This window comes from Homo sapiens, chromosome 5 (genome assembly GCF_000001405.40).
Source record: "Homo sapiens chromosome 5, GRCh38.p14 Primary Assembly".
Taxonomy (NCBI): Eukaryota; Metazoa; Chordata; class Mammalia; order Primates; family Hominidae; genus Homo; species Homo sapiens.
The window spans coordinates 136,124,234-136,700,949 of NC_000005.10; the positions used below are offsets into that span (position 1 = coordinate 136,124,234).

The 576,716-nt window shown below is 40.4% G+C and overlaps 3 protein-coding genes, 5 long non-coding RNA genes and 2 pseudogenes across 16 annotated transcripts, besides 19 other annotated features; 5 read left to right on the forward strand and 5 right to left on the reverse strand.

Annotated features, from left to right (window-relative positions):
• On the reverse strand, positions 5,280-10,657 carry SMAD5-AS1 (SMAD5 antisense RNA 1). Its single transcript, NR_026763.1, has 2 exons — positions 9,117-10,657; positions 5,280-5,548 (listed from the first exon to the last, which is right to left on the reverse strand). It is a non-coding gene; the product is annotated as an SMAD5 antisense RNA 1 (long non-coding RNA).
• Positions 7,876-7,935: an enhancer, noted in NCBI's record as "active region_23178". NCBI's record gives its function as "activates an Ori minimal core promoter by ATAC-STARR-seq in GM12878 lymphoblastoid cells {active_cell/tissue: GM12878}" and the evidence as "EXISTENCE:reporter gene assay evidence [ECO:0000049][PMID:35858748]".
• Positions 7,966-8,015: an enhancer, noted in NCBI's record as "active region_23179". NCBI's record gives its function as "activates an Ori minimal core promoter by ATAC-STARR-seq in GM12878 lymphoblastoid cells {active_cell/tissue: GM12878}" and the evidence as "EXISTENCE:reporter gene assay evidence [ECO:0000049][PMID:35858748]".
• Positions 8,326-8,965: a silencer, noted in NCBI's record as "silent region_16379". NCBI's record gives its function as "represses an Ori minimal core promoter by ATAC-STARR-seq in GM12878 lymphoblastoid cells {active_cell/tissue: GM12878}" and the evidence as "EXISTENCE:reporter gene assay evidence [ECO:0000049][PMID:35858748]".
• Positions 8,612-58,500, forward strand: SMAD5 (SMAD family member 5). Of its 6 annotated transcripts, none has more exons than NM_001001419.3 (9): positions 8,612-8,729; positions 23,599-23,673; positions 28,442-28,525; positions 29,359-29,930; positions 36,623-36,874; positions 39,039-39,158; positions 48,201-48,422; positions 50,143-50,399; positions 53,104-58,500. In NM_001001419.3, the coding sequence occupies exons 4-9, from the start codon at positions 29,528-29,530 to the stop codon at positions 53,245-53,247; spliced, it is 1,398 nt and encodes a 465-aa protein (NP_001001419.1). In that variant the 5' UTR covers positions 8,612-8,729; positions 23,599-23,673; positions 28,442-28,525; positions 29,359-29,527; the 3' UTR covers positions 53,248-58,500. The 6 variants fall into 6 exon arrangements, with proteins under 6 accessions (NP_001001419.1, XP_024301815.1, XP_024301814.1 ...); XM_017009470.3 differs by lacking the exon at positions 8,612-8,729 and adding an exon at positions 8,871-9,240; XM_024446047.2 differs by lacking the exon at positions 28,442-28,525 and having other exon boundaries at positions 8,612-9,726.
• Positions 28,973-30,172: an enhancer, noted in NCBI's record as "MED14-independent group 3 enhancer chr5:135488895-135490094 (GRCh37/hg19 assembly coordinates)". NCBI's record gives its function as "activates an origin of replication core promoter dependent on BRD2, BRD4, P300/CBP and CDK7 cofactors, and independent of MED14, by STARR-seq in HCT116 cells {active_cell/tissue: HCT116}" and the evidence as "EXISTENCE:reporter gene assay evidence [ECO:0000049][PMID:35650434]".
• On the reverse strand, positions 67,235-68,929 carry SMIM32 (small integral membrane protein 32). The gene has a single exon (NM_001350994.2). The coding sequence runs from the start codon at positions 68,289-68,291 to the stop codon at positions 67,980-67,982; it is 312 nt and encodes a 103-aa protein (NP_001337923.1). The 5' UTR covers positions 68,292-68,929; the 3' UTR covers positions 67,235-67,979.
• Positions 67,812-68,726: an enhancer, noted in NCBI's record as "H3K27ac-H3K4me1 hESC enhancer chr5:135527733-135528647 (GRCh37/hg19 assembly coordinates)". NCBI's record gives its function as "activates a minimal SCP1, AML or CMV promoter by ChIP-STARR-seq in naive H9 embryonic stem cells {active_cell/tissue: H9 hESC(naive)}" and the evidence as "EXISTENCE:reporter gene assay evidence [ECO:0000049][PMID:30033119]".
• Positions 68,883-69,400: an enhancer, noted in NCBI's record as "H3K4me1 hESC enhancer chr5:135528804-135529321 (GRCh37/hg19 assembly coordinates)". NCBI's record gives its function as "activates a minimal SCP1, AML or CMV promoter by ChIP-STARR-seq in primed H9 embryonic stem cells {active_cell/tissue: H9 hESC(primed)}" and the evidence as "EXISTENCE:reporter gene assay evidence [ECO:0000049][PMID:30033119]".
• Positions 78,052-79,009: an enhancer, noted in NCBI's record as "OCT4-NANOG-H3K4me1 hESC enhancer chr5:135537973-135538930 (GRCh37/hg19 assembly coordinates)". NCBI's record gives its function as "activates a minimal SCP1, AML or CMV promoter by ChIP-STARR-seq in naive H9 embryonic stem cells {active_cell/tissue: H9 hESC(naive)}" and the evidence as "EXISTENCE:reporter gene assay evidence [ECO:0000049][PMID:30033119]".
• Positions 79,010-79,967: an enhancer, noted in NCBI's record as "OCT4-NANOG-H3K4me1 hESC enhancer chr5:135538931-135539888 (GRCh37/hg19 assembly coordinates)". NCBI's record gives its function as "activates a minimal SCP1, AML or CMV promoter by ChIP-STARR-seq in naive H9 embryonic stem cells {active_cell/tissue: H9 hESC(naive)}" and the evidence as "EXISTENCE:reporter gene assay evidence [ECO:0000049][PMID:30033119]".
• On the reverse strand, positions 88,512-241,312 carry TRPC7 (transient receptor potential cation channel subfamily C member 7). 4 transcript variants are annotated; one of them, NM_020389.3, is made up of 12 exons: positions 241,020-241,312; positions 232,375-233,152; positions 191,364-191,546; positions 150,440-150,604; positions 141,987-142,203; positions 127,416-127,649; positions 123,238-123,502; positions 107,121-107,316; positions 101,801-102,022; positions 101,041-101,121; positions 91,967-92,042; positions 88,512-89,371 (listed from the first exon to the last, which is right to left on the reverse strand). In NM_020389.3, coding segments are annotated over exons 1-12 (2,589 nt in total). In that variant the 5' UTR covers positions 241,022-241,312; the 3' UTR covers positions 88,512-89,201. The 4 variants fall into 4 exon arrangements, with proteins under 4 accessions (NP_065122.1, NP_001161049.1, NP_001363830.1 ...); NM_001167577.2 differs by lacking the exon at positions 191,364-191,546; NM_001376901.1 differs by lacking the exon at positions 150,440-150,604.
• Positions 89,815-97,926, forward strand: TRPC7-AS1 (TRPC7 antisense RNA 1). Its single transcript, NR_046708.1, has 2 exons — positions 89,815-90,190; positions 97,843-97,926. It is a non-coding gene; the product is annotated as a TRPC7 antisense RNA 1 (long non-coding RNA).
• On the forward strand, positions 102,422-191,867 carry TRPC7-AS2 (TRPC7 antisense RNA 2). Its single transcript, NR_133682.1, has 4 exons — positions 102,422-102,480; positions 179,524-179,625; positions 189,918-190,143; positions 191,490-191,867. It is a non-coding gene; the product is annotated as a TRPC7 antisense RNA 2 (long non-coding RNA).
• Positions 126,971-127,471: an enhancer, noted in NCBI's record as "H3K4me1 hESC enhancer chr5:135586892-135587392 (GRCh37/hg19 assembly coordinates)". NCBI's record gives its function as "activates a minimal SCP1, AML or CMV promoter by ChIP-STARR-seq in naive H9 embryonic stem cells {active_cell/tissue: H9 hESC(naive)}" and the evidence as "EXISTENCE:reporter gene assay evidence [ECO:0000049][PMID:30033119]".
• Positions 127,154-127,354: a silencer, noted in NCBI's record as "peak5482 fragment used in MPRA reporter construct". NCBI's record gives its function as "represses an SCP1 promoter by STARR-seq MPRAs in K562 erythroleukemia cells {active_cell/tissue: K562}" and the evidence as "EXISTENCE:reporter gene assay evidence [ECO:0000049][PMID:32103011]".
• Positions 185,954-186,043: an enhancer, noted in NCBI's record as "active region_23180". NCBI's record gives its function as "activates an Ori minimal core promoter by ATAC-STARR-seq in GM12878 lymphoblastoid cells {active_cell/tissue: GM12878}" and the evidence as "EXISTENCE:reporter gene assay evidence [ECO:0000049][PMID:35858748]".
• Positions 241,313-251,808: 10,496 nt separating the features above from the next.
• On the reverse strand, positions 251,809-272,227 carry LOC124901075 (uncharacterized). Its single transcript, XR_007058948.1, has 2 exons — positions 272,095-272,227; positions 251,809-252,373 (listed from the first exon to the last, which is right to left on the reverse strand). It is a non-coding gene; the product is annotated as an uncharacterized LOC124901075 (long non-coding RNA).
• HSPD1P18 (heat shock protein family D (Hsp60) member 1 pseudogene 18) lies at positions 256,691-257,278 on the reverse strand (annotated as a pseudogene).
• Positions 257,514-258,345: an enhancer, noted in NCBI's record as "OCT4-NANOG-H3K27ac hESC enhancer chr5:135717435-135718266 (GRCh37/hg19 assembly coordinates)". NCBI's record gives its function as "activates a minimal SCP1, AML or CMV promoter by ChIP-STARR-seq in naive and primed H9 embryonic stem cells {active_cell/tissue: H9 hESC(naive and primed)}" and the evidence as "EXISTENCE:reporter gene assay evidence [ECO:0000049][PMID:30033119]".
• HNRNPA1P13 (heterogeneous nuclear ribonucleoprotein A1 pseudogene 13) lies at positions 304,599-305,821 on the forward strand (annotated as a pseudogene).
• A 74,545-nt stretch (positions 305,822-380,366) lies between these two features.
• LOC124901076 (uncharacterized) lies at positions 380,367-385,396 on the forward strand. The gene is made up of 2 exons (XR_007058949.1): positions 380,367-380,460; positions 384,423-385,396. It is a non-coding gene; the product is annotated as an uncharacterized LOC124901076 (long non-coding RNA).
• Positions 399,834-400,034: a silencer, noted in NCBI's record as "peak5484 fragment used in MPRA reporter construct". NCBI's record gives its function as "represses an SCP1 promoter by STARR-seq MPRAs in K562 erythroleukemia cells {active_cell/tissue: K562}" and the evidence as "EXISTENCE:reporter gene assay evidence [ECO:0000049][PMID:32103011]".
• Positions 420,414-421,613: an enhancer, noted in NCBI's record as "MED14-independent group 3 enhancer chr5:135880336-135881535 (GRCh37/hg19 assembly coordinates)". NCBI's record gives its function as "activates an origin of replication core promoter dependent on BRD2, BRD4, P300/CBP and CDK7 cofactors, and independent of MED14, by STARR-seq in HCT116 cells {active_cell/tissue: HCT116}" and the evidence as "EXISTENCE:reporter gene assay evidence [ECO:0000049][PMID:35650434]".
• Positions 427,445-427,960: an enhancer, noted in NCBI's record as "OCT4-NANOG-H3K27ac hESC enhancer chr5:135887367-135887882 (GRCh37/hg19 assembly coordinates)". NCBI's record gives its function as "activates a minimal SCP1, AML or CMV promoter by ChIP-STARR-seq in primed H9 embryonic stem cells {active_cell/tissue: H9 hESC(primed)}" and the evidence as "EXISTENCE:reporter gene assay evidence [ECO:0000049][PMID:30033119]".
• Positions 440,706-441,356: an enhancer, noted in NCBI's record as "OCT4-NANOG-H3K27ac-H3K4me1 hESC enhancer chr5:135900628-135901278 (GRCh37/hg19 assembly coordinates)". NCBI's record gives its function as "activates a minimal SCP1, AML or CMV promoter by ChIP-STARR-seq in naive and primed H9 embryonic stem cells {active_cell/tissue: H9 hESC(naive and primed)}" and the evidence as "EXISTENCE:reporter gene assay evidence [ECO:0000049][PMID:30033119]".
• Positions 441,357-442,007: an enhancer, noted in NCBI's record as "OCT4-NANOG-H3K27ac-H3K4me1 hESC enhancer chr5:135901279-135901929 (GRCh37/hg19 assembly coordinates)". NCBI's record gives its function as "activates a minimal SCP1, AML or CMV promoter by ChIP-STARR-seq in naive and primed H9 embryonic stem cells {active_cell/tissue: H9 hESC(naive and primed)}" and the evidence as "EXISTENCE:reporter gene assay evidence [ECO:0000049][PMID:30033119]".
• Positions 542,835-542,904: a silencer, noted in NCBI's record as "silent region_16380". NCBI's record gives its function as "represses an Ori minimal core promoter by ATAC-STARR-seq in GM12878 lymphoblastoid cells {active_cell/tissue: GM12878}" and the evidence as "EXISTENCE:reporter gene assay evidence [ECO:0000049][PMID:35858748]".
• Positions 561,348-561,852: an enhancer, noted in NCBI's record as "H3K27ac hESC enhancer chr5:136021270-136021774 (GRCh37/hg19 assembly coordinates)". NCBI's record gives its function as "activates a minimal SCP1, AML or CMV promoter by ChIP-STARR-seq in primed H9 embryonic stem cells {active_cell/tissue: H9 hESC(primed)}" and the evidence as "EXISTENCE:reporter gene assay evidence [ECO:0000049][PMID:30033119]".

Genomic DNA, 576,716 nt, shown 5'->3' on the forward strand with positions numbered 1-576,716 from the left:
TGACAAGGAAAAGGAAGGAGGTATAGGAGACGCTAGGAGAGGTTGGAAGGGACTGAGCTGTAGAAAGCAGAGAATGCAAGATTTTACAGAATATAGCAAAGTAAGAAATGGGCTTCATGTACAAAATATTTCAAACAAATTCTCTTATATCCTTTAATGATTAACAAAGCATTTTGCAAATACCAGTTTCTAAAAAAATGAAGCTTCCAAGGCAGGTTACAAACACTTCTGAGAGTTGTAAACCCTCACAGGCTATAGGAATATGTGCATTCACAACAGCTAGTTCTTTAATGGCTTGTGCCTTAGTTTCTTCCTTTATAAAAAGGAGAATGATAATGTTGGTAACCATGACTACATTGTAGGTTATCGTAGCATTTCATCAAATATAAAAGGCGTGTCACTCTGTACTTTGCATAAATAAGTGCTTAATCAATATCAGCTATTTATGTGTGTGTGCATGTGTGTGTATGTGTGTGTGTGTGTGTGCATAAAGAGATGTCTTGTAAGATGTTCCATCAATGTATTGACCATGGTCATTTCTGATTCATGGGATTTTAAGTAATTTTTACCTTTTTGGACCTTTTTGCTATAATTTGAATTTTCCCAATAAACATGCATTATTTGTGTAAAAACTATAAAGCGATTTTTTAAAAATCCATACTTAGCAATGAAACATTTCAGATAATGTAGCTGAGTGGGATACAGCTTTGCTTGTAACAGCCTTTCCAATGATCAGACTGAATAGTTAACCCTTCAGTGCTAAAAACTCTATTTCAGAAAAAGGTCCTTGTTTTACATTTTCATAATTAAATGGTCTATTACAGGTGGAAGCTTTTTACAAAACAAGGAGTTCCTTAAAGGTAAGAAGAGTCTCCTCCACTGAGAATATGTAGGCTTCCAGCTTTGAAAGGATAGATTTTTGATTTTTAGTCTGAGAGTCTTCCATCTAGCGTTTATGGATTTTGAAGACAGAAGACAACCAAACATCCCCCAGAAGACTGTTAGCTTCACTAGCACAGGGAAAGTATAATTCACCTTTGTATTCCCAGGGCTTGACACAGTGCCAGGCACGGAGTAGGTACTATATAAACATTTTTATGTTGAATGAATAATCGAATGAATGAATGGTAAGTTTAAGGGCTGAGTTTCTGCTTGGGAGATGGAGAGAGTCACACTCTCTTACATACTAATATTTGAATAGGAAATTTAAAAAAATTAAATGGGAGCAAAGTGATTTTAACTAGGAGCACACATAAGACCAAAATTGAAGCAGAAAATTCAATGTCCCTTTATTAAAGGCCTACAGCACACCGGGCCCTGATCTACATGTTGAGGACAGTTGTGAAGAGGAGCTTAATTACATTGGGGAATACAGACTTTGATCAAGCCATGACATGTGGGAGGTGAGTCCCTGCAGGGAAAGAGCTGGATGCTTTGGCAGCATATGATGGGGGCACCCAGTCTAGGTAGGGTGCAGTGGGGAAAGCAGACATGGCCAGGGAAGGCCTTTGTAAGAAATTGGCATTGAAGTTGAGACCCAAGGTTGATGAGAAGGAGCAAGAAAAGTCAAGAGTGGCGGCAAAACATTTCAGAAGCTTCCAAGGTGGAGACATAGAACAAGCTAGGGGACCACAGGTACAAAGATCCTAATCTGGGGAAGAGTTTGTGATATGTGAGGAACAAAAAGAAGGTCAGTGTGAGCAAGGCACCTGCGAGAAGTGGGCCATGGCAGGGATCACATCACTCGGGTCAGGGCCATGGGAGGAAGTTGGGATTTGATATGATGTGTAATGGGAAGATCTTGAAGAGCTTTACTGTGACAGTAACCATAATCTTATTTATATTTTCAACATGGAATAGCTGTTGGGTGATAGAGGGGGTAGAGTGAGGCTGAGTGGAGGCAGAAGATAGTCCAGGCAAGAAATAAGGGTGACCCGGACTATGACCTGGGTCTATCTGTAGACAGTAGACATGGAGAGAAGTGGATGGATTTGAGCTATGGTTTGAAGGTAAAACTGATAAGACTTGGCAAATGGAAAGTTGAAGGGCAGCCCTATTTAACTCTGGCTGCTCTGTCTAACAGCAGCCATCCTTTTTCATCCCAGCACTCTCTCCCCCAACTTCCATTCATGGTTTTATTTTTCTACAGGTACTTGTTACCATGGGACATATTAAGTTTTATTTGTTTTCTCACTATTAATAATTATCTGTTTATTACAGCTTTAACTTTTGTCTATTTTGTTTAATGTCCTATTCCTTATGCCCCAAACATTCTTGGCACATATTAGGTATTCAATAAATATTTATTGCCTTATTGAATAAGGGCATTAATTTAATAAATGAATAAGTAAATGAGGGTGAGAGACAAGGTAAGTGAAGAATGTTTTTAGTTGGCTATTCCTTCATAACAAACAAACCTAGAATCTCAGTGGTATACAACAACAGACATTACTTTTTCTCACTCTTGGGTCTGTGAATCAGCTTGGGTAGCTGTGCTTCAGGCTTGCAGGTCTGTTGAGCTAGGCTCTGGACTGTGGGTTGGGATCCACTCTGCTCCATGTGTATTTTCATCTTCCTTGGCTCAATGGCTACCTGGAGTCTGTTCTTCTAAATGGTAGATGGCAAAAGCACAAAAGACCAAATTCAATTTCAAAGGAGCAAGGAAGAATATTTCACCTTCTCTGGTGGAAGATACTGCATGGCAAAGGGTATGAATGTATAATTCCACAACAGGGGGAGATTGAGGATTAAAGACCTATAATCCAATCTTCCAATATGACAGCTAGGTATGGCTTGAACAACTACATGGATGGAACTGCCATTTACTGATATGGGGAAGACTGGAGCAGGAACAGGTTGGGGAGAGAGGATAAAAATTAGGAGTTCAAATTTTGACCTGATAAATCCAGTGAGACTGCCAATGACAGGAATCACAAGTGGTAGAAATGTAACTGGCTTAAGCAAAAGCAGAATATAATGGTGAATGTAATTGGGAAGTCTAAGGAGGATCTTCAGAGCTTCAGGTACAGCTGGATCCAGGAACTCAAAAAATTTTGTCAGGGATTTGACTTAGCTTCTGTTTCTTTGATCTGTTTCTCTTTTTTGGCTTCACTTCCAAGCAAACTCCCTCCACATGGTGGTGAGATGGATCCTGGAAGCCTCAGAGTCACCCTTAGCTTAGCAATGACAGTAAAAAGAAGGACTTTTCTCTCTTATCCATACATCAGTCTAAGAGATGATATTGTTAATTTTGCTTAGGTCATATGTCCATTTATCTGATCTGTTTCTCTCTTCTGGCTTCATTTCCAAGCAAACTCCCTCCACATGGTGGTGAGATGGCTCCAGGCAGCCTCAGAGTCACCCTTAGCTTAGCAATGATAGTAAAAAGAAGGACTTTTCTTTCTCAACATCCATACATCAGTCTAAAAGATGATATTGTTATTTTGCTTAGGTCATATGTCCATTTATCAACCAATCACACTGGCCTGGGTAGCTGAGGTACTATGATAACCCTCCTTGGTCACGTGCCCATCTCTGGGGTAAGGTGTCTGGTACTGTAGTTAATACAGTAAGGAAATGATATCACAAAGGAAGCAGGAAAAAGATGATTGGAAGGTATTGGGGCAGACAAAATCCAAACTACTGCAGTCTGGTAGAGATGGTAAGAGGGTAGTTGAACTTACGGGTCTGGCGTCCATTAGCCAAGTTCAAGATGGGACCAGAAATTTGGGAATTGTCTATAACAGATGGTACTAGAGGCCTGGGAGTGAATGAGATTACCTAGTGGAGTAAGAAGAGAAGAGGGTCTATTGTACTGTAAAATGAATACACACTTTATGTGACAAACAGATTTGCTAATTCGTTCTTAGAAATTGCTGGCATATCAGGAGAATACATGTGTTTTTAAAATAAACACCTGTATAGCACTTACTTTGTGTCAGGAACTGTTCTAAGAACTTTGCAAGTCTCTATGCATGTAATCCTCATAATTCTATTAAGCTGATACTACAGTTATCCCCATTTTACAGATGAGGAATCTGAGGCAGAGATTGGGTTAAGAAACTTGTGCATAGTTATACAGGTAGTGAGATAGTCTGTGTTCAAACAAAGAAGTCTGGCATCAGAGTTCTCATGATTAAGACTTCATGTAGTTAAAGAGCTTCCTAGAGAACACAAAATTTTCATCTCTTTCCCCTCTCCTCAATTCCATAACACTTTCAGATTTTCACCTGCTGCTCTGGATTTGTGGTGGGGTACACATGTGGTTTGGCTTATCTGAGACTGTCTCTGAGGATGAAAATTGAGAAGGTAGAACCCCGGAGGTTATTCAAGTTAACTTGGGGGGTGTTCGCCATCAGGAGAAACAGATGCTGTTTAAGTCAGGAAGAAATGAGTGTTCGCTCCAAGGCCTGCTTCAGAAAGCCTCTTTGTTTTATGACTCTGGGTGCAAGCAACCCTTTTAATTTTGTGTCTTGGATTCCAGCCATAGGAGGCCTTCTTTAATGTGGCAGATGGCTGGAGACAGGCAAGCCAGGTTTCTAGACTCTACATTAAGCTGCCTTCCCTAGAGAGGAGTCTCCTAATTATGTTGCTCTGAAAAAGAGAAGAAAAGATACCTTAAAATGGACACATTAAACTTATACCACGTGTAAAGTAACCACTGTCTTAAGCATCTGCAAACATGTGGAGGTCAGGAAACCTTTGAGAATCTGATGAAAGCTATAGGCTTTTTCTGCAGAAAATTTGTATGTAGGTATATACACAAAAATGTGCACATTAATTCCCGGGGGTGGGGTCACAGATTCTCTGATATCCGTCCCTGAAGCTTCAAGGAGTCTGTGGCTGCCAGATTCCTGTGCTTTGAGTGGAGGCAGCTGTCATTCTTTTACTTTTTCATTTTTCAATACATTATGATCTCAACTTCTGAGCTATGAAAATAAAGGGTCTGTGGATTATAAGGGAAGCATTTCACACCAGAACACCAAAATTTTACTGGAAAAAACTCCTTTCAAATATTGGATAAAATTACTTTTGCATATTCTCTGGTCAGCATGGAAGGTTTGCTCATTCTGTTAAAGACTGACATGAAATCTCTTCTGACAAACATGATGAGCTTTTTCTTACTGGATTGTGGGGTGCGCCTCTGCACATCATTTCCTTGGAACCTCACTCATCTCAGAACTCCTCAGTTGAGTTCTGGCTTCTGCACTGTTTCCAATATTAAGAATTGGGTGCAGTGGGCAGTCTGCCAATTAAAGAATAACACAGAATTCTCAGAATTTGGAAAGGAAGCTTTATTGTTTCCAAGGACTCTGCTGGAGGAGTCATACAAACTTCGCCATTTCTTCCTCTGATGTCCATGTGCCATGATTGTCTGAGGAAGGGAGAAAAAGTCTTTGAAGTGGCTACCAGGATCCTTTGCAGATCTCTGGGATGTCATTCACTCATGCTTCTATGCTGGGTGACTCCTACCATCATCACATTCTTCCAATTCTCCCAGTAGGGTATGCAGTAGTCATGTAGGCAGAGCCTTCTGAGCTACAGCAAACTACAAAATTAAGATATTTATTAATGATTTTCAAACCAAAAACAATTTGCCTCAATTACTAGACATTTTAAAATTAAAAAATACAGAAATGTTTCTAAATTATTCCAGTTCTTCATCTTCCATATATTGTCTCACCTTTCCTGAAAGTTGCCTCCTTCTTAGACCTGAAAAACTCAAGGAGGGAGTAGGTCATGGGCTAAACATTTAGGCTAATTCTCTACATGAAATTGATAATATAAATGATTATTGAAAAAATTCAAAGGAAAGGATCATTTCTTCTGTAAACATCAACCCAACCCAAGAAAAACTATTTGGGATTTAAATCAGGGTTTCTCAACCACAGCACAACTGATATTTTGGGTTGACTAATTTTTGGTAGAAGGAGGCTGTTCTGTGCATTGTAGCATGTTCAGCAGTGTCTCTGACCTGCAACGCCTAGATGCTAGTAGCACCGCCCTCCTAGTTGTGACAACCGAGAACATCTTTAAACATTGCCAAATGTTTCCTGGGGGTGCAGTCACCCCTGGTTGAGAATTATAGGACTAAATTGTCCAGAAATAGGTTTCTCTACAAGTAAAGTAAAATTGAGTATTGGAGTTGCTTTTATCTGGTCTTCTTGATCAGGTGAATGGCTAAATGAAAAAAGCAGTTTGTCTATTTTGATGCCCCACTGACTATGTCTATCTGTTCAGATCATCCTGTTCTACATTTGTTCTTAGATCCCATTTGATTGCCAAAAACAGGGACTTCCTTACTTCATTCTTATGGTTCTGGGATTCCTGTTCATTTGCTGTTTTATAATGTTTTTGACTGTATAGATATTTAGTGATCCCTCTGATTTTCCATAGTCTTTGAGGTCTAGGTAATTTCTTAGACCTTCGGAAGGCTGCTGGTGTGGTACTAAAATCTCCATTCCTCTCTTCTATGTTATCTCTTCCAACTTTAGACCTAAACTGAGCTCAAATAGCAAGTTGGAGAGGCTGGAGTTGCTGGCTGATTTGATCAGTATGTGGACACATAACTTAGGAAGCAAAACTGTTGGCTATGAGATTACATATGTGATTATGAAAAGGAATCTTGTAATCACAAATTCTTCTGACGTATGTACAGTGACTGCAAAACAGCAAATAATTTGTTTTGGGAAGGATTTTATTGGCTGTTTGAAGTGAGGAGTATCTCTACTATACAAAATATTTAAACCAAATTGTTATGTCCTATAATGTTCAACAAAGCACTCTGCAAACATCAGTTCTGGAAAAAAAAAAAACGTATCCTCCAAGGCAGGATTATATGCACTTCTGGGAGTTGTAAACCCATGCAGGCTCCAGAAATATTTGCCTTCCAAGGGCTGGAAACTTCTGAATTAACAACAAATAATCAGTGAGTGTGACAAAGAGTTAAAGTACACAGACTTTACTTTCTCAAAGTTTATGATGTAGTAAAGAAGTTTAAGATGGAGACCTGAAATTGCAAACTGGTGGCCAGTAGGCTAAATCGGGACCATGGATTTGTTTTGTTTGGCTTGCATGTAGTTGGCCTCCAGAATGTCTAACAGAGTGAGAGGAAGGGAGCGGGGTGGGGGGCGGGCAGGAGACAGGCAAAGAGAGAGAAAAATAGAAAGAAGTTGCTAAACAGATATAATTGAGATTTTCACATAAAAATCTAAATTTCCAGCTTTGCTTGAAAAATCAGAATATCTGCCAACACTGGGTCCTTATTCCCACATTTCCCTATGGTAACAGTTGGCTGGAATGAAATAGCAGTGACCCCTTTGGTCTCTGGAACTAGACACTCACTCTCTGGTCTCTTCCCCCACTTCCCCTTCACTCCTTTACTAGCCCTCTGTCACCATTTCAGATGGCCACCCCTAATGCAGAGACTTCTGGACATTTATTTAGTTTCTTCTCCACAGAAATAAACTTCTAGAGCCTGGAGCAAAATAGTGGCTGCGCCATTTGTGTGTCAGATGAGATGACCCTGGCTCGGGCCATGGAGGTGGCAATTGAGGTGTGAGAAATGGTCAGATTTAGGATAAATTTTGAAGAAAGAGTCAGTAGAATTTCTGATGGATTGGATTAGGGTGTCAAAGAGCATTCCAAAATGACCCCGATTTTGATTTTTACTTATTTTAAAAAGAAAACCTATAATAGAACATTGGAGAGCCAGTATTGACCTTTTCAAATAAAAACAAAATTATTCAAAAGCTTTTTCTTACTAGTACTATTCAAATCGGGTACCCTATGTGGTACCAATATTATATTCTAGGAAATACTGACGGTTTTGGAAATTTGGAGGAAAAAGCATCGAGAAGAGCTCCAATTACTTAGAAAAGAGAGTCCAGGAGATGGGGTGGTGTATATAAGCCTATGGATGGTGTCTCTGCAACTCAGTGGCCCCGCCTGTCCAGGGGCTGGGTCCCCACGGGATCTCCCTCCCCACAAGGAGGTGGAGAGGCTATGTGTCTTGAACAACTGGGGTTGCGATCCAGTGTATGGGCAGTCCCACTCCTGGAACTCCAGGGTGGGCACTCGCTCCATTTCCACAGGCCCTCAAGGGTTCCAGGATTGCCCCGTGGGAGGGGTTTTAGTGCTGCATCTAGTAAGAAGCTGTAAGATGCTCAGAAACATGTTTTGAAGCTACTTTGCACAGAAAGAAGACTCTTCATTCAGATTTGTATTACAGATCAATAAAAGTAGCTAAGTCGTATCTGAAGATGTTTTTGTTTACACTTTGTATGTGACAGAAAACCTCCAGTTGTCTGTGTCAAGGACAATTACTTAATTTTATTACAATGTATACTGATTTGGTTAGTGGAAGCTTCTAGCGCCTACTGTGGTGGTGGTGGGAGCTATCTGATTCCCATTCCCAGGCCTGGCCATCGACGCGAAGGCCTCCAGCTGATCGGAAGTCGGCGTTGGCCGGCGCGGAGCCCGGCGCGGAGGCTTCTTTCAGCCGCCCGGGCAAGACACCCCTCCCTCGGTCCCGCAGCGGTCACTCCGCCTCTGGCGCGCATGCGCCGACCCCAGCGGGCGTCCTCCCGGGCTCCCTCTCCCTCCCTCCCTCATCCGGGTCCTGGGCGAGCGGGCGCCGTGCGCGTGTCCCGCGGCCGAGCTGCTAATAAAGTTGCAGCGAGGAGAAGCGCAGCGACGGCGTCGGGAGAGCGCGCCTAGCCGGCTCGCGAGTGAGTGAGGGTCCCCGGCGCGCGCGGGCGAGGGGAACTGGGGGCTGCAGGCTCTGCCCCGGCGGACTCGGGCCGAGGCGGGGGCGTTCGGCCGCGGACGGAGCGGAAACGACCCAGGGCCTGTCGGGCGGGAGGTAGGCCGAGTCCTGGCCTGCCGGGGTCCCGGCTGGCGGACACGGTGCGGCCCAGCGGCTGCGGAGGCCTCGCTGGCTGCCCGGGGCGTCCTGAGGCGGGGCCGGGGCTGGCCCTCGTCCCAGCCCCGCTGTTACCGCCCAGACTTTGGAGGGAGGCGTCTGGGACGCCCTGGAGGGGACCCCCTGACCCCGCGCTGTCCTGGGGAGCGGTTTGCTTTCCTAACTCATCGGATGTACCACCCTGGATACACACCCTTGATAGGACTGCGGTGCTCGGCCGGGCAGCCTGGGCTGCTGCACTGCGAAGCTGTCCAATGGCTTGATGAATCCGTGCCGCCGTCGCTTTGTGTTTCAAAGATAAGGATCCGCGCTTATCGGTGGGAATTACACTCTGGGCAGTTGTGACCGGCTACTGCAATCAGCTGGTAGTTAGACCTGGTTTCTGCCACTTGCCATGTCAGTTTTCACCACTGCAAGGATTTCTTCTACTTCATGTAAACTTCTCTGTGCTGCAAAGAGAATGCCAAAGCAGCGTCTTTTTGCCTTCACCATATTCAGCCGCTGGCCGGGTCCTATACTTCAATATCAGGGCTCAAATTAATATTCCAGTCTCTTCCCCTCCCCTTTTCCCCTCTCCTCCTTTCAGCTGCTGTTACTACGTGGAGTTTGGAGCCTAAGCTTTGAAAACTCCCATGTGGCGCGCCCGTCTTAAGTCTGAGCATGCTCAGTAGCCAAAACAGATTTTTGGTTGCAGAACTCGGGCGAGGATACTTGGGGTATTTGGACGTTTGCCGGCTTCCCAACAGAATGTTCCGGTTCTGGTGGTGATGGCATTGGAGAATGGGGCTTAGGCAAGCCTGTAGGTGAGGAATGGCTGAACACCCTGAGCCAGATGTTTATCTTGATTGTAAAGACAATGTTTCCTGACCAGCTGGAGCTTTGGGGGGGGGGGGGGGGTGTTGCGGGGGGAGGGAGCAATTTTGGTTGCTTGTGCATTTAAATGGGTGTGGCGCTAAGTATATCTTGTTTACCTTATCTTTCTGTGGAAAAGTTTTGATGTCTAGGTTTGTCACATCATGCCTGTTGCCTAGCACTACCAAAAGGGTTGTTATCTAGCAGCAAAGATTGAATAGGTGGAGGTCGTGGCTTGGCCTCACAGAAGTTGAGAGGAAAGGGTACTTGGGTTGCGTTTTTGAAAATTCGTATTTAAAACTAGAGTACTTGAATTTCCTTAGAGTACCTGAATTGCCCAGAGTGAATTAGTTTTTAATTTTAATTTGAAAGACAAAAGATTGAAAACCTTAGTCCCAGTAGGTTTAGTAACATTCCAAATAGCTTACAATTTCTGCTAGATGCCAATGCAGTAGTATCCATTGTGGGGAAAACAGTACCTACATTCAGTGTGACAGTTTCACATTTATGGATCCAAATATCATTATGAAATTAGTGTTCCAAATTTAAGGAGCTATTTGCAGATGTATAACAAATTATTTTAGTCTTTTATTCCTTTGGTAACTATTAATATTTTTTTCTCTACAGTGAAAATTGTAAAAATGCAAAACTTAGACAATTTAACAAAACTTAACCTTCATAAAGGTTGTAGATACTATGTTTAGATTTATAAAGTTTAATTTTGATGATTATTTGTGTGATTGTTCCTATACAGCTTCCTTTCCTTCCCTTTCCACATTGTTGCTCCCTCAGTCTTTTTTACATTACTGCTGTTAATTTACCCATGTATCTTTGTTAAAAATACCTTATTCATCATTTTGTGCTTCCATTCCTTTCAGATCATAGCTGAAATAAGCAAGAAAAGTTAGATTAACCTTCTCAACTGACTTTACTCTCAGGTTTTAAAGGCATCCACATGATATGGTCTAGTTAAAAGGAGGAAGAGAGCAGCAAACTGGAAAAAAAGAATAAAATATTTTCGTAGGTTCTGTACAGATCTGGTAGTATTATCTGCGTGTCTGGTTCACTGTGGTAGGCGCCACAGAAATGGGTAGATTGATAATGTGTTGGATTTCTTTCCCCTCTGGCAAAGTCAGCTATTAATTTCAGTGGGAGACAGTGGCAGAATGTTGTTACTAATGAGGTTTGAATCAGATTGTTGTTTACTGTTGGTTATGTAACATGTTGCTGGGAGTATTATTAAAAGTTGCATTCTGCAGCAAAGTAGAGGCAAGTAAATTCTGCTTACCCTCTTCACTGGGTTTTAATTCTTGGCTGAACCTGAAGGCACATTAGATTACAACCATAATTATACCTGGGCAGCCTGTCTGTTTCCTGTTTTCATCATGAACCCAAACATTATGATTTGCAGTGATGATCTTTTTTGTCCTTTGCATTGAACGGAGGCAGTGTGTTTTCTCCCTCTACTGAAAACAGATTTGTAACTTGGTCAAATTAAAGATTTTAGTGTTTTGAAAACTAGGCAGTAAAATACCAGTTTTTCATTTCTTAATACAGTTACTTAAGTTGAAATACCATCTAAAAAAATCTATTTCATATATATTCTTTGTCTTTATGTAAATTTTAATATTACTAGTACTTTGTAGAGTTAAAGAAACTCTTTTTGTTTATGACATATCAGTGTTTATTATTACCAGATGTATATGTTGGTCTAGGCAATGAGCCACACATCTGGGTGAATTTCAGAGCTGACTTGAGTACGCTTGAGGATATAGGTGTCTATTCTCTTGGTTTATCAGTCTTCCCTGTTTTTACTTCTAGACGATCTATATTCCTTGTATCTGTCTGTCTGTCTCTCTGTCTCTCTGTACACTAACCACAAAGAAGGCAAATAGTTTATTTCTTCAAATGTTACAAGCAGCTTATAGCCTATGATTTGCCCGTCTTCTCATAGGGTCAAAGACATTGAGTAAGATTCCCTTTTATAAGGGATACTAGTAGCCTGAGGAATGATTCTTGTCTCCACCAGTCTGGATATTCTAGAGAAAAGAATACCTGGATATTCTAGAGAAAAGAATATTCTAGAGAAAAGAAAAGGCCCAAGGAAGCTGGGATGCAATATAGGGTGCTTTCCCATCAAAACAGATGATGAAGGACCCTTGGAAGCTGACCCATGGCATCCCCCCGCCACTGGGTTCTAGCTCTGTCGCCCAATCTGGAGTCCAGTGGCGCAATCTTGGCTCACTGCAACCTCCGCCTCCCGGGTTGAAGCAATTCTCCTGCCTCAGCCTCCCAAGTAGCTGGGATTACAGGCACCCACCACCATACCCGGCTAATTTTTGTATTTTTAGTAGAGACGGTGTTTCACCATGTTCGCCAGGCTGGTCTTGAACTCTTAACATACCTTGTTTTTCCACTTCTGAAGTTAATAGAATAATAGTCATTGGAATTTGCAGTTCATTGGTGTTGTCACATACCCTTTACCTCTAATCAGAAGTCTGAATCTGAGAAGTTTGTTTACTAAATGGGAGGTAAAGATTTAGAACTCTTTTGGAAGAATTGTTAAAAACTAGATTGTTGTTAGGACTAATCTCATAGGCCACCTTAATATTCTAACAGCTTTGTTGTTTTCCAACCTGGAAAGATGGGGTAATTACAGAGTTCTTAGGTTTTTCATAAATAATCAGCTAGTTCTGGGCTATTTATTTGAGAGTGTCTCTCTCTGTCGCCCAGGCTGGGGTTCAGTGACGCGATCTTGACTCACTGCAATTCTGCCTCCCGGCTTCAAGCGATTCTCCTGCCTCAGCCTCCTGAGTAGCTGGGATTACAGGCACCCACCACCACGTCCAGCTCATTTTTTGAATTTTTAATAGAGATGGAGTTTCACCTCGTTGGCCAGGCTGGTCTCGAACTTCTGACCTCAAGTGATCTGCCCGCTATGGCCTCCCAAAGTGCTGGGATTACAGGTGTGAGCCACCGTGCCTGGCTGGGCTCTTTATTTAGTTTTGATTTTTTTTTTTTTTTTTTTTGCCTTGGGCAGCTAGGGGGGATGTTTTTGGCCCAGTTCTAGTAGAGTGGTGTTTTCAGTGACTTTTCTTCCTCCTTTTACTGTATCCTACCTTGGTTGAGATGATATTTTGCAAGAAAGAGTTCTTTATTAAGTCAGTTCTGTGTGTGCAATACTATAATTGTAATTCACTTTTGGAAGCTAGTTATTAACATAACATTTTGTAACTAGGTTTTGCTCTTGAATTTTTTGGGACCCCCCCCCGCATCTCTTCCTATAGCATATATGTACTTTATAGACTGGTACAATATAGAAGTTTGAAAGTGATTTGACCTGTTAAGATTTTAGCAGGATTTTTTCTTTTGATATCCATATATGTTGTTTTGTTATACCGAAAATAATAGAAAAAAACTAGTGTCCCATTCCCACTTTTTCTCTGAGCATAGCAACTGGAGTCTTGGGAGGAGGCTTACATCTTTCAAATTTAACTATGATCTCAGAATATGGCTGGTGCTTTCAAGGCAAGTTTTGTTTTGTTCAGGTTTGTTTTCATGATGTGTTAGGATCTGCCTAGTATCCTATCTGGTAGGCTGTACAACTTGAGTTCTAGTTATTCTGGTTTGTGTGTTCCCAGGAAGAGGGGGGTTCTGCAAAAATATTTAAAAGCCAGTCTTCTTCTGTTTTCTTCTTAGTCACATCTTCTGTCTACTTTACTCATTGACCATTTCTCATTCTTTGGAGATGAAAGTGTAAATTAAGTGAATGATGACACTAGAGCTGAAAAGTTACCCAGAGTCATGTTTATTCCCTTTTCTACTAAGCAGGGAACTTGAACTCTGGGTGCACATGAGTTCTCTGGAGAACATCTTCATAATGCACTGTAATATATGTCGTGTACACAGGTTAGCTCTTTGTGCTCCAGAGACACATTTTACAGTCATGATTTGGTATCTGCACTTGATGATTTTATAATTTAAAGGAATCACTACAAAGATTGACCAGCTCTGTGTCTGTTCCTGTGCCTACACGCCTGTACAAGCATACTCAAACACATCTGGTAGCAATGTAGGAAATCTTGCAGGCTCTGTGGGGGTGAGTGATACATTTAGATCAGGCTCTGTTTAATTAGGGGACTTAGAGGAGCAGGTGAAGCTTAAAGAGTGATTAAAAACTGGGAAACAAAAGTCTGGCTGTGGGAGATAATAAAGTAGAGAATTCTGTGGGCACAGAATAGGCAAGAAGATTATGCAGTGAGAAGTGTTGGGAATCATGAGTTCAGCTCCTGAAGGGCTTTGAAATCTGCTATGAGAACTTCTTATGTCTTTGGAAATCGGGAGCCACAGTTGAGGAAAGTGGTGATTTAAATGTTTCTCTGTGAAAATAATTTTGGCGCCCATGTAATTGTATCCTGTCTTTCTTGTAGATGTTCTTATAAAGAATAGGATTTCTGAATCTAGAAGAGCTGTGAGCAAACATGCTTTTGGTTTCCTTCTCCTCTCTGCGTGCAGTTGTGAATGTGGCTTACAAAGTTGATAGCAGTTGTATACATGGATCTAGGGATGGTTTGACAGTGGTGGTGGTGGTTGTCTACTTGCTGACACTTGGTGACTACTATTGATAATGAGAACCACAAGGGTAAGAGATTTTTAAAGCTTTACCCCCACATCCCCCCTGCCCCCAAAAGTTACCCTTAGGTTGTATGTATGCAAGTGTCTTTCTTCCATTGCAGGAGATCCTGAGCACCTTGGTTCCCAAGCCTCCTGCATGGTCCGAGATTCTTGTTAAAAATGTGGGCAGTAAGGCCCTTCTGCCAAGCTTAGTGAATCTGAATTTTGAGGGATGGTTCTAAGGAATTTGTTGATTTAAAAACCCCATGTCCAATTATTTTGTACAGGTTTGAATTAGAATACAATGGGTTGTGACCCATTATGGGCATTTATTTTCATGGGATGATGTGCTCAGGAGATTTTGTTTTGGCCAATAGTGTTGAGGAAAATGTGGGGATTGGTTTGCTTGCCTTTTTATTTCAGATTGCAGCAGTCATAGAGATGTTGGAGCACAAAGTGAAAGAGTTGTTTCTGTGAATTCACTTTAGAAATCTAGCTGTGAGCTCTGTGTGTGTGTGTGTGTGTGTGTGTGTGTGTCTTTCTGTATGTTTTTCTGTATGTATGTGTGTCTCGGGGTGGGTATTGAAGTCAGTTTGTGTGTGTGTTTATTATGAAAGTTGGTCAGGATGTAGTACTTCCATAACCTTAGGTAAGAACAGGACCTTTGGGTTATTGATTCAACATGAATTCATTTGAAATAGAAGCTTTGTGAAGCTTAGCAACATTTTATTCATATGGTTAATGTGTATAAAACTTAACCCTGAATCTTCCTTTAGCTTTCTTATCTGCATTTGCCAAATCAGTTGATGTCAAACCCCATTCTTCCAGTTGTCCAGGCTGATACCTTGGAATCATTGTTAACTCCTTTGTTCTCATACACCCCATGATCTCCTTCATCAGGAAGCTTACTGTCTTTCATATGTCTGCTGCTCACCACCCCACTGCTATCACCCTGGTTGTAAGCCATCGTCATCTTCTCCCCTCCCTTAGATTACTGCATCTCTGAACTGGTCTCGCTGCTTTTATCATTGCTGTCCACCCCTCCTCCTGCTTATTCTCAACATACCAGCCAGGATTTATTTATTTATTTTGAGACGGAGTCTTGTGCTGTCACCCAGGCTGGAGTGCAGTGGCATGATCTTGGCTCACTGCTACCTTGACCTCTTGGGCTCAAGTGATCCTCCCACCTCAGCCTCCTAAGTAGATGGGATCACAGGCATGTGCCACTGCACCTGGCTAATTTTTTAATTAAAAACAATTTTTTTTTGTAGAGATGGAGTTTTAAAAACTATGTTGCCCAGGCTAGGCTTGAACCGCTGAGCTCAAGTGATTCTCCTGCCTTGGCCTTCCAAAGTACTGGGATTACAGGCATGAGCCACCACGCCTGGCCCAGGATAACTCTTTTTTTTTTTTTTTTTGAGATGAAGTCTAGCTTTGTTGGCCAGGCTAGAGTGCAGTGGTATGATCTTGGCTCACTGCAACCTCTGCCTCCCGGGCTCAAGCAATTCTCCTTCCTCAGCCTCCCAAGTAGCTGGAATTACAGGCACATGCCACCACACCCAGCTAATTTTTGTATTTTTCGTAGAGACGGGGTTTCACCATGTTCGCCAGGCTGGTCTTGAACTCCTGACCTCAGGTAATTTGCCCACCTCGGCCCAGGATAATTCTTTAATAGTGTAAGTCGAGAACTATCATGTCTGTGCTCAGAGCTCTCCACTGAGTTCACAGTTTCCTTAGAGTACTGTAAAAGCTAAAGCCTTTATATCCAGCATGGCCATTCTGGCTCTCTGGTATCTCTTTGACCCCACTCCTTACCTTTTCCCCCTCGTACACTGTGTTCTCAGGCTATACTGGTCTTCTAGCCAGTATATGCTCTTCATGCCAGAAGCATGCCAGACATGCTCCTACCTTAGGATCTTTGCATTGCCTGTTGCCTTTACCTGTAATGGTTTTCCCCTAGATATATGCCTGTTGGCTCACTCTTTTATTTCCTTAACATTTTAACTCAGTTGGCACCTTCTTGGTGAGACCCAGCCCAGCCACCCTGTTTAAAATTACACCTCTCTTCCAGGACTTCTTGTCCACCTTCCCCTGTTTTAATTTTTCTCTATAGCACTTTTCACCTAACAAACATATCATTTACTATATCTCGTTGGCCTCCTTCTGCTGGAATATAAGCTAAATGAAGACAAGTGTTTTGGTTCCTTTTATTCACTTCTATATTCCCAGCTCCTAAAATGCTATCTTAATAAATATTCTTTTGGATGAATGACTTGAATGAATTTGACAAGTTATTGTAATGTATGTGGTACTGTTTTTTAAAGATTATATTCTAGTGCGAGAGACAGAAATAAAGTAAATGAACAAATTATTATGAATCAGTTAATACAGTGAAGAAAATGAACATAGTATTGGATTAGAGATTAGGGAAACTCTATATAGGATTATGGGGTGATCAGGGAAGGTATCTGGGATGAGAGCTAAAGCTGAGACTTAAATAACGATAGAGCTAAAAATTAGTGGCCAGGGATTAAGAAAAGTGGTATAAGCAGAAAATGGCATTTGTAATATCTGAGGTTCAAAAGACATTCCAGTATAGGAAGATAAATGCTTTTGAAGAATGAGTTCTTACTAATATTTATTGGGAGCAGGAATAATGCTTCTGGAGTTTGATTTCATTGTTTTGAGGAGCAACAGCTCATTTGTAGTAACAGGACACACTGTGAAAAGTGCTAGATACCTGGATTACATGCCCTTTCTCTGTCTCTCTGTGTTCCTCTAGTAACTTGAGTTTATCTCATTGTACTTACATATAGGGGTATAGTTTGGTGTCTGTCGTGCTACGTTATTCTGTGAAGGGAGATTCTGTCCCGTTTGCATTTTTGCTATTCCCACTCTTCACTCATATAGTACCTTTGTATGGGACTTAGAAAAAGGCCTTCTCATTTATTCCTTCACCCTTGGCTAGTGCTGATAAACCCCTGCATGTCCTACAATGTCTGCTAGTTAGTAGGTGCTCAATAAGTGTTTAATGATTCATGGCTGTTATAGCTGCTGAGTCAGTTAATGCACATATACTTAAAGAAGTAGGTGTACCTTATGATAATCATTTCTGTATTTCTGTTGATTAACCTAGAGTACTATAGTTATGGAAGTATTTGTACCTAGTTTCTGATTTGATTTTTCTTAGTTTCAACCTCCAAATTTGTATAACCCCAAGTATATTAGAGAGAATTGTTTTGAAGCAGGAATGACTCATGATAATGTAAATCCTCTCTTTAGTAAGGGTTCATAATATGGCTGAGGTATAGCTGCACTTTAATTTTGAAACCTGTTTTTCCTCTGACTCTTCAAGAAATATGTTTATTTTAAAAAATATAGAATTAGATGAAGCAGAAAGTGAAAAGTACACCTAACCCCACCACCAGAGCTAATATCACAAACCCTTTCTTTCATTAAACAAATATTTATTGAGCATATGTATCACTAGGCTTACAGTGATGAGTGAAAACAGATACAGCTCTTCTCGTGGAATTTACATTCTTGTGGGGACAGATTTGAAAGGTAAATGTAAAAACATAGGTGTGGTAAGTGCTACAAAGTAGGAGTATGTGATGCGGTAAGCATATAAGAGGGGGACTTCTAGCCAGGACGGTTTGGGAAGACTTCCCCGAAGAAGGGATGCTTGAGCTGAAAGAGAGGTGAGGTGTGTGTGTGTTTTGTAATGTGATAGATTCATTTGTAATTCATGATATACCGTAATTTTATAAGGTTTTCATTTATGGCTGAGGTACCACTGCATCTCTTTTGGTACACTAATGACGTTCTGTGTTCAGTCAGTGGTTGCAGTTTTTCAGAAGAATCAGGGAACCTCACGTACACAGGAATTTCTAAATATTATGATTACCTTGGTTTTCTTTCTAGCTTTGAGGTCATTTCTCTAAGAAATGACAAAATACATCAATAAAAGGGTATTATCAAGTCAAGTCTTCATAAACCAAAGGTATACTATGAAAGGCCAAGATAATAGCAGATAATGGGTTCATAGCTGTTAAGTCCCTCCAGTTTCTAGTGTAAGAAGGAGCATACCTTCCTGTCTGTTCAATTATTGGCTCTCTGTGCTTGGTGTACATTTTTTTAAACTCAATTTTAATGCCCTATTTCTGTTGGCTATCATATGGAAATAAATATAGGATAAAACTAAGTGATAGGCTAAATGGCATATGAAACTCTTTATAGCCCCTGTTCTTTTTTCCATTACTCTCTAAGATCTTACAGAGATTATGGTTAGTGTCTTTTAAGCCTGAGTTCCTAGCATGGAGTATTCCTGACATACACTAGTGGGCACCCGGTAAATTTTGAATAAATCAAATGTCTCCTCTGTCTAATATCACAATTCATCTCTCCAATTCATATGATCCTCAATATCTACATATTTATTCCTTTTCTCCTTGAGCTTTAATTTTATATCTTCCTGGATGCATGCCAGTATTTGTTTCCTTATGTCCCTCCACTGTCACCTTCTTGCCTTGTTTTGGCCATAACTAGAGTTACCCTTTGGTAAGTGATGTTTTCATTATTCAGGGTTTAAACCTTAACTTTTCTAGTTAGGCTTCTGTTTATTTGTGACATCCCTCGTATCTCTTTTTTTTTTTTTTATTTAATCACGGTGTGTGTGTGTTCCTCTCAGTTAGGTTACTACCATGGTTTTCATCTACGCTTTGTCCCCCTAGTTAGTCTCTTACTTGGTCCTTTGTTGTTGGAATTTTTGTCTTCTTGAAATACCTCTTCGAACATGTCTTTCGGCTTAGATAGAACTCTACACGGCACATAGAACTACTTCTAGCAGTCTGACTCCTTAGCCTTGTATTCACAGTCTTTCCCTGTTTGACCTTCATTCTGTGGTTGTGCCTTTCCCTTTTGCTTCACAGTCAGACTAGCTGATTGTCACCTCCTAGCCTCCCTTCCTCATTTGGCTGAGTGATTTGGTTTTCCTCGTCCTTGTACTTTCTTGCCAAGTGGACTGTGAATGATAGATTGTTATATTTCTATCTCGTATTCAGTATTTTGGTAGTCACTCTCAAAATTTGTGCTTATATGACAAGCAGTTATTCTTGCCTCATCCTTAAGCTCCTATTCACTTAGGTGCAGTGTGTTTGAGTTTGCAGGGGAGGGGTAGAATCTGTCCAAACCAGCTGTTTTTTTTGCACAGTTGCTAAACCCCCTCAACCAACTTCTTGTCTGTTACTGGCCATTTGCAACACAGTTAATTCCTTCTTAATCAGTCATATTCACCAGTATATAATCTTTTCACTTTTTTCTTCTTCCACTTTCCAGTTATACTGTTCTTTCTGTTCCATGTATGTACTCTAAATACCTCATAAACCAGAGGTATACTATGAAAGGCCAAGATAATAGCAGATAATGGGTTCATTATCTGAGTCTGAAAGTGTTTGATCACTCAGATTTAATTCCATTCATTCATACGGCAGTTTTGATGAAAATTGACTGTCTCACCTAACACGAATTGTCCCGTGGGTTTCCTAATGAGATTTTAGATTTAGATTTTGGGGGATTCTCTGGTTTTCAAGCTAGAAGTAGAAATTCCCTGAAAGGTTTCATGGACACTGTTCAGTGTAGTTTGTGTTTTTCTTTTATGATGCTCATGGTTAGCCTGTTCTGAATTACTGTAACAAGACTTGGCTTTTAAAGAAAAGGCTGTTTGACACTTAGCCTTCTGAAAGTTTGGTTTAATACGGCCCTAGTAAGAGCAAAAAAGAGAAGGCAGAATTTGTCTTCTATCCCTGATTATGTTATTGAAATAAGATTAACATTTATAAACAACTGTTTTACAATAGGTTTCTATGGAGGTTTATTGCAAAAGAAAATAGCTTGACGATTTAAGTTCCTTGAAGCCTATTGACTTTTTGGTTTTCTTAGGAACTAAATATATTACCTCTTAATATGTTTAGATATATATAAATATATCTTATTATATTGGTATATATTAATATATATTATTCCCACTGGTGTACTTTAGGATAGGTATGTTAGGTGGCTCAGGATGAGGATTACAGAGGTGCAAATAGAATCTGCTCAGAAGCCAGATTGTCTAGGGCATTATTTCACCTATGTGGACTGTCAAATGCATCTTCCCTTGACTTACTAGAGAACTCAGAAGTAAGCAAGCCCTGGAGCACCTGAAAGTACCAAGGATACAAATCATGTATTCCATGCTAATTGGGTTCTTTTTGAGACAGAAGGAAAGTTCATTTTCATTAGGTAGTTTATCAAGTTTCTCCAAAAGCAACACTGAGGAATATAGGAGAAGCTATGAGAAATGCAGAAAGAGAAAAGAAAAAAAAAAGAGTTAAAAGAATGAGAACAAAGGAGGGGTTAGAATGACAGATACTGGGGGCAAGTGATGGGGAGCATCAGAAAGGACTTTGAGAGAGGACAAAAGAAAAAGCTGCCGTATTTCTTCTAAGATGTAATTTTTTTTTTCACCTCATAACATAACATTAACTGTCTTACAGTTAATAGCATCTGAGTATTGCTTTTGGCCAGGTGGCAGTTTTGATCTAGTTGTCATTGTACAGGCATGGCTCTGACTTGCTGTTTCTGTTGCTGTCATTTCAGTCTCAGTGTGGACATTGTTTTAACTTCTCGTGTTGAGTAATTGCCATTTAAAATATTTTCTTAGTTGTTGTTTTCACATCTTCATTTAGATCCTCTAGGGACACCAAACAGGCACCAGTATCAAAATTTGCAGGATGGTTGTCAGTGGCTTGAAAGACAGTCCTGGAGCAGTGTCGGAACATTCTTCATACTTACATTCTTGATGGCAGAAGGATGATACTGTGAATAAAAATTTTAAGTTATAAGAAAGCATTATGCCATTTACTTTGCAGCTTTTTCTTCCTTCAGGGTTCATAAAATAATGCGGACTCTTAAAGTACATGACTGTATGCTTATTGAAATAAAGGATCCCAACCATTTATTTAAAATCCTCAGCCTGATAGCAACAATGTTCATGATTATTACAACAATAATAACTACAGTTGCCCTTTATTGAGTATGCACTGTGTACTAAGTGTTTCTCACTTAATTCTCAGAACCTTTTAGGGCCATAGTATTCACGATACAAAATAGGAAAAAATGGAGATTTTGGGTGTAAGTGTTAGATCCAGAATTTGAACCCAAGTTTATTAGGCTTCAAATCCGGTGCTGTAGTTCCTCATCCTGTTATATAAAGTATTACTTTGTGAAAGACATAGAAGCTTTTATGCTTAAGATAAAATTGTCTCCCTTCATCCTTCTCCCCAAAGGGTCATATCCTGACTTCTTTTAGCGACCTTTATATCTTTAGGGCAACTCCATTCTCCACTGTGTATCGTAGATAGTTATGGGCACATTTCAGTTGTTCTATTAATTTGTGACTATTTAGAGTTAGTCTGGATCTGATTTATATTTCAACTCTTTATTATCTAGCTTAGTGCCTTGCCTTTTATAGGCACTCAGTAAATATGTGTTGTATAAATAAGGCTATAAGTGTGAGCTTAAGTTTAGCACTGGTTATTATGTATATTTGTGTCTCAGTAGACTCTGAAAGCATTTAGAAAAGGAGTATAGAGGACCAAAATTTAGCTGTCCAGTAATCTGTAATGTGTAAAGACTGTTGCAGTTGCTAAGTACAGTCTTTTGGGATTTTCTCTATTACTGGAATAAGTGTAGAGGTGATGTAGAAGAGTATTATGGGGTGTTAGATACACAGCTGATTTAAATTGAAGATAGGTGTTCTCAGTGTTTCTAAATTCGTTTTATTTAGTGAAAGGCAAAGGGGGCATGAAAAATTGAATCAACTTTTCAGGAAAGAGACTCAAAATGTTCAGAGGTATTGCAGGTTCACTTGTGGCTCATGCAAATCAGAACGTATTTTATTTTTTGTATACATAATGAGAAATTTTTTCATAACCGAGTACTTATGTGAGGATACTAAAGTAAATCTATTGCTGTAACCCAAGCTCTCTGATCATTTTATTTCAAATTTTGGACCAAGGTGTTATTTTGAATATAGTATAGTCTGCAGAAAAGACTAGGACAAAATGCATCCATTATATGGGTACCATAAAGAAGTTTTAATCTCAGTTTAACAATTTTACTTTTACTATAGGTGGTTTAGTTCCTTTAGAAACCTAGCTGTTAAATATTAAGAGAATAGATGAGTAAAATATGATTGCACCATTAAAGGCATTTAAAAAAATCTATATATTCGGGTGAGGGAAGAGCAAATGCTTGTGGTGTTAAATAGAAAATGCAGAATACCAAGTAATATCATGTTATATCCTGTTACGGGCAGTTGTGGGCAAGACTATATATATGCAGAGGAAACAAATATAAGCATACCATATGTTAATGGTATGATTATAGGTGAGTATACTTAGGAAAAATATTTTTTAAGGAAAAATATTTTTTAAAAAGTGGTACATTGTCTCATCATTTCTGAGATCATTGTGTTCCAGTAATAAGTGTGCTAAAAATGTCCTAATGATAATTAGAAAAGCTTTGGAGTAAGATCACCACAAAAAAAATATATTTTTATGCAGTGGTAGTAAGCATAAAGCTAAACCTTTCATTCCTGCTGATTGACCTAGCACAAATGTGAGAAGGTTGGGTTAAAGTTGATAGGTTGATGACATACGTTAAGTGGTATAAAAATAAGTTTGAAAATGAGCAAATTAAGCTGGATTATTCTTGATCTCTTAAACTATACAATCTTATGATAATATTTAACAATTTGAATGTTTTGGAGAAGTCAGGAATATGAAGAACAATTACAGACCTGTAAGGGAAGAAAATTCCTTGGCAGGAGGGTTTCTTTCTAGGAGGCAGTCTGTACAGTGGTTTGGAATATGGATTCTGCAGCTGGACTGCCAGGGTTCAATTCTCAGCTCTGTTTCTTGCTTTCTGTATAATTAAGCAAGTTACATTTAATTTCCCTTTGCCTGTTTTCTCATCTGTAAAATGAGAATAATGGAATTTGCTTTATAAGGCTGTTTTGAAATTTAATGATTTTTGGTTTCTAAATGTAAAGTCCTTAACAGTACTTGGCATAGTGAGTGCTCAATAAATGTTAGTGGTTTATTATTATTACCATTATCAAAGGAGTATTATGATTCCTTTGCTTAAGCAATTGATTTTTTTTTTAGAAAGGAAGCTGTTGAAGTTATTGAAGTACCTGTTGCTATATTCTAAGAAATTAAAATGTCCAGAAATCTGCCTCTGTAAGTAACCTTTTAAGATCATTCATGCCACTCTGTTTCTTTAGTCAGTAATAATGCAGCCCATGTTCTATGCCTTCTATAGAGAATTTCATTTAAAATGAAACCACTGAAAAATGTAGACCACCATTTTATACTAAATGGTGAGTAAAAGGTCTGATTTTATCTTGAAGAATGAAACTAAAATTCTGGGAAAACATTAGCTTATAGTAACTGTAAACATGCATGAATTGTTATAATGAACAAATAATGGATCAAGTGTGAATGGATAAACAATTTTTCCCACAAAATAATTCAGTATCATTATATGACAGCCTTCAATTTGACATTTGTGGCATTAGCTTTAAGTTGTTCTTTTTTTTGCAAAAATATTGATAAAAATATATATACATTTTTTCAAGGACCTCTGTTAAATTCTTTGATAGTCAAGTTACTCTTACCCTCCTCCCGAACAAAGAATGTCTTGCTTACTGATTACTGTAAAAGTGGTAGATTCCCTGAGCTCAGTATTCCTCATCCATGCATCAAGACTACAAAAAAGCACAAACTCATACATATAAAACATGGAGAATCTTATAATACTGAAGGAAAGATTACGTGTTATTCCTTCTATACAACATTCACAAAAAGGCAAAACTATAAAATACATCACATTATCCCCATGGGTCTTGGGGACAAACAAAACCTCAAATAATGTCAATGCTTATGCTGCTTGCTGTGCCCAGAGTAGCAGAGTCTCTAACCCAGGAGTCTTATGTCCTTTGGCACCATCCAGAAGACAGTAACAGACTAACTTGTAAGTGGGGTAAAATCAAATCCTAGATCCTACATTGTTTGCCATCATTTTTATAAACTTTGGAAATCTTGGAATTTTTGCAAAATCTGTAGTCTCACTCATGGTTCATAAGCCATTATGGTGAGGGAGACACTTGTGAATAGGGACTGATTTTATAAGTGATCAGTCACAAGTATGTTTTAAAGATATTTTTAAAAATTGAAATAATCATCTAGTAAAGCACACAGAATTAAAGTGTGTAGCTTAATGAACTTCTGCATATGGTATACATCCATGTCATCATCACCCAGATCAAAATATGGAAAATTTCTAGCTCCCTAGAAGGCTGTCTCATGACCCTTCTTAGTGCTCTTCTGGCCTTGATGGCATAGGTTAGTTTTGCCTGTTTTTGAATGTTGTGTAGATGGAATAATGTGTAATCTTTCCCTCAGAATATATGAGAATTCTCCATGTTTTACACATACTAGTTCTTTCTGTAGCTGTGAAGTATTCCATTTTATGAATTTATTACCAGTATTTACCCACTCTACTGCTGATGAATATTTGGGTTCCAGTTTGGGACTATTATAAATAAAGTTGTTAGGAACATGTACTTGTTTTTTGGTGGACACAGCACTCATTTCTGTTGGATATATACCTAGGAATGGAATTTCTGGGTCATAGGGATCTATGTTTAGCGTTAGTGGATACTGTTAAACAATTTTCAAAAGTGACTGGACTAATGTATATTCCTACTATCAATATATGAGAGTTCCAGTTCTGTATTATCATGAACAGTTAATCTTTTTTTTTTTTTTAAGTGTAGCCATTCTGGTAGGTACCGAGTGAGATTTTACTGTGGTAGTTTTTGTTTTCTTTTTGCATTCATGTGATAACTAATGATATTGAGCCCATTTTCTCATCCAGTGGCTATTTTAATGTCCTCTTTTGTGAAGGATCTGTTCAGATCTTTTGACTATTCACTAATTTTTATGATGAATTTTTCTCCTTTTGTAATGTAAGTTGAGACGTGGATAACAAGTACTCGGGTAGCTTGCACATACCACTTTACCAGTTTGGGAAGTATAGAAAACATTTTTAGAAATAATTTCATCAAAAGTGCTAAGTTTTTTAGTCATTCCATATTTAAAGAGTTGAGTGTGAGATTTGCTCCTCTCCCTGTGCTAGTTTTACTAGTAAGAGTTCTAGGTTTTTAAAACTGACACCTATTGTTCTTTTTGAAACCAATCTCTTGAAGTTTAGTGGCATACCCATTCACCAAAGTCACTGGCCTTTTCTTTGTTTACATTCTCTTTAAACTCTCCCATATGTTTAATCTTCTGCAGTACCATTGTATCTAGTTCTGTCTTTTTAATAGTGCATTATCAGTAACTCACTATCAGGAAACTCTTTCCTAACAGTGAATGTTTCGTAATATTTAGGTGTTTACTTACTGTTCTTTTCACTCTGTTGCAAACTTTTTTTTTTTAGCTCTTTGTGCAAAATCTTAAATCTGTTTCTCATCTTTACCTGGCTAAACCTGTATCTCCAGTCATGACCTTTTCCCAGTGGAGTTTACCACCATTTCTACTGACAAAGCTGCCTTCTGAATGTTTTTAATTCTGTGGGTAGAATTCTCATTTTATCATTATCTTAGTCAACGTGGGTTTAAAATTTGAAATTATCTCTTAATTTCAAGGTACAGTTAGTAGAAAAATCAGTGACCATTCATTAAGTATCATAGTGTGTGGTATGGCACATGCAATGGTCCAGGTGCTGAAGACTACTTCTTAGAAGGATTTTGTACTGTATTTGGGAAGTTATGATATTATTTATGACTTATTAATTAGTTTTTATTATAAATATTCAGTGACCATAGCCTCTTCAGCATTGGGTGGTAAAGGAAGTCTTCACAAAAGGGGATAGATTGGAGCTCATCATTAAGAATGACTAAGATTTCTCTTGGAAGACACAGATGGGCAGAGGGGCAGGGATTTGGATTGGATCAGAAGGTGTGTATAGTGGAAGAGTAATGGGCAAGATTAGATTAGGACTAGATCTAGCCAGTCTCTTAAGTCTTGGTTCGTCTTCTTTCTGAATGCTAATGATTAGAATTCATGTTTGAATAGTACTGTTGAGTTTGTAAAGCTTGTGTTAGATAGACATTAGTACTTTAATATTTCTGTGACTTAGGAACCATCATCTCTATTTTACAGAAAAGTTAATAGGCTTTGAAAAAGTGATACTAGTAAAGAACAGAATCTGGTGGGCACAGTGGCTCAAGCCTATAATGCCATCAACTTGGGAGACTGAGTCTGGTGTGTTTCATTTCCAGGCATATTTTTATTCTCTGATATCATAGATATCTATAAATAACAATTTTTTTGTTTTAAGTTTGATATAGACATCCTTAGAAAGGTATATATATTTTTACAAATTGTTTTTCTTACTCATTTATTTGATAAATGGACACTATTCTAGGTCCAGGGCATCCAGTGGTTTTGAGGGCAGACGAGACTACCTGCATACTAACATTGCATTGGGGAAAACAAAGTAAATAAACAAAGTTGATAATGTAATATCAGATTAGGGTAAATGCTATAAAAAATGAACAGGGTCAGGGGATAGAGAATGTTGTGAGAATGGGCTGTCATGCTATTTTCAATCAAGTGGTCAGGGAATTCCTCTTTCAGGAGGTGACCTTTGAACAACTGAATTAATTTGAGTGAGTATGCTGCGTTAAGTTACGGGAGAAGAGAATTTAGGGGAGAGAACATCAGATGCAAAGACCTCACATAGAAATAACCTTAGAATACTTGAGAAATGGAAAGAAGTTAAGTGTGGTTAAATGCAATTAGGTAGGATAATGGTTAAGAAATGAGTAAGGAGAAGCCAAGGGCCTGATCATGTATGATATTGTATTCAGAATTCTGGTCTTGAAGCTCCTGTCTTTTTGCCTCCCTCTTCCTTAACTGTCTCTCTGTTGCTCATACACATACTCTCTCACACATACGTACACTACCCTATCTAGCCCCCCATTATATTCTAGTGTTCATGAATCAGTCAGCCAGGCCTGTCTCTTATCTAGCCTAGGAAATGCTATGTTCATGTCTGCCTATATATATATTTTTTTGTTTGTGTGCCTTTGCCTTTGACATTTCCCATCTCATCTCAGACAACCAAACCATGGTTTTACTTCCTGACCCACATGGATTTTATCATACATCCTTGATGTAGATGCAACTGAGGTCAGCCCTTCTTACAGTTCATTTAGTACATAACACTTTATACTCTGTGACCTGTTAGTGACAATTATGCTTTCATTCTCTTTGTTATATCTCTCTATTTTAATGTGGCCAGTTTTGTTTGCCTAGGAAAAATCATCCTACATAGGGCTGGGCAAGACAAGGCACAAGGCATATCCATACATAAGGAGGATATCTTTACTTCCCTGTACCCTTCCCCACCATGGTTCCAGCATAGAAGGCTGGATAGCTGCCAGTAGTTGATCGGCATCCAGAACTGTATCTGGTACTTTAGTAGGCTCTCAGTAAGTGTATTTTGAATGAATCAGTTTATTGACTGTTGAGATTAAACCCTACTTGGCATAACTTTTTTTAAAAAGCCCCATCATGGCTATTCACAATACATGGGATGTAACAAAGAATCAATAATTATTTGTTGAGTGTATGTCAGTTTTACTTTACTCTGTGTTTACATTATCTTTATTTACTTTATGTTATTGTCTGGGCTTTAGCTGAGCACATACATTCTTTTCTGGAAAGATGCACCCCAGTCCAGAATAATATTGATGCTAGAATTTTTCAAAGACAAAGCTATAGCTTTTGGCAATTGTAGGCACAAGAAAGGAAGCATCTTTTGTTACACCATTTTTCCAAACGTTATTCTTGTTACTTTAGTAGGTATTTATCGTCTGTGGTTGGCTGTGCAGCGATCTGCAGGAGATCTTACACATTCTTTTTATTCTTTATTTAGAAATGGGATCTCACTATGTTGCTCAGACTGGACGTGATTGAACTCCTGGGCTCAAGTGAGTCTCCCGAATAACTGGGATTACAGGTGTGTGCCACTGAGCCTGGTTTTTACCAGCTTCTATCGGTGGAGTGCCTGTCACTTCCACCTGTCATCATCAGGAGCTTCTTAATGGTGCAGAACAGTGGTTTACCTGGAGCAAGCTCATTAACCAATATAAAATATCACTTAAAATAAGCCGATAGGAATTATAAAATTAGAAACTGACCCTTTTAAAATGAATTTATTCTCTTTAAATTTATTCAACATACTTAGTTTTACAAATAGATACTTGCCATTTTACTGGCAGTTATAATGATTTATTTGAGGGTTTGGTACATCTTATACAACCGTGAATACAATTTGCATCTAATAATGTGACTTCAGTAGTATCATGATTTTTGTCCAAACCTTCTCAGTCTGGGAAACATTTAAAGAGAATAATGACCTTAGAGAAGAGCTGGATTTCTTTTAAGACTTCTATTCAGATCAGGACACAATCACGTTCAAAATTGACATAGCATGTAACATGGATTTCAGTGAAGAAAAGTACTTCAGAATCAAATTTTAGAAGAGTGTTTTAGGGTTTAGTGGCCTAATCAAAGGGAGTCCAGAAGCTATTTTTGGATAATACATAGGAGGTAGAGCAACCTGGTTTTGCCTCTGGTTATCATTTGACATTGCCAGTGTCTTACTTGTTCATATTATGGGGAAGGAATCGAGTGGTCACAGAACTTTTGGAGAAAATTTATCAATTTTTTGTTTACTTTGTAATGCTTTTCTGTTCTTATTTAATAAAATATGCCTTTCGATTATATTAATTTAAATTTGTATATATTGAATTGATTTAAACTAGGATCCTTTCCCCCTTTCTCTTTCAGGACTTGACCCAATGAAAGAAGCATATGGCACTTGTGAAGATAAATGTTACTCCTCCCTTTTTAATTGGAACTTCTGCTTAGGACCTGTGTATGACGTTTCACCTGTGATCTGTTCTTTCGGTAGCCACTGACTTTGAGTTACAGGAAGGTCTCCGAAGATTTGTGTCAAATGACGTCAATGGCCAGCTTGTTTTCTTTTACTAGTCCAGCAGTAAAGCGATTGTTGGGCTGGAAACAAGGTGATGAGGAGGAGAAATGGGCAGAAAAGGCAGTTGATGCTTTGGTGAAGAAACTAAAAAAGAAAAAGGGTGCCATGGAGGAACTGGAGAAAGCCTTGAGCAGTCCAGGACAGCCGAGTAAATGTGTCACTATTCCCAGATCTTTAGATGGACGCCTGCAGGTTTCTCACAGAAAAGGCTTACCCCATGTTATATATTGTCGTGTTTGGCGCTGGCCGGATTTGCAGAGTCATCATGAGCTAAAGCCGTTGGATATTTGTGAATTTCCTTTTGGATCTAAGCAAAAAGAAGTTTGTATCAACCCATACCACTATAAGAGAGTGGAGAGTCCAGGTAGGTCTTATTCCTGAGAAGAATTTGGAAAAACAAAAACAAAAAACCTCTCTTCCTGATATGCATGTAACTAGATTTAGTAATGAAAAGGTTGTATTAGCTTTGTGTTTCCATCTTAAATATTCTAATCTTGGAAGGGCTATTGGATTTTGAGTTTAGCTTTTTATATGTAGGTGATACAATTCTCAGGTGGCTTACTCTAATTCATTATTCACTGTAAGCACCCATATATCTACTCTGCCTTTTCCTGTGGATGACCTGTCTCTGTTTTATTTAAAGCCTAAGCTCCAAGTGTGTACTATATCCCATTCCTTTTTGTCAAATGAAGAACTTTGTTCCTACAGTTATCATCCTTCTCTCCAGCATTATATTTTCCCTTTCTACCAGAGTATTTCTGATAGCATACAAGCATGCCATGATACTACCCATCCTAAAATAAAACTTAAAAAAAAATTCTGCTTTTCACTTCATTCACATAACCCAACCCCAATCACTGCACTGTTTCCACTGGTCCTTTTAGAGGATTCTCCATTTTTATTATCTTTATGTTTCATTTTTTTCTTGTGACTTCTCTAGTTAGTCTTTCTTTCCTACCATTTAACTTGTCGAGATCACTAGTGACTGCCTTTTTATAGGTCAAGGGGTCATTTTTGAGTCTTATCTTACTGTCCGCTCAACTGCATTTGATACAGTTGATCTCCTTCCATCCTACTCAAAACTTTTTCTGTGTTTGGCCCCTAAGACAGTATGCTATCCTGGTTCTCCTACCTCACTGACTGTTCTTGCCCCTCTTTGCTGGCGTATTCTCCTGTTTTCACAGGAGTCAGTCCATGGACCTTTTCTCCATTTATATTATTTCTTTATGTGCTTTCATGCTGTCACATGTCTTAAGATTGTCTATAAGCTGATGCTCACATTTTGAACTCAAGTCAACTTCTCCCTTGAGTTTTAGATTTGTGTATCCAGTTGCCTACTTGACATTTCCACTTGAATATTTATTTATTAAACATACCAAATGTAATATGTCTAAGCGCAGTTTTTTTTCTCTGGTTTCCCCTATTGAAGTGAATGGCAACAGCATTCATGTAATTGCTAATGCCCTAAACTGCAAGGTCATCTTTTATTCTTCTTACTTAAATCCTATATTTAAAATATGAGCAAATGCTGTTTGCTGCACCTTCAAAATATGTCTTAATAAATATGTCACCTCTCATCATTTGTGACATCACTACTTTAGTACAGTACATCATCATCATCACTCACCTTAAGTAGTGTCCTAATTGGTCTTTCTGCGTCTCTTCTTCCCCTTAACCCATTGTGTTTTCCACACAACAGCCAGAATGATTTTTTAAAAACATACTAAATCATGTCAGTTCCTACTGAAAACACTTTCAAGGCTGTCACACTTAAAGAGATTTCTGTAAGACTCTGTATGACCTATCCTCAGAGTTCTCTGTTCCTTGGACTTGCCATACTCCTGTTTCCAGGCTTTAACTCTTGCTGTCTACTTATTCTCCCCCAGGATCTTTCCATGGCACATTTTCTCATTCCATTCAGTCCTTGCTCAAATATCCGCATCACTAATTGACTCTATATTAGATATTTATTTTGTTTATTGACTGACATGAGCAGAGTCTTCCTCTATTTCATTCATTACTCTATCCTTAGTGCTTAGAATAGTATATTGTTGTCTGGCACTTGGTAGGTGATGCTCAGTAAATTTTTTTTATAATGAATGGTATAAGCTGAGCTGCTAGCTGAGTGCATTAGTCATCTATTGCTGCATGACAGATTGCCACAAACTTAGTGGCTTAGCACAATGCATGTTTATTACCTCACAGTTTCTTTGGGTGAGGAGTCCAGTCACATTTAGCTGGGTCCTTTGCAAGGCGCTGTAATCAAGGTGTTGGTTAGGGCCAAGGTCTTATCAGAAGCTCAATTAGGGAAGGATCTGCTTCCAAGCCCATGTGATTGTTGACAGATTTAGTTGCTTTCACATAGCCTTCTTTATAGGTAGTTCACATTCATGACAGCTTCTTCAAAGCCAGTAAGGAAGAGAGGGTCTTCTGGTAAGAAGGACATTATATTCTTGTGGAATGTAATCATACATACGCTGTCACCTTTGCCATATTCTGTTGGTTAGAAGGAAGTGATAGGTCATACTCATACTCAAGCAGGGAGAATTACCCAATGGTTTGAATACCTGGAGGTGGGAATCACAGTGGTTACCTTAGAGTCTATCTGGGTTTCACGTGGAGATGTGTGGTAAAAAGACTGAAAATAACATTGGATGTGGAGACTAGTAGAAAGGATAGCAGATAGCAGTGATTATGCTGTCTGTGAAAGTTCAACTTAAGAGCTTTAGAGTGTCTTTAGACAGTTGGTATGATATGATTCTCAGTTTCTTACTGAGTCCAAGGAAAGCTGATAGCTGAAGGAACTGATGAAGAAAGGAAGATAAAAGGATTTAATAGAGAAGTATAGGCTGAAAAACTCCCAAGCTTGCTATTTGCTAGGAGGGAGTCTAGGAATTTTATGTATTCCCCTATAGCCAAAGTGTGACTAGTAGTCAGCCAGCCAATAGAAATGTCTTATTTTTTGTATACATTTTTCTCAGCTATGATTCATTCTATAGAAAAGACTGGGGCATAGCTCTGATACTTTTAAATAACGGAAAATTTCATGTCTTACTAGTTCAACTATTGGAAAGAGACTATAGAGACCTCATGTTTCGCCCTGAGCCCAAACTCTTGGGGGAAGGGGCAGATTACCCAGCTAGATTAGCTTGCTGACCCCCCATGATTAAGCAGCTATGACGCAGAATGGATCACTTCATATTACCAGTATTAATAAAGTAGTAGAAGGTGGTGGTAGTGATAGTAGTAACAGTGATAGCAATTAATATTTATTGAGCACTGATGGAATAGTGATTCCTTCATGGGGTTAGAAAAGGGTACTGACATTTTACAACCCTTTCAGTTTACTTATGGGTTTATAGATAAGGAAACAAAGACTTAAAAGGGAAGTAACTTAGGCATGCTCACACAGTTAGAATATAGTGGAGTAAGTTTTGCAAAAAGATAAAAAGATGGAGGATAGTTAGAAAGAGATAATGAACATAAGAAAAATAGAGGGCCAACCTAGGTGGTCCTAGGTGTTTAGTTGAATACAGTGCACCCTAAGCTTTTTGGCACCAGGGTCTAGTTTCATGGAAGACAGTCTTTCCATAGAATTGGTTGGGGGATGGTTTTGGGATTATTCAAGCACATTATATTTATTGTGCACTTTATTTCTATTATTACATTGTAATATGTAATGAAATAATTATACATTTCACCATAATGTCAAATTAGTGGGAGCCCTGAGCTTGTTTACCTGCAGCTAGGTTGTCTCATCCAGGCATGATGGGAGACAGTGACAGATCATCAGGCATTAGATTCTCATAAGGAGCGCACAACCTAGATCCCTCATATGTGCAGTTGGCGATAGGATTTGCTTTCCTATGAGAATCTCATGCTGCTACTGATCTGACAGGAGGCGGAGTTCAGGCGGTAGTGAGAGCAATGGGGAGTGGCTGGAAATACAGATGAAGCTTCGCTCACTCTCTCTCACCATCACCTCCTGCTGTATGGCCTGGTTCATAAGAGAGCATGAACTGGGGGGGTTAGGGACCCCTGATCTAATAGACAGTATTGTCTATTGATTAAGACTGTGGGTTCTGGAGCCAGGCTTTCTGGATTTGAATCCTGGTTTTACCAAATACTACCTCAAGCCTTAACCTTTCTGAGATTTAGTTTCCTCATTGTAAAATGGTAATAATACTACCTACCTAATAGGTTGTTATGAGCATTAGATGAGTTGGTGCCTTAAAAAGTACTTGTTAAAACATTAAGTGGCCTGGAATCAGTTTCAAATTAAATATCAATTCTAATAGAATAATATATTCTGGAAATAGAGCATTGAGGAAGATGGCAGAGAGAAAATTTTCCAAGAAATAATATCAAACACTTCCCCAAACTGAAAATTGAAAGGGCTCAGTGACCAAGTAATCAGAACAAAGGATAAAAAAAGCCCCACATGAAATTTTTGTATATCATAGATTAAAAAAAAGATTCTGAAAACTTTCCAGAAAAGAAAGACAGGAAACATATAAAGGACTAGAAATCAGAATACTGGATTTCTCAATGCAGTTCTGGATTCTAGAAGAAAGTAAAGTAGTGCTGTCAAAATTCAGAAGGAAATGTTATCTGCCTGCCGACAAGCAAAAAAAATAAATTTTTATACATGCAGGAAGTCAAGAAAATTCAACTTTTTACTTTCTCTTAGGACACTAATAGAGGATGAGGTCCAGGAAATGTGATCCAGCAGTAGAGAAGGGAAGTCCAAGGACTTCAGACTTGTAGGAGACTTGAGCAGTAACCAATATAGGTTGGAACCAAAAGTTGGAAGATCTGGGCCTGGCACGGTGGCTCACGCCTGTAATCCCAGCACTTTGGGAGGCCGAGGTGGGCAGATCACGAGGTCAGGAGATCGAGACAATCCTGGCTAATACGGTGAAACCCCGTCTCTACTAAAAATACAAAAAATTAGCCAGGCGTGGTGGTCAGCGCCTGTAGTCTCAGCTACTCGGGAGGCTGAGGCAGGAGAATGGCGTGAACCCGGGAGGTGGAGCTTGCAGTGAGCCGAGATGGCGCCAGTGCACTCCAGCCTGGGCGACAGAGCGAGACTCCATCTCAAAAAAAAAAAGATGGAAGATCCAAGGGAAAACGTAGAGTGAATAAATTATTTGATTATTTGTTGTATCCAAGAAATAGTAATGATAGGCGTTTAACAGATCTGTTGGAATTCTGGAAATATTAGTGGAATGTACTTAAAATTAAACAAATGAAGAAACAAGGCAATGGTTAACTTTAGTAAAAACATTGTTCAAGAAAAAGTAGACTCATAGTACACTTGATTCAGCAATGAATTACATGTATGTATATATGAATACTGGATATTGATTTAAGCAAAATGTTATATTTAACTCTATTTTGGGGATGGGAGTGGGATAGAATAATAAAAGAATGCTGCCTCATTTGCCCTAAGAGCAAGTCTACAAATAATATCTTGACTAATAATAGCAATATAAGCATATTATTTAGCAGTACACAAAGTAAATGTTATAAGAGATGGCTAAGAGTTTAAATTTGTTTTCTATAGAAACAGTATATGGGAGGGGGCTAGGAATTGCAGTTTTTGTTATAATCTCTAATAGCATGTCTTTTTTTAAACTGTCCACATATTAACATTATTTTGGATGATATAAAATAATTTTTTAAAAATCGTGCATAGATAATGTACAAGTGAAAGAGAAGCCAGTGATTTTAGCATACCTCTAAAGAAAAAAAAAAGCAAATTCTTACTGAACTGAATTCCTGAGTAGTTATTTCACTAAGTCTCTCAGATTGCTAGCCTGCTAAATGTAGAAATTCTTGCTGCCTAATGCCCTTCTCTCCAATGGCAGCTGCCTCTTGTTCTGCGAGGGGAATAGCAGTTGTTAACACACAGTAGAACAAAACGATTGTAGTCAGATGTTAACCACATATTTAGTATACTAATGCAGTAGAATGAAATGAAACAATAGACAAAAATAGCACAAATACTGACTTAACAGAAACACTGGATTGTTGTGTACATCCCTACTTCAGGGAGGTGAAGTGTGACTTAGGTAGCTTAAAAACAAACTCATTTTGTTGATGCTGAATGATATCAGAATTAAGTTGAGATTTTTCTAAGTGAAACTACATTGACAGATACAGGACAATTGTTAATGAGATGAGTTGTAAATGTTTGAAGAATCAGGTTTGTTTCAGTTTCCTGCATGGAAAGGTAATCAGATATTTGAATGTGATTGGTCACTTGGGTCTTTAGAGAAAGCGAATATTTGAATAAAGTTTATCTCTTAAAAATGTATCTGTTAAAAATGTTTAGACTTTGTTGTGTATATTTTCATTATGGTCATATTTAGAAGACTGATTTTGATTGGAAGGCTTTTACCTAGAGAATATTACCATATTCAATATGGAAAACCGTACTGAACAACGTAAAACATGAGATCTTTCAAACTAAGAAAGATCAAAGTGTTCATAATTGGAAATGTGGAAGTTTTTAGGGCATTCACATAACAGATTCCAACTTCACTCTGTAGTCTTAACTCCTTGTTCAGTGCGTAGGCCAACTGATTTTCTCATCTCCTCTGCCACCCTCCCCTTCTACCTCTTCCCAGCCCTAGTACTCCCATGTGAAATCCTCCTGTATCTTTAAGGTTCAGTCAGGTATGTTTTTTTCTTACAGTATTTTGTTTGATTCTCTGCTAGCTGGGAGCGCTCACCTCTGTTTAACTCCTATTGTGTTAAATTCTCTGTTTTATGGTTGTTTTTTAATATCCTTTATCTCATAGAACAGGAGTGGTATCTTTCTCTGGATTTTCTGTCTTCCAGGGTACCTTATGCAGGCTAAATGCTTACAGAGTTTTGGATTCAGTTTTTATGTAAATAGAGATTCAGGGCTCTATAAAACAGCCCTTTCTAAAAGTAAATTGTTTTAATAGGTTTACAGTCTTACATGAATCCTTTCTACCAACCCCTTAGTGTGGATGGGGCATTTGTTTAGTCATTCCTGACAAATGACTTTTGATTTTTGTTTTTCAGTCTTACCTCCAGTATTAGTGCCTCGTCATAATGAATTCAATCCACAACACAGCCTTCTGGTTCAGTTTAGGAACCTGAGCCACAATGAACCACACATGCCACAAAATGCCACGTTTCCAGATTCTTTCCACCAGCCCAACAACACTCCTTTTCCCTTATCTCCAAACAGCCCTTATCCCCCTTCTCCTGCTAGCAGCACATATCCCAACTCCCCAGCAAGTTCTGGACCAGGAAGTCCATTTCAGCTCCCAGGTAAGACTTTATTTTATTGATACCAAAAAAAAAAAAATTCCTAAGAATCACAGTTGTTCTTACTGTGGGCCCTCTGGGTGAACTGTTACATGCCAAGGTATAATAGCTGTTTCTGACTCTTTATTCTTTAGGTAATTGTTTGATTTCCAGAAGAGTTTAGATTTTATTTTGCCAATTACCGTATGTTTAAAAAATGGAAGTAGCCCTATTTGACTTAAATATTTTCTTCTATTTTATGACACTCAGTACCATTTATTGTCTTTTATATAACTGATACTGTGATGAAAGCTATGGCATTCAATTTAATCTTCAGAATGACTATGTGAGATAGATATTCCTGTTTTACAGATGGAAAAAGAAATTCTAAAGTAAATTTTAAACTTTTAAGTACCTTACCTAGGGTAGGGCTAAGAACTAGAGGTTCAGACCCAGGTTTGTCTAACTCTAAAGTCTGTGATCTTTCACCTTTACTGTGTGGCTTTTCAAATTATTTAAGACTTTAGAAGTTAAAATGAATCCTGGTTATCTTTAGTTAGATAACTGATGAACTGATTTCACTGGAGAAAGATAAGTAGATTTTGTAAAGTTCTAAATTTTGTTAATGGCATGTCATATATGGACATGTCAGTATGTCACTGTCAAGAAATATTTGAACACCTGCTGTTGTCAGGCAGAGTCATATATAAGTACAGTAAGTCCTCACTTGATGTCATTGATAACGTCTTGGAAACTGACTTTAACTGAAACAGCATATTACAAAGCCAGTTTTATCATAGGCTAGTTGATATAAACAAGAGTTAAGTTCTTGTGGTATATTTCTGGTCACAAAAATATCACTAAATTTATAAATAAAGACCCAAGACTCTTCTAATATTAAACATTGAAATAAATGTGAGCTGTGCATATCTTTAAGAAAGATCAATAAAAACAAGACTGTTATTTACTTAATTATTCTAATTCATGGTCATGGGTAGCCAGAGCACATTCCAGCAACTCAGGGCACAAGGTGGAAACCAATCCTGAATGGGACGTGATTAAATCACAGAGTGCACTCACACACACCCCGGCACTCACACTGGGACTGTTTAGACATGCATGCCAGTTCATCTGATGTGCACATCTTTGGGATGTGAGAGGAAACTCGGGTAACCAGAGAAAACTCAAACAAACATGGGGAGAATGTTCAGACTCACACAGACGTGGCCCTGGCTGGGAATGGATTTTTTTTCTCATCAGCATCATAACAAAATGATGCTGAACAAAACACCATTGAACAAAACATTATTCAAGGACCTACAGTATATTCTTTGTGATTTCTCTACTGCAGCAAAATATCAATTGGTATAGTTTTTTCTTTTGAAGAGAAATTAAGTGCCAGCTGTTTAACTTGCTATTAGGAATTTGCTCAAAAACAAATTTTCATAGTTTGTCTTAGATTCAGTGCTAATTGTAGTTCTGTCTCAAAATACATCCTGTACAAAACATTGGGATGAAAGACAAATTCGGTTCTTATTTATAATTACTGAGACAAAAAAGTATAGCTGTAGCTTTTGCAAAATTTTCAACTATGAGTGTTGAAACTCAAAGATTTTCTAGTTAACATTTAGTTTCCTAAGTGAATTACCTAACCATTTAATAGGACACAACAGCCATATTTGGATGTTGCACAAGCGTTAGACAATTGCTGTTAGTGTTGATGGCAAATTTTGAAGGGACATAGTTTTACTTTCCAGTTTTAAATGACAGTATACAGTATGTGCTGATCTTAATAATTTAAAAGTGTCTCTGTAGTAGATATATACCCAAATGAGGAAAATCTGTACTTCAGATTGATATGTAATAGCTGTAGTTTCTCTGAACACATAAAAATAAAGGCAAAATTCTTGACCTTGAATTCTGTTTCAGTGAATTTTAGGACTGATCCTTGTATCCTGGATTACCAGGGATCTGGGCTAAATAAATGTGGATTTGTAGTAGGTTTTCAATTGCCATTAGGTGTGCTGTCTGTTCTCCTTTTCCCTTGCCCTAGGATAGTATCCTACATTTTTTTGTGTGTGATGTTCAGTAATGAAGCTTGCTGGTAATCTTAAGAATTTTCTAAAGCTTTTAGAGTAATAATTTTGAGCAGAATGAAGATTTTAATTATTATTTTTTTTCCTCTTAGCTGATACGCCTCCTCCTGCCTATATGCCACCTGATGATCAGATGGGTCAAGATAATTCCCAGCCTATGGATACAAGCAATAATATGATTCCTCAGATTATGCCCAGTATATCCAGCAGGGGTAAGAGAAGTACTCACTTCATTTATTTTATAGTAGTAGTTGTTTTTAACTTATTGGCTACTTTTTTAAAAACAGCTTTATTGAGGTATAATTTATATGCTATAAAATTTTTTTGTTTTAAGTGTATGATTCAAAGATTTTGGTAAATACACCAAGTTTTGCACCACAGTCTAGGTTTAGAATATTTCCCTAACTCTTTAAAAAGGTTTCTCTGCGTATTTGCAGTCTATCCTCACTCCTATCCTCAGCTCCACATACCCTCTAATCTGTTTTCTGTACCTGTAGATTTTATCTTTTCTGAACATTTTATATAATTGGAATCATGTAATAATGTAGTCTTCTTTCACTTAGCATGTTTTTTCAAGGTTCATCCGTGTTGTAGCATGTATCAATAGTTTGTTCCTTTTTATTGCTTAACAGTACTCCTTTATATAAATATATCACATTTATTCACCAGTCAGTGGGCATTTGAATTGTTTCCGTATTTTGATTATTATAAACATTTGCAGCTGGGCTCAGTGGCTCACGCCTGTAATCGTAGCACTTTGGGAGGCCAAGGCGGGTGGATCCCTTGAGATCTGGAGTTCAAAACCCCAGCCTGGCCAATATGGTGAAACCCCGTCTCTACTAAAAATACAATAAAAATAAAAAATTACCTGGGTGTGGTGGCAGATGCCTGTAATCCCAGCTACTCTGGAGGCTGAGACAGGAGAATCACTTGAACCCAGGAGGCTGAGGTTGCAGTGAGCTGAGAGTGGAGTGCCACTGCACTCCAGTCTGAGCAACAGAGCGAGGCTCCATCTCAAAAAAACAAACAAAAATCGCATGTAAGTCTTTTTGTGGATATTGTTTTATTTCTCTTGGATAGATATCTAGGAGTGCAATTGCTGAATAACATGGTAAGTTTAACTACTTAAGAAAACTATAAAACTTCTCTGAAGCGGCAGTACCATTTTACATTCTCACCAGCAAAGTATGAGGGTTCTATTTTCTCTGCATCCTCCTAACACCTGTTATTGTCTGGCTTTTTAATTATAGCCATTCTAGTGGGTGTAAAGTGCTTATTGTGGTTTTAATTTGCATTTCTCTAATGAGCAATGATGAGCATTTTTTAAATGTACTTGTTGGCCATTTATATATCTTCTTTGATGTGTTTATTTTAAATCTTTTGCCCATTGGGTTGTCTTACTGAGTTGTAAGAATTTTTTGTATATTCTGGATATGAATCCTTTATCAGATATATGATTTGCAAATATTTTCTCTCAGTCTGTGGATTTCTTTTCATTTTCTTAATGACGTCTTTTTGAGGGTAATAGCTTTAAATTTTGATGAAATCCATTTTGTCAGTTTTTTCATTTCTAGATTATGCTTTTGGTGTTGAATTCAAGAAATTTTTGTCTATCCCAAGGTCATGAAAATATTATTTTATGTTTTATTTTAGAAGTTCTATAGTTTTAGCTCTTATATTAGGTCAGTGGTTCCTTTTGAGTTAAGTTTGTATGTGGTATATGGTAAATGTCTACATTAAGTTTTTTGCATATAGAAATCCAGTTGGCTTTGCCATTTGTTGAAAAGAGTATCATTTCTTTGTTGAATTAACATCTTTGTCAGAAATCAATTGACTGTAAATGCCAGGGTTTATTTCAGGACTCTGTTGGCTTACATATCTATACCTCATAGTCTTGATTGCTAAAGCTTTCCTATAAAGGTTTTTCCCCCTATTTTTTTGTTGTTTTGTTTTATTTTTAATTTTTAAATTATTTATTTATTTTAGAGACAGAGTCTTGCTCTGTCATGTCCAGACTGGAGTGCAGTGGCGTGATCATAGCTCACTGGAGCCTCAGACTCCTGGGCTGAAGTGCTCCTCCACCTTAGCATCCTGAGTAGCTGGGACTACAGGCATGCATCACCATGCTTGGCCAATTTTTTTGTTGTTGTTGAGATGGAGTCTTACAGTGTTGCCCAGGCTGGCCCTGTTTTTTTTTGTTTGTTTGTTTGTTTTTTTATGGCAAACTATATATAACATAAATTTTACCATCTTAACTATTTTTAAGTGTACAGTTCAGTGGCATTAAATCCATTTATAATGTTGTGTGACCATCACCACCATCCATTTCTATAGCTCTTTTCACCTTGTAGTATTGAAACTATACCTGTTAAATAAAAATTTCCTATTCTCCTTTTCCCCCAGCCCTTGGCAACCACCACTCTGCTTTCTAATCTCTATGATTTTGACCACTCTAAGTACTTCATATAAATGGAATCATACAATTTTTTTTTTTTTTTTTTTTTTTTTTTTTTTTTTTTTGTGACTGGCTTATTTTTCCTCAGGGCACATCCATATTGTAGCAATGTCAGAATTTCATTTCTTTTTAAGGTTGAGTAATATTCCGTTGTATGTATATACCAAATTTTGTTTATCTATTCATCCATTGATAGACACTTGGATTGCTTTCACTTTTTTGGCTATTGTGAATAATACTACTGTGGACATGGGCGTACACATATCTCTTCGAGATCCTGCTTTCATTTCTTTTGAGTATATACCAGAAGTACAATTACTGGATTACATGGTAATTATATTTATACTTTTTTGAGGAACAGCCATACTGTTTTCCACAGTGGATGTACCATTTTATATTCTCAGCAACAGTGCACACGGATTCCATATTCTTCACATCCTCACCAGCACTTGTTTTCTATTTTTTAGATATTGACCATTTTAATGGGTATGAAGAGATATCTCACTGTGGGTTGTTCTGTATTTTTTTTATCTTTTTTTTTTTTTGGATAATTGACAAATGAAAAATTGTATATCTTTATGGTGTCATTGTGGCTTTAATGCCACTTTGGTTTGAGACCTTAACCTCCTTAGTTTGTCCCAAGTTTAGAAATATGTACTGCTATTTTATACGTTTCTTAAAACAATGTGTTTTTATGTGTTTTCTATGTTTGTGATAATACTGAATGTGTGTTATATTGAGTGCTCTGTATTCCTAAGAGCAGTTAAATTTCCAGACCCCTAATAGTTTTGTTAATGTTTCTATAATGTCTAGAATTTATCAAGAAATCTCATTATATTAATTTGCCTATAATTTAAAATCTACCTTCATTTACCATAAAAATGGAACATGAATTTCTGGATTTGAATTCCTGTTTCTCTACTTATTTGCTTTGCAATGTAGGTAGTTTTTAAATCTCTAAGCCTGAGATTCCCCATTTACAAAATAGGGATGATATGCTGGAATTATTAATATGTTGATTAAATTAGACAATACATGTAATGATTTTAGCACACAACATTAGGCCGTACACAATAAATAGTATTATTTTTCTCCTTTTAAAAATATGGACTGTATTTACTCCACTTTATTCTCCTTTTGAAAATATGGACTGTATTTACTCCACTTAACCTCCTTTTCTTTTCTCCTGATTTTCCAGAGATCATAGTGCCATTTAATAGTGTTATATGTTAGATGTCCATTGGAATGTAATTTGTCTCAACCAAACAACTGAGCCCCTTTAGAGGAACTTGATACTCACATTTTCTCACCTTTGTAGATACCTTTTTCACTAGAATTTCTTCTCATTTCAGTCAGATTATGTGTATTTTCTCCTTTCTTTTTGCCAAAAAAGTGACAAAAAGAAAATCAAAGTTAAACGGCAGTGCCTGGAACCACCTGTTAGCAACAATACGTCTTCTGCCTTGAGCAGAGGCAGTGCTTTTCTGGTTCCTCTTTTCCTTTTAACCAAAATTGCCTTTTTAGTTTCGCCTAGCATTTTTTTTTTTCTATAACCTTCTGCTCGTTCTTAGCTCTAATCTTCCTGATGTTACTCTTATAACTTCATGCAACTCATTTGTACCTGTCTTTAGGAATGGGCCTCTACATGTATAAACTTTGTATAAACTTTAAAATCTGAGCTCTTAAGACTTCTTTGGGCTTACAGTGGTTTATTTTCCTCTCTTCCTTCTCATCTGCATTCTTTGCCATTGAATACTCAGAATTGATTTATTTTCCTCTCTTTCTTCTCATCTGAATTCTTTGCCATATAAAACTCAGAATTGAGTTTTAAAAGTTAAACTATTCTATTAAAAAAATAGTTGGCTGGGCGCAGTGGCTCACTCCTGTAATCCCAGCACTTTGGGAGGCCGAGGCAGGCAGATCATCTGAGGCTCAGGAGTTTGAGACCAGCCTGGCCAACATAGTGAAATCCCATCTCTACTAAAATACAAAAATTAGCCGGGCTTGCTGGTGGGTGCTTGTAATCCCACCTGCTCGGGAGGCTGAGGCTGGAGAATCACTTGAACCTGGGAGGTGGAGGTTGCAGTGAGCCGAGATCATGCTACTGTGCTCAATCATGGATGACAGAGCGAGATTCCATCTCAAAAAAAAAAAAAAAAAAGTTAACCAATTATTTTAAATTGCCTACATAGACCATGTGATTACTCTTACATTTTCCTTGGTGTTATTTTATTCCTGCCCCTTTTTTTTTGAGACGGAATCTCGCTCTGCCACCCGGGATTGAATACAGCGGCACAATTCGCTCACAGTTCTCCTGCCTCAGCCTCCGACTAGCTGGGATTATCATACGCATGTGCCACCACACCCGGCTAATTTTTGTATTTTTAATAGAGACGGAGTTTCACCATGTTGGCCAGGTTGGTCTTGAACTCCTGACCTCACATGATCTGCCCACCTTGGCCTCCCAAAGTGCTGGGATTACCGGTGTGAGCCACCGCACCCAGCCATATTCCTGCCTTTTTTGAAAGAGAATTGAGGGTCTGTGATTTCTTTGCTTGATTTCAGCTCCAGGAAGGGTGCTGGGATGTAGAGCTTCCATGTATCTCTTCTACCCTTTGTGTCTATTATGAGTTACTGACTTTTATATTAATGAGTTTGGCCAGTATTTTATATTGTGTATAAACCTTTTTCTGTAGGCAGTTCTGGCATGTAAAATTTAAACATATACCTCTATTTACCCAAAGATAATGTTCATTTAGTTGTTTTGTTTTTTTGTTTTTCTTTATAAATAGACTGCATTTTTTAGTTCAGTTTTTGGTTCACAGCAAAATTAAGTGGAAGGTACAGAAAGTTCTCACATACTCTCTTCTCCCACACAGGCACAGCCTCCTCCATTATCAGCATCTCTCACCAGAGTGGGACATTTGTTATAGTCAGTGAGCTTCCATTGACACATGATTATTATCCAGTGGGGTTCATTCTTGGTTTTGTACATTCTGTGGGTTTTTAACACATGTATCCACCCTTATGATATGATACAGAATCATTTTTTACCTCTTAAAAATTCTCTGTGCTCTGCCTGTTCACCTCTTCTTCCCCACAACCCCTTGCAACCACTGATCTTTTTACTGTCTCTATAGTTTTGCCTTTTGCAAAATGTCATAGTTAGAATCATACAGTATGTAGCTTTTTCAGACTGGCTTCTTTCACTTAGTAATATGCATTTAAGTTTCTCCATGTCTTTTTATGGCTTGATAGCTCATTTCTTTTTAGCATCTCTATTAGGGTTCTCTAGAGGGACAGAACTAATAGGATATATGTAATATATATGAAAGGGAGTTTATTAAGGAGAATTGACTCATGTGATCACAAGGTAAAGTCCCACGATAGGCCATCTGCAAGTTGAGGAACAAGGAAGCCAGGGGTGGATCAGTCCAAGCCCAAAACCTCAAAAGTAGGGAACCTGACAGTGCAGCCTTCAGTCTGTGGCCAAAGGCTCAAGAGCCCCTGGCAAACCACTAGTCTAAGTCCAAGAGTCCAGAAGCTGAAGAATTTGAGTCTGATGTTTGAGGACAGGAAGCATCCAGCACAGGAGAAAGATGAAGGCCGGAAGACTCAGCAAGTCTGCTCTTCCATCTTCTGCCTGCCTGCTTTATCCTAGCCACGCTGGCAGCTGATTAGATGGTGCCTACCCAGATTGAGGGTGGGCCTGCCTCTCCCAGTCCACTGACTCAAATGTTAATCTCCTTTGGCGACACACCCACAGACACACCCAAGAAACAATACTTTGCATCCTTCAATCCAATTAGTTTGACACTCAATACTAACCATCACAGCACCAAATACTATTTCATTGTCTTGGTTGTACCACAGTTTGTTTATCTGTTCACCTGCTGAAGAACCTTTTGGTTGCTTCTAAGTTTGAGCAATTATGAGTAAAGCTGGTATAAACATTCATGTGCAGATTTTTTATGTGGATATAGTTTTCATCTCATTTGAATAAGAAGCATGATTGCCAAATTTTATGGTAGGAGTATGTTTAGGTTTGTAAGAAACGGCCAAAGTGCCTTCTAAAATGGCTGTATCATTTTGCATTCCCAACTATGAATGAGAATTCCTGATGCTCCTCATCCTTACCAACATTTGATGTTGTCATTGTTTTGGATTTTGGCCATTCTAATAGGTGTGTAGTAGTATCTCATAGTTGTTTTAATTTGCAATTCCTTAATGACATAACATGTTGAACATCTTTTCACATGCTTACTTGACCAATCTGTGAGTCTGTGGTGGGCTCCCTACTCATATCTTTTGCCATACTTTAATCAGATTGTTTTTGAGTTCTTTGTATATTTTGAATTATAGTCTTTTATCAGATAGAACTTTTTCAGATTTTTTTTTTCCTAATCTGTGGCTTGTCTCCTCATTCTCTAGACAATGTCTTTCTCAGAGCAAAAGTTTTAAATTTTAATGAAGGCCAGCTTATCAATTATTTCTTCCATGAATTGTACCTAAAAAAAGGCATCATCATACCAGAAGTCATCTAGATTTTCTCCTGTATTATTTTCTAGGAGTTTTATAGTTTTGCATTTTACATTTAGGTCTGTAATCCATCTTGGGTCAATTTTGTGAAGAGTGTAAGGTCTAGTCTAGATTTACTTTTTTGATGTAGCTGTCCAGTTGTTTCCTGTATCATTTTTTGAAAAGATTTTTTTTTCTTCCATTGTATTGTCTTTGCTCCTTTGTCAAATACCAGTTGACTGTATTTACTTGGGTCTATTTCTAAACTCTATTCTGCTCCTTTGATCTGTTTGTCTGTTCTTTTATTTTATCATGATCTTGATTACTGTATCTTTATAGTAAGTCTTAAAGTGAAGTAGTGTCAGTCCTCCGACTTCATTCTTCTCCTTTGATATTGTGTTGGCTATTTTGAGGCTTTTACCTCCCCATATAAAGTACAGAATCATTTTGTCTATATCCAAAAAATAGCTTGCAGGGATTTTGATTGGCATTATTACTCTATAGATTAAGCTGGGAAACACTGCTATCTTGACGATATTGAGTCTTATTCTTGAATGTGCAGTATTTCTCCATTTATTTAGTTCTTTGATTTCTTTCATCAGAGTTTTGTAGTCTTCCTCATAGAGCATGTTCCTATTTTTTTATATTTGTGCCTAAGTATTTAATTTTGGGGATACTAATGTAAATTATAATTTTTTTATTTTAAATTTCATTTGTTTATTGTTGCTGTATAGGAGAGCAATCAACTTTTGCTTATTAACCTTGTATCCTGCAACCTTGCTATAATGCTTACTAGTTCCAGGAATTTTTTGGTCAGTTCTTTCTTATTTTTACATAGACAATCATGTAATTTGCAAACAAAGACAATTTCCTCCTTTCCTATCTGTGTACCTTTTATTTATTTATGGCATTAGCAAGGACTTCCAGTATGATGTTGAAAAGTGGGAGAGGAGGCATCTTTGCTTTGTTTTTGATCTTAGCAGAAAACCTTCTAGTTTCCTACCATTAAGTATGATGTTAGCTGTAGATGTTCCGTATCAAGCTGAGGAAGTTCCCCTCTATTCCTAATTTGCTGAGTCTCACTTAGTTTTTTAGTTTAACTTTTTTGTTTAAAATAATTTTACAGATACTGATTATAGTTAAATCCTTCAGGTCTCTGAAAAAGAATTTTTTGTCTCAAATTTAAACCTGAATTAGTTTATGTTAGAAAAACAATTAAAAATGTGTTGTTGCTGCTATGTTCTGAATTGTGTCGTCCCAAAATTCATGTTTTGAACCAAGGCCTGGGCACCTCCTCACTCCACCCAGAGGGTTGGGAGGGTAGAACATCAAACCAAAGAGGTTTATTCTCCAGCCTTAAGGCCTAATGCAATTTGCTTTGCTAGGTTTTCAGCTTCCTTGACCCATCATCACTCCCTTATTTTTTGTTTTTCCATTTTGGAATGGGAACGTCTATCCTGTGTCTGTCCCACCATAAGCACGTAACTTACCTGGTTTCATAGGTTTACAGCTGGAAAGGAATTTTGCCTCAAGTCTCGTATGTCATATGTAGATGATATTTGGATGATACTGGGTTTACAACATTAGAGTTGATGTGGAAATGAGTTAAGACTTCAGGGGCTGTTGGGATAGAATATATGTGTGTATTTTACATGTAAGAATGATGTGAATTTTGGGTTGCTGGGGTGGAATGCTAATGGACCATATTGAATCTCCCTAAAATTCATATGTTGAAGTCCTAACTACCAGTGTGATGGTATTTGAAGATGGAAATAATTAGGCTTGAGAGTGGGATTGTCATAATGAGATTAGTTCCCTTATAAGAAGAGGAAAAGAAACAGATCTTTCTCTAAGAGCATGCACTGAGGAGGGGCCATATGAGCACACAGTGAGAAAGCAGCTGTCTGCAAGCCAGGAAGCAGGTCCTCACTAGTTACCAAATCTTCTGGCACCTTGATCTTGGACTTCCCAGCCCCCAGACCTGTGAGAAATAAATTTCTGTTGTTTAAGCCACTCAGCCTTACGGTATTTTATAGCCTGAGCAAGCTACGACTATTGCCGATCCTGGTATTTCTATAACTTTTTAAATTGTCATATTCAAGCTGATTTCTAGTGCTTGTTTTCGGATATAGATTCACAGCTAGGAAGGACAGTGAGACTTGTGAAATATCTGAAAATTTTCTTTTTCATGTAATACTTGGGTTGGGTTAAAAGATAAACACATGGACAATCTGAGTTTCTGATATGTATTAAACTCTTTCTGTGTCTGGTTTGTTCACAGATGTTCAGCCTGTTGCCTATGAAGAGCCTAAACATTGGTGTTCAATAGTCTACTATGAATTAAACAATCGTGTTGGAGAAGCTTTTCATGCATCTTCTACTAGTGTGTTAGTAGATGGATTCACAGATCCTTCAAATAACAAAAGTAGATTCTGCTTGGGTTTGTTGTCAAATGTTAATCGTAATTCGACAATTGAAAACACTAGGCGACATATTGGAAAAGGTAATCTTGTCATTTTCCTACATTTAATCGAATTCAATCATTTGTTGTACTTGCCATGAACCATGCATTGTGAAAGGTGCTAGAAACATACAAAGAAGTTTGACACGTGGCCTCTGCCTTAAGTTGCCGATATTGAAGAATGTATTAATCAAATAAAGACATGATGTTCCCTCATTTTTTTGTCCTGCTTAGTGTTTCTTCCCAGTGCTAAGGATCTGAAATCATACTACCACTTTGTTTTTTGAGTGTTACCCTGACTGGAACATAAGCTGTACAGGAACTTGCTTTGTTCACAGCAGTATCCCCAGTAGCTAGAAGAGTGCCTCATTGTAAATACACAACACATATTTATGGAATATTGTGTATGAATGCTGGTGAAGGATTAGAATTTTATAATTAAGGTATTTGTGGAGTATTTTGGGTTGAGATGACTTGTAAGTGTTACCATGATGTGAGAGGAGCGGAATTAGAAATGGGAAATCTAGTGTGAATGATACTCCAGTGGCTTCACCACCACTGCTCCCATCTTTTAAATTTAGGCAATAAGGTTTTATTAATAATTCATCCTGCAGATAGTTGCCATAACAAACCGGGCCCTTTTCATACTGCAATAAAATGTCAAAGTCTCATGCATCAAGTGATCAGGAAGGAAACCCATCCCAGGTAAAGTGTATTGCCTGTTTCTTGAGAAGTTTTGTTTTTACCCCTTGCTGCATTTTGCTTCTTTAACTTGAGGGCATCTTGGTCCAAAATAGGAATAAAAGGTAAATAAATATAATTGTGATAGGATTTCTTATAGAAGTGATTCAAAAAAATCCTGCGGCCAAAAATAAGTTACGAAACAAAGTTTTCATTGTCTTGAGTTTACTGCCAACTTGCCTTAGTTTTTTCAGTGAAGTGCCTCACTTCTAGGCATTGATTTTTTTTTTCTTCCATCACAGTAGAAGTAATTTAAGGGAAATCTATTTTGTGAATTTTGAAATTCTAGAATCAGTTTTTTCTTTTTCCCCAGCATATAGTTCTAGGACCTTTTCTTTCATGGGTTAGTTTTGGGGTGGTGGAGGGATATGTTGGGAAAATACTAGGTGACTAGCTTTAGTTATATAATTTGAATATTTAATGTTAAAACTATTTCCACATATTTATATATTTTTAAAATTTTTATTTTTTTTGCCCTCACATCTTGCAAAGGAACATATATATTTTTAAATATAAAAAAATTTTAAGTAAGATAAATCTGCCATTTCAAAGCTCTTCTTATGACCTGAAATTATATATGTAACTTTGGTTTTTTTTTAGTGTTGCTGTCCTCTTTGTTAGCACAAAGAGTGCAAAAGTCTGTCAAATGACTGTTTATGATAGTTGATAGCACTGAGGATTTATTTGAAAGGACTCATCAAAAGATGATTTGGGGTTTTTTTTTTTTAGCCCTCTCTTTCTCTCATAGAGATGATAAATGATTGTTGGGAAAGGAAAAAGAGAACAACCTAAAAATGGATAACTTAATCTGCTGCCTATTTGAGGCTTCTCTTGTAGATGCAGGCAGACATTAACCTCTTGATTATCTTTGGCAGCAGAAGGCCATCTAGTGGTAACTTCTGTCTAAAGACTGCTGGAAGTTTGCTGTGGATTAATGGGTACTTTTGTTGCACCATACAGTCTATTTGGTTTCATTGTAATGATTCTTTTAGCTGACTCTTGTGATGTTTGTCTTTTTAAGGTGTTCATCTGTACTATGTTGGTGGAGAGGTGTATGCGGAATGCCTCAGTGACAGCAGCATATTTGTACAGAGTAGGAACTGCAACTTTCATCATGGCTTTCATCCCACCACTGTCTGTAAGATTCCCAGCAGCTGCAGCCTCAAAATTTTTAACAATCAGGAGTTTGCTCAGCTTCTGGCTCAATCTGTCAACCATGGGTTTGAGGCAGTATATGAGCTCACCAAAATGTGTACCATTCGGATGAGTTTTGTCAAGGTGAGTTGTGACCTCTAACATAATTTGAGTCACTATAAATGTGTATATTATGACTTTAGGTTATAATTTTTAAAAATTGTTAAATGAAAGTTGATAATTGCTTTTGGCCTGATTTAACAGGTTTTTAAATAAAATTATTGAATTTGTAATTTTAACTACATAATAGATCTAAGATTTCATTTTGTAATCTAGACATTATAAAATGCATGATTGATATTGATTTTGATATTGAATAGGGGCTGAGATTATAAGGAATTTTAGTTAAAAGACTAAATTTCTAGAAAGCATTTGTATTAGTCCATTTTCATGCTGCTAATAGACATACTCAAGACTGGGTAATTTATGAAGAAAAAGAGGTTTAATGAACTCACAGTTCCACGTGGCTGGGGAAGCCTCACAATCATGGCGGAAGGTGAAGGAGGAGCAAAGTCATATCTTACATGGCGGCAGGCAAGAGAGAATGAGAGCCAAATGAAAGGGGAAACCCCTTATAAAACTATCGGATCTTATGAGACTTTATTCACTACTGTGAGAACAGTATGGGGGAAACTGCCCCCATGATTCAGTTATCTCCCACTGGGTCCTTTCCACAACATGTGGGAATTATGGGAGCTACAATTTAAGATGAGATTTGGGTGAGGACACAGCCAAATCATATCAGCATTTAATATTAAAATTGCTATTTGAGTCTCTTAACTTCAACAGTTTTGATTATTATTACTAGATTTCATTAGGGTGACTTGGCAGAATTCTTTAGAATACTAAAATTATTTCATTCCTAGCTAAGTACTGTTATTAAAAGTAATGGCAGAAGCCACAATTACTTTTCCACCAACCTTAATATTAAGGATTTGCAAAGTTCAAAGGAACTTTTCAAGTTTTTCATCTACTCTCTTCACCTGACTGTATTGACATTCCAAAGATTTGTGCTTAAAATCTGAAAAGAATTTTAGTCATGTATTTAAGCAATCTGTACTGTATCTACATATTTAAGCAATCTGTACTGTATCTACATGGTTCTTAAGAATTTAGCACAAGAAGAGCACCTGTCACACGCTGTGCATGGGTTTTTTTCTTTTTGGTATTCAGCCCCAGTCCAGTGTTTTCATGATACTTTGCTGTAGATCTATTGTATACATCAGTTTACTGGTTACCCTGAAGGTATTTCTGCCTTCTTGTACAGTAATGTGACTTTTGCATATTTATTTTAATCTCCACTCCCCAATGTTCTTCACTCCCCTGACCGCCCTCCCTCCCCAACCCAGTTTTCCTGGGCCAAGACTACCATAAGCAGTAAACCAGAGAACCTGATAAATCCAGGAAAATAAAAGTGAAAAATTTCTATTTCAATTTTTATCTGCAGTTTTAGGCTAAAGATTTCAGCTCAGTTCATCCCAGTAATTTCCAACCTTAAAGGATAATCACTATGTGACTGCCACATTAAATTATACATGCATGTATTGATCAATATCTACAATGCCTTATCTGATATTCAAACAACTTGAAAATAAAAAATTTTTCGTTAAAAAAAAAAACCTGGGCCGGGTGAGGTGGCTCACACCTGTAATCCCAGCACTTTGGGAGGCCAAGGCAGGTGGATCACCTGAGATCAGGAGTTCGAGACCAGCCTAGCCAACATGGTGAAACCCTGTCTCTACTAAAAAATACAAAAATTAGCCGGGCATGGTGGTGGGTGCCTGTAATCCCAGCTACTAGGGAGGCTGAGACAGGAGAATTGTTTGAACCTGGGAGGCGGAGGTTGCAGTTAGCCAAGATTGCGCCATTGCATTCCAGCCTGGGCAACAAGAGAGAAACTCTGTCTCACAAAAAAAAAAAAAAAAAAAAAAAAAAGAAACTCTGACATGTGACATGATCTTACATGAGGCTATTTATGATTTTGATTTTGATTTTTTATATATGATTCCTTTATTAGTATTTAAGTGACATCTCTTTACATTTTTTAGTGGTTTCTCCAGGAATTACCACGTTATCTTTAACATACCCCAATCTACCTAGAGTTAATATTGTACTATTTTTAGAATGTAAAATATGAAAACCTTGCTGTTGAAGAGTTTTAATTACCTTCTTTTATTCTTTGTGCTATTCATAAATTTTACATCTGCACATTATATCTTATAATACAGTTAAAATTTTTCCTTTAAATAGTCATTAAGTCTTACAAAGAAATTAAGAGAAAATGGTATTTATAAATATTTGCAGGCAGATTCTTTGGGGCTATGTAAATACACTGTTTCTCCTTTATATTTTACCCACAATTTTTGCATTCTTCAATATATCTTGTCTACAGTAATTATTACTGTGGTGTTCTAGTGGTGATTTTCTATTTTGCATTTATCCCATTAAGGGAGAATGTATCTCAGATCAGAAATATTTGTTTTAATTATGAGATACTGTACTGTGTTACCTTTCTAAGATTAAAAAAAATTATGAACTATAACTGGCTCTAAGGGTTTCTTTTAAGGGAATTATATATTATTTTAGAATTCATGAATCTTTAAATAATGTAGCTGTTGTCTTTTAATTTCATGGTGAATACTAAGACTGGTTTTGTGATAGTTATTCTCTTTATGTAACTTCTACATATCTCTACTGTTAAAAGCTATCTTTTTCTTATGGTAAAATTGGTTTAGAGTGGTTGACAGTTTAAAGAGGGATTTGTGATGATATCTGTTCATTTTCATAGGGTTGGGGAGCAGAATATCACCGGCAGGATGTAACCAGCACCCCATGTTGGATTGAGATTCATCTTCATGGGCCTCTTCAGTGGCTGGATAAAGTCCTTACTCAGATGGGCTCCCCTCTGAACCCCATATCTTCTGTTTCATAATGCAGAAGTATTCTTTTCAATTATATTGTTAGTGGACTTGTTTTAATTTTAGAGAAACTTTGAGTACAGATACTGTGAGCTTACATTGAAAACAGATATTACAGCTTATTTTTTTCTACATAATTGTGACCAATACATTTGTATTTTGTGATGAATCTACATTTGTTTGTATTCATGTTCATGTGATTAACTCTTAGAAGTGTTGTAAAAGATGCAGAGTAAGTATTATGCCCCAGTTCAGAAATTTGGCATTGATCTTAAACTGGAACATGCTTTTACTTTATTGCCCTAACAATTTTTTATTAAATTTATTTGAAAATGCATCACATGATGAAAAATTATAGTAGCTTATAAGAGGGCATATACAGTGAAGAGTAAGTTTTCCCTCCTACTCTCGATCTTCCAGAAGCTGTACTTTTACCAGTTTCTTTGTCCCACCAACTTAAAAAAAAAAAGTACAATTCATTGTTTTGCAAAAGTGTATGGTAGGGGCTTAAAAGAAACTATAAAGTTTTATTTGAATGAACACTATGCACTGCTGTAACTGGTAGTGTTCAGTAAAAGCAAAATGATAGTTTTCTAGATGACATAAAATTTACATTTAATACAGATAAGTGTTCTTCAGTGTAATGTGACTTCATGCTATATATCTTTTGTAAGACATTTCCTTTTTTAAAAAAATTTTTGCAAATAACTGATCTCAAGTATATGTCATTTACTCAAAATCTGTCATAAGCATTACTTTATAGCTAGTGACAGTGCATGCACAGCCTTGTTCAACTATGTTTGCTGCTTTTGGACAATGTTGCAAGAACTCTATTTTTGACATGCATTAATCTTTTATTTTGCACTTTTATGGGTGACAGTTTTTAGCATAACCTTTGATAAAATACACTCAAGTGACTTGGACTTAGATGCTTATCCTTACGTCCTTGGTACCTTTTTTGTATTAACAAACACTGCAATTTATAGATTACATTTGTAGGAAGTTATGCTTTTTTCTGGTTTTTGTTTTACTTTCAACCTAGGTTATAAGACTGTTATTCTATAGCTCCAACTTAAGGTGCCTTTTTAATTCCCTACAGTTTTATGGGTGTTATCAGTGCTGGAGAATCATGTAGTTAATCCCATTGCTCTTACAAGTGTCAGCTTACTTGTATCAGCCTCCCTACGCAAGGACCTATGCACTGGAGCCGTAGGAGGCTCTTCAGTTGGGCCCCAAGGATAAGGCTACTGATTTGATACTAAATGAATCAGCAGTGGATGTAGGGATAGCTGATTTTAAAACACTCGGCTGGGCACAGTGGCTCACACCTGTAATCCCAGCACTTTGGGAGGCTGAGGCAGGCAGATCATGATGTCAGGAGTTTGAGACCAGCCTGGCCAATATGGTGAAACCCTGTCTCTACAAAAAATACAAAAATTAGCTGGGCATGGTGGTGCGTGCCTGAAGTCCCAGCTACTCGGGAAGCTGAGGCAGAAGAATCACTTGAACCTGGGAGGCGGAGGTTGTGGTGAGCCGAGATCGCACCACTGCACTCCAGCCTGGGCGACAGAGCGAGACTCTGCCTCAAAAAACAAAACAAAACAAAACACTCACCCATCAACGAATATAGACTCTTCTCTCATTTATCGATGATCCTCTTTTTCCATTTTTTAAGTACTTATGTGGAAGCTAGTCTCCCAAAACACAATCTTTAGAGAGAAAAGACATGAACGAACTCCAAAATATCCATTTAATCAATCATGTTTTTGGCTTTGGATAAAGAACTTTGAACCAGTTTTTTTCTCAGGAGCTGTCAAATGGACACTTAATTATGACATGAGAATGAAGAAATTATTTTGGAAAAAAAAAATGACCTAATTTACCTATCAGTGAAAGCTTTATTTTCTGGTGCCTTTTGAAAGTATATGGAGTCATATCATTCTTCTGTTTAAAATGTTAGTTTGGTTTGACTTTCCACTTTGTCCTTTCTGCTCTTGTGAAGAAAAAAAAAAGCATTTTCGAGGAAAGAATTATGCAATTTCTTTTGTTTTCTGTGTCATTATTTATTGCTTTTTCAATGTGCAGCCAGTGGATGGTTTTAGTTCTTTCAGATGAACTGCCATTTGTGTTTCAGCTCACAGTTCTTTGCTGGGTAAAAGAAATACTTTCTGACAGTCACCTGAGCCTTAAATGTAAGTATTACATGACATGCATTCTGTTTCTTCCAGAGTTCTGTCTGCCACACGAAAGAGAATATTTGCTTACTTGATAGAACTTTGGCATTTTCATCATTCTTTTACTTAACCAGGCTTATGGCATGATCTCTGGAACAAATTTGTAGGAAAAAATTACTCCAATTGAATGACTGATGTATGTAATCAACTTCATTGGGCTGCAGTAAACTAGTGGAAATTAGAGAGTTGTTTTATTGGTGTTTTCTACTGTGAGTTAATTAAAAATTGTTTTTATTTGGGGTCATTATGTCACAGTCTTGAGTTAACAAGATCTTACGTGATTGGCCTTTTCTTTGTTTTCTCTTAGGAGTTGTGTCTCATGAATGACAGTACTAAAGCTATTAACAACTAAGAGTTTGACAGAGAACTATAAGCCTGTTGTATCTCCTAAAAGTTGTCAACTCCCCACCCTTGGACTTTAAATGAAAATTTTATTCAGTCCAGCTATTCTTACAGTCCCTAAGGATTTTCATATATCTATGTATAGGAGATAAAATTTGCTAGTAAGATTTTTAAAAACTGGCTAGTGAAAGGAAAGTACCTCTGAAAGAAACCATTTTAGCAAATTATGGTTATATGTTTTAATTTAATCTACAGAATGTTTTATAGTAAAATTCTAGCACCACTAGAATAATCACATAGCATGTACAATATATTTATGCTGGCTGAAAAGACAGAATCTGGGAATAATAAAATTGCAACCAGTTTGGTAATGCAAACAGCAGAATAGAATGAAATCTCAGTAATGAATTAAAGCAACAAAAAGATATTGATTGGCAAAAAGCAAGATATAAGAGATTCATTTGCTTAACATTTCTACATAATATTTATGGTCTGGTCAGTATTGGTCTGGTCAGTATTGCCTGGCTGACGTGAAATGTAAACTAGTAGGCGTGTTATTGATCTGCTAAAACTAACCCTCTTTTTAAGAGGAGATTTAAGGAAGACGTCAATCAAAATGTCAAATATGTGTGTCAGAATATAAATAATTTTTCACATTGTATTGTTGCTATATAAAAAAAATAATAGAATTGGTTGGGTTTCTGAGGTGAAATCCAGAGTAAGAGTACTAGACAGTTCAACAAGCCACATCTAATGGCACAGATAGAGGATGTAGCTATTTTATACCTTTCATAACATTTGAGAGTAAGATATCCTTCAGGATGTGAAGTGATTATTAAGTACTCATACCTGAAATCTGTTGTCAAGATTAGAACTGGGGTTCATGTTAAAAACCTTCCATATTACCTGAGGGTACCTGTGGGGAACAGTTCCTTCCCCTGTGTGGTAGTATTTTGTTGGAAGAGAATGTTTATACAAAAAATGAAATTCTTCCAACAGCAGAGAAACTCTAAAAAGTTTGATAGTACCTATCAAAGTGCTGTACTTCTGTGATAGAGAACATCTGATGTACCAATTTAGATCTATTTCTTTATACTTTTTCTAATCAATTGCTTAATAGTACTTTGGATGATTATCACCTTTGCCACTTAAAATATATAAATATCCTTTTTACTTCATGAGGAAGGAAGAATTTTTTGATAATTACTGAGTTCAGCCTTTTGTGATGACTTATATTTTGGACTTACATTTTAACTTTAAAGAATGTCAGATCCCTTCTTTGTCTTACTAGTTAAATCCTCACCTAATCTCTTGGGTATGAATATAAATGTGTGTCATCGTTATATTGTTCAGCTAGATGAGCAAGTATCTTAGGGTAGTAGGTAGCCTGGTGGTTTTAGAAGTGTTTGGTGATTTTTATGGAGAGAGTTTTCCTAAGTGGTGGTTTATAGGTGGTATCAGATATTATTAGGGCAGCTTTTTGGGGAGTAATCTCAGGTCTCCCAGAGCAGCAGCATTTTTCTCATTGATATAAGTAAGATTCTTAGGAGCTTTTCTTATCACACAAGATGCCTGAATCGAATGTGAGAATTGAAGGCATTTCTTCTGCATAAACAAAGAATTCTACCTGCTGGACAGAAACCTGGAAAGTTCTTTGGAATTCGCTGAATTACAGTTTAGTATGTCCTGATTACAGAGTGACAATATTTATCAAGCCTTTGTTATATTGGATTATCTTCTCTCTTAAAATACAACTGTATTATAATTGAAATGACAGCCCAAAATTGGATGGTTTACCAAAACCAATGAAAGGGATTTCACACATCAATTTTTATTTCTGTTTTGAAGAGCACATGCTATATAATAATTGCTAGTAGCAACTGCAGTAAAACAGGTGATAAGTTATTTTCTCTGAAAAGATCCAGTCCTAGAGCAGGATTCTTCGATCATTCATGGCAGAGTGAAAAAGGTTTGTATGGTTCTTGTCCAAATAACTCAGTTCTTAAAATTCTTAAAATGATCGTAAACCATTATCCTTTAAAGGTTTATTTGAAGATGCTGTTAAAGTACAGAATTTTGTGTACAGGTAGATTTTTCCGTCCCTCATTAATAGTGCCTTCTTAATTAATACAGACTGGTGTTAGCTATAACAAAACTCCAGTAAGGCCAAAGAATCCCAAGTTCTTTGTGGAAAAAAAAAAAAAATCTTTTAGGGTCAGATTTTCCCTTCTAATATCATTGAAGATGATGTTGCATTGATTTATTCATAAAGTATTTTAACTATAGGAACTCTAGAAGATAATGGTTAGGCAAGTGATTTTTTTTTTAAATATGGTTGGCGTAAGTTGTATTTTGAAATTCACTTATTTTAAAATCGAAGAGGATTGTAATCATGGAAATAGAATGTTTGTATCTACCTGCCCACATTTTCTTAAAAAGATATTTCATATACAGATAATGAAGACCAAGCTAGTGGCTGCACTGTAGGTCTGCTGCTTATTTGTATTTGTTGTGCTTCTGTTTATGTTGTAGAAGCTGAAATTCTAGCAACATGCTTCAATTCTGTTATTTTGATACTTATGAAAATGTATTAGGTTTTACTATATTGTGCTTTTGAAAGCCATAACTCTTAAGAACTTTGTTTTTGCATATTGTTTGCTAATTCTTTACTTTAATAAACCTCAAAACCTGCTTAATGTGTCTTTTTTTGTTTTGGCTCTGGAGTTGGCCTGCCTGCGTTTGAGTCATGGGCCTCATAGCTTAGACAAGTTGCTTAACCACTCTATGCCTCACTTTCCTGACCTGTAAAGGAAAAGTCTACTTCATAGGAAGGATTTGAGGGAAGATTAATTGAAGTGTAATACAAATACAGTATTTAGAACAGTACTTAGAACATAAGAACTCAAATATTAAAATTGTTACTATCTTTTACATTTCCACTAGTTCTTTGATTCAGAATAATTACTTCTTATGTTGCTTGACCTCGGTGTATCAACCTTTGATGATCCACTTTGTGAATTTACAATTTTTTATTTCCTTTTGTCTTCTTTTTTGAAAAAATTTTAAATCACAGACTGACTTTGCATCATTGTCACTGTGTTGCACACTTTTACCAACCTCTGAATTACATATACAAGACATGCAAACTCATTCTAATTAGAAAGGAATGGTGAGCGAGGCACAGTGGCTCAGGCCTGTAATCCCAGCTTTTTGGGAGGCTGAGGCAGGTGGATCACCTAAGGTCAGGAATTCAAGAGAAGCCTGGCCAACATGGTGAAACCCCGTCTCTACTAAAAATCCAAAAATTAGCCGGGTGTGGTGGCGCGTGCCTGTAATCCCAGCTACTTGGGAGGCTGAAGACAGGAGAATCGCTCGAACCCAGGAGGTGGAGGTTGCACTGAGCCAAGATCATGCCATTGTACTGCAGCCTGGGCAACAAGCGATACTGCGTCTCAAAAAAAAAAAAAAAAAAAAAAAAGGAATGGTGAAAAATCATGTGCCCTTGCCAGAAATGTAGAAAAACCCAAACTACATATTAACCCTAAAGGATAAAGATAAAAGCACTTGTTCTTTTTTTTTTTTTTTTTTTTTTTAATAGATAAAAAAGACTCTATTCAAGCTTGTCCAGCCTGCACACATGGGCTGCATGTGGTCCAGGACAGCTTTGAATACGGCCCAACACAAATTGGTAAATTTTCTTAAAGCATTATGAGATTGTTTTGCGAGTTTTTTTTCTTTTTTTTAGCTCATCAGCTATCGTTAGTGTTAGTGTGTTTTATGTGTGGCCCAAGATAATTATACTTCACTGTGGCCTAGGGAAGCCAAAAGATTGGACATTCCTACCAATTTCTGAGAATCAGTTCCTTCCTATGTCTTTTTACTTAAAAGGCATTTTGTAAGGTATTTTGTAGCAACATCACTGGTTGTTTTAGAAGTGTATTTTTTAAAAAAGCACACTTGTCCTAGCGGAAGAAGGTTCAGTGAGCACTAAGAGGATGTTGGCTTCTCTTGGGTTTAAGATAATTAGTTTTCAGGTTGCTGTAGCCAAAACAGTTCAGGTGATGAGGGGTTGGGACAGTGGCTAATACTATTTTGTATTACAGCAGTTTTGATGCAGCTATCGTTTTATAAACATTTTTAAGATTGTCAGTAGACTGCAGCAATGCTTATAAGGAAGATTTATTTAGAGCTCTGTAGTATTTATGATTGAAAGAAGGAAGCATTTTTAAAACACCCTTCCCATTTAACATTTTAAATATTACTGATTTTTGTCATTGAGTTTGTAAGTCTATCATAAGCTTTGCAAAAACAAAACTTGTTCTTTCTATCTAAATCAGTTTTTCTGTTTAAAAAAAGGGTAATGGGGCTATAGGGAAAATTCAAAGAAGAGCTATGGGCAGCTTGCTTAACCATCTCCATGTTAACGTATGTTGGATGGGAGGTGGGAAGAGGGATTTAGACTGGTGGTGAAGACTTATCCATATTATATCAAATGGGTGTGTGTATAATTCCTAGTGAGAGATTTTCTGAGGCAGTTTATTGATGTTTAGAGATGGATTTTGAAAAGATCCTTATACTTTGTCTTAATCAGTTACCCCTTCCCATCTAATAAACCTCCTTCATTATTTCATTTTAAATAATACTTTCATTTGAGATAAATGCTGAGAATTTTAACAGAAAAGTTAAAACTGAAACCCCCAAACCAGTAGCAAAGGTTTATGAGTGTGCCCTTCTAACCTGTTCTGGTAGTCACTGTACATTGATCCTTGGCTTTCTTTGACAGATACTTTGCTGATTATAGATGGAGCTCTAGCTCTTTTTGAAAGGGTTCTCAGAGAAATTGGTTTGGTTCTAAAGTGTTTCTTGAGTTCTTTGTACCTAAGAAAGCCTTTCATTCTGCATAGCGTTTATCACCATCCAACATATATATTTCTTTACCCTGTTTATTGACTGTCTTACCTCATGGGAATGTAAGATCTGTGAGGACAGACCTGTGTTGCCACTGCTAGAACAGTTCTTGATATGTTATAAGTAAGCATACCAATATTTGTTGAATGAATGAGAGTACTGAAGCAAGAAGTGAATTTTTTAAGTATTAGAATTTACCTTTTAAATAATGTAATATTTACTTCTTAGTTGAATTGCTTCTAGCTCAATGTTTTATTAGCTCTCTTTATGCCTGAGAAGTGGTTTGATGTGGGGTGGGGTATTGTGGGAGCTGGCTAAAGTATAATTGAGAAGAAGGGGAAATTCAGCTAAGAAAGCACTCATATCCTTTCTCTTTGAACTTTTGGACTTTTGCTCCAAAGTTATCAAATTCTTGGAATTGTTGCTTGTAGAACCTGCAAAATTAATAGTCAAGTTAGAGCTTTAACCTGTTAACATTTAATATTTTCCCAAAGAAAGTAGGAAGGGCATAGTTTCCTTGATACGCTTGACAAGAGAAAATAACCCCAAAAAGTGTACTTTTAATTACACAGCTTACAGAAGCTGGGGTGTTACAAATTTTGTAGTGTGATTTTAGTGCCCTGGTTTAGACCCCATAATATCCTTCCCTAACTGTTGTACATAAGGGGCAAGCCTTTCATTGCACTCAGGTGGGAGTGGGAGCAAGGAATACCTTTGAGAGAGAGAACGTATGATAAAACAAATACATGAACCATATTTGTGCTTCAGAATAAAAGATTAATTTTGCTGAAGAGTGTGTGTGGGTGATGTAGGGGGAGAAGTTCAGGAAGAAGAAACAACAGGGTCTAGAGGGTTTTTTAGATTTTGTCCACTTTATAGTTTTGCCAACATTAGTTCAGAAGTGTAATTAACAGTAAACTTTCCCTAATTGCCTTTTGTTTACATAAAATTTTGTGAAATGTGGTTTTCATTAACTTAGAATTGTTTAGACCAAGTTAGTGAATTCAGTGAAGGTGAAGAATGCAGGCACAAACTAGTAATGTGTAACTAGTAAGGCTGGAGAGATGATGTTCATATGAAAAGAAGGTCCTTTCCTTTTATTGTCTGTTTAATAACCTGCTGTAAGCTTACCAATGCCCATTTGCCCTTTCATTGCAGAACACCTGTGTCCAGCTGGATACCACGTTTCCTAGCTTTTTTTCAGCTAGGTATGGTCATGTGACTAAGCTTGGCCAGTAGGATATTAGCAGAAGTGATAGGCACCACTTCTGCATTATATCTGGAAGAGGAATGCACCCCTTGCTCTTTTCCCCTTCTCAGTGGCTGGAATGCAGATATGAAGGCAGGATCTAGCATAGATACCTTGAAGTGGACATGGAAGCCGAGGGATGAGGATGACAGTTGTGCTACCCCTGAAAGAGTACTGTGCTACACCTGAAAGAGTACTGTGAGAAAGAAACTTGCGTGGCGGATGGCTTTGTTATAGCAGTTTGGACTGTAACCTAATTAATACTTACTTGCCAATTGAGTGATTAACACAGGTCCAACTTTATGGTAGGCAGGGCAGTAGGGCTGGAATCATTGTTCTTGTCCTCATGGAAAGTGAAGCTGTAACAGAGTAGTTCCGAGTTCATTAGGTTAATCAGTTTTGGAGGGTGGAGAAGCAGGACCCACAAATGAGGGTTATTTTAAACTATAGACTCTACTTCTGTGTTTCTGAATATTTTTATTTTTTCTGGCCCTGAGCCGTATGAGCTTGTTCATTCATTTGACTAATATTTGAGGGCTTGTTAGATGTCAGGCTGAGGAATAAGAGTGGTTAAAACAAAAATTCTTTCCCTTAAGGATCTTCATTCTGGTTAATGAAGACAGCAAACAAGGTAAATAAAATATATGGTGTGTTTACTAGTAAGTTCCAAAGAGAAAAAAATAAAGCAGGAAAGGAATATACCAGGGTTGGGGAACAAGGTGGAATTATAATTTTAGATATAGTAGCCAGGGAAGGTTTCACTGAGTAAATAATCTTTGATCGAAGTCCAGGAAGATGAGGAAGTTGTTACGTGAAGCAGTGATTTAACCAGTTCTTATTCAAGGCAATTCAGAAGGCATGTGAATGTTACTGCAATGATCTGTGCTTTTCTGCAGAAAATGAATAATTCAAGCAGAAATAGCTAAAGGTACAAACTTCTATTAAATTGCTTGTTCTTTAGTCTCTGCAGGAGATATAGTAATAACTGAAGTGTTACACAGGTGGAGACGGGAAACGTTAGTTGCTAAGAACTTTGGATTACCACCGCTAGGAAACCAGCCACTTGGAAGACCAATCAATAAAGGAGTGTTCAACTCAATATTTCACCTGATACAAGGTTAGTTTAAGGTGGAAAATCAAAGGATATGTGCTCCGATGTAAATACACCTTTTAAATTTACTTTAGCTCTGTTTTCCCTCTGTATTTCATTCAATAAATATTTATTGCCTATTTTCTGTTTAAAACTATGCTAGGCATTGGGAAACAGCAGTGAACAGGACACATGTTGTCCCTGTTCTCTGTTCATACAACTTACATGTTACTAGTGGGAAGAAGCATTGGGCTACTAATTATGCAGTTATTTAGTAGCTGTGATTGGGGAGGCAATATGGGGTCATGAGAGGATTAATCTTACCTGAGGATTTAGGCAAGTCCTTTTTGAGGAAGAAACATTTAACTGGAGACCTGAAGGATGAGAAGGCATCAGCCAGAGGAAGGAGGAGAAACAAACAGCTTAGGCAGAGGTAGGGATTGAAAGGCCACTGGAGTGTAAGAGGAGTGAGAGAAGATGAGGCTGGTGGGACCAGTTGATTCTGGTCCTTATTAGGCTTTTGTGTTTAATCCTGAGAGCAAAGAGAAGCCATTGGTGTATATGCTGGGGCTGGCGGCAGATGTGTTTATTGAGTGAGGAGAGACAAAAATGGAAGTAGGGCTTTGAGTTAGGGTTGTGATGGTGGACATAGACAGGAGTAGATGGAGTAGAGTGGTGCCTAGGGGGTGATGAGTTACATATTGAAGGATGAGGAAGAGTTTAGGGTCAAGAATGACCACCATGCATTTTTTACTTTGGGCAGCCATACGCTGGTGCAGTCTATTCAGATGAAGACTGAAGGAGGATCTAATTTAGACAGATGAGTTTTAGGCTTGTTGAGTTCGAAGTTTCCCATGAGATACCCAAATGGAGGTGTTGAGTGGGCTCAGGGATAGTGTGGAGAGAGTCATCTGAAAAGCAACTGAAGCCATGAGAGCGAATGAGATAGTTTAGGGGGAAGGTGCAAAGTGAGAAAAGACCCAGAATAGCTGTCCTCCAACTCTGGGCATACCTGTTGGGAAGTACAGACCTCTTTACTGTTTCCTGATAGCACATGGCTGAAAAAGGACAGGTCACTGACAAAAAGTAGTTTGTACCACTGCATGCACTTCTGAAATGGCCATCCTGGTTAATAATGATAGCTCACATTCAGGGCATTTACTACATAGCAAACATGAGCTGAACACTTTACTGATAATGTTTCACTCCATATTGAAAATCCTTTGAAGAAGGTATTGTCATCTCTATTCTACAGATGATGAAACGGGCTATCAGAAATACAGAAATAACGATGAAGGCATGGAGTGGATGATCAAGCTCAGGTCATTGGCTCCAGAACTCAGACTCTTGGTCACCACTATGCTACCTCTCCTTGACTCCTAGCATCTGCAGCTACCTCCCCACCGTGATCTCCAGCCTCTCCCCCAACCCCCACCAACAAAAATGCGTTAACCTCAACCCTTCTGGCTGCTCACTGTGGCTGGTTATAGCAGAGGAACCCAAACACCTGTGACATGGGCCCTATTCCTGTTTTTAGCCTGCCATGCCCTGCTCTCCAAAGGTGGTTTCAAGACATCTTGGAACTGGTGGGAGGGCAAAGGGCAGGAGGATGTGTATGCACAGGTCTACACCCAGACAGTCATCTCTCTTAGTTTGGGCTGCTTCCATAGACTGGGTGGCTTAAACAGAAATTTATTTTCTCACAGTTCCGTAAGCTAGAAGTCCTCCAAGATTCGAGTTCCGGCTGAGTCGGTTTCTAGTGAGGGCCCTCTTCCTAGTTTGCAGATAACCATCTTCTCACCGTGTCCTCACATGGCCTTTTCTCCGTGCCTGCGCCTGGCCAGAGTTGAGAGCAATCTGTGGTCCCACAAGGACACTAATCCTATCAGAACAGGGCTCCACCCTTATGATTTCATATAACTTTACTTTCTTACTCTAAATACAGCCACTCTGGGGGTTAGGGCTTCAACATATGAATTTTGGGAAGACATATGCATTCAATTTTAACACCACCTAAATATCCAATCACCATGTTGTAGTCCACTTATTCTAAATATTGTAGAGGACAGATCTGAATTCAGCCACATCCCTGCTTCCCAGAAGAGAGTCTGGGGCTGGGTTCAACATGAGGAAGAACCCATTACCCCTCAGTCTAATACTATCCTAGAAAAGAGAACCAAGTTACTCGGGTTCACAGTGCTGGCAGATAATACCTTTACTGACCCTGTGTGCTTTCTAGATTCCAGGTCTATGCAGGCTCAATTACCCAGAAACTTATTCCCAAAGTGTCTATTCATTTGAAGTGGCCAAGCCTTTGGCTTAAGTGGCTGAGGCCACTGCAACCCTGTAGAGACATCAGAGAGAGCCCAAAAGCCTCCTGGATTACTCTGGCTTGAGCTGATTCTGGCCCAGGAACTACAGGTGAATCCTAAGCCAGTCATCTACTCATGTTCTCCCATGAAGGAACCAGTCCTTGCATTTGTTTGTGGTCACAGGAGACAGTGGGCCGTAGTGAGAGCACATCCTGTTGGTGGGGTCTCCTCGCAGCAGCAGTGCTGCTTCACGCCTATAGCTCAGTTTTACAAATAGCTATAGTTTGGACGCTCATTTTCTGCAAGCATTATTGCTAGCATGTTGTTATTGGTTATAATAACTTTGGTTATACTCTATTATTCAAACTTGTAGAGCTAGTTGATATAATGCCCATTTTGCAGATGAGGAAATAGGCTCAGATAGGTTATTTGCACAAGGCCATACAGCTAGTGAGAGGTGGAGCTGGGATTTAAAGCCAGGCATTTGAACTCCAGAGCTTGTACGTTTGACCACTCTGCATACTACCTTCAGATCTGGCCATCAGGACATGTGGTGGAGAGATACTCTGCCTCTACATTAGTCTCCTACCTGTCACAAGCCCTCAGACCAAGGCTGAAGGGTCCCCCTACCCCCTCAGAAGCCCTCAGACCAAGGCTGAAGGGTCCCCCATTTCAGCAGCATGTGATTTTGTATGCTAGCCAGGGGCCCTCATATTTCTCACATTTATTTCCGTCTAGTCCAAGGTTCATGCAGATTAGCTTGGGTTACCTTTATTATAGGCTGCAGAGGTTTGGCTACCTTTCTGAAGACTAAACTGAAATGCTGTGTGAGGTGATCATAGAATTGGCATCGTTAGGACCTGGTGGGTATTAGTTCTGGAAGGCGTGAAGAATCAAGCCCAGGGAGGCTTTTCTGGTTTCTATGCTTCGTCTCCAGTGCTTCCTGGGATAGAAGCCAGGAGGGAATCTTGGATACTGACTGAGGAGAAGTGGTGGGCTGGGCTGGGCTGGGCTGGGCCTCAGGAGCCCTGGCCAGTCTCTCTTCCTCAACCTCAGTCTGGTCTCAGGAACCAGTTTCAGTGTCAGAACTCATAGAATTGTTGCAGAATTTTGTGCCTGTATGCATTTGGCCAGGGCCAAGAGTCCTTAGTTTTCTAAAGATTGCCAAAAGCCCAAGTGACCCTAGCATGTGTTAGAATGACTGGATTAGACAGTCTGTCAAATTCTTTTTCAGTCAAACCTTCTCTAAGCTCTAGTGCTCCATTGAGCCAGGTGACTCCTGAAACTATTTTAAAGCCCCGTAAAAAGACTCCCTAGAATTGGGTTAACTTTGGTTAAGGTTATTACAAGCCTTCCTAGTCCCTCTCAAGTTCTTTGAAGTTGATTTCCCCTTAACTGGGTTTATGCATCCATTTCCCTCCTGCCAGGTTCTCCAGGGCAGGCCCCCATCTCCTTTGGGAGGAAGTGCTGGGCAGCTGCCCCACCACCTGATCTTCAGGCTCTTCCTTCACCAGACGGTTCTGGTCCAGATAGGGCTCTTCAGGGGCTTCAGGCCCAGGAAAGCTCAGAGCAAAAGGGAAGATGCCAGGTGGAAGGAACTGCCCTGCAGAAAGGGTCCCCAGGAGCCCTGTTAATGGGAATTTATTCAGCAGGTCAGGCAGCAATTTTCCCTGGAGACCATCCTGAAAAAAAAACTTCCCCAAGGAAGTAATTGACCGACCCTGGGAAAAAGCCGAAGAGGAGGTAGTATCATCAAAATGTCCTGGGCGGGGAGGTGTCTCTCGCTTGGGTCTCCTGCTCGGGATCGATCTACCCTTATCCCCTTTTCCAAAGCGGCGCAAACAATTACCAGCACGTTCTCAGCGCTAGGTCTAATTGGGTGAGTTTTTATTGTAGAAATGCGCCCCTGAAGATGTGAGACGCGTAGGTGGGCCCCTGCGCCTTTCCACCGGCCTCCCACTGCCCGTGCTCACAGAAGAAACTGGGTCCTTAGACCCAGGCGGGACCCACTGAAACCCCGCGTTCAGTCATTTCCCAGGGGGATGCGGCCCCCCAGTGCCAACCTTCCAAAGTTCAGGTGAGTTCACGACGCTCGGATCCTAGTGGGGTCCTCCTCGGTGTCAAGGAGCAAGAGAGGCCGTAGCAGCTGTGGGAAACAGCCACAGGGCCTGCGAGTCCAGACGGGTAGCTCCAGGCTAGTTGCACGCTTGCGGTTCCTGCCCCTTCCGTGTGCAAAGTAAGGAAGTCAGCAGGCGGCGAGCAAGCAAGACGGGCTGGCGCGCCGTCTTTCAGGAAGGTTTCCCGACCCGACCGCCGTCTTTCGGGAAGGTTTCCCGACTGGACCCTCTGTCCAGAGGAAGAAAGATTTGGCCAGGGGATCAGAATCACGGTACCTACAGGTACTGGGATCGAGACCCTACACAGGCTCCCGACGCCTCGGTCTCCCTTTCCTCTCGGGTTGCCACTCTAGTTCAGGAAGGGTCTTTGGGTCAGGGCACCGTGTTCCCAGGGGCCAGCGATCCCCGGTGTCGTGCCCTCCCTACCAGGCTCAAGCTGGCTGCTCTTGGCTAGGTCGGGACGGGGCGCCCGGCGGCCGTGGCTCAGTCCCAAGCTACACCGGCCGCGTCTTCCAGGGCGCGCGGGCGTCGCGCAGCGAGCGGTCGTGGGGCAGCGCGGCGAAGGCCGAATGGCGCAGCTGGCAACCGATGAAGAGGACGACGAGCGCCACCGAGAGCAGCAGCAGGAAGAAGAGCAGCAGGTAGGTGGGCAGGTCGGGCTTTGTGGCCGCGCCGTCCCTCATACCGCGCGCAGTGGCCAGCTCCAGCGGCAAAGCGCCTTCTGCCTTGACCGTGGCTCCTGGGGCCAGCGCGCTGCCTACCGCCGCCTCGGGGCCGCCCGTGGCGTTGAATATGTCGCCGTACATGGCCCGCGGGTCCCGCCGACCCCAGCCGGACCGCTTCACTTGGCCTGGAGCATACTGGCGCGACCCGGCGCCTCCATGGCGCGCCCCTCCCGCCCTGCCGCGCCCAACTGACCGAGAGTCGGTGCCTTGGGGCCGGCGGGGACTGCAAAGACCCCGGGACGCGTCCGCTCACTCGCCTCCGCGCTCAGCTGCTTTCCCCGCCGGCTGGCGGACCCCAGTTCTCGGAGCTGGACAGTTCTGTGCCCGCGCCCCTCGGGCTCACTGTTTCTCTCCGTCGCCACCAGGACAGAGGTCCCAGTCACTGACTCGCCTTTCGGCTTTACAACAGCCCGCTCAGCTCGGACCCTCAGCTCCAGTGAGCTCCAGGTGCTGGGCGCCTCTGGGCTGCGGCGGCGGGGAGAGGCACTCAGCAAGTGCAGCCGCAGCCCGGGGTCTCTGCTGAGCGCCCGGTGGCAGAGCGCACGGAGGGCGGGTGGCCAGGGAGTCCTCCGCGTCCTCCGGCGCCGCCGCCACCGCAGCGTCTCGGAACAGTCCTGCAGGCTCTGGTCCCTGTCGAGACGCCCAGTGTTCAGCGAGCTTGTCCCCACTCCCTCCGGCTGCTGCGCTCCTGTTTTGAGCAGGAGACTGAGCTTTCTGGCGGCTCTGAGCGCGCTCGTGTCCCGGGCGGGGGTTCGGGGGAGGGGCGGGACTGGCGGCGGCTGCCCGGGGGAGCGGCTGCGAACCAATGAGGGCAAGAGAGGACGCGGCTGCGACTGCCCCCAGCCCGGCCTCACATCACTCAGGGACAGAGGGACAGAGACAGGGACAGAGAGAGAGAGAGAAAGAGAGAAAAGCACAGGGTCACAGGAAGACTGACGGGCAAAGACACAGTTACAGACCTATGAACAGAGCCACACGCCAAACAGGGACAAACCGTTGAGGTAAGCAAACCAACTCAGAGACAAAGCTCAGCTGAGCGTGCACACCTGCGTTCATTATCCTCCTTGACAGGCTCCCTCCAGGCATGGCCTGGTTTGTTCCGAGTGCCCACTGGCTGCTGGGTAGCGCAGGCCGGGCACACCACCTCCAAGGGTGTGCAGACGCGCTCCCAGACAAGCATGTTCAAGCCAGGACTGATTCTGTGGGCCCCGTGTCCTCTCCGGCTGCGTCCTGCCGGTCTGTGTGCATCCCGCACCGTGTGCAAGAATGTTCAGCTCCCTTTTGCCTATTCTGCCTGGGCACAGAGGGGCAAAAGGAGGACATGGCGCTGGCAGTTGCCCCCCTGCCCTTGGCAGGTCTGGAAAGGCGAGGTGGCCAGGACAGAGGTGTGCAATCAGTTGGATTGAGTGGGGAGGTGTCTCCTTTCCCAGGAGTCTGAACTGCTCACTTCCTCTGCAAAGTCTTCCAGGACCCCCAGACTAGAGTGGGAACAACCACCCTGGACCACCACAGCCCCTGCACTTCTCAACAAGCACCCACCCCTCACCTCTGGCCTGTCATTTTCTTTCAGGGCCAGAATTAGGGGGAGGTGGGTGAGAAGTCTAGAGCACAATACTGAATGAGACACTCGCTCTCAGAGTCTGCAAGTGCAGGGTTGGGAGTAGGTGTCTCCTTCAGTTTTGCCCCTAGATGCCTCACCCCTCACCCTAGTCCCAGCCCTGTTGTCTGCTCATTTGTCAGAGACCCTCAAAGGGTCAACCAAGTTCACATCCATGTCTTTCTCCTCTTTTCCTCATCTCCCATTCAGGGGTGCAATACATGGGGAGAGCTTGGTGACATTGGCTGAGAGAGCCAGTAGAAAGATGAGTTAGTTATTCTCTCTTCCCACTGCACCTCATGCCTGGCCACCAGCATAACAAGAACAATCAGGGTGTGCAAGGCAGACCTTGGCCAGAGCTCATACCCACAAATCCCTGCTCAGCCCGGCAGAATCACCTCCGTGAGCTCTTTGTCGAAGTTGAAACTGTGGTTCCAAGTCCTGACTCTACAGTGTTTGCCAAATGAGGTACAAAAATGCCCTCTTGGGTGTTTTTCACTTAGTCCCATAGATGGACCTGTGGGGGTTTTAGCAGGGCTTGACAGTATTCAGCACTGCCCCATCTACCAATCACCATCCCAGACAGAGCCCCCCTTGGTCCTAGAGGGCTGCCTGGTCTGCTTCCAGGGTGCAGGATGCTGAGCCCCTCCACATGGCTGCCATCAATGCCTCATTTTCCAGATGGCAGAGTTGGCTCTGAGAGGGGCCAGGGCTTATCCGTGTTAGCACAGGACAGCCACCATGTATCAGTGATATAGCAGCAGCAGTGGCAGTGGGCCACTCAGGAGATGGGGGGAGTCCCTTTCTCTGAAGACCTGACCTGTTTCAGACAGCATTTTTCTCGGCCAGCAGCACGCTAGAGAACATTATGTGAAGCCAGAACAGGCCTCCTCACCAGGACTTTCAGCCAGGGGGAGACTCAGCTCATGAGTTGGATGGAGGGGGTTGGGATGGAGGTGACGCTCCTGCTGTCAGTAACTTCCTGGGTCCTGGGAAGGCATGAATGCGGGACTTGGGTAGCTCAGTTTGGGATTTGGCCTGGAATTTCCTCCTGGGATCTATATGGGAAGTGGCATGGCCTACCTCCCCCACTTTCTCTCAGGTCCACCATAACCCCAGGTATGAACCCAGGAGGGGGGCTTACTGACACAAGGCAGCTCATTTGGGAGGCTGTAAGTGGAATCTGGGGCAGGCCTCAGCCTTTTGGGCTATAAAATGAGGGGCAATGGTAAATAAGTGTTTTCTGGTCCTCCTCTGGAAACAGGCTGTGATTATCCAGGAAATGGTGTGGAGCAGGGTGTCTGCAAAGGGTTTGGTGTGGATGGAAGGTCTCTGCAGCTTCGCTGGTCATAGTGGCAGGACGGGGATGGTGGTGAAACAGGGATGGTAGTGGTGGTGGGCAGGGAAATCTTTGAACCTGATGTCCCCAACACTGCTCATTCCTTCCCCACAGCTGCTGCTGTTCCCATGCGGCATTTTATAGAAATGACACATGCAAGGTCTCCCACCTGTGAATGAAGAAGCTGGAGCTCGGATGTGGGAAGTGGGGCTCCAGAGTCCATGCACTTAGCCACTATAATGAACCTTCTGCCATGGCAGAATGATTCTAGTAGCTACCATTCCTGGCCCTCTTACCACAAGCTGAGCACTAGGCGGGGGCTTAGCATTCATCTTTCTCCGCACAGCAACCTGTGATAGGCACATCTATCCCCTCATTTTCTAAAGGAGAAAGCCAGAACCCCAGGAAGTGGTGTCACTTGCCAAGATCACATAGCTGGTTATGGTGTAGGGGACCCTCCAGCTGTGGTCTGTGCTTGTCCACTCAGTCTGAAGCTGCCTTTTCTAAAGAGAAACTCAACAGAGAGCATGTGGTCAAACTGCCTTCCCTTTTAGTACAGTTGGAGGAGGTGTCTTGCTTTTTGGGGGGCCCTGAAGTAGGGAGGGTACTGTTTCTTTTCTGAAAGATGTTCAGGGCCCTGAGAGGGCAGTCACGTTCCCTGCACATCCCCGGGCAGGAAATTAAACAAGGCTGGTACTGAGTAAATGCAGAGATGAAGTTTACACAGCTCTTTATACAAGCCAGAGCGACCTTCCATTAAGGGAGCTTTGTGTACCCATACATTTAAGTCTTTGGAAAAGATTATAAAAAGGGGCTTAGAGGTTGGCTTTGACAGGCAGAGGTCACAGGGGGGGACCTCAGGGCAACCTCTTTCCCATTACGTAGTTGTTGAGTGACACATGTTTCTTCCCTCCTGACCTGTCTGCGGAGAAACCAAGGGAGGCGAGGCAAGGGTGCCTTTCCTGCCAGCGAGAGCCATTTGGCAGCTGTTTAATGGAAACTTAGGAGACTGGGAGCATTAGAGCCCCAGGATTTCATAAACTGTGCTGCGCAGGCCTGTGGTGCCTGGTGGAGCTATTTCTGTTTCTTCCACACGCCAAGGGAATTATTATTAAACTACTCAGCGTCACGCAGAAGCTGGGGGTGAAGATCAAAGGTGAAAAATTGCTGTCTGAAGATTGGAGTTCAGACAATTGAAGATTGGCTGGTGTGGGTTTTCCCTGTGTGGGTGTTAGTCTGCTGGAGAATGGGATGGCCACTTCCTCTGTGAATGCTGATGATGCCCTTGCTTGCAAAACTGTTTTGTTTGTTTTTTAAATCATTGCCCCTGTTAGTGGCTTTCTGTTTGCTCGTTTTAGATGACTTTGGCAACCATAGTGGTTGGTGACTTTAAGGTTACATTTTAGAATGACCATTTTTTGTTTTTTGGAGATGGAGTCCCGCTCTGTCGCCCAGGCTAGAGTGCAGTGGCACGATCTCGGCTCACTGCAACCTTCGCCTCCCGGGTTCAAAGCAATTCTCCTGCCTCAGCCTCCCAAGTAGCCGGGATTACAGGCACCAGCCACCATACCCAGCTAATTTTTTTGTATTTTTAGTAGAGATGGGGTTTCACCATATTTGTCAGGCTGGTCTTGAACTCCTGACCTCAGGTGATTCGCCTGCCTCCGCCTCTATAAGTGCTAGGATTACAGGTGTGAGCCACCATGCCCAGCCTACAATAACCATTTTAAGAAGTAAATAGCAAGTAGCCCAAGCCCAGACTCTGGAATGAAGCAGCTTTCCTAATGAGAATAACCTGTAGGAGGCTTGGAGAATGGTCTTGCCAGGGCTTTCAAAATGGCTGCAGTTTGGTTAGTGGAGTGGGGTAACTGGAGAGACGATGGGGTGTGAGGGAGAAATGATTCTGCAAGGAGAGAGCTCTGAAAGGGCTTTGTCTCCTATCCCAGAAAGGGTGTCTCCAGTTCTGTCCCGTGGTCCTGTCAGCTTGCTGGTCTCTGGTCAGATCAGATGATGGGATGGAGTCAGTTTCAAGATTCACCAGGCTGGTGAATGTTGTGCCATTTATTTTTGAATCAGGTCTCACCACTCATTGGTTAGCACCTCAACATTTTTTTCTATGGTCCCAATGACATGTGACCTCATCTGCCTCTCCAGGTCCCTTTAGTGGTATAACCTCAAGCCAAGCAGGTTATGGCGACCCAAGGCTTGCAGGATCCTGGGATTGATAGACTGATAGTCACCCCCTGGACCCAATCATCTTGCTTTCTCTGGGAAAGGCAGAGGTTTGCATGGTGGTGAAACCACATTCCTCCTGCTGCCTGGGCTCAACTAGGTGTGTTGGATGGGGTCACGGTGGGGTCACTGCATGCTAAGGGATGAGCCATCACTCTGGCCAAGTACTGGCAAGGAGGCTAAAGCTGGGATAGAGCCAGTATATGGCCAAAGACTGGGAACAGGACTGTTGTTTGGGATCAGTTGCCAGGCTCAGGGGCCCCTGGTGGTCTGGCTAACATCCTCACGTCCCTGTCCCTAGGCTTCCAGGATAGGGTGCCTGGCCTTTGTGGTTATACTTATGGAGAGACTGGGAGCCAGAAAGAGTGCCTTAGTCCCAGAAATGGAGACAGGTAGCAAGGCAGGGAGCAGGTGTGTTTAGTCACTTCAGAGGCCCCGACTCATCTGTGGCACTGATGCAGGACTGCTTCATGAAAAGGTCTGGGACTTGGTAGTGAGGCCAGGGCAAAAGAACTCCATCAGAAAAAGTTTGATTTTGTCTAGGATTGCATTTTCTAAAATTTGGCAAGAATACTTCAAGTGGGATGCCATATTACTTTAAGTAGTGCATGGGCACAGCATTAAACATCATGAATCACACAACGACAAAGTTTCTGTCTTTTAATCTTATTTAATTATTCTGATTATGGCAAGAAGAAAAATTCAGTCTGGCTCAGTGTCATCTCAGGTCCTCCAAGAAGCACATGCAGAAGATGTATTAGGGGAAATAGCTGTGATGGGTAAAAAAGGGGCACGAAGAAGAGGCAGCAGGGAGAGCTTCAGGTCACAGTACTGCTCTGACCCCTGAGAGGAGAGAGGGAAGAAAGGATTCGGTAAGAAGAGCCTCAAGCTGAAAGTGTCTCAGTCAGGCCGTAAGGAATTCCTAAGCAAACCTCACCTGTTAGGAGCCCCCTGCCAGGTGGGACATATGAAGCTGGTGGCACTGTTGCCCTTGCTAGCCAAGCATGGAGTCGTCTTTCCTCTGCTGAGGTTGGGGCTGGTGAGCCTTTGCAAAAGGCTGTCAGATCCTAGAGGAAGGGGCGGGTGCCAGGGTTGAAGTCCCAGCAAGACTCAGCCCTCCGAGGAAGCCCCCTCTCCCAGCCTTTGGTCCCAACTAACCCTGCCTTTTTGCCCTCTCTTTAGTGGAAGAGACCCAGGCAGTCCTCACCTGATTACTGTTGGTCTTAACTGTGTGCTTCATATTCAGTCTTCCCAGGGTAAGAGTGAATGAGTGAACCTCATTCTTGGGGTTAGGCCTCTGAGTCTGGGCTGAAGTGGGAGCCCAGGGTGTCAAGCAGACCCCCCCCTTGTGGCTAGAGCTTCATGTCTGTGGTCAGCAATGTCAGGCCCACGTGTGTCCTGGGCTGTCGTCTCTGCTGGGCCTTCTCCCTCTCCTTGCCATCAATATTTCCACAGGGCTGGCTACTGCCCAGGCTCAGAGCCCCATTGCTGGACACTGAGACTATAGCAGCCTCTTGCCTTTCACTCACCTCGTGGTCCATCCTTAAGGGTGGTTCTAGGTTTTTTGGAATCTGGAACTTTTACATCTTGGGGGATCTCTCTGAGAAAGAGCAAATAATTAGGTTTTAAAGTGAATATTTATTTAGAATGAAAAATGGAATCAAAATGAATTGAAAAGTTTAAAAATCTGACAAAGATTCAAAATATGAAACAAAACAAAACAAAACTATCCAGATTGGCTTTTGGCCACAAAGGAAGGACAGGGAAGGGCCATTGGGATCTACCTTCCTAGGGTTCAGGAGCAGGCCGGTTGGGAGGTCAGGGAATGGCCCCGTTGACTTGTAACCCCTACCCATGGCTGAGGGCAGGACCAGCTAGAAAGACTTGGTCTGAGTCAGCAATAAGCTCTAGGACTGGGAACCTGCCTTCTCTCTGCATCCTCAGGAGTCAGCGGTCTGGGCCAGCCTGCGGCGGGCTGAAGCTGGGAGAGCGGGCAGCAGGAGGTGTAGGCTTTAGCTCTCTGCATTCTTAGGAGTCAGCAGTTTGGGCCAGCCCATGAAGGACTGGGGCTAGGAGAGCCGGCAACAGGTCATGCAGGCTTGAGCTCTTTGCCTGTAGATTCTGCTCCTGAGCTGGGGACCTAGGTGGGCAGCTAGAAGCCTGACTTCCCTCTCAGGGGATTACTCCTGGCCCTGCAAAGACAGGCACCCCCTCCTACTCACCCCATCCCTCCCCAAACACCAGGTCAACCCTACAAATCCAGTTCTCTAGAGAAAGCTCTTTCCTATGAGGGGCTCTGTCTTCCTGGGCACAAATCCTGAGGTTGCTTCCCAGATTAATGGGAGCCTGGGATAGGAGAGACATCCTTTGGACAACGTTCACTCTTTATGCCCATCCCTGCCCCCCACATGCACTGAAAGGGTAGGGAGGACTTCTACCCTTAATTAGGAAGAGGAAGAAAATCCAAGTTTACAAAATTCAGGCACATATTTCTTCAGGGTGTGAAATTATGTTTTCTTTTCCTCCCAAAGTTCTAAAAGAAAACCCAACTACCTGGTTTCTTTTTGATAAAACTACGAGGGATCTCCATTCTCTTGTCTGGATAAGTCCCTCGCTACAACCAAGCACCCCCTGCTTCAAACGTTGCCCTTGGCTGCTGCCTGGGCAGCTCTTATTTCTTTCCCAGTCCTCCCTCCCCCTCTGTCACTGGGCAGCAAGTCTCTCACGCAGTGTGGCAGAAGTGTCACTGGTTGCTCAGTGGACCCAGGCAGAAGGGGCTATGGATGTGGGGTTGGGGCAGAGAAAGCCCCCTGTCCAAAGAAGAGGTGCACAGTGGTCATCTAAAGTCTGTGGAAGAGGATGCCTTATGCTCTGTGAGTCCTTGATGGGGAAGAAGGGACAAATATGCACATGTCCTGATTCATGAGGAAATGTGATTATTTTTAAAAAGTTTTAAGTGAGAGAACTGAAGCTGTCCTTTAAAGTGGCATTTTAAAACCTAAATTGGAAACTACATTAGCATTGCCATTTTATGCTGAGGCAATAGAAATTCAACATGCTCCTCTCAGGCTCCCAGGTCAGACATGAGGTTGTCTCCATCCTGAAGCCTTCCTTTGGGGAGGCATATGGGGTACTCTGTACCCCAGTTCTGCTGGGGAAGGGGCTTCTCCCACCCCCTCCCACTAGGAGGCTGCTTTTGAGCTGCCTGTGGATGGGAGAAGTAGACTGGATGGCTTGGAGTCATCTGGCCCCTTCTTGGAGAAAGCCTTTAAGATGACACTCCTCCCAGAAGTGGTGCTGGGCTTCACTAGTAAGTGGATGGTCTCAACATCTTAGCTGGAACCAAACAGGGAAAACAAGAAGATACTCGAGGTTGCTCAGGGCATTTTAAGATATGAAAAGCCGCCATCCAGCCTTGGCCCTCCCACCCTTGAATTCACCCATCCAGGCGAGAAAAGCAGCCTCACCCACAGCTCCCCAATGGGAGCTGAAGGGCTGGGGACAGCAGTCCTCCAGGGACTGGTCTTGATTTCTTTTCATGGGAATTCTCTCCCAACCCCTTCAGAATTACTTGGCATGCTTTTAAAAATTCAAGTTTTGCCCCCCAACCCCAAAGATTTGAACCTAGCATTTGGAGCTGCAAATGGGCATATACATTTGGGCATGCTATTGTCAAGTATTAACCAAGGCATCCCCCTGCATTTCCTGACTCCTGTGGTCCTTCCTTGCAGCCAGACAGCAGCCAGACTGCTCAATATTAATTGCTTCAGGGAAGGGAGGACATTGCAGAACTCGGCTAACAAAAGAGTCAAATTATTGGCTTTTGAGTTTCAAAATCTTGGCCCAGGTATAGGTTTGGAACAAGACATGATGAGTAAGGGCAGCATTGTGGCTCACACACATGGTACCTTTGGGCAAATTATAAAAAGGTGCCATTTCCCTGGGCATGTTAAACTTCCCTGTTGTGCAGTGCACACACTGCTCAACTTTATATGGCAATCCTGCATAAGAGCACATTTTCCCATCTCTGAAGTTAGAAAAGAATATCCCTGATCTTGGGGCAGGGTAGAGCAGGAGGTGAGGAGAAGAGAGTTCATGGGGACACAAGGAGACCTTAGATGTGAGTAGGTCTCTGAGAGGGGGTAGAGGAGTGTTCTGCCTTGAGAGAGATGACAGAAGACCAGATAGTTCGGGGGATTGGGGTGCAGAGGGAGATGGTAAATACCTTTCTTAAGGAGCCCTAAGGAGGCAGAAGCCCTAAGATCATTCCTGCAAGCTCACCTCATACATGCCTGCAAGTTCACCTCAGTGTACATGAAGTGATGAGGGGCCACAGCAAGCTGCCTCCAGCTCCAAAATGATTTGGAGACAGAAGGGCTTCTGAGTCAGTGCTCTGAGAAGGGCATGAAAGAGGCAAGCAGGCGTTCTGAGGCTGTCTTTTTGATGGGAATGAGGTTCCATGCAGCAGCGACCCACAGGACTGACGTTTAGGAAGCAGATAGACAACAGAGGTTTGGTGGACGTCAGTGAAGGCAGAGAGGGCTGTGGGTGGGATGATTGCCTGCTTTAAGCCTGCAGAATTTATCACAGGGTCAGTAAAGTGGGTGTGGGACTCAGAACTGTGGGACTCAGAACTGAGCTGAGATTTCTACCACCTCTGAGGAATGAGGGACAGGGGGCTCCTAACAGAGACTGACTAGTAATCTTTCATTTCTTACCCACTTGAGTTTGTGGATTAAGATTTATATAAATATGTAAAGAGAACCACAAGCAAATACCTCCTAGTAATTATCTCTAGGTGGCTGGATTAAGAGTGATTTTCATTTTCTTCTTTTCTGAATGCTGAGGTTTTTGGAAATTTCTCCAGTGACCATGGTTTACTTTTGTAATGAGAATAATATTTTTAAAGAAACAGTATAAAACAAAACAGCAAAAGTAATTTACATTTTAATTTTTCTCCCCTGTCTCCTGGGCCCTCATTCCTTAAGTGCCTCATCCATCTTGCTCCCTTCAGTCCCCTCTGCAGAGGCCTGGGCACTGGATGAGAGGTGGGCTGGGGGCTGGAGGGGACCGAGGCAGTGTACTCAGTTGGGAGTCCTGGAGCCCTAGGCCTTTATTCACAATGACAGCGGCAATAACATCTCAAAGGACAATTTTCTATCCTCCCTGTGCCCACTTGAGAGACAGGAGGAAGAGAACCCTCTCATCATTTTTGGCTTCCTGGTGATGGTCTCCTCCCCGCGGTGGGAGGGTCCGGCTGGGCTCTGCTGAGCCAGAGGGAGAGTGGGCTGGGCTTGCTCGCCATCGGAGCTCCTCAAACAATGCCCTTTCCCATAATCGGCTTCTCTGGTTCCTTAGAGCCCTGGTTCAGAACCTCACTCTGAATCACAATGAAGGGAAAGGCCGGCCCGCGAGGGCCCCAGTAGGACCATTTGGAAAGAAAGGAAAAGGATAACAAACCAGCCGGGCCTCTTTAAGGGATCCCCACCTGGGAGGGGACAGGGATGAAAATAGAAACGAGCAGGCAGGAGGGGGAGGTTTAGTGGGCTGGTGGGAGAAGCCTGCTGATTATTAAAGAGTGAATTACCTGGGTCTAATTACGAATGCATAAGCAGCACATTTCCTCCTGATACAAATCGGAAGTGGCTCAGCTTCAGTCACAGAGAAATAAAAGATAAATCTCAAATGTGAGGGACCCCCCACTCAACACACACACAGACAGTGCCCTGTGTCTTTTCCTCCCTCTGCCCTTACCGCAGGTTGGTTTGGTTGGGGAGAGGAGTGGACCCCCCACCCCCACCTCCTCTTTCATTCTCTCTGGCTCTGTTTATTATCTACATTAATAAATATTAATATATAATATCTATATTAATATTAATACTATTAATATTATCTGTATTAATAAATTAATAAACGGTCTTTCTCTCTCTTTACACACACACACACACACACACACACACACTCCCTACTTGCTCAGCCTGGCTGGGGCTTTTCTTCCTGCCACCTTTGTCCACAGAACCTGCTGGCATGAAGTGGGATGAGGCCCTGTCCGCCCCACTCTGGGGCTCTAATGGCAGCGCACCCTGGAAGCCTGCTGTCCTAGGCAGGTTTTCCCCCTCAGCGCTCTGCTGTCTGACATCAGGTGAGTTCTCAGTTCTGGGGACAGAGTGGGAGCGGACCTTGCCCATGTCCCAGTTCAAGAATGACATTTCCTTACCTCCAAGAAACAGGAGACAAAATCAAGACTGGGCAATCCCTGGAGTTGGGGTTATTACCCCAAACCCTTGTTAGCATTGGCTGTCCCTTTACTATTAGTTTTTAACGTAATAACAATGCTGTTGAGTCACGGAGATGCAGCACGGGAAAGGGTGGAATTGAGCTATTCACCCCTGTTTTTTCCTTGGTGCCTTCAATGCTTTATCCTTTATCTTTCTGCATGCCCAAATCGTATTCATTTATTTTTAGAGATGTGATCTCGCCCTGTCACCCAAGCTGGAGGACAGAGGCGAGATCATAGCTTACTGCAGCCTCGAACTCAAGTGATCCTCCTGGACTCAAATGATCCTCCCGCCTCAGCCTTCCAAAGTACCAGGACTACAGGCATGAGCCACCGTACCTGGCCCCAAATCTTACATATCCTTCTAAAACTGGATCAGTCCCACCTTAGGGAAGATCAGAAAACTAGCTAGAGCACTGGCCCAGGCCTGGGGGCCAGTCCCATCTCTAGTGCCCACCAGTCAGGTGATCTGATAACCATGCCACCTGGAAAGGGGAACTCTGTGGCAAGTGTTCAAATATAGTTGGTCATCAGAGTTGCCTGGGGGCCTCTTAAAATAGAGACTCCTAGGCCCAACCCTCAACCGTTGAATCTACATTATCAATCTGTGTCAAGGGATTCTGAGGGAGGAGGTCCCAGGACTGTGTTGAGAAATACCCCACAGGGAACGTCCCTCCTACCCAGGCTGCCTGCTGTGGACAGTGCCTCTACACTTGCTGCCTAGCCTAAGTGCATTCCTCCCACTCAGTTCTGTTCATTGCCACTCATTCTATGCTCAGTCCAGTTTATGGGCCCAGGACCCCAGGAATTGAACTTCCAGTTCATGCTCTACTTAAGCTCTTTCTAGGAAAAGGGGATCTTGAATCCTGGCCTACCCACATCACTGGGCTGATGTTTTAAATAAGTGAAATAAGGGATGTGGAAGTGCTCATCATATAGCTGTAAGATTAGAAATCGAAAGGGATGTTATTGTCCATCAGGCAACGATTCACCAACTGCCTTGTGACATCGCCTCTGTATTGCCCACCACTCTTGTTAAAATCTCACAAATCTGCTTACCTGTTCCCAGGCTTGTCCCTTTTCTCTTCAGTGAAACTGCAAACTCCTGAGTTGGAGTCCACTGGATCCTTCCAGCTCATCGCACATTACGATACATGAGCTGAGGTGATGACTGAGTCGACTGGCTGTATTTAGCTTGTACAACAAAACGTGCGTCCTTCTGTAGGATGGCCAGAACTACTTTTGGGGGGTGGGGGCGGTTCCATCGGTGTCCAGACACTGGGTTTCTTTTTAAGTGGAGCAAAGCCAACCTGGGGAGGTTGGAAACCCTGACTGTGGCTTCTTAAACAACTGCTGATTTGCATTCATAGGCTTCTGTTGTTTGAGGCACCAGGCCTTATGATTCAGAAGTAAATCATTCTTTTGGGATGAATGGGTGGGATTGATTACTCTCCTGCAGATAAGCTAAAAATGGTGTGAAAAGTTCCTGGATCCTTCCTCAGCCCCTTTATTTTAGTTATTACTGGGTAACATACCACCTCGAAACTTCGTGGCCTAAAGCAACAACACTTTATTATTTCTCGTGATTTTGTGGCTAACAAAGCTCAGCTGGGAGGTTCTTCTGCTCCACATAGCTGAATCACTTATGCAGCTGCACTTAGCTGGGAGCTTGTCTAGGCTGGAAATACAAGAGGCCTCTCAACCTCCAGGGTTTCTCTCTACACAGCCTCTCAACATTCAGCATCCTAGCTGAGATTCTTTACAAGGGCTGGCTTGTTGTAAGACAAGCCACCCTGGGCATGGGCTTATCAAACCACTGCTTGTGCTATACTTGCTAATGCTCCATTGGCTAAAACAAGTCCCATGACCAAGCCTAGCATCAATGGGGGAGGGGAACACACAAGGGCCTGAGTACTGGGAAGCATGTTTCACTGGGGCCATGGGGTATAGTTCACCACAACCATATTTTCCTTTCTTTCTTGGGAAGTCACCCAAACAATTTACAGGACAGAACAGCAGCCTTACCAGGCATTTGTGTCTATTTGGGAAATGGAACATCTACCCAGTACTATGTATCTCCACTGGGAACCAGTGCTACTGGCCCTGCCATTTCCTGTGTTTGGCGGCCTGTGCTGTGACTTGGGGGAGGTCACACAGACCCAGACTCCTCTGCTCTGTGTCAGTGGTGGTCTATGTCCCTGGGTGACCTCAGCTCGGGAAGAGGAGACCCCGAGGCCTGGCAGGAGGGCAGTTTCTCTGATTTTCCCTTGGGAGTAGAGTAGCTTCCTGCAGATGCTGCCTCTTGCATATGGGTTTCTGATGGTGGCCTCTGTGAGGCCTGTGGGAGGCCCTGCACATCCCTGATGATGAAGACACCGACATCTCCTTCACATCTCTTTGGGTTGCCTCTAAGTCTTTGCCACAAAGTGGACCCATGTGGGAGCAAGTATGGGGCCCTCTACCTCACTCCTCTTCTTTCCTTGTGTCTGTGTGCCTAGGCACTTCTGCCCAGGTTCCATTCTCACCTCCAAATCCCCCTCCTTGTCTTTGCCTATGTGGTGGAGCACAAAGGATGACCAGAAACACCCCGTGGGTGGTCTTAGGGCACATTTTTAGTCTCTTTAGAGTTACCCGGGTGTCTGAGCCGTGACCTCGTGGGTGGGTGCACACGGGCTGTGTGGGAAGTGACAGTTCCCTTGATTTCCTCATATATCTGTGTTCTTGTCTCACACCCTTAGATCCCTGTTTCAGAAAGTATCCCTTATGTTTCACCTTGGGTTGAGTCTTTCATGTCATATGTATGCAGGGGGAGTACAGACTGGAAGGTCTTCAAGAATCAGGAAAATGCTGTTTTTACCCTTTGGGAGAAAGATTGAAAATCTGTCCAGAGTGACTAGAATACTGATCCATACCATCCTCTTCCTGCAGCCTCAGCACAATGAAAACAGCTCACCTCTGAGCTGGGGCTTGGGGACATTAGGCTCAGAAGTCCCAGGACACAGCAAAAACATCTGTGTTCTTTGAAGGAAAAATATCATGAGAAGACACCCTAATGGCTTTTGCTGAAGCACAGAATACACATTCTGTTCACGCTGGTGGTGACAGACAGTGATCATGCTGCAAGCATCTTTATGTAATGATGAGTCTACAAGGCAGCCTCGGCTCTCAGATCGAATCTTCACCTTCACCAGGGCTTAACTGGCTCTGGGGGCAGCTAATAGATTTCTGCAGGTTAGGAAGGCACCAATGGCTCTATTTTGCTGGAGTGCCCATTCTGCGATTGATTGGAGTTGAGCGTGATACTCTGGGGCTGTGTTCCGTTCTATCACTGAGATGATCCAAAGTCACTTCCTCTCTCTCAGTGACTGACCCTGCTCAGGTCTGGGGCAGTCGCTGCTCCCTGCCGGCATCAGTGGTCCAGAAATCCTGAGTCAGTTGTACGGCCACTGGGGCTCATGCTGCTCTCAATGATCTATGCTCATGGGAAGCAGTGGAAGTCCCCAAGACCAATATCAAGTCCTATTTACATAACTTGAATAGTCCACTTCACCATACTCTACCTACAGAATAAGGCTCTATATTTCCTATGTATAGCAGCATCCTCACCAGCCAGAAGCTGGACCTGCCCACAGTGTCTACTGGTTATTTCTGGAGTCTCCGAGGGGTGACCCCACAAACAAGGTTGGTAATGGTGGTCACCATGCTGGCTGCCTTGTCGCCCTCTCTGCTTTGCTCCCCCTTCACCTTTCTGCTTCCTGCTGCCTCCATAGATGTTGAGAGATGTCTCACTGGGATCGCTGTCCCTACAGAAATGCCCAACGTGCCAATTCAAGGTCTTCCCAAAGCTGGTGGCTGGGCAGAGCAGAAAGACTTCTCCCTGGTCCTGAGGTGTATGCATGCCCAGGGTCGCGAAGCAGGCCTGCTCTGCCCCACGGCCTCGAAGCTTCTCTCCCAAACAGTTTAACCAGCTTCTGGCCCTCACTCATTAAACAGAACCACACCACATCTCAAGAAAAACAGTCCTGGCAGTTTCTGGCCCTCGCTCCTTCAACCACAGAAGCTCAAAACCAGCCCCATGGTTGGGAAGGGTGGAGAAGTCACTGCACCATTTCTGTGTTCATCAAGACTCTGAGGATGTAAATGACAGAAACCCAAAGCAAATTTGCTTAAACAAAAATGGGATCCATTTGGCGGGGAAACTACGAAGGCTTCTGGAGCAGCCCTAAGGAAGAGTTGCAGGAAGCAGGGCCTCGGGGTGGGCCCCACCTAAGGTCAACGGCACCCCTTCTGCTTCCCTTTCCCTCCTTTTCTCTTCTATCCCCCTTCCCCATCTCCTCTTCTCCCTTGTCTCTATTTCTCATCTCTTTTTGACTTCATTTGCAGACAGTCCCTCTCCATGTGGCAGAGGGGTGTCCCAAATTCACATTCTCCTTTTCATCAACCCTGCCAAAGAAGGACTTTTCTTTCCCAGTGGCTACTTATATATAAAACCAAGGAAAGACTAAGATCAGCTCTGTTTGGGTCTGCTGTTGATTTTAGAGGAGGTGGGCACTCTGGGTGGCTGTCCTGGGGTTAGGTGCTAGACGGTGTCTGGGGTACAGTGAGATCTGTTACCAGCCAAAGAGGGGGTCACAGCCAGCACCAAGCCTACATGCTCCATAGCCCACCCTTCCTCTCTGGCTTCTGTGCCGGCCATCTCTCTGCCTTATCCCTGTATATTCACCATCACTGGGGTGGTGGGGGTGGAAGTGGCAAAGTTAAAAATGTTGTCTGTCCTACCAGTGTCTGGACCTGCCCTCAGACACCTAAAAGTGTCTTGTTAAATTTTTCTTTAGCATATTTAATTGCCTTCTTTTTTCTTCTCTTTCCCCAGCATGCTGCCTGTCTGCTGGGTTGGGTGGGGGCTGCTGACCTTAGGGGTGTGGGGTCAGTGCCTGGCAGCAGCCTCCGCACGTCAGCCTCCACGGGACACTCAGGCCTCTTTGGTCAGTGGCACAGCTATGCCACATCCATGTCAAGGCGTAGCGGGCTGTGTTTTGCCCAGTTATTTCTGACTCAGATACTCAGAGGACATGAAATCAGGACTTTTAAAACTTATTGTAAGGAGAGGACACTTTGCCTCTGCCTCAGCCCTGGAGAGCCTCTTCCTTCCTCTTTCTCCCTCCTAGTGCAGGGGAGAGGCTGACAGGAGGCAACTGGGCTGGTCCCTGCTCATTCTAGAGGAGGCCAGGCAGTGCAGAAGGCAGACCCAGCCAGGCCCCGGGTTCTATCGGCATGGGAGCACACCCTTTCCTCTGGGGTCTGACTCTCTCTGTCCAGCACCTTGACCTCTCTGCTCTCACCACTTTGCCCATTCCTCTGCTGCTCCAATCTGGGTAGGGGAGAACCCATGCTCCTCAGCCATCCTTTCTTCCAAACTTCGACTCTCCCCTCATCTGACCTCTCCCTTTTTTAAAGCCTCAGGTCTGGGAAATGAGCACACCTTTATTTTTTCCTGCTTTCTGTGTCATTCCTTCGCTGAAGCAAAAGGCATGGGTTGTCCTAGCTGCTTGACGGCACTGGGGAAACAATGGTGAAATACTGGGCCACAGTGAGTGTCTGGACCTGCCATTCCGCAATGCCATCCAGCCCATGTGGGCCCCGCTCCCAGGACCGGGATGAGGTAGCGTTACCCAAGCTCCTGCTGGCTGTGCCTGGGAGACCACGGCCGGAAGTGGCTTCACTCCTGTGTTAATCATCATTAAGTTGATTGGCATCTATGTGTCTTTCCTGGAGCTCCTTCCCTCTAGTACTCTCACCCTTCATGGGATGCAGAGAAGAGCTGGGATAAGCATAGCGTGGAGGCGTGCCTGCCTGCCTCCGCAAATGAAGCTTCTCTGGCCTGCCGGCCTCTGGGGCTCTCAGACTCTGCACTTTACAGACGCAGTCATGGGCACTTTGAGAAGTGATGGGATCAAGGCCGCTTATTTGTAACCAGATGCTGCATGCTCCTGAGCAGTGCAGGGTGTCTCAGCCTCCCCATGAAGGTGTCTGGTCAGAGCTTTCCTGCCCTGGGGAATCTCCCCCTGCCTGGCTTGTGTGGGCCAATGTTCTGTCTTTGGGCCTTGCTGGGAGGGAAGGAGACAGGCTTTGATGGGCAGAGGCGGTCACTGCACTTTCTCAAGTGTGTGAGCATGGTCCTTTAGGAACAGCTCGGAGGACTAATTGGGGACTTCTGCATGAGAAGTGTCACTATGATTTGTCGAGTCCTATTAGTAGCCATTGTAAGGTGACAAGTCACTGGAGAACTCACTGCTTAACCACTGGTTACCCAGGAAGCCTGGACAGGGGCTGCAACTCCCGCATCAGTGTGCCATGTTATGGCAAGGAGCTGGGCCCCCTTCCAGGCTATAACTAGAAGGGAAATGGCTTGAGCTATAGCAGAGGATGGCTTATGTTTCTGCAAACTCACCGAGTTTCTCAGGGCCCGAGATGATGCTGTCTGAAGGAACTTCAGAAAACTGGAGATCAGAAGGGCCCTGCAGTAATTCATGAGGAATTCAGCAAGAGTGGCTACTCTTTGGCCCTGTGCCAGTACTCAGTGGGGAATGGAACAGACCTGACCTCCTCATGGAGCTTCCCTGGAGCAGTGGAGACAGATGCTGAACGTATACATTAGAGTTGTAGACAGAATGATGGCAAGTGTGCAGAGCTGCAGGGGACAGATGGGTGCCTCTGGCGGCATGCACATCTTGAGGAGTGTTAGTGAACTTTCCAGGGAGGACTGGGTCCTTTTTTCTCCCCATCTGCCCTTGGGTCTCTCTCAGGTTCCATTCCTCACCCTGCTGTTTGGCTTCTTCAAGCGCTGCTTCCCCTGCCTGGCTAATTTAGCATGGGCCCAAGAGATGGGGCAAGTGAGGGAGACTGGTAGTGCCTGGAAGATGACTGAGCCCTTTTCCCTGCTTCAGGCTGCTGATCTCTGCCAGCCCTCAGTTCCAGGCCTCTCCAACAGCTCTCCACCAAAAAGGGGCTCTCTTCTGCCCTTCCCCATAGCCATCTGACAGCCATGAATTCATTCCTGGACTACCTTTACCTCCTAGACATGGCATTAAAACCCTAATGGATGGTACTAGTTTTCTTTCCCAGTTTTTAATTACTCAGTGAGACTGGTTTTCCTTTATCTCTATAAGGAGTAGATCTGAGACTTAGGTTTGATAGGAAAAGTGTGCCCCATGGTTTGAAAATGGGGTTGCTAACTGCCTTTGGCTGAAGGCAGATAGAGAAATTGAAGAATGCATCTCAGAAGTATTGATTAGCATTCTGATAAAGATAAATGAGGGATCTGAAAGGCAGTCTTCCAGAAGTGTTAGCAATTTGTCCCCTGGATGAATCAATTGCTCTTCCTACAAAGCACTTAAGCCTCCCTTTTCAGAGTCTGGGTTTAAAAAGGGAGCCACACTGGATGCATGTGGCTCTGTCCCTAGCACTTGGCAAGGGGCTTAGTACATAGCTGCTGAGTAAAGTCATTCCTCATTTGTGGACTTGCCGGGGGCGTGTAGATGAGTGCTTGCAAAAAGCTACAGGTGTTCTCTCCAGAACAATGCACCCATTGCAAAGACAAGCACACAGCCTGAAGGGCACCTTAGGACTTGCAGGCTCTTTGAAATCCATCCATGGTCCTCTATGGATCCTCCTCCTGGGCCAGAGTTTATGTCTGTCAAGTGCCCCTGCATATGCAGTATGCCCAGTACCTGTCAAATGCCTGTTTCTGTCTTGCTTGAATACTAGGTGGTGGTGCAGATTGGGTTGGGAAGGCCCAGGCATGGAGCCATGTCTCATCTTCTGCTGCCTATCTTGGCGGCCAGGAGCCCAACAAATGTTGACTTTTTCTTTTTTTCAGCAGTTGGGAAGATGTGGCAAAACAGGACTTATATTCCTTATGGCAACGATGGGCTGAGCTGAGTGTCTGCAGCCTGCTTTAGGCAGGGCACGGCTGTGCAGTCTGTCATCGTCCCTCGTCACTCCCATCAATGCTGGCACCAACCTCACTTCTATTTATCGCCTCATCTGATCGGCTGTTTCTTATAGCAGAGTTAAGTAAAAAAAATGTTTGCCCCTGAAGACAAAGACGTATGTCTTGAAACACAAGCTCCCTCTTTCTACATATACATACATATATACATTTACACATACACACATGCATATATATATATATATATAATTATTATATATTTATCTTCCCCCCTCTAGAACGTCTGCAAGGCATGTGAATTTGTAACCATCACCCTCCTCACAGGGTTGCTGTGAGGATCCGGTGGACTGATGCATGCAAAGCCCCGAGCACAGTGCCTGGTACACGGCAAAAGCTGAATACTTCTGGCCAGCCCTAGGAATATTTCCTTGGGAGCAGAGGGCTCTTCTGGAAGCTTCTGGAAGATGAATGGCATCTTCGCACACCTGCTCCGAACAGGCATTGTTTGGGACTCAGCGCCCTCTGGTGGCTGCTCTCCCCACTCACACTTAGCCTCTTCCTTGGTTGGGGGGACACTTTGAGGCCTCATTCCTGCCCCTCCCCTTCCTTTCACATGGAGGAAAGTTCTAGAATGGGGTGGGAGAAAACTTTCCACTTGTTCTGCATTTCCTTTACCTCCTTCCTGACCTTAGGTCTGGGCACAGGAGGAGGGGCTTGGAGGTGGAGGCTGGAGCTTCTGGGGGTCCTGGCTGCATGACTCTAAGGAGGGTGGTGCCTTCGTCCCCACCCAACCCCCACCGCATCGGCCCATTCTCCTCCCGAAGCATCCCTGGGCCACAGGTTCCCAAGGCCACCTCCAGACTGGGCCCGCGAGTGGGGCGGCCCTGGTAGCGTATCCACAGAAGTTATTATGAGGTAATTTTATTTCTTTCCATTTTAGGTAAAAATAGTAAATACAAGATAATCTTAATAAAGGTAAAAATACATCATTTGGATTTTGTTGTTGTTTTCTAAACAGTGCTACCTACAGTACAGTTTTCAATTTAGGATTTTTAAACTTTTTTTTTATATAAACAAATAGAACTATTTTGCTATTAGGCTGTGTTCTCATCTGGCACTTAAGAATAGATCACAGGTCACCTCCTGGTTCTGTTTGGATGTGTTGGGGGTGGCAGGGAGGGAGTGAGAAGGAGTTTGTGGGTTGAGGTGTTTGTCTTCCCAGGACACAGCCAGAGCTGCAGTCCCACCTGCAGTGGGAGGGCACAGGTGTGCACCCAAGATGGCCTTTTCCTGCTCTGGCCACAGGGATGGGTTTCACTGTGGCTGGACCAAAGGTCTCACACTCGTCAGGGGGCTGTTCCTCCCCTCCTCCCATGGTAGCTTTTCTTACCCAACCACCTAGATTCACAGCAGTTCTGGGTCTAGGCAGGCCAGCGGGCTGGAGATGTCAGTCATGCTGCAAGAGACTGAGCCAGGAGATCCCCTTCGTGTCCTAGAGGAGTGGGCTGGGGACCCCTCCCCACCAAGGATGGGGGCGAGGGCATCCAACCTGGCCTTGGAATGCTGGTAGAAGTCACAGACGCCGATGTGGGCTGCTAAATGTCTTTGCCCTTGTTCACCCTCAGGTGGTCTTTGTTTAAGTTCTTTCCAAACTTCTCGCTGAGTTGTTGAATCAGGTCTGCCAGCTCACCAGTAGCTTGAGATTTTTCCTCAAGAAGCTCATAGCGCAGGCTGGAGATATCTTGCTTGATTTCCTTCAGCTCGCCTGCAAGGACAGAGGAGATTTTGCTGAGTCTGAGTAGGTGGAAGCTCGGGGCTTGTCCCATGCACATGTGGGCATGTGCATCCTTCCAGTGGAATGTCGGGTCCTGGGCCAGCCCACCAGGGTTGAAGGTGAGGCAAGGGGGGCTCTATTTGAACCCAGAACCACCCAGCTCCCCCACCACTGAAGGACACATCGATCCATAGAAAGCCCTTCTCCTCCCATTCCAGGAAAACCTTTCCCTTAGGGGTTTGAAGGAGGAGTCAAGATCAGGGCTGTGAATTGTGTCTAGCACTTGTTTCATAAAATACTTGTTAGAAAGTTTGTTTCAGAGTCACTAAAGGCAGATTTCAAGACTCTGGAAAACAACCCCATTAACCAGAGCATTGCTTTTGATGATGCTATGTTTTGTTCTGTCATTGTTATTTGTAGGGAGGAGAAACTCCCAGGAGCCTGGAGAGAATGGCTCGGCACAGCAGATGCAGCCGTGGTGGCCATGGAGCTGACCAGCCTCTTGGGAGTGAGCTGGCCACCTGAGCACGGTCCACTCAGCCCACACAAGCAGCAGCACCACCTCGCTGACAGGAGCTTCGTCAATGCCTGCCGCCTCCTCCTTCCATAACGAGGGACCACCTAGCAGGGACTTTCACTTTTATTTCCACAGAGAACCTTGTGGTTAGAAGTCCAATGGGTCTAGGCTGTGGGAATCTTCTTATTAACCACAAACAGATGTCAAAAGGATCTTTCCTAATACTGTAGATACTGCACTTGGCTCGTGTGGGAGTCCACTGTCTGTGGAAACATTACTCGTCTATTTTTCAGGTATGGTCTATACACATAAAAGGCAGAGATCTTAAAGGTACAGTTTGATCCATTTTGACAAATGGATACACCCCCTGTTTTTATCAGATGCTTCACTGAGCCCCCGTTTCATGGTGTAATTTAAGTGCCATGACACCTGGATACCCCCACCTTCTATGATCAGTGATATTCACATGAATCAGTTACATACTGCTTGAGGCTGGCTGGCCTGACACTTGGCCATTGTTTGAGACCTACAAGTAGGTAGGTGGGCTGTTGTCTGCCCCTAAACCATGTCAGCTCAGGGGCAGTTCAGTTATGGCTGAGCTTCGAGCTGCATGCTGGGTGCCCCAGGATGAAGCAGAGGGTCACCCAATGACCAGGCTCTTTCTGTAGTTCCCTGTGGCCCAAGCTAGGAGAACAGAAACTTCAATCATGGATGAGGCTGTTTCTAGGTGGCAAATATTTGTCATAAGTATCTCATTAATTACCTGGCATAAAGTAATTTGCTTTTCATCTAAGAGTAACTGCTTAAAATAGACTGGAAAACAACCCAAACAGTGAAAATAATATAGTTGGTAAACTTCAGTGTATATCAGAGACCCTTGGTGCAGTTTTCCAAAAGCAGATCCCCAGACCCCACTCCAGAGATGCTGATTCATTAGGTCTGGGTGGGGTCTGGGATCTGTAGTTTTAACAGCTAGTTCTGAGGTGGGGAACACTTTGAGAAACACGGCTGTCAGTTAGATGCTGAGAACCTCCCACTGAGACTGGACAGGGCCAGTTAGAAGCAAGCGGCGGCAGACCCTAAACGCAGTGTGCATCTGCTCAGTGGATGTGCACCATGGAATGAAGTACAGCATTGGAATTCTGAACCATCCTGCACTCAAGAGGCATGAGGTTGGCTCAAGGCTGCCATTGCTGTGGGAGGCAGAGGAATGTCCCCTACTCCCAAGATGTCCCCGTCCTGATCCCTGATGTTCTGCCTGTGGGAAACATGACTGTTTCTCCTCAAAGGGGAACTGAGGTGGCAAATAGAATTCAGGTTGCTGATCAGCTGCCCTTAACAGAAGGAGATTATTCTGGATTGTCCTGGTGGAACCAATTCAATCACATGAGTCCTTAAAAGTGGAGGAGGGGCCGGGCGCAGTGGCTCATGCCTGTAATCCCAACACTTTGGGAGGCTGAGATGGGCGGATCACAAGGTCAGGAGTTCGAGACCAGCCTGACCAACATGGTAAAACCCCATCTCTACTAAAAAAATACAAAAATTAGCTGGGCGTGGTGGCACACACCTGTGATCCCAGCTACTCAGGAGGCTGAGGCAGGAGAATCACTTGAACCCAGGAGGCAGAGGTTGCAGTGGGCCGAGATTGTGCCGTTGCACTCCAGCCTGGGCAACAGAGTGAGACTCCATCTCAAAAAAAAAAAAAAAAATGGTGGAGGAGGAAGGCAGAAGAGTGGGGTCAGAGATGGGACAATGGAAGATGAGGCAGGGCAAATGGAGTGTGAGGGTGCCTGATGCCTGCTGCCAGCTCTGAGGTGGTGGGGCTGTATGCACAGACCAAGTGCTGGAGCTCAGGGCAGCCCAGCTGTGGCCAGCAAGGCAACAGGGACAGGCCTGCAGCCCCGTGGAAATGCACTCTGCCGACAACTGAATGAGCAAGGAGACTGAGCCTCCCTGGAGCCTCTGGAAAGGAGCACAGTGCCCTGACAACACTGTGGCCGTAGCCCAGTGAGACCCACAGAACCTGTGTTGTTTTAAATCACCACGTGGGTGGAAATCCAGTCATTTACCTTCATTGACTTCGTCATTTTCTCTGTCCACCTGGGCTTTCAGGACGTATCTTTTTATGAGCCGTTTCATGATTTTCTGAAATGCCAAGCAAGGAAGGGATCAGACAGGGCTGGCCTAATGCAGAGGCAGCCTGCGTGGTGTAGCAGGACCCCTCCCTCCCTTGAAGAGCCTCAGCAACCATGGCGACCCTCCCATGCCTGGCGCCTCACTCTGGAGGGGTGCCCTGCACAGTGCGGGTACCTGGCCAGCCTCTGTTTCGCCTCCCCCGCAGGATGCAATGTGCAACTGAACCTGGGATGTAACAGGAATACTTCTTAATGGCAGGAAGCTGAGCCAAGCAGAGAGAGAGACAGAGAGAAAGGGTGGAGTGGGCAGTGGCACAAATCTCTGCTCCAGGGGCCTTGGCCTGGCTCTGCCCTGCTCAGTCAAGTCATCTTTCCTGGACCTCAGTTCTGTTTTAAGGATGGAGGGCTGGGGAAGACTTAGCAGGCCTGCCTGGGTGGAGCTGCCTCCCTCAGAGGTCACAGTGAGCAGTGTGCCCTTCATGAAGAGATCCGCTGGGTACAGAAGTCAGGATCAGGCTTGGAGGACAAGTCCACTGTACCTTGGAAAATTCCTACCAGAAGCAGAAGCAGACACAGCCGGGCCTCTGGGGTTTTACAGAGATACCACTTCCCACAGGCCTGACACTGTACTGCCGGAGTCACACTGGAGCAGGATTTGGCCCTCAAGTTCCATTTATTATGAAGATACTGAATTCGTTAAGCAGGCGAGGCATGAATAAACACTTAAGAGACACCAAGAATAGAGCCAAGTGTAGGAAAGACTGCAGGAGGTGAACTTTGGATTTTGCCAGCTAGTTGGTCCAGGGTTCCTGCGAAATCACAGGATTTAAAAATACTCGGGTAGCCGAGACTTCTGAATCTTCCAAGAGATGAGCAGTGTGGAAGAGAGGAAGGGATTTCCCTGCTCCTTGGTCCTCCCTTCTTGTGGCCTTCTGACCTGCTCACACCTGAGGACCAAGAGGACAGAGGCAGCATTTTCCAGTTTGAAGAGACCTGTAGGGACCTGATTCTGTTCCTAGCTTTGCTACATAGGCTGAGGAAAAGCATCTTGCAAATAAAAAGTAAGTGAACTGGATGCAAAGAGCTGCAGGATTTACTCATTATCATCAATTATGGTTCTTTCCATCCCTTTAACCATGAAGAGCTTGCCACAGAGATGCTTCCTGGCCTGTGATTCTAAGACTTCACCTGAACCCGAAAGGCTCTCTAGGATAACACTGGGTTTAGCTCATTCAGGCCAGCACTGCCCCTCCTCAGCCCTCGGGCTCATGGGCCAACTGGCTGTGTGGTTTGAGTTGTGATCTAATTTCAGGCTGAAGAGTTAATTGGCAGTTGCCTTCCTGCTGCTCCTTCTCAGAGAAGCCTGGGTCTTATCCTACTAGCGGTTAAACTGCAGCGCTGAATTTCTCATGGACATAGTCTAGTCAATAAAGTAAGTTATCTAAGTTATAAAAAATATATCCCTTTCAAGCTAGGTGCAGTGGCTCATGCCCATAATCTCAGCACTTTGGGAGGCCAAGGTGGGTGGATAACCTGAGGTCAGGAGTTCAAGACCAGCCTGGCTAAAATGGCGAAACCCTGTCTCTGCTAAAAATACAAAAATTAGCTGGGCATGGTGGTGTGTGCCTGTAATCCCAGCTACTCGTGAGGCTGAGGCAGAGAGCATTGCTTGAACCTGGGAGGCAGAGGTTGCAGTCAGCCAAGATCATGCCACTGCACTCCAGCCTGGGCAACAGAGCAAGACTCTAATTCAAAAAAAAAAAAAAGAAAAAAGAATATATATATAATATAATATATAATATATATTTAAGATATATAATATATGAGATATATAATATATATTTGAGATATATTATATATAAAATATATAATATATATTTGAGATATATATAAAATATATAATATATATCTCAAAAATATATTTTTTGAGATTATATAAAATATATATACAAAATATATGTATCCCTTTCCATGAGACTCAGTAATGCTGCTTTCACTTTGAGTTGGAAAAACAAAACAAGACAAAAACTTTGTCCTAAACTAGTTCTCATGAAAAAAAAAATAACAAAACAGACACTTAGTTATCTGTCATTCTTGCTGAATAAGAAATTCAGAAGTGTTCTTCCACTGCAATCTTTCAGGCTGACACAAAATTAAAGGGACCTAGTTAAAGTTGGTTGCCTTTTCAAGGCAAACCTCAGGAATTAAGGGTTCTTCAGTTTCTGGATCCAACAATTAAAGAGCTTTACTGTTTCTCATGTAAAATGATAAGCCAGAGATTGGCAGTCAAATGGTGTTGAGGAAAATTCTTTCATAGGTGCAGCCGGAATTACAGCCCTTCCTGTTTGGTGTGCACATTTTGTATTTAAGAACATTCCATAGCATGTATTTACTAATAATAGAAAATGTGCCCCTCAAACTCTATTTGGCTGGGATAGGTGAGATCCTGCTCACAGTCTCCTTCAATGCAGAGGAGCCCCTCAGGAGGAAGGGTGAAAGGATGAAGACGCAAAGAAGCAAATGCATTGAGTGCTTCCATAGACCAGGATTGTGTCAGCCTCTCATAAAAGTGATCTTACTGACTCCTCCAAGAAACTCAGTGAGATGGGAGTTGTCATTTCCATTTACAAATGAGGACACTGAGGCTCAGAGACTGATGTAACTTCTCCAAGGTCACACAGCTGGAAAGTGGCAGATCTGAGATTTAACCAGCATGGAAATCATGGCTGAGACTTCATCTGAGCATCAAAACAAAGGCTCAAGATGGTTTAGGAAATGAGATGTGGGAAACTGGCTCCCATTAGTCAAAGAGGGTTTGGGCTGTGTCTGGGTACTGAGTCATTTTATGCAGGGGGAAGCCTCACTAGATTTCAGAGGCTGGGTGACATCATACAATGGTCATCCCTTGAAGAAGGGGGTCTCTGCTCTGGCACTGGCAGGAATGCTCATGGCCCACTCTTGAGCACTGGCATGCTCGATCTGAGCCAGGGTTTCTGTAGACCTAGGGCTCAGAGGGTAGAAAAGCAAAGGTTTACTTTGAAGCTCTCAGTATGCATTAGGATTATAAAGTCTTCTTGTGGAAGCAGAATCAGATGAGCACTGCAGATGTGCAGGGACACTTTAGCCTTCCTCCTCACCTCCAGGGCACTTCCCAGAGTGACAGGGACCTTCAGGGAGAGCAGTGTGACTGCCTGCCAGTTCTTAAAGACTTCATGTCCTGCCAGGCACAGTGGCTCATGCCTGTAATCCTAGCACTTTGGGATGCTGAGGTGGGTGGGTCACTTGAAGCCAGGAGTTGGAGACCAGCCTGGGTAATATGGCGAAACCCCATCTCTACTAAAAATACAAAATTTAGCCAGGCATGTTGATGTACACCTGTAGTCCCAGCTACCTGGCAGGTTGAGGCAGGAGAATTGCTTGAACCTGGGAGGTAGAAGTTGCAGTGAGCCGAGATGGTGCCACTGCACTGCAGCCTGGGTGACAGAGCAAGACTCTGTCTCAAAAACCAAAAAAACTTCATGTCCTCATAGAGACCTAACTTCCCTTCTGTTATGTGCATGCTGCACAACTTGGTATCTGCAAAAACCAGTTTTGCCACCAGAAAGCCTGAAATGGTTGGAGAAATGGCCAAAAGTTCTGTTTAACATGGATGGCACAGAGGATATTGTTGCGGGAAGTCAGGGACCCTGAATGGAGGGAACGGCTGGAGCTGCGGCAGAGGAACATAAATTGTGACGATTTCATGGACATTTATCACTTTCCTAATAATACTTTAACAATTTCTTACACTTGTCTTTATTTTAATCTCTTAATCCTGTTGTCTTTGTAAGCTGAGGATGTACGTCACTTCAGGACCACTGTGATGATTGCTTTAAGTGTACAAATTTATTGTAAAACGTGTGTTTGAACAATATGAAATCAGTGCACCTTGAAAAAGAACAGAATAACAGCGATTTTCAGAGAACAAGGGAAGACAACCATAAGGTCTGACTACCTGCGTGGTCGGGCAGAATAGAGCCATATTTTTCTTCTTGCAGAGAGTCTATAAATGGACATGCAAGTAGGGAAGATATCACTGAATTCTTTTCCTAGCAAGGAATATTAATAATTAAGACCCTGGGAAAGGAATGCATTCCTGGGGGGCAGTCTATAAATGGCCGCTCTGGGAGTGTCTGTCTTATGAGGTTGAGATAAGAACTGAAATATGCCCTGGTCTCCTGCAGTACCCTCAGGCTTATTAGGGTGGAGAAGAAACCCCACCCTGGTAAATTTGAGGTCAGACCAGTTTTTTGCTCTCGAACCCTGTTTTCTGTTGTTTAAGATGTTTATCAAGACAATACGTGCACAGGTGAACATAGACCCTTATCAGGAGTTTTTGATTTTGCCCTTTGCCTTGTGATCTTTGCTTTGCCCTTTGCCTTGTGATCTTTATTGGCCTCAGAGGCATATGATCTTTGTTCTCCTTTGAAGCATGTGATCTTGTGACCTACTTCCTGTTCTTGCACTCCCTCCCCTTTTGAAATCCTCAATAGAAACCTGCTGGTTTTGTGGCTCAGGTGGGCATCATGGTCCTACCGATATATGATGTCACCCCCGGAGGCCCAGCTGTAAAATTCCTCTCTTTGAACTCTTTCTCTTTATTTCTCAGATGGCCGACAATTATGGAAAATAGAAAGAACCTACATTGAAATACTGGGGGCTGGTTCCCCTGATAGGATATCTATTTCTATTCTAGAAATAGATATAGAAAATAGATATAGATATAGAAAATAGATATAGAAAAGATGGACATAGAAAGCCTCCCTTCTTTCACTATGTGGGGGAAATGTGTGTGTGTGTGTATGTGTCTGTGTGTGTGTGTGTGTGTGTGTATGTTTTGTGATGAGTTTGAGATACCTCCTTGCTATCTTCCATAGAGTTCTTTCACTTCATGGAGATAATAAGCTTTCTCCAAGTTACTATGTCCCTGGTAGTGGCAACTCTCCCTGCCCTGCCCCATGCATTAGCAAATACTGGAGATGAGTATATTGAGTGCTATCACTCAGGCAAAGCATACTCAAGAGGATGAAGATGAGATGCACAATGGATAAGAGCAGTTGTCACGCAGAGCCCTACATCCGGAGAGGAAGGCACACAGTTCCCACAGCCCAGACCCGGCCCAAACTACAAGAGGCCAAATGGCCTCTGGCCGCTGATGGTGAAGGGGAACACAGGACATCTTTCTATGGGAGAGACAACTCTCCCTGCACAGCCAGGGCAGATGAGGACACAGATAAGGAAGCAAGGAAGAGAACACATACTGTACACTGATGATGGCCAATGAGGTAGGATCCAGAGGGAAGAAATGTGGTCACCTAGGAAAACAGAAATTGAGGAACATTTGGAAGAGAGTGGACAAAATAGATCACAGGACAAGTCATTTGTTAAACTGAGGTTTATCAGACACAACAATAGAAGAAATAGGCACTGGCAAGTTGTCCATCCTCTTTGCTTTGATCTCTTCGGTAAAGGCTATTTAGAAGATGGAAAAGAGAACTCCCCACGGGGTTTTGGGGAGCAGATTGCAGCATAAAGATTGGAGTGTATGTGAATGATGGATGTGCCTGGATTCTATGGTTTATTTGGGATATCGCTTGTTTACTTTGACCATGAAGAAATATGCCTCTCAGAGTGAGTATGTGGGTCTGTATACTTCCTGCCCCAACAAACTGACAAGCTGGATCTTGAAACAGATCACAGGGAGCTTGGGGATGAGGCATACTTTGGCCATCTCACCAGTATCATGGTTTTGTTCCATTGTTTGGTCTCAGGTCTGCAGAGCCCAGACTGAAAAACACATTAAAAAAATGGTTTTGTGAAAAATAACAATTCAGACACCCTGGAGCCTAAGGAAAAAAAAAACACAGAAAGCCTCTGAAGTCTGAAGGAGCTGTCTTCCCTTACAACAAAGACCTCACAAAAGCAGAAGGATTGACAAACAGCTGAATGAACACCTGAAATGCTAACAGTCGAGAAATCGAATGAAGAGACAAAAAAGCAGCAAACTTAGTAACTAAATGTGTGTGAACGATGGTGCTTTTATCTTCTTGGGAACACTAAGTGATTTCTCAGAGCCACAACATGTGAGAAGCTGATGGAATATGTGCTCAGTGACAGCAGCTCTGCCTAGGGCCTGGATTGTAAGAAGGAGGGGGTGAATTGGGCTGCTCATGTTCTCTGCACATTTGGAAGCTGCTGTGGGAGGAAAGCAATGCTACTTGGAAGGCCACTGGTAGGCCCAAGGAAAGAGAGGAACCATACTCAGATCCCCCCTCAAATTGTCCTTGCTGCTGTTGACAGCAAAAGTGCCCCAGTGCCTTCTGCTCCTTGCCTCCTCACTGTGTGCTTGGAAGGCTCAAATAGGTCTCTTCCTGGTGACTGTCAAACACAGGCAAGAAAGGTTCTGAGGAGGGTGCTGGTGCAAAACTACGAAGATAAATAATAGGCAGGTGTCCAGGCAGCATGACGTGGTGAGAGAGGGGGGGCCCTCTGAGTCAGAGAGATCTCAATTCAGTCACTTGTGTGGCCTTGGCCACTGAGCCTCAATTCCCTCATCTGTTACATGGGGTTGAAGACAGTGCCCATCTCCAAGGAATATGGGAGAGTACACGTGAGCTAGTGTCCAGCCTGCATCCAGGTATCTTTTAGTGACATCTCAGGGTTTACTCCAATTGTGAGCAGATGATGACTCAGGACGATGCCACACAGCCTAGCAGGGTGGAGCCAAGAGCCAATGTGCAAAGACTGCTTTCTCTCAGCCCCTTTCCTCTGATGCCTACTGGCTGGCTTTTTGTTTCTTTTCTGTGACAACTATTTGAATAAGTCACCTCAGGCTTCTTCTGTGGAGTCACAAATTACAAAATGAGCAAAGCTTTCCAAGGTCATCAGTTGCCTGAAGCTGTAGATGACCAATCTCTGTAATCACAGCAGGAAGTTCCTGGGGAGATTCAAGGCAGTATGGACTCAACCAGCGAGGACGGAAGACAGAGATGGGACTGCTTTGAGACTGCTTTTGAAAATGGTCTCCTGCTAGGCGTGGTGGCTCATGCCTGTAATCCCAGCACTTTGGGAGGCCGAGGCAGGTGGATCACCTGAGGTCGGGAGTTTGAGACCAGCCTGACCAACATGGTGAAACCCCATCTCTACTAAAAATACAAAATTAGCCAGGCATGGTGGCGCATGCCTGTAATCCCAGCTACTCGGGAGGCTGAGACAAGAGAATCACTTGAACCTGGGAGGCGGAGGTTGCAGCGAGCCGAGATCGCACGATTGCACACCAGCCTGGGCAACAAGAGTGAAATCTGTCTAAAATCAATAAATAAATAAAGTAAAAAAAAAAAGTAAAAAAAGAAAAGAAAATGGTCTCTTTCAGAAAGGATTCATTCTGGAATGGGACATTCACACAGAATTGATCTTCCTTTATCTCAGGAGCTAATTCTGCTCAAAACCTAGGAGAGATTTGGCCCTAACCCATTGGGTATCTATCTTTTCTGTGACACAGATAATCTATACTTCTCTCTGAAAAGCTGAGAAATAAAAATACTTTCACTGACCAAAGGCTTTGGTCTGTAAAATAGCTCAAAGCAGATCAAACCAGTCAGTGCCAATTTTGTGCGCGATTAAACACAAGATTTGCCCATTGCTAATTTTTCGCCTGTCATCTGATAGAACTATAAGCTCTTTGAGGGATGAGCCATTTCTTAATTGTGCAATTAAATTCTCCTAACTGCACAGCTGGCTTCTGAAATATGGTTGGAGAGATTCAGTTAGAGACCTGTATCTAAAAGATCTAAGTCTGTAATTCTCCCTGTGGGAAGGTGGCACCAGGGGCACATCACCTCCACCCAAAGGAATGCTCAGGACAGCTTAAAATTTACATCTGATAAGAAATGATCAGCATAGGTGAAACTGCTGATCATCGAGAAGTGGAAGACAGGAAAGGAGTGGCCTGCCCTTTTATAATTGATCATCTGTAGCTATCGTTTATCACTGGCGCATGGGCTGATCCAAACGGATACAGAGATCTGGCATTCATTTCCAAAAGCAATGCAAGGATTGGAAGCATAAAAGTTCTTTTTCTAATTTTTCTGACAACAGACTTGGCAGGCTGGCAGTCCAAGTCTGAAGACACCTATATCTACTTGACTGCTTAAGACAGAAACCTGTGAGCCATGCTGGGTGTGCCTCGCCCTCCCCATATGTGCCCAGCAGCTATATATCCAGAAAGTGTATAGCATCTGTCTGCTTTTCTCTATCACCCTGCTCGTACCCCAATCCAAGCAACCATGCCTTGTACCTGAATGACTGTCACATCCTCCTCACTGGTATCCCTGCTTTTACTCTTGTCCCCACCTGTCTCTTCTCATTATAGCAGTTAGGTGGTTTTCTTAAAGCGCGAATACAATTTCATCATCTCCCCTCCTGGGCAAAGTTACCCTCTCCCCCATCCTGACAGTGGTCTGGCCCTCTGACCTCACTCCCTCCACCCTCTGCTTCCACAGGGCCCAGCTGCCCTGGACCTGCCACCCTTCTCTTCCTCTGCCTGGAAGGCCATATATGGCTGCCTCCTGCATCCGAGTGGTCTCGGCTGACTGTTCTCTCCTTGAAGATGTCCTCTCTGAAAACTATATCTAGGCTGAAGCTCCCTATTTTTCTCTGTTTTTGAGTCCTCCTGTTTGCTTTTTGTCACTATTACCAGTTTGAGGGCATACACTTATCTGTGTGTTGACTTGTTTATTGTCCATCATCACTAGACTGGAGGTGCCACTGAGGGAGGAACCACATCTGTATCTGTATCCCCAGGAAGTAGCACAGTGCCTGACATATAGTAAGTACTCAATAAATATTTGTACAATAAAGGAAGGAATGAAGCTGTGTTCTCGGGGGATGACACAGTCATGGGACTAAATCTGTGTCTTAGTGGAGTCTACTTCTGCCCATGCTTGGATGCTTGGGAAAGGGGTGGTTACCTGGTATCTGGTGGGCTTGCTCAAAGTGTTATTTGCTGTCAGATTTTCAGAATTCCTCATGCCAGCCTGGTAGCGAGTCTTCTGGATAAAACAAACAAACCCACACACATCACACAGAAAAACATACATGCATCCCTACATATCTCGTAGGACTTGAACAGTATCCATATACGGGGCTGTCTCAGTGAAGCAGCTTTTGAAAGCTGATTTACCTGGTGCTGCTTGGCTTCCTAGAACATTGTTCCTAGGACCTTTAGCTCTGTAGGATGTTAATAAGGGTTACAGAATATTTAGTCAACTTGGTTGGAAAGCACTGAATTAAGGTTACATGGATGTCTTTTCTCCAGGGGTTTTAACATACTAATAAACACTGAGAATCCCCAGGAAAGCCAGACAGTGGGAAGGAAACCTTTTTCTCAGAGATCATTTTCCAGATACTTTCTGAGAAAAGCTGTTCCATTTCCAAGTCCACTAAGGGGTTCCCTTCACTGGGGTCATGGCTTAGCCAGGCAGCTTACTATGTCCCCAGCAGGGCACCTCTCCAAGGGGTTGCAAGGAGAAAGGAGGGTATCACAGTAGCCTCTGCTGGCATTGGAGCTTTCAGATGTGTCCAGGTAGACTCTACAGAGTACCGGCCCTCCCAGCTCCTGGCTCCCCTTGCATGGGGTGGGGGAGGGCAGCCATATGACTCAAACACACTCTAGACTCGCCTGCCCCCTCCTGCTGCCTTCTCCAGCCTCATAAACCACATGCTACCTACCTTGAATTTGGAATTCAGCATGCCCATTTCAAGGTCATTTTCACAGCTTTTGGCCTTAGATTTGCAGAGTTTTATGAGGCACATCTTGATTCTCATTATGAGATAATAAAATGATTTAGGACTTGGCACTAGATTAAAAGGAGCAGGTAGAGTTCTTCCTTCATCAAAGTAAGACAGCCAGAGTTTTGCTCGGGCGAACTTCCATTCCACATCTGCATCCTCCTGTGGAACAAGGGAAACAACAACACACCCTCAAAGGCCACGATTTAACAACGGAGCCCAACCTGAGGAGCAGAGACACAGCCCCAACATTCGGAAAGCAGACTTCTAAGCAGGACTTGGTGTAGTTTTTCTACAGATGGCACAGAGAAGGGGAGTTTGCTCTCACTAAAACCATGCACAATGGTCACTTTCTGCCTGTCTTCTTTGGACTCATGGCTGAAAAGCCTCGACCAGTTCATATTAACCGCCCCTACCCTCCACTGGGTATATTTACCAACATTCTCCATTTGCAGCTAACCAAAGAACTTTTCTCACTGCCACTTAATATTGTTATTCATTAATTTTTATAGCTCTGCTAGCTGATTCACCAGCCACCACAGCATTATTGTACTTATTAATCTCTAAAGAAGTGCTGCTCACTAGAAATACATTGTGAGCCAAAAAGATGAGCCACATAGGTAAGTTTCAATTTTCTACTAGCCCCATTCTAAAAAGTAAAATTGAACAGGTGAAATTAATTTTAGTAATATATTTAATGCAGTAGATCAAAAATATCATTTCAACATGTAAGCATTATAAAACAATATTAAGATAGCTTACCGTATTGTTTTCATACTAGGTCTTCAAACTCCAGTGTGAATTTTATCCTTACAGCACATCTATTTAGACCAGCCACATTTTAAGTGCTTGATAGGCGTATGTGGTTAGTGGCTACCACACTGGACAGCACAGTATATTTATTAGACAGTATATTTCTTATTGGTCAGAGTGCTGCCAGGGAGGATGTTTATAGATCTTGCATATGTAATTCAAGGGGAGCAAAGCCTGAGTGTAGTTTGTAGGAGGTGATCCAGTTGTGTTCTCTTCTGGGGTAGACTTAAACCCAGGTTCTGTTCTTTCTGACATTGTGTCAATGCCAGAATGCTAAGTGGGCCCCTGAGAGTAGCAGGTGTATTTTGTCTAGACAGGTTCCTTGAACCTCTGTCCTAGGAGGGCAGTTTGAGACCAGGAAAGAGGCATGGGGTTTGTAAACAGATGGACCTGGGCTCAAAACCCCTTATTAGCTGTGTAACTTTAGGCAGGTGTCTTGAGCTTATGGAGATAAAACTGCTTCCCTCACATAGCCCTGAGGTCGGTAGTGCATGTGTGCTCCCTGAGCAGTGGGTTCCTCTTTCCACAGGCAGTGACTACACTCTGAGGGGCTGTGAACCCAGCAAGGGCCCAGGAGAGGCTGCTGGGATATACCACAAGAGTATAGGGTTATAATCAGCAGGGTTGACCACTTTGCTTTTGTTGAGGATCAACACTGGTCCTGGTCTACTTGGGGACATCCTATAAGGATCTTTTAGGTTGGAAGCTTTGTGAGGGCAGGGCTTACTCCTGGTCTCGCTGTACAAGAGAGTTGTAACAGGGACATCCGTCCTGAGAGGAAGTGTGGTATAGTGCAAAGCACATGGGTTCTGCAGCCTGTGTGGGTTTAAATCCTGGCTCTGCTCCTTACTAGCTATGCAACCATGGCAGGTGATGGACCACTCTGGGCCTTAGTTTCCTCATCTGTAATATAAGCATAGCAATACCTATCGAATAGGCTGTGAGAATTAAAGGAGTTAATGCATAGATGACACGGAACAGTGCCAGACATTTAGTAAGCCCTCAATAAATGTGATTTGCATCTCCATAGCCTAGCATAGGCCTGGTAGTCAACCTTCAGTCACTTAGCATTGATGGAGCACCTGCTATGTACTTGGCATGTGCTAGGGAGGCCCTGGGCATGACGATCCATGCCGTGGTGGAACACACAGTCTGGCCGATGATGTGAACCCAGCAAGGGCCCAGGAGAGGCCCACAAGAGTACAGGGTTATAATCAGCTATTCAACAGCTAGTTAGTTAGTCTTTTACTTATTGTTGTACCCAGAGCTGGAGGAGGGTCTAGGTGCTGAGGCCACTGACCCAGTCTGGGGGTCAGGGAAGGCTGGCTGGTGTTTGGGCTCAGATCCGAGGAGTGAGCAGTTCTCAACAAGGTCAAGAGTGGGTGGGGTGGGGGGTAGGGAATTTGTAAGAATTAACTTGTGGAAGAGGCAGCGAGAAGTGTAAATAACTTGAGGATGCCGGCAGTAAGGAGCAGGGGAGAAAGGTTGGGAGCTGGAAAGTAAGCTAGAGGGAGGATTTTTTATAGTTCCTTTTTTTTTTTTTTTAAGATCAAGTGACTTATTTAAATGCTGACAGGAAGGATTAGGTAGCAAGAGAGGGGTGAAGACGCAAGCAGGCAGGGTGCCGTGCAGTGGCGGCTGCTGGGGAGGCGGGATGAGCAGAATGGAGCAGGGCAGAGCTCTCTGCTGGAGAAGGCTGTGCTGCTTGCAGAGGCAGGGGGCTGGGGTGGGGGGAGTTGAATGGAGAGGCAGGTGCAGGTGAGTTGTGGATTTGGACAGCAGGGGCTTAAGATCTACTGACCCAATAAATTAGTGTCCTCATGGAAGGGTTTACAAATATTTGCATCATCAAAACTACATGTGATCATGAACGCCTGGCATTTTCCAGTGGTACCTTCCATGGTCCAGTAAGACAGAAGTCCAGAGCCCAGAGGGAGGTGTGGGGCTGTAATACACTCTCTGCATGTCGCGGCCCCTTTCCGTGGTGGGATAACTTGACATCACATGCCGTGGGCTTGCCTGCTCCTGCCCTCAGCTAGTGGGCATCCCTCACAGCCAACTGCAAGGCTTCCCATGCTACTGTCATTTCAACTAAAGCATTACATGCCTGTTAGGATATGGCAGATTGCCGGGGGGAGTGGTGCAGAGACCTGCAGCTTTTCCAGGCACCATCTGGTTTTCTCTTACACATGGGGAAACTGAGGCCCAGAAGGGCAGGAAGGACTAGTGGACAAGAGCTCATTATCCACACTGGTGATTAAGTATGTAAAATGCTTTAAAAATATATGTGTTGTTTGTCCATCCACAATGTGCTGTATTTTTCTGGAGGGCAGCAGCTGAGGCTTCATGGCCAGGCTCACCTCTTCCTCTCACCTCTTGCCTTTTTTCCTCGCTCAATCTATGCTCTTGCAGCGCTGAGCATACCACACTGCTTCACCCCTCCCTGCCTTGGTACATGTGCTCCCTACTGCATAGAGTACTCTTTTTTGGGGAGGGTATCATAGACTGAATTGTGTCCCCCTTAAATTCCTATGTAGAAGCCCTAACCCCCAGCAAGTTAGAAGGTGACTTGCTTCTATTTGGAGATGGAGCCTTTAAAAGGTGACTGAAGTTAAATGAGGTCACGAGGATGGGGCCCCGATCTTCTTGGACTGGTGGCAAGGCTGTGTGAGGACACAGCAAGAAGGTGGACATCTGCAAGCCAAGCAGAGAGGCTCAGAAGGAGCCAACCCTGCTGATGTTGATCTTGGACTTGTGGCCTCTAGAACTGTGAGGGAAGAAACTTCTAATGTTTAAGCCACACAGTCTGTGGTATTTTTTAGGAAAGCCCTAGCAAGTTAATACACAGGGATCTTTACTTTTTCTATATAAGAAGTATATAAACAATTGTTTCTTATAATTTAAGGACAGAGGTGCACCAGGAAATGTGAAAGTCCCATTTCAGATCTTCTCTCCTTTTATTCCCTTCCCCAGAGGACGCCCGGTCAAAAGCCCTGTAGCCTCCTTGGAGTTCTTCTCTATGTTTGCATTTGTACTGTTACATAGATTAGATTCCCCTATTTGTATTTTTCTATAACTTGCATTTTTTCACTTAATAATGTGTTAGGGATTTTCCCATGTCAGTACAAAACAGTCTTTCTCATGCTGGATGTACAGTATCCTACACCTTATTCTAAAGTGTGACTATATCACAGTTTATTTAAACATTCTCATATCAATGGACTATTTCCAGGTTTTTCCTTTAACGAACATCTACGTAAAATGATATTGGATCTATTCCCAGAATTGGAATTGTTGAGTCAATAGGTCAGTGCTTTTTATTTTAACTTTAGCTTATTTATTTAATCATGTAGAAGGTAAAGCAACAACATGATTTATAAAGGATAAAAAGTATAAAGAAAAAGGAATTCCACCCACCATGCCCCCTATTCCCACCTCTCAACAGGCACCCCGTGGTGTCTTTCTTGTGGACCTTTCAGAGGTTTGTTCTTTTCATTTGCTTATACAATCACAAATGAATCACATTCCCTTTTCTTTCTCTCTTACACAAGAGAGAGCCCACTATATACATTGTTCTGGAACTTGATTTTTACCTCCTACCACTGTAACTTGAAGGTCTTTCCCCATCAGCATATACAGAACATATTTATCCTTCTTAAAATAGAATTGCACAGCATCCCATTTTTCAGATGCATCGTAGTCTATTTAATTAGATTCCTATTAATGCTCAGTTTGTTTTTAATTTCTTGCTGTTCCAAACAAGCTGCAATCAATAGCTTATGGTTCATGCCTTTTAGATTTTGATAAATTGCTTCCTGATACATTCTCTCAACCCCTTTATCTGTCAGGCAAAATTGTTCTGTTTTTAAATGGCCTTCCAGCATCACCTCTGGAAGCTTCCCCCATAGTCAATCTCTGTCTCTGTCCCCACACCACTCCCCACAACCTGGTTGCACTGGCCCCAGGGCATTGGAATTTGTTGATTGCCCTGTATGATCTCCTCACTGGACTATGAGTTTCTCTAGGCAGGAACTGTGTCTTAGTCATCTTGGTATCACCAGTGCCTAGTGCGGATTTGGCATACAGTAGGTACTTAATAAATAACACGTGAGAGGCGAAAGGGGCCTGGGGGCTGAAAGTCATTCTGATTGATTGCCATGGGTCATCTGCACGAGGTCCTGAGAAGACAAGTGTAAAAGAGAGAAGACTCATGACCCCAGTTCTTTCTGCTCTCGCTGGGCCTCATGGTGGTACCAGCAATGCCATGGGGCAGACTGACTTTGACTGCTTCTATTTCTAGAAGCAATCCAGGAAGAATGCCTGTTCTTTGCTGTTCTGGCTGCACATTTAACAACACATGGGCTTCTAACATCATTCCCCTCATTGCTGAAAAAAGCAATGTAAATTAGATGAAGGAGAGCAAGCATTTTCAGTGACCTGGCCTTACCTCAATTTCCTGATAGGAGTTGTTTATCATGGCTATTAGCATGTTGAGCAACACTACCACCATGGTGACGTTATAAACGCCGTAGAGAACGTAGCCAATGTTCTCGATGAATTTGTGGTCGTATTTCAGCACCACTGAGATTACTTCAGATAAGCCGAATATGGACCAAAACAAAGTTTTAAAACTTTCTTCAACCCTGCAAAGAAACAGACGGTCCTTTTACGCAGTTTGCATCAGCTTGAACTTTTATTTATTCATTCATTTATCTTGAGACAGGGTCTCACTCTGTTGCCTAGGCTGGAGTGCAGTGGCTCAATCATGGCTCACTCTAGCCCTGACCTCCTGGACTCAAGCAATTCTCCTGCCTTAGCCTCCTGAGTAGGTGGGACTACAGCTGTGCACCACCGCACCTGGCTAATTGTTTCATTTTTTGTAGGGATAGGATCCCACTATGTCGCCCAGGCTGGTCTTGAACTCCTGGGCTCAAGGTATCATCCCATCTTAGCCTCCCACAGTGCTGGGATGACAGATGTAAGCCACTGCATCTGGCCAGCTTGAACTTTTAAAATGAAAGTTGCCATTGGTCATGCTTTACCCTGGAGTGCCCAGTTGTTACCCTGGAGTGGGGCTGGGCTGGTTGGTGATGCCTGCATTCTGAGATAATGTGATATTCAGATTTCTAAGAAGACTTTGAAAGAATATTAAAAATGGCAAGCTCTTTATTTTTTATTCAATCCATTTATTGGGACTCCTGGCTGTGGTATCACTTTTCTCTTACTGTAATTAACTTAAACATTTAAAATTAAACACCTGGGTAAATGTTTGTTCTTGTGCATTATGAGCCCCAGAAAGTGCATTCTTCCTTCCATTAAGCCCTAACCATTTCTTCTCAGACTCCACAGCCCACGTGAAGGGGAGTGATGGCAGACACCTGGAAAGTGGGCAGTGTCCACACAGGAGGATGGCATCCCTGGAGTCTGACACTTCTAGGCACTCGACAAAGAGCAGCTCACTTAAGCCTCATGACCAGCTCTGTGGCGGGCTCTCATATGACCTCCTGTTACAGAGCTGAGGCTAGCCACATGTATTAAGCTTTCTAAACTGGGGCTGAATTATCAAGAATGAGAGTGGGGATTTTGGTGTGCCCACATGGTTCAAAATCACCAGGTGATTGCCCAAACCTCACCCTACGGCTCACTTAGGTTAGATGCTGCATGTGCCTTGAAGGCAGTTCAGGTTAGTCTCAGCTTTAACGACACTGCTCTTTGGCCCTTTTGAGACTACGAAGTAACTGAAATACAGTAGTGTTATGAATAAGACCCAAGTGCATTTCGTAGTCCATACTCTATGGGCATGACACTGTATCAGGCTGATGACCTAGAATCGAATAAGAAAGCTGGATTTTGGTTGGGAGGTTTAGACCATGCATGTATATCTGGTAACATCTGAATGGTTAAGTGCAGTTCTTTTAGTTTTCATCCAGATTTTTGGTACCACTGTAAGAAAGCACTTTTTTTTTTCCTCTTTAACATTTCAGGTTTTCAACACTCACCCACAAATGGCCAGGATTAGCTAGATCTTTAAAAATATCAGCATTTCTCAAGGATTGGTATTTATTTGACAAGATGTACAAAAATACTGGTACTCGTCACTTGGGCTAAAAATCCAACTCTTGACTCGCATGAATTTACAGCTCTCCCGAGTGTGATTGTGTGGGGGTGTATGTGTATCTGTGTGTGCGTGTGCATGTGTGTGTGTCTACCCAGCTGTTTGGCTCATTCCCTATGCACACTCTTCAGAGTCTGAAAAACTGATATTTGAAGTGGGATTCTATTGTCAGTGTTTGTTTTTAGTTTCTTTTAAAACTGTGATTTTGAAACATTTAATTCATTTTAGCATTAGCGAGAAATAATTTAGTTGGGTGTTTATAAGCAACGACAGGGTATTAAGCCATTATTGCAGAGCTCCAGCTCCTGGTGCTATTCTGGAAGGGGGGAGAACTGTTTTCCTCATGTGAGATGCAGCATTTTGTGTGAAAAAGATGTCATCCACCCTGTGTCATGATTCACTGCAGTACTGTGTCCCATTATGAACAATCTTTCAGTTATCACACTCGTGGAAGGGAACAGTGGCAGAGAGATTTCAAAACCACCAGATGAACCCTAAATTCCAAACTGGAAGGAGACAGTAGGCCGTGATCTCTCTTAGAGTTGCTCCCTTCCTGGCAGGATCAGTGAAAACTGGAGAACAGTGTCTGAAGGGGAGGCTGGGCAGACAAGGGCTGATCTAGGATTATACACTTGTCATGGACCAACAAAGGAATGGATCATACTTGCCATAGAGAAAGGCTTTACCCAAATTCATCTTCCCTTTCTTACCTTGGAACAACCCAGAAACCTTTGGCTGACACAAATGAAGTGAGCGATTACAGAACACATCCAGGGAAAACCCTCTGAATTTTGATTAGGGAACGTGGGCCTACATTCAGCTTCCATTTTTTTCTCATTTGCATCTTGCCATAAATTTTGCCACTGAGCCCTGATTTATCCTTGGTGCCTTCTCTTAGGTATTCTATATCAATAATCTGAAGAAACAGGCCTGGCTTATTAAGCAGTATGTGTTCCAGCAAGGTAATATTTACAAATCTCGAGGCTTTGCCTTAGTTTCTCCTTTACCTGACCCCCGCAGCTCAGGACAATTAACCTGGCCTGGAATGCTGATATGTTCAATTTGTTGTCTGTCTTCCAGACAATCTTCAGTACTGCACATCTGTTTTATTTCTGTTCTGTGGTTTAAGGAGTAACTCCTGGACTTGGATTTGGCCATTTCTCCAACAGGCTCTACAAAAGGCCCAAACTCACTGGGACTGCCAGAGTGGGAGCCACACCTCCACAGCAAAAACCAGCTGCACCTGTCTAGGCAGGACGGGGTCTTAGACAAACTATACATTTCTTTTCTTTTTTTTTTTTTCTGAGACAGAGTTTCACTCTTGTCGCCCAGGCTGGAGTGCAAGTGGCACGATCTTGGCTCACGGCAACCTCCGCGTCCTGGGTTTAAGTGATTCTCCTGCCTCAGCCTTCAGAGTAGCTGGGATTACAGGCGCGCGCCACTGTGCCCAGCTAATTTTTGTATTTTTAGTAGAGACGGGGTTTCACCATGTTGGCCAGGCTGGTCTTGAACTCCTGACCTCATGATCTGCCCACCTCGGCCTCCCAAGGTGCTGGGATTACAGGCATTAGCCACCGCGCCTGGCCCTAAACTATGCATTTCTAATGATCTCTTCTAAGCTGTTAAGGCCCTTGCTTTCTCTTTTCATGGGGCAAAATGAATGAGGTAATAAAATCTTCATTTAAAGAAAGGTGGGCCTATTGGTTTGATTCACCCAATATGGCTAGATTCACCATTTGAGGCTCTTGGGTCTTTCATTTGTACCCACATGTTCTTGTCATGAAGATAAGTGGACTAACTGAATAGACTAATTCTGTTGCTGTTTTTGTTGTTGTTATTAGAGGGCACCTTATGGGCAGAGTTATGTCCAATTATCTGGGCTAAACTGTAAGCAATACAATATTTTATCCATAGTTCAAACCATATAACTAAATAACTTCTGAATGGAATTGAAGAGTTAAATGTTAAAAAAAAAATTCATGGTAAAAACACTAGAATAAAGTATTGGTGAGAATTTATTACATAATTCTGGGCTGGGGGAAGTTTCAGAAACTACAAAGCTTGAGAGATTTGGCCACACAAAACTTTACTTGTACACATGAAAAACATAATAAGTAAAAACATAAGGCAGAAGACTGAGAAAAGAATTGGTATTTGCAAACGTAAGACAAACAATGGATGATATCCTTACACTAAGGGCTGATAAATCAATATGAAAATGACAGACGTCCTGGTAGGAAAAAAAGGAAAAAATTTTCAGTGAAAACTTGATGCTTTTTATGGTGATTAGAGCTCTACAATGAACTTACGATGCCATGCTAGTGTCATCTTCCAACTTAACATGTGGCAGGAAATAAATGAAACTTGACCTCACTACCCTGAGTGGGAAATGACTTGTGTTGCCTTGACCTTGGGCACCCATAGTAATATATTCTCAGAGAGAAGGCTAGCATTGGAATGAGTCAATAGTAAATCAGTTATCCCAAGGGCTCAGGTATTGGAGCTGGCTCTAATGCCCCATGAGGTTATGAGGCTCTCTGAGTTATATATTAATCATCATCCACAATTTTCATGAGCTCTGGAACCCAGGGCATGGGGTGGAAAGCCAGTCATTTGGGAGAAATGGGGCTGGCTTTCAGGAAGAAAATATCTTGGAATTAGGCTAGTTACTATTTGCCATAAAGCTGCTTGACTCACAGAAAGCCCCACTTAGCTGGTCTTAAGACTAGATATGAGGTTCTTTACTGATAGGAATGGCAACTACTGGCTCTACAACCTCTTTCCATCCACCCTAGCTAGTTATAAAGTTTGCCACAGATTCCTTCAACTGTGTCAATCACAGGAGATGACACAGAGCTGGAGGAGTGAGAAGATCCAGGGTGCATGCCTGGGTTCAAATCTCAGCAACACCTTGTAGTGGCTATATGAGTTTGGGCATGGGACAAAGCTTGTTTGAGTCTCAGTTTACCCAACTATGAAATTGGCATAATGATGCTTCTATTGTTCAGCTGACATGAAGATTAAATGGGCAACCTATGTGAAATATAAAGTCCAATAAATGGCAGCTATTATTTTGATTCATATATTTATTGAACTATGTGCCAGGCACCGTACCAGGCGATGAGGATACACAGGTGCCCAGATCAAATGTGTTTCTGTGCTTTTGGAGGTCCCAGTCTACAAGCAAGCCCAGTAAGATAAGAGAATGCTATGAGACTGTAAGCAGGGAGGCTCTGTTTGCCTCTGCCCTTCCCAGCATACGTACAGCCCCTCAGCCCCTCAGGTGCTTCTGCACAGGGTTGAATGGAGTCAATAATTCAGCTGCTTGTTTTCTGAACAAGACTTGTTTTTCTTCTAATCTTCAAAGATCATCACAGACCCTTGATTTCATGCAAATACTCTTTCTGATTATTCCAGCCCATGCTGTCTTTTTATATTTGACTCTGGGCCTGCAGTGGAAGGGACTGAAGTTAGTCAATAGGCCACCCCAGCATAAGAAGCACTCCTAATGAAGTAAAGGAGGAAAAGTGCCCATGAGTGATGTTGAATAGGCCACGATTCACCCTTCTCTGGGAGGGAATGTGGGTGTGTGGGAAGGTTGGGGCTGATTTGTCATGCAGACAGCAGGGACGAGGTAATCAGTTCTCCACCAGGTCTGTCTCGGCTGGATAACAGGACTTTAATAACAGGTTGCCTGAAGAGGCAGTTGTATACGGGCCTCAGAGAGCAAACTGATCAACAAGGAGAGGGTTCAGGGTGACAGGAAAATTGCTGCTTCTTCAGAATGCCATATCTCTCTCTCCCCACTGCCAGGACTCCTAGCCCCTACCACTGAATAGTTCAGTTCAGTTACCTAATCAAATCATCATATAGCAGGCTAAAATTAAGCAGGAGGATCAGCCTTTAATTGAAAAAGGCTGTTTCCCAAGCTCAGCGGACAATAGCTGGCACTCTGCTAGAGTTCTGCTGAAGGAGAATAATGCTCACCTATCATCCAAGTTGGGCTGATGGAGGAAGATGTTTAGAATGGATAAAGATCTTCTCAGAGGCTGTGCTTCTCTAATGCCCAGACCCAGAGACTGAAAGCAGTTGGACCAGGTTTGAGGATGGTTAAATGCCTGAGAAAGTCTGAACTCATCCCTTCCTTGGCCCTGCAAAGTTCTGTCCTCCGAATCACCTCTGAGTTCTACCTTGGGTCCTCAACAAGGAGTTTGATTTAGACAGTCTAGAAGTAGAAGAGTCTGGGGCCACAGAACTGATGCCAAGAACTGGGATATGTAAAGCCTGTGCAGCCTAGATTTATTTATACTGAGGGGTTTCACTGTACCCCATGCAGCCTGGGAACTCTTGGAGGGAAGAAGCTGTGTTTTCTTCATCTTCGAAACTGCAAACCTCATCAGAACCTGGTACACAGGAGGCATTCAACAAATTCAAAGTCAGCTGAATAAACGAATGAATGAATCCCTAATGCATGTTTTGACTTCCTGTTCCCTGATCCTAGTGTTGTTGAGTCCAGGTGATGATGAAACAATCGAGGTGCAAGTTCTGACTCCAGGCAAACCTGGTTTGAGTATACGTTTTTGGCCAAATAGCCTCATCTCTCTGTGCTGCTTTGTTTCTGGCTGTAAAATGGGAAAACAGTAATCTCCACTTCATAGAATTGTTGTGAGGATTGAATGAGTTAATGGAATGCTTGTGAAATGCATAAATTACTGCCTGGCACATACTAATTGCTCAATTAATGTTACTAATTTTATTACTAGTGTTCATTTTTTACAAAATCTGCATCAACTGCAATAGGCTCCAATATCTGGCTGAAAGACTATGGAGCCCTGCAATTAATTTTCAGAAAAGCCCTTGGAAAACAGAAATCAGATCCTGCCCCTCTCTGTTAGTGGCTTTCCCTGTGGCTGACAAAGCCCATCATCACCCAGCGCAGGCCCTCAAGGCCCTGGGTAGTCTGGTTCCTCCCGCCTCCTGGAGCCCGAGGCTGGCTCTCCCTTCACTCATTGCACTCTGCCTGGGTGCACTGGCTGAGCTCTCTCTTGGAATGCCTTCCTCTCTCTCTGTACCTGGCTGCTCCTCCTCTTTTTCTTATTGAGGCTTCAGGCTCAGTCAGCATGTGCTCCACGAGACCTTCTTTGACGACCTGTCTGAAGGAGGCCCTCTCTCATGACTCTTCTGTACAGTGTCTTACTTCCCTAGCTCCGAGCTCTTAATCTATAACTATCTTACTTGCCTATTTGTTTATCTTTTTGCCTCTTTTCCCTCTGAAATGTGAGCTCCATGCTGACAGGGCCTGCTGACCTCCTTCGTCACTCTGTCCTCAGTACTCAGAATAGTGTCCAGCTTGTAGCTGGGGGGAGGGGTCAGTGAACATTTTTGTCAATGGATGATGGAACGCTGGGAAACTGAGGCAGAAGGTGATCTGGCACTTGGCCTTACCCAGCTTGCCTCAGACCTGCCCCTGCTGGTAACATCTCAAGCTAACCCTGGACATTGCAGTTTCCTGCCACTGTCACTTAGAGAAATGGCAGCTTAAACCATATTATCATCCTAGAACTGAATTTTAGTGCATAAAAAGGTGAGACCCTCTCCCCTGTCAGACAGTGACCGTCAGCCTGAGAAGCAGATGGAGGGCCCTGGGCAGTGCTTGAGAGGGTGCCGTGAAGCCAGCATCCTCAGGAGCACATTTTCTGTGTGTTGTCAGGTCTTTTTCCTCAAAACTTGGTGGTTCTCAGACTGTTCCAGGGGCTCACAGGTCCCAGGCTTTTAGAATCCAGGTCACAAATAAACATGAGAAGAATGTATCCATAAACATTTTACGATAGTAGAGTGTCTGTTGTAACAATTATTCTTCTAAAGTAGCCCAGGAAAAGATCTATATTTTTATCACTTGTTGGAGAGTTATACAAAGAAAAAGACCTTATATTAGACCCAAATGATCTTTTTTGACACATAAAGGTCATTTCCAGGTCCCCAGCCTCTCTGAGCCTGACTTGAGCCCCACACTGATCTCAGCTGCCTTCTCCATCAAGCCTTAGAACTTTTCTGTGCTGGTTTCTCCACCTGAAAGTGGGTGCAGTAAGCTCTCTCATCCCTCCCAAACACCCTATGCCTAACTTGCATTAATTAATTAATTAATTTTTGAGATGGGGTCTCAATCTGTTGTCCAGGCTGGTCTCGAATTCCTGGGCTCAAGCAATCCACCCACCTTGGCCTCCCAAAGTGTTGAGGTTACAGGCGTGGGCCACTGTGCCCAGCCGGTCCTGACTTGAATTTATAACATGAAAGGTGGAGATTGTAACTTTCACAGTGTAATAAAGTCTGATGGTGAAACAGCCTGTGGAGCTTCTGAATCAGAGATGCCCATATTTCAACACCGACCCAGGATCCTGGGAAAAACGGGTCCTTCACAAAGCCCAGTAGGCTGATGCCATTCCTTGTTCCCCACCTGCAAACACGTTCAGCACACTGCACAGGTAAACCGGCAGTAGGCCAAGCTCCTAGGGTGCCTCAGGGTGACCTCTCCCTCGGTTTCTCTCAATATATCATTGATTCTGATGAGTTTTATGACGTATTTCAGCCTGGGCAGCCTCAGCAGGATCCCCTTTGCAGCCATAGCCTGCCACTCTACCCCTTGCCCTGCTTCTCCATCCCACTATTCCCTGCATGCAGCAATGCACCCTCTCTCACAGGGCTCCTGCCAGAGCCTCCCAGGCGATCTATCTAGCTCAGCTCCTTTTGTAGCTGCCTTTCTTTCACATTCCTGTCTTTCAGAACATTTTCTCAATTTGTAAACATGCCCTCATTCCTGTGATTATTTGATTAACATCTATCTTCTCAAACAGTCTGCAAGTTTCATGAGGGGAGGGACCACATCTGCTTTTGCTCACAGTAGAATCCCAGCACCCAGCTTGGGCCTCCACTCTCACCCCTTCCAACCCACCCTTCATGCAGTTGCCACAGCACTCTTCCTGAAAGCAGACCCAATTACATCTTCCTCCTTTTACAAAGGCCTTAGCGGAGACTCTAACACTCTATCAGGACTTATGAAGTGCTTCACAATCTAGCTCCCACCTGATGCTCTGATTTAATCTTCTGCCATCTACCCAAATGCCTTCCTACGTGAAGCTCTCCAAAAATGCCTTGCACATGCCAGAGTGCCCTTCCAGTCATCCTCCCAAACTCTCTGTTTAGAGCCACCCCTTCTAGGAAGCCTTCTCTGACTGCCAGGTAGGGCTCAGTGCTTCCTCCTCCCTGTGCTACTCAAGTACCCTTTGATGATGATCATATGGGATCGTAGCTGTTGCTTTTGCCCCCTGCAAAATCCCCACTGATCCATGAGTTTCCTAGGAACAGAATTGTCTTATTAATCTCTATGGCCTCAGGGACAAACACCACTTGGCATAGAGTAGTTGCTCCATACATGTTTGTCAAATGAGGGAGCTCACTTTGGAATAGAAACCTGCTCTATCCAGGGGAGAATCACAGTCTGCATATTAAAGCTGAGATATGTAGAATCAGCAGGTTCTCAATGGTAATCAAAATCGGAGTTAGTATGCTCTTTTTCAGAATTTACTACTATAGGAGAGCAACTCAACTTTTAGAGTCTTAGCATCCATCTCAAAGTGTAGGCCCTAGTGTGAGTGATGGAAATTTTAGGCCTAAGGTGGAGGATGGGCTTGGACTCATGCGGATTTGGATTCAGATTCTCTCATTGGCTCTATGATCTTGGGCAAGTCTGGTACCTCTCTGAGCCTCAGTTTCCTGTAATAGTATTTGTATTATTCCACTGTGGATTAAATGAGAAAGCAGGTGCATATTTTTCATGAGTTGGTCAACAATTTGATATTTATTATTATTATTATTATTGCTGCTCTTTACCAACTCCAAAAGGATCATCTGAAGCCTCAATTTCAGCTCTAAGCCGAGTACGTGAAGCTCAGCCTTGAAGCTGGGACAGTCCGTGGCAGGTGGGGGTGTGTGGGCAGAGTCTTAAGGATCCTCTCCCTCAGCTGCAGTTCCCATAGCTGGAAGGGGAATCTGGCTTCTCTATGGCAAGGACAAGTTGGGTGGGGCTGAATCAGTGCCTCCTGAATCCCTCCCTCATAAAGTATGGAAATTTCCCATAAGTGTCACGGAAAATACAAGTTTCTAATTTTGCCTAGCATTGCTGAAGCTACTTCCATTAAAATGATTCCTGGGGAGACAGAACAACCTTAATAGAGGTATTATTTTGATTAGAAAACTCTCAACCCAGCTATGCTATGAAGCTGACTTCACAACAGCCTATAGAAAAGATGGGCTGAGATGATCTTTTGAGAAACAGAACACACATTTAGTCTCCAATCAGGATTGAGTCTGAAAGGCCAAGTTCACCCAAAGGGGAGACAGGGGCCCACCATGGGTTGTGTTAGAACACCCTTCACTTCCTACTCTGGACCACCTCATTGCCTCCGGCCCCTCCTATTCTCTGTGTAGCTGTCCCATCACAGTCACCAGCTAGGGTGTGAGAAAGGCACTCTTTTCCTTCCTTCCTTTTTTTTTTTTTGATGTAGTCTCACTCTGTCACCCAGGCTGCAGTGCAGTGACACAATCTCGGCTTACTGCAACCTCCGCCTCCCAGGTTCAAGTGATTCTCCTGCCTCAATCTTCCAAGTATCTGGGAAAACAGGTGCGAGCCACCACGCCCAGCTAATTTTTGTACTTTTAGTAAAGATGTGGTTTTGCCATGTTGGCCAGGCTGGTCTTAAACTCCTAACCTCAAGTGATCCACCTGCCTTGGCCTCCCAAACTGCTGGGATTATAGGTGTGAGCCACCGCGCCCAGCCTAGGCACCCTTTTTCTATGCATTGTCACTCAGCTGTATTTCATCTATGAGCATGGACCTTTTATTTCTCTTTTTCTAACCCTGTAACAAGAGTGCTGGGACCCCAAGAGTTCCACACAACATAAACAGAAAGTCTTCACTTTATGGAATATGTGCATTTCAGCAAAGTTGGCTATAAAACGAACCTCCAAAAGCAAATCCTATTTGTCTACTGAGTTCTATGATAGGGTTAAAAATATGTCCCCAGTCACAAAATTCCTAACAGTCTGAACTGAGAACTTTTCTTAAAGACTTTATTAAAGGAAGTGTGTTCTCAGGTGATTTTTCTCTCCACTTCCTTACCCATGTCTTGGGATACTTCGATTTTGTACTCTGAGAGCATAAACCTTGTCTGAACATTTTTCCTTTCCTCACCTGTGGTCATTTTCAGTTTCTAATAGAAGTGGCTTGGAGATAATGAGTTGCCAGCAGGTGTACTATCTGTCATGCCCAGACAGGCCCCAGCTCACCAACTAGTGACCCATGCTCCTCCCCTTAGGCCAGCACTGGACACAGAAGTGGCTATGAAAAACAACCCAGACCTTTGAGAAAATTCTTGGTTCTGAAGAGGAAGGAGGCTGAAAAATTGGGAACTATTAATAGGATCTGACTTTGGGGCTTGCTCCCACTGGATCTGGCTACCTCTTCAGTAGCTTGTGCTTAAAAAAAATTGCCTGCATAGAGCCTGAAATCCTACTAATAAGATATTCACTTAAGTTAACAAGCTCCTTGTTTTTGAAGTACAAAGAGCTGAGAGTGACTTCCATCTCCCTATTGGTGCAATGATGAGGTTGGATCAGATTAGCATTTCTCATACTGTGATCCTAGACCATCTGTACCAGAATCCTCCAGGGGCTTGTTAATGTTGATTTCTGGGTCCTACCCAGAACTACTATAATCAGACTCTCTAAGAGGAAGAGCCTGGGAAGTCCCACGTTTAGCCACCTCCCCAGGTGACTCTGATGTGGTTTGAAAACCACTGCTCTGTTAAGGCTGCTCATACTGTATATTTATTCACACCTTGGGCTAAACCAATTTAATCCATCCATTTTCTTCTAGCCTCTTCATTGAGGTCTGCCAGATGGAGAAAATGAGAATCTGGGAGTGGCCGGAGGGAGGCGGTATGTGATTTTAGAACTGGAAGACACTGGGCGATAGGGCAGGCCTTGGTTGAGGGTTGGGGCTGCAGTTAGTAGAGAAGTCTTTCTTCTCTTCTTTCCCTCTGTCTTAGAATGCTTGCCCTTCCTCTTCCCCTTGGGACAGTGCTACAACATGGTGAGACTGGTTTTTGTGAGCTGGCCTGGGACTGCACCCCTAGGGTGAGCAGAGCTCATATGAAAAAGCTCCCTGTAGGTTTCTAACAGCTGACTTTCGAAGTGGACTCCTGAACAGTCTTTAGAGACTCCAATTGCCCTTGGATGTGGCAGGAATGGGGTTGGGGGGAGGTCAAAAGTGGGGCTGGGGGGATACCTGCAGTGTGCTCCAACCCAAATTTCCCTTCTGTAGAATTGGGTCTGCCGAGTCTATAGAAACAGATGCTGAGTTCTATAGACTCCTGCCTTACCCTACAAGCTCAAAATTCCACAGAGAACAGGCCACTCACCTGTGGGTGGGTCAAAGGGAAGATTATGAGCTGGGCAGGGCAGCCTGGGGATGGGCTGCTCTGGAGCAAACATTCACCTGAGTGAAGTTGTTTGACTTCATCATCAGCATGGCTGGCACTCAGAACAGCTTTGAGTATCCTAAGGCACGAGTCTCATTTATTCTCACATGGCTTTTTTTTTTTTTAATTAACAAAGAAGATCTCTTGGGGGTGACATGCACCGGAGAGCAGTCAAAAGGTAAAAGATGACATTTACAAAAATCCATTCTTTTCTCTCTCCACTTCACTGCTCTATTGACTGTTTTTCTGTTCAATCAAATCCTATTCACAGCTACACATCTCATTTCAGGAACTGCCACGGCGATAAATCTCCCATCCTTTCTTCACTGTGCTTGCCGCCTCCCCACCCTTTATCCTCTTCCCTCTCCTAGAAGGTCTGGGGTCCTCTTGGTTGGGTCTCTTGTGTCTAGGAAATCTTCATTCAGTTTGCCTTTCCCCATCACTCTTCCTAATCCCAAAGACCCCAACCCAGGCCACCTGCCTTCCTCCCTGTATTGGTTAGCTGTGCTGCATCTAGTTGAGAATTGTGGCTAGGTCAGCCCTACTCTAAAGTCATAATCTCTCTCTCTCTCTCTTTCGCCCTCCCCTCCCCTCCCTTCCCTCCCTCCTTCCCTCTCTTTCTTCCTTCCTTCCTCTCCCTCCTCCTCCTTCTTCTTCTTTTTTCTTTAATGAGGTTTCACTGTATTGCCCAGGCTGGTCTCAAACTCTTGGGGATCCTTCCACCTCAGCCTCCCAGTGTTGGGATTATAGACATGAGCTACCAGGCCTGGCCCCTTTGTCATTTTTCTGTGTGTCATGGCACTGATCTTCTGAGGGAGTGAGGGACTGTGGGCTGGTGATACAGGCTCTCCGTAGAGGAGGGAAGAGAGGGATTGCAGAGAATACTCTGGGCAGTAGGAACAGGATAGAAGTGCACACTGTCAAATGCCCAGTCTACTGTTTATTTGACTACTTTGACTCTGGCTTCCTTTCTCCTGTTTATTCCCTCATTCTTGTTCATAAAGCATTTAATGAGCAAACAACCTTTGCAAGGCACCATGCTAGGCTAGAAACACAGGAGGGACACCAGGGTCTGATCACAGAAAGTAAGAGCCTTCGTTTATCGGCTGACATCCTCTCCATGTTCAGTAGCAATGCATCCCATGTGGAGTGGATACATTTAGTTTTACCTTTAGCAGATCTAGAGCAAATTTGCTTTTGGGTGATTGAAACTTATTCTATTCCTTCAGCAGTTAATCACTAAGTATTGGAGTGATATAAAGTAGTCCAGCTGATTCAACAATGTGCTTGGCCTGTGCTGGTGGACAGTGTGTAAGCTAGACCACTGCCCAGAAAGGGCGCTATAGACCAATTCAGTACTCAGGTGTCTTTTCTTGCAATTTATTCTCCCCTGAGGATAAATTATTCACCATCTCCATTATCATCATTACTATTTATTGAAGGCTCACTTTATGCCAAGCATTGCATTTGGTCGTATTTCTTCTTATTGGATCCTTACAACAATCCTGTGAAGTTGGCTCTCTTAGTATTCTCATTTTGGAGCTGGGGAAATTGAGGCCCAAGGGATTTAAGCACTTGCCCAAGGCCACAAAGTCAGTAAGAGGCCGAGCTCAGACTGAAACCTAGTCTGTCGGTCCATGGGGTACCAAGGCTCCAACATAGCCTGTGGGCCGAGGAGCAGAGCCAAGCACCTCTCAGGTGCATTTCTCAGCACTGGGCCTGGCACCTATTCTCTTGACACACAAACTACTTTGCTTCAGGGAGTAACAGCTTCTGTGGTTCAGCAGCACCAGAGTCCCACTCTTTTAGGTAGTTTCAGCTGGGTGGGGCAGCGCAGTCCATAATTCTGAGCTAAGTGGCACAGAATTCATTGTACTTGGTTCTCAGAGACAAGTATCTTACCTTAATGGGTGATTTCTCCAGAAGAGTAAGATGAGGCCCTGCTGCAACCTGGAAATTGCTCAGGGAGTCTGAGGGGCAGGGATCAGAGCCATTTCTACTAGCTGGAAAACTGACATTCTAGGCCACTCAGGGCTTCCTGGGGACAAGTGTCAGGAAGTGCTTAGCCCCATTGATCCTGGCTGCTGTGCTGGGATTCCACAAGGCTGAAAACCTGACTATCCTCCTTTCAAGACTTTGGCCAAGAGCTTGGTGAAGGCAAGGAGAAGTTCTGGAACTGAGTGGGTCTGGGGCAGGACATGGACTGGAAACACTTCTGTGTTTCAGGCACTTTATGTAAACATCCTCATTTATCCATAAAGGTATTTGTGAATAAGGTGGGAAACCTTATTTTCATTTTATAGACGAGGACACAGAGGCTCAGATAAATCAAATGACTTAAGTTCACCGGCCAGTATATGCCTGTGTCAGGAAGTATATTCAGGTCTTCCACACTCTTCCACTAGACCCTTCTCGGTGCTACCGATGGCTGGCCCTCCAGGAGACTATCTGGCATCCTGCCCCGTGCCCATCCCCAGGGGAGGAGCTTTGGATCTTTGTGGACACAGGCTTAGAGAGCTCCATCACCACTTCCACGGTGGGGGATGTGCATGCCATTGTGTTACTCTGCCTGCTTTCTGGAGCACCCCTAGCAGCTACTTCTGGACCCCAATTTCAGTGTCTTGCCTCATGCTCAGGCTGCATGCCTCCTGCCTCTCTCACATGGGCTTTCCTTCCTGCTGCAGAGGCACATGATGCTGCAGGACTTGCTGGGTGTCCACACACAAGACCTGGCTTGCCCAGCCAGGCATGGAGAGCAGTGACCTGCAACCACTCGCAGACCTGCCTCCCATGCTGTGTGGATATGGCTTCCCCAGGGCTTCCCTGGAAGTGTAGGTGAGTTAACGTCCTATGGAGTGACTAATGAGAGACAGCAGATGGGACTGATCTGGATGATAAATTCTCTATTCTCAGCCTGATGGGCTATTCTGAGATGTGGTCTTTCCAGATAGTCCCCCTGGAGAGGTCCATCATGCCCATGCTGTGTATTCTGGTGGGCAGTGGCCAGGGAGCTGCCTGGATTTGCTTTCCCCATCTTCACTTCACACACCTCTCATGCAGCAGCACTTTGTACTTGCTTCCCCTCTTCCCATTCTTCACTTTCCTTTTTCCTTCAGTTTTATTTCCCTTAGATTGCAACTCCCTCACTCTAATAAAGTGTTAGCATGCAACTTTTACCCAGAGTTCTGTTTTCTAGGCAACACAGGCTAAGACAATAATAACAGTAAGAATAATTTTTTTTACCACATATTGAGTTTACTACGTGAGTTACATCATCTCACTGAATCCTTGCACAATCTCTATGAAGAAGGTACTATTATTATCACCATTTTAAAAACAAGAAAATGAAGTATCAGAGATGTTAACCCATTTCCCCTTGGCCCCAAGAATACTCGCCAGCATGCTTGCTGCTGCATTGTTTACCCTGAGATAACTCATGGATTGCAGTCCTAACTTTACCCCCAAAGTTTACCACCACAAAATATCTCGCTTTTATTATTATTTTCACATCACTCTAGTCTATCAACTTTGGAAACAAAAGACAACATTATATTAATGGCATTCTGTTTTTAGTAGTGGTCTTTCCATTTATGAAATTTCCATTTATGAAATAATTCCTGATTGCTGAGAATGTCAAATCCTAGAAAACGTAGCATTCCTACATGTGATTTTTTTTTTTCTAAATGGGAACATGCTCTGGTCACACGAAATGTAAGTGGCAAAGTGAGGATTTAACTCAACTCATCTGTTCAACTCCAGAACCTGAACTCTAAACCACCCTTGAATAAAGTTGCCTTTAACCTTGAGAGATAGCAAGGAAACAGCAGTCTCTGCAAGAAGCCACCTTCAGGAGACTCCCAAGGATTCCCAGGAAGCCCAGGGAGAACCTCAGGGGAAAGCTCTCAGATACTCACGTTGTAAACGCTGGGTTGTATTTGGCACCTCGGTAGTAAGAGTACAGGTTGAACATCCCAATCATGAAGGCCACAAATACCATGATGAAAATGACCATGAACTTGAAGATATCTTTCACAGTTCTCCCTAGCGAGATCTGCAGGGGCCCAAAACTCTCGTTGGCTGGCAGAATGTATGCAATGCGAGAGAAGCTCAGCACGACGGCTATCGCGTAGAGCCCTTCCGATATGATCTGAGGGTCTGAAGGCCACCACTTGTCCCTGGCTAAAAGAAAACAATCTGGGTTACTCACGAGGCCACAGGATCTATTCTAGAAGAGAAACCAGTTAGGCATCTTTAGAGGTCTCCAACTGCATCATTTGCCATTCTTGTCCTTGTCCTTAAATTAATCCCAATATCCAGAAGTTGCCACCCTCCCTCTTGGAATGTGCTGGACCATCTGCCTGGAACACTCTTCTCTCACTTCGAAGTATGATTCATTCCTAATCCTCCTCTAAGACTCTGCTCAGGCATCACCTCTTTCAGGAAGCCTTCTGTGATCCCCCTTACCCCCACCACGGGCTGGGCAGGTTCCCAGTTTCCGTCTGTGCTCTCATTGTATCCTGTACACCCTCCATGTCTTGGCACTCACCAGGCCACTTGCTATTCTGTCTCCCTCACCAGTGTTTAGCTCCATGCTCAGGAGCTGTCCCACTCACTGGGGAGGCAGCGCGAGGAATAAGATGGGCAAGAGCATGGACTTGGGAGTCAGACATCCCTGAGGCTGAATGTGGCCCATCCACCTACTGGCCACATGACTCTGAGAGACAACTAACTAACCTTTTGAGCTTTATTTTCCTCCTCTCTAAATTATGGATAATATCCATTTCACAGGACTGTGGAGAGGATGAAATGAAATCATACATGTAAAGTGCTCAGCACAGGGTCTGGCACACAGCAGGTACAGATAAGTGTTTGTCAAATGACTGAATAGACTTTTAACCACAAGTTTAGACCAGACACAGGTCAGAACAAATAAGCTCACATGGGGACCAGGAATCTAAAGGATCTTGCCTGAAAAAATACTCTTGGGTTTTGTTCCTCAGGTACTGTGTGCTGGGATATTGCTCCTTGATTAAGCTAAGGCCCCAAAGTGGTGACCAGTCAGGCAGGTTTGCCACGACAGCCCTGTTCCAGGTAGGCAAGGGTCCTAGGACTGATCCTGAGCTGGGAAGGCTCTGCTTGTGGTCACTGTGACCACAAGGGCCTGAGCTCTCCTATGGGTATTTCTGCTGCAGAGCAAACCTGCAAAGTGTTCCTATTGCAGTTCTAATGGTACAAGGAGCAGCACCTATCACGAATCAGCTGTCTATTACATGTCAGTGATTCTCAAGTGAGGGCAGCACTTCTCTCATGGAGGATGTGTGGCGGTGTCTCTGGTTGTCAAAGTGACTGAATAGGAGTACTACTGGGATGCTAATGTCCTGCAATGCTCCAGACAGATCTGTACAATGAAAACTGCCCTGCTGGAAAAGCTAATAGTGTCCCTATTGAGAAATGCTGAGTGAAATATTAATTGAGAAGCATTGAGAAACCTAAATTAGCACTTACACTTACATTAGCTGTAATTTTCACAACAGCCCTGTAGAGTAGATATCATTATTGCCATTTTTAAGATTGGATTTAGGGTATGGGGTCCTTTTCAGAGACCGGTAAATGCAGATAGCAAGGATATTACATAGCAATTCGTGGCATTCCAAGGGAGATTGAAGAGGAAGGCTTTTATTCTTTATTTTCAAAACTAGACTCTGTTAAATAATTATAATAATAGAGAGCAGTAAGAAACCTTTAGTAAAGGAAGCCAGGCCACAAAGTTTCATGGAGTGATTCTAAATTGCATTTGGAAATATAATAACATTACAGATTCTATGTTCTCATCAAGGTCATACCTCAAAAAACCATGAAAGACTAGTAAGCAGAATAAATTACATGTTTTCCAATATATCTGTCATCTTCTATGGATAAATATTTGGATAAGATAAAATAAGACATAACTTCTCCCGTTAAACAGAAGGCAAAAAGGAATTCTTTTTTTCTGCGGCCTCTAGCTCACCATCTTAAACCTCAGTCACAATAACAAGACACTCTTATAATCTACTCAGATAGATTTAGCTGTTGTCAGATCCTGGTGACTAGGTCAGGACTTATATTGAAAAATATTATATTTCAACTGACTTGTAAAGAGTTGTGATGAGTGTAGAATGAACAGCACTGTGATGATTTGGACAAAGGGGTTTTCTCCTTAGAGCTATTTCCAAGAGAAAAATTGCCCTATCACAACCTGAAAAATTGTTATCTGCGCATTTGGTGCTGTAGAGGTTGGAAGGAGCCACCGTCCAGCTGGCCACAAGAGGGCTCTCCTGCCCTGTAACTGGAGCACAAGTTAAGCCAGAAATCCAAAGGATTTCCAAGGGCACAGCGTGAACCGCAAATACAAGAGCAATAACGTACTATGCTTTGGGTTGGGTGAGACCTTAATACAACCCATAAAGCAACAGAAGTCAGAAGTGGACAATACTGCAGCCTGAATCCTGGCATTAAGAAAAGTACATAATGCAGCATCAATATTCTCTCTTCCTTCCTTGATGAACCCTAACAAGACAGAGGATAATATCCAAGCTATTTTGCTTTAAGAAAGTCTGAATTTGCCAAACCCCAAAATGGCAGAGGGTGGGTGGGTGGATGACTTGTAATACTACAAGACTCTCCATTTCTCAATGGAGATTTCCCTACCACATTTACATGTAACATAATCTACACTGAAAACGGGCAGTTACTCAACTTTTGCGTTAAGCGAACAACCCTCTGCAGATCATTGTTGTACCTGACCACAGAATCATTGTTGTATCTTACCATAAAGATTCTGTGGTCCCGGAGCCATCTGGCTTCATGTAACAGGGACATTCAACACTCAATCCCTTCAAGATGTTGTAGCTACCATTAGCAATTGCCTACTAAGTGTCCAGCTGCTTTTTACTGTTAACAAGTATCTACTGTTCCTTCAACTTTCAACATCTTTCTGTTTCAGTACAGAAATTACAGTGTTTGAACAAGAAAATGACCCAAAAGGTAGTAGTAAGACATAACTTATTTTAAAATAAGTAAGCAGATAATAGCTGCTACCATTAAGTGAGCATTTACTATTTTCACAGCAGAGTGCAAAGCGCTTCACATACACTATTTTATTCAGCCCTCAAAACAAACTTTTTGATGTAGGTATTATTATCTCTGTTTTACATATGAGAAAAAAGAGCTCAGAAAAGTTAAGTAAACAAGATCTCACAGTAAACTACCGAACTAGGATTTGAATCCAGGTCTCTTCTACTCCAAAGCTTGGGGACATAACCACTATGCTATTCAGCATGATTTTCAAATCATGTCAGGCCAGGATTCCCTGCTATACAAGGCAATCCTGTATTTTCTGGAAACATTATAAGCCCTGCTATAAAAACCTGATTCTTCATGTTTAAAATAGGGACAAAAGAAGGACCCTTTTTTGCCGGGCTATTTGCAAGAATTAGAATTGTGTGTATAAAATGTCTACACAATTCCTGGCACATAGTAGGTTCTCAATAAACATATGTTATAACTATTATTAGTATTCCTAAAGTCTCAATCTACTACATCAAACTGTAAGCCTTTGCATTTTGCAAGAATTAAGGTAATTAAGGTATCTTCTAAGAATGTATCTTGCCACCAAGCAATAACTAGGAAAGCAGGATTTATTTTTGCACAAAACACAGGGATCCAATATAGAAGGAAAATTCTTCCGCATATACATATCCCTTTAGCGCTCCTGGATGCACATCAGAAACAAGACGTTTCTTAAAAACAAACAAACTACAGAAATGTTCCCAAGGGCCTTTCAGAAACAAATTCACCCTTAACACAAAAAGATTCATTTCTCAAAGTCACTAATTCCACGTTCTATTCTGCTGGCTACACTTCCAGGACCAAGGGTTTTTTTGAGGTGGAAAGGATGCTCTGCACTGACAGTGGAACTGCCAAAGTCGGCTGTGTTACAAATCATGGGCCACTTGATTACAAATAGCGTTACAAGTTCACCAGCCACAGTGAAGCACCAGGCCCACGTCCCGGAAGCGCCAAAATGGAGTAGGGGAAGCACTCTCCGACTCACCGTAGGTGAAGTATGCCACTTCCGGCGGAAGCGAGACATTGTGCAGCGTGTCGTCCTGCACGTGCTGGTCCACGTACAGCTGTGCCTCCGTGGCCTTCAGGAAGGCCATGAAGCGTGCTGTGAAGGAGGCCACGAAGATGGACAGCATCCCGAAATCTAGCAGGTTCCACAAGTGCAGCACGTACTCCCGTGGCCCCTCCTCCCAGATTTCCTTGCATTCGGACCAAATCATTCCTGTGGGAGAAGGAGAAGGCCAGGCTCACTTTTCGTTTCTCTTGGCATTTGTGACCGCATGAGGTCATGGAGGGAACCAGAGTACAAATGTAAATATCAGCTCTTTGGAGCTGGGACCGTCGATAGCCAGAGGCAGACAGAAACGTGTTTTCAAAGGCAGATTTAGACCCAGGAGACTCAGAGACTTGGCCTTGTGCTTACGAACACACTGTCTCTGCAAGTGAGGAGAGAGTTTTCATTCGTTGATAGATTCTTGGAGGGAATATAGGAGAAATACAGTTGCTGACATTTATACACTTTAAGAACTTTAAGAACTTAAAGAATCAATTAGTCCTAAATTAAATATAGGGAAACTGAGGTCCAGGAATTGTAAAGGGCTTTCTGAAGGTCCCCCCACTCCATGCCCCAAATTCTACAGAAATGCCCCAAGAACCTAGAACTATGGTTTTTTTTGGACATAGAACCCAGTTTTTTGTTTTGTTTTGTTTTGTTTTTAAATCCCAGATTAGAATGCTTCTGTATTTCTGTGTCATGAGCATTAATTTAGGGTTATTAGATTTTTTCTTACTCTTTCATAACTTATTGGATTTTAAAGATATATGTCCTCATTGTTACATACTAAACAATATAGAAGTATATAAACAAAATGTTACTAGTTTCCCCAGCCTTCCTCTAAGCCAGCAGCCCTTTTGGCACCAGGGACCAGTTTCATGGAAGACAATTTAACACAGGGTGGGGTTGGAGTGGGGGTGGAGGGTGGGATAGTTTCCAGATGAAACTGTTCCACCTCAGATCATCAGCCATGAGATTCTCATAGGATGGCAACCTAGATCCCTCACATGCATAATTTACAATAGGGTTTAGGCTCCTATGAGAATCTAATGCCGCTGCTGATCTGACAGGAGCTGGAGCTCAGGAAGTAATGCTGGCTTGCCCACCGCTTACCTCCTGCTGTTCAGCTCGATTCCTAACAGGCCACAGACTGGTACCAGTTGGCGGCCCAGGGGTTGGGGACCGCTGCTCTAAGCCATCCCTGTGAGGTAGCCTGAGCTAATAGTTGATGAGTATCCTTCTAGACCTGTACTGTCCAATACCATAGCCACCAATCATATGTGGATACTGAGCACTTGAAATGTGTCTAGTTTGAGATGTGCTGTAAATGTAAGGTACACACCAGATTTCAAACACTTACTATGAAAAAAGAATGTAAAGTATCTCATTAATAATTTTTTGCATCAGTTACATGTTGCAGTGATTAATATTTTGGATATGATAGGTTAAGTATGTTGTTAATTTCACCTATTTGTCTTTATAATATGGCTTTTAGAACATTTAAAATTATATAGCTCATGGTTGTTGCTTGCCCTGTATTTCTATTGAATAATGCTATTCTATACCTTCACATTTACTGATTACTAAATTATTACTATTTAAATTATTTTAAATTACCGGCATACCTTGTTTTATTGCACTTTGCTTTATTGTGCTTCACAGAGACTGTGTTTTTTTCAAATTAAAGGTTTGTGGCAACCTTGTGTTGGGAAAGTCTATTGATACCATTTTCCCAATAACGTGCTCACTTTTGGTCTCTATGTCATATTTTGGTAATTCTCACAATATTTCAAACCTTTTCATTATTATATTCATTATGGTTGGTCTGTGACCAGTGGTCTTTGTGATCTTTGATGTTACTATTGTAACTGATTGGGGGTATCATGAACCACTCCCATATAAGATGGCAAACTTAATCAATAAATGTTTTGTGTGTTCTGACTGCTCCACTGACCTGCTGTTTCCCTGTCTTTCCCTCCCCTCGGGCCTCCTATTCCCAGTATTTCAACAATATTGATATTAGGCCAATTAATAGTTCTACAATGGTTTCTAAGCTTTTAAGTGAAAGGAAGAGTTGCATTGCATTTCTCACTTTAAATCAAAAGCTACAAATGATTAAGGTTAGTGAGGAATGTGTATCAAAAGCTGAGATAGGCCAAAAGCTAGGCCTTTTGTGCCAGACATCTAAGTTCTGAATGCAAAGAACAAGTTACTGAAGGAAATTAAAAGTACTACTCCAGTGAACTCATGAGTGATTGATTAAACCAGCTATGGCATTCCCTTAAGCCAGTGCCCAAACCAGAGGAAGACCCTCACTCTCTTTAATTCTATGAAGTCTGAGAGAGGTGAGGAAGCTGCCAAAGAAAAGTTTGAAGCTAGCAGAGGTTCGTTCATAAGGTTTGAGGAAAGAAGCCATCTCCATAACATAAAAGTACAAGGTGAAGCACCAAGTGCTGATGCAGAAGCTGCAACAAGTTATCAGAAGATCTAGCTAAGATAATTGATAACAGTGGCTACAGTAAACCACGGATTTTTGATGTAGATTAAACAGCTTTATCTTGAAAGAAGATGCCATTTAGAACTTTCAGAGCTATAGAGTAGACATCAGTGCCTGGTTTCAAAGCTGTGTAGGGCAGGCTGACTCTCTTGTTAGGGACTACTGCGGCTGGTGACTTTAAGTTGAAGCCAGTGTTCATGTACCATTCCAAACCTAGGGCCCTTAAGAATTATGCTAAATTGACTCTTCCTGTGCTCTATAAGTGAAACAAAAAAGCCTGGATGACAGCGTATCTGTTTACAGCATGGTATACTGAATATTTTAAGCCCACTGTTGAGACTTACTGCTCAGAAAAAATATATTTCTTTCACAATATTACTGCTCATGGACAATGCATGTGGTCACTTAAGAGCTCTGATCGAGATATACAGGAGATTAGCATTGTTCTCATGCCTGTTAACATAGTATCCATTTTGCAGCCTGTGGATCAAGGAGTAATTTTGACTTTCAAGTCTTATTATTTTAAAAAATACGTATCATAAGGCCATAGCTGCCATATATGATTATTCTTCTGATGGATCTGGGCAAAGTAAATTGAAACCTACTGGAAAGGATTTATCGTTTTAGATGCCATTCAGAACATTAGAGAATCATGGTAGGAGGTCAGAATATCAACATTAAATGGAAGAAGTTGATTCAAACCTTCACGGATAACTTTGAGGGGTTCAAGACTTTAGTAGAGGAAGTTACTGCAGATGTGATGGAAATAAGAGAACTAGAATTAGAAGTAGGGCCTAAGATGTGACTAAATTGCTGCAATTTCATGATAAAACTTCAATGGATGAGGAATTGTTTCTTATGGATGAGCAAAGAAAATAGTTTCTTCAGAGTCTACTGGTGAAGATGCCGTGAACATTGTTAAAATGATGACAAAGGATTTAAAATATTCTGTAAACTTAGTTGACAAAGCAGCAGCAAGGCTTGAGGGTATTGAGTTTAATTTTGAAAGAAGTTCTACTTTGGGTCAAATGCTATGAAACTGCATTGCATGCTACAGAGAGATCTTTAGTGAAAGGAAAAGTTAATTGATGCAGTAAACTTTATTGTCTTAAGAAATTGCCACGGCCACTTTAACCTTCAACAACTACCATTCTGATCAGTCAGTGGCCATCAACATTGAGCCAAGACCCTCCACCAGCAAAAAGATTATGCCTTGTTGAAGGCTCAGATGATTGTTAGCATTTTCTAGCAATAGAGTAATTTTAAAATTATGGTTCTCACTTTTTTTAGACATGATGCTGTTGCACGTTTAATAGACCACAGTATAGTGTAAATGCAACTTTTCTCTGCACTGGGAAACCAAAAATTTCCTGGGACTTTCTTTGTTGGGATACTTGTTTTGTTGTAGTGGTCTGAAACTGAACTTGCAATATCCTTGAGATATGCCTGTATTAAAATGTAACTATTCAGTTTCAATTTGAGCACCTACTATGTGCTAGGCACTGCCATATGTGTATATGTATTATCTTAAATCCTTGCAACAATCCTATAAAGTACGTTCTGTTATTATCCTATTTTTACAGCTAATGAGACAGTGGCTCAGATGGTTGTAATGTGCCCTGCTAGGAAGCAGGAGATCTGGAATTTGAACCCAGAAGGTCTGCCCCTAGAGTTCATGTTCTTGACTGCTATACTCTTCTGTCTCTCCAGGAAATAAAATTGGGCTCAAATCAGTTAGAAAAGACTCTTGAACATTTTATGTCATCAAAGAGTCTTACGACTACTCAGACCTGGGAGAGCTTTGTTGTGGAACAATGCTACACTTAACCTGTATATTTAGAGGGATTCACGTGGTAAAAGAATCACCAGCTGGTCAGTGAGTGAAACAATTCCAGCTCAGTGACCACACACTCCCTAGAGGCTAACACCGATAGCCTCTTTTGGCAGTCCCTCGGCCCTGTTCATCAGACATGATGGCCTGCTTTCTTTGGTACCTCCTGCCCCTCCCATTGCTCCTCCTCAGTTTTCTTTGCTGCTTTTCTAACTCTGCCCACTCCTTAAGGGCTGCAGCTTTCCAGGTTTTTGGCCGTTCCCATTCTTCCCTCTGACCTCAAGTTAGTGCATCTAGCCCTGAAACTTTGTCCTTCATTTCCTTGCATATGTCTCACAGATGAATATCTTCCTAATTTTCCTTAAGAACTTCAAAGCTGAATTCCCCCCATAGAGAGAGACTACTGTTAGTGGGTTAGTGGATGTCTTTCCAGTGCCAATATTACATCCCTCAAGCTGGCCTCCCCATCCCTCCCACCCTCACTGTGTCATATCCTTACCCAGTATTCCCACTCTTGCACCCCTGACTCTTCTGGCTGTCACCAAGGATCACTGCAGTTCTGCAGATCCTCCTCTAGTGGATGTCAGATCCATCTTGCTCTTTTAGTCTTCAACTCTATTCTCTGACCTCATAAAGTTTGGGTCATATCATGGTCACTTCTGTCTTCAGATACCTGTGGTGTATTTCTCATAATACCAAGATAAAGTCTAGACTCCAAAGCTAGGCTGTCATTCCTATGATATTCCACAGTTTTTATACACCCTGTACTCTAGCAAAGCAGGCCCACCTAACAGTCCTCCAGCAGTTCCACCCAACCATTTGCTTGTGTTTCTTCCTTTCTTTTTCCCAGACATTAACCCAAGCACACTCACAGATGCCTACATGATAACAATCGCCTTTGGGGGTCCAGATGCTGAAAAAGCCTGGTGTCATAGATGATGCTGGGAGTAGACAGTAATGAGGGCTCTTCCCTGGTCAGAGCCTGGCTGACTTGCTCACAGGCCCACATGTGGGCACATTCGAGTGATGAGCTGATCAGTTTTACTTGTCTGGGACTATGCCCAGGGACTATTTTAATCAGAAAATTTCCCTTTCTGTTGAAAATGGCCCATGAAATAAAAGGATTTAAAATGTTTTTCTTTCTTTTTTTTTTTTTTTGCGATGGAGTCTCACTCTGTCGCCCAGGCTGGAGTGCAGTGGTGCGATCTCAGCTCACTGCAACCCCCACCTCCTGGGTTCAAGCGATTCTTCTGCCTCAGCGTCCCGAGTAGCTGGGACTACAGGCACACGCCACCACACCTGGCTAATTTTTGTATTTTTAGTAGAGACGAGGTTTCACCATATTGGCCAGGCTGGTCTCAAACTCCTGACCTCGTGATCCTCCCACCTCGGCCTCCCAAAGTGCTGGGATTGCAGGCATGAGCCACCACTTCCGGCCTGAAATGTTTTCCTAAGGAGAAAAGTAATTTGAGAGCAGCTGTTTGGAGAAGAATCATGGCTTTATTTAATGAAGATCTGCATATTTGTATCAAATTGGAATCCCCACAATAGGAAATATTAAAAAAAATTGCAGGTAGGTTTACCCTACAATGGTAGGGCAGAACCAGCCCCCTCCTTTTTTGTTAACAAAGCTATGTCTCAAGTATACCGTATCAAAATTTTTGTGGTAATTCAGTGAAGTAATTTCTTAACACTGAAATACACTTTCATCTGTGACTGTGCAACCGGTATTTTTTAAATGGATTTTAAAAATAAATTTTTTAATGGATAGAAAAATAGTGTTTGTTGCTTTCCTCTACCCCCAAATTAAAAATCTCAACATCTGAGTGGAACTGCTTTTAGCATGGCACTAGGAGAGTCACAGGCTGTAACTTAAGAGTGATTGGCTTTAATTCAGGAAGCCCTGGGTTCAAGTTCTAGCTTGGCTACCTATTAGCAGTATGACTGTGGCTAAGTCCCTTGATTTGCTGTGGGTCTTAGATTCTATATTTTGAAATGAATGAATTTGGAGTTTGGAGGTAACTTCAAGTACTAAAAGCTCTATGAATCTGAAATGCAAATTATTTTCAGAAAACTAACTTTTCTGACCCATATAGTAGCTTCTCATTGGACATTGGGAATCACTTCCTCCATGGTCAAATGTCTGCATGAGTCTTCTTAGATTTAAATATTAATTCACCCAGATGAATTTAAATTATTCCAGGGCCATAAGTAAAAGTAACATGGGCCCAAGGGTTTGGGCAGCAGGAATGCTTAATGAAAAAGGAATTGTGTGAAATTAAGTATTTTAGTGAGTGAAATTGGCCCCCTGCCGCCACAGTGCCAAGGATAGTTCAGCGTTTTATATCCAAGCTGAGCCCCATGGCCTTTTGCCTCCAGCATGTCAATCACAGGAGTGTTTAGAGCCCAGGGCTCAAGGGGTAAGCATGCGCCCCCACCCTGCTCCCTACACTTGAGCCTCCTTCAGGCAAAATTTCCCTCACTCAGGGATGCCTGGAGCCTAGAGAACAAGGTCACTAATAATTAAGGAGGGGTGCCTGGCAGTGGAACAGGCTGGGAAGTGCCAGGAAGCCTCAAGGGAAATGAGTAGCTTCTTATAGGCAGGTTCTGAGTAATGTCCTGCAGGCTGTGGAGATGGAGCTTGACAGCTAAAAGGCTAAAAGGCAGTTCACTCCTATCCCTGCCTCAGATGATATTCAGAAGGGCTCCCCCTTCAAAGTCCTGTGAGACTTAAGTATGTACATTCTTTAAATGGTCCTGGCCCCCAGGGGCTACTGTCCCAGGGCATTGCATCTGCCTCTCTGTTCTCTCAGGCCAACTTCTCACCATTGGTCCCCAGTTTGAACTCGCAGGAGAGAGAATATGCCTAGTGGCTGTGAACCCACAAGTCCTAACATCAAAACACTATCTCAACAGGCAGTCCTTTGCAACAAATGTTGGCCTCAGACACATTCAGGGTTCATTTGTTTTTCAGGCAAGAGGATAATATTAATAGATCAAAAATGTTCTAACAAAGCTCCTCCTCTTCATCCTCCTCTTCTTTTCTAATATAGTAGCCCCCAATTATTGAGTACCTTCTAGGTGCCAGGCCCTTTGTAAGTACTTAATAAATGCTAAGTCTTCATAATAGTCTGATAGATAGCTACTATAATTATCCCCACTTTACAGATGAAGAAACTCACCTATGAAGGTGGCAAGTAAGTTGTCCAAAGCCACACAGGCAGCCCAGGAGCCTTGTTGTCCACTGTGCTGTCTCCTGCCATGCCCTCCACTGGGAACAAGCTTACTCTCACTGGTTAGGAACTCATTCACCCACTTAACAGACATTGTTGAGCTCCACCTTTGTGCCAGCCACCATTAAGAGAGGCAAAGCCACCAAAGAGAAAGGGACACACTCCCAAGCTCTTCTCCTATTTAGCATTTTAGACGTATTTTACTACCATACCAGGCATTTACTCCTAGATGGAGAAATCTCATGCGTTATGGAGATGCTTGCTAGCTTCCAAGCTTCTGACCGCTTTCTGGGAACTACTAGCATTATTACACAGTTCTCAGATGAACATCTCTAGTGCTATAATCTCTAGTCAAAAAACTTATTATAAGCTTGTTATTCTTGCATCTACCCCAGAATCACTGCTTATAATGCAAGCAACAAAGACAGATTCCTATGGTATGTGTGGATGTTAGAGATTCTCCAGGCTGGAAGGAGCAATGGTCACTGGTTCATTTAGTCTTTTCCTCATCTGATGGCTCTCCAGGATATATATGTCTGCCAGCAAATTTGTCCCTCCTTCCTCAGCCTTGCTCCTCACTTGGCTTCCTTGATATTATGTTCTCCTGGAGTTTCTTTGCCTCTCTGGCTCTGTCTACTTAGTCTCCTTGTGGCTTTCACTTTCTCTGCCGATACCTTAAATATCCTGGAATGATGATCTAGAATTTTCTCAAAATTCTGCTGAGAACTGGGCAAAGTATGTGGAGGAAAGGAAGAAGGTATTTCCAGTTGGGTTTGGCCTTCCTATAGAACTGTAAATCAAAAGAGGAACAACCTACATGCCCCATAGGATGAGGGGATTGGGAAGTAAGTTGTTGTCAACACAAGTGGCCATTGAAAGAGGTGATTGGGAAAACCAGATGGCCATGTGGAGAGAGGGCTACAGTTAAACAGAAGATGAAAGGAGTCAGCTACAAATCTATGTGATTACAGAAATATCAGTATTAATTGAGACAGGCAGGAAACAAAATAGAGCATATAGTATTGTCAGAGGCGTTAATGGTTATGCAGAGAAACAAAAAAGAGGGACTAGGAGGACAGTAGGGGTGGGAGGACTTGCAAATTTAAATAGCTTGGGTTGAAAGGCCTCACTCTGCGGAGGATACTGTTGAGTAAAGACCTGAGGAGGTGAGGGAGTGAGCCATGTAGATCCATGCAGGAAGAACTCTCCAGGCAGAGGGGACAGCCAGGGCAAGTGTTCTTAGGCAGAAGCAGTGCAAGGCAGAGAGCCTAGGGGGCTGAAACAGAGTGAGTGAGGTGGAAAGCGGTGGAAGAGAAGGTCATAGAGATGGAGTGGAGAGGTGAGAGCATCATAGGCCACTATAATGACACTGGCTGTCATTCTGAGGGAAATGGGAAGCCACTGGAGTCTTGATGCAAACAATGAGAAGACTCAATTACGTTTTAAATGGATCACTCTAGCTCCTGCATTGAGAACAGACTGAGTCATGGGGGTGGGAGGGGCAGCAGCAAGGAGACCTGGACAAGGGTCATTCAGCCCTTTGTGGCCAAACTCTCCATTCCTGAAAGTACTTTGGACTTGTTAGGGTCCTGAGGTTTGGTTCAACTCTAGAGTTGCTTCTGATAAAGAGGGAGTAATGGTTTGGGTGTCTTTATAATCAGTCTGTTCAAAGTACTTCATTTATGAGTATGGTATGTCATGGGAGAAAAGAACTGTGCTATTTTGTTTCTAGCTGATACGAGGCCTTCTTGGAGGTGCCTAGGAGCAGAATTCCAAGTCTTCATCAGCAGGGGCCTGATGCTACCTCATACCTCTCAACATCTGAGCAGAGAGTGAATCACATGCTGGATCTCAGGGTGCACCAGCACAAAGACCCTTCTCATAAACACAGTGCTCAAATCTATCTCTCAGTTATTACTATTTTTATAATAATTAAAGAGCTCCAGATGCTATTTAGAACAAGATAATGTTAATTCTATTTATAGCTGCTTCCCTAGTACCTGACACGGTGCCTGATGTATAATATAGTGCCTAATAACTAGAAAATATTTATTGAGTAAAAAATTGAGAAAATAGAAAATATCGGAAAATAACTTCTACATGTTCCCGCTACTGCATCTCCCAGTCCACCTGCACTGTGCTGTCAACTCCACCTTTTCTCCCGTTACAATGAGTGAAGTGTTCACACTCCTGCTAAGGCCAAGTCCTCTGCTTCCACACTAAATCCCATTCCCTGTTGCCTACTCAGGTACTTTGCTTCCAAAGCTGATTGTCATGTCTCTGGCCTCATCAGCAGCATTCGACATTGTCATCACTCCCTGGTTCTTGCCACAGATACTTTGGCGTCTGGGCCAGCACTCTCTTGGTTCTTCTCTTACTTTAGCCTTCTTTGCTGGATATTTCTCATCTTCCCATGCTTTAAACATTGTTGTGCTCTGGGGCTTGGTCCTCAGTTCTCTGCCCACATTCATAGTTACAATGATGTTATATAATTTAAATGCATTGATATGTCCAAATTTATGTTTTCAGCCTGTCTCCCCTGTGAACTTCAGGCATGTATATTCAGTTGCTACTTGGCATTTCCACATGAATGTCTAAATATGTGTCTCAAACTAGAGTCTTGGTTTCCATCTCTATTCCCCCTGCAAACTGCTCCACCTTGGGTCTTTCCCATCTTAGTAAATGGCTTTCTAATATGCCAGTGCTTGAACTAAACACCTGGAATTGTTCTTGACTGCTCTCTTTCTCTCACATCCCATATACAATCCAATTGTAAGTGTTATTGGTTTTACCTTCAAAATGTAATCACAATCTGCCACCTCCTCAAACCAGCCATTTCCTTCCTGTCTAAATTACTGCAGTGGCCTCCTAATTGGTCTCCTTACTTCTGCTCGTATCCCACAATCATCTATTCTCTACATAGCAGTCAGTGATCCTTTAAAAACTGAAGTCGTATGATGTCACTTTTGTGCTGAAAACTCTCCAAAGGCTGCCTCCTCTGACTTCATCTCTATTTCTCTTCTCCTCATTCATCTACATCAGCCACACTAGTCTCTTTGCTGTTCCTTGAACACGTCCAGCTTGCTCCTGAATCCAGCTTTAACACATACTGTTCCTTCTGCCTGGAATGCTTTTCACCTTATCAGAGTAGAGGGATGAGAGGGCATGCTCTTACCTGCTCAACTACTCTGATAAGGTGAAATTTGAACAGTGATTTGAAGGAGGAGGGGAAGCGAGTCTTGTGGATATTTATTCAACTTACGTCTCTCAATGAAAGAAATTTGGTTATTGGCTGGATATTTGAAGATACTAAGAAATTATTAATTTTCTTTTAGGCTTGATAATGTTTTTCTGATTCTCTTTTAGGAAAAGTGTTCTGATTTCTGTTACTAGCCAGGATGGAGTAACAAACAGGTTAAAAAACAACAAAACAAAAGCAAACATAAATAATATTTTTAGGCATTGGAAATAGGCAGCACGGGACTGTGATCCCTAAGTAAAGGGAAACAAGTGAGGCAAACCATATGACCACCATGGCTTGCTTTCTGGAGGCACATTCCAGTCTGTAGTGCACGGAGAGGGATCCCAGAAGCATAGCAGCAGTCTCACTGAGTTGAAGAGACAGAATGGGGTTTTGGAAGGCTGAGGTGATTAGATGTTGTGCAGCAGAGCTCCAGAGAGAAGGGTACTATGCAAAAACAAGCAAGCAAAGAAACAAACAAACCAAAACTAAACAAACAAAAGACACCAGAAATTTAAATAGGGGTTCTTTTGAATGTTTGTTGAATACCAAGTCATGAATTCATAGAGTGAAACTCCACAAACAACTGCCAAGGAGCTAAAAGCCGAACCGTTTTCAGAGCTTACCCAGAGTGGGGAGATATTCGAGCTCTGATCATCCAGATTTGACACTCCTTGTTGATTACCCAGGGCATTCAATAGAGACCCCAGAAGTGTGTCTCTATAGTACAAAGATAAACAATCTTTATAGTAAGCCTTCTCCAGATCCACTGTGAGAAAGCTTTACATGGATCAAACTCATCACAAGTGGCATAACAGCCTGTCAGAATAATGCCAAAAACTTTGAAGGAAGACAAAATCCAGAGGCTCACAACTGTAACATGCGGAGTGCCCATCATTCAACCAAAAAATTACCAAACATTTCAAGATGCAGGAAAAGGTCATCCATAATTAGAAGCAAGATTAGTCAATAGAAATCAACCCAGGAATGACAGAAATGATGGAGTTAGGAGTCAAGACTTCAAAACAGTTATTGTAAATGTGTCCAAGGATTTAAAGGAAAACACAAAAATGATGAGGAAGGAAATGGGAGATATAAAAGAGAACCAAATAAGATTTTAAGAATTGAATAATATAATATCTGAAATGAAAAACTCACTGATTGAAATTAAAATCACAAAAACCACAGGAAAAAATATCAGCGACTGTGAAGCACAGAAAGAAGAAAGACTGATAAAAGGAAAAAGACATGTTACATTTCAGTGATATACACAAAAATATTTACAGAATAAATTTACAATAGCTGGGGTTTGTTTCAAAATAATTCAAGGTTAGAGAGAAGGGAGGTGGGGGAAGTATAGATGGAGCAAAGATTGGCCATGAATTGCTAACTGTTGAACATGAGAGATAGGTCCATGGAATTCATTATGCTCTTCTCTTGATTTTTTGCATTTCCTTAAAATTATTTGTGATAAAAAATTTGAAAACATTCTCTAGGAAAGAAAAAGTAATTAGAATTTTCCTTCTGGAAAGAGGCCAATGAGAAATAAGTCCTTCCCTCTACAACACTTCTGATTTAACAGTCTTGAATTCTGCTCTGAGGGTCAGAAGCAGGGACTAAGCTATACAAGTTGGGGTTCCTATAGCTAGAGACACATCCCTTATATTGGAATAATGCTCTGACACCCAGGAAGAGAAATATGAGGACTCAGGAGGAAGTCCTCATTCAAGAGGTTCCATTAATAGCAGCCACACCTGTTCAAGGGAAAGTATGGTTGCATTTACCAGAGTCTTCTACCTGGGGTCCAAGTGGGAAAATGGGGTAGGTGGGTGATTGGTGCTGTAAATACTTTAAATTTTATTCATAAATCCAACATGTGAGTTTTTTCTAAGTGCCTAGTGTTAAAATGCTCAATTTAGTTAAACAATGGCGTATGTACTAGGGAGAACTGGGATAGATTCTGAATTGTGAAGTTAAGACCACAGAACTCTGTAACAAACTTTAATGTCCCTTCCCAACTTTAGTGCCAGTGACTGTACTAAATGAGCCTTTGGTCACAGGGTTGCTGTTTTTTTTTTTGTTTGTTTTCTTTTTTAGACAGAGTCTTGCTCTGTCGCCCAGGCTGGAGTGCGGTGGTGCAATGTCCGCTCATCGAAACCTCTGCCTTCTGGGTTCAAGCGATACTCCTGCCTTAGCCTCCTGAGTAGCTGGGATTACAGGCGCACACCACCATGCCTGGCTAAATTTTGTATTTTTAGTAGAGGCAGGGTTTCACCATGTTGATCAGGCTGGTCTCAAATTCCTGACCTCGTGATCCACCCCCTTCGGCCTTCCAAAGTGCTGGGTTTACAGGTGTGAGCCACTGTGCCTGGCCGGGTTGCTGGTTTTATAAAGTCCCTGGAAAGCTTGGTGGGTTGTCCTTCCTATACCCTTTGGATAAAACCATTCATCTCATCTTCCTTTGCCTATTTAGAGATCGAATTTAGAGAGCATTTTTCCAATTGGTCTCAGCTTAGGCATCCATAGGATGTTCTCTAGTGGTTCTACTCTTGTAGCACTCTTGGGCTATATTATTTAATTAGCACAGGCCATATGTTAGGTTACCTTTTCAAGTATTTGTTCTACTGTGATTTTGTTGATTTGACCCGAATACATTTTGACTCATTGTTTGTGAATATAAACATAATGAAAATTATACCAATATTAAAATTTTTGTTCAGAAAGCAAAATCTAAGGTGAATACCATTAAGCCAATTGAATTATTTGATCAAGTCTTGATACTGTACTAATTTTTTGTCTTTTTTATCTTCTGTTTTTCTTGTTTTACTGAAAATATTCCCATCAAATTGACATATTTTTGATGTAAATCTTAAAATTTATTGATAAGGTTTATAAACAGAGTCACTGATTTTAGTTTTTGCAATTTTTAATTTTTTCCTACTAAGACTGATTTTTTTTTAACCAACCAGTTTTGTAGTTTTCAGTGTCGGAAAAATCTATAACACATTTTGCCACGTTCAATTTTAGTCACTGCCAGTTTTATTTTGTTCTGATTATTCCTTCTAGTAATGGTTCTCATAAATTGGGTAAAAGACAGCCTTTCTTAGTTAATCAATGAGGAAATTGGGAACAATTTCCTTGGCAGCTCCAGTGGCAGACTGTGGCAGCATGAAATACCACTACAAGAGGAATTTCATAGCCTTTTAGTACACCCACTTACACAAATAACAAGAAAATGTTACTCCCGTGAATTTTTAGATGTATATTTATTATCACAATTCTACTATGAATATGAATATTTAGTGATAACAGAAATATCTTTCAAGCTATGAAATTTTGTGCCCTTTTTTAGAATCTGAACTTGTTTTCTTAAGGCTTCCAGTAGACTATATTTAAATGATCAAAATAATATGTTTCCCCATGAAACTACTTTCAATACATGTATAATGAATGTTCAATATATGTACTTAAAAAATTTCTGTCCCCCGCCGCCCCAAACATTTCCTTTCAAAATTGGAATTTGTATACAGGTCTGTGTATCTTAAAGACAGAAGTTGACTCTGACTTTCTTGTTGGTCATCCACTCACCATTTTGTCTATCAGGAGTACACTGAAGAGGAGAGGGAGAAATTCAGAAATCAGAGTTTAATAATGTCCTACTATAATTAGCAAGGAGAGAATAAAAATAGAGTGACTTGCTTACCTAAGACCCACTTCATAATGAGCATTTCTGTCCAGGAGAACTGTGTGGTTTTCACTCTGAAGATTTGTTTTGGGTAGTCTGTGAAGGTTTCGTTTGGCAGGGTTTTAACACCTTCAAATCGGTCAGATGCATTCACAACTAATAATCCCAAGAAGATTGTAAAAGAAACTGCATGAGCTACAAACTTCATGAAAGGGCTCCTCAGGGTTCGTCCTAGCTGGAAAGAAAATGTGTTCAAGACATGTTAAACTGTCTCTAGGTGGATGTAGGTCTTTCTTTATAACATCGCTTTCACCAAAGTTTAACCAGAGAATCCTTCATCTTGGACAGAAACTGCTAACTGAACCCATACAACATTTTTTCTTGAACTATTATGTGAGATGCTGCTTGACCAAACTTATTTGGTCAATATTTTCCTATTTAGAAGACTTAGTGGGAGGGCTAAGAGAAATTGATAGAACACACCTGACATAATCATCATGCTACATCTGATTGCACTGATACCTCCAACTGCATGGATATGAAAAAATAATGTCTGCATAAAGTTCACAATTTTAAAAAATGCACTTTGAGTGCTCGGTTTTTGTTTAATCTACTCACTTGGGCTTCATTCTAAGGGTATTTGTTCTCAACCTTTCTTGTATGTTGATACATTTATTTAAAGCTATACATTTCTCACTAGGTACTGCTTTAGCTGTATTCTCCTAAATTTTCACTTGTAGCATTTTCATTGACATTCTGTTATAAATATTTTATAAATTATATTGTGATTTCATTTTTAACTCAAGGATTATTTCATTTCCAGACATAGAGGACTTTTTTTCTCCCTGCTTTAAAAAATTTGAATTTTATTGCAGCATCTTTATAGAACATAGCCTCTATGATGGTATTCTAAAATTCATTGAGGTTTTCCTTTTGGCCTAGTGCCTGAAATGTCACAAGCTGGAAATGGTCCAAAAGATGCCCTATTAGGAGCAAATACTAGTCACATCTTCTTTATCTCATGGCACCCCATCCAAAGGCCACTTGGATCTTTGGGATCGAATTGAGGGCTGCACGTTGAGTACTTGCCAACCTCCTGTTAATGAACTCAGTTGGGACTCTTCCAGCTCATTGCCCTCATCTAAGCACCAAGCCCTACCCCTCATCCAGGTACAATAATAAGGCAAGAACAAAGAGGAACATCTTTTCTGAAGCTCAGTTCCTTTTCCAAGGTAGATATTCAATTATAACCAGTGACTGATTACTTGACATTCACATTCTGCCTCATTCAGGAGTCCTAGAGTGAAATGTTACCCAGGAGATAGACTGTTGGTTCAACAGAAGATCAATTACAGGGCCTTCTCTAAGTAGAATTTTCCTAGTCACATATGTTCAGCACAACATTTATAAATCAGATGGTTTGATAATGTTCTTTTAATGTGCTTCAGTATGTTAATCATCCACTTTAATTACTGTAGTTATTAGCATAACATTATTATGATTCTGATGCTATAGAACCCATTTATTAAAATAAAGTATTAGTTTTTATCTTTTTTAAAAATCTAGGTTTTAAAAAATATCCAAGCATTAGGAGTCCCTGCTTGTGTTAGAATTCATCTGCATATTGTCATATGACACTAGGAATAACTTCAGAAATATAAAGAGATGTTTATCTGACAATAGGCCCACAAATATTTTACAATAACATTTCTGTATAATGTTTATTACTTACAAAAATAGGGACTGTAGATTATTTTTGGCAATAGACAGATGTGCTAGTTATAGAATGCAGTGGCATTCTATAGGGCACTGAAGGTGATAGAGATAGAGATAAAATGTAAGGACAAATAAAACATTTTTATATAAATTCAGTAAAAAACTGAATTAAACCATGTCTCTTTTTTATTTATATGATATTAAATAGCTAGTTTGAAGTTTTTGACATTTTAGCAAATGGTGTTAGCATCTTGGAGCCCCATTTCCCAACCAGGACCTTGGGATATTTTGGCATATCCAGGAGACAGCCTTAGGTAGTCATCACATTGTTTCTTGTCACTGTGTCCTGACTGAGCTGGTGATGAGAGGTGATGGGAGATGGAGAATGACTGCAGGGAGGAGAATAGATGAGGAGAGGGGAGACTGAAGAGAGGGCAAGGGATACCAGGTCTTGTGTATCCCAGCAAGGTTTCAAGAATGTTAGAAAAAGCTGGGGAACTCTGAGATAGACACAGCTCTTAAGGGGTCCATTTTCCCCATCCTTTATCTGTGGTCTCTACCTAATATCTTCAGTGATAATCTGGATGAGGATATGGGGTATACCTCTCCAACTTCTCACCCAGGTGAGGCACCTGATTCCTGGAATTTGTATGTAGCTGCACCCAAGCTGGCTTTGAGTTTCCCCAGAAGACCTGGTTTAAGGAATTTAATATTCGTTTTGTTACCTCCTTCAAGCTGTTATCTTCTAGAAGAAGATGAATCTGCAAAACTTATTATATTTACTATAAACCATAATAAAAAGTCCTGTTAATGCCTTTTGGTGATTTGATGGAAAGTTACCCTGGGCTCAGTTCCCACTTGATCTAGGTCACAGGGAGGAAAAGTGAGGTTGGGAATTGATATTCTTTTCCTATACTTCTGGGTTTGAATGCATCTTTTTATCTGGTAAAACTTTGATAAAGGTCAAATGAGATCCAGTCATTTCAATGGTTTCCTTTTTCTTTATTTGTAAAATTCCCTATTTGACTCACACAGATAATTTTTGAAGTAAATTACCTTTGGGGAAAATTTCCTCCATTTGCAAGGCCATCAGATGAGCCAAAAGAAAGGAGAAAAGTCAACCAATATATGCTAGCAGCTCTTAGCTGCAGAATCGTTAAAGCTGGGTCAGGTATCAGCGTTAGGTGTAAAAAGAGATGAAGATGTGGGCCTTAGCCTGCTGTGCCTGGAGTGCAGAACTGAGAAGCCCAAAAAATGTGGGCTAAAGCAGTTCAGTCATTACTAGGACCTTATGAGCTGAGAACACATCAGGAAATTAAAGCTTGTAGAACTGAAGTCTCTGGCTCACCCGAAGCTTCCTGGCCACTATTCTTTGGCTCTGAGAAATATATGAATGTCAAAGCAACTGAAGAGTGCCCCTGAATTGGCTCCAAGAAAATTGCCTTCATGGACCTTTGGGGTGGGCACCTGCGTTTACTGGTCAGCACCAACTCTGTGTTCCATGCCACTGGGCTCTTAGCCCCCACAAGTGTAAGCACCTAAGCGGTACCTGGATGTGTGAGTCCCCACATCCCAGAAATATAGCCCTGTGGCTGTGATTGTGGTAGATCACTCAGAAAAGGTTTCCAGCATCTTCCTAATCTTTTATGACAGAGTCTCCTTCGCCAAATGCCACTCTCGCTTTCCACTGGGTGCCATGGTCTTAAGCAAGGGCCTGGTTTACAAGTTAGAAACTGAGTGAAAGTAAACTTGGATTAATCATTCCCAAAAGAATCATGCACAGCTTCGGGGTTGGGTGATTCTCAAATGTTAGCGAGATCCTGGTTAAATTAGAGGCAGATCCTCAAGATGCTCCCCCTGAAACTCTTATTCAAAATGTCTAACATAGGGCTCAGGATTTTTCCCTTTTATGATGGGGTGGGATAGTGGTGGTGTTACTGGGTGCCTGTAATCAGTGTTCTTACATTACAATGTCAATCTACACATTGTAACGACTTGATATTTCTCCACACATTTCAATGTGAATCCACACTTTGTCCTGGGGGCTGAAGAGGGATTTACAAAGCAGGACTCCGATGAAAGAAAAGGAAGGGACAGAGTTTGTCATCTGGTTGTTTTGACTTCTTTCTAAAAAAGTCCTACCAACTTTTAAGATCTAAATCAAGTCCATTTCAAGGTCGGTTAGTCAGCAGCTAAGATGTTTATGTTAGGCGTTGAAGGTTGTAATGGTGCTCGTGTAACTAGAGGGATGTGTGTGTGCGCGCACACGTGGGCGGTGCATTTGCATGCAGCCATTAAGTGCAGATCTCTGGAGCCAGAGACTCTAGGTTTAAACCACAGCTTCCTATATTTTTTTAAAAACAAGTTATTTAATCCCTTAGTGTTTCAGTTTCTTCTTTTATAAAATGGGGATAAAAATAGTGCCAACTGCATAGGGTCAATGTAAGCAATGCATTATTTAATACACACAACGCAGTTAGAACAGTGCCTGGTGTATGGGAAGTACTCAATATATGGCACTGGAGGGTCTCAGGGCATTCTCCTAAGTGGAATCTTAAAATAAACTTCACACAAAGGTGGACCCAAACAGAGTCCTTATGTCTTTATGCCACGAGCCTGTTCGGGATATCTCTTATAGACAGCCTGTTGTGCTATCTATATGCAACACGATGCTGGGCACTGGAGGTGAAAGAGATAAAACAAGCTGTAAGAGTTGGATCTTCCCTTCAAAGTTGCTGATTTTCTAGTGTGGAGAGACACAGGCTAAAAAGTGTGATAGGAAATAGATGGAGAGATGGGGAGAAATGTTGCAGGGCTCAGCCTGGGCTAAGTCTGGGCTAAGTCTGAAAGTGATCAGCTTCCGGCACTCTTTAATCCTATCTCAGCAGGGTGACAGGTGCTGGACTAGCCTTTTGGACTTGGGAACAGAAGCATTGGTGACATAAGAGCACCGATGCTGTATTTCCTGACACAAATTTCCTCTCCATGGCTATGCTTCAAAAATTGTGTTGTGATTTTCTTTAATCGAGTGTAGCTCTCTGGTAGAGATAAATGTGGAGAAAAAGAGGTCTCTGGAGGTGCTCTCCTCTCCTGGTTGGCCCCTGAACCACATGGTTTGAGGACCCCTTTCAAGCCATTTCAGCTTTGGTAAGGCAAAGCAGAGATCTTTCAAAGCTGCCCACTCACTCACGCCTTCCTTACTAGATATTCATGTTTGGGATGGTGAAGAGGGGGTACCAACTTTATATTTCTCCGAGCAAGGGTTATGGCAGTAAGGACTGATAGATTGCACACTACAAAGATATAAGGTTGGATTCTAAAGTTGTTTACAGTTCCTCCTGCCTGAGTCCTGGGGTAAATTTTGAAGATAATTGGAACAGTTATAGTTAACAGGTAATAGACAAGGTCAGCTTCTCCTTCCCTGTTATAATTAAAACTGGTGCAGTTCCTCAGCATTTTCATGATGCTGGCTTCTGCCACATCATATAGAGACACTGTTTGAACCTTTGAAGATGACTGTTATTTATTCTTTTGGCTCTGAGATCTTAACAGGCAAACAATCTAACTTACACATCAGAATAGGATAGCAAAGGATGGAAACAGCTTAGGCAGCTATAAAGACCCTTTGACATTGGAGTCCTTGTTGAGAGAATAAAGAACTCTTTAGGCAAACAGAGACCTAACTGCTGTGCATCCATAGGGATTAGAATTCACTGGTCTCCCAGTGGGCTGCCTGAGCTCAACTAAGTTGGTGATGACAATGAGAAATGATAAACAGAATCACTGTTCTTTCTCTTGACCCAGATGAACCTGTCCCATGCTCCAGGCCTGCATTTATCATTATACGTAGCCATCTGTGACTTGGTTATCCTCTTCAACCAACATATTAGTAAGCTGAACTTCTGTTGACACCTTTCACCTTGTAATTTCCTTATTTAACTGTCTTTCTTAGGGACCCTCAGAAACAATATAAAAATAGAATTGACAGCCTTGATAATTCAATAGGAAAGAAATGATGCAGTCATTATGGCTGGCTAATCAAGTAATTTTGATGCTCCTAATAGTCTCTAAATTAGGGCAACAACTATTAGGAAGTAAATGCACCATTGGGTTGGAAACAGAAATCTCAACATTTACTAGACATTGATGGGCATTAGTTAGTTGACGAAGTTTGCAAGTGACATTTTATGAATACATTTATAAAATAATATCAAGGTCTAAGTTTTCAGAAAGAGGTGTAATAATGTCATTAGAATGAGATCTCTGAAATGACATTGTCCTTTTCCTAGAATTACAGATATAGACAGATGTAAAGTCAGTGACCCCTCAGGAGGAGGGCTGCCAGCCCATTAACAGACTTCGCCATTGCCCTCCTTTTGGGAAGACATGGTTTTTCTGGGCATCAGGAACCCTTAGAGGGGCTGGTTTTGTCACATGGCAGATGTGACCTCTCTGTAATTCCCAGTAATATCTCTGCCAAAGTTGAAAAGATTTCTTTCTAAATGGTGAAAGGAAAGACTAAAAATATCTTGACTGTTTTATCTGTCCTTTGGCTGCCTCAGAGCAAGTTCAACAGCTCTTTAATGAGGGAATCTTTGCTTGTAATGAGCAGTGCCACCAAGAGTCATCTCATGCCACAGACTGAGTTATCGACATGCCCTCTACTGCACTGAGCTCAGACTTGGAATCTAGAAAGTCACAGAAGTGACAAGTGGCTTAATGATCAGTTCATGTCTATCTTGAGTTTCTTTTTTCTTTTTTTAGTCTTAATGGAACTTCTGGGGGCACCAAATGTCAATCACATGAGTATCTAAACAGAGGTGAGGAAACCCCTGTTATGGACCAAACTTCCCTGCAACTGTTTCCTCCAGAGTGTTCCAGAAAACTGCCATAGGTCTGACCCCTACATCCCAGGTGCTATTACCTTCCTGGATTTACTAGGCCCAAGAAATTCTAGAAATCCCTCTCTGCAACCACACACTTTTTAATGGGATCACATCTGCATATGTACCAAGATTCCTCTCAGAGCTACCAGAAATCTAAACAATTTAGTCAGCAACTACTCTTTCTGAGTCTTTTCCCAGGCCACTAGGCACTCAGAGGCAAGCCAGTTTGCTCCTGTTGGCAAGTCCCAGGTTCCTGGAAGCTGTCACATTTAGCTTTGCAGCAAAAGTGAGGATTGGCAGCGCTTTCTCCACAAAGTTGCTGTTATTTTAATGATCGAACAGCCTAGAATTTGTTCTGGGGCTCAGAGAAAGTGAAGTTAAGTGTCCCTACTCACTGGGGCTCTGGGTGAAGGCAACTTACAGTACAGACTGTGCCTAAAACCCATGACCAGCTTCAAGCCAGCTTTAAATCTGGTTAGTTTTTTCACCCACTGTGTTTTTTCAGCTCATAATGAAGGACAGAAAAAAATTGCCTTTACCTACATATATATTACTTGGGAAATTCTGATCTGAAAGTGCCTGGCATGATAAACTGCCATAGAAGCAAAATCCTCAATAGATGTAAGGTTGAATACTGTAAAAGTTCAGTAAGAGGGCTTCCATTCTTAATACTACTCTCCGGAAGAAGGATTTGGGGACTTGACCTCTCTCTGTGACCCTGTACCTACTGTGAGGCAGTCAGTTCATTGACTGTCTGGTTAGGTGGCCTCACCAGCAGCCCCGAAGTCTCGCAGCTGTCATTCTGGTATGAGTTACTCCTAAGTGGAGTTGACAAGAGGGTTGGTTCACTGGTGACACTTTTATTAACCACATTACCTGATCAAATTGCCTATGGAACTAATCTCCCTGTAGTCATATTTCTCCTACTGAATGTTGATTACCTAAGCTTAATTCCTTTTTAAATGTATCACTAGGTAAATGCAGCTTTGGAACCTTTAGTGACAATCTTAAACCCATGAAACATACTTCAAAATTTCTGCATGGTTTGGTCTTAAAAGCACTGACTCTTCCCCGAAGCTGGAGTGCTGTTACTTTCTACGGCTTTGACTCATGTGACTGGGATGTGGGGATGGTGGAGCCGCTAGTAGGGCAGCTTGGCACCTGCAGTTTCCACTCCTTCCATCACTGGTGGGCACTGGACACTCCCCCTCAGGGAAATAACACTCCTTTTGAGCTCTTCTTCTCTTTCCTTTGCCTTTTTCCTTCCTGCAACCTAATTAGCTGCCCATGTGAGCCAGAACCTCATCGAAGGGGCCAGGAAAACTAGGAAGATGTTGCAATGTGTCTGCAGTGCCCCAGCATGAGCTGTGTTTGACTCCCAGCCTACTAGTTATTTCTCTTTTCTGGACCTACTTCATAAAGCATACATGTCATAATGTAATTGAGGCTGTGAAATGAGATATTCCATGAAAAGGGCTTAGAGAAGAGAAACTACTCAAATGTTAGCTATTACTATTACCATGATTCTAATTATTATACTGTGGGTTTGGAGGACATGCTTAGGACATTGCATAATTAGAAGAAGAAAAGTGTCTTTATTCTCAATTCTGTTACTGATCTTTTCAAATTATGCCTCTCGTGTTTAAAATTTTATTGCTCCTCTCTCTCTTTGAAAAAAAAAAGATTTAAAAAAGCACGTCTTAACATTTTTCCTTTTATGTGGTTTCCTACTTTCACCGGGTATCTCAGGAATATTTTCTTTAAATATGGGAAAAAATCAGCTGCTAATTTGAACAAAATGGATTTCAGATCATGCTAAGAAGAGAGAAGAAATAACCGCAAACGACATGCACCTTAAGCAGTCTGTACCTTGCTGCACGGAGCAATCCAATAGGCTATGGCGAGAAAAGGGAGGCCTATGGAGACTCCAAAGACAGCCAGGAATTTCACAGCGATAGACTGTTGACGTAAGCCTGAGAGATTTTCATACCACATGGTAAGCAATTGCTGCTGACAGTTAGGATGAGCAACGAACTGTAAAAACAAAACAAAAACAAAAACAAAACGCAAACAGGAAAATGGCATTGATAGCACTTGAACAGTATACAACCTAGGAGTAGCTGGGGGCTGAAATGCTCCACCTGGGGGGTGGTTGAGGAACCTGCAGTGGGTGGGGATGAGGCGTAGGAAGGGGGCCTTCTGACTTGGGGATGCTAAGGAACTTTGTGCTGTGGCCAGAGTCCTTGCAAGACTGGCTGAATTCACACTTTGCAAACTGGGCCTAGAAAAGTCTAAGGCACAGAAAATGGAAGTCAGCTTTTCGGTACATGCTTGTCTTCAATTCAGGCTGTTCAGCTGATCAAGGGAGACTTATCTCTGGGCAGAGTTCACTTGGGAAGGAACACAGAGGAATGGATGGAGCATGAATGGGGTTTTGGAGTCAGACATGGGTGTGAATTTTGTTCTACCCCCTACTAGTTGGGTGACCTTGGGACAGTTACTTAACCTCTCTGAGCTTTAATATTCTTATCTGCAAAACAGAGCTTATCACATTGTCTTGGAGGATTAAATGACATTGTAAAAAAAAAAAAAATCCCCTCTCTTTACCTATGTAGTCTAAGGAAAAATGCTTACAGTGTTTCCAGAGGATGTGTTAAAACTCCTCAATATTTTCTCACTGGATCCCAGTGGTGTTGGGCTTGAATCCAGTTTTTTTGTGGCGTGATGGAGCACCACCACACTGGATCCTCCACGGAGTAGCTTCCTTCTGGGACATCACACACCCTTCTTACCACTACTTCTCTCTCTTGGAACTGTTCTGCCCTAATGCTTAGGTTACAAGACAGACCTCTTGTGGCCATTTTCTATTGTGTGGCCATGTCCTGCCCTCACCCCTGGATTCAGCTTATTGGACTAGGAGTGGAACCCTGACCTAAACTGGGCCTATCAGATTTTCTTTCCTGCGTGTTTAGGACTATGTTGAGAGAGGCAGTCTATTTATTTAGTAGAGAGTTAATATGTAACCTTGGACAATCTGGGTAGCTATCTTCCACTTTATGGACTAAGTAGCAAAACAAGTCTGTTGAAAGCAGAAAGAGAATGGTGTGCAGAAAGAGGCTGAGCTAGTGTTTGACCTCTTTAGGGCCCAGCTCCACTCTACCCATGTGGTCCATGAGACACTTTTATATTCATAAACAAAATGTTTTGTTTTTTGCTTGATCCAGCATATTGGCTTTAGTTGTTGCTACCAGAACATCCCTTTTCTGCAAATAGTAGTTGCTGCTTGGCCATTTTTTAGTTGACTCAGGGTCAACTGGAAACTGGTAATAGGCAATATTTAAGCAAAATTTATGGGAATAAAGTTTACATTTGAAAAAAAATATACTCGTTAGCTTATTTTTTTCCCCATGACAGGAGGAAGCCATTGTTTGCTTTTGACAGGTCTGCCCTTTGGCCCCACTCAGGATACCCATGTGCTTCCAGAGCATGGCTGGACACTATGGACTAGAGAAGATAGACTGGGCATTTTTCAAAGGGACAACTTATCAACTGAGTACCCTGGAACGTCATGTGCTGATTTTCATCTCATTTGCCTCACTGAGTATTAAGGGGACATATACAACGATTCCTGGGAAATGTGAAACATTCCCTTTTCATTACAAAAGCAATATAAATAGAGCTATTTTAAAATTCACAATGTAAGTGACAACATGTTTCCCATTTCTGTGAACTCACGGTAACTCACAGTAACAGCCAAACTATCTTTGAGGACATTACCAAAGGTTTCTTTGACCCTACAGCCCCTGACAATACCATTACTTGAAATATTAGATGCAAATGAGGCTTTTCTTTGTAGCATTACTGGCTTTTCTTTGTGGCATTACTGCTATGCTTTCTTCTAAGAATAGCAATGGATTATCCTCAGCCCAGGGAGGAACCCCCAGGCTGCAGGTCATAAGACATCCTGGGCCCTTTCTGGCTCACAATGAAGAGGAGCAAGCAATGGAAAGTCATGCAGACATTTCTGTAATTCTCAGGGTCTAGTCATAGCACAGTCTCAGAGGGAGTGGTGGGTGAGCATGGGGTGCAGTCACTTTTGTTTTTCAACTGCCAGCCTTCTGTGGATACTGAAATGGCCCTGCTTTGCAGAAACTCGTAGTCTGATTAGAAGACGCGACACATGCTGTGAAATAGAAGACGAGTATTTGACTCACCCTATGGCTCCCTGCACTACTGCTGCCTGGGAAGGATGCCTGTCACAATCCCCATCATTTGCTTCTTGTCTGTATCTAGGAGAGCCTCTCCCATGCTTCTGCTGCTGCCTCTTGGCAGACAGGTCAGCACCGCAGATTGGGCAGAAGGCCAGAAGAGCAGAAGCTCTGAGAGAGAACACAGTGGTGACTATTCCCCACTCTCCCTTGCTTGCCTCAGAGGAAGACAGTGGTCCCAGCTAAAACAGAGGGGTCTCTTGGGGCTCTGTCTTCCTCTGATTGGACCTTTGCTAATCTCCACAGCTGCATTTATCTCTATAATAAAGCAACCTAGCTTCAGACATGCTGTTTATTTGTAGATAGACTTTATGATGTAATAAGATATCAGCTGTGGATAGCTGAAGCCCAAATTGGTGTTTACCTCTATCTGGGAACCTTTCTGCACTTGTGGCAGCCCTTCAAAGACAGTTCAATGTGTATCAAAAGATTTTTTTCCCATGTGATTTTGAAGCATGAAAAAATATCATCCCTGACCCAAGGAGGATGAGAGTAGCAAATGAAGCACACCAACAGGACACAAAGAAAACTCTACCCAAAAGGGCACACAGCTAAGGAACAAAGGCAGGAAGAACTCGGGGTGTGACCAGGATTTTCAAAAGCGGGGTCAGAGAGGAACTGATGGAAGAAAAGCTTATAGCTAGAATAGAATAGGAACTCAGAAAATTGGTGTTGTCTTGGGCTTATTTTCTTTGGCATCTTGCTCACAAAAGGATAGAATGATCAAAGGATGGATGTCACCAAGAGCTAAGCCTAGGCCATTCCTGCCCAGAACATGGCACACTTTTAGGAAAATTCTTGAAGGGAAGAACTGATGTGACTGCCTAGATTTTCCCAGCGACATGATTCATATTCATCATAGTAGGCAGTTTGTAATGGCTGGAGCGGAGAATCTGTGAAGGAGTTTACATGGGGCTGAGCAGGCTCTTAAGAGAAAATAAATCAAACTACATCTGTAACTGAGATGGACTGTCCAAGGACCTGGGTGAGGGAGGGACTGGAGAGGAGTTGGCCTGCAGGGAGAGATAGGAGGGGACACTGAGACAGAATTCTCTGGAATGGAAAGGCTGACTCTGCCCCACTCAGGTGACAGTCTCTCTTTCTTTTCTCTCAAGTAATTCTTAGTCACTCCCTTTAATTGTAGTTATAGTTCTGCATGATCCCCTGCTGGAGAGGAAACTCCTCCTGGAGGGCTCCTGTGGTCTTTAGCGTGGTGTTCACGAATGGGCACTGTTTGAGTAAATGGCATGGCCAGAGTTCTCTGCTTTCAAATTGCAAATCTGGTGCCATCCACAGGACCAAAGTTGCCTTCCTTCCTCATTGCCCCTGTGAGGTGGCTGACTCCCTGCACTTCTGCATGTCACCACATCTGGAAGAGGCCTGTGGGTACCAAAGGCTGAAAGTGGTTTGCTAGGAGACATGATGAACAGATAAATGATTGAATTCATGTCTGCTGAATTTATTTTCACTGTAGAAGTGCCAGGAGATTAAGAAACAACAACAACTTCCTTAATTCCCAAAGGCAGTTGAGCTAGGGGTTTAAAGAGATGGACCAGGAAAAAATTCATACCATCATCTGGAGGGGATGCCCCAAGAAAAGAGCCAAGGAGGGAGGCAGGGATTGGAACTAAGCTCAAGGGGATTTTGGGCTACAACTTGGGGTTATTTCATATGCCCTGCCTAGGCACACCACCCCACTCACCTTTTTGCAGCACTGCCTTCAAAATTTCCCATTTTTTGACCACCTGAGCATCTGTCACATAGCTCCTTCATTGCTTGGAGATTCTATCTGGATGCCTCTATAGACGTCTGACACTCGATTCTACCCTCCCCTGACTCGTCTTCCACTTGTGCATCCCTGATCCCAGCTAACTCTGGAATGCTTCTTGGTTATTTCTACAGCTGGGGGTTCTGCCAAGCAGTTGCGAACTGAGCCTTCCTGGAAGTCTACCGGGCAGCAAAAGGAGATGGGCCTCTCTGCAGGCTCTTCATTCCCACGGATATTCAATATCAACTCTTACGTTAGGTCTCTTGTGCCATTGTTCTCAAAGAGAGCTCTCTGTTCCTGTATGCCAAGGACAGCAGGACACAAAAATACTCTCTGCCACCTCTCTTTAAACAAACCTCCAGTTTTCTAGACCAAGAGAGATTACTTACACAAATGACCTTAATTGTTGGGTTGCTCTGAGAACTGTGCCTGTGACTCAGCAGCATCTCTCTGACCAGAGAATGGTTTTTTGATGAAGAAAGTCCTTAATGAACCAACCTATGTCTCAGTCTCAGGGTGCAGGCACCAAAACAAAGGGTGCTGGACTTCTTCCAGAGCTGGAGGCAAGCCATTTCCTGAGTGCGGGGGTGAAGGCAGGAGCTGTGGCGGGGCTTTCTGGAGGCGGAAGCATTTTCCCCCAGTCACCAGAAGTCCTCTCAGAGCAGAGAGCTCAGAGGGTGCTGATGTGACTGGGTTTCCAGTCTGGTTATGTTGTCATGGCCAGAGTCCCATGGAAGGCTGAGTCAGCTTCCAGCTCGCTCCAAATGACTGCCTCTACCCTTTCACAGTATCACAAAGAGGCCACCCTCCATACCTGGCAGCAACTCTCTCCACCCCACTGGAGGCTATGCCCTAACCTGAAATCAAAGAAGTGGAAGCTATTTCCAGCAAGTTTTCTTGGATTATTTTCAACTCCTCCCCTTCCTGAGCCTTACCATCTAACCACGTTGCTCTACATGCTGTTTCCAAACCTGGCATATGTAGCCACCCCCTGTCTATGTTCAAAGAAGGTCCATCCTGCTCTTCTCTGGTTTAACACCTCAGCAGCCTTCAAGACCCAACTTCCCCTTTGGGAGGCCAAGGTGGGTGGATCACTTGAGGTCAGGAATTCAAGACCAGCCTGGCCAACATGGTGAAACCCCATCTCTACTGAAAAAAAAAAATACAAAAATTAGCTGGGCATGGTGGCTGGTGCCTGTAATCCCAGCTACTTGGAAGGCTGAGGCAGGAGAATTGCTTGAACCTGGGAAGCAGAGGCTGCAGTGAGCCGAGATTGCACCACTGCTCTCCAACCTGGGCGATGGATCAAGACTCTGTCAAAAACAAACAAACAAACAAACAAAAAACACCCAACTTCCTGTCTACCTCCAAGTCCCACCAAGTTCCTCAGCCCCCAAAGACATCTTGGACACCTATGGGTCTTATTCTGTAACCCACTCACTTGGCAATCATGTGTCATAGGTCAAGTTGTGGATAGACATACTCTTGTGACCACATTTGATCTTTTCTGTTATTTTTAATCTTCTTGAAGGAACCAACTGTCTAGGTATCTCCAAGAATGTGCAGCCTTATGTTTTCCATGTAATAGGTGCTCAATAAACTTCTGTTGAGTGATTGATAAACTGAGGGTTTTGAATCCCCTAAGATTTTCTCCATGATTTTCTCATCATCCCAGAATAATTTCTAAATGTAACAAATCCTGTTACTCAGGGCCTGATGAATGCTTAAGTGTCTTCACATCTTTACTAAAAGGCAGACAGGAAGAGGGGATAAAAGCTAAACCAGGTACTCATCTTCTTGTGTAGGAAAATATTGAAATATGAGTCCAAAATAAGGTTTGAGGATTATCTCTTGGATTAGATGAGGATTATTTAATTTTTATGTGTGCCATGTACCATGTAAACTGACATCAATTCAGAAAGTATTTATTTAATAATAAGGAATCACTAATATTTGTTGAGCACTATTCTGTGTCAGGTCCTGTGCTTACCTGTCATTTTATTATTTAACCCTCACATCAGTTCTTTAAGGTGGGGTTGGTAAATCTCTGTTTTAAATATGGAGGCATTAGACACAGAGAGATTAAGTAACTTGTCTACCATCAGTCACAAAAGTGATTATGACGACAGGGCCTGGACTGGAACCCAGGCCAGTTTGACATCAAAGATAGCATTTTGAACTATATTTACCCTATATTTCCTCAAGGTAGATTTAAAATCAGACCGAAACACCAAAGCACAAGGGATTATGGTGATTTTTCCATTTCCCCAAAGACCAGGGGACTCAACATTCGAGATGCTGCTAGAACTCTTATCTCTCTCTGCCCTTCTGCCTATTCATCAGCCAAGTCTCTGTAGAGATAAAAATCAGAAATACACAAGAAGGGCTTGAAGCCCCTTTTCTTGATAACTTCATCCTGTTAAGGATAACATCCTGGGCTCTGTCTTCTACATATAGAGAAGAATAGAAGCAGCTGATTCCATGATGGCTCAAGTGCCTGATCACTTCTTTGCCAGGACCCAGGTTAATGTGGAGGCCACCCAAACTCAGACTTATAGCCTTGAAAAGTGCAGACTCCATTTAAACAATCACTTTGCTGAAGGACCTAATTAGCATTTCAAGTCCCATGAGAAAATCCTACCTGACACTGATATCTTACTAGGAAGAGCAGCAGTTCCCTGAGCCTGAGTTCTGACTGGATAATGTTACCAAGTTGGTTCTGCAACTCTGCAGGCCTTGCTGGTGGCTGTGCTGTGCCTTGGTTGCAAACATTCATGGGGTTGGGAACATGCACAGGCTCTGGGTCAGCCTGCCCACGTGTCAATACAAGCTCCACCACTGATTGGTGAGGAACTGAGTAGCCTAATTCGTTAGGTCTCAATTTCTCTACTTATGGAATGTCCATAATGATGACTAACTCAAGGGAGGTTTCAAGGGTTTAGAAAATACAGTTCCAGTTTTTGGTTTACGGTGCAATTTTTAAACCTCAGCAAACTTCTGTTTACCAACATATTGCTTTTTGACTGGTATAATATTTCTGAAATACAAACCACTTATATCATGCATCAAATTTTTAATCAACCAAAGATGTGCTCACTTACGGAGTATTCATCCACTTTCTATGGCTCTAAAGTAGAGAAACTTGATTATCATTAAAAGCAGTTTTTCTTGCATGAATAATTCTTACTCTAGTTCAGAAACTTTATCAACAAGTAGAACATACATCCAAAGGTATTAATATTGATACAAGAAATCTGCATGGGATTCTGTATCTATAATTAAATGAAAAAAGACAGAGTGGGAATGCTTTCTTTAAATATAAACCACAGTGTCTGACCAGTACAAAAATTGTCATCCTAGGTTGATGGAACTGGGATGGGGTGTGGTGGTCATACATTTTTCAAAGAGATTCCCTCATATTATCAAATAAAATATTAGGTCAGGGCAGGCTGATGAAGGAATCAGAGGGAACTATCTGTAGCTTACTTAGAACGATCCCTTTATGATTCTAAATTTTCTAAATTTCTCTTTCAGAGAAATGCGAATATAACTCAGTAATGAGTTATTTACTTCTCAAAATCACATTTTGTATTTTATTTTTACATAATTATTTTAAAATGACACTTTAAAATTCAGTCTATCTCCTGTAAATTTATATGATAATGCTGATGTAGGTGTAACATCTATATTGCCCATATTTTATTTTTACTTGATGCTTTTATTTGTATATTGTTTTATACTCAAAATATGCTCAAGATTTAGGGTCACTAATTTTAAATTTTAACCTTTGAATTCTTAAAGTTATAAATATTCTTAATACCAGTATTTTGATATTGTGAGACATAAATGTGAAATAAGGGCATAGTCATTGATTCAATCATTAGAAATAACATGTGTGTAACCCAGATGTTCCAGGTCTTGGCAGCTGGTGAGCACAAACCTAGTACCATTGGCAGACAGTGATCCATCCATCCACCAGACATGTATTAAATGCCTATTGTTACCAGGTACCAAGAACTTTTAGGAATGGAGGACACAGTGAACAAGATGGCCATGGTCCCTGCCCTTGGGAAGCCTGATAATTCCTTAATCTTGATGGTTCTGAGTCTTTCCAGGCTGGACGACAGGGGATTGTTTCATGATAGCCTCCTATGTATTCCTACTCAAGTCATTCTACCTGTCACTCAGTGTGCCAAGTGCAGGACATCAGCTCCTTCCTCCTCCCTCCCTGAATGAGCCCCAGGCAGGGCCAGGCCAGTTGCTGGGACACATGCTGTGGTATGACCAGTTTTCTGCCCTCTGCTGTGTCCTCAGGGGCGAACTTTCTTCTGCAGTTCTGTTGATGTGCCAGCGGGGCCCACATGGTGCTGGGTGCTGGGTTCCTTTGGACCTTGATGCCTCCTTGGTGTGTGGGGTGTCTGCTTTCTTTGCAAAGGCAGTTGCTTGCTTTCCATTGCTCCTATCTCACTTGCTCTCCGTTGCTCCTGTCTCTAGATGTCCATCTATTTTCCCCAGAAATGCCTGTCTCTTCTCATGCCCATCTTTTCTAAAAGGGCAGTCCCCCAGCAGAGTTGCTGGAAGTGAAACCCAGAGTGAAGTAATGCCTTCCATTGTTCCACAGATTCTCTTTCCCAGGCTCCAGGCCTGCATGAGTCCACTTCTGATAATTCTAAGACGAGAATTACTTGTCATAGTTAATTTTACCTCCATCTGAGTATGAGTTAGCCTCCCACTAAGGCAGGATAAAGAGAGGTGTAAAATCCTGAATGAGATCCTTAGCTCCCTGCACATAGCTCATCTTGGTTTGTGAGAAAGGAGGTGAAAAGGGTCTGAGGACCACCTCATACTGAGCTTAGAAACCTTGCTCATGACTCACACTTAGGTCTTGACCAGATTTCTTACTTCTGGGAATTTTCAACCTTATTTCCTGCCCTTTCATTTCCCAGCATCAACCTGACCAACAAAGACCCATGTAGACAGAGTTCTAGTTCTTTTTCATGTGATTCTGGGCCTTATGCAAACAATGGGGTGTGCCTATCAATGGACATCTACTCTCCTCCAACAAACACTGTAACTCTTCACATGTAGAGTGCACAGAGCACTTTTAAAGGGCATCTCCTAATTCCATTTATCACCCTGCCCACTCCTACCCTCAAATACTTCTGTCCTCTTGGTGCTATCTGTGCCTACTCTGCCATCCAAGGCTTCAGTTTGGACAACTTCAATTGCTGTCTGCACTTATCCAAGAAATGTGGAAATTCATCATACCCCAAAACTGGGAAACATTATTTCTGGTAAAAGGCATGTTTTGGTCATACAGGAGACCTCTGATTGCCTATTCTCAGATGTCAGATGAGGATATGAATATTCAGCATTCAACGGTAAGGTACCCTGGGCACTTGTGTTTGTTTTTTGCTCCCTTTGTCATCAGGGGCCAACCCCCACACCATGATATGTGTGTATGTGCACACGTGTGTGTGTATATTCACACATGTATATAAATTTCTTAATGGGCTGGGTCAATTTTGGTCATACTTTGAATGTTAGTTTTTATCAACTTATGGCAAATAAAATCTTTCTCCCAGAATGTTCATATTCTTTAGAAGTAAAACTGAATCCCACTGGATATTGTGATATATTTAAAGCCACATCTACCTACACTCAAATCTATCTATGCATCCATTCATTCAACAAATATCTACTGAGCCAAGCACTAGGGACACAGAAGTTGATAATAATGTCTTGGCTCTCATTGCCCTCAATGCCTGTCAGAGAGACAGTTAAATAGGCAAGTTCAGTGTAGCTCCGACAGTGCCCTAACAGGAGTTGACCAGGGGTGTCATGGAACAGCAGAGAAGAGGCACCCAGCCCAAGAAGGGATGTGGAGGGACAGTGAGGAATGCCTTGTTGAGGGAAGGATTTTTGTGCAGAGTTGTGAAGGCTACACCCAGGCCACTGAGAGAGTCAGGAAAAGCATGCTGAGGAGAAGGAGCTGCAAAACATTTGGGCTCCAGAGTTAGTGCTTGCTTTAAATCTTGCCTCTGCCTGTGACTGTGCCTGTGACTGCCTGTGTGAGATTGAGCAAGTTACTTCACCCCTGAGCTGTGTCTATTTCATATGTAAAGCAGAGATGACAATATTGATGACACACGGAATGAGTATATTCAAAGCACTTGGCATGGTAAAGGGCACAGATTAAGAACTTAAAACATTGTTGTTATTATTGCTGTTACTACTGAAGCCTCAGAACCTGGCATGTTAGGAGACATGCAGGTAGCTCAGGGTGGCTGGACCATTGAGGAGTAATGGGTCTTGTGAGTCGTGCTAAGATGAAGACTAAACATGACTTGGAAAAGTACAGTGCCTTAGGAGCCAGGGAGAGTTGTAACAGACTTTTAGTTTAGAAATATGGGCCAGATATGCATAGTGTGGATTTTTTTTGTACATACACTTGCTTTCACTTTTGCCCCCACTGTACTCCCATGTACAAAGAGCAGAATGACATCCTCCATTTAAATTGCAGCATCAGACAGTCTCAAAAAGTTCCAGGGGCACTTGATTCATGGAACCTGCCCAGTGGACAATGATAATTTATTGCAATGTCCAGTATTCTGTTTGCAGCCTCTTTAAATGTTAATGATGACTAATGTAATTATGATTGAGAAAGTTCCTGGGCCAGTGTGGGTCTAATTTAATATACAAAGCCATCTGGAGCTATGCAGGATTTTTTAAACATTTTTTTCCAGACCAAATTTGGATGGCTTCTAGCCACTATAAGTCAAACCTATAGCAAAGACACTACCCTCAGACTCTAAGGATCTAGAAGGGAAGCCCAGTGGCCTGAGGATGACTCAGAGGATGCAAGGCTGATGATAGATTTTGTAATCTCCCGGCTGGACAAGAGGCCAGATGAATGGCTGCTAACTATGCTTAGAAAAAACAATTCACATTTCTTCCCATGCCTATAAGGCTTTTGATAGTCTAGTTCTTGCCTCAGTGCCCCTCCACAGTATTCCTGAAATGCACCAAGGCCTTCCTTGACAACCCTGCCCAAAGTAGAAAGCTTCCTTGTGTCCCCTACTCAGTTCCTCCTGTCCTCTAACCCTGCTTTCTTATATCACTTGGCAACCACTAGAGTTTATTAAGCATTTATTATCTGTCTCTGTACTAGAACATAAGCTTTATAAGATCAAGGACTTTTTATTTTTGCCTCACTGCACCTGTAGTACTTGGAACAGTGTCCAGTACATAGTATAATTTCAAGAAATACTTATCGAATGCGCGAATTTATAAATGAATCCACAAGTCATCTCTTTGATTCCACAGCGTACCCCCACAAGTAGGAACTCTCACTCCTCTCTCCTCCTGAGGTAAACGGCATTTCCAAAGATGGTGACAATAATATGTCCCATCCCACATGCTCTGGAATCAGACCTTGACAATCCTCCATCAAATGGTGGGTCTAAATCGCTGTGGTGGAAGCTGGGATAACTCTCAATGACTTACTTTGATGAGGATGCTGCGACACTTTCCAAGACTGAGCCTTAGACATCTTCAGTATCTCCTGAGACAGTTACCTCTTAGAAGGCAGCTGCCATACTATAGTCCAGCTTCCCTGAGACCCCCATGCTGTGAGGAAGCTCAAAATATCCACGTGCAGGGAGAGAGACCAAATAAAAGAGCATTGAGGTGCCTGCCATGTGGGTATAGCCTTCTGATGTCTTCCATCTCAGCCAAACCACCAACTGAATGTAGCTGAACAAATGATGTTAGCATAAGAACATCCCAGCTGAATCCTGCCTGATTTCCTGACCTACAGAATTGTGAGTAATTAAAATGATTGATTCTTTTCCAAACCACCAAGTTTTATGCACCAAAAGATAAGTCGAACACTGCCCATCAGTTTCTAGTTATCAGCACTCCACATTGTCTCCTTCTCCATGGGACTGTGGGGCAAGAACTCCTTCCTCGGTCTTCATCTCCTCTCTGCCTTGACATTCATCCTCTGCTCCTCTCCCTTCTCAGAGGTAGAAGCATCTCACAAACAACAGCTACACCTACCTGTGTTGTTAGCTGCACTTACCTATGGCCTCATGACCATCTGAAATCTGGCTCTTAAACTCTGCTGAAATTACTGTCTCAAAATCTTGTTAATTTCCTTCTGGTTGTCAGACACACAAATCTGTTCTGTGTCTTCCTTCCCTTTGACAGCACTGTAGTCCAGATGCCGCCTACCGCTCCCTAAGCCATGAACGCTCGCCTCGCTGGACCCCATCTGTATGTCTGGGTGTCTGAATAACCTTCCTGGGAGATGAGCCTGTCTTGTTTTCTTGCCTGAATATTCATCATAGAAGAATGAGTGACGTTTTCCCTTCCACCTCTTTAGGAGGTGGCCAGGAGAGCTCTGTGTTCTGGTGGTCATAGGTGAGGAAGAAGTTAATAGTTTCTTGAGGTTTTTAGGAATGGTTCTGAATATCACATGCAGGCTTTTTGGGGGGATTAGGGCTTGGTGAAGAGGAGTCCTTGGTGTTGGAGAGATGTTTCCTGAGACCAGGAAAGGGGAGTGGGGTTTGAATGTCTTCCGTGGGGTGGCAGACATAAGTTCCAGTTGAACTCCCTGCCTTGGAGGTAGATGGACCCCCAAATGCAGATCATTCCATTGCAGTACTGAGAGGATTGATCAAATGACAAGGGTCTTCTTTGTGGAAATCCTGAAGAGGGCCCTAGCACCAGCCTGGCTCAGGGGTCTTGCTTCATTTGAAGCTCCAGGAGGAACGGGTTAATTCTCTTTTGTTTTTCTGTTTTATTCCCAGCACCTGCTATAGTGTCAGGGACAGAGTGGATGCTCAAAAAAAAAAAAAAAAAAAAAAAAAAAAAAAAAAAAAAAAAACCCAGAAAAAAAAAACCTCTGTTGAATGAATAAGATGGAGCCACAGCTTAGGACAGATTGCGGTGATCAGCACTTGTTAGTGGCATCAGGTATCCATAGGAGAAGGGCATAGACCAAGAGCCCTCCTTTAGGTACACAAGTGAGTCTTCAGGGCCGTGGTACAACACAGAAAAAGGTGCCCCCAGAATAACTGAGACCAAAGTTCCTTCCAATCTGGGCAGGAGACACTGAGCCAGACTTCATATAGTTCAGAAAAATTTTTAAATGCTAAGAGCCAACATTTATTGGATATGATGTGCCAGACATTGTTCTAAATGATTTTCATGTATTGATCAATTTAATCCTTGCAACAATTCCATCATTAGCACAATCACTAGATTTTTTTTTTACAAAGGAAGAAACTGAGGCAGAGGGCTAAGTAACCCATCTGAGGTCACACAGCCAGGATGTGAACCCAGACACGCCTACTTCAGAGCTTGAACTACACCAAGCAGCAGTTAATATGTGAGATATCTTACCAGCAAGAGGCACAAAGCAAATTCATACTGTTTATGCCTGTTTCTCCAGTCATTACACATTTAATGCTGTATATACACATGTATATAGATTATACATAACATTTTAATACTATAATAAAATATTAATTTTGACAGAACAGGTTAAGGTTAGAAGTAGAGATTTTTTTTTTTTTCTAGTAATAGAGTGTAACAACATGGAGTGGGCTGTGCCTTGTCTGCCACCGAGATGATACACACCTGGTCCCCTAACTAGTGCCGGCTATGGAGCAGAATAATTCCTGGAAGAATTTGTCCAGTACTTACTATGTACTGGAACTTTATAAGGCAAGTAGTGTTATCCCCACATTAGAGATGAGGGAAAAGCAAAGTTAAACAATTTGCCCAAGCTGATGATTCTTAACTGCTACTCCACACAGGGCCGTTTGCTCACATCATGCTGAAAGGTCTGTTTTTAACACACAGCCTTTGCTTGTCTGGGAGGGAGTCAATTAATTCAGGAAGAAATCTTTAACAACCATGTAAGGGACCTTCAGGATATTTGTGCACCATCTGTAAATATAATAACCAGTTACAATTATGGCAGAACATGACATATATGTATGTGTCCCCTGCCCTCATAACAAAAAGTCAGATTTCTCTGGGCAGTGGTTTATTATCAGCTAAGGATCTGTAACTGATGCTAATGGATTTGCTTGTTGGAACTTTGTCTTTGTAAACCCTCCCTAATGGGTTTTAATTTCACTGAATTTCAGCCTGATGGTTACTGCAAGCAGCTCTTCCAAATTAGCCAACACTTTAACATCTCCTTTTCACCTTTTCTAATAAGGACTTTGAATAAAGGTCCCAAAATGGGCCCCAAAATGCAGGTCATTCCAGAGTGCTGGGAGGACTGACTGAAGGTCCTTATTAGAAAAACAAGTATTAGGGGGTGGAGCCAAGATGGCCGAATAGGAACAGCTCCAGTCTACAGCTCCCAGCATGAGCGACGCAGAAGACGGGTGACTTCTGCATTTCCAACTGAGGTACTGGGTTCATCTCACTGGGGAGTGCCAGACAGTGGGTGCAGTGCACCATGCGTGAGCCGAAGCAGGGCAAGGCATCGCCTCACCTGGGAAGTGCAAGGAGTCAGGGAATTCCCTTTCCTAGTCAAAGAAAGGGGTGACAGATGGCACCTGGAAAATCGGGTCACTCCCACCCTAATACTGCGCTCTTCCAACGGGCTTAACAAATGGCACACCAGGAGATTATATCCTGCACATGGCTTGGAGGGTCCTATGCCCACGGAGCCTTGCTCATTGCTAGCACAGCAGTCTGAGATCAAACTGCAAGGTGGAAGTGAGGCTGGGGGAGGGGCGCCTGCCATTGCCCAGGCTTGAGCAGGTAAACAAAGCGGCCGGGAAGCTCGAACTGGGTGGAGCCCACCATAGCTCAAGGAGGCCTGCCTGCCTCTGTAGGCTCCACCTCTAGGGGCAGGGCACAGATGAACAAAAGGCAGCATAACCTCTGCAGACTTAAATGTCCCTGTCTGACAGCTTTGAAGAGAGTAGTGGTTCTCCCAGCACGCAGCTTGAGATCTGAGAACGGGCAGACTGCCTCCTCAAGTGGGTCCCTAACCCCCGAGTAGCCTAACTGGGAGGCACCCCCCAGTAGGGGTGGATTGACACCTCACACGGCCAGGTACTCCTCTGAGACAAAACTTCCAGAGGAATGATCAGGCAGCAGCATTTGCGGTTCACCAATATCAGCTGTTCTGCAGCCACCGCTGCTGATACCCAGGCAAACAGGGTCTGGAGTGGACCTCCAGTAAACTCCAACAGACCTGCAGCTGAGGGTCCTGACTGTTAGAAGGAAAACTAACAAACAGAAAGGACATCCACACCAAAAACCCACCTGTACGTCACCATCATCAAAGACCAAAGGTAGATAAAACCACAAAGATGGGGAAAAAACAGAGCAGAAAAACTGGAAACTCTAAAAATCAGAGCGCCTCTCCTCATCCAAAGGAACGCAGCTCCTCACCAGCAGCAGAACAAAGCTGGATGGAGAATGACTTTGACGAATTGAGAGAAGAAGGCTTCAGAAGATCAAACTACTCCGAGCTAAAGGAGGAAGTTCGAACCAATGGCAAAGAAGTTAAAACTTTGAAAAAAAATCAGACGAATGGATAACTAGAATAACCAATGCAGAGAAGTCCTTAAAGGACCTGATGGAGCTGAAAACCACGGCATGAGAACTATGTGACAAATGCGCAAGCCTCAGTAACTGATGTGATCAACTGGAAGAAAGGGTATCAGCGATGGAAGACAAAATGAATGAAATGAAGCATGAAGAGAAGTTTAGAGAAAAAAGAATAAAAAGAAATGAACAAAGCCTCCAAGAAATATGGGACTATGTGAAAAGACCAAGTCTACATCTAATTGGTGTACCTGAAAGTGACGGGGAGAATGGAACCAAGTTGGAAAACACTCTGCAGGATATTATCCAGGAGAACTTCCCCCATCTAGCAAGGCAGGCCAACATTCAAATTCAGGAAATAAAGAGAATGCCACAAAGATACTCCTTGAGAAGAGCAACTCCAAGAAACATAATTGTCAGATTCACCAAAGTTGAAATGAAGGAAAAAATGTTAAGGGCAGCCAGAGAGAAAGGTTGAGTTACCCACAAAGGAAAGCCCATCAGACTAACAGCTGATCTCTCAGCAGAAACTCTGCAAGCCAGAAGAGAATGGGGGCCAATATTCAACATTCTGAAAGAAAAGAATTTTCAACCCAGAATTTCATATCCAGCCAAACTAAACTTCATAAGTGAAGGAGAAATAAAATCCTTTACAGAGAAGCAAATGCTGAGAGATTTAGTCACCACCAGGCCTGCCCTACAAGAGCTCCTGAAAGAAGCTCTAAACATGGAAAGGAACAACTGGTACCAGCCACTGCAAAAACATGCCAAATTGTAAAGACCATCAAGGCTAGGAAGAAACTGCATCAACTAACGAGCAAAATAACCAGCTAACATCATAATGAAAGGATCAAATTCACACATAACAATACTAACCTTAAATGTAAATGGGCTAAATGCTCCAATTAAAAGGCACAGACTGGCAAATTGGATAAAAAGTCAAGACCCATCAGTGTGCTGTATTCAGAAAACCCATCTCATGTGCAGAGACACACATAGGCTCAAAATAAAGGGATGGAGGAAGATCTACCAAGCCAATGGAAAACAAAAAAAGGCAGGGATTGCAATCCTAGTCTCTGATAAAACAGACTTTAAACCAACAAAGATCAAAAGAGGCAAAGAAGGCCATTACGTAACGGTAAAGGGATCAATTCAACAAGAAGAACTAACTACCCTAAATATATATGCACCCAATACAGGAGCACCCAGGTTCATAAAGCAAGTCCTGAGTGACCTACAAAGAGACTTAGACTCCCACACAATAACAATGGGAGACTTTAACACCCCACTGTCAACATTAGACAGATCAACGAGACAGAAAGTTAACAAGGATATCCAGGAATTGAACTCAGCTCTGCACCAAGAGGACCTAATAGACATCTACAGAACTCTCCACCCCAAATCAACAGAATATACATTCTTTTCAGCACCACACCACACCAATTCCAAAATTGACCACATAGTTGGAAGTAAAGCACTCCTCAGCAAATGTAAAAGAACAGAAATTATAACAAACTGTCTCTCAGACCACAGTGCAATCAAACTAGAACTCAGGATTAAGAAACTCACTCAAAACCGCTCAACTACATGGAAACTGAACAACCTGCTCCTGAATGACTACTGGGTACATAACGAAATGAAGGCAGAAATAAAGAGGTTCTTTGAAACCAATGAGAACAAAGACACAGCATACCAGAATCTCTGGGACACATTCAAAGCAGTGTGTAGAGGGAAATTTATAGCACTAAATGCCCAAAAGACAAAGCAGGAAAGGTCTAAAATTGACACCCTAACATCACAATTAAAAGAACTAGAGAAGCAAGAGCAAACACATTCAAAAGCTAGCAGAAGGCAAGAAATAACTAAGATCAGAGCAGAACTGAAGGAAATAGAGACACAAAAAACCCTTCAAAAAAATCAATGAATCCAGGAGCTGGTTTTTTGAAAAGATCAACAAAATTGATAGACCACTAGCAAGACTAATAAAGAAGAAAAGAGAGAAGAATTAAATAGACGCAATAAAAAATGATAAAGGAGATATCACCACTGATCCCACAGAAATACAAACTACCATCAGAGAATACTATAAACACCTCTATGCAAATAAACTAGAAAATCTAGAAGAAATGGATAAATTCCTTGACACATACACCCTCCCAAGACTAAACCAGGAAGAAGCTGAATCTCTGAATAGACCAATAACAGGCTCTGAAATTGAGGCAATAATTAATAGCTTACCAACCAAAAAAAGTCCAGGACCAGATGGATTCACAGCCGAATTCTACCAGAGGTACAAGGAGGAGCTGGTACCATTCCTTCTGAAACTGTTCCAATCAATAGAAAAAGAGGGAATCTTCCCTAACTCATTTTATGAGGCCAGCATCATCCTGATACCAAAGCATGGCAGAGACACAACCAAAAAAGAGAATTTTATACCAATATCCTTGATGAACATTGATGCAAAAATCCTCAATAAAATACTGGCAAATCGAATCCAGCAACACATCAAAAAGCTTATCCACCATGATCAAGTGGGCTTCATCCCTGGGATGCAAGGCTGGTTCAACGTATGAAAATCAATAAATGTAATCCAGCATATAAACAGAACCAAAGACAAAAACCACATGATTATCTCAATAATGCAGAAAAGGCCTTTGGCAAAATTCAACAACCCTTCATGCTAAAAACTCTCAATAAATTAGGTATTGATGGGACATATCTCAAAATCATAAGAGCTATGACAAACCCACAGCCAATATCATACTGAATGGACAAAAACTGGAAGCATTCCCTTTGAAAACTGGCACAAGACAGGGATGCCCTCTCTCACCACTCCTATTCAACATAGTGTTGGAAGTTCTAGCCAGGGCAATCAGGCAGGAGAAGGAAATAAAGGGTATTCAATTAGGAAAAGAGGAAGTCAAATTGTCCCTCTTTGCAGATGACATGATTGTATATCTTGAAAACCCCATCGTCTGAGCCCAAAATCTCCTTAAGCTGATAAGCAACTTCAGCAAAGTCTCAGGATACAAAATCAATGTGCAAAAATCACAAGCATTCTTATACACAAATAACGGACAAACAGAGAGCCAAATCATGAGTGAACTCCCATTCACAATTGCTTCAAAGAGAATAAAATACTTAGGAATCCAACTTACAAGGGATGTGAAGGACCTCTTCAAGGAGAACTACAAACCACTGCTCAATGAAATAAAAGAGGATACAAGCAAATGGGAGAACATTCCATGCTCATGGGTAGGAAGAATCAATATTGTGAAAATGGCCATACTGCCCAAGGTAATTTATAGATTCAGTGCCATCCCCATCAAGCTACCAATGACTTTCTTCACAGAATTGGAAAAAACTACTTTAAAGTTCATATGGAACCAAAAAAGAGCCCGCATTGCCAGGTCAATCCTAAGCCAAAAGAACAAAGCTGGAGGCATCACGCTACCTGACTTCAAACTATACTACAAGCCTACAGTAACCAAAACAGCATGATACTAGTACCAAAACAGAGATATAGACCAATGGAACAGAACAGAGCCCTCAGAAATAATGCTGCATATCTACAACTATCTGATCTTTGACAAACCTGAGAAAAACAAGCAATGAGGAAAGGATTCCCTATTTAATAAATGGTGCTGGGAAAACTGGCTAGCCATATGTAGAAAGCTGAAACTGGATCCCTTCCTTACACCTTATACAAAAATTAATTCAAGATGGATTAAAGACTTAAATGTTAGGCCTAAAACCATAAAAACCCTAGAAGAAAACCAAGGCAATACCATTCAGGACATAGGCATGGGCAAGGACTTCATGTCTAAAACAAAAAGCAACGGCAACAAAAGCCAAAACTGACAAATAGGATCTAATTAAACTAAAGAGCTTCTGCACAGCAAAAGAAACCACCATCAGAGTGAACAGGCAACCTACAGAATGGGAGAAATTTCTTGCAACCTACTCATCTGACAAATGGTTAATATCCAGAATCTACAATGAACTCAAACAAATTTACAAGAAAAAAACAAACAACCCCATCAAAAAGTGGGCGAAGGATATGAACAGACACTTCTCAAAAGAAGACATTTATGCAGCCAAAAAACACATGAAAAAATGCTCATCATCCCTGGCCATCAGAAAAATGCAAATCAAAACCACAATGAGATACCATCTCACACCAGTTAGAATGGCAATCATTAAAAAGTCAGGAAACAACAGGTGCTAGAGAGGATGTGGAGAAATAAGGAACAATTTTACACTGTTGGTGGGACTGTAAACTAGTTCAACCATTGTGGAAGTCGGCATGGTGATTCCTCAGGGATCTAGAACTAGAAATACATTTGACCCAGCCATCCCATTACTGGGTATATAACAAAGGATTATAAATCATGCTGCTATAAAGACACATGCACACATATGTTTGTTGCGGCACTATTCACAATAGCAAAGACTTGGAATCAACCCAAATGTCCAGCAATGATAGACTGGATTAAGAAAATGTGGCACATATACACCATTGAATACTATGCAGCCATAAAAAGGATGAGTTAATGTGCTTTGTAGGGACATGGATGAAGCTGGAAACTATCATTCTCAGCAAACCATCACAAGGACAAAAAGCCAAACACTGCATGTTCTTACTGATAGGTGGGAATTGAACAATGAGAACACATGGACACAGGAAGGGGAACATCACACACCGGGGCCTGTTGTGGGGTGGGGGGAGTGGGGAGGGATAGCCTTAGGAGATATACCTAATGCTAAATGACGAGTTAATGGGTGCAGCACACCAACTTGGCACATGTATACATATGTAACAAACCTGCACGTTGTGCACATGTACCCTAAAACTTAAAGTATAATAATAATAATAATAAAGAAAAACAAGTATTATGTTGCTTTTATTAAAAATAATCTGGGGGAAAATGTATAAGGGCGGCTACCTGTGGATCTGGTGAGAGGTTTAGCATCTCTGATATTATCTGTGGACTGGACAAGAACATTGTGCTCTGCCAGTTCATTGGTCCTTCCCTATCTTGGGAATTCTGGCTGCCTGCTAGGCAGGGTGAGCTTGGCTTAGCCCCAATAGTCCCCAGTGCCCCCAGTAGTCCCCAGTGCCCCAGTCCCCTCCCCGTCCACTGTGGCCCAGGCCTCCTCCAGGCTGCTAGAACTTGTCTGCCTCAGCTTAACACCACGTCCTCTAGGCTTCTCAATGGCCTCCAGTTCCCTCCCTCATCTAAATCAAATCTCTGTTAGGGTAATCTAGGGAATGCCCCTAATCTCTGCAATCTCTGTAGGAGAATCTGAGTAGTTTATCCTATGGTTGATAGGCCATACTCAGCCATAGAAGCATGTAGGCTGAATTTGTGTCCTAAATTGCAAAGCCTTATTTTCTACCTCCAAAATGACGGATATACATATTCCTTCTTTGAACTCAGCCATTGCCTTTAGGCCCTCATCACTTCCTACTGGACACCTCTAACGGTATTTTAGCTAGTTCCCTTTCCTGTATACGCCATCAAACCTTACCACTAGAACTGTATTACTGAAGTGAAGCTACTTACAGTCCTAACATATCATTAACTTGGCCACAAATGTGTAGAAAGTTCTATATCACACAAGAATCATACAAGTTGACATGGAAAGTGGTAAGGCTCCGGTATGGAAATGCTAAGGATATTTGTGGTGTGGTGTGGTATGGTGTGGTGTGGTGGACAGCTGGGGGTGGGGCAGGATTCACACAGAAAAATACTCATCTGCTTAGTAACCAGAGGAATGCATTTTAAAATATGCAAAAATAGTATTTTACATCTATTAAGTTAGGGAGGAATAATACTAATAATCTTAATAATACTCAGTGCTTGCAAAGTGCAGATGAAACCAGGTCATTCTTATACCACTGGTGGCACTGAAAAATAATATAGTCCTTTGGGAAAATAATTTTGCAATATATTTCAAGAACCATAGCAAATATTTATGCCCTTTGACTCAGTAGCCCCACTCTCAGAAATTCAACTTCAGGAAATAACAGAAAAGAAGGAAAGAAAACTTTATGCAGATAAAAGTAAATAGAAATACATTTTAAAATGAATGCTCAACAGTAGAGAAAATGTTAACAATGGTACTTCAATCTCATGCTAGCATCAACAAAATAATTATAGGAAACATAGATAAATTTTTACATTCTACTGCCAGGTGGATCAAATCACAAAATTATTTACCCTATAGCTGTATGTACGTAAATACATGTCTGCAAATGGGAAAAAAATGGAAACCTGTAAACAAAAATAATTGATATATGGGGCACATGATTGTACACTGTCATTTTTCTTTTAAATAGCTTCCTTATTTTTATAATGTTTTTTCAGTAAATAAAATCAGTGAAATCAGAAATACAAACTGCAGACAACCTGGAGGCCGTGTTCCATATGGAATGGAGCTGAGCCCTTTGGCCATCTTCACAGCCCACATGCTGGCCTGGCCTCCCCAGCCAGGAGTCCTGCCCCTGCCTGGGGTTCCTGTTCTCCTACCTCAAATTGCCTCCTCTTCCCAAGCTCCTTTCTTCCCATAAATCCAATCCCAGGACACCTGCAAGTCCCTAAACGTGATCGCACCTTTATAGGTCCCCCACTGCTTCCTCTTTCTGGAATGTCTTTGTTCCCCCTTTGCTTTTGAGCTCTGATCCCCCTTTCATGGCCTGGCTCAGAAGCCATGAACCTCCTCCTGTTCCATGGTTTCCCACACCATTTTCACCTGAATTAGTCTTTCCTTACTTGTTTGATAAAGGGTTGGATTCAGATCTCTGTAACCTGTTAGGATGAAAGTTCCTGACAAACAGGGGCTGGGTCTTATTTATTCTATATTGTCCACAGATGTAGCTGATAATGGGTGTCACAGGATGATCCCCTCCTTCTTCAAGCTTGGATCTGCCTAGCAACACCTATCAGAAGAAGAGTAAGCATAGCAGTCAGGCAATGAGGCATCTGATGGGTTTAGTAGGGAATAATAAGCATAAAAAAATGAATTCATTTGTGATAAGTATACTTACTGCACAAATATACATATATATTAAGTATGTAATAGCTATAAAAATATTAATTTGTAATACTTATACTTCTGTAATAAGTATACTCATTACCCAAATATATTATTATAATTATACTAATCTTTTTCTAAACATTAATTTGTAATTTATTCAGATGCAATTTGGAGACCAAATTATTAATAATTTTATTAATTAAACTATATTTTGTATGTAAATGACTTCTTTTTAGTTGTTGTTTTTAAGTAAATTAAGGTCATAAGTCATGTTCTGAGTTTCCACGGACTCAGTGACAATAGTCATAGGACCTCAAGCATGAGACAAATGACATCTAATCCACTATCACATCATGGACTGCTTTCCTATTCATCTCATTTTGATCCTCAAGAGAGCTCTGTGAGTTTCCTCAACAGCATTTAGGAATGCATCTCATCTTGAATTTGGAATTTTGTTGTATTTCCAGAAACAAAACTGGAAGAAGACTTAGGTGCTACACATTCATTTATTTATTCCATTTTTCACTTATTCAGAAAATATTTTTGAGAATCTTCTACTTGCCTGGGTATGCTCTATGCTGGGGATACAGTGGTGAGTTGCTGCTACAGAATTAAGGGAAACAGACAATAAACAAGTAAACAAAAGAAACAAATGATATTCACTGGGATAGACAGTGGCTGATGAGGGAGGGAGCAATGTGGTGACCACATTCAGATCGGGTGGTCAGGAGGTCCCTCTGAGAAGCAGTCTATGGATCTGAGACTCAAACACTGAGGATCCAGCCAGCAGAGACCTGAGGGAAAGGGATCAGTAACTTCCCTGGGCGGGAACTAGCATGGAGTGCTGAAGGAACAGAGGCAGGCAGGGCAGCTGGAGATCAGTGAGCAGGAGGGAGTTTGGTGTGAGGTGAGTTAGACAGGGAGGCAAGGGCCAGGTCATGCAGCACTTTGTAGGCCATTGTTAATAGTTGGATTTTAAGTGCTTTAGGGGGCAAAAAGATGCTAGTGTCCTGCCAAGATCATTAGAAAGAAGGTGCACCCACCTCCAGCTACTAGGGACTCACAGAAACACCCATCTCCAGAAATTCCCCAAAGCCAGAGGAAACCACTCTGCCCAGAAATGCCTAGGAGGTGATGCCCTCCCCTTGGGGCAGCCTGCCACTAATGAGTGGCTGGTGTAAGTGTACAAAAGGCCAACCCCCTTGCCTTAACATGGGACAACTCTGTGGTGCTACTCCTATTCCCAGGCTCCTCACCAAGTCAAGCTGAAGTTAGACTTTTCTGAAACCCTCTCTTAGCTTACCTTCTTCTGCCCCATCCTGCTTCTGCCCCTTCAATGCAGGTTTCTCCTGAGATTATGCTTTTGATGAATCACTTGCAAAAACAAATAAAAACAAAAAATGAAAAAACCCTTGTTTCAGGCTCTGCTTCTAGCAGTGATGATTATTAGACTATGAGCTTCTTGAGGGCAGAGACTATGCCTGGCTTGTTCATGTTTGGGTGGAAGATTTAACTGTGGGCATGACATGATCTGATTACTTAAAAAAAAAATCAGGCTGGGCACAGTGGCTCATGCTTGTAATCCCAGCAATTTGGGAGGCCGAAGTTGGGGGTGGTCACCTGAGGTTGGGAGTTCGAGACCAGCCTCACCAACGTGGAGAAACCCCGTCTCTACTAAAAATACAAAATTAGCTGGGCGTGCTAGTGCATGCCTGTAATCCCAGCTACTCGGGAGGCTGAGGCAGGAGAATAACTTGAACTTGGGAGGTGGAGGTTGCGGTGAGCTGAGATCACACCATTGCACTTCAGCCTCGCAACAAGAGCAAAATTCTGTCTCAAAAAAAAAAAAAAGAAATTTCTCTGACTGGGGTGTGTGCGTGTGTGTGTGTGTGTGTGTGTGTGTGTGTGTGTGTGTGGTGGAGGAGGAGGAGGGGAAAAGGAGAGGAAAGAGGTAGGTAGACCAGTTAGATGCTATTCTAATCATCCAGGCAAGATATGACTGTGGCTTGGATTACATAAATTAAAACATAAATTAAGCAAAAATTTTCAACTACAATTATACTTACAAAACTCCCCTTCCATCAAGAAAATTTGCAAGTGACCTTAGGCAGATGAATGTTAATAAAAGAGTAATGCATGTGGTACATATTGGGAGGAATATTTGAAAGATCAAATGCTCATTAAAACTCTAAATTCATATATGAGCATCGAATAATGAGATAGAAATGTGTAGATGGTCTTTAGCTGAACTACCAGAGTTAGTCACAGATCCTTGGGGAAGATTGTAATTTCTAAGATCTGTTTGACTTTGGGATAAAAGTGACAATTTGAAGATGGCGCTTGTTGTTCTTTCCACTTTGGGCTAGTAAATGCATCTGATTTGTATCTATTTCTTGTGGGGCATTGGGGGATTTATGTTCTGCCATTGAATGCTCCTCAAATTCCTCTCTTCCTATTAACCCCCAAATCATGTAATAATCCTCAAGCTCTGACTATCTTAGCAAATGCAGTACAGTAAGAACATAATGATTAGTATATAAGCTAAGTCTATGTGGCTTAGGAGACATGATAACCAAGAAGAAGAAAAATGCTTTAAAGGATTATCCTTTCATGCAACTACTTAGGTATTGAAACAGCTGAACAAAAGGTAGCAAAACAGGCAAAAAGCAATAGTTTTCTGTCCTGTCATGACAACTCTTACTTTGAGGATCTGAAATATCTTTTGCAAATTTACAGTACCATCTGCACATTAGGGAAAGTTATGTCAGGTGATTTACAGAATGCCTGAAGAAAGGCAAAGAGGAGCATCAGACATTTTGTCCTTTTCCACCCTCTAAAGTTGAGCTGGCAGGGTGTGGATATGGGGCAGCAACTCAGGCTCATGTGTGGTGGGAGTACTCCCGAGACCCATTGTGGAGCCCTTAGCAATCTGAGCTCCCCACAGGAGGCAAAGGCCCCACTGTTTCTCCCTGACTGTACAGGGCCACACTGGAAGCTACTCGCCTCTCTGCTTCATCTCTAATACAACCAGGCTTATGGTGGTAATTTTAGAGATGGACTACCACCATAAGTGGATGACTGATGCTTTCAACACCAGTGGATTCTAACAGTGTTTGGCAACTACCGGGCAACTACCAGGCCAGAACTGGCATTGGGGCTTTCCTGGATAGCTCTTTTCCAGAGTGACAAACCCCAAAGGGACACGGGTCAGCAATGAAGGACATGGAGATGATAGCCCTAAACTCTAGGGCCAGCCTGGAACATCATCTGGATTGTTTACATAGGCTTTTAATCCCAAGGGGCAGTTACAGGTACTTAGAGAAGCATTAAAGCCTCCAGCTTCCCACTGAACACACCATCTATCTATTCACTCCATATGGAGGCTGCACATTGCATGCAGGGCATGTACTGTTCTCAGCCTTCAGAGATCTAGATGAACCAAGAGTCCACCATCCAAGAGCTTCATCTCTTCAAAATGTAGAATCATTAAAGAGCCTTTAAAAAACACCAATTGCTGTGCTCCCACCCAAAAGAATTGGATTACAAATTCTGTGGATGTGGTCCAGGCATTTTTCTTTTTTCTGAGGTGGAGTTTCACTCTTGTTGCCCAGGCTGGAGTGCAGTGGTATGGTCTCAGCTCACTGCAACCTCTGCCTCTTGGGTTCAAGCAATTCTGCCTCAGCCTCCCGAGTAGCTGGGACTACAGGCACACACCACCATGCCCAGCTAATTTTTATATTTTTAGTAGAGATGGGGTTTCATCATGTTAGTCAGGCTGCTCTCAAACTCCTGACGTCAGATGATCCACCTGCCTTGGCCTCCCAAAGTGCTGGGATTATAAGCTTGAGCCACTGCACCCAGCCCAGGCATTTTTTTTTTTTTTTTTTTTTTTTTTTTAACAAATCATAGTTGTCAGGCCTCTGAACCCAAGCCAAGCCATCACATCCCCTGTGACTTGTACGTATACATCCAGATAGCCTGAAGTAACTGAAGATCCACAAAAGAAGTAAAAATAATCTTAACTGATGACATTCCACCATTGTGATTTGTTTCTGCCCCACCCTAACTGATCAATGTACTTTGTAATCTCCCCCACCCTTAAGAAGGTACTTTGTAATCTCCCCAACTCTTAAGAAGGTTCTTTGTAATTCTTCCCACCCTTGAGAATGTACTTTGTGAGATCCACCCCTGCCCGCAAAACATTGCTCTTAACTTCACCGCCTATCCCAAAACCTATAAGAACTAATGATAATCCACCACCCTTCACTGACTCTCTTTTCGGACTCAGCCTGCCTGCACCCAGGTGAAATAAACAGCCATGTTGTTCACACAAAGCCTGTTTGGTGGTCTCTTCACACGGACACGCATGAAATTTGGTGCCGTGACTCGGATCGGGGGACCTCCCTTGGGAGATCAATCCCCCGTCTTCCTGCTCTTTGCTCCATGAGAAAGATCCACCTACGACCTCAGGTCCTCACACCGACCAGCCCAAGAAACATCTCACCAATTTCAAATCCAGTAAGCGGCCTCTTTTTACTCTTCTCCAACCTCCCTCACTATCCCTCAACCTCTTTCTCCTTTCAGTCTTGGTACCACACTTCAATCTCACCCTTCTCTTAATTTCAATTCCTTTCATTTTCTGGTAGAGACAAAGGAGACATGTTTTATCTGTGGACCCAAAACTCCTGCACCAGTCACGGACTGGGAAGGCAGCCTTCCCTTGGTGTTTAATCATTGCAGGGACACCTCTCTGATTATTCACCATTTCAAAGGTGTCAGACCACGCAGGGACGCCTGCCTTGGTCCTTCACCCTTAGCGGCAAGTCCCACTTTTCTGGGGGAGGGGAAAGTACCCCTCAATCCCTTCTTCACCCTTAGGGGCAAGTCCCGCTTTTCTGGGGGAGGGGCAAGTATCCCTCAACCCCTTCTTCACCCTTAGCGGCAAGTCCCGCTTTTCTAGGGGACAAGAACCCCCAATCCCTTATTTCCATGCCCCGACCCCTTTCCCACTTTTCTGGAGGGTAAGAACCCCTGAACCCCTTCCCTCCATGTCTCTATGCTCTCTTTTCTCTGGGCTGGCCTCCTTCACTATGGGCAACCTTGCACCCTCCATTCCTCCTTCTTCTCCCTTAGCCTGTGTTCTTAAGAACTTAAAACCTCTTCAACTCTCACCTGACCTAAAATCTAAGCATCTTATTTTCTTCTGCAATGCTGCTTGACACCAAAACAAACTCGACAGTAGTTCCAAATAGCTGGAAAATGGCACTTTCAATGTTTCCATCCTACAAGAACTAAATAATTCTTTTCGTAAAATGGGCAAATGGTCTGAGGTGCCTGACGTCCAGGCATTCTTTTACACATCAGTCCCTTCCTAGTCTCTGTGCCCAATGAAACTCATCCCAAATCTTCCTTCTTTCCCTCCCACATGTCCCCTCAGTCCCAACCCCAAGCGTCACTGAGTCTTTCTAATCTTCCCTTTCTACAGACCTATCTGACCTCTCCCCTCCTAGCCAGGCCGAGCTAGGTCCTAATTCTTCCTCAGCCTCCGCTCCTCCACCCTATAATCCTTTTATCACCTCCCCTCCTCACACCCGGTCTGGCTTACAGTTTCATTCCGTGACTAGCCCTCCCCCACCTGCCCAGCAATTTACTCGAAAAGGTGGCTGGAGCTAAAGGCATAGTCAAGGTTAATGCTCCTTTTTCTTTATCCCAAATCAGATAGCTTCTAGGCTCTTTTTCATCAAATATAAAAATTCAGCCCAGTTCATGGCTCATTTGGCAGCAACCCTGAGACACTTTACAGCCCTAGACCCTAAAAGGTCAAAAGGCCGTCTTATTCTCAAAATACATTTTATTACCCAATCTGCTCCTGACATTAAATAAAACTCCAAAAATTAAATTCCGGCCCTCAAACCCCACAACAGGACTTAGTTAACCTCACCTTCAAGGTGTACAATAATAGAGTAGAGGCAGCCAAGTAGCAATGTATTTCTGAGTTGCAATTCCTTGCCTCCACTGTGAGACAAACCCCAGCCACAACTTCAGCACACAAAAAATTCCAAATGCCTGAACTGCAGTGGCCAGGCATTCCTCCAGAACCTCCTCCCCCAGGAGCTTGCTACAAGTGCCAAAAATCTGGCCACCGAGCCAAGGAATGCCCACAGCCCGGGATTCCTCCTAAGCCGTGTCCCATCTGTGTGGGACCCCACTGAAAATCAGACTGTTCAACTCACCTGGTAGCCACTTCCAGAGCCCCTGGAACTCTGGCCCAAGGCTCTCTGACTCCTTCCCAGATCTTCTCGGCTTAGCGGCTGAAGACTGACACTGCCAGATCGCCTCGGAAGCCCCCTAGACCATCACGGATGCCGAGCTTCGGGTAACTCTCACAGTGGAGGGTAAGTCCGTCCCCTTCTTAGTCAATACGGAGGCTACCCATGCCACGTTACCTTCTTTTCAAGAGCCTGTTTCCCTTGCCTCCATAACTGCTGTGGGTATTGACGTCCAGGCTCCTAAACCTCTTAAAACTCCCCAACTCTGGTGCCAACTTAGACAATACTCTTTTAAGCACTCCTTTTTAGTTATCCCCACCTGCCCAGTTCCCTTATTAGGCTGAGACACTTTAACTAAATTATCTGCTTCCCTGACTATTCCTGGACTACAGCTGCATCTCATTGCTGCCCTTCTTCCCAATCCAAAGCATCCTTTGTGTCCTCCTCTTGTATCCCCTCACCTTAGCCCACAAGTATAAGATACCTCTACTCCCTCCTTGGGGACCGATCATGCACCCCTTACCATCTCATTAAAACCTAATCACCCTTACCCCGCTCAATGCCAAGATCCCATCCCACAGCACTCTTTAAAAGGATTAAAGCCTGTTATCACTCGCCTGCTACAGCATGACCTTCTAAAGCCTATAAACTCTCCTTACCATTCCCCCATTTTACCTGTCCTAAAACGAGATAAGGCTTACAAGTTAGTTCAGAATCTGCGCCTTATCAACCAAATTGTTTTGCCTGTCCACCCCGTGGTGCCAAACCCATATACTCTGCTATCCTCAATACCTCCCTCTACTACCCATTATTCTGTTCTGGATCTCAAACATGCTTTCTTTACTATTCCTTTGCACCCTTCATCCCAGCCTCTCTTTGCTTTCACTTAGACTGACCCTGACACCCATTAGGCTCAGCAAATTACCTGGGCTATACTGCTGCAAGGCTTCACAGACAGCCCCCATTACTTCAGTCAAGCCCAAATTTCATCCTCATCTGTTACCTATCTCGGCATAATTCTCATAAAAACACACGTGCTCTCCCTGCTAATCATGTCCAATTAACCTTCCAAACCTCAATCCCTTACAAAACAACAACTCCTTTCCTTCCTAGGCATGGTTAGTGTAGTCAGAATTCTTACACAAGAGCCAGGACCGTACCCTGTAGCCTTTCTGTCCAAACAACTTGACCTTACTGTTTTAGCCTAGCCCTCATGTCTGCGTACAGCAGCTGCCGCTGCTTTAATACTTTTAGAGGCCCTAAAAATCACAAACTATGCTCAACTCACTCTCTACATTTCTCATAACTTCCAAAATCTGTTTTCTTCCTCATACCTGACGCATATACTTTCTGCTCCCCGGCTCCTTCAGCTGTACTCACTCTTTGTTAAGTCCCACAATTACCATTGTTCTTGGCCCGGACTTCAATCTGGCTTCCCATATTATTCCTGATACCACACCTGACCCCCATGACTGTATCTCTCTGATCCACCTGATATTCACCCCATTTCCCCATATTTCCTTCTTTCCTGTTCCTCACCCTGATCACGCTTGATTTATTGATGGCAGTTCCACCAGGCCTAATCGCCACACACCAGCAAAGGCAGGCTATGCTATAGTACAAGCCACTAGCCCACCTCTCAGAACCTCTCATTTCCTTTCCATTGTGGAAATCTATCCTCAAGGAAATAACTTCTCAGTGTTCCATCTGCTATTCTACTACTCCTCAGGGATTATTCAGGCCCCCTCCCTTCCCTACACATCAAGCTCGAGGATTTTCCCCCACCCAGGACTGGCAAATTAGCTTTACTCAACATGCCCCAACTCAGCAAACTAAAATACCTCTTAGTCTAAATAGACACTTTCACTGAATAAGTAAAGGCCTTTCCTACAGGGTCTGAGAAGGCCACGGCAGTCATTTCTTCCCTTCTGTCAGACATAATTCCTCAGTTTAGCCTTCCCACCTCTATACAGTCTGATAACAGACCAGCCTTTATTAGTCAAATCAGCCAAGCAGTTTTTCAGGCTCTTAGTATTCCGTGAAACCTTTATATCCCTTACAGTCCTCCATCTTCAAGAAATGTAGAACAGACTAAAGGTCTTTTAAAAACACACCTCACCAAGCACAGCCACCAACTTAAAAAGGACTGGACAATACTTTTACCACTTTCCCTTCTCAGAAGTCAGACCTGTCCTTGGAATGCTACAAGGTACAGCCCGTTTGAGCTCCTTTTTATTAGGCCCCAGTCTCATTCCAGACACCGGACCAACTTAGACTGTGCCCCAAAAAAACTTGTCATCCCTACTATTTTCTGTCTAGTCATACTCCTATTCTCCATTCTCAACTACTTATACATGCCCTGCTCTTGTTTACACTGCCGGTTTACACTGTTTCTCCAAGCCATCACAGCTGATATCTCCTGGTGCTATCCCCAACCTGCCACTCTTAACTCTTGAAGTAAATAAATAATCTTTGCTGGCAGGACTATGCTGAATCTCCTTAGGCACTCTCTAATCATATGTCCTAGGTCCTCCTAATTCTTAGACCTTTTCCATTTAGTTTTTCAATTCATACAAAACCATATCCAGGCCATCACCAATAATTCTTCAAGACAAATTTTTCTTCTAACAACCCCACAATATCACCCTTTACCACAAAATCTTCATTCAGCTTAATCTCTCCCACTTTAGTTGCCCATGCCACCTAATCCCGCTTGAAGCAGCCCTGAGAAACATCGCCCATTCTCTCTCCATACCACCCCCCAAAAATTTTTGCCACCCCAAGACTTCAACACTATTTTATTTTTCTTATTAATATAAGAAAGCAGGAATGTCAGGCCTCTGAACCCAAGCCAAGCCATCGCATCCCCTGTGACTTGCACATATACATCCAGATGGCCTGAAGTAACTGAAGATCCACAAAAGAGGTAAAAATAATATTAACTGATGACATTCCACCATTGTGATTTGTTTCTGCCCCACCCTAACTGATCAATGTACTTTGTAATCTCCCCCACCCTTAAGAGGGTGCTTTGTAATCTCCCCCACCCTTAAGAAGTTTCTTTGTAATTCTCCCCACCCTTGAGAATGTACTTTGTGAGATCCACCCCTGCCCGCAAAACATTGTTCTTAACTTCACCGCCTATCCCAAAACCTATAAGAACTAATGATAATCCACCACCCTTCGCTGACTCTCTTTTCGGATTCAGCCTGCCTGCACCCAGGTGAAATAAACAGCCATGTTGCTCACACAAAGCCTGTTTGGTGGTCTCTTCACACGGACATGCATGAAAATAGTTGTATGTATTTATGGGGTACAATGGATGTTTTGATATATGTATACAATATGTTATGATTAAATCAAATTAATTAACATATTTATCACCTTGCTTACCTATCATTTCTATGGTGAGACATGAAAATTTACTTTCTTACTTATTTTGAAATATATAATACATTTTTATTTATTATAGTTACCATGTTGTGCAATAAATCTCAAAATCTATTCCTTCTGTCTCTCTGAAACTTTGTACTCTTTGATTGACAACTCCCCATTCCCTCCCTCCCCACCTCCTCAGCCCCTGGTAACTGTGATTCTACTCTCTACTTCCATGAGTTCAACTTTACTAGATTCCATAGATAAGTGAGATCATGTGGTATTTGTCTTTCTGAGGCTGAGGCACTGGTGCTTTTTTTGGTTTGTTTTATGCAAAGCACCCAAGTGGCTTCATTAATCAGTTAAGTTTTGGAACCCCTGGTCTAGAGCAATACAACACATCCTTGGATAACTATAATCCTTGCATTCAGGGGCTGACAGTTAAGAGGTTATAGCCTGGATCCTGAAAACAGCCAAGAGGTTCTCAACAGGGAATTATTTCTCCCCCTCCCCCTTCCTCCAAGGACATTAGAGACAGTGTCTGGAGACGTTTTTGGTTAACGCAAGCTGGGGGTAGGGTGCTACTGGATAGAGTCCAGGTATGCTGCTAAACAGCCTATAATGCACGGGGGAGTCCTCACAGCAAGGAACTCTCTGGCCCAAAGTGTTAAGGTGTCGGGCTTGAGAAATGTTGACTTAGCCTTAAGTGTAATTCTGCTTAGAAATCAGTATGGCAAACAGTTTCCATTGGCTACTTTGTTATGCACCTACCATGTTCTAGGTACATTGCATGTGTTCTAAACATTAACTATTATTTATTAGACACTGTAATTTGTTTGTATTTTATGGATGAGAAAATCAAGGCCCAGAAGACAAATAACTTGTCTAAACCAGATGACTAGCAAGTGAAGAACTTGGGACTTGAACACGCACAGTCGGGCTCCTGGACACGACACTATACTGCTGCCCCACAAGTTCTATTTTCCTTCTCCTGGGAGTTTTTCCAGGCAGAAAAGGGATCACAATCCATATTTACATATATACATGCTGGAATTCTTCTTTCTCTTCGGAAGATTTGCTTCTTGAGAAAACAAAACTTCCTCATGTAAAAGCCCTTCTGAGCCAGGAGATTAATGGATATTGATCACTTTTGTGGCATGTGGCCAGGCGAGATCCACGGAAGTGCTTAGAGGAATTCCCAAAGAGGAAGATGATTGATGCTTTTGACACCAATGGATTCCAACAGTGTTTGCCAACTACCAGGCATCCTGCAGTGCAGTTTGGGGTAGTGCCTGACCAGCCAGACTGTGTCTGTGACAACTCTGATCTTCTTAAGTCTGAGCATCTGTTAAAACGATGCCTCAGCAGGAAAACACAGTAGGAGAATGTCTGCTCAGGGCATGTGAGTGTCTGACTGGCCTCTCAGACATCCTCTAGAAAGCCCTGATGTCCCCAGGTCCCCTTTGCTCACTGGCCCTGCCTGTGCTTTGTGCAGACAGAGGAAATGAAACAGAGCCCAGCAGAGGGCATCTGCCCTCTCTTGAGTGTTCCTACCCATGGTCACTGCACTAGGGAGAGGATGTCAGCCAGTTGTGCAGCTACGGCTGGCATTGTTCTCTCTCTGAGCACATATTTAGGCCAGAAGGCCCTTTAGGATTGGAGCAGTGTCCACTGTGTCTGTGAGCTCCCTGCAGGCCAGCAGACTGAGAAACTTATTTTATGTCCCATATCAGCAGGCGGAGGACTTGAGCAGTCAGGCTCCCAGCCATAATACTATACTGCTACCTGACAAGTTCTATTAATAGTTTCATCTGCTAGGAGTTTTTCCAGGTAGAAAAATGGGCCCATTCATGGCATGACTGTAAAATGTGCACAAGGTGGTCATTTTTGGAATAGAAGGAGGCAAGGGACTTCTGATAGAGTAAGAGGTGCTGGCCCAACTGTAGAGCTAGGGGCAATGTGGGTTGAAATGGTCCCCCATCCCCTCCTCTCTAAGCCTGCCCTTTTCTCCTTGGCATTCTGCTCTGAGGGTAACTTTCCAAGTGCTGTGCCCTGTGGGCACATTTTGTGTGCTCCCAGCCCATGTCTATGAAAGAATCTTGAAGTTGATGGCAGGGAACTGAGGTTTATGGAGGACACTGACTTTCTGTGTTACCATCATTTGTGGAGATCTTTCACTTTTATTAAAAATGCAGTCTATTGCCAAAGAATTTCAATCCCCAGTCTTGGCAGGACTATCAGACCTACTGCTCAGCTCCCTCTCCCATCTCCCACATAATTTTTCCCATTTTTTTACTTTCTTCAGGCTGCTTCTACCTCAGAGGGTGATTCTTTTTCCTGTTGACAGAGAAGTTGAAGCTATCAATACGAATTCCCTCAACTTTTCTCCTGTGGTAATCATTAGTGCTAGCTGCCAAATAGCGCCGGGATTATGCTTTCTGGTCCTTCTTGTGAAGGGGTGGGAGGCATGACTAACTCTTCACTATAAGTGGCGAGCAGAAACAATGTGTGACACATCCAGGTGAAAGCACACAATTGCTGGAGTGCAATTTCCCAAAGCCGAGTGACCCTCTGGCATGCAGGAAACATTTAAGAGGGTGGTTCTTCTATCAGCCGGGATTCCTGAGGGAATTCAGTTCCAAATGGAAATAAGATGAGCAATAAATAAACTTACTTTTGTTAAAAGCCACTATGACTTTAGTTTTGTTTGTTAACACAATGTAACAGCCTATCTTGGCTAATATCCTGTCCCTTTCACACAAAAAACTTGCTCCATCTTCACCCCTCCTGTTTCCTTTCCAGCTTTTTCAGAGGAAGAGCTGTCTCTCCATCTATCCTAATCTTTACAACCACTCCTGATTAAGGTCCTTCAATGGCTCCCCATTGTTCTTTAGAAAAATAATAAAAAGATTAAAATCCTTAGGGAGATCTACCAGGCTCACATGGTCTGTCCCCTGCCTGCATCCTTACAGACTCAGTCACACCCAGTCCTCCCAAGGCCCAGCTTGGCCCGTTCACCCTCTTTCAGTTCCTCTTATACACCATGTCTCTTCTCACCACAGGGCTTTCAAACATGCTTTGAACATGTCCTTTCTATCAGAAATGCCCTCCCCACCTCAGAGGGAACCTCTGAAGTTCCAGGGTTTTGTTCACTTTCCTCATTTTTTAGCTTTAAGAGCAAACATGAACTTTTCAGTGAGTGAATGAATAAAAATCATAGGGGAATTTTTTTTAAAAATACAACAGTGTGAAGGAAAAGGGAACTATGTAAGTGAGGGAGAGCGAGTGGGTCCTCTCCACCCTCTGCACTTTGTTCCCTTCCCATGGTCCTGTCCCAGGTCTTTATTGTACTTGAGACTAGCTTTCTGAGCCAGGAATAACCCAGGGAGCCTGGCAGAGCCAGGAAAAGTCACCTCAACATTTCAGGGTCTGGAAGGCTCAGGAGGAGTGGAGCTGGCTCTTGAGGAGGGTGGAGATCTCCTCAGTTGGAAGGAAAGATGGCTGGCACCAAGAGCAGAGGCCCCCAAACCAAGCTGCATCCCAAGATGCTAGAACTGGGACCACCTGCACATCTGAAAGAGGTCACAGGTGTGAACGCTACTTTGCTCAGCTGGTGAAGTACTTAAGAGACTTCCCCCACCCCACTGCAAAGGCTGCTGCTATTACAGTTATGAGACACCTGTCCCATTTCACTCACTAGACTGGTAACTCTTTGAAGGTATGACTGTGTTTTATTCTGCTTGGGTCCTTGGAAGGCCGAGCTCAGTGTCTCTAGACCTCATAGGTGGTGGTTAACACAATTTGTCAGATGGAACTAATCACCCTTGCTGGTGATACAGCCATGCCTGCCTGATAATATATGTGCTTTCTGCCATGAAGTAATATATTTTGGAAAACAATATTCACACATTTTTCTTTTTTCCCCCAGTAGCAGGCCTTTGCTTAGTAGTGTCCAAAAGATGCTCCATCTCCTTTATAGGTAGAGTTAAGGCCTCTCTCATGCAAAACCGGACTCTCTGGGTCTCTTTGTCCCACTCTCCTAGAGGACTGATATGCACAAAGTTTTCTTGCAGTGACTGGGAGATCCCACCTGATCCTCATTAAGGCAGAGTGGGGTCAGGAAGGAGGAGGGAATGGTGTAGGGGAAAGAAGGGAAAAGATCATCCCTGTAAGCCCAGAGATGAGGAAGCAATCTAGAGGAGAGAGAGGGATGGATGAGAGTGTGTCTTCTGTTAGACAAGTTGAGTAGAGTGCCAACAACTCTGTCTGGGTCTCTGTTCCCTGTCACTAAGCACTGACCACATGGCAGACACTGGGGTCCCTTCATAACTGCAGCCTGAGTCCAGCTGGGCCTAAACTGGGATTCAGAGGCTGGTTGGGTTGGTTCCCAGTTGTTGGGGCTGGAAGTTTCCTCAGCATGTGTTTAGAGTTGATATGCAGTGGAAGGAAAAGGCCTTTAAGAAGGATAGTTAGGCATGATTCCCAGAGGACAGAGACAGAGTTAGAGAAGATTGCAAGGTGTTTGGCTCTGCAGGGGAAGGCCAAGGCCAGTTTATGTAGAGAGGCTGCAAGCCGATGCTGGAGGGGTGGTTTTCTTTAGCTGCAGAGCATAAGCAGAGTCCTTCTGATCTTAGGTGTGACTCAATATGGGGAAGAGTCGTATCCCTGATTTTTCATGAGGCAAGCTTGGCTTCTTCAGGGACTGTGGCCTAGAGGGGCTGGGATGCACTGAGGTGGGTAAGAGAAATGTCCTAAAGTAATGTAGGCATTGACTGTGAGCAATGTGTGTGTTAATACTGCCTCATTTATACCCATCGGCTACTGAAGCCTGGAGATATTTGAGGCACAAATGCTTTATCCCATTTAATTTTCATTATAACCTATGACATAGGCATTATTATTCCAACTTTCCTGATGAGGAAAGTGAGACAGAGGCAAGGCTGAGTAATTTGCTCAAGTGACCACATTAATAAGTGTTTGGACCTGGGACTGACTTCAATAGGCACCTCTCAGCTACATCTCCAATTCTGCTTCCCAGAAACCCTGCTTGACATTTCGAAGACACACCCACTTGGGTTACTGGGGAGGCTGAGCGCCCTCTTAAGGCAGAAGTCACGGGGGTAAAACCATGTCCTCATAACGCCTTTGGTATTTTGGAAGGAATTTTAGGCTTTATGAATGATGTCTTTTCCCAGGGAGACATTTCTAGCATTCTCTGGGGAGATAACAAAGGACCAGCTAGGGAATTAGAAGAACCCTAGAGTCCCAAGAAAGGGAGTCATCACTGAATGACAGCAATGATGCTTCCTTTTGGAGCTGCAGAGAACTTTATAGTTTCTAGAGCATTTCCTCTCATATCAGTTCATTTGGAAGTTCACACACACACACAAAAAAAAACCTCTGTGAAGCAAAAGCTCATATGTCCATTCTGCAAATGGGGAATGAAACTCAGAGAGCTTCAATGACTTGCCCAAGACCACAGGGTTAGGAGAATCAGGCTAGAAACCTGGTCAACAGAAACCCAGTTCAGGATTCCTTCCCTTTAACAGGTACTCCCTTGAACCATGGTGGGTGACTTATCTTCATCTAATGGAGGCTGGTGCTGTGACTCAGCCAGCCAGAGGTCCAGACATTAGGGTGGTGCCTGAAGATAATCAAACATTCATATGAGAGACATGATCCAGAGTGCAGTACCAGCCACAGAGCAGCACCACCTTCATTCAAATCCTGGCATTTCATAGACATAGAGGCTGATTATAGATTAGTTTCCCGAAGACTGATACATGAAAAACTAGTTTCACCATGAGAAGAAGCCTGTGGTCATGTAATACATATTGTATCCTTTATCTATTAGAGTAGTGATTCTTTTTTTTTTTTTTTTTTTTTTTTAATAGAGACAGGGTCTTGCTATGTCCCCCAGGCTGGTCTCAAACTCTTGGCATCAAGCAATCCTCCTGTCTCAGCTTCTCATAGTGTTGGCATTACAGGCATAAGCCACTGCGTGATGCATATTGAAGGCTCTGTAATATCTTTAAGAAAAACAGAAAACAAAAACAAAAGCTGTTTGACTGTTTAACTAAAGGTTTCCAAATTTATCTGAGCACAAAATCTTTTTTTTAAGGTAATACTTATTAGCAGCCCATGGAACTGCTAAGACCAACTTGTTTTCTTAAGTCGCTGAATTAATGGGTTGATTTTATGCCATGTGGGCAGAATCTTGGAAATGTTTTATAGTTTTATATTCAAGCCTGAAGCCTCAGGAGATGTCTGTCTATCTATCTATCTATCTATCTATCTATCTATCTATCTATCTGTCTATCAAGTTGTAAAGGGCAGTGCATTTAAGTAGGTCTTGCTGCTAGTTATTTCATAACTTGAATACTCAGGGATAGATTGTGCTCATGCAAGTATGCTAAAATTCATAAATTAAAAATGGAAGCCCATTGTAATATTAATAAGACTTTTAAATATTGGTTAGTTTCCTGGTAATTCATGAAGAATAAATGTCAAGGAGAGCTATGAGTCTGTCTGCTGTCGCATGATGGCATACAAGGTTTGAGAAAATGTATCCCTTGAAGGTCTTAGAAATGAGCAGGTTGACATTTTATGCAGGTCATTTATCATCTTCCTACCTATGGATTACAGCAGACACTTGACATTCATGTTGATTTCCTGAGACCTTATGACTCCCTTAATTGGCAAATACCACTGGAGCCAATCATTTCCCTCATGAAACATTTTAATTCTGATCCAAACTATCATGTTCATGGAGGGCTTCATTTCTTCCTTCTCATTCATCCCCAGGGCCATTTTGAACTTGGTAATTGACAAAAGAGGACATATAGTTATCAGGTGGGGGCCAGACTTCTGCACTAACTGAGTAACTCCAGCCTCCATGTCAGTTTTGCTAGGAGATTTGAATTTATGTTTCAGAAAAATGGTGAATGCCCACATGCCATGGACTGTTGAAGTTGTGCATAATTAGCCCAAACTGTGAATATAAATCTGCAAATGCCAAGCATCTTCTTTTGTGTGGTTTTTAGACAACTTCCATCTTCACCATGAGCTGGGAGGCAGGAGGATAATCTGGCTTCAGGAAGGAAGAAAATGTTTGTAGTTCTGGGAACTCCAGCTCATTTTTACCACTGCCTGACAGCCTCCACAGCAGGGTTTGTTTGAACCCCAAGGGAAAGGATATCTCAGCAGCTTCAGGGAGTGACTGCGTACTTTGGTGAAAAGCCCCAGCGAGCTCTTGGTTTAAGCTAAAAGGTGAGTTTTCCTGAGCTGAGTAAATAGTATTGTACTGTACTTGAAACTGCAGCCTGATTCTCCCAACTTCCAACAACACTGTGCTTTCTAATATTAATCTCAAAGGCCACCTTTCCCATGAGTCATCAATTTCATCTTTGAGCTCAGAGTCTTAGGCAAAGTTGTTTTTCTTAAAATTTGTGATTATTATAATATCAAAGTAAAAGGGCAGGAAGATTTTATCAAACTTGGAAACTCTCCCTGGATAAATTTCACAGATATATATATGGTTGTTGAAGGCACAAATTAAGACACACACAAATTAAGATAATCAGGAAACAGAAGGAATACCCAGAGGCCAGTCTGGGGGCTTTAAAAATACCATTCAGTTTTGATCAGGTGAAAAAGCTTAAAACATTAAAACCCCTCAAAGACCAAACAGCTCCTTTGCTTATGTGGAAAGCACATTGATATTTAAACATGTGGATCTCTGGAATGCTTTAATTTTCATCAGGATGAGTAATGTCATCTAATAAAAGAGCAGATTCTAAAGCATCCAGAGTAGATCCAAAGTGGGAACATAATTTACTTTTGCTCCTTATAATCTTAATCTGAGTAGCCACTACAGGTCTGAGGGCTACTGGTGACCACAGCCATTAAAGACACTTGGATGTCTATTGAGGAGGTGGCATGAGTTTACTTTTGGGAAAGTCTACTTGAGCTTCCTTAGGGCTTTCATATGCCTTTGGAGTGCAATTCTTCTATAAGCCTCCCAGGGCTGTTGATCCCATAAGCTCTTTACATTAATACATTTTCTACACAACTAGTCCTCAGGCACACAGAGGAAGCTCAATAAATGCTTTTGAAAGATCTGAGTTTTATGTTTCTCGAGAAGACTTGGGAACTGTGTTGCTAACTGATAGGAGCCCTCGCGGTGACATTGTCCCTGCCAGTGGGTTGAGGCTGAAGATGTCTTCTGCTGTCCAGGCTCAAGGCCTGCTCAGGAACTGACTCATGCTTCTGCTCTCTCTCCTGGTGGGCTGGGGGCTGAGGTGGGAAGGGATGGTGGAGGGGATCCTAGCAGCCCTGTGAAGCTGACAGCTAGCTCCCTGTCTAAAGAGAATCTGGGTGTCATCATGGTCACCCTGTGGGAACATAAAATAGACATGAGCAAAAAGCAAGGCCAGCAGCCCCGAGAAGAGAGGTGAGATGGGAAGACCAGGAGAGATGGGGGAGCTTACCTTCTTGACTTCATATTTAATGGCGAGTTTGATCCGGCTCAGACTTGGACGGTGGTGGTCGGACCAGACTTGGAAGTTCACATCACCGTTTAAAATTGCTTCCACCTCTTCTGTGTCTCGGCACAGGTCCAGCACGCCCACTACAAAATCCTTGCATTGCATAGATAACTTCCTGTAATCGTTCTAACAGAATAGAGAGAAATCAGCGGTATGTCACATGGAGGCCCGCAGATTGGCTTGCCCAGCATAGCAGTGTCGATCAGCAACTGCTCACCACATGTGACCTTATGGAGCACATTGGATGCACTTATGGAACGCAGCAGGATGTGCTGGGTGCAGAAGGCGGGGCAATTTCTCTTGACACGTGACCTGAAGGACATTTTCTCTAGGTCAGCATGTGTGAAGGTGTGGTCCATGGGCCACCTGCATCAGAGTCACCTTAGCTGCGTGCTAAAGTTGCAGATTCCCAGGTCCCACCCTAGACTTACTGAGTCAGAATACCTGGTGGTGGGGCCAAGAAATCTGTCTTTTAACTTTGCTCTCTAATGATGTGGATGCCTGCCACAGCCCATCCTGGGCTCTTTCAAAATGGCATTTTTCTATGCCCAATTCTGAGTCAGTTCTGAGGGAGGAATAATAAGGACATGAACTTTTAGGGCTGATGTAAATAACACTTCGCTCATTTACCACTGATCTATATTGGTGACTGCTGCACACAGGAATTTTACTGGAAAGATGGATAATATGCTAAAATTGGAAAAAAAAATTGCACAGGTGTGCTTTTTTGTGTGCCAGAAAATCGGCTTGTAAATTATACATTTAAAAATCAAATGTAATTTAACTTTAACAGGATCTTTTCTTCCTAGAAATCCTTTTGTATGGCAAATCATGGCTCCTTAAATCACCTGCCTGTTGAATAAACATTTTTAGCCCTTGACCTTGTTGTTGTTGTTTCGTATTTTTAATGAGCTGCTTCCAGATTTCTCTCTTCCTTTCCCTAGGTATACCTGTCTGAATGTCTTTGAGAGGCTAACTTCCTTTCCTAGTGACATGTCAACTTCTCTTTCCCCTAAACAAACTGCTTAAGTTCTAGATAATGATCCAAAATGTTGGACAAAGAATGTTTGAGGTTACCTCATACCTCTCCTCCCCAAAAATATTTTCCCTCAGAGGCCTCCTTGCTGGTTTCTTAGTTGAAAAGAGTCTATTCAGAAAGTACACAAGAGCCAAATGTCACTTTCAATGTTAATCAATGTCAACAACCCTCAGACTGCTAGATAGTAGTTGGTAAAGAGGACTGTGGTTGTGCTTTTCCAGAACATGGATTTTTCAGCCAATAGTTGGAAGCCTGGCAAACTGCAGAAGCTCAGCCATTTTTCTGAGTTAATGATTCTTATCTCCTTCCAGGGTTGCTGTATCAAAATGTCACTTTGCATTAGAGAAAGAGGTAAGTAACTGCTTGTTTGCTGGGAAAAGGGAAAAGATCAAGAAAATATTTTCAGGTGAGAGTAGCTGTCCTTCATTTTTATATATAATTTAGGTAGAAGAAGGGAGTTTCAGAAATTCTGGGTGGAAAAATGACCTCTCGGCTCAGGCGTGTAAGAAACTTTTGGGGTTCTAGGTTTTGGTATCTAGCACAGAGCTGGCCTGAAGTGTTAGGATTGGAAGAGCCATGCTCTACACTCCTCCAACCCTAACACTCACCCATCTGCCATTCACTCATTCATTCATTCATCACTGAGAACCTACTATGTAGCGGACAATGAAAAATTAGTGGTGAACAAGGCAAGTCTCTGAGTAGTGTGAGGGAAGAGGAGGGGCTTGAGTTCCACCCTCAGATTTGCACAAGGCTAAGTGAAACTTGCTCAGATCTTTTCCTGGCTAATATATTCTGCATAGCACTGGTAAGCCAGAGGTAGGAGGCTCAAGGTACACTGGGCTCAGCAACATGGACAAGGTGAATCACCTCACCACATGGACCCATTCAACTCTGGCATCTCCTCTGTGGCAACTCAGGTTCCTTAAATTTCTGGCCCCAACCCCGTAACTTTATTACCCCTTTTCTGAGAACAAGGAATCTCTGGATGTTAATGCCTGTTACCAGTAAAACAGACACTGCCCTGTTGGCTAGAACATACCTCATTTCTTGATGGAAACTCCTGCCTAGAGCTGAAGTCATGGGTGGGTATAGGAGAGAAAGTGAAAAGGACTTGATCCAGCTCTTGTCCCAGGCTCCCCATGCTAGGAGCTAGTCAGGCTGTATTGCCCAGAGCTTCCTCACATATCTGGGTTCAGTGCAGTTCAGAACAGAAGGTGACACTTCATTAGAGACTGTCACTTCCCTGGGCTCTTTCAGCCAGCCTGCCATCAATAGGAGAGGCAACAGAGCAGCCAAAGCAGGTAATTTGCATTTTTCCTTCTGCATTAGACACTTGGGCTGGAAGGCAATAAGCGTTCTGCTGTCTGCAGTTGGCTAGAGGGGATAGAGAGAACCCAGGCCTGCGAGGAAGAAGATGACAGGTACATGAATGGAAGCAGAGAGGGCCATTGATGAACATCTCTTGGGAATTGTGATGATTATAAGTCATTGAGCCAAACCTGAGCTCAATTAGCCTTCCAAGACACACTCCTCACTGTAATTGGAAGGAGATGACATACACCCTCCAGACTTCATAGGTGCCCTTTACATTTTATTTTAAATATTCCTGAACACTGAGGTCTGCCAGATCTAATGGGTGACAGGTGCTCTACCTGCATTATCTCATTCAGTCCTTATAAAAACGCCACAATGGAAGGCTGATCACCATTCCCAACTTCCAGATGAGTAAAGTGAGACCAGAGAGATAAAGTAACAGGCAGATCTACGCTCTTCCTTATATCTGCCACTGATCTCTAGGTCCCTCTCTCACCTTCCTTGGATATTTAGCCTGTCTCACATCAGTCTCCCAACATGACTGCATTGTTATTCTTGATGGTTTCACTATCTTGGAAGATGACCCTCACATTCCCTGCCCTTTCATTTCCTTGACAGCCCATTTTCTGATGACCTAATTCCCAACTCAAACTCAGCCATTGACTCTCTTAGTTATTCCAATAACTGCAGATCCTTCCCTACTGCAACTTCAAGTGTCCCTTCTCCAACTACCACCTCCTATATGTCCAGCTCACTCCCTCTAGGACCCCTACTCCAGCAATCCTTTGATTCCACCTTCCTTACAGCCACTGACTGTACCTCCTTTTCACTGTTGTTTTTTTTTTACCCACCTTATGTCACTGTCTCTCTCCTTGCAGAGCTGATATTTCATGGTCAATGAAATGGTCTCTTGTCCTTCTTTTATTCCAATGTCCCCACTGGATAAAAGCCTGACCTTGGTTGGGTCTAACTCTCTACCAGTGTGTTCTTGCCTCTGCACAGTGAATGTGGCTGAGAACACACAGCTGATTATTGTGCTGTAAACTCACTACCTCCAGCCTCAAGTCATCCTTAGTGCTCTTGGGCAGTTTACTCTCCTACTCTCCTAAATAGTCATTTCATATATTCTTCTTTCCTCAGTCCTCTAATATCTCCTTCTCCTCCTCTCAGATGAGGACCTTATTTCCTATTTTATCAAGAAATAGAAGTCATCAGAAGAAAAGTCCCACATGTTCACACCTACATGTGTCTCTGCTCCTGCACTCTGTGTTCCCTCCTCTGGCTGTGAATGAACTGCCCCTGCTCCTCTCCAAGACCATCTCCTCTGCTTATGTGCTGGATATCAACCTCCTTTGGCTACTCAAGGATGTGGCAATCTTCCTTTCTCTCTCCTGAATTCTCATCTTCTCCCTTTCCCTACTTGCTCATCATACAAACATGCTGTTGTTTCTCTTGTTTTAAAAAGAAATTTCTCTTGACCCCACTTCTCCCTTCAATGACTACTCTAATTTTCTGTCTAATTTTATAGCAAATCTCTTTAATAGGGTTGTCTACATTCATGTCTCCATTTTGCCCTCCTTGTACCCTTTCTTGTCCCCTTCAGTAAGGCTTTCCTCTCCACTGACTACTGTGACTTTTCTTGTCAAGGTCATAAATCACGTTCATGTTGCTAAATTCAATAGTTGGTTCCCAGTCCTCATTTTACATGACCTACCAAGTGCTTTAACATGGCTGATCACTTCCTTCTCCTTGATACATACTCTTCACTTGGCTTCCAGAATAACATACTCTTCTGTCTTTATCTTTTTTCTGAATGACTACTTTTTGCATTCTTTGTTAATTCATTTTCATCTCCCTTACAATTTAATTTTTGGAATTCCCCAAACTGTGTCCAGCCATTGGAATTCTTCTTTTATCCATTTACACTGATTGCCTTATTGATGTTTTCTAGTGTTATGAATTTCAATACCACCCATACACTGGAGAGTCCAAAATGTGTATCTTTCACCCACCTTTCTTCTCCGTATCCAATTACCAACTTTATATCTCCACTTGGATGTCTAATAGGCATTTTGAACCTCATAAAATTAACTCTGGATCTAGTCTCCTACCTTATTTAGTATTCCCTATTCTTTCAGTTGTCCTAGACAAAAAAAAAAAATCTTGAATTTATCCTTGATTGCTACCTTCCTTTCATAACCCACATATAATTTGGTAGCAAATCCTGCAAGTTCTACTTGCCAAATATATCCATACCCTGACCTCTTTTCACCAATTTTACTATTTCTACCTTGGTCCAAACCATCATAATGTATTGCTTGGACTAACCCTAGAAACTCCCAACTGGTCTCTCCGACTCTGTCCTTGTCCTGTGTAGTTGATTCCACCAGGCAGAGGAATACTTAGAAAAAGTAGTCAGATCCTGGGACTTCTCTGTACACCCGCTCCAAAGGCTCCCTATCCAAAGTAAAAGTGGGGTCGTCAGTCACTGATCTCTGGGTCACTCTCTCACCTTCCTTGGAGATTTTAGTTCCTGTCCTACATCATTCTCCCAACATTACTGCTGTTGTTATTCTTGGTGGTTTCAAAATCCTGGAAGATGACCCACTACCTACACTATCCTCCAGCCTCCCCATTTTCTCCCTGGTTTTATTTACTGGGGGTCTCCCCCGGATTCAGTCTACTCCAGCCACTCTGGTGCCCCTGCTATTCTTCAAACACACTTAGTGTGGACCAGACCTTTACACTGGCTATTCCCCTTGCTTGGACTCCTCTTTCTCCAGATATCTACATGAACAACCCTTAAGCCTTCTCTGACTATCTTTTTAAAAAAGTGTGGCTCCTCCACTCCTCATTACCGTTCCCTGCTTTTCCTTTCTGTTTTCTTCATAGTACTTATGACTGCCTGATGTACTATATATTTTACTTATTTTTATATTTATTGTCCATGTCTCCCACTAGAATATAATTTTCTTGAGGGCATGGATTTTTTTCTGTGTCATTCACAAATATATCCTGAGATCCTAGAACATTTCCTGGAGCATGGTGGGCACTCAGTAAGTTACTTGTTTAATTAACTGGAACAGTGAACTTCCCTAAGTTGACACAGCTACTAAGTGATATAGCCAAGATTCAAAACAGGTTGGTCTGACTCAAATCCTGATCTTTCCCTCTCATCCTGTTGCCTCTTGGGGAGCAGCGTGTTTCCTTCTATTTGGCACACTTGAGGCTCAATTGTGCTGACTCTCAACTAACTTGGGGGAAACAAAATGTGGGTAGGGATAAGGATATATGAATCCCTGACAGATTCTATAGTATAGTCAGTAAGTGCACAGGTTTTGCAGTCAGGAGGACCTGGAATTGGAATTCTTATTTTACTACTTGCCAGTTAATTGATAAGTTTCCTATTGATAAAATTGATAAGTGGAGAAAGCCATTTAACTCTTACGCATCGCAGCTTTCCATCTGTACTAAGGTACACACTGTTCAATCATTCGGAGAATTCAACACCAAACTCATGTCAAATGCTCAGGATAGTTAATAATAAATAACACAAATAACAAGATAAAAACTTAAAAACTGATAATAAAAATAAGCATGTAAATGGCAATTTACATGATTTCAAACTCCTGATCTCTTGCCATTTGTGGTTTATAATTACCGGAGTGGGAGTAAGACTGGCTCATGGGTAGGAGGAAAACAAAAAAATACTGGATAAACTCTTGACTCATCTTTCTTGCACTCCAGATAAAATCTGTAAATTGAAGTGCCTTACAAATGGACTGATGTACTATATAAGCTTTTGAGACTGGGTCCTTTCCCTCAGCTTGATCACTTTGAGATTTATCCATGATGTTGCATGCATCAATAGTCAATTTTTCTATTTCACATCCACTATATGGATGTATTAGTTTGTTGATCTATTTACTCACTGAAGGACATTTTGTTGTATCCAGTATTTGACATTTGGGAATGAAGAAGAAGGCTGCTATAAATATTCCTGTACAAGATTTTTTTTTTTTTAAGACGGAGTTTCACTCTGTTGTCCAGGCTAGAGGGTACTGGCACAATCTCAGCTCACAGCAAACTCTGCCTCCAGAATTCAAGCAATTCTCCTGCCTCAGTCTCCCAAGAAGCTGGAATTACAGGCACCTGCCACCAAGCCCTGCTAATTTTTGTATTTTTAGTAGAGACAGGGTTTCACCATGTTGGTCAGGCTGGTCTTGAACTCTTGACCTCAAGTGATCACCTGTGTCAGCCTCCCAAAGTGCTGGGATTACAGGCATAAGCCACCATACCTGGCTAATATTCCTGTACAAGTTTATTGTGTGAACATAAGTTTTTTATTTCTTTAGGGTAAATGCCTAGGAGCGGGATTGCTGAATATACAGTAAATGCATGTTTAACCTTGTAAGAAGCTTCCAATTTGTTTCTGGAAAGGTTCTACCATTTTATATTCTACTAGCAAATTATGAATGTTCTAATGCTCCATATTTTCACCAGCACTTGGTATTGTTAATTTATTGCCTGTTTTTATTTTCATTTTTAGAGTTGGGTCTCACTATATTGCCATGGTCATGAACTCCTGGGTTCAAGAGATACTCTTGCCTCAGTCTCCCGAGTAGCTGGGACTACAAATGCAGGCAACTATGCCCTGCATGTCAATTTCTTTTCTGTGTCATGGTATCTCATTGGGATTTTAATTTGCATTCCCTAATGGCTAATAATGCTCCACATCTTTTCCTGTGCTTATTTGCCATCTTTGTATCTTCTTTGATAAAGTTTATATTAAAATCCTTTGTGCACTTAAAACATTGTTTTTAAGTTGTTGAGTTTTGAGAGTTCTTTATATATTCAGGATACAATTCCTTTTTAAGAGATAGGATTTGTAAATATTTCTCTTAGTCTGTGGCTTATGTTCACATTCTCTTAGTAGTATAGTTCAGAGAGCAAACATTTTTAATTCTGATGAAGTCTGATATGGTTTGGCTGTGTCCCCACCCAAATCTCATCTTGACTTGTAGCTCCCATAGTTCCCTTGTGTTGTGGGAGGAACCCAGTGGGAGATAATTGAATCATGGGGCGGTTTCCCCCATACTGTTCTTGTGGTAGTGGATAAGTCTTACAAGAGCTGATGATTTTGTAAGGGAAAACCCCTTTCACTTGGCTCTCATTCTTCTCTTGTCTGCTGCCACGTGAGACGTGCCTTTCACCTTTGGCCATGATTGGGGCCTCCCCAGCCATGTGGAACTGTGAGTTTATTAAACTTCTTTTTTTTCATAAATTGCCCACTCTTGGGTGTGTCTTTATCAGCAATGTGAAAACAGACTACTACAAAGTCCAATCTATTATTTTGTCTTTTTGTTATGCTTTTTATGTTACAATTAAGAAATCTTTTCTTAATGCAAGGTCATAAATGTGTCCTCCCCTGTTTTCCTCTAGAAGTCTTATAGTTTGTGTTTTAAATTTAGGTCTACCACCCATTTTGTGTTAATTTTTTGTATATGATGTGAGGTGTAGGTTGAGGTATCTTTTATTGCACATGGATGTTCATTTGTTCCAGCCCCATTTGTTGAAAAGATTATTCTTTCTTCATGTAGTCTTTTTTGCACATCTGTCAAAAATCATTGACCACATTTGTATGAGTCTATTTCTGCACTCTCTGTTTCCTTGATCTATATGCTTATCCTTTCACTAATTCCCACTGTCTTTATTTCTGTAGCTTTATGTTATCTTAAAACTAGGTACTTTGAGTCCTCCAGCTTTGCTTTTCTTTTTCAAATTATCTTGGCTTTTCTCATTCCTTCCCTTTACGTATAAATTTAAAAATAAGCTTGTTCATATCTACAAGAAGTTCTGCTGAACTGTGTTAAATCTATTGATCAGTTTGGGAAAGAACTGACATTTAAACTCTTTTGAATTCTCCAAACCACAAAGATAATATGTACTTCTCTTATTTAGGTGTTCTTTGATTTATTTCATTCATGTTTTATAGTTTCCAACATACAGTTTTCACATATGTTTTATAAAATTTATATCTAGTATTTCATTTTTTCAGCTATTGGAAATATTTACAAATTTTTCTTCATTTTAATTTTCATCATTATATATAGAAATGTTGATTCTTGTGTGTTGTCCTTATATTCTGTGACCTTGCTAAACTCACTTACTAGTGCCTTTAGATTCTTTGGGATTTTCTACATAGACAAACATGTTGTCTGAAAATATGGATTGTTGACCTTGAATAAACACCTAGTTCAAATGTATTTCTTAAAATGGTGAGAAAATGCTCAGAAATGTGCATTTACATTGCTTTGAAGATTGATAAGTTTTTCTTTCTAGGAACAAAATTTTGTCAACAATTTTTTGCTGGTTTTTAACCCAAATTAATGGCTCAGAGCTTTTTATGTAGTCAATTCAGTAAGCAGTTTTGTAGCATATTCACTATTTATTTCTTGCTCTCTGTTCAACAGAGGTATTAACTGAGATTCCTTAGTTCTCAACTATTTGAGAATTTCTTTTCTTTCCTTTTGATCCATAAATCTCCCAAGTTTATTTATTATTGACATGAATTTCTAGCCCTAATATGGAGGATGACTCCAAACCATCTATCAAGACATGTTGATACCTTTAACTTTTGATGATAGGGCCATTGTTTTGATAACATCAATTTCAGGAAATTATTAGTTTGCTTGACTTTCATTAAAAAGTTCAACTCCTCAATTTTTTCAAAGGTATTGACAAACTTAAATTAGAAGAGAAAGAGAAGCTCATTATCCTGATCGGTCAAAAGTTAAATGAATTTCTCAGAGAGATGTTGTAGAGACATCCATACAATACAGGATAATTAACACTCATTCCTTAATGGAGATCTTAGAAATTAGATTTTAAAAGAGTGTGGACTTCAAATTCACTCCCCCTCCCTCCCTTTAGGGCTGCAGTTATGGGGAAAGAATGTTTATGGAAAGCTCCAATTGAAATACTAGTGGAGCTAAGTCAGCAGATGTGTACAGCTGTAAACCTGGGAGATATTTCTGCTTTTGACATTTAGGATGAGTTTTTTTTAAGAAAGAGTTGCACTAACAGTTTACATAAAAGTGTTTAAAACATTTTAATTGTTCATTAAATTGTCACAACTATTCTGTAGAGCTGATAGTATTATTATCCCTAAATAAGAAGACTGAAAGTTGACCACTGGATTGAGCAAATTGGAAGTCGTTGATCACCTTGACTGGAGCAGTTATGGAAGAGTGGAGGACATGCCTGGAGAGAGCTAAGAGAGCAGAACAGGTATTGTGCCACTGATATCGACAGCTCTTTTGAGGAATTTTATTGCAAAAGAGAGCAGAGAAATGGAAAAGTAGCTGATGTGAGAAGTAGGGTCAAGAGAAGCTTGTTTTTTCCCTTCTTCCCTCTCTCCTTCCTTCCTCCCTTCCTTTCTTCCTTCCTCCCTCCTCCTTATAGGAGAAACTATGATATTTTGTATGCTGATGGGAATTTTCTAGTAGGTAGATACGCTGATCATTGTCTATGATATCAGTAGATCATTACATTAATCCAGTAGTTCAGAAGCATATATGAGGGAGGATTGAATATAGTGTATTGAGGCAGGAGAACAGGGTCTGGAGGCAGGGAACTTAAGGCCAATTCATGCTGAATCAAGGAAAACATCAAGGTCTAGGGGCAGATAATCAGAGGCCAATTTGTGCTGACTTCCTAAAAGAAAAAACACCAAGGTCTGGGGGCAGGGAATCTCAGGCCAATTTGTGCTGACTTCCCAAAGCTGGATCAAAAGGAAAACACCTGGGTCTGGGGGCCGAACACCTAAAGCTTCTTAAAGCTAAACCAAAAGGAAAAACCCCATCTCTCCACCTGAGTAACAAAGGATCAAAGGCTACTCTCCCTACAACCCTCTCCCTTCCACCAGTGTCAGATGGAAAGGGAGAGTGCCTGGGATTGGTTGCAGGCCAAGGCAGGACCATCCCTTCATCTGCACAGGGCACCAATTCACATCAGCCTTTAATTAGCCACAGACCAAATCCTTCATGCAGATAAGGGGCAGCTGGTAAGAACTGAAAAATGAGTGCTTAAAACCCAGAAAACTTTGTAACTGGGCCCTTGAGTCACTTGCTCAGGCCCATGCCCACCTTGTGGAGCGCTTTCTCACTTTAATAAATTGCTGCTTTCACTGCTTCATTACCGTATTTCTTTCCTCTGCTACTTTGTGCATTTTGTTCAATTCTTTGTTTAAAATGCCAAGGACCTGGACAACTCATTGTCAAGACCCTCCACCACTAACAGTATGAGTAGAGGAATACATGTATATATAGAATCACATATGGTTTAGCTACAGTAATAGGAGGAAAGGTCAGTATGTAGGTGAGGATGCTATTCGGTGGGTGCATGGATGGTGGGGTCCTGTAGACATTTTCCTCCTGTTGCTTCAATTTTTTCTTTCAGTGCAATAGAAATAAAAATTATCAGTTGAAAGTAAGAATAGGGGAAGAGGTGGTGGAAGTTTGGGGAGAGGAGAGAGTAGATCTGAAATAGCTTTTAGGAGAAGATGAGAAGAGATGGATTAGAAAAACCGGATATGATTGCTGGAGAACAATAGAGCCCATTTGAAGTTCATGGTCATAAATTTAGAATGAGGTCAGTTAATGTGGTTGTTTTTTTTCCTAACCACATTCACCTTCCTGGGTGCTAGCATGGAGCAGATAGAGAATTATATTTTACCAGGGTTGTGTTTTTGCCAAAGAGTGCAACAAGTCAAGAGAGGGGCAGAGGAGCTGAAGTGTACCTGAGGGAGTGATCACAGTGACAGATCATGGAATTGAAGCTGATATGAAAGGAAGACAGGACTTTGATGGGGAGAGGGAAAGTGAAAAGATGGCTTGATCAGTTCTGAGGTTAGAAGACCTGGGGGGAGGTGAAAGATTGACAGAGTTGAGGCATTCAAGGGAGATGGAAAAACTGGAGTCAGAGAGTGTGATGTGCAATGCTTAGATAATGGAGGGTTTGCATTTATTGGTCATGGCAAGTGTTGGCTCACATAGGCTCTCGATGACTAAGGTACAGAGGAGGTTAAGACTGCTAGAGGAGGTAAGTCCATAAAACTGAGCCAGCGTGTTGGAATGATGACCTGTGTATATATTGAGGTGCCAAGAATTTAAACAGCAAGAACCAAAATTGTGATAGAGTGACCCAGTGTTGCAGACTACAACAATGAGAGATAATGGGTGATATAATATGTTGAAATATAATTCAAAGGTAGATGTTCTTAGAGAGGAGAGAAAGGAGAAGAAGAGAAACTTCTTTCTTGGAATTGGCAAGAAACAGCAAGGGGGATGCCCACCCCATCTCCAAGCCTAGTGCTCTGAAGATTGGGGGCAAAACCACCTCCACTTGAAAGGGCTGCAGGAACACTGTGTCCTCAGGGCAGCCAGTCTTTAGAGAGGGCAAGAAGGTGGCACATCGCTCAGAGAAGGGGTTCAGTGATGGGGGCTTTGCTGAGGAGGGACTGTGACTTCCATAGCATGAAATAGGAGAGCATTTGGAGATGAAAAGGAAGGTATGAGGATGGAGGAAGGGATCTGACAGTCTTCTGGAGAATCACGTGCAGGTTCTGAGGGGTGACTTGGGAGACAGTGGCTTCCCACGGTGAGGACCCATAGAGGGATTAAAACGTGTAATTACAGGATGTTGAGAGGATTCAACGCGGTAAAGTGGGGAAGCACACAGCCCAATGCTGGGCGCACAAGTCACCTTCAGTACCCTTTGGCTAACACAGGACTTAGAAGTTGCATCTTGCCCAAGTGTTTTCTTTCTGCACATCCCCAACTCAGCTGATGGGTAAGAAAGCTCTGGATGTTAAAATTTAACACACATGGCTGAATTTTTATTAATTAAAACTGGAATCATTAAAACAATTAATAGATGTGAAATACTGGGTAAGAACCTGAGCCTAGTGCTCGTTATGGCAGATGAAAATTGAAAAGCTTCAATCCATGTTTTAGCTTCCATGGATACAATTAATTGTTTCATTAACCTTCACCGTATCAATAAACTCATGCTCCAAAGGATCAAGGCAAGTACCCTTTGGCATTTCATCTCCATTTAGGAATGCAGATCCAAGGAAGGTGGTTCAAGTTTAGTGCAGAGACCGACAACATTTATTGCCTCAGCTTTCTCAGGGGGATTTAGGCAACTCCTGGGTCCTCAGAGTCCAGGGTTCTGCCCCAAGGGTAGAGCAGGATAGGGCTGGCTCTTTGTCTCAGTGATCCCCTGAGAGGTCTGACACTCCAGCTCTGCCACTGGTTACCTGCTGCTTCCCTGACTTTATATGCTCTCTGCAGGAGGCTTTCCTTTATTAATCCCAAACATACTCCCTGCTTTTCCAAAGGGATCGCTGTGTCCTAAGTGTTTCAGCATTCAGGAAAGATGGCTGTGCATTGGTGATCTTAGAATTTTTCGTCACAGGCCTGATCAGTTTTTGCATGAGAAGGATGACTGGGTGGTCAGTATTTGGGTTCAAATCACAGCTCTGCTGCATCATGGCTGTATGATTTTGAGTGTATAACTTAATCTCTCTGTGTGCTCTAATTTAGTCTGTATAATGGGGCTGATAATGCCATCTACTTTATAGGGTTGTTGCAAGGAGCAAACTGAAAAAGATAACCCAAATAAGGTGCTTCACACAATATGTGGCAAGTATTGACCAATATTATGATGACCTAGAGTGTATAGGTTAGCAGAGAGCATAAGCACAGATAACTTGTCTATTTGGGGGTTGATCTTCAAGTGCCTCATCTAACAAAGCTGGCAAACCTCCTCATTGGATTTATTTCCAGAGCTTCACCCTGTGTGAGTCCCAAGGTAGAAGGTGCAGGCAGCAGGGAAGAAGTTTGGGGCACAGAAATTGGGGCAGGGTCCTGCTCACTTACCCCTCAAGTGCAGGCGCCTGGACGCTGAACACTGAGTCTGCAGGTCACTGCGCACCACCTTCCTCAGCCAGGCAGTGCTGACAGTGCTTCTGCTGGCACATTGGTCTCCAATCTTGTTTTTTGTTTACTTAATTGTCAGCTACTGACATTGTGAGGGGCCCATAGCACATTGACATGGCATTTGTGAAATCCCAGAAGTAATGGATTGCTCTGCTTGTTGTTTTTTTAACAAGTCCCCTCTGTTAGATTCAGAGGCTTGCTTGAGGACAAACACTGTCTTTCAAGGAAACGACTCAGGTATTTTATTAGCAACTCAGGTATTATATCCACTAATTCAGCAGACATATTTGGGCACCCACTGTATGCCAGGCACTGAGAATGTAAACCTACTAAAAGAAAGCCCTTGCTCTGAAGGGTCTCAGAGTCCTTCTAGAGACAATACAAGTAGCCAGATGAGGACCACAGGGTGATGTAAGTGCCTTGCGACAGGGTTGGGGCATGCTACCTGAGTTTCGGATATCACGGGGTTTCCAAAAGGAGGCAGAGTATGAATTGAGACCTGAGGATGAACAGAAGCTAGCAGGGGTAAACAGGTATGAGGAGAGGAGGTGGCAGGGAATGGACATTCCAGGAAGTGGGACCAGCAAGTGCAACAGGAAGAGATCATGTACAAATGTGTGGACTGTGATGAATACGAGCTGACTTTAATCACAGCATGGTCATATGCGTAAGTTATGCACATAATTCAATATTTTATGTATTTCTCATAAATAGGCGTGGATATGCTTATTTACCAAGAAAGGAATTCATGTGCACTCTCTGCACATCCTTAGCCAGGTTAAAGATGCTGCTTGGTTCTCTCTCGTGGAACTCCTGGAAGAGCCTCTCCTCAGCTTTCTGCTTTTCCTGCTGGTTCAACTGCGGTAAAACTGGGAGTCAGGTTTGCCTATATGAACTTAGTCTTGTCCCCACAACCCACCCCTCACAGCCACCCAGCATTCTCTGTTTTCTCTCTCTCTGACACACATACACATACCCACACACCACCTTATCACCCACAGGTTAGTGCTCCATGGTAGAGTGCTTCCTATAGGCCGTGACTCAGAGAATCCTTCAGGACATGTGAGTTGAAAGAGAAAGAGGGACCTTTGGGAAGCCCTGTGGCTCACATACATGGAAGCAGTCCCACCTGTCCCCTGCCCACCTGCCCCGCCCCCACATGGGGGTGGCCAAAGCATGATTGATTGGTCTGTGCACCCATTAGGATGTAAGAAAATATTAAAAGATATAACTATTGCTGTTATTACTGCCATTGGTTATCATTTATCAAGTGCTTACTATGTCCAGGCTCTGGGCTAAGTGCTTTATATATTTATCTCATTGAATTCTCATGACAAACCTAGGAAATATATACTATCATCATTTTTGTCTTATGGACAGAGGAACCGAGGCCCAGAGACTTTGGTGGCAGCTGGGATCTGGATTTAGGTATAGCTCACTCCAGAGTCCATGATCCATGATCGTAATACTGGTAAGTACTCATTTGCTAGAAACACTGACTGCCCTTGTAGTGCTCTAAAACCCTGAACATGCCCTGAAGGGCAGGTGTGGGAGGAGCATTCAAGGACCTCTCTTTGAAAGGGAAGAGAAAGATGAGGGCCTCTTGTTAAAAGGCAAAAGTGCTGAAACTTTAGGTAAAGCAATACCCTGTGTTTACACACCCGAGGGAAGGACAGGAGATGAGACTGGCTGAGCTCTGGGAGCTGAGTCCACCCCACGCTAAGTCACCAGCAGGTGTGTGGCAACAATTGGAAAATCAGGGTAGGAGTTGTCTCTAATGGAACAGGCGGCTCCTATTGCTCTCAAGGTCCTAAGCCTCTTAGCAAAGTGCCAGACTCTCCACTCCACCACACCCTTTTTGGACTCTCACCCGGAGATCATCACCCCCTTTCTGAAATGAGTCCTCCAGCCCCAGCTGCTATCACTGTTTCCATGGTGAGAGGTTATGGGAATGGGTGGGTAAGCAGAGGGTTTATGGAGTCCCCCCGCCAGCAGTGGCTGGGGGAAACTTGCAGCTCATTCCTCAGGTATAGAGAGAAGAATGTGGTGGGATGAGGCTGCATTGCTCATGCCAGCTAAATTCCAAAGGGGGTAGCATGGTGACTGCTGCTCTGAGTGCACTGGCTTTTAACAAGCACATTTTCTGGGGTGTCTTTGCCCTGTTGGAGCTGAAGCACACATAACAGCTACACAGTGTTGCAGAATTAAGCACTCTCTCTACCTGGATCCTTCCAAGGCTTCATCCACAAAGTATGCCTAAGCCACTTTTGCCCAAGGATTGGCTCATGGAAGATCTCAAGTATACATTCATTTACTCATTTAATCAACAAAAATGAATAGAGCATCTAGGGTGTGCTGAGCTCTGTGCCAGGGCCCTGGAGGTACAATGGAGAGTGAGGCAGGCATGGTCTTGCCTTCATGGAGCTGACAGACCAGAGGAACACGTAGATGATAAAGGTCCTGCAGTTAAGTGGGATGAGGAACTCTCCTTTTAGTGCAAATTAAACTTGAGTTCCTTTACATCCAGCTTCATAGTTATTCCTGGGGAAACATTTCTTTCCAAATAAACCCAACTGGTAAGCTGCAGTAACTGGATATAATTCTGTTAGCTCAAAAGCTTGAGAGGTTTCCAGAAATCCACTTTTACAAAGTTGTTCCGCTCAGTTCAGCATGTGCTTACTGAGCCTTGTGTGCGCCAGAGCTGTAGCCGGCACTGGAGATTCTAGGAAGAGTGAGCTGGGTTATTGCTCACCCAAGGGGGAGATAACACACAAGTCAGTCATTTCAGTATTCCCTAGTGAGAGCAAGTCACTCACTCACCAAGTATTCCCCAGGTACCCACTCTGTGCCAAGGCTGTCCTAAATCTGAGATACAACCATGAGCAGAATGGACAGTCCCTACTCTCATGGAGCTTATATTTTATTGGGGGTATAGGAACTGCAGAGGTAAGCAGAGGGTTTATGCAGTGGCTGGGGGAAACTTGCAGCTCATTCCTCAGGTATAGAGAGAAGAACGTGGTGGGATGAGGCTGCATTGAGAGAGAGTGCTATTTTATATAGATGTGAACCAGGAACTCCCTGATGAGGTGATTTTGAATAGAGAGTTGAAGGAGGTGAAGGAGAGAGTTACCCAAATATATAAGGAAAGAATATTCCAGACAGAGGGTCCCCGTGCTAAGAGGAAGAAGAGTACAAAGCCAAGAGAAAGTGAGTGTCTGGGGTTTTTGAGGAGTAGCTAAGAGGCCAGCCCTAGGTGCAATGTGGGTAGGAGTGGAACAGGAAGAGATGAGGCTAAGGGAGCAGCAGGAGCACGATGATCAGAGCCCCGACAGGCACCTGCACGGACTGTGACGACTGCAGCTTTTCCTATGGCGAGATGGGGAGGCACTGACTGGAGGGCTTCAAGGAGGAGAGTTGACATATGATTTATGCTGTAAGAGGATCCCTCTGGCTGCCAGGATGGAAGAAACTGTAAGGGGCAAGAGCAAAAGCAGGAAGAGCAATTAGGAGGCTATTGCAATTACCCTGAGGAGAGACAAACGTGACTTGGACCAGAAGGGAATTGAGTAAGGAGAGGAGGAGTATAAAATTCTGAATGTCTTTGAAAGATAGAACCAAGAGGATTTATTGATGAATGCTAAGTAAGGAAAAAACAAACAAACAAACAAACAAGAATGAATCTAAGGTTTTGGCTTGAGCAACTAGAAAGATAGAGTTACTATTTGTAAAACATGCACTAGGAGAGGTTTCACAATTGCTTAGCAAATACTTCCTCTCTCCCTTTTTGTCTCTATGAGAGAAACACACTTTCTTCCCCATTGATGTTGGGTTTGGTCATAGGACTTGCTTCAGCCAGCAAAATGTGGGTGGAAATGATAGCATATGTGTTCTAAGCCTAGGTATTAAGAGGCCTGCATCTCGCAGTTTTCTTTGTCCTTCGAGGAGCTGCTGACCACTGCCAAGAGAAGAATGTGCCTAGGTGGCCACTACTTATACATCTTGGGCCCCAGAATGAGATACATAGAGCAGCCTCCTCCACTAACCCTCAGAATTGTGAACATGAAAATAAATGTTAATTGCATAGACTATTGTGTTTTGGGGTGGTTTGTTACACAGCCTGACTGTGGCAGTAACTCACTGATAAAGGGAGGAAGGTAGGCTCAGTGCTTTGGGACATCAACATCAAAGACAGGCTCTTAGCCCTATCTGGGTGCTCAGGGATGTTGCCCCAGAGGTAATAAGTTGTTGCTGAGTCTGAAGGCTAAGTCAGTGTTTCCCAGTTCAAGAGGTTGGAACAGGGCATTCCAAGCTGAGGACAGCGTAAGTAAAGGCACAGAGGCACAAAAACATGATATATGATTATACAGGGAACTATGCAAGTAGATGTATAGGTTGTCAGAAGACGAGTTAGGAGAAGTTAACAGGAGCTGGATCATGGAGGATTTTGTATTCTTGTGTAAGGAGATTGGACTTTATAACATAGGCAGTGAGGGCCACGAAAACCTTTTCAGCAGGAGAATATCATGGTCTGATTTATATTGACATGCTGTCCTTCTGGCCTTATGTGGAGGACAGCTTCAGTGTTTCAGATTTCATGGCCTGGAGGCAGAAGGATAGGTAGAATCTGTTGGAATCATCTGGTCAAGCGCAGTGGTGGTAAGGATACAGGGATGGAAATGGAAACATTCAAATTTTAATACCAGCAGGATTTAAAGTACAGGGAGAAAGTGAGAGCTCAATATGTGGCATGCTTGGAACAGCAAACATTGGAATGGATTTTCCTAACATGTTAATGTCTGATGGAGTTATAGATGATTTTTCTTTTCTTCTTTTATACAAATTTATTTTCTACAGTAATCATGCATTGCCCATATAATTACAAAAACATTTTGGATATGTTACAGTGTTTAAATCTGACTGTTTTCCTTTGGATCAAGTTTGCTGAACCCTAGAATTTCAATGTTGGAGAGGGATACCCACCCTTGATGCTCTCTTGGCCAGGGTTGCTGTCTTCTCTGAAAATTTGATTTTTTTTTAAAATAACAAATTGAAAAATTATCCAAAAAGAGGTTCAGAGTGAATGTGACCTATGCATCTTATTTGTACTAATTTTATACTGTGAAAACATTTCAGAGAAACACTAATTCAGAATTGGCATCATCAGATAACATGCCCTTCCAGAAGATTGTGTCATGACTCATCTGATTATGGATTCAGAGTAAGAAATGTGCATGAGACTCATTTAAAAGAGTAATTAAAGAGCACCATATGTATAGAAGTGACTTTTTAAAAATTGCTGTGATTGCTGAAAATGCTATTGATTAAGATGGGCTAACAGCTAAATGGCGAAGTAGCAATTAAAAAATGTAGATCCCTGCTAACAAAAAATACAAATCAAGTTAGGCAAATCAGTACTTGTGATTTCTCTGCTCAAGGAGCACAACACACATTTCACTTTGGTGCTTCTGTCCATTATGTTCCCAAGTCTGGGCTGACACTCCTCTTTGTCACCTCTGAGAACTCTACTCCTTCTCAAGACAAGCTCAAAAGCAACTCCAGGATGGCTTTTCTGTATCCCTGAGGAAATCCACTCTTTCACGCTCTGGGCTCCCACAGCCTTTTATTCTTTGGGTCCAATAGCCCTGTCAAAGTGCTCTCCATATTTTTAACACTTATACTTTATTCATTTGTAATTTCAGTGCAGAGAATAACACACTACAAGACTTAATAAATGTTGTGTCAATTGAAATGACTTAATACATACTCTGAGTCAAGTATCTTATTTATAAGGAAGCTGAGGAACAAGTAAGTGCTAGCATGTGGCTACCAGGGAATTGATCTAGAAGTGGTAAGAGGGTATACTTGGCTCTAAGAGATGGCCTTGAAGCCAAGGCTGACTGTTCAAGGCCCCTTATCTTGTATATAGGTCACTGTAGCAATTTTCTAAAAGCCCCGGGAGACATAGGTAAAAGATGAATAAGTGATTGCATTTAAATAAGTTTAAATATAATCAGGAAAATCAGATTACAGTTTTTTGCTTTAAACTGATTTATCCAATGAATTACTGGATAGCCCTTGGAAGTAAGATTGATATCCACTTTGTAAATGAAGAGACTGAGGCTTGACATGATTCCATTGATCTCCACACCTTCAACAGACACCTATCTGCTGACAATTCCCAGGCTTTTACCTCCAACCTCAAACTGTATTCTAACGAGCTGATTTGAACTCCCAAGTGGTCATCTACCCTGGTAAGTCCTGCAGACATTTCAAAATCTGCAAGCTGAACATGTGGTGCTTACATCCAACATCCAAACCTGATCTTCTGCTTGCTGTTTTAGGAAATGGAGTTCCCTCCACTTAGCCCTTGGAGCTGGAAACCCTATGTTCATCTTTGTCTCTGCCAATTAGTTACCAAGAGCTTTGGATTCTAATCTACAGTGTCTCTTATGTCTGACCCCTTCTCCCCATACCCACAGGCATGGTATTAATTTAAGTCCTTATCATTTAGTGTGTAGACTTTTGCAGTGGTTGGTACGTTTACTGGCAACAGTCCCATCTTCCATCCAGATGCCAAACCATCATTCCCTTCATTAAAAAGCTACGAGAGGCCAGGCGCGGTGGCTCACGCCTGTAATCCCAGCACTTTGGGAGGCCGAGACGGGCAGATCACGAGGTCAGGAGATCGAGACCATCCTGGATAACACAGTGAAACCCCATCTCTACTAAAAATACAAAAAAATTAGCCAGGCGTGGTGGCGGGCGCCTGTAGTCCCAGCTACTCGGGAGGCTGAGGCAGGAGAATGGCGTGAACCCGGGAGGCGGAGCTTGCAGTGAGCCAAGATCACGCCACTGCACTCCAGCCTGGGCGACAGAGCGAGACTCCGTCTCAAAAAAAAAAAAAAAAAAAAAAAAAAGCTACGAGATAAAACTCAAGCATCTTTATTATCAAACCTCCACATACCTCACTAACATCAACCCCCTTCCCACAAACCCAACTTCCCTCCTGCCACATCTGTCCACTGAGGACACTGAGCCCGGTCACACCTCTGCACATCCTCATTCTTCTGCCTTTATGTCTTTTTTCTCTTCTCCACTTGCCAAACTCTTACTCATTCTTCAAGGACCACTTTAAAATGTCTCTTCTGAGAAGCTTTCTCTCACGTTGCAGGCAGTTCATTGCTGTCTCCTCTGTGTTCTCACAGTATTTTGCTTATACTCTATTCCACTGTGATAATCTCTTTACACTCCGGTCCCCCACTTGCTTTGAGGACAGGGTCTGGAGCTCATTTTCACCGGCAGCCCTAATACCTGGTACAGTATCTGGCACACAGAAGGAAGACTACCTTTTGTGGGTAACTATTTAACCACTCTCAGTCTATTTCTTCACCTGTAAAATGGTAATAAAAATCTCTCCTTAAGATTTCAATTCAGATGTTGTTTATGAAAATGTTTTGTAGAAATGAGAAGCAGAAAGGGCTAGGGAAAGGAAGGTTTTTTTTTTTTAATATATATACTTTAAGTTCTAGGATACATGTACACAACGTGCAGGTTTGTTACATATGTATACATGTGCCACGTTGGTTTGCTGCACCCATTAACTCATCATTTATATTAGATATTTCTCCTAATGCTATCCCTCCCCCTTTCCCCCGATCCCAGGACAGGCCCCTGGGGTGTGATGTTCCCTGCCCTGTGTCCAAGTGTTCTCGTTGTTCAATTCCCACCTATGAGTGAGAACATGTGGTATTTAGTTATCTGTCCTTGTGATAGTTTGTTCAGAATGATGGTTTCCAGCTACATCCATGTCCCTAGAAAGGACATGAACTCATCCTTGGGAAAGGAAGGATTATTAAGGGATTATTTAGTCTAAGCATCTGCCTTTATTCATCAGAAAGATGAACCACAGAATGGTGACAGGACTTGGCCAAGGTCACACAGCAGTTCACATTGTATAGCCTGGGTCTGCTGACTCAATGCCATTTCCTTCCACCTTTCTGATTCTGGAGGCTCACCTATTAAGGCCCCAAACTAGTAATGCCTTGAAGGATCTTCTTTTATGATGCCATATCATCTGTGACAAAGGCCATGTCCTGGGAAGAGTCTGTCCACAAGGCTTCAAGCTATTTGGTTCCCTTACGTAACCTCTAAAATCTTACTACCATGAGAAAACTCCTCAAATATTTGCTTTGGGTGATGCACAGACTCAACAGTATGCTTCAAATCTGGTTTCTAAATTTGCAGTCTTAGAGGAGATACTATTTAGAGGAATAAACTCTTGCTCCTGATTTTTTTAGCTTAATTAAAATATTTTCTCTTCCTGAACATTTCCTGGAGCTCACTTTCATGTTTATGTTAAAATATCTGTTTTAGGGCCAGGCGTGGTGGCTCACGCCTATAATCTCAGCACTTTGGGAAGCCAAGGTGGGCGGATCCTGAGGTCAGGAGATAGAGACCATACTGGCTAACACGGTGAAACCTCGTCTCTATTAAAAATACAAAAATTAGCTGGGTGTGGTGATGAGTGCCTGTAGTCTCAGCTACTCAAGAGGCTGAGGCAGGAGAATCACTTGAACCTGGGAGACAGAGGTTGCAGTGAGCCAAGATTGTGCCACTGCACTTCAGCCTGGGCGACAGAGGGAGACTCCATCAAAAAAAAAAAAAAAAAATCTGTTCTAAGGACAGAAGACTTCAAATTTCCAATGTGCTATGAGAAAACATTGGGTGAATTATTTAGAGTATGAACTTCAAACAAAATTAACAATTACCAGAGAAGAGAAGTTGTCATCAGAAAGACTCTTGGTCCAGCATTCCGAAATGAGATGGAAAAAGGCCCAAACCACTGTTTTCAAAGAGTATGTAGAAGAAGCTGGGAGAGCTATTAACTCAACAGGCAAAGACCTAATCCCCATCATGCAGAAGGCTGGCAGCTGCATGCTCCTGTCCCAAGAATGCAAACATGACCTCTCACCTCCCAGGTCCAAACAACTGCATTGTGAGTAAGTGCGTCGTATTCTAACCATGGGAGGGAATGGTGGGGAGAGAGAGAGAGAGCAGCGATACTTAGCATTTCAATGTGGCCCTTCTGAATTTTCAAAGCATTTACCAATCAGTAATTAGCAGTCTCACTCTGGAGCTGAAAAAAACAGGACGTTATTGTAAATTTCACACTTTAGGTATGGGAGATGGAGAGATCATAGTAACGTAAAAGACGATCACACTACTAAGCATTTGGGCAGTCGTTTTCTGTTTGAGAATTGACAGTACTTAGAATATGTTCACACCATTCTTACATCACTGTAATTTTAGAAAAAGGCATATAATTTTATCTATTTTTTTCTTAGTTTTCTCAGATCTTACAGCATACTGCCTCTACAATAACTAGAGCTTGTATCTCACCTCTCCAGAGTTCTTGACCATATAGGGAGTATGAAAAAGTATAGATGGTACCACATCACCTGATCCACTTTATTGAGAGCTGGTGAAAAAGTACATAGTGTCCTATCGCTCAGGCGGGACATGTTTTGAAAGAAAGCCCAAGCCAGATATTCAGAGTGTTTATCCCTATACTATGTTTGAGCCTGTGACCTTTATGTCAGATACTCATCACCTAGTTTATGAATAGAAAAGAAAGAGAGGCACACTTAGTTCATCAATGCCAAGTGAGATTTATGGCTTGTTGCATCTGAATGATGGAGATTTTTTCACTTTTCAATCAAATGCAGTGCTCTCAGTTTTCTTGATTGGCATTAAATGGGACCCTATCTTGGATCCCAGGGCTACAATGGCATTTTCCAGCTTCTTATAACTCATGGGCTGTTGGGAGAAAACAACAACCATGAATTGTTACCACTCTACAGCCTAAAAACCAAACACGAAAATCATCCAAAACTTGAAAAAAAACCACAAAGATAAATGAAAAATAAACTGAATGTAGATTTTGACTTCTGTTGTGGCTGAAAAATACGTATCTGGGGTTTGATGGGGAAATGAGTAATCACTTCCACTGGCAACCATTTTCATTCTGCTTAATAACATTAAGTTCTTTTCATTGATATTTTCAGAAATGGGAGTCTTAGACTATGCAAATGGAATCAAATCTTGATAACTACCTGAAGGAGAAGAGGAATGTTTCTATTATGTTCCATCTTGCTACTAACCTCACAGGCTGGCTGTTCTTGCTCATTCCTGGGTATAAGCTAAGCCAACTATGGGAGGAATTGGTTTACAGTTTAACTTTAAAACAAGATGATAAGAGTCCCTTCCTGAAACTAACCCCCTCTTTGCTCAGGGACCAAAACTGCCTTTGTAAACCTAATAAATTGGCCACAAGGTTAGAATTATGGTAGGGGCCTAAATTCTGTTAGAAGGCAGGCATAGTTAAATTCTAACCAGTCATTGTTTTATCATTTGTCTTTTTATAACTGCTTACTGATCAGGTGTCATGTAACTGGAGGTTATTTGTAAATTCCCCAATTGGTCCTATAGATAACATCACTATTGTCAAACCTAAGACTAATGTTTGAGATCTTTTTCAGACTTTTGCATTCTGGTGACCAACTAACTCCACTTGGACCTGTGACTTATACCAAGAAACAGACTCAAAAGGTCCTGTGTCCCCCACCCAGAAATGGACTCAGTGCATGAAGACAATTTTGACATTCCTATGATTTCATCCCCAACCTATCAGCAGTACCCATTCTCTAGTCCCTGCCCACTAAATTATTCTTAAAAACCCTAGCTTCTGAGTTCTTGGGAAGACAGAATTGAGAAATATCTCCTGTCCTTCTGCTCAGCAGCCTGGTGATAATTAAACTCTCTCTACTGCAACAACAACAACAACAACAACAACAACAACAACAAAGTGAGAGGATGTCCTCTTTATAACAGAATAAATTTCAGAGGAATTAAAAATAAAGCCATAGAAATACTAGAAGAGAACTCAGGTGCATTAAAAAAATAACCTTTGAGGAATTGAAGTCAGTACATCAAAGAGAAATCTGCACTCCCATGTTAATTGCAGTATTATTTGCAATAGTGAAGACAAGGAGAAAACTAAAAAGCCATCAATGAATGAATGGATTAAAAAATGTGGTATATATACACATTGGAATACTATCTAGTCTTACAAAAGCAAGAAGTTCTTGTTATTTGCCACAACATGGATGAACCTAGAAGAATTATGATAAGTGAAATAAGCTAGGCACAGACAAATACCACATGATTTTATTTATATGGGATCTAAAATAGTTGAACTTGTAGAAGTAGAGAGCAGATTGGTGGTGGGTGGGGTGGGTAAGGAAATGGGAGATGTTGGTTCCAAAGTACAGAGTTTCAGTTAGATGGAAGAAATAGGTTCTGATGATCTATTGCACAACATGGTAACTATAGATTATAATAACATATATTTAAAAAAACTAAAAAAAGGACTTTAAGTATTTTCACTGTAAAGAAATAAGTATTTGAGGTGATTAATATCTTAATTAACCTGATTTGATCATTATATAATGTATACACATATGAAAACATCACATTATATACCATAAATATATACACTTATTATTTACCAATAAAAATAATTGTGGAGTAGCCTTTTAAAGCATGACATGAAATCCATAAGCCAAACTGAAAAAACTCACAAATAAGAAAGCATAAAATTTGAATAAATTTTCCGTTCAGAAAAGAATACCATAAAGGAGATAAAAAGACAAGTTGAAAAAATATTTGCAACACACAAAATAGACAAACGTCGATTTTTTTCATAAAATACAGTAAAAACAGTAATGAGCCAAGAAAAAATGGACAAAAGACACCGGAAGACAATTCACAGAAAAAGAAATACAAATGAACATTAAATAAGAGTTGTTTAGTCTTACTTATAAAAGAAATTCAAATTAAAATGGCACTGAGATACTGTTTCTCTCCTACAAAATCAGCAACCATTTAAAAATTTGCTAACACACACTGTCTGGAAGGAAGTGAGGAAAAGAGACTCATTCTCTCTGTCAGTGAAATTTATGATTTGAGGCTGCCTTCTGGGAGGGCAATTATCAATCTCTTATATAGTTTTCAGTGCCAGTGCTCTTTGACCCAGCGACTCCATTTTGGAGAGTTTAACTTACAGATGTGGTCACAGAAGTACAGAAAGTTGTACATATTAATGAGGTTTAATATAGAACTGTTTATTAAAACAGAAAACTGGAACTAGCCTAAAGTTCATCAATAGGGAAATGATACATAAATTACAGTGCATCTATCTTGTGGAACACTACAGCTATTGGGGAGAAAGAGGTAGACTTGGACATGCTGATGTGGACAGATATTTCTGCCAGATTTTATTATTAATTAAAAAAAAGCCAGTTGGGAACTGAATGTGGGGTATATTTTAATAATTTTAAGGCAAAAAGTAAATAAATTAACATATATACATATATTTACATACACATACATATACATATATATACACACACACACACACACCTATGTATAAATAAAAGATTTATGCCCAGATATAAAATAAATTATTAATAAGGCTGAGTCTGGGAATTGACACTGGGGCAAAGAGAGGGTTAAGGAAGAGGAGCTTACTTCTTGCTGTCTATTTTGGGTCCTATTTGGGTGATTTTTCATATCATATATTCCTTTGATTAAAAAATTGAAAAGAAGATGAATGATTTCTTCATTTATCCCTTATTCCTGTACAACAGTCGCTATTCAGGTAATTCAAGGAGAAACCAAACTCTTGGCTGCTCCAGGCTTAGCTCCTGCTTCTGACAATGAATTTTTCAACCAGTTACAGATCCAGCAGCAACATGGGATCTCAGATTATTAGCACAGTTCGGTTCCTGTCCATATTGTGGCTTAATTCACCTGAAATATATTATGCATATCTGGGCCATGTTGCTGAAGTCGTTTTAAGAACAAGTCTCTGATCTTAGCCCTCTTCTCATTAATTTTTAATTCCAGCTCCCTCTTGTTGATCCTTAGGAAATACAAAAAACAGCCCTTACCAATTTTTTTTTAGTAGCCTTTCAGGTAATTTATTCATGCCTTGTTGGCTTTCTCCATCCGCTACTCTACCACTTCCTTTCTAACCCCTAATGTGTAATTTTCACAGGCCTTTTAAGTGTTTTTGAAATATAGCCTCAACTAAGAATGGTAAAAATTCCATCAAGGTAACAGGACATGAAGCTGCCTGGGTCCTGCATGGTCCCCCCAGGGGCTGGGCTGGTACGTAGATGTGAGCTCACATGCCTCCCTCTGTTCACCAAGCCCATCCTGGAGAGCTGGCCAAGAATATCAAGAATCCCAGGGATCTGTATTCAGTTCTGCTGAGGGGTGCAGACTGCTGGGTGTGTAAGAGAAAGATCCTCTTGAAAAACGAGGAGTGTTCTTCTTCCTTCTAAATGGATCTTCACTGACCCCTGAGAGTAGGGGTTGTGTTTTGGAAAGAATGGCTGAAGCTGACCTATGGAAGCCAAGTCTGGGCCCAGCCATCATCTGTCTCTCCCTAGTCAGGGATCAGAACACCTTATCCCATCTCCTGCAGACTTGACCCTGCCTCAGTCCCTGGGGCCTACCCTCATCTTATATTAGGCTGCAGAAGTTGCTCTATGGTGGAAACACACTGGATTGTGAGATTTGGTTTTATTGATGGTGACACTATATTTTCTAGGAATTGATGTTTATAAAGTGTTGACAAAACATGGGAGGAATGCCAAAATTAACAATATTCAGTGAGAAAAGCAGGATTCCAAATTACTATACAGCCTTGTAACAATTGTTTGAGACAAACAAATCTATGCACAGAAAATATAACTGGATCTCCCCACTTCATCATAGGTCACAAAACAAAGTCCTATGATGAAACTGTGGAAGAAAGAATGGAGAAATAGTCAGATAGAACACTGGAATGGAATAGAAAACAAAGAAACAGAAACATGTATTTGGGAATTGGTATGTGATAGAGGTGGATAGAGATTAGTGGGGAAAAGTTAGATTATTTAATGGATGAAACTGGGAAACTAAACATACAGAGAAAAGCAAAAACTGAAACAAACTCACTCTGTATACAAAAGCAAACTCCAGCTGTACTAAGGACTTAAAAGTGAATGGTAAAGCTAATGAAAGTAATAGAAGAAAAAAAAGATGTAATATAGAATAATTCTTCATAACCTTAAGTGGGAAATAATTTCTTAACAAGACTAAATGCATAAACCATTTCAAAAGCAAGGTTTTCTGTTCAACAAAGAATGACAGACAAATATAACTGATGTTGGGGCCCAAAAATGCTACTCCAAGGCACTTTGAACTGAAGGAGATTGGTAGGGCCTTAGTAGTAAGAAGGTCACTCTGACCTTCCCCAGCCTTTGTGAGAGATGTCCTTGAAATTCTCTGACCTACTTTGCTAGAAAATAGGAAATAAGATCCTTAATCCAAAAGGGTCCTTCCCTATTCCTTGGGGGAAGGAATACTACACAGAGAAGCTGAGAAGAATCTGAACAGACAGGCCTTGGTCTATTACAATTAGATCATACCCTTTTGTCTAATCACATTTTTACATGGCTGTCTGTTCTTCAACTAAACTAAGCCTAAAAATAGACATTTCTTCCTGGGTCTTAAGGTCTTCACTTCTGAAAGCATCCATGTCATGTAAAACTTTGTTAAATAAATTTATGTTTTTCTCTTGTTAATCTGTCATTTGTTACAGGGGTGAACATTGTGACAGGTGATGGAAAAGGCATTACTCCCTTTTTGCCCCTACACAGATGAGTGACACACTGGGAAAAGATATTTGCAATGTCTGAAATAGAGAAGGAACTAGTATTTAGAATACATAAAGAACACTTGCAAAAAAGGTATTTTTAATACCTCAAGACAGAAATCCTGTTAAAAAGTGGGTAAAGCATTATTGTGTATATACCCAAAGGAATATAAATCGTTCTACCATAAAGACATACGCATGTGTATGTTAATCACAGCACTGTTTACAGTAGCAAAGACAGAGAATCAACCTCAATGCTCATCAATGCTAGACTGGATAAAGAAAATGTACATAAATACCATGGAATACTACGCAGCCATAAAAAATGAGATCATGTCCTTTGCGGCAACATGATGGAGCTGGAGGCCATTATCCTAAGCAAACTAACACAGGAACAGTAAACCAAATACTGCATGTTTTCACTTACAAGTGGGAACTAAACACTGAGCGCAAATGGACACAAAGAAGGGAACAACAGACGCTTGGGCCTACTCAAGGATGAAGGCTGGAAGAGGGTGAAGAACAAAAAACTACCTATCGGGTAGTTTTTACCGTGGTACTTATTACCTGTATGATGAAATAAACTGTAAACCAAACCCCTGTGACATGCAATATACCTACGTAATAAATATGCACATGTATCCCTGAACCTAAAATAAAAGTTAAAATTTTTTGAAATGTGGGTGAAGAAAAGATCAAAGTAGGCAATTCATAGAAAGGAGAAACCTACATGTCTAGACAGTATAGGAAGTGGTCAGCCTCACTAGCAATTAGAGAAACACAAATTAAAATGACTTTACATTTCTCATACTGGCAAACATTAGACAGCAGCACGTGGCACATCAAATCTCCTGAGAGAGTGTAGACTAGGGTGGGTCTTCTGGGGATTAGTCTGCTGTGTTCACTGAACCTAGCCATGGGTATTCCTTCCTGAGTCTAAAACACAAGAATGCTTGAATAGGATTGTAAGGGGGTATAGGGATGTTCTTTGCAGCCTCCTTTGTGGTAACAACAAGTGAGAGGCAGCCTGGATGTCTATCACTAAGAGAATGAGCCAGTCAAAGACTGTAGGTGCAGGAAATAGAGTAGTAGGTAGCAGACAGAAGCAATAAACTAAACACATGTGCAAGCACACACGCAAAACAACCACCATATTTTTTCATAATTTCCATTAGAATGTAAGCTCCATGAGGGCAGAGACTACAGGGTTTTGATGGTCTTTAAGAAGTCCCACCCTCTAGAATCTTGAGAACATAGTGGATGCAAAAGTCATATTTCTTGAATTTTTGATAGATACATACTTATACATCTAAATACATTAAATATATCAAAAAGGTTGCTTTTTGGAGGGGAAGGATAATGGAAGTAGGGATAAAGTATGAAGGGAAATAAAAATATGTTGATAATGTTCCATCAACTGAGTTATAGTATTAATTCAAATTTTTGTACCTGGAGGTTGGGGAGGATTAGGAGAAACACCAAAATATGAACTATTCTGGCCAGGCACGGTGGCTCACGCCTGTAATCCTAGCACTTTGGGAGGCCGAGGCGGGCAGATCACCTGAGGTCAGGAGTTTGAGACCAGCCTGGCCAACATGGCGAAACCCCGTCTCTACTAAAAATACAAAAATACAAAAATACGGGCGTGGTGGCAGGCGCCTGTAATCCTAGCTACTTGGGAGGCTGAGGTGGGAGAATCATTTGAACCTGGAAGGTGGTGGTTGCAGTGAGCCGAGATCAAGCCACTGCACTCCAGGCTGGGTGACAGAGCGAGACTCCGCCTCAAAAAAAAAAATGAGTCCTTTGTAGATTCTGGATATTAGCCCTTTGTCAGATGAGTAGATTATAAAAATTTTCTCCCATTCTGTAGGCTGCCTGTTCACTCTGATGGTAGTTTCTTTTGCTGTGCTGAAGCTCTTTAGTTTAATTAGATCCCATTTGTCAATTTTGGCTTTTGTTGCCATTGCTTTTGGTGTTTTAGACATGAAGTCCTTGCCCATGCCTATGTCCTGAATGGTATTGCCTAGGTTTTCTTCCAGGGTTTTTATGGTTTTAAGTCTAACATTTAAGTCTTTAATCCATCTTGAATTAATTTTTGTATAAGCTGTAAGGAAGGGATCCAGTTTCAGCTTTCTACATATGGCTAGCCAGTTTTCCCAGCACCATTTGTTAAATAGGGAATCCTTTCCCCATTTCTTGTTTTTGTCAGGTTTGTCAAAGATCAGACAGTTGTAGATGTGTGGTATTATTTCTGAGGGCCCTGTTCTGTTCTGTTCCATTGGTCTATATCTCACACACCGAGGCCTGTTGTGGGGTGGAGGGAGGGACAGCATTAGGAGATATACCTAAAGCAAATGATGAGTTAATGGGTGCAGCACACCAACATGGCACATGTATACATATGTAACAAACCTGCACATTGTGCACATGTACCCTAGAACTTAAAGTGTAATAAAATATATATATAAATAAAAAATTAAAAAAATGAACTATTCTTAGATGGTGGAATTAATGCTAATATTTTTGTTCTTCTGCTCTTCTATATTTTTTAAAATTCTATAATCAGCAGTGTTTTACTTTTATTATCCCCAAACCCAACACTTTAAAAGGTTTTTGTCATACTTGAGAGGGCACTGTCCCCAGTACCAAGTTTCCTCTCTCGGCTGCCCTCCCTCCTTTTATCTGTTCTGCTTTTCCCAACACCATGAGTGCGCACACACACATATGTACACATACGTGGAACACATACACCATGTACACATACAACACACACATGTACACATACACACAACACACACGGACACACACATTTATGAAGTTCCCATATCACTGGCTTGGTTTGTGCTTGGTCAATAACCAAGAAATTAATAACCTCCGGTTTTCTCCGGACTGACCTCTTAGTTAGGATTATCTTTGGCTTCCTAGAATATATGACCCATGGTATGACTCACTGACCTCTGGCCTAGTTTGCCCTACTGGAGGTCTTCCTGGATTCCTGGTCTCAGCCTTCACCAGGTTATCTCAACCTGGTGCTTACCCTAATGTACTGAGTTGAATAGCACCCCGCAGCCCAATGCATGTCCTTCCTGGTACCTCAGAATGTGACCTTATTTGGAAATAGGATATTTGCTGGCGTAACTAGTTAAGATGAAGTCCTATTGAAATAGGGTGGATCCTCAATCCCAAATGACTGGTGTCCTTATCAGAAGAGAATTAACATAGAAACACACAGCAAGAATCCTACTGCATTATAACAGAGGCAGAGACTGGAGTGGTGCGTTGACAAGTCAAGGTTTGGCAGAAACCACCAGAAACTAGGAAGAGACAAGGACAGATCCTCTCCTAGAGCCTCCAAGGAGGGCATGACCCTGCTAATACCTTGACTTTGGACCTCTAGCCCTCAGTACTGTGAGAGAATAAGGTTCTGTGGTTTTAAGTCACCACGTTTGTGCTACTTTGTTATTGCAGCACTCAGAAACTCAAACAACCACCCATACTCAATTGAGTATTTGCCAAATGAGATTTTGGGTGGCCAGAAAAGCCTTGATTGCACCCAGTCTCTTCTTGGCATGGCATTTTGAATGTCCAAAGTCCCATGAAGGCAAGGAAAAGGAAGGAGAAGGGGAGGTCTACTCCATATCTTTATTTATGCTAAAATGAGCTTTAGTTTAACATAAATCAGATAGAAGATTCAGTCATTTTCCTGTACCTTAATGAAAAATTTACTTAGTTCATGCAGCCAACAGAGAGAGAAAGATGTTTTTAGAATCTTGGAAATGCAATGGGAAGATTAAAGTCCACTGGAATCCTTTCCATTCTGGAGTTATCACTTCTGAACCCACTTTCCAATACATCCGCTTTGCAAAGAACAATTTGGCTGAGCCTGGGACACACTCTCTTCTAAGGTCAAGGTCAATTTTCCATCAAAGATCAAGGTGAAAAATTGGAATTGACATCACTCTCCTGTTCTCCTTCTATTTTACTGGGCTCCTGTCTTACAGGAGAAGTTAAAGAGCTGTCTCTGTTCTGCTTCCTGTCCCTATTCCTCTCCACTGCCTGGAGCACCACTGTGAAGCACTGAGAGGTCCCAGAGATAGGAGAAGCAGGGTCCTGGGGAGCTTAAAGACAAAACGGTGGTCCTGGAAGCAGCCAGGAGCCAGTCACCTGCTCCAACTGCGCTGTGGCTTCATCTGCAATGAAGCACCTGCTGGTGGAGATGCACTAGTCCTTCTGCATTCATATGTCACTCACCCCTTCCTGGGAGGGTCTCTTCTTCCTACATAGGCCTTCCAACTCTTTCCATTCTTGTGCTCTCCAGTCCATTTTCTATAGCAGGTAGAGTAGATCTTTCCAAACTGCATATATGAGTCACTCACTCACTTGCTGAAAACATCCGATGCCTCACCATTCACCCTACAATGAAGTCCAACTTCTTACACGGCCACTAATGGCAAAGCCATGGCTAAGGTCTCTTTAGCATCCATGTCACCTGCCACTTCTGTTTACTCCCTCCAGTAGATCCAGACCATGTTACTCACAATTCTCTGAATGGGCTTCTTTTTCTCCTTCCCTTCACTGGGCTATTTCATGTGTCATTTCCACACTCAGAGCCCTCTTTCCTATTCTCTGTTGTCCATTTATCTCTTTTATTCCATTGGGTTTCATTTTAGACATTGCTGTAAGCTGCCCCATTGAGACAACTCTTTTAGAATTGCATTTTTATTTTCTAGCACAATTGTAATGCTGTGTTTATTGGTATGATTACATGGAGGACACCTATCTTCTCCCCTTGACAATAAGGTCCTTGAGGGCAGGAACTTTATCTTGTTCATTTTATGTCAGCATCCAACTCAGAGCCTTGTCCAGACTAGAAGATTTATATGTATTCATTGCATGAATAGGGAATTTTCAGATGGCTCTGTTACTAGGGCCTGCCTACCTCTGATATTCTGTGAGTCTATAGATCTTGTCCCCATCCTGATAAATATTTTCTGTATTTAATCTGAGTGTGAATTTACTGCTAATAAAACATGTGCCTCCCTGCAGATGGTGTGTGCAGCATACTTGATTAATGCTACTCTACTGTGATTAATGTATATAGCATTGTAATTATTTTTTTCAGAGAAAAATCTCTGCATTGCCATTTGATTTAATTTGTGCTACTACTCATTGGCTAACATCCTCAAAGAACTGTTTCCATTTTCTCCATATCTCTGATATTTCAGACTGATAGTTGCACTTGTGTAGGAAATGATTTTTCTCAATTTTTTTATGTGTAGTGATGAATCTTTTCCACGGAGATATTTTTCAAAAAATAATCTCTGTATTTGTCAGGATCTCTGCCTGCCCATTTCCTCCTCCTCCTCTTTTGCTTCTCTATCTTTCCAGCCCATGTCGCCTCTCTCCACAGTAATATGTTAGCAGCACTCTAAGCTTATTCAGTTTTAGTGTTCTGCATTTTTTTCAATTGGAAAATATTCCCTTGGCCTATTTTTAACCATGGAGCTCACACGTACAGCCTAGTTGTTTTCTTGTGCTGGAAAAATCTGCTATGGGAATGGGAAGCTTAACAGAAATCAGCAAGACCCTCTGAATAGAGGAGGTGCTGAATTTTAAGCCGTGTTACTGGGAGGAAAAGTTGTGGTGCTGAAGATCCAGTGGGTGCTGAGAAACAGAGAGATCTTCATGGAGCTCTCTGGTGAAAAATTAATAGTGCTTATTGTGTATATCAGCTTCTCTGTAAGAAGTTATGTATTTTTTATCTCATTTAATCCTCACCAACACCCTGGGAGGTCGTTATTCATTAATTTGATCACTGATTTATTTGTCTATTTACTGAACTAATATTTACTTAATACTATATGTGCCAGGATTTTCTGGAGGTTAAATGGGATGAAGTGTAGAAATTTCCTAGCAACTTGATGAATGGCAATGTCACTTACAGAGTTGGACAGATTAGGGTAAGAGCAAATGTTTGGGTGGAGAAAACAAGTATTCCAGTTTGGTCAAGTTACAACTGAAGTACAGTCATGCATGGCATAATAGCATTTCACTCCAGAATGGACTGCATATATGACAGTGGTCCCATGAGATTATAATGGAGCTGCCCTATACAGGTATATCATTAAAAATTTTATGTGGTATTTTACTGTGCCTTTCCTATTGAGATATGTTATATACACAAATTCTGACCACTATATTACAGTTGTCTACAGTGTTCAGTATAGTAACATGCTGCACAGGTTTATAGCCTAGGAGCAAGAGGCTATCCCATATAGCCCAGGTGTGTAGTGAGCTGTATCATCTAGGTTTGGGCAGGTACACTCTGTGATGTTCACACAGTGATGAAATTGCTTAAGGATGCATTTCTCAGGACATATCTTCATTAAGTAACACATGACTGTATCCTACCCTCCATTTTTCAAATGAGGAAACTACCTTCCAATAGATGCCCAAGATTACATGGTTGGTAGGAGAGAGAGAACCAGGTCAGTCTGGTTCCAGGGCCAACCTCCTCGCTGTCCACTTCTCAGCCTCAAGGAGATGAAGCATGGTGCAATGGGTGCCCTCCAGGGCCTGCCCCTCTGCACTTGTCTCTTTTATCACACTCAAATAACTGTCACCCAGAGCATACAGTCTCCCTGTACCTTGGAGGCAGATACTCATGACATAGACCCTAGAAGAGAAACATCATCTAATTTTAGGCACTATTTGTGACCCAATGAAAAGTTGTTATTAAAGGACACATTAATTGACTCATTTTCCTGTGATGACTCATTAATGAATGGTCTGGGAAAAGCATTCCCCTAGACACTTAGGCAGAAAAATAGAAAAAAACAAAGCTAACATAAGCAGAAGTCACTTTGTCCCTTTTCTGGAGATAAGCCAGTCCCTGGGTCTTGCTCTCAGGTATGGGGTCCTGTGTCCAGACCCTAGTGTGGCCCTGAGGAAAGGCATGCACACTTTGACTACATTTCACCTGTGTATGCTTATTGAGTGGCAGTTCCATCAACTCATCACCTGATATCCATCAGCTTTCTTTCCTCTACTCACACTTCTGCATCATCAGATGCTCAAACACAGGACTAGAGGGACACAGATCCCTGAGGAGATTAGGGATGGTATACAGTCATCCCTCAGTATCTGCAGATGATTGGTTCCATGACCTTCCTCCCTACCAAAATCTGAGGGTGCTCAAGTCCCTGATATAAAATGGCATCATATTTGCATATAACCTATGCATATCCTGTATACTTTAAATCATTTCCAGAGAATTTATAATACCCAATACAATGTAAATGCTATGTGAATAGTTGTTCTACTGTGTTTTATATATTTGTATTATTTTTATTGTATTGTGATTTTTTTTTCCAAATATTTTCCATCCACAGTTGGCTGAATCCATTGATGTGGAACCGTGGATAGATACAGCCAAATGTATAAGCTCATGCTTTGAGGACTTTTCTTCTAGATTCTGTCTTACACACACAGGCACACATCACACACATAAAACTTCCCTTTAAGACCTGCAGCCTTCATAGCTTAAAAAATATTTTCCCAATAGAAAAGGAAACAATTTTCAAGTCATTTCCTGCATGTTAAGCAGGCATTTGTTTATACTACCAGCCAAGCTTTCAAACTTCAAGGAAATGTATAATATTTTTCCCAGGGTGTTGGACTATAACATTTAAAAATTCTAAAATGATTGAAAGTATGTGAGAAACTGGTGCAAACACTGAAAGCTGGGGCAATAGGCTTATTCAGCGGCAGCCCAGGTGGGGGCCTTTCCCCAATTTGTTGTCTCCCTGGCTGCACACAGCCAGAGGTTAGATGTGCTCTGAGCCCTGGCACAACAAGACAAAGTCACTCCTTCTCCTCACTCTTCCCCTTTCTATTCTGATAAGTTTGCAAGCAGATTACAAATTATCACCTAAACATCTTTACCTTCCACAATGGGATCTCTCTAGATATCATAGCAGGTGGCAAATTGGTCTGATTTATCATTATTTGCATTTTTAATTTGTAGTATTTTAGGCCCAGAGAATTTTCATGAGTCTTAAAATGATAGCACAAACATTAATACATAATTCATCAGCTATTTTTCATAATACATGTGGTTAGCAACCCATTGATAAACAGAAAAATCATTACCACTTTAAGTAGGATAAAGTTAGTTCTTGCCCCCTATTCTTCCCCTCTGAAGTCTCAAAGGATAAATTGCCTGTGACTGAAACACCATCGACAGCCTCCGTGCTATTTTGTCAACAGGAAGAGCCTTCTTAGTTGTAGCTTTGTTATTCTTTAGAACCACCAGATGTTAAATAACTGCAATACGGTGTTTGTGGGGCTTCCACAGTCTCTGATTTGGGCACACTGGATGCTTTCAAATGTAAGCAAAAGATGAGAAAGCAAGAGAGATACCCCTACCCCATACTGCTTTCTCTTTCCTTCCAAAGTCCTAAACCTCACTCTACAATATTCCCTTGTCATCCTTTCTTTCCATGTCCCCGCCCTGCCCCACCAGGCATTGCTGTTTCCATAACTCAGTTGGAAGAAATATTAATTCCTCTAATTGTTTTGAAATAACAGCTCCACAGAAAAATAAAATGCATAGACAAAATGCCCAGGAATTTGACTGGGAAGCAAATAAAGGAGACTAGCAAAATAAAATGGACCCTAACCAATTTTATCATAAAGATGATCAGTGAAGAAAACCAAGCAGATTAATTCAGGAGAGCTTCAGACATCACATTGTGTTCTTGGTGGCTGTTACCCAACTGAGGTAGACAAATTTTTTATTTTTCCTGGCTACTCTAGGTGCCTCTACACAGAGAGCGCATATTCCACAAGGATGAAGCACTTCTGAGAAGTCCAGCTCACACCAATCTTCCCTTTCTCTGGCTCCTACTGCATAGATAAACCAATCAACCAAAATGTCATTTGTTGGCAGTGCTCCCAAAACCCATTTTAGGTACTGTGGGGAAGATCAAGAAGACACACTTTGCCCTCCATACACATACAGTGAAGCAAATGATTGGGAACAGCTATTTAATGTGTATGGACTTTGTGCCCCCAACCAGCCTGTAAGTTTCTTTAGAGCTTCCTCGTTTCACTATATCCATCAAACGCCGCTATTAAATCCACCCACGTAGGAAGAGTTTAAACCATAAAGAAAAGGAGTCACTTGCTTCATCAGTTGAAATGATTATTGTTTTAGGATTTACTTTATTCCCTTCATCAAGTATTTCCGGAATGCTCACTAGTTTATTGGGTACCACACAAGGCACTGGGGAGGCCCCAGTGACCACATCAAGTTTTAATATCTTTCTAGATCCAAGATTAGAGAGACATAAGAAAATCCTTGAACAGCTACATGATTTCCACACCAAAAATAATGGCTTGCTAGCGGGCATCTAACTCCAGCCACAATTTGCTGAAGACCTTGACATTGGCTGCAATTTTTGTTAATGACTAGTGTCTATTCTGGTGATAAATTAAAGTGACTCCAAAAACAATAGTCTGGGAAAACTAAATCCAGGCTTTTCATGGATGATGCTTCCTAGTCAGGAAGAGTTTTTCCCTGAATGAGTATTTTAGGGGATGTGGAGGATGACATATGACATTTCCAATGAGAATCTGATAGTTTTTTACACAACTGATGGCATCAGGTCATCTCCATAATATGTGACTACAAGCAGCAACGTGTGGTCCCTTGAAAGCAGAACAGATTCAGAAAGAGTGCATTTTAGAAGACACTCTCTTGCTCTTTATTTTCTTTTTTATTACAATTTGACTTCTTTCCTGCTAAGCTGCTCTCCTCTGAGAAGATTTATAATGTCAGGAATGCACATATAAGGCTAACTGAATAACTAATAAAGTTCTAAAGGAACAGTTATGTTAATTTATACTGTGCCATTTGTCGACAATCCAAAAGACATTACTTGAAATAAAGGTAACTAGGTGGATGTTAACAGCAAGCAAATGTATTGATGCAAACTCTTATTCCAAGTAAGTCACTGAATTGTAGAAAGGATTTTTCATCACGTTACTGGTGTTCTTAATTGTCCACAATTTTCATATTTACTTTTAAAATCAAAATATCATAGTAGATGCTTTCAAACGAACTTCCAGTTTTAGATATTGCAAATACTGAAATATGCCAGATTTGAGTTTTACTAAAAAAAATGTCTCAGATGTAATTCCAAATGTTAGTTTAGTATCATTTTATTTAGTAAGGCTGTCATGCTCCCACATATGGTAGAGAACTGTGCAATTTTCCAGATAATCTGATCCAAAAAAATATTTTTTTGCTTGAATTTTTAAAAAACTTTTTGGCTTGAAATATCTGAATTAATTGGTTTAGCTGTTCCTTTCGCACGGCCAATGCAGAATAGGTCAGAAGACTGAGCAACAAGCAAAGTTCAACCAATTCTCCTCAGCACATCCTTGACCTTAATGTTGGTAGGTAAGGTTTACTGTACAGAAAAAAACAAAAAAGAGGCTATATTCCTTAAGACTTTCTTTCAGTAATCTCTACCTCTACATCCACTAAGTTTTTCAGATGAGACCATACAATGTAGGATTTAGAGAAGTGGCTTCAATTTAGTGGTTGGGTCTCAGATGGGGGACAGATGACATAAAGTAAACTTTTTAAATAATTATTATCTAGTCCCAATTTGTGGGCCCCTGCAACCTCCTGTTGGCCTGGCCTTTCTGTCCCTGGCTTATGGCATGAACATCTTCCTACAGAGGCTTCCATGGCCTCACCTACATACAACAAAATTTTCTCTCTCTTCAGTCCCAGTGCCTCACACTCCAAATTCTCCAATTAATCTTATTTACCAGACAAGTTAATTTCCCAAACTCTAGTTTTCATCACTTTAGTTCCCTAATTACTTTCCATGGCTTTCCCTTTCCTACAAGACAACCTTAAAAGTGCTCAGCCTGACCTGCTGGGTCCTTTGAGATCCTTCCCCAACTGATCTCTTCAGCTTTCCTCCTGAATGGCCTACAGGAAGCCTGTATTTGAGTCACATGGAACTACTCATCCTCCCTGCTCTGGCGCATTCTGAGACTCATCTTCACTTACCTCCTCCAAATGCCTACTCTCTCTTCGTAATGACCCAACCACTCCTACTCATTAAGGCCCAACCCAATTACATCTCCTTTGAGCCCTCCCTGAAAAACGTGTCCCAGGAGAGCCTTCCTTGGTATGAGCTGGTACCCATTCTTGGCTGTATAATTGTATGCCATACAGGGGCAGCTCCCCCAATGACATCTAGTTTGGACCATGAAGTTTTCACTTGCGGTAACAGCTCTGTGTGCAATACCTCTTTGTATGTCATGTAGCACATGATAGTCTCTGGTTGAATGGCAGCATGAGAAATAATGAGCCCAGTTGTGGTTCCTACTCTTCCAGCTATACCTTCTGCAGTGGGCAATCCTTTATCATTCAGGTAAAAACAAGTGAAACCTCACAAGCTCAATATACAAGCAAGGCTCTGGCCCTCAGTTTCCTGAAGTGGCCAAGAGTTGACTCTGGGGTCTGAGTGCTTAGATTAGAAAAATGGTTTCGCTATTTACTAGCTATGTGATCCTCTCTCTACTTCTGTGCCGTCATATAAAATGAGGCTGATAACAGTACTCATGTCATATGGTTGCTGAGAAGATTAAATAAGATCATATAGATAAGGTGGTTAGTGCTAGGCACACAATAAGTGCCCATTAAATATTTGCTCTTGGCCAGGTGTGGTGGCTCACGCCTATAATCTCAGCACTTTGGGAGGCCGAGGTGGGCAGATCACGAGGTCAGGAGATCAAGACCATCCTGGCTAACATGGTGAAACCCCGTCTCTACTAAAAATACAAAAAATTAGCTGGACATGGTGGTGGGCACCTGTAGTCCCAGCTACTTGGGAGGCTGAGGCAGGAGAATGGCATGAACCCAGGAGGCAGAGCTTGCAGTGAGCCAAGATCGTGCCACTGCACTCTAGCCTGGGTGACAGTGCAAGACTCTGCCTCAAAAAGGAAAAAAAAATTGCTCTTATTATTATTAAACACTGTGTGAAAAGAATTTCATACTTTAGGGCCCAGTTGTCTCTTTCAGGTGGAATGTCTGTTGACAATAAAAGCACAGGCCTGCTATTGAAAAATGCACTTTGGAGATGCATCCTCTAGGCTGACCTGGCAGGTCAAGGTGTTCTCAGAGTGATTTAATTAGAGCTTTCGCCTGAGCTCGTCTACTAGGTTGACACACTCTACAGAGACAGTTTCATTCTTATTTTCTTAAACCTCCTCCTCAGCCCATTGACAAGAAAATGGCAAGAACTTCCCAGGTTTAAGAAAAGCTGCAGCCAGGTCTTCCTATTAGACTGAGACTGATCAAGACATTCCAGGATGAGAGAGATGTGAACAAGACAAATCAAAGCCACATAGGTGAAATAATCAAGAAGTCTAAGCCCTGCACTAGGAAATAACCACAGGTCCTTAGGTGTCCTAGACACTCCTGAGCTCCCTGAGGCGGAGCTAAGGCATTGACATCAGAACCACAACATAATCCTGCCTGCACTCGCCTGTCTTTTACTGCATGCATTTGTACTCAAGTCACTTCTTACCGCATTCATGTAGTTTAAAGCATTTCACCCAGAGGGCTGCTTTTCCTCAGGCCTATCTCTGATAAGTGAGATGTGTTCCCCTCCTCCCCTGGGCCTGCTCAGTAAGATCCTGAAGCTTCCCTCTTTCTTAGATTTGAAGACAACCCATTTCACACTGGACACACGTGGAAGAGCCCCCTGGGCAACCTGCCTGCAGGGTGCTAAGTGGAAGAGTTACCTTAAATTCAGTCTCAATGTTGGCTAGTCTGGCTAACTCGTTGCTGAGCTCCAGGGCGGTGAGGACAGGGTCTTCGCTGGACAGGGACAAGTAGGCAGCACTCGCCAGTCCTTTGTAGGCGTTCATGCGCGAGCGCGAGTGGCTGAAGGAGTCTTTCCGCTGTTTCTCGGTGCACTCATTGCACTTGCAGAAGTAGTCGTGGGGCCGCTCGATGCGGGCGCCCTTGAGCAGCAGGATGTGCACGATCTCATACTCCTGGCAGTGCGCCGCCAGGATGATGGGCGTGATGTCGTGGGAGAAGCGCGTGCCGTCCTCGTCGTAGGCATAGAAGTCGTCGTCGCGCAGCTCCTGTTCCAGCGGGCTGAGCGTCAGGCGCTGGCCCTGCGCGAAGGCCGGGTGGTTGAGGATGGCCTCCACGATGCGCACATAGCCCTTGCTGATGGCCAGCAGCAGCGCGTCCCCCACCCGTGCCAGGTTCTCCTTCTTCAGCAGCAGCTCCGTGACCTCTAGGTGCTCGTTGCCCACGGCCAGCTGCAGAGCGTTCTGCCCCATGTAGTCCACACAGTTGAAGTTAAGGGTCTTGGACTCCTCCAGCATTTTCCGGACCACCGGGATGTTGCCATACTCAGCCGAGTCCAGGAAGCGCTCCTCCTCGGGCGTCAGACTGGTGCCCTTCTCGTTGAACATGTAGGCGGGACCCCGGATGGCCTGGCGACGGCCCTTCTCCCTCAGCGTTGTGTGCCGGCGCTGCATGTTTTTGAAGGTGCTGTTCCTCAACCTATGGGACAAGGCAAAGATGCCCTGTTACTTTCCTGCGGATTCCCTAGCAGTAGAGCACACAAAAATGGTTGAGATACACAAAGAATATCATGCTTGGAATCTTATGAGGAATTGTGCAATCTTACAAATCATTGTCTTAATCATCAAGATTCAGACACACTGGGTTACCTGTACTATTTCTTTCAAGTGGTAGAATATGACTCAGTTGTCTGCCTCTATACTCCTTGGGTGGAGACGGGGTGGCAGAGCTGAAAAATGGATTTAGAAGGACCCTAATAAGAGATGGAGGCTGGGGCGTAGGGTGGTGGTATGGCTGAAGCAGGCAGGAGGCTATTGGTTTTATTTCCGTTTATATAAAGTCGAGAGAGCCACTAAACCCCTCTATGCTTTAGTTTTCCCACCTGTACAATGTGGATAACTTACATGTGCTGCAGAGTCTGTAGGAGGATTAAATGAAGTAATTTGTAAGTAGAAAGTATAAGTCAATGTAGGTTTTATTCTGTTCCCTCTTGCCTCTTTTTATGCCCAGCTCTCCAAGGGCTGTGCCATAGAGTTGGCCATCACAAATATGGCTGCCTTCGGTTCAGATGTCTCCCCCTGAATGAGCTCCTACACCATGGCAAAACTGCAGCAATATGCATGCATGCATATCACACGTGTCCGTTTCTACATTCTGTGCTGTTCTTTATGGGGACAGTGCTTTCTGGTCCACACACAACCTAGGCACCTATTAAAGGGCAAGATGTGGCAGGGAGCAGGACTAGAATCCTGTCACTTTCTGATGGCCACTGAAGCAACCCTTCTGAGAGAATTCAGCCTTAGCTTCTTAAGATTGAGCCTGGATTTCTATATGGATGGAAGAAATAGCTCAACTTATATGCTGGGTCCCCTTCTTACTTATTGCTGTTTCCCAGTGTGGCCTAGTGTAGAGCTTAATACTAATGCTACTAATAATAGCAGTTAACATTTATTAAGCACCTAATATATGCCAGGTATTATACTAAGAGCTTCACATATATTAACTTGTGTAATTCTTGCATCAAATCTGTGAGGAAGGTGCTATTATTCTCCTCATCCTCAGATGAAGATACTAAGAGTAGGGGGGCTGAAAGACAGACTTTGAAGTTAGAAGGTTTAGAGTAGGAATCCGGGCTCCATCATTTGCCAGTCTTGGACAATGTAAGTTACCCAAACTTACATTACCAAAGTGTTGAAACAGCAAACTAGAGACAATAACAGCTACTGTGTAATTTGAGCTCAAGTCAGGGATATGCCATCTCCAGCTAGCCTTGAGACCTTGAGCAGGTCCCAGCTTCTAGATCTCAGATAACTATGAAATAGAGGGGCTGGACCAGGTGTTTCCTAAGCCTCTACCAACTTGCACATCTTAAACTTTTTTGATTCTCCAATTGGTTCTACCTGTATTTTCTATTTTTCTTTTCTACTCTACCTCCACTCACATTATTCAGAGAATATTAGAATGGCATAAATTTTATCAAGAGTGTATCCGTTTTAAAGAGTAAGTACTTGGATATTTGTTTTTAACTATTTTCTATGGTCCCAGAGAATTGTCTTTTTTTAATTTGTTATGTCTTCATGCATAAACAATACTCAGTATTTCACTTTAGCCATTTTTAAAAATAGTCAAACAAAAATGATCACAGAGAAAGGCTTTAAAATTAAATCCAATTTTTTGAGATTTTTAAAAAGTTATGCAATTAGCCTTGTGAATGTTTAAATTGGGGACTCCATTTAGTTTTCTGCTCATTGTACCTTTCGACCTGCTCAAACCTTTTTGGTTTTAGCTCCTTGGGGGCCGTATGTCTGGTATAAAGCAAATAATGCAGATCAGATCTTGGTACTCTAATCCTGCCTGGAGCTGAGTCACACTTCCCTTGGGAAAAAGCTCCTAAATTATATATGGAGCAACTTCTTTATCTGCACAAAATAAAAAGAATAATTATGGGCAACTCCCTCAAAAGGCAACTGTGGGTGATAAATCCTAATAGAGAGCTCTGTACACCTTTAGGAAGAGCGTCTGAACCACCATCCACTTTTTTAAAGTGCACTTTGATAAAAGATTGCTGGGGAAAAGACTGTCAGAATTCAAATTCATGAGATCCTTCTGAGCCCATTCCTTTCAACAATGCCATCATTCCAGAGACAGTCTGCTCAATGGTACCAAAGGCAGACTGTGGATTAGGAGTCCCAGAAAAACCTTTACAGGAGAGAAAGATTCACAAATAGTGTGCAGGCACTTATTATTATAGGGTTTTCAGAAAGAGAAAGTTACTGAGTCGAAAGCTAAGCAGTTACCCTATTTGTATTCCCAAGAGGCTTTGTTTCAGGAGATGTAATGAACTCAGTTTCAAGGCCTGTCATCTGGGCACACACACACACACACACACAGGTAGAAGATGAGCCCAAAGAAGACTAATAATAATCTTTTTCATGGAAGTACTCAGCCTGTCCTACAATAGGCTTCTACTTCTCTCAGAAACACTTTTTTTTATTCTTAGCCATCACAACTCAACCTGAGAAAAAGCAGTTTACACTCAAGAGCATCTGAGCAGTGTGTCAGATACGAAACAGCAGCTGTCCGAGAAGAAGCTGCAATACAGCTTGATTCCACGGCACTTTTCCATTAGAGGTCTGCTCAAGAGGGAGAATAGGTCAGACTACAAGGTCAAGGGTACCCAACTATTACACAGCAACAAGCCATGGAGAGATTAACTCAAAGGAAATTTAATGACTACTGAACCAAGTCATAGCAGAGAAATATTTCACAAGGAACACGTAAGTACTCAATCTAAATTCAGAGTCCCTGTGAATATCATAGACACTGCAGCCTACAAACTTAAAGGATATTCAAGCATTGTTTGTTAATTCCACTCATTACAAAACAAAACAAAACAAAACAAAACATAAAAAGCAAAGTATTAGCATTCTCATCTTTTAGGTGAAGAAACTCTGGTAGGTCAAGTGAAAAGACTAAATCTTAAGTCCTAAGACTTTGGACAAATAATTTCTGCACAAGGGTAGGGCATCATATAAATCTTGATGTTTCTACAATAATTATGTTTTATCAAAAAAAATATGTGTATAGCTAGTACTTGGCAGACGTTAAAATGTCCTCACCATTTGACAAGCATTTTTCTGAATGACCTTGAAAGCAGACACCCAGATGTAGTAAGAAATAAACAAGACTCTTTCGCAGCCTTTAAAACCTCAGCCTTGAAAAACATTTGGATGCTCACAAAATCATCAATTCTGTTCCTTTCCTAGCAGAATTTAGCATTAAAAATGAAATCTTATGAGCCTTAGAGTCATGTATGCATATAAGCAGATAATGGCATGTGCTACTCAGTGAAATTGCTTCCAATGCGAGGGGCTTCACAATAGACTATGAAGCCATGAGAATTGATGCAGATATTGATGGAGGCCTTTTAACCTCACTGTGGCCTTTTTATTAGCTCTGACTCCCTCTTACCCTAATATCCCTCTAATGATACTTTTTAGACATTTATGCACTTGTGAATATATTCAGCCACCATATCCTTGCTATTTAATTTTGATATCACAGATATTCATGTTTTAGCTATACATATCACACGGGTTGGAAAGAATCCACAAAAGATGCTGTGTCAGAAAGATAAAGTCACATGTCTCTCAATAGTTGGTGGCCAAAGCTTACACTCATGAATCAGATGTGCTGCCCTGATGAACTCTGGAGATCTTATCACAGTTTTAGGGCCAATGATAAGCAAAATGAATCTCCCTAAAATGCAATTGGCATTTGATTGCCCTTATTTTAGTATTTTTCTTAAAAATGAACTTTGAATGCAAATACATTTTTATTTGCACATATTATTGAGATAATGTGTGATTAAATACCCCAATTAAGACACTTTGTTTTACATTTTCCAGAAATGCATACAATTAACATTTGATGTCATTTGGAAGAAGGATTCCAGCGGAAACAAAACCATATATGAGAGGAGGACTGATTATTAAACTCCCTCTTGATCCTTCAGTTGTTATTTTTATCAAGCTGCTCTTACAGATGCATCAGCCAGTCTGAAGGAAGCCAGATGTCATTGACCCATGAAAAGTATAAATCTTGTGCCCTAAGTCCAGCTGCAGATGAGCATGGCCATAAAGCCTTTTGGAGACAGAAATTGTGGTTAATTACTGAAGAAGAAAAGGCCACTTAATCAAAATGTTTTTTTAGAGATATTTGTTGTCTCTTTTCTAAAATGCTACATGCATCAAAATTCTCTATGGAAATTATCCAAGCTTAAAATCAATTCAGCCTGTAATATTCCCCAACTGGATATAGAACCAAACAGAATCTAGGAGTCAGATCAAACACCCAGGAAAACTCAGCTTTGATCTGTGCATCTTCTCCCAAGAGTACATATTCTGAGTATTAGTCTAGAGCAACAGTGATGAAATAGTCATTTGGAGTCTTCTCCTAAACCACAGTTCTCTTGCCAAAATAAAGGGAGTAATAAAGCCCATTCCTCATGTTCCTCAGGAGCACAGTGAGGATTAAATAATGTCTACCAAATGCCCTGGATACCATAACACTTTATACAAATGTTCATGACAATAATGATCAAAATCTTACCTATCAATGCACTTAGGTACACAATTATTAGAATTGTCTCACATTTTACTGTACATTGATATACTCAGCTTAGCTATTTTTCTAAATGACTATACAATAGTTATATTTAACATATATTACACATTTACCATGTAGACACTGTCCTAAGTGCTTTACATAAATTACTGTTTTAAATAAATTATCTTCTGATAAGGTTAGCTATTTTCCTGAATGACTATTTAATCATAGTGACTAACATTTGTTTCACATTAACCATGTGCCAGCCACCATGCTGAGTAATTTATGTACATTGTCATTTATATTTATTTATTCATTTATTTTTCAAATAAGATATAAAGAGAAATTTAACATTATAGATACTCAACACAATAAAGCCAGCCTGTAAAGACAAATGGCAATGTAATGATGAATGAATTGTAAATATAAACATATAAAAAAGGAGGTAAGTACATAAATCATTAAGCAAAAATGATTAGAAATGTATAGCGAACATGACACATTTGAGAACATGCATTATCATTTTAAGTTCTCACAAACTATTACATGGTTTAGGTGCTATTGTCATTCCCATTTAACAGATGATGAAGTGATGGTCAAATTAATTAACCACTTTTCCGAAGCTACACAATGTGTCAGTGGTGGACTCACTATTAAGGATCTAGTCTGTCTGCTTTGAAAGTTTGTGCTTTTGGCTAGTATGCCACTGCCAGCCATCTTCTTTTTGTCTTTCTGTTTTTTTGTTTTGTTTTGTTTTTTGTTTTTCTGAGTTTCTTTAGGCTATAACTTTTTCCATTAGAGTTCAAGATCCTTGAGGGTAGGGAATACTCGTGTATATGGCATATGCACCTGGTGCCCTGTACTCCTGATGCCTTGCATATGGTGCTTGGTCAATCAACTTAATTCATTCCTAAATATTTGAATCTGGGTTGATCATTTAAGAAGATCAGTACACTGGAGCTGTTGGTGTTTACCAGCATCTTCCTTCTCACAAAATGCAGGAGCCATATAATTCTATGACTGTTATTTCCTACTTATGACTGGCAACATTTAAAATAAGGTATGAATTCCTAAGTAAAATCAGTTTCTAATTAGCTCCACTATAAATTATGGCCCATAAGTTGCTAGATGAAGCAGCTAATATCAGAGGGCATATGATGTCCCTTGGTGACTGAGCAGAAAATTGAGACATTCTCACTTCTTCACACTACTCCTGAAAATTTTTACATATTTCCCAAGGCATCCAACTTATTTCTAAGTATCACCTTCCTTTTTCTGTTGAAATTGAGGTGAGATAGTGAACGTAAACTATTTATCATTGCCTTGTAAGTGCTCTAGTGAAATTGGATATTATTAGCTCTATTTAACTTATTACAAATATATTAATTGTGGGTTTAAGGCATTTAAGTTCCCATCTAAGCTACTGATAATAATTTGCTTGTACAACATATATACTTTAAATAAAAGAAAAAAAAGATATATACCTAACTACCCCAAGGTATACACGAGTTCATACATTTCACCAGTTAAATCCTACAGGAAACAAGCAAAGTATCCTTCTTTTACTCATTAAAATGTTTTATATTAAGATATACTTTCCAAATAATTCTACTAATGTGGGATGGTTTTTCCATTGCATCTTGGAATAAAAATATTATCTAGTGTTCCTGAATGTTAATAAGTGTTTCTATTAGTAATTTATTTTCTACCAAGTAACATCATTTAGAGAAGAAGTTATCCTCAGTTTTTTCAAACTGTCCTAGGTACCACCTATCCAAATATAACTAGTGCTTTGTATGTGCTTCTATTTTTCTTTTTACTTTTAAAATCCTTATTTTCCTATTTGGAAGTTGGAAGTTATGAAACTGGATGTCTATATCTCATTGTGTATAGCTCCAGGTGGAGCTGAAACAAGTTTTGATAGCTTTATTTTTAAAAAAGATTTTTCTTGAAATAAAATAGATATGTGTAACCTTTTGATGATTTCACTGACCTCTATGATAAGAGTCTGAAATAAACATCTACTACTGAGAAAGAAAGAGAGGCCCTTATATTATGAAATGACAATACTGAAAAAAAGTAACATGCTTAATATTTATATGGAGGGAAATGTTGATTGCCTTTACTAAGCAAGAGCTCCTGGTAGCTCTCATCCAAGATACCGCATGCATTCTGCAATTAGCCTCAATGAGGCTCCACATAGTTCTGATTTTTTTCTGGGTTAATTACTGCCTAAAGGAGTTATCTAGTCTACATGCACCTAAGTTTAGGAGCAAGTGTTTTTGGAAATAAATATTTATGAAAGGGTAATTGTGACATAGAAGTTTGGTAAGCTTTTAAATAATTGAATCAATGTCATTGTTAAAAAGATCTTGGAGATTGGGTTTGCATCACATCCATAATGAATATTCTGGATTTAATGTGAATTCATTCATAAATTTGATGTGTACTCGGTGCTTCAGAAATAAGACCCACCAGCAGGTGGCATTCTGAGGCAAAAATTCACTGAGTGCCACCAGACAGGGTCAATCATTATTGCCTTTTCTGAGTCTACCCTGAATCCATTACGCCTCTAAATTATAATTAATAGCAATAGCATTTTGGTTGTGTCTACTCAATCATAGGTAAATGAATTTACAACTTCAAACTTAAAGGGGAGATTATGAGAGTTTCAAAGCTCTGCCTAGATTACACCTCTTTCATTAGGAGCATATTTGTTATTTTGAAATGGATGTCTAAAGGAGATACATAGCTCAGACCATATTTTCAACAAGAAGAAAAGAAAAATGACAATCTCTTTCTTGCCACCTGTAGTTCTTTAACAGTGGCTACTTATTAGAATATAACCCTCTCCCTTCTCTCACCCCTATATTTATATTATGATAAATACAACCACATAAATACATTAGAAAGCTGTCAGTAGTGAAGGGAAAGAAGAGACAACACCTATACACTCATCTAGGAATAAAACTATATTACTCTAGCACAAAAGGAATAGGCTACCGACATGAGTTGTCCGTTTCTAAATGGCTTTGAAAACTTAGACATTCTATAAAAGAAAAAAAAAATTTCTTCTACCAACTCAACAAATAAGAAAGATCTCAGATCCATCTAAAAATCTAAGCAGTGCACTAGAGGAAGAAGGCTGATAAATGAAAGTTCAATTACATATTTTAGCGAGAACACAACCTCTACTGGAAAAAAAAATCAATATGAAAGAACCATCATAGCTGCTTACATTGAGGGTGTAATACGCAGGCTTGTTCCTCCTCTAGATGACCGGAATCCGGTGTTGAGTCGCCAGAAGCTGGCTCCCCATGGGTGGTAGCCAAGGATGTACCGCTCTCCGTGGTGCTGAAGTATAGAGCTGGTCAAGTGAGTTAAGTTGCAACGATGTGAAAGCGCGCTCCTCTGTTCTTTGTGTTGCAGTGGTAAAAACTCGCCTTCCGAGGCAGAACCGTGTTACCGTCCTTTTCCTAATCGGGGGGAAATTTCCCAGAGAACATGACGGAGAAGCATCTGTGTGAGAGTGGCATGCGGCGTGGTGATGGGTTGGTATAGTCCCCACCCCCTCTCCCCGACGTAGCTTGAAAGGGAGGTAGCAACTCTTTCTTCCTGCCATAGCTCCTCAGGATTTCTACCTGCCCTTTCCTCTGCCCCAGAATAGTACATCACACACACACACACACACACACACACACACACACACACACACACCTCGTTATATAAGGCAGCATGTTCTGACTTCTGAGGCAGAATATTCATTGGTTTAAACAAATGAGGAATGAGGAATGAGGAATGAGCTGGTTTCCTACCTGTTGTGTCTGTGTGTTTACAGAGGGAGGGGGTTAAGAAGAAAACTAAAACCAGAGAAGCCTAAAGAGCGATAGAAGTAGTTTTCTTCCGTAAGTCTCATCACCACACCACACTTTGTCTTCTGTGAGTGATGTATCTTCCAACTTTACTATTTTGGTTCATGATCTTTTAGCATTATCTAGGATCAGGAAGAGGTCAGTGGTGTAGAACAAGTCTCACATTAGTAACAAGACTAAAAGGGTTAGCTTTCATTTGCAACTTTCCATTTTTTGAAACGAAATTCTCAATCCAAAATACCATTTCCCCAACAGTTCCCACGCTCACCAATTGCTATGTAACCAAATGGTCTATGATTCTTAAACACTGAGGTACTTTAATGACATCATTGGAAAGAAACCGTCTTAACTGAAATATTGCCTGTGTATGAAAAACCACAGTTGCTTCTACAATCTACCTGGGTTACTTACCAATAAATCAGAGTGGTTATTTTCTGAAATCAACTCACAGCTTAATAACTGACACTCTGTAAAACTGTTGCTGTGTGCACTTGCAATACTTAGGGCTAAGGAGTTGCTTATAATGTATTGTACACATGACCATTCTAGTTTTACATCCAAATGAGATTGCATTGGTTTGTTAATATGCTACTAGTATTTTCTCTGAAGATAACATGATATGTGGGAAAAGACCTTGGGATTTTGATTCACTTATTAACTGTGTGACCTTAGACATAACACTTAACCTATTGAATCTCAGTCTTCTCATATGTGAATGGTTGGTAATAATAGGGTTTATAATGCCTTTTACCAATTGTCGTGGTGATAATTAATTGAAAAATCATGTACAAATAACTCCAAAGAGCTGGCATTTAAGGTGTGCATGATAAGTTTGAAAGTTCGTTTTAATTTTTTAAAAATTTGAGACAGGGTCTCACAGTGGTACAATCACGGATCACTGTAGCCTTGACCTCCCAGGCTCAAGTGATCCTCTTGCCTCACCCTCCACAGTGGCTGGGAATACAGGCACATACCATCAGACCTGGCTAATTTTTAATTTTTTAGTAGAGACCTTGTCCCACTATGTTGCCTAGGCTGGTGTCGAAATCCTGGGCTAAAGCTATCCTCCTGCCTCGACCTCACAAAGGGGTGGGATTACAGGCATAAGCCACAATACTCGACCCAGTTTGAATGTTCTTTCTCCTCTGCTTGCTCAATAGAAGTTAAGGTAGTTCTCTAGTTGTGGGCATGGTAGTGTGAACCTGTAGTCCCAGCTACTTGGGAGGCTGAGGAATAAGGATCACTTGAACCCAGGAGGCTGAGGTTGCAGTGAGCTGAGATCATGCCACTGCACTCCAGCCTGGGTGACAGAGTGAAATCCTGTCTTGAAAAGCAAGCAAACAAACAACAACAACAACAAAACCCTCCAAAAAGACTGGCAACAAATGCATTTTATTCTTATAAGCCTCCACGCAAGTTTTACAATATTAATAATTATGTTTCATTGGATAAAATACCATTCTAAAAAGAAATTTTCTAATATCAAGGCTTTCTTAAAAAAATTACAGGCTTGAAGGATACAGAAATTTTATTTTTTATTAGAATCAGAAACAAGTAGATTTAATGCATTTGAATAAAATGCTAATGAATTAAGAGCTCTTTAGTATTGCAATGAAGTGGAACAAAATATAAATGTGAAGCCAATAAAAGTGTCTTACACAACCACAAAGTTAGAAGATTATCTCTGACAAGTGATAATATCCTTTTGATTGGGATCCTCATCATCATGATTAGTGAAGTAGTGTAGAATGAGATAACTCTTAATTATACAATACTTTTAAAAGAATACTGGTTTATGGCTTTTAGTTAATGACGGAATTGAAGTCTCATTATATTCTGTTTTTAATAAACAGCCAAGAGTGTATTTTCATAAAACTCTGACATGAATAATGTCCTTGTTTTCAGTATTGATAAGCTCATTAAAAAATTAAACCATATTTCAGAAAGTTGTGCCAATGATGGTATGACAGTCAAATGTATATATATATATATATTTTATATCTCTCATACACACACACATATATATATGTATGAGAGAGAAAAGAAATGAGTTAATTGTTTTATAGATGTATTCATTAATTGAAGACAAGTCAGAGTCAGGCCAGACAGCTCTTCAAAAGTGATAAGATGACATTTTGCAAAGGATCCAATCTTCGGGATCCTTATAATTGGAGTACTTTATCATTTCCAGAGCATATCATACACAGATATTTGGTTCAATGGGGCAAATACTTGTAATCTGAAAAAATGTTGCATCCATATCAAATTATCATTTTCAATATATAAAACACAGAAGTAATTAGGACTTCACTATCAACAGTGAAAGTTCAGAAGGTGCTCAGCTTTTGGACTAGAGGATGTCTAAATTTCCTGCATAAGGACTTGAGTTTTGCATCTCCCAGTCTCAACCCAACATAGGCTCACAGTAGAATTTAGTGGTTAAGAGTGTGTACAGCTTCTAGTAAAATTTTCTGTTTTAATTCCAAATTTCCTATTCCCCAAGTGTGTCCCTAAGTTTTATCACCTGTGAGATGAAAGTAACAACAGTTTCTCACTTGTAGAATTATAGCGAAGATAAAATGAGACAACACACATGAAGAGCTTACAGCAGAGCCTGGCACATAGAGCTCAGCCTATGTCAGCTTTCACTATTGCTTAACAACTCACCCTGTGACTGAACAGTGAACATACTATTGATCTGTGGTTCTCAGACTTTGTGTGCTCCAGTATCGCCTAACTAGCCTGTTAAAAATATAAACATACAAATTTCTCGTTCCCTAGAAAAATAAGCACTTTATCTCCTTAAGAACCTAAAGTGATTCTGATGCAGATGATTCATAAATCACACTTTTGGGAAACACTGTTATTGTCTATTGAATGACTAGGTCGTTTTAGAAACCAAAGCCATGAATATGAAGGTTTATTTCAAATAAATGAATCTTTTGGGAGACTCATTCTCCCTTTTCTCCCCTCTCAGAATGTTCCTTAAGTCTATGCAACTTTGTGTGGTTATTAGTCAGGTCTGGCTCTTTCTCCTAGATAGAAATATATTGAGCAGACTTCTTAGGCATTAGATTTAAGGAATTAATGTAAATCAGTTTCCATAGAAAAATTCTGGCTGAAATTGCTAGAAGCCACTATACTGAACCCACTTAAAAAGTAGATCTCTCTCATTTTGATTAATGACAGCATCACCGTAAATCTTCTTTAGAGTGAGCACAAAATCTGGGGAAAAATTTTGTGCTGTAGACTGTTCTCAAGTAATGAAAAATTGTGTTTTTATTTACAAACAGGGAGTGACTGGAAATAGCACTATGTCTCAAAGTGATGATAAGAATGATGCCAATTTAATTCTATTCCTATTTATGTGTTTTATGAAAAATTATTCATCTTTCAGTTTGGGCTATAACTGCAGATTTCAATGGTTATGCTTTTACAGGATTTATGTAAGCTATAATTGGCTTGTAACCTATTAAAGGTTTCTTACAAAAGCAAACTGAAACCCATATGAAATATTTATTGATTGCTATTGTTTAAATGTCTCCTCCAAAACTCATGTTGAAATTTAATTATCATTGTAATAGTATTAAGAGGTGGGACCTTTAAGAGGTGATTCATTTACGAGAGCTTCACCTTCATAAATGGATTAACACCTTTATGCTGGGAGTGGGTTACTGGGGGAGTCCAGCTTCCTTCTCTGTCTCTTGAGCTTACTCTTTTGCCTTTCACCAAGGGACAATCCTTTGCATGTGGTGCCTTCTGCCCTGTTATGACACAGTAAAAAAATCCCTCACCAGATGTGGCCCTTGATCTTGGACTTCACAGCCTTCAGAATTATTAGCCAAATAAATCTCTTTTCTTTATAGATTACCTAGTCTGTGGTATTCTATTACAGCAGCAGAAAACAGACTAAGACATTTGTATTCTGCCTTTAAAAAAAGATTTAAGATGGTGTGGTCAGAATGGAAATCCTCCTTCAATGAAAGAAGTGTGCAGGAATGGCAGTCAGTGGATAGCCTCCAGCTGCCATATCCTTCAGGGTGTGCCTCAGGTACAAAGAGCCACCTTTCCCAGGGCCACACCCTTTGCAGGATAGACTGTATTTTGTGACTGAGCAAGGTGAGAGAATACAGACCATTTCAGGAACATGCTTACGTGCAATACTCTTTCCAGGGCTTGCTGCTATATTGCCCACATTATCATAGCTTGATTTCTTCCTCTCCCCAATACTGCTTCCTCCCTTTTCCTTTTAAAAATGTTGAACCTTAATGAATATTTTTCACCTTAAACTCTATATCAGTGTCTACTTCTGGAAAACCTAACCTGTATTAATTGATATCAGGAATGGATTGAGCAACTAGGTGATAAAATGGGATGTTTGAGCTGGATTGCCACCATGTAGTTGGCGCTGACCCTATCACTGGTCATAAATGGAGCACAGATGGCCCATGAAACAAGGTGATGGTCCATTTAAGTTTTCACCTGTGGTGAATTGGGATGTTATGCTTGTGGAAGAGAATGCATTGGTAAGTGGAAAATATGCATTTGAAACTCACCAGAGAAATAATAATGACAAGCACAATGGCTTTGGATAGCTATCATTAAATGCCACCGATATTCGGCAGAAAGATGAGTAGCTGAAGATGCGTAATAGGCAATAGAATTCCAGGTGTAAAAGCTGGAGGACATCTTGGTTGCAAAGAAGCTCTTAAAAACTCTGTTGGGAGAATATAGAAAGTCAAAGTCTCAGCCTGAGAAATCATATTCAGAGTGACTGAATTTCACAGATAACCAAATGGCCATCTAAGGATGGTCTGTCATGTCAGATTATCACCATGTTTAAGAAAGTCCAGAACTCTAAAGAGATAGAGATATCTACATGATGTCTCAGAAAATTTTGTCTCCCAGTTGACCCTCAATCACTAGAGTGATTGGTTTTAAGACCCCCAAATATACAAAATCTGTTCGTACTCAAATCCTGCAGTCATCTCCATGGAATCTGCATATAGGAAGTCAGCCCTTCATATATGTGGGCTTCACATCCTCTGAATACTGTATTTTTGAGCTATGTTTTGTTGAAGAAAATCTATAATACATATAAGTGGACCCACATAGTTAGAATCTGTGTTGTTCAAGGGTCAACTGTACATCTGAACCCTCTGAGCCTGAAGACATGGTCCATCCATCCATATTAAAAGCTAGCAGCTGTCACCTCGTGGAATACATTATATAGGTCTCACCCCCATGAGGTACACATGCCTGCCCAGAGTCTATACTACATTCCTTCCTGCCCACAAGGCCTGTAACTAAGGTTAAGTTGTACTCAGGGTCTGAGTTGACATTAATATCCATAGAGCCATAATATAGCAGAGGATGTTCTAAACCTGATTAAGTCAGGAAAGGGACAATTTCCCAAAAATGCTATAGGAACTAGCCAACATGTATTGGAAAAAGCCAGGGGAGTATATTTGGAATGGGATTCTGAGGATGCTTGACCAAGGGGCCCTGTAATACAAATTAGATGGTGAAGAGTTTATTGACTTGGTAATGTTCTCTTCAATTGTAGGATTTCACATCTTGGCACGGTTCTGGGGGATGGTGTGAACTTACTCCTAGAATGGTCTCTGGAAACATAAAAAAGGAATAGTTCACATCACACAAAGCTGGAGTGACATAATTTTCATGGCAAAAGATGAAGGAAAGAAATGAAAAGTTTATAGATGTGAGGATGCTAGAATCAATATATCCCGTTTGGCTAGAAGGTCCCTGAGGTGATCATGTTCATGGGGCCCAGAGGACACATCTTTTTACCAAAGGCATCATAAATGCACTGACTAAATGTCCACCAGGATCACTGAAATTTTCATTCATGGTTCTCTTTAAGCCAAGGTTGATGGTGGGATAGTCTGTTACAGAACTTACTCACTGGTAACAATGGGCATCAGAGAACCCTGAAAAAATAGAGGCCAGGTGGAGGTGCTTGAACATCCTAAACCAGACTGTTGCAATTATTGTAATGACGAGCAAGATTGGAGGGTAAGGAAACATGACTCTCAGAGTTATGAAAATGGTTAATAGAATATAGCATCCCTAGGGACAAAAAGAGGCAACTGACTAGGATATTATTCAGTTTGTGCCTGTAGAAAAATCAGGAAAGGATGACTGGCAGGCTGAGGATGTCATTCTGATAAAAAGTTGTAATTCCACACCATAAATATGTATTACTAAATGAAAAGGCCAATCTGAAAAGGCTGTATACTGTATGATTCCAACTATATGACATTCTGGAAAGGGGAGAGCTATGCAGATAGTAAAAATATCAGTGGTTGCTAGCAGTTAGGGGAAGGGAGAAATTAATAGGAACATCACAGAGGATTTTTAGGGCAGTAAAACTGCTCTATATGATACTATAATTAAAAGTAGATACAGGTCAGGCGCAGTGGCTCACACCTTTAATCCCAGCACTTTGGGAAGCTGAGGTGGGCAGATCATGAGGTCAGGAGATTGAGACCATCCTGACCAACATGGCGAAACCCAGTCTCTACTAAAAATACAAAAATTAGCTGCACACGGTGGCACGTGCCTGTAATCCCAGATATTCGGGAGGCTGAGGCAGGAGAATCGCTTGAACCCGGGAGGCAGAGGTTGCAATGAGCCCAGGTCATGCCATTGCACTCCAGCCTGGGCAACAGAACGAGACTCCATCTCAAAGAAAATTAAAAAAAAAAAAGAATGGATACACAGCATTACACATTTGTCAAAACCTGTAGAGTGTACAACAACTTAATATAAACTCTAATGTAAACTATGGACTTTGGGTGGTAATGATTTTTCAGTGTAGATTCAGTGATTGTAACAAATGTACCGCTCCAGTGTGTGGTGTTTATAACAGGAGGAGACTATATGTGTGGGGATTGGGGGTATGTGGGAGCTCTCTGTATTTTCTGTTAAACTTCACTGTGACCCCAAAATTGCTCTAAAAATATAGTCTATTAGAAAAGTCATCATTCCTTGCCAGTTTGTGGATCTGATCTTGTTTTCAAACCTGGAACGGATTGAAGAGATAGACCAATTCCTAGGAGAAAGAACCCTAGGTTCTTTACATGGTAATACTTTCTTCAGTCACTCCCCAAAGGATTGTCAGTGGTAGGCAAAGATGTCAGTCATAGTTTCATCAAGTACTAGTGCGAGAATCACATGTGGGCCTTGAGGTTCTGGAGCACAGCCATCCATTTGAAGTGGAGAATTATGCACCATTTGCAACAACTTCTGGCATACTACTGGATCCAAGTAGAGATGGATCACCTGACCATGAGAAACCAAGTGACTATATGTCTAGAACTGTCCATTATGAGCTGGGTCCTGTCAGATACACTATGTTATAAGGTCAGCTAAGCCCAGGCACAATTAGTTATAAAATGAAAGTGGTATATCTAGGACTGAGGGCTGGGTAGACCAGAAAACCCAAGCAAGCTTGAGCATGAACAGGAGGCTCCAGTCCACGTGGCACCCACCACTGTGGCACCAGCATACCTTCCTCAGCTCATATCTATGGCTATGTGGAGAATTTACTACACCAGGTAAAGGAGTACAAAAACCCTGAGTTTGGCGTATAGATAGGTTGGCTTAGTATTTGGGTACAAGTCAAAATGAATGGCAGGTATTCAAATCTCATTCAATCAATCTCATTCAGAGATGGCTTCGAAAGACCAGGAAAAACTCCCAAGGCAGAGAGATGGACCTGCTTATTTCCTTTCATAGAAGGAGAGCTAACTTGAGGTTAAATTCATACAAACTCATGGACAGTGATGAATGGCCTGCCCACCTGGTCATGAACCTGGAGGGAGAAAGAATGGAACACTGGTGACTAGAAAGTGAAGTAGAGGCATGTGGATAGACATACGTGAATGGATAGAAATTGTGATGATCTTTGTATCACATATTAGTGCCCACCAGATAGCATATGTCACGGAAGTGACACAACCGATTAGACAAAGTGACCTACCCAGCCAACATCAGCCGGCCTGTCATCAGCCACACCAGTGCTGGCCAAATGGATACATAAATGACAGCAGCAATGATGAAGGATTTGCATGGCTCAAATAACCTGGACTCCCACTTACAAAGGCTTATCTAGCTATGGTCGCTGCTGAATATTTAATATGTCAGCAACAGAGACCAATGTTAATATGACACCATTACTCACTCAGGAAGAACAACTGGCCTCTAGATGGCAGGTTTACAACGCTGGGCTCATTTCGTCCTGCAAGGGTTAGTGGTTAATTTCACGTATCTCACAGGAATGGACATGCATTCTGAGTATGAGTTTCCCTTTCCTGTACAGATGACCTCAGCCAGCACTAGTATCCAAAAGTTTATCGAGTATTTGATTCACTGGCATGGGATCCTGCATAACTTTGCACCAGACCAAGGGATGCACTTTATAGCAAAGGAAGTTCATGAGTGAGTCTGTAACCAGATAATTCACTGGTCATATCATATACTCTGCTCAGAAACTACTAGCCTGATAGAGCATTGGAGGTTCAGAGGTAATACTCTACACAGACAGATTGCCATTATGTAAAATTCAGTATTTGGATCAAATAAATGATCTTTATATGGTGCTGTGTCCCTGAAGGAAGACTACATGGACACAGGAATTAAGGAGTGAAAACAGTAGTGGTCTCACTTACTATCACTCTCAATGACCCATTGAGGGTCGTTGTGATTTCTTTCCCTGTAATTCTGGGTTCTGCTAGATTAACAGTCCTGGTCTTCAAAGAGGATAACACTTTCCCAAGAGGACATAGCAAAAGTCCCATTGAATTACAAGCTTTAGTTTTCACTTGGGTACTTTGATCTCCTTGTTTACAGGGACCAAAAGCAAGAAGAAGTCACTATCTTGGCAGGGTAATTGACTCCAATCATTAAGAGGAGGTGGTGTTATTGCACAATAGAGGCAGAGAGGAATTTGTGTAGAACTTAACCCATCCACTTGGTCCTAACTTAGTACTCCCTTTCCCAATTTTGACTGTAAATTGATTGGCCGAGTGACTGCAGCCAAGGAGGATGGTGGCCAGTGACTCAGGTCCTTAGGGCTGAAGGTCTGAGTCAGACTAACAAGAAGGCAGCCAGGCCAGTAGAAGTGGAAGCTGAGGGTTAATGGAACTTAAAATGCCTAGGGAAGAAAGGAGATAATGAGTATTAGGTGGAACCCTGAGACCCACTCCAGCTTTGGGCACTACTGTTTATCTCACCAACGTCTCTCTTCTAAGTCTCCCTTCAGGATGAGAGGCTCGCCAGACATCTGGAGGATCTGATCTTCCATCCCATATAGAAACATGGTTCTAAGCCTAAAAGAAGGGGACTGTGGTAGACTCTGATGTACCTCCCAGCTTCCCCCGCGAGGAAGGACCTGCTGCTCAGTGGAGGTAATTGCATCGCAGATCATCTCCATAGTTCAGCAACTTCAGATCCTACCTCAGCTCAGAGACTCACCTTGCCTGAGGTCACATTCTTGCTGAGACAGCCTGTGTCGGTGACTGAGTGAAGGGTGTGTATGCTGGGCATTTTGGCTTGACATAGGCACTCTTAATGATCAATGGTTACTTCACAGTGCCCTGTTAGGTTGACAAAATTTTGATCAGGCCTGCCTTCTTCTGCTGCCCAATCCCACTTCCTCCCTTTTCTCTTCCTCAGTGATAATTACAAATAAACAACTTGAACTATAAAATCCATCTCTGCATCTGTTTCCAGATTACTCAACCTGCAGCAGATGGTCTTATAGGAATGTAGAAAATACAAAACAAATTGGAAATGGGTGAAAAAGAATAGATCAATAATAGGGAGAGGGACATAAAATTGCTTGATTTAAGCCAACCCATATTTTCTTAGTCCTACCTACAGGCTATAGACAGCCTCCATGTTTTCTAGAAGCTGGAGTAAAACAAAACAAGCCAAGTGATCAGTGGAAATCCTCTGACCAGGTAAAGAACAATGATTCCTCATCCAAGGAGCAGATTTTGTTTTTTTCTTTTTCTGGGAAAGGACACTGTGTAATGAAATGAACAACCTTAACAATTAAGTTGTGCTGCATGGTTAACTAGATGGCTCATTGCTGTTTGTTACATTTATTTCAAATGGAATTACAATCAATCACGTTATCCCAAGCAGGTTTATTGTTTGTCATTCACACTCCTTAGGCTCTGGATCAGTGGCTATGTATTAGTCATGGGAACCAATTATCCAAGGGTGTTTGGTTAAGATGGTTTTATTGGTGCTGGAGCATGCAGAATGACAATGACTAATGGTGTCCCACATACTATCATTATTTACTTCGTCCTCCCGTGTGCCAGGATGTTTTTGCTTGAGCTGACTTGTTTCCCTTTTTGACTCTCCTTCCTGAAAATCATGATACCATCCAGTGCAGAAGAGGACGCTGGCGTGTAGAAGAAGAGAGGGAATAAGAGCAGAAAAAGTAAGTGGAACACTGAAGGGCCTAGAGAGTCCTCCAACTGCAGAATTCATTCTTGAATCACTGAATCGCAAACTAGCAAGGTGTTTGATTTTGAACCCTTGATTTTCTAAGAGATTATACAGATATGCCACTGGTACAGATAAGCTACTGGTTTCCTTTACAGGTTCCCTTGAACCCTGGAGGTTGCAGTGAGCCAAGATCACGCCACTGTGCTCCAGCCTGGGCAACAGAGTGAGACTCAATCTGAAAGAAAAAAAAAAAAAAGACATCACCAAGGGTAAAAGAGAAATTTTTTTTTTTTTCTGATTATCTAAACTCCTGCCCTCCTGCCTTCACTGTATATGGCTCATTATTTTTTTTGTTTGTTTCAATTTTATTTGATTTTCTTTAATTGTTTTTAAACAAATTTGAAATTTTTTCATACAATTGTTTTTAGTTTGATTTGAGTCTTAGTCTTTTGGATGCTCTGGTTTCTGCAGAACTAATTCTATTTTTTAAAAAATCTTCCTAGCTTATCTCTACGCTCTTGGTTTCCTCAATCCTTCATAAAACAAATACACATAATAAAAGTCTTACAGATTCAGATTATCTCTAGGAGAGATGGTTGGAACTAATGGGAAGACTGTATTACAGTCTATCTTTAAACCAATATATACCTTTCTTATTCACTTAGAGATATTTGTCTACTAAAGTGTTAATGAGTTGCATGATATCTTCTGAGAATTTCCTATAATGAGAAGATAAAGAACACTCTTCTTCCTTTTTTTTTTTTTTCTTGAGATGGAGTCTCACTCTGTTGCCCAGGCTGGAGTGCAGTGGTGCGATCTCGGCTCATTGCAAACTCTGACTTCTGGGTTCAAGCAATTGTCCTGCGTCAGCCTCCTGAGTAGCTGGGATTACAGTCACCTGCAACCACGCCTGGCTAATTTTCATATTTTTAGTAGAGGAGGGATTTCGCCATATTGGCCAAACTGGTCTCAAGCTCCTGACCTCAGGTGATCCACCCACCTTGGTCTCCCAAACTGCTGGGATTACAGGTGTGAGCCGTGGTGCCTGGCTCTTTTTACATTTTTTGTTGAGTGTTCTGCTGGTTCTTTGCCCTGAGAGAAGTCCCCTCTCTTTTCCACACATCTCTGTTACATTTTGCCAGAAGGCTAAACTCTAGGATGCATTTCTCAGGCTCCCTTATCAGTTGGCTTCCATCTGGGTTTTGCCAATGGGAATCGTTAGTGGGAGATTGGTGGGCAGAAGGAAAGGAGGCATCTCTACACCTTTCTCCATAGGTAGCTAAGCCGCTGGAGCTCTGCTATGGCTTCAGATCTCATTGGATAGACTACCATGATTTTAGCATTTGCTTGCTGGGCCCAAACCCAGGACTTCAGGAACATTTTTTTCCTGCCTTGGATACTTTAGCCTAGAGGTAACAGTGGTTTCTTGTCACTGCCAATCTGTGGATTGGCCCATTGCTCCCTGTTTGGCATCTCAGCTCATCCATCACACATAGAACAAATTCCAGGCCTCAGATTCCATCTGTTTTGGAAAAAATGGCTTAAAAGTAAATGATGTTAGGACAACTGGATACTCATTTGGAAAAAAAGTAGTTTCATGTCTTGTACCAATCACCAGAACAAACTCCAAATGAATCAGACAACCAAGTGTAAAAAAATAACCCAAGTAAGTCATAGAAGAAAACAGGAGTGATTTCTTTCTTGAACTGGGCATGGAGAAACCTTCAAACTATAATCCAAAATCTAGAAATAACAAAAGAAAAGATTGATAATATTAATTACATAAAAATAATAAAAATATTTTTACATGACAAAGCACCACATGCAAAGTCAAAAGACCAATGATACAGCAGGATACTTCTCTTATGATAAAAGACTATTTTTTCCAAGAAATAAAGACTTTTTTTAAAATCAAGAGAAAACTGCAAAATAGGATATAACACGGAAAAAGCCGCCTAAATAGTTCACAAAAGACATTGGAATGGCTCTTAAATACAGAAAAAATATTCAGCCTTAATCATAGTAAAATACAAATTAGAACATTAGAAAGAGACCATTTCTCATCTACCAGATTGGCAAAAAGTTCAAAATTTAGATAACACACTTGTCAAGGTTGTGGAAATTTAGATACTTTCATACTCTATTGGGAATGCAAAAGAATATAATCCCTCTGCAAGGGATTTGACAGTTATCTAACAAAACTATATATACACTAATCTTTTGACCAAGGAAGCCCACTTCCAGAAATGTTCCCTGAAGACACACCTTCACAAATATGAAACAGCATATGTGCAAGGTTATTCATTAAGAAATCCTTTGTGATGACAAAATATTACAGTCAGTCTAAATGATCACCCAAAGGAGAATGGTCTAATTAAATATTATACTCCACACTGTGGTGTATAATACAGCTCAGAAGGAAGGATAAGGAAGCTCTCTGTGAATCCAGGATATATTGTTTAATGAAATAAAGCAGGTCTCAATGGAGTGGACATAATAGGCTATTGATCATGTGAGAAACAAGGGGAAATTGCTTATTCTTAGAAAATGAAACAGAAAATATAAACCAGCAATTAATGAAAATATTTACATACAGGGTGTGTAAAGACAATATAGAGGGTAGAGGAATATATGAGATTTCTCTTAGCAGACATTTTTATATAATTTTAATTTTGGACCATGTAAATATTTTAAATATTCAAAAATATAATACAAAGATGAAAAGACAGCCACTAAGCTTGGCAACAGAAAATAAAAACAAACTCGACTGCATATCCAGTTGACAACAATCACACAGAGAAAATAATTGAGTCAAGTAACTTTTGAGCACAGGGCTTTGACTGTACATGCTCAATAGAATATATTATAAAGTCAAAAAGAAACACAAATAACTACTGACATCTACGTAGCAGGTTTGTTCTTGGTAGTGGCATGGGTGGTATACATCTAAAACTGTGTGTTTAATAGGATAAAATAAATGTGTAAATATACTGATGTTTTGGTGAAGCAAGGTTTTTACTTTCATAGGTGAGGACAAACTACATAGGGTTTTATTTCAACCAGAGGGTTAAGGATGAGATTTGCATACATAGATAGATGGAGAGATAGACAACACAGACATACCTGCGAACTTCCTAGCTCTGTCTGCTGAAAGGACGTCTAAGCAAAGCCACTTTAATTGCAGCAAGCACAATTGGCACTTAGATCTGGATTGCTAAATACCACTCACTACTAAAGTACTCCTTAGAAAAATGACTATTTCCAGACCCAGAGCAGGGAATTTACAAGGTAAGACTGAAAAATCTCACGTCAAAAGGCAAGTAAGTGCACAGAGACTAATGGGTTCATTAAAAAGAAAAATACAAAAGCTGTCTTGGGACAAGTTACACATCAAAAAGAATGATGATAATTGATTACAACACATTGAGTAAAAACTGAATTCATAACAATAAGATGAGAGCCAGGAGAAAGGCTCTTTTAATAAAATAATGCTAGCTGATAAACGTACATGGAATAATACAATTATAAAATTAGCACTTTCAACACTAATGTAATAATTGATTCAAACAAGAATGGTCAGTGAATGCCAAAACCATTGAGTGAAAGGTTGCAGAACAGGATATTTATGTGGTCTGAAAGTATCCCCCCAGAGATTATTTGGGGGTAAAAGGAAAAGTATACTTTTACAATAGACATATCTTCATAACATTATCTTATCATCCTCCTAGCATAAGTAGATTTTTTTAGTTGGGCACCCTTTTTATTCATAATATTAGTAATTTGTGTCTTCACTTTTTCTCTGTGATTAGTTTCAGTGAATGTTTATCAATTTGATTAATTTTTAAAGTAATTTTTTACTGCTGTTTTTCTCTCTTTTGTTTCAGGTGGGGGAAACAGAAAAATGTACTTTTACAATGGACATATTTGATATTCCACACCTTAACTAATTTCTACTCATATTTGTTATTTTCTTCTTTACATTTACTTTGAGTTTAACTTGTAGCTTAGCTCACTGACTTGAGCATTTCCTTCTTTTTGACTATATCAAAGTTATAAATTTCCCTTTAAGCAATGCGTGGCTGCATGTCACAAATTTTGAAATGTTTTCAATATCATTCAGTTTATTTCCTACTTTTTTTATTGTAACTTCTTTGACCTCCTCTGGATTATTTATATATGTTGCTTAATTTCTAAATATCTGGAGATTTTCTAGATACCTTATTTTATATATATATAATATATATAATATATAATATATATACACATATGGACAGAGAGAGAGAGAGAGAGACGGAGTCTCACTCTGTTGCCCAGTCTGGCATGCAGTGGCTTGATCTCAGCTCACTGCAACTACCGCCTCCCAGGCTCAAGCAATTCTCCTGCCTCAGCCTCCTGAGTAGCTGGGATTAAAGGCATGCACCACCATGCCCAGATAATTTTTGTATTTTTAGTAGAGATGGGGCTTCATGTTGGTCAGGCTGATCTCAAACTCCTGACATCTTGATCTGCCCGCCTCGACCTCCCAAAGTGCTGGGATTACAGCCGTGAGCCATTGTGCCCAGCCATTACTATTAATTTCTAATTTAATACTGATATAGTCAGAGAACATCCTCCATAAGATTTTAATCCTTTGACTTCTTTTTTTCAGGGATGTACAAATGTCTTTTTATTCAAAGAGACAAAATAAATTATCTGTAGGCATGGACAACAACAGTGGTAAGCCATTATATATTTTGTCAACTGAAACCAGTAACTGATGGTTACAGTGATTTCTTAAACGTCAGCCAGCCTTTTCTTCATTTTCTCCAACCGACTTCTCTGAAGCTATTGGTGAGGCACACTGCCTTGGGCTTCCTGCCACAGTTCATTAATAAAGGTAAAGCCCTATTCTGGGAATTAGAACATGCCACCTCCCATCCACCTCCCATTGCACCCATTGCACCCATTCCAAGGCCTGTCTCTTCTTTAGGAATTTGTGTGACTGCAACTTGTGCTGCAGTTAACAGAGAGGCCACCCCAGCAGCATCCAGTAAAGCAGGTCTTACAACCTTTGTTGGGTCACTAATTCCTTTTTCCACCATATTCGCAAAATCTTCAATATAGCATCATAACCAACTTCTGAGGAACTTTGCATGATTTTGACATTTTTGATAGTTGTTTTATGGTTCCACAGATGGCCTATCATCATGCATGCTCCAAGTGTATTTGAAGATAATATGTATCATGTAGTTATTGGGAAACTTGAATCTAGTGAGAAAAATAACAGATGTATCTAGAATCTGATTTATTCTATAGGCCTGAAGTCTTTCTAAAAGTCAGTGTCATAAAAAAACAGACAATACACAAAAACATGCAGACTTGCCTAGGTTTAAAGTGACAAAAGAGGCAGAACAATCCAGAAAGCATATGAACCTTAAATGGCTACTGGATTAGAAAATAAAAAGCAACAAAAGATATTTTGGGACAGCTGAAGAAATTTAAATGTAACAGACAATATTATTATGCATGTAATACCCCTAACATACAGAACATCATAGCTTAGACCAGCCTACCTTAAATGTGCTGAGAACACTTACATTATCTGACAGTTGGGCAAAATCATCTAACACAAAGCCTATTTTATAATAAAATGTTGACTATTTGATGTAATTTGTTGCATACTGTGCTGAAAGTGAAAAGCAGAGTGGTTGCATGGGTACTGAAATATGGTTTCTTCTGAATGCATATTGCTTTCCCACTGTAGTGAAGTCAAAAAATCCTAAAGAAAACCTAGTAAGTAGGGGAGTATTTACATTTCAAAGAGATGGCTTCCGGGTCCTTGAGAAAGACATTCTAGGGTTGTAAAACTGGTAAGAAGCTTTCAAAAAGATTTACATCTCAAAGGAGCAGAGAAAGGATCTACAAATACAAGTTTTCTAAAGTAAATGCTCTAAGAAAAGGGAAGGAGGGCAATAGAATCAGGAAAAAGCCTGTCTAAGGTTTAGGAAATGGGGGAATGTTAAGGCCCTCTTGGTCATGACAATACACATTTACAGAGGTTTGACTGAGAGATGTGAGACTTGTGTCTGGCCTTCCGTAAAATTTCTAACTTTCATTTTATCTGCTCATGATTCTAGACAATTTTTTTTTTGACAATGCATGTGTACTTTTCTTCTGCTCACACACCTTTTTTCTTCCCACCTTTGTTCTGAAGAACATTTCCTTTTCCTTTTCTTTTTTTTTAATTCCAGCCTATGATTTTTATTTTTTTAATTTTTTTCCCTTTAACTTTTATTTTAAGCTCTGGGGTACATGTGCAGGATGTGCAGGTTTGTTACACAGGTAAACATGTACCATGGTGGTTTGCTGCACACATCATCCCATCACCTAGGTATTAAGCCCAGCATCCATTAGCTATTCTTCCTGATGCTCTCCCTCCCACAGCAATCCTCCCTCAACAGGCCCTAGTGTGTGTTGTTTTCCTCCCTGTGTCCATGTGTTCTCATTGTTCAGTTCACACTTATAAGTGAAAATTGTCAGGCCTCTGAGCCCAAGCCTGCATGTATTCATCCAGATGGCCTGAGGCAACCGAAGAACCACAAAAGCAGTGAAAATGGCCAGTTCCTGCCTTAACTGATGACATTCCTCCATTGTGATTTGTTTCTGCCCCACCTCAACTGATCAATTAACCTTGTGACATTCCTTCTCCTAGAAAATGAGTCTCAGAACTTCCCCACTGAGCACATTGTGACACCCTCCCGCCGCCCCTGCCCGCAAGAGAAAAACCCCCTTTGACTGTAATTTTCCACTACCTACCCAAATACTATAAAACTGCCCCACCCCTATCTCCCTTCAATGACTCTTTTTTCGGACTCAGTCTGCTTGCACCCAGGTGATTAAAAAGCTTTATTGCTCACACAAAGCCTGTTTGGTTGTCTCTTCACAAGGATATGCGTGACAAAAATATGAGGTGTTTAGGTTTGTTTTTGTTTTTGTTTTTGTTTGTTTTTTGAGACAGAGTCTTGCTCTGTCACCAGGCTGGAGTTCAGTGGCATGATCTCGGCTCACTGCAACATCTGCCTCCCAGGTTCAAGCGATTCCCCCGCCTCAGCCTCCTGAGTAGCTGGGAATACAGGTGCATAAAACCACTCCCAGCTAATTTTTTGTATTTTAGTAGAGAGGGGCTTCCACAATGTTGGTCAGGATGGTCTTGATCTCCTGACCTCATGATCCACCTGCCTTGGCCTCCCAAAGTGCTGGGATTACAGGTGTGAGCCATCGCGCCCGGCCAGGTGTTTGGTTTTCTGTTCCTGCATTAGTTTGCTGAGGATAGCTGCTTCCAGCTCCATCCATGTCCCTGAAAGGATGTGATCTTATTCTTTTAATGGCTGCATAATATTCCATGGTGTATATGTACCACATTTTCTTTATCCGGTCTATCACTGATGCACATTTGGGTTGATTCCATGTCTTTGCTATTGTGAACAGTGCTGCAATGAACATACATGTGCATGTATCTTTAAATAGAATGATTTATATTCCTTTGGGTTTATACCCAGTAATGGGATTGCTGGGTCAAATGATATTTCTGCCTCTAGGTCTCTGAGCAATCACCACACTGTCTTCCACAATGGTTGAACTAATTTATACCCCCACCAACAGTGTGGAAAGTGTTCTTTTTTCTTGGCAACCATGCCAGCATCTGTGGTTTTTTGACTTTTTAATAATAGCCATTCTGACTGGTATGAGATGGCATCTCACTGTGGTTTGGATTTGCATTTCTCTAATGATCAGTGATGTCAGCCTTTTTTTTCATGTGTTTGCAGGCCACAACATTTCCTTTTTTCAAGCCAGTAGTTCTCTTCTCTCAATTTCTTTCTGGGCTTTTAGTATTTTTCTCTTCCCTACTCCTTCCTCATTTGTGAGGGTAGAACATCTATTGATTCCCTTCTAGATCTAATTCTCTGTGGGTCTCGGATTGTCTCTCAGTGTCTACCCAGGAAAAAGTGGGGCTACACTAATGTAATGAAGAGTCTGGCTCATCTCACATTCTCATAAAAGGTGATGATGATTGAGAAGATTTTCTGTGACTAGTGCCACAGGAGCACTTAGGTTTTGGAATTTAAAAAAAAATTACACCTCTTATTTATTTACTATTTTAAAATTTATCATTTTATCACTAACAGCAGAGAAAACTGGTGACAGATAGGAACTCTGGAATCAGTCTCAGATTTGCAGCTTACTGTGTGGCTTTGAGCAAGCCAATGAATGTCTCTAAGCTTTAGTGCAGTTACTTGCAAAAGAGGGGACCTAATCATTAATACCACCCTTAACAGTTAACTGGGTTAATGAATGTAAAGCAGTGAACCTAGTGTCAGGTACTTAGTAAATGATCACCATTTTGTTGGAAAAATCCTAAGTCTTTGCCTATATGATATCAATGGCTGCTTTGAGCAGATCTGAGGTGACATTTTCTTAGGCAGGACATCTGGTCACTTCCCTCTTGTGCTAGATCTGCCCTCAGGAATAGATGTGATACCTTTGTATTTGTCAACTTAGCTAAAACTGCATTGCCCAGATTTCCTTTCCCTGTGGAATTCTAAGTCAGTTGGGCGGGCCACAAGAGGCATTTCACAGGAGATGTAGCAATGGAAGTGAAGCAGCAGCCAGATTCCAGATGCCCAGAAGGTCAGGGCAGGTCACGCAGTGCTGTTGCACCCCATGGCATGCTGTCCTATACAGCAGCTGATCTGCTGGCTCACCTCCAGCTCCTGCTGCATTTTTGCCTGCCACTTCTCTGACTCTTGGACCAGGTGTGTGCTTAGTTCTGTGATGGAGGGTGCCAGCTTCCCCTGCAGGACACCTCCATTGAAATAGAAGGCTTGGAGGCAGTGGGTACCAGTCCTTTTTAGCTCATCCTCACAGATTCCCTTTTTTCCTTCCCCCATTTCATATCCATCTTCTCTTCCTAATGGCCTTGGCTGAGAACTGCTGACTTCAGTACCAGAAACAGGTGGCATAGCTTCATATAGACTATTTAACCAGCTATACCAATTGTGTAAAGTCAAATCCCTTAATGTATCTCTTAGTATATCTAATCTGCTTTAGTGGTTTTGCTTCCCTGAGTGAATTCTGTCAGATACAATAGATAATGAGTTTTATCAGAGTATCTGCATAGCTCAAGGTTGGCATCTCTCAGTTCCTAGGTTAATTCAGTAAAAGATGACCCTTTCCTGATTAATAAGAAATGGGATTCTGTATCTTGGCTTTTAAGTTCTTCTTTCTGGTGGAGCGTGCATGCACACACACACACATATATGTATTATATATGTTTATGTAACACACATACACACACACATACACGTACATATATGTTTCCCATTTCTAACTTCTTTGAGTCAGACTAATCGTAGGATGGTGTTTTCTTTCCATCAACAATTGTAAGCTATAATGATAGCTTTTCCTAATGTAGTGACAAAATATCACATAACTTTGCAAATGTTACTTTGGTAATTTCTAATACAGGCATTGAATGATTTATAAAAGCAGTGTGTGCTACACTGCCAATCTTCACATTTTAAATATAACATGCAAAAATAGTACCTTTTAAAAGATAACATACCCAATATAAAATAGAATACAAGGATGTGGGTGGAAATGCAAGCTCAGAGAGGCAGCAGATTGTAGTAGCTGAAAATGTAGCGTAGGACCAGGCTGCCTGGAGTTTTGATTGTTGGGTCTAAGCTCACTAATGATGTGACCTTGGGTGATTACGTGGCCTCTCTGTGCCTCAATGCCTCATCTGCTGCACTGGGGCATTATTGGGTGGTTGTGGTAATGAGGTGAGGAACATAAAGTGTAGTGCATCGCACAATGTAGGCATAAACTTTGGTTTGATTGGACTGGATGCTTTTTTATAAAGAGAAACTGTTGATTTCCCCACTCCATGAGGGCCAGGATGAGGTCCATCTACTGCTGGACCCCTTTACATGATCACTGGAGGAGGATGCTGTGGTGGCCCACCCAGACACTCTACAGGATGCAGGTTCTTATGTCCACAGCTGCTGCAGTAGCACCTGCGGAAGCTCACAGCTGAGTCCCTCCCCAGGAATTGCCTTGGGCCAAAGGGATCTGCCAAGGTTTAGGTCCCCCTAGGGGAATGTCCCTATCCCATGACTAATGGACTTGGGGATACAAAGGCTGTACCCCTTTGTCTCAATGTGGGGCAACTCTGAAAGACAATGCCAGCTACAGTGTTCCACATGGGCTGGGCCAGCTCAGGGCCTCTGTTGTACATGCTTCGCAGTTCAATCCCAACTCTTCCCTCTCTCCAGGCCTGCTGCCCTCACTCCTGCACAGGTGGTGCTCCTGAGAGCGCTCCTGGATAAACCCCACACGGAGCTCCATCACCAAGCCTGTTAGAGGCCACGGCGAGAAAATTTTTTGGGGGGGTGATGGGTATGTTTATTATGTTGGTTGTGGCAATGGTTAAATGGGGGTGTATATATATCAAAACTTGTGAAATTGTTTGATTTAAATTATATACAGTTTAGGTCAATTATACTTCAATAAGGCTGTAAAAGGGAAAAAATCAGAGGAACAGTGGGAGGAAAAGGTGAAGGGCTCTTTGGTCACATCCCACCAGTGGTGCTTGTCTAACATCTTGTTTACGTTGTTAGATATGAGTTCTAAATTTCTTTTCAAAGAATATGTCAGTATGTTCAATTCTTTACCTTCTACTTTTAAACTTAACTTCCTCATAAAGCAATCTTTTTTGATTACCTGCTCCACCCTGACTCATTTCAATCACCTGCTCCACCCTGACTCATTCCGATTACCTACTCCACCCTGACTCATTACCTGCTCTGTCATAACCATTTTTCCCGCCAAACCACTCACCCCCTCACTCTCTTTAAATTAGCCAATTGGAATTAGTTTAGCCTGTGCGGTCTAACCCTAGCCAATAGGGGAACCACACAACAGCGGGAAGTGGGGGGTGGGGGGCACAAGCGTCAGGGATAAGAACCCGTTCCCCTCCCTTGTCCAAGTGTGCGCTCACCATTGCTCCCTCTGTAAGGGTTCACCCTTCTACAGAAGTACCTTGCCTTGCTAAGAATGAAAAAGAATTTTTTTTTTTTGAGACAGAGTCTTGCTGTGTAGCCCAGGCTGGAGTGCAGTGGCTCAGTCTCGGCTCACTGCAAGCTCGCCTCCCGGGTTCAGGCCATTTTCCTGCCTCAGCCTCCCGAGTAGCTGGGATTACTGGCACCTGCCACCACACCCGCTAATTTTTTGTATTTTTAGTAGAGTCCGTGTTAGCCAGGATGGTCTCGATCTCCTGACCTTGTGATCCACCCGCCTCAGCCTCCCAAAGTGCTGGGATTATAGGCGTGAGCCACCTCATCCGGCCTTAAAAAGAAAATTTTATATTCGAGTGCTATTTCTTTTGTGGCACTGAAACTTTATATATAACAACATGTTTCTCTTTATACTGTTCTCTTGCTTATGAACCTTTTTGCTCAGCAAATTCAAGGTCTTCTTCAGTTCTTCCTTCACTCATATATTCGTATAATCATTTGTTCTCTCGGGCAGACATTCTCTGAGCATTCTCTAAGCCCAGATCCTGTGATAGGCACTTGGGATACAAAGACGAAAATGAGACACAACCTCTCTCCCTAGTGAGTTCATGATCCTATAGAGGATTCTGAACCACAGACCATTCCAGTGTCTAACCTTGACAGTCACAACCCTTCATAGTTTGACTTCAGCCTATGACGCTAGAAGAAGCACATCGTTATGGAATAAAATGAGACAGATACAGAATGAAATAAAGAAGGAAACAGTGATCAGATCCCACTGTCAACTTACAGTGTTTTTTTAGTTATTTTATCACAAGCTTTCCTCCCACATCACCAAATCTGTGAGGATATGATTTTGACCAGGAAAACTATATTTTGTTATGTGAACATGCATGTTATATTTTAACTGTTTTCCTCTGTGGCATCTGTTTGGATGCTTCACCCCTGTGTCTTTGGCATTATTGCCAGAGGTGCCTGGATAAGTCCTATGGTGCATTCATGATCTGTGCCCTTTTCAAGTTCCCTGGATGCTATCCCTCCTCCATAATTCCTGCTAATTTGATTGTATGCAACACTTTCCATCTTTTTGAACTTTGTTCCATAAAGCACCTCTTTCTCTTTCTCCCTTTACATTTTTATGCCATGATATGAAGAGAGCACAAAACAGTGTGAGGGCCACAGCAGGAGAGGAGGAGCTGATGCCTCAGCCAGCACAGGGAAAAGCCATTTCACATTCCTTTGCCCCATAGTGGTATTCAGCATTTCTCTGGCAAAAAGAGGCTTGCCCTGTTAGCCTTCTTTAGGGTCAGCAGGCAACTCAATGAGGCATGGCTGGATTTCTAACCCAAGTCACTTTGTCGCTAGTTCATCAGCACTCCACGCATCCACAGCTCCGCACCCATCCACAAGAGACTTCAAAGGATTTCAGGCTGGGCACAATGGCTTATGCCTGTAATCCCAGCACTTTGAGAGACCGAGGGAGGTGGATCACTTGGGTTCAGGAGTTAGAGACCAGACTGGCCAACATGGTGAAACCCCGTCTGTATTAAAAATACAAAAATTAGCCAGGCATGGTGGCACACACCTGTAGTCCCCACTACTTGGGAGGCTGAAGCACGAGAATTGCTTGAACCCTGGAGGCGCAGGTTGCAGTGAGCCAAGATTGTGCCACTGCACTCCAGCCTGGGCAACAGAGCAAGACTCTGTTTCAGGAAAAAAAAAAAAAAAGGATTTCAAGCAAGAAACTAAAAAATCATTAGTTCATCCCTTTGGTAAAAGGTGGCCAAATCTGAATTACCTCTTTAAACGTTTTAAGCAGGGAAATTGAAAAAGGAATCTCCTTGGCGTCATGAAGATCTAAAGAAACCAAGTGTAAGAAACTCAAAGAGAGTTACTTTGCTTGGCCACTTCTACTGCAAGGTTGTCTTTGAAACTGAATTAGCAGTTCAGATTTGAAAAGGATGCCATGTGCTAGGAAAGAAAACCTAAGAGATATTCACTTTGTAGTGCTGAGAAACAAATGTTAATATGATCATAATAATGAAACAAAATTAAATTAAAAAACTCAATAAAAATAAGACCTAAAACACCCCCAAATATTAGATATTTCTGTGTGGCCATGCTTTATGCCAAGAGCTATGTATTATCTCATTTACCCCTCACACAGCCCTGTGAGAAAGGCATTTTCCATTCTAAATGTGAGCACACAGTGCCACTGAAAACCACTCACTTATCCACGGTCCCACAGCCAGTAAGTAAGTAATGGAACTGGCATCCCCATTGGGGACCACTTGGCTCCCCAGCCTACATTGTTAAGTATTTTATTTATTCTTAGGGGAAGGGTCATCTCCTGGGTCTCTTTCCAAGAGCTTGGCAAGCCGTGAGAAATTCTGAGAGTGACAAGTATATATTTTTAAAAGCTGTCATTTGGCCATTGATTTCTAATTTTATTGCCTTGTAGTTAGAGAGTTCAGTGTTTGGTAACAGTTGCTTGGTTAAAGCTTCTTTTATGGTCCAGAACATTGTCAATTTTTGCAAATTATCCATGTGTGCTTGAAAAGAATGTTTACTCTACTTGTTCAATATGTCTGCTAGATCAATATTGTTTATTTTGTTCAAATCTTTTATTGCCTTACTTTTTTTTGCTGGCTTGATTTGTCAGTTTCCTAGAGAAAAGTGTTAAAATATCCCACAGTGATTGTCTCATCAATTTATTCTCTCAGTTCTAATTTCCCTTATATATTTTGAAACTGTGTAGTTGCATTTATATTGGATCAGGACTGTTATCTGTTTCTGGTGAATTTTTTTCTTTCAACATTAAGACCCTATTTTATCCCTAAAAATACATTTTGCTGTAGTATGCTTTAATAGTATCACACCACCTTTCTATTAGCATTTTCTTTCATTATCTTTCTTACTAAACTTAATATAAAAAGCAGATTTCTGTGTGTGTCTTTGTGTGTAAGAACTGTGTTTTGCTTGGCTTTGGTAATTCAGTTAATTCTAAAATTTGTGCAGAATAGTAAAAGGCTGATGATGTCAAAGAAATAAATCTCCTCAAAACATCTCAAAGAAAAATATGATGGAGGGGATTGGTCTAACAGATATCAAGATTTATTTTAAAGCTAAGAAATAAGTAGTGAGGTATTAATAGATGGATAAAAAATAGGCCAATGGATCTTAACAGAAATAGATTTCACATACATGGGAACTGAATTTCAGATGAAGTTGTAATTGCAGATCAGTGGAGGAAAGGGTGAGCTTTTCAATAAATGGTACTGGGGCCATTTACATATTAAGTATATATACTTGGATTCCTTCCAAAAATCCAACCAAAAGTTAAGGTGAAAAGTTCAAACCATAACAGTTTAGGAGACAAAATAGAAAAATAGGTTATGATCTTGAAGTAGAAAAGTATATTTTAAAATAGTAGCAAAAACTCCAAACTACAAAGAAAAGGTTGTTCCATCTGACTACAGTAAAATTAAACAATTAAAACTGTTAAAAATAAGGTTATAAACACCAAGAAAATGAGAGAAGATATTTATGATACTTGTCTCTGAAAAAGAATTATTACCTAGAATAGATAACTCTCTCAAAAGAATCAACATAAAAATGAACAAAAGGTATAAATTGGTATTTCACAGAAAGGGGACCTCAGATGGCCAATACACATATGAAATGATGATTAATCTCATTAGTAATCAAACAATTACAAATTAAAAAGCACAATAAATACTATGTTTCATCCATCAGTTAGTAGCATGAAAATATCACATTTCATAAACAACTTATAGTACATTATGACCTAGCGATTTCACTCCTAGACATATAATCTAAACAAACGATTGATTTTGTATACCAGGAGGGTTGTTTAAGACTTTTCATAGCAGAAATGTCTGTGTTAATAAGGACCAGAAATATCCCAAATATCTATCAACTGGAGAACAGTCAAATAAATTAAGTACATCACGGAATACTATACAGCAGGGATTCTATATCCCTGTGATGGAGGTGTCTCATGTGAACCCATGTTCCTGTGGAGGCCATGTCCCGTGCGATATTGTATCTCTACAATGGCTGTGTCTTGTGTGACTCTGGCAGTAGCTTCCCTTCTGCTCTGCCTATTTGTTTCTGGCATTTGGGAATTTCCTTTTCTTTCCTTTATATTTAGCTTTGAATTTTATATTTTGTGAAGAATGTTTTACCAAGCATTTCTGTGACTTTGTGGCAGGAGGAGGCCTCTCTGCATCAACAGTGTCACAAGAAGCCACTGTCTGCCATCTGTATCTATTCTGCCTGTTGCAGGATTCAATGCTTTGCCAAAATCATGTTGCTTTGCCCAAGTTTAGCTGTTGTCTCTACCAGCAGACAGGAATGGATTCTTCATGAAACCCTTTTAGAGGCCTCTTTTATTTATAACTTTGTTCCTCTTGCTCAGAAAGGACACAGAAAAATTATACAATTTAGAAACATAATTATTTCTGCTCTCTTTTAGATCTAGCTCTGTCATTTCCATACCAGTCTGCATGATGACTTATCACAATAAAGGCATTTTTAAGTCTTTTCTTATGTTAGCTATCCTGGTGCATCTGAAGACTCATCCTCAGCAATTCTAAAGGACTGAATGCAGACTTGTGAAAAGGGACCAAGAATGATTGCAGGGGTATTCTGAAGCTATGTTTGTAAAGCCAAGATCTGAATGAAGTCATAAGGCCTGAACATTTGGGCTTTTCTTTTCCTCCTCCTCCCACTTCTCGTCTTCCTCCTTTTCTCTTTTTTCTTGTCTTCTCTCTTCTTTTCCTTCTCTTTTCCTTCTTTTTGCTTTAATGTTACTTTGGTGTGCTCTAAAACTCTTAGAAAAGGCTAAACAATAGAACAAAACCATCTGAAAATTATGTACATTTAGCGAGACTAAGGAAGCATTTTTGAGGCATCTTAGGATAAATTCCATTTGGTGTACAAAATTGACAGAGTTACTATTTTTCACTCTGAAATTAGCATTTCAGACAAAATACATTTCAGAGTAAGAAATATTAACTGGAATAAAGAAGGTAGTTTTATAATGATAACGAGGTCAACGCATCCAGAAGACATAACAATCCTAAATGTTTATTTACCTATAACACAGCTTCAAAATAGGTGAAGCAAAAACTGATAGAACTGCAAAGGGGAATAGACAAAATCATAAGTATACTCAGAATTTTACTAGCCTCACTCAGTAATCAATAGAACAAATAGGCAACAAATCATCAAGGATATAGTAGCCTTGATCAACACCCAACAAACATGACTTAATTGATATTTATACAGCTAGTCTCTCAACATCAATGGAATACACATCCTTTTTCAAGTGCACACAGAAACATTTACAAAGATAAACTATATACCTAGGCCATAAAACAAGTCTCAATAAATTTAAAAGTATTCCAAGGATCACAATGGAATTAAATTAGAAATTAATTATGGAAAAATCTCTGGAAGATACTAAAATGGTTGGAAACTAACACACTTCTAAATAACACATGAATTAGGCAAAGACCAAAAGAGAAATTAGAAAGTATTTGAAATGAATTAAATGAAAACATAATGTGTTATAATTTGTGAGATGCTGCTAAATAAATTTAATGCTATTTATATCACTAAAACACTATATTAGAAAAAAAGAAAAATTACAAATCAATGACCTCAGCTGCCACCTTGAAAAAAACAGAAAAAGAAGATCAAATTAATGTATGAGGAAAAAAGAAAATAATAAATTTCAAAGCAGAAGTCACTGCAACTGAAAAAAGTAATAGAGAAAAATTATAGTGAAATAAAAAGCTTGTTTTTTGAGAAGATAAAGAATATTATATTTGTAGCCAGACTTATGGTAGTGGGAAGAAGAAAACAAATTGTCAGTATCAGGAATAAGAGCGGTAACATCACTACAGAATCTACAGCTATTAAAAGTCGAATACATGAATAGTATTAATAACTTTGTGCCTATAAACTTCACAACTTAGATGAAGTGGACAATTTCTTTGAAAGTTGAATGTTTAAATTACCCACATTCATTCAACAGGAAAGTCGAATGTTGAAATTACCAACGTTCATTCAAGAAGAAACAGATAACTTGAATACCACTACCTAGGATACTAAATTTTTAAGTTAAAACTTTAATATAAATAAAAGTCAAAGTTCAATGTCTTTCTGATGAATTCTACCAAAAGTTTTAGAAAAAATATTACCAGTTTTACACAAACTCTTTCAGAAAGCAAAAGGGAACACTTTCTAAGAAGTTTTATGAGGCCAGCTTTAATCTGATAGCAAAACCAAAGAAGGTCATTATAAGGAAGAAAAACTACTTATGAATATACATGTAACCATTTCAAACAAAATTTTAGCAAATTGTTACCCCATAATATATAAAAAGAGTAATACATCATGATTATGTTGGTTTTATCCCAGGAATTCAAAGTTGGCTTAATGTTAAAAAATTAATGTCATTCATTATATTCACAAACCAAAACTGAAAAAGCATAAACAACCTAATATATGAGAAAAAGTATTTGACAAAATCCAAAATCTGTTCTGTCAAAAGCTTTCCTCAAAGTAGAAATAGAACACAACTTTCTCAATTGAAAAGGTATCTGCAAAAAGCCCTCCAGCCTTAAAATTTGCCAGGCATAGTGGTGTGTGCCTGTAATCCCAGCCACTCGGGAGGCTGAGGCAGAACTGCTTGAACCCAGGAGGCAGAGGTTGCAGTGAGCCGAGATCACACCACTGCACTCCAGCCTGGGTGACAAGAGTGAGGCTCTGTCTGAAAAATACAAAAAAAGAAAACAAAAAAACAAAAAAAACCTTCAACCAGAAAATACTTGATGATGAAAGACTGAAAGCTTTCTCCCTAATGTCAGGAACAAGACAAGGATGCATGCTTTTATCATATCTTTTCAATATTGTACTAGATATTCTAGCCAGTGCAAACAGGCAAGAAAAAGAAATGAAAGTATGTATACTGGAGAAAAAGTACAGCTGTCTTTATTTAGAGATAATATTATTATCTTTGTAGAAAATCCAGTGGAATATATACTACGGATTTCAAGACTTACTATAGAACTAGTATGGTATCAATGAAAAGATAGACACATAGAAAAATGGAGAATAGAGACTCCAGAAATAGACCCACACACAGATGGAGAACTGATTTCTGACACAGATGCAAAGATAATTTTGTGAAGATACAGCAGTCTTTTCAACAAATAGTGTTGGAACAATTGGATGTCCATATGCAACAAAACAAAAACAAACAAGTAAAACAACTTTGGTCCTAACTCACGCATGCAAAAATTAACTCAAAATGCATTACAGACCTAAATATAAATCTAAATCTATGAAACTTATGGAATAAAATATAGATAAAAATCTTTATGACCTTGGATTAAGCAAACATGACTTAGATATAACACCAAAAGCATAAGCCATAAAATAAAAATATTGATAAACTGGACTTCATCAAAATTGAAACTCCTGCTCTTTGAAAAACACTGTAAGAGAATGAAAGCATCTGAGAAAAAAATAATTACAAAGCCTGTGTCTGATAAAGAGCTTATATCCAGACTATATAAAGAACTCTGAAAACTCAAAAATAAGAAAATACAGCAAAAGACTTGATCATATGCTCTGATGAAGAAGCTATATGGATGGCAAAATAAGCACTTGAAAAGATGATCAACATGATGAATTGTTAGGGAAGTGAAAATAAAGACCAAGATGAGGTACCACTATACACTGATTATAATTGGCTAAAATTAAAAAGACCAACCATATCAAACGTTGGTGAGGATGGGGAGGGTCTGAAACTCTCAAACACTGTTGGTAGGAATGTAAAATGGTACAACCACTTGGGAAAACTGTTTGGTAGCATCTTCAAATGTTAAACATCACCTACACTATATGACTCAGCCATTCTGCTCTCAGCAGTAGAATTTACATGACAAGAATAAATGTATATACATATAAAAGCTTGAATTCAAATGTGTAAAGCAGCTTTATTGGAATAGCCTCAAAGTGGAAACGACCCAAATATCTATCAACAGGCAAAAAGAGAAATATACTGTGCTATATCCATACAATAGAATACTACTCAGCAATACAAATGATCAACTATGGATATACATTAAGATGTCTCAAAATAGTTATGCTGAGTGAAAAAAATCAGACAAACATACAAACCGTATGATTGCATTTATCTAAAATTCTAGGAAATTCAACTAATGTAAAGTGACAGAAACTAAATCAAAGGTTGCCTGAATTCATAGGTGAGTGGTGGGGAGAGGTAAGAGAAAGATGCAGGAGGTAGCTTTGGGGGAACTGATGTATGCAGGTTTATTTTCTTGATTGTAAAGATGGCTCATGAGTGTATACATGTCAAAACTTATGAAATCATACACTTTAGGGAGATGCAGTTTATCATATATCAACTAGACTCAATAAAAGTATTTTAAAACCCCAAGAGATGATTTTAATCCTCAAGCTCATGAGGAAATCAATGTTCAGAGGTTATTTTGCTTAGTGTCATGTAGGAAAAAAAAACCCCAGCTTACGTGCTGCATCTTTTAACTTAATCCTGATAACAGTTCACAAAGGAGTATATTACATGTCCCATTTACAGAAGAGAAAAATGAGACTGATGAAATTTAAGTAACTTGCCTGCCATCACATAATTTGTGGTTCAACTAGGCTCTGACCTATATCTAATCTGATTCCAAGGTTTATATCTTCTTACTACTGAGCATCTTGGCATCTTTGAACTCTAGACATGATCTCTGAGTCCTTATACTTTAAAAAAAGATGGAAGGAAAGAAGGAAGAATGGAAAAGAGGCAGGCAGGCAGGAAGAAAGAAAATCACTGCTGTACCTTGAGAATTCCTTCTGAAGCAATGCCTCTGGATTTACCCAGAGGAGGATGTCTGACTCTCCCCATCCACCAACAGCAGATGATGAATGATGTTTGTGTGTGCACAGATTCTACCTGGTATTCCAAGATTGTGAACAATTTCCCCTGCCTAACTACAACCCCAACCTTTCCCTATCATTGTAGAAAGCATTTTAGAATGTGGGTTATGAAAGTAAAGCCTTGTTAATTTGACTTTATAAAAGTAAACAATTTATAAACATTACTAATTAAAAATAATAGATAACATTTATTGAATGCCAGATACTCTGAGTGCTTTGTGTCTATTGTCCTATTTAATCTTCATAATTCCTAACAGGCAGGTATTAATATTATCTTTTTTTTTAACAAATGAAACTGAAGCTCAAAGAGGTGAAGTCACTTTCCCAAGGTCATGCAGCAGTCAGTGTAGAGACCAGGAATAAAAATCAGTCTAATTCCAGAATGTGCCTATCCTCTATACTAAATTACCTTCTGGTAATTTAACGCTTACTAAAACAACTTCTTAATGATTTGAAACGTACCTGACAATAGATCATGGCAACCCACGATGCTTGATCTTTACCATGGAAAGATCTCTGGATGGTCCACAACCCCCAGCAATCCTCAAATGGAACTCCACAAACTGGGTAAAATACTGCAAGCTCCCTAGGAGGAGGAGATCTGTAACACCTGCTTGATTCAAAAGTACTATCTCAGCTGCGAAGGTGAAACATCAGCGACCTCTCTGGGATTACTGATTCTATCAGCGTTAGGATGGATTAGGGGAACAGAGCAGATGGGCATCATCTGTGTAAAAGCTTAGAAAATGATGTCAACACTTTTCCCACCTTCTGTACACACTCCTCTAAAGTTAACAGGCTCAATTTCTCAAATTAGAGGAGGTAGAAAAGACAGAACTCCTCTCTCAAAACAGCAGAGCCTACAGCTTCAGTTCCTTGCTGCTTCTAGAACTGAACTCAATTCCCCTATATTAAAACAATTAAAAAGTTAAAATTTTAAAATATTAAAAAAACCTACCACAATTAATAATTAATACTATTGTCATCATATATTGAAAATACTGGACAAGAGTGCCAGCAGTTCTTGAGGACATTAAAGTTAATTATCAGCTGCATGATAGAAAGCAGTGTTTTTCAAACTTGTATTTTGTTTTGTTTTGTTTTTAGCAGTGGGACTCATTTCCAAACAAGAGCTCACACATTTTAAAACAATTACAAAAGTGACCATGTGTTGATACAGATTGATCTTACATTTCTATTTATACTACTCATTTATAATGATACAGTTGATCAATGTGGCTACTTCCATGAACACAAATATTTGGAAGGTCTGGTGGCATGTTCAGGCTCACATTCACTCCAGCATCTTATGAAATTAGAAGCAAACCTTGGTGGGATTTTTGCGGCATCCTTGCACGATACTTTGTGAGACAGTTTGGAATTGACCGAAAGTGCTGAATGATCTGAACAAGGGAGTGGTTCCTGAGGTTGGAAAATCCAGAAAAAGCTTCAGAAGGAGTTGCAATTGAGTTTGGAGGTGGGGAATGATTTGTTGGTGAAAGGGATAGGTGTGGAGGAGGTGGTCCACCTGGACCATCTTTCTCCTCGGTGCCCTCATTGACATTTGGCAGCTGATGCAGGTGGAGCTCTGGTGCTTTGTGCTGGCTGAGCAAAAATCTACTATTCACGTGCACACATCTTCCCTGCAGGTCGGGGTCTGGAACTCATTTATCTTGGCCCTATGTTCTCTTCTGTACTTTGTCAGAAGTCAGTACAGGCTTATTCCATGGGAGGGAGAGGGGCACAAGGTGCGAAGCAAGAGTTCATCTTTCTCCAATTTCAAAAGGATCACTAAGTCAGGCCTCAGGCTCCTGTGGTCCCTTGGCTCACAAACAGCTCCTCAGAGCTGCACTGTGAAGTTCATAGGGGCTCAACAGGACACTGCATTTCATTTTGCAGCAGCCTGGAAAGTGAGCAACACACAGGCATGAGCCACCACTCAGACTCTGCCCATGCAAGCACCCTGAAGTGGATATTTTAATCAATTAATATGCGAATTCTCTTTTTGCTCCAGGTTTCTTCACAATCACCCCAGAACTTTCAACAGGCAATTTGCTCTTAATCAGAAGTCACTACCACATCTCATGTGATTCTCCAAATAAATCCACCTCACCTCTTCTAGGTGCCAGATACTGGGCTAGGTGTTGGGAGGAGGGTCATACAAAAACAGCAAGGCAGGTGCACACACAGGTGGGCATAATCAGTTCAACTACAATAAGGGAACAGTGATGAGGCACAGCACGCTTAATTGCCAAGTGAATTATGCTGACAATCAATACTCTAGGGTTCAAAAGAGGAAGGCAAGTGTTGTCAGAGAAGGATTTACAGAGCATGCAAGAACTGAGGAGAGATTTGGATCATGGGAAAGCTTTAAACTACTCCAAAAGGAAGTTAGAGGATGCACTAGACAGGCTGAGCAAATACTCAGAGGGGCAATGTGCACTCCATGTTTAGCAGGCAATGGGCAAACTGGTTTGACAAGAAGGGGTTACTTTTTGGTGGGGGAAGATTAGAGATCAAACATCGTTAACAATAACAACAGTAATGATGATGGACATTTATTGAACACCATCCTTGTCAAACCCTGTACTTAGTGCATAATAATCATAATCTCAGTTAATTCTTACAAAACCTTATGATGTAATTAGAGCTTTGCTAGCCTATACAGTGGTTTTGGGAGATCAGAAAACAGTACCTCCAGGGGCAGACACACCTCGTGAGAACATGACTTGGAGGGAATGAGCAACTTTGAGCAGTGTGCAACTGCCCAACTGCACATGACAGTAGAAACAGTCACAACATTTATCAAGTGCAGACTGTGGACCAGGCTCTGTGTTAGTGCTTCACACAGATATTAACTTTCTTACTCCTCATAAGTACTCCCTAGAGTATGTGCTGTTCCTTTCTCTATTCCATGAATTTCCACTTTTGGGGGGATGTTGCTGGTAAAATCAATGGAAGCCAAATTGTGGAAGGCCTTCACTGCTAGGCTTGGGGAATAAACTTTATAGGGTAGGCTTAGGAGACTTTCACCCCTGACACTCAGTGAATTAATTGCTGGACAAGCTGCCCTGATCACCCAGGGTGTCAAGGTCTAGCCAGGGCGGACTCCCTCACACACTTCCTATATTCTTGACAAGAGTACCTTCATGTCCTCCATCCTGCCGTTCCTAACTGGAGGCTACCCTTCAACCTCCCTGGACACCCCAACTTAAGGCTGGGGGCAGCCAGCTTTCTGCTCGCCATGCACTGGAGCTCCTCAAAGGCAGGGGTGGTTTCAGGTTTCACTTGTCTGGGCCTCCACATATGTAAGCACAGATCTTTGGACCAAGCAGCGATCGTGTGACTCTTTCCCAAGGAATCTTCCTTCCCTGTTCATTTACTCAGTTTAAAGAGCTCTACCTCCTCAGCTTGACCTGGCTTCTGGTACTTTGTGTTTGCGCTTCCTAAGTTTTATCCATATCGGAGCCTTTGGACACTCCTCACCAGCTCCCTTTGATGCCTGTTTTCACTTGTTGTTTCTTGACTGCAGTTTTATGCCATTCTAGTGGCATAAATGCTAGTTTTTAGGCTATCATATGCAGGGTGTGGGGAGCTTACAAAATTGCAGGATTGTATTCTTTTTCCCTTGTTTGAATAATCATTGATTATCAATTGTTCTTTAAATATCACTCTTTCAGACAGGAGGGTTGAGATTTTGGCTCCTCTCTTCCAGGCTGGCTGCACTACTTAAATTACCTGCACAAGGCCTTGTTGCTTCTTGCTCGCAGGTAAGGTTATTGTTCTCGCTGGTCCACACATGTATGGCCATATTTGGGATTATAAAACTGAAATATCTCTATTGGTAAATAGATATTGCTCCAAGCCTTTCACAGGCTCTCTGCCACCCAGCCTGCCCCGACCTGTCCCCTGGGATCTCCTGGACTTCCCCCAAATCCAGCAACTCAAGGGTTAACGCTCAGCATGGCAGGAGGGCTCAGGCTCCCCCATTGCCACCAGCCCTAGTACTGCCTTCAGTTCTGACTGGCTGGTCCAGGGCTACACAGGCTATTACGTATTTTGAATCTCACTCTTGCTTCTCTAGACCAAGAAGTGCCCAGCCTGTCTTCTAACACCAGGTTTCTCCAAGATAGGAGGAGGATTTTCGTCAGAGGAAGAAACCTCCACTCCAGATGAAATAGGGAGCACTCACCCCTGATCAGGTATGGTGCTGAGCACTTTACCTGAAATACTTTAGTTAATTCTCACCAAAGCCTTGGTGAGGCTAATAGTATTTCACTAATACTGTTAATACTGTATTTCCCCCTTTTTGGGCTTGAGAACAAAAGGCTCAGAGAGGTTGAGAACTTGCCCAAAACTAGAAGTAGAAAAACTGGGATTTGTATCCAGCTGTGTCAGGCTGCCAAGCCCATGCACTGGGCTTTGAATGAAAGTCCTTGCTTTCACCAGCATTGCTCACTAGACTCAGGGTGTGCCTCAAGGAGTGCCTTCTCCAGTCCTCCTTGCCTGGATCCTTGAGTTCTGATAGGCAGACTCTGGCTTGTGAAGCTCTGTAGATTGTCTCTCATCAGGATTTGGAGGGGGTGGGGGGTGCCTCTTATCCTCATCTAAGTAATTACATCCATTGATGTAATTGACTGGATCCTTGAGTTCTGATAGGCAGACTCTGGCTTGCAAAGCTCTCCAGATCACCTTTCACCCGGATTTGGAGGGGAGAATGCCTCTTATCCTCATCCAAGTAATTACATCCACTGGGGATAGCAATGAATAAATTATGCCTTCTTTTGTCTATACCCCTTTCCAATGTGACTTTGCTGTTCACCCATTGAGGGGTGAAGTCTATTTCCCCACCGCCTGAATCTGGACTGATCCTGGGACTTGCTTTGACCAAGAGAATGAAGTGGAAGTGATGTTCTGAAATTGTCAGACCAGGCCTTAGGAGGCCTTGTGGATTCAGCCCTTGCTCTCAAAACTCATCCCTTATGTAAAGAAATCTAGGCAATCCTGCTTCAGAGAGACCACTTGGAGAGGGAGACCATTTGGAGGAGAACTGAAGCACCCCAGCCCGCTGTCAGCAGCAAGCTTCCAGACCTGTGAATGAGGTTCTTTTGGATCTTCTATTGCTAACTGTGTTTGTCTCAGCTGACCCCATGCAGAGCAAACACAAGCCATCCACACTGAGCCCAGACAACTTACATAACTGGGAGCAATGGCTGTTGTTTTAAGTCATTAGTTTTAGGATGGTGTGTGATGCAGTGATAGATAAGCAATACAGTACATCAACGGAGAGGAAAGCTGTATTAAAACCTAAAAGAATGATTTACTTTTCAATAACTTTTTAAGAGTATAAATTGACTTAACAATTCCACTTTTTTTCTTGGCTGAGGGTTAATTTGTTAACAAAGAAAAATGTTATGAATGCAAAGGAAATTGAAGAAACCACTTAATCTAAAGAAATTATTATTAAAACAAATCCATTCATACCCAGCATTTCCCTAAAGTCAACAACTAAGCCAGAATAAAAGATGTTCTTGAGAAAATTAGCAAATAATTTTAATTACTTAAACATTTCTTTGAAAATAAACTGTTTCTCTCTTAGAGCAGTTCAAGATGAAAACATAAATATGGGATCCACAAAGTAAGGTGGGTAAATGTCTCCATTGCTGTCTTTGAAACAAGAGTTTGGAAATATTACAAATCATTGTATATATCTATATATACATCATACATATGTGTACCTTTATTTAAATTTAGCAAGCACTTATTGAGCTCTTACTATAAGTGAAAGTAGTATCACACCTATGATAAGCACAGGATATGCCTGGATAAATTAGATCTATGCAAATTCTCCAAAGCATTCAATAACATATAGTGAATTTTCACCTTCTTCAGAACTCTTAAACATTTCTAATGTCTTCTGACCTCAATTTCTGGAGTGGATCAGCTGGGTGTCCAGTTATTTAGTGAAGTCTCCATGAATATTTGTTGAATAAATGAGTTGATTAAACGACTAAAGAAGATAAAACAGGGTCTAAAGGAAGGAGAAGAGAAGAATCAAGGAGGTTACAGGGGATGAGGAGGGAGAATAATTTAAAAAATAATAATCAACCTCTCAGTGATGGAAGTTAGCTGAGCCTTCCTCTATTAGGAAAGTTTTTCTCTACTTTCCTAACTGGGCATCCATATCTTACAGCCTTCAAACACCAGGTCTGAAGAAAGTTAAACTCAAATGGATACATCAGTATGTGAAATTGAGCATGATTTTTAGGTGTGCTGGTGGTGCATGGTGTACAGTCCTGGCTACAGGAAATGGCGGTCCTGGACTCTGTCATAGGTAGACTGCCTTTGTGGTTGTTTGTCTAACCATAGACAGCCCATTCCCAGGTGACAAAATCAAGGAAACACAGAGGCAGTTAGTGAACATCTGGAAAAATCCTAGGAACATCCCATGAGGTAAAAAGTTGAGTCTTTGAAAGGCTCACAGAGGATTTGAGGATTATCTTCAGCATGACTGTACCCATGTGGATGGGACTCATCTTGCTCTGCATGACCCCAGAAAGAAGAGAGTGGACCAGCAGCAGAAGTTATACCTCTATAGGACCTGTAAATAAAGTTCTAAGTGGGGTAGTGGCGCCAAATCCCAAGGGAGACCGGTTCTGGAGTGATGTACTTCTTTCAGCTGTTTAATGACTCAAAGCAGTATGGTTTTACACTAGATCAGAGGTTACAGATGTCTGAGGGGAGGCTGGAGGTGGATGGAAGTCATCCTTACCAAGGACATGAAGAGCCAAGATTCTGTAGCAGAGGGCGTGGGTTAGAATCCCAGCTTTACAGTTTACTATTTTGGGCAAATTACTTAGTGTGTCCATGATTCAGTTTCCTTATCTTTAAGATGGGAGTAATAATAGTACCTTCTACAATGGGTTGTTTGAGGCTTCAGAGAATTACCACTTGTAACCACTCAGAGCAGTGCTGGTATGTGGAAGGCACCATGGAAGTGCTGGCTGTTAATCTCATCATTTCTGCAGGAGGGGCAGGAAGTATATGCCTGGCAGTCGGGGTGCCTTCTCTCCTTTCACATGGGCATGGTGTTTTATAGTACACAACATTCTTTCACATGCACCAGTGGATTTGATCCTCACAGCAACCATGTGAGGACCAAGGCAGGGTCGAGGGGAGAATTGAGAAGACAGGTTTGACCTTGCAAGTGAGGAGGGAGAGAGTCCTGGCTTGAGCTTGAGGTTTTTGACTAAGTCTAGCAGTTACTTCCTTGCACCAAATTGCCTCTTCCTTAGTTTCCAATTTGACATGATAGCTGGACAGCAATCACTTTAGTATGAATCTGAATAAATGACTACATTTGGCTTTAGAGAGCACAGTCATCTCCATACTCCAGCCAGAATCTAGGAACAATGTACCTGTGATTTATGTTGCAATATTTCTCTCTAAAAGTAAATAGTTAACTCAAAAAGGAGGTTTTCTCCCGGTACACACACTTTTCTTTTGCTATAAAATTTTCATGCCACGTATTTCAGCTGTGTTGATTGAAACTCAAATTATGAGCCTCAGGGCAAATGTAATATGAGATTTCCAAGAGCCTTCCTGAAATTATTACCAGTTTCCCCAAATTAACTTCCATGAATTTATCTCAGTGCAAGAGTTGATCATACAAAACATGAAATAAAATGATAAAATATGTTCCCAGATTTTTTTGCTTTCAGATTTAATGGAGTCAGTGCCACAGATGCCAGGAAAGATGCTCAGCTACTCTGACTTCTCATGTTCTATGTCTTGCACTACCTGAAGTGACAAGTCTTTGAGTGTGGCGGCCACTCTATGGAGGAGGAGAGTCCTCCAATCGCATCATGAGACAAGTGGGCCCCAAATACTAGGGATATTATAGCCTGAACCATTCTATTTTTTTCCTCTCTAAGATGGGAATTAAATGAGATAATGTATGGAAAGCACTGGACAGTGCCTGACCCATAGTAACTGCTTAATAAATGCTTAAAAAAAAAGTTACACAGAAGAATCAAGGATAATTATTCCTATTGGCTTCACCATTCTGACAGCTTTTCCAGGGAGCTTTGTGCCCTTCGTAATATTGACTAAAACTCCATTTAATCATCAATTGTATTGTTTATTCCTTGAAATTCAAAACACTGTGAGCAGAAGTCAATCATTTCATTTATTTCCAAGAAATAAAAATAAAATCCCAAGCCCCTCAACCAACAGAATGCCCCTCCTCTCCACCTAGGGGATTTCAGAGAAACCTTAAAAAACTGAGTTCTTGGCCACGACTGATTGGGAGGTTGGACATGCCTCGGTAACTGCCATTAAGCTAACTGCCATTAAGCTTTCTTTCCTAAGGTTAAACAGAAACTAGCCTTTTGAAAGACTTGCTCCACCACTGATTTCAACCAGTTGCCTGACAATGCCTCTCCCTTTTGCAGTTTCAAAACAGCAACTGACCACGTTTCTTCCTGACAGGAGACCACTGGCAGTGGAATAGTTCTGGCCAGTCTATGGAGGCTGTGCACTGAGGGCCTTTGCATCTTTGGCTTCACCTTTTAATGTATAGGCTCTAATTGTAATACATTGAAATGTTCAGTCTCCACCCCAAAGCAAACACAGGATGCATGTAACATACATGTTAGCTTACTATGCATTTGTGTGCCTCCCCGTCATGGATATTCATCTCCTCCTATAACCTGCTGAAATATATATACTTAGCCAACACATTAACCGTAAATTCCTGCCTCCTCCTTCCCTCCCTCGAGGCTCTTTCTTTTAGGTTTCAACTGGAGGGTCCATTTCCCACCTGCAGGTTGTGGTACCCTCCATTAGAAATAAAGCTCTCCTTTCTAAATTTATAGATTTTGTAACTTATTCAGTTTACATTTCCAGCTTACATTCATTGTACAGATAGTAAGCATTATTGAAACAAAATAATTGCTTTCAGAGAGCTGGGTCTGTCGGAAAATCAGACAAGTTAACAGAGGAAGTGGGATACGCTTTCCATGTGTTTACTACTCTGAGTTCCTACTTTTTTCTTTTTTTATGTCCTGTGGAACATTCCCTGTTCAAACCAGACCTTTAGGCATTCTTTGCCTCAGGGAAGTGTTGTTACAGCAGAACACAGAAAGATGTAAGAGTCAAGTCTTGGCTTTTGAGTTTCAAAATATATTTGAAAACTCAAACTGCAGACAATAGCTTGAAAGAAAAGACTTTAGGATTCTAAGAGGTTAGGAATTTGGGACTCCAAAAGTCTTTGCCTTGAGGGAATAAGGGTCTAGAGAATATAATATCAGTCAGAGATTTTTTTCCGCCCCCATAAAACTTTGGAAAATTTGGAGCATTAAAAAATATTTTATTTTATATTTAAATATTTTATTTTCCAAATTTTTATGCTCCATAAAATGCTTCCTGGGCTGGTGGAAGACAGTTGGAGGGAAGGCAGTAGAAATGAGCACCTTAGAAACAGTCCCACGGTCTCAAGGCTGAGTTCTAGGAAGGATGTGTGAGGCAATGGATAGCATATCCAGGTAGGTTTGGGGACCACCTGGAGCAGAGGGTATCTGCACTTAACTTTCTGGGTAGAGCCTGAGAAGATGACAAGACCTTTGTTTATCCGGACAGTCCTTTGTTTATCCGGACACATAGGGGGAGTGGCAATGGGTATCTGGAGTATATATGTGTGTAAATTGCTTGGAATAGCACCCTACAATCCGTTATTCCTACAATTTTTGTGGGTTCCTATTTCCATTATAATGACCACTACCTTCATTATTACATTTACTATTCTTTTTGTGGATCCTTAGACACAGCTGTGAGATTAGACTGGGGCATCATCTTGTCCTCTATTTGGGCCCGAGCCTTTCCTTGGAGCTGCCTTTAGAGTCAAAGGTGGCATCCCTCCTCTTGGGAGGAGGGCTGGCCAGATGGAGGACAGGCTCTGAGGACCTAAGACTGTCCTGGTCACTTTGCAGTGAAGACAGAGAGTGCTTTACCAGGGAGGCCTCTTGCGAGCAATAGGAAGCATAGCTGGAAGACAGCAGACTGCCTCAGGAGAAATGACACTGCTGGCTCCGTGTGGATACTCCACTAAGGGCTTATGCTGATTATTAGGCAACAGGGTGTCAGAGAAAAGAGTCAAACTCTGTAAAGCATTTGAAGAGACTTATTCTGAGCCAAATATCAGTGACCATGGCCCATGACACAGCCCTCAGGAGACCCTGAGAACATGTGCCCATGGTGGTTAGGGTGTGGCTTGGTTTTATACATTTTAGGGAGACACGAGACATCAGTCAAATACATTTAAGTATACATTGGTTCAGTCCAGAAAGGTGGGACAACTTGAAGCAGTTGGGTGGGGGGCAAGGGGAAAAAGATATCCAGGTTATAGGTAGATTTAAAATTTTTCTAATTGGCAACTGGTTGAAAGAGTTATCAATAGAAATAAACATCTGGATTGTGAAAAGAGGTTGTGGAGACCAAAGTTTTATCATGCTGATGAAACCTCCAGGTAGCAGGATTCAGAGAGAATAGATTGTAAATGTTTCTTGTCAGTCTGTGTTGATGTTCGAGTTGGAGGGGTATAATGAGGCATGTCTGACCCCCACTTCCTGTCATGGCTTGAACCAGTCTTTCAGGTTAAATTTTAAAGTGCCTTGGCCAAGGAGGGTGTCCATTCAGATGGTTGTAGGGACACTTTGAATTTTATTTTTGGTTTACAAGGATCTGGCCTGAGACCCTGCCTGAAAGGAACCAGATGTAGGTTAGTCAGTCCCATGTCTGGGGCCAACTCAGACAATCTGCAGCACCAGAGGTTCTTACAAGACACAGCCTCAGGTATCTGAGGGACTTTATGGGGAGGTAGGTACTAAGTGAGGTCTGAGACAAACTTTCCAAGATACAGTTCTCCAAAACTTGGGTTGAGAGGCCAGGATGGCAAAAGAGCCAAGGGCATGGGCTTTGATGCCAGACACACCTGGATTTACCTCCTGACTATGACATTTATCAACCATGTGATCTGGTGAGTTACTTTCCTGAGTCTCAGTTTCCCTGGCTATAGGCCAGAAATGATTTTAAACTGCCTGCCTTTTGAAACTTTGGTGAGAATAGTGCTTGGCATAAAGTAAGTGCAAATTAAACAGTACCTAACATGATACAGTCATCTAACAAACACTTATGTGATTCTTACTATGTATCAGGCACTTTTCTAAGCACTTTGCAGATATTACCTCATTTAATCTTCTAAGCAAACTTATGAGGTAGGTAATTGGATTGTCTTTGTTTTCTGTAGGTAGAAACTGAGGCACAGAGAGGTGAAATAATTTGTTCAAGAACCCCACAGCTAGCAAGTGGATTCAAACCCAGGCATTCTGGCTCCATATTAGTCTATGCAGCCTCATGATCATAATGATGTTCTATAAATGACAATGGCAAGGGCCGTGAGGAGGTATAAATATAATGCAAAAGGCCCCACATCCCTAGCCAAAATGTTGCTAGCATTTACTGTGGCAAGTCTTGTGTTCCTTTAGGGACAGAATTAATCCACATTTCTGTGATCAAATACATGATCCCCTGCAGACCTAGCTACCCCTGCCCCTGATTTCTTTTTAAGAAACTATTTTTCTTGAATGGTGGTTCAGAAAACAGAACACCATGGGCTTGGTTTGTGCATTTCACCTTGTTTTCAAACTTATTTGCTTGTGGGTTGCATGGACGGAGGCTTAAAATCCCCTCCTCCACAGTTAGAGCTCCTGTGGGCCTGGGACAGTGAGAAAGCCCAAGTCTATAAAACAGAGACCACTTCAATTCCTGCAACCAAGTGTCTGCTTGTTCCTGAGCTGAGCGTCCACCTCTGTGGCTATATACCTCCTTGGGCACGGGACATTATCCTCGTCATGGCACTTAGCAGAGCAGTTTGAAATGATCTACTTGTGTGGTGAAATGAGGTGTTTCTTTCAATGAAAATCTCTTGCAAGAAACACAGTCACAGTGAGAAAGGACTATGCTTCCCAGGGGTTCCTCTCTGGGCAGAGAGGGAGGACTGGGTCATGGAGTTGCTGGGCTCCCCAGCCTTCCCAGAATGGTCCGGGAGTAGGCTTGGTTCTAGCAGGCACTTGTGGTAGGAAAATAATGTTGCATGTTCAGGGATGAGAGAAGGAAGAATATCTTTTATAGGTAGGGTGCCAAAGAAGGCTTGGGGACAGAGTTGGGTACAAGGACAGCCCTAGAGCCTTGGGCACAAGTTGGGAGAGAGAGATATAAGAAAAGGAGATTAAAAAATAAAAAAGAATGTGAGTAATGAACTGAATCCTCTTTGATATTTTCTGAAAGATATAAATGGAGATTAGAATTATGTTTTAATTACTTTTAGTCATTGGACTTATTTCTTTGAACTCACCACTTAATCAAGACAGGCCTGCATGGGGGTCCCAGGATTTATTTTGGTTACATGTTTCTCTTTTCCACTATGTTGTAAAATTCTCAAGGGCAGTAACTTTGTCCTTTCCATCTCCATGTCTTTGATGCCTAGACTGGGGCCCAGCACAGAGTGGTGCATTTGTATTAGGTGGAGCTAGGGTGATCAGCTCATCTTGGTCTGTCTGTCATTTTACTGCATTTAGCCCTGAAAGTTCCCCAAAGTCCTAAATCCCAGGCAAACTGGAATAGTTGACACCCTAGGATGAATCAACAAATCCTGACTTGCTTTCTTGCCTTTAGCGAGCAAGAGCTTGTGCAAGACTAAGTGGATGGCTCAGTAGAAATCTAGCCCCACCTCTGGTCAAAGCCTCCAGCAGGGAGTCTACTGGAGGCACCATCAGTGGGAATGCTGTTGTTTTCCTGTATGGCTCAATCTCACTTGGTAATAAATTTGTAATGAGGCCATTCCAGCTCCAGGCCCAGCCCAGCAATTTCTTGAAAGGCCCTCACTATGTTTCCCACAGAATCCAGCAGCTGGTGGGCACTCATCACTGCTTTCTCAGCTATGCCAGAGGCCCACAAGGATGGCCCTTTCATTCTGGAGAAAACTGGCTCCCTCTCAGTGTAATATGAAACAACTTTTTGGGGGTATCAGGACATTAAAGGAAAAAGAAAAAAACTTAAAATCCAAGATGAAAGATTTTATTGAGTGTCCACCAGTCTCAGAGTCTAACAGAACTTAAATTTCAAACTGGTGGGGTAGCTTGTCTGTCCAAAGTCTTGGGGAGAATCCCAAATGGCCCTGAGCCAAAGGAAATGACATATGTATAAAGGAATTGACTATTTACCAGGGGGCAAAAAATCAGGATGTAAATAAATATACAAGATAAGATGAGATACGTGCTACAGGAGAGGTTCAGATGTATGCTTATGAAGGTTCAGAGAAAGACAGATACATACTTCATAGAAGATGGACATTGAGCTAGTCTTAAAGGATGGTTAAGAATGGCCCAAGTAGAGTTGGGAGCATTGGCGTTTATTCTAGGCAAGATAGTACAGGAATAAAGTCATGGAGGCAAAAAAATAACAGGGGACCAGTTCAGTAAGAGCACAGGATTCATGAGCCAAAATGAGGCTCAAAAAGAGGGTGGGACCAGGTAGATGAGGGTCTCATCTGCCAAGCGTGCCAAAGCATTTGGCATGTAACAGGGAATCATTGAAGATGCTAGGGAAGGAGGGAGCTGATGTGCTGAGGACCTTAGTTAACCATTTGAAACCATTAGAGGTCAGTAGATGGAAGAAGAGAATTGAGAGTTAAGAAGGAGGGGATGGTTCCAAGTCTTTGCTATTGTGAATAGTGCCGCAATAAACATACGTGTGCATGTGTCTTTATAGCAGCATGATTTATAGTCCTTTGGGTATATACCCAGTAATGGGATGGCTGGGTCAAATGGTATTTCTAGTTCTAGATCCCTGAGGAATCGCCACACTGACTTCCACAATGGTTGAACTAGTTTACAGTCCCACCAACAGTGTAAAAGTGTTCCTATTTCTCCACATCCTCTCCAGCACCTGTTGTTTCCTGACTTTTTTTTTTTTTTTTTTTTTTTTTTTTTGGAGACGGAGTCTCGCTCTGTCGCCCAGGCTGGAGTGCAGTGGCGCAATCTCGGCTCACTGCAAGCTCCGCCTCCTGGGTTCACGCCATTCTCCTGCCTCAGCCTCCCAAGTAGCTGGGACTACAGGCGCCCGCCACTACGCCCGGCTAATTTTTTGTATTTTTAGTAGAGACGGGGTTTCACCGTTTTAGCCGGGATGGTCTCGATCTCCTGACCTCGTGATCCGCCCGCCTCGGCCTCCCAAAGTGCTGGGATTACAGGCGTGAGCCACCGCGCCCGGCCGTTTCCTGACTTTTTAATGATTGCCATTCTAACTGGTGTGAGATGATATCTCATAGTGGTTTTGATTTGCATTTCTCTGATGGCCAGTGATGATGAGCATTTCTTCATGTGTTTTTTGGCTGCATAAATGTCTTCTTTTGAGAAGTGTCTGTTCATGTCCTTCACCCACTTTTTGATGGGGTTGTTTGTTTTTTTCTTGTAAATTTGTTTGAGTTCATTGTAGATTCTGGATATTAGCCCTTTGTCAGATGAGTAGGTTGCGAAAATTTTCTCCCATTCACAATAGCAAAGACTTGGAACCAACCCAAATGTCCAACAATGATAGACTGGATTAAGAAAATGTGGCACATATACACCATGGAATACTATGCAGCCATAAAAAATGATGAGTTCATATCCTTTGTAGGGACATGGATGAAATTGGAAACCATCATTCTCAGTAAACTATCACAAGAACAAAAAACCAAACACCGCATATTCTCACTCATAGGTGGGAATTGAACAATGAGATCACATGGACACAGGAAGGGGAATATCACACTCTGGGGACTGTGGTGGGGTCGGGGGAGGGGGGAGGGATAGCATTGGGAGATATACCTAATGCTAGATGACACATTAGTGGGTGCAGCGCACCAGCATGGCACATGTATACATATGTAACTAACCTGCACAATGTGCACATGTACCCTAAAACTTAGAGTATAATTAAAAAAAAAAATAAAAATAAAAAAAAAAAAAAAAGAAGGAGGGGAGACTGACTCCATCATCAACATCCAAGTGCTCTGTTGGGTTTGCCTTCCAATCCAAACTGTCCCAAGTTTGAAGCTCCTCCTCTCCCCAGCACTCTATTCCTCTCAAGGTTGACATTTTTATTTGCATGAAGCCTGATGATAGCACTCCTTTTCCCTCAGGAAAAAATCCACACTGCTTAGCTAACATCCTTTGGACCTCACTTCTACCTACTTCTGCACCTCATTTCTGGCACTTTCTCCTCAGTCTCTATGCTCTTGCCATTGTTGATTTTTTAAAAAAATATTTTTTTGCTTCTCAAACCCTCTGCTTCTTTTACCTCTGGGCCTTGGAATGTGCTGTTTCCTGATCTGGAACTTCTTCTTCCTTTTCTTTTTCTTTTTCTTTTTCTTTTTTCTTTTTTCTTTTTTTTTTTTTTTTGAGACAGAGTCTCGCTCTGTTGCCCAGGCTGGAGTGCAGTGGCACGATCTTGGCTAACCGCAACCTCTGCCTCCCAGGTTTAAGTGTCCTCTTCCTTTTCTTTACCTGTTAGACTACTCCTCAGTATAAGTGGCTTCCTCCAGGTAGCCTTCCCTGACTGCCTCTTCCATTAAGATTAGACCTGCTGCAATATATTCCACTAGAATCCTGTGTTTATCCTTTGGCAACCTGTTTGCATGCACACTGCATGTACTCTTCTCTGTACCGTGAGACTCTTGTGGACATGGACCTTGTCTGAGATGCTCTCCTCTGAGTCAGTGTACCCAAGTGGGAGGAGTAGGGTGCCTTGTGTGAATGACAGGACAACTTTGGAACATGTCATCTCTCAGAAGTCTATTGAATCACCTGGAAATGAGTTTGCCAAAGATGATTACGATTTGAACAGAAGACTTGGCTAAGCATGAGCTGCAAATGGATGACAGAGATGTGAAAAAAGAACAGCCAATTTATCAGAGGGAGCTTAGAGTCCAAAATTCAGATTACTAGCAGGTATAAGATTAAAAGCTCCGTTGACATCTGTCTTTGGCTGGTCCAGTATTATTCATTCATTTTCTGGTGATGGAAAAAGCAAGTGTTGCTTATGGGGACTCTGCCTATTATATAAACATGCTATTTTTATTTCCTTCTTTAGGCACAAGATGGAAAGGGTCCAAGGAGTTTACCAGCTACTCAGCTAAGTTCTAGAAGAAAAAAAAAAAAAAAGCAGCCACATAGAAGGTCTTTGGGCAGAAAAGAACCTTCAGAAAGAGCCAGAATCCATGGTTTTACACCTGGCTCTGTAGCATCCCATGACCTTGAGTAGTCTTGTCTCTGTGTGTGCTAATAATATTCATTGTGTGTGCTAGTCATCTCACATGTTTTATCTTATTTATTATTTAAAAAGAAAATATGTCGACAAGTAACATCCCCCTACTTCATAGATGATGAACCCATGGTTAAGTGACTCTCCAGTCAGGGTTTGGGCCCATTGTCACAGAAATAGTATAAAAAGATAAGGCTTCAAACTCAAGTCCATTTGCATCTACAGTTGAACTCTTAATGACTACACAATATTTCTCTTGGCTTCTTTGTCTGTTAAATGAGGTTTCTTCCAGCACTATCATCCTCAGATACATGAGGACAAACTGATTATCCAAATTTTTAGCCATACTCACAGATGGGAGCCCTATCAGAAAATAAAATACTACACTCACACATTTTAAGTTGGATATTTAATGTAAAAGTCTTGGAAAAACACCTTTATTTCTTTTTCCAAGCACATCTAATATTTAATCTTTTTGCATATCATTACTGTGTCTGATGAAAAAAGGAGTCAGTTATGTTGTTCTGAGATGGCTTAATGAAGTCATGCAATAGGCACCTTGAAAATGAAAAGGCAATGTGTGGGAAAGTAGAGTGAAATTCTTCAAAGATGATGAAAGATGATACCCACCCCACCCCTTGCAAAAGGACTGATCTTCTGGATGGAAAACACTACTTCTCTGGTGTTCACTGAGGATTCTCCATGGCTGTGTCAATGCTAAGCAAGCTGGGAATATTCTCTTTTTTTGTTTTTGTTTTTGTTTTTCTTGTGTGGCATCCAGAAAACCTAAAAGGATAACTCTAACTCTCTAAGCCCAGTAGAGTGGGATGATTAAAGCACAGATTCTGAAGTCTGACAGCCAGGGGTTCTGCTCTCACATTCTGTGTATTGGCTCTCAGAATCAGCCCTGTCCTACTAGACCCAGGGTAATTAATGTTTCTGTGCCACAGACCTTTCAGCATCTGGTGAAGCCCGTGGACCCCTTTGAGAGTAATGTTTTTAAAAGGCTAAAATAAAATAGGTTTCTTAGGAAACCAATGACATTGGCTATGAAAATGTATAAAGTAATAAATTTGTGATATAGTAATATATATTGTGGGGGAAAGAAAGAGAGATCAGACTGTTACTGTGTCTATGTATAAAGAAGTAGACATAAGAAACTCCATTTTGTTCATCTTGCGAGTCGATGGTGCTCGATTGCGGTGTTTCCATCTCCGCGGAGGCGCTTTTCTTTGCATCTCTGATGGGTTCATTGTAGAACTTCAAATGTCTAATGGGTATCCAAACAGAAGCTGATTTTCTACTGGTGAAACACAAGCAAAACCTCTCCCCCACATTACCACCTTCCCTATTTCCCATGTTTTATTTTTGTTGTCTTTCCACCAGATCAGTTTTCCTTCATGTGGACTGTTCTTTTTACCAGTAAGATGTTGTTCTGCAGAGGTAGTAGTCTGATTTCTATAAATGTTTAAAAATTTAAAGTATAGAGTGCCAGATTAAGTTGCATCTGAGGAGTGGTACACTCCTTACTGTCTCCCCCTTCTTTTTGTTTAACCAATTGAGTTTTGAGTGTTCTATTAGTTCTTTCAAGTATGGCCTGTCCTTGGGAATTATATGGAATTCCTCTTGTATGTGTAATTTTCCACTGATTTAAGAATTTTTGGAATGCTTTACTACAGTATCCTGGTCCATTGTCAGTTTTAATTTTTTCTGGAACTCCCATTACAGCAAAACAAGATAATTAATGTTTTTTAACATGGGAAGTACTTTCTCCTGTCTGGCAAGTTGCCCATATGAAATGTGAATAAGTATCAACTGTTATATGGACACATGATAATCTGATCTCCCTTTCTTTCCCCCACAATATATGTTTATTAATGCCTACCTGTAACTTCTATGGGTAAAAATGTCATAATACTGTTAATTCTTCTGTGAGTAGTGACCTATACTATAATTGAAATATATGCTAAATTTCAGCAAGTTGTTAGGGAAAATGGTGATGTTATTATTTTCCCCATCTCAGATCATGCATACCCTGAATTCTATCCATCATCCCCATAGCCCTCTGTACCACAAGGGTTGAAAGTGTATAAACTACATTTTCCAGACCTTCTTGTTAGCAGAGATCTGGTTTGGGCTCTTCCCATGGGACAATGCTTGGGCACTTAGGGGCAGACAGGGAGGAATGAACTTCTTCATTCAGTCCTGGCAGCAGTGGCACCAGCAGATGGCTGCACACCCATGAAGGCAGCAGTGGAGGCTTATGGCCTCCTGCAGCAGCCACCTGGGCAGCACAGGGGCTGAGGGGCATGGAACAGAAAAGTGCAGGCTCTGGGGTGGGCAGTGATTTCCTATAGTTCTCATCTGTGGATCATACCATGACTCTCTTTTGCTTCTCCAGCCCTCTTGACAATTTTGTAACTTAATTCTGTGTACTAAATCTCTCTCTACTTGAAGTGTCTAGAGTGGTTTCTGCCTTTAAGATTAAATTATGGGCTCAAGAAAATCCCTAAACCCCAACTCTATCTCTTCCTAGTTCTGGTACTTGGATAAGTTAATGGACCTTTGCCTTATTCACATAATACCTAGCTCAAAGGTTTGTTGTACAAACTTAATGCTGCAGTACATATGAAGTATTTGACACATAGAAAGGTTTCTTCCAGTATTAGCCAGGAATCTTTGGCCTGATCAACTATATTTATGTTGGGATGGCATTTCAGAGAAAGCAGATTCGTTTTCTGCAATTGGTATGGGAATCTGAAATGGCTTGAAGTGTCCCTTGGATACAGTTAACTGGATCATTTTATTTATTTATAAGGACAGTTTTAAAAAATGATGAAAAATGCCATTAGAAAAATAATTAAAGCTCCTATGATTGGTGTTGCTCCATTGCTTTTGCTAATCTCAACTGTGATTCCTTGAGCAATTATGCTATAATGGCCCATGATCAGCCTAAGCTCTAGCGGAGTTGTACATAATAATGACCCTATATTTCCAAGTCTCCTTAGAAACAAGTCATTATGGATGATCTCTCCCTCATTCCATTTTAAGTAGGAATAAACGATAATACTAAACCTCAGGGCAAATTGCCTTCGCCAAATTCTGAAGACAGACTATTGAACCAGACTATGAAGAACCTGTGAAATATCTCAGTTGAATTCTTTGGATAATTCTACAGATTTTCAAAATTTTTTTGTGGGCAAAAGATTTGTCAGAATGAAAGATATTTTATGTTGGGGGGCAATAGTGCCCATCACAAACTAGGAAGTGAAGAAGGTAAGACAGTCCCTCCAGAGGAAAATGTTACAATCAATGCAGCCTGGTCATAACAGAGACAGATTGAGACCTGAAGGAGAAACAATGATTTTCCATTCAGAAAGACTGTCTTGAATGTTTGATTTATTAAAAAGGAAAGAAAAGCAGAGGAGAGAGGCAAAAAGATGCACAAACAGTGTTCATCTGACCAGAATGAAAGAAGCTTTCCACACCAGACTCACGCTATCCTGGCCCCATCGTAAAACCTGCCCCATACCATAGAAATGGGGCAACAGGCTTTCTTGGCTGGTGTCTTTAAACACTGGATTTATTCCCATGTGCAGACCCCACACTCACCCAGCAACACTACTATGATGATGTGGTTCTCCCAGGTGGTTCTGCCTACAGAGGTAGTAAGGGATGATCATAAAAGTAACATCAACAGCAATCGCTGATATTTGTTGAGTGCTTCCTATGTGCCAGGAACTGTTCTAATGTATGGTCTTATTTAGTCCTCATAATAACCCTACAAGGAAGATTCTATTAATAGCTCCATTTTACAGGTGATGAAACTGAGGCACAGAGAGGTTATGTAACAAAACTGAAACCCCGCAGCTTGATCCCAGAGTTTATTAACAATTGGGACAATGAAGGGAGCCCCTGATATGGGCCCAGTTGCATTTTCTCTTATCCATGTGCTTTAAGGCTTTGATCTCAAATTGCTTTATTCTTTTTCATGCTTTAGCATGTATGCTGACACTAAATCGCCAAATTTGAGTGATGAAAGTCGATTTTATTTTCTTGAAATACAGATTACATTTCAGTTGGCTGCTTCAGAAATCCATTTAGTCAGTGGAATTGACAAGTGGAGGAAGCCCATACAGACTGTATTTTGAAATTCCTTATCTGTAATTCCAAAAGCAAATCTAACAGGCTTATTTTTATCTCTAATTAAGGTCTACTTTTATCTACTTCACATGACTTCCTTTAGCTCTGTCTTACCTTAGATGAAGTCACCTCTTTTATAGAACAACCTTCCATCTTTGTAGCCATGGATCTTGTGTCTGTCAAACTGTAGAGGCTAAACTCTTGGGCCAAGCAGTGTACTCAGTGTGCTCCTATTGTAAGAAATCGTTTAGGCCTAACAGCTCCAAGGATGAGCAGACCTTTAACACATACTCCTACTCAGCATCCTGGATTCCTGAAGATGCATAGAACTGTTAGCTGCTCACTTGGGAGCAGGCAGAGCTGGGGCATGCCATCAAGCAAGAATGAGGGACGATGGTATCCACAACCAAAGCCATTTGCTATGAGATATTTGCAAAATAGCTGGAAAGCTCAACTTGATTTCTTTGTCCATTTTTAAAGGTTAGAAATGATATTGTTCCAAGTCAATTTAAATACCTGGCAAGCATACTATTAACAAGGAAAGGATAATGCCTTGGGTCCCACAGTGGTAAACCTGACACAAATAATAACACTTGTCCCTAACTGTTCTGAAAAGACTGGAGTGGCTTAACACTCAGAAGAAAGAGTGTGAGCCAGGGATGAGATGAAGGAGCAGAGGGAATGAGCGAGAAAATGTCACGTCCATCCACTAAGTGGTCTAAAGAAAACACAAGCTGCCTCATCACAGTGGCACTTTTGTGGTAAAAAGCCTCTGAATTCCCAACAGGGTTTTAAAGTTCAGTTCCATTAAATCAACTTCTATTCAGTAGAATTCCATGCCCACCAAATAACCCAAGAGAACCTTACGTGTTCACAATTGTGGGATTTTATCCTATCATAAATGTTCTAAATAATTTGTCCACATAGGGTAAGGTGTACACTCCTGAGAATTGAACTCAATTTTCAGATATTGAAGTCTTTTGTCTTTGTCTCCACTCTAACATGTTTTTAATGTCAGCATGCATTTCAGTGGACTTGAAAATTCTCATTTTATAGCTCAACATCAGAGATCAAGAACAATGCAGTGATTTATTTGAGTGGGGCTGTAGCTATGTAATTAATTTTGAAGGCGCTTATACTCATCTCAGACAAGGATATCATATCTTTGGAAATTTTGTTGTTGTAGTTTTACTTTTCATTAGTTTGTTTGCTTTTTGCTAACTGGAACTAAAAGCAAGTTAGTCTGAAAATACCCATTAGCTTATGTCTTGGAAGCAATGGACACCTGGCAAGAAAGGACACCAGAAAGGGAGCACGTAAATGCCACGTTTTAATTCAGGAGGCTGTGTGGAGAGTAATTAGGGAACATTGATGAAGAAGTGCACTTGTAATATATGAGTAACAATATGGGAGTTGCCTCTTTCTGCCAAGTAACACCAAAGATGCCTGCATTATTTAATGAATTCAAACTTTGCTGCTTAAAACAACACACATTTAACGTTCACAGTTTTTGTGGGTAAAGAATCCAAGAGCAACTTAGCTGGGTGGTTCTGACTTGGAAACTCTCAAGTCAAGCTGTTGACCGGGGCTGCAGTCTCTGAGGCTTGACTAGGCTGAAGATTCCTTTTCCGAGCTCATTCATGTGACTTTGCAAGAACCTTCAATTTCTCACCATGTGGGCCTGCGAGTCACTCAGTTTAGCCTGCAATCAGAAGGAGGGGAGTTAAACTTCACCTCTTGAAAGCTGGAATATCAAATCATTTGGACATATTTTTAAAGCCAAGGCAGTGTCTAAGCTTAAAGTAAACTTCAAAAAAAATGTGAAGCATAAGTGCTCAAGAGGCTCCGACAGTCCAGGAGAGACAGTCCAGGAAAGGAGAGAAGCTGTCTGGACCTGTGTAGACAGCGTAGGGTCAGTGTGGGCACAAGCTGTCCTCATGGATAAAAGAAGAGTCAAAGCAACAGTCAGAGTCCTGATGAGAGAGGAAAAGTTCCAAAGCAGAAGGAGCTGAGATCAGAAAAGACAGGGAAGTCCAGGCACGTTATCTCATGCCTGTGATCCCAGCACTTTGGGAGGCCAAAGAGGCAGGATCACTAGAGGCCAGGAGTTTGAAACTAGCGTAGGCAACATAGTGAAACTTAATCTCTACAAAAAATTTTAAAAAGTTAACCAGGCATGGTGGCTCATGCCTGTAGGTCCCAGCTACTCAGGAGGCTGAGATGGGAGAATCATCTGAGACCAGGAGGTCAAGGCTGCAATGAGCAGAGATTGCACCATTGTACTGCAGCCTGGGTGACAGAGCAAGGGTCTGTCTCCAAAAAAAAAAAACAAAAAACAAAAAAAAACAGAAAAGACAGGAGACAGCTGTGATGGAGTGGTCAGTGAGCAGGGTCTGCCAAGGCGAGGAGGTAGACAGTGCAGGCCTGGCTCACAGGCCAGTGTCGGGGTCAGAGGAGCTGGAGGCTGATCTGTATACCTGGGAGGCTGCAAGAGAGGGGAAAGGGTTCTGGAGGCACAATGTGGCTCAGCCACTTACCTGCTCTGAGGCTTGTGGAAAATTATTAATTTGCCATTTTTGTTGGATGATGATGAATATTGACAGATTCATGTGGTTCATCTGAATATTTTGCCTCCTTGAACCTTGGTTTCTTTAGTGCTGAGATGGAGATGATAGCATGTACCCCGAAGTGTTGACATTGAGATTAGAGATAACACGTGCCAAGGGCCTAGTCCCATGTCTGGGAATTGGGAGACACAATAAATGGTAGTCCCTTTTGTTACCAGGTTGGCCAAGGTGGGCACAATGGCTGAGACATCACAAGAAGGAACTCGGGATCACTTAGCTTAAGAAACAAAGAACCATATTCATTCCTGACCCTCTCTAATTCACTTAAGCAGCCTCCCTTCCTATCTGGGCCTCTGAGTTCCCATTTTAAAAATGAAGAGATTGGCCTTAGAAAAACTCTAATGGCCAATGAAGCTGGGAGATAAATGAAACAAAATACTCACCCCCCTACACGGTATAAATTGCTGTATTTTCACTAGGAAAGTGGAGCATCAAGCTGATGAAATAAGTAATGGTAATTCTAGCCCTACATTTTGTTATTAAGGTTAAGTTGTCTCTGTGTGTGTGTGCATGGGGAAGTGGGGGAAAGGGGTATATGTGAACGTGTAGTGTGTGTGTGCCTGTATTATGTTGTGTGCATGTGTCCTGTTAGGTGTCTGGCTGAGTCTTTGGGTGTATCTGTGTTTCTCTGTCTTTGTCTATGGGTAGAGGGATGAGGGAAGAAGTGAAGGTAGTAGCCAGAGGGGAGAGACCATGAATATTTACTGTGCTTCTCTCAGTGCCAGGGGCTCGGGATCTAGCAGTCACAGGTGGGGGTCTCTGTCTTTGTGGGACTGTTGCTTTAGTAGGTCCAACACTGCTTCATTCTGCACTCTCAGAAACAGAGTGACCCTCGGTTTCTGAGTTGGAGAATGGAGTTTCCAGAGCCTTGGAAATAATATAAGGCCCATATTGCAAATGTTTATCTTGCAGTCAGAAGCTGCAGGCCCCTGAGGAGGTCAGTGTGGATTATTCCTCTTACTGGGAGTTCTACTAGAGAAGCCTCATCTCTGGGTAGGACTAGGGGCTGCAATGATTGATGTGGCATAGGAGCAGGGGGCAGCTGGCCTTGAGCTTGCGTGTAGAGCAATTAACATTTTTATTGCTCCCCCACCCCTGACCCCTTCAGAAAACAACACTTGGCTAAAAGCCGAGCTTTCCAATTATGCCATCTATAAATTTAGTGACATTGGCAAGAGAAGCAAAGAAAGAGAGTGTTTGCTTTGGCTCAGGGCTGATTTCCATCCTCTCACTCTGTCCCTCCTGCTGAGAGCTTCCCCATGGAGCATTTGAGGAAAGATAGGAAATAATCATTCAATGGTTACAATGGAGATTGTTGGTTTACGGAGCTAACATATGCTCCCATATGTACTTTCTTTATTGGAAGATTATACCTCATCAACTCATTTCCTTGTCAACCCAGGCAGAAACTAAAGTGCACCCAGATCTCATCAATAAAAGGGGCAAAATTAAATTCATCAAAGAAATGGATGAAACAGGGTCTGAAAGCACATGCCCAGGATCGTGGCTATGCTTGCACTAAGGCGAATATTCTGGCTACACTGGAAGTTGCTTTCCTTGAAGATGTCTTCTGATATTTATCTCAGTAAGGGTTTCTGCAGCTTTGTCTGTGTATCTCTTATATTCTAAGTTCCTTGAGCCTGGGACTGCATGTATATGTTACCCAGGAGGGCTTAAGAAATTCAAGAGCTCTCTGGATGAATGGACATGTTGGAGAGTGGGCATGCTTGGGTCAGGGCTTGTTGTGTGCCAGGCACTGTGCTCAGTTCACCATATAGGTGAGGATCCATGTAGGATCTCAACTCTTCCCGAGGCAGCAACCAATGTAAGTTGTGGCTCACAGAGAATCAGTAGAGAGGAGTAAGAGAATGAGCAGCTCTCATCCTCCCTTTGAAGAGGGTCCTAAGGCATGCAGTCCCAACAGCTGGCAGAAGGGATGCCCCAGCGGCCAGCCATCTTCTTCGCCATCCTGGTTGTTGAGTTCTGAACCTTATCGTTAAACAATAGTCAATTCCACCAACAGATGTCATGCCCTGAGATAGAAATGGGTACTAAAATGAGAAGCAGGAGGCCAGTGAGTGTGGGCACATTTTGGATGACTGCACAGGGCAGACATAGTAGCTCTACCCTCCAGGCTGGTGTGTCATCTATGTCTGGGGGGCATGGAGCTTAATGCCCACTGGGCATCAGGCACAAGTTGGTGTATCTGTTAGATCAGGAAGTGAGCCAGCCGAAATTCTCATTGCACCAGGCACTAAGGAGCCTCCTGGAGAGAACTTATCCTAACGGCAGAGGAACCAGGCAGGGCAAACTTGAGAAGTGTCAAGTGTTATCCAATGAAAAGACCTTCTTCCTTGTTTATCTCTGATCTTGTGCTCTGTCTGATGGATGACTGAGGTCTGTGGTGAGCAGGCTGCTGGAGGGGGCTCTAAGGGAAGTGACCAAGGAACATTGCTTCTGGGCCCCTCTGAGAGCATAGGAACCCCGCCTCCAAGAGCATATAAACCATGCCACTCCCCACACACCTCTTCATGATCTTTTGCGATTTTGAGCACCCAGGGACCTCTCAGAGAGCAGCAGCATCTGGGTTTGGCACTGGGGCCTTCAGAGCCACTGATATGTCCAGTAGTATGGTGCTGCCCAGAGAAATGATGGCACCAGGGGAAGTAGAGGTGGAGCTCACAGGGTGGCCTTGACTCAAATCACATGGTAGTGTGGTCTCAATGGTGAGATTCTACTCTCCTGTGCCTGAAACTAGGTGAGTGCCCTCTTAATATTTCGCGCATTGTTGAATGCAGAACTCACCCTTTCTTGGCTGTTCATAATACAATAGTAGGTTTTTATCTCTTACTAATTTGGGTCCGGAAGTCCACTTCTTTATTTGGAAAGAAAAAATCGAAGCATTTTCAAAGAACTGATGTGCTGAGTTGGGCCATCATGTTTATTATATCATTTTCCCCTAAAGGCTTCAATTTACCAAAAACTGTACTTTAATACTTGATCATGCTGTTCCCTGTCTTAATTTTTTTTTAAACATAGCTGCATTTGCAGAGAACCCCTTGTGGATTAAGAAGCCTAGAAACATCCATGTTGGTATCTGCACTGAGAGGGTCCTCTGAATGCATCAGAGGTATGCATTGGTACTATATGGCAGGTACTATATATTTTTTAGAAGTTGGAGATGCTGCCATTTGAGGAGTTGAAGGCAATTTCCACATTTTTGAATGAACACTGCAACTTGTCTTTGGGGGTAGATCCTCCTACGTTTCCGCAAGCACTCTCTCCGGTGGGGTTGGGAGGGGCTTCCAGTCATGCAGATGTTGGGTAATTAAAAACCACCTCATTTTTCTTGGGGAAGCTCCCACATGTACCAAACAACAAAATGGAAGTCCTACAAACTGAGATTCTGAGTGTTCTGTTCTGAAAAGACAGCTGGTAATGCTGGCAGTGTGTCCTCTCTGAGCTGGAGCTTGTTCAGTTTCATTCTGTTTTGTTCTTACCTCTGTGTTTGACCTGCCCATGCCCAGTGTTAGAAAACACATGTGTCTTCTCACTCTGGCATCTGCTGACAGAAGAAGGGAGCTAGGACCAGATGAGGGCGAGAGGGGCACCTGTCTGAACTCATCTCTTTCCGGTGAGGAAAGACTATGAACAGGACCAGGGTCAAGCTTAGGCAGGGTAGATTGGACCATTGTTATAGTTCTTGGGCTGTTATTTTATTTATTTATTTTTTTGAGACAGGATCTGGCTCTGTCACCTAGGCTGGAGTGCAGTGGTACGCACGATCTCTGCTCACTGCAACTTCTGCCGTCCAAGCTCAAACCATCCTCCCACCTCAACCTCCTAAGTAGCTGGACTACAGGTGTGCACCACCACGCCCAGTTAATTTTTTGTATTTTTTGTAGAAACAGGTTTCACCATGTTGCCCAGGCTGGTCTTGAACTCCTGAGCTCAGGTCATCAGCCTGCCTTGGCCTCCCAAATTGCTGGGATTATAGGCGTGAGCCACCATACCCAGCTTTGGGCTGTTATTTATTGTAGTAAAAAGCCAGATACTGTTGGGTTTTATGACTTTTTTTTCCAGGGTGCACTTGCGGGTGGCTTCCTGAGGAAGTAGAGGTTTCCATTGTCAACCTGAGAAGAAGTTAATTCTAGAGCAGGAGGGTTGCTGGCATTGGATAGAGGGTATAGAAGGACTATGTTCCTAATCTGGGGCCAAGAGTGCAGAGGGGCTTGGGAGACAATGTGCATGAAGATGTCTGGAGCATCCTGGTGGAGGCGATGAGTCAGGTCCCGCCATCGGGGACAGGCTGGGAGGTGCACAAGGACCAGCCTCTCTACACACTCTGTGTGAGGCAGAGCCCATGGGCCTTTGCAATGGCCAGCTCCAGGAGAATGGAGTTGCCTTTTGGGAAGATGTATGCTTCCCTAAATCTGTGCAATGAGAAATTGAAAAGCAAAATGTCCTCATCCCAAAGCTGGGATGATGTGGTCATCAGCAGCCAGACTAGGAAGAAGCAGCAGCTGTGTCTGGCCAGACAAGGAGGTCTGAGAGGAAGAGCCTGGAGCAATTACTGGGAATTTGCTAGAGAGATTTCTATAAACAGGGCTTAAATGCTAATCATTTAGGTATAAAAATAGTTACTTTGATGTGTGTCATGGGTTGGTGAGGATATGGATTCCTGGTTTCCATGGGGATCCCCACAAATCTCAACAATACGTTGTTTTTCTTTATAAAAATTAAAATTAATTATATTAGTGTGTGGGATTCATGCCAGGCCTGTGGAATGGAAAATGCAGGGAGTACTCTTTGGACCAGAAAGAAAAAGGCTGGGAGGGGTTAGGACTTATGTGCACAGGGTCAAACCTATGCAAGTGTAGACACAGGGAAATAAATTTGTTCTGTACACTTACACACACTGGCACTGGAGGGTGACAGGGCTGAGTCTGTCATTCTCCTTTACTGTAAACCATTGTTCCTGGGGCGGGATACCTACAGGGCTGACCACCAGGTTTTTAAAACAGAAAAGAGAACCCAACAGTGTGGCATTCTTCAAGATGATTTGATGGAAAATGTAAGAGATGAAAGGTTCAAACATTTTGCCTTTTCAGACTCTGGTATGAGGAATCAGTAAGAAAATGAAAATAATGGGTTTCTGAAATTAGCACTGAAGTCTGATTTTAGTCCAAGGTGAGATTCCAATTTCCTGTTACCTTGACCTGCCCCCACGACCTCAGTTTCCCCTCAGTGAAATGCCGGGTTATACTAAACGCCTGCTCCTTTGCAGTTGTGATGCTCTAGGCCTCTGCGATGGGGCTACCACTTGCCTGAGACTTGGTCTCTCAAATGGAGATGCTTAGCCTGCTGCCCTTGGCTATGCACACATTGGTGGCTTAAGCAGAGGAAGGCTGTCTTTCAGTCGCCAAGCATGACAAGGAAAAAGGCCTTCATTGCCTAGACAGCCTGCATGCCTGAAGGCCCTTTGCCACCCTGCAGCGCCCCCTGGTGTTTCTAGGTGTCATGCATAGGCATCCTCCCGAGTCCCTTGCATGAAGCCAGGAACCTATTCTATAACGCAGAGAATCCAAGTTGGGGGTGTCAGGATTGCTAGGTCATTTCTCTCTGCCCACCAGATAACAATATTAAAATCCCGGTTATCCCCAGTAGAAAACCAGAAAGGCGCATTAAGCATGAATGCTGTCATATTTCATTTCTGTGTTATACTGAATTCAAAGCACACAAAACATGAAAAGAACAGAACTTCTTTCTCTAGAAACAGCTATTTCTCATCAGCTTTAAATTAAAAGCATGTTCTGGGCAGTCCTTGGCCTTCGACAGCCTGCGTTCATATCAAGTTCTGGTTTACAAGCAGCTGCTGTGTGATTCTGGGTATAACAGTTATCTGTAATTGAAATCACCATAAAACAAATCCCCCCTTCACTGGTGGAGTCGGTAATCAACATCAGGAATGCAGCATTCAGGACCCATAAAATATGCAAGATTAATTTGCTGAACTCCGTTCAGGCTTCCAACAGCTCTGTCACCTGGGGCCAGAGGAGCAGCAAATTCATTCTGAACCTCCACTAGTTTCAAGATATCAAAAGTGGCCTCCTTCATGTCGCTGTCTTCTGCAGTGCGTCTCTGCCTTTGCAGATACTTTCTGGAAAAATCAAACAGTCTGCCAAGGTTATTTGGCTGTGGAGATGCTGAAGTGCTCCATCTAGTTCCTTTCTTCCCTCTTCATTTCTTCCCATCTCAGTAATCTTCCTGCAGACTTCTATAGCCCCAGACTAGGAAAAACAGAAGATCCTGACTTTGGTCAGTGCACCGGACATTCCTGCTTAGATATCATATCAAGGAAGAAGAAATACCTAATGGCAAAGCATTAGGATTTGAGTTAGGTCATCAGCAGCCAGACCAGGAAGACGGCTCAGTGGGTTGCAGTATCTTGCTCAGGCTCCCCCAGAAAGACTCCAGAGCTGGTTGTTGGTTGGGTTCTAGTAATGGTTAAACAGTGTGTAACAGGTGTCCACAGTACAGTCAGGCCCCTTTCCTCTTCGTATTTTTCATGCCCTTGCTACTCCAGCCAAATGAAGTGACTTGCAGTTTGCAGCATGACTGGTCACACTTTGCACCCATATTTTTGCACATGCTGCTGCTTCTCTCTGGCATGTCATGATCTAATCTGGTCTCGTTCCAGCTCTGCTTCTTGCTGCCATGTCTCCCTGAGCAAGTTGCTGTTCTTTGAGTCTTAGGTCCCATTTTAAAGAGAGAACCTTGATTGCCAAAATACCTTTTAATTCTTTTATACTTGGATTTTACAAGAAAGTCTGGGTAGACATTTTTAGGTTTCAACTTCCTCTGTTCAGTCTGGTCTGTTACTTTGTTACTTCAGCAATTTTCGATATTCCAAAAATCTTGTTGATGCCACTCTCCCCTTTTGCCTACTCTGTTTTCTTTGGGCTTGCATGTAATACATCCTTTGTTCCTTAACTATTATCTTCAAAAAGTTTTGAGAGTAGTCAATATCAACATACTTGTTAATTGCCATGCTTATCATGAAGACTCCCGACATTTCTTCTTTCAAATAAGGTGATACAGTAATAGTCTAATTATTACAGATGAGGAAATAGAGGCCCAGAGAGGTTTAGAAAATTGCCCAAAGCCACACAGGTAGTAAGTGGCAGTAGAAAGATTAGAATCTAAAGGTTGCCTTTTAATAAAACCCCTGTTCTTAGTGACTAGGTTGTGCTGTCATGAACACATGACAAATGTGTTCATCTGTCGATACTGTGAACTGGGCTCCTGTTTGTCCACCTTTACATGCTGCTCAGTTCTTAGCACACTGACAACACCAACATTCTGAGCTAAAAAACGAAACAAAACAAAACAAAAAACAAAAACAAAACCCAAAAAAACACATGGACCAGGCAAAGAGACCAAAGCAAAGGATATTCTCACAGGCCCTTGAGAGGCTGATTGCCGGCCTTTCCCCCTCAAGCGCCTGTCAGAATATCCTTTGCTTCAGTCACTTTGCCTGGTCCATGATATATTATGCACAGACAGAAGTGTGCCTTTTGTCATAATTTTAATTTCTACATATAAAATATATACTCCTGTGTCCCCCTGATGTGGTGGTTGAGATTACAGTGAGGAAGACAGTGTAGGGATTTTTTTCCCCCCAAGAACACACTATCATTTTTTTTTTTAAATTGAAATTTCTACTGATGCACTTATAGATTCACATACAGCTGTACAAAACAATACAGGGAGATCTTCCTGTGTGCCCTTTCTCGCTTTCCCTGGATAGTTACATCTTGCACTTTATTCATTCTTTTAGCTGCCTAAATATTATATTGACATATTTTCATTATCAAAGATTCAAATAATATGGAAGCATAAAGGAACAAACATGGAGGTCCTTCTTTAACCACCTGGCTCTTCTCCTGGGCTCTCTCTTCACCCCAGGTGCCACTTTATTCTGCTCTGACTTCTTCTTCCTTCACACTCCTTCCTTGTTTTGTTATGATGGCCAACATGATCCTGGGGCAGAGTGGGATCTGGGGATTTCTGGCTGACTCATCACCTTCAACACTCCGGGGAATCCGGCCTCTCTTCCATGATGATCATAGGTGGCATGGGCAACCTTTGATCTCAACTCTTCTTCTAATTATCTGGCATCTTTTCAATTCCTGTTGCCATCCTTTTCTCTGTACCCAGTCAGAAAGGAATAATTTCTATTCTACAATAGATACAATAATACATTTTCTATACCTGGTAATATTAATAACAAATAGTACAAATAATTAATTAGTAGAAGACAGATATTTTATTTGTTTTATTTGACAGATATTGCCAGACATTGTTCTAAGCACTTTATAAAATATTAATTCATTTAATCCTATAGCAACTCTATGAGGAAGGCATCATTAGTATTTTTACCTTGCAGGGGAGTATATGAGGCAGAGAGAGGTTAAGTATTTTGCCCAAGGTCACACGCAGCTAGTAAATGATGGAGACAGGATGCAAACCCATCAGTCTGGCTCTAGAGTCTGTGCTCTTAACCCCTTATCAGACTCACTGAGAGTTGGAAGGTTCACCCCCTTTCCTTCCCTTCCCTTCTCTCCCCTCCTCTCCCCTCCCTTCCCCTCCCCTTTTTTAATATTGACACATTCCCCCAACATTGACACCTATCTTGCAGGCTATAAATATGTTCTAATATTTAAACCTTGAAAAGGCACATACCCTAACTTATCATTTGTCCCTGTGCACTGTCTCAAGCTCCTACCCCATCTCTCTCTTTCCTATGCTATTTCCTACAAGCCTGGAAAGACTCTTCTATAACTGCTGTCTCAATTCCTCATCTAATTCACCCTTGGGCTCACCGCAGTCAGAGCTTCTATCTCAGTCACTCAGTAGAAGCTACTCTGCCATGATCAAAACTGTCATTTCCTTTTATCTCTCCATATATTGATGTGATTAATTATATTAATGCATTTCCTACCATGGAAACATTCTGCCATTAACATCAGTTTTCATTATTTAAACTCAGTGCTGGATTCCATTTGCTAATATTTTATTTATGACTTTGGTTAGTATCAGATGGACAGACTCCTTTTTGAAACTCGGGAAACATAGGAAGTTCTTTCTAGTTCATTTAGTTTCCTTGTTAATTTATAGGGGTCAGTTTCCTTGTATAAATGGTTTTACTCTGTATGTAGTTCATGTCTCTCCCCATGGGATGTCTACCATTTACCGTTTAAAAGGTAAACAGCTTTCTGCCTGTGGATGACACTGAGGAAATATTGTTAAAGTCCCTCTTCTGACTGTCATTGTGTCTAAGTCAGAGTCTCCTAAAGAGGCTGAACAGCTGCAGAAGCTCTCCATCAAAGAGTTGGGCTTTGAAACAACCGATGAATGTATGAGGAGCCATTTTGAGCAATGGGGAACGCTCACGGACTGTGCGGTAGTGAGGGATCCAAACACCAAGCACTCCAGGGGCTTTGGGTTTGACACATATGCCACTGCGGAAGAGGAGTGGATGCAGTCATGCATGCAAGGCACACAAGGTGGATGGAAGAAACACGGAACCAAAGAGAGCTGCCTCAAGAGAAGATTCTCAAAGACCAGGTGCCCACTTAACTGTAAAAAAGATACTTGCTGGTGGCTTTAAAGAAGACACTGAAGAACATCACCTCAGAGATTATTTTGAACAGTATGGGGAAATTGAAGTGATTGAAATCATGACTGACAGAAGCAGTGGCAATAAAAGGGGTTTTGCCTTTGTAACCTTTGATGACCATGACTCTGTGGATAAGATTGTCATTCAGAAATACCATCCTGTGGGAATGGCTACAACTTTGAAGTAAGAAAAGCCCTGTCAAAGCAAGAGATGGCTAGTGCTTTATCCAGCCAAAGAGGTCAAAGTGGATCTGGAAACTTTGGTGGTGGTCGTGGAGGTGGTTTTGGCAGGAATGACAACTTTGGTCATGGAGGGAACTTCAGTGGTCATGGTGGCTTTGGTGGCAGCCCTGGTGGTGGTGGATATGGTGGCAGTGGGGATGGCTATAATGGATATGGTAATGATGCAAGCAATTTTGGAGGTGGTGGAAGCTACAATGATTTTGGCAATTACAACAATCAGTCTTCAAATTTTGGACGCATAAAGAGAGGAAACTTTGGAGGAAGAAGGTCTGGCCCCTGTGGTGGTAGATGCCAATACTTTGCCAAAGTACAAAACCAAGGTGGCTATGCCAGTTCCAGTAGCAGCAGTAGCTATGGCAGTGTCCGAGGATTTTCATTACTGCCAGGAAACAGCTTAGCAGGAGAGGAGAGTCAGAGAAGTGACAGGAAAGCTACAGGTTACAACAGATTTGTGAACTCAGCCAAGCACAGTGGTGGCAGGGCCTAGCTGCTACAAATAAGACATGCTTTAGACAAATACTCATATGTATGGGCAAAAAACTCAAGAATTGTATTTGTGACTAATTGGATAACCAGTGATTTTAGTTTCTGTTCTGTGGAAAGTATAAAGCATTCCAACAAAGGGTTTTAATGTAGTTTTTTTTGTTTTTGCACCCATGCTATTGATTGCTAAATGTAATAGTCTGACATGATGCTGAATAAATGTGTCTTTTAAAAAAATGTTCTGTGTAAAGTTAGTCTACTCTGAAGCCACCTTGGTAAACTTCCCCAACAGTGTGAAGTTAGATTCCTTCAGGGTGATGACAGATTCTATTTGGAATTTATTTACAATCTTCTGGGTAGAAAACCCATTGTCTTCAGAAACCTTGGTGTAGTTGACCTGATGGTTACTGTTGTGACCTGAAGTTTGCCATTAAGAGGGAAATCATGAATTATTTGTTATAAAGATGATTGTTAGCACATCCTATGGAATACATCTAAATTGATTAATGGTAGCAGATAAAATTAAAGATGGAAATGAAGTATGTGTATCACCCATTGTCATGTGTAATCAATAAATGATTTAATTATCTTGAACAAAGTAATAAAAGGGATAAATAAATGTGTTTTCTAATTAGCACTGAAATAGTCACATAAGGCAATATTTTCACATTGGAGCATGAAGTGTGAAAATTAGGAAAGCAAGAATCATCTGATTGGCTTTTACATGGAGTTTTTGGGGGTGAGATCCCTAGGAAATGAAGATTGGTAGGAAGAACATTCTCTCTTGAGATAAGCCAAAGAGTAATAATAATGAGGTTAGTGACCAAAAGTAAAAGACAGGTCAGTTAGAATATTTTAAGGACTTATACTATGCTTTTTATTGGGCCAAGCATATTGCATGTGTTACTTACCAGGATGTGAAGTCCATGAAGGCAAAACGATGTACATTATGTTGATTACTAGTTCATTTATAGCTCTATATGGAAGTGCTGCTATTATGCCCCTTTTACAGACGAGAAAATCGAGGTTCAGGGAGTTGAAGTAACTTGCTGAGGCTCCCCCAGAAGGACTCCAGAGTTGGTTGTTGGTTGGGTCCTAGCAATGGTTAAACATAGTGTTTAACAGGTGTCCACAGTACAGTCAGGCCCCCTTTCCTCCCCATATTTTTCATGCCCTTGCTACTCCAGCCAGATGAAGTGACCTGCAGTTTGCAACATGTCTGGCCACACTTCACACCCACATTTTTGCACATGCTGCTGCTTCTCTCTGGCATGTCATGAGCCCTGTTCACCTGGCTCACTTCTTTTGCCCTTTGAGTTTTCTTTATGTATCACCTTTTCCTTCTTCCTTCCATCACACCTCTCCCTCCTCCCTGGGGCTGGGGGAGGTGCTTTTCTCCTCTGTCCTCCATGATCATTTATGTCATGACTTCCTGCCCATTGGAGTTTCTCCAGGTTCTTTTCTGCAGGGTACTTATTGTTCCCCATTTGCACTACAGGCTACCTGGATCTCTCAGAATGGGTTTGTTGGATGAATGAAGGCTGAGAATCTCTTGCTGGTTCCTCTACAACCTGAGCCTGACCTGATGACTGGCAGTAGTTGCTGAATTCTACCCTCAACAGTGGTGCAAGTTTGGGCTTCTGGGCCCATAAACCTATATCCCCTGACCCTCTGACCATCTCTGACCCTCTTGTGAACCATCTGTTATTTCAAAAGGTATCATACATTCCTTCCAAATAAAACTTCATTTAGCTCACTTATTTGAAGAGTAATAAACCATTTAACTCATTTATAACTCACTGAACAGGAGGTTGAACACAGTTATAACAAAAATCAGGCTGAGGTCAAAACCACCCAAATTTGGGGGAATACATACAGCCCCAATAATTGGTATGAGTATATGAAAATCCCTTTGAGTTTTCTGACTGGTTCTCAAAAAGAAATTATATCCCATCTTTTTTCTTCCACTGTGGTAAATACTATGTCATTCAACTTAGAATAATTCAGTTCATTTTTATTTCCAGAGGATACATAACTGATCAGAAGATCTTCTTTACATTTAGAAACAAATATTTCTTTCTGTGGGGAAATAAATGGAAAAAAATCCAGAAAAATACATCCTGCAATTAGCTTCAGAGATATACAATTTCTAAGAAGATTCTTGCCCAGGGTATAGCAAGAACAGAAAAAGAAAAAGCCTTATTTGTACTTAAAAATTGGATGAATATTGTAGTTCTCTCTTCCATATGCAAATCTCTGTAGCATTTTGCTATTAATCTGCCATAAACTCTCAACTCTTCCTGAGACTGAACTAGCAGGTCAGGACAACACAGAGGCTGCAGTTGTCAATGCAGCATGTCAGTTTTTGAAAGCAAGTGTGTGTTCACGTGAGAGAGAGACTAACCTACCTCTCTGTGCAGGCCTGGACCAGTTCTACCAGAGTCCCAGTTGGATTCTCACCACTGAGCACTGACTTGGCACCTTGTCAGAACTCAACAATATACATAGAATGAATGAGTGAGTGAGTGAATAAGTGACTGAATGCATTCACCCTTCCAAGACATCACGCTGTGACTGGCCCATGTATATATTTTTTACACACAATGCCTCCAGAATCCTACCTATTCTTTGAGCCCAGCTACAGTGCCACCTCCTCTGTGACATACAAGAATTGTGAGAGCACTAAAGATGGAGTATCAACTCTGCCCTAAGTTATCTGAAAGCCTTCATGGAGGAGATGCCATTGGAGTTGGGTCTGCGTGAACAAAGAGGCTGCAAAGAAGGAGAAAGGAGTCTCTAGGAGGAAGTGGGGACACTCCTGCAGGTGAAGAAGCTCAGGTGAAGGGAAAGAGATATCAACACTCTTGTTGGCCTGCTCCCAGAGTCCACCAGGTCAGAGCCTCTGCAGCTCCCCAACAGGGGTGGTGACCTCTGCAGCTCCCCAACAGAAGAAGAGTCTTTCTGCCCCATATGTCTACATACCGTGTAATCAGAGTCTCTGAGCTGAGGACTTCCATGCCCTGAGTGCCAAGAGCATCTCCCAGGCTCTGCTCTAGTATGCCTACAGCTCCAATCCAGCCCCACATTCCACAAGAGCCAAGAAGCACCTGAGGTGTCTCCAGAGAGCTCTGATGGGAACATGTGAACCACCTTCTCCTGTGCCCTCATGACCCCTCAGGACCCCCCTTTCTGGTAGCCCCCAGTATACAGCACAGGGCCCAGAACATTGTAGGGCTCAATAACAACTTATGGAAGAATAACTACTTGAAACTTGGAGGTGGAGTCATTACCACAATTCCCATGTCAGGTGTAGTAGATTGTTTCTTCATTCTCAGAACTCTCAGTGGAGGGACAGCTTGGACCATTTCCATCCTCACTAAATATTCAAAGAGTAATTGCCCAGTCTGCTGTTTCTGTTTTCATCTGAGTAAACATGCCATGACATGAGGGGATAACCTCTTGTGCAAGCTGCCACCAGACACTAAATAGAGTGGCATGGTTCTGCAATCCAGATCTCATTAGGATAAAGAGAATTATCCTCATCCTGGGTATGTGGGAGAAAAATGAATGGCAAGATTAAATGTAAACTCCAGATTTACAGACACTACAGTGTGCACAGGAATTTCAATCAACCTTGAAGCAAGACTAAAGGGCAAGGTCAAAAACAAGTTTCCCATCCAACATGCTTTAGAAAGGCAATCAGTACCCAAAAACATGGCGGTGACCACTATTTTGAAATTCTTGCCAGGCCTGTTGACTTAAAGAGAAACTATAATGCGCCAATGCTCAGAGGTGGTGTATCCCTTCCTTTCTAACCACAGCGAGGTTAAATATAATGAAGAAAATACTCTGGTAGGACTTATGTAAGTGTTAGGGGAACCCAAGAGGGGCGATCAACTCTGCCAATAGTAGGACTTCCACGGGGAGGTGCCAACCAGAGCTGTGGAGGGAAAATCAGATATGCTAGAAGAAGGAATCCTAAGTGGTGGTAATGAAGAACTCAGTGGATCTATAACTGGATCTACTGAATTAGTTTTATGATGGCTGAAGGGGTTGAGATGTTAGGGTGAGTTTCATTTTGAGAGAGATAATGGACTTGGACTTGTGCCTGCTTCAGGGATTTTGGCAGGTGCTGAACTCTGCCCCTTCTCTTCTTATCACCTCCTTAGCGCCCCCTACTCCCGCTGCTCCAGGATATTATCTCTTGCCTCAGTCGCTGTCTTAGACTCCTATGATCTCTAGCATCTCTTCCTGTTCCTCCTCTATTCTATGTCCCATGGTTCCCACAGTGAGCTTTCTGAGATCAAAATCTGGCCACGGTCTTCTCAGGTTAATGCCTCCCAATCACTTCCAAAGGACACATCCGAATTCTCTGATGTATGGGGCCTGACGTCACACACCCGCATCCACATTTTCCTTCCATGGTGCCGCATCCTTCATCCATTTTGAACTTATTCCAGAACCAAGCTCTGCTCTTCTCTGCTCCTTTGCCTCTGCCTATCTTTTCTTCATTACCACCACTTAGGATTTCTTCTTCTAGCATATCTGATTTTCCCTTCACCGCTCTGGTTGGCACCTCCCCGTGCAAGTCCCCTTATTGGCAGAGTAGGTCGTCCCTCTTGTGTTCTCCTAACACTTACATAAGTCGTATCAGAGCATTTTCTTCATTGTGTTTAATTATTTGCACCCTTCGCTACCTAGTGTGTCCATGTGGGCAGACCTCAGATTTGATTGCCTGACACAGGATTCTCCTTTCCTGCCAGAGGATATGGGACATAAAGAGAGATAAAGACTGCTGTCTCCATGTGTTTCCCTTCACCTGCTGGTGTGCCACCGACATCCCTCTCCTAACACCACATGGAACTTTTAAACATTTATGTATCAGCGTTGCAGGTATAACTGACATACAATAAAGTGGAGTATTGTAAGTGCACAAGTTTTGAAAAATGCACACACCAATGTAACCGTCACTCTGATTAAGACATAGGACATTATAATCATTCCAGCAAGTTTCCTCAGGTCTTTTCCAGCAACAGGTTGTTCCTCTTATCAGACAAACACAGATCTGTTATCTAGCATAAGGAGTTAGTTTTGCCAGTTCTAGGACTTGGTGGAAGTGAAATGACACAGTATGTACTGTTTGTGTCTGTCTTCTTATGTTCAGAATATTTGTGAGGTTATCTATGCTGTGTATGTCAATAGGTTTTTAATTTTTTTTTCTGAGTATTATTCCATTGCATACATACAGATTGAGTATCCCTTACCTGAATTGCTGGGGACCATAAGTGTTTCAGATTTCAGATTTTTTCAGATTTTGGAATATTTGCAAATACATGTGATATCTTGGAGATGGGACCCAGGTCTACACACGGAATTCATTTATGTTTCATGTGCATCTTATACACATAGCCTGAAGGTAATTTTGTAAAATATTCTTAATAACTTTGTGCAAGAAACAAAGTTTATGTATGTTGAATCAACAGAAAGCAAAGGTATCACTATCTCAGCCATCTATTTGGACAATTGGTGGTGTTTGGCATCACTATCATTGATGAATTTATATACTACCTGGCTCTGAATTTATATGCTATCAATAAGCAGTTATTTTCTTACATTTATTCACACATAACTACTTAAGAGTAGAAATATGATCTACCATGCACAGAGTGAAAAAACAATGTGTTCAGTGTAACTAAGCAGCACAGAAGCATCAATGGAATGCCTGTATCAGCTGTTAGCAAAAACAAACAATGCCAGGCTCTCAATCCCTATCTCGGATGCTGTGTTTTAATTAAAAGGTTACTGTATACTGCATTTTATTTTGTTTTTTGGTGAGAAGAAGCATCAGAAGCAAGTGAAGGACCAGGAAGTGGGTCTCCTAGGAATGAGGAGGCATTCTGCTGGATGGCTTTTTAAAATGTCTGGGAGGGTTATTCCTGCCTTGGGGACGTTGAATGAAATGTATTGTGCACATGCATTTTGACCTCATGTGCACAACATGAGGTCAGATGTGTCATTTTCTACTTGTGGTGTCATACTGGTGCTCAAAAGGTTTCAGATGTTGTAGCATTTTGGATTTCAAATTTTCAACCTGTATTCTGCAGTTTGTTTATTCATCCACTTGTTGACAGACATTTGGGTGGCTTCTGGTTTGGAGCTATTACAAATGAAGCTGCTATGAATATTGCGAAAGTCTTTTGGCACACATATTTTTGTGTTTCTTAGACAAAATACCTTGGAGAAGAATGGCTTGGTCATAGGGTAAATGTATGTTTAACTTTCTAAGAAGCAATTAAATTGTTCCCTAAAGTGATGGTTTCATTTTATATGCCCACTAGCAATATATGAGAGGTACAGTTGCTCCATAATTTTGCCGACGCTTGCAATTATCAGTCTTCTTCTTTTTTTTAGAGCCAGGGTCTTATTCTGTCACCCATGCTGAAGTGCAGTGGTGCATTCATAACTCACTGCAGCCTTGAACTCCTGGCCTCAAGTGATCATCCCACCTTGGCCTCCGAAAGCACTGAGGTTACAGGCGTGAGCCACTGCATCAGGCCTCGGTCTTAACTGTAGTCATTCAAGTGGGTGTGTCATGGTATCTCATTGTGATTGTAGTTTGCTTTTCCCCACGTCGCTGAGAATCTTTTTATGTATTTATTGTCCATTTGTATATCTTTTTTTTGATGTGTCTTCTTCAAACCATTTACCCATATTGGATTGTTTGTCTTCTCATTAATGTTTTGTGTCCTGTATAAAATATTTTTGACTATGTCAAAGTCATGAATACTTTGTCTCTTGTTTTCTTCCAGAAGTTTTATAGGGTTGGCTTGTATGTTTATGTATACAATTCATTTTGAATTAGTTTTTGTGTATGGCATAAGGTAAGAATTGGCATTCATTTTTTCCATATGAATATATAAATACTCCAGCACCGTTTTACAAAAAGACTATCACTTACCTATTGAATTACCTTGGCACTTGTGTTAATAAAGTAATTTATCATATATGTAGGTCTATTTCTGAACTACATACTTGGCTCCACTGATCGATGTGTCTGTATTTACACTAATGCCACATTCTCATGATTATTGTGGATTTATAATAAGTCTTAAAATCTGATAGTAAAAGTCCTCTAATTTTGTTTTTCCTTTTCAAAATAGTTAAAGAATCCTATGTTCTTTAAATTTGCATATAAACTTTAGACAAATGAGATAGACCATTTCTATTTTTAAAAATCCTGCTAAGATTTTGATTGGGATGATATTGATTGCATAGGTCAATTTCTGTCAGAGATGAGTTTTAGTTTTTAGCATATAGGTCTTACACATCTTTTGTTGAACTTATTTCTAAGAATCTTGTAGTTTTGATGTGATTATAAATTGTACTACATTTTAAAAATAAACATTTTATTTTAGAACAGTTTTAGATTTACAGAAATACTACAAAAATAGTACAAAGAGTTTCCATATACCTCACACCCAATTTCCTCTATTATCAACATCTTACATTAGTGTGGTACATTGTTTACAATTGATAAAGGAATTTTGATACATTATTATTAACTAAAGTCCACACATTATTCAGATTTCCTTTGTTTTATCTAATGTCCTTTGTCTGTCCAAGATCCAATACAGGAAGCCATATTACATTTAGTAGTCATGTCTCCTGAACTCCTCATGCCTGTGACAGTTTCTCAGACTTACCTCATTTTCAGCACCTTTGACAGTTTTCATGAGTATTGCTCAAATAGTTTGTAGAATGTCCTTCAATTGGAATTTGTCTGCTGTTTTACTAAAGATTAGACTGGAATTATGTGTTCTTGGAAGGAAGATCACAGAGGTAAACTGCCATATTAATCACATCTTTTCAAGCGTATATACCAGCAACATGATTTATCACTGTTGGTGTTCATCTTGATCACCAGGCTGAGGCAGTGTGTGTCAGGATTCTTTACTATAAAGCTATTTTTTTTCCCTATTTCCAGGCCATATTTTTTGAAATTAAGTCACTATGTGCAGCCCACACTTAAGAGGTGGGAATGTATGCTCCCCTTCCTTGAAAGTGAAGTATTTGTGTGCGTTATGTGGAATTCGATTGCACAGTACATTTGTCTCTTGTCCCATTGATTTATTTATGTTTTTATTTTATTTCAGTAAGGACTCATAGATATTTATTTTATACTTTGGGTTATAATCCAATACTACTTCATTTATCTCGCTGCTCAAAATTTTCCAGCCTTGGGGCATTGGGAGCTCTTTCATTTGGTTTCTTTGACCTTTTGAAATACCTCCATCATTGTGTACTTTTTTGTTGTTTTTTTAAAAAAGCATGTTCTTACATTCTGGCACCACAAGATGCTCAAGGTTCATCTTGTGTATCTTCTGACTAAGACATAGAATCAGTCATTTCTCCAAAGAACACTGGCTCCTTTTAATGGAGAATAATGTTAAAAACTAAGATCTGAATGCTAGGTGTGCTTGTTGGTACTACAAGGTGCTTTTCCTATATCTCAGCAGACAGAAGAAATATATGTGTGTATACTAACCGACTAACTTGTGTAACCTATCATTTTTTTTTTTGTGTAGCCATCTATAACTATATGAAGCTAAACATGAGTTCACACTGATGTCTCCAACTCTAATTCTTTACCACCCAAATCCTTCTAGCCTCTTCCCCTTGCTCATCTGTAACTTCCCACTCCAGCAATAAGAAACCTGGATCCCGCCATCCACCAAACCATTTACTTAATTATTAAATTCCAGTATACGTGTAAAACCCTATCAGAACTGGCCCATACTCCCATTAGAAATGACTTTATCAACTACAGCACAGTTTTTATGTACAATTTGTTTTGCCTTTAGTCTTACAGATTTAACTCATTTCGAAGTTACTTAGGTCAGCATCTTTTACCCCCAACTCCTTCAGCAAGGTTGTTTCATTCATTTGTAATACAGTTAATTATTTTGTTATATTCTACATTTTATCTTGGGATCTCCCAATTTCCTAGATAATTAAACAATTTGCATACATTAAGATTCACTCTTTGGGCTGTAACATTTGTTTTGACAAATGTATTGTGTCATATATTCACCATAACTGTGTCATATAGAATCATTTCACTACCCCGAAAATACCCCCTGTGCTTCACCTGTTTAGCCCGAAACCCTACTCTTGAACCCCACACAACCACTGATAGGGTTATTATTGCTGTCATTTTGCCTTATCCAGAATATCTTATACTGTAATTGAAATCATTGTGTATGTGCCTTTTCAGACTGGCTCCTTTCACTTATCAATACCCACTTAAGATTCATTTATGTCTTCTTATAACTTGATAACTCATTTGTTTTTATTGTTGAATAACATTCCATTGTATGGGGGTACCAATTTGTTTATATATTCACATATTGAAGGACATTTTGGTTGCTTCCAATTTTGTCTGATTACAAACAAAGCTACTATAAACATTTGTGCACAATTTTTGTGTGGATATAAGTTTCCAAATTAGTTTGGTAAACTCTTAAAAGTACAATTGCTAGATTGTACATAAAACTATGTTTAGTTGTGTAAGAAACTGCCAAACTGTCTTCTAAAGTGCTGTGTCATTTAGATTTTCACTGATAATGAATGAGGGTTCCTTTCTCTTTAAACCAGAACTTTCAAATTTTAATTCAATAAAAAAAAAAGATCACTTTCAGAGCCACATCATGGTCTATTTTCCCCCCAGCTTTATTGAGGTATAACTGACAATAAACATTGTATATCTTTACACTGTACCATGTGATGTTTTGATATATGTTATGAAATGATAATCCCATTCAAGCTAACTAACATATCCATATCTCACACAGTTATTTTTTGGTTGCTATTGTGGGAACATTTAGTATCTACACTTTTAGCAATTTTCAAGTATACAATACATCATTATTTAACATAGTTACCATGCTGTACAATAGATGAGAATTCCTTTTATTCCACATTCTTGGCAGCCATTGGTATTGTCAGGGTTTTTGTTGTTGTTTTTTGTGTTTTGTTTCTTGGATTTTTGCCACTCTAATAAGTGTGTAGTGGTATCCCATTGTTGTTCTAATTTTCAATTCCTTAATGACATATGATGTCAAACATCTTTTTTCATGGTTATTTGCCATCTGTATATCTTTTTTGGTGAGGTCTTTGTTTATGGTTATTTGCCCTCTGTATATCTTTTTTGGTTGTTTGTTTTCTTATTGTTATGCTTTAAGAGTCTTTTGTATACTTTGGATAAAAATCCTTTATCAAATTTTGTATTTTGAAAAATTTCCCCCTAATTTTTGCTTTGTCTTTTAATTCTATCTCTCTCTGTCTTTTTTTTTCAATGAGGTTTCACTCTGTTGCTCAGGATGGAGTGCACTGACATAATCATAGCTCACTGCAACATCAAACTTCTGACCTCAAGCAATCATCTCACCTCAGCCTCCTGAGTAGCTGGGATTATAGGCTTGAGCCACTGGACCTGGCCTTTATTCTCTTAATAGCGACTTTCACAGCAAACAAAAAATTTAATTCTAATAAGGTCCAACTTACTGACTTTTTTCTTTAATGAATCAGACTTTTGGCGTTATCTCTAAAAACTCATGACTAAACTCAAGATTATCTAGATTTTCTCCTGTTTTCTGGTAGATATTTTGTAGTTTCGCAATTTAGGTCTATGATTTATTTTAAGTTAATTTTTGTGAAAAATATAAACTCTATGTCTAGGTTCATTTGTTTGCATGTGGATATACATTTGTTCCCCCACCATTTACTGAAAAGATTATACTTTCTCCACTGACTTATTTGTGTGGGTCTATTTCTAGGCTCTCTATTCTGTTTGCTTGGTCTTTGTGTTTATTCTTTTGCCAATACCAACACTGTTTCAATTGTGGTTTTTGATTTGCATTTCCCTAATGACTAATGATGTTAAACATTTTTATAATATGCTTCTTGGCCATTTGTACATCTTCCATGGAGAAATGTCTATTTAAGGCTTTTGCTTATTTTTAAAAGAATTGAATTCTCTGTCTTTTGTTGTAGAGTTTAAGATTTTAAAAATATTGCTAGATACTAGGCCCTTATCAGATATATAATTTTCAAATATTTTCTTTTAACTTGCTTGATATTGTTTTGTTTTCTGATGAGCAGTTTTTTATTTTGATAAAGTTGGATTTATCTATTTTTTTCTTTTGGTCTATATGATTCTGTTCTTACAATGGTATCGTAAGACACCATTGACAAATCTAGGTCATAACAATTTACCTCTATATTTTCTCCTAAAAATTTTACATTTAAGTCTATAATTCATTTTTACTTAATTTTTGTATATGATGTAAAGTAGACGTTTAATTTCATTATTTTGATGTGGATATCCAGTTGTCCCAACACCATTTGTTGAAGGTACTATTCTTTCCCCATTGTATGGTCTTGACACTCTTATTTAAAATGAATTGGCCATAAATATGAGGGTATGGGTTTATTTCTAGACTCTCAATTTTATTCTGATGATTTATATGTTTATCATTATGCCAATGCCAATACCACACTGCTTTGATTATGGTAGTTTGCTAGTAAGTTTTAAATTTGGAAATGTGAATCTTCCAACTTTGTTCTTCTTTTTCAATATTCAGGGCCCCATGTAATTTCATATGAATTTGAGAATCAGTTTATCTATTTCTGCAAAAAGGGCAGTTGGAATTTTAATAGAGATTACACTGAATTGGTAGACCACTTTGGGAACTATTACCATCTTAACAATATTAAGTCTTCCAACCTATAAATACAGGTTATCTTTTCACTTATTTAGGTCTTTAATTACAGCAGTGTTTTGTAGTTTTCTGTGGACAAGTCTTGCACTCTCTTGGTTGAATTTATTCCTAAGCATTTTATTCTTTTTGATGCTATTGTAAATTAAATTTTTTCATTTCGCTTTTTGCATTAATGTTAATGTGTAAAAGTACAACTGACTTTGTATATTAATCTTATATCCTATAACTTTGCCAAACTCATTTACTAGCTCTAATAGTTTTTCTTTTTTTGGTGATGGCTTTACGGTTTCCACCTACATAAAATTATTTTACTTCTTCCTTATGATCTGGGTGTCTTTGATTTCTTTTTCTTGCCTAAATGTCATAGCCAGAACTCCCATTAATTACAATGTTGAATATAAAAGACAAGAGACTACACCTTTGTCCTTTTCCTAATTCTATGGGAAAAGCTTTCAGTCTTTCACCATTAAGTATGAAGTTAGCCATGAGATTTTAGTAGATGCCCTTTATCAGATTAAGTTTCCTAATTTTTAATTTAGTACTACTGTGGTTTGAGGCCATATTATGTACTATCTTTTGAAATTCATTAATATTTCTTTTTGGTCCAGGTTATAGTCTATCTTGGTGAATATTCCATGTGTGCACCTGAAAAATTTGTATTTTCAAGTGGTTGGGAGAAGTGTTCTATATTAAGTCAAATTGGTTAATAATGTTTTTCATGTCTTTTATATCTTTAATGATATTTTTGTACACCTATTGTTATCAATTATTGGCAGCTGCTAAAATCTCTATAATTGTCAATTTCTCTTTTTCCCCTTTTAGTTCTATTCATTTTTGTTTCACAAACTTTGATGCTCTATTATTAGATGTGTATGTGTTTAGGATTGTTTATCTTTCTGATAAATTGCCCCCTTTTATTGTTTTTATGTCTCTTGTGATTGATAATCTATTTTGCATAAATGTATCATAGTTTTTGCAACATACTCTTGATATTGAAATTTTTGTTTTATAGGCACTCTAGTTTTCTTTGATTACTGTTTGCATGGCATATCTTTTCCCATCCTTTTATTTTCAATCTATATGTATCTTTTCATTTACAATGCACGGGCTATAATTTTTGAGCCAGTCTGACATTTTCTATCTTTAATTTAAAGAGTTTAGTTTACTTACATTCTATGTAAATATTGTTACTGGTATAGTTGGTTTAAGTTTAGCATCGTGCCATTTTTCCTTATTTGTTTCTTCTGTTTTTATTCTTCTGTTTCTCCTTTATTCCTTTCTTTTGAATATTCTTTAAATTCCATTGTATTTTTTCTATTTGATTAATTGTATCTCTTTTTAGTTTTACTTTCAGCTTTTAGTAGTTTATTTTAGGATTGTAATATAGATATTTAATATATTACTAATTTCAAATCAGCATAGAACTACTTCACAGCTTAAACCTGATGTCTAACATTTTTTGCTTTATACTTTGTACTTCCTACTTCATCAGACACTTCTGATTTCTGACTTCCTGCTTTATAAGTGTAATAACCTTACAACAGTATAATTCCACTTACTAATGCTGCTGTCCTTTTTGCTACTATTCTCATATTGTTTACTTCTATATAGTTTATAAACCTCACCTTACAGTGTTTCATTTTTTATTTTTTTGCTTTAGACACTTAGCTGTTTTGCAAGAAAATTGTTAGAGGAAAAACAGTCATAGCTTTTATATTTACACACTTATTCACAACTTCTGGTGTTCTTTGTTTCCTGCACTTTCAAGTTCCCATCTAGTATCCTTTCCATTTACCCTGAAGAACATCCTTTAGTGTTTCCCACAGTACGGCTTTGCTGGTGCTGAATGATAAGTTTCCATTTCCCTGAAAAGTCTTTATTTTACTCTTGTTTGATGGGCTATTTTCGCTGGATATAGAATTCTGAGTTGCATTTTTTTAAAAATTACTTTAATGATGTTGTTCTTTGACTCCTGGCCTCCACTGTTTCTGAGAAGTCAGTGATCATTCACATTTTGATTTTTTCCCTTATGCATGTTTTTATTCCCTCTCTCTGGCTGTTTTCAATATTTTCTCCTTATTTTTGTTTCTAATATTTCTACCACAATGTACTTAGATGTGATTTGTTTTTGTGTTTATACCTCTTGGGCTTGCTTAAATTTCTCAGATCTATAAGTTTATTTTAAAAATCACATTTGGGAATATTTCAGCTATTACTTTTAAAAATATTTTTTCTGCCCCATTTTTTACTCTCATCTACTTTTGGACCCTTATTACTAATAAGTTTTGAGAGGTGACAGCGTGCTGGCAGTCCTCACAGGCCCTTGCTCTCTCTCGGCACCTCCTCTGCCTGGGCTCCCACTTCGGTGGCACTTGAGGAGCCCTTCAGCCCACCACTGCACTGTGGGAGCCCCTTTCTGGGCTGGCCAAGGCCGGAGCCAGCTCCCTCAGCTTGCAGGGAGGTGTGGAGGGAGAGGCGTGAGAGGGAACTGGGGCTGCGCATGGCACTTGAGGGCCAGTTGGAGTTCCGGGTGGGTGTGGGCTTGGTGGGCCCCACACTCGGAGCAGCCGGCGGGCCCTACCAGCCCCGGGCAATGAGGGGCTTAGCACCCGGGCCAGCGGCTGCAGAGGGTGTACTGGGTCCCACAGCAGTGCCAGCCCACCAGCACTGCCCTCGATTTCTCACTGGGCCTTAGCTGCCTTCCCATTGGGCAGGGCTTGGGACCTGCAGCCCATCATGCCTGAGCCTCCCACCCACTCCATGGGCTCCCCGTGCGGCCCAAGCCTCCCTGATGAGCACCGCCCCCTGCTCCATGGCACCCAGTCCCATCGACCACCCAAGGGCCGAGGAGTGCGGGCGCATGGCAAGGGACTAGCAGGCAGCTCCACCTGCAGCCCCGGTGCGGGATCCACTGGGTGAAGCCAGCTGGGCTCCTGAGTCTGGTGGAGACGTGGAGAACCTTTATGTCTAGCCCAGGGATTGTAAATACACCAATCGGCATTCTGTATCTAGCTCAAGGTTTGTAAACACACCAATCAGCACCCTGTGTCTAGCACCAATTGAATGCACCAGGGTTTGTGAATGCACAAATTGACACTCTGTATCTAGCTACTCTGGTAGGGCCTTGGAGAACCTTATGTCTAGCTCAGGGATTGTAAATACACCAATCAGCACTCTGTATCTAGCTCAAGGTTTGTAAACATACCAATCAGCACCCTGTGTCTAGCTCAGGGTTTGTGAATGCACCAATCGACACTCTGTATCTAGCTACTCTGGTGGGGCCTTGGAGAACCTTTGTGTGGACGCTCTGTATCTAGCTAATCTGGTGGGGACATGGAGAACCTTTGCGTCTAGCTCAGGGATTATAAACGCACCAATCAGCGCCCTGTTAAAACAGACCACTCAGCTCTACCAATCAGCAGGATGTGGGTGAAGCCAGATAAGAGAATAAAAGCAGGCTGCCCGAGGCAGCAGTGGCAAACTGCTCGGGTCCCCTTCCACACTGTGGAAGTGTAGTTCTTTCGCTCTTTGCAATAAATCTTGCTACCGCTCACTCTTTGGGTCCACACTGCCTTTATGAGCTGTAACACTCACCGCGAAGGTCTGCAGCTTCACTCCTGAAGCCCGTGAGACCACGAGCCCACCAGGAGGAAGGAACAACTCCAGACACGCCGCCTTAAGAGCTGTAACACTCACTGCGAAGGTCTGCAGCTTCACTGCTGAACCAGCGAGACCGCGAACCCACCAGAAGGAAGAAACTCTGAACACATCTGAACATCAGAAGGAACAAACTCCGGACACGCCACCTTTAAGAACTGTAACACTCACCGCGAGGGTCCGCGGCTTCATTCTTGAAGTCAGTGAGACAAAGAACCCACCAATTCCAGACACAGTTCGATGATTTCTCACAGGTCCCTGGGTCTATTATTACTTTTCCCTAAGTTTTACCCCTTTATTCTTCAAATTGGGTAATTTTGAGATGGATTGAGCAGAGATCATGGTGGATAGGAGGCAGGACTAGATTGCAGCTCCATACATAGCAGCGGGCAGAGGCTCACACTGTGAATTTTAGCTCCAGATCAACTGCAAGAACAAACCAGCAATCCTGAGAGGACCCACAGACCCTCTGAAGGAAGTGGACCGCTCTTACAGGACCCAGGAGAGCCCCCACCCCCAAAACTGTGAGTGCCCCAACTGCAGAAGTGGGAAAGGGAGACCTTCCTCCTCTCCCGAACACACCCCTCACTGGAGAAGATGAAGGTCTCTTTGCGGGAGACGTTTCTGACTTTACCTGGAGCTGAGTCAATTTGGAGAGCCAGCGAAATACAGGGGTAGAGGAAGCAGCAGAAAGGCCCTGGGTGCTCACCGCATCCCCTAGCAGGCCATCTCTGCCTGGCACCACGGGGAAACAGGAGAGGAACAGGGGGTAAAATTACACAGGGAGAAGTAAATCTCTAGCTGAACTTTGTAAAAATTTGAACAGGGTGAGAAGCCTGCTGGACAGAACTCAGGGGAGGACTCCACAGGTGATGGAAGAACCAAGTCCTTTTCTTTCAAAACTGGGAGGCGGATAGCCTGGGACAGGTTTTCAAGCCGGTGGTATAGTTCTCCACCTGGAAACCGTCTAGGGGCTGTTGGCGGGGGACAGTGGGAATGAGACCAGCCCTTTGGTTTGTGTGGGAGCCAGATGAGGCCTATGACTGCCAGCTTTCCCCCATTTCCTTGACAACCTGCCTGACTCAGCAGAGGCAGACATAATCCTTTTAGGTACACAACTCCAGTGACCTGGGAATCTCACCCTCATCCCCCACTGAATCTGCAGCAAGACCCACCAAAGGAGAGTCTGAGATCAGACATGCCTAGCCCCGCCCCCACCTGATGGTTCTTTCCTACCCACCCTGGTAGCAGAAGACAAAGGGCATATAATCTTGAGAGTTCTAGGGCCCTGCCCACCGCTGGTTCCTCCCCATTATACCACAGCTGATGCCCTCTGGAAAGCGCCACCTCCTGGCAGTAGGACAACCAGCACAAAAACAGAACGTTAAACCACCAAAGCTAAGAACCCCATGTAGTTCATTGCATTCCCTGCCACCTCCACTGGAACAGGCACTGGTATCCACAGCTGAGAGGCTCATAGATGGTTCACATCACAGCACTCAGCGCAGACAACCCCCAGTACCAGCCCAGAGCCAAGTAGAGTCACTGGGCGGCTAGGCCCAGAAGAGACAACAATCACTGCAGTTTGGCTCACAGAAAGCCACATCCAAAGGAAAAGGGGGAGAGTACTACATCAGGGGAACATCCCATGGGACAAAAGAATCTGAGGAGCCTTCGGCCCTAGACCTCCCCTCTGACAGAGTCTGCCCAAATGAGAAAGAACCAGAAAAACAACCCTAGTAATATGACAAAACAAAGCTCTTCAACACCCCCCTAAAATCACACTAGTTCACCAGCAATGGATCCAAACCAAGGAGAAATCCCTGACTTACCTGAAAAAGAATTCAGGAGGTTAGTTAGTAAGCTAATCAGGGAGGGACAAGAGAAAGGCGAAGTCCAATGCAAGGAAATTCAAAATATGATACAAGAAGTAAAGGGAGAAATATTCAAGGAAATTGATAGCTTAAAGAAAAAACAATAAAAAATTCAGGAAACTTTTGACATGCTTTTAGAAATTTTAGATGCTCTGGAAAGTCTCAGCAATAGAATTGAACAAGTAGAAGAAAGAAATTCAGAGCTCGAGGACAAGGTCTTTGAATTAACCCAATTCAACAAAGACAAAGAAAAAAGAATAAGAAAATATAAACAAAGCCTCCAAGAAGTCTTGGATTATGTTAAACGACCAAACCTAAGAATAACTGGTATTCCTGAGGAAGAAGAGAATTCTAAAAGCTTGGAAAACATATTTGGGGGAATAATTGAGGAAAACTTCCACAGCCTTGCTAGAGACCTAAACATCCAAATACAAGAAGAACAAATAACACCCGGGAAATTCATTGCAAAAAGATCTTTGCCTGGGCATGTTGTTTGCAGGCTATCCAAAGTTAAGACAAAGGAAAGAATTTTAAGACCTGTGAGGCAAAAACACCAGGTAACCTATAAAGGAAAATCTATCAGATTAACAGCAGATTTCTCAGCAGAAACTCTAGAAGCTAGAAGGGATTGATGCCCTATCTTCAGCCTCCTCAAACAAAACAATTATCAGCCAGGAATTTTGTATCTAACAAAACTAAGCATCATGTATGAAGGAAATACACAGTCTTTTTCAGACAAACAAATGCTGAGAGAATTTGCTATTACCAGGCCACCGCCACAAGAACTGTTTCTAAATCTTAAAACAAACCCTGAAAACACATCAGAACAGAACCTCTTTAAAGGATAAATCACATAGGACCTATAAAACAAAAATACAAGTTAAAAGGCAAAAACAAAAACCAAACAAAAACAAAGGACACAGGCAACAAAGAGCACAATGAATGCAACAGTACCTCACATTTCAATACTAACATTGAATGTAAATGGGCTAAATGTTCCACTTAGAAAATACAGAGCTGCAAAATGGATAAGAACTCACCAACCAACTACCTGCTGCCTTCAGGAGACTCACGTAGCACCTGAGGACTCACATAAAGTGAAGAAGTGGAAAAAGGAATTTCATGCAAATGGACACCAAAAGTGAGCAGGGGTAGCTATTCTTATGTCAGACAAAGCAACTTTAAAGCAAAAGCTGTTAAATAAGACAAAGAGGAACACTATATAATGGTAAAAGACCTTGTCCAACAGGAAAATATCACATTTCTAAACATGTATGCACCTAACACTGGAGCTCCTAAATTTATAAAACAATTACTAATAGAACTAAGAAATGAGATAGACAGCAACACAATAATTGTGGAGGATTTCAATACTCCACTGACAGCACTAGATAAGTCATCAAGACAGAAAGTCAACAAAGAAACAATGGATTTAAACTATACTTTGGAACAAATGGGCTAAACAGATATATACAAAACATTTCATGCAACAACCACAGAATACACATTCTATTCAACAGCACATGAAACTTTCTCCAAGATAGACCGGCTCAATAAATTTAAGAAAATTGAAATGATATCAAGCACTCTCAGACCACAGTGAAATAAAACTGAAAATCAACTCCAAAAGCATGCAAATACATGGAAATTAAATAATCTGCTCCTGAATAAACATTGGGTCAAAAATGAAATCAAGATGGAAATTAAAAAATTCTTCCAACTGAAAGACAATAGTGACACAACCTATCAAAACCTCTGGGATACAGCTAAGGTGGTGCTAAGAGGAGAGTTTATATCCCAAATACCTACATCAAAAAGACTAAACGAGTACAAACTGACACTCTAACATCACACCTCAAGGAACTAAAGACACAAGAACAAACCAAACCCAAACCCAACAGGAGAAAGGAAATAACAATGACCAGAGCAGAACTAAATGAAACTGAAACAAAAAAAATACAAAAGATAAATGAAACAAAAAGCTGGTTCTTTGAAAAGATAAGTGAAATTGATAGACCACTGGCAAGATTAACCAAGAAAAGAAGAGAGAAAATCCAATAACCTTACTAAGAAATGAAACAGGAGATATTACAACTGACACCACTGAAATACAAAGATCATTCAACTATGAACACCTTTACAGAAACTAGAAAACCTAGAAGAGACGGATAAATTCCTGAAAAAATACAACCCTCCTAGCTTAAATCAGGAAACAGAAAATTAAAGAGAACAGAAAATTAAAGGGCATCCAAATCAGTAAAGAAGAAGTCAAACTGTCACTGTTTGCTGATGATATGATTGTTTATCTTGAAAACCCTAAGGACTCCTCCAGAAATCTCCTAGGACTGATAAAAGAATCAGCAAAGTTTCTGGGTCCGAGATTAATGTACACAAATCAGTAACTCTTCTATACACCAACAGTGACCAAGTGGAGAATCAAACCAAGAACTCAATCACTTTTATAACAGCTGCAAAAAAAATATTTAGAAATATACCTAACCAAGGAGTCAAAAGACCTCTTCAAGGAAAGCTACAAAACACTGCTGAAAGAAATCATAGATGACACAAACAAATGGAAAAGCATCTCATGCTCATGGATGGGTAGAATCAACATTTTGAAAGTGACTATACTGCCAAAAGCAATCTACAAACTCATTGCAATCCCCATCAAAATACCACCATCATTCTTCACAGAATTAGAAAAAAACAATTCTATAATTCACATGGAACCCAAAAAGAGCCTGCATAGCCAAAGTAAGAAAGACTAAACAAAAAGAAGAAAACCAGAGGCATCACACTAATTTCAAGCTATACTGTAAGACCATAGTCACCAAAACAGTGTGGTACTGGTACAAAAATAGGCACATAGACCAATGGAACTGAATAGAGAACCTAGAAATAAACCTAAATACTTACAGCCAACTGACCTTTGACAAAGCAAACAAAAACATAAAGTGGGGAAAGGACACCCCTTTCAACAAATGATGCTGGGATAATTGGCTAGCCACATGTAGGAGAATGAAACTGGACCCTCATTTCTTGTCTTATACAAAAATCAACTCAAGATGGATTAAGGACTTAAACCTAAGACCTGAAACTACAAAAATTCTAGAAGATAACATTGGAAAAACCCTTCTAGACGTTGGCTTAGGCAAGGATTTCATGACCAAGAACCCAAAAGCAAATGCAAGAAAAGCAAAGATAAATATCTGGGACCTGATTAAACTAAAGAGCTTTTTCACAGCAAAAGGAACAGTCAGCAGAGTAAACAGGCAACCCACAGAGTGGGAGAAAATCTTCATAATCCATACATCTGACGAAGGACTAATATCTAGAATCTACAACGAACTCAAATCAGTAAGAAGAAAAACAAACAATCCCATCAAAAAATGGGCTAAGGACATGAATAGACAATTCTCAAAAGAAGATATACAAATGGCCAACAAACATATGAAAAAGTGCTCGACATCACTAATAATCAGGGAAATATAAATCAAAACCACAATGTTTATACCACCTCACCCCTGCAAGAATGGCCATAATCAAAAAATCAAAAAACAGTAGATGTTGGCGTGGATGCGGTGAACAGGGGACACTTCTACACTGCTGGTGGGAATGTAAACTAGTACAGTCACTATGGAAAACAGTGTGGAGATTCCTTAAAGAACTAAAAGTAGAACTACCATTTGATCCAGCAACCTCACTACTGGGTATCTATCTGGAGGAAAAGAAGTCATTATTCGAAAAAGATACTTGCATATGCATGTTTATAGCAGCACAATTCACAGTTGCAAAATCATGGAACCAACCCAAATGTCCATCAATTAATGAGTGGAAAAAGAAACTGTGGTATATGATGGAATACTATGCAGCCATAAAAAATGAATGAATTAACAGCATTTGCGGTGACCTGGATGAGATTGGAGACTATTATTCTTTTTTTTCTGAGACAGAGTCCCGCTCTGTCGGCCAGACTGGAGTACAGTGGCACGATCTCGGCTCACTGCAACCTCTGCCTCCCAGGCTCAAGCAATTCTCTTGCCTCAGCCTCCCGAGTAGCTGGGATTACAAGCGTGTGCCTCCACGCCCGGCTAATTTTTGTATTTTTTTTTTTTTTTACTAGAGGTGGGGTTTCGCCATGTTAGCCAGGCTGGTCTCGAACTCCTGACCTCAGGTAATCCGCCCGCCTCAGCCTCCCAAAGTGCTGGGATTACAGGCGTGAGCCACTGAGCCTGGCTGAAGACTATTATTCTAAGTGAAGTAATTCAGAAATAAAAAACCAAACATCATATGTTCTCACTGATACCTGGGAGCTAAGCTATGAGGTCTCAAAGGCATAAGAATAACAAAATGGACTTTGGGGACTTGGGGGGAAGAGTGGGAGGGTGGTGAGGGATAGAAGACTACAAACGGTGCAGTGTATATTGCTTGGGTGATGGGTGCACAAAAATCTCACAAATCACCACTAAAGAACTTACTCGTGTAACAAATACTACCTGTACCCCCACAACTTATGGAAGAATTTAAAAAAAAAAAAAAGAATGACAGATTTATCTAATGGGAATAGAGGCTACAGGCTATACCTGGCTCTTATTTCAGCTGTTAAGCTAGGCTATGAGCGCTTTTAAAAGCAAGCTCCTTGGGGCATAGTGAGGTGTAGTTAATAGACAAGTGTGCGCACTGTGAAGTCATGCTGCTTTGGTTCTAATACCAGTTCCACCAATTATTAGCAGTGTGGCCAGAGGTATAGATATTGCTTAGCCTGTTTGTGCCTCAGTGGCATCATAGGGTAACAGAGATTATTATAGTCCCCACCCCATAGGGTTGCTCTGAGGTAATGATTTAATGGTCGTACCATTAGCATTATCTGGGAATCTGCTAGAAAAGAAAATTTCCAGGCTTCCTGAGTCAGAAACTGGAAGGCCCAGCATCAGTCTGTGTTTAATACACCCCCTAGACAATGTGACAATGCTGATTTGCATTAATGTTTGAGAACCATGGGCTTAACACATGGAAGTACTTAGCATAACACCTGGGACATAGGAAGTGCTCAGTAAGTGTCAGTAGCTTATTATTGCTGTTATTAGCAAGGGCACTCATCACTTCTAGAGTCTTGCGTGAGGAAGTTCAGCCCAGCTCCAGAAAAGAAAGGGTAGAGCGCCATTCTCATGTTCAAGTGACCATCTGGGTTCCCAAGGACTGGTCTGTCTTGTCTTGTTCACTGCAGAATTTCTACCCCCGACAGCAGTGCTCAGAACATAGTGTAGACTTGACTCACTGTGTGGAAATGACATCTCTTCTCACTCTGTCTCAGTGAGTAGAGTCTGGCTTTGAGAAGAGGAGGGGACTTCAACTCCTACTGGAAGCACCCCACATCTAGGGAGCATTCTTTGCTCACCTTGGACTTGTTTTCATACTCCCTTGTTAAGTAGATTGGGGTGTGTGGGGGTGAGTGGGTAGAGGGTTCCCAGGCCCCTGTGTTTATATTACAGTGTATTAATAAGAAAAGGACAATTCAAGAGAAAAGTGAAGAAAAGCCTTGTACATTACTTGAAAATGAATAACCAAGTGGCCAACAAACATGAAAAGGTGCTCAACATCATTAGTCTGTAGGAAAATGCATCTTAAAACCACAGTGGGATGCTACTACACATTCATCAGGAAGACCAAAGTAAAGGAGATGAAAAATACTGAGTGCTGAGGAGGATGTGGAGCAACTGAACTCTTCTATATAGCTACGGTGATAATACATTGATAAAGCCAGTTTGTTTGGAAATTTCTGCCAAAGTACATCCTATGGCCCAATATTTCTACTCATAGGTATAATACACCAATAGAAGTGTGTCAACATGATTCTCTGAAAGATAGGTGCTAGAATATTCATAGAAGCATTATATTTAATACCTCCAAACTGGAAACTACATGAATAAAGTTGTCTGCCAAGAGTAAAATAGATAAATCAAAAGTGGCATATTCACATAAAAGAATACTACACAGCAATGAGAATTAATGACCTGCCATTACACTCAACAACATAAAAGAATCTCATAATCTTGAGCCAAAGAAGCCAGACATGAGAGAATATGTATATACTGTCTGATTCCATTTAAATAAAGTTCAGTAGCAGACAAAAAAAAAAAAGCAAAAAACAAAAGACAAAAACAAATTGGGTAATTTTGATTGTTCTATCTTCAAGTTCACTGAGTATTTTTTCTTGCCATCTTTAATGTACTGCTAAGTTTACCCAGTCAAAAATTCATTTGATTAGTATACTGCTTAGTTCTAGATTTTTTTTGGTGTAAGTTTTATTTCTTTAAGTAGATTTCCTACCTGCTCACTCATGAAGATACAATTTCTTTAATTTTTTAAGCATATTTTCACTTAATTCTTCAAACATATTTATCATAAATGCTTTAATATCTTTAGTAAATCCAACATCTAGAGTTGAGTATGGGTCACACATTTTCATTTTTTTCTTCTCTGTCTCTTCAGTAATTTTTGATTGTATATTAAATTGCCAAATATACAATTAAGAAACTCAAGAATCTATTATCTTCTGCTGAAGACTGAATTTTTTTTCTAGTAGGCAGCTCACTTATTGATGGACCACCTTCACCCTGGGTAGACTTGGTTTTATGATTTATTTAGGGCGGATTCATGGAAAGTCCAGTCGTTTCCCCAGCCACTGTAACGTGGTGGCACTCAGCTTCCAAACTTTGTCTCCCCTCCCTTTGTCTCCCACTTCCTGATTTTTCAGGGATTGGTGTTGGGCTTTGTTACTGTAGTAGGCTTATGCCTTATTTTATGGTGTGGTCTCTATTCCTCAGGCTCAGATTTTCTGGTATCTTAGATGGATGTCTGGGATGTTAATGAGGCGTTAATGAGTTTCATCCTCTCTGGCTAGCCTGAAACTCCAATGCCCCCAACACTGCTGGAACCTCTCTTACCTTTGCTCTGATCTCAACTCTGTGACAGCTAGTAAGCCTCATCATATTGTCTATGCTACCCAAATGCAGCCGCATCCTCAGGCAAAGGCTTGTTGGAAACTCTCAAACAGGCTTCTGGGGGTCAGAGGGGGGTGTTTCCTGTACATCTAGGAACTGTGATTTCTTTCTTATCAGCTCAGTGGGATTGCCATGCTCTGCTTGGACTCTAGATCACTGTGTAGTGGTCAGGAAATTGTCCCCAAGCAGACGTCTGGGATAATCATGAGACTCACCTCATGAGTTTCCCTTCCCTATGGGTTCACAGAATTGTACTGCCTTTTAACCAGTGTCTGAAAACAATTACGTCATGTATTTTGGTAATTTTTGGTGAAAGGTCTAATCCAGGGCCAATTACTCCATAGAAGTCCTAGTATTTTTTTGTGTTAAACTTTCTTATTTTTTAAGGACCCTTTTAAATGCTGCCTCTTCTATGAAGTACTTCTTGATAACTGTAGCCAGAATTAATCTCTTTCTCCCTTCCATTTCTATGGCATTTTGTATTTCTTTTATCACAATGAGCCACGAATGGTATTCCTGCCCCTTGGACTGGTGCTTTGAAGGATGCCATCATTGTATTACACTTAAAACTGGTCTTTTCTGGAGTGACAGGATTAAGGAGAGACTATCAGAGTTTATGGGTCTGCTTTCAAGATCAGAGACCAGCACGACACTTTCCCACATACTGCACGTTTTTCTCCCCCACTAAAGGTAAGCTCCTTGAGAGAAAAGACTACACATTTTAGATCTTTGTTTCTGTGCCATTGTGCCTAGCGTAGTGCCTGACATGATGATGATGATGGCAACAGTGATATTACAATTACATCAAGCACTTATTGAGTACTTTCTATGTGCCAGGCGCTAGGCAAAAGCATTTTATTTAATGAACAAACATTTATGTGTCATTTACCCTGTGCCAAGCATTATTCTAAGCACTAATAAATATTGATCCATATACATGTATTATCTTATTTAAACCACACAAGAACCTTATGAAGATATCTGTTATTGTCTCCATTGTGTAGATAAGGAAACTGAGGCTTGGGATATTTGGGTAACTTTCCCAAATGCTCTCACATCCAATAGGTAACAGAGTAGAGCTAGAAAGAAATAATCAAATATTTGTTAAATTTCATAAAATTTACAGCTCTGCTTGGTAATATTTTATTCCACCTTAATGGGGAGTGTATTTTACAAAGACATAATGTGAACTCACCCTGCAGGGGTTAGTCTGGTAGCTCCAGCTGGCTGCATACCATATCCTGAACTAAGACATTAGTGCCAGGACTGAAAGTTTATGGAAAAGGAAGCCCTGTGGAGATTAATGGTCACCCTTCCACAAGCTTCCGTTTGATGGATGCTGAGTTGTCAGAGTGAGCAATGGCTGTGTGGCTGGACCCAGAATCACAAAGGCCCAATTCTTACTGATTGTTTGCAATCACTGCTTCCAAATTAGATTGTAGGCAAAACACCAGACTTTTTAAATCACCAGAGAAAATATTGTGTTTCTCCAAGAAGATGGATCACATAGTGAGCATGTAGTACTCACACTTTAATTCAGGTTTTATGGAGTTGTAAAATTCAGTAAGACATTTCAGTCTAATATATCAAGAAAAATCTCAATACAATATGTTTTTTCAAATATTTTTACCTTCTTCCTGGGGAAAAGAGTTGGGGAAAACTCCTGTGGTCAAAACAGACACTGCTGGGCTCCAAATTGAAGCAAGCTACCCACTGGAACATCTTTTACATAGCGTAAGGCCTTACCATTCCTCAACAGGGATAGATAAGAGCATTTTTGCACAGTAGAAGGAAGATATTTCCTTTTCATTATTATCATTTTTTCTAAATGCTAAACAATTTTGAGAGGAAGTCTGGCTGATTTCCAGGGCCCTAGAAAATGATTGCATTTGCTTCTTTTAAGTACCATTTCTGATGAGTTCAGCCAGTCCCAAGTCCCTACACTGTGGGGGATGCATCCTGGTGCTAAATTGATTCTGAAAGTACCAGAGACTCTGACAGCCCCTCTCCAGCATGTCCAGAATAGGCTAGTTGTAAGGCATTATACGATAATGATGCACTTCTTATACCCAAAATAAGAAGGCAACACATTCTTTATCCCTAATATTGTGACAAAAGTCAGAATGAGAGAGTGATGATGCTTGCACTCCGTTGCTGGTTCAAAGATCGACATTCATTTAAGGATGAAGAAATGTCATAGAAGACACTATTTAGAGAGTCAAATGCCTAGTTAATCTAGTATTTAGACACTCAGCTGAACTGTGAACAGTATTAAGGGGTCAGGATAGGTGATATAAGGTACAAGGCACCTTGGCAACTGCCTTCATGGTTGTCTTGTTTCCGTGTTACTTGAGATCTCCCGGTGATTTCAAACATCAAGTGACTGGATACTCCATTTGGGAATTATGCAATGAAGTTGGACATGAATGAGATTGAATAGCCTTCAACAGATTATTTTTATTATTAACTATCATGCATTTCCTGTGAATGTATTGGAGTAATATTTTAACTGAAGCTAAATATTTACTAAAGTATCTGGCAGTACAAATTCACCTTGATGCAGGATCAAATTTGGGAATCATTTATTTAATTTTTTTTAAAATAAAAGCTTAGTTTTTCTGTAAAAAAATTTTTAAAAAATTCTACACACCTACTTTTTGAGTTAAGGGAAAGTTCCTAGTCCATAAATAACTAGTAATAATTGTACTCCGAACTCATATTACGACCAACAAAATGATTCAAATGGAGAATAAAGTATCTCAAAAACCTAAGAGTGAAGAACTAGAAACCATTTTAAATATAATTTATAAAATGTTCTTCCCTTTAAAAAAGTACCAGGTTGTCTTTTTGGACTTAAAATCGTTGCTAGGTTATGATACCAAATGTGCTTCAATTCCTGTCTAAATCGGGAAGTATACAGCAGGTGTGACAGCATGACTAATGAGCACAGAATTGGGAGATTGGGTACTGATTCCAGAGGTGCCTCATACTAGTTGTGTGAATGGAGGAAGTGACATGGCCTTTCAGGGTCTCGATGCCTGTTCCTGTAAACAAAGGGGCTCCAGGCACTGCTTTATTTTATTTAATACTCACAATAATTTTATGGGATTACATTGGTCACATTTTACAGAACAGGGAACTGAAGCTTACAGAGTTCAAATGCTTTGTTCAAAATTAAGTTGTAGTTTTGCACCCATAAGCATAAAGAAAATTGGCTCTTGGTGTTGATTTCAGGCACCAAAAACCAAATGTACACAGGCTGAATGATCTAACACTGTCCTAGACACCCACATGTAAGAACAAATCTATCAGAGTCCAGCCAATTCTGATCGTTTCTACAGCCTTTGGGTGGTGTTTTGAAATAAAGTCTGTAACAGAAATTGCGTGGGGGAGGATTTCCAGTGAAACTGCTCCAAGGAATGCCTATGTGCAATGACTATAAATGCTGTTTGGCATCATTTAAATTGAATTGGGAATGTGCTGAATTGGGGACTGACTAAAATGTTAAACCACTTCACTTGAACTATGTTCAAGGACAGGGCTGAAAAAAAAATTGTAAAGCCAGCTGCAAAGGGGAAAGACATCAGGTTGCCTGCATCAGCTGATGGCAGCTTGCCCTGGTCTCAACTCAACTTGGCAGCTCTCCAGTCCCAATGGGCAGCTACAGTGAGGACAGGTGAAGGTCTGAATGGGCAGCCTCAGGAGACAAAGATCCTGCAAAGGTGGCAATTTATTGCTGTCAGCTGGAAATCACCACCAACCAGAGTAAATATTTCTTAGTAATGTCATCTTTTAGCAATTAATTACATTTGTGAACAATATTGAGACATGTGCCTTGTCACTCTGAACACCCTGCAAACTAAGACACAGCAACCCAGTTTTAATGGGTTCAGTCTGCAATGTCTGTGAAGACTCAGCTCAAGAAAAAAAGATGTAAGACTTTTGAGGTTTCCATGCACCTTGTAGTTTCATCTTGATTAATTCATTTATTCATTAATTCAACAAATATTTTCTGAATGCTCATTACATGTATATAACTCTTATAGATTCCTTGAGATACATCAGTGAACAAAACAAAGATCCCTGCTCTTATAGAAATGAAATTCCAGCAATCTACATAATTAAGTGGAAAGAGCACTAGTTTTGGAGCCAGACAGCTCTGGGCTCTAAAGTCAACTTCCCCACTTCTTACCTGCATGCCTTAATTTGGCTGACCTTCTCTTTTCTCATGGGTAAAATGTGGGCCACAATTCCAGCTCACAGAAATGCTGTGAGGTTTGAAACACATAATGGGGGAAGCAGTGCTTGGAACCTGAAAGGTTCTAAGTAAATACCACTTCTTTCTGCTTTATCCTGGCAGTGGTTTCCTTCCCAACACATGGCCATATTCCTTGCTGGAAACAGGCCAGCTACACACCATGGACTTTGTCCTGTGCCTGCTCTGACATCAAAATGCATCCACTCTATCCTTAGTCATATTTCTAGCTACAATTGACCAGAATCTAGCAAAAATCAAGGGCGAAGGCTTTGGACTGAATGTATGGGCACCCCTGCCTCCTCTCACCCCACTCATATGTTGAAGCTCTAATCCCCACTGTACTGGTATTAGAAGGTGGGGCCTTTGGGAGGTAATTAGTTTTAGATGAACTCATGAAGGTGGGTCCACCATGCTGGGATTTTCCACTTATAAAAAGAAGAAGATACCAGAGCCCTTCTCTTTAGCCATATGAGGATAATGGCTAAAAGGCTAAAAGGTTATGTGGATAACTAGGAAGAGGGCTTTGCCAGACATCAAATCTGTCAGCACTTTGCTCCTGGGCTTTCCAACCTCCAGAACTGTGAGAGAGCAATGTCTGCTGTTTAAGCCAGTCAGTCTATGGGATCTTGTTAGGGTAGCCTGAGGTGACTAAGACAGTGAGCTTGACATCAACTGAAAAGAAAGGATGGCCATTGGTGCTGAGACATCCATTTTGATGGTTTGAGCACAGGGTTCCTCCCTGATAATCGCTTGGCAACTTCTTGGGAATCTCTGCAGCCATGTCTCACATCTGAAGGTATCTCTCAGTGGGTAGGAACTTAAAGCCCCAGAAGACCACAGACAATACTCTCAGGTCATGCCACACAAAGTGAAGTTTTTCCTTCCCAGAGTTCTCTGCTACTGTCAAACTTCCTTCTGTTTGATTATGTCGTGGTTTATTATTATGTTTTCTAATGGCACCCAAAATTCTAACTCACTTCTGGAATATCATTTTTTCATATAAGTTAAAACATCTACCCCTTTGTACCTTTCTAACACTCTGAGGCTTTGTTTCCATTTTTTTCCTTCTTTGAGTTTTTGTCTAAACTAAACAAAAACTAACAATGACCAAGAAATTTACTAATGACCTCCTGTGTAGCTTAATCAATAGAGGATTATACAGAATAAAATTTTTTTGAGAATTTCAGGTATCATTATGTAGCTTTCAGGTGATAGGAGTTTTTATTGTATTATATTTTTAACAATGTCTTACTGCTACAAATGCACTATATAATACATGCACATGACAGAAAACAGACAATACAAATAAGGACATAAAATAGTTTTTAATTCCAAGACCCTGTGATAAAGGTCATAGTCATTTTTGAGAAATACTATAGTTATTAAAGATTGGTAACCTACTTCCTTATCAATCTTTTTCACTTCCCCTTGTCATTAGATAGTTTATATAACATTTTAATAGCTTCACAATATGCTGTTATATGGATTACCATAATTTAACCAACCACTCTCTCCCAGCCTCATCTTTTAGACTTATTTCCACACATTTTTGGCCATCACTAACAACATCACAGTGAGAAGCTATGTAGCTACACCTTTGATCTCATCCATTTTATTTCTTTAGGATAACTTTCTAAAGGCAAAATGATGGGTCCAATAATACAGCCAAATTCTTATAGATTCACGTATTCATTTAACAATATCTTAAGCACCTAATAATTTTTAGGCAGCAATGGCCACCAGAGAAAAATCATGTGAAAAAGGCACACAGCCTCCACGTTTGCTACGCTTACAGTATCATGAGGTTGTCCCTTTGATTCTCCTGCCAACAGAGAATGAGCGTCGTCCTTCACCTGTGAGGGTATACCTACTATGAGTTGGCTCCTTCCAAAATGCCTTCAAAAATGTGAATTTTTACATTTGTTGTATTTCAAAATAAAAATGTTCCCAATATTTTAACATCATTTTTTGTAAAATGCCGTAATGAATTATGATCAGTGCATTGGGATGGATACTTGCAAAATGATGCCTTTTACCAAAGTTCTTGAAAGTGATCATGGACTCCTTAAAATCAATGAACTCGTGTTTTTATGTCTCAACTTCATACATGTTTTATGCTTAAAACCTCATGTGTTCCTTGTTTTAGCATCTATGGTGTCTGGAGCAACCCAGACTTGTTCTGTCTGAATGTCACTGCATTTGTGTCCAAACAAATTAGTGTCTGAAATGGCTCAAATGAAAATACATTCCCACATGGGCCAGGGGACTGGACAAGATGGCTTTGAAATGCCTTCTAGCCCTACTTTTTTCTCCTCCTTTGTCATTTTAAAAAGAAAAAAGGGTCTTCAAAAAGAACAAAATCTGTCAGAACTCAGATAAAAATTATTCAAAATCATTAACAAAGAAAGAAATCTATCTTCCCTCAACACAAAGAGATCTCAAAATGTCATACTCAAATCTACAACATGGAAAATCTGAACCATTGAAAATCATACATTAACTATGGTTATAAGATAGTCATCTCATCTCAGCAGCTAAAAATACACAAGGACAGTCAGAAATATTGCCATTTTTTTATAGCCAGTAAAATTGCTTCATTTTTACTCCACAAAGAAAAAGGCTCCCTTGAACACTGAACAATATTAAATTTGCTGTTAACTCCAGTTATGCCAGATTCTGTTTTAAGGTCAGTATTTCTCCCTGCCTCTGCCAAATTCATCCCTGGCCACAGTGCCTTTCACTGCACTAGCTCTGAGTCCTTTGACATTCTTGGGTAACTCCAGCTCACTATCCTAAGATCTAGGTCTTTTTTTCTCACCTCCATTCTCGCACAGATCCTAAACACCCTTTAATACCCATCCATGCTTATTTAAAGGTGCCAAGAGTACATGATTGAGTTCATGGCAGTGTCCTGAATATGGCTTTTGTGGTGAGAGAATAGAGAACAACATATTTTCCTGATGCTTTCAAGTAAGGCTCTGGGCAAAAGATTTGACCTTGGGAAGAAGAGGTGTGAAGTCAGTAGCCTCAGCATCAGAAGTGATAATAGTGAGACGGGGGAAGTACTATGCCAAAGGATCATTTACTTTAGAAAAATGACACAAACCTGCAGAGCAGCCACTAAAATATGTTCTCAGCTTAGGAGCCTTATATTGTGGGGAACTATAAACATTTATTTTCCTAAAACCCCTAAATCACTTTTAATTAAATTAGAGCCAATGTCCTTCAAAATACTCCTGAGGTGATGTTCTCCCATGAGGTTGCCTAAATTTGAACCAGTATGTTGTATACATGAATGAGGTTAAAAACTTCCTAGGGACCTTGCGGAAATGCAGAATCTCCGGCCCTACTTATCCATCAACTTCATTCAGGAGGTCTGGGCTGGGGCCTAGGTAATTCTGATGCAGGTGCTCTCTAGAGATAAAATGTCTGGGCCTGGTGCATGATTTCAGACACTTTACAGAGAAAGTTAGACTTACATTTGGTGAAATGTGAGGGTTTGGAAATCATGTAGGATTTTAGCATAACGATCCTTAAGTCATGTGGTTAGGTGAGTGCTCAGGCAAAACAAGGGTAATAAACCTCCATATTCTATGACCAGATTTTTTTGCAGGGGAGCATCTCATCACGCAGAAAGGGACAGTTTTGGTTCTGAGCTAACCGAACGTCTCAGACAATTGAAAATATACAAATCTCTAGTAGGTTAAATATGACAGGAGCAAGTGTGTGGGTAATGAATTACAGGTATTAAAAGATTTTGGTGCTTAGCATGAATGCTTGCTTACTTAGAATTCTTGTTACAAAAGAGAGTCTGAGGGCGGATAGATAACACATGTGAATTAAAGTGTAAAGAAATTGCTTCGTTTCTGGGTCGTCTTGCCCTTTCTGAGCCCTTTTGAGGCTTCCATCACCTATAGGATAAAATCCAGACTCCCCAGTCTCACATGTCAAAGCATTATCAATCAGACCCCATTTACTTACCCAGGACCCTACCGGCCCCAACACCCCAAGGACCTTTCTACTGCTCTGTGCTATAGCCCCATCCACCGTAAGAAGTCTCCCAAACCTATTCTCCTGGAGAACACACCTTGACCTCTTGGGCCCCTCATCCACTCTGTACTCCCACCTGAACCCTGTTCCATAGCAACCATCATTATCATTTCTCAGACCTCAGTTCTAGAGCTACCTCCTCTTTGAACCCTTTCCTGATCCTCTCGGCCACCCCCACTGACTATCTGAGTTTTCACTAATAACCCCACAGCAACCTAAACCCACTCTATATTGATTTCCAGGGCACATGGCTGCATTTATTTGTTTACTGGTCAGTCGCTCCTTATTAGATGACTACCCCTCCTGGGCAGAAGACAACTCACATGGGTGGTGGCATCACAAGGCCTTGGATTTGGGCAAATATTGACTAAATAGCTGATAAATTTATTTTTTATTTTTTTGAGATGGAGTCTCGTTCCGTCGCCCAGGCTGGAGTGCAGTTGGCGCCATCTCGGCTCACTGCAAGCTCCGCCTCCCAGGTTCACGCCATCCTCCTGCCTCAGCCTCCCTAGAAGCTGGGACTACAGGAGCCCACCACCACCCCCGGCTAATTTTTTGTATTTTTAGTAGAGACGGGGTTTCACCGTGTTAGCCAGGATGGTCTCCACCTCCTGACCTCGTGATCCGCCGGCCTCAGCCTCCCAAAGTGCTGGGATTACAGGCGTGAGCCACCGTGCCCAGCCATAAATATTTTTAATGTGAAATATCAAATCATTAAGTTGCTTGTGTGGACTGAAGAACAGAATCGTCATAGCGCTAACATCTTAAACCTTGTCCCTTTTTCCGATAATTTTCTCTGGAATGAGGAAGGATTGTGTGAAGAAAGTCCCTGTTTACCAGAGCAATCTATGGCTTTCCCAGTTTTAGTGCAGGTTCTTAGGATGGGTTCCCTCTGACCTCCAATCACTGTGCTCAGCATCAGATCACCAGCCACCACGTGCTCTCAGATGCTGGGGCTTGGGAGGTACAGATGGGTTAGATGAATGCCTGTATCATTTGTTTTTCATGACTTTATTCTTGAAATAAAATAACTTCAGAATTATTCATTGTAACAGTGCAACATTTAAAATTCTGGGGGGTTTTTGTGTGTATTTGGTAATTCATATCAATTTATTGAAGACTTGAATATACCACCCCACCTCTCCCAGCAAACCAAATGGGATTACTCAGTTACCCCAGATTGATTTCCATTCTGTTTTACAAATCAGCTTTTTCATTGCTATTCAGAAATGAAAGGACTAGCTTTGCCCCTGCTGTCACAAAACCCCCCTCAGAGCAGCTTCTAACATGGTCTGGCTGGTCCCCAGGAGATTGGTTAGATACAGTGGAATTGTCAACACTTTTAATAGCCCAAACTCAACATCCTACTGTATTTTTACCTCTAAGAAACTCTAGGGTAAAGGCTAGGAAAGCTAAAGACAAACCAAAAGCACCCTATTATTTTATGAAGATGGATTTCATTCCCTCATTTCTATTCATCCATTTAAATATTGATCGAGGCCCTCTCTGTGTCAAGGGTTGTGCTGAATCTTGCACATGGAGCTGACTGTCTTCAGTCTAACGGGGAGACACACGAGCAAATGGTTATAGGGCTGTGCAGGGTTCTGAGCTCTGAAGAGAGTGTGGCATTGGGCAACGTGGGGACAAAACAGAGAGCAAGAAACTTCGCATGGGGAGGTAAGAATGGCCTCCCGGTAGTAGAAGTGTGCCAGGCCAGAAGGCACCCCGGTGGGTGAGCAGGAGGAAACAGCTGCTAATCTTAGTTGAATCCCCCAACTCAGTCAGTCTGGCCACAGCCGAGGGTACAGATGTGAAAGCAGAGACTGGTGGCTCTAAAATGAGGGCAAGCCCCAGATCTGAAAGGCCTTGCCTGCCAGGTAAATGATGACCCCTGGGAGATGGCTTTGCTGTAGACTTCTACTTATAATGTGGCTTATCTCCACATGACCACACATATGCATATAATAGACGTCGCATTAGGGCAGGTGGGTAATAAAAATAATGAGACTGCAATGATGCTATTGTGTATTTAAACTAGTCCCATATCAAATCAACGGATTTGATTATTATTTTGTGTAACCACTAATGTGTTCCTGCCACATGTCTTAGAGGAAGGGCACCCCAGAGGTACCCCAAATGCTATGGTTTCCCCAGGCTTTCCTTTCAGCTTAGCTAGAACAGGTGAACATGCTTCTAATTACCAGAGACATCTTTGTTCCCTCTACAAAGACAAACTTCTTTTAGCTCTTTGTGCTGTCATCCCACTCTATTAGACATTTTCTGTGGGGTGTGGATTTTGCCGTGATGGGTTTCTTTAACGGGCCTTGCTATTGCTTTTTATCTGAAAGAAACGGCTGCAAGAATTCAATGGATTATTTATTAAACAGCCCGTCCTGCTTTGAGAGACTTTTATTTTCTTTTGAGTGTTTAATAATGATTCTCCTCTTGGATGCTCTCTGCGTAAAAGAAGTTAAACTATTGAAGAAATTATTTAACTATTTTAAAACTAATACACTTTAGAATTCTGATTTGAGATAAAGTAGATTTTTATTAACAAAGGGTAAATCTCATTTTTCCCAAGTTTTCCTACTGGGAGGACAAAACCAAGAGACAGATATAGAGGGTGGGACTCAGGTGATCACAGCCCAAGGCGAAATTAATACAGGGCTCAATGTCCTGTTCGTGAAACCCAGAAGACTTCCTTGCCTTCTGGCCCTGATAAGAAACCAGAAGGCATATATGTAAAAAGAATATCCCTCATATATGACTTTTGAACAGATTTTTGTATAAATGCACAGATATGTACCAATTGTTTATTCATAATATTAGCTAACAATCACTGAGTATGGGGACGGTGTGAAAGATCTCACAGGTGACGTTGCCTTTTCCTCTAAATAGCTCCATGGAGCAGGTATAATTATTTTTCTTGTTTTATACATGATCAATAATAAAACAAATAACAAAAATAAACAAGAGGGGTTTAGTAATTTGTTCACAGTTAAACTTCAGCTAGTAAGTGTGAGTATCCACACCCAAATACTAGTCCATCTTCAAAGTACACACTTTTAACAATTTATTGTGGTCTTCTGATATTTGTATTACCTTCTTTGCAAAAACTATAAGAATTCCATTGCTCATCCTCAGTCCCAAAAGCCCTGAGAGAAAAAAGGCTTTTTAAAAAGACAGTAGAAACGAGTTTATTTAATGCAAGACTTGGGTTCCTAGCAACATCATGATGAAAACTGTATATTTATTACAAGACAGCACAAAGCACTGATATAGAATTCCAGCACTAAAATAATAATGTGTGGTCATTGTTAGGGCTAGAAATTATATTTATAGTTATGATTTTATAGTATTTGAAATTATAACATTTGCTATAAAATCAGCTCTCTTTCAGGACACTGTTGCAAGTAACTGTTTCTATCATTTCACAAATATGGAGAAAAACAGGAAGAAGTTTAGGAAGAAGCCACCTAGGAAATTACAGAGCTCGTTGAGAATTATAGCTTTTGTAAAAAGAAAGAAAAGAGAGTCAGTTCATTGTAATTTTTCAATACTGAACACATAAGTTGGTTGTTTCCAGAAATAGGGCGCTTGTCTTTCTTAAGCTAAATACTTTCAACATCTGGATTGAAATGGGCAAAGCTTTTAATTATCTTGTAATTCAACATCTGGATGCAATATTTTTTAAAAAAGAGGATGCTATTCAGGGAAAGACAGGTTGCAAACACATTTCTTTATGTCATTTTCTTTTACTTTTTTTCCCCTCAGCTTTATTGAAGTATAACTGACAAATAAAAATTCTATATATTCAAGGCGTACAACATCATGATTTAATGTATGCATTCATCCTGTAATCACCACAATCAAATTAACGAACATACTCTTCACCACACATTGTTGCCTTTGTGTGTGTGTGTGTGTGTGTGTGTGTGTATGTGTGTGTGAATGTGGTAAGGACACAAGATCAACGTTCTTAGCAAATTTTTTTTTTTTTTTCTCTGAGGCGGAGTCTCGCTCTGTCACTCAGGCTGGAGTGCAGTGGCGCCATCTCGGCTCACTGCAAGCTCCGCCTCCCGGGTTCTCGCCATTCTCCTGCCTCAGCCTTCCGAGTAGCTGGGACTATAGGTGCCCGCCACCACGCCAGGCTAATTTTTTGTATTTTTAGTAGAGATGGGGTTTCACCGTGTTAGCCAGGATGGTCTCGATCTTCTGACCTCGTGATCCGCCCGCCTCGGCCTCCCAAAGTGCTAGGATTACAGGCGTGAGCCACCGCGCCCGGCAGCAAATTTTAAGTAAGTAATAGATTAATATAAACCATAGTCACTGTGCTATATGTTAAATGCCCAGAACTTATTTATCTCATAACTGAAAGTTTGTGCTCTTTGATTAACGTCTCTTTTCCCACATGCTGCAACTCCTGGCAACCACCATTAATCTCTCTGCTTCTATGAGTTTGGGTTTTTTAGATGCCACATGTAAGTGATATCATGCAATATTTGTGTTTCTATGTCTGGCTTATTTCACTAAGCATAATGTCTTCCAGATTCATCTATGTTGTTGCAAATAGCAGGATTTTCTTCTTCTTTTATGGCTGAATAATTCTATTGTGTATATAGAGCAAAGTTTCTTTATCCACTGATTCATTGATGGACACCTAGGTTATTTACGTATCTTGACTCTTATGAATAATGCTGCAATGAACATGGGGCTTGCAGATATCTCTTTAAGATACTGTTTTCATTTCCTTTGTCTATATTCCCAAAAGTGGGATTGTTGGATAACATGGTAGTTCTATCTTTAATTTTTTGAGGAACTTCCATACTGTACACTGTTGGTGGGAATGTAAAATTTTATGAAATATTATTTTTAAAGTTTTCATAATGCCTATGTCAATTTACATTCCCACCAACAGTGTAGAAGGGTTTCCTTTTCTCCACATCCTTGCCAACACTTACTATCTTTTGACTTAGTATAAGAATGGTAATAGCCATTCTAACAGGAGTGAGATGACATCTCATTGTGGTTGTGATTTGCATTTCCCTGATGATTAGTGATATTGAGTCCTTTTTCTTATACCTTTTGGCCGTTCATATGTCTTCTTTTGAGAAATGTTTATTCAGGTCCTTTGCCCATTTTTTTTAATTGAGTCATTTATTTTTATTGCTACTGAGTTTTGGTTCCTAATATGGTTTGGATATTAACCCTTTATTATATGTATGGTTTGCAAATATGTGACATGCAAATATGATGTCATTTTCTTTTAATCTCCTTATCATCATCAGGTATCTACTTTAGGTGGTAGGAATAATACCAAAATCATTTCAGTTACAATCCTGTGCTATCAGCCCACTTCTGCTTTACTCTAGCTGATGATCCAGTGTTTATTAGACCACAAATAGAAGCTGGGTTAGACATGTCATTGCTATATACATAAATTCTTACCTTTATCAGGACTCTCTTGTTGCCCCTTGAAAATACAGGCACTCTCCTGCTTCAGGGTCTTTGCACTTGCTGTTACCTCTCCCTGAAATCTCTCATCCCAGATACTTGCATAACTCCCTGCCTCATCACTTTCAGGCATCTTATTAAAATTGTAACCCCCAGCACTTGATATTTATTCTTCTATGGTTTATTTATCTCCACAGCACTTATATACCTTTGGCATATTTTATGTTTTGTTAATTTGTTCTTTATCATTTTTTCTCATTAAATGTAAGCTTCATGAACATAGAAGTTTTATTGGTTTTATTAATCACTGTATTCCAGCATCTGGAACTGTGCCTGGCACATAGTAAGGGTTTGGTCAAAGTTCATTAAATATATTATAAATAAATATGTATTATCAATAGAAAACCCTAATGACATATATACTCATAAGAAGTGTTTTCTGTGGAGGCAGGCACTGAGTTTTGTCTCTCTCAGTGTCCCCAGTCTCCTGGAGAGGGCCTGTTACATCATAGACATTCAATGTATATTTATGGATTGAATGGATAGGTCAGCGCTCATTAATAAAACTATTGAACACTGGGTGTGGTGGCTCATGCTTGTAATCCCAGCACTTTGGGAGGCTGAGGTGGGCAGATCACCTGAGGTCAGGAGTTGAGACCAGCCTGGCCAATGTGGTGAAACCCTGTCTCTACTAAAAATACAAAAATTAGCTGGGCATGGTGGCATGGTGGCACGTGCCTGTAATCCCAGCTACTCGAGAGGCTGAGACACAAGAATTGCTTGAACCCAGGAGGCGGAGGTTGCAGTGAGCCAAGATTGCGCCATTGCACTCCAGCCTGGGCGACAAGAGTGAGACTCTGTCTCAAAAAAAAAAAAAAAAAAGAAATACAATAAAATAAAACTATTAGGAAAATAGGTTTTTAAAGAGAAGAGAGGAAAGGAAGAAAGACAGAAAGAATGAGAGGGAAAAAGTATTGATATTTCAGAGCTCACTCCCATTTCACATTGATTTTACAGAGTTTACATGTAACTTATTATGTTAAAGCTACAATAAAATTTGCAGTTCCTCCCCAAAAGAAGAGTAAATTGTGAATAAAGGTAGTTTATCATGAAAAGTCATATCGACTCCCCATCAGCTCCCTTTCTAGTTTGTTGTCGGTTACTCTGCAGTGAAAGAATGCATTTGATGCTGTGTCTCTTAAGTCCTGGCTGTATTAATCATATTCTCCTCTTTGTAGACATATTGGATTCATATATAATCTAACAACCATTTACTCGGCAGAGAAAATAAGGTTACACTTGGCAAATTCGTTCTTTGTAGATCCAGAGACAAAACAGACACTTCAGTTCCACCACGAACCAATCATCACCTGGGAGGGAGCAAGAAGGGGGCAAAATGTAAGATGAATTTTAATCATGAGCAGGACATTGACATTTGAAGTTTCTGTTTATTACAAAAATGAGAAAGCTTCAAAGTTATTCTCTCTGCTGGTTGGGAACCAGAGCTAAACAGAGACAGGAAAATTGCCTTTGATTGAAGCATGTGGCCAGCAGCCACCAGCATGCTCCAAAAGCAGAAATAGACATTATAAGACACAGAGGATCATTGTGTGACCCAGAGTTCCCTTGAAATATTTTAGAGCACATTTTTGAACATGGAGAAATAATAACAACACTATAAAAGCTTGGAATTTAGGACTTGGGCTCTTCTATGTTTAAGTAACCAGAATTATTCAGGTTTTAAAACACAGTCTAAGGTAGAAAACACAATTACCTGAAAAACATAGTAAAATAAAGAATGGAAGGCAATTATGGTGGCAAACTATTAAGCTTAGCCAGCAAATAATTACTTGGAAGAAGAAATCTCGAGGTTAGTATAGGAAAAATGAAGAATTAAACCTATTCCAGACTGCAGGTAAGGTTTTTATGTTTCATTGTATTAACATGAAGGTAATCATATTAATCATTAGCATTACCTCTCAGTACATTTCTAAGAGATAAGACTACTTCCTGCTCCCTTGATGGCAAAGGTGTGCCTGTGATTTTCTTTGGCCAATAAAATGTTAGTGGAAGTGACATATGACAATTCCTAGGAAAAGATTGAAGAAGCATCATGCAATTCTGCCATCTTTCTTTTCCCTCTGCTACGTGACCAGCATATTCTAGATAGGGACTATTCTTCAGCCCAGGTCCCAAAATGAAAAGAACACATAGTAGAGTCATAGCCTATTCATGCAGACATAAACGTAAGTCAGCGAATCACACTGCTTTTGCAAGACACTAATTCTGGGAGTCTTTTGTTATTGCTGCACAACTTATTCTCAGCTGACCTATATTGATTTTAGATTTGTGAAGGGTATTGAGAAAACAGTCTGGTCTTCTCAGAGGAGTGATAACATAACTTAGAGAACATCAGAGAGTTCTAAGAATTCAGTTTCTCCAGGTGGAGTGCCACGTCAGAATTACCTAGGAGCTTGTGAAACATGCACATTTCCAGGCCTCACTCCAGAATTAGTGAACCTGAATCTTTGAAAGTAGGCATTGTGAAACTGCATTTTCAGAGGCTGCCCAGGTGACCCTGTACAACCCCAAATCTGAGAACTGCTGGCCAAAATGTTTACTTAAGATTAAAGTGCAAAAGCAGAGAGGCAGTGTACAAGAAATTAGAAAACTTATCTTTGGGAATCTTGAGATTGGATCCTGGCCCTGCCACTCAGATTTGGGATTCCAAGCTAGTTCTTCAGTTCCAGGACTCAAATTTCTCATTGCTTTGATTGTTTTGATAACAGCCATCCCAGGTACCTCCCAAAGCTGTTGTGATATAATAACTCAAAAGTGCTTTGTAAATTGAAAAATATTTTGCATATTAGGATATTGTCAGTCTTGCCAAGATAGGGGGTAGCTCAAGGTTTGAATTGAAATGGAAATCAGCAATGTGGCATAGGAAAGCAGGCTCAGTCTCATCAATGCTAATTTTATTTTGCTCTTTTAATCACCAGTAGGAAAATGTATTAGGGATTATTCACATCTAAGAGATGGATTAATATCTAGAGTCCATCAGGTTTAAGCTGCAGAACTGAGAAGCCAGAGGCATCCTTGTTATTTCAATTGAGAATCCTAAATACTTGGAGAAGCCAGGAAGGGAGAAACTGCCAAATTGTTATTAGACAACTTAATAAAAGATAGATACAAGCTCCTCGAATCTCCTTCTCATCCTTGCTAAGATGCCACATTTACTGAGTGCTCATCAGGTGCTAGACATTGGGCTAAGCAACTTAAGGCTTTGTAAATATCTCCAAAGATCGGTATTTTCAGCCCACTTTCACAGGTGAAGAACTTAAAGCTTAATGAAGTCGTTGCTTGTCAAAAGTGGCTTCTCTCATATTGAAACTCACCACTGAAACACCAAGGCATTCTACATAACTAGAATATCTAGAAACTATAGTATATTAAATTTAAAAACCTAACATCTCTCATATATGTCATCTTCTTACCCTACATTAAAAAAACCCTAAGTGCAGAAATGCATGGCTACTGCACAGTTGTCCCTAGATTTGAGTAGAAGAAGTGAAAAGAAATAGAAATCATTGTAGTCCTCTTGGCTTTTTATGTCATCAGGATCTAAACACAGCTCTAATGATGAAGGAAAAGAAAAACGCATCCATTGGTGCCAGCTTTTTATCCCCCTGCAATTATAACTCTTTTGCAGTGGGTATCCTGTTTCTTCTTAAAATGCTTTCCTTGATTTGCTCATCAATATAACCTGAAATACTTCCTTAATAAAAGCATGCCAAAGTAAAAGGTCCTTGTAATTAGGAGAGTAAAAATATGCTCATTTATATTTTAAAATTACAATGTATTCAATGTATTGAATTATGGTTAAGAATTTAAATATCTAATTACCCTTTATCCTATACCTAATATAGGACCAGGGAAAAAGAAGTGACTCTGATACTAAATCCCCCCCCCCATGCTAACATATTAGAATTTAATTAATAAAATATGACTCTTCTTTAATGATTTAATGGCCTTTAGTTTTTGGACCATCATCTTTCCACCAAAGTGCCTATGGCTCGAAATCTTTTAAAAGCCATATGAAACAAAGCTATAATAATATACGACATAGGCTACTGTGTAAAAAAAGCTGTATTGTCAGACGAATGGGATGCATAAAGAGAAGTAATAAGGCCAAGTATGAGCTTTATATGAGCTTTAAAATCAATCAAAAACCATAATAAATCATGGCAGTTTGAGTTCTTGAATTACTTAAAAATTCATTTAACGACTTTATTAGTCATTTTCTTAGGCATATTTCAAAACATGTGGAAATTGCCTTTCTTTCCCTTCCTCCTTCCCTCCCTCCCTCCCTCCCTGCCTGTCTTCCTTCCTTCCTTCCCTTCCTTCTTCCCTTCCCTCCCTCCCTCCCCCCTTCCTTTGTTCCTTCCTTCCTTCCTCCTGTCTTTCTTCCTTCTTTATCCCATCTCCTTTTGATTCTTCTTTATCTTCTTTCATCCTTCCTTTCATCTTTACCTGGAAAAAAAAAAACACTGAATTTTATCTTTGCCATAAAAACTCCCCCCACAAGTCCTGGTTTCTCCCATATTAAAAGTAACTCTCCCTGAATGACCCCCGGGCTTGTGATACTTTCTCTAGTTTACTACAACACCAAATAATGGACAATGATTTTGTTGAAATACCTAATGTACGCCCTACTTCGAGGAAAACATGTGTCTTTCAGCCTTATTTAACTTCGGTTAAGAGCTCTAGGATGTCTTGGACAGAGATTCATATGTTTGTTAATATTTACTGAAGCAATCCTTCTATTCCTATAACTGATATTAACAAGCTTAACAAATTGAATAATTAAAGACTATGGAAAGTCAACCTTAATGCAAGGCATAGCTTTTACCATTTTTCCTCATCTTTGAATAGAAAGTACTCATTTGATCATGGGGAAAAGGTAAAAATTTAAGCTAAGAAATGGGTAAGAAAAACCATTGTCAGGGTGCATGGTGGGGCTGGTATGGACCCAAAAGACCTGAGGAATAGAATTGTCCAATACTGATTTCCAGTGGGCCAGTGAAATCACTCTTTGTTCTCGTTCTCTGGACTATGTTAAAAGCTTATAGCTCATTTTATTAAAATAGTTCCAGTGAAGACACATAAATTACACTAAAGGAACTTCTTCAGGCTGAAGAAAAATTATATCAGAAGGAAGCTTGAAACTTCAGGAACAAAGAAATAGCAACAGAAATAGCAAATATCTGGTAAATATAAAATATTATTTTTTATCTTCATAAGTTCTTTAAAATAATATGTCTATGGAAAATTCAAAGTATAACATTGTCTAGTGGGGGTTTTGATACATGTAATGTATCTGGCATCCATAAGATAAGGGAAAAGAATAAAGGAACCTACAAGGTTGAAAGTCTTCCATAGTTTCCTTACAGTGGTAAAACATAAACCCTAAGTAGAACTGTGTAAGTTTAAGTGTATGTATTTAATTTCTGGAGAAAACACTAAAAGTAAAAATAATGGAAAGATATATAGTCAAAGAGCCAAACAAAAATTAATACAAAATTTACAAAATTTTACAATTTTAACAAAAAATTAATATAAAAATGTAATACAAAATGTCCAAAAATCCAAAGCAAGTCAGAAAGTATGGAACATAGAAACAAAAGGCAGATAGGAAACACAGAAACAAATAATAAAATGTTATACCTAAATCTAATCACATCAATAATTATATGAAATGTAAGTCATCATTGCTGAAAGAAATCATAGACAACACAAAGAAATGGAAAAAAAGATTCCATGCTCATGGATTGAAAGAATCAATACTGTTAAAATGGCCATACTACCCCAAACAATCTATAGATTCAAGGCTATTCCTATCAAACTACCAATGTCATTTTTCACAGAATAAGAAAAAGCTGTCCTAAAATTCATATAGAACCAAAAAGAGCCCAAATAGCTAAAGAAATCCTAACCAAAAAGAATAAAGCCAGAAGTATCACACTGCCTGACTTCAAACTATACTATAAGGCCACAGTAACCAAAATAGCATGATTCTGGGACAAAAACAGACACATGAACCAATGAAACAGAAGAGAGAACACAGAAATAAAGCCACACACCTACAACCATCTGATCTTTGACAAAGTTGACAAAAATAAGCAATGGGGAGAGGACTCCCTATTCAACAAATGGTGCTGATATAATTGGCTAGCCATATGCAGAAGAATGAAACTGGAATCCTTTCATTCACCACATAAAAAATTAAGATGGATTAAAAATTCAAATGTAAACTATAAAATCCTAGAAGAAAACCTAGAAAATTCCCATCAGTCTTGGCAAAGAATTTATGACCAAGTCCTCAAAAACAATTGCAACAAAACCCAAAATTGACAAGTGGAACCAAAGTAAACTAAAGAGCTCTGCACATCAAAAGAAACTATCAACAGATTAAATAGGCAGCCTCCAGAATAGAAGAAAATATTTATAATCTATGCATCCAACAGAGATCTAATATCTGGAATCTTTAAGGAGCTTAAACAATTGAACAAGCACAAAATAAATAACCCCATTAAAAATGGGCAAGGGACGTGAACAGGCACTTCTCAAAAGAAGATATCCAAGCAACCAAAAAATATGAAAAAATGTTCCACATCACTAATCAGCAGAAAAATGCAAATCAAAGCCACGAGATATCCTCTTACACAAGTCAGAATGGTTATTATTAAAAAGTAAAAAAATAACAGTCCTTTGTTAGATGTATAGATTGCGAAGATTTTTTCCCACTCTATGGGTTGTCTGTTTACTCTGCTAATTGTTTCTTTTGCTGTGCAGAAGCTTTTTAGCTTAACTAAGTTCCATCTATTTATCTTTGTTTTTGTTGCATTTGTTTTTGGGTTCTTGATCATGAAGTCTTTGCCTAAGATAATGTCTACAAGGGTTTTTCTGATGTTATCCTGTAGAATTTTTATGGATTCATGTCTTAGATTTAAGTCCTTGACCCATCTTGAGTTGATTTTCCTACAAGGTGAGATGAGGATCCATTTGCATTCTTCTACATGTGGCTTGCCAATTATCCCATCACCATTTGTTGAATAGGGTGTCCTTTTCCCACTTTATGCTTTTGTTTGCTTTGTTGAAGATCAGTTGGCTGTAAGTATTTGGGTTTACTTCTGTGTTCTCTATTCTGTTCCATTGGTCCATGTTCCTATTTTTATACCAGCACCACGCTATTTTGGTGACTATGGCCTTATAGTATAGTTTGAAGTCACATAATGAGATCCCTCCAGACTTGTTCTTTCTGCTTAGTTTTGCTTTGGCTATTTGGGCTCTTTTTGGTTCCATGTGAATTTTAGAATTTTTTTCTAATTCTGTGAAGAATAATGGTATTTTGATGGGAATTGCATTGAATTTGAAGATTGCTTTTGGCAGTATGGTCATTTTCACAATATTCATTTTACACATCCAGTTTGTGCCATCTATGATTTCTTTCAGCAGTGTTTTGTAGTTTTACTTGTAGAGGTCTTTCACCTCTCTGGTTAGGCATATTTCCAGGTATTTTATTTATTTGTTTATTTTTGCAGCTATTGTAAAACAGATTGAGTTCTTGATTTGATTTTCAGCTTGGTCGCTGTTAGTGTATAGCGGAGCTATTGATTTATGTACATTAATTTTGTATCCTGGAACATCACTGAATTCATCTATCAGTTCAAAGAGCTTTTTGGATGAGTCTTTAGGGCTTTCTAGGTATACAATTATATCATTGGCAAACAGCGACAGTTTGACTTCCTCTTTACTGATTTGGATGCCCTTTATTTCATTCGCTTGTCTGATTGCTCTGGCTAGGACTTATAGTACCATGTTGAATAGAAGTGGTGAGAGTGGGCATCATTGCCTTGTTCCAGCTCTCAGGTGGAATGCTTTTAACTTTTCCCCGTTCAGTATTATATTGGCTGTGGATTTGATGTAGAAGGCTTTTATTACATTAAAGTATGTCCCTTCTATGCTGATTTTGCTGAGGGTTTTAATCATAAAGGGATGCTGGATTTTCTTGAATGCCTTTTCTGCATCTTTTGAGATAATCATGTGATTTTTGTTTTTAATTCTGTTTATGTGGTGTATCATACTTATTGACTTTCATATGTTAAACCATCCCTGCATCCCTCTTATGAAATCCACTTGATCATAGTAGATTATCTTTTTGATATGCTGTTGGGTTCAGTTAGCTAGTATTTTATTCAGGATATTTGTTTATTTATCAGGGATATTGGTCTGTAGTTTTCCTTTTTTGTTATATCTTTTCCTGGTTTTGGTATTAGGGTGATACTGGCTTCATAAAATGATTTAGGGAGGATTCCCTCTTTCTCTATCTTATGGAATAGTGCCAATGGGATTGGTACAAATTCTATTTGAATGTCTGATAGAATTCAGCTGTGAATCCCTGATAGAATTCAGCTGTGAATCCATCAAACAAATCAGCAGGAAAAAACAAAAACAAACAATTCCATCAAAAAGTGGTAAGGACATGAGTAGACAATTCTCAAAAGAAGCTATACATATGGCCAACAAAGATGAAAAAATGCTCAGCATCACTAATGATCAGGGAAATCAAAATGAAAACCACAAAGTGATACCATCTTTCTTCTGCAAGCATGGCCATAATCAAAAAAGTAAAAAAATAATAGATGTTGGCATGGATGTGGTCAAAAGGGAACACTTTTACACTGTTGATGGGAATGTAAACTAGTACAACCACTATGGAAAACAGTGTGGAGATTCCTTAAAGAACTAAAAGTAGAACATTTGATCCAGCAATCCCACTGCTGTGTATCTATCCAGAGGAAAATAAGTCATTATACAGAAAAGACACTTGCATATTCATGTTTATAGGAGCACAATTCACAATTGCAAAAATATGGAACCTGCCCAAATGCCCATCAATCAGAGTAGATAAAGGAGTTGTGGGATATATATATATACACAATATATATATACACACATACGTGTATATATACATATATACACACATATACGTGTATATATACGTATATACACATATACGTGTATATATACATACGTATATACACATATACGTGTGTATATATACATACGTATATACACATATACGTATGTATATGTGTATATACGTATACACTTGTATATATGTATATACGTATACATATGTATATATATGTATATATATATAATGGAATACTGCTTAGCCATAGAAAGGAATGAAATAATGGCATTCACAGCAACCTGGATGGAATTGGAGACCATTATTCTAAGCGAAGTAACTCAGGAATGGAAAAACCAACATCATATGTTATCACTCATAAATGGGAATTAAGCTATGAGGATACAAAGGCATAAGAGCAAGACTCCGTCTCAAAAAAAAAAAATGACAGAATGGACTTTGGAGACTTGAGGGAAAGGGTGGGAGAGGGTGAAGGATAAAAGACTACACACTGGGAAGAGTGTTGAGTGATGGATGGACCGAAATCTCAGAAATCGCCACTAAATAACTTATTTATGTAACCAAACATCACCTGTTCCCCAAAAACCTATTGAAATAAAAAATAAATGAAAATCTTGGCGATATCTAAAAAAGAGTAAAATAATAACAGATGATGGCAAGGTTGCAGAGAAAGGGGAACATTTATACACTGTTAGTGGGAATGTAAATTTGTTCAGCCACTGTGGAAAGCAATTTGGAGATTTTACTACTTATATACCCCAAAGAAAAGCATTTATTCTGCCGAAGAGATACATGCACTTGTATGTTCATTACAGAACTATTCACAATATCAAAGACATAGAATCAACCTAGGTATCCATCAATGGTGGACTGGATGAAGAAAGTCTGGAACATATGCACTATGAAATACTACACAGCCATGAAAAAAGAATGAAAGCATGCTCTTTCCAGCAACATGGATGCAGCTAGAGGTCATTATCCTAAATGAATTAAGGCAGGAACAGAAAACCAAATACTGCCTGTTCTCACTTATAAGTGGGAGCTAAACATTGTGTATACATATACATAAAGATGAGAACAATAGACAATGGGGGCTACTAAAGGATAGAAAGAGGGAGGGGGACAAGAGCTGAAAAACAACTTATTGGGTGCTATGTTCACTACATGTGTGGTGGGATCATTCATACTCCAAACCTCAGCATCATACAATATACCCATGTAACAAACGTGCACATGTAGCCCATGAATCTGAAATAAAAGTTGAAATTATAAAACTGAATAAAATAGAAGTCATCTAAACATACCAATAAAGAATGAGGTTTTTGGGACAAATGAAAAAATAAAACCAAATGACCAGATGGATTTTTTTTTTTTTTTTTTACCGTGGATGATAGCCTGGATTAGCACTTAAAAATCAATAAATTAATTCATCATATCAACAAACAAAAGAAAAAGCTTATAGTCATAGAAACAGATACAGAACAAGCATTTGATAAGTTTTAACACTAAATTCTGATAAAAACTCTTAACAAACTAGGAATAGAGAGGCACTTCTTCAGTGTGATAAAGCGCATCTACCATACCTCATGGTGAAAGATTGAATAGTCTGTCCCTTACAATCAGGAACAAAGTGAGTGTGTCTTCTCTTACCTCTTCTATTTAACATTGTACTGGAAGTTGTAGTCAACACAAAAGGCAAGAAAAAGAACTAAAAAGCATTTTGAATATAAAGAAGAAAACAAAATTATCTGTATTCACAGATGGCATAAATGCATACTGAGATAATTCCAAGGAATCTACAAAACATCTCCTAGAACTCATTGTGAGTTTACAAGTTCACAAGATACAAGGTCAATATACAAAAATAAATTGTATATATATCATCAATGAACAACTGAAAAATTTAAAAAAGCTACCATTAACGAAAGTACCAGAATACATAATATACTTAGTTATATATCTAAAAAAAATAAGCTAGGCATAATACAGTGTGAAGAATATTATATATTGCCTGCTAATGTCATCCCTTTTTGTGGTCCCCTGCATTAACATATATGAAAGAATGGTTCCCTTAATTAAAGAAATCTCAGTTTCTAAGTTGTGGTATTCATTTCTCTCTATTTTTGGAAACACAAAGCCTAGAGATAAGGAACTTTAAATAAGCCAAATAGTTCTGGTAGAAAAAAAGAGTCCTGCCTAGAACAAGAAGACAGTTACATGATAATCAGGTAAAAAATGGTCCACTCCTGATAACACAGACTCTATTCTCTTTCTCCAGGGAGATGAAGTTTCTGGATATTCACACTAATAAAGTAAATGACACATGAGGCAGGGACTACTGAGATACCTGCCAGAGAGGAAGGTTCCTGCAGGAAGTGAGGTGGGAGCCAATGAGGGAGCTGCCTTTCTGCCTGGTGTATCAGCCAGACTCCAGTTCCTATTGGTGAGACTCCACCAAGCAGCAGTTGTTCCTGAGCCTCTTGGTGGGATTAAAGTGAGAGTAGCCTCTATGCATGTTTCTAGAGAGTATTGTACTGGAAACCAGGCCCTAAATTTGAGGGAACTGAATTTGAGCAAGTGATTTGGAGCCTGAAGGCCGACAGACCACTTGACATATACAATGAAGAAGGTTGATGTGGTATTGAGGAGAGGGGATGGTTTTAATTTAAAGAGATTATTGTTTACTGAGTTTCTACATATTCCACTGTTTTATGTGATAAACGGACATATTACAGAATGAAAGTTCTTAATTTACAGCACTATTTTTTTCTGCTGAAATATTTGGTGCGATTTTATTTTATTTTATTTTTTAACCATCTTACGGTATGATTGGCATACAAAAAAAAATCCCTGTAAATATTTAACGAATACAATATGGTGAGTTGGAGACAAATATACCCCCATGAAAACATCACAGTCTATGCCCTAAACACATTCATCACCTCCAAAGTTTTCTCCCCACCTTTATTTATTATTATTATTATTTTTGTGACAAGAACACTCAACATAAGATCCACCCTCTTAGCAAAATTTAAGTGACAATACAGTATTGTTAACTATAGGCACTATGCTGTATAGTGGATCTCTAGGACTTATTCTTGCATAAATGAAACTGCACTTTTGACTAATACCTCCAGTTTCCCGCCCCCATCCACCGAACACCTGGCAACCATCATTACACTCCCTGTTCCTATGAGTTTGACTATTTTAGATTCCTTATATAAGTGGTGTCATGTAGTGTTTGTCCTTCTGTGTTTGACTTATATCACTTAGGATAACAACCTCCAGGTTCATCCATATTGTTACAAATGGTAGGATTTTCTTCTTGGTAAAGGCTAAAGAATATCTCATTTTATGTAAATACCACATAGTTTTTATTCATTGTTCATTCATCAATGGACATTTATGTTGCTTTAATGCCTTGGCTATTATGAATAATACTGTAGTAAATATGAAAGTGAAGATATCTCTTTGAGATTCTGATTTCAATTCTTTTGGATGTATACCCTAAAGTGAAACTGCTGGGTCATATAGTAGTTCTATTTTCAATTTTTTCAGGAGCTTCCATAGTTTTCCACAACGGTTGCACCAATTTACATTTCTACCAACAGATTTATAGCCCTCTTCTAGCAGGAAAAGCTAACTCAGCCATGGAGGGTAAAGTATTCACTGCAGATATTCAGACTTTACAAATATGTGCAATTCCTTTAAAAATGACAGTTAGGAGAACGTAACAGAACCAAATTCATAAACTGGAGGCGATAGCACTAGTAGACTGCAGCTTGGCATGGCTGAAATTTCTTGAGGCAGTTGTGTGCCTGTGTCTGCCTCTGAAGCACCGCTTCATTCTGGGATCTTTTGACTTCTGTTCAGTCTCTCTAAGGGATCTTGAACCAGGTAAGAGAAGAGGTGGTTATGGAAGAGGAAGGAGGAGCAGTTTTGCACTGCCACAGATCAAATGAAACTTGAACCAATGCTACATAGTATCCAAAGTTGACTTCATGTACTTTCAAAAATTCTGTATGTTTATGGACACATTTCCACATACTCTCTCATGTGGTGTTTTTGGTGGTGGGTTCCCCTGTCATCTACATTTTCCCACTCATATTTTTGGGGATGGAACATGCCCGTTATTTATTTCTAAGTATGTGTCCACAATGTCACATCAGGCTGCCAACCTAGATTTCTGGACAGTCACAGTTGAATTGTATAGCAGGTGGTAATACAGTCTACCTCTGTTTGCTTTTCCATCTGAAAATTGATCACTGAAATTCCAAAACTCATTCTGAGCCACCCACATATAGACACCCTGCTAATGGACTATTTCACTGCTGCAGGTTATTGAAATGGAAAAGAGGGGGCTAAAATGAGATGCCTCATTTACAGAATATTTCTGTGATGGGATTTGTTAGTTAAGCCACTACAGAGGAATATAAATTTTCTCTAATGGGTTCCATTATGATTCCCTAGGTAAACAAAACACTTTTCAAACAACTTATGTAATTACACATAGGCTGGAGAGGATATTATTTCTGAGATCCACTATTTAGTAGGCAAAATACAACTCCAATTTATTCTAGATATAAATTTTACAAAGGCCCTGGCAGGGAAATTGATGAAAGGTCACCTATTTAATAAAGAGAAAAATAGCAGACAGAAAAGACTCTGAGATGGCTAAGTGTCCAGTCTATCTCCGCGTGTCATGTTGGGGATGGGAAGATGGGAACTTTGGACAAAGGAGGCGACCACATAGACAGACCAGTTCAGACTCTGCCCATGGGATATGGTTTGTGGTTGTTTCTGACCTTCAAAGCCTTGTTTCTTCCTCTGCTTCTCAGCCTAAAGCTTTTCGAATGCACTAAGATTTTGTTGATGTTGTTGGTTTAAGTAAGCAGTCCTGAGTGGATAACCAGTAGCAATGGACAGTCAGGAGTTTGTAAGTCAGGGCCTGCCTTACACTTTTTGAATCTAGACAAAAATAAAACCATTACTAATAGGACTACTTAATGGCTTCCTTGGTGGTACATGCCAAATATTTTATCGTCTTAGCTTTACATTCAACCCTGTCACTCCTAAAACAAAACTCATTATGTTGCAGTCTAAACATTTCTTTAGCATCCACCACAGGTAGGGCATTTTGGTAGGTTTTAACAACTGTGAAGTCGCTGCTTACATTCCAAATTCAGTGAGGCAGCAACTGCTAGAAAAAGTGCCTCTCTGTGGATTGCTTTAGGTGGCATAAACCCTTTACATGACTAAAGGTTTTTTTCTAAACATGAAGCCTGATGGATTCAATACTGGGACCATGGTTTGCCAGCTAAGGTGAGAGCTAGGGATGGATGGTTGCTATTGCCTTGCTTGTCGGACAGCACTTGGCTGTCCTCCAACCAGCTGGAGTCATGGCAGACTGTTCATTACATACACTTAATGGACCGGGAAATTAATAAAATGGAAAAATATCTATTGTTGCTCAGTCTCTGAGAGTACTTCACTTAAGCACAAAGAGGGAATATTTTATTGTTTTATAACATTTTTAATTACTCAAGCAACATATGTTTACTGTATAAAAATTAGAAAAGTACAGATAAGCAAAAAGAAGAAATTAAAAGTCATCTTTGATACCTAAAAATAGCCATTAGGAACAGTTTAGTATATTTCCTTTCAGACTTGTTTCTATGCATATATGTTAATTGTTTAGATTGGATTACACTGGTAATATTTTATAATATAATTTTTTGACTTAATTATATATCAATAAAGTCATCATCTGTCAATAAATACAACTTTGTAACATTTAAAAATCACTATGTGTTTAGTTACAGTAATTTATTTACCCCTGTTCATTTACTCAGATACTCTACTGGTAGACATTTGTAGTATTTCCAGTTTTAAATATTATAAGTTAAATATTACAAGTTTCAGTAAACATTATTGAAACTAATTTGCATGCACTTTAGTGATTATTTCTTTTTTTGAGGATTTAAAAAATTTGTATAAATTTAGGGAATAAAAGTGTGGTTTTGTTACACTGACATATTTCACAATGGTGAAGTCTGGGCTTTTAGTGTAACCATCACTCAAATAGTGTACATTGTACCCGTTAAATAATTTTTCATTTCTCACTCTCCTTCCACCCTCCCACTCTTATTGCTTAAATAAAATATTTCTTAAAATTCAATTGCTTTGTCAAAAGGTATGCATATTTTATGTATTTTGGTATATACTATCAAATTGTCTACTAGGAAATTTATATCAATTTATGCTCATAGTAACTTAGCATTGGGTAAGAGTCTGACTTTAAAAATCCTTGCCAATCTGACAGACTAAAACTAGTATTTCATAATTTAAATTTTTTTTTGTTACTGGTGACTTTTAGCAATACTTTTGTGTTTACTGGCCATTTTTGCTTGTTCTGTAAATTGACTGTTCATGCCCTTTGTCAGTTTTTAAAAATTGGTGTATTTATCTTTTTCTTATTGAAATGGTCATCATTTAGGGGGCTATCAATAACAGGGTGGTATTCTATGTAATTTTTTTTAGTAGTTGAGATAAATTATAAAGAGGAAACCATGTGAGCAGCCATCCCAGACTCATAGTTAATAAGCGCCAAAGATGCTTATATTAATACTTACATTTTAATAACTGCCATTTATTATGCAAAGTTTGCAAATAGTTCTGCACAGCTTACCATCCCAGAAAATATCTGGGCCTTCTCATCTGTTTTTTTCAGCACACATACTGTACTAATGTGAAGGAGAACTGTAGATCTTTTTTCTTCCTCTCCCATACAGGACTCTACTTTCAAGCTGAACAGGGGGATGAGTGTTGGACGCTGTCAGTGCTTCTCCCACCAAGATGCTTTTATCTTTTTGTTGTTGTTGCTGTTGGACAATAGCTCCCAATTCATTTTCACTCCCAACTCCAGCACCTGCTTCTTTGTGGAAGGGCTGCCCTTGTGCTGCCATAACCCACTTCCCCTGATGGGACCTTACGCCCACCTAGGGGAATCCCTTAATAAACAGTGACTGACTGCACAGCCCTCTTGTCCTGAGATGGACAACTCTGAGTTGTGACCTGTCTTGTCTTTGGAGCTCCTGTGGGACCAAGCAACAGTCATCCTCCATGGAACTTTGCTTGACATCACATCCTAGCTTGACATCTTTTCTTCACCACTCCCGCCCTCCCTCTCTCACTTTCATAAAAATCCTCATTGTTGGGTTTGCTTCTGGGGAATGTGCCCTAAGGCACATATATCAATATTTAGAACTGACAGTTTTATGTCAGGAAAGTTCCCTGCATGTTGTAAATGCTAATGGCTAATAATATCTACAGTAATTAACAATTTTGAGTTTATACTATGAACCTGACACTATGCTAAGCACTTTCTCATGTGACATTTCATCTCATCTACAAATTATAGAGAATATGATTTTTCTCTGATGAGGAAACTAAGCTTAATTTGTTTATGTTCACGTAGATTCTCAATGGCTGAAATGGAATTCAAACTCAAGGCTAGGAGACCCTAGAGCCCAAGCTCTATAACCACAATGCTATCTTGCCCCAGAAGAGGCTGAATGATTCCTGTGGCAGATTCAGAAACCGTTCTGGACACACAGCCTTCTTGGGACACCTGGGCATTCCTGGGCACATTCTAAGGTGCATGTGCACTGGCCAGCCAAGGCTGTGTTTGATCATTTTCACATCTCCACAAGTTCCCTTTAAAGGACTACCCTTGTTTTCAGCTCATCACATTTTGTAGAATAAAGAAAATATGATGAAACTTTCTGTTGGACAGAAAGTCAGGGAGGAAACATATTTGGATAGTATAGAATCTGGATCATCAGTGCTTTTCTTGTGTGTGTGTGTGTTGTTTTGTTTTGTTTTGTTTTGTTTTAATTTAGCAGCTGAAATCTTCCCATAAAGCAGTATGATTGTAAATTATGCCTAATTTTAGCTACATGATACTTTCATTTTGACTTTAGCCTACAGACTCAGACCACAAACAAAAACAAAAACAAAAACAAAACCAGATGCTGAGATTTAAGAGATGTCTGCACATTCCAACTAATTTCTTGTTAGCTAACTCAGGCTATTTATATGGCAACACTTACTTGTAGAGCGCCAGACTTAGGAAATAACGGCAGGATGCCCAGTTGAATTTTAATTTCCAATAAGCGATGAATTTTTTTTATGTCTCATGTTATTTTCCTCCATGCAACATTTGGAACATAATTATCTCAAAAAATTATTTGTTGTTTATCTGAAATTCAGATGTAACTGGGTGTCCTATACTTTACCTGGCAACCCAACTTACTTGGACCCCATCTCAAGCCTAATAGCAAGACTCTGTGATACAGTCCGCTGTTAGATCTTCACAGCTATGCTCATGTGCTCAAAGTGTCTCTGCTCAAGGCAGGTGGCTTGGTCACTGCAATAGAGCCTTTTACTGGATCCTCCAACTTCCAAGTTTGTGATACACAAACTGGTCTCACTCAGCTACCTCAATGATCATTCTAAAACATACATCAAATTATGCCACTCTTCTCTTTAAAACTCATTAGTGGATTTCTATCAAAATTTAAAGGAGGCATCCATGTAAACCCTCACCTGACCTGGCTCTGCCTTGCCTTACTGATTTCTCTGTCCCTTTCTCCATGACTCTCACTCCGGTTACAGTAACTTCTCATTGTTCTCAGAGCACGACAAGCTTGCCACTACCCATTTGCATCTGCTGTTCCTCCACCTGGAGTGCTTTTCCTCCAAAGTTTGTATGGCGTGCTCCCTCAATTTCTGTGGTCACTGCTCACATATCCCATCAGAGACTTCTTCCTTGACAACTCAGTCTAAGATAGCTGCCATCACTCCTCATTGGTTACTTTCTATCACACTCTTTTATTTTCTTTATAACATCTTTTACTATTCAAATTGTCTTGTTTGTTTATGTGCTTTAGTAAATGTATCACCTCCTTCCTGAATAAAGCAGACTTCATGAGGTTTCTGGCTGTATCTGCCTTACCCACCAACATATCTGCAGCATGTAGAGCAGGGCCTGGTAGAAGGTAGGATCTCTGTAGATATTTAAATGAATTAATCCTGGTAAGTAAAGATAATCATTCTTGAAAGCAAGTTTCTTAAGTTGGGCCCTTCAAATGCAGACACCAAGATGAGGATTTTCATGCATATAATTTTTTAAAGGAAGTTCTTCCAAGATGAACAAGTAAGGGAGGGAGAGACAGAAAGAAACTAAGCAAGGGGGAAATGCCAGGTTGAAACTCAGCCAAGCCTGATCTCCTTAGGAGATCGGGAGCAGTCTCTCCCTCCTGCACATACCTGGGCTCTCATCCTCCTGCAACAAGTCAGCCATGTGCTAGGGTTTACTCCAGGAGCATATTAACTCCCAGGATTTTAGGCTCTCAGTAGCTGGGTGAAGCAGTTCCAGTAACCAGCAGGTAGTTCTCTGATGAGGTTTCCAGAAGGCATGAGCTGCTAGGCGCAAACACTGCAGAAGCTGAGGAACGATTCCACCCAACCAGTAAGGGCATCTGAGGAGATCTGGGTGGCTCCAAAAGCATCCACTACAGCAGAACTAGGATGATATTCCAGAGACCTGGCCATAGCATATTGGCAGGGGAGTTTGGCTGCCTTCAGTGCAAAAATGTTCCTGACTGGCAGCAAGCTGTGGGATAGTTAGGACTCATGGGCAAGTCACAAAGTGAGAATGAGAGATTCCAGTCATACCAAGGGTTAAGGAAAAACCAAAAAACACCTAGTTTGGTTGTGTGACAGAATAAGTTGCTGTCTGTATGTACTTCTTGGGAGGAATAAGAGAAGAAGTGACTTCTATCCTCTCAGAGCCTTGATCTTCAATCAGGCAGTTGACAGCATAGGGGGAAGACAAATAGTTTCAGCAAAGCTTCTGGGAGCAAGTCTTTAAGTAAGAAAGAGTAGAAAGCAGTGCCCTCAAAGGTCTGGAAGTGCTGGTTGAGGAAATTCAGAGTATCTATTATTTTATAATGGAAGAGCTACAGGTCAAAGTCCAATAGCAATATCTACATGCTCCAAGGCAATTGTACAACAGCTCTAATGTGGGTTTAATCTTAAAAACTTCAGTGGAGTGTGTATATCACCTATCAGAAGGTAATAGCCAGACATAAAGAAGCCACACTGAAGAAGCTTGCAAGTATTCATTTAAAACACAGTGCTATGTTTTGTGATCACTGCTTTATAATTGCTGTAATCCATCAGTTTAATTTTGTCATAAAAAATTCTAAGAAATCATGACTAAGTCACAATTGATAAGATGTGAATAGTGTCCTGGACTATGCACTGAGTCCCACTAATTTATTGGTCCATTTATTTGAAATAGATTAAAATTAAAGATCCTTCTGAATGCTAGTTAAGTGGCTTTGGGCAGAATTCTGTTTAGTGCTCAAATGAGAAAATGATTTCTAGATGAAATTGAGTCTGAGGGGTTTTATCTGGAAATTTTTCTCTTCTCCATCTCCTATAATAGACATGAGGACCCAGGACATGCTCAGTAGTGCTTGCATTATGTAGACTGTGCATTACACATCCCCAGCTGTACCCAAGTAACTCTTACCCAGGCTACTCTAATTCTCAATGACAAGAATTTTTAATGCAGAAAGTCCTCTGGAAGAACATTTTCAGAATTAAATAGACTAATTTATTTGATTAAAAAAATCCACTCAATCAAAGAGGAACCAAAGTGTAGGCCACTCTCTTTGGAAATCAATTTCCTAAATTGTTTCCTAGTCAAAAACTTTGGTTCTTTATTTTTATCAGTTGTTACTATTTCATAAGGCCAGATGTTAAAAAAATTACTCTTGGTTTATGACAAAGTATTTCATATTATTTCATACTATTATAAAATATATATTTCTCCTGTAGTTGGATCCATGCATCTGGCTCTTTTAGAAGGGTGTCAAATCATAAAGATATATGTTTAAAAATGGGAGTTATGTTTTAAAATCAATAAAATTCACTGGTAAATACGTGAAGAGACCTTTAATCTTACCAGTAATTACAAAATAAATTAAAACAATAATGAGATGGCTTAAAGAGTCTTACAAAGCTAAGGCGGTCAAGGATGCAATGAGATAGGGCTTATCAATCTCTCACCCTCCTCTGGACGCATACCAGAATGCAAATTCCATAAGGTCAGGGGCCTCATCTGTTCAAGTGGCACTGTGAATTTGTACAAGCAATTTGGTAATAGGTAGTAAAATTAAAGACCAGCAAAAGCTACAAGCTAGCCACTCCACTTTTGGGTATATATCATAAAGAAATTCTTCCACATATGCACCAAGAGAACAGGATGAGGAACTATTCATTGGAAAATTGTTTGGTTCAGGAAAAAGCTGATAAAGACCCAAATGTTCTTCAGCAGAGGGCAGGAGAAGTTAGCTGTGGCATATTCATGATGCAGTAAAAGAGAAAAAATAGATGTATTTGATTACTATAAGTAGTAGATCTCAAAAACAATATTGGCTTTGAAAAACAAATGCTAAATACCATGTATATTGTATGGTTTATGTAAAATATATATTGTTAATTAACACATATATCCATAGTTAAAATATAAAATGACCCAGATGCATATGACATTTGTGATAGGGCTTAACTTCAGGTTGAAAGAGTGTACTTTCATAAATGTAGATGGTATAGCTTACTACACACCTAGGCTGTACAGTACAGCTGGTTATTTCTATGCTACAAACCTGTACAACATCTTACTGTTCTGAATACTGTAGCCAGTTGTGATACAATGGTATGTACTTGTGTATCTAAACATATTTAAATATAGAAAAAGTACACTAAAAATATGGCATTATAGTCTTATGGAACCACCATTATGTATGCCATCTGTTGTTAACTAAAATACTATGTGACACATGATTGTACCTAACATCTTAACTTAAAACAATCTAGTTTGGGTTAATACCAATTTAATTTTAATAGTATGTAAAAACTGCTCCCGTAAAGCTCTATACCCTTACCCTTTTTATGCTATTATTTTTTATATGAATTATATTATTATATATTATAAGCCCATTAAAACATCTTTATGATTTTTTTAAAGTGGTCTTTTTTTTCAATCAAATAGAATCAAAATACATTTATACCATCTTTTATATTTACCAATAATAGTTACCAGTGTTCTTTAGTTCTTCATGTGAATTTGAGTTGCTATCTAGTGTCCTTACATTTCATTCTGAAGGATTTCCTGTAGTATTTCTTGTAGAGGGAATTTGCTGTTGATGAATTCCCTGTTGTATCTTAATTTCTTGTTAATCTTTTGAAAAAAAATTACAGGGTATAGAATTCTCAGTTAGCTTCACCCCCCCCACACCCCTGCCAACACACACACACACAACACTTTAAATATATCATCCCACTGCCTTCTGGTCTCCATGGTTTTTGATGAGAATTTAGCTGTTAATTTTATTGAGGATCCTTTGTATGTAATGAGTCATTTCTCTCTCGTTGCCTTCAAAATTATTTGTTTTGTCTTTTGACAAATAGGCTATGATATAGTTAGGCATGGATCTCTTTGAGTTTATCCTACCTGGAGTTAGTTGAGCTTCTTAGCTAAGGAGATCAATATTTCCAGGCATTGTTTCATCAAGTATTTTTTTAAATTCCTCTTTCTCTTTTTCTTCTTCTTCTGTGACTCCCACCATGTATATGTTGTTACATTTAATGGTGTTCTAGAGTATCTGGGGCTCTGGCCATTTTTTAATTTTAAGAAAAATTAAAGGAAATGGATAGTTTCAATTGACCTATCTTTTCTTTCGACCTAATTTTTCTTAAAATTAAAGGAATGGGTAGTCTCAATTGACCTATCTTTCAGTTTGTTGATTATTTCTTCACCATGTTCAAAGATGCTGTTGAGTCACTCTAGTAAAATTTTTATTTTTTTTTTACTTTTCAAGTCCAGAATTTTAATTTAGTTATCTTTATAGTTTCTTTGTCAATATTCTCTATTTCATATGACATTGTTCTCATACTTTAGTTATGTAGACATTGTTTTCTTTAGTGCTTTGAATATACTTATAATTGTTTATTTAAAGACTTTGTCTAGGAAGTTCAATGTTAACAGCTTCTTTCAAGACAGGTTCTATTGACTCAATTTTTTCCTACGTATGGGCCACACTTTGCCATTTTTTCATGTCTTACATTTTTTGTTAAAACTCTACATTTTAAATAATAATATATGGCTGCTTTGAAAATCAGACTTTTTCCCTTCCCTGAGTTTGTTGTTGATATTTGTTGTTTTTATTTTCTGTTTGTTTGTTTGTTTATTGGCTTTCCTGTACTAATTTTGTAAACTTTGTAATCACCCTGTATAGCCACTGAAGTCTCTGATTTGCTAGCTTACTGCTAAAGATTTGACAGAGATTTCTTTATATGACTTGAACTAGTGAGTCTCCCACCCTCTTCTGGTAGGCTCTGTATTTGTTAGGAGGAACACCTTTAATGCTCCAACAGTTTACAATTCTGCCTTAGGCTTTACTTTCTGCTTGCATAGCACTTCAAGGTTACATACAGGTGAACTATTGGGACCTTCTCTGTTGTTTCCTAAACATTTGTACTACCCAGCATATGTGCATGGCCTTTTAGGTCCCCAGGAACATACTTCATCTTTTCAAAATGCACTATGAACATCTTATTTCCAGATTTTCTTTTATTTGGACAGATTTTCTTTGATCCAAATGATATTGCTGACTGAGACAGCAGTGGTGCTAAATAATTTCTACTGATTGTTTTTACAAACACCTTGGGGACAGGACTTTTCTTATTGAGCAAGCCCTGAGTAAGTTCAAATAAAGAAAAACACTATGAATAGGGGACTTTTTAATGAGCTGCCAGATAGGTCAAATAGTGACAATCTTTGTAAACGGGGCTTTTGGAGAGCTCCAAAACCATTTTTCTCCCTCCAGTGGCTGCTACAATACTGTTTTTTTTAGCATCTGTGGTTGTGAGACTGCTAGTTTTCAAGTTTACCATAGATCTCAGGAGAAGGAGATAGGAATAGTGCTAGTTAAAATTCCACAAAATTTGCTGAGATCCTCACTGAGATTCATCCTTTTTTCTTGAATGATCACTTGTATTGTTCCAAGTTTTTGGTTAATTTCCAGAACTTTAAAAAAAAAATTTTATTGGACATTTTTTCCCCAGTGTTTTTGTTGATTGGAGAATTAGATTTTCAGTTTCTTACTTTGCCATTTCAGAAATGCTTCTCTACGTGCATTAATTTTGCAGTAAAAAAGCTCTTAAATTTTTAAATGTTTGTGCAGGATAATTAGGAGTTATTTATAATAGTAATCAACTAGGAACAACCTAAATTTTCAAAAATCATTTAAAAGATAATATATGTGTATCTTTTATAGTGATTGTATATGTGTAGTGTGCATGTATAACATGTTAAATAATAATAAATAATAACTTTACATACCTCTGGAAATGTGGAAGATAAACATATCCCAAATATTAATATTGGCTATTTCAGGAAGGGTAGGAATATGGGTGATTTAGTTTTCAAAAACTTTTTAATTTTTTTAAAATGCACGTCCATGTGTTATTTAAGTATTTCATATTAAGCATGTATTTTTGCAATTAACATATTATTTTATTTAAAATAAAATGTACTTTCTAGTTAAAAGAATATGTTCTTTCATACCACAGTTCATGTAAGATAAATGTGATATAGAATTTCCAGGTATCGGTAGTTCATAAAGAGTCATAGATTGCTGTTTAATAGGAAACTTTCTCCCTACATCATTACTTTGAAAATCTGGGTCAGAATGAGGAAAAAAAATAAAAAGATGCTGCTTCCTGGCTATTGGGTAGAGCATGTCACTTTCTTGGCTTTGTTTAGATGGGTTCCACAGACACTAATGCCAATTCCCAGAACTACTTTTGCTTTTAGAATCTTCACAGATCCCTGGGAATGTATAATTTCCCCATTGCTTAGCAACCGTTCCGTTATTTTCAGAAACTTGTTAAATGAATGAATGCATTTTGATGACAAGACAGCTTTATTCATGCCATGCTCTGGGCCACCATGTAATAATAAGAGATAACGAAATGAAATATTGCAAAGATCATGTCCCCAGTCACTTCTCTCCACAAGAACCCTCAGAGGAGCTGGGTTGGAAAAGAAACTTTTTATGCAAACAGATTTTAAAAGCTAATAGAAAAAGCATATTGATTCCGAAATAATTATATTGTGTACACTCACATCCACATTTTCTTTTTATCAATCATTGGATGAGTTTACATGAATAAAATGCTAATGATAGTGTTCTGTGGACATAAGTCTTTGACAGTTTCAAAACCCCTAACATGGCTGATTTCCTTTACACTCCTACACTTGTGTGTGTTATGAACTCAGACTTGCATTGCAGAGTGACTGATGGATGATCATGGTTCTCAATTAAATAAGCTCAAACATTTGGCCAGGAAAGATTGCAGAATGGAGTAACACATCCCACAGAACCAGTTCCTTTGTAAGAAGAAAATGCTGTGTGTTAATATTCCTTGAAATGAAAATAATAATTATAAACAGTTATGGCTTAATATATTTTGGTTTTGACCCTCAGAAAGCTCAGAAAAATTTTGGTGCCTAAATTCCAGTAACACATCTGCTCTCAGGCCCTAAACAATCTTATCTCCTCCTAACCACATATGAGGAAACATACTCATACAAACACACATGTGCACACATGGAATGACACTGATAACACATGTGAAAAACAAAAAATGTAAAGTTATAGGATTATGTCATTTAAATATATATGATTGAATAGTGAAATTTTTGAAAACTTAAATTTATAAGAATTAAGGTCATGGCACAGGGGCAGGGCTTTATAGTCCCTCTCTTGGTCTCAGGGAAGTCCTAAGTCTAGTCCAAGGTAGAACCAACACTGGAAATCAATATCGCCTTCTTCCAGTTCGTGCTCTTCCAACTCACTGCCTCACTCACCCTTCCTGTCAGAAACTTTCAGTTCAGGATTAAAACGAATTTTAATAAGTAAGTAAAACATCTACTGTAAATTTTTAAAAAATTTTTTATTTCCATAGGTTATTGGGAAACAGGTGGTGTTTGATTACATGAGTAAATTCTTTAGTGGTGATTCGTAAGATTTTGGTGCAGCCATCACCCAAGCAGTATACACTGCACACAATTTGTAGTCTTTTATTCCTCACCCCCTTTATATCCTTTCCCCCGAGTCCCCAAAATCCATTGCGATCATTCTTATGCCTTTGTGTCCTCATAGCTTAGCTCCCACTTATGAGTGACAACATACAATATTTGGTTTTCCATTCCTGAGTTACTTCATGTATATATTCCATTCCTGAGTTACTATATATATATATTAGGATATATAATATATATATTATATATATTCAAGATATATAATATATATATTATATATATTCAAGATATATAATATATATTATATATACACAAGATATATAATATACATATATAATATACATATATGATATGTAATATATAAAATATACATATATGATATGTAATATATAAAATATACATATATGATATGTAATATATATAATATACATATATATTATATATTATATATTATATATACTATATATAAATATAGTATACAATTATAATATACAATACAATATATTACAATATATTATATATTATAATATAATATAATACAATATATTATATACAATATAATACAATATATTATATAGTATACTATATATTATAATATATATTTTATATATATACAATATATAGTATACTATATAATATATATTTCATATATATACAATATATAGTATACTATATAATATATATTTTATATACATATATATAATATATATGCATATATTATGTACGTATATATATTATATATACGTGTATATATAATATATAAGTGTATATAATATATACGTGTATATATAATATATAAGTGTATATATTATAAGTGTATATATTATATATACGTGTGTGTGTATATATATATGTACACCACGGTTTTTTTATACACCCATTGATTGATGGGCATTTGGGTTGGTTCCACGTTTTTGGAATTGTGAATTGTGCTGCTATAAACATGTGTGTGCAAGTATCTTTTTTGTATAAGGCTTCTTTTCTTCTGGGTATATACCTAGTAGTGGGATTGCTGGATCAAATGGTAGTTCTATTTTTAGTTCTTCAAGGAAGGAATCTCCACACTGTTTTCCATAGTGGTTGTACTAGTTTACATTCCCACCAGCAGTGTAGAATTGGTCCCTGTTCAATGCATCCACTCCATCTATTATTTTTTGATTATGGCCATTCTTGCAGGAGTAAGGTGATATTGCCTTGTGGTTTTAATTTGCATCTCTCTAACATTAGGAATATAGAGCATTTTTTCATATGTTTGTTGGCCATTTGTGTGTGTATATTTATTTATTTATTTATTTTTATTTATGTATTTTTTTGAGACAGAGTCTCCCTCTGTCACCCAAGCTGGAGGGCAGTGGCATGATCTCAGCTCACTGCATCCCCGCTTCCCAGGTTCAAGTGATTCTCCTGCCTCAGCCTCCCAAGTAGCTGGGATTACAGGTGCCTGTTCACCATGCCTGGCTAATTTTTGTATTATTTAGTGGAGATGGGGTTTCACCACGTTGGTCAGGCTGGCCTTGAACTCCTGACCTCAAGTGATTCATCCACTTAGGCCTCCCAAAGTGCTGGGATTACAGGCGTGAGCAATTGCACCCAGCCTATCCTCTTTTAAGAATTGTCTATTCATGTCCTTAGCCCACTTTTTGTTGGGATTGTTTGTTTTTTTCTTGCTAATTTGTTTTAGTTTGTAGTTTGTTTGTTTTTTCCTTGAGAATTTGTTTGAGTTTGTTGTAGATTCTGGATATTAGTCCTTCGTCAGATGGATAGATTGTGTAGATTTTCTCCCACTCTATGGGTTGTCTGTTTACTCTGCTGACTGTTCCTTTTGCTGTGCAAAAGCTCTTTAGTTTAATTAGGTCCCAGCTATTTATCTTTGTTTTTATTGCGTTTGCTTTTGGGTTCTTGATCATGAAATCCTTGCCTAAGCCAATGTCTAGAAGGGTTTTTCCAATGTTACCTTCTAGAATGTTTATAGTTTCAGGTCTTAGGTTTAAGTCCTTAATCTATCTTGAGTTGATATTTGTATAAGGTGAGAGATGAGGATCCAGTTTCATTCTCCTACATGTGGCTAGCCAATTATCCCAGCACCATTTGCTGAAAAGGATATCCTTTCCCCACTTTATATTTTTGTTTGCTTTGTCAAAGATCAGTTGGCTTAAGTACTTGGGTTTATTTCTGGGTTCTCTATTCTGTTCCATTGGTCTATCCACCTATTTATATACCAGTACCACACTGTTTTGGTGACTATGACCTTATAGTATAGTTTGAAATCAGGTAGTGTGATGCCTCTAGATTTGTTCTTTTTGCTTAGTCTTCCTTTGGCTTTGTGGATTCTTTTTTTAGTTCCATATGAATTTTAGGATTTTTTTTCTAATTCTTTGAAGAATGATGGTGGTATTTTGATGGGAATTGTGTTGAATTTGTAGATTGCTTTTGGTAGTATAGTCACTTTCAAAATATTGATTCTACCCATCCATGAGCATGGGAGGCATTTCCATTTGTTTGTGTCATCTCTGATTGTTTTTTTTTTTTTTTTTTTTTTGAGACAGAGTCTTGCTCTGTCGCCCAGGCTGGAGTGCAGTGGTGTGATCTCAGCTCACTGCAAGCTCCGCCTCCTGGGTTCACACATTTTCCTGCCTCAGCCTCCCAAGCAGCTGGGACTACAGGCACCCGTCACCACACCCAGTTAATTTTTTTGTATTTTTAGTAGAGATGGGGTTTCACTGTGTTAGCCAGGTTGGTCTCAATCACCTGACCTCATGATCCACCCACCTCGACCTCCCAAAGTGCTGGGATTACAGGCGTGAGCCACTGTGCCCAGCCCATCTCTGATTTCTTTTGCAGTGTTTTGTAGTTTTCCTTGAAGAGGTCTTTCAACTCCTTGGTTAGGTATATTCCTAAGTATTTTATTTTATTTTTTGCAGCTGTTGTAAAAAGGGTTGAGTTCTTGATTTGATTCTCAGCTTGGTCACTGTGGGTATATAGAATAGCTACTGATTTATGTACATTAATTTTGTATCCAGAAACTTTGATGAATTCATCTATCCATTCTAGGAGCTTTTTGGATGAGTTTTTAGGGTTTTCTAGGTAAACAATCATATCATCAGCAAACAGTGACAGTTTGACTTCCTTTTTACCAATTTGGATGCCCTTTATTTTTTTTTCTCTTGTCTGATTGCTCTGGCTAGGACTTCCAATACTTTATGTTGAAGAGAAGTGGTGAGAGTGGGCATCTTTGTCTTGCTCCAGTTCTTAGAGGGAATGTTTTCAACTTTTCCCCATCCAGTGTTATGTTGGCTGTGGGTTTGTCATAGATGGCTTTTATTACACTGAGGTATGTATGCCGATTTTGCTGAGAGTTTTAATTATAAAGCAATGCTGGATTTTGTGGAATGCTTTTTCTGCATCTATTGAGATGATCATGTGATTTTTGTTTTTAATTCTGTTTATGTAGTGTATCATATTTATTGACTTGCATATAGTAGATTACCCCTGCATCCCTGGTATGAAACCCACTTGATCATTGTGGATTATCTTTTTGATATGTTGTTGGATTCCGTTAGCTAGTATTTTCTTAAGGATTTTTGCATCTATGTTCATCCGGAATATTGGCCTGTAGTTTTCTTTTTTAGTTATGTCCTTTCCTGGTTTTGGTATTAGGGAGATATTGGCTTCATAGAATGATTTAGGGAGGATTCCCTCTTTCTCTATCTTGTGGAATAGTGTCAATAGGATTGGTACAAATTCTTCTTGGAATATCTGGTAGAATTGTGCCATGAATCTGTCTGGTCCTGGACTTTTCATTTTTGGTAATTTTTAAATTACCATTTCAATCTCACTGCTTGTTATTGGCCTGTTCAGGGTATCTAATTCTCCCTGATTTAAGCTGAGAGGGTTGTATCTTTCCAGGAATTTATCCATCCCCTCTAGGTTTTCTCGTTTATATTTGTAAAGGGGTTCATAGCAGCCTTGAATGATGTTTTGTATTTCTGTGGTGTCAGTTGTAGTATCCCCTGTTTCATTTCAAAGTGAGCTTATTTGGATTTTCTCTCTTCTTTTCCTCATTAATCTTGCTAATGGTCTATAAATTTTATTTATCTTTTCAAAGCACCAGCTTTTTGCTTCGTTTATCTTTTGTATTTTTTTTTGTTTCAATTTCATTTACTTGTGCTGATCTTGGTTATTTTCTTTCTTCTGCTGGGTTTGGGGTTTGGTTTGTTCTTGCTTCTCTAGTTCCTTGAGGCATAACCTTAGATTGTCTGTTTGTGCTCTTTCAGACTTTTTGATGTCACTGTTTAGGGCTATGAACTTTCCTCTTAGGACCACCTTTGCTGTATCCCAGAGGTTTTGATAGGTTATGTCACTATTGTGGTTCAGTTCAAATAATTTTTAATTTCCATCTTGATTTCATTTTGACCCAATGATCATTCAGGAGCATGTTATTTAATTTCCATGTATTTGCATGGTTTTGGAGGTTCTTTCTGGATTTGATTTTTAGATTTATTCCACTGTGGCCTGAAAGAGTGCTTGATATAATTTCAATTTTCCTGAATTTATTGAAGCTTGTTTTATGACCTATCATATGGTCTATCTTTGAAAGTTCCATGTGCTTATGAATAAAATGTATGTTCTGTGGTTGTTGGGTAGAATGTTCTGTAAATATCTGTTATGCATTTGTTCCAGGGTATAGTGTAAATCCACTGTTTCTTTGTTGACTTCTGTCTTGGTGACCTGTCTAGTGCTGTCAGTGGTGTATTGAAGTCCACCACTATTATTGTGTTGCTGTCTACCTCATTTCTTATGTCTATTAGTAATTGTTTTATAAATTTGGGAGCTCCAGTGTTAGGGCATATATATTTAGAATTGTGATGTTTTCCTTTTGGACAAGGCCTTTCATCATTATTTGTCCCTATTTATCTTTTTTAACTGCTGTTGCTTTAATGTTTATTTTGTCTGAAATAAGAATAGCTACTTCTGCTCACTTTTGGTGTCCATTTGCATGGAAAGTCTTTTTCCTCACCTTTACCTTAAATGTGTCTGAGTCCTTATGTGCTAGGTGGGTCTCTTGAAGGCAGCAGACAGTTGGTTGGTGAATTCTTATCCATTCTGCAATTCTGTATCTTTTAAGTGAAGCATTTAGGTCATTTACATTCAATGTTACTATTGAGATGTGAGGTGCCATTCCATTCATTGTGCTATTTGTTGCTTATATTCCTATTTAAAAATTGGTATTTTTGTTGTATAGGTCCTGTGAAATTTGTGCTTTAAAGAGGTTCCATTTTGATATGTTCCTAGGGTTTGTTTCAAGATTTAGAGCTCCTTTTAGCAGTTCTTGTAGTGCTGGCTTGATGGCGGCAAATTCTCTCAGCATTTGTTTGTCTGAAAAAGACTGTGTCTTTCGTTCATTTATGAAGCTTAGTTTTGCTGGATACAAAATTCTTGGCTGATAACTGTTTGGTTTAAGGAGGCTGAAAATAGGGCCCCGATCCCTTCTAGCTTGTAGGGTTTCTGCTGAGAAATCTGCTGTTAATCTGATAGGTTTTCCTTCATAGGCTACCTGGTGTTTTTGCTTAAGTATTGGGGAATCTGCCCCAATATTCACGTAGGTTCTTTTCTATTTTCCTTAAGCGTTGGCAAGCTTGAGAAATAAAGGGACAGAGTACAAAAGAGAGAAATTTTAAAGCTGGGCATCCAGGAGAGACATCACATGTCGGTAGGTTTTGTGATGCCCCACAAGCTGCAAAAATCAGCAAGTTTTTATTAGGGAGTGTCAAACGGGGAGGGAGTGCGCGAATAGGTGTGGGTCACAGACATCAAGTACTTTACAAGGTAATAGAATATCACAAGGCAAGTGGAGGCAGGGTGAGATCACAGGACCACAGTATGGGGGTGAAATTAAAATTGCTAATGAAGTTTCGGGCACCATTGTCATTGATAACATCTTATCAGGAGACAGGGTTTTGAGATCAACCGGTCTGACCAAAATTTATGAGGCGGGAATTTCCTCTTACTAATAAGCCTGGGAGTGCTATGGGAGACTGGAGTCTATTTCACCCCTGCAGTCTCAACCATAAGAGACGGACACACCCAGGGAGGCCAGTTCAGAGACCCACCTCCAGGTGCGCATTCTCTTTCTCAAGGATGTTCCTTGCTGAGAAAAAGAATTCAGCAATATTTCTCCCATTTGCTTTTGAAAGAAGAGAAATACAGCTCTGTTCCGCTCGGCTCACTGGCAGTCAGTGTTTAAGGTTATCTCTCTTGTTTCCTAAACATTGCTGTTGTCCTGTTCTTTTTTCAAGGTGCCCAGATTTCATATTGCTCAAACACACATGCTGTACAATTTGTGTAGTTAATGCAATTATTACAGGGTCCTGAGGCGATATACATCCTCCTCAGCTGACAGGATTAAGAGATTAAAGGAAAGACAGGCATAGGAAATCACAAGGGTATTGAATGGGGAAGTGATAAGTGTCCATGAAATCTTTACAATTTATGTTTAGAGATTGCAGTAAAGACGGGCATAAGAAATTATAAAAGTATTAATTTGGGGAACTAATAAATGTCCATGAAATCTTCACAATCGACGTTCTTCTGCCATGGCTTCAGCTGGTCCCTCCATTTGCGGTCCCTGACTTCCGGCAACACTTAAGATTCTTTTCTTTGTCTTAACTTTAGATAACCTGACGACAATGTGCCTAGGTGATGATCTTTTTCTGATGAATTTCCCAGGTGTTGTTTGAGCTTCTTGTATTTGGATGTTTAGGTCTCTAGCAAGACCAGGGAAGTTTCCCTTGATTATTTCCCCAAGTACATTTTCAAAACTGTTAGATTTCTCTTCTTCCTCAGGAACACTGATTATTCTTAGGTTTGGTCATTTAAGATAATCCCAGACTTCTTGGAGGCTTTGTTCATCTTTTTTTTTTTTTTCTTTTTTTTTTGAGACAGAGTCTCACTCTGTCGCCCAGGCTAGAGTGCTGTGGTGCAATCTTGGCTCACTGCAACCTCCGCCTCCCGGATTCAAGCAATTATTCTGCCTCAGCCTCCTGAGTAGCTGGGATTACAGGTGTGCACCACCACGTCCAGCTAATTTTTGTATTTTTAGTAGAGACGGGGTTTCACCATTTTGGTCAGGCTGGTATCAAACTCCTGACCTTGTGATCCACCCTCCTTGGCCTCCCAAAGTGCTGGGATTACAGGTGTGAGCCACTGCGCCTGGCCTGTTCACATTTTGTTATTCTTTTTTCTTTGTCTTTGTTGAATTGGGCTAATGCTAAAACCTTGTCTTCAAGCTCTGAAGTTCTTTTTTCTGCTTGTTCAATTCTATTGCTGAGACTCTCCAGAACGTTTTGCATTTCTATAAGTGCGTCCATTGTTTCCTGATGTTTTGATTGTTTTTTATTTATGCTATCTATTTCACTGAAAATTTCTCTCCTCATTTCTTGTCTTTTTTTGACCTCCTTAAATTGGACTTTGTCTTTTTTCTGGTGCCTCCCTGATTAACTTAGTAACTAACCCTCTGAATTCTTTCTCAGGTAAATAAGAGATTTTTTTTCTTGGTTTTGATCCATTTCTGGTAAGCTAGTGTGATTTTTGGGGGGTGTCAAAGAACCTCGATTTGTCATATTACCAGAGTTGGTTTTCTGGTTCCTTCACATTTGGGTAGCCTCTGTCAGAGGGAAAGTCTAGGGCTCAAGGTTGTTGTTTAGATTTTTTTTTTTTATCCCACAGGGCATTCTCTTGATGTAGTACTCTCCCTTTTTTCCTAGGGTTGTATGTTCCTGAGAGTTGAGCGGTAGTGATTGTTATCTCTCTTCTGGATCTAGCCACACAGCAAGTCTACTGGGCTCTGGGATGGTACTGGGGGTTGTCTGCGCAGAGTCCTGTGATGTGAACCCTCTGTGCATCTCTCAGCCATGGATACCAGTACCTGCTCTGGTGGAAGTGGCAGGGGGGTGAAATGACTCTGTAAGCATTCTTAGCTTTGGTTGTTTAATGCACTACTTTTGTGCTGGTTGGCTTCCTGCTGGGAAGTGATGCTTTCCAGAAAGTATTGGCTATGGTAGTATAAGGAGGATCAGGCAGCATGCAGGGCCCAAGAACTCCCAAGAGTGTTATGCCCTTTGTCTTCCAGCTACCAGGGTGTGTAGGGAAGGACCATTAGGTGGGGGCAGGGCTAGGCATGTCTGAGCTCAGACTCCTTGGGCAGGTCTTGCTGTGGCTCCTGTGGGGGATGGGGGTGTGGTTCCCAGGTCAATGGCGTTATGTTTTTAGGAGGATTATGGTTGCCTCTACTGTGTCATGCAGGTTGTCAGGAAAGTGTGGGAAAGCCAGCAGTCACAGGCCTCATCTAGCTCCCATGCAACCCACAGAGCCAGTCACACTCCCACCATGTCCCCTCCCAATAGTGTGGAGTCTGTTTCCAGGCAGTGGGCAAGTACGGTTTAGAACTTGTCCCACCACCTCCCAGTTGTGAAGTAGGGCTTTTGTGCTTTCCTCACCTGTGCAGTCTGCACACAGGATTCATGCCCTCCCACAAGTTCTGGCCAGGAGACTTACTGATCAGTTAAAATGTTTACAAAGTTCAGCTAAATGTTTCCTTCTCCCTATGGCCTTTTCCAGTGCCTCTGGCAGCCCTCCCCAAGGACCCCTGTGAGGCAAGGTGGAAATGGCTTGCTAGGGGACCCAGTGAGCTCACAGGGCTTTTCCTGCTGCTTCCTCTACTGCTGTGTTTCACTTGGCTCTCTAAATTGACTCAGCTGAAGGTAAGGCCAGAATCTTTTCCTGTGATCTAGACCTTCAGGTTCCTCTGTGAGGGTGTGTGTTTGGGAGGCAGATGATCCCTCTTTTCCACTTCCACAGTTTGGGCACTCGCAGTATATGGAGTGTCTTCTGAGTCCTGCAGGAGTAATCTGCCTCCTTCAGAGGGTCTGTGAGTTCTCCTGGCTTTCCTGAATTATTCCTGCAGCCTTTCTGGAGCAAAAGTTCATGATGTGAGCCTCCACAGCCTGCCCTGTCTGTCCGAGTGAGAGCTGCAATCTAGTCCTGTCTTCCATCCACCATGATCTGCCTCCCCTGTAAAAATCTAAATAATACAGAAACACACAGAGTAAAAATTAACATCTCTCTTTGATTCCCCACATGTGAAAATTTTAATATATGTGTATCGTCCTGCGTTTCATCCTTATGAAAATAACAAAAATAAGCTTTAATTAGGTGACTCAGTTCTAGTCAACAATGAAAGCCCACAGCATGTGTGTGCAAGCATGCAGACATTTGGGAAGTGAAGCAGGATGAGGGTGTAGGGATGTATGTGTTGTCGCATTTGTCTTCAATGGGCTCATATAGGTTGTTCTAGAGTTGCCTCCATTAGATAGAGATAAAATATAAATGGGATCACAAATAATAGTAATAATGTCAAAATGTATAATTTGAGAAAATATTATATAATTTGGTAAAGAATAAGCCTATCAATGAATGCTTCATGAAGAAAGTGGAATTTTAGGTGAGCCTTGAAAGCTAAGTCAAATTCAGAGAAGTAAAGGAAAGAAAGAAAAACCCAGAGATTAATTTTAATTTGCACACTACATTCTCCCCAACAGGATTCTACTGTGGTTTATAATAGGGTAAACTACTTAACCTCCTTATGCCTTATTCAGTTTTCTCTTTGATAAAATGGGACAATAAAAACAGAACCAACTTCACAGAGTTATTGTGAAGATTAAGTGAAATGCTATATCTAAATAACTTAGAACGGTATATGAAATACAGTAAGATCCAGTCAATGTTTATTACCTGGACTTCTATTATACAGCAAGAGTAAAGCATTTATTCATAAATCTGTGTCCATTTATGAACTGCAGATACCTGCCACATAAAACTCTGCAAGAGTTTCATTCTTTCCTGTCCCCCAGCAATGAGAAAAATGGAACCCAGCTTAGTTTAATCAGGCATATCCCTCAGAGACTATTTCTTAGGGGTGGTACCTTCTTAAACAATCTGTGATGAAGCACCTGATTTTAAAAATTTTCAGTCCATTGTAGACTAACACTGTTATAAAATATAATAAAAATAAATACTAGAAAAGTAAAGTAGAAAAGACATTTAAAAGTACTAATTTTTTATTGTTTGGTTCAATAGGCACAAAATTTCTCTGTCAAATTGCTGTATAGATTTCTGAATTCCCATCCTCCATTTCTGAACTTACCTTGCTTTAGATAGTAACAGTCAGTGGACCACCCTTGGCGTAGCAACATTCCAGGGCACTGGACCTGTACTTCCAGAGTTGCCTCCATTAGATGGAGAGCCACATTCCAACCCATGGCATTGTTTGAGTATATTTGCCATTTGGTGCACAAATGAATAGTAGTACCCTCTTGCCTCCACCTTCTCCTCTGACTCTTTCCTTGGCTTTTATTTCTGCTAGCTGCAGCCCAGTGCATATGAATATAAAGCTGGCTGCTGACAGTTGAAGAAAGTACAAATCACAGTCAAGATAACTTACTATTTTGAAGAACATGAGACAGGGTTTCTTACTACCACTTACTTCTCCTTGTCATTGAACGTGGACATGTCCTGAACGTCTCAACATGTCCTGAATTCTCTTAGCTTAGAAGGCCATGACTTTCAGAATTCAGAGTTTAGAGACATTGCAACTGATTATCAGAACTCGATGCTGCTTACACAGACCTTTAACCCCCATAGGAGTTGGATGTCAACCTCCTCCCTGCTCTGGCCTGAGACACCTGAGCTGACCACCTGTTGGGATTGGACCCAGTCCTTCCTCCTGCCTCATCCCCATCCCCAGCTCTATTCACATGCCTTGCCTGGTATCATGGTTGCCTTTGTTTCTAGCCCTGACAAGCTTTTATTCAGATGTGTTAATTAAAACAATAAACCTTGCTGTTCCCATTTTCCAATTGCAAAAGTGTTCTTGAATCAAGGGTGACTCAAGGAGTTCATGATTACTTCTAATGAGCAGACCACAAAAATCAATCAGTCCCTTTGTAGAGAAACAACACTCGAGTGCAGTCACCTATAATGTGAACAAGGAAACATTTCTTTAACAAGAAAAACATTAATGATAAAAAAAGAGTGGGAGTGGTGGAGCTTCAGATCAGCAAGGAGGGTAGAAGTGACTCCAGAGGTGGCAGATTCTGCTAATTAAAATCTGCCCTAAAATGAACTACTTACCAAGACATTTTAGCCTGAATTTTAAAACAAAGACCCAATATTGTCTTGGTGTCTTTATTCTTTTTGCCTTTTCTTCATCTAAACTTATTTAAAGCTATTTCTATTGTAAAATAAGACACACATACAGACAGTGCATAAAATATATATGTTTGGTTTAAATTATTATAAAGCAAGCTGCATGTAATTGCTTTCTCAGGCCAAGAAATTGAATGTTGCCAGAACCCCAGGAACCACCCAGCCTCTTCCCATATGACCACTTCCCCACACTCTCCACCTTCCTTACTTCTATGGTAAGCACTTATTTGCTTTACCTTATAATTTTATCCTTTAGGAATGAATCTCTAAACATTATAGTTGAGTTCTCTCTGTGAGGTTTAAATAAACTGAATCTTACAACATGCATTCTATGTGTCTGGCTTCTTTAACGCAACATTCATCCATATTGTTGCATGTAACTGGTTTCATTTGTTTGTTGTTGTTGCTGTGTGGTATTCCATTGAATTAATATACCCCAATTATGTACCTGCTCTTGTTGATAGACTTTTGGGTTGTTTTCAGTTTAGTGCTATTACAAATACTGCTGCTATGAACATGCTTGTACATTTATTCTGATGCACATGTGCACACGTTTATTTTGGGCATATACTCAGGACTAGAATCGCTGGATCATATAATATGCAAATCTTTAACTTTAGTATATAATGCCAATGGTTTTCCACAGTGGTTGTCCTAATCTGCATTCTCGCCAACAGTATATGACAATTTTCCACTTAACTTTTAAGAGAGGAAAGAAGGCTTTTCATTGTGTTAAAATATATTTAACTACATGAAATCCATACATTTAGAGTTTCATGGACTAAGCTCCTATAGGTGGTCTGAGTGGTGTGCTCAGCAAGTGCTCTTACTCTGGACTCTAATAGACCTGGATTCGAGTCCTGGCCCTGCCACTTATTCACTATATGCCATTAGACAAGACAGATAACATTTTAAATTCTGCTTTCTTGTTTGTAAAACAAGGGTAACCATAATACAAAATTCACACAATTGTGTTAATTTAGTAACACATTCAAAATGCCTAGTACATTGTCTGGCATGTTGGAAACCTAAATATAATAGGTGCTATTACATTATTATTATTATTATTACTATTACTATTTGCACTCAGGATTTCCTTTCTAACCACAGCGGCGAGAAAGATTGGGAGGCAAAAGTTAACCTTGGCCATCTGTACATGCATATTTTTCAGTAACCTCCAACCTCAGGAAATAGTCTTAGAAAAGGATAATCAAGAGGATATTTACAAACCAGAACTCAGTTTTGTTTAAGTGGCATCAGCCAGATGAGCAACACTTGTCAAGAGTGTTTTCCTAGTCACCCTGACAGTTCTATACCTCCTGGCACCTCAGAGAAAAAATAATTGGAACCCTGAGCTCTCCACCACCACCTGTCCAGGGAGCCCAAGTGCTCTGCTCCCTCATTCCAGGAGCAGCCACCTGGCATGTCCCTGACTCCTGAGACTGCAGCTGCAGGAGCAACATGGAAGCCATTTGGGCCCTCTGCTTACCGTCGCTCTGGGATGCAGCTGCCAGGAGCTGTTCCCAGAGGACTGTGGTGGCTAGTAGCCAGCAACACTGAGAAATAAAAGTCACAGAATCCAGGATACAAGGTAGAAATTACTGTAAAATGCCCTACAGTGAGTGAGCGGGAAGGCCACCAGTGCAGTTCTGTGCTGAGTGTGACTGATCTCTCAGCATCTTCTCTCTAGCACCTGCTCCTTTTGTCCACTCTTCCAGGAAGATGCCCAACAGGCATTAGGAAGATTGCCTGTTCTAGAAACAGGGCTCTGACGGTCCTCTAAATAAAAGACCCATTTAGATTCCAAGGTGCAGGCCCTGGGCTAAAACTCCTAGAGGATTGTGAGGTATGACACCTAATGGGCAGGGGGCAGAAGTGAGGCAGGTTCTTTGTCTGCAAGGAGATGTCCAGGCCTGCTTTTGATAGGGGAAGGAGGTTCAGAGTGGATTATGGGGTCTGATTTTCAGGATTGATTTGGTGAGGCCACTTATTCAGTGATATCATTGTCCTTTCAAGGTCAAGCTTTCTTACTTGTGACTTTTTTCTTTGAGAGGAGTGATGTATTAGAAAAGACTTAAAAGTCTACCGGCTAGGGACCTGGAGTCTGGGTTAATCACACACATGTGTATATTTGTTATTCTAAATAGGCTAAATTGATTCTTGTACCAGAGAAAACCTGTTCTAATAAAGCTTGAAATCATTCTAGATTACTCATTATTTCCATGCTGTGCATCACGTTTTCCCCACTCTAGTCAATTTCTCTTTAAAATGCTTCCCACCTATGTTTCTCCTCCTTCTTACTTTGTCTTATTACAATCATTCCTTTGTCATTGCAAATATCTCTCATTCTAATCAATTCTTCATAGACCTGTCAACTTAATATTATTCAAATAATGTTTTCATCATATCCTTTCCTGCTCAAAAAGGTTCCCAGTTGCCTCATAGGTAATACCAAAATTCCTCAGCCTGGAGCTCAAGGCCCTTCCTTATCCATTATTTTTTAATTCTCATTTCCCACTATTTTTCCAATGAATCCTGTTAGGACTCATTGTCCCTGTAACATGCTACCCCCTCTGCTCTTCCATGGCTCACCCTCTGACACAACTTGCTTTCTTCCCTTCTTCTTCCATCTTGCCTAGTATTGCCAATGTGTGGTGTGTGTACCTCTGGTATAACATAATATAATTGGGTAGTAGACCAAATTATTTTTTATTTATTTATTTTGAGACAGAGTCTCACTCTGTCACCCAGGCTCAAGTGCAGTGGCGCTATCTTGGCTCATTGCTACCTCTGCTTCCCAGGTTCAAGCCATTCTCATGCCTCAGCCTCTTTAGTAGCTGGGACCACAGACACTCACCACCATGCATGGCTAATTTTTTGTATTTTTAGTAGAGATGGGGTTTTGCCACACTGGCCAGACTGGTCTCGCACCCCTGACCTCAAGTGATCTTCCCACCTCGGCCTCCCAAAGTGCTGGGATTATAGGCGTGAGCCACAGCACTCAGCTGACCAAACTTTTTTAAAGGAAATTTTAATATGTAGGGTCTTAGTCAATATATAGTGGAGAATTTAAAAAGTCACATCACACCCATGACTTCATAGATATCACTGCTCAGAATGGGCTAGAGTAGAAAACGCTGCATTATCCCACTTTTACAAAGTATAAAATTATAGTCTTCCACATTATCAGGATATAAATGGAGTGGCCCCATACCCTGGCCAGATAGATTGGCTCAAGAATGGGCATTTGGTTTGATTCAGTCCAAAGAGGAAAGGTCTACTAGAGAATTGAGAAAGACGTTTAATCACTCTTAAGAGCCATTAGAAAGGATATCCTCTCCTCTCTTTTTCTGGATGTAGAAGCTGCAGATACAAAGACTGAAACTGCTATAGTTACTTTGGTACCATAAAAGAAGGCAGCCTGAGGACCAAGTCAGCCCACAACACCGAGTTGAGACATGTTCAGAGAGCTCTATATTAAACCAGATTAAACCAATTCTAGTTGGACTTTCCGTTCCATGAGCCAAGGCATTTTCCTACTGTTGAAGCCAGTTCAAGTTAGTTTATCCGCCACTTCAGTCTAAAGCATCATGGCTGCTTCAGTTTGGATGATATGAGTTGCTAACATAAATCCATGCTTCCCACATTTTTTTTTTACCTGATGTTCATAGTAGAAAAATGGTAGTAGTTGTAACACAGTGGTGTAAATGGATAATATTGCTTGTGATCAAAGGTGAAGCACTCTGGGGCCTTTGGCTGCATCAGCTTCACAGAAAGCTGGGGGTCAGTATCTCAGAACTTGTAATCCACTTGTGGTAAGTGTGAGAGCCCAGTGACTGGGAGGCTCTGCTTTAGAAAATCCATGTCTATGGTTCTTTCTTTTCAGAAATGTGTAAAAACATCACTTGTGGAAGCAGTAACTCATTTAGTAGGTTAAGTATAAATATGTTAGAGTTCGGCTTTTGCTCTTTGTTTTTCTCTTACATTGGGCCCATTCAAGAGCAATGGTTAAAAATAAGAGTTTTACAATGTAAAAGTGAGCTGTGTTGGAAATGTGAGCACTAGTAGTGAATGGCATTCTAATGGTTGCATGAGAAGTTAAATGTACTGATCACTATGCTCTGGCATGCTTTATGAAAAGGTGGGCAAACACTAAAACGATTTCTATTTTATTCAGATGCCCCTGGCTTCAGATAGAAAGGCCCTGAACATCTACTGGGGTTTTGAGAAGAATATCAACACTTTCCTAAGAGAATTTTCTATCTGTAAGATCATATACTTGATTGGAAATGGCTTTGCTAACTGGTATATTTTTATTCATTTGATCAACTTAAATATACCCTTACAAAAGAAGTTTATACCAATACATCAAGCGTACAACAAAGTGAACACAGTGACTGCAAACCAGATCTGTAGGCCTCATGCCTCAAATAATGAAAATTGTGATTTTTTTTCATTGTGCAAACAACTTGATTATTAACTCTGATGAATATCCGCTAAAAATATTTTGAATATTATGAAAAGCAGTTGGAAAAACTTGATATGTATTCTTTGAAATTATTTTTCCAAATGGAGTAAATGGATTAAAATAAAAGAAAGAAAAACCAAAAATATTTTCCCTTAAGGACATTAGCAGATAATATTAATATATTCAGAAAAAGTTTGAAGCTTGCTTCAGTTTTTGAAATAAATATTTATCAGAAAAAACTTCCTATTTTATTTTGATTCAAAATTAATTATCAGGATTCAGTTCTTTCAGAGAATATAGTGATTTTTTTTTCTATTCTCATTCTATGCTCTTGTCAGTTGGAATTCAGTGAAATCATAACTAATCACTGAAACTATTTTATAAAAATTTCTTTTCATCTGAAACTAAGTGACTGAGCCTATTATACGCTTTATTCTTGATTGACTTTATTCTTTTCTGTTAGAAATTATATTTAGGTATGCATTTCTACAAATTGATTACACCGAATATTGCTCATTTTACTACTTAACTTTTAGTTTGGATTTAATTTTTAAATTCAATAATGTTATTTTGCTCTATTTGTACTATAGGTTTGTATTATAGTTTGTCTAATGACAGTAGTAATATAATATTTTATTCATGAATGCATGTTAATAAAAATGTATATTATATACATAAGTATATAATAGTATGTGTGTTGTTCACACATGGCCCCAGTTGGTCATGTGGATAACTGAGGCTTTGGAAACACGGCTCTAGTTGAGATATACTTCATTCAAGGCCAAGATACATTTTTCTTCCTTTAGGAAGCCTTCCCTGACAAGTCAAACCAGCATCCAGTTCTCCTTCTTTTTAGGACTCTTAATTGTGTTTATCTTTTTTGTTTATCAGTCTTAAAAAGCTCTTGGTTTTACTCTTTTCGTTAATTGACAGACACTTCACTTACAGTGTTGACCTGTGTGCCAGTAGCAGGGTGGTGGAAGTGGTCTGCTGTAGGTGCAGGCAATAAGAGGTGCGTTGACTTTAGTGAATATAAAAACATCAGCAAAACCCTCTGGGCATGGTAATAATGCGTATACCTCCAACACTTTGGGAGGCCGAGGCAAGCAGATCACCTGAGGTCAGGGGTTCGAGATCAGCCTGGCCGACATGGTGAAACCCCATCTCTACTAAAAATACAAAAATTAGCTGGCATGGTGGCAGACCAGTAGCCTGTAATCCCAGCTACTCAGGAGACTGAGGCAGGAGAATCACTTGAACTCGGGAGGCAGAGGTTGCAGTGAGCAGAGATCACGCCACTGCACTCCAGGCTGGGCAACAGAGTGAGACTGCATCTCAAAAAAATAAATAAATCAATACAACCAATTGAAATCCAGTCTGCTTTTGATTATCACCAGGTTCCAGCAATTCTGAACATCACTGATAAAATACTCCATTCCAAAAAAATCTGTGGTTAGTCCAAGTTTTAAATAATTATTGCAGCTATGGTTAAATTTTAATAATACATATGTATGCTTCAAACGAGGACATTGTTATTACTTTTCCTTTAATAAACATTGTATTGAACACAAAATAATTTGAAGAACCCCTGCTTATACAGTTAGCCTCCAACATTTGTGGATTCAACTGTACTTATTTATTTCAAGAACAACATAGTTCAAGTTCATAGTTAGAAGTTTATGATGGTTTGAAATCATTGGCTGGTGCTTGTTTGGGGTCTGGTTTATGTCTCCAATCCTGTGGTCTACATATTCATGCATTTAAACAGTGGATTTGAAATAAACAATACTGACCCAGTCAGTGACTGTAAATTTCTTCAATCCTGCCATTCCTATGTGGTCACTTGAAGTTTTTATGTTTAAAAATTTAAATCAGTAAAACAGTATAAACTGAGGGGTGCAATATTTTTGTTTAGCTACTTAAAATTTTAGTTTGTATTCAGAATTTGACTGAATTTGAAGAGTAATTTAAAAATTGGAATGTATTTAAAATTGTCTTAAAACATCACATGCCAAGAAAATAATGGTAATTTCTGATTATCCTTGATTACTATTAAAATGATTTTCTCAGATAGAAAAGGAATGTATTTAAAATGATCCAATGCATTTGTTAAAACTCAAGATTGTACACCAAAAAGGGTAAATTTTACTGTATATAAATTATATCTTTGTTTAAAAACAATATAAAAAGTTCTGCTCTGGGTGTCAAACACGCTAAGTACTTCACTGAAATAAAGAAAGAAGTGGATGACTCATCAACAATCGGTGCTACTGGGAGGTGTGGAGAGAGGGAAGGTATTGATAGTGGTCAGGAGTTAAGTTGGCATACAGGCTACACCACACAAGAACTAGTGTCTATTCTCAGCTGGCCCGTGGAGAGTCATATATTGGAAGAGGATGTGAACTGCTCACAAGACCAGCAGTTTTGCAATCTGCTGTTACTTGGGGTGGGAATATCTATAATCCTTTTCTTCTTTACCTCCCAGCACCAATCTCTTAATCCCCAGAGCTGGTCATCTAGCATCCTATGAGCAATTAGAAACCCACTGGTAGCCTTGTGCAATTGTGGGGTACAAGGATGATGCCCATGGAAGAGGCCACAGAATAGTCTAAGCCTTCTGGGAAAGATTCCTTATGTTTCTTGTCAGTGAACATTGTTTCCTTCTCTTGATTTCCATAAGCTCTTTCCATGTGGGTTTTATTACACAAAACATTTCATTAAATTGGACATCTTTTCACTACCTCTTCTTTGACTTTAGTTTGTTTTTACTGATTTGGAAATCTAAATATCTTGTTAATTAAACTGAAAATGTCCCCCCGCCCCCAGGCAAGTAGAACCAATCCCAATCATTGCAGTGGCTACATCTGCATAGAGATCACTGTGTAGGGTTAGCAGAATGCTTAACCTCAAATTCACTATCCTAGAGAGGTAGCATGAGGGCATGCTAGGCTGGAAAGCCAAGGTCAGATACCTGGGGCCATGTCATGGGTTTCCACAGCATTTTAGAATAGGAGAGCCCTCAGAGAATGTCTAACAGTTTTGATTAACCCATTGGTTACCAATGGGAGAACATTGTTACCAATGAGAACAATGAGGCCCAGAAACAGAGTGAGGTTTGCTTGAAGCACACAGCTCATTAGTGACAGAACTACGACTGCAAATCATGTCTCCTTCTCCTACCTCCACAAAATAATGCAATATATATGTATGGGTAAAGCCATGAGCTGCATTTATTTAGAAGGTGGTGGTGAGAAAGAATATAAGGCATACCTGGGAGAAATTTGTCATGTCTTTCAGCTACAGAGAAAATTCACTCCAGAAAATAGTTGTGGTCTCAAATAGCTGTGAATGAGTTCAGGATTCCTGGGGAATAGAATATTTAAAGAAACCTCATTTAGAATCCTTTTGTACACATAAATATTTTTTGGAATATATATAATTGCTTTCCATAAATTTTAGAGTATTTACATCTAGGTTGTTTCATATGCAACCATCACATAGTCAGAAAAACCTAACTTGGAGAGGCCATGGCTCTCCAGAGAAAATGCTATTTGGGGCTGTATTATTAAAGGTAGATGACATTGGCTGCTGCAACTGAAAACCCTGAATTCTCAGACACTTTACACAAGACAATTTATTTTCTTCTTGTGTCTTAGTTAGATATGGGGTAAGGAGAGCTGGTCATCTAGTGGCCCAGGTTCTACTCTCCTCTGCGTCCAAGGAGTTCTCTCTAGTCTACTAGCCAATGGAGAACAGAGAGACACACAGTTGGAAGTAAGGGTTGGGTCAAGAGTTGACACATCACTTCCACTCATTTTCTAATGGCCAACACTTACCCTCCTGGCCAGCTAACTTCATATCCAGCTTTATGCCAAAAAAGTGAGGCATTCATGGATGTTGGTGAGCACAAGCTTTCTCTACTCAGGTTTCACCAAAAGGCACCTGCATGGCAAAACTTTCCCAACTCCAGCAGGGCCCTGTGCTGGAGGAGTCAGAGCCCATGGCATGTATCATTATGATAATTCTCTAGAGACCATGACATCCTGTTCCAGGCTTCCACTACAATAGGGCAGGACCTGGATTCAACAGGAACACAGCCGGTTCCTCTCTGGAAAATCTCGGCTTCTGGTATGGCACAGCTTTTGAGCACTGAGTTGCACCTTTCCAACTGCAATTAAAGTTATTAGGTGTTTGGCATGAGGAATGTGAGAACCCAACCTGTCTGCAGAGTATAAAACATTAGAATAAGGTGGCCGGGCGTGGTGGCTCATGCCTGTAATCCCAGCACTTTGGGAGGCTGAGGCAGGTGGATCACGAGGTGGGGAGATCGAGACCATTCTGGCCAACATGGTGAAACCCCGTCTCTACTAAAAATACAAAAATTAGCTGGGCATGTTGGCATGTGCCTTTAGTCCCAGCTACTCTGGAGACTGAGGCAGGAGAATTGCTTGAACCCGGGAGGTGCAGGTTGTGTGAGCCGAGATCGCACCACTGCACTCCAGGCTGGTGACAGAGAAAGACTCTGTGAAAAAAAAAAAAAAAAAAAAAAAAGAAAGAAAGAAAAAAGAAAAAAAAAAAACATTAGAAGAAGGTATAATGTCTCTGGAGTTTTCCTAAGACTTCCTGATATAATAGCCTCTGGGCAGTATGCACGTGCTCAGCTGCAGTTTTCCTGAATAAACTATGTGTCTTCTTTCAAAGTACTTCTTGTCTCAGACGTGTTTTTTTCCCACTGCTTAAAAATAGAAGCCTAAAGAAGAAATGAGAATGGTTTGGTAATGAAAGATCAAGGCAGACAGTAATTATTGATGAAGGATGAAAGCTGCAATGGCATGAGAATGCATTTTACCCTTTCCTTATTCCATGGAGCATAACTGACTGAGCATAACTTGAAACTCATATTTGTATTTTTCTGAAGCTACACTTCCCATAGGCAGCTCTCTGCTTCTGACAGCCACCTTTAGCTGAAGCATTCCTCACTGGGTTTGCACAACTTTCCTTTGACTTTATGGCAGTCAAAGACACTTCTACCCAACCTGCTCTCCCTCTCTTTCACCTGGGATCCAACTTGCATTACAAGCCATGATCCAATGGCTCTCTCAGCTTATCTTGGATTCTTCCCTGTTTCCTTGTATGTGGGCATTTTCCTAATAAAATCTCTGCACATCCCTCTTTGCCTCTTCTTCTTAGAAGATCCAGACTAACAAAAGTTCAGGCTTAATATTATCCTGTGAACTATCACTTGCAATGAGTACAACATTAACACATCACTAATTTCCACAAAGGTCAGCTCTAATAAGTCTTCCCTTAAAATTTCTATGAAATAAGAAAGGGGACTTAGCAACCAAGAAGCTGAGAATTGGGATGTTGGAGAGATCAAGGGGCTTGGACCCCTTTTAAGTGTTATTTCCGTAGGGTAATCAGGGGAACCTGAATTCTATTCCTAGAGGCCTTTAAGAGAAGAATCTATACAGGAAATAGCAGCAAGTGAGTAATAATATACCACTTGATTATTTATTGTATTTATTATTGGGTGGCTCAAACCTAATGAAGAGTTTTCTAGTAAGCTTGGCTAGGCTGAGCTGGATTAGGCCAGGCTTGAGCACCCAACCTAGCCCAAAGGCCTAGTAGGCTCTTCAAAATCTTTAACTCAAACCTAAATTCCAGAATCTACCTACCCTCAGCCAGACACATGGGACAGAGGTCAAAGGCAAAATAATACCTAAGCCTGTGTGTTTGAAGACAAGAGAGATTAAGATGGTGGGTCTCTTCCCATGTGGGAATGGACTCTGGCTTCCCTGACCACCTAAGCCACAGGAGGAAGGAAAGAGGTCATCCATCAGGATGTTTACGCTGACACCACCCATTTTAGAGAGCATGACCTAATCAGATTCTTGGAAACCAATGCAATCAGATTATTATTCCCTCATCTTAGAGGAATCAAAAGGAAGAGAGTATTGAGGGAAGGAAGATAATATTTACCCTCCTCGGAGAGCATTCCTAGATCCTTACTAAAATGCACATTAATCACTTAGGAGCTTGGTGTGTGTGTGTGAAGGGGTCTTATAGGAGGCAATCTCTTCCCTTAAGGAGTGAAATTCAATTGGAAAATGAGAAAGACATATACAGAGAAATCAGATAACGTTTCAGTTCTTGGCTCTGTAGTTCTGAACAATAGGATAGATGGGATCAATATGAGCTGGGCTGACAAGCATGAGCTTTTAAGAAGAGTCCAAATCTTGTAAAGTTTTGTAGGCTCCTTGGTTTTCTTATGTAATAATCTTACAGGGTAAGTCCTCGTGAAGATTAAATGAGATAAAACATAGTGCCCAGCACTCATGAGAGATGGCAAGTTGGCAGTGAATGCTGGCCAATTTCCAGGATAGGTGAAGGGGTGGGGTGACTCCGGATGAGAAAAGCAGCAGCCGCAGAGATGTATGTAGGGACCACAGGGAGACCACTTGGCCAGAGAGAGGCGAGCACTTTGCAAGATTGTGGGGAGTCAGGCAGTATGCTTTCATAGGCCTAGGGAAAAAGAGCCATCCAAGGCAGCTGGCTGGCACTCCAACTTAACGCAGAAAGAAATTGACTGAGAAGTAGAAAGTGGCAATTGGAGGTGGGTGCTTACATACTTAAATACCCGAGAACAGTTGGGTAAAAGGGTTCAGCTGGACTTTTCTTGTCAGAAATGAGGCTGCATTCTTCCTCCTCTAGGGTCCTACAAATAGGATCAACAGCATAAAAGAGAAGATTGCCTTTTCTCACTTCAAGCAATCAAGGATGCTATTACAGAAACTTGCAGAAGGCCAAGCAGAGGGTTTGCCTGTTGCAATACCAATTGTTTGCAGAATTGTATTAATATTCCATAGCTATCGCTACATTTTCAAATAAGATAGGTAAAGAAATTAAATGCAAAGTGACAGTGTGGAGCCCTATTGAAAAAGTTATTTCTCAAACATTTACAATTTACATTTTTTTAATCAATCACGACAAACCCAGATAAAAACATTTGGCCTCTAATGTACATTCCATTCTAATTATAAAATGACCAATCTACTTTCTAAGCTGTTTGATCTGTACCTGTATTTACATCTTCCCCTTGCCTGTTGCTTCCAACAGACATCTAAGATTGTCTGGGTTTTGGACCTGCCTACACAGATGCAATTTTTGATGTCATTTTCACATAAAGTTAAATACCTCTGGATCCTTGTAGCCTTTTTCCTCCATTGGTTTCATTATCCCAGACTCAACACGCACGACTCTCTGTCTTTATTAAGATATTTTGGTTTCTCCTGGAAAATAAAAAGTGCATGTAATCTAGCCCATTGTGGTTTTAATCACAGCAAAAATGATAACAGGATTTGCTCACAGCTTCATTTAAACATCCTTGTGAATAAGCACCCCCTCCCCCGAGATTCATTCCAGCCAAGGAACACAGGCCATAAGCACTGGTCAGTTTCCCATCACCCTGGTTCTGGTCTGGTGGAGAGAGTGAAATATTCAGGTACTCATGACTTCTCTGCTTTCCAGTATATTCTGTCTCAATCTAATTCTAAGTAAGCTTAACAACTCCAGAAAACTCTGTTTTTGTGGCTAAAATTGAGTGTCAGTATTCTTTCCTACCTATCCTAGGCTAAAGCCCAAACACCACTCCCTTCTTGCAACCACAGATGCTCCTGAGCTGAGAGAATAACAGAGGAGCCCATGGACTCATTGTTCCTGCATGCTCATGCATGGCGTAATAGAGATATAAAGGTTGGCACAGAATGTTGTATGGAGGGTGTTTCTAGGGTCCATCCACAGCAGGCATCAGAATGGCTAGGAATAACCATGCACTGGTGTTGCTCAATAATTTGCTTTCCCAGTGCTAATGAGGAAGGAAGAAGCTGTGCGTGATGGGGCTTTGTGGTTGCTATGAGGAGTGTGTCGCTTGATCTGATTACTAATGATATCTCAGGCTTATCATAGCTTCTCTGAGCAACCAAACAGGCTTATGAAGGGCTTTCCACAACCTCAGAAGTTCCTAGCAGAGAAAATCCATGTCCAGGAGCAGCTGCATGGAGAGGAAAAGAGGAAAAGAAATGCAGAGAAAAAAGGAGGGCATGGAAAATAAGAGTAAGAACAGAGAAAAGGGAGGAAAAGGAGAGGAGAAAAAGATGTGTGTTTAGGGAAGGCTACAGTCTGTGGCTGTAGCCTTAGCTTGTCTGGACTCCTAAATTAAATGGACATAGGGATCTCTGCCCTCATTTTCCAGGAAAAGTTTGATTTCATATCATGTTCCTTATTGTCAGACTGTGGATCTTCAATTTAGATTCACAAAAGTAGCCATCCTGAGGAAAGTACATACAAATAAATGCCCTCCAAATTACATGAGCTTTACAGACATATTTAACAATCAACTTCTGATCCTGGTAAGCATATTGAATGTAGCCTATTATTGAGAGCAATGAGTTATGTACATTACAATAAACAGTATTAGCTTTAGTGATTGCTTCTCTGAATTAATCATGGCCAGCAGGGATTTCTTGGAACTAACTTTTGTTTTATTCACGTGTTTTTTTTTTTTTTTCAGGGTTGGGGGTGGCGGGGTACTGTGTGTGCTGTATTTAGCTGGCATTTGTAAAATGCTGGTACTATTGTCGAAGTCAGGTATCTAATTAGATTGGGCAATTACTGGCATTTAGCTATTGGGTGGTTTTGGTTTTAATTTTAATCCAGTAGATGCCATTTAAAGGGTAACATTAAAAAAAAACTTTTACAGAATGAATAAATGGTTATTGTAGAAAATTTTCAACATATAGGACAAAGGAGAAAATAAATATTACCAGTAATCTACTCAAGAATAATGACTAATAACATTTTGGATTTCTATTTGTAACCTAGTCTTTTCTTCCACAGTGCAGGTGAGTGAGTGTGTGTATAGATGTGTGTGTGTGTGTGTGTGTGTGTGTGTACTTCTTCCATGGCTATAAAAATTGAGATCACATTCCTACATACTATTATTTTGTGAGCTGGGGTTTTTCCACTTAACATTGTCATGAATTCGTTTTCATATCATTAACTTTGTCTTCTGTAGTATATTATCTAATAGGTGTATTTTATTTTATACTAAAGATACATTACAATTGATTGAACAGTTCTCTGTTATTTGATATTAGCCAATTCTCAGATTTTGTTTAAAAAATCCTGATATAAATATCCCAATCCATCAACTTGAGGTTACAACTGTAATGATTTCCTTAGAGAAAATGCCTGTAAACTGAACTTTCTGAGTCAAAGAGTAAGAGCATTTTAGCGGATTCTGATGTGTATTGTCTAATTACTCTCCAGACTCAAAAGCAGTGTGAGTAATGCCTGTCCACTGAGCCTTTGCCAACACTGAATATTGACTATTAGTACATTTCAAGTTCTTATTGAAGCTGTATTGATGACATCATACTCATGAGTTATAAAATAATAACAGCTATACACTGAGCCCTTCCTAAGGCCAGATCCTATGGTGTGCACTTTACACATAACCCTCTTTCTTAAAACTCCCAATAATTGTAGGAGGTGGTGTTATATTATCTTTTTTTTCAGATGAGAATATGAAGATAAGGATGATTAAGTAACTTACCCAAACTCTCACAACTAATAAGTAGAAAGTGAAACCAGGATTGTCTAATTTCAACACTTGAGTTTTTACTGACAAAATCATCTGCTTCAGTAGTGGCTACATCCTAAAACTTTAAGTTTGCAGATGCTATATAACTTCTACCTTAGGTTGGTTCCCCAGAAAGGGACTCTGAGATTTTGAGACTGACATGCAGGAGGATTACTGGGGAGTGCTCTTGAAAATAGCCCTATAGGTGGGGGCAGGGGCAGAAAAGCCAGATGGGCAGAGGGAGAAGTTGAATAGCAAAGCAGCTGTGGCAAAGCCTGAAGTCAATTCCACAGTGAATCTTGCAGCTGGGGTGGCAATTCGAGTGTCCTGTGCTGGGGCAAGAAGTCTGGACCTTTGCAACTGATTGAATGTGAGCTGTGCCAGATCATGGCTTAACTTCAGGTGAGTCAGCTCCATTAAGCCAAAGAGAATTCCCAGAGACTCAGCTGTGAGCTGTCATGCAGGGACTCCCCCAGAAGCCAGGGGAATGAGCGCCTGGGTACTGAAGGAGGGTCTGGGCAGCACAGCATAACCACCACTGAAAACTCCACAACAGCTTTTCCGGGAACTGACATCATGAATCCAGCACAGGTCCAAATTCTTGCCTGTCTTTAGTCCTGTTAGGATAATTCTACCTTTCTGATGAGTTTTGGCTCCCTTTCTAAGGACTAGCTGGGAAAAGTCATTGTCTGAGGCCTGAGGCATATTCAGCTTTAGAACATTGGTGATGGGACTGGGGGAAAAGTATAGAGGCTGTGGCCAAAGGAAACCAAGGAGGACACTGTTCATTAGCTGGTAATGACACAAAGGTTCCTGTAGGCGATGACTTCTGTAGTGCCGTGCCAATAATCCTCTTTCACATCAGGAATCTCCCCAAACCCACTTTCAGTCCACGTGGTTCTGATGGAGCTAACCCTCCCCTCAACCCTAGGAAAGGGCGCAGGACCAAATGCTCCTGACCATAGTGATTGGGTAAAGGACAAACAGATGACTTCTCCAACCAATGGGAGTTTTGGGAAAGAGAGTCTCTTTCTCCAGGAGCTACTGAATATAGGCCTTGAGAGGCTGGTGGCTATCCTCGCCTTCACTTGGAGAGAAGACACTTGGAGAAACTGGAGGGAAAGAGACACAGAGAGAGATAAAAACAAAGAGGCACAAACACAGAGACAAAGACAGAGAGACACCGAGTTTGGCAACATGGCTTCAGCGCTTGAATTCAGAAAAGCGTTAATCAGGCTTTTCAATTACCTGAGAAAATAACTTCCTTTTTCTCCCTCTTAAGACTGTTTGAGTTGGTTATGACCTTTGGTTTTGAAATAGTTCTGACGACAACAGAGATGGCTAAAGAGCTCAAACACCAGAGAACAGGGCTTCTTGGCCACCAGCAGCAGGTGGGAGGGTTTAACAACCATGAGCAGCACAGAAGGCTGTCCTGAGGACCAGAGAGGAGACAGGGCCTTCCCGGGATTGCACAGGTGTTGGAAAAATTCAGTCAGAAGGCATACCTCCTGGCAGACCTCCCAAATGCAGAGAAGCGGGTTAAATATACACTGACCTTCTCAAAAATATTTATTTAATAACCTAGGTATTGATGGATGGTTGGGTGACATGGACTCCAGTATGTGCCATGAAGGATACGAAGATGAAGCTGTCATGAACTCTGCTCTCGAGAAGCTACTGTCAAAGTTTGTTTTTTTTAAACTTGATATATTTGAGGTAGAATTGACAAGATTTTAGTATTGATGAAATAAGATAAAAGGGATGGTGAAATTAATGATGACTTTAGCCAAAATAATTAATTCAGGTGGGGAGGAGAGAAGGGGATTGACTGAATTCTAGTTGACTGAGGCTTACTCATAGTGGGAAGAGCTGTGAGCCATGTACTGTTTTATTTATTGTTTTGTTTTCGGGTTTTGTTTTTCAATACCAAAAGTGGATATTCATGGAGTCTGAGAAGCTAGGATTAGAAATGCAGTATGTGACAGCAGAATGGCAATGTCATAAACCGTCACTGTGCTAGGTTCTAGAAATAAAATATAGTTGATCCTTGAACAACACAGATTTGAAGTGCCTGGGTCCACTTACATGCAGATTTTCATCCACTTCTGCCATCCCTGATACAGCAAGAACAACACCTCCTCTTTCTTCTCCTCCTCAGCCTTCTCAATGTGAACACCACAAGGATGAAGACCTTTATAATGATCCATCTCCACTTAATTAAGAATAAATATTTTTTCTCTTACTCATGATTTTATTAATGGTATTTTCTTTTCTCTAGCTTACTTTATTATAAAAATACAGTATATAATACATATAGCACACAAAATATGTGTTGATCGACTATTTATGTTATTGATAAGGCTTCCGGTCAAAAGTAGGCTAATAGTAGCTACATTTTTTGGCAAATCAAAGGCTAATTACTTGGATCTGATCACTATACATTATGTATATCACAACATCACTATGTGCCCCATAAATATGTACAATTATTGTGTTTATTTAAAATTTGGAAAATAAAAAGTTACAAAACATTTTTTTAAAATTTAAAATTTAAAAGTTCTATGTGGATTTTTGAGTGCATGGGTAAGTTGTCACCCCTAACCCCCGTGGTTCCAGGATCAACTGTAGTGTGTATTCTTACTGACTCAAAATTCTTTATATTTATCTGCTTCTCCACCACTCGCCACTTCAAATGAACAATTAACTTGTCAAAGATTATTTTCCTCAATACACAACTTCCTATTTCTCACTCTCCCTCATCTCCTCTTTCTTTCTTCTTGCCTCTTATTAAAACCCAAAAGTTGATAAGAAAGTGGAATTAAAGATAGAATTTGTGTATAAACAGACTTAACTGTAGTGTTCATTCTTTTCCATTTCCTAAATTGTCCAATTTCACCAGACAATGACCTCAATCTAGCCTAGAATAATAAAAACAATTACCAGCTACTCTATTGCATGAATAAGCCCTAGTTTTACTTTGCAAGCATCCCATTAAGTGTTTGCTGGATTTTTCTATTTTCCTTCTCTATGTCAGAGTCAAGGCAAGCATCACAAGCCAAGTAGCCACCCTGCTAACTGGAAGGTAAAAGAAGAGCCAGGGGAGGGAAACAGACTCAGAGACTATCAATTTTCCCTGAACTAGAACAACCTATTCTTATCAGAGAAGATGAGCATCACTTAACATTTGACAAACCACTGTCCCCAGAGTGCATTACCATGGTAATCCAGGGCTGCAGAGAATAAAGCATCTGAATCAGTCCCATTTGATGGTCATTGGTCACATCATGTGCCATCTTACACTCACTGAATGCCTACTATGTGCAAAGTCTGTAGTGAACCTTATCATTACTGAATAGAATTTGGATAAAACTCTACCACCTCTTTCAATTCAAAATGTACCTTAGAGATAAGTTTGGGAAAAAGGTAATTCTATTCCCCTGCCCTGAAATTATTTATATTTGTATACATTTGTAAGGGGACCCAACATACATCAAACTCAGTCTGATGCTTCAGACAGGTTCATGTTGGCGCACTCCACAGGGATGTGTTCAAAATGCCAGCATGGACACATGAACAGCAACAGACACATATTCAATCGACTACACAACCAGAGAAAATGCTGGAGAAAAACCAAGCTAAAAGTATCCTTCCAAGTCAGGGACATAATACTCACAGATAGACCCATCAGCCAATCTGTCTTTTGACATGGAATTGGGAAGGAAACTGAAATTGGATACATGCCACAAACCTCAAAAAAACCTGGAAAAGAACAGGGTGACACTTGGCAAACAATAACCCTGCTTTCAGATAAATGCACAGAACTGTGCCTAGATTACCCTTCCTCATCTCCAGCTTTTGGGTTCTGACTCATCCTCCATCATCAGAAATTCTCAGCAGGAGCTCTAGACCTATGAGAGTCTTGCCAAATATTAATATTCAATGTTTTTTGAGGATTCCCTATCAACCTGACACTCTGCTGAAAACTTTATAAGAATGATCTAACTTAAACCATCCAACAACTTTGTGATATAGTTCGTAACTAATCCCATTTTAAAAAGGGAAAACTGAGGCTTAGAGAGGTTAATTAACTTGAGCAGGGTCACACTGCTGTGAGGCGGTAGATCCAAGCAGGCTGGCCCCAGAGCCTATCGTCTTATCAGCTCTGCTTAGCTGCCTTAATGTGGTCACACACCCTGGAAAAATACCCTGGCTGCTCTAGCTGGCAACAAGAACTAGGGAAAACTCTCTACATAGTCTCTAGGGCCCACACAGAAACAATTTTCCTGGGCTGTGCTTTAATATTGCTCCCTCTGCTTTGCCAGAATGTGAATGAGAGAATACCCTGGGTGAACCATGCACTTGTATCATTTGTGGAAATGTGGTGAAAGGTATGTGTTCCCTGCTATTCACTAATCTAATACAAGGATTGAGTCAATTCATTTCTAAATAGTTTCACAGATTAATTTGGAGGCAATGTGTCTTAGTGGTAAAGAACACGACCTTGGGTCAGCCTGCCTGGAACAGGTAGCAACCCCACCTCCTACCGCTAACCTGCCTGAACGTCAGGTCCTTCATTTGTAAAGTAAAGATAACTATAGTTCTCAATTAATATGACTGTTGTGAAAATGGAATTAAAGCACTTAGAGGTATGCTGGGCATACTTCTAAGTATAAGCCCCCAGCAATCATTAGCTGTTAAGATTATTTCTCAGCTTGCTGTTTTCAGAAGGTAAGTGCAGTCCCAAAATCCCTTATCTAAAATTCTTGTTGCCAGGTGTGCTTTGGAATGGGAAATTTGGGGGATTTTAGAAGGTAAAGGGAATCTGTACTATGGACACCCTATGATGAAACTTCCTCAGTACGGTCTAGGTCAGTACACAGGATTATTTCTGCACCAAAGAGTATGACTTTTTACTCTAAGTGAGATTAATAGAGAAACTAAGAAGCTTCATGTCAGTTTTTGTGGTCTGGTGAGTTTCCCTGACACTCCCAACAAGTAAGTGGATAAATAAATAAGTGCATAAATAAATAAATAGGCTCCTTTCCAGAACTTTTTACACTTCAGAATTGTGAACAAGAGACTGTGGATTCCAGCTACAGGACAAAAATTTCACTGAGTGTATTAGTCCATTTTCACACTGCTATAAAGATATTTCCTGAGACTGGGTAATTTATAAACAAAAGAGGTTTAATTGACTCACAGTTCCTCATGGCTAGGGAGGCCTCAGGAAACTTACAATCATGGCAGAAGGCAAAGGGGAAACAAACACCTTCTTCACAAGGCAGCAGGAGAGAGAGAGAGGGGAAAGAGAGAGACAGAGAGAGAGAGAGAGAGAGAGCATTCAAGGGAAACTGCCACTTTTAAAACCATCAGATCTTGTGAGAAAGCCCTCACTATCATGAGAACAGCATGGGGGAAATTGCCTCCATGATCCAATCACCTCCCACCAGGTTCCTCCCTCGACTTGTGGGGATTACAATTTGAGATGAGATTTGGTTGGGGACACAGAACCAAACTATATCACTGGGCATCCAAACCCACTCCCAGCTTCAGTTATCTCCTAGCTGGAATGAATCCCTTATCAGCACTTCTAAGATTCATGCATCCCTACATGACCAGCTGCAGGAAAGACAACTCTTTGACACTTCCTACTGGCACCCCTGACCTGACTCATCACGTCTTCCCCAGCAGACCTGCTGCACCTCTTGAGGAATGTCATCCCAGGTTGCAATCACCTTGAGATCCCACCTCTCCAGCCATCGAAAGCCCCACACACTCAAGACTGTATACCTGGGCCTTACTGTATCCAGTGTGGATTCCTGAGGGGTGCTCAGACCTATTGCTGACTCTTTCTGTTCTCTAAGTCCCTCCCACATTGTCTGTACTCATTGATGGGGACCCTTATTACTGTCCTAATTGGCAGTCCCAGCCTGCCCGGTTTACACAAGTTGCTAGGTTGATCTCCCCACTGTGCTGTTGAGATTATGGCCCTCTAAACTTCAATAATCCATGTTGCATTCAGGAGGCTCCTACCTTGCTAGCCAGCATTTGAACACCTCTATAACCTCCTCTCAGCTTCCCCTTCCAGCCTCGTCTGCCCCCGCTTCACCATACCTAAGGACTCACTGTCTGTCACAGGCCTCTGCAGCTATCTCTGTGGGCTTCTGTGTATCTTGCACTGTGCCTAGAGTACCCTTTTCCATCTCCACCTTTTGGATTCTTACTCTTCCTCCAAGGGTGGAGAGAAATTGCTTTCTTTCTTGAAGATTGCTTTGATTGTTCCCGCAAGAAGTGTTCCTCTCCTCTTCTGAGGTTATTTAGTTATTGTTTCCCTTATATTCCAGCTCTTCTCCTCCTCATGGCTATTTGTAGGGAGGCTGTGTAGCATCATGGTCAAGAGTGCAGGCACACTGCCTGGATCCCAATTCTGCTTCTCACATTTGTTAATGGGAAGCCTCTTTATAAGCCTCAGTTTCCTTATCTGTAAAGTGGGGAAACCAAAATTACCTCCCTCATCAGGTGGTCTTTAGAGCACTCACTGATTTGCTGCATTTAGCAGAATGTCTGGGCTACAGTGAGTGTTTGACAAATGTCTGAGATCATTTTCATCATTCTTATTATTCTGTACATTATACCATGAGCTCCCCAATGGAAGAAACAGCTTAAGTTCATTGTTCAAATCTTCCACACTGTTTTTCATAACCCCTCACACTCTATGGGTGTAATAAACATTTGTCCAATGGAATTCTTATACTGTTATACTCCACCTTAATATTTAAGTAGCCTCAAGTCTTTTATGGAGCAAATGTTTTGGAAACTCAAAATAATGAAAAAGTGTATCCAAAGGAATAAGATTAGGTTCACAGATATAACCTTAGTATTTTTATTCAAATACATAAAAGTTACAAGGCAATATATCCATTTATTTGAATAGCTCAACCTAAATAAAATTTGGAAAAGTATGTATCCATCAGTGCTATTGAGGAATAGTGGTATGAGTAATAAATGAGGAATAAATCAGTCTGGGGTATGAGAGAAGGACCATCTGGCAGAGGCAATGGGAAGCTTCATTAAAGCTGTTAAGCCCCAGATACTAGGTCAAAAACAGAGGGATTTGTTTTGAGCTCTCTAAAACTGCAAGTATGCATAATTGCACTGTGTAATCCAGCAAACCTTTGCCCCTTCCGAGGTGCTCTGCTGCTAATCCTGCCACTGTTGCAGATGTTTCCCTTCATCTCAAAGCTTCTCCTGTGAGTTAAAGTGAGCCACAGTGGCTGAGGGCATCCTGACAGCTGTGCTGGTGTGGTTAGGGCTTTCTTAGTGGAAGCAATGCTGGAACAGGATTTATTGTGAATAGGCCCCCTTTTGTAGGCCACCCCAGGGAAACTCACGTGCATGATGTGTGATTTTCTTACCTGCTGCTAAGACTGAGAATTCACAAGGGAGTATCAGCATCCCTGGCGGTTGTGAGCAACCTGACTTGAGGCACATCTGTTGGGGACCCCATCCTGTCCAAGTGTCTGGATTCCTGTCATAGCAAAGCAGAGGAGATAAAGGCCTCTCATTTCACTGGAATTGAATGCCTTTGCCACCAATCCCTCTACCACAGTCCTGCAGTATCTGATCAGACCACCTCCTATGGTGACGGTGGGAGATCCAGCTGGGGAGATGAGGGCTGAGGCATAACAGAGACAAAAACATAGAAAAACTGCGTCTAATCCAAGTTATCAGATTTAAGGGAAAAAATGCCTTTTACAATTACAGCGTTTTCAGGCATACAGTTGAGCTGCAATGTGAACTCAACAGCATGACAGATAGAGTAGAGAGAGTCAGGCTTCATTTATTTCCAGTCCTGGAAGTAGGTGGGCACTGCCAGCACCCCTCAGAATTCCACACTGGACACAGTGAGGCCCAGATATACAGTCTTGAGTGTGTGGGGCTTTTCATGGGTTCCCCCAATTCATAATCCGTTCGTAAGTGTACCTCGATTTCTTCTAGGGGAATTATCCTTCCCAAGATGTGCAGTCAAGAATGTGGTGGCAAATCCAGGGCATATGTTCTCCCATTTTACTGTTGAATATTCCAGACCAAGACTTTTCCCTTTACTTTGATCCTGCCAGCATTCCCATAGTCTTCCAGAAAATCCCCTTACTGCAGAAGTTTGCCAGAGTAGGTTGCTATGGTTTTCAACTGAAGAACCCAAACTCAGACTCTCTCCAACCTGATGGATATCCGAAAAGGAGTCATTTTTCTTTGGCATTTCTACATACATCATGTCCATTCTTTCTATTCCCCTTCCAAGAAAGCTTCCAGGCATAGGAGCATTGCCCAGATAAGTAGAAAGAAACAAAAGACTCCCATGAGTGAATCAGCCAGGGCACCGGCTGTGAGCATTTTGAGGAGCAGTCTGCACTCCCTGGAGGTCTCTGGAGCAGCTCGAGCTGGCTGGAACCTTGTAGGAATGTGTGGGCCGAGCTGACCGGATCTCTGAAGTCTCACCAACCTAAGCATCCAAACTGTATTTAGGCTTCTGGGTTGGAAGTTTTTCCAGAATTTATGGATATGTTTTAAATTTTTGCATCAAACTGTAATGTGATGGTCCCCTCAACACCTATGTCTTGGCACAAATAAAAATGTTTAATTCTATACTAATTCCTCTGCTACTTAATTGCCTCTGTGCATTTTAGAGATCCCCTTTTTCCTCCTTTTCAATAGTCATCTTTCATTTCTCATCACCAAATTCATGTCTGCATGTTATATCCCTCTCTTAATTTTCTATTGGCTTAGAAACCAGAATATTAAGTTGGTGAAAACTGATGTAAAACAAACACGAAGAGGGCTTTCCTGGAGGGTAAAATACATAAATCTCACTGCATCGACTTTGTGGCATCCTTTCCTTCTAAAAGAGTTTTCTGTTGTATTTCAAAATGATGAGGTTGTTAGAACTGGACTTGACACAGGAGATCCCACTATGGTAATAAATGAATTTTACTTCTCTCATATCTTGCTTAACTTTCTCAGCTGCTTTCCTCCCTTCCTGTGAACTGCTAACCATCTCAACACCATTCAAAAGAAATCACCGAGTTGTAAACAGGCTGTTTTTGCTTAGACGTGCACATTAGAGGCTATTCTTGTCAGAAAGGAGGCGTGAAATATGTATCGGTTAGCTTTTGTTATGTAACAAGCCATCCTAAAATCTAGAAGTTTAAAAGGATAATCTTTGTTTATTTGTTTAGAATTTTCTGGGTCAGAAATTAGGACCAGATTCAGCAAGGGTAGCTTATTTGTGCTCCATTTGGTGTCAGTTGGATATTTCACCTGGGACACCTGGGATAGCAGGGAAGTCTGGTCTTCTCTCACCTCATGGTCTCTCTTTCTACAGGAGGCCAGCTTAGCCTTCTTCCCATGGATACAAGGTTCCAAGAGAATGGAAGTTATAAGGCCACTTGACACCCACACTCAGAAGTCCCACATTGTCATCCCTGCCATATTCTTTTGGTTAAAGCAAGTCATAAGACCAGTCCAGACTCAACAAGTGGAGAAATAGATGCCACCTCTTGATGGGACAAGCTTCAAAGAATTTGGCTATTTTCAATCTACCACAGCAGGAAATCCTAAATTAATTATTTTATAAAAGACTAATTAAGCATAAAGTCCTCTGATCCTAAAATAATCACCTTCCTCTGGCCCTAACCAGCCTTTCATTATTTGATTAGTAGTTGTGAATTAACAAAATGTTTCACATTCATTATTTTATTTATCCATATAATAAGCTTTTGAAGTATGTCACCTCCTGTTTTCAGATAACGGTTTGGATGCCCAGAGAGATTAGTGACTTACCCAGGATCCCAGCTACAAAACGACCTTAAGTCCTATCCATGTCCTCTACACTCTTCTTATAAATAACTTTGTTTATTTCAAGAGAGGCTGATCTGCTTAATTATCATCAAGGTTGGGATCAGAATTGAAGCAATTTTTCCCCAAGGCTTAAGCTTGCTAGCTCAGAGATACTATTGAAAAGGAGCACGCTGCTTGTCTGAGATGCTCTTGCCCCTAACCCATAGCCACGCTTACAAATTCCAGACATGCTTCCCAAAAGGCTGGTTTATACCAGTAACTAGACTGGCTTTACTGGGAGTAAAAGTATATACATCTGTTATTTCTCACAAAAGAAAAGCAAACAGAGTAATCTCACAAATAAAAGTAGCAGCAGATAGGGAAATTTTATGGCTTCAAAGCATACAGGGTGAAATTCTCCAAACCCCTTCCCTTCAGAAATCTACAGTGTCTAGCTTTTCCATTAAATGAGGTATGCATGCCATGTTTTATCTAGCACAACTTAAGGTTTTGTATTCAGCTGGAAATATATTTAAGCTGTCAAATACTCATCTAAAAAGAAAGAGAGAACAACTTTCCCCAAACTCTTTGAGAATTTTGAGAATTTACTAAGAAAATGCTTTAAAATGAAATCTACATAAATTGAATCACGGAGCTGAGCATCTACACTGGAATAAAAGTTCAAGAATATGTGGAGAAATTAGAGATCATTATCACCAACTAAAAAGGAATGTGAGTCAGTCTTAAAATGACTATGCTGGTACATTATTTATTTACTTACTGTTATTTCTGTGCTTCCTCCATTCTTTTTCATCTTAGATGTCAAAGAATCAGAGGGCAGCATTTGGTGCTTAGTGTAATACTGTCATTGATGTGGCTTTTGAGGCTTTGCATTTTTATCAAGTGAACTTGATTTCTTGCTTATAATTCCTCTTTTTATTCTCAACTCTTAGAGAGAGCCAGGGCAATTTCTCCAATGTGCAAGTGAGGAAACAGAGACTCTGAGAAGCTAATAGGCTACTCTAAAATAACAAAATTAGTCAAGCCAAAAGTGAGGCTTAAACCCATATTATGACTTATTCCACTGATCATATTGCTGGCATATGTTAATACATATATAATACATATATATGTGTTAGTCCATTTTGCATTGCTATAAAGGAATACCTGAGTAATTTATAAAGGAAAGGGGTTTATTTTGGCCCACGGTTCTGCAGGCTATACAAAAAGCATAGGGTTGGCATCTGTTTCTGGTGAAGGCCTTAGGAAGCTTACAATCATAGCATAAAGCAAAGGGGAAATAAAATAAATAATGTATATATAAAGAAAAGTCTAAATAAGAAAGTAAAAAGTTTCTAAAATTCCACCACCCAGAAATGATGACAGTTAACAATTGGCTCCATTTCCTTTGTCTTCAATATTAGTGGAATTATATGTGTACATTTTTATCCAATGTTTTGTTTGTTGGTTGGTTGCTTTGATTAACCTTAGATCAAGAGTATTTTTTCATGTTATTACAGAATCTTTGAACATACAACTGTAAAATGTTGCAATGACATTATGTCATATGATTATTCCATAATTTATTTAATCAATGACCTATTGTGTGGCACTTAGGTAATGTCTTACTTTTTGCTCCAGTAAATAACAATGAGATGGAAATATTCACATGTAAATCTTTTATATTTTTGGGTTTTTCCTTAGGTCACAGACTTATGGGATTACAGGGTCAAAAGCCATTATGATTGTTAAGGCACTTAACATTGCTGACATATTAAATCTGCCTAATAAGTTCAAGTGAAATGCAGGCTGTGCAAGACAATATCTCAACCAACAACAGAGTTCTTTCCTCTGGAAATTCTCTTGTAGGAGAATTAGACACATATTCAATGAATGTGGCAATCTAGGCTCTCACATATAGACTCTCCATAAAGATTGGTAATAACTTCTTTAATGGGCTTTGCTCTCTGTGTTAGCTCATTTTTCATTGCTATAAAGGAATATCTGAGAGTGGGTAATTTATAAAGGAAAGAGGTTTATTTTGGCTCATGCTTCTGCAGGCTATACAAGAAGCATAGGGCTGGCATCTGCTTCTGTTGAGGTCTCAGGAAGCTTACAATCATGGCATAAGGCAAAGGGGAAGCAAGTTTGTCACATGGAGAGAGAAAGAGCAAGACAGATGCCAGGCTCTTTTAAACAACCAGCTCTCATGTGAATTAATAGAGTGATGACTCACTCATTACCATGGGGAGGGCACCAAGCTATTCATGAGGGATCTGTCCCCATGACCAAAACACCTCCCACCAGGCCCTACCTCCAACACTGGAGATCACATTTTAACATGAGATTTGGAGGGGACAAATATCCAGACCAAATATCCTCCTCTCATTGTCCTTGTTCTAGGATCTTGCTGTTACCTGGTTGACTTGATGAGAATCTGTTAAGGCAGATCATTGTTATACCAAACACACTCTCTCTGCTATTCCATAATTTATTTCTTTGCTCACTACTCTGTTAGACTGGTTTTTGAGAAATAACATTGTCTGTATATTTTCTACTGTAAAACTACATAACTATTAATAATAGTTCACTCTGGGATTTCAGCCATCTGCTCTTAGTTTTCAAAAGAGGAAAAATTCTTCACTTTATCTAGATTGGAGAAAGGCAAGAGATCAGTGAGGGTAGGAAGAGACAGAGACTGCTTTATAATAAAGTCTTCTCTATAGTTTGTATCCTTAGATGACTCCTCTTTCCCTTCTTCTCTTTTATCATTTCTCTTTTCAAAGTAGGTCGTTATTTATTTGTTAGGTCAATACTGTGTGTCAAGTTGTGTTCTGGACTCTGAGGACAGAGAGGTGAATAACAGACATAGAGCTTATGCTCTGGGAGCTTACAAATTAGTGAAGGTGATAGATAATTAATTAAAACAAAGTTTGGTGAATAATTGGATATAGTGGAGGATCAGAACCTAGTCAAGTGGCCTGCAAAGGCCTCCACATAGAAGTGGGATTTATGTTGAAACTTGAAAGGTAACAATAAACTAGTCAGACCAAAGTGGATAAAGGGAAGTGAAATGGTCATGTAGGAAGAAGAATTTCAAGCCAGGAGGAATTTAAATTTTCATTTATGATTTAAAAAAATTCTCAGGAAATTTGAAATATAAGGACACTTTCTTAAACTGGGAAAGGATAACTATAAAAAAAACCTACTGCAAGCATACTTCATAGTAGAATGTTAATGCTTTCCTACGTTGAGAATCATGTCATCAAGAGAAATTTTAAAATAACTAAATAAATAGGTGGATATACTATTTTCATGGACTGAAAAACTCAATATTATAAAGAAGTAATCTCCCTTACTTGATCTTATATTTCAATAGAATACTAGTCAATATTTCAGAATACTATTTGCGGAAGATCAAAAGCTGATTCCACAAATAAAAACCATAATGAGCTAACACTACCTGTCCACTAGAATGATAAAATGACAAAGACTGGCAATGCCAAATGTGATGGTGAATTTTAGATGTCAACTTTACTGAATTAAGGATTATCTATAGATCTGGTAAAGGATTATTTCTAGGCGTGTCTATGAGGATGTTTCTAGAGGAGATTGGCATATAAGTCAGGGGGCCTAGTGGGGAAGATCTGCCCTGAATGTGTGTGGGCACCATCCAATCAGCTAGGAGCCTGGATAGAACAAAAAGACAATTTTCTCCCTCTTCTGGAACTGGGATACACTTTTCTCATCTTCATGGATATCAGAACTCCAGGTTCGCTGGTTTTTAGACTCCAGGACTTATACTAGTGACCCTGCCTCATCCCCTCGAGTTCTGAGAGACTTCTGCCTTGGACATAGAATTTTATCATTGGCTTCCCTGAGTTTGAGGCCTTTGGACTTGGACTGAGCCACACTGCTGGTATCACAGGGTCTCCAGCTTATAGATGGGCCTGGCCTGTTGTCTCCATAATCATGTAAGCCAATTCTCCTAATAAATCTCCTCTCATACATCTCTATATACATCACATTGTTTCTGTCTTTCTAGAGAATACTGACCAATACACCAAATATTTAGCAAGGATGTGAAGGAGCTGGAATTCTTTCAACTGCTATTGGTGAAAGCACTTTCAATACTATTTCTCCATTAAAGTTGAGTATATACATTTTGTATGATCAATAATTTCATTCCTAGGTATATATTCCCTCACCTCCAATGCCTATAAAAGCTTCAAACTAGAAATAACCCAAACGTTCGTGATCTCTAGAGTGCATCAATAAATTCACAGTCATGCAACAAAATATCATTCAGCAATAAAAATCAGTGAACTAAACCTACTTGCAGCAATAGGAATGAATCAGACAAATATAATACTGAGTGAAAGAATACAGGCACAAAACAATGCATACTGTATAAGTCCAATTCAAACATAGGAAAAAATAGTCTATTAAGTTAAATGTCTGAATAGTAGTTGCCTTTTAGAAGGCATGCAGTGATGATTGGAAGGAGATATGTAAGTGACTTCTGGGGTACTGGTAATATATTATACTACCCAATTCTGTGGGTATGTTGACTTTGTGATAATTATTTAAACTATATAAGTTGAACATATTTATATGTTATACTTCACATAAAGTTATAAAAACCTATAAGAGGAAACTAAAGTGAACCTAAGACCAATTTATAGCTTTAAATGCACATGTGTGAAGAAGATGGAATAACAATGGGCTAATATCCTCTTGAATAGAAGATAAATATAAAACAAATTAAATCCAAAGGAAGTGAAAGAGGGGAATCACATAAGAAGGATCAGAAATTAGTGAACAAGAAAAGAAATATGCAATAGCTAGGATACACAAAGTTAAAAGTTTCTTTAAAGATGAATAAAACTGACAAACCTCTGGCAAAATGAACCAAGATGTCAGCAATAAAAAGGAGATATGACTTCATATTATGCAGATATTTAAAAATAAAGGAAATTATGAAAGAGTTATGCCAATAAAATTAAAACTTCAGATGAATTGGCCAATTTCTTAAAAAACTTTATACAAAGAACAAAAAATAGAAAATTGAAGACATTAAATCCATAACTTAAAACCTTCCAAGAAAGAAAACTCCAGAGACTACTTCATTTGTGATTTTTATAAAATAGTTAAAAAATAATGCTATACTTTTACAAAATCAGAGATCAAAAAAGAGGGTGTAGCTTTTTAAAAAATTTTAAAAATTTTGTATTGAGACAGGGTGTCACTATGTTGCTTAGGTTGGTCTTGAACTCCTGGGCTGTAGAAATCTGTTCGCCTCAGCCTCCCAAAGTGCTGAGATTACAGGCATGAACCACTGTACCCGGTCAAGAGGGAGTAGCTTTAATTTATTAATGCAGAATAACCTTGATAACCAAACCCGACAAAGACATTAGGGAAAAGGAGATTTTATAAGCCAGTCTCACTAACATACATTGAAGGAAAAGTCCTGAAGAAAACAGTAGTGAACCTAGATTAAATCCTCTAAATGAAAACATGGGAAAATATCTCCATGACCTAGTAGGAACAAAAAATCTTAAATGAAATGCAAGAGATAGATAAGTTGAGCTTTATTGAAATTAAAACTTCAATTCCACAAAATACATTATTATGAGAGTGAAAAAGAGGGTGAGCCAGGTGTGGTGGCTCACACCTGTAATACTAGTATTTTGGGAGGCTGAGGCAGGAAGGTCGCTTGAGGCCAGGAGTTTGAGACCAATCTGAAAAACACAGTGAGACCCTATCACTACAAAAAATTAGCTGGGCATGGTGGTCTGTGCCCGTAGTCTCAGCTATCTGGAAGACTGAGGTGGGAGGATCTCTTGAGCCCAGGAGATCAAAGTTGTAGTGAGCCATGATTGTACCACTGCACTCCAGCCTGAATGACAGAGTAAGACCCTCTCTCTCTCTCTCTCAAAAAATAAATAAATAAATAATAGTAATAATTAAAAAATAAAAGGAAGATAGGAAACTGTCAGAGGCTGTTACAGTTATCCAGGGCCCTCCTTCCTTCCTGCAGGATGCTGCCTCTATTCTCTCTGCCTGGATGCTCAGTACATACACTCTTTCTGCCTAGCTACTCTAACTTGCCCTTCAAATATCAGCTCAGTCTTTCCTTCCTCTAGGAAGCTTACATTTTCCTTCTCTCCATTAAACTTCATTGTGGGTTTCATAATATTTATGGCTCGATTATGAGAATTATCATATTTGAAGCTTTACATTTATTTGAATGCTTAGTTGGTTAGTATCTGCTTCATCTACTAAATTGTGAAGATCAATCATGTTTGATTTTTGCACAATTACTGTATCTTCAGTGCTTGTATATAGGGGCTTAGTAGATATTTTTTGTTTGTTTGTTTGTTTGTTTTTTTGAGGCAGTCTTGCTCTGTTTCCCAGGCTGGAGTGCAGTGGCTTGATCTCGGCTCACTGCAACCTCTGCCTCCTGAGTTCAAGTGATTCACCTGCCTCAGCCTCTTGAGTAGCCAGGATTACAGGCATGTGCCACCATGCCCGGCTAATTTTGGTATTTTTAGTAGAGACGGGGTTTCATCATGTTGCCCAGGCTGATCTCAAACTCCTGACCTCAGGTGATCTGCCCGCCTTGGCCTCCCAAAGTGCTGGGATTACAGGTGTGAGCCACCACATCCAGCCAATATTTGTTAGATGAATACGTGAACAAAGGGATAGATGAATAAATACAATTCTGCATGAGCATCAGAATAGAAGTCAGGAAAAAGTAGGGGGAAGAGTACGAATATGGCTATAAAAGGGCCATATGAGGGATCCTTATAGTGATAAAAGGGTTCCCTTATCTTGACTATATCAATGTCCATATCTGGGTGTAGCAAAATATTACTACTGGGGGAAAATGAATAAAGGGTACATGGGATCTCTCTGAATCTACAATTAACTCAAAATAAAGTTTAAAAAATAGAAGTAATGCCCAACCAATAGAAGTTGGCCTAAAACACTTTTCTCTCCATTGAGTTAAAAGGTGAAGAAAGCCCCCAAACAATTTAGTGTGGCTGCTGATAGATTTCTCCATTAAATGACAACTGTCACAACAGTGGAGTCGATATGCACATCTACATTCTCCTCCTGTAAATGCTTGGCTAGAGGAAAACACTCAGATGCAATTTTTGGGAGGTATAGATGGTATCAAATTTGAGTTAAATGTTCCATACATTTTGCTACAGTTTGGGAGGAGCAAAGGGTGGCCCTTTTGAGGATGCTATATCCTCTGAAGTCATAGTCTGGCATTACTGGTATTGTAAGAGATGAGCACAGGATTCAGATCTATCTTTAAGTATCCTGGAGAAATATATCTTCTCTTCACGCTGTGCTCAGCAGAAATACTAAACTTATGATGGAAGTGACTATAACTAGGCCCTGGTCAGAAAGTTGTCTGTGACCTGCAGAAGCCAGAGTATTTGCCATTGGTTTAGAAAGCTGAGAGAAGAGAACTTTTAATGTATCAGCGGTAGCTGGGCTCTATCCCAATTGGGAGAAAAAAATATTGCAAAAATGTCTTAGTGAGACGTTATTTGGGGACACATAAAACAGGAGAGAGACTCTATAAATGAGGTTATATTCAGAGATCTATATAGATGATCTCTATTACTTTCTCTCTATATATATGCACACCCATAAACATGTGTATTTCTTATATAATCTGAATATGACTATATATACACATATTTATAATCTTATATTAGGATTTTCTTTCTCTTTAGGCATGTTGTGGTAGTTGTGGGAGATTCCTTCTAGATTTGGTCAGTGTCTGGTTAGTATAAATGTGCATTTTTTTTCCTAAAGCATAAGGAAAATTTTATTTTAAATTCTTATAAACTAACTTTTCAAAAAATTCATTTGTGTATTTTTTATATAGTTCGAGTACTTCTTTTGATTTTTCCCATAAGTTACACCCTGCCTCCTCCTTTCTACTATTTTCTTTGATTACTATTCTCTCATAGAATTTGCAGGACAAAATAACCCTGCAATTGTATATTGTAACTGCTCAATAATAGCAAGCTTAGTGCTTGAGAGCTTCACACAATGGGTTGGTACAAAGATAGGACCCCTTCAGGTCATCTCTGCTGAAGATATTTATCATCATACAGATGTGAATAGACCCATCTGAGAAAATGGTTTATGAAAAAAATAATAATTCAAAGGATGTTGGATGAGAGTGGCCAAAATTCCATGGTCCACAAACCCACTATCAAATGAGAATAACAAAATAACAGAACACATAGAAACAGCATTTGATTGTTGCTGAAATGAAAGAAGGTTTGTGGGAAGGAAGCTGAAGATCACTGGGTAGAATCAAGCCTTGTTTGGAAATCCGATTACTAAGAAATGAGAGGGAGTAAGCAGCCTATTAGATTAAAGGGCTCATGAAAACTTATCAGCCACTCTGAGCACAGTTGCAGAGGCAGTAATGAAACCACTAAGATGTGCAAAGATAGACATAGATTTTCTGGGGGAAGAAATATCAAGAAAAATGGGGGTGAGAGTTGGCAAATACTTTCTTGCCAACCTTCAAAAGCTCTATTCTTTGCAACTAATGGATACTATGTTAGTCTTTATAAAGCTGAGCTCTAGGTAATTATTTTTCTTATATAACAAAGTGCCTTAGAAAATAGACCCAAAACAAAACATTGCTAGGAAAAGAACTTAAAAAACTTAGGTTGAAGATTTCAGAGGTAAGTTATTTATGGCTTTCTTAAAAATCTCTAAAACTAAGCAGAAATTATGATCAAGGTCACAATATCACATATTCAGAATAACTATGGGCTAATTGAGTTTTATGTTCTTAGGTAAAGAAAGAAAAAGCAACAAAGAAAAGTGAACAGGCCTCAGAGACATGTGGTAGAGTCAACAAAAGAAAACAGGGAACCATGAACTGTCTATTGGAGACATACTTTTGATTCAAAGACACAAACAAGTTGAAAGTAAAAAAAATGGAAAAAGATATATCATGAAAACAGTAATCAAAACAGAGCTGGATGGCTACACTAAAATCAGAAAAAAAAAAGCTTTAATACAAAAATTTATACTAGAGACAAATACATTTGTAAATCCATATTCATCTAACAACAGAGCTGCATGAAGCAAAAATTGACTTTGAATTAAAGGGAGAAATAGACAATTCAATAATAACAGTTGGATACTTCAATGACCCATTTTCAATAGTGGATAGAACAACTAGACAGAGACAAACAAGGAAACAGAAGACTTAAATAAGTATATTAAGCAACTAAACCTAACAGGTATCTATAGAATGCTCTACCCAACAACAGCAGAAACACATTCTTCTCATGTTACATTGTCTAGATTGGCCATATATTAGGCTATAAAACAAATCTCACTAAATTTGAAACAAATGAAATCATACAGCTTTGGTGCTACAAACACAAATAAATTAAATTAGAAGTCAGTAACATGATGAGATTTGGAGAAGTTGTAAATATGTAAAATTAAACAACACACTCCTAAATAACCAATGGGTCAAAAATATAAAATTAGAAAATACTTTGAGATTAATAAAAATCAAAACATGACATACCAAAATGTATGGAATACAGCTAATGCTGTGCTTAGAGAGAAATGTACTGCTATCAGTGCTTATATTTTTTTAAAAAAGGAGAAAGATTGCTGTTGATAGTTTCTTTTGCTGTGCAGAAGCTTTTTGTTTAATTAGATCCCATTGTCAATTTTTGTTTTTGTTGCATTTGGTTTTCTATGTCTCTTTCATGAAATCTTTGCCTGGTCCTATGTCCAGAGTGGTATTTCCTAGGTTATCGTCCAGGATTTTTACACTTTAAGGTTTTGCATTTAAGTTTTTAATCCATCTCGAGTTGATTTTTTGTATATGGTTTAAGAATTGAGTCCAGTTTCAATCATTTGCATATGGCTAGCCAGTTATTCCAGCACCGTTTATTGAATAGGCTGTCATTTTCCCATTGCCTGTTTTTGTCAACTTTGTCAAAGATCAGATGGTTGTAAGTGTGTGTCATCATTTCTGGGCTCCTATTCTGTTCTATTCTATGTGTCTGTTTTACCAGTACTGTGCTGTTTGGTTACTGTAGTCTTGTAACATAGTTTGAAGTCAAGTAATGTGATGCCTCTGGCTCTGTTATTTTTAATTAGGATTGCCTTGGCTATTCAGGCTCTTTCTTGGTTCCGAAGGAATTTTAAAATAGTTTTTTTTCTAATTCTATGAAGAACGTCTTTGGTAGGTTGGTAGGAATAGCAGTAAATCTATAAATTGCTTTGGGCAGTTGGTCATTTTAACAACATTTATCTTCCTATTCATGAGCATGGAATGTTTTTCCACTTGCTTGTGTAAACAGATAACCTACAGAATGAGAGAAAATATTTGCAAACTATGCATCTGACAAAGGTCTACTATTCAGCATCTATAAGGAACCTAAACAAATTCATAAGCAAGACAACAAGCAACCCCATTAAAAAGTGGGCAAAGAACATGAACAGACACTTTTCAAAAGAAGGCATACACACGGCTAACAAGCATATACTAAATGGCCAAAATTACTAATCATTTGAAAAATGCAAATCAAAGCTGAAATGAGATACCATCTCACACCAGTCAGAATAGCTACCATTAAAAAGTCAAAAAAAAAAAAAAAAAAAAAAAAACCCTAAAACAGATGCTGGCAAGGTTGTGGAGAAAAGGGAATGTTTATATACTCCTGATGGAAATGTAGTTCAGCCATTGTGGAAAGCATTTGACAATTTCTGAAAGAATTTAAAACATGATTGCCATGTGACCCAGCATTCCCATTATTAGGTATATACCCAAAGGAATATAAAACATTCTACCATAAAGACACATGCAAGTATATGTTCATCACAGCACTATTCACTATAGCAAAAATATGGCATCAACCTAAATGCCTGTCAACAGTAGACTAGATAAAGGAAAATATGGTACATATACATCATGGAATACTATACAGACATAAAAGAGAACAAAATCATGTTTTTGCAGCAAAATGGAAGGAGCTAGAAGCCATTACTCTAAGTGATTAGCAGCAATAGAAAACCAAATGCTACATGTTTTCACATATAAACGTTGAACACACATGGACACAAAGAAGAGAAAAACAGACATTAGAACCTACTTGAAGGGGGAAGGGTGAAAAGAGGATGAGGATTGAAAAACTACCTATTGGGGTACTATGCTTATTACCTGGGTGATGAAATAATCTGTACATCAAACCTCCGCAACATGCAATTTACCTGTATAACAAACCTGCACATGTACCCTGAACCTAAAATAAAAGTTAAAAAAAGAGATCTCAAATAAAGAACCTAGTCTTTCATCTTAAGAAACTAGAAAATAAAAAGCAAATTAAACCTCAAATAAGAAATAAGGAAATAAAGGATAAGGCAGAAATAAAATAGAGAATAGAAAAATGATAGAGAAAATCATTCAATAAATATAGTTCAACATTTTTATGTGTCAGGCATTGTGCTAGGTGTACTTGTCACTATGTCTGTCTTATCCACTTGACTATGGGCTTCTAGTAAAGAAGAAGTTTGACTGAATTGTTTTTGTGTCTCCAGTAGTGCTTTCTACCTAATATTTAATGACATTTGCATTTGTATAATGTGGTCCATCCGATTGAATAATTAGTACTCACGGAATGGTATACTTTTATCAACAACACTCAGATGTACCTACAATCGGTTATAACTCTTTTGGTAATAATATCAATAGCTAGAAATAAGTGAATACTTTCTAAGTTGCAGACTGTACCTTAGCTCTGATGTCCACAGAAATTTGGAAAAAGGTATGAGTAATCACGGCTTGTTTTCAATATATAAAAGTCAAATGTATTTTTGTTTCTTCTACTTTTAATTCACACACAATGCTTGTATATATTTATCGGGTACCATTTGATGTTTTGATGCATGTGCACATTGTGAAAGATCAAATTAAGGTAATTTGCAAATATATCACCTCAAACATGTATCTTTTTTTGTAGTGAAAACCCTAACAATTCTCTCTTCTAGCTATTTTGAAACATACAATATATTGTTTTTAATTATAGTCACCCTACTATGTGATAGAACACCAGAACTTATTCCTCTTGTCTAATTGTAACTTAAGAAATGTCTATTTAGGTCATTTGCCCATCTTTGAAATTTGATTATTTGTTTTGTTTTTGTGTTTTGCTATTGAATTGTTTGCATTCCTTATATATTCTGATTACTGATCCCTTGTCAGATGGATAGTTTAAATATATTATTCCATTCTGTGAGATATCTCTTCACTCTGTCGATTGTTTTCTTTGCTGTTCAAAAGCTTTTCGGATTGATTTAGTCCCAATTGCCTATTTTTGCTTTAGTTTCCTGTGCTTTTGAGGTTCCATACAAAATATCTTTGCTAAGATCAATATCCTAAAGTATTTCCCCAAGTGTTTTCTTCTAGCAGCTTTCTTCTTTCTAGTAATTTTAGGTCTTACATTTCATGCACATCCGTGTGAAGAGACCACCAAACAGGCTTTGTTTGAGCAACATGGCTGTTTATTTCACCTGGGTGCAGGCGGGCTGAGTCCAAAAAGAGAGTCAGCGAAGGGAGATAGGGGTGGGGCCATTTTATAGGATTTGGGTTGGTAAAGGAAAATTACAGTAAAAGGGGGTTGTTCTCTGGTGGGCAGGGGTGGGGGTCACAAGGTGCTCAGTTGGGGAGCTTCTGAGCCAGGAGAACAATTCACAGGGTTAATCACTCAGTTAAGGTGGGGCAGGAACAAATCACAATGGTGGAATATCATCAGTTAAGGTGGGGCAGGACCTTTTCACTTCTTTTGTGATTCTTCAGTTACTTCAGGCCATCTGGGCGTATACGTGCAAGTCACAGGGAATGCGATGGCTTGGCTTGGGCTCAGAGGCCTGACATTCCTGCCTTCTTATATTAATAAGAAAAATAAAACAAAATAGTGTTGAAGTGTTGGGGTGGTGAAAATTTTTGAGGGGTGGTAGGGAGAGAGAATGGGCGATGTTTCTCAGGGCTGCTTCAAGTGGGATTAGGGGCAGCGTGGGAATCTAGAGTGGGAGAGATTAAGCTGAAGGGAGGTCTTGTGGTAAAGGGTGATATTGTGGGGATGTAAGAAGAAACATTTGTCATATAGAATGATTGGTGATGGCCTGGATACGGTTTTGTATGAATTGAGAAACTAAATGGAATAACAGAAGGAGAAAAACAGGTATAAAAGGTCTAAGAATTGGGAGGACCTAGGATATCTGATTAGAGAGTGCCTAAGGAGATTCAGCAGAGTCCTGCCAGCAAAGATTATTTATTTACTTCAAGAGTTTAGAGTGGCAGTTTGGGGATAGCACCAGGAGATATCAGCTGTGATGTCTTGGAGAAACAGTGTAAACCGGCAGTGTAAAGAAGAGCAGGGCATGTATGAGTAGTTGAGAACGGTGAACAGGAGTATGACTAACAGATGAGGATGAAATTTGGGCTTCACTGAAGTAATGGGGGCTGTCTGTGAAGCCTTGTGGCAGTGCAGCCCAGGTAATTTGTTGAGCCTAATGGGTGTCAGGGTCAGTCTAAGTGAAGGCAAAGAGAGGCTGGGATGAAGGGTGCAAAGCAATAGTAAAGAAAGCATGTCTGAGATCCAGAACAGAATAATGGGTAGTAGAGGGAGGTATTGAGGATAGGAGAGTATATGGGTTTGGCACCACGGGGTGGATAGGCAAAACAATTTGGTTGATAAGGTGCAGATCCTGAACTAACTTGTAAGGCTTGTCTCGTTTTAGGACAGGAAAAATGGGGGAATTGTAAGGAGAGTTTATAGGGTTTAAAAGGCCATGCTGTAACAGGCGAATGATAACAGGCTTTAATCTTTTTAAAGCGTGCTGCGGAATGGGATACTGGCATTGAGTGCGGTAAGGGTGATTAGGTTTTAATGAGATGGTAAGGGGTGCATGATCGGTCGTCAAGGAGGGAGTAGAGATATCTTATACTTGTGGGTTAAGGTGGGGGTATACAAGAGGAGGACACAAAGGAGGCTTTGGATTGGGAAGAAGGGTGGCAATGAGATACAGCTGTAGTCCAGGAATAGTCAGGGAAGCAGATAATTTAGTTAAAGTGTCTCAGCCTAATAAGGGAACTGGGCAGATGGGGATAACTAAAAAGGAGTGCTTAAAAGAGTATTGTCTAAGTTGGCACCAGAGTTGGGGAGTTTTAAGAGGTTTAGAAGCCTGGCCGTCAATACCCACAACAGTTATGGAGGCAAGGGAAACAGGCCCTTGAAAAGAAGGTAATGTGGCGTGGGTAGCCTCCGTATTGATTAAGAAGGGGACGGGCTTACCTTCCACTGTGAGAGTTACCCATAGCTCGGCATCCGTGATGGTCAAGGGTGCTTCTGAGGTGATCGGGCAGTGTCAGTCTTCAGCTGCTAAGCCAAGAAGATCTGGGAAGGAGTCAGTCAGAGAGCCTTTGGCCAGTGTTCCAGGGGCTCTGGGAGTGGCTTCCAGGTGAGTTGAACAGTCCGATTTTCAGTGGGGTCCCACAGAGATGGGACGTGGATTAGGAGGAATCCCGGGCTGCGGGCATTCCTTGGCCCAGTGGCCAGATTTCTGGCACACGAAGCAAGCTCCTATGGGAGGAGGTTCTGGAGGAACGCGTGGCCACTGCAGTTCAGGCGTTTGGAAGTTCTTGTGTGCTGGAGATGTGGCTGGGGTTTGTCTCACAGTGGAGGCAAGGAATTGCAACTTTTTTCTATTATTGTACACCTTGAAGGCGAGGTTAATTAAATCCTGTTGTGGGGTTTGAGGGCCAGAATTTAATTTTTGGAGTTTTATTTAATGTCAGGAGCAGATTGGGTAATAAAATGTATTTTGAGAATAAGACGGCCTTTTGACCTTTTAGGGTCTAAGACTGTAAAGTGTCTCAGGGTTGCTGCCAAATGAGCCATGAACTGGGCTGGATTTTTATATTTGATGAAACAGAGCCTAAACACTTCTGATTTGGGATAAAGAAAAAGGAGCATTAACCTTGACTATGCCTTTAGCTCCAGCCACCTTTTTAAGAGTAAATTGCTGGGCAGGTGGAGGAGGGCTAGTCATGGAATGAAACTGTGAGCCAGACCAGGTGTGAGGAGGGGAGAGGTGGTAAAAAGATTATAGGGTGGAGGAGCAGAGGCTGAGGAAGAATTGGGACCTAGCTCGGCCTGGCGAGGAGCAGCCTGGGGAAGAAGGGAGAGGTCAGATGGGTCTGTAGAAAAGGAAGATTAGAAAGACTCAGCGACGCTTGGGGTTGGTACTGAGGGGACAGGTGGGAGGGAAAGAAGGAAGATTTGGGACGAGTTGCACTGGGCACAGAGACTAGGAAGGGACTGATGTGTAAAAGAATGCCTGGACGTCAGGCACCTCAGACCGTTTGCCTATTTTACGACAAGAATTATTTAGATTTTGCAGGATGGAAAAATTCAAAGTGCCATTTTCTGGCTATTTGGAACTACTGTTGAGTTTGTATTGGGGTCAAGCAGCATTGCAGAAGAAAATAAGGCGTTTAAGTTTTAGGTCAGGTGTGAGTTGAAGAGGTTTTAAGTTTTTGAGAACACAGGCCAAGGGAGTAGAAGGAGGAATGGAGGGTGGAAGGTTGCCCATAGTGAAGGAAGCAAACCTAGAGAAAAGAGAGAGTAGAGAAATGGAGGGAAGTGGTTCAGGTGTTCTCACCTTCCAGAAAAGGGGTTGGGGCACAGAGATAGATCAGGGTGCAGAAATAAGGGATTGGGGTGCAGAGATATAAGAGGTTGGGGCGTGGAAATAAGGGATTGGGGCACAGAGATAAGAGGTCAGGGTGCAGAAATAAGGGATTGGGGTGCAGAGATAAGAGGTTGGGGTGTGGAAATAAGTGATTGGGGGGTTCTTGCCCCCTAGGAAAGCGGGACTTGCCACTAAGGGTGAAGGAGAAGGGGTTGAGGGGTACTTGCCCCTGCCCCAGGAAAGCGGGACTTGCTGCTAAGGGTGAAGGAGAAGGGGTTGAGGGGTACTTGCCCCTGCCCCAGAAAAATGGGACTTGCTGCTAAGGGTGAAGGACCAAGGCAGGTGTCCCTGCATGGTCTGACACCTTTGAAACGTGGGTGAATAATCAGAGAGGTGTCCCTGCAATGATTAAACACCAAGGGAAGGCTGCCTTCCCAGTCCGTGACCGGTGCCAGAGTTTTGGGTCCACGGATAAAACGTGTCTCCTTTGTCTCTACCAAAAGAATTGAAAGGAATTGAAATTAAGAGAAGGGAGAGATAGAAATGTGGGGCCAAGATTGAAAGGAGAAAGAGGTTGAGGGATAGTGAGGGAGGTTGGAGAAGAGAGTAAAAAGAGGCTGCTTACCGGATTTGAAATTGGTGAGATGTTTCTCAGGCTGGTTGTTCTGAGGACCTGAGGTCATTGGTGGATCTTTCTCATGGAGCAAAGAACAAGAGGACAGGGTATTGATCTCCCAAGGGAGGTCCCCCGATCCGAGTCATGTCTCCAAATTTCATGCGCGTCCGTGTGAAGAGATCACCAAACAGGCTTTGTGTGAGCAACATGGCTGTTTATTTCACCTGGGTACAGGTGGGCTGAGTCCGAAAAGAGAGTCAGCAAAGGGAGTTAAGGGTGGGGCTGTTTTATAGGATTTGGGTAGGTAAAGGAAAATTACAGTCAAAGGGGGTTGTTCTCTGGTGGGCAGGGGCTGGGGCCACAAGGTGCTCACTTGGGGAGCTTCTGAGCCAGGAGAATGATTCACAGGGTTAATCAGTTAAGGTGGGGCAGGAACAAATCACAATGGTGGAATGTCATCAGTTAAGGCGGGGCAGGACCTTTTCACTTCTTTTGTGATTCTTCAGTTACGTCAGGCCATCTGGGCGTATACATGCAAGTCACAGGGGATGCGATGGCTTGGCTTGGGCTCAGAGACCTGACATTATATTTAAGTTTTAATCCATTTTGAGTTAATTTTTGCATATGGTGAGAGATAGGGGTCTAGTTCCATGTCTGCATGTACATACTCAGTTTCCTCCACACTATTTATTGAAGTGATTGCCCTTTCCCCAACGTGTATTTTTGGCATCTATGTTGAAAATCAGTTGGTTGTAAGTCTGTGGATTTATTTCTAACTGTATTCTAGTCCCTTGGTGTATATGCCTGTTTTTATGCCACTACCATGCTATTTTGGTTATTACAGCTTTGTAGTACATTTTGAAGCCAGGTATGTGATCCCTCTAGCTTGGTTCTGTTTGCTTAAGATTGATTTGGCTATTTGGGGTCTTTTGTGGTTCCATACACATTTTAGGATTTTTCTTTCTATTTCTATGAAGAATATCATGGATATTTTGATAGCTATTACATTGAATCTCTAGATTGTTTTGGGTAGTATGGACACTTTAACAATTCCAATTCTTTAAATCAATGAACATGGGGGTATTTTTCTGTATCCTTCTATTTATTTGTGTCCTCTTCCATTTTTCATCAATGTTTTATAGTTTTTGTTGTAGATATTTTTCACCTTCTTGGTTAGGTTTATTCTTAGGAATCTTATTTTTTGTGCTATTGTACTGTAAATGAGATTTTTTTCTTGATTTTTAAAGATAGCTTAATAATGCCATCTAAAAATACTACTGATTATCGTAAGTTGATTTTGTATCCTGCTACTTTACTAAATTTGTTTATTAATTATAACAGGTTTTGGTGGAGTCTTTAGGGTTTTCCGTCTCTAAGATCATGTTGTCTGCAAACAGGAACGTTTTGACGTTTTTCTCTTCAATTTGGATGCCTTTTATCTCTTTCTCTTGTCTTGTTGCTCTGGCTAGGACTTCTGGTACTATGTTGAATAGAAATGATGAATGTGGGCATCCTTATTTTCATGCGCATCTGTGTGAAGAGACCACCAAACAGGCTTTGTGTGAGCAATAAAGCTTTTAATCACCTGTGTGCAGGTGGGCTGAGTCCGAAAAGAGAGTCAGCAAAGGGAGATAGGGGTGAGGCCATTTTATAGGATTTGGGAAGGTAATGGAAAATTACAGTAAAAGGGGGTTGTTCTCTGGTGGGCAGGGGCGGGGGTCACAAGGTGCTCAGTGGGGGAGCTTCTGAGCCAGGAGAAGGAAATTCACAGGGTTAATCATTCAGTTAAGGTGGGGCAGGAACAAATCACAATGGTGGAATGACATCAGTTAACACAGGGTAGGGCCTTTTCACTTCTTTTGTGATTCTTCAGTTACTTCAGGCCATCTGGGCATATACGTGCAAGTCACAGGGGATGCGATGTCTTGGATTGGGCTCAAAGGCCTGACATTCCTGCCTTCTTATATTAATAAGAAAAATAAAACAAAATAGTGTTGAAGTGTTGGGGTGGTGAAAATTTTTGAGGGGTGGTAGGGAGAGAGAATGGGCGATGTTTCTCAGGGCTGCTTCAAGTGGGATTAGGGGCAGCGTGGGAACCTAGAGTGGGAGAGATTAAGCTGAAGGGAGGTCTTGTGGTAAGGGGTGATATTGTGGGGATGTTAGAAGAAACATTTGTCATATAGAATGATTGGTGATGGCCTGGATACGGTTTTGTATGAATTGAGAAACTAAATGGAATAACAGAAGGAGAAAAACAGGTATAAAAGGTCTAAGAATTGGGAGGACCTAGGATATCTGATTAGAGAGTGCCTAAGGAGATTCAGCAGAGTCCTGCCAGCAAAGATTATTTATTTACTTCAAGAGTTAAGAGTGGCAGTTTGGGGATAGCACCAGGAGATATCAGCTGTGATGGCTTGGAGAAACAGTGTAAACCGGCAGTGTAAAGAAGAGCAGGGCATGTATGAGTAGTTGAGAATGGTAATAGGAGTATGACTAGACAGAAAATAGTAGGGATGACAAGTTTTTTTTGGGAGGGGGGCACAGTCTAAGTTGGTCTGGTGTCTGGAATGAGACTGGGGCCTAATAAAAAGGAGCGTCTATACAGGAGCTTAAATGGGCTGTACCCTGTAGCATTCTGACAGGCCTGAATTCTGAGAAGGGAAAGTGGTAGAAGTATTGTCCAGTCCTTTTTAAGTTGGTGGCTGAGCTTGGTGAGGCGTGTTTTTAAAAGACCTTTAGTCCATTCTACTTTTCTTGAAGATGGAGGACCTTAAGGGATATAAAGGTTTCACTGAATACTAAGAGCCTGAAAAACTGCTTGGCTGATTTGACTAATAAAGGCTCGTCTGTTATCAGACTGTATTGAGGTGGGAAGGCTAAACTGAGGAATTATGTCTGACAGAAGGGAATAAATGACTGCCGTGGCCTTCTCAGACCCTGTACGAAAGGCCTTTACTTATTCAGTGGAAGTGTCTATTTAGACTAAGGGGTATTTTAGTTTCCTGACTTGGGCATGTTGAGTAAAGCTAATTTGCCAGTCCTGGGTGGGGGCAAATCCTCGAGCTTGATGTGTAGGGAAGGGAGGGGGCCTGAATAATCCCTGAGGAGTAGTAGAATAGCAGATGGAACACTGAGAAGTTATTTCCTTGAGGGTAGATTTCCACGATGGAAAAGAAATGAGAGGTTCTAAGAGGCAGGCTAGTGGCTTGTACTATAGCATAACCTGCCTTTGCTGGTGTGTGGCGATTAGGCCTGGTGGAACCGCCATCAATAAATCAAGCATGATCAGGGTGAGGAAGAGGAAAGAAGGAAATTTGGGGAAATGGGGTGAATGTCAGGTGGATCAGAGAGATACAGTCATGGGGGTCAGGTGTGGTATCAGGAATAATGTGGGAGGCCGGATTGAAGTCTGGGCCAGGAACAATGATAATTGTGGGAGACTCAGAAAAGAGTGAGTATAGCTGAAGGAGCCGGGAAGCAGAAAGTATATGCGTCAGGTATGAAGAAGAAAATAGATTTTGGAAGTTATGAGAACTGTACAGTGAGTTGAGCATAGTTGGGGATTTTGAGGGCCTCTAAAAGTATTAAAGCAGCAGCAGCCGCTGCAGGCAGACATGAGGGCTAGGCTAAAACAGTAAGGTCAAGTTGTTTGCACAGAAAGGCTACAGGGTGCGGTCCTGGCTCTTGTGTAAGAATTCTGACCACACTAACTATGCCTAGGAAGGAAAGGAGTTGTTGTTTTGTAAGGGATTGAGGTTTGGGAGATTAATCGGACATGATCAGCAGGGAAAGCACGTATGTTTTTATGAGAATTATGCCGAGATAGGTAACAGGTGAGGATAAAATTTGGGCTTGACTGAAGTAATGGGGGCTGTCTGTGAAGCCTTGCGGCAGTACAGCCTAGGTAATTTGCTGAGCCTAATGGGTCTCAGGGTCAGTCTAAGTGAAAGCAAAGAGAGGCTGGGATGAGGGGTGCAGGGGAATAGTGAAAAAATCATCTTTAAGATCAAGCATGGAATAGTGAGTTGTGGAGGAAGGTATTGAGGACAAAAGAGTGTACGGGTTGGGCACCACGGGGTGGAGAGGCAAAACAATTTGGTTGATAAGGTGCAGATCCTGAACTAACTTGTAAGGCTTGTCTGGTTTTAGGACAGGTAAAATGGGGGAATTGTAAGGAGAGTTTATAGGGTTTAAAAGGCCATGCTGTAGCAGGCAAGTGATAACAGACTTTAATCTTTTTAAAGCGTGCTGGGGGATGGGATATTGGCATTGAGTGAGGTAAGGGTGATTAGGTATTAATGAGATGGTAAGGGGTGCATGATCGGTCGCCAAGGAGGGAGTAGAGGTATCTTATACTTGTGGGTTAAGGTGGGGGGATAGAAGAGGAGGACGCAAAGGAGACTGGATTGGGAAGAAGGGCAGCAATGAGATACAGCTGTAGTCCAGGAATAGTCAGGGAAGCAGATAATTTAGTTAAAGTGTCTCAGACTAATAAGGGAACTGGGCAGATGGGGATAACTAAAAAGGAGTGCTTAAAAGATTATTGTCTAAGTTGGCACCAGAGTTGGGGAGTTTTAAGAGGTTTAGAAGCCTGGCCATCAATACCCACAACAGTTATGGAGGCAAGGGAAACAGGCCCTTGAAAAGAAGGTAATGTGGAGTGGGTAGCCTCCATATTAAGAAGGGGATGGGCTTACCTTCCACTGTGAGAGTTACCTGAAGCTCGGTGTCCTTGATGGTGTAGGGTGCTTCCGAGGCAATCGGGCAGTGTCAGTCTTCAGCTGCTAAGCCAAGAAGATCTGGGAAGGAATCAGAGAGCCTTGGGCTAGAGCTTTAGGGGCTCTAGGAATGGCTGCCAGGTGAGCTGGGCAGTCTGATTTCCAGTGGGTCCCTGCACAGATGGGACATGGCTTGGGAGGAATCCCAGGCTACGGGCATTCCTTGGCCCAGTGGCCAGATTTCTGGCACTTGAAGCAAGATCCTGTTGGAGGAAGTCTTGTAGGAATGCTTGACTGCTGCGGCTTAGGCATTTTGAAGTTCTCATATGCAGGAGGTGTGGCTGGGTTTTCTCTCACAGCAGAGGCAAGTAATTGTAACTCAGAAACGCGTTGCCGTCTGGCTGCTTCCTCTCTATTATTGTACACCTTGAAGGTGAGGTTGATTAATTCCTGTTGTGGGGTTTGAGGGCCAGATTCTAGTTTTTGAAGTTTTTTCCTAATGTCAGGAGTGGATTGGGTGATAAAATGCATGTTAAGAATAAGGCGGCCTTCTGGCCCCTCTGGGTCTAGGGCGGTAAAGCGTCTAAGGGTTGCCGCTAAGCGGGCCATGAACCGGGCTGGGTTTTCATCTTTACCTTGGGTAGTTTCTTTAAGTTTGTCACAATTAACAGCTTTGTAAGCTGCTTTTTTAAGCCCTACGACTAGGCAGGAAAACATGTAATATCGCCTAGCTATACCTGGGGAATTTGCCTGGTAGTTCCATTGGGGATCCTCTCGGGGAACTGCTCTAATGCCTTCCTGGAGGTCTGGCTCATGAAGCCAGCAGTTATCAGCATGAGATTGGGCCAGAGAAAAAATTCTTTCCCGTGCATCTGAGGAGAGGGTAGACGTCAGGATGACATTTAAGTCACTCCAGGTTAAGTTGTAGGACAGAGTTAGATATTGGAATTCCTGTATATATTTAGTGGGGTCTGATGAGAAAGAGCCTAAACATTGACTGATCTGAGAGAGGTCTGATAGAGAAAAAGGTACATGTGCCCTGACTGTGCCTTCAGCTCCAGCCACCTCTCTAAGAGGAAATTGTTGGGCAGGTGGGGAAGAGCTAGTCGCGGAACTAAACTGTAAGCCAGACCGGGTGTGAGGAGGGGAGGTGGTAGAAGGATTATAAGGTGAAGGAGCAGAGGCTGAGGAAGAATTGGGGGTGGAGAAAACAACATTTTTGTTGAGATTTAGTTTATTTGAATACTTGGGATAGCCAGGAGTTAAGGAGATACCTTTTAGTCATACACATCCACATGTCAAAGCCATCACATTGCAGCTATGGGTATACATTTGGGTGCCATGCACTTAATGATGAAAGTTTAGATGGGAAGATGTTGGGCATTATGAAAGAGAGAGAAAAGCAAGGGAAAGAGTAAAGGCCAAAGAGAGTATCAGGTGGTCAGAATGTCAAATTTTGCAGATAAGTGGGCAGCAAAGTATTTTTCGTGCTTGGGTGATCACTGGCAACATTAAGGAGAACTTTTAGTCTAATGCTGGGAGTAGGGTCTAGAAATAAAAGTCCCAAGTGAGGCAAAAATAATGAAAGAGAGAGAGAGACAGAGCTCTCCATCTGGTATGGTTTATTTTGTGACTTGAACTGTGATGTGCTGTTAGGGTGGCCAGATTGAGTTAAGCTGATCAACCATCCCAGTTTGCTCAGGACAGTCCCGTTTTAGCACGAAAAATCTGCATCCCAGGAATCTCCCTAGTTCTGGGCAAGCTGGGATGGTTTGTCACCCTACAATTCTTAGGGCAACATACGGCACTTAGTAGGTTTTCAGTAAGTATTTGTTCAGTGAATGAAAAAAAAAAAACAGAGACAGATCAACATCTCTGGGGCTAAGTTCCTTAAGTTTGTAAAATGAGGTTAGAAATATCTGTAGTAGCCAGCACATGAGGTTATTTTGACAACCAGATGTTTCGGCACCAAATTTCATGCGCGCCCCTGTGAAGAGACCACCAAACAGGCTTTGTGTGAGCAACAAAAAACGGCACCAAATTTCATGTGTGTCTGCGTGAAGAGACCACCAAACAGGTTTTGTGTGAGCAACATGGCTGTTTATTTCACCTGGGTGCTGGGGGGCTGAGTCCGAAAAGAGAGTCAGGGAAGGGAGATAAGGGTGGGGCTGTTTTACAGGATTTGGGTAGGTAAAGGAAAATTACAGTCAAAGGGGGTTTGTTCTCTGGTGGGCAGGAGTGGGGGTCGCAAGGTGTTCAGTGGGGGTGCTTTTTGAGCCAGGATGAGGCAGGAAAAGGATTTTCACAAGGTAATATCATCAGTTAAGGCAAGGACCAGCCATTTACACTTCTTTTGTGGTGGAATGTCATCAGTTAAGGTGGGGCAGGGCGTATTCACTTCTTTTGTGATTCTTCAGTTACTTCAGGCCATCTGGGTGTATACGTGCAAGTCACAGGGGATGTGATGGCTTGGCTTGGGCTCAGAGGCCTGACACTTATAGACCTTAGAAGAAAAACTTTCAACCTTTCATTATTCACTGAGATATTAGCTATGGATATGTCATATATGGCTTTTATCATTTTCAGGCACATATCTTCTGTGCCTAATTTGTTGAGACTTTTTATCATGAAGGGATGTTGAATTTTGTCAATTGTTTTGTCTGCATTTATTGAAATAATAGTATAATTTTTGCTCTTCATTTTGTTAATATGATGAATAATATTTATTGATTTGCAAATGTTGAACCATCCTTGCTTCCATAGGATGAACCATACTTAATCATGGTGAATTATTTTTTTAATGTGCTATAGAATTCAGTTTGCTATTTTGTTGAGGACTTTTGCCTCTGTATTTATCAGAGATATTGGCCTACAGATTTCTTTTTTGTGATTGTTGTGCCCTTGTATAGTTGGAATAAGGATAATGCCAGCCGTATAGAATGATTTTGGAAGAATTCTGTCCTCTTTAATTTTCTGGAGTAGATTGAGAATAACTGGTATTAGTTATTCAAGTGTTAGAATTCAGCAATGAAGCCATCAGGTCCTGGGCTTTTCTTTGATAGAAATTTTTTTTATTAATAATTCAATCTTGTAACTCATTATTAGTCTGTTCAGATTTTCTGTTTCTTCATGATTCAATCTTGGTAAGTTGTATTTGTTCAGGAATTTATCCATTTCTGATAGGTTCTCTAATTTTCTGGCATATGGTTGTTAATAATAGCCTCAGATGATCCTTTGTATTTCTGTGGAATTAGTTGTAACATCTCCTTTTAGTCTCTGATTTTATTTATCTGAGTCTTTTCCTTTTTTTCTCAATTAGTCTGTCTAAAAGTTTATGTGTTTTGTTTATTTTTTTAAAAAGCAACTCTTCATTAACTTTTGCACTTTTAATTCTTAGTTTCATTGATTTGTTTTATCTTTATGACTTATTTCCTTCTACTAAGTAAGGGTTTTGTTTGTCCTTGTTTTTCTTACTCCTTGAGGTGCAATATTAAATTTTATATTTGAGACTTTTCTTCTTCTTTGATGTAAATGCATTGCTATAAATTTTCCCTCTGAGTACTACTTTTGCTGTATCCCATAGGTTTTGGTATGTGTGCTTCCATTCTCTTTTGTTTCTAGAAGTTTTTAAAATTTACCTTTTAATATTTTTATAATTCATTCGTTGTTCAGGAGCATGTTTTTTAAAATTCCCATGTATCTGTATGGTTTGCAAAGTTCCTCTTGTTATTGATTTCTACTTCCATACCATTGTAGTAAGCACCAATTCTTAATACAATTTCAATTTTTTACAATTTGTTGAGACTTATTTTGTGGCCCACTAAATGGTTTATCTTGGATGATGTTACACGTGCCCTAGAGAATAATGTATATTCTACTAATGTTGGATGGAAAGTTCTGTATATATCCTTAGGTCCATTTTGTCTTAAGTATAGCTCAATTTCAGTAGTTTCTTAATTTTCTGTCTGCTTAATCTGTCCATTGTTGGAAGTAGGGTATTGAAGTCCACAACTATTATTGTTTTGCTATCTGTTTCTCCCTTCATGTTCATTAACGTTTGCTTCATTAGGTGCTCCAATATTGTGTGCATATATATTTACAATTGTTATGTCTTCTTGATAAGCTGGTGCTTCATCATTAAATGATGACGTTTGTCTCTTGTGGCAGTTTTTGACTTGAAGTCTATTTTACATGACATAAATATAGTCACCTCTGCTCTATTTTGGTTACCATTTTCATGAAATATCTTCTTCCTCCCATTTACTTTCAGCCTATGTGTGTCCTTAAGGTTTAAGTGTGAATCTCTCAAAGGCAGAATATATTTGGATCTTCTTTTTGTAAAATGCATTTAGCCCCTCTGTGTCCTTGGATTGGAGAATTTAATTTACATTCAAAGTAATTATTAATAGGTAAGGACTTACTACTGTCAGGTTGTTAATTTCCTACTGGTTGTTTTGTAAATGCTTTGTTCCTTTTTTCCTCTCTTGTTTATCTTTGTGATTTGCTGATTTTCTTCAGTGTTAATTTTGATTTTTTTATTATACATGTATTTGCTATAGTTTTATTGCCTCATGAACATCATGAGGTTATCATAGAACATCTTATAGTTAATAATAGACAATTTGACATTGATAAATTCAGTCACATACAAAAGCTCTATGCTTTTACCCTTCTCCCCACAATTTATAATTTCGATGTCACAATTTATATTTTATATTACATATTTCTTAACAATTTGTTGCAACTATTATTACTTTTGACTGTTTTGACTTTTAACCTTCACACTAGATATATGTGTGAATTATAATACGTCATAACAGTATTGGTCTATTTTGGACTTGACTATATATTTACCTTTATCAGTGAACTTTTTACTTTCATATGTTTTCATGTTAGTGATTAGTATCTTTTCATTTCTACTTTAAGAACTCCCTTACGCATTTCTTATAGGATAGGTTTAGTGATGATATAGTCTCTCAACTTTTGCTTATCTGGAAAATACTTTTTTTTTCCTTTATTTCTGAAGTACCTCCTTGCTGGGTATAGTATTCTTCACTAGCAATTTTTTTTCTTTTGGCATTTAAATGCACCATCCCATTCTTTCCTGGCCTGCAGGATTTCTGCTGAGAAATCAGCTGATAGTTTAATAGAGATTCCCTTATACATGATTTGATGCTTTTCTCTTGCTGCTTTTAAAATTGTCTGTTTGTCTTTGACTTTTGGCAATTTAATTAAATGTGCCTCAGTGAGGACTTCTTTGCGTTAAGTCTGTTTGGGAATCCTTGAGTTTTATGCATCTGGCTGTCCACATCTCTTCCAAAACTTAGAAACTTTTCAACAATTATTTCATTAAATAAGCTTTCTGTTCCTATGTTTGTCTTTCCTCCTTGTTGAATTCCTATGAATGTTTGTTTGCTCAGCTGTGTTCCATAAATCCTGTAGGATCTCTTCAATCTTTTTCATTCTTTTTTTTTCCTTCTAACTGGGTAACTTCAAAAGATTTATCTTCAAGTTCAGAGATTCTTCTGCTTGATCCAGTCTGCTGTTGAAGGTCTCTATCATATTTTTTTATTTCATTCAATGAATTGTTTAAATAAAAGATTTCTGTTTGATTCCTTTTTATGACATGTAACTTTTAAGTTTTTCATTCAGATCATGATTTTTTTTCTGATTTTGTTGAATTGTCTGTCTTCTCTTGTATCTTGCTGAGTTTCCTTAAAATCATTATTTTGAGTTTCTCTTCAGGCACTTCATAGATTTCTTTTTCTTTGAGGTCAATTCCTAGAGCATAATTATGTACTTTTGGTGTTCTTATATTCCCTTGATTTTTGATGTTTCTTGTGTTCCAGCATTGATGTCTCCCCATCCAATGGAACAATTATCTCTTTGGAACTTTACAGGGTGGATTTTTTCAAGAAAGACTTTCACATGGAGAAAGGTCTTAGTGTGCTGGTTGGGAAGGGTGTAGTGGTTCTATTTTTGAGTAGATGCAGTGGTATAGCCTCCATGCAGTTTCTTCAACTGAAACCAATATCAGTGAGGACTGTGAGTGTCTTAGTGGCCTAGGCTGTAGGAGTTTATGGCAGCAATGGCAGCAGCATAGATTGTTAGGGTCCACAGTGGCAAGGGCTTTTGGGACCCTCCTATTCTTGTTTTCCCTGCAATGGGAAGATTTAACTGAAGGGTCTTAGGCTCAGGGCTTCATGAACCTATTGTGGTACTTGGGACTTAAGGTTCAGGTTCACTCTTTGAGGCAGAGCTGAATGTAGATTGTCTATAGTGCTAGTTAGCTATGACTCTGAGGCCCCTTAAAGCAGCCTGGGCACTGGGGCTGGGTTATAGCTGTGAATCTGACCATATGGGGTGGGGCACAGCACTGGCCAAACTTTGGGGAAAAATGAGTGGTTTGGAGGTTTGGGCCCAGAAAGCTACAGCTACAATTCAGGAACCACAGCCAATAGGGCACTGTGGCAATTCAGATCCTGAGGGATGAGTTATTGTATACTGATCACTCTGGACCCTATACAATACCTCATCACCCAGGCATGATATGACTTGGAAGTACCCTAGACTTTCTGAGGTAGGTACGGTAGCAACAAGGATCCCAGAATGTCAGAACACAGCCGTCACTTGAGCTGTGGAGGGCAGTGAGCACAGTGATGACTTCACTCCCTATGGAGGAGGGTGTCTCAGCTCAGACTCTAGAAGACTAATTCAAGTTCAAGGAAGCAGGGCACTAGAGTTGTTTGGCCTGAGGACCAGTGTCTCAGCTCAGCCACTTCTCTGTTTCCCTGGATGAGGGGTACCACATCATCTCAGTCCTGGGATGCCTGACTGCTTGGCTCAGCAAGCCTCTTGGCCTCATCCCCAAGAGGCAATGGGCCACTTCAGCTCAGGCCTTGGGGACATGACTTCTCTGGGAAGCCAAGGTACCGTCTTCCCAGGAGGCAGGCACCACTTCAGCTCAGACACAGAAAGACAAGACATACAGTGACTAGGAGGAGTAGATGGAGCAGTTCTGCCAAGGAGCTGTTTCCTTGGGAGACAGTGAACAGCTTCAGCTCTAGTCCCAAGAAATAAGGTGCAGAAGTTACTGGGTGGCAGGGGTCAGGTAGATGGAGCAACTTAGCCAAGGCATGTTTCTCCAGGAGAGAGTGCACGGCTTCAGCTCAGGCCCTGAGGGGCAAGGCACAGCAGTGACTAGGAAGGGTAGATGAGGCAGCTTCAAGGCCACGTGCCACCATGGGCTAGGATGTAGCGGCAGCTTGGCTGAGAGATGGTGAGCCACCAGACAGGGGAGGTTCAGTGGTGACTAAAACGCAGGAATGGAATGGTGTTGTGGCCATTCACTCCTGGAGGAGAACACACTCCAGCAGTAGTTCCAGTTCCAAGATGGTATAGTGCAGTAGCCACATGGGCCACACAGGGTTGGGGCACAGTGTCAGCTCCTTCCCTTGGAGAAACACAGCTGTGTGGCTCTAGGCAGATCCCTCAGCTGGCCTTAGTGACTGTGAGAACTGCAGGGGTCCCTAGTGGTAAGGACTGTAGGTGTCCCAGGTATTAATGGGGGCTGCTGGGATCTGTTTATCTTTTACCCACAGGGAGAAGTCCCTCCTGGTTCTAAGCTGATCCTCACTGGGGGATAGGGTGGCAGAGGCCAGGTGTTCCCTTTGGTTCTCAATGTGGCCATCCTGGGTTTCTGTGCTCTACAAAGACTTTTAGACTCTTTTGATGTACTCTAGTGCTCTCCTTTAGTTATTTTCATCAAAGTGTGGTTTATTCATTGTTTTGGCCATCTTGGTTGTGGGGGAAGAACACTAGAAGCTTCTAGCCAGCCATTTTGCTGACATCACCTCGAGTTTACTGACCTTTTTATAAATGAGAGGACTGAAGTTTGAGTTCTAGGTCAAGGACACATAGTAATAAGCGTATTAAAGGAGAGTTTTAAGCCAAAGCCTGTAGTACTATTCCCACCATAACATGCTAAGTATTAAAGTAAAGCCTCGCTTGCAATTGGACAGATTATTGGGTACAAACAGGACACTAAAGGAATCCTTGTCCCAATGTGCTCAAATAAGTGACCTCTGAGAGCAGCTGTCCAGGCAGGCACAGCTCTCCATGAGGGATGCCTGTGGCAAGCTCTCTAACAGTGGCTGCTGCCTGTCGTGGACAGCTAGCTTCCAGATCTCAATGCTGACACCCATGTAAGGCTTCTCAAAATTGACTTTCCCCTGTATAATGGCTTTTGTACCCTTTAGCAACCCAGGCTTATTTTTTGATTGAACTAGACCCTAGTAATTTCCAGACTTAATGGATTTCAGAAGTTTTGAAATGCTGAACTGTTAGAGAAATACACAACCTACATGTGGCCACAGAGAATCTTCCTCATAAGCCAACTGCACTCTAAATATTGAAATGTCATTTTCACAGCTATGCAGTTTTTCCAGATGGATTATTTTTCAAAATGGTTGACATTAGCAAAAAAACTCTTGCTATTAAAAAACTGCATAATGTTCTGTTAATGAAAATGTGAATAAAAATGTCTCTAATGTCACTTGTCCCTAATTAAATTTTTCACAAGAATGTTTTCAGCAACATACTGTGATTCTGTTAAATAGGAAAAGGAGTTACATTATATGGCTTAACAATGTTCCTGGAGTTACTTCCATAAGGAAAAGTGATTAGAGCCATTCCAGCTAATGACCACAATGTACAATAGTCATCTGAAGTAAGCATCCTCAGATTGCAATCAACAGTTCCACATAATAGCAAATTTGAAATTTTATCTGGTTTCTGGGTTTATCTTAGTTGGTGCCTCATTTTATGTTTCCCTGTGATTTAATACCAAGTGTCTGTGTTGCAAAGTTTTGTTTTGTTTTAAACTTTCAAAATTGAGGCACAACATGCACAGATAGGTGTATAAATCTTCAGTGAACAACTTAATAAATGTTTGCATATGTATATGTCTGTGTAGTTACCACCCAGGTCAAGTTATAGAATATTTTCAGCACCCAAGAAAGGTCATTTGTGCCCCTTTTCAGTCAACAACATCTTCAGAGGTCACCATATTTTTCCTTCTATCATTATGTATTTGTTTTGCTTGCTCTTGAGCTGCATAGCAGTACGCTTTTTGCTTCTGGTTTCTTTTGCATAATACTATTCCTGTGAGATTCATTCATGGTGCATGTGGCAGTAGTTCATTCTTCTTTGTTCTGTGTAGTATTCCATCATACCACGTTTACTTTTAAGAATCATAGCTGGCCAGGCACAGTGACTCATGCCTGTATTCCCAGCACTTTGGGAGGCCGAGGCAGGTGGATCACCTGAGGTTGAGAGTTCAAAACCAGCCTGGCCATCATGGTGAAACCCTGTCTCTACCAAAAATACCAAAATTAGAAGGGCCTGGTGGCAAGTGCCTGTAATCCCAGCTACTCAGGGAGGCTAAGGCACAAGAATCACTTGACTCCCAGAGGCAGAGCTTGCAGTGAGCCAAGATCCCACTACTGCACTCCAGCCTGGGCCACAGAGCAAGACTCCGTCTCAAAAAACAAAAACAAAAAAACATAGCCAAGCTAATCACAGACTCACTCAATGCGGGGTGAACCTCTCCATCACTGCCTGCAAAGGATAAATTAAATTTTTAAAAATGCTATCATCTTATTTCCTCCTACAGAGAGGAAAGAACCGCCATCATCTACCCAGAAAAATTTCATCTCACATAGGCAGACGAGTCAGCCCTTTATTGGGTCAGGGCAATTTTACTTGTTAAACAACTGCCTCTATGATGCTTTGCAATATCCAGGGATCCCTGATAAGAAGGTGGTATTGTTAATTGACAAGCATGGAAGAAAATATTGCCTGTTTGATTCATAATCAGTAAATCATATTTAGCGATATAAATATCACCAGCAGTTTGAAGAGGAGACAGTTGCTAGGAGCAGTTCACTTAAGTCAAGCATTGATAGTACTCAGGCCTGAGTCACACTGATGCTCGGTGCAGAGACCCAGGTAGAATGTATGAGGACCATAAAGAAAGAGGCTCCACAGACAGTACTCACCACAAACATAAAGGAGCAGAACAAAATAAGATGGATAATGAGCTTTAACAAATGAAACTTTTGCTAAGGTAGATTTTACATAGAAATACAATAGTGTTATGTATCTGGACACATATAGAAACACAGGGGTAGAGATCAACAGAGAAATCAGAGCCTAGAATATCTCTTAACACTTAAGGCTTGTTTTTACAATCTTGTAGGAGATTGAAACATTCTGGTTTCAGCCTGCCATAAAGTAAGTGCATGGAAGTCCAGACCTTATCAGTGCATTGTCATAGTGAAAGCCAGTCATCCAAGTATTTATGAAAACTAGAAGCAGAGGAACATTTGATGAAAGAGAAAAAAAAGAGGATGTTATAAGATTCATACGTAATGAAAGGATGAACTTGAGAGAGCAGAGTTTTTAAACTACTTTAGCTCTACCATTTCAATTTTATTAATAAAATAAATACTTAATCGTGTCTATGACTTACTAATTTGTTCATTCAGCTAGTTTTATTGAGCATCTTCCATACACCAAAACAGAGAAAGAGCCTTGTAAGTAGCAATGCCCTTTGTCGAAGGCAGCTACCCTGAATCTGCATCTTTATTTTCCAAGGACATTTTTTTTCCCATAGCTGTTTTTGCTGCCTGCACTTTCAAGTCTGTAACTATATTTACAGTTTTCTTTTTGCCTTTGACATTTGCACTTCTCAACTCAATGCTTCAGTAACTCTCCATGCCCTTTACATATCCTGCAGCTAATAACTATGCTGCTTACTTAAGAAGTTACAAGGAGCCTCAAGTTGGAATGCTTTGAGAAATATGAGCCAACAGCTCCTATTCCCTGACTGCATTTTCTGAGCATGGTTTGCAAAGTAGAAGCTTTGGGGAATGCTTAGGTGTGGGAAGAAGGAAAAGGAGGCATCTGCCTAAAATTTGAAGTCCTTGTAATGAAGCCCCTGGACTTTTAAAGTCCCCTATAATAAGAGAGGAACAATTTCCTTCATTAATTAGTCGTAGATGGTTTGAGAAACTTTGCCTACTATGCAAATTGCACAGTGCTCAGGACAGGAAATTCAAGAAGAGATGTCATTCTGGAGCTCAGCTGGGTTCATTCTGGCTTGAGAAAGAAGGTTCTAGGAGGAGGAATGGAGAAGACATAATGGACCAAGAGAATTGATCTTGAAAACAGACAGAAAGCATCAGACTGCAGTTGAAGTTACAATGTTACAACATGTGTCCCATTTGTTGAGCACTTACGTGTCAAACTCTGTGTCAGTCCAAGAGCATGTAGTATAAACTTCCCAACAACCCTATGGGGGCAGTTACCATTATTTTTGTCATATCAAAAATGAAGAGACTGAAGGTCAGATGTTTTCTGTAGATCACAGAACTGGTAAGTAGCAGAGCTGCAACTCAAACTCAGGCCCGAGCGACCCCAGAACCCACGGTTTTAGCCATGTGCCATGTTATCTCCATATTATCTCTTTGTTGAGATAAGGGAAGATACACAGGACAGGGTGATTTTCACTGGAAAGTGAAGGTGGTCAGGGGCAGGGGTACCTGCATGTCTGGAGATGGAGAATGGAAGGATGAGTCTTTGGCTTTTATAAAAGCCAGTGTTCTCTGAAAACCTCATAATACCCAGTATGTCAGGCAGCTCTACTTGTGGATATCACTGCCAATCAAAACTTGGATATGTCCTTCTAAGGAACCCTGGTTTTCTCATCTCTGTTCCTCAACCACTCTGAAGCTAAGCAAGAACCTCTTTAACTGGAGCAGCTTGTTAACCTTCCAGAGAGCTCTCTTGCTTCTGACACCTTGACTGCCTCTCATCATGCTGCTGATGTTATTATTCTCCTTTCACAGTGGAGACTGAGCCACAGGAGCCTACACAGAATCTGAACTAGATGGGTTCCTGCCCCTGTCTTCTTCCTCAGGCTGGCACAGTTATTTGTGGTTCCATCTATGTAAGCATAGAACAAAGAACCAGTGTAAATTTTGGTCAGAATTTAAATTAGATTCCAGAAGGTTCACAAACTTGCCTTCCTCTTTCTCTTCCTCTCTTTCCCCTCCTTCTCCTCCTTCCTCTTTTTTATTGCTTTTATTTTTCCTTTTAAGAAAACTGATCTGAAAGATTCAATGCACTTGGTCATTAGAGTCCTTCTAGAGCCAGATCCATGAACTGTTTCTGAGAGACGCAGAGAGCAGTGGCTCATCCAGCCAAGTTGAAGACCCTGGCATGGGCAGAGCAGCAAAGACCCCCAGAGTGTCTGGAATCACTAAGAATTGCTGCATGCCCACAGCTGGCTGTATCCACTAGAGTTGGGCTATGGTCTTATCCTAAAAGGCACTGACCCTTTACCATGTGCCAACTCTGCCAGGAGCTAGGCTGTGTGCTGGGGATTTGGAGTTAAATAAAACATAATTCAGGTGAAGTGTGTGGGGGGATAAGCATCGTAACAACGTGCCCTTGATGTGCTAAGATGAAGTGCAAAATCAACTGTGTCAATAATATACTACAGTACTGCTGAAGAAAAAAGAATCGATCATGCATTGGGTAAGGAGAAGAATTGGAGGAAGCTGTGTTGGGCTTGGAGTGGTGTGAGTAGAATTCTACAGCAGGAGCATTATAGATAAAGGTGAGAAAACAGGAATGGTCTGAAAATAATAATATCAAAGACGGTTCTGTGATTTTAATACTTAAAGCATGATCCATTTATTTCTTTATTCAGGAAATTATTTGCTGAATAACTTGTGCCAAGAGCTAGCTAGTTACTGAGTACACAGCACTGAGCAAGACTGGCCAGCTCCATGTCCATGGGGGGGGGGAAGTCTCATGGAGGGAGATAGAAGAGAATATGCCATTTACACAGTCATTTCTTTGTTAACGGTCATGATAAATAAAAGTGAAATGGTGCCACAAATGTGCCTAGAAAAGGGCCTGATCTTGTCTTTGGAATATGGAAATGCAGTTAGGATGTGTTTCCTCAAGGAAGTGACACTTGTGTTGAGATCCAGAAGATGATTAGAAATTAGTTAAATGAAAGAAGCACATCCTGACACAGAGAGGTTTTATGCTCTGAATTTTGTCCCCCCAAAATTTATATGTTGAAGCCCTAAGCCTAGTACCTCAGAATGTAACTGCTTTTGGAGATAGGGTCTTAAATGTGGTGGTTGGGTTAAAATGAGGCCATTAGGGTGGGCCTAATCCCATCTAATTGGTGTCTCTACAAGAGGAAATGTGGATGTACAAAGAGTGACCAGCGATGCAGGTGCACAGAGGAAAGTCCATGTGAAGAAACAGCAAGAAGAGAGCCATCTGCAAGCCAAGGAGACGGGCCCAAGAATAATGCAAATAATAATTGCCAGCCTCTAGAACTGTGAAAATTAAATTCCTGTTGCTTAAGCCACCCAGTTGAGGTATTTTATTCTGGCTGCCCTGTTTGTTATGGGTTCTGCTTGAAGATAGGGAAGATGGTAAGTGTGGCTTATGACATTCCTTCAGTCTGTGGCCTGGGTAAGTCTGTCTCCTATTCTTGGGACTGGGAGTTGCCTCCTGTAATACAAATGCCTTGGACTGATCATTCATCTCTGAGGTTCCTTCTGGGTTTTTGATGCTGTAAATTCAAAGACTTAAACCCTTATAATTCCAGGACCCTAGGAAAGAAATTGGCAAGATGATTATTTGAGAATCCCTTAATAAAACTCAGAACACTGGAAAAATTCTTGATTCATCAAGTCTAACAGTGGATGATCAATAAATGTTTGTTGAAAGAATGGACACTTGGATGAATAAACCAACATTTATCAATAGGTTGAAGGATAGCTAGCTAGGTAGAGAGAATTCTGATGCTAATATGCAAAACAGTAAACTATTTTCTTTCAACTTCTTGAGGTATTGCTCCTCACAAGAGGGCATTAGCTGCGAGGGTCTGCCTGCAGACCCTGACCCAAACAACGGATGGATAAAACGTACACTGACACACAGATATTCTGTTTTGCCAGTCCTGCTGAATGTCTGACCACCTACACCAAGAGAGGTTTGTCACTGCGGCCAGCCCCGATCAGCTCAGGAGGCTTGCATTTATTCATTAAGATTAGCTAACAAAAGCTTGAGTTAACACCATTAGAGGTTAATTGACATTGAGGACTTCCTGAGTAAAAAGCATACATCAAAGGCTTAAGGCTTAAGACCACATGAGTAAACAAGCTAACTAGATAACTTCCCCACATCCTGTTGTTTACTACTCTAATTTATGTAACTAAAGGTAATGTGACCAGGCTGCCTTCTGCCTGGTCTATTACCGAAGTCATATGAAAACCCCAAAAGGGTTTTGTGGCTATCATAACGAATATTTTTCCCACCAGCCTGATCAAATCCCAACAAGTTTTATTTTAGAATCATGGGGTGCATGGGCAGGTTTGTTACAAAGGTATATTGCATTATGGTGAAGTTCGGGGTATGATTGAACCTGTCACTCAGGTAGTGGGAATAGAACACAATAAGTAGTTTTTCAGCCCTTGCCCTGTTCTCTGTCTCTCCCCTCTAGTAGACTGCAGTGTCTATTGTTCCTATCTTTATGTCCATGTGTATCCAATGTTCAGCTCCCACTTACAAATGATAATATCTGGTATTTTGTTTTCTGTTTCTGCATTGCATTAGTTTATTTAGAATAACGGCCTTCAACTGCATCCATGTTGCTGTAAATACATGGTTTCATTTTTTATGGCTGTATAGCATTTCATGGTATATATCTATCACATTGTCTTTATCCAGTCCACCACTGATGGGCACCTGAGTTGATCCCATTGAGAGGCAAAGCCAGCTGGACTTCCTGGATCCACTGGGGACTTGGAGAACTTTTCTGTCTTACAAGGAGATTGTAAAATGCACCAATCAGTGCTCTGTAGCTAGTAAGAGGTTTGTAAAATGCACCAATCAGCACTCTGTAAAAATACACCAATCAGTGCTCTGTAGCTGGCAAGAAGTTTGTAAAATGGACCAATCAGTGCTCTGTAAAATGGACCAATCAGCAGGAGTCTAAGAGTAGCCAATCGCACGGAGGATTGAAAAAAGGGCGTAGGACAGAAACAGGACATGAGAGGGGACAAATAAGGAAATAAAAGCAGGCCACCCCAGCCAGAAGCAGCAACCTGCTCAGGTCCCCTTCCATGCTGTGGAAGCTTTGTTCTTTCGCTCTTCACAATAAATCTTGCTGCTGCTCACTCTTTGGGTCCGTGCCAACTTTAAGAGCTGTAACACTCACTGCAAAGGTCCACAGCTCCGTTCTTGAAGTCAGTGAGACCACGAACCCACCAGAAGGAACCAACTCTGGACACACCAACTTTTTAGTATTGTGAATAGTGCTATAATTAACATATGGGTGTGTGTGCCCTTTTGGGTATATACCCATTAATAGGATTTTCCTTTGGGTATATGCCCTTTAATAGCATTGCTGGGTCAAATGGTAGTTCTGTCTTAAGTTCTTTGAGCAATCTCCAAACTGCTCTCCAGAGTGGCTGAGCTAATTTACATTCCCACCATTGTCCCCTCTTCTCCACAGCCTCACTAACATCTATTATTTTTTGGACTTTTTTAGCAAAAGCCATTCTGACTGGTGTGAGATGGTATCTCATTGTGGTTTTGATTTGCATTTCTCTGATGAGTAGTGGTGATGAGCATTTTTTCATGTTTGTTGGCCACATGTATGTCTTCTTTTGAGAAGTGTCTTTTCATGCCCTTTGTCTACTTTTTAATGTGGTTATTTTCATGCACATCTGTGTGGAGAGACCACCAAACAGGCTTTGTGTGAGCAACATGGCTGTTTATTTCACCTGGGTGCAGGCGGGCTGAGTCTGAAAAGAGAGCCAGTGAAGGGAGATAAGGGTGGGGCCGTTTTATAGGATTTGGGTAGGTAAAGGAAAATTACAGTCAAAGGGGGTTTGTTCTCTGGCGGGCAGGAGTGGGGGTCACAAGGTGCTCAGTGGGGGTGCTTTTTCAGCCAGGATGAGCCAGGAAAAGGACTTTCACAAGGTAATGTCATCACTTAAGGCAAGGACCAGCCATTAACACTTCTTTTGTGGTGCAATGTCATCAGTTAAGGTGGGGCAGGACCTTTTCACTTCTTTTGTGATTCTTCAGTTACTTCAGGCCATCTGGGTGTATACATGCAAGTCACAGGGGATGCGATGGCTTGGCTTGGGCTCAGAGGCTTGACATTCCTGCCTTATATTAATAAGAAAAATTAAACAAAATAGTGTTGAGGCAGCAAAAATTTTTGGGGGGTGATATGGAGAGAGAATGGGCGATGTTTCTCAGGGCTGCTTCAAGCGGGATTAGGGGCAGCATGGGAACCTAGAGTGGGAGAGATTAAGCTGAAGGGAGGTCTTGTGGTAAGGGGTGATATTGTGGGGATGTTAGAAGAAACATTTGTCGTATAGAATGATTGGTGATGGCCTGGATACGGTTTTGGATGAATTGAGAAACTAAATGGAATAACAGAAGGAGAAAAACAGGTATAAAAGGTCGAAGAATTGTGACGACTCAGGATATCTGATTAGAGAGTGCCTAAGGAGATTCAGCATAGTCCTGCCAGCAAAGATTATTTATTTACTTCAAGAGTTAAGAGTGGCAGTTTGGGGATAGCACCAGGAGATATCAGCTGTGATGGCTTGGAGAAACAGTGTAAACTGGCAGTGTAAAGAAGAGCAGGGCATGTATGAGTAGTTGAGAATGGTGAATAGGAGTATGACTAGACAGAAGATAGTAGGGATGACAAGTTTTTTGGGGGGCACAGTCTAAGTTGGTCTGGTGTCTGGAATGAGACTGGGGCCTAATAAAAAGAGCGCCTATACAGGAGCTTAAATGGGCTATATCCTGTAGCATTCCGAGGATGGGCCTGAATTCTGAGAAGGGATAGTGGTAAAAGTATTGTCCAGTCCTTTTTAAGTTGGTGGCTGAGCTTGGTGAGGTGTGTTTTTAAAAGACCTTTAGTCCATTCTACTTTCCTTGAAGACGGAGGACCTTAAGGGATATAAAGGTTTCACTGAATACTAAGAGCCTGAAAAACTGCTTGGCTGATTTGACAAATAAAGGCTCATCTGTTATCAGACTGTATTGAGGTGGGAAGGCTAAACTGAGGAATTATGTCTGACAGAAGGGAATAAATGACTGCCGTGGCCTTCTCAGACCCTGTAGGAAAGGCCTCTACCTATCCAGTGAAAGTATCTATCTAGACTAAGAGGTATTTTAGTTATCTGACTCAGGGCATGTTGAGTAAAGCTAATTTGCCAGTCCTGGGTGGGGGCAAATCCTCGAGCTTGATGTGTAGGGAAGGGAGGGGGCCTGAATAATCCCTGAGGAGTAGTAGAATAGCAGATGGAACACTGAGAAGTTATTTCCTTGAGGATAGATTTCCACAATGGAAAGGAAATGAGAGGTTCTAAGAGGCGGGCTAGTGGCTTGTACTATAGCATAGCCTGCCTTTGCTGGTGTGTGGCGATTAGGCCTGGTGGAACTGCCATCAATAAATCAAGCATGATCAGGGTGAGGAAGAGGAAAGAAGGAAATTTGGGGAAATGGGGTGAATGTCAGGTGGATCAGAGAGATACAGTCATGGGGGTCCGGTGTGGTATCAGGAATAATGTGGGAGGCCGGATTGAAGTCCGGGCCAGGAACAATGGTAATTGTGGGAGACTCAACAAAGAGTGAGTATAGCTGAAGGAGCCGGGAAACAGAAAGTATATGCATCAGGTATGAGGAAGAAAATAGATTTTGGAAGTTATGAGAACTGTAGAGAGTGAGTTGAGCATAGTTTGTGATTTTGAGGTCCTCTAAAAGTATTAATGCAGTGGCAGCCACTGCACGCAGACATGAGGGCTAGGCTAAAACAGTAAGGTCAAGTTGTTTGGACAGAAAGGCCACAGGGTGTGGTCCTGGCTCTTGTGTAAGAATTCTGACCACGCTAACCATGCCTAGGAAGGAAAGGAGTTGTTGTTTTGTAGAAGGTGCTGGGGTTTGAGAGATCAGTCAGACACAATTGGCAGGGAGAGCACGTGTGTTTTTATGATAATTATGCCGAGATAGGTAACAGATGAGGAATAAATTTGGGCTTGATTGAAGTAATGGGGGCTGTCTGTGAAGCTTTGCAGCAGTACAGCCTAGGTAATTTGCTGAGCTTGATGGGTGTCAGGGTCAGTCCAAGTAAAAGTGAAGAGATGCTGGGATTAAGGGTGCAAACGAATAGTAAAGAAAGCATGTTTGAGATCTAGAACAGAATAATGGGTTATAGAGGCAGGTATTGAGGATAGGAGAGTATATGGGTTTGGCACCACGGAGTGGATAGGCAAAACAATTTGGTTGATAAGGCGCAGATCCTGAACTAACTTGTAAGGCTTGTCTGGTTTTAGGACACGTAAAATGGGGGAATTGTAAGGAGAGTTTATAGGGTTTAAAAGGCCATGCTGTAGCAGGCAAGTGATAACAGACTTTAATCTTTTTAAAGCGTGCTGCGGGATGGGATATTGGCATTGAGTGGGGTAAGGGTGATTAGGTTTTAATGAGATGGTAAGAGGTGCATGATCGGTCGCCAAGGAGGGAGTAGAGGTATCTTATACTTGTGGGTTAAGGTTGGGGGATACAAGAGGAGGACGCAAAGGAGGCTTTGGATTGGGAAGAAGGGCAGCAATGAGATACAGCTGTAGTCCAGGAATAGTCAGGGAAGCAGATAATTTAGTTAAAGTGTCTCAGCCTAATAAGGGAACTGGGCAGGTGGGGATAACTAAAAAGGAGTGCTTTAAAGAGTATTGTCTAAGTTGGCACCAGAGTTGGGGAGTTTTAAGAGGTTTAGAAGCCTGGCCATCAATACCCACAACAGTTATGGAGGCAAGGGAAACAGGCCCTTGAAAAGAATGTAATGTGGACTGGGTAGCCTCCGTATTAAGAAGGGGACGGTCTTACCTTCCACTGTGAGAGTTACCTGAAGCTCAGTGTCCGTGATGGTCTAGGGGGCTTCCAAGGTGATCGGGCAGTGTCAGTCTTCAGCTGCTAAGCCGAGAAGATCTGGGAAGGAGTCAGTCAGAGAACCTTGGGCCAGAGTTCCAGGGGCTCTAGGAGTGGCTGCCAGGTGAGTTGAACAGTCCGATTTTCAGTGGGGTCCTACACAGATGGGACGTGGCTTAGGAGGAATCCCGGGCTGTGGGCATTCCTTGGCCCAGTGGCCAGATTTCTGGCACATGTAAAAAGCTCCTGGGGGAGGAGGTTCTGGAGGAATGCCTGGCTGCTGCGGTTCAGGAGTTTGGAAGTTCTTGTGTGCTGGAGATGTGGCTGGGGTTTGTCTCACAGTGGAGGCAAGGAATTGCAACTTTTTTCTGTTATTGTACACCTTGAAGGTGAGGTTAATTAAGTCCTGTTGTGGGGTTTTAGGGCCAGATTCCAATTTTTGGAGTTTTATTTAATGTCAGGAGCAGATTGGGTAATAAAATGTATATTGAGAATAAGACGGCCTTTTGACTTTTTAGGGTCTAGGGCTGTAAAGTGTCTTAGGGTTGCTGCCAAAAAAGTCAGGAACTGGGCTGGATTTTTATATTTGATGAAAAAGAGCCTAAACACTATCTGATTTGGGATAAAGAAAAAGGAGCATTAACCTTGACTATGCCTTTTTAAGAGTAAATTGCTGGGCAGGTGGAGGAGGGCTAGTCATGGAATGAAACTGTGAGCCAGACCAGGTGTGAGGAGGGGAGAGGTGGTAAAAAGATTATAGGGTGGAGGAGCAGAGGCTGAGGAAGAATTGGGACCTAGCTCGGCCTGGTGAGGAGCAGCCTGGGGAAGAAGGGAGAGGTCAGATGGGTCTGTAGAAAAGGAAGATTAGAAAGACTCAGCGACGCTTGGGGTTGGTACTGAGGGGACAGGTGGGAGGGAAAGAAGGAAGATTTGGGACGAGTTGCACTGGGCACAGAGACTAGGAAGGGACTGATGTGTAAAAGAATGCCTGGACGTCAGGCACCTCAGACCATTTGCCTATTTTATGACAAGAATTATTTAGATTTTGCAGGATGGAAAAATTCAAAGTGCCATTTTCTGGCTATTTGGAACTACTGTTGAGTTTGTATTGGGGTCAAGCAGCATTGCAGAAGAAAATAAGGCATTTAGGTTTTAGGTCAGGTGTGAGTTGAAGAGGTTTTAAGTTTTTGAGAACACAGGCCAAGGGAGTAGAAGGAGGAATGGAGGGTGGAAGGTTGCCCATAGTGAAGGAAGCAAACCTAGAGAAAAGAGAGAGTAGAGAAACGGAGGGAAGGGGTTCAGGGGTTCTCACCCTCCAGAAAAGGGGTTGGGGCACAGAGATAGATCAGGGTGTGGAAATAAGGGATTGGGGTGCAGAGATATAAGAGGTTGGGGCATGGAAATAAGGGATTGGGGCACAGAGATAAGAGGTTGGGGTGTGGAAATATGGGATTGGGGTGCAGAGATAAGAGGTTGGGGTGTGGAAATAAGGGATTGGGGTGCAGAGATAAGAGATTTGGGTGTGGAAATAAGGGATTGGGGCACAGAGATAAGAAGTTGGGGCATGGAAATAAGGGATTGGGGCACAGAGATAAGAGGTTGGGGTGTGGAAATAAGGGATTGGGGGTTCTTGCCCCATAGAAAAGTGGGACTTGCCACTAAGGGTGAAGGAGAAGGGGTTGAGGGGTACTTGCCCCTCTCCCAGAAAAGCAGAGAAGGGGCAGAGACAAGGAGAGAAGGGGTTGAGGTACTTGCCCCTTCCCCAGAAAAGCAGGACTTGCCACTAAGGGTGAAGGACCAAGGCAGGCATGTCTGCGTGGTCTGACACCCTTGAAACGTGGGTGTATAATCAGAGAGGCATCCCTGCAATGATTAAACACCAAGGGAAGGCCGCCTTCCCAGTTCGTGACCGGCACTGGAGTTTTGGGTCCATGGATAAAACGTGTCTCCTTTGTCTCTCCCAGAAAATGAAAGGAATTGAAATTAAGAGAAGGGAGAGATTGAAGAGTGGAAAGGAGAAAGTGGTTGAGGGACTGTGAGAGAGGTTGGAGAAGAGAGTAAAAAGAGGCCACTTACCTGATTTAAAATTGGTGAGATGTTCCTTGGGCTGGTCAGTCTGAGGACCTGAGGTCATAGGTGGATCTTTCTCATGGAGCAAAGAACAGGATTACAGGGGATTGATCTCCCAAGGGAGGTCCCCCGATCTGAGTCATGGCACCAAATTTCATGTGCGTCCGTGTGAAGAGACCACCAAACAGGCTTTGTGTGAGCAACATGGCTGTTTATTTCACCTGGGTGCAGGCGGGCTGAGTCCGAAAAGAGTCAGCAAAGCGAGATAAGAGTGGGGCCATTTTATAGGATTTGGGTAGGTAAAGGAAAATTACAGTCAAAGAGGGTTTGTTCTCTGGCGGGCAGGAGTGGGGGGTCACAAGGTGCTCAGTGGGGGTGCTTTTTGAGCCAGGATGAGCCAGGAAAAGGACTTTCACAAGGTAATGTCATCACTTAAGTCAAGGACTGTCCATTTACACTTCTTTTGTGGTGGAATGTCATCAGTTAAGATGGGGCAGGCATATTCACTTCTTTTGTGATTCTTCAGTTACTTCAGGCCATCTGGGTGTATACGTGCAAGTCACAGGGTATGTGATGGCTTGGCTTGGGCTCAGAGGCCTGACAGTTATTTGTTTTGTGCTTGCTCCATTGTTTAAGTTCCTTATAGATTCTGGATGTTAAACCTTTCTCAGATGCATAGTTTGTGAATTTTTTCTCACATTCTGTAGGTTGTCTGTTTACTTCCTTGATAGTTCCTCTTCTGTGAAGAAGCTCTTTAGTTTTCTTATGTCCCACTTGTCAATTTTGTTGTTGTTGTTGCAATTGCTTCTGAAGACTTAGCCATAAATTCTTAACCAAGGCCGATGTCCAGAAGGGTATTTCCTAGGATTGCTTCTAGAATTTTTATTGTTTGAGTTTCTTACATTTAAGTCTTTAATCTATCTTGACTTAATTTTTGCATATGGTGATAAGCAGGAGTCCAGTTTCATTCTTCTGCATATAGTTAGCCAGTTATCCCAGCTTCATTCATTGAGTGGGGAGGCTTTTCCTCATTGCTTATTTTTGTCGAGTTTGTCAAAGATCAGATAGTTGTAGGTTTGTGGCTTTATTTATGGGGTCTACATCTGTTCCATTGATCTATGTATGTGTTTTAGTCACTGTGGCTTTGTAGTATAGTTTAAAGTTGAGTAATGTGATGCCTCTGGCTTTGTTATTTTTGCTTAAGATTGCTTTGGCTATTCTTTTATGGTTTCATATGAATTTCAGAGCAGATTTTTTCTAATTCTGTAAAAAATGATGTTGGTAATTTGTTGTGAATAGCATTGAATCTCTAACTTGCTTTGGGCAGCATGGTCATTTTGATTATATTGATTCTTCCAGTACATGAGCTTGTAATGTTTTTCATTTATTTGTGTCATCTCTGACCGTGTTTTGTAGTTCTCATAGTTATCCTTTACCTCCTTGGTTAGATATATACCTAAGTATTTCACTATTTTTTGTGGCTGTCATAAATGAGATTGTCTTCTTGATTCAGCTCTCAACTAGGATGCCATTGGTGTATAAAAATGCTACTGATATTTTTCTGTTCTGATTTTGTATCCTGAAACTTTACTGAAGTCGTGTATCAGTTCTAGGTGCCTTATGGCAGTCTTTAGGGTTTTCTAGGTATGGAATAATTTTACCAGTGAAGAAAGACACTTTGACATCTTCTTTTTCTATTTGGGTCCCCTTTATTTCTTCCTTTTGCCTGATTGCTCTGGCTGGGACTTCCAGTACTATATTGAATAGGAGTGGTGAGAGTGGGCATCCTTGTCTTGCTCCAGTTCTTAAGGGGAATGTTTCCAGCTTTTGCCCATTCAGTATAATGTTGGCTGTGAGTTTACCATAGATCGCTCTTATTATTTTGATGTATGTACCTTCAATGCCTAGTTTGTTGAGCATTTTTATCATGAAGGAGCGTTAGATTTTAACAAGTTTTTTTCTGCATCTATTGAGATGATCATATATTTTTTGTTTTTAATTCTGTTTATATGGTGAATTACATTTTTGACTTTCATATGTTGAACCAACCTTGCATCCCAGATATAAATCCTACCTGATCATGGTGAATCAACTTTTTGATGTGCTGCTTGATACAGGTTGTTTGTATTTTGTTGAGGGTTTTTGTGTCTATGTTCATCAACGATGTTGGCCTCAAGTTTTCTTTTTTCATTGTGTCTCTGCCAGATTTTGGTATCAGGATGATGATTTAGTTAAGGAGGAATTCCTCTTTTATTTTTTGGAATAGTTTCAGCAGTATTGGTACCAATTCTTCTTTGTACAACTGGTAGAGTTAAGCTGTGGATCCATCTGGTCCAGGGCTTTTTTTGGTTGATAGGTTTTTATCACTGATTCAATTTTGGAACTTATTATTGGTCTGTTAAAATTTTCACTTTTTCCTGGTTCAATCTTGAGTGGTTGTGTGCTTCCAGGAATTTATCCATTTTCTCTAGATTTTCTAGTTTGTTTGCCTATTGGTGTTCATAATAGTATCTGATAATCTTTTGAATTTCTGTGGGATCAATTGTAATGTCATCCTTTTCATTCTGATTGTGTTTATTTGGATCTTCTCTCTTTTGTCCTTGGTTATCTAGCTAGCAGTTTATCAATGTTGTTCATTCTTTTGAAGAACTACCTTTTTGTTTCATTGATCTTTTGTATGAATTTTTGTCTCTCAATTTTGTTCAGTTTATCTCTAATTTTACATTTTTCTTCTGCTAGCTTTGGGGTTGGTTTTTCTTTCTAGTTTCTCTAGGTGCATTGTTAGATTGTTAATTTGAGATCTTTCTAATTTCTCTTCTTTCTTTTTGTTTTGAAAGAGAGTCTTACTCTGTTGCCCAGGCTGGGGTGCAGTGGTGCAATCTCAGCTCACTGCAACTTCTGCCTCCCAAGTTCAAGCGATTGTCCTACCTCAGCCTCCCAAGTAGCTGGGACTACAGTTGCACCCCACCATTCCCAGCTAATTTTATTATATTTTTAGTAGAGACAGGGTTTAGCCATGTTGGTCAGGCTGGTCTCAAACTCCTGACCTCAAATGATCTGCCTGCCTTGGCCTCCCAAAATGCTGGGATTACAGGCTTTAGCCACCATGCCAGGCCTCTAATTTCTTGACATAAGCACAAAACAGTAAACTATTCATAGCTAAAAGTTACTTCGAATTTCTCTGCACCAAACTCAGTATTAAGTGTTTCCGACTCAGTATATTTAATCTTCATGGCAACTTTTTTAATGTAAGCATTATTTTGTAAATGAATAAATTGAGACAGGGAGGTTAACCTTCTCAAGGATGCCCAGGTGCTTTGTACCACAGGAGAGTAGAGATGGTAAAACACACAAAGGAGAGCTTCTGTCAACTTTGAGTTCGGACTGGCAGTGTGACTGCCCTATGGGGAGGCTCAGGTGATGGTATGGCCAGTCCCTATCCATGGTAGACCCTTAGTGCCTTGTGAATTTGCTTTTTTTCCTTCCTCAACTTCCTGATTCCTACACCTAATAAAAGGAGCTGTGGGACGACAGACAAGATAGTCTATTTCAGAACACAGTTGACAGTTTATAGATACTTCCCAGCTGAGTAAAGAATGCCCTTTACTGAATTAACCAGCCACCCTGTACTAGAAGGCTTGGAGCCTGTTAGTATAACTGTGCCAGTTCATTTGGTTCCATCAAATATCGTCACGACACTGCAGGTGACCTTCAAGGAAGTATTGGCTGCTTCTCGGTGGACCTGCTGGAGCTAAACCAAATTTTTCCTCATTATTGACCTCATCCATGAGGATGTGAATATGAATATAAAATATTCATATTCATATTTATATCTAATGTGATGTTCCCATCAACCCTCTGAAAAGACTATGCTTCAACTAGAGTTGGTTTTGTAGAACACCCACTATCATTATATTTTCACAGCCAGCTTCTGGAAGAAAGAAACAAATCACCCGAGGTTGTTTCCATACAGGAGAAGGACAGAAAATTGGCAACCAGGCATCAAAGTATGGCTTCTGTGGACTCTAGAGAGTCACAGCTCCAGTGCTGGAAAGAGTCACCCGAATTGCAAAAGGAGGCCTCGCTGCCCATCTCATAACAAGGATGCTTCCTAGGGCCTTCTCAAGTAAAATAAGAGTGGAAACTGGCTTTGGATCACCTTATGTGGACTGCAGAAGCTCAGCTCAGACTAGAAAATAGTGCTCCTTTGGCCACACTGCTTATTTGTTAATTTTTAAATTTGTAGATTGCACAAAGATCTAAAACTGTTGTAATTCACTGTGCTCCATTCACAATCATTGTCTTCCTTGCCTACACTCAAAACTGTCACCATTATCTTTGAAGTACTTCTTCCTCTAACTTTGCCCATCCATCAACCCAGTTTCCAAAAGGCCATTTTATAGACCAACTCATCACAATCAACTGAGTAGCTTTGTAGATCTACTGATCCCAGGCCCTCATCTGGTAATCAAAGAGATTCTTATTCAATAACTCTGTGGTGGAGCTAAAGAATATTTTAAGAATATTGCCCCACAATATCAAATGCATTGGCAAGGTCTCCCGGGAGGGAATCTTGGTGCCTGGGACAATGGCGTAGTGGTGCAGGGGATCCTTTTCACTGCATACCTTTTTCAGTATTTTAGATTTGTATCCAGCGAATGTTTTACTTATTTCTACAAAACAGAATTCACAATGAATGCATAAATAAACAAATGCATAAAAACATGTTCCCTTGGTGATTCTGCTGCACAGCCAGGTTTGAGAATCACTGCATTAACTCATCACAAGGGAAAAAAATAAATTCAAATTGATTAGCCCATTTACCAATCTTCCAGTGTAGACATCTGCCTTGTATCCCCAGTGATTAATACACGGCCTGCCTGGAGGGTAAGCAATAAATATTTGTTGAATTTAAATCAGTCTTCATCTGTCCTTTACAACAGACTGAGGTGAACATCATCTCTTGAGGTTGAGTTCTGTATGTATTTTTATATGCCCCCTGCAAAGCTAGGGGCCACAGCACCATATCTTGTGTGATAAATTCCAGTTTCTAAGTGTCTAGCACTGAAGTGCATTTAATCAGGCTGGTCCCAGGGAAAAATGGGATACCGTCTCTGATCCTGTTCTTTAAAGAATATAAATAGTCATCTTTCAAGATAAATTTGAAAAGGGCCTTGGGTCAAAAGTCAGAAGTTTGTATATACAGGGAGTAGTTAGGGATTAGGGAAGTCTTCATGGGGGAGAAAGGCACATCTTGACCAAGCTCATCAGAATGATTAAGATGTCAGTGAACGGTGATATCATAGGAAAGGCGGACTCAGGGGTTAAGACATTCCAGGTGGAAGTATAGGAAAGGGAAAGTGTAGCATTGGAAAGGCCACAAGTGGAAAAGCATATTTGGGAAAAACAGGGAGCAGCTAGCTATAGGAAAGAAAAACTGGGACACATAGTCTGGAGAGGGTGGGGCTGGGTTGTGGGAGGCCTAATGTAAGTAATGCGAAAGTCTTTGAAATGATATGCGCAGGCAGGGAATCATAATTGTTATTATAATTTTTAAGTCCTGGTTGGTCCTGTAGGTAAACTGGGCTACTATTTTAAGCAAGAAATATGCTCCAAAGCTTGCTGCAAAAGCTGAACAGTACACGAGGAAGCAGGCTCTTTGGCAAAAGAATGTGTTCCCCAGACAGATTCAGCCAGGTTTTGATGTTGAACCCGCTGAGAACAATGAGAAGAGAGGTAGTGAGTGGAAAGAATAAAAAGATAATTACTACTTAAAGAAAGAAATGTAGAAGCAGATAAAATAACTGTTTTCTCCTCTCAAATGTAACAGGGAAAGAAATGCTGAGATGGGTAATGATAAAAAGTGGCCCAAGATGAAATAAAGTATGCAAGCGACAGAAATCGATTCCCTGACTATTGTGTATCCATTCTGGGCTCAAAGGCAGAGCTAACCTGGACTTTTGTTCCACATTCTCAGCTCAGTAAATTCCTCTTATTTTCCCTGAAGCACTTCCTACTGAGGCATTGATGGGAACGGTGGAATATGTTCTTCCTTCCAGATTTAACGCTGCCAGCCAGCCATAGTGTGAACTCCCAACAGGTGTTGAGGAGCACCAGAAACATAGGAGTCCAAGCTAATGGAAAATAGAGCAAATGAAAGCATTTCCTAAGAGCGCTGTTTGCCCACAAATGTTTTGAGGGGGGACATATGAAAGAAATCACACAAAATTAACTTCTTTCAGTGTCAGTTACATTCCCCCAGGACAGCGATGAAACCTGGTGAGCATGGATCACACTTATGAATTTCAGCCCCAAACTAGATGTAGTTATTTGTTTTACAGACTAAGCAAAGTTTAAGAGGTGGAAGTTACCTTTTGACGCAACCGGAAGCAAAATTTCCCCTGCTTTCTGACACTTGATGTACTTACTTAGTTTTAGGTCTTACAAATCAAGGCACATTGCTTAACAGATTATTCTCTCTCTCTCATTTTTAATTTTCATGCTCCTATTCATAGCTCTTTACGTAGGAGATGAGGATAAATATAGAGAAGATGCTCCTCACTCAAGCCATTCTATTCCTCTGTCTGGCTGAGCGGAACTTCCCCTTAGGATAACACATAACTAGTTTACTCTGCTTTAGTCTTTAGGGAGCTATGAGAAGTAAATTTGCTTGGGAAAAGATCCGGAAACAAAACTAGGCATTGAAAAAGCAGGACCAGCACTCAGGTGAGGTGAATAAAGTAAGTAAGGCACACAATTTAAGAAGTCACTCCCGCTCCGGGTCACACAGCACAGGGTTGGCCCTGGGAGTGGACACCTCCTTCAATTTTAATCCCTGGGTGTCTCACTTGCCTCACCCTAGTCTCTGCCTAGAGCCCCAGTGTTCCATTCATAAACACCCAAGTCGCCTTGATATTTCATGCAATCAGTTCACCATTTATTCAGGAGATACATATCTGAATATGATTCACAATATCCAGACGTTTTTCAAGTTGTTTCATCTGTTTCTTTCACTGGCAATGGCCCCAAGCATGTTAACTTTGTATTTTCCTTATTGCTTCCTGCAGAGAATCTTAGAGGCACTACAGGAAGCTGACATTAAGTGAATTTGAGAAAGTAAAATAATAGTGAGGTGTTAATGATCACCTCCAAAATTTATCTGTTTTATATTTTCTTGTTTTAATTTTCTACAAGTTTGAAACTTTCTATACATTTGGATTCCTGAAATTCACTGTCCCACAGGCCCACCAGGAGGCTAAACAAAATGAGAGCAGCCATTGCTCTCTTTATTGTCAACTGATCCTGCATAAGATCTCCTTCAACGCTATATGCCATATTGCCATGTCTTAAACTGCTGGCTGCTGGATTCTCAGGGATGAATTAATTGGGAATGTACTGTTAACCACCTGGAAAAGTGGATTCTTTCATTCTAGGATTCTGATTTAGTACCTTGCCAAAGAAAATGATCTCTATTAACTCGATAACAGAGGATTAGTTAGAATCCTTAGTCATTGCTGAAGGCTATGGTGACACGATAGCTGAATGCCTAAGAAGGATGCTGCTTTTCAGATGGTCAGCTGTATTAATACTTTTCTTTGTGACTATTTGCTTTTATCCTTAGCAAGTTTTTTCCTGTTTACCTATATTATTTTTCTTTTTGATTTTTCATTTAAAATGTACTGAACTCTTTTATTCTTCTAGAATTTCTTTTTGTACATGTTCTAAGGAGAACATCTAAATTTATTTTTCTCTGGTTAGTAAAGCAATTCACCTAATACTATTCATTTCAGAATTTCTCAAGTCTGTGTACACATGAACCCCCTTAAGCACATAAAAAATAAACTTTCAAATAATTAAGGACAAGGAGAAAAGGCTTACTATGCTACATTAACTATAAAACATCAGATACAAAACTGAATCAATTTGATCCATGTATAATGTTATACACTATACATGAATATAAATAAAATGTGTTTTACTTAAACATTTAAAAAGGTTAAAAAACACACCTAATTCTTAGTAGTTGTATGTATCTCGGGTGATAAAATTATAGGCAATTTTTATTGTTTTCTGTATACTTTATGAGTTTTCTGAATATCCTCAATGGGCATATATTATTTTTATAATATAATGGTATCAAGATTAAAAATTTAAAACTTTTTTGCCTATTACATTAGCAAAGTGAAAAATACATATATTCAGGAGAATTCTGAGCAGAGGGTGGCAATGGCTATAAAGTTTTTCAATCTCTGAATGCCCCCATAAAATTTGAGCAACTTTATGGCAAAACACAGACAACATTGACAACAAAACTAGGTGAGGTGTCCCCACAAACCCTAAAATATAAGCCACCAACAGCCACAAGATCTATGGGGTATTGGCGTTTTTGTGGAGAACACAACTGAAACTATAGGCCAGCATTTTATAGGGCTGAGAACAGAGAACCCCAAAAACTTAATAGGTATTCACCGGAAAGTACCACAGGCTAACTAGAGAACAGCAGCTGAAATGAGGGTGGGGTTTACTCTACCCCATATCAAATGAGTGCAAGAAATCTGGTGCTAGAGAGGTGTGAGGGAGCTGCAGCCATCAGCCAAAGCTTGAGATGAATTCTCAAAATAGCCAGAGCTCCTGCTAGGATGGGCCCGCCCTCAGGAATAACTGCTGGGAGTAGAATCAAAATTGAGCAGGAGATGGACACCAGGGACAAGAAAAGACAACACTGGGGAGGAGAACAGAGCTGGGAGACCTCAGGAAGCAGGCTGCCTATTTTGGAGCATTATGAAACAGACGAGGGAGCTCTGTGAAGTTATAAAAGCTTTCCTGAACCACGCCCATTCTAAAAGTGCAGAGAACCAATTACACATAAAAATGGGCAACAGAAAAGTATGAAGGCCAAACCCATACTCAGTTATTATAAGAAAAAAGAGAATAAGGGGCAGAATAACATCTCTGCAGACAATGAAAGCATGTTAGAAAGATATGCTCCCAAACAACAAAACTATATCCTACAATTTTAAAACTAAAAGAGATTAAGAAAATGATATGACATTAAAGAACAATACAAATCAAAATTAGAAAAACATAAAAATGTGATGACAAAACTTGAGAAAGAACTAAAAATAATAAAAAAATGGTGATAGCCCTATAATGTTTTTTAGACATAAAGAGACATAGACATGAGCATCAGTTGTCAGCTTATAGGAATCTATAGAACTAAAACTAAGTGAGAGCTAAGAAGGGGAGGATAGAATTCATAAGTACTATGTATTATGACAATGCAGATAGAGTAGAACTCCAAGAAATACAGGAGAAGAATGTGTAAGTCATATGCAAAAATAATTGTAATATTTTCAGGAATTGTATTCACTAATATTAGTATTAGTCTCAATATTATTATTTGGATACTGTTGTATGTATAATATGTGAATAAACAAATGAGTAATTATGGAATATTTTCATTCTATCACACCTGCTGTTCTTGAGAACCAAGATTCTCAGTGTGAAAGAAAGGAGATGCATATATAATAGAGGGAAAGTTGAGTAAAAGTTCTGTAGGCTTAAATTTGAATTAGAGGCAGCAAAATAAACTTATGTGGTCTTTTATCTTTATATATGTATGTGTGTATGTGTGTATTTCCTAGCTCTGGATACTAATGAATGGAGAAGCCTAGAGACAACGATCATCCCAGTAGCAATGAGCTCTAGTACCCAGATTGTGGTATTGAAATAAAATTTGTCTCTAAAAGAAACCTAGGCTCCGTAAAGAAATAGCTAATGGCTGGGAGTGGTGACTCATGCCTGTAATCCCAGCACTTTGGGAGGCCAAGCCAGGCAGATCACATGGTTGGGAGTTCGAGACCAGCCTGACCAACATGGAGAAACCTCGTCTCTCCTAAAAATACAAAAGTAGCTGGGCGTGGTGGTGCATGCCTGTAATCCCAGCTACTCAGGAGGCTGAGGCAGGAGAATCACTTGAACCCAGGAGGCGGAGGTTGCAGTGAATGAGGCCGAGTCCACACAGTTGTGGGCTGCCAAGTCAAGGTGATTGTTTCAATAGGCCACAAACACTTTTAAGGATCTAATCATGAGATAAGAGAAGATGAAAGATACCTCTAGGTGTCATCAATATCTCCAAAGAATGGAATAAATAAGAATATCATCAACAGGCAATGAGCCCAACTTGGAGGGAAACTCAGACAGCTAACAACTATTTCAGCTGATTTGCTCAGCTTCATTTGAAAAGGAAATAAGGCAGAATGGAGTCCTTCAATCAGATGGTTTAATCCTATCTTCAGGGAAGGCAAAAATCATTCTGTTAGAGATGAGAGCTGCCTTTTTAAACCAGTTAAAAACACTTAAACAGATAAAACACAAAAGCTGATGAGAAAAATAGGGCATTGAATCAGGCAGTTTTTTTTCAGATTCTTGATAAACTTTCATCACAAGGAGATTTATTATTGGAAATCAAAGAGGAATGAGCTATTAATAAATGTATTAATGGGAGTAGAAGTATTACTCATACTTTTAGTAATATTTAATATAATTAATAGCAAAAATGAGACAAATATCCAAATGGTATCAATTTGAATATTTTATCTACAAATGTGTAGACATACAACTTTAATTTGATAACAATCACTAAAAAATGAAACTTAAAGGGTGATTTTTGTCCTTAATTTTAACCATTTAGGGGAAATGGAAATTAAGGTCATTTCATAAATTAACAAATAACTCAAAACTAATAACTAAGGTAAAAATTCAAAATAAAAATAATAAAAAACTGATTATTAATATTTAGCCAGAGCAGAGTGATTTTAAAATGGTAAAGATCACTATTTCAAAATGATAAAAAAAAACTCAAGGACTTTATAGATGCTGACATTTTTAGAGAAATTTTAAAATTCTCACTTTTGTATGAAGAGTTTATTTTATCACCCTGAGACAAAAAATGTTCTGGGTATTTTAGCCAAAGTTAAATAATACTTAAATTTGCAAGATTTTTATTGAACGCTAAAGGCCATTGATTCTCAATCATGGTTGCACATTAGAATCATCTGGACAACTTTAAAAATATTAATTCTGCATCTTAGTCCAGACTGATTAAATTAGAATCTCCGGGAATAGGGTTGGGCATCAGTTTTTTCAAAAGTCCTCCAGATGATGCTATTGTGCTGTCAGGGTTCAGGACCATTAATTTAGATAGTGAAGAGAAAATTGTAAACATGATGAGAGTAAGAACGATGTGTGATTTATTCAACACGGTGCTTGGGGCACAATAAATGCTCAATAAAGATGGAGTGAATGGAGTAATTTAATAATCATGTGGCATATCTATAATTAGGAAAGCCTACCAATACTTCCTATCCCCATCATATCATTTTTAAAGTTGTCCATGCTGAGTGATAACTTATTTTTAGTTCTTCTTGATTATACATTCAAATAATATTTTCAAATCCAAAATCTAAAGAAATGAAATATCTTTTGAAATGAAGTTGAATTTTAATGTGCCTACTTCTTGTCCTAAAGGAACCAGCTGCCTGTCTTGTTACCATTATAACAAGCACCTCATAGGTGGTGCCCCTAAGCACCTCATATGTGGTGACACAGTGCTGAGCTTGTGGCCTAAGGAGCCATGCCTTCATACATTTTTTATGGTGACCTGCTGTCACATATATTTTACATCAGAGCCAGGATATCCATAAATTTAAATCTGAAACAAATATCAATATTAACCTTTAATATGTGAAATAATCTCTGATATGTTCTATTTAATTCACTAAAAATATTAGTAAAATCTCAATTTCATGACCACTAGGGAATCTTTAAAAAACTTTGAAAAACACTGCTAGTGTATGCTACTGAGTTTTGTACGTTGATTTTGTATTCTGAAACTTTGCTGAAGTTGTTTATAAGATCTAGGAGCTTTTGGACAGAGATTGTGGGGTTTTCTATCTATAGAATCATATTATCTGCAAACAAAAAGCAGTTGCAACAAAAAGAAAAATTGACAAAGGGGACCTAATTAAACTAAAGAGCTTCTGCACAGCAAAAGAAACTATCAACAAACTAAACAGACAGTCTACAGAATGGGAGAAAATATTCACAAACTATGCATCCAACGAAGGTCTAATATCCAGCATCTACAAGGAACTTAAACAAATTCACAAGAAAAAAAACCAACCAACCCCACTAAAAAGTGGGCAAAGGACATGAAAAGACACGTTTCAAAAGAAGACATACACATGGCCCACAACCATATGAAAAAATATTCAGCATCACTAATAGTTAAAGAAATGCAAATCAAAACTACACAAGATACCACCTCACACCAGTCAGAATGGATATTATTTAAAAAGACAGAAAAGACGCTAGTGAGGTTGTGGAGGAAAGCAAATACTTATACACTGCTGGTGGCAATGTAAATTAGTTCAATCATTATTGAAAGCCGTGTGGTGTTTTCTCAAAGAATTTAAAACAGAACTACAGTTTGACCCAGAAATCCCACTATTGGGTAAATACCCAGAGGAATGCAAATTGGTCTACCATGAAGACTTATGCACACATATATTCATCACAGCACTATTCACAATAGCAAAGTCATAGAATCAACCTAAATGCCCATCAATGGTAGACTGTATAAAGAAAATATGGTACATATTCACCATGGAATACTATGCAGCCATAAAAAGAACAAGACCATATCCTTTGCAGCAACATGGATGATGCTAGAGGCCATTATCCCAAACAAACTAATGCAGGGACAGAAAACAAATACCACAAGTTTTCACTTATAAGTGGGAGCTAAACATTGACTACACATGGGCACAAAGAAGGGAACAACAGACACTGGGGCCTACTTGAGGTTAAATGGTGGGAGAAGGACAACTATTAAAAAATTACTTATCGGGTACTATGCTTATTACCTGGGTGATAAAGCAATCTATATACCAAACCCCCATGACATGCAATTTACCTAGATAGTAAACCTGCACGTGTACCCTGAACCTAAAAGATAAAAAACAAACAAACAAAAAATGCTATAACTGAACAGTGCACATAGCATGGCCAAGGCGAAGCAGCAATGCTCTTCTTACCATGGAGGAGAAAATAGATTTTCAGTGATTATAGCTAACTCATAATATCCTGGCATTGTACTTGCTATAAATAGATATTTTATTGTTTACTCTTTATTTCTTGCAGCATGAATCTATGCCTCATTGAGGGCAGGACTTTCATCTGCCTTCTACATCATTCTATCATGAACTAGGTATAAATATGGTGCCTAATTCATATTAGAAACTGAGCAAATGCTGGTTAGATGGATGAACACATAAATAAATAAATCACAACTATAGTTGTGTAAACCATATGAAAGTTTCAATTATTTTCCAAAAGCTCTCAATTCCAAAGTCTTAGTTGTACAGTTTGCATCCTCTTGAAGAGCTAGGCATATCATCATTATTTTATAAAGGGATGCATGGTATTCAGTGAAAAATATCATGAATCTCCTAAAACTCAACCAAGGATTTAAAAAATAATATTTTCCCTGAAGTTTATAGCCCTAAAACCAAGAATAATATCCCCATCAGCTGAGAGATGGAGGCAGAGAGAGAATGAATCTATTTTTTGAATAATTTTCTATGAATAATAATAACTAAATATCTTGGCAGTGAAGAAGGCAGGCCTTGAAAGTAAAAGAGCCGTTAAATCAAAAGCCTGGGAGCCATGAATGGTGAACGCCAATGAGACCACCAGATTTTAGGATGGTTTTGGCCTCTGAGGGGATTGGGAAAAGCAAAAAAGACCAGTAATAGGGAAACGATGGCAAAAATAAAGAAATCATATGTTACCTGGCAGGGTATCTGGGAGTACCTGCCAGTACTCCCCAGGGAGTAGCAACCCAGGAACTCCCCAAGCAACTCAGGGAAAGAGAAAACCGGTGAGAACATAGATCAACAGATACTCATCCACATGCACACACAAGATATCATAGATATACAAGTCAATGTAAGCCAGCGCTCATGTTGCTGAATGACTCATACGCTTCGATTCAAAGATAAGTTGCACTTAGAGGTTTATAGCCCAAGCTCTGATATTGGTAGAGAATGAAAATCCATTCATTTACTTAGTCAATAAATATTTATTGAACATTTGTCCTATACAAACATTAGGAATAGAATGGTTAGCATGGTAGACACTGTCCTTATCCCCATGACATTTCTATTCTAATGAGAAATTTAAACAACTATAGTATTAACAAATTAATTGCATAGTTATTGATTATAATTTTAAGAGTTATGAAGGAGGTGTTCAATGGTACCATAAACGCTTGAGCTGTGGTCTAAAGCATGAAGAAGAGCCCACTGGGGCATTCCAAGCAGAGAGGACAGTATTTGCAAAGGCCCCGTGGCAGTGGGAGTATGTTTCATTTGAGGATGGTGTGGCTAGAATACATGAGTGAAGGCAGAATCATGAGTGAGGAAGTCATTAGGGTCTGGACCATGCATGGACTTTCAGGGCATGTTAAGTTTTGGAAACTTTATTCTGAGATTAATGAGAAGCTGCTCAAGGGTTTTGAACAGAGTTCAGAGGGGTAGTGTTGAGGAGGATCAGGGATGGGAATTAATGTGAGTTATCTGGCTCAGGTCTGTTCTGTGGCAAGTGTACCAGCATGATGGCTGTCAATTGTCATGAACATCTCATTCTAATTCTGACTGAGATAGTTGTGTTAGGACAGCTTTAGTTCTGTTACTGAATGATCTTTTCATTTTATCCCTGGATCTGCCCAAATTGCTGTATAAAGAAGTTTTCCAGTTTAAACCATTTCTCATTAGAGAATGATTTAAAAAGAAAAAGGCTTTGCCTGTCTATTACTACTGAAGAAAATGTTCTGGAGAGAGAGACTTGCCTTAATCTTGGGCCTACAACTTATGCATTCCAAATATGATTTTCAATAAATCTGTTTAAATCCTCATTGTGTCTGGGATTCCTAGCTTTCCAAAGAGCTCTATCTAGACAGAGAGGATGTATATACATCTAGGAGGTTTTCTTTCTTTTTTTTTTTGTACTGCTTTTACGGTTAGATAAAATTAAATTGTACCATAAACTATGATTTTTTAGAAAACCTATTCTTGAAAAGTCTAGGTGTGAGAAATCTGAACTTACATGAAAGTAAGTTTGGTACCAGATCCAGCAATGACGGAAGATTACAATAATTCTTTTAAATATGTATTAAGCAGTTACTGTGTGCCAGGCACATGCGGAAGCTTTAGATGCATTATCTCATTTTACCCTCATAACTATTCCAGGAAATAGATACTGTTAACATCTTCATTTTACTGATGAGGAAAATGAAGCTTGGAAATGTTAATTTGCTGCCTGAGAATGTGGTAGGGCTGGGATCTGAACCCAGTTTATACAACTCAAACACTCCTTCTTTAATTCCGACATAAAATGTAACACAATTAGATTAATTACCTATCACGTGTAAATATAAGACTTTTTTTAAACAGGTTCCTAACATTGTGCAATATTGTAAAGTTATTAACGCAGGCTAGCATCTAGGAAAGACAATGACTTGAGCTCAGAAATAGAGCCCCACCCTTCGTCTCCTATAAAGTGATTTAAAAAAATACCAAAAGAATCCAAAAAATAAAAAGGAACACAATTCTGTCATTAGTGGCAACATGGATGCATGGATAAGCTTGGAGGACATTATGTTAAGTAAAATAAGCCAGGCAAAGAAAGATAAACACTGCATCTTCTCATTCATATGTGAAAGCTGAAAAAGTTTATCATATAGAAGCAGAGAGTAGGGCAGTGGTTGCTAGAGGCCAGGGGAGGGCAACAGGGAGGGCCCTCACTGTTCTTTCTTGACATCACATGCGGTACAGACACCACCATTAAAGCATTTTCATAGTGAAAAAAAATTATCCTTTCCACTTAAGAGCTAAAAGAGAACAAATAAAAAAAAGACAGAAATCAATCAGAATGGCAAAACGTGGGTATTGTAAAATTGGGTGACAGGAGAATTCTTTATGGTATTCTCTTCTGTGTATGGTTGAAAGTTTTTATAATAAAAAGTCCTAGATTTGGAAAATAAATTCAGGAGTAAAGTTGAAGATTACAAAATTAATGTACAAAAATTACTAGCATTTCTATACAGCAATAATGATCAAGCCAGGAAAGAAATGAAGAAGGCAGTCTCACAATAGCTACAAAAAATTAAAATACCTAGGAATAAATTTAACCAAGGAGGTAGAAGATTTCTACAAGGAAAACTACAAAACACTGTTGAAAGAAATTGAAGATGATCCCAACAAATGGAAAAACATCCAATGCTCACGAATCAGAAGTCAATATCATTAAAATGATTATATTGCCCAAAGAAATCTACAGATTTAATGCAATTCCTATCAAAATAACAATGTCTTTTTTTTACAGAATTAGAAAAAACCAATCCTAAAATTCATATGGAATCAAAAAAGAGCTTGAATAGCCAAAGCAATCCTAAGGAAAAAGAAAAGAATCTAGAGGCATCACATTTCCTGACTTCAAAACACATTTCAAGGCTATAGTAACCAAAAAAGCAGGGTGCTGGTATAAAAAATAGACACACAGACCAATAGAACAGAGTAGAGAACTCAACAATAAAGCCACACATTTGCAGCCAACTGATCTTTGACAAAACCAGAAAGAACTTAGAATGGGGAAAAGGTAGCCTCTTCAGTAAATGATGCCGGGAAAATTGGAGAGCCACATCCAGAGGAATGAAATTGACCCCTATCTCTCATCATATACAAAGATCAAGTTAAAATGGAGTAAAGACTTAAATGCAAGACACAAAACTATTAAATTACTAGAATAAAACCTAGGGAAAAATTTCCTGGTTCTTGATTTAGGCAATGAATATATGACTAAGAGCTCAAAAGCACAGGCAACAAAACCAAAAAATAGGTAAATGAGACTTTATTAAGCTAAAAATCTTCTTCACAGCAAAAGAAATCATCAACAGGGTGACGAGACCTCCTATTGAATGGGAAAAATATTTGCAAACTATTTATCTTACAAGGAATTAATATCCAGAATATACAAGAAACTAAAAAACTCAATAAGAAAAAAATCAAATAATACCATTAAAATGTAGGCAAAGGACATGGATAGACATTTATCAAAATAAAACATACAAGTGGCCAATAGGTGTATGAAAAAAATGCTCAGTATCACTAATAATCAGAGAAATGCACATCAAAACCACAGTGAGGCATCATCTTACCTCAGCTAGAATTGCTATTATTAAAAAGACACAAAAAAACAAGTTGGAGAGAATGTGAAGAAAAGGGAAAAGACTTCCCTTCAATTCGTTGGTAGGAATTAAAGCTAGTACAGCCACTATGGAAAACAGTATGGTGATTTCTCAAAAAACTAAAAATGGAATTCCCATTCGATCCAGCAATCCCACTACTGGGTATCTACCCAAAGGAAAATAAATCAATATATGAAAAGGATACCTGCATTCACATGTTTATTGTAGCCCTATTCACAATAGCTAACATATGGAATCAACCTTAGTGTCTATCAACGAATGTATGAATAAAGAAAATGTGATGTATATAAACAATAGAATACTACCAATAAAATCATGTTATCTGTGGCAACATGGAGAAAACTGGAAATCATTCTCTTAAGTGAAATAAGCCAGACACAAAAGACAAATATCGCATGTGCTCACTTATATTTAGGAGTGGAAAATAGATAACAAGGCTGGGGATGTGAGTGGGTGGGAGGGGAAAGGATGAAGAGAAGTGGGCTAAAGGGTACAAACTTATGGTAAGATAAGATGAATAAATTCAAGTTTTGATAGCAGAGTAGGATGACCATGCTTAACATTGTACTTAAAATCAAACTTAACATTGTAAATATATTGTACTTGGGTAATGGACACTGAATACTGTCTTGATGGAACCACATTATATACGCTACACATTATTTTGTAACAAAATTTTTCATGGACCCCATAATTTTTCACAAATAAAAAAAGCAAAAAAGAATAGGAAGAAGAAATATGCATCAGTATGGGAAACCAGAGATGGTATCATACTCATGTCCAAAACTTACATGAGTTTCTGTTATGGTACAGAAATTGCATAGGAAAGTGGACCGGCTTTGATATAATTAAGCAGAAGTGAATATGCAGAAATTGGATATTCCCTAATTGGGACTCCTGTTGGAACAGAGTGGGGCAGGCTGCTGGACAGAGGGTTCTCCCTCTGAGTACTCTTCTACACTGCAGATCAGTCAACAGAATCAGCACAGCAAGCAGTGTTCCAATCAAAGGAAAAGCCTTGGGGAAGAGGACTGCATATTGAGAGGCAATTTAAGACCCGCTGGGTGGATTTTCCCTCTATCTATGATGCCAAGAAGTAACAAAATGTTACCTACAGCAAACATTTCAATCAGAATATGCAATTCATTCAGAATACAAATGGTTTCTTAGAAAGACAGGTAGCCTGTTTGAAGGACTGAAGCATACACTTGTTTACTAGCCTTGAGATTGTACAGGGAAGAGTCCATTGATATTTGTGGCATGGAAAGAAAGATGATGTGGTATTTGCTGGTTTTGTGGTGCAGACATTTGACTGTTTATCATTTCTTTTATCCCATGTCTAAGGTGCACTCCCTCCTCATCCTCCAAGACTCAGCTCAAATGCCCATTCTTACATAAAACCATTTCTTGTTATTCCATCCCAGTTTTTATCCTCCTCAGCTAGAAGTAATATTTATCTTTCTTTTTGTTGGTTGATCCCTCAGGAAAATTTCTTCATTAACTTTTCCAGCCATTTTTTAACTGCCTCACTCCATGCCAGAGGCAATGACTTTCTGAATTCTGCTACAATGTATCAGTTTTTAATATTCTTATACTGAATATAAATGAAATAATATAGTACACAGTCTCATGTTCTTTTATTCTTTTTCCTTGCTGAGTAGTATTTTATTTTGTAAAATGTGTTTATCCATTCTCTTTTTAATAGACTTTCTGATTTCCTCTAACTTTTTCTTCTAGAAAGCTCTATATTTTTAAGCTTTTATATTTAGATATATGATATTAAGTGAATTAATTTTTGTGTATGGCATGAAATGGGGGCTGAGGCTTCTATTTATTCATACAAACATCCAATTATTCTAGCACCATTTGTTAAAACAGCTTTCTCCACTGACTTTGTGCATTGAAGTTCAGTTGTCCATATATGTGCACATACGTATTTAGATTCACAATCTTTCCCATCAATCAATTGATCTAACACTATCTTTATTACTGTAGCTTTATTTTTAAATCATAAAATATAAATTATCCAACCTCATTGCTCTTTTCAAGGCTGTTTTTCTTATTATAGACCCTTTGAATTTCCATAAAAATTTTACTTTATTATATATTTACTTTCATAAGTTCGACTTTTATTCTAGATTCAGGAAGTACAAGTGCAGTTTTGTTACTTGGGTATATTGCACGATGCTGAAGTGTTTGGAGTACGATTGATCCCATTGCATAAGTACTGAGAATAATACCCAATAGTTAGTTTTTCAGTCCGTTCCCCTTCCCTTCCTCCAATGTTTAGCTCCCACTTATAAGTGAGAACATGTGGTACTTGGTTTTGTGTTCTTGAGATATTTTGCTTAGGATAATGGCTTCCAGCTCCATCCATGTTTCTGCAAAGGACATAATCTCATTCCTTTTTATTGCTGCTTAATATTCCATAGTATAAATATACCACATTTTCTTTATTCAATCCACCATTGGTGAGCACCTAGATTGATTCCATGTCTGCTATTCTTAATAGTACTTGAATGAGCATATGAGTGCAGGTACCTTTTTGGTAGAAATGTTTATTTTCTTTTGGATATGTGCTCAGAATTGGGATTGTTGGATCAAATGGTAGCTCTGTTTTAACCTCTTTGAGAAATCTCCAAACTGCTTTACACAGTGGCTGAGCTAATTCACATTCCCACCAATAGTGTATAAGCACTCCCTTTTCTCTGTAGCATTGCCAACATCTGTTGTTTTTTGACTTGTTAATAATAGCTATTCTGACTGATGTGAGATGGTATCTTATTGTGGTTTTGATTTTCGTTACTCTTATTAGTGATGTGGAGCATTTTTTCATATGTTTGTTAGCTACTTGCATGTCATCTTTTGAGACATGCCTGTTCATGTCTTTTGCCCACTTTTCAATGGTGTTATTTGTTTTGTGCTTGTTCAATTGTTTAAGTTCTTTATAGATTCTGAATATCAGGCCTTTGTTGGATGTATAATTTGTGAATATTTTCTCCCATTCTGTAGGTTGTCTACTCTGTTGATAGTTTCTTTTGCTATACAGAAGTTCTTTCGATTAAGTGCCAATTTTCAATTTTTGGTTTTGTTGCAATTGCTTTTGAGGACTTAGTCATAAATTCCTTGCAAAACTGATATCTAGAGAGGTTTTCCTTCTAGGATTCTAATAGTTTACCTTTAAATCTTTAATCCTTCTTGAGTTACATTTTCTATGTGGCATCCAGTTCCATTCTTCTGCATATGGCTAGCCAGCAATCCCAGCATCATTTGTTGAATAAGGTGTCATTTCCCCATTTCCTATTTTTGTCAACTTTTATCAAAGATCAGATGGCTGTAGATGTGTGGCTTTATTTCTGGGTTCTCTATTCTGTTCCATTGTCCTATATGCCTGTTTTTGTACTAGTATTGTGCTATTTTGATTACTGTAGCCTTATAGTATAGTTTGAAGTTGGGTAATGTAATGTCTCTGGTTTTGTTATTTTGCTTAGGATTGCTTTGAATATTCAGGCCCTTTATTGGTTCCATATGCATTTTAGAATAGTTTTTTCTAGCTATGTGAAAAATAACAGTGGTGGCTTGATAGAAATGACGTTGACTCTGCAGATTACTTTAGGCAGTTCGGCTATTTTAACAATATTGATTCTTCCAATCCATGAGTATAGAATGTTTTTCTATTTATTTGTGTTGTCTCTGATTTCTTTCAGCAGTGTTTTGTAGTTTTCCTTGTAGAGATCTTTCACCTCCTTTTAAAGATATATTCCTAAACATTTTATTTTTGGTGGCTATTGTAATGAGATTGCATTTTTGATTTGACTCTCAGCTTGAACATTATTGGTGTATGAAAACATTAATGATTTTTATACATTGATTTTGTATCTTGAAACTTTACTGAAGTCATTTTTCTGTTCCAGGAGCTTTTTGGCTGAGTCTTTAGGTATAGAATCATATTGTCTGTGAAGAGAAATAATTTGACTTCTTATTTTTCAATATGGGTGCCTTTTATTTCTTTCTCTTGCCTGATTGCTCTGGCTAGGACTTCCAGTACTACATTGAACAGGAATGGTGAGAGTTCTCAAAGGAAACGACTAGGTTTTTTGTTTGTTTGTTTGTTTGGTGTGGGGGGGTCTTACTATGCTGATGAGGTTGGCCTTGAACTTCTGGGCTCTAGTAATTCGCCCACCTTGGCCTCCTAAAGTGTGGGATTACAGGCATGAGCCATCACACGTGATTGAATGAGTCTAGTTTTTGACTGTTCAGTATGATATTGGCTGCCAGTTCATAATAGATAGTACACGGGCTTTGGGGGTTGGTAGTTTGTTTTTTTTTATTACTGATTCAATTTTAGAACTCATTATTGCTCTGCTCAAGTTTTCATTTTCTTCCTAGATCAATCTTGGGAGATTGTGTATTTCAGGAATTTATCCATTACCTCTAGATTTTATAGTTTGTGTGCATAGAGGTGTTCATAATAGTCTCTGAGGGTCTTTTGTATTTCTGTGGGATCAATCGTAATGTCACCTTTGTCATTTCTAACTGTGCTTATTTGGCCCTTCTCTCTTTTATTCTTTGTCAACCCTACTAGGTAGCTATCACTCTTCTTCATTCTTTCAAAAAAAAATTTTGTTTTCATTTGTCCTTTTTATGGATTTTTTGGGTCTCAGTTTCATTCAATTCTGCTTTGATTTTAGTTATTTCTTTTCTTTTGCTAGCTTGGGGTGAGTTTGTTCTTGTTTTTCCCTAATAATTCAAGAAAATTTCCCTAATCTTGCAAGTGAGATAGGCATTCAGATACAAGAAATTCAGAGAACACTTGTAAGATACTACATAAAACTAACGTTACCCTGGCATATAATCACCAGACTGTTCAACGTCAATGTTAAAGAAAAAATCTTAAGGGCAGCTAGACAAAAGGCCAGACCATGTACAAAGGACACCCCTTGAGGCTTACAGTGGACTTCTCAGCAGAAGCCTTACAAGCCAGGAGAGACTGGAATCTAACCATGCATTTCATATCCTGCCAAACTAAGCTTCATAAGCAAAGGAGAAATAAGATCTTTTCCAGTCAGGGAAATTTATTACCACTAGATCAGCCTTACAAGAGATTCTTAAGTGAGTTCTAAACATGGAAATTAAAGAGATACCCACTACCATAAAAATACACTAAAGTACATAGCCCACTGATCCTATAAAGCAACCACACAATAGAAACTACAAAGCAGCCAGCTAACAACTTCATGATAGGATTAAAGTCTACATATCAATTTTAACCTTGAATGTAAATGGTCTAAATGCTCACTTAAAAGGCAGAGTGGAAAGTTAGATAAAAAAAATAGGACCATCTATTTTCTGTCCTCAAAAGACCCATCTAACATGCAAAGACACTCAGCCTCAAAGTAAAGTGTTGGAGAAAGAAACATTGTGCAAGTGGAAAACAAAAAAGAGCAGGGGCGCTATTCTTATATGAGATAAAGCAGACTTCAACAATAGTGAAAAAAAAGACAAAGAAGCGCACTAGATAGTGATAAAAGGGCTCAATTCAACAAGAAGACTTAACTACCATAAATATACATGCACCCATCAATTGGAGCACACAAATTCATATAACAAGTACTTCTATAGTTAGGAAAAGACCTAGATAGCCACATAATAGTAGTGGAGGACTTCAACATCCTACTGACATTGTTAGATCATAGAGGCAGAAAACTAACAAAGAAATTCTGGACTTAAATTTGACACTTGGTCAGTTGGACCTAATAGACATTTACAGAGTACTCCACTGATCAACCAAAGAATATACATTCTTCTTATCTGCATATGGATCATACTCCAAGATTGATAACATGCTTGGCCATAAAGCAACTCAAAATTTTTTTTTAAAGTGAAATCATACCAACCATACTCTTGAACCACAGTGAAATAAAAATAGAAATCACTACCAAAAAGATCTCTCAAAACCACATCATTACGTGGAAACTAAACAACTTGTTCTTGAATTGCTTTTGGGTAAATAGCAAAATTGAGGCAGAAATTAAAAAAGATTGAAATAAATGAAAATGGAGACACAACATACCAAAAACTCTGGAATGCAGCAAAAGCAGTATTTAGAGTAAAGTTTATAGCGCTAAAGACCTACCATAAAAAGTTGGAAAGATCTCAAATTAATAATGTAACTTCACATCTAGAGGAATTAGAAAAATAGTTAAATTTCAGATTTTAAATACCTATTAGTTTTCCATTTTCTTCAACGTGCTCTGCTGGGATTTTAATTTTGGAGAGAATAAGCACCTTGACAATTTTGAGGCATCTGATCCATGAAAATTATATACCTCTCCATTTATTTGGATTTAACATCATTTCTGTTTTGTTTTCAGTGTAGAAGTATTGTACATCTTTTATTAGGTTTATTCTAAGGTGTTTTATATTTTGGTTGCTATTATAAATGGAATTTTCCAATTCTTTATTATCAGAATAATGCAAGTACAATTGATCTATGTATGTTGCATACACATTATGTTATTTGTTTTTTAAATGTTTGTATTCACTGTATTAGCTTGCTAGGACTTCCATAACAAAGTATTACCAACTGGGTGACTTAAACAACAGGAATTTACATCTTCACAGTTCTGGGTGCTGAATGAGGTCCAGGTGTTATCAGAGTCACTTCCTTCTGATGGTCATGAGAAAAGAATCTGCTTCAGGCCTCTCTCTTTGGATTAGATATGGCCATCTTCTCCCTGTGTCTTAACATAGTCTTCTCTTCGTGTCTGTGTCCAAATTTCATATTCTTATAAGGACCCCCATCGTATTAGATTTGGGCTCACCCCAATGACTTCATTTTAATGTAATTACCACTTCAAAGACCCTGTCTTCAGGTATAGTCACATTCTGAGGTCTTGGGACATAGGACTCCAAAATATAAATTTGGGGAGGGTGCTAAATTTAGCCCACAACAATGTCCTATAAATTCTTTGTTTCTTTGTTCCCTTTTTCCTCCTTTCCTGCCTTCTTTTGGACAAATCGGGCATTAAAATATTAATTAATGTTAAGATATTAGTATTCCATTTCATGTTATTTATTGACATCTTTGTTATACTTCTTTGTGTTAATTTTTAGTGGTTGCTCTAGAGATTACCATCTGCAAATTTAACTTTTCACAGCTACCTTCAAATAATATTATACTATTCATAAACACATGAAGGATGTTTCAAATTGTAATTCTATACACCCCACCCTGACCTTTGTGCATTTTTTCCATATATTTTATTTTACTTCTACATCTGTTATAAAGCCCAGAATATATTTTTATTAGTTTCACTTTAAAAGTCAATCAACTTTCAATGAAATTTTTAAAGGGAGAAAAAGCAGTATTAAAGAAATTAAACTATATATATATGATATTATCCTGGTAAAAAATAGTATTTTAAATAAATATAAAAACACACATATATTTATTCCTATATATATTGATGTGTTAATAACAATGTATATAACATTTTATTTTCATTTATCAGGTTACAGATGCTGTTTTCTTGTTTCTGGCCTCCACTGAAACAGCAATTTCTAACTTTAGCTGCTGTGGCCATAGAGATGAATGGGCAAAGAAAAAGTTTCCATGAAGGAAAGAACTTTGTCTTCCATGTAACATTGGATTTCGAAAATACCACTCCCCACCCAGACATGGGAATGCTGTATTCCTCCTCTTACTGTTGCCTTAGTATGTTCTTTGTCAAGGCTCAGAGGGGCTTCTTCACCCTGGATGAGAGATACATGTACAAATTTTTAACATCAAGTGAGTCTGTACAGGAAATCACTGATGGACTCTGTACTCCTCTTGCTGTTTACCCTTTGCAAAGCACAAAAGAAAATGGAAAAGGAGAAGACAAAGAGAAAACAAGGTCTTCTAAAAGATAAGAATATTCTGGTTTATAGGAGTGACTCTGGTGAAGGTTGGAGAAATATTTTGGCATGTAGTTTTGGAGCATACATGTGAGGATTGAGCGATTTTGAAGATCCTCTTTGTCCCACCAAGCACACTCATTCTGCTCATGACACAACCTTAGGGTCTTGAAGGTAGAAATGATAATGAAGATGTAATGTGCAATGTGTGGGCATCTGCACATTAGCAAGGGCAGTGCTTTGCAAGCACATTATCTGTCTTTGCTTCACCTACTCTGTGGTATTATCCCAGTAGTGGCTGCATGCATTCTGATCTGAGATTTCTTTTGAGGAGACCTTAAGGGCTAAACTATTTCACAGTATCCAAATGCCTGAATACAAAGTGGATTACTAAATTTAAAATGAGACTAAGTTGGGGTAAGTGCTTTATCTAAATTATGGTGCTTCAAGATTTGTCATGTGCAAAAATATTATCAATCAGTGATATTCTGAATGCAGTTATCTTAACTGATCTTCAATTTTGAATATTAAATCTCATTAGAATATGCCATTATGCAGTAGTCATTATGATCTGATAGATTTGACAGATATTCACATATCATATTTCCAAGTATAGGCTGATATTATGAATATACATAGTGAATTATGCTTAGAAAATGTTGTTACAGATATTTGTTCTACACAAGTGGTTAACACTTGGAGTGAACATTCACAGGCAGTAAATTGAGGCAAATTATATAATGCCAGAGACTGCTTGTTCATTATCATCAGTTAGGGATTTTTTGTCGTAAGAAAGAAAAAAGAATAAAAAAGCCAAATTAAGCAAAAAATGGGGGTGAGGAAGGCAGTTCTTGGCTCATAAACCTGAAAGATTTAGGAACATTTCCGTGTTTAGGTGATACTTGATTCAATAACACATATATTATAACCAGAACTTGATTTTTCTTTTTGCTCTATCTTTCATAGTGCTGGCTTCATCCTCAGGCTTCACACATTGCTATCTTCCCCATTCCCAGCCCTCTTTTCTTATTTATGAACAGCTACTGCTAGTTGCAAACTCACAGCCTTAAACCATTCTCCAAGGGAGAAGGAGGGCCACTTCTAGTTGTTCCTGCACAAATCCTTAGACGCTCTCTCTCTTATTGGCTCAGATTTGCTGATATGTCCATCCCGAACCAATTATGGTTGACATAGGGAGAGGAGACCACAATCAGCTTAAATCAATCAGGGCCTGGTCTTCAAACATAGAATGGGTCAGCTGCACCAGAACCATATAATGTCAGAGGGAGGGAGGATAGGTTGGTTCCCCCTACTCTCTGGGTACACTTGCCTGACAGAGGATTAGCATTTTACTCTCTGGGGATGGTGACATAGGGAACTTAAAGTTGCAATGCATTCAATCCTTTCCTTGTGCAAACCCCAGGCTTTGGAATTTTCTCTATCAAAACTGATGCTCCCATTCAGGGCACCTATAGGCATATCCTACCCTTAAAAGGGGCATTTCCTTCTTGTTTGGGCAAGTTTTCCTTCTAGGGATGAGTTCTTCTTTTTCTTCTTTTTTTTTTTTTTTGAGACTGAATCTCACTCTGTCGCCCAGGCTGGAGTGCGGTGTCTCGATCCCAGCTCACTGCAACCTTCAGCTCCCAGGTTCAAGCGATTCTCCTGCCTCAACCTCCTGAGTAGCTGGGATTACAGGCATGCACCACCACACCCAGCTAATTTTGTGTATTTAGAAGAGAGGGGGTTTCACCATGTTAGCCAGGCTGATCTCGAACTCCCGACCTCTGGTGATCTGCCCACCTCGGCCTCCCAAAGTGCTGGGATTACAGGCATGAGCCAACACTCCCAGCTGGGATGAGTGCTTCTAATTCAAAGGCCTCTAGGAACAAAATTAAACAGTGCAAGTTTCATTTCAAAGCATAAACAGCTCTTTTATTTCTGGGCACTCTGACCAGAAGGGCACTCATCTGAAAGCTGCAGAATTGCTTGAATTATCCTTGAATTATCGTCATCATCACCATCATCATCATTCTCATCATCACTTTCACTGAAGACACTGTAGGAGACACATTGCACATAGTGCTCTACTCCAATCTTAGAAGTAATCCTTTTTCTAATCCTATACATGTTTCAAGGCCAGGTTCTGATCTTCCCTTAGAAATTCTTCACAATCACCCTGACCTTCATAAATATTTTCTTTGGGTGATCTTTTTTGTCTCAATTATTTATCTTACTCTTCCTTGTCCTGTCTTCCCACTGGGTTGTTAGCTGCTTAAAGGAGGAGACCTTAGATTCTAACTTCATGTATCCTCAGAGCCTAACACAGTGGCCTTGAACATCATTCAAGACTGTGGAACTCTCATTTCTTAAAGAAATCAGAAAACCATTGTACCACAGGAGAAAGCTGTTTGTACAGTTCACATTTCAGGACAGTCATCTTTGGCTGCATACTTGCAGGCTTATTCTGCAGAATTACATTGCTCTAAACACTTCTCACACTAAGGAGACTGAAGATTTAGGGCCAGAAATGTCTCCCCTAGCAGTTTTCCTTTCAGCTTCATTCCTGAAATGGGATTGGGATAAGCATTTGTAATATCTGATCTTTGTGAGAGTTAGAGCAGGCTGGCAAAAAGCAAAAAGATCACAGACCTTGGAATCACACAAGCCTCAGTTTAAATTCTAAGTCAGCCACTTAGTAACTGTATTATCTAATGGGAATTACTTAGTGTATTTAAACATTAACATATTCCCTGTAACTTGAAAATATGATTCCTACATTTGAATGTTGGGAAGTATTCCTGCCTTTACCACAACTAAATATACTGTAATACAATTCAATTTAATGTTAACCACCTGAAGTTAGCATCAGATCAGCATGGTTCATAACAAGACTGTATATTAGACATCAATTATAAATTATGTGGATCCACAAGCCACCTGCATTCTGACTAACAAACTACCAATCCAAGACTTTTCTACTCTGCCCCTCGTGTTTGATAATTTGCTAGAATGACTTACTGAACTCAGAAAAGTAATACTTATGATTACAGTTTTATTATAAAGTATACCCATAGGGTGAGGTCTGGGAGGAAACACGGAGCTTCCATGCCTCTCCCTGTGGACTGAGGGTGAATCACTCCCTTGGCACATCAGTGTTTTAATAAATTAGTAAACTCCACTGAGCCTTGTTGTCTAGAGGTTTTATTGAGGCTTGATTGCATAAGCATAATTCATTAGCTCATTAGCCATGTGATATGGTTTGGATGTTTTGTCCTCTCCAAATCTCATGTTGAAATGTGACCTCCAATGTTGAGTTGGGCCTGTAGGGAGGTGTTTGCATAATGGGGGTGGATTCCTCATGAATGGCTTGGTGCCATCCCCATGGTAATGCATGAGTTCTCACTCTGGTAGTTGATGTGAAAGCTGGTGATTTAAAATAGCCTGGCACCCCGTCTTGCTTCCCTTTTTGTCATCTACTCTAATTGTTAGCTTCCTGATGCCCTCACCAGAAGCTGATGCCAGCACCATGCTTCATGTACAGCCTGCAGAACCATGAACCAAATAGTCCTCTTTTCTTTATAAATTACCCAGTCTCAGGTATTTCTTTATAGCAATGCGAACAGACAAACATACCATGTGACTTAACTCAATCTCTTGTTCCTCTCCTTTCCCCCAAAATTAAGATCGTCTAAAGTGCCAACTCCCTAATCACATGGTAGGTTTTTCTGGTGATCAGCTCAACTCGCCCAGAAGAAGCTATCTAGGAGTCCACCATGAGTGACCTAATTAGCATAGCAAAGACTCTATCACTCAGGAAATGTCAAGGATTTTAGAAGTTCCATGCTAGGAACCCAGGACAAAGACTAGACAAATTCTTTATCATACTACTGGAAGATTATGAAATAATGAATAAAAATACACTTTCGTTGAGAAAAAGTGGACACAGAATAAAGCACTAAGTTTAAAAAACTAAGTTTTTAATTTCAATAGTTTCAGGGGAACAGGTAATTTTTGATTACATAAATAAGTTTTTTAGCAGTGATTTCTGAGATATTGGTGCACCTGTCAACCAAGCAGTGTCCACTATGCTCAATATGTAGTCTTTTATCCTTCATCCCCCCATCATTTTTCTCCCCAGGTCCCCAAAGTACATTCTATCATTCTTATGCCTTTGCATCCTCATGGCTTAGCTCCCACTTATAAGCAAGAACATACAATATTTTGTTTTCCATTCCTAAGTTACTTCACTTGGAATAATGGTCTCCAACTCCATCAAAGTTGCTGCAAAAGCCATTGTTTCACTTTGTTTTATGGCTGAGTAGTATTTCATAGTGTACATATAGCACATTCTCTTTATCCACTTGTTGGTTGATGGGTGCTTAGGTCAGACCTAAGTTCCATACTTTTGCAATTGCAAACTGTGCTGTTATAAACAGGCATGTGCATGTGTCTTTTTCATATAATGACTTTTTTTCCTTTGGATATGATGTGGTTTGGCTCTGTGTCCAACACTAATACATGGTGTTGCACCTATGGGTGCACAGAAATTAAGAATTGAAGTTTGGGAACCTCTGCCTAGACTTCAGAGGATGTATGGAAACATCTGGATGTCTAGGCAGAAGTTTGCTGCAGTAGTGGAGCCCTCATGGAGAACCACTGCTAGGGCAGCGTGGAAGGAAACTGTGGGGTTGGAGCCCCCACCCAAATCTCATTTTGAATTGTAGTTTCCATAATCCCCATGTGTTGTGGGAGAGATCCAGTGGGAAGTAATTTAATCATGGGGACATTTATCCTCATGCTGTTCTCATGATAGTGAGTGAGTTCTCATGGGACCTGATGGATTTATAAGGGGCCTTTTCTCCTTTTCCTCAGTACTACTTCTCCTTCCTGATGCCACGTGAAGAAGGACATGTTTGGTTACCCTTCTGCCATGATTCTGAGTTCCCTGAGGCCTCCTCAGCCCTGCAGAACTGTGAGTCAATTAAACCTCTTACCTTTATAAATTACCCAGTCTTGGGCAGTTCTTTATAGCAGCATGAGAACGGACTAATACAGTAAATTGGTACTGCAGAGAGTGTGGTGCTGCTGTAAAGATACTAGAAAATGTGGAAGCAACTTTGGAACTGGGTAACAGGCAGAGATTGAAACACTTTGGAGGACTCAGAAGAAGACAGGAAAATGGGAAAGTTTGGAATTTCCTGGAGACTTGAAGGGCTCAGAATATAGGAAGGCGTGGGAAAGTATGAAAATTCCTAGAGACTTGTCGAATGGCTTTGAAAAAAAATCTGATAGTGATATGGACAATGAAGCTCAGGCTGAGGTGGTCTCAGATGGAGATGAGGAATTTATTGGGAACTAGAGCAAAGGCGATGCTTGTTATGCTTTAGCAAAGAGACTGGAGGCATTTTGCCCCTGCCCTAGAGATCTGTGGAACTTTGAACTTGAAGGAGATGATTTAGGATATCTGGTTGAGGAAATTTCTAAGTGGCAAAGTGTTCAAGAAGCAGAGCATAAAAGTTTGGAAAATTTACAGAATGATGAAGCAATGAAAAAGAAAAACCCATTTTCTGGGGAGAAATTTAAGCCTGATGCAGAAATCTGCATAAATAACGAGTAGCTGAGTGTTAATCACCAAGGCGATGGGGAAAATGCCTCCAGGGCATGTCAGAGACCTTCACAACTGCCTCTGTTATCATAGGCCTGGACGCCTTGGGGGGAAAAATGGTTTCATGAGCTAGGCCAGGGCCCCCCTGCAGTATGCAGCTTTGGGTATGGTGTCCTGTGTCCCAGCTGCTTTAGCTCCATCTTTGGTAAAAAGCATCAAGGTACAGCTTGGGCCATTGCCTTAGAGGGTGCAAGCCCCAAGCCTTGGTGGCTTACATGTGGTGTTGGACCTGCAGGTGCACAAAGGTCAAGAAATGAGATTTGGGAACCTACACCTAGATTTCAGAGGATGTATGGAGACAGCTGGATGTCCAGGCAGAAGTTTGCTGCAGGGGTGGAGGCTTCATGGAGAACCTCTGTTAGGGCAGTGTGGAAAGGAAATGTGGTGTTGGAGCCCACACACAGAGTCCCCACTGTGGCACTGCCTAGTGGAGCTGTGAGAACAGGGCCACCATCTTCCAGCCCCCAGGATGGTAGATCCACCAACAGCTTTCACCATGCACCTGGAAAAACTGCAGACACTCAACATTAGCCCATGAAAGCAGCCAGGAGGGGTGCTGTTTTCTGCAAAGCCACAGGAGCTGAGCTGCCCAAGGCTGTGGGAGCCCACTTCTTACATCAGTTTGCCCTGGATGTGAGACATGGAATCAAATGAGATCATTTTGGAGCTTTAAGATTTAGCTGCCCTGCTGGATTTCGGATTTGCATGGGACCTGTAGCCCTGTCCTTTGGCTGGTTTCTCCCATTTGGAATGGGTGTGTCTACCCAATGCCTGTACTCCCATTGTATTTAGGAAGTAACTAACTTGCTTTTGATTTTACAGGCTCATCGGTAGCAGGGACTTGCCTTGTCTAAGATGAGACTTTGGACTTGGACTTTTGGGTTATGCTGGAATAAGTTAAGATTTTGGGATACTGTTAGAAGGGCATGATTGTGTTTTGAAATGTGAGGACATGATATTTGGGAGGGGACAAGGGTGGAATAATATGGTTTGGCTCTGTGTCCCCACCCAAATCTCACCTTAAATTGTAGTTCCCATAATCCCCATATGTCATAGAAGGGACCTGGTAGGAGGCAATTTAATCATGGGGGAGGTTACCCTCATGCTGTTCTTGTGATAGTGAGTGAGTTCTCGTGAGATCTGATGGTTTTATAAGGGACTTTCCCCCCTTTTACTCGGCACTTCTTCCTGCCACCAAGTAAAGAAGGATGAGTTTGCTTCCCCTTCCACTATGATTATAAGTTTCCTGAAGCCTCCCCAGCCCTGCAGAACTGTGAATCAATTAAGCCTCTTTCCCTTATAAATTACCCAGTCTTGGGCAGTTCTTTATAATAGTGTGAGAATAGACTAATACAGGGTAGATACCGAGTAGTGGGATTGCTGGCTCAAATGGTAGATCTCCTTTTCATTCTTTAAGGGATCTCCATACTGCTTTCCGTAGTGGTTGTACTAGTTTACATTCCCATCATCAGCATAAAAGTGTTCCTTTTTCATCACATCCACACCAACATCTATTTTTTTATGTTTAAATTATGGCCATTCTTGCAGGAGTAAGGTGGAATCTCATTGTGATTTTCATTTTCATTTCACTGATAACTAGTAATGTTGAACATTTGTTTTCATGTTTATTGACTGTTTGTATATCTTCTTTTGAGAATTATCTATTTATGTCCTTTGATCACTTTTTAATGGAATTGTTTTTTTCTTGCTGATTTCTTGTTTGAGTTCCTTGTAGATTCTGGATATTAGTCTTTTGTTGGATGTATAGTTTGCAAATATTTTCTCCCACTCTGTGGGTTGTCTGTTTGCTGATTATTTCTTTGGCTGTGCAGAAGCTTTTTAGTTTAATTAGGCCCCATTTATTAATTTTTGTTTTTGTTTCATTCGCTTTTGGGTTCTTAGTCATGAATTATTTGCCTAAGCTAATGTCTAGAAGAGTTTTTCTGATGTTATCTTCTAGAATTTTTATGGTTTCAGGTCTTAGATTTAAGTCTTTGATTCATCTTTAGTTGATTTTTATATAAGTTGGAGATGAGGACCCAGTTTCATTATTCTGTATGTGGCTTGCCAGTTATCCCGGCACCATTTATTGAATAGGAAGTCCTTTCCCCCACTTTATGTTTTTGTGTGCTTCATGAATCAGTTGGCTGCAAGTTTGCCAAAGATCAGATGGCTGTAAGTATTTGGCTTTACTTTGGGTTCTCTATTCTGTTCTATTTGTGTACATGGCTATTTTTATACCAGTACCATGCTGTTTTGGTAACTATAGCCTTTTAGTATAATTTGAAGTTGGGTAATGTGATGCCTCCAGATTTCTTCTTTTTGCTTAGCATTGCTTTGGCTCTAGGGACGCTTTTTGCAGTTCCATATGAATTTTAGGATTGCTTTTTCTATTTTTGTGAAGAATAATAATGGTATTTTTGTGGGAATTGCATTAAATCTGTGGATTACTTTTAGCACTGTGATCATTTTCACAATATTGATTCCACCCATTAATGAGCATGAAATGTGTTTCTATTTGTTTGTGTCATCTATAATTACTTTCAGCAGTGTTTTGTAGTTTTCCATGTAGAGATTTTTCACCTCCTTGATTAAGTACATTCACAAGTATTTTTTAGTTTTTGCAGCTGTTGTAAAAGGGATTGAGTTCTTAATTTGATTCTGAGCTTGGTTGTTGTTGGTGTATAGTAGTGCTATTGATTTATGTATATTAATTTTGTATCCTGAAACTTTAGTGAATTCATTTATGAATCTAGGAGCCTTTGGGACGAGTCTTTAGTGTTTTCCAGGTATATTATCACATCATCAGAAAACAACAACAGTTTGACTTCCTCTTTTCCGATTTGGATGCCCTTTATTTCTTTCTCTTGTCTAATTGCTCTGGCTGGGACTTCCAATATTATGTTGAATAGAAGTGGTGAAAGTGGGCATCCTTGTCTTGTTCCAGTTCTCAGGGAGGATGCTTTCAACTTTTCCCCATTCGGTATTATGTTGGGTGTGGGTTTGTCAAAGATGGCTTTTATTACTTTAAGGTATAACCCTTCTATATTAATTTTGTTGAGAGTTTTTATCAAAAAGAGTGCTGAATTTTGTCAAATGCTTTTTCTGTGTCTGTTGAGATGATCATATTTTTGTTTTGAATTCTGTTTATGTAATGTATCACATTTATTGACTTTCATATGTTAAATCATCTCTGCATCCCTAGTATGAAACCCAGGTGATCAGGATGTATTTTTAAATATGCTATTGGATTTAGCTAGTCACTATTTTGTTGAGAATATTGCATCTATGTTCATCAAGGATATTGATCTCTGGTTTTCATTGTTGTTGTTATGCACTTTCGTGGTTTGGGTATTAGGGTGATACTAGCTTAATAGAATGATTTAGGCAGGATTCCTTCTTTCTCCATCATTTGGAATAAAAATCTAACTTTTATGATAAACTATTATGCTGTTCTCCACCTTCCTTCCTCTTTTTCTGCTCTCCAGAACTCTGTCAATATTTCAGCCATTTAAAAGATGCAGTCTATGTAATGGGTATTGTATTCATGGCATAACTCAACATGAAAAAGAATCTGTTATAACTTATGTTTGTACTTAATTGATAAAATAAGGAACACTTCCAATGAAATAGTTTTAGCCACTTTTCAGAAATGTTTTTAAAACAGAAAGAAAAGAGAATTCTGGGTGACCTCCCCAGGATAATGTAATGAGAAGGGATGGTGATAAAAACAAAATCTGATCTTGTCATAGTAACAAACATGGTAAACTCACATGCTGAAGACTTAGATGTTCCAAAAAGATCTGTGATCTGCACATTCACCAAAGCCATTTTACTTCTGCATTCAGGCATGAATGCTTTTGAGATGTTTTCTTTTGAGGTTTCTACATCACCTGTGCCCACCAGGTCTTGAGAGTGGGCAAAAAAATGCTCACACAAAGCCTTTAGGTGGGCCTACTGCAGGAACCACTGTGAGCCACACATCATTTCCCTGTCATGAGTTTGAACAACACTTTTTTGAGTTTTTTTTGTTTCTGTCATCCCAGAGTTTATTCCTATCATCTTGAAATGTCAGATAATCAGAAACATAAAAATGTGCAGAGGTAGCATGACCTCTGTTTAATAGTCTGATGAAAGGAGAAAGGAATTAATTCCATGCTAATCTTTCATTAGATTGTAAGCTCCTAGATCATGGATATTAATGTTAGTCACCGTGTGTGTTCAATACAAGGTCTCCTGTCTGACATATAGCAAGTAGCTGATGTCAGATAGTAGAATAATACATGAAGGAGGCCCTCAATAGAAATGGAATGCTGGGACCCACAGTAAAATTCATTTTTCTTTTATTCCCCTGGGGATCACAACAAGCTCCCTCTGAGTCTTTTTCCAGTTGTTTACATCACTGGAATGATGTGTCATTGTAAGGATATTATAAGAGGTCAGTGCAAGTGATATAGACAAATGTTCATATTACCATATTTAGTGAAGAAAGAACTAGGTTACAAAATTAAGTATCAGTATAATTCCAGCACTAATCCTTAGATAATATTCACATATAGGAAAAAATATTGGGGCAGTATATCAACATATACTTTTTAATAAAACATAAACTTTTTAATCATGGCATTACTGTTTATGGTTCATTCTCTTCTTTATTCTCTTCAACATGTTTACAGTGCTTATGCATTCATTTAATCATAATAAAATTATTCTAAGAAAACACTGTATGTTTGTGTATAAATTGTCCTGTGATTATTTTCACCCTATTTCCTATGTGTCTGTATGATAATCTTATCTCCCAAGTGGAATTAAACTCCTGCACAATAGGCACAATGCCTCCCACTGACTCCAAACATGGCACATTATTTCCCTTAAAGAACAGGCTGATGATTCAAACAAGATACCTAGGAGCAGAATACCTTTAGAATGGTTCCAAGTCAAACAAAGGGGTGGAGCAAGATGTTGGAGTAGGACTCTCCAGTGATTGTTCTCTAGTGGAAACATCAATGAGAACAATTGTCCATGCACAAATAGATTTTCACAAGAACTAAGGAAACTAGGTGAGAGATCATAGTACCTGGTTTTAGGATAATAATTTTAAAAGACACATTGAATATAGTAAAAAGGATTTATTGCCCTCATTACCACTTCCTCCATCCCATGCAGTGTAGTATGGAAAGAGACACCATAAGACTGGGGAAAAGAGAGGGGAGTAAGTATAGGACTTTGCCTTGGAATTCAGTAATGACCCACCACTGGGATAAATGCCATGACCCTTGACTCCAGGCCAGTTCCTGCAGATGGAGCCTATAGATCCACCCTGATGCTAGATGAGAACTTATGGCCCCAGCAAAAAGAACTCAAATTCTGTGTTGCATCACTGCCAACTGACTACAGCAGCCTCAGGTCCTGTATAAACCTCAGCAGCAGGCAGACTGTAGCCCATGGGCTTTGGGCATGCCTCAGTACTGTGCCAGTCTCATCAGCAGTGAGCACTGTGTTTGACTGAGCACTTCATCAGCCTCAGTGGCCACAAGACTGCCATATCACTCCTCCCCAAGCTCTGGGCAGTGTAGCACAGAAAGGGATACTGTCTGCTTGGGGAAGAAGAGGGAATTAAGCATATGACTTTGCTTTGGAACCTAGAACTGGGCCCACCACAGTAAAATCCAGCACTGCGAATAACCCCATGGCTCATCAATTTAGGCTGGTGCTCAGAGACAGAGCCTCTAGATCTGTCCCAATGCCAGATGGGAATCTGTGGCTCCAGTAAGACAGACTAAAATTTTAGCTTTCATAATCACCAACTGACTACAGGGACTTTGGGCCCTTAATAAACTTCAGTGGCAGGCAGGCCATAGAGGCTGTACTTCCCCAGTGCTGCACTAATCTCAGTAGCCACGGGCTTCAGGTGCATGAGTACTGTGTCAACTTCAGCAGCAATGGGATTCTGACTGAGTCAGTCCTGGGCTTAGGGCACTCTCTGGCACTATACTGGCTAAAGAGCTCATGGGCTTAGGGACTTCAGGAGTACACCTTTTTTTGAATATTGGGACAAGCTTACTGTTGAAGAACTCCCCTAAACAAAGCTAGACTGTGAAGACAGAATTAGGTACCTATATCAATGCGGATACATCAATGCATGGCCTTAAGCATCAAGAATAATCAGGGGAATATGACATCACCAAATGAACAAAATAAGATGCTAGTGACTGACCATAAAGAGATGTAGATAAAGAACTTCCTGACAAAGAATTCAAAATAATTGTTTTAGGAAGCTTAGTAAACTTCAGAAAAATACAGAAAAAAATTTAGAAATTTATCAGAGAAATTTGATGGAGAAATTGAATTAATTTTTTAAAAGTGGAGCTGAAAAATACAATAAACAAAATGAAAGATACAAATAGGGGACATCAACAGCAGAACTGATCAAGCAAAAGAAAGAACCAGTGAACCTGAAGGCAATTTATTTGAAAATATATATACAGTGAGAGGAGAAAACAATGAAAAAGAATAAAGTTTACAGGGTTTATGAGATAATATCAAAAGAGCAAATGTTTGAGTCATCAGTGTTCAAGAGGGAGTAGAGAAAGGAGTAAAAAGTTTATTTAACTAAATAATAGCACAAAATGGTTCAAAACTGGAGAATGATGTGAATATCAATTTACAGGAAGGGCAAAAGTTGCCAATCAGATTCAATCTAAAATACAGATACCAGATAATATATTATAATCAAGCTGTCAAAAATCAAACACAAAGCGAGAATGCAGAAAGCAGCAAAAGAAAAGAAGCAAATAACATATAAGGGAGTTTCAATATGCATAAAGCAGATGTCTCAGCAGAAATTTTACAGGCCAGGAGAAAGTAGGATAATATATTCAAAGCACACACACACACACACACAATCTTTCAACTAAAAATACTGTACACAGCAAATCTGTACTTCAGAAATGAAGGAAAGATAAATACTTTTCTAGATAAATAAAAGCTGAGGAAGTCCATTACCACCAGACGTGTCTTACAGGAAATGCTAAAGGGAGTTCTCCAAGCTAAAAGAAAACGATGCTAATGAGTGGCACAAAAAACATCTGAAAGTACATTTTTCATACTCACTGGTAAAAGAAAGGACACAATCAAATTGTGAATACTCTTATGATATAATGGTGTGTAAATCACATATCTTTAGTATGAAGGTTAAAAAACTATTAAAGTAATAGCAGTAACAATTCTTAAGGGATATGCAATATAAAAAGATGTAAATTGTGACAGCACAATTCAAAATGTGAAAGGTGGAGACTGGAGTTAAAGTATAGACTTTTGGTGGGTTTCTTTTTCTTTTTATTAATGAAAGTTGTTATTAGTTTAAAATAACCAGATACAAACGTAAGTATGATAGTTTTTTTGTAAGCTTCATGGTAGCCACAAAGCAAAAACTTAAATATATATACTAAAAATAAAAAGCAAAAAATCAAACACAAAACTGAGAAAATTATTTAACCACAAAGGAAGACAGTGGGAGAGGAAGAAAGGAAAAAAAGAATCAACAAAACAACTAGAAAGCAATGAAAAAAATGACAATAGTAAGTTCTTATCTAACAGTAATTACTTTGAATGTAAATGAAGTAAATTTTACAATTAAAAATTATACAGTAGCTGCATGGATTTTAAAAAAGAAAATTATATGCTGCTGACAAAAGACTCACTTTACTAGTAAGGACACACATTGACTAAAAGTGAAGGGATGAAAAAAGACATTTCATGCAAAGGGAAACCAGAAGAGAGTGGAATAGCTATAATTATATCAGATAAAATGGACTTTATGTCAAAAAGTAAAAAAAGAGGCAAACAACGTCATCATACAATGATAGGCAAGGGGATATAAGAATTGTAAATATATATGCACTCAATATCAAAGCACCCAATGTCAAAGTCAACTATTAATAGTTCTAAAAGGAGAGATAGATTGCAATACAGCAACAGTAAGAGATTTCAACATCCCTTCTTCAGCAATGAATAGATCATCCAGATAGAAAATTAATAAAGAAATAATTGGGTTTAAACTGCTCTAGACCCAATAGACCTAAAAGATATTTACAGAACTTTTCATCCAACAGCTGCAGAATACACGTTCCTCTCAACTGAACATGGAACATTCTCCAGGATAGAACATATGTAGCCACAGAACAAGTTTTAACAAATTTAAGAAGACTGAAATCATATAAAATATCTTTTCAGACCACAAAAATACAAATCTAGAAATCAGTAACAGGAGAAACCTTGGAAAATTTGCAAATCTATGGAAACTAGAAAATATGCTTCTAAACAATCAATGGGTCAATAAAGAAATTAAAAGGGAAATTAAAAAAATTTCTAGAGACAAATGAAAATGGAAACACAACATACCAAAACCTATGGGGAACAGTTATAAGAGAGAATATTACAGCAACAAATGTTTACATTAAAAAAAAAAAGCTCAGTGGCTCACATCTGTAATCCCGACACTTTGGGAGGCCAAGGTGGGTGGATCACCTGAGGTTGGGAGTTGGAGACCAGCCTGACCAACATGGAGAAATCCCATCTCTACTAAAAATACAGAATTAGCTGGGAGTGATGGTGCATTCCTGTAATCCCAGAAACTCAGGTGGCTGAGGCAGGAGAATTGCTTGAACCCGGGAGGCAGAGGTTGCAGTGAGCTGAGATCGCACCATTGCACTCCAACCTGGGCAACAAGAGTGAAATTCCATCTCAAAAAACAGGCAAACAAAAAAGCAATATCTGACATAAACAACCTAATAATGCACCTAAAGGAACTAGAAAAAACACCCAAAACTAGTGGAAAGAAAGAAATAATAAAGATTTAAGCAGAAATATGTGAAATAAAGTCTAAAAGTAATTTTAAAAGATCAATGAAACAAAGACTTGTATTTTCAAAACGATAAACAAAACTGACAAACTTTTAGCTAAACTAGGAAAAAACGAGAGAAGACCCAAATAAAATTAGAGAGGAAAAAGATAACATTACAACCAATAACACAGAAATAAAAAGAATAATAATAGACTATTAGGAACAATTCTATACCAACAAATTGGAACACCTAAAAGAAATGGATAAATTCCTGGACACATACAACATACCAAGATTAAACTAAGAAGAAACAGAAAACCTATATAGTCCAAAAGATGTGTAATAAGATTAGATAAGCAATAAAAATGTTTTCATCAAAGAAAAGCCCAGAACCTGATAGTTTAATTGTCAAATCTTACCAAGAAATTAAAGAACTAATAGTAATTATTCTCAAACTATTTCAAAAAAATTAAAGAGAAGTGAATTATTTTAACCTTTTTCTGTGAGGCCAATATTACCCTGATACTAAACCAGACAAGGACACAACAAAAAAGAGAACTGCAGGTAAATATCCCTGATGGACATAGATGCAAAAATCCTGAATAAATATAGCAAACTAAATGCAACAACACATTAAAAAAATCATTCACCATGATCAAGTGGGATTCATCCCAAGGATGCCAGAATGGTTTGACATATGCAAATCAGTAAATGTGACATATCATGTTAACAAAATAAAGGCCAAAACCTGTATGATCATTTCAATAGATGCAGAGAAAGAATCTGACAAAATTCAGCATTCCTTCATGACCATAAAAATCTCTTCATAAATTAAATATAGATGGAATGTATCTCAACACAATAAAGGCCAATTAAAACAAACCCACAGCTAACATAATACTGAATGGGAAAAAGTTGAATTTTTTTTCTCTAGGATCTGGAAAAAGACAAGTATGTCCACATTCACTGCTTTTATTCAACAAAGTACCAGAAGTCCTAGCCAGAGCAATCAGGTAAAAGACTTGGAACCAACCTAAATGTCCAACAACGATAGACTGGATTAAGAAAATGTGGCACATATACACCATGGAATACTATGCAGCCATAAAAAAATGATGAGTTCATGTCCTTTGTTGGGACATGGATGAAACTGGAAACCATCATTCTCAGCAAACTATCACAAGAACAAAAAAACCAAACACCGCATGTTCTCACTCATAGGTGGGAATTGAACAATGAGAACACATGGACACAGGAAGGGGAACATCACACACTGGTGACTGTTGTGGGGTGGGGGGAGCGGGGAGGGATAGCATTAGGAGATATACCTAATGCTAAATGACGAGTTAATGGGTGCAGCACACCAACATGGCACATGAATACATATGTAACAAACCTGCACGTTGTGCACATGTACCCTAAAACTTAAAGTATAATAATAATAAAATTTAAAAAAAAAGACAGAAATGAAAGGTAACGAAACTGGAAAGAAGGAAGTTAAATTGTCTCTGTTTGTGGATGACATGATTTTATATATAGAATACTCTAAAGACTCCACAAAAAACTGTTGAAACTGATAAATAAATTCAGTAAGTTGCAAGACACAAAATCAACATACAAAATTAGTGGCTGGGCGTGGTGGCTCATGCCTGTAATCCCAGCACTTTAGGAGGCTGAGGCAAATGGATCGCTTGAGGATAGGAGTTCGAGACAAGGCTTGGTGAAACCCTGTCTCTACTAAAATATACAAAAATCAGCCAGGCGTGGTGGCAGATACCCATAATACCAGCTACTCGGGAGGTTGAGGCATAAGAATCACTTGAACTCAGGAGGCGGAGGTTGCAGTGAGCCAAGATTGCACCACTGCACTCCAGCCTGGGCAATAAGATTGAGACTGCATCAAAAAAAAAAAAAGAAAAGAAAAGAAAAGAAAAAAGAAAAATTAGTAACATTTCTATATATTAATAGCAAACTATCTGAAGAAGAAATCAACAAAATAATCCCATTTACAATAGCCACAAAATTTAGAATACCTATGAATAAATTTAACCAAGGAGGTAAAAGATGTCTACAATAAAAACTATAAAACATTGATGAAAGAAATTGAAGCAAATACAAAAAATGAAAAGATATCTTGAGTTATTAATTGTAATAATTAATATTGTTAAAATGTCCATACTACTCAAAGTAGTCTACAGATTCAATGCAATTCCTATTAAACCCCAATGACATTCTGACATTCTTCATGTAAATAGAAAAAAATCCTAAGTTTCGTGTGAAACCACCCAAGAGCCCAAAGAGCCAAAACAACCTCAAGCGAAAAGAACAAAGCTAGAGGTGCTGCACTACCTGACTCAAAGTATATTAAAAAGCTATAATAACCAAAACAGAACGGTAATGGTACAAAAACAGGCACATAGACAATTATAACAGAATAGAGAGCCCAGAAATAAATCCACACATTTACAGCCAACTGATTTTTTTTCACAAAGATGCCACAAGCACACGTTGGAGAAAAGACAGTCTCTTTAATAAGTGGTGTCGGGACAATTAGATATACACATGCAGAAGAATAAAATTAGACTCCTTTTTTTCACCCTATGCAAAGATTTACTCAACGTGAATTAGACAATTAAATGTGAGACCCAAAACTAAAAAACTACTAGAAAAAAACATAGGGGAAATACTTTTGATGTTGTTCTGGGCAAGGATTTTTTGGTTAATGCCTCAAAAGCACAGGCAGTGAAAGCAAAAATGGGATTACATCAAACTAAAAAGCTTCAGGAAGCCATCAACATAGTGAAAAGACAACCTGCAGAATAGGAGATAATATTTGCAAACTATATATTTGACAAAGGATTAATATCTAAAATATTTGAAGAACTCAAACAACTCAACAACAACAACAACAAAAATAAAATCAGATAAAATTTAAAAATGGTCAAAAGACCTGAGTAGCAGTTTGGCCTAATAGTAAATGGCCAACAGGTATATGAAGAAATACTCAACATCACTAGTCATCAAGGAAATGGAAATCAAAACCACAATGAGATATCACCTTACCCCAGTGTGAATCACTATTATAAAAAAAAGATAAAAGATAACAAATGTTAGTGAGTATGTGGAGAAAAGGGAATTTTTATATTCTTTTGGTAGGAATATAAATCAGTACAGACATTATGGAAAACAGTATGGAAGTTCCTAAAAAAATTAACAATGGAACTAACATAGGATACAGTAACTTCATTACTGGGTTATAGCCAAAGGAAATAAAATCATTATGTTGAAGAGATAGCTGCATTCCATGTTTATAGGTGCACTATTTACAATAGCAATGATAGGATATCAACCTAATTGCCCATCAAAGGATGAATGCATAAAATAGGTGTGTTGTATATATATACAATGGAATACCATTCAGTAAAAAGAATAAAAGGATAAAAAAGAATAAAATCGCCATTGGTGACAACGTGGATGAACCTGAAAGACATTATGTTAAATGAAACAAGCCAGGCACAGACAAATACCTCATTATTTCACTCACAGGTGGAAGCTAGAAAAGTTGAACTTGTAAAAGTAGAGATTAGAATGGTGGTTACCAGAGGATGAGGAGGTTAGTGGAGAAAGGAAGGTGAGACGACGTAGGTCAAAGGATGTGTAAATACAGGAGAATAAATATGAGAATGAATTTCAAGAGATCTCTTGTACAGCAAAAGATTATAGTTAATGATACCTTGTATTCTTAAAAAAGTAAAGAGAGTGGATGTGTTTTCACCACAAAAATGATAACCTTGTGAGTTAATGTATTTGTTAATTAACTAAATTTGACCATCCACAATGTATATATACTTCTGTCAATTTCACATAAATAAATAAATTAGTTTTTTTTTAAAGAATGGGTTCCAGTTCATTTCTAGAACTGCCCTGGGAGGAAAAATTCGGAATAAGTACTGTTTTATGGAATATTCCATAACAAAATCACTCATTGATTCAAAATATGTCATAGTAGAGTCTGTAGAAAATGATGGAGAAAAAAAAGTCTTTATTTCATAAAAGTTATCCTGTTAATGTGGAGAAAAATCTTCTCAGCAAATATGTAACTTAAGGGCATTTGCCCAAATTCTATGATGCCTCGTTGTATATAGACGCCGGCTATAGAAATAGCTTACCTTTGAGCTTGAAGACAATTCATTTTCTCTCTTGCTATTTCATTCATTCAATCATTCATTCACCAACCCACTCATTCATTCAACAAAAATTCAACAATTATTTGGGCCACCTAAAATATTCATTATAGTGTGCTCGGCATTGAAGGGGATAAGGAGTAGAACACTTGGTCAGGTAACTTTCTAGTGAAAATCATCATGTGATAGACATGATGCTTCTGATCCATGTCATGCATTATCTGGATTTCAAAGTTTCCCTAGCCCTCTTAGTTCTCAATTTAAAATAGCTAAGTCATGTTTTTTTTCTTTTTTGCAATATGTTAAATATAAACTTGAACCTAATTTCAAACACATACATTTTTAATGTAACAAATTTTAAAATTTTGCTATATGGGCCTCCTTCTCATCCCCAAATAATTGAGAAGTAAGAAAACAAGATTTTCCTCTGCATGATAACCTTTAAATCAAAGTAATAAAGAACTCCGTTCTCTGGCCCATGGGCACTGGCATTGGTGGCCAGAGCTGGCTTTCTATTCCAGTCATGCCCCTGCCACTGCCGTTAGCCAAATCTGGACAATAGAATCTTTGCCATGTGGAGCCAATGAAGGAATTTAGAAAAGTCATACAAACTTAAGAGGCCCAATGGTAAAATATAGGTATTACTCTGTGAAGAAGCAGGCTTTATAAATGTGTTGTTTAGAAATATATTTTCTTGGTGAGCTTGAGAAGCTTTCTCTCTCTTTGTAATATTAAAAAAGAAAAGAACCCTGGAAGAAAGTCTTATATATCATTTTTTTTCCTGCCAAGGAGAATTCCAAGATAGGCATTTTCTAGTAAATGTCTTGTTTGCAATAATTGCTTCCTTGGCATTGTGATATAATGTTGCCGTTTCCTTTAATCTGAGTCATATATGTTTCAATATCTGACCATTCAAGCCGTTGTAACAAGAGACACAAAAAGAAATTGCTTTGGTTGGTGTCCTGAGATGTTGGGATAGATGCTGTCATTTACAGCCACAGGTTAGGAGAAATCACTTTAAAAAGCAGGGAATCTGTCTGAGGAGCCTTATCTGTTTTATTGCAACATGATGGAATATGATCACCATCATGTATTGTGTTTTCATCCCCTGATTGATTTGGTTTCTAGTCTTGAGTTGTAATGACAAATACAAATACAAATACTCAATGACTTACCAGCAACAGAAATAGGGATTTAACATCAATCATCTTATAAAAAGCTCAAAATGCAATTTGAAACAAGAAAAGGAAATGCGACTGAAATGGAAATTTCCCATGGTGTTTGTGGCCCATCAGTCACAGCTTTATGTCTCTATTAAAAAATAGCCCTGTCTCCATACAAGGTGAGCAGCTGGCGCATGATCACAGCCCGTGGAGTGAGTCCACTGAGCTTGTGCTTCATTTCCACAAACGGCCTCAGGGGTTTCCCTTTCTTGGCAAATATAATTTGTGTAGGAATTGATTTGCTGCTTCAATAGGAGAATTACATTACTGATGTGCTGTGTACCTAAAATCCTAGATTATTTTCATTAATAAGTCAAATAATGGGTCAGTTTAGTAAACAGATCAGTTAGGTCTGATATCTAATCAGCCTTTATTTAAATTTTGCACCATCAGAGAGGATAGTTCTTTCATGTCTAAATATGTATGAATTATATGAATTAGTTTATGCCAGGCAACATTCTAGACCTTGAAGTTTTGTTGGTAAATGACACAGACAGATTTCCTTCCCTCATATTTGTAAATTGGGGGAGACCCACAATAAGTGAATTAACAAATTAAAAAGGCAAGAAAGAAAGAGACAGAGACAGATAGGGAGGGGGGGAGAGAGAGAGGAATAAGAACTCCGAAAGCAACAAAGGATAGGATATATGTATGTAAACCACAGCATTTATATGTATCACAACTGTAGCTCAGGAGAACATACAAATTAGAGCCACTTGATTTTAAGGTCGGAGACCTATGCTAACACGGCAAGTGTTAGTTATTTCACTGAAGGGGAATGGCCTTGTTGGTCTTTGCATTGTTCCTAAAAGAATGTAACATGGAAACAAGACCCCACTCCCTAGCCCCACAACAGAAGGAGTACTGAGTTCCAATTATACTTGCCCCACTTGAAAAGTCATAACTGATATTATCTGAGACTCTGGAAAGGCTGGTAATTCCTGTTTCATCTATTATTTTAATACTGAAACTTTTTTCCTGTCCCACTTATTAACCTTCCACCTTACTTGTGTTCTAACAGTTATCGCATGGGTAGGAAGACTAGGGGAAGGGGGATCATTAAATAGAAAGCTTTATGCACCTGGGCACTTAACACTACTGGAGAGTAGCCAAAAGACAGTTCAAGAGAAGCACATACTCTCTAGGAATTTATAATCTCAGTATGTGACAGCTCAGTTTATGAACAGCCAATCTGTGTCAGTCCTGGGGATAGAGGGATAGAGAGATGAGTGAGACACGGTTGTTTTTTTTTTTTTTTTTTTTCAACTTTTATTTTAGATTCAGGGGTACATGTGCAGGTTTGTTTATATAGGTAAATTGTGTGTCACAGGGGTTTGGTGTACAGATTATTTCATCATCCAGGTAATAAGCATAGTACCCAATAGGTAGTTTTTGATCCTCACCCTCCTCCTATCCTCCATCCTCAAGTAGGTTGTTTTCTTCTTAGTGTTCACATGCACTCAATGTTTAGCTGCCACTTATAAGTAAGTCCACACGGTATTTGGTTTTCTTTTCCTGTATTAGTTTGCTTAGGATAATGGCCTCCAGCTCCATCCATGTTCCTGCAAAGGACATGATCTCATTCTTTATATGGCTGCATAGTGTTCCATGGTGTATATGTACCACATTTGCTTTATCCAGTCTGCCACTGATGGACATTGAGGTTGATTCCATGAATTTGCTATTGTGAATAGTGCTGTGATGAACATAAGCATGCCTGTGTCTTTATGGGACAACTTATATTCCTTTGAGTATATACTCAATAATGGGATTGCTGGGTTGAATAGTAATTCTGTTTTAAGTTCCTTAAGAAATTTCCAAACTGCTTTCCACAATGGCTGAACTAATTTACATTCCTACCAGCAGTGTATAAGCATTCTGTTTTCTCCACAACCTCTTCAGTATCTATTTATTGACTTTTTAATAATAGCCTTTTTGACTGGTGTGAGATGATATCTCATTGTGGTTTTAATTTGCATTTCTCTGATGATTAGTGATGTGCAGCATTTTTTCATACAGTTGTTGGCTGCACATATGCCTTCTTTCAAAAAGCGTTTATTCATGTCCTTTGCCTACTTTTTAATGGAGTTATTTTTTACTTGTATATTTGTTTAAGTTCCTTATAGATTCTGGATATCAGCCCTTTGTTGGATGCATAGTTTGCAAATATTTTCTCCCATTCTATAGGTTGTTGGTTGACCCTGTTGATAGTTATTTTTGTTGAATGCAGCTTTTGCCCTCAAGAAAACAGAGTATAAATTAAAATCTGTATTTCAGTATTACTTGTTACAATCAAGAGAAGGGTCCAGAATAACCAGAGAAGCACAGAGCTCATTTGGTTAAGCCTGGACAAGACATGAGGGGTATTATAGAAGGGACGATAATTGCATATACAAAATTTCCTGGATAATAATCCATGATAGCACAACATCAAAAACTGGGTCATAGTTCAGATATAGTTCAGGAATTCAGAAACTGGAAGAAAGATTCTGGGATATTTGGTCAGGTATGGATTTCCACAGAGATAGTGGAACATTAGCAGGGTCTTGAAGGAAGCAGGCCTAATAATTAGCTTTAATCATCTACAATTAATAATAATAATATTATATTAAGTATCATTAACTGTAATGGAAACCCTTCTCTGCATTATATTTGTGGCAGACACTGCACAGCACCTACCTCTCCAACAGCCCTCTGAGGTGACCATCACGGCTGCATTCTTCTGTAGATAAAAAAAGGAGCTTTGAGTGTTCAGAGAATTTGCTCAAGTGCACCTCAAGGTCAGGGGAAGGGCCAGGATTTTAGCCAGGCATGATGCAGACATTCACGGTCTTCACTGTGACGCTGATTATGTTATTTGGACCCGATGCCCAATGATAGGAGAGGAGTCTTTTAGAGTATACTGTGAGTTATATGAAAGATAAAGAAGTACTCCTTATGTACAAAGTAGCTTTTTATGTAGCATGCTTAACTATACCTCCTCATTCCCTTTGGATTCCTAATACACAGGATTTGATGAAAAAAAGGTACAAAATACTCAATAACTCTATATGAATTTAAGTCTGCTTAGATCGGTGCTGCATAATGACACCAAAGGAAATTTTATTTTGTGTTCAAAGTTCATATCCCATTTATAAAAGCTCCTCTCCCCAGTGCTGCTAAGTTTCCAAAAAATTAATACTAAATATAGACTTCAGAATTCTTTGTCTCCTTAAAGAAGATAAAATATGGAAATGACAAGAAAGGAGGACCTATATTTAGTAAGAAATTCTTCAGTTAGAATCAAAGTTGTTGTGATATTGAAATTACAGGTATTTGTGAGTTTCCCTACTCTTGGAGAAATAGAGCTTACAAGTCAAATCTCAATGCCATAAGTCCTTTGGAACTTTCTACTTATGTCATCAAATTTGCTTGATAAAGAAGAGGTCTGCTTCATCTTACATATATCTCCATTTGAGAGAAAGACCTGATTGGGGTCTATTTTTTCATGTTGTTAAGAAATCATACTTTTTATTCATAAAGTTTTACACTTCACTATTTCCCCAAAGTATTTTTTAACTTTTATTTTCGTTTCAGGGGTACATATGCAAGTTTGTTACATAGGAAAATGTGTGTTGCCGGGGTTTGGTACACAGATTACTTCTTCACCTCAAGCATAGTACCAAAAATTATTTTTTTGAAAAAGAAATTATACCTGTCACAGAGATTCAAGAATGTCAAATATATGCAAACATTTCTAAATTTCATATGAGATTATTCATTACATTTGGTGCTAGATGTGCCAATGCTGGTTTGATTCTTTCAATTAGGAGGCATAAAACATGCATGGAAAAAATATTTTGTATGAACACGGGGCAGATTGATTTGCCTTTTAATGCTACATGGAAGTGGTAGATTAGTAATATTTCAAAGGAAATACCAGAACAGTGAGATTTAACTCCTGTTTCCAGAGCTTTAGTTTCCTCATATGTAACAGTAAGCTAAGTAGAGAAAATATGACAACTGGATAAACAAAAGCTTTTTGGCCTTCTTTGACTCAAACCTGGGCTCCTTCTTCACAGCCTACTTCTCCCGCAGCCCTTTTAAGAGGTAGGTAATTCTCTCTCCAAGCGGATACTTCAGGGTCAGCTACTGGAGTATACCCCCTTCTGGTTTTCTATTGTCATTTCCAAACCACTCTCAGCCTCTTGGCAAAAAAACACCAAACAAGCAAAAATCTTCTTTGAGCCCTATGACATTCAGACTCTCCACTTTTTGCTCCTCAAATGCTTTTCCTCTGCCATCACCCATTGACTTCAACAGTCACATGGACATTTCATCCTGTAATCTGGCCGCTCAGCTCCTTGACCTCTTCATCTTCAGTGTCTAAGTTATTCTACCCCACACTTCCTGTCTGTTTCTTATCATCATCTAAAACTGTTGACTAGAGTTGCTGACTAATAACAACTATTATTTCAGACTTCCTCTCCTCTAACTGATCTTGGCCACTTTATCTTCTTTTCTACTATCTCTCAGTAATTGACCCAACTTGTGACTCAGAGAAAAGTGAAGTCATCATGTGGGAAATGCCCTCCATTTCCAAATGCTAAATCTACAGACCTATTTACACCTGTCCTCATTTTTTCTCCTTTTCTCCTTTTCTCATGCCCACTTAGTTTTTCTCAGGGACTTCACATGGACTATAGATTGTCCTTGTCTTTCTCCCATCAATCTTTCTTTGGAACCAGGTCCTTCCCATAAGCATCTAAACATGCTCAAGTTCCTCTATATTAAAAACAAACAAAAGAGCAAAATCAAGTCTCCCAAAAATCTCTCTTCTGACACTACATCTACCCCCTGAGACACTTATCTTCTCTTTACAACCTATTTCTTTTATAAGAGCTGCCTTTACTTCCTGTCTCCATTTACTTACTTCTTACTTACTCCTCAACCCACTCTGAAGTGGATTACAATCATATCAAGCTAGCAATATAATGCCCGCTAAGATGACCACTTTTCTAAATCCACCTTTCAGCTCCCTATTATTTGACCTCTTGGTCACATATCTTCATGTTGACTGTTCACTCCCCTCTTGAATCACACTCTATTTTGGCTTATGTGACATGACATCTCCCTTATGTTCCTCCAGTATCTCCATCCACTGCCTCTTTAGGTCATTAAATATTAGTATTTATCAAAATTTAATCACAGTCACTTCTACTTTTCATTATGTACTCTTTTAACTCTATGTTTTCTGCCTAGGTTTTCTTATTGATACTCATGGGTTCAATTGTTATCTATACATGATAACTCATTAATATAAATCATTAGCCTAGCTTCTAGATCTGACTACTTATATGACATCTCTACATAGATGCTTCTAGGTACCTTGATCTCATCCTCTCCAAAATATGGATTTAGTCCCTTTCCAATGTCCTCTGTCTCAGGGATTAGGATCCCCATCCATCCAGTTTCATAAGCCCAAAACCTATGAACCAAATGACCTTCTTCTCCTTTACATCTGCATATTCAATCTATCAACAAGCTCTCTCACCTTCCAAATCTGTGCACATCTCTTTCCACTGCCACAATTTTAGTCTAAGTGGTGATCATTTGTCATTTGTCTCCACTATGCAGTTAGTCAAACATTTGCAAAATGCAAATTGGCCATGCCTCCTGTCTGCTTTTAGTTTGAAGACTAAAATCTTTAACACGGTCCTCGAGGTCCTTCTTGTGTTAATTCATGGATTAATTGATTGATTCATTCATTTAAGAAATATTTATTGACTGCAAACACTGTTCAAAGCACCGTGGATACAGTGGTAAACAAAAAAAACAATATTCCTGCTCTTGTGGAGCCACAAAATATTTATTCTAGTGGGAAAGATCAACAATTCAAACATATACAAAAAAGAAGTTTCTTTTTGGGGGTGATAAATATGATGAATAAATGTTAAGCAGCATAAGGAGTTGAGGAGTAACCAGCAGAGTAAATTTAGAAAGGAGGTGGAGGAAGCCTCTCTAAAGAAAAGACTCCTATGCAGAAAACTAAAGGAAGTGAGAACACACTTGGGGCCCGAGCTCTCTGCTCTCCTTTATTCTCTGTGCTCTAGACTTGTTGACTTTTTTTATATTCCCCAATGCCTAAGGCTACCTGAGGGCGTTTACACATGTCCTTGGCTCTTTGTCCTTCTCCTCTTCCTTCTTCCCTTCTTCTCCTCCTTTTCCTCCTCCTCTTCCTTTTTCAGTACTTGAAACATTCTTCTCCCTTCCTCTCACTGGACCTGGTTTCCTCCTAATCTTCAAATCCAGGCCAAATTCACCTCCCCTGGGAAAATCCTTCGTCACCTTCTAGATAAAATCAATTTTGGTATTATGTGTTCCGCCTGATCATGTTCTTGTCTTCAGGTTGTCTGCTGAGTTTTATGTTGTATGCGAATGGCTTTTACACATTCAATGGGGTATTTACTATTACTTATATTTTAATTAATACTAAAATTATGAAAAAACTTGCTTTTCTTAAGCATTAATCTCAGTTGGTGAATTATGTACTTTTACTTATAATCTAGCTATTTTTGACATACATTAAAAAATGTTTAACTTGTTATTTGATTAATATAATTTGATTAATAGTTAATAATGAATTTAATAGATTAAATTATCTATAACATTTAACATAATTTTCTTAATTAATATATCCTTAGATGTTTCAAATTACAGTCACAAATGCAATGAATCTAATTCTCTCAGGGCATAGCTGTAGGCAGACCTACAATTCTAACATGATTTTCTTAGGCACTTAAAGACTACTTTCAAAACTAATTAATCTCAACTTTGGGATGTAACTGATCAGATTATTAAATCAACAGTGTTTACAAATACAATCAATCAAATTATCTAGACATTTCAAATTAAAATCACAAGTGTGTTACCAAATAAACAGTTAAAATCAAAATAACAACTCTAATGGGTCAGATGGACTTAACTGTTTCATATACCTTAAATAGATGGTTACTTATCAGTATGCCCCAAGACTTGACTTGATACTCTCAGCCTTTAGGGCAGGCAAGTGGGGCTTGAGGTGGCCAGAATCCATGGGGCTCTTGGCATCCTGCCAAGAACAGCTTCATATAGGGCTCCAAATCCCTCTGGAGAGTAACCCTAGTATTCCTTTGTAATATTATTTATTCTATGACATGGTAAATGTTGGCAAGCACTACCATAAATGACAAACACACAAATTGTTATGATTGCAAAACCTTCCAAAGCAAAATTTGTTCATACCTTGGGTGTGGCTTATGTATTTTACCAGCTGAGGGCTTATTTCCAATTTTCCCAGGGTACAAAGACACTTCCCCATATAAGGAGAGCAGATTTGCCATTTCTGGCCAACTGAGGTCACCAGTGTAAGACCTAGGGTACTGATGGATTTGGCTACACGTCCAGAATAATTCTACCTGAGCCTTAGATTTAAAAGCTGAGGCTTGTTTTATATTCAGGCTGTGGCTTCTTTCTCAGCTCTTAAAAAGACTGTAATCTGTCTCACAGTTGTACTGCCTGATTGTTAGTTGGCTCTATTCACCCTACCTAGATGGTAACTAACCCTTTCCTGACACTTTGAAAATTCTTTCATTCCCTTGGTTTTAGTTACCTCTCTCGCACGCACACCATCATTATTCTACTGTTCTTTATTTATATATAGCGTTAGGACAGCTTTAATATTACATTTAAGCCCTTGATGACGCGATTATTATCTATCTTCTTCACTAGACTGTGAATTGCATTAGGGCCAAGACTGTGTCTGCCTTTTTCTCACCATCTTATCCCTACCATGCAGTACAGGATAGCTACATGATAAATTTACCAGTGAGCAAATGAAGAATGAATTATTGCCCAGGGAAGGTGTGGAATCCACTACAATAGAAATCATATAGATAATATGAAAGTATTACATTAAGGGGTTATATGTCTTTTCAACAAAAATTTGGCCGTAACAAATATCTAACTACCCTCTGAAAAATGAGCAAAACACCCAAAACATAATGGTTCAGGGTACATAGGCACAAAGCCAAAGCCAGAATATATTCTAGGCCCACAAGATTGATTTGATTTCTCAACAAAAGCCTACTACGCAGTGAGGTACTTAGCAAAGGAGACACTGACATTACCCATCTCAGCAAACTCCAGAGAAAAAGGTGCCCAAGGATACCTGGTCTGGTCTCTAGAAAACTGTGTCTCTGTTGTAGAAATAGCATCCAACTTCAGACATCCCTGCAGAGAAAGAGGCATATGGCTTATGAGCCAACAGAATTAGGAATCATAGGACATTCTTTCCCGCTTTCCAGTCCCCCACTGCCCACCACCACCACACCCAGCTCTCTCCTTTCTTCCTCTTTCAGCCATCCTTCAGGTCTCAGCTTCAGGATGACCGCCCCCAAGTTTTCCCCAGCTCCCCTCCCCCTTACCCTGCTCCCCATGCTGGCAGAGATGCCTCTGTTCTGGGCTCCCACACCATCGTACACTTTCCACATCACGTTATATGAGTTCCACGTTATTTCATACTCACTTGTAGCCAGTGTACATCCTTAATAGATTGTGAGTTACTTCATGGCAAGAGTGATTATGATTTGTTCATCATTCACAGTGCCTCATACGGAGCCAGACTCATAGCAGCCGTTCCATTAATAGTTATTGAATGAATAAGTTGTTCTGATCTCCTGCTTAGGTGGCCACTTGTTGTTTTTGGTTGTTGTCGTTATTGTTTTGAAACGGAGTCTTGCTTTGCTGCCCAGGCTGGAGGGCAGTGGCGCGATCTTGGCTCACTGCAACCTCTGCCTCCTGGGTTCAAGCAATTCTCCTGCCTCAGCCTCCCAAGTAGCTGGAGCTACAGGTGCACACTTCCACACCTGACTAATTTTTGTATTTTTAGTAGAGACAGGGTTTCATCAAGTTGGCCAGGCTGGTCTTGAACTCATGACCTCAGGTGATCCACCCACCTCAGCCTCCTAAAGTGCTGGGATTACAGGCATGAACCACCGCGTCCAGCTGGCCACTTGTTGATTATCACTGGCCTTCACATGATGTGAGTTACACAGGGGGAAGGGAGAAGGTCAAAAGAGGAACAGGCATGCTCCCCTTAAGAGTTTGAATTTTCAGTGGTAAGTTATAAATTGGTGTTCTGGTTGACACATCAGTCTCTGGGCACTTAGTAAAAACACGTCCATTCCTGAGAGAGAAGTCATGTTTGCCAGGTCCTACCTGATAGCAAATGTCCCCAGCCCTATCAGCAGCCTCCCTCAGGCAAACACCCTCGCTGTCTGCATCTCTTTCTCACCCTAAGCTTTGCTTTTGAAACATTCATACGTGGGAGGAAAAATGCTTCAGGACTTAACCTGAAGGCAATTTTATCCTAGAAGAAATGAGCAAGCAAATGATAAACAGCAGCTTACACAAAGACCACATTCATTGGAGGTGCCCTGATGCTAGATTTTTATTCAATTTAGGAAATGTGTAGCTACTTAGCTCTTGAATGTTAGGATCTAAATTTACTCTGCATTGAACCTGTAAAAAGTTCCTGTGATGAAAACCTATAACGAAAAAACAGCTTCTTTTTTTTTAAACTGGTTTCATCCCAGGAACCTATTTTTCACCTTACCTGCAATATTATTTAGGGCTTTATTTTCCTCTTTTTCCAGAAGCCTTGGGTTGGGGTTTAATGAAAATGAAACCTAAAGTAGATGTCAGAAAAATATGGAAGGGGCTTTCAGTGCTGTCTTGAGACGGTGGTGCCCAAGAAAGAGAGTGTTTTCCATGCAGAGACAAGCCCTTGTCTCTTGATCACTTTATTCTGAGCTTAACATTCCTACTGATTAGCTGACAATAAGGAAGAAATAAAAAAGTTTCAAGCCTTCAGAGGCCATTTGAGAAACTTTTTTTTGTCTTTAAGAATGGACCCTGATTATAGTCACTTCAGCTAGTAGGAAGAATTACCATGGTTATTTCATGTTTGCAATGTGCCAGACCCTATGCTAAACCCCTGCTTTGCATTTATCTCCTTTGATCTTTGCAATGACCCTAGAAGTTCAACACCCATGCCCTTGCCTTCTAAGGCTTATGGAAGTTAAATGATTGCCCAAAGTCATGGAAAACGAATAGGTAGTGCTAAGGTTTATATCCATGTCTGTCTGACTCAAAAGTCCATCACCTTTACCACTGTGGTGTCCTGGCTCCACAAAAGCAGGCGACATTAAGTGCTAAACACTGGCAGTTCTAACTCAGGTGCCCACTGCCACCACCATGTCCCACTTATCTTCTGTGATTTCTGTAGCTCTTTGAGGCCACAATCTCCACACTTGTCAGTGATAATACATCAGTTATCATTATTATAGGACAGCCATGCCAAAAATAAGAGTTATATAAAAATGTTTCCCAGGTAAACTAGAGATAAGAATCACTCCAAATTAACCAAGGGAAAAATGGAGTCTTTCCTGCTTTCCAAGGTAAGGGTTTTGAGCACTTTTAGAAAAGAAAGACATACACGTGTGAGAGAACATGTCATGTTCAAGGTGAAATAGAGAGAGTAGTTAATACTCATATAAGGACAATAATTTGTGTTTAGTGGAAATAAAATAGCATTTGGTAAAAAGAAGCCCAGTGACATAAAACCAGCCTGCATTATTTTGTTTAACAATTATTTTATTCAATAAATAAGATAAAAATTTTTTGTTCAACGAATATTTATCGAATGTTTAGTTTACATCATGGACGGCTCTGTCCTAGATACTAGAGAATTTTTTTTTCTCTTAAGCTTCTCTTATGGTTCTCATATTATAATGTAATCAAGACAAATGGTGATGACCAAAAGGTGACACATAATCTGAGACAGCATCCCCTAGAGCCAGGCACAAAGTTTCCCTCTCAGGGACAGGGAGTTCTGCCGGAGGCTTGCCATGCTGTCACCTGGCAATGTTCTGTCTTAGAGACTAGAGATCTGCAGGGGAGTCCCTTCTGCATCAGAGAAGAAGGCATTGCCAAATCTAGGACACAATTCTGACCCTTCAATGAGGATTCTGGAGAAGGAAAAAAATGGTGGCTGAATAACATTCAACTTTTTATTGAGCATTATATCAATGTGTTTTTCAAATGTCTGGAAGAAAGCACTGTAGGATTGCATTAGTCTATTCTCATGCTGCTAATAAAGACATACCTGAGACTGGATAATTTATAAAGGAAAGAGGTTTAATTGACCCACAGTACAGCATGGTTGGGGAGGCCTCAGTAAACTTATAACCATGGCAGAAGGAGAAGCAAACACATCCCTCTTCACATGGTGGCAAAGGAGAGAATGAGTGCCCAGTGAAGGGGGAAGCCCCTTATAAAACCATCAGCTCTCATGAGAACTAACTCACTATCATGAGAACGGGATGGGGGAAACCGCCCCCATAATTCAACTATCTCCATCTGGTCCTTCCCACGACACATGGGGATTACGGGCACTATAATTCAAGATGAGATTTGGGTAGGGACACAGCCAAACCATATCAAGGATATTTCAGGATGTAGGATAGTCTTAATTTGCTTTGTTTACTTATTTTGTTTGTCTTTGTGATGGTTAATTTTATGTGTCAACTTGACTAGGCTAAGGAATGCCCAGATAGCTGATAAAACACTATTTCTGGATGTGTCTGTCTCTCAGGTTGTTTCTAGGACAGATCAGCATTTGAATATCTGTAGTTCACATAAAGCAGATGGCCCTCACCAATATGGGTAGGCATCATCCAATTGGTTAAGGGCCTGAATAGAATAAAAGTTTCCTAAAAACAAAAAGAAGAAGGATGAATTTGCTTCCTGTTTGAGCTGGGACTTCCATCTTATTCTGCGCTTGGACATTGGTGTTCCTCGTTCTGGGCCAGATTTCAGACTCCAACTGACACTACAGCATTGTCTTCCCTGGTTCTCAAACCTTTCTTCTCAGGCTGGGAGTCACACTACTGACTCCCCTCCCTGGTTCTCAGGCCTTCAGACTGGGACTGAATTACCCCACCTGTTTTCCTGGTTCTGCAGCTTGCAGATGGCAGGCTGTGGCCTCAACTTCATAATCAATTCCCATAGTAAATCTCGTGTGTGTGTGTGTGTGTGTGTGTGTGTGTGTGATCTCTTATTGTGTTTGTTTTCTGGAGCACCCTGACTGATACACTCTTCTAAAACAGAACTTTGTAGATGAGGTCAATTGAAGTTCCGTGCTTCTTTTTCTCAGCTTTGTGTGTCTTTAAGATATACAACATCTTCCTTCTGTACCAGTAGACTCTGTGGCCTGTCTCTTCTCAAATTTCCAAGAGGACTTGCCTAATACAGAAAATATAATGTCACAGCTAACATTTTACTGAGGATTTACTTCATGCCAGGCTCTATACTAAGCAGTGCTTCTTCAGGCCAGTTTTCTTCTTATGCCCATTTTATAGATGAGGAAAACAGGGTTAGCAGGTTTTGGTAGCTTGTGCAAGTAAATGGCAGAACTGGGACTGGATCTAAGTCTGACCTCAATGGCCCTGACTTTAAAGGACAAATATGCTCACCACTGACCACATAATTATGGAGTGCCTACTGTGTGCTAGATACCATAAACTCTGAGGCTATAGAGGGGATCAAAATACACAAACTTCCTGCCTGTAGGGGTTTCTCTGGGGATGTGAAGGGAACAATCGACAATAAAATACACATGAAACACGATATCAGGGAGTGAGTTGTGTGAGCAATGTGATCGCCTATTGACAGATGCACATGTATGTTTATATTAGAAACATGCCCAGAAAAAAAGACTAGAAAAAATCTACCATAAGGGTGAATATCTCTGGGTGGTCAGATTTCAATTTTCTTCTTTATATTTTTTGTAAAACTTTCAAATATTCTTCAGTATCTGTAAATTTCTGAAGTAATCAGATGCGACACACAAATATTATTAAAACATACTTTAATCTTAGACAAACTGCATATGGTTTAGGTGGTCTTCTCTTACCCTCTTTCAATTCAGTTCTTCATATTAGAAACTAATCATAGTTTGCTTTTTTTCTCAGCTGTAGCAATGTCTGAAATATTTGTTCCTTCCCAGGAACCTTGTGGGCTCTCTCTGCCCCAAGCTTTTCTGAGTTCATGCTTATCTGGGGTTCTCAACCCTGGCTGCATATTTCAATCTTCTGAGGAAGCTCTGGGGTGGGGCTGGCCCCTCTCTGTATATTCCAAAGTCCCCCAGGTGACTGGTGTGCAGCAGGGATTGAGACTCCCAGAACAATGGGCTCCTTCCTCCTGTTCCTCAGAGCCCCTGACACGTTTCCTGGGGAGTACCCAGGGCAGAGAGTAGTTCAAGGCCTCCTTAGCCCACCTTCCTTTGCTCTGTCTCACTGGGTCTGGGTTGGCCAGGGAGGAGGAGAAGGGATGGGCTAGAGCAGGTGCCAGAGCCAGGCAGAAAGAAGACAAGCAAATCCCTAGCCCTGCAGTGCCTGGCTCCCCAGCCCCTCCCTCCTGACCTACTTACTCAGGGCACATGGTGTGGTGTGAGGGACTCATGGCTGGAGGACAGCAGAAATTGTTAACAAAAGCAGAGCGCTGTGCAGGTGGGAGCCGAGGACACACTTCGGTCCCGCTAGACTTCTCACCGTTCCGGAACGCAGCACTCACTGTCTCAGCTTTGGGCCTTTGCCCTGGCTGCCCTTTCAGACCAAAATGTCTTGTGAAGCCATTTCTCTTCTTCCCTGAGGGCTGAATTCTACCCTTCGTTGAAGGTTAAGCTCTCTGAGGCCTCCCTTGACCCCCTCCCTCCCAGGCTGGATGAATCCCTTCCCTCTTCCCCATCCCTTGGCACCCACAGGAATTTGTCACACGATTTATGCAGCACTTAGCACATTTCATTACTCAGTAAAAGTGTCTGCCTCCCTGGCCAGTCTGGGAATCCTCCAAGGCAGCATCACGTCCTGATTCATCACACACAGTTGCCCCCCACCCCCAGCCCTCACCTCACAGGATACCTGGCAAGTGGATGAGCTCAGGCCTTGAAGTTCAACTAACCAGGTTCAACCCCAGCTCTGCCCTTTATGGCTGATGAAATGGGAAATCATGCCGCTTCTTGCTATTCACCTAGAAACAGATGAGAAATGCGAATCTAGGATCAGACCAGGACCTGCATTTAGTAAGACCTCCGAGTGATTCAGATGCACATTAAAATTCGAGAAACATTAGTAGTTTCTTTAACCCTTAACTTGCTTGGCTGTGAAATGGGAATAATAACTGCTAACTTACAGGGTTGTTGTGAGGTTTAAAAAGGCAACACACTCAAAGTATCTACCACAGTACAGAGCACATAGGGGATATTTTTATTGTTTCTGCCTGATGAATGCTGTCTTAGGAGGGGGCGGGAGTCTGCCGTGGCCCACATTAAGAGTTCTGGGGTCTGCTCCAGCGCTCCAGTGAGCCCTGGGGCACTGTAGTGGAGCAGGCTTAGCAGCCCACAGAAGGAAGAGTAAGGGAGGGGAAACAGAATCTCAGCATGGCTCAGGTTTTAGTAGGTCTTATGATCTCTTTCCAATTTTTAAGGGGCCTTAATCACTGAGGACAAGTGTATGCTGACCTGTAATGCTGGGGCTTCCTGAGCCAGCCCATCAATGAAGGACTGTGCCATCAGGGCCCACCTGGATCTTCCTCACATGATGAAGTTCATTATATGAATTAGGTGAAATTCACAGAGCTTCAGTCAATTTATGCATGATCAAGCTGTGGAACAGGAAAGTGGTGGCTGTTTGGATTGGGCATTTTTGTGTTAATTAAACATTAGCGCTGACTAATAACTCCATCCAACACATGGAACATATCACATTTGTGAGAACTTACTTTGCATAGACCATTTCATTTTATACTGGCTTATTTAGTTTTTGAAAATCATGACGAAACTGTACACTGAGATCCATTTGGAGGTAGGGGGCGATTTATCAGCATTTCCGCAAGATAGCTCCCATGTAGTGATGCCTTTTCCTCTCAGAATTCCCAGACTCAGTTGCTGCTGGAAAGAGAGGACCTACAAGTCTGCCTGGCCTGCAGGCTGCTCCCCTGGGGGCAGGGATCGAACGGAGACATCTTTCTGCTTATCCCGGGTCTGCTCTCATCAGATCATACCAGCCCATAAGGGCAGGTAACCAAGCGGGAATGATGTTGATTCAATGACACCAGCTTCAATTTCTAACCTTCAGGCCTTGCTCCCAGACAAATTAGATTAGGGTTGCTCCTAAAGCCACTCTGGCACACGATGGAAAAGCCTTGCCCAGGGAGACACATACGCGCACTGGCAAAAGGCATGTGAGTCCTTCAGTGACATGGCCTGAGGTTGGCTCAGCCTAGGATTGAGATTTGGGGACCCTGGGCAACACACAGGCATTACTGGCAGGGATAGGAGTCAGTGGCCAAGGTGGGGCTAGTTGCCAGGGTGGTTTCTGCTGTGCAGTCTCAACTCAGGACATACTTAGAGATTGGAATTGCCAGTAAGGTGGGCAGACCAGGGCACAGGAAGCCACAGCAGGGCACTGTTCTTAGAGCAGGCTCAGCCCCAGGGGCATCTAAGTACAGGATTTGCCTTCCAGGACCTTATAATCCAATAGGAGAGATTAAACTCACAGCAACAAAGAGTCCAGATAAGTGCGGTTGTTGCCACAGTGAGTCAGCATCAGCTCTAGCCTTAATTCTCAGATCAGAGCATGGGGATAGTGGAGAGAGGATGAAATCAGAAGGTGAAGTGTTGAACTTGTTTTTACCTAGCATTATTGAAGGTACATGCAAAAACATGCAATAAACTGCACATACTTAAATGAATATTTTATATATTTTGTCATACGTTTATACCTGTTAAATCAACAGCACAAACAAGATAATAAAATCTGTCACCCCCAAAAGTTTCCTTATGCCTTTTGGAAATTCTCCCTTTCATCTCTCCCTGCTCCCAATCCCCAGGTAATCACCAATCAGCTTTCTGTCATTGTGGAATAGTTTGCATTTTCTAGAATTTCACATAAATAGACTCAAACAGTATATACTCTCTTTTGTCAGACTTCTTTCATTTAGCATAATTATTTTTATTTTCCCCCAGGTTGTTGCATAAATCAACAGTTCATTCCTTCTTATTGCTGAGTTGTGTTCTCCTGCATACCACAATTTGTTTATTTATTCACTGGATAACAGACATTCGAGCTGTTTTCAGTTTTTGTCAATGAAAAATAAAGCTGCTATGAACATTCAAATACAAGTCTGTGTATGAACATATCTATCTTTTATTTCTCTTGGGGTAAATAGGAGTGAAATGGCTGCATCATATGGTACATATATATTTAATTTTGTTAAGGAACTGCCAGACTCTTTTCCAAAGAGATTGTATCATTGTTATCCCCACAAGCAATGAAGAAAATCATCACTAATACATGGGATTGATATGACCAACTTTTAAAAAATTTAAGCCATTCTAATAGATGTGTAGTGATATTTCATTTTAGTGTGAATTTGCATCTCTTTAATGAGTAAGGATGTTGGATATCTTTTCATGCACATATTTTCTGTCCAAATATCTACTTTGGTGAAGTGACTGTTGAAATAGATTGTCCATTTTAAAAATTGGGTTGCTGTTTTCTTATTATTTAGTTCTGAGTTATTTCTATAATCTGGATATAAGTCCTTTATCAGATGTGTGATTTGCAGATATTTCCTTCCTATCTGTGGCCTTTTTGTTCATTTCCTTATGATGGTCTGCCAAACAGTTGAAGTTTTAAATTTTTGATAAAATGGAATTTATCATTTTGTTGTTTTATTCTGCTTTTGGTGCCCTACTAAAAAAAATCTTTACCTAACCCATGGTCACAAGGTTTTATCCTATACGTCATTCTGGAAGTTTTATAGTTTTAGGTTTTACAATCAGGATCTATGATCAATTTTGAGTTAATTTTTTTATTGGTGTAAAGTATTGATAAGTGTTTGGGTCTTTTTTTTTTTTGCATGTGTATGTCCAATTGTTCCAGCACCATTTATTGTCAGATCATTTTTCTTCAGTATGTTGCCTTTGCACATTTGTTGAAAATCAGTTATCCATATATGAAGGGTTGAAATTTGATAAAAATTTTTCCAAATGTTACAGTTCTGGAGGGAGGAAAATAAAATGTGTTTGAGATCTAATAGGTGGTTGGTCACATAGTTAATTGTTTACATTCATAATAACTAATGCTAGTAAATAATAACAACAGACTCGCACGTACTGAACACTCACCATGAGCAGGCTGTGTGTTGAACACTTTACATGCTTCGTCTCCCTAATCCTCATCACAACCCTATGAGATAGGGTCTATTTTTGCCCTCACTGTTCAATGGAATAAGTTGAGTCTCAAGAAGCTTAAATAACTTGCCTTTGCCTAAGGTCATAAGCAAGTAAGAAGCTAAAAAGAGCAGTATAAGAGCAATCCAGCCTGGATTCAAATTTGCAGATTCAAATTTAGATTCCGTATCACTCCAAAGCATATGCCATATGATCCCTTAACTATATGATCATTAAGCCATATGATCCCTTAGATCAACATTTGCATACAACACAATTTTTATATCTTTCTCAGACACCATAATGGTCAGTGTATCATGAAATAACACTAATAGCCATGACTGTTTATTTTACTGAAACGTTGAATGTGTAAGAGTGAGAAAAGTTTAGTATGGCAGGAGTTCTTTCAGCAGAAAGGCAAATTTTAAGTGTCAGATGGAACCTCTAAAAAGCAACTCAAAATACTACATGGGCAAATCTGTTCAGTGCAAGCCTCATGCCTAGTAGCTGCAATAGATCACCCAGCTCTAGTGGGTCCATGCTAGAATGACCTAGGAATATCAGAAGCAGGAACTAGTCAAGTCTCTGGTGCTCAGTTACTGATACCTCTCTGAGGAAAAAGAAGCACATGTCTGGAGCAGAAGGATTAATCTTACCAGCGATAACCAGAGTCTTTTGGGGGCACTTGCTATTCCCTGTCTCACTCTGCTCTCCAGGCCACAGCTGCTTGAAGACTCCTTCCCATCTTGTCTTGCAGGGGGATGGGTACCTGCCTCCAGAGTTGGTCCTATTCCCAAGGGTGTGTGGATGAAGCTTGCACTTAGTCTCAAATACCATTCCCAACTTTCTTCACAAAATTCTATTGAGTCACAGTGCTACCCTGCCTGGAAACACCCTCACTGAATGTTACTTTACATCTGGTTATGCCCGGTGACTTAGTTCAGGCCAATGAAATGAGATTTATTGAATAATTTGTTTAGTATACCTATGTTCCGTGCAATATTGGGGATATACTTTTAATTTTAAAAATATTCTTTGTTTATCTGATATTTAAATTTAACTGTGTGCTCTATATTTTATCTGACAACACTATCCCCAGTTAAAAGCCCAAGATTGGACTACCATCTCTTGGTCCAGTAGCTGGCAAATTTTTTCTGCAAATAGTAAATATTTTTAGGCTTTATGGGTTATACAGTCTCTTTTGCAATTACTCACCTATGCCATTATAGGGCAATGGCAGCCATGAAGAATATGTAAATGAATGAATGTGGCTGTGATCTAATAACATTTTATTTACAAAAATAGGAAGCAAGCTGGATTTGGTTCGCAGACCATAGTTTGCTGACCTCTATTTTAGATCACTGATCCTTAAAGTGTGGTTTCAGGATCAGCAGTATCCTCTGGGAACATCATCTGGGAACTTTGTAGAAAAGCAAACTCTCAAACTCTGTCCCAGACCTACTGAATCAGAAGCACTGGGGATGGGGTTCAGCTATGTGAGCCCAGAAGATTCTGATGCACACTAAAGTGTAAGAACCATTCTTACGAATTCTTAGTTCTCAAACATGAAGGATCATCAGAACCACCTGGGGTACTTCTTAAACTACAGACAGCTGAACCCTCCGGACCCTGTGAATCTGAAACTCTGTGGGTATTCAGGATGGAGGGGGACAAGATAAATTAGTGTATTTCTACATTTCCACAGGTTACTCTCAGCTAGAGCTGAGAACAGTTATGAAGTCATCAATGAATGTTAGATCCAGAACCTGGTATGTTTTAAGATTTCAAAGCATGAATGCTGAATTAATCTCCCCAAAGGAATAGAACATTTGCACTCTCTGAGCTACCCCATAATAAAGAGATACATAAAGGTTCATATTAGGAGTATAAAAACAATTATGTCTTTTATTCAAAGGTTGATTTTCTTTGCCAAGAAACTAAAAATGCATTTAATAAATTGCATTAACCACAGTCCTGTGATGCTGTTCCCCTAGGCAGAGTTAGGTAAGCTAGTGCTCTCTCTTCCTCCTTTCCCACTGGGTAGGAAGCTAATGTAAAGTAATTTATACAGGGCAATGCACTGCCGTTCTTCATTCTAAAGGATATTATTCTAAACAAAGAAAAATAATTAAGCCAGCCAGCCATATTTCCTTTTGGCTAACTCCTCGTCCCTAGCCTCCCAAACACTTCCTCCCCAGACAAACAGCAAATACATAAAGTGTTACAAGCATAGGAAAGGAAAACATGAAAACTCATTAGATGCTTATTCTCCCATGAAAGAACCTCAGTTAAGGTCTTAAATGTTAACATTTCTGTCTTATAGTTATTGAATTGCTTTATTTCATTAAGAACAAGTGATCAAAGGGCTTTGGGCAGAGACTTTTGGGGATTGTTCTCCTTCAAAAGGAGTATTATTAATTAGTTAGCAAAATGAAATGTCCCTTCACAGTGGGATTGGGGAGTTGGTTATAGAGATCCAGGCAGGAGAAGTTCTTGAGTTTTCCCCTACAAAGGAGAAAAAGGTAAATAAAAACCCTGGACACTGGGGAAAACAGCAGCTTCCCTTTTCTGCTTTTTGAAATTTTACTTTGAACATTCCATCAAGTTGAACTGGCAAGTAAAAAAAAACAGTAACTTGGGTCCAAGTTAATTAAGCAACTCTGAACAGGAGCTCACAGGTTGGGAAGAATAAGGCACATGATTGGAAACCAGTCTGGCAATACTTTACTGAGAGTCACGGAGTTCATCATGACTTTTGGACCAAAAGAGGAGAGAGAAGGAATTCTTCCATACAGCTGCAGATCTCTTTCCAAAGTGTTCTTTTTGTAATATCTCACATGGATTATTTTTCTCTTGAAAATCCAATGAATATAAAGGGATGGGAAATTTGAAATACCTGTGTTTACATAAATATATGAAGAATACCAAATATAACCATCCATGGAGGAAAGGTATTCACTTTTGCAAATGTAGGTAGTAGTTGTTAATATCTCCCAGTAGGGCACTTCTGAGAAATTTTTCCTTTAGTGGAAATACTCCTACTTTTTATTATTTGCCAGTTGACTGGTCATGGTTACTGCAGCTGTCTTTGAACAGCTGATCTGCTTAAAAATAAACCTAGCATCCTGCAGAAGCTCAGTTCATAGGATAGAATAAAGATTTCTGAATAAGTGATCAAAATGTTGAACACAGCTTCAAATTCTTAGAGTCTGCTCCGTGCTATATCTAGTTGGTCCTAAGTGTTTCACAATTTTTAAAGGATTTATTTCTCACAAGAACAAAAGTGTTCTTCCTCAAAGGAGGAAGTTACCATTTTTCTTAATTAACAGATCAGCAAATTGAAGGGCAGAAAAATTAAGTAATTTACTCTAAGGTGACAGCTGATTAGTAAGCTAGTAGGGATTGGAACTCAGATCCTCCAAGCTTCGAAGTCTTCTCCACCACACATTTTTTCTGTTGCTCTGTTTCTTCCTTCCTTCCTTCCCTTTTTTTTTTTTTTTACTGAGTCTCACTCTATTGCCCAGTCGTCCAGGCTGGAGTGCAGTGGCACAATCTCTGTTCACTGCAACCTCTACCTCTCAGGTTCAAACGATTCTCCTGCCTCAGCCTCCCAAGTAGCTGGGATTATAGGTGTGCCCCACCACACCCAGTTAATTTTTGTATTTTTAATAAAGAGGGGGTTTCACCATGTTGGGCAGGCTGGTCTAGAACTCCTGACCTCAAGTGATCTGCCCCCCTCGGCCTCCCAAAGTGCTGAGATTACAGGTGTGAGCCACTGTGCCTGGTCCCTTTGCTCAGTTTTTATGTAACCGTCCAGACAAATGAGCTATAAATAATAATAAATTGCATAGTTTTATCACCATTATTTCTCAGTTCATTTTTTTCCCCTACATCAACAGAACATAATACTTGTAAACAACTTCCAAAATGTTAAAGTTGGACAACAGTTGGGAAAAGATTGGGAAACAGTTGGGAAAAGTTGGGAAAAATCAACATAGTAAGGCCTTGCATTCTTGCTAGTGTTTAATTGGAAATGCAGAATTTCTTCCACTGAATTCTCTTGGGGTCTAGAGATAGAACAGTGGTCAAAACCATGGACTCTCAGGTGAGAAAAATCCAGACTCTACTGCAAACTACATAATTTTGGGAATGCCTCATTCTCCTCATTTGTATAGTTAGGATAATAATGACATCTATTTTTTGGGATTGTTGGAGGTGGGTATTAACATGAAAACCTCTGGCCTTGTCAGCACATATGAGCATTCACCAAATTTTATTTCCCTTTCTGCTTTTATTCTAGTCTTGTTTGCAACTACTTCTTACCTCATGCTTGATAAACATAGCAGGCAGATACACTCTGCTTATTACGGCAATACACATAGATTGGACCTATGGGCCAGCATCAACCTTCAGGAACAGTATGTGGGTTCATCATTATTATTATAAGAGTAATTATTTCATTCAGCTTTCAATAATTACTTCAGTTAAAAATGCGTCATCTAAATCCTTTCTGCCATTTTTTGAGTAGAGAATATTTTTCCAAATATTTCCTCTTCTAAAATTTTAGTCATTGAGGCAAATAGACTAAAGAGACCACAGCCAAAACCAACAACAACACCAGGAAGAAAGTGTCCATCACTCAAAAATAGAAGGAAACTTCCCCATCTTAGAGACCTTAAAATTGTCCTTGAAGATTCTTTCAAAGAGAAAAAGAAAGCACCTTCTTCATTCGGAGAGCAGGGTCAGCTCCCTTGCCCCTCTCAGCCAGACACAGAACCAGTGTGTGCTCCAGGGGAATCATGAAGATGGTGAGGTGAGCCAGATCGGAAGGTTTCCACGTGCTGGGAAGCTCTTCGCCCACTTTCTGTCTCCTCTACCCACCTGCAACAGGCAAAGTTTAGCTCCTTTAGGAACAGCTTGGAGATTCAGCTCATGATCAGGGTTTCTCAAATGGTCTTTTCACCACCAACAAAGTGACTTCATTCTTCTCCATGGAGCATTTTTCCAGAAAAGGCTTTCTTACTTTCTCTGTAAGAAGCCGAAAGGAGATTTGGGGCTTGCAGTGATGTCTTCCTTTGAAGAGTTGGGGAGAAGTGACAGCAATGAACAGCCCTCTCTGACAGTCAGTAATCTTGGTATGTCCATGTATAACAGCTACCACCTATTGGACACCAGATGGGGCTACCAGTACCATATACAAGATCACACTGGACCTTGGTAACAACCTTACAAAACAGTTACTATTACCATCTCCAGTCTACAGATGAAAAAGCAGAGGCTTAGAAAGCCCAGGTTACCTTCCTAGGGACATACAGCCACAACTCAGCCAGGGTTTAACCACCAGTGTGTGCCTCTTTTCTGTCTTTAAATAAACAAACACTAAAGCTTAAAAAGGGTATGCAGAGACATGAATACATAGTAATTCTACCTGCAAGTGGCTCTCAGTTTCTCCATCAGGTCCCTCCTGGCCTGACATTTCAGAAAAAGGTTTTGATGCCGGGTATTGACTTAGCGACCTGAACAACGGGCTACTTTTGAGGAAGTAGCTTCATACTAATAAATTATTAACATCAAGAGTCCTCTTCAATATGCCTGGTGTGTCTGTAATTGGTTTGTCAGAAGGTTTTTATGGGGGAAATCCTACACTGTACACACTGCACCCTCCCTGCACAGCCTTGGCCTCCAGTGGGTGACAGACGCTTCTGACCATTCCCCACCTTTTCTAAAGACCCTTTAACAAGGTCCCTGTACTTGGATTCCACCATCTGTTAGATGTCTGCAATGCTCTGCTACTGTCTCATCACAGGGCAGGAGGCTAGGTGAGAAGTGGGTATTTCTGGTTAACATTAGGCAAACAGATGTGATTCTACACTAGGTGCATTACTTGGCTCCTTAGTGGCATCATGGCAGCTCTGAAGCCACATGATATTTCTCAGTAACAACTGTCCAGATGAGCAAATGTCCCTAGTTCTCTCTTGGGGACAGAGCTAACGTAGCAGCGGACTTCATCCTCCTTCATTCAGGCCTTTATGGTCCTCTCCTTGTCTCTGCCTCTGTGTGGCTTATTTGGAAGAGGATGAAAGGACTTACTAGTAAAGAGGGAATGAGAAGGACATATTTATTAGCTGTGGCCAGCTAAAGCCTTACTAAGGACGCTTGTGGTGGGTTTGAGAACCTGGAATGGAGAATCTCAGTTGACACCGCTTTGTTGTTCTGCTTCTGCTAATGGCATTTGCTGCCCTGGTTTTGTGGAAGCATCCTGGACCTCAATTGCCTCAAAGGTAGTAGAAAAGGGCATGGAAGATGGTAAAAAACTACAAAAAGAAACAGTTTACAGCATCATGCAATATGCTTATGTAACAAACCTGCACAGGTACTCCCTGAATCTAAATCTTTTTAATGTAAAAAAAATAAAAGAAACTGAGTTTGGAAATAATGCATTAAAATTGGTTTGAAATCATAATGTTAAAATGTATGTTACCACCCCATGTATGCACTGGGGACCTGTAGGAGCACACAGGCTGCATGAACATATATGAAATATGCATGTGAAGTCATCATCCTATGGCTCACTATGCACCTGTCACATCCAAGACTAGAAGCTTAAAGTCAAGTAGCAATCAAAGTTATCCAAAATGTGTGTCAAATAAGTGCGAAGAGCAGAGACAGGCCCAAGTGTCTCTGAAGTGGTCAGAGGAAGTGAAACTTGATTTGAGGCTTGAAGGAAGGGAGCTCACAGAATGTAGAGAAAGAACAGGGTAAGGCAAGCAGGGACCAAGAGATAGCAAAAGCTCAGGGCCTGAGAATCGATAGGATAGAGTGATACATGGGATGGCCCTGGAATGACTGAACCGTCCTGTGGACCTGAGTCTCTGCCACCTTGGCATTGTCTTAGTACCTTCTTAGAATCCCAGAAATTGATCTAGAAGGCGCCTCAGAGATTATAGTGCAACCCTCTCCCCCTCTGGGGACAGAAGGCTGGATATGCATTGCTTAGGATCCCACTCCACGCTGGATCCTGGCCTAGCCACTGATTGGCTGTGAAACTGACCAATCACTTCCTCACTACGGACCTCCTTCTCTTTCTGAGAAACAAGAGAAATTATTGACTGCCTCAAAGCATGGGTGTGAAGATTCAGTAGGATGCCACAGGTAATTCCATAGTATGCCCGGTAATGACACAATAAATGATTATTATTGTTCTCATCATTATTACTTTCTTGACAGTGAAACCCAGGCTGAAGGAAATTAAATAGCTTGCTGGGGTTACCCAAATTAGAGGCTGTGTCAGGCCTACAACCTGGGTCTCCTAAGAGCCAGCCGGATATTCCACCTGTAGGGAGAAATAGAATTTGTGGTGGGAAGTAGAGGTGCATATTGATAAGAGACAAAATTTGGTGCCAAAGGGCTCCACCCCTTAGGAATAACACAACTGCACAAATTACCTAATCTCTCTTGGCTTCATCTTCCACGCCTGAAAATTGGAGATGCTGTCATCTGCCTCACAGAAAGGGTGAGGGTTCACTGATGTGAGACCTGGGAGGGGCTAGCAGGCAGCCAGGCACACAGAAAGAGCTGGATCCATGGACCACTTACTAATTCATCTCAGGACAAGCAGACAAGATCCCTCTGGCCCCAGGTGTGGCATTTGCATGAAAAAATGGGATCTTGAATTTATTATTTGGCAGAAGGTTGCTTCATAGCATAATTGGAGACAGCCCACAAAGGTGGTAAAACGAATGCTGACCTGCTGCCTGAGAAGCCTTCAACCTGGGCATCCCCTTGAAAGAGCCAGGTAAACATGCATGTCCTGGAGACAAAGAAGCTTTCCTCAGAAAGGCTCTGAAAGCTGCCCTGCAGGCCCACCATATCCCTTGAGATGTACCCAGAGAGGGAGGGAGAGATGGCCATCCCATTGTGCCGCTGCCCCTAGCTGCTCTGGGCATGCCACAGCACATTCACCTCTTCCTAGCTTTCTGTTTTTGCTGATTCTGGAGAAGAAGCCAAGTAAACTCAATATTTATGGAGCACCTTCTATATGCTGAGTGCTGTGCTTACCCATATATCCTTGTGACCCACCGAGGATAAGAACTAGAAAGCATCCACAGTCCCCTCAGCACCACCAGCCTGGGTGATGAGGGATGATTCATTACTTCATGAATGACAGCTACTTCATAGATATCTGAAATGTGCCAAACAATGAGCTAAAGTACTTCTTAGGCATCATTTTGATGAATCCTTACAGCGTCCTAGTGAAGTTGGCCCTATTCTTATATGTGAGGCTCAAAGGGGTGAGATAGCTTATGGCCATAGAGTTAGTAGGTGGTGAAAATGCGTATGCACTCAGGCCCCAGAGTCCACTTAATTAACCAGATCAGAAGGCTAGGTGAGCTAGGTAACAAAGTGAGGGCAAGGAGTGGGGCTTCTCTGTCTCTTGATCAGCTCCTGGGTAGCATTAGGGCTGAAGGGTTGATGCCACATAGCTCTTTGGAACAGGAGCCTGGCAACAGAAGAAGAAGGAATCTAGAGTGACAGCCCTTGCTCCAAGAACTCCCTCTGGGCCTCTGCTCTTCCACACCCCAGTCCAGCCATCTGCTTGAGTGGTTCCACCCAGGCCAGGTGCTCTAGAATCAGACAATCTCTGTTTGGGTGCTTCCTGGCCCAGTGACCCTGGACAGGTCCCTTAGCTTCTCTGAGCTTCAGTTTGGTTCACTACAGGAGGAAATGGGATTACCCAATTCCTGAAGAGCCTAAGGATTAAATGGGTTCACACGTGTATAAGAGTATCTGCCACACAGTAAGCTCTCAATGAACATGAACTTTCTCAGCTCTCTGAGAACGCGCCAAACCATCCATCTTAATCCAAAAGATGCTGGCTGCCCTCTGAGCCAGGACTTACTGTAATTATTCACTTCTGCCTCCCTCTTGGGATTGAGCAGAGACCTGATACATTAATTTAATTCAATAGTGTGGGCTCTAGGACCAGAATGTCTGGATTCAAATCCAGTCATCATCACTTACTGCCTGTGTGATCTTGAGCAAGTTACTTGAATTCTCTGAGCCTTGGTTTCCTTATCTGTAAAAGGGGATAGTAATGGTGCATATGTTTAACATTTACTGAGCACTTATTTTGTGCCAGACACTTTGCCAATTGCTTTACAAAAAAGAAAAAGAAAAAGAAAAAGAAAACCCACAGTGATAAAACAGATGTTTCTGCAATAGCTTCTGTGTGTTAGACTCAGCACTAGATGCTGGGGACACTCTAGTGAGTAAGACTGACCTGGACCTAGCCTCCTGGAGGTCACAGTATCCACTGGGGAAGATCTACACACCAGTAAACCAATAAATAAATCTAACATTCCACATTTTAGTACATTGTAGTACAGTCCAAGGAGAAAATGAACATGGTTTGGTGATAGAGAATGGGTAGGACCTACTTTGTGAAGGTCAGGAAGTTTGTGAAGTCTGGAAAATCCTGCATACTACAGTTCCCTGTTAGAAATTCATAATGTTCATTAACATATTAAAGACATGAGAAATCTTCAGCAAGGAAATGACAAAGCCAGTTAATTTTGTGTAACCTAGATATTTTTCAATTGTTTTGACTATAGACTATATTTCCCAGCAGAAGATCTTTTAATCATCTTTTAAAAATTAGTGTTCTACCAAACACATTTCAGGGACTTGAAATCAGCTAATATTTCTCTGTAATTAGGTGTTTTTGGCAGCCTCAGGTAGGAATCTTTCATTTGGTTATTCTTTAGACTAGAATGACAATACTGCTGGTGAAAAATGTGTTTCCAGGTGTCGCATTCATCCTATTTTTCTTCAGTGTTATTGATTCCTTCTCTCTCTTTGAAATTTTCTTAGTACATTTCTTCATATCTCTCTGTTAACAAAGTGGTTTTCACCCTGACTTTTTGCAGAGGGATGAAAAAACATTCTCTTCAAGGAGCAATGAATTCAGGTGAGTTATGCAGCGGGCAGCACAGCATGGAGCCTTGGCAGCATTTTCCTGGGGCCAGCCCAAGGCATCCGTACCTGTGTGGTGAGAGCAAATGTCCTCTTTAGAATTCAGGAGTAACAATGAGGCTGCCATGCCAGCTGGCAGAGATGTCCTGGGCATACCTGGCCAACACCAGCAAGTAAAAAGAGCTGTAAAGCTCAGTATGACTCTCCCAAATAAATGAGGCTAATCCACTGCCACTAAATATCAGGATAGAGCACAGAGAAGGCAAAAGGTGACATTGGAGCACAAAGAGATGGCCTTGTGCACAAAATAATTCATATTTCAACCTTGAGAGAGAGTTAGAAAGTCTACCATTGAGCCTACCATTGAGAAGGCTCAAAATGCAGGCATTTCCTGAAATTAAATTGCAAATATTTTATAAACTTGGGAGCCATATGGGCTTGCCTTTGAATCCTGACTGGCACCATGCTAGCTGTATAACCTTACTTACCTGCTCTATGCCTCAGTTTCCTCATCCATCAAGTGGGGATATTGCCACAAATCTCATTATGAGGATGACATGGGAAGGTGGCAACAGTACAACAGCAGGCACTTAGAAGGGAGTTTTGAAACACCATTTTTGGGCCGGGTGCAGTGGCTCACGCCTGTAATCCCAGCACTTTGGGAGGCCAAGGCAGGTGGATCACGAGGTCAGGAATTCGAGACCATCCTGGACAACATGGTGAAACTCCGTCTCTACTAAAATACAAAAAATTAGCCAGGCATGGTGGCACTTGCCTGTAATCCCAGCTACTCGGGAGGCTGAGGCAGGAGAATTGCTTGAACCCGGGAGGCAGAGGTTACAGTGAGCCGAGATCATGCTACGGCACTCCAGCCTGGCAACAGAGCAAGACTCCATGTCAAAACAAAACAAAACAAAAAAGCATGTCACTTTGCCTCCCCTGCTCCTTGTGAGTCACACTCAGCTGTTAACACCATAGGATGAGTTGTTCATGAGATCAATCCTATCAGAAAGCTTGGGGTTGGGGGGCATGCAGTTGTGAGGAATAGAAAAAAGAATTGAAAAAGTGTAGGAGTGCCAGAAATGTCAGTAGCTTGGGCACTCCAAGGCCTGCAAACCATTGGCTGCAAACTCTAAAGTGTGGGAGGCTTGTTGGCACACAGAGAAGGAAATTAGTGCAGAGGGGCTCCCTGGCATCATGGCTCAGAGCAAGATGCGGGCCTGCAACATACAGTGACAGCCAAGAGCCAGCTGTGTGATTTTGGCAGTGATGTTCCTCTCTGTATGCCAAGTGGGCACCTGGTCAATGGAACACTCCTTTGTGAGGATGCCATGATCATTTGCCATAGAGAAATGCACAGCACAGAATTTTAAATAATCCACCTTACTCAACTTCCTCAATCGACAGGTAGGGAAACTGAGTTATGGGAGAAAGACTGTCTTATTCGGTGGGTGATATAGTTTGGAAGTTGTTCCCACCCAAATCTCATGTTGAAATGTAATCCCCAATGTTGGAGGTGGGGTCTGGTGAAAGGTAATGGGAACAGGGGGTTAGATTTCTCATGAATGGTTTAGTACCATCCTCTTGGTACTATCTTCATGATAGTGAGTGAGCTCTTGCGAGATCTGGTTGTTTAAAAGTGTGTGGCACCTCCCCCTTCTCTCTCTTACTGCTGCTCCCACTGTGCGTGATGCCTGGTCCCCTTCATCTTCCACCATGAGCGGAAGCTTCCTGAAGCCTCCCCAGAGGCACATGCCACTGTTACCCTTCCTGTACAACCTGCAGAACCGCGAGTCAATTAATCCTTTTTTCTTTATAAGTTACCCAGTCTCAGGTATTTCTTTATAGCAATGCAAGAATGGCCTAATACAGTGGGAAAGTATGATCTAAGAAACCTGTTTGCTTAACTCCCAGTTTCTTCTTTCCACTTGATCTAATACTACACACTAGGAAAAATAGTCCTGAATGTCTTAGTACCTGGCACAATGCACAGGGACAGCCTGTATATTTGAACAGAAGAATTAAGAAGCCATTTTGGAGACATCTTTTATTCTTCCTCATTATTCCTCCTTCCTTTTGGCTTTTTTGGAACATGGTAATGGTACAGCCACCATCTTGCGACCATGAGGATACCCTGAAGATGCAGCCCGGCACCAAGGAGGCACAGCAGAAAAGAGGAGGAGGCTGGGCCGTAGAAGGCATCACAGAGCCATCATAATAGTCTGGACTGTCAACTCGAGGCTTATTTTATATGAGAAAAAAGTCTCTAGTTTACTCTGAATGTGTGTGTGTGTTTATGTGTGTGCAATGTAGACTGATGTGAGACATGTATTGCATAAACTGATGTCACCTTCAAATCCTAGCTCTGCAAGACTTTAAACAACTAGTTAATTTTTTCTCTGGAGCTTCTATTTCTTGATAACAATATAAATAATAATTGTCATAAATTAGACACTCTGAGCCAGAAGCTGTGCTACCTACTTTCCATGCATCACAGAGTAGGTGCCACCTCCATTGTACACATGAGGAAACTGAGGCGGATATTGGCAAGTAACTTGGGTGAGCAGGGATTCAGACCCAGGATTATCTGATTCTGGATGCTCTACACCTGCCCAAGGAAAACGGATAGACAGTATCTACCTCATAGATTTGTTGGGAGGGCTGTGTACCAAATGGCATGTAGAAAGCACTCATTAAATGGTGGATAGTATAATAATTCTTAGATAAATAATGAGAAATAAGAATTATACAATTTATATAATTATAGAATTATAGAGAATTATGCAATTCTATTAAATAGCAATTATAAATAAATTATTAGATAAGGTTATATTTCTTAGTTTTCATTTTATTTGTTGGTTTTGTTTGTTTGATTTGTCAGACATTGTAAAAATTTATGGAAGAAAAGGAGCAATCCCAAGAGGTCAAGAAAAAAAACTAGGGTGAGAGGGAAAGTTTTCCTTTGCCATTCCTGGCAGTGGCCAATTATCGATAGAAAATAATTAGAAACCCATATTTTCTATTGTATCTGGAGGCCACCTAAAATGGGCCCTGGACTTGGAATAGCAGGAAATGAGCTTAGTACTGTATGTATTAGTAGCTCACTATGTGACCCTAGGCAAACTCCATTCATTTTCTGAATCCCAGTTCTCCCCTCCATTAAAGGAGGTGGCTTCATTAAACATTGTACACATGTAGAAAAAAAATTACACTGTACCCTGTAAATATGTGCAATTATTATGTGTCAATTAAAAATAATAATAAAAAGAGAGATAGAATACATTTAATATTAAAACTGAGAGGAGAAAAAGGGAGGGGAGGGAAAAGAAGGGTGGAGGTTGATAGAATACATTTTGCATGAAAGTATTTTCCAAGTACTTGAAGTTGATAGTTACCGTTCAAATTCACTTATAGTATGGAAGGCAAAACCATGTGAATGAACACAAATACCAACAATAACACAACTAATAATGACTTTCTAAAAAGTAGATGTTTGGATTGGATTGGCTTTAAGGGTCATTTCCAGTTGCTTTTCTGAGAATTTCAAGTTCATACAGAATGGGCATACCCCCTACAGAGTATTTATTAATGAAGTTTTCATATTTAGTCATTTTCAGACACTACATGTTCATTTTCAAAGCATCTGTTAATTTCAAGACCACTACTGATGACATATGTTAATTTTAGCATCTTATCATCAAATCATTTTCTCTTAAGATATACACTACAGTTACTTCTTTAAAAGTTCTTTTTAAGACATTGGAATTAAGGAGGAAAATGTACAAATAAAATCAAAATATCAATAATCCTCAAATCTGACTTTCTTTCCACATTATGTTTTGTTCAGTTTACTGTTAAAAATGAGTTTGTATTTCCTGTCTGACAGCAACAGGAGGTGTTACAAGCTTCCAGGATAAAAAGAAAGCAGCCCAAATTACTTATGTGTTCTTAGACGTGCCATGAAGTCCCTTGAGTGACTCTGGCTGTACTAATAAAGGCTGCATCCTGTACTCCTCTGGCCCATTATGCATTCCAAGATCCCAAAGCTTCCAAGCTGTCAGCAATGAAAATACTTGTGACAGCGATTCAAAGACAGTCTTGGGGAAGATTCCTATCTAGAAGATTGCAGGGAATTGGTATTATATTCTCAGCACCTAGCCCTACATGCCCATCAGCACCCAGAGAGTAGAACAAGAACCCATGATCAAAGATAGTTAGGAAAACATAAGGAAGAACTTCCTAATGACCAGGCACTTACAGGTGGTGACCTCCTTGTCACTGTAAGAAGGCAAGTTAATGTTAGGTAACCTCTTAATGGTAAGGCCAGGAGATAAAACTTTAGGTGGAGGGTTTGGCCTTCATAAATGTCACCTTCCCTTCCACCAATGCTCTTGACTAGAAATGCTAGCTTTTTGTTTGTTTGTTTGTTTTTTGCACTGTTATTAACTAAACACTGTAAACACCAGGCTTTACTTGGATTTCATTACTTTTTTCAGTAGATGACCTCTTTCTGTTACAGGAGCAAATTCAAGAAACCACATTGCACTTAGTTGTGTCTCCTTTGTCTGGAATCTGTGTCTTTCTTTACTCTTTCTTTTTGTGATGTCGGCAATCTTGAAGATTACTGGCCAGGTATCCTGTAGAAATCTTCCAATCTGGATTTGGCTGATGTTTTCCTCATTATTGGACTGGTGATATGGGTTTATTTAAAAGATTATATAGAGGTAAAGTTACATTATATTAGAGGGTACAATGCAACCACATGATATCAGTGATGATTTTAACCTTTATCATTGGTGGTGCTTGTCAGATTTCTTCACTGTGAATTTACTATTTTTACCTTTCTCTCTATTCTTTAAATATGTCACTAAGTTTGGCCTACCCTCAGGAGGCAGGGCATAAACTAAGCTATGAGCTTAATGGTATTGTTCTAAATTGTATTTTCGAATTGTTTTTTTTCTTGGTATTTAAAACTATAATTGATTTTTGCATATTGACCTTGTATGTGACAATCTTGCTAATTTACTTATTAATTATTTTTGTGGATTCTTCTGAGATTTCTATGTACAAAATCATATCTACTGTGAAAAATGATAATTTTACTTCTTCCTTTCCAATCCTTATACATTTATATTTCTTCCTGCCCTATTACATAGACTATGCCTTTTAGTATAATATGAAATTGATGGTAGGTATAGAAAGCACCATTGTCTCATTCTCAATCTTGGAGGAAAAGTTTTCAACATTTTACCAGTAAGTATGTAAATAAAACTTGTGTTACTTAGAAAGTGCCTGTATTAGTCTATTCTCACTCTGCTGATAAAGACATACCTGAGATTGGGCAATTTACAAAGGAAAGAGGTTTAATGGAGCTCTCACAGTTCCACGTGGCTGGGGAAGCCTCAGAATCATGGTGGAAGGCAAGGAGTACCAAGTCACATCTTACGTGGATGGCAGCAGGCAAAAAAAGGGCTTATGCAGAGAAACTCCCATTTTTAAAACCACCAGATCTTGTGAGATTCATTCACTATCACAAGAACAGCCCAGGAAAGACTCGCCCCCATAATTTAATCACCTCCCACCAGGTTCCTCTCATGACATGTCGGAATTGTGGAAGTTAGAATTCAAGATGAGATTTGGTTGGGGACACAGCCAAACCACATCAGCTCCTTTCTATTTCTATTTTGCTAAGACTTTTTATTATGTGTAGATGTTGGATTTTAACAAGTCTTTTTACTATATCCATAAATCTGGTCATATTATTTTATTCTTTTATTTTGTGAATGTTGTAAAATATATTGACCAGTTCCAAGGTTAAATCAACCTTGGATTCCTGGAATAGTGTGATTAGGATGTATTGTCCTTCTTGCATATTGCTGTATTTGATTGACCAATATTTTGTTTAAAAATTTTACAGCTATGTTATCAGTTATTTTAGCATCATTAAATGAGGTAGAAAGTATTTCTGTTTTTTTTTTTTTTCAGTAATCTGGAAGAGTTTTTCTAAAATCATGTTATTTTCTCCCTTAAATGTTTGGTAAAATTCACCTAATGACCCACCTGAGTCTGGATTTTGGTGATGAAGTGTTGGGGTGCAGGGGTGAAAATTTTTAATTATGGATTAAATTTTATTAGTAGTCATAGAAGCACTCAGATTTCTATTTCATCTTCTATCAGTTTTGAAATTTGTGTTTTTCTAAGAATTTGACTAGTTCATCTAACCTTTTAAATTTATTTGCACACATTTGTTTATAATATCCTTACCTTGGAGTGTTGTTTTTCTTTGCTGATGTTGGTTATTTGTGCCTGCTTTCCATTTTTAAAACTTAATCCATCATGTCATTTTAATCTAACTTATTAGCCTTTTTTAAGACCAATTTTGACTTCATTACTAGGAGTGTTTTCTTTCCATTTCATGGAGTCCTGCTCATATCTTTGTTGTTTTCTTCCTTTTACTTTGTATTTGGCTTACTTTTCATTTCCTAATTTTTATTTTTTTAAATGTTTTATTTTTTTTAGTTTCAATAGGTTTTTGGGGGAACAGGTGGTGTTTAGTTACATGAATAAGTTCTTTACTGGTGATTTCTGAGATTTCGGTGCACTTGTCACTTGAGCAGTGTACACTGTACCCAATGTGTAGTCTTTTATCTCTTACCACCGCCCCCCCCACCCTTTCTCCCATGTCCCTAAAGTCCAATGTATCATTATTATGCCTTGCATCCTCATAGCTTAGCTTTCACTTAAGAATGGGAACATACATAAGATGTTTGATTTTCCATTCCCTGAGTTACTTCACTTAGAATAATAGTCTCCAATTCCATCCAGGTTGCTGTGAATGCCATTATTTCATTCATTTTTGTGGCTGAGTAGTATTCCATGGTGTGTGTGTGTGTGTGTGTGTGTGTGTGTGTGTGTGTATATTTCTATCTGTATATATATTCTATCTGTATATATATTCTATTCTGTATATATATACGTATATCACATTTTCTCTAACCACTTGATTGATGGGCATTTGGTTTCATATTTTGCAAATTGCAAATTATGCTGCCATAAACATGCATATATATGTGTTATTTTCATATAATGATTTCTTTTCCTTTGTGTAGATACCTATTATAATAGTGGGATTGCTGGATCAAACAGTAGATCTACTTTTAGTTCTTTAAGGAATCTCCACATTGTTTTTCATAGTGTTTGTAATAGTTTACATTCCCACCAACAGTATAAAAGTGCTCGCTTTTCATCATATCCCCACCAACATCTATTTTTTTTTTTTTTTGATTATGGCCCTCCTTGCAGGAGTGAGGTGGTATCAGATTGTGGTTTTGATTTGCATTTCCCTGGTCATTAGTGATGTTGAACATTATTTCATATATTTGTTGGCTATTTGTATATCTTCTTTTGAGAATTGTCTATTCATGTCCTTAGCCCACTTTTTGATGGTACTGGTTTTTTTTTCTTGCTAATTTTTTTGAGTTATTTGTAGGTTCTGGGATAGTAGTTCTTTGTCAGATGTATAGATTGTGAAGATTTTCTCCCACTCTGTGGGTTGTCTGTTTACTCTGATGACTGTTCCTTTGGCCATGCAAAAGCTCTTTAGGTTAATTAAGTCCCACCTATTTATCTTTGGTTTTATTGCATTCACTTTTGGGTTCTTGGTCATGAAGTCTTTGCCTAAGACAATACTAGAAGGGTTTTTCTGATGTTATCTTCTAGAATCTTTATGATTTCAGGTCTTAGATTTAAGTCTTTGATCCATGTTGAGTTGATTTTTGTATAAGGTGAGAGTTGAGGATCCAGTTTCGTTCTTCCACATGTGTGTTGCCAATTATCCCAGCATCATTTGTTGAATAGGGTGTCCTTTCCCCACTTTATGTTTTTGTTTGCTTTGTCAAAGATCAGTTGGCTATAAGTATTTGGGTTCATTTATGGGTTCTCTATTCTGTTCCATTGATCTATGTGCCTATTTTTATACCAGTACCATGCTGTTTTGGTGACTATGGCCTTATAGGATAGTTTGAAGTCAGGTAATGTGATGCCTCCAGATTTGTTATTTTTGCTTAGTCTTGCTTTGGTTATGTGGGCTCTTTTTTGGTTCCATATGAATTTTAGAATTGTTTTTTTCTAGTTCTGTGAAGAATGATGGTGGTATTTTGATGGGAATTGCATTGAATTTTAAGATTGCTTTTGGCAGTATGGTCATTTTCACAATATTGATTCTACCCATTCGTGAGCATGGGATGTGTTTCCATTTGTTTGTGTCATCTAGCTCATTGATTTTATGCTTTTCTGTTTTTTAAACTTACATGTGTTTCAGACCATAAATATCTCTTTAAGCACACCTTTAGCTTCATCTTAAAATTTCAGTGTTTATCTTCCTTAATATTTGGCTCAAATATTTTCCAGTTTCCATTATAATTTCTTTATTGATCCATGGTTTATATAGAATTGTGTCTCTTAATTTTGAAATATATGGGGATTGTCTAGGACAAACACACTCATATGTGCACACACACCATCTTATATACTTTGTCTCTATTTTCTGGTTGTTCTCAGTGGGAAGATTGGTCTTCAATAATTAGTAACTGATTATCAGAAGCAGAAATCCCACTCCACTTTATTTCTCAACATTTCATAAAGGTTTACTTCTTCATAAAGATTTCCCTAATTATCCCAACTTCAGTCTCTTTCCTTGGTATATTCTATCCAGTTCCACACAGTGTAATCAGCTCCCGTATTTCTGTCAAGAGGGTGGTGCTTTTCCTTCTTTCCTGATTATATTTGGACTCCTTCTCACCACTCCTTACACCAAGGGCATCATATTTAAGTTCATCCAAGTCTCACCTCACATATAGGATGACTCTTCAAGGGTGTATTCTAACACCTGGCTGCCAGGTGAGTCTGCTGCCAGCCACACCCCTTAAGTGTGCAGCAACTATTGTCTGGCTAGTGACAGAATTTTTTTCTCAGTCCCTTTCAAGCTGAGACCTCTGGCTGGTGATGCTCCACCCAGGCCTCCCTCAGCCATGCTACCTGCTGCAGGAGATGGCCCACTCACTCAGCCTGCCTCAGCCGAGTCTGGCTTGTGTACCAGTTCCTGAGTTCTTGTCCCACATCCAAAAAGAATGAGGATACACTGACAATCAAAGAGTGAGCAAGGTGAGGAGTGTTATTGAGTGATGAAAATGGCTTTCAGTGGAGAGGGGATATGAGGGTGGTCCCCCTATATGAAGGCAGTAAAGTCCCCCCAATGTGGCTGAGTCTGGGGCTTTTACGGGCTCAGAATGGGGGAGGGGCAGGCTCTAGGTAGTATTAGAAAAGGTAACATTTGATTGGTTAAAAGGCACTATTCAGAAAGAATCCATTGGGAAAGGGTGGGCAAACAGAAACAGAAGTTCTCAATCTGTGTCATAGGTTTCATCCAGGACCAGCAGTCTGGTCTTTCAGCCTTTAGGCTGTTTTTGGGCTTGAAGGTGGGGTTTCACTGGGGACCCACCCCTGACTGCCTAGGCATTTGTCTGTCTCCTGTCACTTTTACTGGCAGAGGTGCTGCATGTCTTGCCCCATAGGTCAGTGACTGACTTTGATGCAAATAGTTGCCCCACCAGACACATGGCTGGACACTCTCACAGAGAAGCAGTGCGTGTGTTCCCACCCAGCCTCTCTCCTTATATATCTGGCACTATGGCTTTGTTTTCTGAGGTCAGAAGCCTTGACAGCCATAGGAGCAAGATGAGTGCATCAAGCCCTGGCATTTCTGGAGCTCAGATGAGGCACCCTGAGGAGATTCTGTCAGCTCAGGCTCTTATCACAATTGTTTAGAGAAAAAAAAAATGAGGGTACTTGGGAGTGATTTAATTATATGGACTGCAATGACTTGCTCTGCTATTGATTTTATATATTCAAGGAGTCTTTAAAGTGATTATTCTTGGAATGGGCAACCACCACTACATTGATTTCTATGAAGTCAACAGTATCTGGAGAGGAGCCAGTCCTGCTGGGCAGAATACATTTGGAAGCAAAGTCACAGACCCTTTTGAATGAGACTCTGGGGGGAAGATGTTGAATGTGGAGGAATGAGCAAGGGGGATGGCTTGAGGCAGATTGCTTTAAACACAGCCAGCATGGTCCATTTGTGCTCCTTTTTTCTTCATGTGCAAATCTAGTTTTATCCTTAGGACTGGACAGTCAGTTTTCTCCCTACCTGCTGCAACCCTGGAGATTCTGGAGGCTAGTACAAAAGAGGCACCAGAACATTTTAAATAAATGCCAATTGCTTAGTCTTAATACCATTTATACTCGAGTTTATATTTTCACATGAAAAGAAACATATGACTCAATAAAAAGGGCTAACATATTAGCAGCAACCATCTTTTGGTAGACAAAGCATGGTTTATTATAGTTTTCCACAATAATTTTTATATTCATAAATACCTTGGTATAGCTGAAAGTATATTTCAAGAAAGGACTATATGCTCTGACCCAATATTCTTACTTCTAGGTATATGACCTAGGAAAGTAATTTGAAATACAGAAAATATATTTATATATAAAAGGATGATATATAAAGAAATATTTAGAACAGTGAATGAGCTATACTTTACACTTGATCTTAGCCAAAAGGCCAAGAAGTGATGAATGAGCTATACTTTAAAAAATAATTTAAATATTCAGTAATAAGGATAGGTAGAAGGAAATGGAGGTTTATGCAGTTATAGTATGGAATATTATACAGCCTTTAAAAATGTTTACAAACAGGTTTTAATGATTTAGGGGAAGAATAGTAAATTTTGTGAAAAGAAAAATGCCAAGTTACAAATTTTATTAATAATACAATAACTTTGTACTCCAATTTAACTCTATAAAATATACATAAAAATATTCTCAGCTGGGTGCGGTGGCTCACGCCTGTAATCCCAGCACTTTGGGAGGCCGAGGTGGGTGGATCATGAGGTCAGGAGATCGAGACCATCCTGGCTAACATGGTGAAACCCCGTCTCTACTAAAAATACAAAACATTAGCCAGGCGTGGTAGTGGGTGCCTGTAGTCCCAGCTACACGGGAGGCTGAGGCGGGAGAATGGCCTGAACCCGGGAGGCGGAGCTTACAGTGAGCCGAGGTGGCGCCACTGCACTCCAGCCTGGGCGACGAGCGAGACTCCGTCTCAAAAAAAATATATATATATATGTATATATATATATTCTCAATAGTTAGCCCTGGAGGGCAGGATCCCAGGTGACTTTTCTTTCTCTATTTTTACTTTTCTATATTTTCTAAGCTTTCCTTAGTGAACAGAAATATTACATATACACATATACACGCATGCATTGAAAAATTCATATTAGAAGGAACTTTGGACCCTGAGAGTTAGACTTTTGCTTACTTAAACTCTTCAGAGACTAAATGAGGCCTAAGTGAATATAAATTTTTATATCCGTTTAATTTTCCACCTAAATTCAAGCTTAAATGCTTATGCAATTATTGAACCAATACCAAGAGCAATTTCACCAATTATTTGGAACTCATGTTAAATGTGAATGCAGAGGCACACAACAGAAATAAGCCAAAGTGTCTGAGGCCAGATGTCATTCCATTTTCAGAAGATGATACTCCACTATGAGCATTAATCAGCCTCTGTCTTTCTCTAAATCCCATTCCCCTGGATTGATGTAGGAGAAAGATTTCACACTTGCTTATTCTACTTAGAGACTGTGGTCTAATTTGATTCACTTATATTTGAGAGGGTTGGCATTTATAATTCACTATGGGTTTGGATTATTGCTACATTTTTTCACAGAGCCACCAAACTGCACATCTCTGAGAAGAGCCGTTTTGTGCATACAGCATGCTCTGGAGCACTGTGTGCAGGGCATCGCAGGGAATTTTTTTCCAGAGAGCATTCTTCATACAGCATTCTGGTGGGCACTACGCCCTGGAGTAGCAAGGGTCCTGAATTTTACACAAATTCCTGCTTTACTCTAACTGATTCCTCACCTGTCTCCTTCCCTCAAACTTTATAATTTTGTTGGGTTGAATTATTTATGCTAGCCATGAATTGGAATAAGGATCAATGTAGGAGGAAGATGAGGTGGTAAAAATTGTAGGGATATTTGACAGACCTTACCCAAATCAGATTCTATAATCCTTAAAATAGTAAGTGTTTTACAACTTACTTCCTTAATAGTTTCTACTGACTGTGCCATTATGGAAAACGGTGATCAAATCAATACTGCATATCATTAATATTATATTGTGATGTGCCCAGTCTGAATGAGAGCAATAGGTTTCAAGCAGGGCCATTAGTCTGATTGGTTAAATTAAGTGGTCGATCATCATGATTATGGTATATGCAAAGATTTAATCAAAGCCAACTGCCCTTCCAAAAAACAAAGAATAAATGTATTTTTTTAAAAAAAAGATGGAGTACATTAGTCAGAATGGCTAGTCTAGTCTATGCTGCAGTAAAATAAACACTCCCTAGTCTCAGACTTACAATAACAAAGATTTATCTTTTATTTACATCAGTCTGATATGGACTTTACTGATTTACTGATTTACTCTCTTCCAGGCGGTGAGTCAAGAGCTCAGGCCACCTTTATCCTGCTTTTTCATCACCTTGGAATCCCTTGTTTCTGATAGTGTAGATTACACAGAAAAGGAGGAAACAGAACGTGTTTTCATTCTTAATTGTCTAGGACCAGAAGCAACAGATCCATTAGACTCAATAATTAGTCACATGATTCCCCAAAAGATGCATACATACTGGATATTAGGTAGGGATTAACAGCCTCTGCCACAGGCAATAAGTGAAATATTGTATTCTAGCTGGGAGAGTTTGTTTCCATGAGAAAGCTCATGCAGGCTTGCATGGCAGCCTAGTGCCTGGTGGGCTCATGTGTGAGTCCCCCAAGGAGAAACAATCTGTCTAGAGGGCCAGAGAGTTCCCAACATCAAACTCAGTCATCCCTTCAACCATAGCCCACTTTGGTCATATTTTCTTTAAACTAACATGTGCATTCACACATTACTCCAAGAAATGTGTGTATCCTGTCACTCCAGTTTTCTTGGGAATTGAGACATTCCTATCTGGGCTTTTGTTTGCCCTATTATTTTTGCCTATAATGACCCCCCTATTCTAACTGCAACCAATAATTGTTGAAAGCCTTACTTTCTTAAGACACATTTAGAATGGGTACACTTAGGAAGCCTTCTCTGATCCTATCGACCAAATGTTCATTCACTTAACAGACATTTACAGCAGCAAATAACATAACAAATTTTCTGATCTTGCAGAGTATACCTTCTAGTTGAAGGAGAGAGTAGTAAAGAACAAGTTTTTTTTAAATGCCAATTATGGCAACAGCTATTGAGGAAAATAAAATGGTATTGTAATGAAGACAGGTGGGATACTTTAGTTTGGGCAAAGAACTTTTTGAGAAGGTGGCATGTGGGCTGACACCTGAACACTTGAATGTGTGCTCTGTCTTCCATCTGGGGCCCCCAGAAATGTGTTTGTACTACTTAAAAGATACTTCTCATAATCTATATGGTATTTATTTTGTCTTCACCTCCTGGCCCATTCTTTTAGAGTATGAGCTCTTTAAGGGCAAAAACTGTTTTGTTTCTCTGTTCATTGAAACTTAAAGTTTCCATTTAAATTTTGACATTTCATTAAATGGTTAATGCCTAACATGATGTCTGACCCTTCATAGTTGCCAAACAAATAGAAACTCTTAGCTTACTGAAGACACATATACCTTAAGTGTTCAAATCTGACTGTTGGATAGAAGAGAATTGGATTGACTAAATATATCATCAGGAGTAACTCACAATGTTAAAAAAACAGTTTCCTCATGTCCATCCAGCTTGACAGTGAATCAATCTTTCTGTGGCATCTTTTAAGTCAAACAACATAACGAGTCATCTCCACTTCTTCCATACATCACTCTGAGTGCACGGCTAACCCAAACGGTTTTCTTGGCATCCAAGCACATTCCTCATGTAATGTGCTGGCTAGCCCTCATGCTTAAAAGAATAGGGTAACATACGTTTTCCTGCAGACTATGGCATCTTGTTAAAGACTACATGGAGCAGGCTGAACTGCTGTAGCTATCAATCAGTGCAGTCTTGACCAATTTCTGGGGTAGTGGGTGTAGAAGACTAAAACGGACTTAACACCCTTGTCAGTACAAGGTGAGTGATATCATTCTATTATTATTATTATCATTATCATTACTATTATTATGTGCCTGAACAAAGTCCTTGGCATGTTTTATTTCATTTAATCCTACCAACAGCTTTATGAGATAGATTTGATTATTTTCTCCATTTTACACAGGAAAAATGGAGGCTTCATGAAGTTGAGAAACTTGTCAGGGTTGCAGAGCTAGTAAGTGGTACAGCCACATTTGGAATGTGCAGTCTGATTTCAGAGCCCATGTATGACATCATTATTCTAAGACAGAAAACCTTTCCTCAAATTTATACACAATTCAGGGCAGCTCTTGTCTAGGCCAGGAGCCCACATAACTGTCTGTCTGCCCAATGCTTTAGGACTTACCAAGGGCTTTCACATCTATGATCACACTTGAAACTCATAAATACCCCACAAAACATCTAGGGTAGGGTGAAGTGGAGAAATACCTAATGCATGTGGGGTTTAAAACCTAGATGACAGGTTGATGGGTGCAGCAAACCACCATGGCACATATGTAACAAATCTGTGTGTTCTGCACATGTATCCCACAACTTAAGTATATTTTTTTAAAAAAGCAAAAAAAAAAAAAAAAGCAACACATAAAGAAATGGAGACAAAAATCCAAGGCTTAGGGTGATTGAGAGAGTTTGCTGCCCTTCATAAGATGCTGGTGAATTGGAACTGGTCCTTGTGATGCTACTTTGCCTTTTCTTTCCTGAAATTTCATAGATACCACCATATTTTCCAATAAATACCCTTGCTCCAGTCTTTGCTTGAGGGAAGTATAAATAAGAGTGTTATTCATAACTGAATGAATCTTGACCATGGTGTAGGATCATTTCCCCATGTGAAAGACCAAGGAAGTGAGTGACATTTCCTATTCTCACAGGTATAAATGCTAGAATGAAGGTTATCTACCCCAGTACAGTGCACTTTCCACTCTAGTAAGCTGACTCTTTAGACTTTGCAATTCAAGCTACTATTTTATACGTTGCTTACTTGGATCTCAAACTACCAAATTATGAAAAACTCATAAGATATTCTGACACATAGCCACACATTGCATTCTCTTAACTGGGCACTGCCTGTCTTGTCTAAGGCAGGAAACTACATTTACCAGGATTCCCTTCCCCACATGAGAGGACTTGTCTGAGATTTTGGAAGCAGAATTGAAGCAGGACCATACTCCCACTGGTTGAAGCAGTCAGGCACAAGGATGAGCCAGTACAGAAGTGCCTGGTGAGCCTCAACCAGCCCTTGCTCTCTTCCTGTTGTTCATGAAGTTCATCTGGCTCTGCTGGCCCCACAGCAGATTGAGGCCCACTCCCAGATCCATGGCCACAGGCTGCACAGTAGCAAGGTTCAAAGAGGCATCTGATTCCACAGGGGCAGCAGTTTACCAGACCACTCCAACAACTCCCCCTTTGTGGTCCCGTGATGCAGTCAGTTGCACAATACTCATATTTTCCTGCGAGTTCTGACTTGGACAACCTCACCGATGCAGCAGTCGGATGGGCTAGTGACTCTCTGATTCTCCGACACCCATGTCAAGATGTTCACTTTCCCACATCCATCATTTGCATAAATAGCAATTTACCAATTAAATCCTTTATTCTCATAAAGAATTCTCATAGAGCTCTGTTTTCATCAATGACACACATGTAAAGTGGAAATGATAATAAAAAATAAATGACAATAATAAGACCATCACTCACTTCCATGTATTGAGTGCTTATTACATTCCAGGCTCATGCTAAGGGCTCTATGGGCATTACCTGGTGGTCATCCAGATTCACTCTTATATGGGGGCATTTCTGAGTTATGGTGGCCATTCTTTTAGCAAAGAAAAGGATTAGTTTTGTAAAAAAGTAATTTATGACTAAAAATACCAACAAGATGGCTTTATCAAACACAGATAACTTTAGTGCTGAAGGACCTGCCTGTTTAATTGCACTCTTTAGTGCTCTAGTCTCTGCCAAGGATTATTTTCATGAGCCAATAGAGCCTCAACTCACATGGCGATGTATATTCTTATTTGCCACAATTGAAAGGCATTAATCAACACTCTTACAAGATAAGTCACCAGGAATATTCTTGCCAAACAAGGATTTGGTGTTTCACACAACTCCCATGTTAAAATGAATGTAAGCTTCTAGTCTCACTTCACATCTTTAAAAATCTCTTTTCCCCTTTAACAATCACTCTCCAGTTCCATGAGCTGTGTGATAAATATTTTTATGCAAAATATTAGGCCTGCAAAGGGCAAGCATTGTCATTATTTCATGAGAACATCCATAAATGTTTCATTCAAGGATAATGAAGTTATTGACGCCATCATTATCAATTATTTGTGATTGACTTAATGGCCATACCAGGCTGTGTCCTTGACATACCACACCCTGTTCCCATGACTTAAGAAGCTGGCAGTCTCCATGTGTGGAGTCGTGAATCCCCACATTGCCAGAATCCAGGAACCTATATGCAACTTTTTGTTCAGCCGCTAAAATTTGTTACACTGTGTGAGCCAACAGGCCTTCAAAGACTTGCAAGGAAAAAATATCCTGCCATTTCCCAATTGCTGTATGCATCTATACATTCCACTTGAGAACCTAAAGAGCCTAATGGTAAGAACATCTAATCCTCATCTCACCTCATAGAACAGAGGGTTGTGGGGTCTAGGCCTGGAACACCCATAAGAGGCTACCTGTGGTAGGCATGTAAGAGACCAATGATTCTGAAAGTGGGAACCCTGTAACCAGAACCCTTCTTGGGGACAGTGTAATGAAGTGTCCCCTGCTCCCTCAAATGAATCTTTGACCCAATTCACCATAAGCCCATAGGCTTAACAACTATTCTTCTACCTCCCACAAAGAAAATACCCAATAAATAGTAGATGAAGAATGGCAAATGAAAATGTTTATAAGAATCCACATGCAAGAGGATCAAGTGCAGTCTTGAAGTGATTCTTCCAATAGCAGTTACTGTGCCACCTGAGAGACAGGCATGTTTTCAGGTAGAGAGATGTGGATCTGATAGGAAGCACCATGACTTTACCCAGACCCTTGTATTGCCAGAGGTGCATATTTACAAAATACCTCCCTGAGATTTTATGTGCAATGTATGGTCACAAGATCCACCAATCCACCTGGATAATATGGGTTTTGCTTCATCGTCCCAACCTTCTAACAGAGCAAGTTCCTGTAACACCCTGTTTCCATCTTCACTGACTTCAGTGTTTTCTACAAGTAACATATGGTGAAGAGGAAAACTGGCAATAATAGCAATGGTGATAGTGAGCATTTAAGAAGGGCTTACTACATGCCAGGACTCCCTTTAAAATTTAATTTCCATGTAGTAATAGCTGTTATTCTTATTTTACAGATGAAAAGGTGAGATCTTAGAGAGATTAAATACCTTGCTAAAGTTAATTAGGGCTTAATCTACTAACTTGGTTGATCCTTTGAATTCTGAAGAACCTTTACTTTCTCCTGTTGTTCTAACTAATAATCGAGTATCAATTCTTTCTACCAAAGTCTTACGAAATGCCTATTTTATATTTCCCTCACGATTCATAAGAAAAATGAATTGCAGTTTGTTAAATTCCATTTTGATTTTCCTCAGTAAAATTCAAATTACTTCCTTGGGCATGCTGACCAATAGTAGAGTGGAGTAAAAATGTTTTTAAAACCACAAAAATTAGCACAGCATCATTTATGACAGCAGCCACAGCAGCATACACATAAAGCTATCTTAGAATGTTTTAAGCACACATCATGTTTCTAGAATCTAATTTATCTAAACAGCATCAAGAAGAAAAACAAAACATACAATTACAGTGATTTTTGGAATGACACATGGATTTTGTGACAAGCTGTAGGCTATGTCAGGAAAGAGTTATTTTCTGGTTCCTTTCTAAACGATGCTGTTTGGGAATTCTTCCCAGCGTTGTTAGAGATGGATGCAGACCATCTAGTCTGCATCTCTTTGCCAACTCTGTGATCATTCAGTAGACAACAGATTTGAGCAGGAGCTGGAAAATTCTGTCAGCCCATCTTACATGGCCTTTCCTCCTTGGCTGATAATAGGATGGGGACAATGATGCCAGCCCTGAGTGGTAGGATATGCTGTTAAAAGGCAAAGCACAAAAAAGGGGTGCATGGTGTGGTGATGCAATGTTCGTGTGGAATTTTCACGGGAGGGTCCCCACAGAATTTGACCAACATCTGACCCACAATATAACTCCCACCTCCACCCCCTTATCTTCACTTTTCTGAATACCCAGACCTCTGAGCTATTCAGAAAAGTAAAAGGACTCTGGCCTTTTCAGCTTTGGACTGGTTGTTCTAGTACAAACACAACAAAACTAAACTTCAGGAAACTGAGTAATTATAGATATGCTGGAGGCACATGCTGAGAAACAGGAAGGATGCTCTTCTTGTATCATTTCAAACCAGGTTCTGGGGGCAGGATTGGGTTTTATGAATGCCAAAGGGCCAATCCTGAGAATGATCGCCGTTCAAGTCTTTCCTCCTGGGTTTGCCAAGATATGTTGGGTCTGGTGCACTTCCCTTCCTCCTCTGGTGACATGCACTGGCATTTTGGGAAGCCCACCACATCACTGCTTACCTCTGCCTGGATTTACAACATCTCACTGCAGGGTGAACCAGCGGGGTGAGGAGCATGGTGTCAGGCCTCGAGAACTACCTGTCAGATTACTGAACAATTCATCCAAATCTGCAAGGTCTCCTCTATTTCATTAAGTCATCTCAGAGACATTTGCTATCAGATTTATTTCACTGTGCCACCTGTAGCTTAGGCAGATTTTGTGACTTTAAGTTTTGTACTTAGGAAGCAAATGGTTTTCATGCTATTTTTTTCCCCAAGACTCCTTAGACAATATATAAGCCAATATTTTATTAACTCCAAGGCACAGGAATAATGGTATTTATGCAATGTATTAACTTCATTGAGCCTCGTTCCTATTTCCAAGATGCATGTTCCTATGAACACATACCTAAATAATAATAATTATTATTATTTTACTTTAAGTTTTGGGATACATTTTCAGAACGTACAGGTGTGTTACATAGGTATATGTGTGCCATGGTGGTTTGCTGCACCTATCAACCCGTCATCTAGATTTTTAACCCTACATGCATTAGGTATTTGGCAAACATATGTCTTTTCTTCTTTGCTTACCAGATATTTATCAGATTATATAATAATAAAGTATTCAATTGGCTTTCAGTTGCACAGAAATGGGCATGCTTTGGGAGACTAATGGAGTTGTAAGACCAATAAGAAGATTTCCTTAAAGATTTATTGTGCTCTGACAGCAGAATTGTGAGTGGGAGGCCATGTTAATGGAAGTTATATCCAAAGGTGTAGAGCTGCACTGAGCTGTATCTCAACCCTGCTTGGGCACTGACTGCCTCTGTGACCTAGGCAGACCTCCTGACTGCTCTCAAGCTTGGAGTTTTCAACAATAAGAGGACTGATTGTGCTTAGGTCATAGAGTTAGTGAAAGGATTATATGAATTTATACCAAAAAGTGCTTAGCACTGGGCTGAAGACATATTAAGTAATTGTTTACAAGGTAGCTTTTATAAATACAAAGGACTTCAGAGAGGGGGCTGGACAGGCTCATAGACTATTATTGACTGGGACCCTGACATCAGGACTTGTGTGAATCTGTATGTGGATTTACAATGCAGGAAATTAAATATCAGCTTTCCACAAGGCACTGACTTGCTCACGGAAGTCACAGCACAATTGGTTATTTTCACACAGAAAAATAATGTCAGAAAATAACATTTTTGGCTTTATATCTTTCATCAGCCAGTTCTTAAATCGCTTCTAATACCAGTACATGGAGCATGCCATACATAATATTCTGATATCTGTTCCAGTGTGTTTCTCCCCCACCTCACCCTCTATTCACACACACACACACGCACATGCATACACAGTATTACATAAAATCAAATGAGATAATAATGTCCATAATATTTTTTGGCTCAATTTTTAGCACTGAGTGAAATATTGTGAACATTTTTCATATCATTAAAAATTATTCTACCTAATCGAATTTGACATCATAAATTGTTTGAAACTTATTTCCACTTTTAAAATATTCTAAATGACATTTTGGTAAAGATCTTGAAACATACATCTCTGTATATACTACTATTACAATCTTATAAAAAACTTCTAGATACAGAAGTTTTGGGTCAAAGGATGTGCACAGTTTTAGGACTTCTGTTATATCTTGTCAGATTTTTCCATGGGAAATGCTAGACCAATTTTCACTTCTGCCAGAAGGGTGCTAGTTTCCCCTCACTATTGCCAACTGGGTATTTTAATTTAAAAACACTTACCAATTTAAAAAATGAAGATGGTTTATCAGCCTTCTCAGTCTGATTTGCATATCTTTGAACATTTTCACACATTAATTATTTTTTTTCTCGTTAGTAAATTGCCTTTCCTAAAGTTTTTCTTTGTTAAAACACTGATGAGCCATGGAAAGAAGATGGGAATATAATTTCTTTTAAATATTTTGTTGGTTTTTGAGACTGAAGGTAAATTAAATTCAACAGCAATGTCACACCCTTGTTCCTTCAGAGCAGAAACTCATCCAACAGAGCACTGAACCTGAGAGACGCCAGACATGTGGACATCTCATGATTAGAACAAGGTTTCCCAATAGTAAATGTGATAATAATGAGGGATCTTAGGCCCTACATAGCTATCATGGGATAATAAAGAAAAAGCCCTTCCACCTTACAATAGGAAGTTTATTTTAGCCCTCCCATGAATGCTACTTGGACCAATTTCCAGAGTTTTTCAGGGAATCTGGAAAGACAGTTCTATATGTCATAGAATATCAAGGTAACAAAGAAACTTCGAAGAACAGAGACTACAGAAGGCCAGTCTTATATCATTTCTGCTTCTGTTTTATAGTAAGGTATTCAACAAAATCTGTTGCATGAATGGCAGCCATGGTAATCCTCATGCTTAAATTGTTCATAGACTTAATATTCAAAATAAAAATCCCAGAAGGAAACTTCTCCTATAAAGTAATGTGCCTTGGAGGTCAAATAGTGCCCACCCAAGTCCATGCCTAATTAAAGCTGATGTGTTCATTCTTCCTAGTCCAAAACACTGTAAAGTGTTAAGTCTTGGTGTGTGAATGGGTGTGTGTGTGAGTGTGTGTGGGCTTATAGGAACACATAGGAAAATCCATGATTATAGGGTGACAATCCCACAACTTTATGAATCAGGGGTCAAGGATTATAAACCTGGATGCTTAAAATAGAAAGATTGTCCCACAGAATTTGAGAGATGTAGCTGCAATTTAATTTGTCTCCCTTTCTGTGATCCAAGGCCAAGTGAAATGCTTGTGTGCTTTGCTTAAGTGAAACAGACCCACTGCTCTTACTAACCCTGTCATGCAGATACACATATGCACACACTGCTCCCTAACTTCCATGGCACCACCTTCACAGTCAGCTCTCATTTCATGCACATTTTCCAAGGAGGTATATAAGACACAGATACTATACCTTCTCTGACCTTGTCGCTCAGACATAGATCACAATCCCAAAACCTTTCTCCTCCTAGTTTAAAGAGTAACACAGAGAAGAAGTGAACAGTGTTTGCTTCAGAGACTGATGAGGTTTCACTTGGTCTCTGCGACTTCTCCAGCCCTGTGACTTTGAAAAGATTACTTTTAAAAAATGAAAAGTTACCAGTTTCCTTCTCAGTGAAAAGAGCATAAAAATAATATCACCTTAGCAAGGTAGTTGTGTGTATTAAATGAAATGTGTGCAAAGGATTTAGTGAAGTGGTACATTGTAAGTGTGCAGTAGCTGTAAGCATTTATTATTATAGTCATTACTGAAACTCTTCCAAATAGATCCTGCAGTTACGAGCAATACTGGTTTTGCACTTCCCCTGGAAATGGAGGCAAAAGAACAGCGGAGATTTGTACTATTTAATGAGAAAACAAAATTGCCAGACATCTCCGTAGATTTTTTTTTCTCAGCTCCTTTCTGTTACTAGCTAGTTCTCAGAAAAAGCATGTGTACCTACTTAAAATTCCAATTACAAATATCACAAAGCCATTTTGATTTCATTTTAAGAACTGAATGAGGGAAAGACAATCTGTTGAGGAAACTAGGATGCTCCTCCAGCTCCTAGGAGGAAGGAGCTGAGGCTCCCCTACACACAGAGTGTACTCAGTTGGAACTCTACTCCCACCATGGGTGTCTGCTGCCAATTATGAGGCAGCTCAGAGCTGAGCCAATTTCTTCACTAAGGCAAACGTCCCAAGCTGGCATAGTAGTCAGTCCCTTCACCTCAGCTGTAAAAGGAAAGAGAATGTCTAACAAAATTTGGTATTTTTCCTTTTAAATGTTATCCCCATTTTAATTATAAAAGTAACACATTTATTATATAAAATGTTGGAAAATACCCCCAAAATCAAGTAAAAAAGTTCAAGTCACTGTAATCATACCATCAGTGTCAAAGGTCACTGTTAGCATATTAGTGTATATCCTTGCTGACATATATATACATATTTTTTTAAAGATAAGATACTATTTTAGCATCACTTCCCCCACTTAATAGAACATGAACATATGTCCATATAAATATTTGTATCTAAAACATGTAAAATTGTGATGGTTTCATAGTATTCCACCTTGAAATGATACTCTTAGTTATTTAACCAACCTCTCATTTTTATACAAATGTCTTGTTTCTTATAAACAACTAATTGACAAATAGCCTTCTAGCGACATCTATGAGTCTATCCAACAATAGTTCCTTAGGAAGAAGTAGAATTGTGGGCTAATAGGCATACACAGTTCTAAGGGTTTTAATATGTTCAGGGGATAAGACTTGGCTAATCTAAGTCAACTGTGGTAATTCCATCTTCCTTCCCAGTGACCAGGTTTAGTCATAGGCACATGGCCAATTCTGGCCAATAGAACGTGAATGGAAGTATATTTGCAGGTGTCCAGGAAATGAGTTCCTCTGATTAAAAGAGACACAGAAGGGAAATACGTTTTCCCTCAATGGACCATTTTTCCAGTTCTTAAAGTGGAAGGGAATGTGTAGAAAAGAGCTCCTGCACCCATAGGGTAATCACGAGAAGATGTGTGGAGGGGAAGAGACAGTGCGCAGAGGACAATGGAGGGAAAGATGGAAAACTTTCCATCTTAAAACCTAGATGATGGGTTAATAGGTGCAGCAAACCACCATGGCACGTGTTTACCTATGTAACAAACCAGCACATGTATCCCAGAACTTAAAATTAAAATGCCATTCCTGGACAGCATGACAACTCACTTAATAAACTGCCAGGGAACAACTCCACACGTACTCTTTGTGCAAGGTAATAAAAGTTTGTATTTTCTGAGCTATGTTTTGTCAGGTTTTCTGTAAATCACAATGAAAAGCATTCAATCAGGGTAAGAAGCAAAAATGATATATAATGATCTTAATTTCCATCTTTGATTACAACAAACTTAAGCTTTGTCTTTTTAACCTGGCCACTTACATTGCTCTTTTTGTGAACTGCCTTTTATGTCTGTTGCCATTTTTCTGCAAGGGTATTGGCTTCATGTTGATTTAGGGAAGTATGTTTAGAGGAGGAGTTTCAAGATAACTAACTAGAAGTAAATAGATCATCCAATAGAGAACACTAAAATTCAACAGAAAAGTGACAGGAAATACTTAAGTGAGGAAGGAGAGGGAATAAAGGCAGCTTGCTTTGCCAGGATGGGCTGAGAGCCGAGGGACCTCCCACAGTGGCCCCTTAGTGGCCCACATCCCCACCTTGCACTTCTGCAATTCTAGCCATGGGAGAGCCCCTTAAGCCTTGTAAGTCCTGAAACTAACATGGGGAGTTACCAAGCGACTGTGTGATAGCACTCCTCCGGGAAGGAAGCTCCTGCTGGGCCCCACACCCTCCCTAAGACCTAAGCAGCTGAAGAGAGCACTATTTGAGAGCCCTGCCCCCAACAGACTGCATGTTGTCCTGGGGCCCAGTGGCATCGGGGCTGAGGTTAAAGAGAAGTGCAGGCCACTGTCCCTGGGGCTGAGGCATGAGCCAGGTATGGGCTGGGGCAGCCAGGGCTGAGGCATAACCATCACACAGGCTACCACCACACTTAGGACTGAGCAGAGAGCGAGGCAAAGGTTACCACCAGTAGAGCTGAGGTGTGAGTGCTTTGGGGCTGAGGCATGAGCAGCACTTGCGTTTCCCACCCGCCCACCTAGGCTGCCACCACCGAAGGTGGCTCTGCATTCCCCAGTGGCAGGGGAACAGTGCAGCCACTGCTACTTCCCACCTGAACATTCCACGGGTAGCCTGGGGGCCACTCACCCCTGCCTACCATGACTGATGTCTACACACACCATCAGGGGGCCTGAGGACAAGCCTACCTAGCCCAACTTTATCCCCCACCCCATGGCAGAGCACACAGTACAGGAGCCAGAGGGTTGTCCAGCCCAGTCCACCACCATTGGTACCTGAACACTCTTTCCTGGGGGCTTGAGGTGGGGTCTGCTCCCTCTGCCACTACAACCACAGTTGTCACCTGCACATGCCACCTGGAGTACTGGGGACTGGTCTGCCCAGCCCTTTGCAGCCACGGCCAACACCAGCACACACTACTCAGGACCCAGAGGGTCATCCTGCCACTGCCACTGCTGTAGCCCAAGTCATTCTGGCAGCCCAGGGGCCTATCTGCCCACCCACCCAGTCCACCACTGCCACTACCAGGAAGTAAGCCACATGGAGACCCAAGAATCAGTCTGCCTGGACCTGCTAACACCAGTGCCAGCGTATGCCACCCTGGGGTCCAAGGACAGTGATGCTTAGCCCACCACTGCCACCACTGGAATCTGAAAATCAGCCTACTGGGAGTCCCAATCTCCAACGAAACTTTACCAAAACCCATGGGATACAGAAAAAGCAGTGCTAAGAGGGAAGTTTATAGCAACAAATGCCTATGTCAGAAAAGTAGAAAGATTTCAGATAAACAATCTAATGATTCACCTCAAGAAACTAGAAAAGCAAGAACAAACCAAACTCCAAATTAGCAGAAGAAAAGAAATAACAAAGACCATAGCAGAACTAAACTAAACAGAAACTAAAAAACAACAAAGGATCAATGAAATGAAAAGTTATTAGAAAAGACAAACAAAATTAATAAACCACTAGCTAGACCAACTAGGAAAAGAAAAGAGACACAAAATCAGAAATGAAAAAGTGGACTTTTACAACTGATATCACAGAAATGCAAGAGATCATCAGAGACCGTTATGAACAACTATACACCAAACAAACTGGAAAACCTAGAGGAAAGAGATAAATTCCTGGATACATACAACCTACTAAGACTGAATCAGGAAAAAAATTAAAAATCTGAACAGATCAATAACTAGTAGCGAGATTGAATTGGTAATAAAAAATCCCCAAACAATCAAAGCCCAGGACAGATGGATTCATTGCTGAATTCTACAAAATATATAAAGAAGAACTAACGCAAATCTTCCTCAAAGTGTTTCAAAAAATTGAAGAAAGAATTCTCACTAACTCATTTTACAAGGCCAGCATTAACCTAATACCAAACCAGTCAAGCAAAACAAAACAAAACAAAAACCATAAGCCAATACCCCTGATGAACATAGATACAAATATCCTCAACAAAATACTAGTAAACCAAATCCAAGAGTACATCAAAAAAATAATACACCATGATCAAGTGGGATTTATATCTGGGATGCAAAGATGATTCAACATAGGAAAATCAATAAACATGACACATCATATCAACAGAATGAAAATAAAAACCATATGATCATCTCAATAGATGCAGAAAAAGTATTTGATAAAATTCAACATTCTTTCATGATACAGACTCTCAATAAACTAAGCATAGAAGGTACATACCTCAAGATAATAAAGGCCATATATGACAAACCCACAGCTAACAACATACTGAATGGCAAAAAGTGATAGCTTTTCCTCTAATAACTGGAACAAGAAAAGGGTGCCCATTTTCACCACTCCTATTCAACATAGTACTGGAAGTCCTAGTCAGAGCAATCAGGCAAGAGAAAGAAATGAAAGGCATACATATTGAAAAAGAATAAACCAAGTTATCCCTCTTTACAAATGATATAATCTTATAATTAGAAAAACCAAAATAATCAAAGTTCTTAAAAGTGGTAAACAAACTCAGTGAAGTTGGAGAATACAAAGTAAATATACAGGATGAGCACAGTGCCTCATGCCTGTAATCCCAGCACTTTGGGAGGCCGAGGTGGGTGGATCACCTAAGGTTAGGAATTCGAGACCAGCCTGGCCAACATGGTGAAATCCTGTCTCTACTAAAAATACAAAAAGTAGCCGGGTGAGGTGGCAGGCACCTATTGTCCCAGCTACTCGGGAGGCTAAGACAGGGAGGATTGCTTGAACCTGGGAGGCGAAGGTTGCAGTGAGCCAAGGTGGTGCCACTGCACTCTATCCTGGGTGACGGAGTGAGACTGTCTCAAAACAAAAACAAAACAAAACAACAAAAACAAAAATAAAATAATCATACAAAAATTAGTAACATTTCTATACCCTTATAATAAAATAACTGAAAAATAAATCAAGAAGAGAATCCCATTTACAAGTTACAAAAAAGAAAATATTAGAAATAAATTTAATCAAGGAGGTGAAATATCTCTACAAGGAAAACTATAAAATACTCATAAAAGAAATTGAAGAGGACACACACAAAAAAGGAAAGACATCTCAGGCTTACGGATTAGAAAAATTAATATTGTTAAAATGATCATAGTGTCCAAAGCAATCTACAGATTCACTTCAATCCCTATCAAAATACCAATGTGATTTTTCATAGAATTAAAATAAATAGTCCTAAAATTTGCACAGGACAAAAAAAGAGCCCAAATTGCCAAAGCAATCCTGAGCAAAAAGAACAAAGTTGGAGGTATCACCTGACTTCAAAATATATTACAAGGCTGTAGTAACAAAAACAGCATGGTATTGGTATAAAAATAGATACATAGAACAATGGAGCAGGATTAACCCACATATTTCCAGCCAATTGATTTTTGACAATGAATTAACCCACATATTTCCTGCCAACTGATTTTTGACAAAGACATCAGCAACATATACTGGGGAAAGGACACTCTCTTCAATAAATTGTGCTGGAAAATTAAATATGCACATGCAGAAGAATAAAACTGGACCCCTATCTCTCACCATGTACAAAAACCAACTCAAGATGGATTAAAGTCTTAAATGTAAGACTTAAAACTGTAAGAATGCTAGCAGAAAACACAGGAGAAACACTTCAAGACGTTGGTCTAGACAATAATTGTATTGCTAAGACCTCAAAAGCACAGACAACAAAAACAAAAATAGAGAAACTGGACTATATTAAACTAAAAAGCTTCTGCACAGCAAAGGGCACAATCAACAGAGCGAAGAAACAACCTGTTGAATGGGAGAAGATATCTGTAAACTATTCATCTGACAAGGGACAAATATCCAGAATACACAAGGAACTCAAACAACTTCATAATAAAAAACCAATAATCCTGTTAAAAAGTTTTTTTTAAAAGTGGGCAAAGGACATGAGTAGACATTTCTCAAAAGAAGACATACAAATGGCCAATAGATATATATAAAAAAATGCTCAACATCACTAATCATCAGGGAAATGCAAATTAAAACACATATAAATGACAAATATTTAAGGTGATTGATCTATATTAATATGATACCTGGCCCTACTTTAGACTTTTCTATTCTTTTTCATGACTGTTTTCCTTTTATATCAGTGTTTCATGTCTGTTTTCCTTTTATATCAGTGTCATACTACATTAGTCATTGTAACTCCCTAATACATTTAATATCTGGCAATACAAGCCCAACCTCACTATTCTTTTGTAAACTTATTTGTTTACTCTACTGATTTCTTTTGTATATAGGATTTCAAAATTATTTTTACATAACCCCCAAGTTTTATTAGGAGTTTTGAAATTACATTAAAATTACAAAATAATGTAAAGAGAGAAGCATCTTCATGTCACCATTCTTCTTATTTAGGACCGTATTTCATCTGCCACATTTTTTAAGTCTTATTTTACTTTTCCTAGCATTTTGTTTTAATGTTCTGCAAGTAGTTTCTATATATTAACTTTTCTCCTAAATGATTAGATTTTTAAGTTAGTGATACAGTTTCCTTTATTGTTACAGGAGAAATAATTATTGCTTTTTACAGATTGTGTGATACTGGTGTTATAGCAACTCTTCAGTACTAAATATAGTCAGCTAATTATGCACTTTTCAATCTTTCTAAAACATTAATGCATATTAGACAGGAGCAGTATCAAAGTAGACACTTCACTTTCATTAGTGTCCTCAGTGTTGTGAACTTTCTGCCAGAGCCAAGGTATTGAACAATCTTATTTTAGAAAGAAGAAAAGCTATTAACATCTAATAAACCTAAAATCTCTCAATAGTCAGGCAGGTGAAGATGATCACATCAATTACTAAGATAAATGCAATATCTCCCTTTTACACACTTAACCTCAAATAAATACAACATAAATACAATTATGTTTACTACACAATTAAAATATTTGTAAATCAGTCTCCCAATTGACATTATTTACATAAAAAAAGACTATTTTATAGTACAACATAAAATGGGCAGTGGTTTACGCAGGTAATCCCAGCACTTTGGGAGGCCAAGGTGGGCAGATCACGAGGTCAGGAGTTGGAGACTAGCCTGACCAACGTGGTGAATTCCCCATCTCTACTAAAAATACAAAAATTAGCTAGGCGTGGTGGTGTGCACCTATAGTCCCAGCTACTCAGGATGCTGAGGCAAGACAATCGCTTGAACCTGGGAGGCGGAGGTTGCAGTGAGCCAAGATTGTGCTACTGCACTTCAGCCTGGGCAACAGAGCAAGACTCCATCTCGGCAAAAATAAATAAATAAATAAATAAATAATAAATAATAAATGGCACTATTCAGAGGGACTTGAAAATATAATAGACTTTAGAAATCTGTGTTTTGGGAGAAACTCAACTAGGTAAAGAGTTATTTTCCTTCTCTTCCTGTGTAAAGCCAACTCCCTAAAACTTAAAATCAATGTTATTCTTTACCTGTTTTGAAGTTTTAAGGTCTCATCCCTTCTATATTATAAATTAAAAATAACATTTTAATTTCTTTAATGTTCTTTTCATTACACTGTTTGGTTTAGATGTGTTGTAGCTACTCTAGGGTTTTACATGTATCTGTTTTTAAAAAATTTTTAATTTTTAATTTTTGTGATTATATAGTAGGAAGGTGTATATAATTATGTGTTACATGAGATATTTTAATACAGGCATGCAATTCATAATAATCACATCAGGGTAAATGGGGCAACCATTACCCCAAGCATTCATTCTTTGTGTTACAAACAATCCAATTATACTCTTTTAGTTATTTTAAAATGTACAATCAAATTATTTTTTTACTATAGTCACCCTGTTGTACTAGCAAATACTAGATCTTATTCATTCTAACTGTAGTCACCCTGTTGTACCAGCAAATACTAGATCTTATTAATTCTAACTATTTTTTTTTACTCATGAACCATCCACACTCCCACTCCCTACCCACATTACCCTTCCCAGCCCATTCTTCCACTCGCCATCTTGATGACTCAAATCGTTTTACTTTTTAGTTCCCCCAAATAAGTGAGATGCAAAGTATGTTTTTCTGTGCCTGGCTTATTTCACTTAACATAATGACCTCCACTTTCATCCGCATTGTAAATGCTTGGATCTCATTCTTTTTTATGGCTGAATAGGACTCCATGGCCATAAAGGGAGATTTACAATGACCTGAACCACTTATGATGATCTCACCATTGTTTATAATATAAAGAACAATTCAGAGAGATATGGAGGTAAGGGATAAAACCTTCTATGTGCCAAGCTCATATGTATAGATCATATAGTTACAAATTGGATGCATTTCAAAACGAAATCTAGTTTATAATTTCACATACTTTCCTTGATGCTGGGCCCCCAGGTGGTTCAGGCTTTCAGTGCAGGCAATGAATTCTAATCCAATCAGAGCATTAAGGGTACAGGACTCCATGTCTCTGATTTTCCATGAGAATACTTGAACTTCTCATCCATGTGCACCGATTTTTGTTCTCTACATATTGGGTCCATTACATTTCTGGGCCTCTTACCAGTTCCTGGCCTTCCTCTATTGATCACGTTGGAGAAGACATAGTAATTCACTTCTGCTTTGCAGTGAGGCAGAATTACAGCACAGAGGGCTTAAGCAAGTTGCCAAAGATCACATACCTGGGGAGGGGTAAAACCAGGATTTGATTTTCAGAGGTCTGATGTCAGAGTCAATGCTCTTAGCTGCTTCTCTTTTATGGCCTTTTATAACAAATGTTATCAGTATCAGTTTCCCTTTCTTTCCTTTTATGCAATGAATTCTGCCTGTACTGGTGATGATGGCTTGATTCATGTTTGGAGTCGTAAACACCTGACTAATTCAAGACACTCCTCCGAATCTCAAAAACCCTTAAACAGGAATTCTCACACTTAGCTGCTCATTGTAATTACCTTGGGAAATTTTAGAAGTAGTAATATCTGGGTCTCAACCTGAAGATTCTGAAGGAGTTGATCTAGGCTATGTTCTGTGCATTGGGAATTTTGAAAGCTCCTCAGGTGACTCAAATGTGCAGCAAGGCTGAGAACCACTTCACTAACAAACCTGGGCATCAGCTGGTTCACCTGACAAGGAAGGGCTCACTCCAGCTCAACTGATTTTATTTCTAGGTATTGGTGACACAAGCCAGCACAAAATGTATCAGTTTAGATCCATCCAAAGTGGAAATTCAGGTACATCACAGTTCTACAACATAGCATCACTGTATTATGATCACACACACACATGCACGTGCACACACACACACACACATGCGCACCATTCCTTTAGCTGCTAGATTCCTATTTCTGCATGTCCTTTACCGCTGGGCCCTTGAAGAGCATGTGTTTAGGTATAATAGCGTGGTGCCATCTCTCAGACTATTTATACTAATCCTTACAGCTGTTGAAGCTGTCACTTTGTAAGTGCTATTGTAATATGAAGGGCTCTTCTAAAAATAGAGTGTTTTTTATCTTCCAAAGTCTTTGCTAACTAGGACCATGGAATACACACAGCTCCTGTGCAACTACAGAAAGATTTAAAAAGCACTCTTACTTATCTCCATTTTACACCTGCCAGTGCTTCTGGGAGGCCTATCCCACCTATCAGGGCCAGGAAAATATTTAGCAGTTTGAGTTTTTACATTCACAGGTAAAACCACAGTGGAGAAGCACAAACTAGGGCTTGTGAGAAAACTTAAGCACTTTACTCCTAGTAAAGTGATCAGCTGGTTCCTATCTTCAGGAGAGCCAGTCCCCTTTTCAGAAAAGAGTCTAAAGTGTGGATTGCTTCCAGTGAGCAGTGTTGGATACACTGAGGAGGGAGGCAAGGTGGCAGCCATGCAGAGCCAGAGCTCAGCATCACTCACTCATACCTCTCACTAACACACTCACTCACACCACTGAACACCTGCCACAGCCTTGTGGGCCCTGGGACCAGCAGCCAACAAGGCAGATGTGGCCCCTGCCCTCATGGAGCTCACGGTCTAATGAGGAGGGTGGATGTTAAATGATTAAAGTCAAATAAATAACTACAAACAGTAATAAAAACCAGAAAAGAAAAAAGGGCTATGAGAGAACATAATAGGAAGAATCTTCTTGAGATTGAGTGGTGGGAGGAGGGGCAGATGCCCCAAGTTTAAGGAATGAGTGAGATGTGGCTTGGAGGAAGGAAAAGAGTATTCCAGGAAGGAGGTGTCATGGGTAAAGCTAGCCCATTCCGCAAGGAATTCGTATGATGAGAGGGGAGGCCGTGGGCCAGGGCACTTGAGGTCAGATCACTTCAAGGCCATGGAGGTCAGGAGGGGGATTGGGGATGTTTTCCTGAGTGCCATGAGAAGCCTTAGAGGCAGAGGGGTTGAGGTTACATGGCCACGTTTGCATTCAGAGATGAGAAAGAGTTAAAGAAGAGTGGATGTGAGCACACCAGAGAGAAGGGGCCAGTCAATGGCTCACAGCATTCTCACCCAGCTGACCACCTTCCCTTTCTTTAGGCTGTGTCCTCAGGTGAGGAAGCAGCCAGTGTGTTTGCTGCCTGTCAGCACTTGTGTTTTCTGTGCCTAGAAGAATGAGGCTGATGGGATGGAGGCTGACATGGTCGTTGCATGGTCCACTCATCCACACTGGCCTCCAGAACACAGCAGAGTTGCAGACCTGTTTTGGGGGATGACTGCACAAGATTCTTGCCCATGGGAAGATGCTGTCTGCCTCTGCTTTTTAGTGATGAATGAACCCTGCGTATTTTTGCTCTCAGTGTCTCTTCTGTCAATCTCCTTTTTTTCCCCAGCCTCTCTCCTGATATCTCAGTTTGGACTCTGACCTCCTTTCACCTGGCTTGCTGCAGTAGATTTCTAACTGCCCTCCCAACTGGTTTTAGAACCTCCAATATTTTCTGCTAATCAGGCCTGCCTTGAAATCTGACTCATCTTCTCAAATCACAGTTTTCAGGACACCACACCCCTGATTTTCTCTTGGCTCACCATTGCAGAATGAATTAAACTGAAGTTCTTTCATTTGCATTCAAGTCCCCAAAGTACCTCTGCCTTTTATTGCCTACTGTTCTTTGGATTATTGACCCAACAGGAGTGCACTCTATTCTAGGACCATGTCCTTTGGTCTCCTGTCTCCTGTCTTTGGAATTGGCCCTGCCTACCAGAAATAAGTGAAATTCCCTTCTGTGAAAGACAAGAGCATATTTCTCATGCCATTTACTCCCTAGCTTCAATGGTTATCTTTGCCATCCATCTATCCTACATGTTCTGGGAGGGCACAAACTAGCTAATTCCTCACTGTTGTTGCCCATCTTAGTCCTAGGACCAGGAAACATTGACACACTTGGACGTATACACCTGGAATTCTCTTCCCTCTTTTCCTCATCTTCAGATAACACTGGAAGTTTAGCAGTAGGTCAGAGCTGAGAAACACCTCCATTCTTTAAGTCTAGGTGCCTACTTTCTTTCTCATCCTTCTTTGTCTCTTTTAGCACTGATGGTGCCAGCCACAGTTTTCTTTTAATAGAAGAGAGGGGCTGCAGAGACTTTTTTTCTCAGCCAGTATAACAGTGTTTGCAATACCCCCTCCCCATGGCCAGCAGTTCAGTTTCAAAAGTCCCCATGGCAGTGATGGGTAGGTAGAAGGGGACAAGTTCTATTTTCACCTGCTCTACTTGCAAATGGCTACAAAGTGATAGTGCAAGCTGGCATTTGATTGACTCAGTCCCACTGAAGGGAGTCAAGAGGCTGTGTTTGTGCACCACCATCTCCAGATCCCTGAAGGGTTTGCAGGTTCCCGAGTCTGTAGACTGCAGCCAGCTTTAAGTGATTATGTCACAAGGCATTAGCAGGTCCTTAGCTGATGCAGAAAGTACCCTTTACGAAGTGTCATGAAGCATAGCTGTGGCCTCCGGATGTCAGGGCTTCTAGCACTACAGCTTCTGATTGCTAAATTCTCAAGTTCCTTACCAGGGACCAGGAACATCACAGTTCTTAAATGTCAAAGAAAAGGGAATCAGTGCCACCCTAGTCTTGACCTGGAGAATAACAACAACTCAGCAGTCTTGGGGCAGTGTTCTACAAAACTTGTTTATAGTCCTTGCAGTCCTGCTTTCCTCTACACTCACACTTTTCACTTTCAAACTCAATTCAAAAGCAAATTATGCAGAGGCTGACAACCCCAACTTGGTGAGGATTTGGAGCAACAGGAATTTGTATACATTGTTGGTGTAAGTGTAAAATAATAAACCACCGCTTTGAGAAAAGGCCGGCAGCTTCTTATGAGACCAAATATACATCTAGCCTGGATCACCCTCAGGCCTTTACCCAAGAGAAATGAAAACATGTCCACAGAAGGGCTTGTGGTAAAATGTACATAACTGTCCAAGTGACCATCAGTACAAGAATGCATTAACAAACTGTGGCATATTCATGCCTTAAAATACTATGTAGCAATAAAAAGAAATACCCTGCTGACACATGCAACAAAACCTGGAAAATATGCTGAGTGAAAAAAGCCTTATACAAAAGGGGATATACTATATGATATGAAATTCTAGAATAGGAAAAACTAATATATACTCGAAGAAATCACATCAGCCTCTGCAGAAGGTGAGGTCAGAGATGGACTGAAAGGGCTCACAAGGGAGCTTTTTGAAATGATGATAATGTTCTACATCTTGGTGGAAGTTTGGGTTAGTTGTATGCACCTGTCAAAATTCAGAATGTACACTTCTTAAGACTTGTGCTTTCATTGCATGTGGATTTTCATAAAAAATAAAAACTGCACACAAATATTAAATTTCACTTAATGATTTTATTACATATTTAGGGGGAAGTGTCCTGTAGTCTTCAATTTACTTTGAAACCCAAAATATGAGATGGATCCATGGATGGATAGAGGGATAGAGGAATGAATATGTGTTACAGCAAGTATAGTGGCATGTCAGTGCTAGAATTTAGGAGGTAGATGTATAGGTATTCACTGAAAAATTATTTCAACTTTCTGAGTAGTGTAAAGCCTGAAAGTAAAGCCCCATATTGTGAGCTGCCTTGACATCTGGTGTAACCAGGAGGGCCTTGAATGGCCTTACTGTGAGTTCCCCTCCCCACCCTGCTATCATGGATAAGACCCCAAGCCAAACAGCCCTCTTTATCCAGGGGGTCATACACAGGTTCCTGTTTATCCCTGAGTAGTGGGTTTCAGTTCCTTGCCAGCCCACAGAATTATTCAGTCAAGTCAATCATATCCTCCTATGGGAACCAGGGGCACCTCACCCTCTTGGTACTACAAAGCATGCCACCCTCAACCCCTGGTAGTTCACTTTGTTCATGAGTGAAACCCCCATGTGGCCCTGTGTGGCACTGGTGTCCTCCTCCCTCAATTGTGAGTATGTGTGACTGATAAATCTCATCTGTCTAGTGTACGGTGTCATGCGTTTAGCCATCCCGATAAACCAAGGGTGAGAATCCTTCCTTTGGATGAATAGGAGACAATTAAAACATGCTTCATGTTTGAAATTTTTATAGTAAAATATTGGGGAAAAAATCTGCCATGTGTCTGGCAGTGAGTAATGTTTCAAAAGAGAAAGCATTGCTTCTATCTTTATTGAGCATATAACTTACTTAGGCAAATACTAAATAATATAAATCACACACTCATCATGTAAATGTAGCGTATACTGTACCTGCTGTCTATCATTTAATTCTGACTTGCTCAGGGCCTTGCAGTGATTGGAAGAGTATGAGAATCCACACATCAGAATGCAGTGGTGTGATACAGTTCAGAGAAGAAAACCCTCCACCACTTTTTAACTCTGTGTCCTATAAGCAAATTACTTCCCCTCTCTGGGTCTCCATTCTTTACCCATAAAAAGGAGGGGTTGCCACGATTCACCTTTCCAGCTCTAACAGTCTAAATATATTTAATGTTAAATTAGCATAAATTACTGTACTTACAATTACCATATGACAGGAAAAGGGAAGGGGCATTTATTTTTGGACCCCTAATTCCTGAGTAGTCATTTGCTTGGTAAACAGTGTATTCCATTGCAAACAGCCCCCTTGTTTCCACCCAAATGCAAACCCCCAAAGAGCAGGAATTTAACTGCCTGCCTAATTCAATCATCTGATTCTGAGAATTTGCACAATAGCTAGCAATTTTTTTTTGGTCACACAAATACTAATAGTCAAATAATCCAACCCAGCTTTCTTGTGGACAATCACCCAGAGGGGAGCCATGGTTTCTTCTCACTCACAGAAAGGATGGCGTGAGGATTTCATACAGAGACAGGCCACATCCATGCAATGAAGCTGAGTGTGTGACTAAGCAATCTGGATGTGTAGATAAAAATGTCACACGCGGCTGGGACAGATTCACTGCACGCCTGCAGAGATAACAATTTTTCCTTTTATTCTTCTCAGGCTTCAGCTTGCTAAAGATTGGTGAAAGATGATGGCTGATCTAGGACATATTCACCGAGGACAAAACGAGACAGATTATGCTTTGGAGACATCTTTCCGGGGATACTTTAAAATCTGGCTTAAAAGCTTGTGGGAGACGAGACAGAAAGTACCAATTATCTGTAGATAACCACGTTTCTCTGCCTGTGACATTGTAGTTAGTTACCCATCACCAACTGGATTTTTTTTTTCCCCAGAAGGAGGAGTGGGCTTGCTGTAAGCCAGGATATCTTAGCCTCAGCACTATTGGCATTTGGGACCAGATAATTCTTTGTTGGGAGGTGCGAGGGGATGATCCTGTGCATTGCAGGATGTTTGGTAATATCCTTGTCCTGTGAAAACTGATGTGTCTCCAGACATTGTCATCTTCCCCAGTTGAGAACTACTGTTCTAAACTATCCACACTCTCTTTACCAGATGCACTGGAAAACAAGCTAAGCATACATGAAAAAGATGGGTAAGGTGAGGGAGGAGCCGTTGGCTCACTACCGTTACTTTCAATGGCAGTGAAGAAAGCTTAGTTTCCAAATAATGCCCTCAAATTGGCACATTTTTTTAAATTGTAGGAAAATACATATAACACAAAATTTATTATCTTAATCATTTTTAAGTATGCAGTTCAGTATTGTTAAATATATTTACATTGTTGTATAATCAATCTCCATAACTTTTTCATCTTGCAAAACTGAAACTCTATACTCATTAAACTCCCTGCTTCCCCCCAGCACCAGGCCACTGGAATTCTATTTTCTGTCTCCATGAATTGGACCACACTAGGTCTCTCATTCATATAAGTGGATTCATACAGAATTTGTCATTTTGTGACCAGCTTACGTGACTTGGCATAATGTCCTCAAAGTTCATACATATTGTCGCATGTCAGGCTTTTCTTCCTTTTTAAGGTAGAGTAATATTCCATTGAATGGATATGCCACATTTTCTTTATCTGTTCATCTACCAGTGGGCATGTGGGTTGCTTCCACCTTTTGGCTATTGTGACTAATGCTGCTGTGAACATGGGTACACAAATATCCTTGAGACCTTGCCTTGAATTATTTTTGACAAAAATCCAGAAATGGAATTGCTGGATCATACAACAATTGTATTTTTAATATTTTGAGGAACAGACAGACTGTTTTGCATAGCACCTGGACCATTTTACATTCCAACCAGCAATGCAATTGATCCACATTCTCACCAACACTTGTTATTTTACGTTTTTTGTAGTAGCCATCTTGATAAATGTGGGGTGATATCTCATTGTGTTTTCTTCACAACTTTATTAAGGTATAATTGATATACAAATAACTGTATATATTTTATGTATACAATGTGATGCATTTTGACATACACATGTGGATCAGTGATAGCATAGACTAGGTAATAAATATGTACATACCTCCAAAAGTTTTTTGTGTCCTTTTACTTTTTATTTTTGGTAGTAATAACACTTAACATAAGATACATCTTCTTAATAAATTTTTAAGTGAACAATACCATATTGTTAACTACAGGCACTACGTTGTACAGCAGATCTCTAGAACTTACTAATCTTGTATAACTATAACTTTTTACCCATTACTATGGTTTGAATATCGTTTGTTTGTCACCACCAAAACTCATGTTGAAATTTCATCCCCACTTTGGCAGTTTTGGGAGATGGAGCCTACTGAGAAGTGTTTGGGTCATGGGGGAAGATCTCTCAGGCTTACAGCCATTCTCACAGTAGTAAGTGAGTTCTTGTGAGATTGGATTAGTTCTTAAGAAAAGGGATTAGTTCCCATGACAGTGAGTTGTTATAAAGCCAGAACACCCCTGGGGTTTTGTCTCTTCACAAATATCTACTTCCACTTTGACCTTCTTTGCCATGTTTTGATCTAGAACCTATCCTTCACCAGAAACTAAGCAGATACTGGAGCCATGTTTTTCATAGTTCCCAGCCTTCACAGCTGTGAGCTAAATCTCTTTTCTTTATAAACTATCCAGACTCAGATATTTTGTGATAGCAACACAAAATGGACTAAGACATGCCATCCATTGAACAAATTCCCCCTTTCTCCATCACCACATTTGCATTTCTCTAATGATTCGTGATGTTGAGCATCTTTGCATATAGTGGTTGGCCTGTATTCTGTATACTGCCAGCCTTTTTTCAAAGTGGTGGTTTTTAATTTTACACTTACACCAACAATGTATACAAATTCCTGTTGCTCCAAATCCTCACCACGTTGGGGTTGTCAGCCTCTGCATAACTTGCTTTTGAATTGAGTTTGAAAGTGAAAAGTGTGAGTGTGGAAGAAGGCGGGACTGCAAGGACTATAAACAGGTTTTGTAGAACACTGCCCCAAGACTGCCAAGTTGTCATTATTCTCCAGGTCAAGAATAGGGTGGCACTGATTCCCTTTTCTTTGCATATACTGGTTGACCTGTATACTTTCTTTGGAGAAATGTCTATTGAAGTCCTTTGTTCATTTGTTAATCATTCTCTGTTTTTTTTGTTGTTGTTGAGTTGTAGGAGTTCTTGATATATTTTGGATATTATATATCAAATATATAATATGCAAATAATATCTACCATTCTGTAGGTTGCGTTTCACTCTGTTAATTGTATCCTCTGATGCACAGAAGTTTTTAATTTTGATGTAGTCCAATTTATCTGGTTTTACTTTTGTTGCCTGGATTTTTGATATCACGAAATCATTGTCAAATTCAACCCAGGATTTTCCCACTTTTTTCTGACAGTTTTATATAGTTTCAGATTTATATTTAGATTTTTGATCCATTTTGTGGCACACACTTTTTACATTAATACTATTATGTGATATACTTTTCTGAGTTCTGAGGTAGCCAGGTCTCAACTGCTCACTAATGGATGGAGTCATGGTTACAGTGATAAGCTAAATTTCTCAGGCTCTTTCTTACCTTGCTATAAACTTTTTAAAAATCCCTGACATTACTCCTGGCAGTACCAAGGGGGGGCTCACATGTGCTCACAGGCAAGTTCAGCCACATGTTCCCTGCCACATCCCATCATCCATTTCAGTTGATTGGGTGCCATGAAGTCCGGTAAATACAAACGCCTTGTCTTGACCTGTCTGCCATCTCCTGCCAAGCATGCCTCTACTTTTCCAGTAACGTTGCCTATAGGAAACTATATTATAATTTCCTATAATCCACTGCTGCCAATATATATGAGGGCCACCACCATCACCCTGGGGCTCTCAGGGTGTCAGAGCTGCGGTGGTAGTATAGGTTGAAATAAAGGAGCACATCTCTACCTTTTTATTGTGGTACATTTTCTTAAAAAAGCTATATGTTTTGGGGTTTGCTTTTGTTTTATCAATATGACACCTTTAGTATTTGCTGACAGCATGCTTCTCTTCCTGTAACAAGTTCCAGACACAAGTTCATGGGGTTGAGTTTGAGTTTGAGAAGCAGCCAGTGGCAGGGCAGCCACCATGCCTTGGTAAGACTCAGCACTCCAGTCCAATAACAAAGCTTTGTAACTGGGTGAAGCTAAAGGAGCTTGGCTCCTCTTTCCCGCTCAATGAATACTTTCCCATGGATCCTCACCATCTTGTGCAAATAGACTTTTGTCCACCTATCCTTTTCATACCCCAGCTTAGTGTTCTGCTAAGATTCCATCTGAATTATTTTAGAATGACTGAGAGCTCAGGAAGCAGCCTCACAGCCATGCTGATGATCTACTGTGAGTTAGTCACAGCACTGAATAAAGCTTCAATGTTAGATGTTCCCAAGCACTTACATAAATCTCATTTGTTTGGCACTAATGAAGAATCCCTGTTTTTTTTTATTTAAAAGGGATATTTGTTATACACCATCCAATATTTATGAGTTAATTTGAATCCTGCAGTAAAGCAAAATACAATCTTGAACCAGAAAATGCTAGTAATCCTTCCATTGTGCATCACTGTTGACACTGTTAATTTCATTTTAATCACACAATCTTACCCCTGAAATGTTGGCGTCTGTGTGGCAATAATTCAAAGTGTTCCAACTTGAGGGGGATGGGGAAAATCACTAAATAAGCTGGCAATCAAACAAGGAAAAATTTGAGCTAGGAATTGTAGCATCTGGTTGCCAGCACCTACTAGGCATGCAGAAGGGTCAAGTGGCACCAACAGCCCCAGAACTGTCCCTTGGTTAAAGAGAAAAGGTGATTTTCTTTTGTATCTAAAACCTAAGCCTCTCATTGCTTGTGAATGGGTTTTTTAATAATAATAATTATTATTTTATATATATATTTAACAATTGTATTAATAGTTAGAGGGATGTTGTGAGCATTTAACCAGATCATGCAAGGAAAGCATATAGAACAGACCCTAGTATTTAGCTCAGTAAATGATTTTTTTAATGATGTTTAAAAAAATACACTGAAGGCAAACTGTGGTTTAAGAGAAATAAAATGGGCTTTAGCATCATATGATCGTGATCCAACCACCCCACTTAATAAGTAAGTGACTCCTGCTATGTTACTTCTGGAACCTCATCTTCTTCATCTATAAGATGTAGAAGTCATCATCTTCAAAGAATTGATGTTAAAACAGTAAATGAGATAAATCAGTGCCTGCTAGAGTCACTGGTACTTCACTATCATCATGAAGCAGTAATAAAAGTTAATGTTTAATGATCACCAACTATAAGCCTAACACTTTAAGTCAGTCCTTTTATTGTCTCTAAGAGATGAAGAAACTAAAACTCGAACAGGTTAAATGACTTGCCCAAGGTCACAAAACTAAAAAATATTCACCTTTGAACTGAAGTCATATCAGTTGGATGCCCAAGCTCGTGAACTTAATCACTTTAACATACTGACATGCCCCCTTGTTGCAGAACTTTCTTCAATGATGCTTGGTGGCTTGGCATTAAAGAATCCAGACAAAGAAGGCTAGCTGAGGACATGAATAGATGAGGCAGAAAGGTGGGAAATGAAAAGGCTAATGGTGGCAGAGTGCTCTGTCGAGATGGCTGTTGTGAAATGAAAACAGACAAGAGTTGTGTGCATGTGTTGGGAGAGGGGGAAGGGTAGAAATGTTAGGATACTGACACGAAGACAAAAGAGAGTAATGAAATGAGGAAATAGAGCAAGTCAAATGATTAGAAGACAAGATTGAGTTCCTAACAATGCACCCAAGAGATCTCTTCTGAAGGCAGCTGTTGATCCAAAGGCTTCGAAGAGAAAAATGAAAGCACATCTCTATGTTGTGCTGACTGGATTCTAACAGCATGATACTTGTGGGAATGAAACCACTTTAGAAGGAAAACAACCTGGGTAACTCAGCATCACTCAGTGTACAAAGATTCTTCTGTAATAACTCTCCTGGTTGAAGAAAAATGCATTATTGAGCATTTTAAGACCATAGGAAATATAGAATTAAGAGAACCAAGGTCACAGAAAACTCTATGAATGCCCTTGTAAAACTTTCACTTTTGTCAATATAAAATACATACAATCCAATCCAATTAAAAGAATATCAAGTTTGTTTGTTTTTCCAAGATGGCAGATTAGAGGCTTTTAGTGTGCCTCAGCCACTAGGAAATAGCAAGAGAGTGTATAAAGATCAACTCTGTGAGCCTGAGTTCCAGAAGAAAAATGGGAATCCACTGAAATTGTAAAGGACACTCTAGGTCCTGGGGAAGAGAATGTGTGCAAACAGCCCTTATGACCTTGTCCAGCTGGTAAAAGTGAGTGAAGCTCCAGTATGTGAGAGAAGCAGACAGTCCCCCTCTGTGACTCACCTTTCCACTAGGGATCCAAGCAACCCAGCTGAGGCAGAGCACTTTGCTTCTCCCAAACCCTGAAGCTAACCTGGGGAGAGACTTGGAGGTGCTGTAAGGGTACGACACTGGGAAAAGCTGCAGACATTTTTGCAGATCCAGGAACAAGAGCAAGAAACCATTTTTAATCTGGGTACATACAAATCAGCCATTCTTTGGAGACCTAGCACCATGGTCATGCAGGCATTTTAATCTTGGGCCAGAGATTGGAGTGCCTGCTTTGGAATAGAGTAAGGACTCCACAGACAGAACTGTGGAAAGCACCTCAGTAATAGGCATGAGAATTGTGCTCTCCTCCATTGCAGTCCTGGGACAAGAGGAGAGCTGCCACAACTATGGTTTCTCCGGGGTGATGAGACTTGCAGCTAGGGCCAGCTTGGCAACCTGGGACTGGTCTGCATGTGTCATTGCTGAGTGCCCAGTCTACTTCCCTGAGATTGTGGTACAGTGAGACCATCTCCACTCCACACCCATGCAGATCTCCAGGATTTCAGAGTACCTGCTAACCTGGATCAGCTGCCTGATCTACCCCACCTTTCCTATGCATAGATTGTGGTACATCTGGGCCCTCTCTACCCCGTGCTTAGGCAGATCTCTAGGCATTCAAAGCATCTGCTTGCCCAGATTGGCAGCTTGAGCTACCCCATTTTTCTTGTGCAGATATCTTGGTGCAGGGGGGCCCTCTCTGTTCCATGCTCAGGCAGATCTCCAGGCATTTGGAGTGCTCACTCACCTGGAATAGCAGCCTGAGCTGCTCTACTCTTCATGTGCAGTGATCTTGGTGCAGGGGAGTCCTCTTTGCTCCACATCCAGGCATGTGGAACACCCTCTTTCTTGAATTAGGAGTTTAGGCTGCCCTCCATAAACATCCTGAGAAGCTGGGTCTGAAGGGATTTCCTATCTCCACACCTAGGCACACTTCTGGGTGCTTGGTGGCTGCCCACTGGATTACCTCTCAGTGCTTGTGCTTGTGGTTGTCATCAGGGAATCTATAAGCAGACCTGCCCAGTCCAGCCCCACCCAACTTGGATCCCACTCCCCAAGGGCTGAGCATGAAACTCAGACCTCTGTGCATTCCATGAATCAGCTCATTGCCCAAGGCAACAGAAAGCTTCTCCCAGTAAACAACGATCAAGTGTATACCCAGCCACATTGGCTGTAGCTGGCTCTTACCTATAAGTGCCATCTACTGGCTTGTAGGTCAAACTGCATAGCACAATATAAAATCTGCCAAAAGAAGTATATAGGGCTATAGAGGCAAAGCCAAAAGACCCTACCCAGAATTCTTTACAGTCATATCCCCTAGGAAAAGGATGAAAGGAAAAAGAAAATAACAGAATAATATTATAGAGAAAAAAATAAAATATTCTACCTACACCAAAATAATTGCAAAAATTAGAAAGTGACAACATCTCCAGATGAGAAGGAGGAAGTGCAAGAATTCTGGCACCATAAAAAATCTGAATGTAGTAACATCACCAAAGCTCTCCAACAATGGTCCTTAGCCAAAATGGAAACTCAGAAATAGCAGATAAAGAATTCAAAGAATGGATTGCCAGGAATCACAATGAGATCCAAGACAAGGTTGAAAATCAACACAAAGAAACTTCTAAAGCAATACAGGAAATGAAGGAAGAGATCTTAAAAAGAAATCAGTAAGAGCTCCTTGAATTAGAAAACTCACTTGGGAAATTTCAAAATACAATTGAAAGTTTTAGCAATACACTGGGCCAAGCAGAAGGTAGAATCTCAGAGTTTAAAGACTGGTCTTTTGAACTAGCCAAATAAAACACAAATAAAGAAAAAAAAATTGGTTAAATAAACAAAGCCTTCAAGAAATATGGAATTATGTAAAGCAACAAAACCTAAGAACTATTGGCATTCCTGAGAGAGAAGGAGAAAAACTAAACAACCTGGAAAACATATTTGAGAATATAATTCAAGAAAATATTCCTTATCTTGCTAGATATAATAAATTCAGAGAATGCCTGTGAGATACTATACAATACAAACATCAACAGGGCATATAGTGAACTGATTGTTCAATGTCAATGCTAAAGAAAAAAATCTTAACAGCAGCTACAGTAAAAGGTCAGATCACGTACAAAGGGAATTCCATCAGGCTAACAGTGAACTTCTCAATAGATACCTTACAAGTCAGAAGAGATTAGGGGCCTATTTTTGGCATTCTTGAAGACAAGAAATTCCGACCAAGAATTTCATATCCTTCCAAACTAATCTTTATAAAGCTAAGGAAAAGTGGAATATTTTCAGACAAGCAAGTGCTAAGGGAATTTGTTACCACTGAACCAGCCTTACAAGAGATTCTTAAGGGAGGTCTAAACATAGAAACAAAAAAACAATACTTGCTACCACAAAAACACACTTAAGTACATAGCCCACAGACCCTATAAAACAACCACACAATAGAAGCTACAAACCAACCAGCTAACAACTTCACCTAGGATGGAAACATCACATATTAATATTAACCTTGAATGTAAATGATCTAAATAACCCACTAAAGAGGTACAGAGTGACAAGTTAAATAAAAAACAAGATCTATCCATCTGCTGTCTTCAAGAGAAGACATCTCACACATAATGACACCCATAGGCTCAAAGTAAAGGGCTGGAGAAATATCTACCACTCAAATGGAAAATAAAAGAGAGCAGGGTTCACTATTCTTATATCAGATAAAACAGGCTTTAGACCAGCAACAGTAGAAAAGAACAAAGAAGGGCCTTACTAATAATAAAGGGTTCAATTCAACAAGAAGACTTAAATACCTTGAATATATATGCACCCAGATTCATAAGATCAGTACTTCTAGTTATATAAAAAGACTTACACAGACACACAGTAATAGTAGGAGACATAAACACCCCACTAACAGTGTTAGAGAAATCATCAAGGCAGAAAACCAACAAAGAAATTCTGGACTTAAATTATATACTTAACCCATTGGACTTAGCCGATGTCTACAGAATATGCCAGCTATCAACCACAGAATATACATTTTCTCATCTGCACATGGAACATAATCCAAGATTGACCATATGATTGGCCATGTAACAAGACTCAATAAATTAAAATGTGTAGAAATCATACCAACCATACTCTCAGATCACAGCGAAATAAAAATAGAAATCAATACCAAGATCTCACAAAACCACACAATTACACAGAAACTAAACAATGTGCTCCGGAATGACTTTGGATTAACAACAAAATTAAGGCAGAAATAAAAAAATTCTTTGAAATAAATAAAAATGAAGACACAACATACCAAAAATCTCTGGGATGTAGCAAAAGCAATGTTAAGAGGAAAGTTTATAGCACTAAACACTTACCTCAAAAAGTTAGAAAATCTCACATTAACTATCTAATATCACTGCTGGAGGAACTAGAACAACAAAAAGAAACTAACTCCAAAGCTAACAGAAGAAAATATACAACTGAAATCACAGCAGAACCAAACAAAATTGAAACCCCCAAAAAACCATACAAAGAATCAACAAAACCAAAAATTGGTTTTTTGAAAGGATAACAAGATCAATAGACTACTAAGTAGATTAATAAAGAATAAAACAGAGAAGATCCAAATGAGCACAATCAAAAACCACAAAGGTAACATTACAACTGATCTCAAGATATACAAAAGATCCTCAGAGACTATTATAAACACCTCTTTGCACACAAACTAGAAAATCTAGAGGAAATAAATAAATTACCAGAAACACACAATGTCCCAAGATTGAATAAGGAAGAAAATGAAGCCCTAAACAGATCAATATTGAGTTCTAAAATTGAATCAGTAATAAGAAAAACCTATCAACAACAAAAAAGTCCAGGACCACATGGATTCACAGCTGAATTCTGCCAGACATATAAGGAAAAGCTGGTATTGGCCGGGAAAAGTGGCTTATGCCTGTAATCCCAGCACTTTGTGTGGCTGAGGCAGGCGGATCACTTGAGATCAGGAGTTTGAGACTAGCCTGGCCAACATGGTGAAATCCCATCTCTACTAAAACATTAGCTGGGCATGGTGGCACACACCTGTAATCCCAGCTACCGAGAGGCTGAGGCATGAGAATTGCTTGAACCCGGGAGGCAGAGGTTGCAGTGAGCTGAGATCACACCACTGCACTGCAGCCTGGGTGACAGAGCGAGACTCCATCTCAAAAAAAGAAAAGAAAAAGAAAAAAAGAGCTGGTACCAATTCTACTGAAAGTATTATAAAAAATTGAGGAGGAGGTTGTCCTTCCTAACCCATTCTTTGACGCCAGTATAACCCTGATTCCAAAGTCTGACAAAGACACAACAAAAAAGGAAAACCGTAGATAAATATTCCTGGTAAACATAGACACAAAAATCCTCAAAAAAATACTTGCAAATTGAATCCAGCAGCACATCAAAAAGTTAATTCATCATGATCAAATAAGCTTCATTCTTGGAATGCAAGGTTGGTTCAACATATATAAATTAATGTGATTCACCACATAAACAGAATTAAAAACAAAAATCATATGTTCATATAAACAGACACAGAAAAACATTTTGATAAAATCTAACACTTTTTATGATTAAAAACCATCAACAAATTAGGCATTGAAGAAACATAGTTCAAAATAATAAGTCATCTATTGCAAACACATAGCCAACATTATACTGAACAGGCAAAAACTGGAAGCATTTTTCTTGAGAAATGGAAGAAGACAAAGATGTCCATTCTCACCACTCCTATTCAACATAGTACAGGAAATCCTAGCCAGAGCAATCAAGCAAGAGAAAAAATAAAAGGAATCTAAATAGGAAGAAAAGAAGTCAAACTATCTCTCTTCTCAGATTATGTGATTTTCTACCTAGAAAACCCTGAAGACTCTGCCAAAAGGCATCTGGAACTAATAAATGACTTCAGTGAAGTTTCAAGATCCAAGATCAATGTACGAAAATCAGCAGCATTTTTATACACTAATAATATTCAAGCTGAGAGCCAAATTAAAATGGTTTTATTTATAATAGCCACACAAAAAATAAAATACATAGGCATACATATAACCAAGGAAGTGAAAGATCTCTACAACAAGAGCTACAAAACACTGCTGAAAGAAGTCGTAGATGACACAAACAAATGGTAAAACATCCATGCTCAATGATTAGAAGAATCTGTATCATTAAAATGACCATACTGCCCAAAGCAATCTGTAGATTCAATGCTATTTCTATCATACTACCACCATCATTTTTCACAGATTTAGAAAAAATATTCTAAAATTCATATGGAACAAACAAAGAGCCCAAATAGTCAAAGCAATTCAAAGCAAAAAGAACAAAGTCACAGGCATCACATTACCCAACTTCAAACCATACCATAAGGCTACAGTAACCAAAACAGCATGGTACTGGTATAAAAACAGACATATAGAACAATGGAACAGAATAGAGAACCCAGAAATAAAGCTGCACACCTACAGCCATCTGATCTTTGATAAAGTCAACAAAAAAAGGCAATAGGGAGAGGACTTTCTATTCAATAAATGGGGTTGTGATAGCTGGCCAGCCATATGCAGAATAATAAAACTGGACCACTACCTTTCACCATATAAAAGCTTAAGATGGATTAAAGATTTAAAAGTAGGACCTCAAACTATACGAATCTTAGAAGAAAACCTAGGAAACACCATTGTGGACATGAGCCTTGGCAAAGAATTTACGACTAAGTCCTCAAAAGCAATTGCAACAAAAACAAAGATTGACAAGTGGGATCTAATTAAACTGAAGAGCTTATGCACAGCAAAAGAAACTACCAACAGAGTAAACAGGCAACCTACAGAATGGGAGGAAATATTTGCAAACTATACATCCAACAAAGATCTAATATCCAGAATCTATAAATAATTGAGTTTATTTGAAAAGAAACTAAGATGATCATGTGCTTCAATCCTGGAATGGGAAGAAACAGTCCAAGTATAAGCAAAGGTTAGGACAGGAGTAGACTTTACGTGCATTTTGAAATAATTGGTGGGTTTGAGGCTTAGGATGAATAACCTTAGGTGACAAGAGAAGTGAATCAAGAGTCCTAAGGCCACCTGTTGGAACAAAGGTGATTTAAAAGAAAATATAACTGAACTTGTGACAGTGCTAAGGTTGGGAAAGTTATACCCTGACCTTATATTTATCTGCAATGTTATAATTTTTGTAAGGAACAGTGTAGTCATACCTTACTTGAGTAATTAAAAAATCTTTAATAAAAAATTTTAAGGATAGGCCAACTTGTGAAAAGTTGGTATGAAATGGGTTGATTGGGACTTTTTCTTTCTATTATTCTGCATTTTTCTAATTCTCAAGATAAACAAATAAATATATATATTTATGTTATATGTAATATATAAAATAACTTTATTATATTTATTTATAATAACATATATCAATATATACATTCTGCTCCTGTTATATTCTGCTATAACAATTATTATATCATTTGTTGAGTGCTACTTATGTGTCAAAGGGATCTACTAACAAATGCATCATTTCCTTTAAATATTACAACAATCCTGTAATGTAGAGACTGCTTTTATCTCTGTTTTCAGATAAGAAAACTGAGGAGAAATTATGTACTTGCCCAAAGTCACTTATTAGAAAATATAGCTAAGCTTGAGATTCAGGTCCCTATGTGAACTCCAGAATCTGCTTTTTAATGTTTATATTAAACACAAAAAAGCAAAACATAAAAGTGTTTATATTTTTATGTTTATATTAAACATAAAAAAGCAAAACATAAAAATGCATGTAGAGTAGAAGCTAACTTTGTGGCTGTATGTGACATAAATGAGACACTGGTAAGGAAACAGCCTTATCTTAACCTTCCAGCTTTGCTTATTCCAGAAGGAAGAAGGGTTACTTACCTACTGCCCTACACAAAGAGTTTTGTAATAATTTCTTGTTCATTACTGAGGTAGGAGTTGAGTTGGAAGAAAGGAAGACGATAATAGATGATAGTGAAAAAGGAAGAAACTTCAAGGAGATATGGGATAGAATCTTTCTGCTGTCAGAGAAAACAACCCTAGAAGCAGATGCTATTGAGACAAACCGTTTCTATTCCTAGCAATTTTCAAGAATAAAACTGATACACCACCTTTTCTGGCCAGCTTGGCCAGACAGGGGCCTGCATTTTGTTATCCCTGTGGATTCTGATCTAAGTCTTAAAGGTTCAGCCATAATTACAGGGAAAGCAATTTGCTTTCATGTCTCCTTCATATCACCTCATTGACCATTCTGGTCTTCAGCTCCCTCTTCTCATCTCAGATTATCTGGGATAAGAATACTTTTGCAGAACCTGACTGTTTTCATTTTGCAGAAACAATTTAAGATAAATTGATCATTAGCTACATGGTGAATTGCTTAAATCTCTTGCTACATGTAATCTTACCTCTAATGTATTTACGGAAACAGTGATGGAGCCTGCTTTCTTTTTCTTGAATATGTTAACCCTAAATAACAGAGACAAGCTCTCTAAAAGAAAAAGATATTTATTTGGGAATACAGCATTGCAATGGGAATATGCATGCCACAGTAAACTATGTGAATATTAAGGGAGGTAGGGAAGTCACAGGTTTTTAAAGAAAAAAAATGAGAATTACATAATTGTTTTGAAATAATTATCCTTGGCTACAAAGATCAATAACATTTGTGACACCAATTCAAGGTTGGACAGACAGTTTCTGGGTAGGTGTCCTTGCGGAAGTATGTTTTTGTGTAAGGTTGTGATAGTCTTTGTGCAAGGTTATGGTATATTTTAGTCTTTTTTTTAATCAAGTATACAAGCATTAGAATCCTCTCTTCATGGTCTTTCCCAGCTCTATTTGTTGGGGGTTTCTTATCATTGGTGACTCCATTTTGATTCTGAAAACTTTCACTTTTCACCCTTTTGATCAGGATCTTTCTTCTAAAGCATCACTGATCAATCACCCTGCAGTTAGGTTTTGATGTCCTTCCATGTTGGAATACACCTGTACCGGTTGTTGATCTTGCTTTATTTTGGGGAGAGTGACTGGTTATAGAAGTCAGTGTCAAAACCCTTTTAGCCACATTTGAGCAACAAAGGAGGTTTTAAGGGAGTGGCTTTCAGGCTAGTGTCTCCTGAAGTCCATTATTAAGTTCAATTTTGTCTGTCCCATAGTTTTTTGTTATTATCTCAAAGTGCTGGGCCAGCACTGTTTTGTTAGGAGTTACACTTCTGCAAAAATTTAGCAAGTAAAAGATACAAATTTAAAAAGAGAAAATACAAAGGGAAATTAATAATAATATGACAGTTTCAGTTTACATAATGGTTTAAGTCATGAACCTATGTTTAAATACAACCAATTGAAAAAATCAAATGACCATAGGGAATTGGGTGAGACCTATTATAACCGTAAGTCCTGTTTGCTTATTTTGTGTATATGAGTCTCATCTTTCCAAGAGGAATGTATCCAGGTACAGCACGTAATATTAGCAATAGCACAGACATTTTCTTATTTAACCAATATGTATTAAATGATTTTTTATTAGGTTCTGTTAAGTTACCAGCAGAAGCTATTGATTATAAAATTTCAATTATACCATTATCCCATCAAGTGAAAAGTTAAGTATTAAGTTGTGGGGGGGTGGTAAAAGTCTCATTATGATACAGAATCTTGTTCCAACAACTTAGGAAAAGCTGTCTACAGCATGAAAATATTAACTTTTTTTCTCTTTTTTTGTTTGAATGTCTCTAGTCATGACATTCTGCAGTTTGGTGAACTTTTTGTTGGTCCATACATCAGGCATGAGGCTTGCTCCTTAAAATGTGTCTAGTTTCAGCTTATAGGGCTTTGGAACAGAGAAACTTTTGTTTCTAGTTGGAAAATTGTACCAAATATTGGAGGATATTGGGAAAATTCAGGAACTAATCCAGTCTACGTGTAGATAACATGAACTTGAAAACAATTAACAAGGCTACAATCTAACAACAGGTGTATTACAGATTTTCTTTAGAAACATAACTTTTCTCTCCACATTGATCATATGGGAATCTCAGATTTAAAAATGTCTTGAAACTAGGAAGCCAAGCCAACACAGACTTCAGATTTTACCCACAGTCGTAAGGTTCTTGGGCCTGCCAGGAAGTAATAATTTTTGCTCACTTACCGTAAGGCTGGGAACTCTTGAAGCCACGCATTTTATGCACATTCTTAAATATGACACTTCAGTCAAAGCATTGGTGATATAACTAATGTTTCCAATTGTATACGGCTTATAAAGAGAGAGCAGATTTTTATTGAACTTTTGTAAATAAAAATGAGAATATTCCACAAAGAGTTTCCAAATTTTGGAGGAATCAACTAGGGAGAAAAAGCAAATGCTTCCACTTTTGGTCCACAGGAGTATACTTTACCAAATTCTTGTAAACTATAGCTAGCTTATGAGAGAAAATTTTCTTAAATGGGGAGAACAAAATGCTTAAGTAAAGAACTAATAATGGTTTAAATAAATCATAAAAACGCTATCTTCATCAATTATTTAATTTCACATAATTTTTCTTGTTTTGCTTGATTTTATTAGCAGTATTATGAACCCATCCGTTTCGTTATTAGAATTCTAAAAATTTTTATTTAGTCTATTGATCTTAAAGCTATCACAAATCTACGTTCAAGAGTACATGTTAATAGTCTTTTCCCATGAAAAGGAATTTTGGTTTATAGCTGACTGCAAGTGATTTTAGAGCAGAATTCAAAATAATAACTGTGGATGACAAAAACTTGGAATAACCATAGTTTAAATCTGATGCAAGTTCTCAGCTGACAAGGAAATTTAATTATTTCTACTACTTGCAGCATTTTAAGATAAGCAGAATCATGACTGGCAGTGTCACATCAAGACTCCCAGACTTTTATAAATTTCATATAATCTTTTTTTTGGGGGGGGGGTCGTAGAGGATGGAGTCTTGCTTTGTCACCCAGCCTGGAGTGCAGTGATGGGACCTCGGCTCACTGCAACCTCCACCTCCCAGGTTCAAGCAGTTCTCCTGCCTCAGCCTCCCTAGTAGCTGTGATTACAGGCACCTGCCACCACAAGCAACTAATTTTTGTATTTTTAGTAGAGATGGGGTTTCACCATGTTGGCCAGGATGGTCTCAAACTCCTGAGCTCAGGTGATCTGCCCGCCTCGGCCTCCCAAAGTGCTGGGATTACAGGGGTGAACCACTGCACCCAGCCAATTTCATATAATCTTTAGAATACTCACATTATATAACATATCCATACAAATATAACTTTAGAAAAGAATTAACATAACAATCAAAATTATGATAACATTAAATTTTTATGAATGTATATAATTTTTGGAATATTTATATGAATAACATACCCACAACTGTAACTGAAAACAGATCTAGTATCTATATTTGTCTTTGCTAGATATTTTTAAATGTCAATGTTTGATACAAAGTTTGTAAAACGATATACCCAGCCTAAAGCAGAATGATCTTTATATAATTTTTTGATAAGTAAGATTAATTTGTTAGTTTAATGAAAACAGCCATATCTTCTGAGTTATTGGCAAAATACACAACCTTTAAAAAATTCTGGCTGATTATGCCAGATTATACCACGTAGACATGATGTATAACATGATCAATGTACATATGCATAGACACATTCAATACATATACACACACACATATAAAGATTATATAGCTTTCATTTTAGAGTTTATCATGAGTTAATAATACAAACTTACCAACTTATAAAAGACAGTTGGATCTAAATTATATCTGACTCATCTGGGACCTATTCACATGGTTAAACTTTATTTGCCCCAATAGATAATCTAAAGAAGGCTGTGGGCCAAAATTTTGGGTAATGCAGTTTCAATGGCAGTTTGATTTTTAAAAACCTCTTTCATCCCCCCGTATTTTTTCTTTTCTTAGTTTTTAATGAGTTGAGGGTTAAATTTTCAGTGTTTACATTTCAGGTAGGACTGGTTGATTTATAAAAGAAAAACAAAATCTCCAAGTAGCTTTGAATTAGTAACAAATCTATCTTTGTTTGCTGGTCTGGTTTGCTTGACTAGCAGGAAATAATTTTAAAAGTTTCCTTTTCTTTCTTCTTCTTTTTTATTCTTTTTTCTTTTGACCTTTGCATGAAAAAAGAAGCAAAATTTTTACACTGGACAGAGACACCTTATACTATTTCTCCAAGCTCAAGATTTTGACCTGTTTGATTTGAGAGGCTAACTTTTATAAATATCTAGTTTTTATTTTAGATTATTAATTTTTCCATTAAGTGAAAAATCATACACAATTGATGATCATAAATCATACACAAGCAAACCTAAATTTATATTTGTAAAAGATGTATAGGTTGTTGGTCACCATGGAGCTATTGCAATTTGTAAAACCATCAATTTGATAACCCTTTAAAACTTTTTTTTAATCCTGGCTGGAATGCCATAAGCAGTTAGTTTATCTCAACACCAGTAGAAAAGTGAGCAGATTCAAAGTAGGCTGAAAAAAAAAAATACGTAGACAGACAATTTAGAAGACTCTACATGTAAATTCTATATTTGCAGGTTTTTCAAATAATGCTCATCTGAGTTCTGAATTTTCCTTGATGTAATTTTCCTTTTAGTTAAAAAATGTGTGCAAGAAGGGGCCAAAATATGTAGCCCACTAGAATCCCTCAAAAACCTGGCATGATTTAATGTTTGAGAATCCCATTCTGTTCCTTATTAATCTCCCAAAAGCAAAGAAAATCTTATAAATCCTGTTAGGGAATGTCCAGAGTTTAGATTGGTGTTTTAGATGAAGGAAACCACCCTAATGGCTTTTAATTAGCCATCCTGTCCCCACTATTTAGAATGTTTATTTTTGCTTTCAGAAAATTTTCAAGAAGAAATAATCTAACCAAATTTTTAAAGAAACGACAAGATAAGCGTGTTCACAAAAATTTTTACCTAGGCACACAGATCTAAAAAAAAATTTAACTGGGTACACAGACTGGACCAAAAATAAATTCACCAGGAGGCATGCCTCACAAACAGAATGCAAATTCTGTAGAAATCAAGAGTACTCAATCCAGAAAGACGCTTGTTTTTGTATCAGAAAGGACTTACCAGAAAAGACAGAAAGTCTTTTATCATCCCAGGAGGGATGTATTGTCCTTTATTAAGTCAGCCTTATCCAAACCAGATCCCAAATAATATTAAAAAGCATCTACCAAAAGGAGGGAGGCTCAGCCTGAGAGAAGACTCATCAGGGCAGAAAAGGCGAGCCAAGGAAGCAGAGAGCTCAGAGGGCTCAAGTGAGTAGCGCACTGCGGGTCCAAGAATCACCAATGCATCCTGAAAGTGATCTTTTTCAAGTCCTGTTTCTGACACATATAGGTCAACATAAAAAACAGAAAGACGCACTCCAAAAGAAAAGGTATTTATTTGGGAAGAGAGCACTGCAATGGGGAATATGCATCCCATAGTAAATTATGTGCATATTCAGGGAGGTAAAGGAAAACAAAGATTTTTAAAGAGAAAAATGAGGAGGACACACAAGTGTTTTGACGTAACTATCCTTGTCTACAAAGATCAATAACAATGGTGATACCAGTCCGAGGTTGGACAAGCAGTTGTTGGGCAGATGTCTTAGGAGAAGTATTTTTTTTGTGTCTAAGATTGTGATGGTCTCTGTGTAAAGTTGTGGTTCTTGCAGAGTCTTTTTTGTTATCAGGCATACAAACATGAGAAACCTCTCTTCATGGCTCTCCTCAGCTCTATTTGTTGGGGTGTTCTTAACATTACTGATGCCACTTAGATTCTGACAAGTTTCATAAATATTAATAAACAGTTAAAAACAGAGATACTAGTATTTTTTCTGAAAGCAAATATTATTCATTCAAATACATTTTAAAGTATGTAGCAATTTGATGTGCTATGAAAATGACAATTGGCATATTACTTATTCAAAGACCAAATGAGTGATATATGAAATAAACCAGATACACTACACCCAGTATTATCAAGTTGGAGAGAAATGCATATTCTTTCAAAGATACAAGTTATAAAAGCAACGTCATGCTATTTAACTTAACAATCGTGTTTTTTGATGATAAAAATGTCACTATGCATGGTACAGCAAAATAAAGTCTAATTTAGCTAAATGTGCTTTGAGTAAATATTATATAATTTCTAAGTCATGTATTTTGACGAAAACAAGCTGACAAGAATCTTGATAAACTGAATTGAAGCCACACATTGTACTGGTTAAGATGCTTTTAAATGCAAGAAATATTAGCTCAACTTCAAGTGATTTTTAAAATAAATTCCTGATCTTGTATAACAGAAAGTCAGGTGGTAAGGCAGGCTTCAGGGTGCGTGGAGCCGGCAGTCCAATCATATCCTAATGGAGCATGGCATTTTCATCTGTCCATACTACTATTCACAGTATCAGATTCATCCTAACGCAGTTCCCTTTCATGGTGCTGTGGTGACTGCCAGCTACAACTGGAAAAATATTTCTGTTCACATCTAGGAGGAGAGGGAACTCCACCTGAAGCATGGAATAAAAATCCTTCCCTTCTCTGAGATAGACAACGTCAATTTATGTGCCCCCTTTTGAACCATAGCAGTTGCCTAGGAAATGCCACATGCATCCTTGTTAACAAATCAGCATCCACCCCAGGGCTTGTGGGATGAAGCCAGTTTACTGCTTGTTGGTGGGGGCCGGGCAAGGGGGTAACTAGACATCTGAACAATATTGGAAGGAAAAGAGGGGCAATGGGTGCTGAGTTAGCAAGCGATAGTGTTCACCACAATCATCTTTTTTATTTCCCAACACATACACACACCCATCTTCTCATATGTACATTTCAACAATCCTGACACGTGCATAAAATACTGACATTCCTTAGTCTCATCCAGTCTCAGATCCAGTCTTTCTGGGTGATGGGCAGTCCCTTCCTTCCATATCTAAATTGTCTGCTGACATAGCACCAGGGAGAAAACTGTTTTGTTTTTTTTTTTTGTTTTTTTTTTAGCGCCTGAAGCTCACATAATTTGGGAGGCCGTATTAAAGAAAAATAATGTTAAATTATAAACACAAAATTTGGCACACAAAAGGAATATTTACTTAGAATGAGAAAACAAATCACAAAAAATTATATATTTTAAAAAGCTGACAAATACCACAGACATCAAAAAATTCAGAAAAAAAGAATATATTCTTGCATAAGTGTTATATTAATTAATTGCCTAACTCATCACTTTTCCTACATTTTTTGTGTGCATATGCTGATCATCTCTTCAAATGACAATGATTTCATAATTCAAATTCCTATGGAAAGAACAGAAAGATAATACAGTTTTTATTTTTTATTACTGAAAGTTTAGAAAGTTTCTTTCAACGTTGCAACTTCCTTCCTTATTTTTAGTACCACAGTTCTTAACACCCTCTGCAGTTTCTTACTCAGGCAGATCTGCTTTGAGATAAACTTTAGGAGAATTCCAGCCCTTTAATCTCACAGTATAGCGGTCCAGACTGCAGCTTCCTTAGCAACCAATTCAATCTGACGTGTGGCACTACCAGTTCCTCCCCGCCTCGCCACTCTTGACCTGAGGCCAATGATGGCCGGGAGGTGGTGAATCCTGGGTTGCCTTGGTCTTCAAGCAGGAAGCAGAGCAGTCGCTGATTCAGGCACTTCTCCTTTGGGTTAAAGATACACTCCAGGTGCTGAAATGTGGTCCAGCAGAGGGATGCTCTCGCTTGGAGCCAGGCAGATGTGGAGGTAGAGCTGATAGCCCACTGGCTGCCTGAAGCACCAAGACCACACCTAGATGTAAAGAGTAAAACCCCACACTGGACAGCACTTCAGGGCTCCAGCTTCTGTATCCTGTTCCCTCATGCCCCAAGGGAGAACACACTGAGCTGTGGAAGGGGTCCATGCAAGTGAGGGGTTTCAACACCAAAACATCATTAACTTCATAGTAAGAGTCTACCTCTTACTATGACTAAAAGATCATTGCAAAAATTCTCAAACCAGTCAGTATTCAATTGTGCAAAAGGAATGGGTTAATCATTCTATTTAAAAAGGAGAGAAAGGTAACTATGCACAGTGGTTCCTGCTACTAGTATATCCTGCTGCTGGACACAACTGAGGAGGACCTTCTGCCCAGGCAATGATGTGACTCTTGGCCAGCCAACTTGACATTCCTTGAATATTCTCTCTGGGACAACGCTCCTGTTCCTGTTTCCTCCTTGGCCACCTCTGGCCCCCAGCACAGAAATTGAGGGTCTGTACTGCAAGATGGTATGTATACTGGTGGATAATATGTGCCCTTGATGGGGATGCACAGCTTCAGCAGTCTTCTTCCTGACATTACACATTTCAAGGTCAAAGAATTGCTTTAGGAATTAAACATGTTTGCTGTTGTCAGCCAGCTGAGAGCTGTCATTGGCAATACAGTTCCTGTATAAATGTAGTGGTTTCAGTCTATTTGCTTCTAAGCATTTCATTAGGCACTCAAGTACCCAAAGTTAGATATCTTCTCTGCCACTGTGTCTTGTTCATCCACATGGCCTGAAGTTAAACCAATGTCCTCATTTGAAAAATTAGCTACAGTAAACCTCTCCTTGACCCAAGCCTCATCTCAGATACTTC

Coding starts and splice junctions, on each gene's coding strand:
- SMIM32 (NM_001350994.2), bottom strand. CDS start 68,291: ATGTACGGCGACATATTCAACGCCACGGGCGGCCCCGAGGCGGCGGTA.
- TRPC7 (NM_020389.3), bottom strand. Junction 123,503..127,415: donor AGTGGCATACTTCACCTACG/GTGAGTCGGAGA, acceptor GTTTTCTTTTAG/CCAGGGACAAGTGGTGGCCT. Junction 89,372..91,966: donor AAATGACGAAGTCAATGAAG/GTAAATGACTGG, acceptor CTGTCCTTGCAG/GCGAGCTGAAGGAAATCAAG.
- SMAD5 (XM_024446047.2), top strand. CDS start 29,528: ATGACGTCAATGGCCAGCTTGTTTTCTTTTACTAGTCCAGCAGTAAAG. Junction 36,875..39,038: donor AAGTCCATTTCAGCTCCCAG/GTAAGACTTTAT, acceptor TTTTCCTCTTAG/CTGATACGCCTCCTCCTGCC. Junction 50,400..53,103: donor TTCGGATGAGTTTTGTCAAG/GTGAGTTGTGAC, acceptor TCATTTTCATAG/GGTTGGGGAGCAGAATATCA.